Source organism: Mauremys mutica, unplaced genomic scaffold (assembly GCF_020497125.1).
Source record: "Mauremys mutica isolate MM-2020 ecotype Southern unplaced genomic scaffold, ASM2049712v1 000330F_np12_obj, whole genome shotgun sequence".
In the NCBI taxonomy this organism is placed as follows: domain Eukaryota; kingdom Metazoa; phylum Chordata; order Testudines; family Geoemydidae; genus Mauremys; species Mauremys mutica.
Genome location: NW_025422919.1, coordinates 221 through 526,657, shown reverse-complemented (window position 1 = coordinate 526,657; position 526,437 = coordinate 221). Strand labels below are relative to the sequence as shown.

Here is a 526,437-nt window from a genome sequence, read left to right as displayed (position 1 = left end):
CACTGGCTCCCGTCTCCCCCAGGTGGCTGGTGGTGAAGGATTCCTTCCTGCTGTACCTCAAGCCGGAGTCGGGGGTCGTCTCCTTTGTGCTGCTCTTCGACCCGGGATTCAGCGTCACGGTGGGGAAGAAATCCACCGACAGCAAGTACGGGGTCCGCATCGAGAACAGCGCCAGGTCCGGACGCCGGGGTCCCACGCCGCCAAGAGGGGTGACAGTGGGGGGCTGGGAGCCAGGACTCCTGGGTTCTCTCTCCGGCTCTGGGACGGGAAGGGGGGCTGGTGGTTAGAGCAGGGGGGCTGGGAGCCAGGACTCCTGGGTTCTCTCCCTGGCTCTGGGACGGGACGGGGGGCTGGTGGTTAGAGCAGGGGGGCTGGGAGCCAGGACTCCTGGGTTCTCTCCCTGGCTCTGGGAGGGGAGTGGGGGCTGGTGGGTCAGACCAGCGGGGGCTGGGAGCCAGGACTCCTGGGTTCTCTCCCCAGCTCTGGGAGGGGAAGGGGGGCTGATGGTTAGAGCAGTGGGGGCTGGGAGCCAGGACTCCTGGGTTCTCTCCCGGCTGTGGGAGGGCAGGGGGGGCCGGGAGCCAGGACTCCTGGGTTCTCTCCCGGCTGTGGGAGGGCAGTGGGGGCCGGGAGCCAGGACTCCTGGGTTCTCTCCCGGCTGTGGGAGGGCAGTGGGGGCCGGGAGCCAGGACTCCTGGGTTCTCTCCCCGGCTCTGGGAGGGGAGTGGGGGCTGGTGGTTAGAGCAGGGGGGCTGGGAGCCAGGACTCCTGGGTTCTCTCCCCGGCTGTGGGAGGGCAGGGGGGGCCGGGAGCCAGGACTCCTGGGTTCTCTCCCGGCTCTGGGAGGGCAGTGGGGGCCGGGAGCCAGGACTCCTGGGTTCTCTCCCGGCTGTGGGAGGGCAGGGGGGGCTGGTTGGTGATTTCCCCCCCCCCCGGCAGGTCGCTGATTCTGAAGTGCAGCAGCTACCGGCAGGCGCGCTGGTGGGGGCAGGAGATCGTGGACCTGGCCGCGGAGCAGGGGACGGGTTTCCTGCAGCTGCATCGGCACCAGGCCTTCGCGCCCGTCCGCGAGGGCAGCCCCGCCCGCTGGTGAGGGGGGGCCGGGACCCTGCGTGGAGGGGGTGGGGGGAGTGAGATGGGGCAGGTCCCGGTGCCGGGGAATCGGGGGGAGTGGGGGGCGGATGGGGGGGTCACCAGCCCCCCGAGGTTCCAGTCTCTCTCCCCCGCTCCCCGTGGCAGGTTCGTGAACGGCGCCGGGTACTTTGCGGCTGTGGCCGACGCTCTGATGCAAGCGAAGGAAGAAATTTATATCACTGACTGGTGGTGAGCGCCCCCCTGCTGCCCCCCAGGTCTCTGGCCTGCCCCCCTGCTGCCCCCCTGGGCCCTGGCCTGCCCCCCTGCTGCCCCCCTGGGCCCTGGCCTGCCCCCCCTGCTGCCCCCCAGAGGCCTGGCCTGCCCCCCTGCTGCCCCCCGGGCCCTGCCCTGCCCCCCTGCTGCCCCCCAGGGCCCTGCCCTGCCCCCCTGCTGCCCCCCAGAGGCCTGGCCTGCCCCCCTGCTGCCCCCCCGGGCCCTGCCCGGCCCCCCTGCTGCCCCCCCGGGCCCGGGCCTGCCCCCCTGCTGCCCCCCGGGCCCTGGCCTGTCCCCCTGCTGCCCCCCAGGGGCCTGGCCTGCCCCCCTGCTGCCCCCCAGGGCCCTCACACGCACCCTCCCCCCCCAGGTCCTGACTCGGCACTGTTCACCCTCCCCACTCTGCAGCCCTGCCCCCCAAGCACCTTTCCTGCCAGCCCCCCAACCTGGGCCCTGCCTCCCGCTCTGGGGCCCGGCCCCACACCCCTCCCGGGAGTGCGCTGGGCCCCACCGATCCTGGACGCCGCAGCCCCACGGCTTGGGGGTCGCGCCGGGCAGGGTCCAGCCCCCCGCGCTGAGCCGGGCGGGGGGCAGAACCCGCCCCGATCCAGGCCCCTCTGTGCCCGCAGGCTGAGCCCCGAGCTGCACCTGAAGCGCCCGGCGCAGACGGACGACTGGCGCCTGGACATCCTGCTGAAGCACAAGGCGGTGAGTGCCCCGGGGCGCGGGAGTCCCCGCGGCCCCCCCAGCCCCCCTAACGCCCTGCCTGCCCCCCCAGGAGGAGGGCGTGCGGGTCTGCGTGCTGCTCTTCAAGGAGGTGGAGCTGGCCCTGGGCATCAACAGCGGCTACAGCAAGCGGGCGCTCATGCTGCTGCACCCCAACATCAAGGTAGGGGACCCAGGCGTCCGGGACGCAGAACAGGGGGGGCCTGGAGATGGGACCCAGGTGTCCGGGACAGCAGTGCAGGGAGGGGAGACGGACCCCGGCGAAGGGGCTCTGAGCCGTCTCGCCCCCCGGCCCAGGTGATGCGCCACCCCGACCACGTCTCCTCCGTCGTGTTCCTGTGGGCTCACCACGAGAAGCTGGTGGTGGTGGACCAGAGCGTGGCCTTTCTCGGGGGGCTGGACCTGGCCTACGGGCGCTGGGACGACCACCGCTACCGGCTCACCGACCTGCCCCCCCGCACCAAGGTGAGAGCCCCCTCCTGCCCTGGGGAGCCGCCTGCCCCCCCCCCGTCTCCCCGGGCAGTGACCCCACTCCCCACGCTGGGCGCTGTCTCCCTCAGAGCGGGGCCCTCCTTGGGGACGAGCCGCCCGGCGACCTGGCTGCCAACCAGCAACTCTGGCTGGGCAAAGACTACAGCAACCTCATCACCAAGGACTGGGTGCAGCTCGACCGGCCCTTCGAAGGTGACTGGGGAATGGGGGGGGGGTGTTCCTCCGGCGTTAGGCCAGGGTGGGGGGCTGGGCTGGGCAGTGTGCGTGGCAACCAGTGCGTGCCGGGGGCTGACTACGGACTACACCCCTTTAACTCTGCCCCTGGGCGTGTGTATGAGAGCGTTACATCCCCTTAACTGTGCCCCTGAGAGCGTTACACCCCCTTAACGGTGCCCATGAGAGCGTTACATCCCCTTAACTGTGCCCGTTAGAGCATTACATCCCCTTCACTGTGCCCCTGAGAGCGTTACAACTCCTTAACGGTGCCCATGAGAGCATTACACCCCCTTAACAGTGCCCATGAGAACATTACATCCCCTTAACTGTGCCCCTGAGAGCGTTACAACTCCTTAACAGTGCCCCTGAGAGCATTACACTCCCTTAACGGTGCCCCTGAGAGCGTTACACCCCCTTAACGGTGCCCATGAACGCATTACACCTCCTTAACTGTGCCCCTGAGAGCATTACACCCCCTTAACAGTGCCTGTTAGAGTATTACATCCCCTTAACGGTGCCCCTGAGAGCATTTCACCTCCTTAACAGTGCCCCTGAGAGCATTACACCTCCTTAACGGTGCCCCTGAGAGCGTTACACCTCCTTAACGGTGCCTGTTAGAGCGTTACACCCCCTTAACTGTGCCCCTGAGAGCGTTACACCTCCGTAACTGTGCCACTGAGAGCGTTACACCTCCTTAACGGTGCCTGTTAGAGCGTTACATCCCCTTAACGGTACCCCTGAGAGCGTTACACCCCCTTAACTATGCCCCTGAGAGCATTACACACCCTTAACAATACCCGTGAGAGCGTTACACCTCCTTAACTGTGCCCCTGAGAGTGTTACACCTCCTTAACGGTGCCCATTAGAGCGTTACATCCCCTTAACGGTACCTGTGAAAGTGTTACATCTCCTTAACTGTGCCCTTCCATGGCAGAGCTCAAGTGGACCTCCCCTTAGCAACACAGCACCCTCTTCCCCCAGTGGGTGGGGGTCCGACCCCCGACTCCGGCCCAGAGGGATTGTTCCGGGGGGCGTTGGACACGGGTTCCAGCCCCTGCCCGGCTGCTGACCGGCTCCCCCCGGGGGTCAGATTTCATCGACAGGACGCGGATGCCCCGGATGCCCTGGCGGGACGTGGGGGTGGCCGTGCACGGCAGAGCTGCCCGCGACGTCGCCCGGCACTTCATCCAGCGCTGGAATTTCACCAAGGTCCGGGGCCGCCATGGGGCCGGACGTGGGGGGTCCCAGCGGGGCGGGACTGTGTCCCGGGGGGGGGGGTGGTACCTGCGGTCGGTCCCACCTCCCGTCCCGTTGCAGACGGTGAAGAACAAGTACCGAGGCCCGGAGTACCCCTGCCTGCTCCCCAAGTCGCTCGGCGCCGCCCACCGCCTGCCCGGCACCCTCGCCGGCGCCCAGCTCGCCGACGTGCAGGTCAGCGGGTGCCCGGGGGGCAGGTCACCCGATGGGCCCAGGGAAGGGAATCACCCGATGGGCCCAGGGAATCTGGGTTGGGCAGGGAGTCACCCTATAGGTCCAGGGAATGGGGGTTGGGCGGGGAGTCACCCTATAGGTCCAGGGAATGGGGGTTGAGCGGGGAGTCACCCTATGGGCCCAGGGAATGGGGGGGTCACCCTATGGGCCCAGGGAATGGGGGTTGGGCGGGGAGTCACCCTATGGGCATTACATCCCCTTAACTGTGCCCCTGAGAGCGTTACACCCCCTTAACTATGCTCCTGAGAGCGTTACACACCCTTAACGATACCCAGGAGAGCGTTACACCTCCTTGACAGTAACGCTAGCCCAGGGCATTAGGGATCTCGGGAGGGGGGGCATGCAGTTGTGGGGTCCCCCCTCAGCCTGCCCCCCGTCGCCCCCCAGGTGCTGCGCTCGGTGGATCGCTGGTCGGCCGGGACCCACGAGTGCTCCATCTACAACGCCTACCTGAGCGTGATCGAGAGCAGCCGGCACTACATCTACATCGAGGTGGGGCCGGGCCGGGCCGGGGGGGCGGGCTGGGGCTGGGGGGGTCGCTCTGCCTGGCTCTCACCCCCCATCTCCCCCCAGAACCAGTTCTTCATCAGCTGCGCGGACGGGCGGGCCGTGCTCAACACGGTGGGGGACGCCATCGTCGACCGCATCCTGCGCGCCCACAGGTCACCCCGGTGCCGGGGGGGGCGGCAGCGTCTGTCACACGCTGGGGGGGGGATCCTGGTGTCTGTCACGCCCTGGGGGGGATCCCGGTGTCTGTCACGCCCTGGGGGGGGATCCTGGTGTCTGTCACGCCCTGGGGGGGGGATCCCAGTGTCTGTCACGCCCTGGGGGGGGGATCCCGGTGTCTGTCACGCCCTGGGGGGGGGATCCCGGCGTCTGTCACACCCCGGGGGGGGCAGGGTCCATTGTGGTGGGCTGCGAGGGGGGGCAGATCGGCACCGGGATGGGGGGGACCCCAGGACTGGCCCTGGGGAGGGGGACGCGGCTCATGTTGCGCGGGGGGGGGGGGCAGGACTAACTCTGGGACCCCAGCCCCCACGGGGGAGGGGCTGTCCCTGCGGGTGTGGGGGGGGGTTAACGTCTCCCTGTCCCCCCCCCCAGAGACAAGACGCGGTTCCGGGTCTTTGTGCTGCTGCCCCTGCTGCCCGGCTTTGAGGGGGACATCGCCGAGGGGGGGGGGAACTCCATCCAGGCCATCCTGCACTTCACCTACCGGTGAGGGGGGGGCAGAACTAGGGTCATGGGGGAGGGGGCCCAGGACAGGGCCGAGGGACCCCACTCATTGGCTGCCTCCTTCCTTCTCCCCCAGGACGCTCTGCCGGGGCGACTCCTCCATCCTGTGCCGCCTGAAAGCCGCCAGTGAGTGTCGGGGGGGGGCACAGGGGGGATCCGCTCTGACCCCCCACTGCCCTCCCAGCGCCGGGGAGAGAACCCAGGAGTCCTGGCTCCCAGCCCCCCTGCTCTGACCCCCCAGCCCCCACTCCCCTCCCAGAGTCGGGGAGAACCCAGGCGTCCTGGCTCCCAGCCCCCCTGCTCTGACCCCCCAGCCCCCACTCCCCTCCCAGAGCCGGGGAGAGAACCCAGGAGTCCTGGCTCCCAGCCTCCCTCCCCTCCCCGAGCCAGGGAGAGAACCCAGGCGTCCTGGCTCCCAGCCCCCCTCCCCTCCCCGAGCCGGGGAGAGAACCCCGGAGTGAGGGCTCTGTCGGAGGTCAGTATCCTGGCCAGGGAAGGACCCCAGCCCCCCATGAGCTCACGACCCCCAGCCTGGCACCCTGGGGGGCTGAGTAACCCCCGTTCTCCCCCCCCCCGGCAGTCGGGGACGAGTGGAAGAACTACATCTCCATCTGCGGGCTGCGCACCCACGGGGAGCTGGGCGGCTCCCTGCTCACCGAGCTGGTCTACATCCACAGCAAGCTGCTGATCGCCGACGACCGCCGGGTGCTCATCGGTGAGTGAGAGCCGGCGCGAACCCAGGAGTCCGGGCCCCCCCACCTCCCTCCGCCACTCACCCACCAAAGGCCACTCGCCTGCCGGAGCCGGGGAGAGAACCCAGGAGTCCTGGCTCCCAGCCCCCCCTGCTCTGACCCACCAGCCCCCACTCCCTCCCACAGCCGGGGAGAGAACCCAGGAGTCCGGGCCCCCCACCTCCCTCCGCCGCTAACCCACCAAAGGCCACTCGCCTGCCAGAGCCAGCGCGAACCCAGGAGTCCTGGCTCCCAGCCCCCCCTGCTCTGACCCACCAGCCCCCACTCCCCTCCCACAGCCAGGGAGAGAACCCAGGAGTCCTGGCTCCCAGCTGGGTCAAGATTGAGGGGCACTGGCAGGGCTGGGGGGAGCCCAGGGTTGGGAGGGGCTGCGGGTCGGGAGTGGGGGGCACCGGCAGAGCTGGGGGGCTGCGGGTCGGGAGTGGGGGGCACCGGCAGAGCTCTGGCCCGTCCCGTGCCCCCCCAGGCTCTGCCAACATCAACGACCGCAGCCTGCTGGGCCGGCGGGACAGCGAGCTGGCCGTGCTGGTGGAGGACACGGAGCTGGTCCCGGCGGTCATGGACGGGCAGCCGTACCAGGCGGGGAAATTCGCACTCAGCCTGCGCCTCGACTGCTTCAGGTGGGCACGCGCCCCCCTCCCCCCCCTGTGCGTGCCCCTCGCCCTGCCGACTCGGGGTGCAATCCCCCCCCCGGCTCTGTGCGTGCCCCTCGCCCTGCCGACTCGGGGTGCAATCCCACACCCCCCCCGGCTCTGTGCGTGCCCCTCGCCCTGCCGACTCGGGGTGCAATCCCCCCCCCCGGCTCTGTGCGTGCCCCTCGCCCTGCCGACTCGGGGTGCAATCCCCCCCCCGGCTCTGTGCGTGCCCCTCGCCCTGCCGACTCGGGGTGCAATTCCCCCCCGGCTCTGTGCGTGCCCCTCGCCCTGCCGACTCGGGGTGCAATCCCCCCCCGGCTCTGTGCGTGCCCCTCGCCCTGCCGACTCGGGGTGCAATCCCCCCCCCGGCTCTGTGCGTGCCCCTCGCCCTGCCGACTCGGGGTGCAATCCCCCCCCCGGCTCTGTGCGTGCCCCTCGCCCTGCCGACTCGGGGTGCAATCCCCCCCCCGGCTCTGTGCGTGCCCCTCGCCCTGCCGACTCGGGGTGCAATTCCCCCCCGGCTCTGTGCGTGCCCCTCGCCCTGCCGACTCGGGGTGCAATCCCCCCCCCGGCTCTGTGCGTGCCCCTCGCCCTGCCGACTCGGGGTGCAATCCCCCCCCGGCTCTGTGCGTGCCCCTCGCCCTGCCGACTCGGGGTGCAATCCCCCCCCCGGCTCTGTGCGTGCCCCTCGCCCTGCCGACTCGGGGTGCAATCCCCCCCCCGGCTCTGTGCGTGCCCCTCGCCCTGCCGACTCGGGGTGCAATCCCCCCCCCCGGCTCTGTGCGTGCCCCTCGCCCTGCCGACTCGGGGTGCAATCCCCCCCCCGACTCTGTGCGTGCCCCTCGCCCTGCCGACTCGGGGTGCAATCCCCCCCCGGCTCTGTGCGTGCCCCTCGCCCTGCCGACTCGGGGTGCAATCCCCCCCCCGGCTCTGTGCGTGCCCCTCGCCCTGCCGACTCGGGGTGCAATCCCCCCCCCGGCTCTGTGCGTGCCCCTCGCCCTGCCGACTCGGGGTGCAATCCCCCCCCCCGGCTCTGTGCGTGCCCCTCGCCCTGCCGACTCGGGGTGCCATCCCACGCCCCCCCCGGCTGGGCCGGTACCTGGGCACCGGCTCCTCATCCCAGCGCTGGGCCCTTCTCCGCAGGTCGCTTCTGGGGGGGTCGGGCACCTCCAGCCTCGACGTCCAGGATCCCGTCAGCGACGACTTCTTCCACGGGGTCTGGAAAGCCACCGCCCTGGCCAACGCCAACATCTACGATCAGGTGTGTGGGGAGCCCAGGGGGCAGGGCTGGGCTGGCAGGGGCTGGGGGTCGGGAGCGAGGGGCACTGGCAGGGCTGGGGGGGGCAGGGGCTGCGGGTCGGGAGTGAGGGGCACCGGCAGGCCTGGGGGGGGGCAGGGGCTGCGGGTCGGGAGTGAGGGGCACCGGTAGGGCTGGGGGGGGCAGGGGCTGCGGGTCGGGAGTGAGGGGCACCGGCAGGGCTGGGGGGGGGCAGGGGCTGCGGGTCGGGAGTGAGGGGCACCGGCAGAGCTGGGGGGGCAGGGGCTGCGAGTCGGGAGTGAGGGGCACCGGTAGGGCTGTGGGGGGCAGGGGCTGCGGGTCGGGAGTGAGGGGCACCGGCAGGGCTGGGGGGGGCAGGGGCTGCGGGTCGGGAGTGAGGGGCACGGCAGAGCTGGGGGGGGGGCTGGGGCTGCGGGTCGGGAGTGAGGGGCACCGGCAGAGCTGGCGGGGGGGCAGGGGCTGCGGGTCGGGAGTGAGGGGCACCGGCAGGGCTGGGGGGGTGCAGGGCCTGTGGGTCAGGAGTGAGGGGCACCGGCAGAGCTGGGGGGGGCAGGGGCTGCGGGTCGGGAGTGAGGGGCACCGGCAGAGCTGGGGGGGGCAGGGGCTGCGGGTCGGGAGTGAGGGGCACCGGCAGAGCTGGGGGGGGCAGGGCCTGCGGGTCGGGAGTGAGGGGCACGGCAGAGCTGGGGGGGCAGGGGCTGCGGGTCGGGAGTGAGGGGCACCGCAGAGCTGCGGGGGCAGGGCCGGCGGGTCGGGAGTGTGGGGCACCGGCAGAGCTGCGGGGGGCAGGGGCTGCGGGTCGGGAGTGAGGGGCACCGGCAGAGCTGGGGGGGGCAGGGGCTGCGGGTCGGGAGTGAGGGGCACCGGCAGAGCTGGGGGGGGGCAGGGGCTGCGGGTCGGGAGTGAGGGGCACCGGCAGAGCTGGGGGGGGGCAGGGGCTGCGGGTCGGGAGTGAGGGGCCCCGGTAGGGCTGTGGGGGGCAGGGGCTGCGGGTCGGGAGGGAGGGGCACCCCAGAGCGGGGGGGGAGGCAGGGGCTGCGGGTCGGGACGGAGGGGCACCGGCAGAGCTGGCAGGGCTGCGGGTCGGGAGTGAGGGGCACCGGCAGAGCTGGGGGGGGGCCGGGGCTGCGGGTCGGGAGTGAGGGGCCACGGGAGGGAAGTGGGGGGCCGCGGGTGCGGGTCGGGAGGGGGGGGCACCGGCAGAGCTGGGGGGGCCAGGGGCTGCGGGTCGGGAGTGAGGGGCACCGGCAGAGCTCGGGGGGGGGCAGGGGCTGCGGGTCGGGAGTGAGGGGCACCGGCAGAGCTCGGGGGGGGGCAGGGGCTGCGGGTCGGGAGTGAGGGGCACCGGCAGAGCTGGGGGGGGCAGGGGCTGCGGGTTGGGAGTGAGGGGCACCGGCAGAGCTGGCAGGGCTGCGGGTTGGGAGTGAGGGGCACTGGCAGAGCTGGGGGGGCAGGGGCTGCGGGTCGGGAGCGAGGGGCACCGTGGGCGTGGATTGCAGCCCCGCCCGGCTCTGACCCCCGCCTCCCGCCCGCCCCCCAGGTGTTCCGCTGCCTCCCCAGCAACGCGGTGCGGTCGCTCCGGGCCCTGCGCGGCTACGCCGGGGTGCAGAACCTGGCCGGCGTCAGCCCGGACCTGGCCCGCCAACACCTGGCCCAGGTGCGGGGCCACCTGGTGCAGTTCCCCCTGCAGTTCCTGGCCGAGGAGTCCCTGCTGCCCCCGCTCAACAGCAAGGAGGGCATGATCCCCGTGGAGGTGTGGACCTAGACGCCCGGGGGGCTGGGCCCTCTCCCTGCCCGGGGCACCCCCCGGCGGCGACCAGAGACCCCCTGCAGCCGGCGAGGGGGGCTGGGACCAATTCTCTGCCCAGGGCGTGCCCGCTCCATCGCCCCCCTGCCTGGGGCACCCCCCGGCGGCGACCAGAGACCCCCTCCGGCCGGCGAGGGGGGCTGGGACCAATTCTCTGCCCAGGGCGTGCCCGCTCCATCGCCCCCCTGCCTGGGGCACCCCCCCGGCGGCGACCAGAGACCCCCTCCGGCCGGCGAGGGGGGCTGGGACCAATTCTCTGCCCAGGGCGTGCCCGCTCCATCGCCCCCCTGCTCTGGGCACCCCCCGGCGGCGACCAGAGACCCCCTGCGGCCGGCGAGGGGGGCTGGGACCAGTTCTCTGCCCGCCCGGGGTACTGCTGAACCCCTTTACCCCGCACCCTGCCCCCCGACCCCGAGGGCTCACCCCTGGCGGACGGCCCCGCGCCTCCCCCGTCGCTACGTTCCAGAGGCCGACTTCCCACGGGGGGGGGGGTGTCGCACCCCCTCCCTGCTGCTACTAACCGCTGAGAGTCACCCCAGTCCCGCCCACGGGGCACCCCCCGGCCGGCGGGAGCCCTCGGGCCCCAGAGCCACACCACACTACCGCTGCCCGGGCTCCTCCCGCTACCCGCCGGGAGGCCGGAGGTGGGCACGGGAGGGACGCGCACCCGCCCCGGGATCTACCCCGCCGGCAGCAGGGTGGCCCCCAGGGCGGGCGAGGGGGGGTCCCTGGGGGGGTCGCTGCCTGGCATCACCATCCCCCTGTCCCGGGACCAGCTCCGCAGCCGGCTCCTAACCTGTTACATAAACGCGCTGAAACCGCGGCCCGGCTCTGTGGTTGTTCCGCGCCGGGAAGGGGCGCCGGGCTCCCGGGGGCCGGCCCCTGCGGGTGCCAGGTGGGCGCTGGCCTGGCGGAGGCAGGGAGAGGCCAGTGGGAGGCGCACGGGGACTGGCTACATCGGGGAAGTCTGGCACCACTGTCCCGTGCCCGCGGGAGGGGGATGTGCAGCGAGGGGGGGGGGTCGGGGTGTGTGTGTGTGTGTGTGTGTGTGTGTGTGTGTGTACACTATGGGGTGGGTGTGTGCACCCCTAGGGTGTGTACACCCTCTGTGGGAGTGTATCTACACATCCTTGTGGGTGTATGTACACTCCGGCTGGGTGGGTACGCTCCCTAGGGTGTGCGTGTGTGTGTGTGTGTGTGTGCACACTCGGGGGGGGGGGTGCGCGCGCACATTCTTGTGTGCTTACATCCCTGTTGGGGGTGTGGGAGGGTGTGTCTGTGTACACAGCCTAGGGGATGTGTGTGTATGTAGGGGGGTGTACACACTGTGTATGGGGGGGTGTATAGGGTGTGGGGGGGGGTGTGGGGGTGTACACACTGTGGGTGTGTAGGTGTGCGTGTATGCATTGTGGGGGGGATAGGTGTGTGTACACTGTGTGTGCGCGCGCACACTAGGCTGTCGGGGGGGGTTTATAAGTATAGGTGTGTGTACACAGTGTGTGTGTGGGGGGGGGGTGTATACACACCCTAGGGGGCTCCCCTTTCCGAGTGCCCCCCCACTGGCGGATTTCGCCCTGGGGGAGAGGAAAAGGCTCCGTCCCAGGCAGCCGCCCCCCAACCCCCCGTTTTGCGAGCTCCATCCTAGCCCCAGAGGAGGAGAACGTGGCCAGGGGCCCCCTGGCGCCGGGCAGGACCCTGCCGGCGACTGGCCTCGGCCTGGCGCGGAGCTGGGGGCCGGCCCGGGAACAGAGAACGGGGGCGACGGCCGGGAGACAGAGAGAGAAGGGGGCAGTAGCAGGGGGCTGCATAGGGGGCGCGCGCCCCCCACAGTCAGCGCGTGGCACCGGGGGCTACAGAGATGCCACCTGCCCAGAGCAGCCCCACGCTGCAGCCCTGGCTGCTGGGTGATCCTGCACAATGGGGCAGGGAAGTGGGGCTCCGCAGGGGGCACTCACCCCCCTCCGGGGGGCAGCTGCGAAGGGGAGCCAGGCCAGTGCCAGGCCAGTGCCAGGCCGGTGCCAGGCTGCTGCGTCCTGCTCCACGCTGGGCTCCGCGTTGGCGCCACGACGTCTCCTGCGGGGCTTGAACATGATGTTGGATGCGAATTAGCTGACAAAAAATATGGGAGACCCCCCCCGCCGCGCCCCCGGCATTGCGTGGCCCCCTGCCCAACCCCCACGCCGACCCCAACGCCCAGCCTAGCTAAACTGAGCCAGAGGGGCCAGGCCCCTGCCCCGCTCCCCGCCCCCCCGAGCCAGCCAGTCCTGCCCCGGGGCCGGGGGGGAGCCGGCGCCCCCCAGAGGGGACAGGCCCCTGCCCCATTCCCCGCCCCCCTGAGCCGGCCAGTCCCCGCCCTGGGGCCGGGGGGGAGCCGGCGCCCCCCAGAGGGGACAGGCCCCTGCCCCATTCCCCGCCCCCCCGAGCCAGCCAGTCCCCACCCTGGGGCCGGGTGGGAGCCGGCGCCCCCCAGAGGGGACAGGCCCCTGCCCCATTCCCTGCCCCCCCTGAGCCAGCCAGTCCCTGCCCTGGGGCCGGGGGGGAGCCGGCGCCCCCCAGAGGGGACAGGCCCCTGCCCCATTCCCGCCCCCCCGCGCCAGCCAGTCCCCGCCCTGGGGCCGGGGGGGGGTCGGCGCCCCCCAGAGGGGACAGGCCCCCGCCCCATTCCCCGCCCCCCTGAGCCAGCCAGTCCCCGCCCTGGGGCCGGGTGGGAGCCGGCGCCCCCCAGAGGGGACAGGCCCCTGCCCCATTCCCTGCCCCCCCTGAGCCAGCCAGTCCCTGCCCTGGGGCCGGGGGGGAGCCGGCGCCCCCCAGAGGGGACAGGCCCCGGCCCCATTCCCCGCCCCCCCGAGCCAGCCAGTCCCCGCCCTGGGGCCGGGTGGGAGTCGGCGCCCCCCAGAGGGGACAGGCCCCTGCCCCATTCCCCGCCCCCCTGAGCCAGCCAGTCCCTGCCCTGGGGCCGGGGGGGGTCGGCGCCCCCCAGAGGGGACAGGCCCCTGCCCCATTCCCCGCCCCCCCGAGCCAGCCAGTCCCCGCCCTGGGGCCGGGGGGGAGCCGGCGCCCCCCAGAGGGGACAGGCCCCTGCCCCATTCCCCGCCCCCCCGAGCCAGCCAGTCCCGGCCCTGGGGCCGGGGGGGAGCCGGCGCCCCCCAGAGGGGACAGGCCCCTGCCCCATTCCCTGCCCCCCCTGAGCCAGCCAGTCCCCGCCCTGGGGCCGGGGGGAGCCAGCGCCCCCTAGAGGGGACAGGCCCCTGCCCCATTCCCCGCCCCCCCGAGGCAGCCAGTCCCGGCCCTGGGGCCGGGGGGGAGCCAGCGCCCCCCAGAGGGGACAGGCCCCTGCCCCATTCCCTGCCCCCCCTGAGCCAGCCAGTCCCCGCCCTGGGGCCGGGGGGGAGCCGGCGCCCCCCAGAGGGGACAGGCCCCTGGCTCATTCCCCGCCCCCCTGAGCCAGCCAGTCCCCGCCCTGGGGCCGGGGGGGAGCCGGCGCCCCCCAGAGGGGACAGGCCCCTGCCCCATTCCCCGCCCCCCTGAGCCAGCCAGTCCCCGCCCTGGGGCCGGGGGGGGGTCGGCGCCCCCCAGAGGGGACCGGCCCCTGCCCCATTCCCCGCCCCCCTGAGCCAGCCAGTCCCTGCCCTGGGGCCGGGGGGGAGCCGGCGCCCCCCAGAGGGGACCGGCCCCTGCCCCGCTCCCCCCACACTCCCCCCCCCGTGAAGTCCTCACCCTAATGGGGAGACGCCCCCTTTCTGCCATCCAGCCCCCCCCTCAACAGGCCCCGCCCCTTCAGACCACCCCTCCCCCACCAGGGTCAAGCTCCGCCCCCTCCCCCACAGATACAGGTTTCAGCCCCTCCCTGCTCTGAACATAGGCCCCGCCCCCTCAGGAACAGGCCCCGCCCACAGAGCCCTCCCCTCCCAATCAGCTCCTCCCCCTCAGACCGCCCCTCCCCCTCAGAAACAGGCCCCTCCCCGCTCTGGACCGAGGCCCCGCCCCCCAGCAGGCGAAAAAGGCGGGAACACCCGCCTCGCGCCCTGTTCGCCCTCACAGCCCCGCCCCGCACGTGCTCCACCTCCCCCCCGTCCCTGTCTCCCACCCGGCGCATGCGTAAAATGAGCCGCGGCCCATCGCGGCCGGCGCCTCTCTCGCGCATGCGCGGGCCTTCCTCTTCCCCAGACGCACCCGCGGGCCTCGCCTTCCTCGACTGGCGCTTACGCGCACGCGCCTTGCGCCGCTTTCCCCTCGCGCCCCCCTCCCCCCGGCCCTCTGTCCACGCATGCGCACGCCGCGGTAGCGGTGGCGCTCCGCCTCATTGTCCGTCCCCGCGCATGCGCCGACCCGTGACCCTCCGGCCTCCTTCGCCCACCCAGACGGCGCCTGCGCGGTCCGCCACCGTCTTCCGCCTCACGTGCCGCCCGGCCCCGGCGGGGCGCAGGCGCGGCGCGCGCCCAACCGCCCACCGTCCCGCGCCTGCGCAGTGCGGCTCGGCGTCCGGGGGCTGCTGCTGCCGCCGCCGCTGTCAGTCGGTCGGTGCCGCGGATCCCGGCGCCGGGTCCATGGGGCCGCAGTGAGGAGCCGCCCCCGCCCCCGCCCCCGGCCCGGACATGGCCGACCCGGCCCCCGCCCGCAGCCTGGATGACATCGACCTCTCCGCCCTCAGGGTAAGGGGGGGGGGGGCAAAGGTCACGGCCGCCGCCTTGGCAACGGGGGTCAAAGGTCAAGCGGGGCAGGGCGGCGGGGGTCAACGGTCAGGCGGGCGGGCGCGACGTGTGGGGGGAGGGGCCTATTGGGGGGCGCGAGGGGGGAGGGGCCCCCCGGGCCTGGGGCAAGGGGGGGAACTGCCCCTGTTCTGGGCGGTATTGTGGGGGAGGGGCTTGGGCCGGGCTAAATGACCCCCCCCCCATATCGCTCTGCTGGGGGGTGGGACTCGGGGGGATCCCCCCCCCATCTCTCTGCTGGGGGGTGGGACTCGGGGGGATCCTCCCCCCCATATCGCTCTGCTGGGGGGTGGGACTCGGGGGGATCCCTCCCCCCCCATATCGCTCTGCTGGGGGGTGGGACTCGGGGGGATCCTCCCCCCCATATCGCTCTGCTGGGGGGTGGGACTCGGGGGGATCCCTCCCCCCCCATATCTCTCTGCTGGGGGGTGGGACTCGGGGGGATCCCCCCATATCTCTCTGCTGGGGGGTGGGACTCGGGGGGATCCCCCCATATCGCTCTGCTGGGGGGTGGGACTCGGGGGGATCCCTCCCCCCCATCGCTCTGCTGGGGGGTGGGACTCGGGGGAACCTCCCCCCCCATATCGGTCTGCTGGGGGGTGGGACTCGGGGGGATCCCTCCCCCCCCCATCGCTCTGCTGGGGGGTGGGACTCGGGGGATCCCTCCCCCCCCATCGCTCTGCTGGGGGGTGGGACTCGGGGGATCCCTCCCCCCCCATATCGCTCTGCTGGGGGGTGGGACTCGGGGGATCCCTCCCCCCCATATCGCTCTGCTGGGGGGTGGGACTCGGGGGATCCCTCCCCCCCATATCGCTCTGCTGGGGGGTGGGACTCGGGGGGATCCCTCCCCCCCCATATCGCTCTGCTGGGGGGTGGGACTCGGGGGATCCCCCCCATATCTCTCTGCTGGGGGGTGGGACTCGGGGGATCCCTCCCCCCCATCGCTCTGCTGGGGGGTGGGACTCGGGGTATCCCTCCCCCCCATCGCTCTGCTGGGGGGTGGGACTCGGGGGATCCTCCCCCCCCCATATCTCTCTGCTGGGGGGTGGGACTCGGGGGATCCCCCCACCCCGGAGGAGCTGTTGGGGGAGGGGGAGGACCCAGGCACTCCCCGTGGTTAAATGGGGGCGAGGGGTGGGGGCCGCTCCCAGGATAAACCCTGAGTCACCCACACCCCCCCGTGGCTGCTGCAGGAGCCCAATTCCCTTCCCGTAATGTCTGGGTCGTCCCCCTTCTCTGGTCCTGCTGCTTCCCTCCGCCCACTGGGCTCAGCCCCTCGTCCACACCTGTCCGCCGCCCTGTATCCTCCCCCCCTCCACTCGCTGCAGTGACCCTCCCTCCCCGTTCGCCACCCCCCCTGCTCCCGTCGTCATTGCATTTCCCCTGACTCACTGTGTCCCCCCAGTGTCGCTGCAGTGACTCTGCCTCCCCGATCCCCCGCCCAGCGTGGCTGCGGTGACCCCGATTCCCTGGTCCCCCCCGCCCAGCGTGGCTGCGGTGACCCCGATTCCCTGGTCCCCCCCGCCCAGCGTGGCTGCGGTGACCCCGATTCCCTGGTCCCCCCCGCCCAGCGTGGCTGCGGTGACCCCGACTCCTTGTTCTCCCCCTTTGCTCTCCTCCCCGCTGGCGGCCCCCCATCTCTGCAATGATCTCACTCGCTCTTCCCCACGCATGCTGCTGCGCTACCCTGTTCTCTCCTCCCCCGTCTCTCCCGTTTCACCGCTCCAGCGCTCGGTGCCCAGCCGCTGCATTAGGAACCGGTGCAGGGAGCAGAGTGGGGAGCTGGTTGCTGCAGTGCTTCACAGCAGAGCGCGCCCGGTGGCGCTTGGGCATGCATCATGGGGTCACTGTCCTGGCCCGCGTTAACCTGCTAGACCCCAAATCCAATTTTCAAATGTTTAATAACCGGCTCCGTCTTGGCGTCTTAACCTCTGCAGTGCCGGGCTGGTGGTAAACCGCCCTCAACCAACCCCCCACGCTGCCAGCGCCCGCGTGGGGGAACAGTGACTCCGTTAGCGCCAACGAGGAGGCGTTCTTTAGGCCATCGCCACAAAGCCTTGGCAGTGCACAGCGGCGGCTCTGCTTGGGATTGAGGCGAGCTGGTGAATAGTGATTAGCCCGTCGTGCCAGGGGTTTCATGCAGTGGTGCAGAGCAGAGCTGCGGCAGCGGAGCATTCCTTCCCTCGACCTTGCTAACACCTCTTAGGGAAGGGGGTTACATACGGCGACGGGAGAACCGGGGGCGCTGCACTACAGAGATGCCACCTGCCCAGAGCAGCCTCACGCCCCCGCCCTGGCGGGGTAGGTCGTGTAGCCCTGAGCTCGATATAGTTATACCAGCGTGATCACCTATAATAACGACGGCTAAGGCTTTTCATCCGTCGATCATTACCCCCGTTTTACAGATGGGGAAACCGAGGCAGAGAGTGGGTATGCGGCTTATCAAAGGTCACCTAACAGATCAGTGTCAGAGCTGGGAATTGACGGTCTCCCAGTGCTCTATCCAAGGCAACGCTGCTTTTCTACCAGTATAATTCGATCTGGTGCCTGTATAAAATCAGTGGCAGGCCCGAAGTCCCTGGGAAAGCCTTTTCTTTTCTTTTTTTGTACAGGAATCATAGTTTATAATTGCGTTTAATATGCACAAACCCGAGATGTCTGCTGCAGGTTGGCCTGCGCTGTGAATTCTCGCCTCCATCAGCAGAACAGCTCCGGGAGCCAAGCTCCGGAGTGCTGTGGAATGTGATTACATCTCTTTTCAAACCACCCTCTATCTCCCAGACAAACGAGGCAGGTTTCGTAACACTGGCTCTGGGCAGATGTCATTACTGGTGGGTGGGTGGAAGTTGTTCCCAGCTTGCTTCAGTCTCTCTGTCCTTCCCAAAGGATCCCCAACGCCTCCCTGCGTTATTTATTCAGATGGTTGTAGTCATGGACTCCACTGATCACACTGTGTCTCCGTGGGGAGAAAATACCTGGTACCGAGGCGCTCTTTAATCTATCCGGAAGGCAGTGGCTGGCAGGCAAAGCTAGACACGTTCACGCTAGAAATAAGGCCCAGGTTTTGTACAATGTGGGTGACTAACCATTGGCCCAAACTGCCTACGGCAGGGGTAGATTCTGCATCTCTTGATGGCTGCGTGCCTTTCTGGATGGGCTGTGTTACAAGCGTGGCTTGTGCCATCCAGGAGTCAGACTAGCGAGCTGATGGTTCCTCCCGGCCTGTGACGGGTGCTAGGTGCTGCACAAGCAGCGAACAAAAAGACACGCCGTGCTCCAAACAGCCTTCGAGCGAGGCGACGTGGAATGAAAATGGAAGTCAGGGCATTGAAAACTGGCCAAAGGAAATACACTGTGGACTGCATTTTAAAAGCATGCGGAGTTCAGTGCCACAAGAGGCCAAGAGTTTAGTGGGATTTAAACAAATGACCCGACGTTTTTCAGAAGGATTAGACAGAAAAGCAAGAGTTAGACTCTCGTTCTTCAGGGCCCAAGCACGACTCATCCTCTGTGTAGCAGGCAGGTTATCCCATGGCTGCAGGGATTCTTGTAACAGCTGTTGGAGACGAGGCTCTGGCTGAGCGGACCCTGGTTCTGGCGATGCTTATGCGGAGCCAGCAGGGTGGAATGCAACAATTGCAGTGTTTTAGGGCAGGAAGTGACGAATTTCTTATCTGATTGGAAGTGCAGGGGCTGGGCATGGTGCGTTTCTGGAGCAAAGCCCTGGTATGCCTCAGCCTTTGCTAAATGGCAGCCGAAGCACAGGATCTGCTCGTCCCATCTGCTTTGCCCAGATTCATAGAGGAAAACCAGAAGAGCCTGTTAGATAATCTAGTACGTTACAGGCACAGGGATTTCACCCAGATCCCCCTGTATTGGGCTAAAGCGTCTTCCAGAGAGGTGGGAAGGTGGCAAAGTAGGAAAATCCACCCCTGCCCTGGGGGCCTTGTTTCAGTGGTTAATCACTCCCGCTGTGGGAAGCGCATGCCTTATTTCCAATGGGAATTTGCATGGCTTTCGCCTCCAGCTGTTTACTCCCCATGTAGGTACTTACTGACCGGGATTAGTGTCTTTGGTAAGCTGACTACTTCCAGCTGCTTTGGGAGCTGTGGTTGCCAGTTCGGGAATCCTCCTCGGAGCTCTTCTCCGAACCCTGGCCCGTGTGTCGCGTGCGGATGCGAGCACTGGACGGTGTCACTGCCACGCGCTGGGAGCGCGTGGCTGACGGCTCAGGGTTTCCCAAAAGGCCACGTTCACGCCCTGCCAGCGGGGACGGAGTCTTCATTTCGCTCCTTGGGTTCTGCCTTACTGGTCTGAGCAGTGACTGGGGGGAGGGACAGCTCCGTGGTTTGCGCGTTGGCCTGCTAAACCCAGGGTTGGGAGTTCAGCCCTTGAGGGGGCTGCTTAGAGATCTGAGGCAACAATCAGTGCTTGGTCCTGCTCGTGAAGGCAGGGGGCTGGACTCAATGACCCTTTGCAGCTTTGGATTGGAGGGGTGGGTGTGGGGGGGTGTGCGGGGGGGGGGGAACACGGACTGATACCCATGACCCAGTCCCAGCTGGGAGCCGTCTGGCTGCCCCAACTGGAATGACTGCCCCAGCCGCACCAGGAAGTCTTCCCACGGGTGTGTTCGGAGCCGGAGTGCAGACATGGGGCTGGGCCTTCTCTGAGTGGGCCCAGAGCGGGGGGAGGGACAGCTCCGGGGCTTGGGCATTGGCCTGCTAAACCCAGGGTTGGGAGTTCAATCCTTGAGGGGGCCAGTTAGGGATCTGGGGCAAAAATCTGTCCGGGGGTTGGTCCTGCTTTGAGCAGGGGGTTGGACTAGACACCTCCTGAGGTCCCTTCCACCCCTGATCATCATCATCATCATCATCAGATTTCTGTGATTCATGGAGGGACCGTCTAGTCTGGCCTCCTGTACAGCGCAGGCCCCGTGTGAACGGAGCAGATCTCTTAGGAAAACTTCCCCCCCCCCTCCGCCCATGCGCCGACGGCCAGAAGCTGGCGCTGGCTGGGTCGCTCAGCAATGCCTTCGTCTCGCGTTGGGGCGGGTTAGACCGTGCGCTGCTAGGCTGCCGAGCCCGCTGGTCAACCTTTGTGCTCCACGTAGACTGCGACCAAGCCACCCCGTCGCCCCTTTGAGCGAGCGCCTGCCGTCTCCCGTAAGGCAGGCTTTCCCGTCCGCCGGGGGGAAACTGAGGCCTGGAGAGATGCGGTGACTTGCCCACCCGTAACACTTGTGTTGTCTGCTTCGCTTGTGAGCTCCTGGAGACGGGCTGTCTCTCTTTGCGGGCCCGTCCGGAGCCTGGCACGAGGGGCTTTGGTAGGCCAGTCTCGCTCGGAAAGAACGGCCTCTGCGCGGTGGCCAGGACAGCGGGCAGGTGGCTTGAAGACTGGCCCCCGCCCCCGGAGGGGAGCGGCGGCCGAGCGTGCCGCGAAGCCGAGGCCCCGTGCCGCTCCGCCTGCGGCTGCTCGCGGCTCCAGGCCGGGCGCCTGCGGGGTTCGGCCCGCAGCCGGTTGCTAGGTAGGACTTGTTGACTGCAGCGGGTGGCTTTGAATCGGAGGCTCTTGTCTTGTGCGTTCGACACCTTCGCGTTCTTGTTGCCTCTGTCCTTGAACTGGCGTCACGTGGCTCCCGCCCGCGGCTGCTAGGAAGGAGGAGAGGGCGCTAGTAAGGGCTTTTAATGTCTGATGCTGCAGCTGTTCCTGACGAGCGCCCCAGAAAACACGCCCGGCCCCCCTGCTGCTCCAAGGGCTCAGCGCTGCCAAAAATCCACTTCAGCAACAGCTTGTGTGTTCTCCTTGTCCTGGCCGAGACTGGGGGGCCCTGGCTGCCCGCCGCCTCCCCCCTGCATGACCGAGACTGGGGGGCCCTGGCTGCCCGCTGCCTCCCCCCTCCACGACCGAGACTGGGGGGCCCTGGCTGCCTGCCGCCTCCCCCCTCCACGACCGAGACTGGGGGGCCCTGGCTGCCCGCCGCCTCCCCCCTCCACGACCGAGACTGGGGGGCCCTGGCTGCCCGCCGCCTCCCCCCTGCATGACCGAGACTGGGGGGCCCTGGCTGCCCGCTGCCTCCCCCCTCCACGACCGAGACTGGGGGGGCCCTGGCTGCCCGCCGCCTCCCCCCTGAATGACCGAGACTGGGGGGCCCTGGCTGCCCGCCGCCTCCCCCCTGAATGACCGAGACTGGGGGGCCCTGGCTGCCCGCCGCCTCCCCCCTGCATGACCGAGACTGGGGGGCCCTGGCTGCCCGCCGCCTCCCCCCTCCACGACCGACACTGGGGGGGCCCTGGCTGCCCGCCGCCTCCCCCCTCCACGACCGAGACTGGGGGGGCCCTGGCTGCCCGCCGCCTCCCCCCTGCATGACTGAGACTGGGGGGCCCTGGCTGCCCGCTGCCTCCCCCCTCCACGACCGAGACTGGGGGGCCCTGGCTGCCCGCCGCCTCCCCCCTGCATGACCGAGACTGGGGGGCCCTGGCTGCCCGCCGCCTCCCCCCTGAATGACCGAGACTGGGGGGCCCTGGCTGCCCGCTGCCTCCCCCCTCCACGACCGAGACTGGGGGGCCCTGGCTGCCCGCTGCCTCCCCCCTCCACGACCGAGACTGGGGGGCCCTGGCTGCCCGCTGCCTCCCCCCTGCATGACTGAGACTGGGGGGCCCTGGCTGCCTGCTGCCTCCCCCCTCCACGACCGAGACTGGGGGGCCCTGGCTGCCCGCTGCCTCCCCCCTGAATGACCGAGACTGGGGGGGCCCTGGCTGCCTGCTGCCTCCCCCCTCCACGACCGAGACTGGGGGGCCCTGGCTGCCTGCTGCCTCCCCCCTCCACGACCGAGACTGGGGGGCCCTGGCTGCCCGCTGCCTCCCCCCTGCATGACCGAGACTGGGGGGCCCTGGCTGCCCGCCGCCTCCCCTTCCACGACTGAGACTGGGGGGGCCCTGGCTGCCCGCCGCCTCCCCCCTCCACGATCGAGACTGGGGGGCCCTGGCTGCCCGCCGCCTCCCCCTCCACGACCGAGACTGGGGGGGCCCTGGCTGCCCGCCGCCTCCCCCTCCACGACCGAGACTGGGGGGGCCCTGGCTGCCCGCCGCCTCCCCCCTCCACGACCGAGACTGGGGGGGCCCTGGCTGCCCGCCGCCTCCCCCCTCCACGACCGAGACTGGGGGGGCCCTGGCTGCCCGCCGCTTCCCCACTCCACGACCGAGACTGCGGGGGGCCCTGGCTGCCCGCCGCCTCCCCCCTCCACGACCGAGACTGCGGGGGGCCCTGGCTGCCCGCCGCCTCCCCCCGCCACGCCCGCGGCTGCGGGGGGCCCTGGCTGCCCGCCGCCTCCCCCCTCCACGACCGAGACTGCGGGGGGCCCTGGCTGCCCGCCGCCTCCCCCCTCCACGACCGAGACTGCGGGGGGCCCTGGCTGCCCGCCGCCTCCCCCCTCCACGACCGAGACTGCGGGGGGCCCTGGCTGCCCGCCGCCTCCCCCCTCCACGACCGAGACTGCGGGGGGCCCTGGCTGCCCGCCGCCTCCCCCCTCCACGACCGAGACTGCGGGGGGCCCTGGCTGCCCGCCGCCTCCCCCCTCCACGACCGAGACTGCGGGGGGCCCTGGCTGCCCGCCGCCTCCCCCCTCCACGACCGAGACTGCGGGGGGCCCTGGCTGCCCGCCGCCTCCCCCCTCCACGACCGAGACTGCGGGGGGCCCTGGCTGCCCGCCGCCTCCCCCCTCCACGACCGAGACTGCGGGGGGCCCTGGCTGCCCGCCGCCTCCCCCCTCCACGACCGAGACTGCGGGGGGCCCTGGCTGCCCGCCGCCTCCCCCCTCCACGACCGAGACTGCGGGGGGCCCTGGCTGCCCGCCGCCTCCCCCCTCCACGACCGAGACTGCGGGGGGCCCTGGCTGCCCGCCGCCTCCCCCCTCCACGACCGAGACTGCGGGGGGCCCTGGCTGCCCGCCGCCTCCCCCCTCCACGACCGAGACTGGGGGGGCCCTGGCTGCCCGCCGCCTCCCCCCTCCACGACCGAGACTGCGGGGGGCCCTGGCTGCCCGCCGCCTCCCCCCTCCACGACCGAGACTGGGGGGCCCTGGCTGCCCGCCGCCTCCCCCCTCCACGACCGAGACTGCGGGGGGCCCTGGCTGCCCGCCGCCTCCCCCCTCCACGACCGAGACTGCGGGGGGCCCTGGCTGCCCGCTGCCTCCCCCCTCCACGACCGAGACTGGGGGGGGCCCTGGCTGTGCGGAGCACTACCCGGAGGCCCCCACCTCCCCCGACCGAGATGAGGGGACGCTGCCCGGCACCTCCCCCCTCCACGACTGAGATTGGGGGGGCCCTGGCTGTACACGCCTGGCACAGTGGGGTCCTGGCTTCTGATGGGGCGCCTGGGGACTGCCGTAATACCCCTAACGTACAGCGCCTGGCACAGTGGGGTCCTGGCTTCTGATGGGGTGCCTGGGGACTGCCGTAATACCTCTAATGTACAGCGCCTTGCACAGTGGGGTCCTGGGTTCTGATGGGGTGCCTGGGGACTGCCGTAATACCTCTAATGTACAGCGCCTGGCACAGTGGGGTCCTGGGTTCTGATGGGGTGCCTGGGGACTGCCGTAATACCCCTAATGTACAGCGCCTGGCACAGTGGGGTCCTGGCTTCTGATGGGGTGCCTGGGGACTGCCGTAATACCTCTAATGTACAGCGCCTTGCACAGTGGGGTCCTGGGTTCTGATGGGGTGCCTGGGGACTGCCGTAATACCCCTAATGTACAGCGCCTGGCACAGTGGGGTCCTGGCTTCTGATGGGGTGCCTGGGGACTGCCGTAATACCTCTAATGTACAGCGCCTTGCACAGTGGGGTGCTGGGCCCTGATGGGGTGCCTGGGGACTGCCGTAATACCTCTAACGTACAGCGCCTTGCACAGTGGGGTGCTGGGCCCTGATGGGGTGCCTGGGGACTGCCATAATACCCCTAATGTACAGCGCCTGGCACAGTGGGGTCCTGGCTTCTGATGGGGTGCCTGGGGACTGCCGTAATACCTCTAATGTACAGCGCCTTGCACAGTGGGGTGCTGGGCCCTGATGGGGTGCCTGGGGACTGCCGTAATACCTCTAACGTACAGCGCCTTGCACAGTGGGGTGCTGGGCCCTGATGGGGTGCCTGGGGACTGCCATAATACCCCTAATGTACAGCGCCTGGCACAGTGGGGTCCTGGCTTCTGATGGGGTGCCTGGGGACTGCCGTAATACCTCTAATGTACAGCGCCTTGCACAGTGGGGTGCTGGGCCCTGATGGGGTGCCTGGGGACTGCCGTAATACCTCTAACGTACAGCGCCTTGCACAGTGGGGTGCTGGGCCCTGATGGGGTGCCTGGGGACTGCCATAATACCCCTAATGTACAGCGCCTGGCACAGTGGGGTGCTGTGGTAGGAGCATGTTGGGGGTTGGCAGAGGGGCTACAAGGGGGGACCCAGGGTTGCGGGGTGGGGGCGCGTCGGGCTCGGCAGTGGGGACCCAGGCTTGCGGGGCGGGGGCGCGTCGGGGTTGGCAGCGGGGACCCAGGGTTGCGGGGCGGGGGCGCGTCGGGGTTTGGCGGAGAGGCCACAGGGGGACCCAGGGTTGCGGGGCGGGGGTGCGTTGGGGTTGGCAGGGGGGACCCAGGGTTGCGGGGCGGGGGTGGGGGCGCGTGTGGGTTGGGCGGAGAGGCCGCAGGGGGGACCCAGGCTTGCGGGGCGGGGGCGCCTCGGGCTCGGCAGGGGGGACCCAGGCTTGCGGGGCGGGGGTGGGGGCGCGTCGGGGTTTGGCGGAGAGGCCGCAGGGGGGACCCAGGCTTGCGGGGCGGGGGTGCGTCAGGCTCGGCAGGGGGGACCCAGGCTTGCGGGGCGGGGGCGCGTCGGGGTTTGGCGGAGAGGCCGCAGGGGGGACCCAGGCTTGCGGGGCGGGGGCGCGCCGGGCTCGGCAGGGGGGCCGCAGAGGGTATGGCGAGTTCCAGCCGGCCGCCCTGCCTCTCTGGCGCGAACGGGGTGCGGTGCTTCTCGGCTCTCTGCCTGGGCGGGGCATGTCCCAACCCGCCCCGAGTCAGCGGCTGAGCAAACGTCTCCCTTTTCGGAGCTGCCCAGCGCTGGGTTCGGCGCGTGGGCCCAGGGGCACGTGCCGCAGCGTGTCGTGCCGTGGGGGGTGCCCCCCGGATCCCGGGCTGTGAAAGGCTCCGTGCAGAACGGTGGCTGCTGCGCTGAGCTGGGGCCCTGGACAGGGGAGGGCCCCAGCTGGTGGCCCCCACGGCGCCAGGCACCACACAGCCAGAGTACAGCAGTGCCCGCCCTGGAGCCCCATTGTACAGCCAGGGGAACTGAGGCCCGGAGACGCAGGGACTCCCCCGGGGTTCTCCCTAGATTCAGGCCAGCAGGGCCCGGTGTGATCACAGGCCGGAGGGCTGCCCCCCGATCGCGCAGGCAGTCTGGAGCAGAGCTGGTGTCCGGGATGGATTTCAGGCCGGTTTCGGGGGGCCCAGCCCTCCCTCTGTGGTGTGGGGTCTGACGGAGCCCGTCTTCCGGCACAACCCTTCATGTCCCTTCCCCCCCCCGCCACCTGCTGCGAAATGGGCAGCGGAGCTGTGATTCGGTGCCAGCTCTCTGCCCGCTCTGCAGTGGCTGTGGTACAGAGCAGCGCCGGGGGGCTGGCTGAACAGAGGAACGGCCCTATGGGTCAGAGCAAGGGTCCATCCAGCCCAGGGTCCTGTCTGCCGACGGCAGCCAGTGCCAGGCGCCCCCGAGGGAATGAACAGAGCAGGGAATCCCTGAGTGACCCAGCCCCTGTCGCCCATTGCCAGGTGCTGGCAAACAGAGGCCAGGGACGCCAGCCTGGCTAACAGCCAGCGACTTCTTCTCTAGTTCTTCTTTGACGCTGGAAACCTTAGTCATCAATCTGGAGCTCAGCAAAAAGCCGGATCGGGGCCTTTCCGACGCCCTGCTGTCTCGGAGGGTGGGGGAGTCCGGGCCCGGCACCCCCTCCCCCCCCCGCGCCATTCCCCGGGACTCTCAGCCAGCCGGTAACACAGAAGGTTTATTAGCCGACAGGAACCCGGTCCCAAGCGGGGCTTGTCGGTACAACCAGGCCCCCTCAGCCGGGTCCCTCTGGGGCCGCGTGGCGGGTGACGCGAGAGCCCCAGATCTGCCACCGAGTGCCCTTGGGCGAGTCCCTTCACCGCCGCGTGCCTCAGTTTCCCCCATCTGTCCAGTGAGGACAGTGCTCCCCGGCGTGAAGCGCTGTGAGAGCTGTGGCTGGAAAGCGCGCGGTAGCGTCAGTCTTTGGGCGGGGGGGGGGGATCACTCGAGGGCAGCGGGGAATCGTTTGGCCTGTTAACCTTGGCTCAGAGGACCAAAGGCCGCTGGATATTCCCCCTGTGCGTGATCCCGGGTTGAGAATAGTTGCTGGAGGAGGCTGGATTCGTGGTCAAGGCTGGGACTCGGGGCGCCTGGCTCCGGATTGGGTCAGGCCCCTGGACTGGAACATCGTTAAGGCTGGAAAACAGGGGTTTGAATATTTTGGTTGGAAAGCTGCATCCGGGGTGTGTTGAAGTTCCGGTTTGGGGCGCTCAGCTCAGGCCCTGCACAAACGGGGGGTGCGACCCGCCGCACCTGGAGGCAGCGTCCGCCCAGCACGACACGGCTCCAGGAACTTGTGGGGCGCATGAAAAGTTACTCGGGGACATTTTGGCCCTCGATTTTCATACGGCCTTAAAGATCATTGTGGGGAGGGGCTGTTTGTACAGGGCCTGGCATGGGGGGGACCCCGACCTCGGTCTGGGCGGCTCCAGCACCGCAGGGCGCCCTGATCGCGGTGCTGTGCTGCAGCTTCGGATCTAGGCTGGGACCTCCAGGGTGCTACCGTGATAGATAACTCCCAGACCTCTGGAAAGAACCCAGGAGTCCTGGCTCCCAGCCCCGCTCCAATCCACCAGCCCCCAGTCCCCTCCCAGAGCCGGGGAGAGAACCCAGGAGTCCTAGCTCCCAGCCCCGCTCCAATCCACCAGTCCCCTCCCAGAGCCGGGGAGAGAACCCAGGAGTCCTGGCTCCCAGCCCCGCTCCAATCCACCAGCCCCCTCCCAGAGCCGGGGAGAGAACCCAGGAGTCCTGGCTCCCAGCCCCGCTCCAATCCACCAGCCCCCAGTCCCCTCCCAGAGCCGGGGAGAGAACTCAGGAGTCCTAGCTCCCAGCCCCGCTCCAATCCACCAGTCCCCTCCCAGAGCCGGGGAGAGAACCCAGGAGTCCTGGCTCCCAGCCCCCCTGCTCTGACCCACCAGCCCCCACTCCTCTCCCAGAGCCGGGGAGAGAACCCAAGAGTCCTGGCTCCCAGCCCCCCTGCTCTAACCACCAGTCCCCTCCCAGAGCCGGGGAGAGAACCCAGGAGTCCTGGCTCCCAGCCCCCCCTGCTCCAATCCACCAGCCCCCACTCCCCTCCCAGAGCTGGGGCAAGAACCCAGGAGTCCTGGGCTCCCAGCCCCCACACCCCACTCCCCTCCCAGAGCCGGGAAGAGAACCCAGGAGTCCTGGCTCCCAGCCCCCCTGCTCTGACCCACCAGCCCCCATTCCCCTCCCAGAATCGGGGAGAGGACCCAGGAGTCCTGGCTCCCAGCTCCCCTGCTCTAACCCACCAGCCCCCACTCCCCTCCCAGAGCTGGGGAGAGAACCCAGGAGTCCTGGCTCCCAGCCCCCCCTGCTCCAACCCACCAGCCCCCACTCCCCTCCCAGAGCTGGGGCGAGAACCCAGGAGTCCTGGCTCCCAGCCCCCCCTGCTCCAACACACCAGCCCCCACTCCCCTCCCAGAGCCGGGGAGAGAACCCAGGAGTCCTGGCTCCCAGCCCCCCGAGCGGCCCCTTCCTCGAATCCTAGGCTCCGGCTGCCGTCTGACTGCCGTGGTGCCAGCTGGCAGGGGGTAGGGCTGCCTGGCTCTGTCTGAACCTGCCTGCGCCGCAGACTAGGGCCAGGCCTGAGCCGACGGGAGGTGCGCTGTCTGGGGAGAACGCCGGGGGGCAGGGAAGGGGTTGTGGTGGTCCAGGACGGGCCGTTCCCCGGGGTCTCTGCCCTGCATGGTGCCAGCAGCCTGTGGAGCCGGGGCTGGGTGATGGCTCGGCGAAGGGAGACGCCTGGGTCCCCCTAACAGGCCAGCCAGGGCTTGCTGCGTCCCTGCAGTAGGGCTGTGGGGGGCTGCATTCCCCCCGCCGCCCCCTTGGTTGTGTTCACTCTCCCACCCCCGGGGGGCCCCGCTAGCTGGAGAAATGGCTGCTGGCCGCCGACTACCACTCCGGTGGCGATGAGTTCCGCAGGCTAATTCGGGGGCTCGCGGGGCCCAGTGGATGGGGCACTCGCTTAGGAGGTGCCAGAGCCAAGCTCAATTTCCTGCTCTGCCACAGACTTCCTGGGCGACCCTGGGCCAGTCGCTCAGCTGCGCCGTGCCACAGTTTCCCCATGTGTACCGGGGGGCTCCCTGCCATGTACACTGAAGAGTGGGTTAGAGCAGGGGGGGATGGGAGCCAGGACTCCTGGGTTCTCTCCCCGGCTCTGGGAGGGGAGTGAGGGCTGGTGGTTAGAGCAGGGGGGGCTGGGAGCCAGGACTCCTGGGTTCTCTCCCCGGCTCTGGGAGGGGAGTGGGGGCTGGTGGGTTAGAGCAGCGGGGCTGGGAGCCAGGACTCCTGGGTTCTCTCCCCGCCTCTGGGAGGGGAGTGAGGGCTGGTGGTTAGAGCAGGGGGGGCTGGGAGCCAGGACTCCTGGGTTCTCTCCCCAGCTCTGGGAGGGCAGTGGGGGCTGGTGGGTTAGAGCAGGGGGGCTGGGAGCCAGGACTCCTGGGTTCTCTCCCCAGCTCTGGGAGGGGAGTGGGGGCTGGTGGGTCAGAGCAGGGGGGCTGGGAGCCAGGACTCCTGGGTTCTCTCCCCAGCTCTGGGAGGGGAGTGGGTTGTGGGGGTGGGGGGCCGTGCACTTGGATCCCTTCCCTTGCCCGCTCTCCTCTGTACTGAGAGAGGAACGCGGGCGGGGCGGGACACGGGCAGGGCTCCGCTCGGAGTACAAAGTCCTGTTGACTCTGGAGGTGTGACCTGGGCTGCCCTGCCAGGAGGAGCGGGGCGGGGCGGGGAGGCGGCTTTTGCTGGGCCCGAGATCCCCCAGCTCCAATCCCCTTCTCCAAGATAAACGCCGGTTCCTCGGCTTCCCCGCGCCGCCTCCCCCCCGCCGCCCGGCTCGGCCCCGCGCCGCCTCCCACGCTCGGCCCCTTGCCCTGGAAACGCTGCGCGCGGGCTCCCTGTCTGCCAACGCTGCTGCTTCTCCAGGAGGCCGCTGAGCGGAGCCCAGCCGGCGTCAGAGCCGCAGCCTCAGGCCGGGGTCCCTGCGGCGCCCAGCATGAAATGGGGGCCCGTTGGGCCGGGCACCGGACACGTTCCTGCCTCAGATGTAGGGACCCTGCTGTGCCGGGTGCAGCACAGCCCCCCTGGCCCATATCGGGGCTCCAGGCCCCCGGGCGCGGCGCAGACGGGCCGCGTGGCCGTCCCTGTCCCGAGGTCTCCCAGCCTGGCGGCCTACCCGCTAGGCCGTGCTGTCTGCACACCTCAGCCCGCCAGGACCCTCGGGATTTTCCAGGTGCCGGGCAGAGGCTCCCCCCAGTCCCCCTGGCGCCTGGGTGCCTTCCCCACAGGGTAACCTGGGTCGCTTGGCTCCGCTGGGGCTGGCCTACGCTGAGCAGCCAGCAGGGACCCTGGCGTCCGGGCCGGAGAGGGGAACACAACGCCCTGTTCGCTGGCCTCTGTCCCGGGCCCCTTGTGACTGATCCCGGCCTGGCTTCTCTGCTCGGCCCTTTGGCTGTGGCTACACTTGCACTTCAAAGCGCCAGCGCTGGGAGAGAGCTCCCCCGGCGCTGGCCGTACTCCACCTCCCTGTGGGGAATAACGGACAGCGCGGCTCCCAGCGCTGGGGCTCTGACCACACTCCCGCTTTGCAGCGCTGCAAATTTGCAAGTGTAGCCAAGGCCAGATTTGTGTGCCAGGGCTCGGGCTCAGCTGCTCAGAGAGCTCTGTTGTGCTCCGGGGGGGCGTTGTTTGGGTGGCGTAAGGGCCAGGAGGGAGCGACAGTGAATGCCAGGTCCTGAGAGCGCTGCGCCATCTCCAACTGACTGAGCCGTTCCGGGGCAGGGCGGGGCTGGGAGCCAGGACTCCTGGGTTCTCGGCCCAGCGCTGGGAGGGGAGCGGGGGCTGGGGGGTCAGAGCAGGGGGAGCTGGGAGCCAGGACTCCTGGGTTCTCTCCCCGGCTCTGGGAGGGGAGTGAGGGCTGGTGGGTTAGAGCAGGGGGGCTGGGAGCCAGGACTCCTGGGTTCTCTCCCCGGCTCTGGGAGGGGAGTGGGGGCTGGGGGGTCAGAGCAGGGGGGGCTGGGAGCCAGGACTCCTGGGTTCTCTCCCCGGCTCTGGGAGGGGAGTGGGGGCTGGTGGGTCAGAGCAGGGGGGCTGGGAGCCAGGACTCCGGGGTTCTCTCCCAGCTCTGGGAGGGGAGTGGGGGCTGGTGGGTTAGAGCAGGGGGAGTGGGAGCCAGGACACCTGGGTTCTCTCCCCGGCTCTGGGAGGGCAGTGGGGGCTGGTGGGTTAGAGCAGGGGGGCTGGGAGCCAGGACTCCGGGGTTCTCTCCCCAGCTCTGGGAGGGGAGTGGGGGCTGGTGGGTTAGAGCAGGGGGCGTGGGAGCCAGGACTCTTGGGTTCTCTCCCCGGCTCTGGGAGGGCAGTGGGGGCTGGTGGGTTAGAGCAGGGGGGCTGGGAGCCAGGACTCCGGGGTTCTCTCCCCAGCTCTGGGAGGGGAGTGGGGGCTGGTGGGTCAGAGCAGGGGGGCTGGGAGCCAGGACTCCTGGGTTCTCTCCCCGGCCCTGGGAGGGGAGTGGGGGCTGGTGGATCAGAGCAGTGAAAGGTCCCATTGTGCCAGGCACTGCACAGACCCCTAGGCTGAGATTGGGGGCGGAGGGGGGGCACTGCGGTGCTAAGTGCAGCGAGGACCCCTCCAGCGTGCAGGGGGCTGCATGGACACACCCAGGGGTTCACGGAGCCGACAGCCAGGATGCCCCGTGCTGATCGGCTCCCCTGACCTGCGGGCGACACCCGCGAATTCCCCTGGGGATCCTCACACCGTCCCAGCCCCCGAGGGGGGGGTTGGCCTGGCGCCCCACCCAGAGTGAACAGCCGCGCGCTCAGGGACGCTCCTGCAATGTGACATTGTGAGGTCTGCTCCCTGCCCTGCTGAATATGTGAAACCTTCAGCCGCCTTCCTGTGCCCTTGTGAGAAATTAGTTTAATGAGAATCTTGAGTAAATCAATTAAGAGGAGGAAAGCGCGTCGCACAGCAGGAGCCCTGCCTTCTCCGAGTCGTTCCTTGTACCCGGCGGCGGTTCCTCCGCCGAGACGCCCATCGAATGTATGGGGCCGCTAGAGCGTCTGGGGAGCCCAGAACAGAGGGTCTCCCCCCTGTGCTTAGCCCCCTCGGTAAAGCACCTGCCAGGCTGGGGAGACATGGCGCCACCGCTGCCCTGGGGAGGAGGGGCTCATGGCTCGTCTCCCCGTCTGTGAAAAAGGGGGGCCTGGTTTTCCCCCCTGCCAGATCAAAGAGCCCGTCAGCCCCTGGGGGTTTCTCCCCGTGGAGGGGCTGAGCTGCGATGCTGCCGACAAGCCACCACGTGAGCTTTTGGTTAAAGGACTCGAGCTGTTTCGGCTTCATTCTCGCCGCACGGCAGCTTCTCCGGCCCTGCACCACGGCCGTGGCGCCTCTCTGACCCCCCCACCCCCCCTCTGTAAAATTCCCGCCCCCGAGCTGGGGTGATCTTTGCGGGCTGGCTTGCGTTAACTTGACCGATAGCGTCTGGGCGTCACGTCGGTTGCTCGGTGCCGGGGCCAGAGGGGCCCGCGGGAGCCCCGCAGCCGGAGGGCCGTGGGGAAGGACCGGCCGGCTCGTATGGCCTCGCTCTCCGGCTGTGGCGCGGCCCCAAAGTGCTTCTGGGAGCCGATAACCCCGGCAGTGCCCGTGGAAGGGCTCGGGGCACAGGGCGCGTTCTCCGACCAGCCTCCCGAGCTGCGACCGCAGAGCGGCGTGGAGGTGAAACCCTCCTCCCCCACAGTCTAAGAGGAGAGCCCGCGTGCCCGGCCCTGGGGAGGCCGGGCGGGGGGCTAACCGTGGGCGGGGTCGGAGGCAGTGTGGCAAAGGAGCATGTGAGGAGGCGACTGCGGGGGAAGGCACCATGGGGCTCACAACGGAGCCAGTGGGCGATGGAGGCCGGAGGCTCTGCTCGGAGCTGGGGGGCGGCAGCGTCAGAGAGGATCGGGTGGGTGGGGGTGGGCGCCAGAGGGCCTGGAGCCAGAACCTGAAGGGTTGGTGTTTGAGCCAGTGAAGAACAAGGGGGAAAACCTTGGTCTGGGGGGGTCTGTGCAGCACCCGGAACAATGGAGGGCCCAGATCTCGGCCTGGGGGGGGTCTGTGTGGCACCCGCTGTGACGGGGACCCCGATCTGAGTCAGGGAGGGAGGGTTCAGTGCACCATCAGGCACTATGGGGGCCCTGCTCTCTGCCCGGAGGGGTCTGCGCGGCGCCGGACGCTGCGGGGGCCCTGATCTCGGTCTTGGAGGGGTCTCCGCCAGGGAGGGGTCTGCGGGGGCCCTGATCTCCGTCCAGGAGGGGTTTTCCCGGCGCTAGCGTGACAGGGTCACCCATCTTGGTCTGGGCTCTGTAGATCCTGCCTTGCTACGGGTTACAGCCACGTGGGAGGAGGGCAGAGGGGGGTGGGGCGTCAGGTCCCCCTGCTCAGCGCTGTTAACCTGGCTGCCCAGGAGCTGCTGCCCAGGCAAGGCTGTACGGATGCGGCTGCCTCTGGTCTGGAGCTCGTCCCTCCCCCTCCAATATAGGTTAGCACTTGGCACGTGCTGGGCGCCCAGGGGGCCACGTTGCATCAGGCCCCGGCCATGGTATTAATAGCTCTGCGGTGTGATACGCTGCAGAGCCCCTGCCCAGCACCACGTGGGATTGGAGGGTGGGCTGGTGTGTGGCGGGGGGTCTCCGGGGCAGGCCGGCGGGGGGAGGGGCAGGACGTGGCAGGCTGGCACAGGGAGGGTCTGTTTGTGGCATGGTCCCCCCTGACATTGAGTCTCTGTCCCCCCAGGACCCTGCCGGCATATTCGAACTGGTGGAGGTGGTCGGGAACGGGACGTATGGACAGGTCTACAAGGTGAGTTTGCGGCCGGCCCACGCCATTCATCTGCCCCTTCCCCGGGCACCAGCCAGAGCCACCCAACGGCAGGGGCAGTCCTCTGCGGCACGGCCAGCGCACCGTGACCCTGAGCATCCGGCGACAGGAGCCCTGCCCTGCCCTGCCACTCACCCGCTAGGGGACGGTCCCGCGTTCCCAGGCTGGGGGGAGTTTGAACGCGGTGCCCCCTTGGAGATGGAGAGGTCTCGGGCGTGTGATCGTTCATTGCCATGACAAACGCCCCTCTGGCTGCTGGGGAAGGTGGGCAGGGAGGGGAGAGCTGCCTTGGTGGGTGCTGCACAGCCGAGGTCGGGGCCCTCTGAAGCCTTACGCCTCCCCCACAACTGAGGCTGGGGGCTGCACCGGGTTCTTTTCACCACGAGCAGAGCCGGGGTTTCCATAGCTGAAGGATGGGAATTCTGCACAGACACACACAGCGGGGCAGTAAATCCCCCGAGGGGAGAGTCCTGAGCCCCCAGCCCAATCCCAGCACATGTTGTCTAGAACTCCAGGGCGTCCCATGTGCTCACCGTGTGCTCCTGTGGTGAGAAGGGCGCTGAGCTGGAGGGGGGTATTGCCTCAGAGCCCTGTCATTGTGCTAGGCGGGGTGTGTTATTTATTACGTGTATTACGGTAGTGTCAGGGGACCCCAGCTGTGGCCAGGGCCCCGTGGCGCTGGGCGCTGCACATTACTAGGTGTATTACGGTAGTGTCAGGGTACCCCAGCCGTGGCCAGGCCCTGTGGCACTGGGTGCTGTACGTTATTAGGTGTATTACGGTAGTGTTGGCGTAGCCATGGCCAGGGCCCTGTGGCGCTGGGTGCTGTATGTTATTAGGTGTATTACGGTAGTGTTGACGTAGCCGTGGCCAGGGCCCCATGGCGCTGGGTGCTGTACGTTATTAGGTGTATTACGGTAGTGTTGACGTAGCCGTGGCCAGGGCCCCATGGCGCTGGGTGCTGTACATTATTCGGTGTATTACGGTAGTGTTGACGTAGCCGTGGCCAGGGCCCTGTGGCGCTAGGTGCTGTACGTTATTAGGTGTATTACGGTAGTGTCAGTGTACCCCAGCCGTGGCCAGGGCCCCATGGCGCTGGGTGCTGTACGTTATTAGGTGTATTACGGTAGTGTCGGCATAGCCGTGGCCAGGGCCCCGTGGCGCTAGGTGCTGTACATTATTAGGTGTATTACGGTAGTGTGGACGTAGCTGTGGCCAGGGCCCCGTGGCGCTAGGTGCTGTACATTACTAGGTGTATTACGGTAGTGTCAGTGTACCCCAGCTGTGGCCAGGGCCCTGTGGCGCTGGGCGCTGCACGTTATTAGGTGTATTACGGTAGTGTCAGCATAGCCGTGGCCAGGGCCCCGTGGCACTGGGTGCTGTACGTTATTAGGTGTATTACGGTAGTGTCAGTGGGCCCCAGCCATGCCCAGGGCCCCGTCACAAACCCAGATGGGGAAACTGAGTCACGGCGCAACTAAATGACTCCCCCAGGGTCACACGGGAAGTCTGGCCGAGCAGGGACTCAAATCCAGTCTCCCCAGTTTGTCATCCCGCAATTGGGAAATGCTGCCCCGGTGCCTTGTGGGAGTTGTAGTTTGGGTGCCCCATGCCGGTAGTCTCTATGGTTGGACTACATCTCCCGTGAGGCCGAGCGATGGCTCGGCCAAAGAGCGCCCCCGGTGCATCCTGGGAGATGTAGTCCAGGCTGAGAGCCAGGCCCATGGAGCTGAACAAGGGGCGTGTGCTGCATCTGAACGATGCCTCCCCAAATGGAAATTTCCAACGGTTTCACCACAATTGTGAGACTTAGCGTGGGGGGAGGCACCCCCGTTTTCCGACAGTCTCTGCCACGGGGCCTGGTACGAGGGAGACCGAGAGCAGCCTTGCCAACTCCCTTAAAGCCCCAGCTGCTGGAGTCATGGTATTGCTGGGGAACCCTGCCTCCTTCTTCCTTGCAATGGAATATTGAACGAGGAGATATATATACCTCCTGAACATGAAAAGGTGGGAGTAGCTCCCAGCCCCCCTGCTGTAACCCCCTGCCTCCACTCCCCTCCCAGCGCCGGGGAGAGAACCCAGGAGTCCTGGCTCCCAGCACCCCCTGCTCTAATCACCAGCCCCCACTCCCCTCCCAGTGCCGAGGAGAGAACCCAGGAGTCCGGGCTCCCAGCCCCCCCTGCTCTAACCCACCAGCCCCCACTCCCCTCCCAGTGCTGGGGAGAGAACCCAGGAGTCCTGGCTCCCAGCCCCCCCTGCTCTAACCACCAGCCCCCACTCTCCTCCCAGAGCCGGGGAGAGAACCCAGGAGTCCTGGCTCCCAGCCCCCCTGCTCTAACCACCAGCCCCCACTCCCCTCCCAGCGCCGGGGAGAGAACCCAGGAGTCCTGGCTCCCCGCCTCCCCCCGCTCCGATCACTAGTCCTCACTGCCGTTCAGTGCAGTTTGTGGTGAGAAGGGTGCTGAGGCGTTACACCGCTGCCCTTCCCCCAAGAGGAGCCGGCCGGGCTAATTGCAGGCTGCTGAGGTGAACCCCTGGGAAATCTCTCCAGCGTTGTAGGTCAGTTCCCATCCGCGCTGGTTCCCGGCAGAGGGGTCCTGCTGGCAAGATGCGCTTCTGCCGTCGCTGCGGTTCCGGGTACAGGCCTGAAAGCGCCTCTGCCCTCCTTTCCTCGCGGCACCGCAGCCTCTCCGCACCCTCCAGCCGGCGCCCAGGCCTCTGCTTCCAACCTGCTGACCTGCCCGGCGTGCGGTGTCTCTCCGATCCCCAGATCCTCTAGTCCGACCCCTGCGGGACACGGGCGGAGGGTTTCACGCCGCTCCCCCCGTGCTGAGCCGGTCCCTCGGGCCGGGCTGGGTCGGGTCGCGTCTGGGCTGGCCGGCATGAGACGGGCACGGCAACTAGCCGTGCTTGGGGGCCAGGGCACGAATTGAACCCAGCGTGTTGAGTGTGAGGTGTGGGTGTGCCCACGTGTCGCGGACTCACCGATCGGGCCCCGTGCGGTCCGTGGGGGGACCCCCCTTCAGTGCGACAGCTCCCAGTCCAGCAGCCGCCTCCTCCCCCCACCAGCTCCTCCCCGTCCCAGGGAAAGGGGTCGCTGGGGCCCTCTCCCGTCCGCCCTTTGTCCTCCCACTGGCCAGACCCGGCTGAGGGCCAAGCTGCGGTGGGCCTCTTAGTCTCCAGGTCACCAGTTGTCGGGGTTCCCCATCTCCAGGCAGGCCGTTGTCACACCCCGTTAGACACGCAGCACTCAGGGAAACCGAGGCAGGCACACGCTCTTCATGTGAAACGCTACCAAAATCCCCACTTCGTCACAATAGGATTTTGCCACCTGGTTAAAAAAAAAAACCCCAAACCACCCCCACTTTTCTCCTAGTCTCTCCAGCCCGGCTCTGCCCCAAAATCTCCCACGAGGGCCGATTCCTTCTCCGCTTCGGCAGGCTGGTAGAGCCGCGGGGCGGCCCCCTACCCGCACCGTCAGCGGCAGGCCCAGCGTCCTCCCCTGCCCAGGCTGTATGAGCGGGGGGGGTTAATTTCTCACCGTTCCCACTCCCCGGGGGAGAAGCTCCGCTTTTCATGCACACACGAGCCGCCCGTTCGGAGCCCCCAGAGCGCGGGAGGGAACGCGAAAGCGGCAGAACTGGTTTGGGGCTTTTGCAGAGGGATTTTGAAGCGACTCGCCCGGCTCGTGATAATGGGGCTTGGCACCTCGGGGGGGCCGCACGGGAACAACGTGTGTTCAGAACCCGGCAGTCGGGGCCTGAAACGCTGAGAGACTGATGGGGAGAAAGGGCCTTTGGGGAGGTTTGGGGGCAGCGCGTGGACTCCCCAGCCGAGATCAGGGGCCCCTGTTGTGCCAGGCGCTGTTGGATGTGGGGTGGAAATGGCTTTCCTTCCTGCTCTGCTTTGTGTCGGTGCGCGCTGCGTTCCCATGGAAACCCCGGCTCTGCTCCTGGTGAAGAGAACCCGGTGCAGGGACCCCGGCACTGCGCGGCCAGCTCCCGGGGCAGCCGAGCACGGGCCGGGAAGAGCCGGCACCCACCGGAGCCTGCCATTGACGGGCACTGAGTCAGACGCAGGGGGCTCGGCTGGCCTGGGTCCCGGCGCCCGGGCCCCACTGATCCAGCAGTGACACAGGGGAAGGGGAGACGCGCGCCCTGAGCCAGCTCGAGGGGCTCCCCGTGGGCCAGGCAGGGAGGGGCCAGCGGATCTCGAGCCCGTGACGCAGCGCAAGGAGCGACGGGGGCCGGGCTGGTTGCCGCGGGGCAGACCAGAGGCTAGGGGGATGGGTGCGCGCCGAGCCCAGGCACTTGTGCTGCAGCAAAGCTGCTCCAGGCCGGGCCGCGGGATTCCTGCGTGTGGGGCGGGGCCCCCCAGGATGGCAGATGCCCGTCCAGCCCCGGCCTTGCGCCGCGAGTGCCCCTGTTCCCCTGCCCCTGCTCGGGCTGGTGCGGGGGCAGCTCCCCGGAGACAGGAGAAGGAAGATTCCCCCCCCCCCCCGGCGGCAGCGGCAAGCGGCTCCTGTGGGGGCCGGGGGCCGCCTCCCACGCCCCCCCCCCCGTCAATCCCCAGCCCAGAGGAGCAGGAGGCGGTTGCTAGGCGACGGCCGCCCACGCCCCCGGCACATGGCACCATGCGGGCACATGGCAGAGGGCTGGGGGGGGCCCGCGTGGGCCAGAGCCGCGGCTCTGCAGCGCAGGGGTCAAGGGGAGCCCCCCAGGGGGTCTCCAGCCCCTCAGGCCTGCTCTGCTTTATCCCCCTCGCCCCCGGGGGGTCCGAGAGCCCCCAGCCTGCCCTGCAGCCGGCCTGGGGCTGGAGCCCGGCTCCTCCTTCCTCCGGGATTCATCCTGCGGGAGATCAGCGCTAGCATCCGGCCGGCCTGGCTCCCAGCCCCCACTGCCCTCCCACAGCTGGGGAGAGAACCCAGGAGTCCGGGCTCCCAGCCCCCCCTGCTCTGACCCACCAGCCCTCACTCCCCTCCCGGAACCTTCACTCCCCTCCCGGAGCCGGGGAGAGAACCCAGGAGTCCGGGGTCCCAGCCCCCCCTGCTCTGACCCACCAGCCCCCACTGCCCTCCCGGAGCCGGGGAGAGAACCCAGGAGTCCTGGCTCCCAGCCCCCCCTGCTCTGACCCACCAGCCCCCACTGCCCTCCCGGAGCCGGGGAGAGAACCCAGGAGTCCGGGCTCCCAGCCCCCCTGCTCTAACCACCAGCCCCCACTCCCCTCCCAGAGCCGGGGAGAGAACCCAGGAGTCCGGGGTCCCAGCCCCCCCTGCTCTGACCCACCAGCCCCCACTGCCCTCCCGGAGCCGGGGAGAGAACCCAGGAGTCCTGGCTCCCAGCTCTAACCACCCAGAGCCGGGGAGAGAAGCCGGGAGGGGAGTGGGGGCTGGTGAGTAGAACGGGGGGCTGGCAGACCTGGGGTCTATCTCTGGTGCTGGCGCCCCTCGTTCCCTTCCCTCTGGGGAGTGGGGCCGGGCGGCTCTGCTGGACCGTGACTGAGGGCCTGGCGCCCCCTGCTGACTGTACAGCACCGTGCGTGGAGCCCAGCACAACGGGGCCGATCTCAGCTGGGGGGGGGCGAGCGGCGCCCTGCAGGACGGGGGCCCGGTCTCAGCTGGGGGGGGCGGGCGGCCTGGGCGGCGCCCGGCAGGACGGGGGCCCGGTCTCAGCTGGGGGGCGGGCGGGCGGGGCCCTGATCTCAGCCGGGGGGCGGGCGGGCGGCCTGGGCGGTGCCCGGCAGGACGGGGCCCCGGTCTCAGCTGGGGGCTTGTTAATCACACACGTCCCCCAGCCCCATGGTGTGCAGGGGGGGGGGATTTCCCCGCTCCCGAGGGTCAGCTCTGCCCCAGAGCCTGGCGCTGTCCATTGCCGCGGAGATCCAGTGGCGGCCAGTCCCGCCGGCCAGGCCCCCAGAGCTGTGCCCGCGGAGCCCCCCCTGCACCCCGCGCTCACGGGCTGACCCCCCCCCCGCCTTTGCCTCCCCAGGGCCGCCATGTCAAGACAGGGCAGCTGGCAGCCATCAAAGTCATGGACGTCACCGAGGTGAGGAGGGTCGGGGTGGGGGCGCCCCAACGTCAGCCCCTGGGACCTCGCCTGGCTGGCAGGGCAGCGGCTGCCCGGGGGGTGCCCTGCCTCCCCGCCCCCAGCCCCACTGGCTCTGCTGCCAGGCCAGCCGGGAGGGGCGTTGCTGGGGTGGCTGGATTCAGCTGCACGGCCCAGTGGGTCCCCAGCCGGGGACAGTCCTGGGCCCAGAGGGCATCTGCCCCCTGCTGCCACGGGCAGGCCAGGCTCTGCTGGGTCGAACCGTCTCCTCCTCTCCAGCGACCCCCCACACTCCTCTGCCCCCGGGGGGGTAATCCCACCTCCTCGCCATCCCCCGAACAGCCTGGCACCCCCCTCTGCCCCCGGGGGCGCTAATCCGGCCTCCTCGCCATCCCCCGGACAGCCTGGCACCGCCCTCTGCCCCCGGAGGGGGTAATCCCAGCTCCTCGCCATCCCCCCAGCGGCCTGGCACCCCCCTCTGCCCCCGGGGGTGCTAATACCGCCTCCTCGCCATCCCCCAAACAGCCTGGCATCCCCCCTCTGCCCCCGGGGGTGCTAATCCCGCCTCCTCGCCATCCCCCGAACAGCCTGGCATCCCCCCTCTGCCCCCGGGGGTGCTAATCCCGCCTCCTCGCCATCCCCCAGCAGCCTGGCACCCCCCTCTGCCCCCGGGGGTGCTAATCCCACCTCCTCGCCATCCCCCAAACAGCCTGGCATCCCCCCTCTGCCCCCGGGGGTGCTAATCCCGCCTCCTCGCCATCCCCCGAACAGCTTGGCACCCCCCTCTGCCCCCAGGGGCGCTAATCCCGCCTCCTCGCCATCCCCCAAACAGCCTGGCACCCCCCTCTGCCCCCGGGGGCGCTAATCCCGCCTCCTCGCCATCCCCCCAGCGGCCTGGCACCCCCCCTCTGCCCCCGGGGGCGCTAATCCTGCCTCCTCGCCATCCCCCCAGCGGCCTGGCATCCCCCCTCTGCCCCCGGGGGTGCTAATCCCGCCTCCTCGCCATCCCCCGAACAGCTTGGCACCCCCGTCGGCCCCCTGGGGCGCTAATCCCGCCTCCTCGCCATCCCCCAGCAGCCTGGCACCCTCCTCTGCCCCCGGGGGTGCTAATCCCGCCTCCTCGCCATCCCCCCAGCGGCCTGGCACCCCCCTTCTGCCCCCGGGGGGGTAATCCCAGCTCCTCGCCATCGCCCTGGCATCCCCCTTCTGCCCCCGGGGGCGCTAATCCCGCCTCCTCGCCAACCCCCCAGCAGCCTGGCATCCCCCTCTGCCCCCGGGGGGGGTAATCCTGCCTCCTCGCCATCCCCCCAGCGGCCTGGCACCCCCCCTCTGCCCCCGGGGGCGCTAATCCCGCCTCCTCGCCATCCCCCGAACAGCCTGGCATCCCCCCTCTGCCCCCGGGGGCGCTAATCCCAGCTCCTCGCCATCCCCCCAGCGGCCTGGCACCCCCCCTCTGCCCCCGGGGGCGCTAATCCCGCCTCCTCGCCATCCCCCTAACAGCCTGGCACCCCCCTCTGCCCCCGGGGGCGCTAATCCGGCCTCCTCGCCATCCCCCCAGCGGCCTGGCACCCCCCTCTGCCCCCGGGGGCGCTAATCCCAGCTCCTCGCCATCCCCCCAGCGGCCTGGCACCCCCTTCTGCCCCCGGGGGGGGTAATCCCGCCTCCTCGCCATCCCCCCAGCGGCCTGGCACCCCCCTCCGCCCCCGGGGGCGCTAATCCGGCCTCCTCGCCATCCCCCCAGCGGCCTGGCACCCCCCTTCTGCCCCCGGGGGGGGTAATCCCAGCTCCTCGCCATCCCCCGAACAGCCTGGCACCCCCCCTCTGCCCCCGGGGGCGCTAATCCCGCCTCCTCGCCATCCCCCCAGCGGCGTGGCATCCCCCTCTGCCCCCGGGGGCGCTAATCCTGCCTCCTCGCCATCCCCCCAGCGGCCTGGCATCCCCCCTCTGCCCCCGGGGGCGCTAATCCTGCCTCCTCGCCATCCCCCGGACAGCCTGGCATCCCCCCTCTGCACCTGGGCACACCGCTCCCGAGCTGGGCTAGCAAGGGCTGCGGGTCGGGAGTGAGGGCACCCCAGAGCTGGGGGTGGGGGATCCCAGTGTGGGGGGCTCCCCGTAACCCGGGTCCGTCCCGCCCCACCAGGACGAGGAGGAGGAAATCAAGCAGGAGATCAACATGCTGAAGAAATACTCCCACCACCGCAACATCGCCACCTACTACGGCGCCTTCATCAAGAAGAGCCCGCCCGGGAACGACGACCAGCTGTGGGTGCGTGGGGCGGGCGGGGCGAGGGGCGGGGCGGGCAGCCCCCCGGCTCGCCTGGCTGCTGCTGGCGCCCGGGCTCAGAGCAGGGGCTGCCCTCTCCCAGACAAGCTCTGTGGCTCCGTGCAGCGCCTGGCGCGGCGCGGCCCCGAGCTCGGGCGCTGTCTGTGCCGCGCTGGGCTCCTGTGGCCACCTCTCCCCTCCCCGCGCCGTGGGGCCGCCCCGCGGGGCTCAGCAGCAGGAGGGGGCCAGGCCGGTAACTCTGTGCTCCCCCCAGCTGGTGATGGAGTTCTGCGGGGCCGGCTCCGTCACGGACCTGGTGAAGAACACGAAGGGCAACGCGCTGAAGGAGGACTGCATCGCCTACGTCTGCCGGGAGATCCTGCGGGTACGCGGGCCTGCCTCTGCGCCCCACCGCCGGGGGGCGGGGCCAGGACTCCTGGGTTCTCGGCTGGGGGGTTACGGCAGGGGGGCCGGGGGCCAGGACTCCTGGGTCCTCGGCTGGGGACTGGGGGGTTACGGCAGGGAGGCCGGGGCCAGGACTCCTGGGTTCTCGGCTGGGGGGTTACGGCAGGGGGGCGGGGGGCCAGGACTCCTGGGTTCTCGGCTGGGGGCTGGGGGGTTAGAGCAGGGGGAGCTGGGAGCCAGGACTCCTGGGTTCTCTCCCCGGCTCTGGGAGGGGAGTGGGGGCTGGTGCGTTAGAGCAGGGGGGCTGGGAGCCAGGACTCCTGGGTTCTCTCCCCGGCTCTGGGAGGGGAGTGGGGGCTGGTGGGTTAGAGCAGGGGGGCTGGGAGCCAGGACTCCTGGGTTCTCTCCCCGGCTCTGGGAGGGGAATGGGGGCTGGTGAGTTAGAGCAGGGGGGCTGGGAGCCAGGACTCCTGGGTTCTCGGCTGGGGGGTTACAGCAGGGAGGCCGGGGGCCAGGACTCCTGGGTTCTCGGCTGGGGGGTTACGGCAGGGGGGCCGGGGGCCAGGACTCCTGGGTTCTCAGCTGGGGGCTGGGGGGTTAGAGCAGGGGGGGCTGGGAGCCAGGACTCCTGGGTTCTCTCCCCGGCTCTGGGAGGGGAGTGGGGGCTGGTGGGTTAGAGCGGGGGGGCTGGGAGCCAGGACTCCTGGGTTCTCTCCCCGGCTCTGGGAGGGGAGTGGGGGCTGGTGGGTCAGAGCAGGGGGGGCTGGGAGCCAGGACTCCTGGGTTCTCTCCCCGGCTCTGGGAGGGGAGTGGGGGCTGGTGGGTCAGAGCAGGGGGGGCTGGGAGCCAGGACTCCTGGGTTCTCTCCCCGGCTCTGGGAGGTGAGTGGGGTCTGGTGGGTCAGAACAGGGGGTGGCTGGGAGCCAGGACTCCTGGGTTCCTGTGACAGGGTCCCAGCCGGCCTTTCCCTGCCCCCTAGGGCCTGGCTCACCTGCACGCCCACAAGGTGATCCACCGGGACATCAAGGGACAGAACGTGCTGCTGACGGAGAACGCCGAGGTGAAGCTGGGTAAGTGGGGGCAGCGCCCAGACGCCCCCTTCCTGCTGAAGGGGCACTCGCCCCGGACTCCTGGGTTCCATCCCTGGCCCTGCCGCTCACTCCTATCTCCAGCGGCCCATATAAGCATGAGTCCTGATTCGAATCCCCTGAGGCCCAGCAACATCCTGTGGCAGGGAGTTCCACCAGCCACCCCTGGAAGAGATTATCTCCTGGCCTGGTTTATAAGGGGCCACTTCTCCCTGCCTGAGTGTGCAGAGAGCCTGAGCCCGGCGCCCCGAGGGGGGGGATGGGACTGGCGCCGGGCGCTGCCTGAGTGTGCAGAGAGCCTGAGCCCGGCGCCCCGAGGGGGGGGGGATGGGACTGGCGCCGGGCGCTGTCTGAGTGTGCAGAGAGCCTGAGCCCGGCGCCCCAAGGGGGGGATGGGACTGGCCCAGGGGAGCTGCCTGAGTCTGCAGAGAGCCTGAGCCCGGTGCCCCGGGGGGGGCGGGGGATGGGACTGGCGCAGGGGAGCTGCCTGAGTCTGCAGAGAGCCTGAGCCCGGCGCCCCGAGGGGGGGGATGGGACTGGCGCAGGGGAGCTGCCTGAGTCTGCAGAGAGCCTGAGCCCGGTGCCCCGAGGGGGGGGGGGATGGGACTGGCACAGGGGAGCTGCCTGAGTGTGCAGAGAGCCTGAGCCCGGCGCTCCAAGGGGGGGATGGGACTGGCACAGGGGCGCCCCGAGGGGGGGGGATGGGACTGGCGCCGGGCGCTGTCTGAGTCTGCAGAGAGCCTGAGCCCGGCGCTCCGAGGGGGGGATGGGACTGGCACAGGGGAGCTGCCTGAGTCTGCAGAGAGCCTGAGCCCAGCGCCCCGAGGGGGGGGATGGGACTGGCGCAGGGGAGCTGCCTGAGTGTGCAGAGAGCCTGAGCCCGGCGCCCCGAGGGGGGGGATGGGACTGGCGCAGGGGAGCTGCCTGAGTGTGCAGAGAGCCTGAGCCCGGCGCCCCGAGGGGGGGGATGGGACTGGCGCAGGGGGGAGCTGCCTGAGTCTGCAGAGAGCCTGAGCCCGGTGCCCCGAGGGGGGGGGGATGGGACGGGCACAGCGCCGCTGCCTGAGTGTGCAGAGAGCCTGAGCCCGGCGCACACAGGGGGGGATGGGACTGGCACAGGGGCGCCCCGAGGGGGGGGGATGGGACTGGTGCCGGGCGCTGCCTGAGTCTGCAGAGAGCCTGAGCCCGGCGCTCCAAGGGGGGGATGGGACTGGCACAGGGGGCGCCCTGAGGGGGGGGGATGGGACAGGCACAGGGGGCGCCCCGAGGGGGGGATGGGACTGGCATAGGGGCGCTCCGAGGGGGGGATGGGGCTGGCACAGGGGCGCTCTGAGGGGCGGGGGGATGGGACTGGCGCCGGGCGCTGCCTGAGTCTGCAGAGAGCCTGAGCCCGGCGCTCCAAGCGGGGGATGAGACTGGCACAGGGGCGCTCTGAGGGGCGGGGGGATGGGACTGGCATAGGGGCGCTCTGAGGGGCGGGGGGATGGGACTGGCGCCGGGCGCTGCCTGAGTCTGCAGAGAGCCTGCGCCCTGAGGGGGGAGCGTCTGGCTGGGGAAGGAAGGGTGGCCAGGCCACTGCCTCTCGGCGGGGGGCGGGGGGGCTCCGCGTGCTGACGGCTGCGTCTCCTCCCTCCCCAGTGGATTTCGGGGTGAGCGCCCAGCTGGACCGGACGGTGGGGCGCAGGAACACCTTCATCGGCACCCCCTACTGGATGGCCCCCGAGGTGATCGCCTGTGACGAGAACCCCGACGCCACCTATGACTACAGGGTAGGGCAGGCCCCATGGATGGGGGGGATCCCTGCCCCACGGGGAGGAGGGGCAGCCTGGCCTTGGGATCCCGGACACCTGGGCCCAGCCGCTCCAGGGTGCCCTGCCTGGCTTCGGGGAGATCCAGCCCCATTCGGGTCAGCGCCGCCCCGCCCCCCACTGATCCTGCCCTGCTCCCCACGGAGACGGGGCTGTGGAGGGACAGATCTCGGCCCTGGGGCGCGCCTGTCCTCTCGCCGGGCCTGGGGGGCCTCCGCTGGCTGGGCCGGGGATTCCCCCTGACCCCCGGGAGATCAGAGCCAGGGGGTGACCCCCGGGACCTACTGAATCCTTGTAGCGCCAGCGAGTCCTGTCACCCGTCCCTACGCCCTGCCCTTCGCCAGGGCGTGCAGGGGGCACAGCGTAGGGGAGGGTCCCACGGGACCCCCGACAACCCCCCTGTCCTCCCCCCACTCTGATCCCCCTGGGATCCCCCCATCCCCCCCCTCTGGGATCCCCCCATCCCCCCCCTGTCCTCCCCCCACTCTGATCCCCCTGGGATCCCCCCATCCCCCCAGTGTCCTCCCCCCACTCTGATCCCCCTGGGATCCCCCCATCCCCCCAGTGTCCTCCCCCCACTCTGATCCCCCTGGGATCCCCCCATCCCCCCCCTCTGGGATCCCCCCATCCCCCCAGTGTCCTCCCCCCACTCTGATCCCCCTGGGATCCCCCCATCCCCCCCCTCTGGGATCCCCCCATCCCCCCAGTGTCCTCCCCCCACTCTGATCCCCCTAGGATCCCCCCATCCCCCCCCCCGGGATCTCCCCATCCACCCAGTGTCCTCCCCCCACTCTGATCCCCCTGGTCCCCACATCTGAACCCCTCTGTGACCCCCCCATCCCCCCAGTGTCCTCCCCCCACTCTGATCCCCCTGGTCCCCACATCTGAACCCCTCTGCGACCCCCCCATCCCCCCAGTGTCCTCCCCCCACTCTGATCCCCCAGGTCCCCACCTCTGAACCCCTCTGGGACCCCCCCCTCCCCCCAGTGTCCTCCCCCATCTCTGATCCCCCTGGGATCCCCCCATCCCCCCCCCCGGGATCCCCCCAGTGTCCTCCCCCCACTCTGATCCCCCGGTTTCTCCCCCAGTTCCGACCCCCTCTGGATTCTTCGTATCCCAGTCGTCCCAACCCCCTCCCACCCCCACCCCCACCCACACCCACACACACCCTTTGATCACCTGGGTTACTCACACCCAGTCTCTCCCAACCCAATCTCCCTAGACTCCCCCCACCCTGGTCCCCACAGACACACGCCGATGCCCCTGGGTACCCCCGACTCTGGCCTCTGGCTCCCCCATAACCCCGTCCCCCCCTGCGGGCAAAGGTGCTGGCCATCCCCTCCCCAGCCGCAGCTCGGAGCCATGGGGGTGCAGGGAGATCCCCACTCCCAACCCGTCCCCCCTTTCTCTCTGCAGAGCGACATCTGGTCCCTGGGCATCACTGCTATCGAGATGGCCGAGGGGGCACCACGTAAGTGCCAGGCTCTGCTACGCCCGCATCAGCCACGGACCCCCCGCTTGGGGGGCTTGAAACCTGGGGGGAGTGGGGGAGCCGCTAGCTCTCCTGGGTTCTCTCCCCGGCTCTGGGAGGGGAGGGGGGGCTGGTGGTTACAGCAGGGGGGGCTGGGAGCCAGGACTCCTGGGTTCTCTCCCCGGCTCTGGGAGGGGAGTGGGGGCTGGTGGGTTAGAGCAGGGGGGCTGGGAGCCAGGACTCCTGGGTTCTCTCCCTGGCTCTGGGAGGGGAGTGGGGGCTGGTGGGTTAGAGCAGGGGGGCAGGGAGCCAGGACTCCTGGGTTCTCTCCCTGGCTCTGGGAGGGGAGTGGGGGCTGGTGGGTCAGAGCAGGGGGGGCTGGGAGCCAGGACTCCTGGGTTCTCTCCCCGGCTCTGGGAGGGGAGTGGGGGCTGGTGGGTCAGAGCAGGGGGGCTGTCAGCCAGGACTCCTGGGTTCTCTCCCCGGCTCTGGGAGGGGAGTGGGGGCTGGTGGGTTACAGCAGGGGGGCTGGGAGCCAGGACTCCTGGGTTCTCTCCCCGGCTCTGGGAGGGGAGTGGGGGCTGGGAGCCAGGACTCCTGGGTCGATCCGCACTAGGGCTGGGGGGTATAAGGATCTGCGTGGGGCCGTGGCCGTTGTGGGCATGGGGCAGGACACGCTGAGGGGACCCTGGGGCTGGTGGGGGGGTGCAGCCCCCGTGTGACCGTGTCTCTCTCCCCAGCTCTGTGCGACATGCACCCGATGCGAGCGCTGTTCCTCATCCCCCGCAACCCACCGCCCAAGCTCAAGTCCAAGAAATGGTACGTGCCGCAGCAAGCCCAGCGCCTCGTCCTGCCACCCGCACCGCCTAGCCAGAGCCTGGCGGGGGCCGCTGGGCCCGGCTCCCCCCCCCCCCATCCCGGGGTCGCTGGGCCCGGCTCCCCCCCCCCCAGCCCGGGGTCGCTGGGCCCGGCTCCTCAGGGGGTGTAGCCAGGACCTGGCTCCGACTGTGGCTGCGGACGAGCATCGCGGACCCCCCCTGGCCCCAGCCGCCGAGCGTGGTGCTCACCCCGTGTCCACCCCCTTCCCCCAGGTCCAAGAAATTCATCGACTTCATAGACACCTGCCTGATCAAAGCCTACATGAGCCGCCCGCCCACGGAGCAGCTGCTGAAATACCCCTTCATCCGCGACCAGCCCACGGAGCGCCAGGTCCGCATCCAGCTCAAGGACCACATCGACCGCTCCCGCAAGAAGAGAGGAGAGAAGGGTGAGTGGGGCGGGGCGGGGCCGGTCCCCTCTGGGGGGCGCCGACTCCCCCCCCCCCCGGCCCCAGGGCAGGGACTGGCTGGCTCCGGGGGGCGGGAATGGGGCAGGGGCCTGTCCCCTCTGGGGGGCGCCGGCTCCCCCCCGGCCCCAGGGAGGGACTGGCTGGCTCAGGGGGGCGGGGAATGGGGCAGGGGCCTGTCCCCTCTGGGGGGCGCCGGCTCCCCCCCGGCCCCAGGGCAGGGACTGGCTGGCTCAGGGGGGCGGGGAATGGGGCAGGTGCCTGGCCCCTCTGGGGGGCGCCGACTCCCCCCCGGCCCCAGTGCGGGGACTGGCTGGCTCAGGGGGGCGGGAATGGGGCAGGGGCCTGTCCCCTCTGGGGGGCGCCGGCTCCCCCCCGGCCCCAGGGCGGGGACTGGCTGGCTCAGGGGGGTGGGGAATGGGGCAGGGGCCTGTCCCCTCTGGGGGGCACTGACTCCCCCCCGGCCCCAGGGCGGGGACTGGCTGGCTCAGGGGGGCGGGGAATGGGGCAGGGGCCTGTCCCCTCTGGGGGGCGCCGGCTCCCCCCCGGCCCCAGGGCGGGGACTGGCTGGCTCAGGGGGGCGGGGAATGGGGCAGGGGCCTGTCCCCTCTGGGGGGCGCCGACTCCCACCCGGCCCCAGGGCGGGGACTGGCTGGCTCAGGGGGGCGGGGAATGGGGCAGGGGCCTGTCCCCTGTGGGGGGCACCGGCTCCCCCCCGGCCCCAGGGCGGGGACTGGCTGGCTCAGGGGGGCGGGGAATGGGGCGGGGCCTGGCCTGGCCGGCTCGGCTGGCGGGGGGGAGTGGGGCGGAGCCTGGCCGGCTCAGGGGGCGGGCAGTGGGGCGGGGCCTGGCCGGCTCGGCGGGGGGGGAGTGGGGTGCCAGCCCCCCCGGCCCGTCGCCGTGTAACGGGGTCTCCCGCCCCCCAGACGAGACGGAGTACGAGTACAGCGGCAGTGAGGAGGAGGACGACAGCCACGGGGAGGAAGGGGAGCCCAGGTACGGGACGGGGCTGCATTTGTGGGGGCGGGGCTGTGAGTGGGGCTGTGTTGGGGGCGGGGCCTTTGCGGGGCGGGGCTGCATTGGCGGGGGCGGGGCCTGTGCTGGGGCGGGGCCTGGGGGCGGGGCTGCATTTGTGGGGGCGGGGCTGTGGGTGGGGCTGTGTTGGGGGCGTGGCCTTTGTGGGGGCGGGGCTGTGGGCGGGGCTGCGTTGGTGGGGGCGGGACTGAGGGGCTGTGGGCGGGGCTGCGTTGGTGGGGCTGTGTGCTGGGGCGGGGCTGTGGGCGGGGCTGCGCTGGAGGGGTGGGGCCGAGGGGCTGTGGGCGGGGCTGCGTTGGTGGGGCTGTGTGCTGGGGCGGGGCTCTGGGCGGGGCTGCGCTGGAGGGGTGGGGCCGAGGGGCTGTGGGCGGGGCTGTGTTGGTGGGGGCGGGGCCTGCGCTGGGGCGGGGCCGAGGGGCTGTGGGCGGGGCTGTGTTGGTGGGGGCGGGGCCGAGGGGCTGTGGGCGGGGCTGCATTGGCGGGGGCGGGGCCGAGGGGCTGTGGGCGGGGCTGCGTTGGCGGGGGCGGGGCCGAGGGGCTGGGGGCGGGGCGGCGTTGGCGGGCGCGGGGCCGAGGGGCTGTGTGCTGGGGCGGGGCTGTGGGCGGGGCTGCGTTGGAGGGGTGGGGCCGAGGGGCTGTGGGCAGGGCTGTGTTGGCGGGGGCGGGGCCGAGGGGCTGTGGGCGCGGCTGTGTTGGCGGGGGCGGGGCCGAGGGGCTGTGTGCTGGGGCGGGGCTGTGGGCGGGGCTGCGTTGGAGGGGGGGGGCCGAGGTGCTGTGGGCAGGGCTGCGTTGGTGGGGCCGTGTGCTGGGGCGGGGCCGAGGGGCTGTGGGCGGGGCTGTGGGGGCGGGGCCGAGGGGCTGTGGGCGGGGCTGCGTTGGCGGGGGCGGGGCCGAGGGGCTGGGGGCGGGGCTGCGTTGGCGGGGGCGGGGCCGAGGGGCTGTGGGCAGGGCAGTGTAGGCGGGGGCGGGGCCGAGGGGCTGTGGGCGGGGCTGTGTTGGCGGGGGCGGGGCCGAGGGGCTGTGTGCTGGGGCGGGGCTCTGGGCGGGGCTGCGTTGGAGGGGTGGGGCCGAGGGGCTGTGGGCAGGGCTGCGTTGGTGGGGCCGTGTGCTGGGGCGGGGCCGAGGGGCTGTGGGCGGGGCCGAGGGGCTGTGGGCGGGGCTGCGTTGGCGGGGGCGGGGCCGAGGGGCTGGGGGCGGGGCTGCGTTGGCGGGGGCGGGGCCATGCCGTGACACCCCCCCGCCCCCCAGCTCCATCATGAACGTGCCGGGCGAGTCGACGCTGCGGCGCGAGTTCCTGCGCCTGCAGCAGGAGAACAAGAGCCACTCGGAGGCGGCGCTGAAGCACCAGCAGCAGCTGGCGGCCCAGCACCGCGACTCCGAGGCCCACATCAAACAGCTGCTGCACGAGCGCCAGCGCCGCATCGAGGAGCAGAAGGAGGAGCGCCGGCGCGTGGAGGAGGTGAGCCGCCCGGACGCCTGGGTCCCCCCTCCCGCATCCAGCCTCGCCCCGAAACCGGAGGGGAGGGGCTCCAGTCCGAGCGAGGGAGCTGGGAGCCAGGACTCCTGGGTTCTCCCCGGCTCTGGGAAGGGAGTGGGGGCTGCTGGGTCAGAGCAGGGAGGGCTGGAGCCAGGACTCCTGGGTTCTCTCCCCAGCTCTGGGAGGGGAGTGGGGGCTGGTGGTTAGAGCAGGGGGGCTGGGAGCCAGGACTCCTGGGTTCTCTCCCCAGCTCTGGGAGGGGAGTGGGGGCTGGTGGTTAGAGCAGGGGGGCTGGGAGCCAGGACTCCTGGGTTCTCTCCCCGGCTCTGGGAGGGGAGTGGGGGCTGGTGGTTAGAGCAGGGGGGCTGGGAGCCAGGACTCCTGGGTTCTCTCCCCGGCACTGGGAGGGGAGTGGGGGCTGGTGGGTCAGAGCAGGGGGGCTGGGAGCCAGGACTCCTGGGTTCTCCCCCTGGCTCTGGGACAGGAGTGGGGGCTGGTGGGTGAGAGCAGGGGGGGCCGGGAGCCAGGACTCCTGGGTTCTCTTCCCGGCTCCGGGAGGGGAGTGGGGGCTGGTGGGTTAGAGCAGGGGGGGCTGGGAGCCAGGACTCCTGGGTTCTCTCCCCGGCTCTGGGAGGGGAGTGGGGGCTGGTGGGTTAGAGCAGGGGGGGCTGGGAGCCAGGACTCCTGGGTTCTCTCCCCGGCTCCGGGAGGGGAGTGGGGCTGGGGGGTAGAGCAGGGGGGCTGGAGCCAGGACTCCTGGGTTCTCTCCCCGGCTCTGGGAGGGGAGTGGGGCTGGGGGGTAGAGCAGGGGGGCTGGAGCCAGGCCCCCCGCCCAGGGCCGGTTCCACCCGCCCCGCTGGCTCCCTCCCCCCACAGCAGCAGCGGCGGGAGCGGGAGCAGCGGAAGCTGCAGGAGAAGGAGCAGCGGCGGCTGGAGGACATGCAGGTGCTGCGGCGGGAGGAGGAGCGGAGGCAGGCTGAGCGCGAGCAGGTACCGGCCTTGCTCAGCCCCGGCTCCCCCCATGGGGCTTGGGGGGCGGGGCCAGGGGGCTGCGCCCCTGGGGACTCCCTGCCGCTGCCGCTGCGTCCTGGGGAGCCCGTCGCCCCGGGGACTCGGCTGCCTGGCACCCACCTTCCCCCTCGTCCCAGCCAGCTCGTGGGGGCGCCTAGCAGTGCACTGAGGCTCAGGAGGGGAGCGGGGGCTAGTGGTTACAGTGGGGGGGCTGGGAGCCCGGACGCCTGGGTTCTCTCCCCGGCTCTGGGAGGGGAGTGGGCTGGGAGCCAGGACTCCTGGGTTCTAGAGTGGGGTTTAGTGGTTAGAGCAGGGGGGGCTGGGAGCCAGGACTCCTGGGTTCTCTCCCCAGCTCTGGGAGGGGAGTGGGGTCTAGCGGTTAGAGCAGGGGGTTGGGAGCCAGGACGCCTGGGTTCTCTCCCCAGCTCTGGGAGGGGAGTGGGGTCTAGCGGTTAGAGCAGGGGGTTGGCAGCCAGGACTCCTGGGTTCTCTTCTATTCCTACTTCTGCTCTTGTGAACTTGGAGCCTCTCTCCTCCCCCCCACCCCCCCCCGGGGTCAGCACCCCGGGCCGCTCGGGCCACGGGTTGAGATCTCCCCCGGCTGGCGGGGCTCCCTCCCCCTCCCCCTCCCCCTCCTGCTCTGGTCTCCGGGGCCCCGGGCCCCTGCTCTGTGACTGTCTCTCTGTCTGTCTGTCCGTCCCTCTCCAGGAGTATATCAGGCACAAGTTAGAGGAGGAGCAGAGGCAGCTAGAAATCCTCCAGCAGCAGCTACTGCAGGAACAGGCCCTGCTACTGGTAACCGGGCCCCGGCCCCGGCCCCGGCCCCGGCCCCTGGCCCTGCTTGGGGTGGGGCATTCCCGGTGGAGCAGCCTTGGGGCCGCTCCGCGCTGCGCTCAGCCATGGAGGATACCCACAATGCAGTGCGCCGCCAAGGCCGGGCCAGGCCACGGGGGGGTGGGGGTTGGCCAGGCTCCGAGGGTGGGGCTCTGGGGGGGGCAGGGTCCACCCCCTACCGCCTGTGCCACCGGGGGGGCAGAGTACCCCCTCAGCCCATAGCTGCCCCATCCGGTGGGGGTGGGGAGAGCTGCTGGGGGCCCCCCCAGGGAGGGCAGGGTCTGAGATTCACCCCTCCTAGCCCTGCCTCCTCCCAGGGGCTATCTCCAGGGTGTGCGTGTGTCAGGACGCCTGGGTTCCCCCTCTGTGCGTTTGGGTGTGTCAGGACGCCTGGGTTCCCCCTGCGTGTGAGCCCGTGTGTCAGGACGCCTGGGTTCCCCCTGCGTGTGAGCCCGTGTGTCAGGACGCCCGGGTTCCTCCTGCGGGCGTCTGGGCGTGGCAGGACACCCGGGTTCCCCTTGCGTGTGAGCATGTGTGTCAGGATGCCTGGGTTTCCCCTGCGTGTGAGCACGTGTGTCAGGACGCCTGGGTTCCCCTTGCATGTGAGCATGTGTGTCAGGATGCCCGAGTTCCCCCTGCGGGCATCTGGGCGTGTCAGGACGCCCGGGTTCCCCTGCGGGCGTCTGGGCGTGTCAGGATGCCCGGGTTCCCCTGCGGGCGTCTGGGCGTGGCAGGACGCCCGGGTTCCCCCTGCGGGCGTCTGGGCGTGGCAGGACGCCCGGGTTCCCCTGCGGGCGTCTGGGCGTGGCAGGACGCCCGGGTTCCCCTGCGGGCGTCTGGGCGTGGCAGGACGCCCGGGTTCCCCCTGTGTGTGTCTGGGCGTGGCAGGACGCCCGGGTTCCCCTGCGGGCGTCTGGGCGTGGCAGGACGCCCGGGTTCCCCTGCGGGCGTCTGGGCGTGGCAGGACGCCCGGGTTCCCCTGCGGGCGTCTGGGCGTGGCAGGACGCCGGGTTCCCCTGCGGGCGTCTGGGCGTGGCAGGACGCCGGGTTCCCCTGCGGGCGTCTGGGCGTGGCAGGATGCCCGGGTTCCCCTGCGTGTGAGCCCGTGTGTCAGGACGCCTGGGTTCCCCCTGCGTGTGAGCCCGTGTGTCAGGACGCCTGGGTTCCCCCTGCGTGTGAGCCCGTGTGTCAGGACGCCCGGGTTCCTCCTGCGGGCGTCTGGGCGTGGCAGGACACCCGGGTTCCCCCTGCGTGTGAGCACATGTGTCAGGACGCCCGGGTTCCCCTGTGGGCGTCTGGGCGTGGCAGGACGCCCGGGTTCCCCCTGCGGGCGTCTGGGCGTGGCAGGACGCCCGGGTTCCTCTGCGGGCGTCTGGGCGTGGCAGGACGCCCGGGTTCCCCTGCGGGCGTCTGGGCGTGGCAGGACGCCCGGGTTCCCCTGCGGGCGTCTGGGCGTGGCAGGACGCCCGGGTTCCCCTGCGGGCGTCTGGGCGTGGCAGGACGCCCGGGTTCCCCCTGCGGGCGTCTGGGCGTGGCAGGACGCCGGGGTCCCATGCCCAGCCCCCGGGAGCCCCCTGACCCTGCGCCCCCCCAGGAGTACAAGCGGAAGCAGCTGGAGGAGCAGCGGCAGTCGGAGCGGCTCCAGCGCCAGCTGCAGCAGGAACACGCCTACCTGAAGTCCCTGCAGCAGCAGCAGCAGCTCCAGAAGCAGCAGCAGGGGGCGCCGGCGAGCGAGAAGAAGCCGCTCTACCACTACAACCGGAGCGGCGCCCACGCCGCCGACAAGCCCGCCTGGGCCCGGGAGGTGCGAGGGGCGGGCACGGGGGGCAGGCGTGGGGCACGGGCAAACCAGACCCGCCAGCCAGAGAGGAGTTGGGTCTCACCCCCCCGGCAACCACCCGTCACCCCAGCGAGTCCCTCAGACACCCCACTGTCCCAGAAGCAGGAGTGACGACAGGACGGGGGAGTCCAGGACTCCTGGGTTCTCCCCGGCTCTGGGAGGGGAGTGGGGGCTGGGGGGTCAGAGCAGGGTGGGCTGGGAGCCAGGACTCCTGGGTTCTCCCCGGCTCTGGGAGGGGAGTGGGGGCTGGTGGGTTAGAGCAGGGGGGCTGGGAGCCAGGACTCCTGGGTTCTCCCCGGCTCTGGGAGGGGAGTGGGGGCTGGTGGGTTAGAGCAGGGGGGCCGGGAGCCAGGACTCCTGGGTTCTCTCCCCGGCTCTGGGAGGGGAGTGGGGGCTGGTGGGTCAGAGCAGGGTGGGCTGGGAGCCAGGACTCCTGGGTTCTCTCCCCGGCTCTGGGAGGGGAGTGGGGGCTGGTGGGTCAGAGCAGGGGGGCTGGGAGCCAGGACTCCTGGGTTCTCTCCCCGGCTCTGGGAGGGGAGTGGGGGCTGGTGGGTCAGAGCAGGGGGGGCTGGGAGCCAGGACTCCTGGGTTCTCCCCGGCTCTGGGAGGGGAGTGGGGGTTGGGGGGTCAGAGCAGGGGGGCTGGGAGCCAGGACTCCTGGGTTCTCCCCCCGGCTCTGGGAGGGGAGTGGGGGCTGGTGGGTTAGAGCAGGGGGGCCGGGAGCCAGGACTCCTGGGTTCTCTCCCCGGCTCTGGGAGGGGAGTGGGGGCTGGTGGGTCAGAGCAGGGTGGGCTGGGAGCCAGGACTCCTGGGTTCTCACCCCCGCTCTGGGAGGGGGGTGGGGGCTGGTGGGTCAGAGCAGGGGGGCTGGGAGCCAGGACTCCTGGGTTCTCTCCCCGGCTCTGGGAGGGGAGTGGGGGCTGGTGGGTCAGAGCAGGGGGGGCTGGGAGCCAGGACTCCTGGGTTCTCCCCGGCTCTGGGAGGGGAGTGGGGGTTGGTGGGTCAGAGCAGGGGGGGCTGGGAGCCAGGACTCCTGGGTTCTCCCCGGCTCTGGGAGGGGAGTGGGGGTTGGGGGGTCAGAGCAGGGGGGCTGGGAGCCAGGACTCCTGGGTTCTCCCCCCGGCTCTGGGAGGGGAGTGGGGGCTGGTGGGTTAGAGCAGGGGGGCTGGGAGCCAGGACTCCTGGGTTCTCTTCCCGGCTCTGGGAGGGGAGTGGGGGCTGGTGGGTCAGAGCAGGGGGGGATGGGAGCCAGGACTGCTGGGTTCTCCCCGGCTCTGGGAGGGGAGTGGGGGCTGGGGGGTCAGAGCAGGGGGGCTGGGAGCCAGGACTCCTGGGTTCTCTCCCCGGCTCTGGGAGGGGAGTGGGGGCTGGTGGTTAGAGCAGGGGGGGCTGGGAGCCAGGACTCCTGGGTTCTCTCCCCGGCTCTGGGAGGGGAGTGGGGGCTGGTGGTTAGAGCAGGGGGGGCTGGGAGCCAGGACTCCTGGGTTCTCTCCCCGGCTCTGGGAGGGGAGTGGGGGCTGGTGGGTCAGAGCAGGGGGGTCTGGGGGCCAGGACTCCTGGGTTCCCTGCCATGCGCTCTGCTCCCTGCAGGTGGAGGAGCGGACGCGGCTGAACAAGCAGAACTCGCCGGCGGCGCAGACCAAGCTGGGCGGCACCGCGTCCGAGCCGGCCCTGCAGACGCGCTCGGAGTCCGTGGCCCTGGGCTCCGGCCCCGCGGCCCAGAGCCCCCCCATGCAGCGCCCCGTCGAGCCGCAGGAGGGGCAGCACAAGGTGTGTGTGGGGGGGGCCCCGGGCGGGTCCCTAGGGGAGGCGGGGGGGAGCCCCGGCGGGGGCTGACGGCTCCCCTCCCCTCCCCGCAGAGCCACCTGGCGCACCGCGTGCCGCTGAAGCCCTACGCCGCGCCGGTGCCGCGCTCCCAGTCCCTGCAGGACCAGCCCACCAAGAACGTGGCGGCCTTCCCGGTGCAGGACCCGGCGCCCCCCCGCGCCCCCATGATCCGCCAGAACTCGGACCCCACCTCGGAGACGCCCGGCCCGCCCGCCCGGCCCGGCCCCGCCGACCCGCGGGGGCCCTGGGGCCGCGCCGAGCTGGAGGCCCCGCCCAAGGTAACGGTTCCCCTCGGCGCCCGGGGCGGGACGGGGGGGGGTTCCTGGGCCGACGGCCCCTCACCGCTCTGCTCCCCCCCCACCGCCAGGTGCCCCAGCGAACGTCGTCCATCGCCACCACGCTCAACGCCAGCGGGGCCGGGGGCGGCGCCCGGCAGGGCCACGCCGTCAGAGCCAGGTAAGGCCCCGGGCCCCCCCCCGGCACCCTGCCCCCCCGGGCCCGCGCCCCCCCCCAGTCACCCTGCCCCCCCGGGCCCGCGCCCCCCCCCCGTCCCCCTGCCCCCCCGGGCCCGCGCCCCCCCGGCACCCTGCCCCCCCCCGGGCCCGCGCCCCCCCCCAGTCACCCTGCCCCCCCGGGCCCACGCCCCCCCCCCCAGTCACCCTGCCCCCCCCGGGCCCGGCGCCCCCGTCACCCATACTCCTTGGGCCCCCGGCCGGGCACCCCGTCACCCTGCCCCATCAGGACTCCAGCCCTCTTAATCCCTTGGAGCCCATGTCCAGCACACTCAGGTCCTGGGGTCCCCCCAGTACCCCACCGTCCCTCTCTTCCCTCAGGCGTCGGACAGACTCTAGTGCCCAGGACACCTGGGTTCTGTTCCCAACTCTGCCAGTGACCTTCTGGTCACCTTCAGCAGCTCACGCTGCTGCGCTCTGCCTCAGTTTCCCCTCCCATCTCTTGTCAGTTCACTCCAGAGCTGTGGGGGGCAGGGACTTCCGGCCCCACCTCGCCTCCGCCACCCAGGGCTGGTCCCACTTCAGCTGGTCCCGCTAGCTGGAGCCAAGATGCGCCCACCTCTGGGGCGGGGCGGCCGGTGACCCAGGGACCCCTCGCCCGGCGCTGAGATGCGCCCACCTCTGGGGCGGGGCGGCCGGTGACCCAGGGACCCCTCGCCCGGCACTGAGATGCGCCCACCTCTGGGGCGGGGCGGCCGGTTACCCGGGGACCCCTCGCCCGGCGCTCAGATGCAGCCACCTCTGGGGCGGGGCGGCCGGTTACCCGGGGACCCCTCGCCCGGCGCTGAGATGCGCCCACCTCTGGGGCGGGGCGGCCGGTTACCCGGGGACCCCTCGCCCGGCGCTGAGATGCGCCCACCTCTGGGGCGGGGCGGCCGGTTACCCGGGGACCCCTCGCCCGGCGCTGAGATGCGGCCACCTCTGGGGCGGGGCGGCCGGTTACCCGGGGACCCCTCGCCCGGCGCTGAGATGCAGCCACCTCTGGGGCGGGGCGGCCGGTTACCCGGGGACCCCTCGCCCGGCGCTGAGATGCAGCCACCTCTGGGGCGGGGCGGCCGGTTACCCGGGGACTCCTCGCCCGGCGCTGAGATGCAGCCACCTCTGGGGCGGGGCGGCCGGTTACCCGGGGACTCCTCGCCCGGCGCGTAGATGCAGCCACCTCTGGGGCGGGGCGGCCGGTTACCCGGGGACCCCTCGCCCGGCGCTGAGATGCGCCCACCTCTGGGGCGGGGCGGCCGGTGACCCAGGGATCCCCTGCCTCCGGCTGCCCTCCAGACCCCAATGACCCTCCTCTCCGCTCCACAGACCCCGTAGCAAGTCGGCCTGGCACATCCACATGCACAGCCGGCCGCAGCGGGTGCTGCCCGCGGGCCCCCCTCCCCAGCCGCCCAGGCGGGGGCAGCGCCGGGCCCCGGCCCCCATGCCGAGCACCAGTAGGTAATGGAGCGTGGCCGGCGGTGGTGGCTCTGCTTGGGACGAGGTGCTGCACTGGTGACGGGCCGGGACTCGGGGGCCGGGGTGGGGGGGTGTGGGCACCGCCTGACGCGCTCTGCTCTGCTCTGCTTTCCCATCATGCCGTGCAGCAACCCGGACCTGCGGCGCAGCGACCCCGGCTGGGAGCGAGCCGACAGCCTGCTGCAGGCGGGCAGCGCCAACCTGCCCCAAGCCGGCTCCCTGGAGCGCAACCGCATAGGGGGTAGGGACCGGCCTGGGGGCTGGCGCAGAACCGGGCAGAAGAGGGGGCACCGGGGGCACTGGGGCAGGGCTTTGGGGGCACCGGGGGGTGTGGGGCAGGACACAGGGGGCAGCTGGGGTGTGGGGCAGGGCCTGGGCGAACTTGGGGAGGGCACAGGGGGCACCGGGGGTGTGGGGCAGGGCACGGAGGTCACTGGGAACTGGGGCAGGGCTTTGGGGGCACCGGGGGTGTGGGGCGGGGCACGGGGGTCACTGGGGGCTCCCTGAAACAGACCCAGATAGGGGGAGGGGTCTATTCCCGAAATGCCAAGGGCCCCCCCTGCGATCCCAGCCCCACAGAGCCCCCCACCCCCCGGCACTGACCCGCTCTCCCACCCCCCAGCCGCGTCCAAGAGGGAGAGCTCCCCCATCCTGGCCCCGGTCAGCAAGCCCAAGGCGGAGGATCACCGCTCGCGCCCCGGCCGGCCCGCGGTGAGTGTCCAGGCGTGGGGGGGCGGGCATGGGGCGCCCCGTGGGAGCGTGCTCGGGTGGGGGGGCTGGCCTGGGGGGGCCGGGGCCTTGGCGTTGGGGGGGCCAGGCCATCGGGGAGGAGGCTTTCAGCCCTGTGCCCTGGGGACAGAACCCAGGAGTCCGGGCCCCTGGCTGCGGGTGGGGCGTCCGGGGGGCGCTGGCAGGGCGCGGGGGGGGGTCTCGCTGGCACCGCGTTAACGTCTGCGCCCTTCTTCCCTCTGCTCCCCGCGCGCCACCAGAGCTATAAACGCGCCATCGGCGAGGTTAGTGCCCGTGTGTCTGTGCCAGCGCCCGGCCCGGCCTGTCTGCTCCGTGCTTCCCGGCAGAGAACCCAGGAGTCCGGGCTCCCCGCCCCCCCCAACCCCCACTCCCCTCCCACAGCCGGGGAGAGAACCCAGGAGTCCTGGCTCCCAGCCCCCCGCAACCCCCACTCCCCTCCCACAGCCGGGGAGAGAACCCAGGAGTCCGGGCTCCCCGCCCCCCCCCCCCCAACCCCCACTCCCCTCCCACAGCCGGGGAGAGAACCCAGGAGTCCTGGCTCCCAGCCCCCCTGCTCTAACCCACCAACCCCCACTCCCCTCCCAGAGCCGGGGAGAGAACCCAGGAGTCCTGGCTCTCCGACCCACCAACCCCCACTCCCCTCCCAGAGCCAGGGAGAGAACCCAGGAGTCCTGGCTCCCAGCCCCCCCTGCTCAAACCCACCAGCCCCCACTCCCCTCCCAGAGCCGGGGGGAGAACCCAGGAGTCCTGGCTCCCAGCCCCCCCTGCTCTAACCACCAGCCCCCACTCCCCTCCCAGAGCCAGGGAGAGAACCCAGGAGTCCTGGCTCCCAGCCCCCCCTGCTCTAACCCACCAGCCCCCACTCCCCTCCCAGAGCCGGGGAGAGAACCCAGGAGTCCTGGCTCCCGGTCCCCCTGCTCTGACCCACCAGCCCCCACTCCCCTCCCAGAGCCGGCGGGAGAACCCAGGAGTCCTGGCTCCCAGCCCCCCCTGCTCTGACCCACCAGCCCCCACTGCCCTCCCAGCGCCGGGGAGAGAACCCAGGAGTCCTGGCTCCCAGCCCCCCCTGCTCTGACCCACCAGCCCCCACTGCCCTCCCAGCGCCGGGGAGAGAACCCAGGAGTCCTGGCTCCCAGCCCCCCCTGCTCTGACCCACCAGCCCCCTCTGCCCCCCCAGCGCCGGGGAGAGAACCCAGGAGTCCTGGCTCCCAGCCCCCCCTGCTCTGACCCACCAGCCCCCACTGCCCTCCCAGCGCCGGGGAGAGAACCCAGGAGTCCTGGCTCCCAGCCCCCCCTGCTCTAACCCACCAGCCCCCACTCCCCTCCCAGAGCCGGGGAGAGAACCCAGGCGTCCGGGCTCCCAGCCCCCCCGCTCTGACCTGGGCTTTGGGGGGCCGGGCCCTGCTGGCTGCTTGTGTGTGTTGTGGCTGTTGGCCGGGCGCGGGGGACGTGGCACTAACCCCCCCTGGCCCCCCAGAACTTTGTGCTGCTGAAGGAGCGGCCTGAGGAGCCCCCCAAGCCCCCCAAGAAGGCCATGGACTATTCCTCCTCCAGCGAGGAGCCGGACAGCAGCGAGGAGGAGGACGACGAGGCCGAGGGGGAGCCGCAGGACGGGGCGGGGGAGCCCGCCGGGGCCAGGTAGGGTGTGGGGGGGCGGGGGGCTCTGGGGCAGGTGGGGGGCCGGGGCCAGGTAGGGCAGGGCAGGTGGAGGCGGGGGGCTCTGGGGCAGGTGGGGGGCCGGGGCCAGGTAGGGCGGGGGCAGGGGGCTCTGGGGCAGGTGGGGGGCCGGGGCCAGGTAGGGCGGGGCAGGTGGGGGCGGGGGGCTCAGGGGCAGGTGGGGGCGGGGGCTCGACTGACCCGCGCCCCTCGCCCCCCAGGCCGAGCGGGGACGGCGACACAGACAGTGTCAGCACCATGGTGGTGCACGAGGTGGAGGAGCCGTCGGGAAGCGGGTCGGAGAGCGGCTCCTACGGCGGGGACGGCACCATGCTGGTGCAGCGGGTGAGCGCGGGGGGGGCTGTGCCCGCAGGGGGCGGGGGGCACCGCGCTGGTGCAGCGGGTGAGCACTGGGAAGCGGGGGGGGCTGTGCCCGGAGGGCGCAGACTCGGGGAGGGGGTGCTGTGCCCTGGGGCGTGGCACGGGAGCGCCGTGCCCTGTGCTGGGGGGCAGGATGGGGGCGCCGGGGGCGGGTTTGGCCCTAGGGGGCGTGCTGGGCGCCACGCCCCCCACTGACCCCCCCCCTCGCCCCCCTCAGACCCCCGAGGAGGAGCGCAGCCGGCTCCACGCCGACAGCAACGGCTACACCAACCTGCCGGATGTGGTGCAGCCCAGCCACTCGCCCACCGAGCCCAAGGGCCAGGGCTCCCCCGGCAAGGACAGCGCCGGCGACGTGAGCCCCCGGGGCCCCCAACCAGCCTGGGGGGGGAGGGGGAGGGGGAGGGGATATGGGGGGCTGGCAGGGCAGAGGGGAGGGGAGGGGGAGGGGATATGGGGGGCTGGCGGGGCAGAGGGGTAGTGGAGGGGGAGGGGATATGGGGGCTGGCGGGGGAGGGGGAGGGGATATGGGGGGCTGGCGGGGCAGAGGAGTAGTGGAGGGGGAGGGGATATGGGGGGCTGGCAGGGCAGAGGGGGAGTGGATATGGGGGGCTGGTGGGGCAGAGGCGGGGGGCAGAGGGGCCGTTTCTCACCCCGTCCTTCTTGCCCCCCCAGTACCAGTCGCGGGGGCTGGTCAAGGCCCCTGGCAAAAGCTCCTTCACCATGTTTGTGGACCTGGGCATCTACCAGACCACGGGCAGCGGGGACACCGTCCCCATCACCGGTGAGCGGGGCGCCGGGCTGGGGGGCGCCGGGCTGGGGGGGGGTGCTGGGCAGCGGGGACACCGTCCCCATCACCGGTGAGCGGCGCCTGGGGGGACACCGTCCCCATCACCGGTGAGCGGGGCGCCGGGCTGGGGGGGGCGCTGGGCAGCGGGGACACCGTCCCCATCACCGGTGAGCGGGGCGCCGGGCTGGGGGGGCGCTGGGCAGCGGGGACACCGTCCCCATCACCGGTGAGCGGGGCGCCGGCCTGGGGGGGCGCAGGGCTGGGGGGGCGCCGGGCGGGCGCTGGGCTGCTGGGAGAGGGGCTCGGCGGGGGGCTCCAGGTGAGGGGGGCAGGGCCCGGCCGCTGACCCCCATCTCCCCCCAGCGCTGGTGGGGGCCGACCCCAGGCAGCTGGAGCAGCTGCAGCTGGAGGTGCGCAAGGGCTCGGTGGTGAACGTGAACCCCACAAACACGCGGCCCCACAGCGACACCCCCGAGATCCGCAAGTACAAGAAGCGTTTCAACTCGGAGATCCTGTGCGCCGCCCTGTGGGGTGAGCGGGGGGGGGTCCAGGCTGGATGGGGGCCGGTGGGGAGGAGGGGGGTCGCCGTGGGGCCCGGCGGGGGGCAGGCAGGGAGGAGGGGGGTCACCGTGGGGCCCAGCAGGGGGCAGGCGGGGAGGAGAGGGGTCACCGTGGGGCCCAGCAGGGGGCAGGCGGGGAGGAGAGGGGTCACCGTGGGGCCCGGCGGAGCAGGGGGCAGGCAGGGAGGAGAGGGGTCACCGTGGGGCCCAGCAGGGGGCAGGCGGGGAGGAGGGGGGGTCGCCGTGGGGCCCGGCGGAGAGGAGGGGGAGGTCCCAGGTGGGGAGGAGAGGGGTCACCGTGGGGCCCGGCGGGGAGGAGGCGGCGGTGGTCCCAGGCGGGGCACCGTGGGGCGGGCAGGGGGGCGCCGGGTCTCACGCTGCCCCCCGCCCTAGGGGTGAACCTGCTGGTGGGGACGGAGAACGGGCTGATGCTGCTGGATCGCAGCGGGCAGGGCCGGGTCTACGGGCTCATCAGCCGCCGCCGCTTCCAGCAGATGGACGTGCTGGAGGGGCTCAACCTGCTCACCACCATCTCGGGTAAGCGCCCCACGGCCGCCCCACGGCCTGCCCCACGGCCCCTCTGACCCCACGGGGCTCAACCTGCTCACCACCATCTCGGGTAAGCGCCCCACGGCTGCCCCACGGCCTGCCCCACGGCCGCCCCACGGGGCTCAGCCTGCTCCCCACCATCTCGGGTAAGCGCCCCACGGCCGCCCCACGGCCCCTCTGACCCCACGGGGCTCAACCTGCTCACCACCATCTCGGGTAAGCGCCCCACGGCTGCCCCACGGCCGCCCCACGGGGCTCAGCCTGCTCACCACCATCTCGGGTAAGCGCCCCACGGCCTGCCCCACGGCCACCCCACGGGGCTCAGATTGCTCACCACCATCTCGGGTAAGCGCCCCACGGCCGCCCCACGGCCCCTCTGACCCCACAGGGCTCAGCCTGCTCCCCACCATCTCGGGTAAGCGCCCCACGGCCGCCCCACGGCCTCTCTGACCCCACGGGGCTCAGCCTGCTCACCACCATCTCGGGTAAGCGCCCCACGGCCGCCCCACGGTCCCTCTGACCCCACGGGGCTCAGCCTGCTCAGCACCATCTCGGGTGAGGGCCCCACGGCCTGCCCCACGGCCCCTCTGACCCCACGGGGCTCAGCCTGCTCCCCACCATCTCGGGTAAGCGCCCCACGGCCTGCCCCACGGCCCCTCTGACCCCACGGGGCTCAGCCTGCTCCCCACCATCTCGGGTGAGGGCCCCCCAGCACCCCGCGGCCAGCTCTGCCTTGGGCCCCCCGGCCGTGGGGCGCCGCCGCTCACCCCCGTCTCGCCCAGGGAAGAGGAACAAGCTGCGGGTCTATTACCTGTCCTGGCTGCGCAACAAGATCCTGCACAACGACCCCGAGGTGGAGAAGAAGCAGGGCTGGACCACCGTGGGCGACATGGAGGGCTGCGTGCACTACCGCGTGGGTGAGGGACCGCCCCCTGGCCTGGCCACGCCCCCTCCGGCCTGGCCACGCCCACTACCGCGTGGGTGAGGGACCGCCCCCCGGGCTGGCCACGCCCCCTCTGGCCTGGCCACGCCCACTACCGCGTGGGTGAGGGACAGCCCCCTGGCCTGGCCACGCCCCCTCCGGCCTGGCCACGCCCACTACCGTGTGGGTGAGGGACTGGCCTGGCCACGCCCCCTCCAGCCTGGCCACGCCCACTACCGCATGGGCGAGGGACCGCCCCCGGCCTGGCCACGCCCCCTCTGACCTGGCCACTCCCACTACCGTGTGGGTGATGGACCGCCCCCGGCCTGGCCACGCCCCCTCCGGCCTGGCCACGCCCCCTCCGGCCTGGCCACGCCCACTACCGCGTGGGTGAGGGACCGCCCCCCGGCCTGGCCACGTCTCCTCTGGCCTGGCCATGCCCACTACCGCGTGGGTGAGGGACCACCCCCTGGCCTGGCCACGCCCCCTCCGGCCTGGCCACGCCCACTACCGCGTGGGTGAGGGACCGCCCCCTGGCCTGGCCACGTCTCCTCTGGCCTGGCCATGCCCACTACCGCGTGGGTGAGGGACCGCCCCCTGGCCTGGCCACGCCCCCTCCGGCCTGGCCACGCCCACTACCGCGTGGGTGAGGGACCGCCCCCTGGCCTGGCCACGCCCCCTCCGGCCTGGCCACGCCCACTACCGCGTGGGTGAGGGACAGCCCCCTGGCCTGGCCACGCCCCCTCCGGCCTGGCCACGCCCACTACCGCGTGGGTGAGGGACTGCCCCCTGGCCTGGCCACGCCCCCTCCGGCCTGGCCACGCCCACTACCGCGTGGGTGAGGGACCGGCCTGGCCACGCCCCCTCTGGCCTGGCCACGCCCACTACCGTGTGGGTGAGGGACCGGCCTGGCCACGCCCACTACCGCGTGGGTGATGGACCGGCCTGGCCACGCCCCCTCCAGCCTGGTCACTTCCACTACCGCGTGGGTGAGGGACCGCCCCGGACCTGGCCACGCCCCCTCCAGCCTGGCCACGCCCACTACCACGTGGGCGAGGGACCGCCCCCGGCCTGGCCACGCCCACTACCGTGTGGGTGAGGGACCGCCCCCTGGCCGGGCCACGCCCCCTCTGACCTGGCCACGCCCCTCCCAGACCCTGGCCACGCCCACTACCGCGTGGGTGAGGGAGCACCCTCTGGCCCGGCCACTCCCCCTCTGGCCCGGCCGCTCCCCCTCTGGCCCCACGGCCCAGCCACGCCCTTCTGCCCCCCCGGCCACTCCCACTACCGCGTGGGTGAGGGACCGCCCCCGGCCTGGCCACGCCCCCTCCGGCCTGGCCACTCCCACTACCGCATGGGTGAGGGACCGCCCCCTGGCCTGGCCACGCCCCCTCCGGCCTGGCCACTCCCAGCCCCCCGGCCACTCCCAGCCCCGCGTGGGTAAGAATCGCAGACTTTAAGGTCAGACGGGACCGTTCCGATCGTCCGGCCTGACCTGCTGCCCAGCGCAGCCCCCTGCCCCGTGTCTCCAGCCGGTGAGCCGGGCCCCACGCTGCGCGGGAAGGCGAAACCCCCCAGGGCCTCTGCCCCTCTGCCCTGGAGGGAACTTCCTTCCCGACCCCAAATCTGGGGATCAGCTGAGCCCTGAGCATGTGGGCAGGACCCACCAGCCGGCACCCAGGAGAGGATCCTCTGCAGTAACTCGGAGCCCGGCCCGGCTGACGTCCCACCGCCGGCCAGGGGCGTATTCACCGCTAGTAGCCGAAGGCCGGTTTATTGCCAAAACCAGGCTGGCCCATCGCACCAGAAACCCCTCGCGCTCAGTCTCCAGGCCGGATGGGCCTTTTGCCGTCACCGACTCACAGGCCGGGCCCACGCGTGGCCCCGTGCGGTCCGGGGGGGGGGTGCCCCGTTCAGGGCGACAGCCCCTCTCGGGGGGCCAGTCTCTGCCGGGGTCAGGCCCCTCCACCTCCCGGTGCCGCACCTCTGAGCCTCAGCACGTCTGGCTCTGCCGTGGGCCCCCCAGGGAGTCCCCTCGCCCTGGGCCCCCCGGGCCCCCACCCCCCTGTTCTCTAGCCCGGAGATTAACACAGGAGGGTTTATCGAGCGTTGACCCCAGCACAGGAAACTCTCCGGGGCTCAGGCCTGGCCTCCCTCAGCCCAGCACATCCCAGTCCCCCTGCAGCCAGGGGGGGCTCTGCCTGCTCCCCCTCTCCAGCCCCGAGCCCCCTGCTCCCAGCTGGGCCTGCGATACCCCCGGCCCCAGGCCCCCTCTGCCCATTGGCTTCTCTCCGGTCCCTCTGGGTGTTAGCAATACCGCCCGGCTTCTGTCCCGCTTTCTGTGCCGAGGCCAGTAATACAGAGATGGGTCCCCAGACCCCTCCCCACGGCACAGCCACCCCCCCCCCCGTACCCCAGTGTGCAGCCACCCCCCACCCGCCCCGGTGGCACCGCCCGGGTGAGAGATCACCTCACCCAGCTCCGCTGGTCTCTGCATCCCAGCCCCGCTCCCCCCACTGGCCCCACATCTCCGCTCCCTGCGCCCCACGGCTGGGCAGTGACCGGGCCCCGTATCTCCCGGCAGTGAAGTACGAGCGCATCAAGTTCCTGGTGATCGCCCTGAAGAACTCGGTCGAGGTCTACGCCTGGGCCCCCAAACCCTACCACAAGTTCATGGCCTTCAAGGTACCTGTGGGGGCTGGGGGCCCGGACGCCTGGGTTCTCTCCCCGGCTCTGGGAGGGGAGTGGGGGCCGGTGGGTTAGAGCAGGGGGTGTGGGGAGCCAGGACTCCTGGGTTCTCTCCCCGGCTCTGGGAGGGGAGTGGGGGCTGGTGGGTCAGAGCAGGGGGGCTGGGAGCCAGGACTCCTGGGTTCTCTCCCCGGCTCTGGGAGGGGAGTGGGGGCTGGTGGGTCAGAGCAGGGGGGGCTGGGGGCCCGGACGCCTGGGTTCTCTCCCCGGCTCTGGGAGGGGAGTGGGGGCTGGTGGGTCAGAGCAGGGGGGGCTGGGAGCCAGGACTCCTGGGTTCTCTCCCCGGCTCTGGGAGGGGAGTGGGGGCTGGTGGGTCAGAGCAGGGGTGCTGGGAGCCAGGACTCCTGGGTTCTCTCCCCGGCTCTGGGAGGGGAGTGGGGGCTGGTGGGTCAGAGCAGGGGGGCTGGGAGCCAGGACTCCTGGGTTCTCTCCCCAGTTCTGGGAGGGGAGTGTGGTGCAGTGGTTAGAGTGGGGGAGGTGGGGAGGGCTGTTGTGGGGTGCAGTGGTTAGAGCATGGGGGCAGGGAGAGCTGATTTGGGGTTCAGAGGTTAGAGCGGGGGGCAGGGAGGGCCGTGGGGTTCAGTGATTAGAGCGGGGGGCAGGGTGCAGTAGCTAGGGCGGGGGGTTGGCTGACAGGTTTCAGGGGACCCCGAGCACTGACCCCCCCCCTCCCCCCGTTTCAGTCCTTCGCAGACCTGCCGCACCGGCCGCTACTGGTGGAGCTGACAGTGGAGGAGGGTCAGAGGTTAAAGGTCATTTACGGGTCGTGCGCCGGGTTCCACGCCATTGACGTGGACTCGGGAAACAACTATGACATCTACATCCCCGTGCACGTGAGTGGGCGGAGCGCTGGGGGGCGGGGCCACATGGCGCTCCTGGGGGCGGGGCCACATGGCACCCCTGGGGGCGGAGTCACAGAGCCCCTGGGGGTGGGGTACGGGGGGCGGGGCCACACAGCACTCCTGGGGGCGGAGTCACCCGGAGCCCCTGGGGGACATGGCGCTGGGGGGCGGAGTCACCCGGAACCCCTGGGGGCGGAGTCACACGGTGCCCCTGGGGGCGGGGCGCTGGGGGGCAGAGTCACACGGTGCCCCTGGGGGTGGGGCGCCGGGGGGCGGAGTCACACGGAGGAGCTGGGGGTCACAGGGCCATGGGGCAGGCGGGCGGGGTGACCTTTGCCCTCTGCCGGCAGATCCAGACGCAGGTCACGCCCCACGCCATCATCTTCCTGCCCCACACGGAGGGGATGGAGATGCTGCTCTGCTACGAGGACGAGGGCGTCTACGTCAACACCTACGGGCGCATCATCAAGGACGTGGTGCTGCAGTGGGGGGAGATGCCCACCTCCGTGGGTGAGCCCGGACGCCTGGGTCCTCCCCGGCGCGGGGGGGGGGGGGCTTGGAGCCTGGACGCCTGGGTTCTCTCCCCGGCTCTGGGAGGGGAGTGGGGGCTGGTGGGTCAGAGCAGGGGGGGGTGGGAGCCAGGACTCCTGGGTTCTCTCCCCGGTTCTGGGAGGGGAGTGGGGGCTGGTGGGTCAGAGCAGGGGAGGGTGAGAGCCAGGACTCCTGGGTTCTGCCCCCGGCTCTGGGAGGGGAGTGGGGGCTGGTGGGTTGGAGCAGGGGGGCCGGGAGCCAGGACTCCTGGGTTCTCTCCCCGGCTCTGGGAGGGGAGTGGGGGCTGGTGGGTTAGAGCAGGGGGGGCTGGGAGCCAGGACTCCTGGGTCCGTTGAGGAAATGTCTCCCACCCCTGACTCTCTTTCCCCCCCCCCCCCCCAGCATACATCTGCTCCAACCAGATCATGGGCTGGGGCGAGAAGGCCATCGAGATCCGCTCCGTGGAGACGGGGCACCTGGACGGGGTTTTCATGCACAAGCGGGCCCAGCGCCTCAAGTTCCTGTGTGAGCGCAACGACAAGGTGGGCACTAGGGGGCGCCGGGCTGCGGGGGGGGGGGCTCCCCATAGCTAGTTCTGGCCCCGCCCCAGAGGTGGCTGCGTCTCAGCGCCGGGCGAGGGGTCCCTGGGTAACCGGCCGCCCCGCCCCAGAGGTGGGCGCATCTCAGCGCCGGGCGAGGGGTCCCTGGGTAACCGGCCGCCCCGCCCCAGAGGTGGCTGCGTCTCAGCGCCGGGCGAGGGGTCCCTGGGTAACCGGCCGCCCCGCCCCAGAGGTGGCTGCGTCTCAGCGCCGGGCGAGGGGTCCCCGGGTAACCGGCCGCCCCACCCCAGAGGTGGGCGCATCTCAGCGCCGGGCGAGGGGTCCCTGGGTAACCGGCCGCCCCGCCCCAGAGGTGGCTGCGTCTCAGCGCCGGGCGAGGGGTCCCCGGGTAACCGGCCGCCCCGCCCCAGAGGTGGGCGCATCTCAGCGCCGGGCGAGGGGTCCCTGGGTAACCGGCCGCCCCGCCCCAGAGGTGGGCGCATCTCAGCGCCGGGCGAGGGGTCCCTGGGTAACCGGCCGCCCCGCCCCAGAGGTGGCTGCATCTCAGCGCCGGGCCAGGGGTCCCTGGTAACCGGCCGCCCCGCCCCAGAGGTGGCTGCGACTCAGCGCCGGGCCAGGGGTCCCCGTGTAACCGGCCGCCCCACCCCAGAGCTGGCTGCATCTCGGCGCCGGGCGAGGGGTCCCTGGTAACCGGCCGCCCCGCCCCAGAGGTGGGCGCATCTCAGCGCCGGGCGAGGGGTCCCCCCCCCCAGAGGTGGGCGCATCTCAGCGCCGGGCGAGGGGTCCCCCCCCCCAGAGGGGGGCACGTCTCAGCGCCGGGCGAGGGGTCCCCCCCCCCAGAGGGGGGCGCGTCTCAGCGCCGGGCGAGGGGTCCCCCCCCCCAGAGGTGGGCGCATCTCAGCGCCGGGCGAGGGGTCCCCCCCCCCAGAGGTGGGCGCACCTCAGCGCCGGGCGAGGGGTCCCCCCCCCCAGAGGTGGGCGCTTGCCAGACTTACTCCTGCGCTTCCCCCCCCCCCCGCCAGGTTTTCTTCGCCTCCGTCCGCTCGGGGGGCAGCAGCCAGGTTTACTTCATGACACTCAACAGAAACTGTATCATGAACTGGTAAGGCCCCGCCCCCAGCGCTGGCCCCGCCCCTGGAGGGAAGGGGCGTGGCCGCCTCCGACACTGGATCCCTACGCCAGAGACTCCGCCCCCACAGCCAGCGAGGATCAGGACCGACCAATCAGCAGAACCGATGCCTTGATCCCCTTCCCCCTCACCCGTGTCTGATGCTGCTTGGGGGGGGCCTCTCCATGGTGACAGTGTCCCTCCCCCTTTGACTGACTGACAGACTGACTGACTGACAGACTGCCCCCCGCTTCGCTCGCCCCTCCCCTGACTCCATGGGGACCTGCTCTGTTCATAGCCTGACCCAAATCTCAGCGCCGGGCCAGGGGTCCCCGGGTAACCGGCCGCCCCGCCCCAGAGGTGGGCGCATCTCAGCGCCGGGCGAGGGGTCTCTGGGTAACCGGCCGCCCTGCCCCAGAGGTTGCTGCATCTCAGCGCCGGGCGAGGGGTCCCTGGGTAACCGGCCGCCCAGCCCCAGAGGTGGCTGCATCTCAGCGCCGGGCGAGGGGTCCCTGGGTAACCGGCCGCCCCGCCCCAGAGGTTGCTGCATCTCGGCGCCGGGCGAGGGGTCCCCGGGTAACCGGCCGCCCCGCCCCAGAGGTGGCTGCATCTCAGCGCCGGGCGAGGGGTCCCCGGGTAACCGGCCGCCCCGCCCCAGAGGTGGCTGCATCTCCGCGCCGGGCGAGGGGTCCCTGGGTAACCGGCCGCCCCACCCCAGAGGTGGGCGCATCTCAGCGCCAGGCGAGGGGTCCCAGGCATGTGTGGGGTGACAGGCCAACTCCCCTGTGAAACACAAGGAGGGAGGTGGCCGGAGGCCTAGGCTGGGGCAACCAGTTGTTGCTGTGGGTCGCTGCACCGGCCACGGCCCCTGTGGAGGGGACTCGGAACAGCAGGGGGGCGCAGACCCATTGCTTTGTGCCAATTTCGCTTTGCTTAAGGGTGGAGGCGTGGGGCGGGGCTGGGGCCTTTTCACCCCCCCGGGTGGGGAACTCCCAGAGCAGCCCCCCAACTGCCTCGTGCGCCCCCAGAACTCCTCCCCTGGGCCGGGCCGATGGGGCGACTCGCCCCGGGCGTCTGGGGAGGGCGAATGTACAGGGGGACACGGGGGGGCCTGGTCCCTCCGGGCTCTGTGTATATTTTGCTTTAATTATTTTTATTTTGTAACAATGATTCATTGACAAAGCACTTTAAAGCCCCGACTGCGTCTTATGGGGGGCCGGGAGCGCCCCCCAGGGCAGATTTGGGGTTATTCTCGAACTGACCCAGGAGAGTTGGTCCCGGGGCGGGGACTGGCTGGCTCGGGGGGGCGGGGAATGGGGCAGGGACTGGCTGGCTCGGGGGGGCGGGGAATGGGGCAGGGACTGGCTGGCTCGGGGGGGCGGGGAATGGGGCAGGGGCCTGTCCCCTCTGGGGGGCGCCAGCTCCCCCCCGGCCCCATGGGAGCCCGGCTGCAGCCTGCAGCTGAGGGATGCTGCCTGGGCCCCCCGAGAGCCATATGGAGTGGGGGGGGGGTTATGGAGTTCATGGGACCCCCCCCCAGTATTCAGTTTCCTCTGTACGTTGCTTGCATCTATCAAACACCCCCCGCGCCGTGGCCTTGAAATTTCATCTGTTAATAAAAAACCAAATTCTGACTTTCCCCGCGTGGTGCGGCCTCCTTTACCCCTCTGGGGGCGGCCAGGGGGCAGCCGGGGGTTGGCACCGAACGGCAGGAAGCCGGTGTCCCCGGGGCGGAGCCGGTTCATCTTGGGCAGCTGGCGTGGCACGGGCCGGGGGGAGACGGCCAGGGAGTGGGGTCCACACTATCCCAGCAGGTGTTGCAACTACGTCAGGACCCCGAGTGAACCGCATTCCCCCAGTAACCTCCAGATCAGTCACCCGGGGAGAGTTTCGGCAGAACGGTGCCGGCGATCAGTGGGGGTTGTTTCAGAAAATCCCCCAGGAAAGAGGTTAAGAAGCCAGCCTGGCATTCAGGGGAGGTGAAAGCAGCGTTGAATGTACGACCACCGGAAGCAGGGGGGAGTCGTGAGGAGTGTAAACCAGAGCTGTAGGGCAGTGATGAGGAAAGCTAAAGGCCGGAGGGAGACCTGGGCAGCCGGCGGAGATAGGAAAGCGCATTGTCATTGTATCGGGGACAAACCGAAGTCTGACCCGGGGTTAACGCACATTTCGAGGGAGCGTTCGAGGTGAAGTGGCCTGTTAACACTCACTTGTTGGCGATGGCCGGGGGGGTATTCAGCACCCTGGGGGCGGTACCCCAGGCGGGCGTGGGACCCCTGGATCTGGAAATGAAAGGGGGGGTTTGTGCCCCGGGTTCCGGCAGGGGCTGGCACCGCTTGGCGGTGGTGGGTGCTGGTCTGTGGGGCGCTGTTGCCCGATGGTGAGTCTGGAGAGGTTCCGGGGCGGGGGTTAAAGGCCAGAAAAGGGGGGCCGGGGAAGGTTTTTTTCCGGGACGTGGTCCCCATCGAGTCTGGGTTCTAACGGTTTAACAACACGGTGACCCTAAGAACATCCCGGTGCCCCCCAGCCCCCACGACCACTTCACTCGAAACGTGTGTGCAGCTGTGGGGCTGAGTTCCCGCCCCGGCCTGCAGAAAGGCCCGGGGTGGGGGGGTGAAAGCTCGGCCCGATAACCCGCAGTCCCTCCCCCGAGAGTTGTGGGGGAGCCGGCTGAGCCTTTCGGGTGCGTTTTCAGCCGCTCCTGGAGCCCCGGCGCCGGGAAGAAACCCCCCGTGGTGCCGATGTTTAAAAAGGGCCCACGGGCCGACCCGGGTATTTCCAGCCTGACGGGGAGGGCGGGCGAGAGAAGGGTGGTGTCGCTAACGCACATCGGCGTGGGACTGCGGCAGCCAAGCTGATCTCGGGGGGCCGGGCCAGACCGGGACTCCCAGGAGGCCTCGGATTGAACCACGCGGCCGACAGACGAGTCCCGCGGCCCGTGTTAAACGAACTCACCGTCAGGGCGCGAGCGTACCGGCAAACGCAGCATCGTCAGCGAGCGCCGGGCTCTCCGCTGGTGTCCCGCAGGGCTCGGCTCGGGGAACTGCTGCTTACCAGCTGCACCGATGATCGGGGGGGGGGGGGGAGACACCATAAAATCACCCCGGTAAAGTCTGCGGGTGACCCAACAATTGGGGGAGTGGGGACGAGGGACGAGGCCGGGGCCCCGGTTCAGAGCGATGTGGATCACAACCCAACGCCGTGGTTGGAACGCGGCGAAATGTCACCGTACACGAGGAACAAAGCGCGTCAGCCGTGCGCGGGCCGGGGGGGTCTCCCCTGGGTTCTGTCCCCGGCGCTGGGAGGGGAGTGGGGGCTGGTGGGTTAGAGCAGGGGGGGCTGGGAGCCAGGACTCCTGGGTTCTCTCCCCGGCTCTGGGAGGGCAGTGGGGGCTGGTGGGTCAGAGCAGAGGGGGCTGGGAGCCAGGACTCCTGGGTTCTCCCCCTGGCTCTGGGAGGGGAGAGGGGGCTGGTGGGTTAGAGCAGGGGGGCTGGGAGCCAGGACTCCTGGGTTCTCTCCCTGGCTCTGGGAGGGCAGTGGGGGCTGGGAGCCAGCACTCCTGGGTTCTCTCCCTGGCTCTGGGAGGGGAGTGGGGGCTGGTGGGTCAGAGCAGGGGGGGCTGGGAGCCAGGACTCCTGGGTTCTCTCCCCGGCTCTGGGAGGGGAGTGGGGGCTGGTGGGTAGAGCAGGGGGGCTGGGAGCCAGGACTCCTGGGTTCTCTCCCCGGCTCTGGGAGGGGAGTGGGGGCTGGTGGGTCAGAGCAGGGGGGCTGGGAGCCAGGATTCCTGGGTTCTCCCCCCAGCTCTGGGAGGGGAGTGGGGGCTGGTGGGTCAGAGCAGGGGGGCTGGGAGCCAGGACTCCTGGGTTCTCTCCCTGGCTCTGGGAGGGGAGTGGGGGCTGGTGGGTCAGAGCAGGGGGGCTGGGAGCCAGGACTCCTGGGTTCTCCCCCCGGCTCTGGGAGGGGAGTGGGGGCTGGTGGGTCAGAGCAGGGGGGCTGGGAGCCAGGACTCCTGGGTTCTCCCCCCGGCTCTGGGAGGGCAGTGGGGGCTGGTGGGTTAGAGCAGGAGGGGCTGGGAGCCAGGACTCCTGGGTTCTCCCCCCGGCTCTGGGAGGGCAGTGGGGGCTGGTGGGACAGTCTCTCTAACAGTCTCTGGCCTGTCAGGCCCTGGGATGGGGGGGAACAGGTGCAGCGAGGGGGGGGGAGTGAAAGTGACTCGATGCCGGTGGATTGGGCGGGGGGGGGAGATCCAGTGTCCATCCCACTCCGGAAGCCGGAATCAACCTCAAAATAACTCGCCCCGATTTAATCAGCGGCGGCCGGGAGGGGGATTCGGCCGTGATGCAGGGACTGGGGTTGCTGCTCCTTGCCCTGCTCTGCGGGGGGGTCAGTGGTAAGTTGGGGGACGGAAACCTGAGCCCTCTGGGGGCCCTGACGTGTGGGGCTGCTGGTGCCAGGCCCTGGTTCCCCTGCCGGGGGGGAGCAGAGGTGTTTTGGGGTGTCCGAGCCAGTGGGGTGGGGAGCCGGGGATGGGGGGATAATCAGGAGGGGTTGAACCAGGAGTGGGGCAGGGTGGGGGGCACAAAGGTGGTGGGGGGCAGTGCCCCACACAGCCAGGCCTGACCCCTGCCTGCCCCACAAGGGGCCCCGGGCGGGAACGAGGAGCTGCGGCTGTACGAGAAACTCTTCGCCAACTACGACAAGAACACGCGGCCGGCGAGACGCCCCGACGACACGGTGCCGGTGCAGATCATGCTCACACTGACCAACCTCATCTCCCTGGTGAGACGCCCCCCGTGCCCGCCCCGGCTGCTCCCACGCAGCTGCCCCTGGCCCAGCCCTGCCGGTGCCCCCAAATAATGCCCCAGCACCCCCTGCTCCCGGCGCCCCCGCTCCCACCCGGCAGCCCCCAAAACCACGCTGACGGCCTCCATCCCGTTGCAGAATGAAAAGGAGGAGACTCTCACCACCAATGTCTGGTTAAAGATCGTGAGTAGAAAATCCCCCCCCCCCCTCCCCAGCTTCCGGCGAACGACCTTGTCCTGCAATCCTCTGCCCCCCCAGCCCTGCCTGTGCCCCCCACTCCCGACCCACAGCCCCTGCCCCCCCCAGCTCTGCCAGTGCCCCTCACTCCCGCCCCGCAGCCCCTGCCCCCCCAGCCCTGGGCTCCTCACACACAGCTCTCTGGCGGGGGGCGCGGGGGGGGGCCCCCAGCCTCACCCCGTCTCTCTGCCCCCCAGGAATGGGTGGACTATCGGCTGAATTATAGCAACAGTGAGTTCGAAGGGATCCGCTCCCTGCGGGTCCCCTCCGACATGGTCTGGCTGCCGGACATCGTCCTGGAGAACAAGTGAGACCCGGGCGGGGGGGGGGCTGGCCGACGCCCCGAGGCGTGTGGGGAGCCGCGTGAGTCAGGGTCTCAGGGACCCTGGGAGATTCAGGGGGGGGGGTTTCAGGCTGGCAGGATTTTGACGGGTCCTGGTGGTTGCAGATCTTGGGGGGCCGTGGGGCAGGTCTGGGGTGCTGTGTGTTGGCCCCGCAGGGTGGGTTTGGGGTGCAGACCTACGTCTAGCCCTGCTTGCTGATGGGTCGGTGGTCTCGGCGTGGGGAAAATGTTTCTGTTTCTTTTACGAAGTTCGGCGGATAAGTTTCCCCCCCCCCCCCCGCCCCGGTTATAAAACACCGATTTCTCTGCCTGGCCGGAGCCCTTCAGCTAAAGCCCCCAGGGCACAGCTGCTGTTTTCCTGCTGCTCTCGAAGCCGGACGACGTGGGGGGCTCGTTCGGGTCTGGCTTCGAGAGCCCTCCAAGCTGGAGAGGGGCCGGGGGCCGGCCCCTGGCTCTCCACAGCTCTGGCCTGGCGCTACCGGCAGCTTGGCCCCTGATCGCTTGTGCCGGCTGCCGCGGCTTTCGTTCGACGCTCTCGCTGCGATTCCCAAACGAGTTGAGGCGAGGCCACTTTCTGGGCGCGGAGAGGTCGGCCTCCGTCCTTTGCAGCGTCGGGTGACGTCCTGCTGCTTTCAGGTGACCCCGCGGCCGGCGCTGGTGCCGGGGTTTGCCGGTCTTTCGGTCGCAGCTTGTCGACTATCTCAGACAGCCGCGTCCTCGGCTCCGTGGCTTTCCGTCCGCTCCCTTTCTCACGGCTACCAGCGTGATTCCCACGGCCACGCCGAAAGCCGAGCAGAACCGTCTCTGCCAATGGCTCACGCGCTGTGGACGTGTTCCCGTCTCTCTTTGCGGCTGCGTTGTGCGAGATGCCTCCGACGTGGCTGTCCCGTGGCTGAGGACTGAAGCAACGCAGACGTCTTCGGCCCCACTTCCCTGCATCCGCCCCCGGGGAATTCATCCCATCTCACTGAATCAACTGGGCCCTGCAGCAGATTGCTTCATCGCACACCACACCGGCCCTGTCTTGGCCTAGAGCGGGGGTGTAACTCAGAAAACAGGCCCGCAGCAAGCGGAAACTCAGCCAAATTAACAAGGACGATTGTTTAAATGTAGGGACAACATTCGAAAGGCCAGGGCACAAAAGGAGACTCGACTAGCTAGGGAGACGAAGGGTAACAAGAACGCATTTTACAACTACATTACAAGCGAGAGGACTTCCTGCCCTTGGGACGGGAGAATCCCAGGCACTGACACTGGCCGGGGACCGAGTGGCCAAGCAGCCGTTCTGCAGAAAAGGACCTGGGGGTTACGGTGGCCGAGAAGCTGGATAGGAGTCAGCAGTGGCCCTTGTTGCCAAGGAGGCTAACGGCATTGTGGGCTGTATAAGTAGGGGCATTGCCGGCAGATCGAGGGATGTGATCGTTCCCCTCCGTTCGGCACTGGTGAGGCCTCATCTGGAGACTGGGTCCAGTTTTGGGCCCCACACTACAAGAAGGATGTGGATAAATTGGAGAGAGTCCAGCGGAGGGCAACAAAAATGCTGAGGGGGCTGGAGCACATGACTGATGAGGAGAGGCTGAGGGAACTGGGATTGTTTAGTCTGCAGAAGAGAAGAATGAGGGGGGATTTGATAGCTGCTTTCAACTACCTGAAGGGGGGATCCAGAGAGGATGGAGCTCGGCTGGTCTCGGTGGTGGCAGGTGACAGAACAAGGAGTAATGGTCTCAAGTTGCAGTGGGGCAGGTCTAGGGTGGATATTAGGAAACACTATTTCCCTAGGCGGGGGGTGAAGCACTGGGATGGGTTCCCTAGGGAGGGGGTGGGATCTCCACCCTTAGAGGTGTTTCAGGCCCGGCCTGACACAGCCCTGGCTGGGAGGGTTTAGTTGGGTTTGGTCCTGCTTGGAGCAGGGGGTTGGACTGGATCCCTCCTGAGGTCCCTTCCAGCCCTGATCTTCTCTGGGTCTATGAAGACCAAGGACAGGGTAGGCCGCTGGGTACTCGCTGAGGAGGGAAAGACGATAGAAAAACCGCAGCAGTGGCCGACGTGTTAAATGGCCTTTTTTGTTCCGGTTTTCAGCAAACAGCTAGCGGGTGACCGGCGACTAACACAGTGAGTGTAAAGGGGGTAGGGTCTGAGGCTCAGCTACGGCCAGAACAAGTTACAAGTCACTTAGACAAGCCAGATGTCTCCAAGGTGGCAGGGGCAGACCAAACCCCTCCTGGAAATGGGCTGCCGCGCTTTGGGCACACGGCTGCTTGGAAACCCGTTCCCAGAGAGTTGTTATCGGCGGTTCACAGCCCAGCGGGAAGACATAACGAGCCGGGTCCCCCGGGAATGTGTCCTGGGACCGGTTCTGTTCAATATCCTTCCGAAATGATTTTGGTTCAGTTCGTTAGGAAAAGGTGGTGAAAAGCTGGAACAAATGACCCGGGGCGGGGGTCATGACGTCTCCATCGTTGGAGCTGTTTAAGACCAGGTTGCACCAACACCAGTCGCGGACGGTCTAGAAGACAATATTGTGTCCTGCCTGTGCGTATGGGGCCGGACGAGGTGGATTTAGGGGCGTTCTGCCAATTTGGGTTCAAGTCACACTACGCCTCTGAGTCCCGGCCCTTTTTGCGGTTCGGTTATTTCGGCAGAGGTACGGCTGGTGGTCCCCTTCCCTGGCGTTCCCGCCCGTTTCTGGTCTGTCCCTGCTTCAGTGGTTCAGCCTCAGGCCGGGCGGGTCACGTATCCCAGTCCGCCCCTTTCAGGGGATCCCAGAAGCCCCCAAAAGTCAGGGTCTCCCCCAGCTGGATTCTCCCCTGAGATGAAGCCTCCTGCTCCTTCACGCTCAGAGGCTTCAGGCCGCAGGGCGGGTTGCGGGGGGGGGGGGGATGTGTCGATCTTTTGGGGTGCACGGGCTTTGGCGTGTCAATACACGAGGCTGTCTCGTGGGCACCAGGGGATGCTGGTGGTTTTGTGTTTGGGGCACAGGGATGTTGTTTTCCAGGCTGCATGGGGAGGGTCTGGGCTGCAGGGATTTTGGGGGTCCCCCCTTTGCTGACACTCCCTTTCGCTTCCCCCAAACCAGCATCGACGGGCAGTTTGAGATCGCCTACTACGCGAACGTGCTGGTGTACCCCGGGGGGGCCATGTACTGGCTACCCCCCGCCATCTACCGCAGCACCTGTGCCATTGAGGTCACCTACTTCCCCTTCGACTGGCAGAACTGCTCCCTCGTCTTCCAGTGAGTGAGATGCGCCCACCTCTGGGGCGGGGCGGCCGGTTACCCGGGGACCCCTCGCCCGGCGCTGAGATGCGCCCACCTCTGGGGCGGGGCGGCCGGTTACCCAGGGACCCCTCGCCCGGCGCTGAGATGCGCCCACCTCTGGGGCGGGGCGGCCGGTTACCCGGGGACCCCTGGCCCGGCGCTGAGACGCGGCCACCTCTGGGGCGGGGCGGCCGGTTACCCAGGGACCCCTCGCCCGGCGCTGAGATGCGCCCACCTCTGGGGCGGGGCGGCCGGTTACCCAGGGACCCCTCGCCCGGCGCTGAGATGCGCCCACCTCTGGGGCGGGGCGGCCGGTTACCCGGGGACCCCTCGCCCGGCGCTGAGACGCGCCCACCTCTGGGGCGGGGCGGCCGGTTTCCCGGGGACCCCTGGCCCGGCGCTGAGACGCGCCCACCTCTGGGGCGGGGCGGCCGGTTACCCGGGGACCCCTCACCCGGTGCCAGAGCTGACGCTAAGGAGAGGGTGCCCCCTGCTGACTCTCCGCCCCCTGCCCCCAGGTCCCAGACGTACAGCGCTAACGAGGTGGAACTGCAGCTCTCAATCAATGAGGAGACGGCCCGCCCCTTCGACGAGATCGATATAGACCCCGCTGCCTTCACAGGTATGGGGGGGCCTTGGGACAGAGGGTGGCTGCCAGCCCCCCACCCCCAAACAGACCCCCCAGGGGGCAGGGGGTGCCTGCCACAGCCCCCTAGCAGGTCCACTCCAGGGGGTAGGTGGGTCTCCCCCAAGGGGTGGGTGGTGTCTGCCGGGGGTGCCCCCCTGAACCCGCCGCCTCCCGCGCCTGTCGCCCCGCAGAGAACGGGGAGTGGGCGATCCGGCACCGGCCGGCCTGGAAGGTGCTGCACCCGGAGCTGGGCCGGGAGGCGCTGGGCTTCCAGGAGATCCGCTTCTCGCTCATCATCCAGCGCAAGCCCCTCTTCTACGTCATCAACATCATCGTGCCCTGCGTGCTCATCTCCTCCCTCGTGGTGCTGGTCTACTTCCTGCCCGCCCAAGGTGAGCCCGCCGGCCACGGGGACGCCCTGCTGGCCACGGGAAACCCCGCCCGGCCAGCCACAGGGACGGCCAGCCTGGCCACGGGGACGACCTGCCGGCCACAGGGACACCCAGCCTAGCCACGGGACGCCCTACCGGCCACGGGAAACCCCGCCCAGCCACGGGACGCCTCGCCCAGCTCCGGGAAACCCTGCCCAGCCACGGGGACGCCCTGCCAGCCACGGGAAGGCCCGCCCAGCCACAGGGCAAGGAGAGATGCTCCCTACCACACCCACGCGGGGCACACGTTTGCGAGCACTAGGAGCAAACGGTAGGGGCATGAACCCCACTCTCTCCTGACCGTCCCTCTCTGGGGGGCCCCAGGGCAGAAAGCCCCAGGCCCTGGGCTGGAGGGGGCATAGCAGGATGTCGGAGGACAGCCAACCGGTCTCATGTCACCCCTGTTCTCTGCCCCTGGCAGCTGGCGGCCAGAAATGCACCCTCTCCATCTCGGTGCTGCTGGCTCAGACCGTCTTCCTCTTCCTCATCGCCCAAAAAATCCCAGAGACCTCGCTCAGCGTCCCCATCATCGGCAAGTGAGTGACACCCCCATCCCGCTTCCCTGGGGACCAGGACTCCTGGGTTCTCTCCCCGGCTCTGGGAGGGGAGCGGGGGCTGGTGGGTTAGAGCAGGGGGGGCTGGGAGCCAGGACTCCTGGGTTCTCCCCCCGGCTCTGGGAGGGGAGTGGGGGCTGGTGCGTTAGAGCAGGGGGGGCTGGGAGCCAGGACTCCTGGGTTCTCTCCCCGGCTCTGGGAGGGGAGTGGGGGCTGGTGGGTTAGAGCAGGGGGGCTGGGAGCCAGGACTCCTGGGTTCTCCCCCCGGCTCTGGGAGGGGAGTGGGGGCTGGGAGCCTGGACTCCTGGGTTCTCTCCCCGGCAGGTACCTGATGTTCGTCATGGGGGTGGCGACGCTGATCGTGATGAACTGTGTCATCGTGCTGAATGTTTCCCTGCGAACGCCGAACACCCACTGCATGTCTGAGCAACTCAAGCACGTGAGCGTCGGGGGCAGAGCACAGTGGGGAGATGAGGGGGAGCAGGGCGGGGGGGAAGTGCCAGGGGGCTGGGGGTGGAGGGAGTGCTCGGGAGGGGGCGGGGAATGTGGGGTGAGGGGCACCAGCCTTGGAGAGGAATTGGAGAACCGAGAACCAACCAAAGGGGGAATAGGGGGCGCAATCCTGGCTGGGCCGGGGAAGAGGCCAAAGGCTTGACCCTTAGCTCTGAGCTGGAAATAGGAGACAGACTTGTTGAAAATCTCTGGGTAAGAATGAAGGGGGTAAAACCCAAGGGAGAGGTCATGGCAGGGGTCTGCTCCAGACCACCTGACCAGGACGAAGAGGCGGCCGAGGTTGGGTTTTTTTAAACTAATAAAATCATCCACAGCACAGGACCTGGTGGTGACGGGGGACTTCCAGCTCCCCAGACGTCGCTTGGGAAAACAACACAGGAGAAGGCAGACGTTAGCCAACTCAGGGAGTTGGTAGGTCGGATCCCATGGGAAGCAAGTCTAGGGGAGGAAACAGCTGAAGACAGTTGGCAGTTTTTCAAAGAGACGTTATTAAGGGCACAGGAGGAAACTATCCCACCGCATAGGAAAGTCAGAAAGTCTGGCAAGAGACCACCCTGGCTTAACCAGGAGATCGTCAATGATCTAGAACCCAAAAAAGAGAGTCCTGCAAAAAGTGAAACCTCGGTCAAATGACAAAGGATGGATATAAACAAATAACACAAGTGTGTAGGGACAAAATTAGAAAGGCCGCGGCACACGAGACCAAACTCACTAGGGACATACAAGGAAACAAGAAAACATTCTACAACTACGTTGGAAGCAGGAGGGAGACCGAGGACCGGGTAGGCCCGTTACTCAACGAGGGGAGGAAGGAAACTTTATCTCTGCATCCGTCCTGAAGTGACATGTACCCAGTCAATATGGGGATAATTGAAATCCCCCACTTCTTAATTATTATTGAGTCTTTTATTTTAATAGCATCTCTAAACTCCCTGAGTATTTCACTATCACCATCCCGGTCAGGTGGTCGGTAATATATCCCTGCCGCTATAGTCTTCTTCTTAGAGGATGGAATCGCTATCCATATTTTATGGTACAGCTTGATTCATTTATGATTTTTACCTCATTTGGTTCTACGCTTTCTTTCACATATAATGCCACTCCCCCACCAGCACCCGGTCTGTCCTTCTGATATGTTTTGTACCCTGGGATTACTGTGTCCCATTGATTAGCCTCATTCCACCGAGTTTCTGTGATGCCTCTTATATCAATATCCTCCTTTAACACGAGGTGCTCTAGTTCACTTCTAGCACTGGTAGATCAGCTCTTTAAAAACGTGTCTCCTTTTAGCTGTCTGCCATTACACGACGTAATAAATAATGGTCGCCATGGATTTGTCAAGAACAAATTGTGTCGAACCAACGCGATCACTTCCTGTGACAGGGTAACGAGCCTTGTTTTTGTCACGTCTGGTTGGTTGGTTGAGGGACCATGTGCTCTGGCTGGCAGTTGGAGGCAGGTGTGAAAGCTTGAAGCCTCTGGTAATTGGCCGAGTCTTAATTGGTGGGCGGGGCAGTCACTCAGGCCGGGGCTTTATCCTGCCGCGCCCAAGCGACCAGGGCTTGCTAACAGGGGAGTTTCGCAAGGGAGTTTAGAAGGGGGCGGGAGGCCCTCGCCGGCCCCAACCCCCTCCCTGTAGTCCCCCAACAACCTCTAAACCAAAGCACACTGCAAAACCCCTGTCTGTAACCCGCCCATCCTGTAACGAGGAGGCAATGCAGGCAGCAGCCCAGCAGCAGAGTGGGGGCTCTCCAGTGTATTGCACTGAGTGCTGCCTGTACAGTTACCCACCCTGCGGGTGGGTGGCGTGTGTGTGTGACGAAGTGGGACTGGTCTTACTGGGGTCTGTGGGAATGCTGGGTGCAGTGCTCAAGTATCTAGCAAAGCAAAAGGCCAGTGCACCCGAATGCCTGACACTCTGTCTCCTGGCAACTGATGGCCTGGGCCCCTCCCCTGCAAAGGTGCAACTGAAGGTGTTGGAGACAAAGGGGTCATAGAATCATAGACTCTCAGGAGGGATCTAGTCCAACCCCCTCCTCCGAGCAGGACCAAACTCAACTCAATCATCCCAGCCAGGGCTGTGTCAAGCCTGACCTTAAAAACCTCTAAGGAAGGAGATTCCACCACCTCCCTAGGTAACCCATCCCAGTGCTTCACCACCGTCCTAGGGAAATAGTGTTTCCTAATATCCAACCTAGACCTTCCCCACTGCAACTTGAGACCATTGCTCCTTGTTCTGTCATCTGCCACCACCAAGACCAGCCAAGCTCCATCCTCTTTGGATCCCCCCTTCAGGTAGTTGAAAGCAGCTATCAAATCCCCCCTCACTCTTCTCTTCTGCAGGCTAAACAATCCCAGTTCCCTCAGCCTCTCCTCGTAAGTCATGTGCTCCAGCCCCCTCAGCATTTTTGTTGCCCTCCGCTGGACTCTCTCCAATTTATCCACGTCCTCCTTGTAGTGGGGGGCCCAAAACTGGACCCAGTCTCCAGATGAGGCCTCACCAGTGCTGAGTAGAGGGGAATGATCACGTCCCTCGATCTGCTGGAAATGCCCCTACTTATACAGCCCAAAATGCCATTAGCCTTCTTGGCAACAAGGGCACACTGTTGACTCATATTCAGCTTTTCATCCACTGTAGCCCCTAGGTCCTTTTCTGCAGAACGGCTGCCCGGCCATTCGGTCCCTAGTCTGTAGCAGTGCCTGGGATTCTCCCGTCCTAAGTGCAGGACTCTGCACTTGTCCTTGTTGAACCTCATCAGGTTTCCTTTGGCCCAATCCTCTAATTTGTCTAGGTCCCTCTGTATCCTATCCCTACCCTCCAGCGTATCAACCACTCCTCCCAGTTTAGTGTCATCTGCAAACTTGCTAAGGGTGCAGTCCACGCCATCCTCCAGATCGTTAATAAAGATATTGAACAAAACCGGTCCCAGCACCGACCCTTGGGGCACTCCACTTGGTACCGGCTGCCAACTAGACATGGAACCATTGATCACTAGCCGTTGAGCCCGACGATCTAGCCAGTTTTCTATCCACCTTACCGTCCATTCATCCAGCCCAGACTTCTTTAACTTGCTGGCAAGAATACTGTGGGAGACTGTATCAAAAGCTTTGCTTAAGTCCAGAAATCGCACATCCACTGCTTTCCCCTCATCCACAGAGCCGGTTATCTCCTCATAGAAGGCAATTAGGTTAGTCAGGCATGACTTGCCCTTGGTGAATCCATGCTGACTGTTCCTGATCACTTTCCTCTCCTCTAAGTGCTTCAGAATTGATTCCTTGAGGACCTGCTCCATGATTTTTCCAGGGACTGAGGTGAGACTGACTGGCCTGTAGTTCCCTGGATCTTCCTTCTTCCCTTTTTTAAAGATGGGCACTACATTAGCTTTTTTCCAGTCGTCCGGGACCTCCCCCGATCGCCATGATTTTTCAAAGATAATGGCCAATGGCTCTGCAATCTCATCGGCCAACTCCTTTAGCACCCTCGGATGCAACGCATCCGGCCCCATGGACTTGTGCTCGTCCAGCTTTCCTATATAGCCCCGAACTACTTCTTTCCCCACAGAGAGCTGGTCAGGTGACCTCCTGGCCCGGGAAAGGGGCTGAGCAGAGAGGAGGGGCTGGAGGGGGTTGGGCAGACTGGAGTTGGCTGGGGATAGAGGGGAAGCAGGGAGAGAGGGCTCTGATCCCCCAAGGGGGCTGTGGGGCCCCAAGATGGACCTAACAAGGGGGGATCTGGTTATCTGTGCCTGCAAGACCTGTCCTGGACTGTGTTCCTGTCGTCTAAATAAACCTTCTGCTTTACTGGCTGGCTGAGAGTCCTGGTGAATCGCAGGGAGCCGGGGGTGCAGGGCCTGACTCCCCCACACTCCGTGACAGTGTGCAGTTGGTGCAAGGAGCTCCTGGCCCTCAGAGACCATGTACGGGCTTTGGAGGCCAGGGTGGCGGAACTGGAGGAGCTGAGAGAGGCAGAGAGGTACGCTGATGAGGCTTTCCGGGACACTGTAGAGGTGTCCCACCTCCGGTCAGACAGCCCCTGCGCTGTTGAGGAGGAAGAAAGGCCCAGGGAAGCAGAGCAGTCAATGGGAGCAGAGGGAAACCTTCCCGTAGTTGGGACCCTCCTTCCAGATGGTGCTGGGGTTGCCTCTCGCACTGAGGTTGCCTCTCCGGGGGAGGGAACTCCAGTTGCTAGGAAAAGGCAGGTGTTAGTAATGGGAGATTCGATCATTAGAAACGTAGATAGCTGGGTCTGTGATGACCGGGAGAACCGTATGGTGACTTGCCTGCCTGGTGCGAAGGTTGTGGATCTCTCGAGGCATCTAGACAGACTTATGTGTAGTGCTGGGGAGGAGCCGGTGGTCGTGGTACATGTAGGTACCAATGACATAGGGAAGGGTAGGAGAGATGTCCTGGAAGCCAAATTTAGGCTGCTAGGGAAGAGACTGAAATCCAGGACCTCGATGGTGGCATTCTCAGAAATGCTCCCAGTTCCACGCGCAGGGCCGGATAGGCAGGCAGAGCTTCAGAGTCTCAACGCGTGGCTGAGACAATGGTGTAGAGAGGAGGGGTTCACGTTCATTAGGAACTGGGGAAACTTCTGGGATGGGAGGAGCCTATACAGGAGAGATGGGCTCCACCTAAACCAAAGTGGAACCAGACTGCTGGCACTTAACATTAAAAAGGTTGTAGAGCAGTTTTTAAAACTAGGAGATGGGGGAAAGCCGACCGCTGCAGAGGAGCGTGTGGATCGGACACGGACTTTTCTTAGGGGAGAGTCTGATGATAGAGAATCTCCAGGTTATAGTCAGGAGCAGAGGATGGAAGAGGATAATGCAAGGGCCGGATCAGATGATAAACAGTCACATAAAAAAGAATCTGGCACATCAGAAAAAGGCAGGCTAATAAACAGGGACAAGTTTTTAAAGTGCTTGTACACAAATGCCAGAAGTCTAAATAATAAGATGGGTGAACTAGAGTGCCTTGTGATAAAGGAGGATATAGATATAATAGGCATCACAGAAACCTGGTGGACTGAGAGCAATCAATGGGACACAATCATTCCGGGGTACAAAATATATCGGAAGGACAGAACAGGCCGTGCGGGGGGGAGGAGTGGCACTATATGTGAAAGAAAGTGTAGATTCAAATGAAGTAAAAATCTTAAGCGAATCCACATGTTCCATAGAGTCTCTATGGATAGAAATTTCATGCTCTAGTAGAAATATAACATTAGGGATCTATTATCGACCACCTGACCAGGACAGTAACAGTGATGATGAAATGCTAAGGGAAATTAGAGAGGCTATCAAAATTAAGAACCCAATAATAGTGGGGGATTTCAATTATCCCCATATTGACTGGGAACATTTCACTTCAGGACGAAATGCAGAGATAAAATTTCTCGATACTTTAAATGACTGCTTCATGGAGCAGCTGGTACGGGAACCCACAAGGGGAGAGGCGACTCTAGATTTAATCTTGAGTGGAGCGCAGGAGCTGGTCCAAGAGGTAACTATAGCAGGACCGCTGGGAAATAGTGACCATAATACAATAGCATTCAACATCCCTGTGGTGGGAAGAACACCTCAACTGCCCAACACTGGGGCATTTAATTTCAAAAGGGGGAACTAAACAAAAATGAGGGGGTTAGTTAGATAAAAGTTAAAAGGTACAGTGACTAAAGTGAAATCCCTGCAAGTTGCGTGGGCCCTTTTTAAAGACACCATAATAGAGGCCCAACTTCAATGTATACCCCAAATTAAGAAAAACAGTAAAAGAACTAAAAAAGAGCCACCGTGGCTTAACAACCATGTAAAAGAAGCAGTGAGAGATAAAAAGACTTCCTTTAAAAAGTGGAAGTCAAATCCTAGTGAGGCAAATAGAAAGGAGCACAAACACTGCCAACTTAAGTGCAAGAGTGTAATAAGAAAAGCCAAAGAGGAGTTTGAAGAACGGCTAGCCAAAAACTCCAAAGGTAATAACAAAATGTTTTTTTAAGTACATCAGAAGCAGGAAGCCTGCTAAACAACCAGTGGGGCCCCTTGACGATCGAAATACAAAAGGAGCGCTTAAAGATGATAAAGTCATTGCGGAGAAACTAAATGGATTCTTTGCTTCGGTCTTCACGGCTGAGGATGTTAGGGAGATTCCCAAACCTGAGCTGGCTTTTGTAGGTGACAAATCTGAGGAACTGTCACAGATTGAAGTGTCACTAGAGGAGGTTTTGGAATTAATTGATAAACTCAACATTAACAAGTCACCGGGACCAGATGGCATTCACCCAAGAGTTCTGAAAGAACTCAAATGTGAAGTTGCGGAACTATTAACTAAGGTTTGTAACCTGTCCTTTAAATCGGCTTCGGTACCCGATGACTGGAAGTTAGCTAATGTAACGCCAATATTTAAAAAGGGCTCTAGGGGTGATCCCGGCAATTACAGACCGGTAAGTCTAACGTCGGTACCGGGCAGATTAGTTGAAACAATAGTTAAGAATAAAATTGTCAGACACATAGAAAAACAAACTGTTGAGCATAGTCAACATGGTTTCTGTAAAGGGAAATCGTGTCCTACCAACCTATTAGAGTTCTTTGAAGGGGTCAACAAACATGTGGACAAGGGGGATCCGGTGGACATAGTGTACTTAGATTTCCAGAAAGCCTTTGACAAGGTCCCTCACCAAAGGCTCTTACGTAAATTAAGCTGTCATGGGATAAAAGGGAAGGTCCTTTCATGGATTGAGTACTGGTTAAAGGACAGGGAACAAAGGATAGGAATTAATGGTAAATTCTCAGAATGGAGAGGGGTAACTAGTGGTGTTCCCCAAGGGTCAGTCCTAGGACCAATCCTATTCAATTTATTCATAAATGATCTGGAGAAAGGGGTAAACAGTGAGGTGGCAAAGTTTGCAGATGATACTAAACTGCTCAAGATAGTTAAGACCAAAGCAGATTGTGAAGAACTTCAAAAAGATCTCACAAAACTAAGTGATTGGGCAACAAAATGGCAAATGAAATTTAATGTGGATAAATGTAAAGTAATGCACATTGGAAAAAATAACCCCAACTATACCTACAACATGATGGGGGCTAATTTAGCTACAACGAGTCAGGAAAAAGATCTTGGAGTTATCGTGGATAGTTCTCTGAAGATGCCCACGCAGTGTGCAGAGGCGGTCAAAAAAGCAAACAGGATGTTAGGAATCATTAAAAAGGGGATAGAGAATAAGACTGAGAATATATTATTGCCCTTATATAAATCCATGGTACGCCCACATCTCGAATACTGTGTACAGATGTGGTCTCCTCATCTCAAAAAAGATATTCTAGCACTAGAAAAGGTTCAGAAAAGGGCAACTAAAATGATTAGGGGTTTGGAGAGGGTCCCATACGAGGAAAGATTAAAGAGGCTAGGACTCTTCAGCTTGGAAAAGAGAAGACTAAGGGGGGACATGATAGAGGTATATAAAATCATGAGTGATGTGGAGAAAGTGGATAAGGAAAAGTTATTTACTTATTCCCATAATACAAAAACTAGGGGTCACCAAATGAAATTAATAGGCAGCAGGTTTAAAACAAATAAAAGGAAGTTCTTCTTCACGCAGCGCACAGTCAACCTGTGGAACTCCTTACCTGAGGAGGTTGTGAAGGCTAGGACTATAACAATGTTTAAAAGGGGGACTGGATAAATTCATGGTGGCTAAGTCCATAAATGGCTATTAGCCAGGATGGGTAAGAATGGTGTCCCTAGCCTCTGTTCGTCAGAGGATGGAGCTGGATGGCAGGAGAGAGATCACTTGATCGTTGCCTGTTCGGTTCACTCCCTCTGGGGCACCTGGCATTGGCCGCTGTCGATAGACAGATACTGGGCTAGATGGACCTTTGGTCTGACCCGGTACGGCCGTTCTTATGTTGTGGCTAGGGGGGAAAGGGTTAGACGTGGTAAATCTTGACTTTAGTAAAGCTTTTGATACTGTCTCACGTGACCTTCTCATAAACCAACTAGGGAAATGCAACCTAGATGGAGCTACTAGAAGGTGGGTGCAAAACTGGTTGGAAAACTGTTCCCAGAGCGTCGTTATCAGCGGTTCACGTTCATGCTGGAAGGACATCACGAGTGGGGTCCCGCAGGGATCGGTTCTGTTCAATATCTTCACCAATGATTTCGATAATGGCACAGAGAGGACACTGATAAAGTTTGTGGATGATACCAAGCTGGGAGGGGTTGCAAGTGCTTTGGAGGATAGGATTAAAATTCAAAATGATCTGGACAAACTGGAGAAATGGTCTGAAGTAAATAGGATGAAATTCAATGAGGACAAACGCAAAGTTCTCCATTTAGGAAGGAACAATCAGTTGGGAAATGGCTGCCTAGGAAGGAGCAATGCAGGAATGGATCTGGGGGTCAGAGTGGACCACAAGCTAAATATGAGTCAACAGTGTAACGCTGTTGCAAAAAAAGCCAACATCCTTCTGGGCTGTATGAGCAGGCGTGTTGCGAGCAAGACACGAGGAGCCATTCTCCTGCTCTGCTCCGTGCTGATTCGGCCTCAGCTGGAGTCTTGTGTCCAGATCTGGGGGCCACAGTGCAGGAAAGATGTGGACAAACTGGAGAGAGTTCAGAGAAAAGCAACAAAAATGATGAAGCAGCAAAGAATCCTGTGGCACCTTATAGACTAACAGACGTTTTGCAGCATGAGCTTTCGTGGGTGAATACCCACTTCTTCAGATGCAAGAATGAGGAAAGCTCTAGAAACCACGAGCTGTGAGGGAGGATTGAAACACTTGGGTTGGTTTAGTCTGGAGAAGAGAAGACTGAGAGGGGACGTGACAACAGTTTTCAAGCACGTAAAAGATTGTTAACAAGGAGGAGGGAGAAAAATTATTGTTCTTAACCGCTGAGGACAGGATAAGCAGCAATGGGCTAAATTGCAGCAGGGGCGGTTTAGGTCGGACATCAGGAAACACTTCCTGGCTGTCGGGGTGGTGAAGCACTGGCATAAATTGCCCAGGGAATCTCCATCGTTGGGGATGTTTAAGAGCAGGCTGGACACACACCTGTCAGGGATGGTCTAGGTGATACTTAGTCCTGCCTCAGTGCAGGGGACGGGGCTGGAGACCTCGCGAGGTCCCTTCCAGTCCTGTGGCCTCTCCCCGGCAGGTGTTCCTAGAGGTGCTGCCGCGGTACCTGGGCTCGGCCCTGGAGCCCACGGGGGAGCCCTGGGCCGCGCCCCCCGCCCGGCGGCGCAGCTCCTTCGCCCTCATGCTGAAAGCCGAGGAGTACATCCTCAAGAAGCCGCGCAGCGAGATCCTCTTTGAGCGGCAGGGGGAGCGGCACGGGCTCAGCAGGACCCCCGCCTGTGGTGAGAGACGCCCCCCGGCATGCTGGCTACCCACACCCCACCGCCAGCCCAGGGGAAGGGGGTGGCAGGCCTGGAGCCAGGACTCCTGGGGCCCTGACTTTGCCCCGCCCCCTCTCTCTGCAGACGGGGTGGACGTGGGCGTCACCAGCACCTTGTACAAGAACCTGGCCAGCGCGGCCCCCGAGATCCGGGCGTGCGTGGAGGCCTGCAACTTCATCACCGAGACCACGAGACAGCAGAATGCCAGCAACGCAGTGAGCCCCACGCCGGCCGGCCCCAGCACCCGGGGGGCGGGCTGGGCCTGGCGCCCCCTACAGGGGAAAATCCCTGGGTCCTAGCACCTATTGACTCTTAATCTATTCCACCTAACCCCGCTCCCCTCCCAGTGCCGGCGAGAGAACCCAGGAGTCCGGGCTCCCAGCCCCCCTGCTCCAACCCACCAGCCCCCACTCCCCTCCCAGTGCCGGCGAGAGAACCCAGGAGTCCGGGCTCCCAGCCCCCCTGCTCCAACCCACCAGCCCCCACTCCCCTCCCAGTGCCGGCGAGAGAACCCAGGAGTCCTGGCTCCCAGCCCCCGTGCTGTAACCCACCAGCCCCCACTCCCCTCCCAGAGCTGGGGAGAGAACCCAGGAGTCCTGACTCCCAGCCCCCCTGCTCCAACCCACCAGCCCCCACTCCCCTCCCAGAGCTGGGGAGAGAACCCAGCAGTCCTGGCTCCCAGGCCCTGCCTCTCCTCCCCCCACGGCTCTGACCCCCTCCCCTCCAAGCGCAGGGGACCCAGGCGTCCTGACACCCCTCTCTCTGCCGCGCAGGACATGGAGAACTGGGTGCTGATCGGGAAGGTGATTGACAAGCTCTGCTTCTGCGCTGCCATCCTGCTCTTCACCATCGGCACCCTCGCCATTTTCCTCATGGGGCATTTCAACCAGGTGCCCGACGACCCCTTCCCCCTGTAGCCGGGACCCCGCCCGCCCCCGCAGGGGCCGTCCCCCCGGCTGACAGGGTATCGACACACGACGAGGTAGCCATGCGGGCGAGGGTGATGTCTGGATGGGAGCCCCCCGCCCCGCAGCACAGCACAGCAGCTCCTAGCGCTGCACCGGGGCCAGCCCTGACCCCCCAATCTAGGAGCCTTGGCCCAGGGCCAGACGTACCCTGGGGGAGTCACTCAACTTTTGTCCACAGTCCCCTGTCCCAAGCAGCTGCAGGCACCGCTACAGCGCTGGGCTCAGAAATGCTGCTGGTACTGGGGAGGGACGCCCCGCCCCAGACACAGATGCATCTTGGCACCGGGCGAGGGATCCCTGTATGAACAGCCGCCTCACCCAAGACACAGCTCAGCACCAGAGACCTGTATAAACAGCCATCCCCCACCCCAGACACAGACGCATCTCAGCACCAGAGACCTGTATAAACAGCCGCTCCCTGCCCCAGACACAGACGCATCTCAGCACCAGAGACCTGTATAAACAGCAGTCCCCCACCCCAGACACAGACGCAGCTCAGTACCAGATAAACAGCCGCCCCCCACCCCAGACACAGACGCATCTCAGCACCAGAGACCTGTATAAACAGCCGTCCCCCGCCCCAGACACAGATGCATCTCAGCACCAGAGACCTGTATGAACAGCCGCTCCCTGCCCCAGACACAGACGCATCTCAGCACCAGAGACCTGTATAAACAGCCGTCTCCCGCCCCAGACACAGACGCATCTCAGCACCAGAGACCTGTATAAACAGCCATCCCCCACCCCAGACACAGACGCATCTCAGCACCAGAGACCTGTATAAACAGCCGTCCCCCACCCCACACACAGACGCATCTCAGTACCAGATAAACAGCCGCCCCCCACCCCAGACACAGACGCATCTCAGCACCAGAGACTTGTATAAACAGCCGCTCCCTGCCCCAGACACAGACGCATCTCAGCACCAGAGACCTGTATAAACAGCCACCCCCCACACCAGACACAGACGCATCTCAGCACCAGAGACCTGTATAAACAGCCGCCCCCTGCCCCAGATGCATCTCAGCACCAGAGACCTGTTATAAACAGCCGTCCCCCACCCCAGACACAGACGCATCTCAGCACCAGATAAACAGCCGTCCCCCACCCCAGACACAGATGCATCTCAGCACCAGAGACCTGTATAAACAGCCGCGCCCTGCCCCAGACAGACACATCTCAGCACCAGAGACCTGTATAAACAGCCGCCCCCCACCCCAGACACAGACGCATCTCAGCACCAGATAAACAGCCGCACCCCACCCCAGACACAGACGCATCTCAGCACCAGAGACTTGTATAAACAGCCGCGCCCTGCCCCAGACACAGACGCATCTCAGCACCAGAGACTTGTATAAACAGCCGTCCCCCACCCCAGACACAGACGCATCTCAGCACCAGATAAACAGCCGCACCCCACCCCAGACACAGACGCATCTCAGCACCAGAGACCTGTATAAACAGCCGCCCCCGCCCCAGACACAGACGTATCTCAGCACCAGAGACCTGTATAAACAGCCGCCCCCCGCCCCAGACACAGACGCATCTCAGCACCAGATAAACAGCCGTCCCCCACCCCAGAGACAGATGCATCTCGGCACCACGTGAGGGATTCTTCTATGACCAGCCCCCCACATCCCACCCCAGAGGCAGCTGCATCTCAGCCCCGTGCCTCTCCCCCCCAGACCAGTGAGGAGATTCTGGGGACATACAGCTCTTTGGCAGTAGCTCTAGTCAAAGCCTGGGGGGGTCTGGACCTTGTCACAGCACCTGCGGGGCGAGTGTAGACGGGCCCTGTGGCTTCGGCACCTCCAGAGCAGGGCGCCCCACACCTACTCCCAGCCTTGCACCCTGTGATCACACGCCAGCTCGAAGTCGGCTGCTCCGGGCCGGGGGCTGACACTGCCTGCCACCTAGGGTCACCCGCAGGCTCCGGCTTGGTGCCAACCACCTGGTGTCTGTCCCCACCGCCGCCTCCCGGAGCTGATCCCGTCCCACAATGCCCGGCTCCACGCCCTGCCCGGCAGCTTCTTCCTATCACCAAGAGCCGCTTCAGCGGGCGGAGGTAAACACAGAGCGGGCTGAGATCGCTCGGTCCTGGGAAGACCGGGCAGCACTTTCACTTCCCTTTTGGCCACGCCAGCAAATAAAGTCCCGCTTTTCACCCAGGAGGCCTGCGTTTCTGATTGCTAGGCGGGGCAGGGATTGCTGGCCGATGGAGCCGGGAGCTGCGTCTCTCTCCAAACGCTCTGGGGCGGGGTGGCCGGGTCCGGAAAAGGCCTGGCTGAAACCAACCCGGAGGCGAGACCCGAACCATTGACACCCAACGAGAAGCAATTCCGCCATCAGGCGGACGACGTGAGCTCAGCCTCTGGAGAGGGACGGGCCTCACCTGGGCCGGGGCGAGAGAACCAAGACGGCGTGGCCAAGACGCACCGTGTCCGAACCCGCGCTGACGTCCGGCCTCGGCTCGGCTCTGCGAGGGCGGCCGGGCGTCGCGGCGGACGCCGGCTGGGCGCCTGGGTCCCTGCAGAGCGGACACGGCTCTCGCAGGGCAGAGCTCGCCAGGTGGAGCAGGCTGGCGCCATCGTGGGACCGCTCGGGGGTCTGACGCACGGAAGGGGTTCCTGGGAGGGTCTGTTTAAAAGCTGGGGTGTAACTCGGGTGCTGCTGCCGAGCGTTACCCAGGTGTCTTTCCTCCCCGCCCCCCCCTGCCGGAACCCCAAAGCAGACGTGCCCGTAGGACCATGATCTGTTTACTGAGTTCAAAGCAAAGAGAAGGGGGAGAGATGCACAGACCTACAACTCGCACGCGGGTCGGCCATTGCTACCCGAGGGCTTGCGTTGGCAGGTACCGGCCCAGTCTTGGGACCCCCCCCCAAGAAATAATCCAGAGACGTCTGGAGCACCCCACCCCAGTCCAGACAAGCTGTGCCAGCCTCCCCGCCGCTCCTTTCACGTGATTCGGGGAACAGGGACGAAGGGTGACGTGACTGACACCAAACACACGGGAAGGGGAGGGGCTCCAGCCGGATCCTTGCTTCCGAGCCCGGGGAGAGCCGGGGCCGGTTCCCCAGCGGCAGGCCCGGCGGAGGTGCTGCGGCCTGGGGAGGGGGCGCCCAGCCAGGCCAGGGCCTCCTCCTAGGCACTGAGGAAGAACTTCTTGTAGAATGTGTTCATCTGCTCGAGGAAGATGAAGGTCAGGACGGTGTGGGGGCCCAGGCGGGCGTAGTAGGGGGTGAAGCCCTTCCAGAGGCTGAAGAACCCCTCGTAGCGGATGACTTTCAGCAGCACATCCTGGAATTCAGAAAGCAGAGGTGAGTACGGGGCGGCCGGCGCTGCGGGGCCGCCACGCCCGACGCCCCGCGCTGGCCCCGGCCGGCGAACGCCCCTGCGCTGGCTACTCGCTCGGGCAGGCGGGGGGGTGCTGGGTTCTGTCACTGCCTGTGTAGCCTCCAGAAAGCCACTCCTCAATCTCGCTCTCTGCCTCAGTTTCCTTCGCTGTACAAACATGCCTCAGCTCCCGGAGCCGGGGCTGAGCCTCCTTTAATGAATATCGGCGGAGCACCGTCAGTCCAGCCCCATCTCTGATAGGCCACTGCCCCCCAGTGGCCAGATGCATTCAGGCCGGGGGGCAGAGACTCCCGTCCCCATCTCGCACAGCGCAGCCTGCGTAGATTGCAGGAGGCCACCACGCTGACCGTGACCATCGAAGGTCTTCGCTGGACTGCCAGCCTGCGTCCCCTCGGCTTTCCCTAGACACGGGCATGGGGAGAAGTGTTTTCTCCCCTGCCCCAGCGCCACCCGTTCACACCCTGGGTGGTGCCGGGCGAGTGGCTCCGAGTTCAAAGCCTGATCACAACGTTCCTCCACGCCCCGGAGGCCTGTTCGCGACGCGACGCGACGGGGGGGGGCTCCCTGCCCAGCGGGAGACTCGGCAGCAGTGAGGATTCCTGAACTGACCAGCACAGAGCGGGCGTTCTCGGAGGGAAATAACCTGCCTGTCGAGGTCACTTTCCTAGCCGCGCCGTAGGGGCTCAGAGCCCCCCGTATGTGGGCTGAGGCGGTGCCCCACACAGGGCACCCTAGGACTCCACGGGCCCACTCTCACCACCGAACATTTACCCCTGAATTTCTCCAGCTTCCAGCCCTCGGGCCGGGTTAGACCTTCCTAAAGATCTGTTCCCCACGTCGGTACTTCCGGACCGGGATCAGTCACCCCTTCGCCGCCTCTTCCCTGAGCTCCTGGCGTCTCTCACTTCTCCTGGCTCTTCTCTGCCCCCTCTCCGGTTGAGTCACCCCCCGGCTGGCACTGTGGGCCCCGGCAGGGCCTGATCTGGCAGTGAAATCGCCTCTCCGCCCCTACACGAGAGTCCCGCTTACGCAGCCCGGGATGGCATTCGCCCTGTTGGTCACAGCGTCGCCCCGGGAGCTCACGGACAGCCGATCATCCACCCCGCCCCCCAACTGGCAGCTCCCGTCCATTTCCCCACGGCCGGGAGGGAAGCACAGCCGCGCTGTCAATAGAAACCTGCCCCATGGCGCGGCGGCGCGAACCCGCCCTCTGGACACAGGGGGCAGGAACCCAACACCCCCCGTGCGAGCAAGGGCACAAGACGGCGGATCCCAGCGCGCCCCCCCGTCTCCAGCTGTCGCTTACCAGCCCGTTCTTGTACTCCGGCTTCCCGTCGATCATCCGCATGTTCTGAATCCTGCGTGCCAGGAGGAGAGGGGGGAGGAAGCTTTAGCCAGCAGCAGGCGTGTATTTAAAGCCACTTATTTAGACATCGAGATCAGTTTCCACGTAGCTAGGGGGTCAAGGGTGGATCGGGGACACAGGGAAGCCTGCAGCCCAGACCAGCTTTGCCCTGGGATCCTTGCAAGCCAAGTCTTTACGAGACCGGCCCCCCGAACAGGTGCGCTCTGGGTAATGCTCCCTGCCTCTGGGGGGGTGGGGAAGGGTTCAAATCCCGTGGCCTGTTCGCTGCTGACACGGGGTGATTCCCTCCCGTGGCGATGGGCAGAACTCAGCAGCTCAGCTCACAAAATACCCACGAGGCAGGAATGACGGAGCAGGGTGGATTCCACCAGCCCCACACCCTCCGCTCCCTATTCCTGACCCATCTCCGTGCCCCCCGCAACCCTCCTGGCCTCTGCCGAGGGCACACCCAGCGCTCCTGCCACTCGCCTGGTCTTGGCGATATCCACCGGCATGGAAGCAGCGGTGGTCACCAGCCCGCTGATCATACTGGCACAGAAATGGCAGAAGATGTTGTCTCGGAAGTAACCTGCAGAGGAGAGAGAGGGAGGGTTTTACAGCCCCCCGAAGGTCAGAGCTTAGCCAATCAAGCACCCATGTCACTGAGGGTCAGAGCAGGGGGGCTGGGAGCCAGGACTCCTGGGTTCTCCGTCCGGCCCTGGGAGGGGAGCGGGGGCTGGTGGTTAGAGCAGGGGGGCTGGGAGCCAGGACTCCTGGGTTCTCTCCCCGGCTCCGGGAGGGGAGTGGGGGCTGGTGGGTTAGAGCAGGAGGGGCTGGGAGCCAGGACTCCTGGGTTCTCTCCCCGGCTCCAGGAGGGGAGTGGGGGCTGGTGGGTTAGAGCAGGAGGGGCTGGGAGCCAGGACTCCTGGGTTCTCTCCCCGGCTCTTCCACTGAGATAGTGGGAAGCCACGCCGCCCCGCCCCGCCCCCTCTCTGTGGTTCTGTCCAACGTGAGTAACACTTCACTACCTCCTGGGGGGCAGTCAGGACTGCCTAGCACGGGAGCTGCCCCAATCCTAACCCTGGCATGTTGGTCGGCCCGAGTCACTGGAACCCGGCTGGAGCGCGGTGCTCTCCCTCAGCCCTGCATTCTACGTCAGACACAGCGGGACCGGGACTTACCGGAGCCCAGCAAGAACTGCTTGGACTGCGAGTAGGAGGCTAACTGGGCAGCGTTCACGACCACCGCTCTGGCCATGGTGGGGACACAGCCCTGTGAGGCAGAGAGAGGAGAGGCAGTTAACGGGGGTGGGATGGGAACACCATGCAGACCCGAGGATGGAGAATCTAAGCGCATGCCTTGCCTGAGAAGCAGAGGCCTGCCACAGACTAACACCCCGTCGGCCCCCTGAACGTGTTTGCCCATAGGCTGTGTGGCATTACGCCCCACAGTAATGATAGGATTATGGCATAACTACGATGTATTTTGTGCAAGAGACGCCCTGTAAGATGTCGTTGAAACGGTTCTGATTCACTGAATACGATTATCCTATTTGCAATGCATGTATCATTTGGGTATCTGAAGTGAAGAATGTTGTTAATGCATCTATTACAAATGTGTTTGCACCTGGGGAACGCCCACTTGAGAGAATGCAGTCAGGTGCGATGGCTGGCTGGGAACAAGGCAACGGACCATTAGGGACAAGAAAAGGGCTTAGAAGATGCTAATCTCCCCCTGGGGAGGCTCAGGACTCCATCTTGGAACGCCAGTATTTTTCCACTGCGGGGCGTGGGAACCAAGCTTGAAAACAAAGGGGCTCCCGCCGTAAGCACAAGCTATTTAAGGCAGGGGAGTGGCATCATCCTGGTTCCTCTTCACTGACTCCCCATCCAAAGGAGACGCTTGGAAACACCTGAGAACCAAGGACTGGACTGGGGAGAAGGGATGGTCCCAGGCGAGAGGGATTTCTAGCCTGTGAAAGTAGTTCCTGGAGTTTTCAGCTGCAAGCAAGTGCATCTTGCCTTCAAGAATCTCTGCAATCTGCCTAAAACTGCGTTTGCTAGACACACCCGATTTCTTTAGCGTGTTAAGTTTAGATTGTTTTCATTTATTTACTAGGTAATCTTAACTTAAAGAAATCGGGTACGTTATTTACCTAGTAAATAAATGAAAACAAATAACATACCCCATTTCTTTAAGTTTAGATTGTTTTCGTTTATTTACTAGGTAATCTGCTGTGATCTGTTTGCTGTCCCTTATAATCACTTAAACTCCATCCTCTGTAGTTAATAAACTTATTTTTGTTTGGTCTAAAAGCAGCGTGTGGAGGTCACACCAGGAGGGAAGAAGCTGGGTATGTTCCCCCGCCCAGGGAGGGGGGGAGGGGGCGAATTCCAGGAGCTGACGCCGTGCAGTTCCCTGTGCAGCACAAGCCGCTATCATTTCAGTATCTGGGCAGCCCCTTAGCTGAAGCCTTCCCGGCGCAGAGCGGATCTCAGCGGCTGCGGCTGCTTTTGCAGCTGGGTGAAAGTGTGAGAGCAGGCGCACGTCTGCAGCTTGTCACAGCATTACAGGGTGAGTGGGAGCCCAGGCTGGTGGGTCAGGCGGGCTCAGTGGTACCCCAGGGGGGGGGAACCCGTCACAGGCTGATCCCACAAACCCGGCCGCCCCCCACCTCCCAAACAAATTCTCCTGGGTGCATGTGCCGCCGGGCCTAGCCTCTAGCGAGCGCCGTACCCGCCAGAGTGTCAGCACGCCCTCTTCGCGGGTTATCCTCAGCAGCGCGTTGAAGACGTTGGTGTAGCCTCTCCTCTGGTCGGGGGGCAGCCTGGGAACAGAGGAGGGGAGCGAGGGGGCAGTTCAGAGGCACAGACCCCCTCGGAGCATGGCCTAGTGGGTTGCAGCAGCAGCCTGGGGGCCCCAGGTTTCTCATGGGGACTAGCGGCACGGCCGCCAGGCGAGGACACAGCGGCATGACCGCATCACACGCAGTTCAACCCCGCTCACCTGCCGTCCGCCGTCATCCTGATGAGCGCCACCTCGGCCGGCGTGCCCACAAAGGCCCCGGTGGCCCCCGCCGTCATGCCGATCCCCGCCTTCATGAAGAAGTTGGGCGGCGTGCCGTCCGCCTTGGTGAGCTTCTCAAAGAGGATGGTGTAGATGCCCAGCCGGGTGGTGGTGTAGGTGGCCTGTCTCAGAAGCCCTGCCGACAGCCTGGCAAAGGGGGGAGGGTTATGGGCCTGCGTGGCTGCTGGACGCCTGGGTCCTCGGCCCGGGTCCAGCTCTGCAGCAACCGTGAGAATTCGGTGCGTTTGCTCACAGGGCCCGAGGCCGGACACTCCCGCGACACAGGACACAGGTCTCCTGGCTGCCCGCCAGCACCACGCGTGCCCCTGCCCTCACGAGCACCCGGCTTTACCCCAGGGGAGCAGAACTGACAGACGTTAACACTGTACCCGCGCCAGGCTCAACCCATTTCTCACAGGGCCAGCCAGCGCCCGCCGCGGGCAACGATCCTGGTCACTGGTACAATGTGTACCCATGTCCCATTCCCAGCCCCCCCCCCACAAAGCAGCCTGTCCCCTGCCTTGGGGACGGATCAGAGCTGGCAGCCCCCGGTGGGCAAAGGCCCCGTGTTCCCACCACGATGGGGCCGGATCTGAGCCAGCGCCCCCTACAGAGGAGAGGCCCTGCCTCCCATTCCCCACCTCCCTGAGCCAGCCAACCTCCCACCCTGGCGCTGATCCCCCCACTAAAGGGGGAATGGCCCCATGTCCCGTTCCTCACCCCCCCGTGTCAGAACAAAAGAGGCCTCGCCAAGGCGCCCCCCAATCACCCGCCCCCTCATACCCGGTGTAGATGCCGCGGACGCCTTCCTTCCTGAGGATGCTCCTGACGGCGTGAAAGCTGGTTTTGTACTCTTTGGTCTTGGCGCCTTCCCCGCTCAGCTGCATGCGGTTCTTCACCAGGTCTAGGGGCTGCACGAAGACGGTCGCCCCCATGCTGCGGAGCCACAGAGAGTATTTCACCAAGGACGAAACGGAGGAGACCGGCCTACCCGGCGCCGTTCCCGAGGCGCTGAAGTGATCATCTGTGTTGGGATCACGGCTCTGGACCCCACTGAAGAGCTGACAGCCGAAGCTTTGGGGTGATATTCTCCTCCATTGCTCACAGGGGACCCGACAGCCAGCCCGCTCCTCTAGCTGTACCCACTACAAACACCGGGCGGTTTATCCGTAAGTGGGACTAGCCAGCTGGCCAGGAAGCGACTGCCACAGCTGGCCGGCCGGCCCCAGCCTTCAAAGCATCAGGGCCAAAAGTCAGACAACTCTGGGACACGCACTCCGCTTCGGACTCTGACCCACGCGGAAGAGGGGGAGGAGACGGTGCTCGTGTATCGACGCCACAACCCCCGATTTCGAGAGGAGATTTAGGAAGCCGGCCCAGCGGTTACGAAGATCAGTGGAAACACTCGTCTCGCTTGCTCTGGACAAGCCAGAGGTGGCACCGATTTACCGGGCCCCTCGGACGCGCGGGTTAGAAAACTCTCACCACGGAGGATGAAAGACTTTAGCCTGTTCTCTGATTCCCCTGGGCCCTGTATCCTCCTGCAGCCAGCCAGTCCCCCCGGAAGCTGCTCCCTCGGGGTGCAAGGGTCCCAGGGGGCCAGATGCTAGGAGGACATTTGCAAGGCACATGCTGATGAGGATTAAGAGTGAGAGAAACAGCAGCTCTTGTGGGGGGGGGGGGACCTTGTCCCTCTCAAACCCCCTACTCAGGCGAAATCCCTGCCCCTCCTGCCCAAGGAAACCCTCAGGCTGCAACAAGTGGATTAACATTTTTGGCCACGCAAAGAGGCAACACCAGGCTTTGCTACACACGTAATCCCCACACTGCGCCAGCGTGCCAAGTCCTGGGCACAGAACCGAGGGGTCCTGGCTCCCGGCCCCCCCTGCTCTGACCCACCAGCCCCCACCCCCTCCCAGAGCCGGGGAGAGAACCCAGGAGTCCTGGCTCCCAGCCCCCCCTGCTCTGACCCACCAGCCCCCACTCCCCTCCCAGAGCCAGGGAGAGAACCCAGGAGTCCTGGCTCCCAGCCCCCCCTGCTCTAACCCACCAGCCCCCACTCCCCTCCCAGAGCCGGGGAGAGAACCCAGGAGTCCTGGCTCCCAGCCCCCCCTGCTCTAACCACCAGCCCCCACTCCCCTCCCAGAGCCGGGGAGAGAACCCAGGAGTCCGGGCTCCCGGCCCCCCCTGCTCTGACCCACCAGCCCCCACTCCCCTCCCAGAGCCGGGGAGAGAACCCAGGAGTCCTGGCTCCCAGCCCCCCCTGCTCTGATCCACCAGCCCCCACTCCCTTCCCAGAGCTGGGGAGAGAACCCAGGAGTCCTGGCTCCCAGCCCCCCTGCTCTAAGCCATCAGCCCCCACTCCCCTCCCAGAGCCAGGGAGAGAACCCAGGAGTCCTGGCTCCCAGCCCCCCTGCTCTAACCCACCAGCCCCCACTCCCCTCCCAGAGCCGGGGAGAGAACCCAGGAGTCCTGGCTCCCAGCCCCCCTGCTCTGACCCAGCAGCCCCCACTCCCTTCCCAGAGCCGGGGAGAACCCAGGAGTCCTGGCTCCCAGCCCCACCCTGCTCTAACCCACCAGCCCCCACTCCCCTCCCAGAGCCGGGGAGAGAACCCAGGAGTCCTGGCTCCCAGCCCCCCCTGCTCTAACCACCAGCCCCCACTGCCCTCCCAGAGCCGGGGAGAGAACCCAGGAGTCCTGGCTCCCAGCCCCTCCTGCTCTAACCCACCAGCCCCCACTCCCCTCCCAGCGCCGGGGAGAGAACCCAGGAGTCCTGGCTCCCAGCCCCCCCTGCTCTAACCCACCAGCCCCCACTCCCCTCCCAGAGCCGGGGAGAGAACCCAGGAGTCCTGGCTCCCAGCCCCCCCTGCTCTAACCACCAGCCCCCACTGCCCTCCCAGAGCCGGGGAGAGAACCCAGGAGTCCTGGCTCCCAGCCCCTCCTGCTCTAACCCACCAGCCCCCACTCCCCTCCCAGAGCCGGGGAGAGAACCCAGGAGTCCTGGCTCCCAGCCCCCCCTGCTCTAACCACCAGCCTCCACTCCCCTCCCAGAGCCGGGGAGAGAACCCAGGAGTCCTGCTCCCAGCCCCCGCTCTACCCACCAGCCCCCACTCCCCTCCCAGAGCCGGGGAGAGAACCCAGGAGTCCTGGCTCCCAGCCCCCCCTGCTCTGACCCACCAGCCCCCACTCCCCTCCCAGAGCCGGGGAGAGAACCCAGGAGTCCCGGCTCCCAGCCCCCCCTGCTCCAACCACCAGCCCCCACTCCCCTCCCAGAGCCGGGGAGAGAACCCAGGAGTCCTGCTCCCAGCCCCCGCTCTACCCACCAGCCCCCACTCCCCTCCCAGAGCCGGGGAGAGAACCCAGGAGTCCTGGCTCCCAGCCCCCCTGCTCTAACCCACCAGCCCCCACTCCCCTCCCAGAGCCAGGGAGAGAACCCAGGAGTCCTGGCTCCCAGCCCCTCCTGCTCTAACCCACCAGCCCCCACTCCCCTCCCAGCGCCGGGGAGAGAACCCAGGAGTCCTGGCTCCCAGCCCCCCCTGCTCTGACCCACCAGCCCCCTCTCCCCTCCCAGAGCCGGGGAGAGAACCCAGGAGTCCTGGCTCCCAGCCCCCCTGCTCTAACCCACCAGCCCCCACTCCCCTCCCAGAGCCAGGGAGAGAACCCAGGAGTCCTGGCTCCCAGCCCCTCCTGCTCTAACCCACCAGCCCCCACTCCCCTCCCAGAGCCGGGGAGAGAACCCAGGAGTCCTGGCTCCCAGCCCCCCCTGCTCTAACCCACCAGCCCCCACTCCCCTCCCAGAGCCGGGGAGAGAACCCAGGAGTCCTGGCTCCCAGCCCCCCTGCTCTAACCCACCAGCCCCCACTCCCCTCCCAGCGCCGGGGAGAGAACCCAGGAGTCCTGGCTCCCAGCCCCCCCTGCTCTGACCCACCAGCCCCCACTCCCCTCCCAGAGCCAGGGAGAGAACCCAGGAGTCCTGGCTCCCAGCCCCCCTGCTCTAACCCACCAGCCCCCACTCCCCTCCCAGCGCCGGGGAGAGAACCCAGGAGTCCTGGCTCCCAGCCCCCCCTGCTCTGACCCACCAGCCCCCACTCCCCTCCCAGAGCCGGGCAGAGAACCCAGGAGTCCAGTCAGTGGGTCAGGGGACATGCGGGGGAAGGGTCACGCTGGGGGGTGGGGAAGGGGTCAGAGGGGGGAGGGGCGCTGAGGGGGGCGGGGGAGGGGTCAGTGGGGGGTCACGCTGGGGGGTGGGGGAGGGGCACTGAGGGGGTGGGGAGGGGTCAGTGGGTCAGGGGTCGCGCTAGGGAGTGGGTGGGGGAGGGGCGCTGAGGGGGTGGGGGAGGGGTCAGTGGGGGTCACGCTGGGGGTGGGGGTGGGGCGCTGAGGGGGGAGGGGTCAGGGGTCACTGGGGGTGGGGGAGGGGCGCTGAGGGGGGGGGGGGGGGGTCAGAGGGGGGACGCTGAGGGGGGCGGGGGAGGGGTCAGTGGGGGGTCACGCTGGGGGTGGGGGAGGGGCGCTGAGGGGGTGGGAGAGGGGTCAGTGGGGGTCACGCTGGGGGTGGGGGAGGGGCGCTGAGGGGGGCGGGGTCAGGGGTCACGGGGGGGGGAGGGGGGAGGGGCGAGGGGCGCGCGCGCGCTCACCCGGCCAGGCCCCCGAACAGGAACTTCACGGCCTTGGGGGAGGTTTTGGGCCGCTCGGGCCCCGCCGCCGCCATCGCCGGGTCCGGCCGGGCCGGGACCAAGGTGACTCCGGCGCCGGGTCTGGAGCGAGCGAGCCCGGCTGCGCGCGCAGCCACCAGCGCTCCCGGGGGGGGGAAGATGCGCGCGCAGCCACCAGCGCTCCGGCGGGGGGGGGGAGATGCGCGCGCAGCCAGACCCTCCCCTCCGCCCTGAGGGGTCTGCGCGCGTGGCGGCGGGGCAGCCGCTTTTGGCGGGAACGGCCGTTGCCGTTGGGGGCGCGCGGGGCTCCTGAGGAGGGGGAGGGGCCAGCAGTAAATACTACGCGTGACGGGGAGGGGGGGGGGAGGATAAATAACTCCACCCCCCAGAACTAATACTGGGCGGGGGGGGGTCCTTGCAGGGACACCTGCGCAGAACACCCCGGGGCAGTACTCCCCCCGCCCCCTCCCACAAACAATACTCGAGTATTGATACTCGGCCCCCTACCAGTGATACGGGGGGGGATACTCCACCCAGGGGCAATACTCGGGTGTGAGGGTACATACTAAGACTCACATACCCACCCCCCCAATAATACTCGGGTAACAACATCCTCGTGACAGGCTCAGCTCGGTGGCCTCTAGAAATAATGTGCTGGACCCAAAAGTACTCCCCCCCCCCCGGTAATACTCGGGGATCAATACTAGACACCCCATGTGCCTTACAAATAATACCCCAGGAGGTAAATACTCAGTGGACAGTACCACCCATAAATAATACTCTAGGATCACTCTTCAGCACCGTGTCCTCTACAAATACCCAGGGAGGGAATAAATACTCCATACGCGCCCCAGAAATAATACTCCGGAAACACTCTTCAACCACTAACGTCTCTTGAGAAATAACACTCAGAGGTCAAGGTCAATCTTAAAATGGCCAATGCCGGAGTACCAGGAGATTAATACTCAATAACCAATGCTGCCCCCTCAGACCTAATGGGAGATTAATATTCAACCGCCACCATCGCCCTCCTCAAAAATAATACTTGGAGGTTGAGCCTCAATCATTGTTGATTACTACTCAACCAATACCACCTCTGCAGACTCGGCATTAACAATCAACTGCCAACATTGCTTCCTTCGGAAATAATACTTGGGGGAGTTGATCTTCAACTGTCAATGCCCCCCTCAGCAATAATACTCGGTGTGACGTACTACGTATAATTTTATGAAAATATGCTAATGAGTGTGAATATAATGTAACTGGAATATGCTTCATGCAAAAGTCTCATTACAAAGCTTGTAATCTACTGAGGGTGGTCATCCTATTTGTATAAATGTATAATTCTTGGCCCACACTTTACATAATTACAATAGGACCTCAGAGCTAGATTTCATATTTCTAGTTTCAGATGCAAGAATGATACACTTGTACAAATAGCATGACCACACTCAGCAGATTACAAGCTCCGTACTGATACCTTACAAGAGACCTTTTGCATGAAGCATATTCCAGTTACATTATATTCACACTCTAGCATATTTTCATAAAATCATATGGAGTGCAACGTCACACTCGGGATTAACCCGCAACAGCTAATGGTGCTCCTTATGAAACAGTACTTGGCAATCAATGCTCAAACACCAGAAATAATACTCAAGGAATTAATACTCCTAATGCCTCGACATCCCTGATTTAACCACTAGACCCCCCAACCCCAAGCTGGGGAGAGAACCCAGGAGTCCTGGCTCCCAGCCCCCCTGCTTTAACCCCACAGACCCCACTCCCCTCCCAGGGACAGGGAGAGAACCCAGGAGTCCTGTGTATGTAGCATGGAGGTGAGGCAATATCGACCAGTTCTGTGCTACCATTTTTCCACTCTCCGACAGTATTTGCACAGACCAGGAATTCCCCTATCCTTGCCAAGAGACTACAGCTCGACGTAGGCCCCTTCTCGATGCGACACGTGGACATAATCCTAGGATTCACTTCCGAGCCCTCCAGTTACCAGCCGGTGAGCCACGCACGCAATCCGTCGTGCCAAACGCCTGCGTGCGAATGACACGCCAAGGATAAACCGCTACGGCTCCGATCTGGCTTACCCCTGGCACCTCGATCTGCTCCCTGCAGGGCCGGGCTGGATCGGACGGGTGCTTCAGAGAGGGCTGCCAGTTTGGCACCCCGGTAGCTACCGCTCACTCCCAACGAGCTTCCAGCTTCTACCTACGAGGGTACGGGGTGCCCCATGCAGGGACATCAGTGTTTCCATACCAGCTTCAAAACAGCGACTCAGCATGGTTACCGCACCCCCTGGCTTGACGTGGTTCCCATTGCATACAGGCTTTCCAGCGCGGTTCAATGGGTCTCAGCACCCCCACTGTACAAACTGTTCCAGCCCCCCCGTTACCAGCTTCCTGCGTCCCCCCAGCAGCTGCTTCCCTGCCGTCGCTCAAGGCTCTGGCCCGCTACCCTGCCGGAGAGCAATTAGAAACAGCAGCTGGAGCAACTCCCCTCAGTGTTTTGGGGCTGACCACCGCGAAATAAGAAAAAGAAAATGGGGAGGGGGGGGACGCTGAGCTGCACCCCCTCTGCTCTGCCCGGTATAGGCTCAAAGCAAACTCTGGAAATTATTCCCATGCCAGCAAGCCCGTCAGGATCCTGCGGTGCTTTGTACCACCCCTCGCCCCCAGGCATCGTACCGCTTCCTCCGCCTCCGTGGGGCGGAGCGGCTCGCTGCGGGGAGACTGGGGCGGAGTCAGAATAGGGGATCCCCAGCTCCGGGTACCTGCCAAGGAGACACCCCCTCCCCCCCACCAGCAAAGCTTCCAGGGAGAAGATGCAGGGCCTTGCGCTCCTGAATTGCCCAGCGCTTCCAGGAGTACGTCTACACGGAGCCCAGAGCCGTGGGGCCCATGCCGGAGCGTCCACACTGTCCTGTCAACCTGGCTGTACAACGGCGGGAGCCGGGTCGCACGGCTGGGCTAACACGGCCAGACTTCTGACCGGGGGCCGTGGCTTGAGCTGTGTCCACACTGCGAAATGTGGCTTTGCAGCGGAGACAGGACAGCCTCCCCGAGGGAGGGAAAGTGCTCTCCTGTTCCTAGCTGGGGCGCGAACTGCTGGAAGGGCGTCGCTCACTAGATGGCAGCACGGCCCGTGCAAATAAAAAAGGCCCAACTGTCTAGGAAGAAGACACCCACTAACCCTCTGCTAGGACTCCTGGGAGGGGCGCCAGCACCCGTGGGTGGCAGGCTTGGCAAAGCGGGTTTTGCACCTCGGGCCGAACCGCGCTGCATGCTGCTACAAGCTCCCGGAGTCCCATGCCTTCTGTTTGGTTTCGCACCAACTTCTGTCCTTCTTTCCATGAGCTGGTTGGAAGGGGAGACGAGACTGGGCTGGGGGGTAACATGCCCTCTGCAGAGCCCCCCACCCTGCAGAGGGGTGCCCCCTAGAAATGTGAGACCTTGGGGGTGACAGCACCCCTGACTGAATCACCAATTCCATCTCCCAACAGCACCCTGGGGTTATTTGCTTAGAGCGACCCAACCCTCTTTTGACTAATCACGTCATCTTATTGACTAGGTGGTTTATTGTAGCGCTCGGGAACCCCCGTCACGGGCCAGCACCCCGCAGCACTAGGTGCTGTACAAATACACCCTGTCTGAAAGAGCTCCCAACCTACATCTCAGACAAGAGACGGCTTCAGACAGGCAGGGGAAACAATGAGACAATACCAGACGGGAAGTGATCTCAGCGCACCAGCAGCCCCACGGCGCTCGAGTTTTTCGCAGGCGTCCGTGGCCTCTATATTTGCCATGACCCGCCCAATGAGCTCGCCATGTTTCTCTAGGCGGCCCTGCTCGGGCAGACTGGGTTTAAAACAAACGACCACGCAGCAGCCCAGAAATCCCGGCAGGCATTCGCGCGGCCGGTACCCAGCGCATCGGGAGATCGGCAGGGGTTGGAGGAGGCAGCAGGCCGGGGCTGAGCTCCTGAGACCGGAGGAGGCCGGGTCGGGAACGACAGGTGTCAGCGGGGTCCATGCCCAGCAACTCCGACCACGACACACACGCACCAGAAAAATACACCAAACGGAAAACGTGCCGCCGTTGTGCCAGCCACAGCACGGAGCCCCCATCCGAGATTGGGGTGCCAGGCCCTGCACCCAGAACTGAGCTCGGGGGTGCCCCACTGTGCTGGGTGTTGCCCGGACCCCTGGGACCAGGCCCAGGAGCATCTCAGCCACAGAGGGATGCAGCCTCGCCCGGCCCAGGGCTGGGGGGGGGAAACTGAGGCACTGGGGGGGACATAGCAAGTTAGTTTACACAGCTCAAGATGGAACCCAGGAGTCCTGGCTCCCAGCCCCCCTGGTCTGACCCACCAGCCCCCACTCCCCTCCCAGAGCTGGGGAGAGAACCCAGGAGTCCTGGCTCCAGCCCCCACTGCTCTGACCCACCAGCCCCCACCCCCCCCAGAGCCGGGGAGAGAACCCAGGAGTCCTGGCTCCCAGCGCCCCCTGCTCTAACCCACCAGCCCACACACCCCCCCCAGAGCCGGGAGAGAACCCAGGAGTCCTGGCTCCCAGCCCCCCTGCTCTAACCACCAGCCCCCACTCCCCTCCCAGAGCCGGGGAGAGAACCCAGGAGTCCTAGCTCCCAGCCCCCCCTGCTCTAACCCACCAGCCCCCACTCCCCTCCCAGAGCCGGGGAGAGAACCCAGGAGTCCGGGCTCCCAGCCCCCCTGCTCTGACCCACCAGCCCCCACTCGCCTCCCAGAGCCGGGGAGAGAACCCAGGAGTCCGGGCTCCCAGCCCCCCCTGCTCTAACCCACCAGCCCCCACTCCCCTCCCAGAGCCAGGGAGAGAACCCAGGAGTCCTGGCTCCCAGCCCCCCTGCTCTGACCCACCAGCCCCCACTCGCCTCCCAGAGCCGGGGAGAGAACCCAGGAGTCCTGGCTCCCAGCCCCCCTGCTCTGACCCACCAGCCCCCACTCTCCTCCCAGAGCCGGGGAGAGAACCCAGGAGTCCTGGCTCCCAGCCCCCCTGCTCTGACCCACCAGCCCCCACTCCCTTCCCAGAGCCGGGGAGAGAACCCAGGCGTCCGGGTTCCGGGGGGTGGGGGTGGGGAGGAAGTGTTGCTCCTCCTCCTCTCGCGAGAGCTTGTAGCTCCCATGTTCCCGGGAGGAGGTTTGTAAACAGGAGGAGCCAGAGGGGAGACCCCCCCCCACCTTCCTGCAGCGCGAGGGGGACCCCGCTCCCGAGCCAGCCCCGACCAGGGGAGCAGCCCCCGCCGGCCAGAGCAGGTCAGCGGGGGGGTCCCCACTTGTACACCGGCTAGAGAAGGGGGGGCTGGGAGGGGGTGCAGCTGGGGGGGCTGCTGGGGGAGGCTGGGAGGGGAGGGGGTGTGGCTGGGGAGGGGGGTACTGGAGGGGAGGGGGTGCAGGTGGGGGGGGCGAGAGGGGAGGGGGTGCAGCTGGGGGGGCTGCTGGGAGGGGGCCGAGAGGGGAGGGGGTGCAGCTGGGGGGGCTGCTGGGGGAGGCTGGGAGGGGAGGGGGTGCGGCTGGGGCAAGGGGCTGAGAGAAGGGATCCCCCCATTTGGGGAGAGGGTTCTGTAGGGAATGGGGGCTCAGACAGAGGGGACCATACCCAGCCCAGCCAGGACAGGGGGGTAATGCCAGGCGTGCGTCTCAGCGCCGGGCGAGGGGTCCCTGGTAACCGGCCGCCCAACCCCAGAGGTGGCTGCATCTCAGCGCCGGGCGAGGGGTCCCTGGTAACCGGCCGCCCCGCCCCAGAGGTGGGCGCATCTCAGCGCCGGGCGAGGGGTCCCCGGGTAACCGGCCGCCCCGCCCCAGAGGTGGCTGCGTCTCAGCGCCGGGCGAGGGGTCCCTGGGTAACCGGCCGCCCCGCCCCAGAGGTGGGCGCATCTCAGCGCCGGGCGAGGGATCCCTGGGTAACCGGCCGCCCCGCCCCAGAGGTGGCTGCGTCTCAGCGCCGGGCGAGGGGTCCCTGGTAACCGGCCGCCCCGCCCCAGAGGTGGCTGCATCTCAGCGCCGGGCGAGGGGTCCCCGGGTAACCGGCCGCCCCGCCCCAGAGGTGGGCGCATCTCAGCGCCGGGTGAGGGGTCCCCGGGTAACCGGCCGCCCCGCCCCAGAGGTGGCTGCATCTCAGCGCCGGGCGAGGGGTCCCTGGGTCACCGGCCGCCCTGCCCCAGAGGTGGCTGCATCTCAGCGCCGGGCGAGGGGTCCCTGGGTAACCGGCCGCCCCGCCCCAGAGGTGGCTGCATCTCAGCGCCGGGCGAGGGGTCCCTGGGTAACCGGCCGCCCCGCCCCAGAGGTGGCTGCATCTCAGCACCGGGCGAGGGGTCCCCGGGTAACCGGCCGCCCTGCCCCAGAGGTGGCTGCATCTCAGCGCCGGGCGAGGGGTCCCTGGTAACCGGCCGCCCCGCCCCAGAGGTGGGCGCATCTCAGCGCCGGGCGAGGGGTCCCTGGGTAACCGGCCGCCCCGCCCCAGAGGTGGCTGCATCTCAGCGCCGGGCGAGGGGTCCCTGGGTAACCGGCCGCCCCGCCCCAGAGGTGGGCGCATCTCAGCGCCGGGCGAGGGGTCCCCGTGTAACCGGCCGCCCCGCCCCAGAGGTGGCTGCATCTCAGCGCCGGGCGAGGGATCCCTGGGTAACCGTCCGCCCCGCCCCAGAGGTGGCTGCATCTCAGCGCCGGGCGAGGGGTCCCCGGGTAACCGGCCGCCCCGCCCCAGAGGTGGCTGCATCTCAGCGCCGGGCGAGGGGTCCCTGGGTAACCGGCCGCCCCGCCCCAGAGGTGGCTGCATCTCAGCGCCGGGCGAGGGGTCCCTGGGTAACCGGCCGTCCCGCCCCAGAGGTGGGCGCATCTCAGCGCCGGGCGAGGGGTCCCTGGGTCACCGGCCGCCCCGCCCCAGAGGTGCCGCATCTCAGCGCCGGGTTGGTGAGGCAGTGGCGCTCCCGAGTGCCGTGAACACGTCCCCTCTCTCCCCCTAACGTGAGCAGTGCTGAGACAGCAGCCCAAGGAGCTCCCCCCCGCACACAGCTCCCCTCACACCCCTGCCCTAGCGTAGGGAGAAGGGGGCTCACTTTGTGTGACCCCTTCAGCCCTCGGGCCGGCAGCGTGGGCTAGCGGGCACGGCTTGGCCCCCACCTCCGTGCCTCAGTTTCCCCTCCCCACCCGCAGTCCGTCTCGCTGAGTTAGCCCGGGGGCTTTCAGAGCGGGGACAGCCCCATGTGTCTGCTGTGCCCGGCCCCATGGGGGACCCCGATCTTAGACCGGGACCTGCCCACTTCCCAGCCAGCCTGGTGCCAGCTCTTCGCTCCCGCCCCGGGGCACGGGGACCTCCTGGCAGCCAGGCCTGAGCCAAGCACCTCCCGGCCTGGGCCAGGAAACCACGAGCGTCGGCCTGGGGTCCACGCCGGGCCCTGCGCTGACCCCACGGCCCGGGCCAGATCGGGGCCCCCGCGCTGGGCCAGCTCATCAAGAGGGAGCTGGGAGCCGGGACTCCTGGGTTCTCTCCCCGGCTCTGGGAGGGGAGTGGAGGCTGGTGGGTCAGAGCAGGGGGCGCTGGGAGCCGGGACTCCTGGGTTCTCTCCCCAGCTCTGGGAGGGGAGTGGGGGCTGGTGGTTAGAGCAGGGCGGGGCTGGGAGCCAGGACTCCTGGGTTCTCTCCCCGGCTCTGGGAGGGGAGTGGGGGCTGGTGGTTAGAGCAGTGGGGGCTGGGAGCCAGGACTCCTGGGTTCTCTCCCCGGCTCTGGGAGGGGAGTGGGGGCTGGTGGGTGAGAGCACGGGGGGGCTGGGAGCCAGGACTCCTGGGTTCTCTCCCCAGCTCTGGGAGGGGAGTGGGTCTGGTGGTTAGAGCAGGGGGGCTGGGAGCCAGGACTCCTGGGTTCTGTCCCAGAAAGGAGTGGGATCTAGTGGGTTAGAGGAGGAACAACGGCCCATGGACCCCAGCTGGGATCCGGCCCCGTTGACCCCACAGAGCGACGGCCAATGGACCCCAGCTGGGATCCGGCCCCCTTCACCCCACAGAGCGACGGCCAATGGACCCCAGCTGGGATCCGGCCCCGTTGACCCCACAGAGCGACGGCCCACGGACCCCAGCCGGGATCCGGCCCCATTCACCCCACAGAGTGGCGGCCCATGGACCCCAGCCAGGATCTGGGCCCCCCCTTACCTCGGTGCTGTTGTCAGGGGTTCACCGCCGGTGCCCGTCTCACGTCCGCCTGCCGCAGCGCGGCCTCGTGGGCGGTCAATGGGCCCTTTGTCCCGGCTGTGAGCCCCGGGGCCGTCTCTCCGTGGGATCAGGCTGCTCGGCCGCCCTGCGGGGGGCAGCTCCGGGACTCCGACGGGGCCGGGCTGGGGGCCAGCCAGCCAGCCCCTCTGGCGCTTTGGAGGGACAGGGTCTGCACCCAGCTCTGGCACTGCCTGTGCCTCGGTTTCCCCTCCCGCCCCGGGCTGTGGAAGTTCTTCGGGGGGGTGCACGCTGGGCTCACACGCTGGGCTCCCCCCTCTCCCCCTTCCAGGGCTCCGCTGGCCGCCAGGATGCGGCCCGAGCGCGCCTTCCCCAGCCCCGTCGCCGCCCTCCTGCTCCGGGCCTGCCTGCTGCTCCCCCCGGCGGACGCCTACATCCACGCGGTGAGTGGCCCTAAGGGGGGCGATTGTGGGGGCAGGGACCCAGGGAGCGGTCAGATGGCGGGGGGGGGGACCGGTGCCTCCCTCAGGCCAGCCTGAGCCTTCTCCCCCCAACCCCGCAGGTGACGGATCACAACTCCAGCATGGACTTCTCGGACCTGCCGGCCCGCTTCGGGGCCGTGCTGCCCCGGGAGGGGCTCGTGGTGCGTAGCTGGCGCTCGGGCGGGCTGGGGCGTTAGAGCAGGGGGGCTCCAGGACGCCTGGGTTCTCTCCCTGGCTCTGGGAGGGGAGTGGGGGCTGGGGGGTTAGAGCAGGGGGGGTGGGGAGCCAGGACTCCTGGGTTCTCTCCCTGGGCGCTGGGAGGGGAGTGGGGGCTGGTGGGTTAGAGCAGGGGGTGTGGGGAGCCAGGACTCCTGGGTTCTCCCCCGGTGCTGGGAGGGGAGTGGGGGCTGGTGGGTTAGAGCAGGGGGGCAGGGAGCCAGGACTCCTGGGTTCTCCCCCCGGCTCTGGGAGGGGAGTGGGGGCTGGTGGGTTGGAGCAAGGGGGGGCAGGGAGCCAGGACTCCTGGGTTCTCTCCCGGCTGCAGGCCTGTGGGGTATTGACTCTGGTGTCCTGCTTTGCTCCAGGGCTACCTGGTGGAGGCCAAGCCGAGCAACGCCTGTCAGCCCATCGAGGGCCCCCCGGACTCCAGCAACGTCACCCGGTTCATCGCCCTCATCCGCAGATACGAATGCAACTTCGACATCAAGGTGGGGGGGGGCCTCGGGGGCAGGGATGGGGGGGCAGAGCAGGGGGGGCTGGGAGCCAGGACTCCTGGGTTCTCTGCCCGGCACTGGGAGGAGAATGGGGGCTGGTGGGTTAGAGCAGGGGGGGCCGGGAGCCAGGACTCCTGGGTTCTCTTCCCGGCGCTGGGAGGGGAGTGGGGGCTGGTGGGTTAGAGCAGGGGGGCTGGGAGCCCGGACTCCTGGGTTCTCTCCCCAGCTCTGGGAGGGGAGTGAGGGCTGGTGGGTTAGAGCAGGGGGCTGGGAGCCAGGACTCCTGGGTTCTCTCCCCGGCTCTGGGAGGGGAGTGGGGGCTGGTGGGTTAGAGCAGGGGGGCTGGAAGCCAGGACTCCTGGGTTCTCTCCCCAGCTCTGGGAGGGGAGTGGGGGCTAGTGGTTAGAGCAGGGGAGGCCGGGAGCCAGGACTCCTGGGTTCTCTCCCCGGCGCTGGGAGGGGAGTGGGGGCTGGTGGCTTAGAGCAGGGGGGGGCTGGGAGCCAGGACTCCTGGGTTTTCTGCCCGGCACTGGGAGGAGAGTGGGGGCTGGTGGGTTAGAGCAGGGGGGCTGGGAGCCAGGACTCCTGGGTTCTCTCCCCAGCTCTGGGAGGGGAGTGGGGGCTAGTGGTTAGAGCAGGGGGGGCCGGGAGCCAGGACTCCTGGGTTCTCTCTCTGGCCCCGACCCGTCCCCCTCCCTCGCTGTAGGTGTGGCACGCGCAGCAGGCCGGGTTCGACGCCGCCATCGTCCATAACACGGGCTCGGACAAACTGCTCAACATGGACTGGAACGATGGTGAGTGGGGGAGGGGAGGGGAGGGGCTTTCCCTAGGCTCCGCCCCCGAGTTCTGCCATGGGTCGGGGTTACTCTGGGGCTCCCGCCCCCCCCTTTGCAGGCTGGATTGTGGCAGCTCCTCGCAGCAATGGGGCAGGAGTGAGACCCCCCCCCTTCCACTCCCAATTGTCTCCCCCCACTGCCAGGATCCCTCCAGTCTGCCTCCCCCCCCCAGCCTGTGCTCCCCACGCCGCCCGCCTCCCCCAGGGAGAGGCTTGGGCTGGGCTGACCCCACTGTCCGAAGGGCAAATGTCCCCGGGTGTGGGGCGGGCTGAGCCCCTCTGCCGTCTCTCTGCCCCACAGAGAGGATCCGGGAGCAGATCGCCATCCCGTCGGTCTTCGTGGGGGAGACGGCCTCCGACTACCTGCGCTCCCTCTTCAGCTATGAGAAGGGGTAGGCACCTGCCCTCCAGCGGGGGGCGCTGCGCGGGCCGGCCCCCCTGCAGGGAAACGCCTTAAGCCATGGGGCCCCCCATCTTCCTCCCGTCCCCCTGCATCCCCCAAGCCCAAAGGAACCAGCGGGGGCCAGGCGCCCCCTCTCGGGGCACATTTGGTGTGTCGCCCACCTGCCTTGCTCTCCCTGGGGGCTCCGTCTCTAGGGAAGGGACTGGGGGCTGGGGGGTTAGAGCAGGGGGGCTGGGAGCCAGGACTCCTGGGTTCTCCCCGGCTCTGGGAGGGGAGTGGGGGCTGGGGGGTTAGAGCAGGGGGGCTGGGAGCCAGGACTCCTGGGTTCTCCCCGGCTCTGGGAGGGGAGCGGGGGCTGGGGGGTTAGAGCAGGGGGGCTGGGAGCCAGGACTCCTGGGTTCTCTCCCCGGCTCTGGGAGGGGAGTGGGGGCTGGGGGTTAGAGCAGGGGGGGCTGGGAGCCAGGACTCCTGGGTTCTCCCCGGCTCTGGGAGGGGAGCGGGGGCTGGGGGGTTAGAGCAGGGGGGCTGGGAGCCAGGACTCCTGGGTTCTCTCCCCGGCTCTGGGAGGGGAGCGGGGGCTGGTGGGTTAGAGCAGCGGGGCTGGGATCCAGGACGCCTGGGTTCTGCTCTGGAGGTGCAGTGGGGGCTAGCGGCCAGCGTCTCCGCCCTGACTGACCCCACTGTCTCCGGTCCCCCAGCGCCCACATTATCCTGATCCCCGAGTACATCTTCCCGCTGGGGTATTACCTCATCCCCTTCACCGGCGTGGTCGGCATCATCATCGCCGTGATGTGCACCATCCTGGTGAGTGACGCCCCATCGCACTGGGCGGCGCACGGGCTGGCAGCCAGGACTCCTGGGTTCTCTCCTCGGCTCTGGGAGGGGAGTGGGGGCTGGGGGGTTAGAGCAGGGGGGGCTGGGAGCCAGGACTCCTGGGTTCTCTTCCTGGCTCTGGGAGGGGAGTGGGGGCGGGTGGGTCAGAGCAGCGGGGCTGGGAGCCAGGACTCCTGGGTTCTCTCCCCAGCTCTGGGAGGGCAGTGGGGGATGGTGGGTTGGAGCAGGGGGGCTGGGAAGTCTTGGCGCCCCCCTGAAAGCCCCCCCCCCGGTCTGTGCTGGCAGATCGTTCGCTGTGTGCAGCACCGGAAGAGGCTGCGGCGTAACCGGCTCTCCAAGGAGCAGCTGAAGAAAATCCCTGTGCACAAGTACAAGAAAGGTAACTGGCCACCAGGGGGCGCTGCCACCGGGCACCGCCCCCAGGCTGCTGCCCCTCTGGGCGTCAGGGCTCCCCCAATGCCCCGGGGTGGCGCTAGGGGGCACTCTCCCCGCCGGGCGGGGCCCCCTGCACCCCAACGTGATACTGGTCCTGCAGGTGCAGCGTGGGGGGGGGCCTCAGGGGAGCAGGGGGGCACCTCCCACCCCAGGACGGCCTCTGGGGTGTCAGGGTGGGGCCCTTCCCAGCATGCAGTTGGCATGATGGGGGCAGAGCACTGCATGCTGGGAGGCCCCCCATCCAGCCCACCCATCCAGCCTGCAGTGCAGCCTGTCGCCAGCAGGGGGCCCCCCTGCCCCACATCTGTCCCGCCGCAGCCCCCTTTGGATCGGGGTGGGGGGGGCAGCTCCCATCCCCCCACACCGCGGGCGGGGGGCAGATCAAAGGAACAATCCCTGCAGCTGGGAGGCAGCCGGGAGGGATCTCAGGTGCCCCCTTGGGGGTGCAGGGGAGGGGAAGGGGGGGCTGTGGGGGGCCTGGCAGCTTCCCAGGCGCCTCCACCTGCCCCGAGTCGCCAAACCCCAAGCGGAGGTGTCAGGCCGGGGAGCGAACGGCTGTGCCGGAGGGGGTGAGACCGGCTCTGAGCGCTGCCCCCCCCACCCGCCTCGGCTCCCAGCCCCCTTTCCACTCATCCACTGCCTGTTTTGGGGGGCCCCCGAGTCACCCCCTTTCCCCTCTGTCAGAACCGGGCTGGCTGCTTGCATGCTCGCCGCAGGCTAACACGGTGGGAGCCAGGACTCCTGGGTTCTCTCCCTGGCTCTGGGAGGGGAGTGGGGGCTGGTGGGTCAGAGCAGGGGTGCTGGGAGCCAGGACTCCTGGGTTCTCTCCCCAGCTCTGGGAGGGGAGTGGGGGCTGGGGGGTTAGAGCAGGGGGGGCTGGGAGCCAGGACTCCTGGGTTCTCTCCCCGGCTCTGGGAGGGGAGTGGGGGCTGGTGGTTAGAGCAGGGGGGCTGGGAGCCAGGACTCCTGGGTTCTCTCCCCGGCTCTGGGAGGGGAGTGGGGGCTGGTGGGTCAGAGCAGGGGGGCTGGGAGCCAGGACTCCTGGGTTCTCTCCCCAGCTCTGGGAGAGGAGTGGGGGCTGGTGGTTAGAGCAGGGGTGCTGGGAGCCAGGACTCCTGGGTTCTCTTCCCGGCTCTGGGAGAGGAGTGGGGGCTGGTGGGTCAGAGCAGGGGTGCTGGGAGCCAGGACTCCTGGGTTCTCTTCCCGGCTCTGGGAGGGGAGTGGGGGCTGGTGGGTTAGATCAGGGGGTGCTGGGAGCCAGGACTCCTGGGTTCTCTCCCCGGCTCTGGGAGGGGAGTGGGGGCTGGGGGGTTAGATCAGGGGGGGCTGGGAGCCAGGACGCCTGGGTTCTCTCCCCGGCTCCGGGAGGGAAGTGGGGGCTGGGGGGTTAGACCAGGGGGGGGCTGGGAGCCAGGACGCCTGGGTTCTCTCCCCCGCGGCAGCAGCCGGTTCAGACCTGTCCGAGGGCTGGGGGCGGGGGGGCGGCTGTGCTAACCGCAGTGATCCGAGGAGTTGTCACCTCACGGCTGTGAAATGTTTCGACAGGAGCCCCAGGCCGGCAGCCGGGGGGTGACTGACCGGCCTGCCGGGGGGGAGGCAGGGGGGGGCACTCTGGGGTCAGCCGGCCCTGCCAGCCTCCAGTCCCCTGTGCTGAGACGCCCACCCCCTCCCCGGACTGTGGGAGCCCCCACTCCCCCATGGACCTGCCCGAGCTCCCCACGCAGTCTCTGGGGGCCCCCCGGATCCAGCTGCTGTGGGGCCCTGTGGTGGGGGGAACGGGGCGGGGGGCTTCCCTGGCTCGTGCTTGTGGCTCTGGCTTCCTGCCACCCCTTGCCCAGCCCCGGGGGGGGGTCGCTCGTGCAGGGAACGGGGCGGGGGGGGGCAGGGAGAGACAAGGCTGCTGGAGCAGTGCATGCTGGGAGCTGGGCCACGGCGCCCCACACTTCCACCCCCTCCCTGACCCCTTCCCAGCAGCGTGCAGCTGCCCAGCCCCCTCCAGGCTCAGTGTGGGGGCTGGTGGGTCAGAGCAGGGGGGGCTGGCAGCCAGGACTCCTGGGTTCTCTCCCCGGCTCTGGGAGGGGAGTGGGGGCTGGTGGGTCAGAGCAGGGGGGCTGGGAGCCAGGACTCCTGGGTTCTCTCCCCGGCTCTGGGAGGGGAGTGGGGGCTGGCGGGTCAGAGCAGGGGGGCTGGGAGCCAGGACTCCTGGGTTCTCTCCCCGGCTCTGGGAGGGGAGTGGGGGCTGGTGGGTCGGAGCAGGGGGGCTGGGAGCCAGGACTCCTGGGTTCTCTCCCCGGCTCTGGGAGGGGAGTGGGGGCTGGTGGGTCGGAGCAGGGGGGCTGGGAGCCAGGACTCCTGGGGTGTATTTCTGCCATTTGAAGGGGGAAGGGATACAAAAAATACCACCGGCCTCTCAGTCTGCCCCCCCTCTAACCACTAGCCCCCACTCCCCTCCCAGAGTTGGGCAGAGAACCCAGGAGTCCTGGCTCCCAGGTTCTAGCCCTCGGTCTCCCCCTCCCCCTCGAGCTGCCAGTAGAACCCAGGCGTCCGGCTCCCAGGGAGCTCTTGCAGCCGTTTCCCCGCCTGGCGGGTGCTGAGCGGGCGCTCTCGGGTTGAGTAAACGCCTGGGGAGGAAGCGGCAGGGGAGCGCTCGCATTTACCTTATAAGGGCTTGAGCCGGAGCGGCTGGGTTCTCTCCGCAGCCCCCTCTGACCGCTTCCCCTCCCGGGCCGGCGCTGGGGGGGGAGCCGGAGCTTCCTGTTTTCGTCGCTGAGACGCTCGAGCCCTGGAGCTGAGCAGGCAGGAGCTGACCCGGGCCACGGGTCCCAGCCCTGGCCCTGTGTCCTCAAACGCAGCCACCTCTGGGGCGGGGCGGCCGGTTACCCAGGGACACCTCGCCCGGCGCTGAGATGCGCCCACCTCTGGGGCGGGGCGGCCGGTGACCCAGGGACCCCTCGCCCGGCGCTGAGATGCGCCCACCTCTGGGGCGGGGTGGCCGGTGACCCAGGGACCCCTCACCCGGCACTGAGATGCGCCCAACTCTGGGGCGGGACGCCCAGTTACCCAGGGACCCCTCGGCCGGCGCTGAGATGCAGCCACCTCTGGGGCGGGGCGGCCGGTTACCCGGGGACCCCTCGCCCGGCGCTGAGATGCGCCCACCTCTGGGGCGGGGTGGCCGGTGACCCAGGGACCCCTCGCCCGGCGCTGAGATGCGCCCACCTCTGGGGCGGGGCGGCCGGTTACCCAGGGACCCCTCGCCCGGCGCTGAGATGCGCCCACCTCTGGGGCGGGGCGGCCGGTGACCCAGGGACCCCTCGCCCGGCACTGAGATGCGCCCAACTCTGGGGCGGGGCGGCCGGTTACCCAGGGACCCCTCGCCCAGCGCTGAGATGCAGCCACCTCTGGGGCGGGGCGGCCGGTGACCCAGGGACCCCTCGCCCGGCGCTGAGATGCAGCCACCTCTGGGGCGGGGCGGCCGGTGACCCGGGGACCCCTCGCCCGGCGCTGAGATGCGCCCACCTCTGGGGCGGGGCGGCCGGTTACCCAGGGACCCCTCGCCCGGCGCTGAGATGCACCCACCTCTGGGGCGGGGCGGCCGGTTACCCAGGGACCCCTCGCCCGGCGCTGAGATGCAGCCACCTCTGGGGTGGGGCGGCCGGTTACCCAGGGACCCCTCGCCCGGCGCTGAGATGCGCCCACCTCTGGGGCGGGGCGGCCGGTTACCCAGGGACCCCTCGCCCGGCGCTGAGATGCACCCACCTCTGGGGCGGGGCGGCCGGTTACCCAGGGACCCCTCGCCCGGCGCTGAGATCCGCCCACCTCTGGGGTGTGGCGGCCGGTTACCCAGGGACCCCTCGCCCGGCGCTGAGATGCAGCCACCTCTGGGGCGGGGCGGCCGGTTACCCAGGGACCCCTCGCCCGGCGCTGAGATGCAGCCACCTCTGGGGCGGGGCGGCCGGTTACCCAGGGACCCCTCGCCCGGCGCTGAGATCCGCCCACCTCTGGGGCGGGGCGGCCGGTTACCCAGGGACCCCTCGCCCGGCGCTGAGATCCGCCCACCTCTGGGGTGGGGCGGCCGGTTACCCAGGGACCCCTCGCCCGGCGCTGAGAAGCAGCCACCTCTGGGGTGTGGCGGCCGGTTACCCAGGGACCCCTCGCCCGGCGCTGAGATGCAGCCACCTCTGGGGCGGGGCGGCCGGTTACCCAGGGACCCCTTGCCCGGCGCTGAGATGCAGCCACCTCTGGGGCGGGGCGGCCGGTTACCCAGGGACCCCTCGCCCGGGGCTGAGATGCAGCCACCTCTGGGGCGGGGCGGCCGGTTACCCAGGGACCCCTCGCCCGGGGCTGAGATGCAGCCACCTCTGGGGCGGGGCGGCCGGTTACCCGGGGACCCCTCGCCCGGCGCTGAGATGCGCCCAGCTCTGGGGTGGGGATGTGGCTGGAAAGGAGAATTTTGGCCTAAGACACCTTCCTGTGAACACATGACCCTAGGGAGACGTTGTCCCGTGCATATCATTGTTCCTATGTACACAGCTAGGCATGGCCCCAGGACTCCTGGGTTCTCTCCCTGGCTCTGGGAGGGGAGTGGGGGCTGGTGGGTCAGAGCAGGGGGGGCTGGGAGCCAGGACTCCTGGGTTCTCTCCCTGGCTCTGGGAGGGGAGTGGGGGCTGCTGATTAGAGCAGGGGGGGCTGGGAGCCAGGACTCCTGGGTTCTCTCTCTGGCTCTGGGAGGGGAGTGGGGGCTGGTGGGTCAGAGCAGGGAGGGGGCTGGGATTTTATCCTCTCACTGTATGAGCTTGCCCTGGTCCCACCCCTTCTGTGTGCCTCAGTTTCCCCCATATGTCAGGGCTAATGCCCCCTTTCCATCTCTCTGCCAGGGGATGAGTATGATGTCTGCGCCATCTGTCTGGATGAGTACGAGGAGGGCGACCGGCTGCGGATCCTGCCCTGTGCCCACGGTGAGGACTCCTGGGTTCTCTCCCCGGCTCTGGGAGGGGAGTGGGGGCTGGTGGTTAGAGCTCGGGGGGCTGGGAGCCAGGACTCCTGGGTTCTCTCCTCAGCTCTGGGAGGGGAGTGGAGGCTAGTGGTTAGCGCTCGGGGGGCTGGGAGCCAGGACTCCTGGGTTCTCTCCCTGGCTCTGGGAGGGGAGTGGAGGCTGGTGGGTTAGAGCAGGGGGGGCTGGGAGCCAGGACTCCTGGGTTCTCTCCCCGGCTCTGGGAGGGGAGTGGAGGCTGGTGGGTTAGAGCAGGGGGGGCTGGGAGCCAGGACTCCTGGGTTCTCTCCCCGGCTCTGGGAGGGGAGTGGAGGCTGGTGGGTTAGAGCAGGGGGGGCTGGGAGCCAGGACTCCTGGGTTCTCTCCCCGGCTCTGGGAGGGGAGTGGAGGCTGGTGGGTTAGAGCAGGGCGGGCTGGGAGCCAGGACTCCTGGGTTCTCTCCCCGGCTTTGGGAGGGGAGTGGAGGCTGGTGGTTAGAGCAGGGGGGGCTGGGAGCCAGGACTCCTGGGTTCTCTCCCCGGCTCTGGGAGGGGAGTGGAGGCTGGTGATTAGAGCGGGGGGGCTGGGAGGCAGGACTGCTGGGTTCTCTCTCTGGCTCTGGGAGGGGAGTGGAGGCTGGTGGGTCAGAGCAGGGGGGGCTGGGAGCCAGGACTGCTGGAGGGGAGTGGGTTCTGGTGGTTGTGGGGGGCCGGGAGCCGCCCGGATGCCTGGGTTCCGCTCCGAGTGGCGGGGTGTAACTGCTGTCCCGCTCCCCCAGCCTATCACTGCCGGTGCGTGGACCCCTGGCTGACGCGCACCAAGAAGACCTGCCCCGTGTGTAAGCAGCGGGTGCTGCGGACGGCCGAGGACTCGGACTCGGAGGGCGAGGGGCACCCGCCGGGCGAGGAGGAGGAGGAGGAGCAGAGGCACTCGGAGCGAACCCCACTGCTTGGCCCCTCCTCCGCCGCCGGCACCCCCTCCTTCGGCAGCATGGCCGAGGCGCGGGGCCCCCCCTCCGGCGAGGAAGGCTCCGAGGAGGAGCGACCCCCTGAGGGCCAGGGGGGCAGCATCCTTGTCTGACCCCCGGGTGAGGCGGCTGGTTGGACTCCCCGGGGGCCTCTACCCCCCCGAGCTTTCTTGGTATTTTAAACTGTGCACAAAACAGGGCCCCCCCGGCGGGGATCTGGGCTTGGCCCCTCTTCCTGGGGTGTGGGGTGACCCCCCAGCTCCCCTGCAAGCCCTGCCCCGGGGCAGTGATTATGTGCCAAGTCTCCAGGGCTGTGGGACTCGGGGTGTCAGGGCCTGGGGGGGCTTTTGCACAGCGCAGGGTGGGAGGGGCATGGTGGGGGGAGACAGATTTTCTGCCCAGTCCCAGAGGGGAGTGGGGGCTGGTGGGTTAGAGCAGGCGGGGCTGGGAGCCAGGACTCCTGGGTTCTCTCCCCGGCTCTGGGAGGGGAGTGGGGGCTGGTGGGTTAGAGCAGGAAGGGCTGGGAGCCAGGACTCCTGGGTTCTCTCCCCGGCTCTGGGAGGGGAGTGGGGGCTGGTGGGTTAGAGCAGGAAGGGCTGGGACCCAGGACTCCTGGGTTCTCAGCAGGGCTGGGGGAGACTGAAGCAAACCCTGCCCCCTCACCCCATTTCATGGCCCCCTAGCAGGACTTGGGGGCAGGCCCACGCTGCCCCCCGGCACCCGAGTGCCCCTCCCCTGTGCCAGGGTAGTGACATTAAGGGCTCTTCATTGCATGTTCACCTGAACCCCCCCAGCCGGCTCCTGGGCCGGTGCTGTCACGGCCCCGGGGGGGGTCCCCCAGCCCCTCTGGCTCAGCTGAGCCACGCCATGAAGTCGGGGGCCCAGTGCTCTCTGGGCTTGGCCAGAGAAATGGGGCTGACTTGCCCGCTTGTCGCCCCGGCTAGAAGCCTGTGGCTGCGACCTGGGAGCAGCGGCTACCTGCTGCCTGCCCGTGGCTCCCACCTCTGGGGGGGTTCACCCCTCACCCCATAGGGTATTGACTCAGCCTGAGTCCCGTGTCTGTCCTGCTGAAGGCCGGGTGGGCCCAAAGCCAGACCCCTCCTTGCCCCCAGTGGCTCCCACCCGGTTCGGAGGCTAGCGGGGGGCAGGGGCCCCACTCCTGCAGGGGCCCCCCCCGTACCCCCCTTTAACCTGAGAGCCGGTCCAACTGGTTCTCCTCCGCCCTGGTGGCCAGCCCGACCCCGGCTCCTGCTTTGGAGTTACAGGCGTAGCTTAAAAACCTAGGGGTGCAGCATGGTCCCCCCCTTTGCTGTACAGCCTCCTGGACCAAAATAGGGGGTGCCACTGCCCACCTTGTGTCTGTGCTTTCAGCCCCCCCCGGGGGGCCCACTAACGCCTTGTCTGTCCCTGCCCCAGTCACACTACGACCCATAACCCCTGGGGTGGGGTGGGGTCCTGGAGCTCATTCCTAGGCTGCTTTTTTTTTAACCGATGGTGGGGTGGGGCTGCGGGGGGAGCTGTGGGTCGCCCAGGGGTCCGCAGCCCCCAGGGGAGGCCTGGCGGGTCAGGGCAGAGCTTTGAATAAAAGAGACTTGCCCTGAATGGACCGGTGCCTCTTTGGGGGGGCGTGCGCTGGGCAGGGGGCCGGGACATGGTGGGGTGTGCGCTGTACGTAACCCCTGTTCCCCCAGACTTGGGGGGCACCGGGTGGGACGAGGGCAGGTGGCAGCGGGCGCAGGGCTGGTGCTGGGGGGGCCGTGGTTTTTCTTCCCGGGAAGATCTGGAGTGGCTCAGCTGCCCCCCATGCCAGGCACAGCAGAGACCCCCTCCCAGCCCACATCTGCTGCTTTGCAGCTCACCCCCTGCCTCAAGTACAGCTGGGAGGGGGAAACCGGCCCCCCAGGCCTTCCCCTCAGGGATCAGGAATAGAACCCAGGTGTCCTGACCCCCCCCAGCCCAGCACCCGACCCCAAGGCCTGCCTGCCCTAGAGATCCCCTCCATCTCCCTGCAGGGATGGATGGGCAGGAAGCCAGTCCTGGGTACCCCATTGCACTGGGGCCAGGGCTCAGACCCCCCCCCAAAACCCAGACAGGAGCACAGGTGGGAGCCCCCCCACCCCAAGGCAGGATCCCTGGGGCCAGAGCTCGGGCAGGTCCCTGGCCAGCTGTTCACGCCCCTCCCTGCACCATGACTCAGGCACTGCTGTGTACTAAGGGTGTGCGACTGTGTGCGTCTCTCCAGCCAGCCAGGAGTGTGTGTGCCCTGGGGGGGGGGGGGTGTCTCCCAGGCTGCACCCTCCCCCCTGCCCCCAGCTGAGCTCTGACTAGGCAACCCTTCCCCAGCAGGGGAGAGAACCCAGGAGTCCTGGCTCCCCCCATCCCCGCTCTAACCCACCAGCCCCCACTCCCCTCCCAGAGCCAGGGAGAGAACCCAGGAGTCCTGGCTCCCAGCCCCACTGCTCTAACCCACCAGCCCCCACTCCCCTCCCAGAGCCAGGGAGAGAACCCAGGAGTCCTGAGCACTCCCGGAGTGGACACTAGACACAGATGCGCCTTGAGAATTATTCAAATTTCCTTTTTATTTCTTTCGTTCCAATATAGTTTTTTTCCCCCCTTACCCTCCTCCCCCCCCCCCAAAAAAAAAACCTACAACTTTTTTTTTCTTTTTTAAAACCAGAAAAAAATTTGGCAGCAACGAAGAGGATTTTTGTGATAGAAAAAGTGGCGGAGAGACGGGGCGGGCCGGAGTCGCGATCCGAAAGCGAGGAATGGGGGGGCTGCTCCAGGCCCCAGGGCGGGGTGCGCCCCGGCGGTGGGGGGGGGGGGCGGGTGGTCCCAGGCAGCGTGGGCATCAGTAGTACCGCAGCGGAGGGCCGGGCCGGCGTCAATACTGCGAACGTCGCAAGTGACTGGCCATCTCGAAGCATTTCTTGTTCACGCAGCCCCCGTGAATGCCCTCTTTGCCCATGACCAGCACTATCGCTGCAGGGGGGAGAGAGAGAGAAAAGAGGGGTGAGGGGCCCCCCAGGCTACCCGCTGCCCCCTCCCCACCACACGCCGGGGATGGAGGAAGACACTGGTCTCATGGCAGAGGCCGGATGGGCCCCTGGGATCTGATCCAGTCAGGTAACCCCTACCCCAGCATCTACAGGGAACCCAGGAGTCCTGGCCCCCAGCATGGCCTGCTCTAACCCCCCAGCCCCCACTCCCCTCCCAGAGCTGGGGAGAGAACCCAGGAGTCCTGGCTCCCGGCCCCCCCTGCTCTGACCCACCAGCCCCCACTCCCCTCCCAGAGCTGGGGAGAGAACCCAGGAGTCCTGGCTCCCAGCCCCCCCTGCTCTGACCCACCAGCCCCCACTCCCCTCCCAGAGCCGGGGAGAGAACCCAGGAGTCCTGCTGTCACCCCCCACCCCCGCAGCTGTTCATGAAGCCAGGCCAGTTATCCAGGGATCCGGGGCCAGCTGCTGTGGGCCCCGCCGCAGGGAAAGGGGTCAGGCCTCCAGCTGTGCAGGCAGCAGCTGCTGGGAGGGAACGCAGCCCTGCTGGCTTTGGGGTGGGGGGGGGGAAGCGAGGGCCAGACAGTCCTGGCTCCCAGCCCCGCTGCTCTGACCCACCAGCCCCCACTCCCCTCCCAGAGCCAGGGAGAGAACCCAGGAGTCCTGGCTCCCAGCCCCCCTGCTCTAACCCACCAGCCCCCACTCCCCTCCCAGAGCCGGGGAGAGAACCCAGGAGTCCTGGCTCCCAGCCCCCCTGCTCTAACCCACCAGCCCCCACTCCCCTCCCAGAGCTGGGGGAGAACCCAGGAGTCCTGGCTCCCAGCCCCCCCTGCTCTAACCCACCAGCCCCCACTCCCCTCCCCAGAGCCGGGGGAGAACCCAGGAGTCCTGGCTCCCATTCCCAGCACCCCCCGCCGGGGGCAGGGCGAGGACCCAGGCGTCCGGCACTCACTCTTGTTGGTCATGCAGGCTGTAATGTTGAAGGTGGGGGCCCCGCCCGTGCTCTTGGTGCGCAAGTCCATGGTGTTCTCCCCGTCCACGTGCAGGCTGTCCCGGATCACCGAGCACTTCTGGCCCCCCAGCGTCACCCCGTTGACGAACAGGCCGCTACGGTCCTTGGACATCAGCACGTTCACCTCCGCCGGCTGGGGGGGGGGGAGGGAAGAGGTCAGGGGTCACGCTGGACAGGCTAGGGGAGCCCTACCCCCCACAAACCCCATGCCTCTTCTGGCACCAGGGAGAGAACCCAGGAGTCCGGGCTCCCAGCCCCCCTGCTCTAACCCACCAGCCCCCACTCCCCTCCCAGAGCCAGGGAGAGAACCCAGGAGTCCTGGCTCCCAGCCCTCCTGCTCTAACCCACCAGCCCCCACTCCCCTCCCAGAGCCGGGGAGAGAACCCAGGAGTCCGGGCTCCCAGCCCCCCCTGCTCTGACCCACCAGCCCCTACTCGCCTCCCAGCACCTGCTTCCCCTGGGGTGGGGGTGGGGGCAGCAGCTGGGCCCAGAACAGCTGTCTGCCCTAACAAGCCCCCCCCCATATCTATTCTCCACCAGAAAACACCTGCCCCCCCCCCAGTTCCTCATCTGGGCACAATCCACCCATGCCGAGGGGGGTGGGGTGGGGGACTGGCCCCCCTGGGGCAGAGTCTGGATCCACACTCGTCATGAAGGGGCAGCAGAACCAGAGGCACTTTGTGGGGGGAGAACTGGCTCCCCAATTTCACCCTTTCCCTCTAGGGGACAGATGGGCTGAGCCGTGTTCACCCCCCCCCAAACTTCCCCTTCTTGAGAGCTTCCTGACTCAGCAGCCCCCCCACCAAGATCCTTATTTTCAGGGGCTGGGCCAGACCAGGCCCTTCCGCATTCTCGATCATCGGCCTCCCAGCCCCGCCCCCCCCGCCGCACCGAGCTCCCCCCACTGGTCTGCCCCCTCCCCCCTCAGTTTCCATAGGAAACGGACACCCCCGTAATCGGGGGGGGGGGGGCTTGAGGTTTGAAACCCCTTCCTCCCCCAACCTCTGTCCCTAAGCCCAGGGGATAGAGAGAGAGGCCTGGCTCCCAGCCCCCACTCCCCTCCCAGAGCCGGGGAGAGAACCCAGGAGTCCTGGCTCCCAGCCCCCCCCTGCTCTAACCCACCAGCCCCCACTCTCCTCCCAGTGCCGGGGACAGAACCCAGGAGTCCTGGCTCCCAGCCCCCCCTGCTCTAACCACCAGCCCCCACTCCCCTCCCAGAGCTGGGGAGAGAACCCAGGAGTCCTGGCTCCCAGCCCCCCTGCTCTAACCCCCCAGCCCCCACTCTCCTCCCAGTGCCGGGGACAGAACCCAGGAGTCCTGGCTCTCAGCCCCCCCTGCTCTAACCCACCAGCCCCCACTCTCCTCCCAGAGCCGGGGAGAGAACCCAGGAGTCCTGGCTCCCAGCCCCCCCTGCTCTAACCCACCAGCCCCCACTCCCCTCCCAGAGCTGGGGAGAGAACCCAGGAGTCCTGGCTCCCAGCCCCCCCCCCCCGCTCTAACCACCAGCCCCCACTCCCCTCCCAGAGCCAGGGAGAGAACCCAGGAGTCCGGGAGGAGACAGGATATGGGGGGGAGGGGTTCCCCATGGATGTTACGGGCTTTGGCAAACCCCAGCCCTACTTGTAACAGCCCCTGCCCGGATACAACCCGGCACCGCGCCCCACGGCACCTGGGCCCGGCCCTGTGCCAGAATCCGCCCGGACGAGCCCCTCCCTCCCCTACCAGTACAAAGTTCTGCAGACACTACAGAAAAGAGGGGGTGCAGAGGGGTCCCAGTACAGGAGCAGCAGGTCCCCGGCCCACCCTGGGGGGGGGGCGCAGAGACTGGGGTCCTGGGGAGGGAACGGAGAAAGGGGGAAGCGTCCGTCCCCCCCATATTCTCCAACCCGGTGCTTTTCGCCACCCCAACAAAATCAGGGGGCAGCCTCACACCCCGAATCAGTTGCACAATTGCAGGAAGCGGGAGGGGGACGGGTTTGTACCAGCTCTGTGCTGACCCATCATCATGTCACTTGGGGGGGGACGGGACCCCCCAGGACCGGAGCCACTCAAGGGACCCGAATATCACATGCACCACCAGGACGCGGAGATCCGGGCTCCATCCCCTTTCTGGCCAGGAGACGGGGACCCAGATGCTCTCCCAGGCGGGAGGCCCCAAATTCTGGGTGGGTTTAGACAGGAGACCAGCCCCCACCACCGAACAAGGCCGGTTTGAAGAGGGGAAACATTTTTGGACTCCCAACAAAACACACACAAAAAAGTTTCTGCCAAGAGTGGGAAAGTCGGGCCCGAAACCGACTTCGGCTTTTAAACAGAACTGGGCGAGCCAGAGATTCAGACCAGCCCCCCAGGCAAGAGAGGGGCGAAACTCAAGAATGATTGTTGCAAAGCTATGGGGGGGGGGGGGAGATTTGGGAGCTTAGGAGGGAGACAGCTCGAGGCCGCAGAGGCAGAGACGTGGCAGCAAAAGGCTCGATTAAACACAGACAGGCGGCTTCCCGCCCCCACCCATTTTATTAACCGAGGGGGGGTGAGAAGGCGGCTTGGCTTTCGGGAAGTTTGCAAAAGTTTCGCTCACTGGGTTTGGGTTGTTTTGTTTTTTTTTGCACACACAGCAAATGCTGAATTTGCCTCCTGAGTCCCAGAGCTCAGACTGGCAGCCCCCCCAATCCTGGGTTTTCAGAAGGGGGGGGTCTCTATTGGGAGGGAGGCCACACCAAGTTGGCCATTTTAAACTCTGTTTCAGGGATGGAGAGGCCAGCTGCAGCCATCTCTGGGGTGGGGCCACTCCCCTCACAGGGATCCCCGGCCCTGGCATGCAGCCGCCTCTGGGGGGGGTACACGTGGCCCTGCTGACCCCAGGCCCTGGCATGCAGCCGCCTCTGGGGGTACACGCGGCCCTGCTGACCCCAGGCCCTGGCACTGAGATGCAGCCGCCTCTGGGGGTACACGCGGCCCTGCTGACCCCAGGCCCTGGCCCCGAGATGCAGCCGCCTCTGGGCTACAGCGGCAGGCACCGAACCGCGGCGCAGAACCAGGGAATCCAATTCGTCCCCACAGCGCAGTAAAAAAAAAAATTAAGCTCCAAACTTTCACGCCCCACTGTGGAGTCCCCCCCTCGGCCAGGACAGGAAACCAGCCCTGGGCCTTGGGGGGGGGGGGGGGAGAGGAGATATTAAAAGGCCTCAAAGATCCAGGAATTTGGACCCTGGATCCAGTTTGCTTTGCAGAACCAAGGGCAGATTTAGGCCGCATTCCGCCCACCAGACCTCCTCTCCCTCCCCCTTGGCCTTGAGTCATTTCCTGCTGGTAGCCGCCTGGGCCTTTCAGGGTGGGGCCGGGCCAGAAGGTGCCAGCTGGGGCCGACCCACAGCCGCCCAGGGTGTGTGGGGAGCAGGGAGCCGTCCCCTGCCATCCCCAGGGAGCAGGGGGGGGAACCCCCGTTTGGAGGGCAGCAGGGCAGGGGGGGCGGGAGGAGGTCACACCCCCCCCCCCACACACACAGTCTGATGCTTTGCAAGAGGAAGTGGCTTTTTTTTTTGGTGTGCAAGCAGAGATCCCAGCAGGGGTGTTGGGGGAGGGGGCTGGCGGGGGGGGGGGGGCGGGCGAGAGAGCAGGAAGTAGTCGCCTGGGGCTGGGTTCTTCCCCCCCCCCCTCCACTTTGCAAACTTTTTTGTGGCTTCCAGGACAGAGTATCAGAAAGTCTCCCCCACCCCCTCCATGTGCTCCCATCACATGCCCCCCCTCCCGCCCAGTTCCTCTTCTTCGCCATGGCCGATCTAACCCCCCCCTTTGCCCCAAGCACCCCATTTCTGCCTCCCACGTGCTCCCCTTTACGCTCAGACACCCCCTAGGCCTCCCCGGGTGCGGCACCCCATAAGGGCCTCTGTTCCCCCCCAGATCCCCTTCTCGCCAATACACCCCATAATCCCCCTCCGATGCACCCCCAGGGGTCCCTCCCTTTCTGAAAGGAGCCCCCCCCAGGACGTCCCCTGCCTTTCTGCAATGCACCAGCCCCCCATCCCAGCCCCTCATTTTTCAATGCACCCTCCCCCCCCTCTTTTGCAGTACAGCCAACCATGCACCCCCCACCCCTTTTTTTTTGGTTGCAAGAACCCCACCCCCTCCTATACACTCTTCAACCCCCCCCTCCATGCAGGCCCTCCTCTTTGGAATGCAGCCCCCCCCTCCATGACCCTTCCCGCCCTTCCAATCCAGTCCCCCCCCCTCGTATGGCACTTCCGGCCGCCCTCTCTTCCAATGCAGTCCCCGCCATGGCACTTCCGGCCCCCCTCTCCTCCAATCCGGCCCCCTTCTTTGGAATCCAGCCCCCCCCCCCCTCCCCGCACTCTCCCCCTCGTCTTTTGCAATGCAACCCCCCCCCCGTCCTTTTGCAATGCACCCTCCTTTGGCAAGGCACCCCTCCCCCTCTTTGCAAGGCAATGCACACACACACGCCGCCCCTCACCGTGATGCTGGCCAGGATCTTGCCCGGGGTGGCGGCCCAGACGGACGGGGCGTCCTTGTAGCCCACGATGGCCGCGTCCTGGCAGGTGCCGTCCGCCATGAGGTTGTCGATGTAGGAGTTCCAGCCGCTCATGGCTGCTGCTGCGGCGGCGGCGGCTGCTGGTGCTGGGGAGGAGCCGGGGCGGCCGGTGCAGACACAGGGCGCGCGCGCGAGGCTGAAGAATCCCCCGGGAAAAAAAAAAAAAAAAAAGGGCGCGAGACGCCGGACGCGACCGAATCAACCTCGCCCTGGAAGGTGGAGGCCGGCGCGCGAGCGCGGGGAGGGGAGGCGGGCGGCGCGTGCAGCAGGGCGCGCGCGGGCGGGGCGGGGAGGAGGGAGGCTCGCGCCGCCGCTGCTGCTGCTGCTGCTGCAACCACGCGTGAGTGGGGGGGAGGCGGGCGGCCGGCGAGCAGCAGCAGCGAGACCTCGCGGGGTGCAAAATCCGAGACGCGTGGGGGGCCCCCCGGGCCGGGCGCGCGGCTTTTACATGGGGACCGCAGCCCCCAAACCCCGCCTGCTCCGCGGGGCGGGGCCACGCGCGCCCCGGGATCCATCCGCGCGGCCCCCCCCGCCCCCGCCCCCGCCCCCAGCCGGGACTCTTTCGCCTCCTTCCGTGCACCCCGCGCTGCAGTGCGCCCCCACCCAGAGGTCCCCTTTGCACAGTGCAACCCCCCTTCCTCCATGCACCCCCCAGAGGTTCCCTTTCCACAGTGCACCCCCCCTTCCCCGTGCACCCCCCCGAGGTCCCCTTTGCACACTGCACCCCCCTTCCCTCCATGCACCCCCCAGAGGTCCCCTTTTCACACTCCAGCCCCCTTCCTCCATGTGCCCCCCCCAGAGGTCCCCCTTTCACACTGCACCCCCCTTCCCCCCCTGCACCCCCCCAGAGGTCCCCTTTAACACTGCACCCCCCTTCCCCCCATGCACCCCCCAGAGGTCCCCCTTTGCACACTGCACCCCCCTTCCCCCCATCCACCCCCCCCGAGGTCCCCTTTCCACACTGCACCCCCCTTCCCCCCATGCACCCCCCAGAGGTCCCCTTTAACACTGCACCCCCCTTCCCCCCATGCACCCCCCCAGAGGTCCCCTTTGCACACTGCACCCCCCTTCCTCCATGCACCCCCCCAGAGGTCCCCTTTCCACAGTGCAACCCCCTTCCCCCCATGCACCCCCCCAGAGGTCCCCTTTCCACAGTGCAACCCCCCCTTCCTCCTTGTGCCCCCCAGAGGTCCCCTTTTCACATGGGAACCCCCCTCCCCCATGCACCCCCCCCGAGGTCCCCTTTTCACACTGCAACCCCCCTTCCCCCCATGCACCCCCCCAGAGGTCCCCTTTCCACACTGCAACCCCCCTTCCTCCATGCGCCCCCCCCCGAGGTCCCCTTTTCACACTGCACCCCCCTTTCCCCCATGCACCCCCCCAGGAGCCTGCACTTTTGAATGCACCCCCCATACACTGCCCCAGTGGTTCCTTTTTCACCCTGCACCGAGGCACCCCGCTATCCCCCATGCACCCCTTAATGGGTCCCCCCTTTAAAGCATCCCCCTTTCCCTCATATACCCCCACCCAGTGGGTCTCTTTGTAATTCACCCCCATTCCCCCTCATGCCTCCCTTAGGGGGGGTCCCCTTTTCACCCTGCCCCTTTCCCCCTCTTGCAGCCCCTCTTTGCACCCCCTTTCCCCCCATGCACCCCCAAGGGGGTCCCCCCTCTTTCACGAACCCCCTGTTCCCCTCATACCCCGCCAGGGGTCCCCTTTTCACCCTGGACCTTTCCCCCCTCGTGTGCACCCCCTTTATTCTCATGCACCCACTACGGGTTCCCGTTCAACACTGTGGCCCCTCCCTTTCCTCCTGTGCCCCCCAAGAGCCCCTCCCCTCCTACCCCCCCACCCCACAGCAGTCGGGGTGCTCCCCTCAGCGCATGTGGGTCTGATCCCCTCCCCGAGGCATGCAGGGAAACCTGCCTGTGTCCCCCTCCCACATGCACACATCCTGCATGTCCACACACGTGTGCACAACAACACGCACAAGCTGCGTGCCCACAGCCCGAGGAGCCCTGCCAGAGCTCCCGTGTTCGGGCGCACAGACAGAGCAAAGCCACGCATGGACACGTGTGAACACACACACGCCATTACACGGAGTCTCCCCCTCCCCTCCCCCCCACACGCGTGGACAAAGCACACGGGCCTACGCGGCCGCATGCAAACACCCGGCGTGTGCCGTACCCAGGAGCCATCCGTGCCAAAACAGACATGCATGTCAGCACGTGTTGAATACATGCATGTAGACATACATGTGAACCCCCCACAGCTGACATGCTAACATGTGTGACTCCGCCCCCTCCCCCCCATGTCCAATCACACACATACAAGGCCACACAGCACCCAAAATAGGCAGGGACCGCCCCCCCCGCCCAGAGAGGCGGGCTCCCATTGGCCCGTCCCCGCGCCTGCGTCAGAGGGCGGGCGGGACTATTTGGCGGAAGGATACAGGCTGCAAAAGTTTTCGTTCCTTCTTCTCCGGCCCAACTTTTTCCTGGGGGGAGGGGCATAGAGTCTCACTTCCTGTCGGGGGGGGAGGGGTCGGCCCAGTCAGGGCGCAGAGGGCCCCTTGCAATAGGGTCAGGGCCCTATGTGACCCCAAAACCCCACAGCCCCGTGCTGGCCCCCTCCACCCCGGCCCAGCACTGCTGGGATGCGCCCAGCTCTGGGGCGGGGCGGCCAGTGACCCAGGGACCCCTCGCCCGGTGCTGAGATGCAGCCACCTCTGGGGCGGGGCGGCCGGTTACCCAGGGACCCCTCGCCCAGCGCTGAGATGCGCCCACCTCTGGGGCGGGGCGGCCGGTAACCCAGGGACCCCTCGCCCGGCGCTGAGATGCGCCCACCTCTGGGGCGGGGCGGCCGGTTACCCAGGGACCCCTCGCCCGGCGCTGAGATGCGCCCACCTCTGGGGCGGGGCGGCCGGTGACCCAGGGACCCCTCGCCCGGCGCTGAGATGCGCCCACCTCTGGGGCGGGGCGGCCGGTTACCCGGGGACCCCTCGCCCGGCGCTGAGATGCGCCCAGCTCTGGGGCGGGGCGGCCGGTTACCCGGGGACCCCTCGCCCGGCGCTGAGATGCAGCCACCTCTGGGGCAGGGCGGCCGGTTACCCAGGGACCCCTCGCCCGGCGCTGAGATGCGCCCAGCTCTGGGGCAGGGCGGCCGGTTACCCGGAGACCCCTCGCCCGGCGCTGAGATGCAGCCACCTCTGGGGCGGGGCGGCCGGTTACCCGGAGACCCCTCGCCCGGCGCTGAGATGCGCCCACCTCTGGGGCGGGGCGGCCGGTGACAGGGACGCTGGGCCCATGCTCTCTCAGCCAGGGAAATCCAGGCTCAGTATCCCCTGAGCTCCTTATCTTATCAGTGGGCCAATTAGATTAGTCACTCTGAGCCCTGCCTGATTAGCTTCCAGATAAGCATTTTATGCCTCCAGCCCAGCCCTTTCTGCAGGGGGTGGTGGGGCAGGTCTCTGTGCCTGGACCAGCCATTTCACTGGGGATCTGCCTCAGGGCCCCTTCCTGGGGGGCAGTAAATCCAGCCCCAGAGATCTGTGGATTCCTTGAGACCTGATAGGAAAGAAAGAGCCCTGGGGGCCATCTGGGGGCTGGGTGGTTAGAGCAGGGGGGCTGGGAGCCAGGACTCCTGGGTTCTCCCCCCGGCTCTGGGAGGGGAGTGGGGGCTGGTGGGTTAGAGCAGGGGGGGCTGGGAGCCAGGACTCCTGGGTTCTCTCCCCGGCTCTGGGAGGGGAGTGGGGGCTGGTGGGGAAGGGGTGGGTGTCCCTGATGCCTGGAGCATGTGATTGGGGGGGGTGGCCTTGATCCCTCCTTCCCCCACCCCCGCCCACCTCTGCCTCCTGCCGGTGACGGGGCCCCCCCAGGATTTCGGGGTGTCATGAGGAATGGGGCGGGGGCCCACAGGTGGCGTCGAGGGCCCCGCAGGGCGGGCGCGGCCCCAGCAGGAGAACCAGGCCTGAGTCACGCCCGGCGCTGACGGGTCCCTGACTCGCTGGGCTGGCAGGGAATGGGGCAGGGGCCTGTCCCCGCTGGGGGGCGCCGGGAGCAGGGGAGCCTCTCGGGGAGCGGCCCAGGGATTCGGGCCCCGGAGCCGGCTGGGCGGGGAGAGGCCCCGCAGCCCCACGGCAGAAGTGACCTTAGTAAACCACTTCCCCCCTCCGCAGCTCAGCCTGAGCAGCTCTGGGAGGGGAGAGCAGGGGGGGGCTGGGAGCCCGGACTCCTGGGTTCTCTCCCCGGCTCTGGGAGGGCAGTGGGGGCTGGTGGGTTAGAGCGGGGGAGGGGGCTGGGAGCCAGGACTCCTGGGTTCTCTCCCCGGCTCTGGGAGCAGGTAATTCTCCCCTTTGGAGTTTTCCCAGGACTCTCGGCTTCACTTCCTGATTGGTGTCACCGGGTCCTGTGAATTTGCAGGGACGCAGGGTTCATTTGAAAGCAGCCGCCTCTGTCCCTTCCGCACCCCCAGCAAAGCCCGGGGGGGCCAGCACTGACTGCTAGGGAACGCTCCCCCCCCCCCGGGCCCTTATTCCTGCCAACTCCCATCCAGACCCGGAGTCACGCCCGCCCCGTCCACACCCCAGAGCCGGTTGGCAGCCCGGCCTGGTGCAATTGTGCCCCGGTGCGTGGGGCGGGGCCCGTCGCTGTGGGAGCCAGCGGGGGCCCCGCCCGGCCGTCAGGGGCTCAGGACGCCCCCCGTCCGGGCTACGGGCATTGCAGGGGGCAGGGGCATTCCCGCCGCCTGAGTCACCTGCAGAAAACAGACGGGCCGGAGCCGGCCAGTCCCCGCCCTGGGGCTGGTGGGGGAGCCGGCGCCCCCCAGAGGGGACAGGCCCCTGCCCCATTCCCCGCCCCCCTGAGCCAGCCAGTCCCCGCCCTGGGGCCGGGGGGGAGCCGGCGCCCCCCAGAGGGGACAGGCCCCTGCCCCAGCATTAAGGAATGAGTCTTGACCAGATATAATGCTAAAAAGAACTGGGTAGATTTCCAGACATGGCCACTAGGTAGCGCCCCTGCTCCTGAAAGGCGTGTGGTGGGAGAGAACCCAGGAGTCCTGGCTCCCGCCCCCGCTCCAACCCACCAGCCCCCACTCCCCTCCCAGAGCCGGGGAGAGAACCCAGGAGTCCTGGCTCCCAGCCCCCCTGGTCTGACCCACCAGCCCCCACTCCCCTCCCAGAGCCGGGGAGAGAACTCAGGAGTCCTGGCTCCCAGCCTCCCCTGCTCTAACCCACCAGCCCCCACTCCCCTCCCAGAACTGGGGAGAGAACCCAGGAGTCCTGGCTCCCAGCCCCCCTGCTCTAACCCACCAGCCCCTGCTCCCCTTCCAGCACCGGGGAGAGAACCCAGGAGTCCTGGCTCACAGCCCCCCCTGCTCCAACCCACCCGCCCCCACTCCCCTCCCAGAGCCGGGGAGAGAACTCAGGAGTCTGGGCCCCCAGCCCCCCCTGCTCCAACCCACCAGCCCCCACTCCCCTCCCAGCGCCGGGGAGAGAACCCAGGAGTCCTGGCTCCCAGCCCCCCCTGCTCCAACCCACCCGCCCCCACTCCCCTCCCAGAGCCGGGGAGAGAACTCAGGAGTCTGGGCCCCCAGCCCCCCCTGCTCCAACCCACCAGCCCCCACTCCCCTCCCAGAGCCAGGGGGGAGAACCCAGGAGTCCTGGCTCCCAGCCCACCCTGCTCCAACCCACCAGCCCCCACTCCCCTCCCAGAGCCGGGGAGAGAACCCAGGAGTCCTGGCTCCCAGCCCCACCCCCGCTCCAACCCACCAGCCCCCACTCCCCTCCCAGAGCCGGGGAGAGAACCCAGGAGTCCTGGCTACCAGCCCCACCCCCGCTCCAACCCACCAGCCCCCACTCCCCTCCCAGTGCCGGGGAGAGAACCCAGGAGTCCTGGCTCCCAGCCCCCCTGCTCTAACCCACCAGCCCCCACTCCCCTCCCAGAGCCGGGGAGAGAACCCAGGAGTCCTGGCTCCCAGCCCTCTCTGCTCTGACCCACCAGCCCCCACTCCCCTCCCAGAGCCGGGGAGAGAACCCAGGCGTCCGGGCCCCCAGCCCCCCTGCTCTGACGACCAGACAGGGCAGCGTGATGCATTCAGGGGTCAGGGTCTCAGTGGGGCTGGTGCGGATGGATGGAGACCCCCGTCCCCTGCAGTGTCCTCCCAGACCCCTGCATCCCAGCAGCCCCGGGACGGGCCCCCCCCCCACGCGCTATGTGAGGCGAGCGTCTCGGGTTGCCGTGTCCTTTCCCCGCTGCTTGGAATGGGCGGCCTGGATCTCTGACCTTTAGCGCACTCGCCGTGGGGCTAAATATAGGGCTAGAGAGACAGTCCAAAGGGCCCGGCTGTCTGGAGAGGTGGGGTGGGGGTGGGGATCCCCTGCCCCCCATAGGAGGGAGCAACGGGGAAAGACCAGCCCCTGGGAGGGCTGCCTGGGTCATGTAAGGCCCCTGCCCCATTTCCCGCCCCCCTGAGCCAGCCAGTCCCCGCCCTGGGGCCGGGGGGGAGCCGGCGCCCCCCAGAGGGGACAGGCTCCTGCCCCATTCCCCGCCCCCCTGAGCCACCCAGTCCCTGCCCTGGAGCCAGGGGGGAGCCGGCGCCCCCCAGAGGGGACAGGCCCCTGCCCCATTCCCTGCCCCCCTGAGCCAGCCAGTCCCTGCCCCGGGGCCGGGGGGGAGCCGGCGCCCCCCAGAGGGGACAGGCCCCTGCCCCATTCCCCGCCCCCCTGAGCCAGCCAGTCCCCGCCCTGGGGCCAGGGGGAGCCGGCGCCCCCCAGAGGGGACAGGCCCCTGCCCCATTCCCGCCCCCCTGAGCCAGCCAGTCCCCGCCCTGGGGCCGGGTGGGAGCCGGCGCCCCCCGGAGGGGACAGGCCCCTGCCCCATTCCCCGCCCCCCTGAGCCAGCCAGTCCCTGCCCTGGGGCCGGGTGGGAGCCGGCGCCCCCCAGAGGGGACAGGCCCCTGCCCCATTCCCCGCCCCCCTGAGCCAGCCAGTCCCCGCCCTGGGGCCAGGGGGAGCCGGCGCCCCCCAGAGGGGACAGGCCCCTGCCCCATTCCCGCCCCCCTGAGCCAGCCAGTCCCTGCCCTGGGGCCGGGGGGGAGCCGGCGCCCCCCAGAGGGGACAGGCCCCTGCCCCATTCCCCACCCCCCTGAGCCAGCCAGTCCCTGCCCTGGGGCCGGGTGGGAGCCAGCGCCCCCCAGAGGGGACAGGCCCCTGCCCCATTCCCCACCCCCCTGAGCCAGCCAGTCCCTGCCCTGGGGCCGGGGGGGGGGTCGGCTCCCCCCAGAGGGGACAGGCCCCTGCCCCATTCCCTGCCCCCCTGAGCCAGCCAGTCCCCGCCCTGGGGCCAGGGGGAGCCGGCGCCCCCCAGAGGGGACAGGCCCCTGCCCCATTCCCGCCCCCCTGAGCCGGCCAGTCCCCACCCTGGGGCCGGGGGGGAGCCGGCGCCCCCCAGAGGGGACAGGCCCCTGCCCCATTCCCGCCCCCCTGAGCCGGCCAGTCCCTGCCCTGGGGCCGGGGGGGAGCCGTGGGGCTGTGGGGTTCTGGGAGCTGCCCCAGTGGCCCCCGAGCGGTGTGTGGGGCAGAGACGTGGGGCCTTGTCCAGCCCGGGGAAGGGGCTGTGCACAGGATGAGGGTCAAATCTCACCTGCTTCCTTGTCTGCACCAGGCCCCTGCCCCTCCCAGCCGACCCCCAGAATCTCGTCCTGGTCAGATGGGTACAGGGCGACCCCCGTCCCTCCCCACCACAGTGCCCCTCAGGTGAACGTCCCTGAGGCACCCATGGCTAATAACCTGCCAGACAAGGGGGGGGCCCCCGAATGCCCCAGTGCCTGATTCTCTCCCTGGCTCTGGGAGGGGATGGGGGGCTGGTGGTTAGAGCAGGGGGGGCTGGGAGCCAGGACTCCTGGGTTCTCTCCCCGGCTCTGGGAGGGGAGCGGGGGCTGGTGGGTCAGAGCAGGGGGGGGCTGGGAGCCAGGACTCCGGGGTTCTCTCCCCGGCTCTGGGAGGGGAGTGGGGGCTGGTGGGTTAGAGCAGGGGGGGAGCCCGGACTCCTGGGTTCTCTCCCCGGCTCTGGGAGGGGAGTGGGGGCTGGTGGGTCAGAGCAGGGTGGGCTGGGAGCCAGGACTCCTGGGTTCTCTCCCCAGCACTGGGAGGGGAGGGGAGGGGGGGCTGGTGGTTAGAGCAGGGGGGGCTGGGAGCCAGGACTCCTGGGTTCTCTGCCCGGCTCTGGGAGGGGAGTGGGGGCTGGTGGTTAGAGCAGGGGGAGCAGCGAGCCAGGACTCCTGGGTTCTCTTCCCCGGCTCTGGGAGGGGAATGGGGGCTGGTGGGTCAGAGCAGGGGGAGCTGGGAGCCAGGACTCCTGGGTTCTCTCCCTGGCCCTGGGGGGCGGGGTGTGCTGTGCGTGAGGGACGCTGGGATCGTTCAAGCGGCTGCATATTTGTGCGGGTGCCAACGGCCCGTCTGGGGGTTGGCCCGTCCCCACACAGGCAGGACACTTACAGACAGTCCCTAACTGGGCCCGGGTGGGCGGAGGATGCCGGGGACCTCGGGTATAAAAGGGAGGGGGCAGCTACCGCCCGGGCACTGTCAGCTGCCCACCCCCCCTGACAGCCACCGACCGGAGACGAGACCCAACCAAGTGAGGGCCAGGGCCAGGGTCCTCCCCTCTGGTCTATTCCCCTTTGGAGGCGCAGGAGTGAGGGGCACCAGCAGGGCTGGGGGGGGCAGGGCTGGGCTAGCAGGGGCTGCGGGTCGGGAGTGAGGGGCACCGGCAGAGGTCGGGGGCCAGGGCTGGGCTGGTAGGGGCTGCGGGTCGGGAGTGAGGGGCACCAGCAGGGCTTGGGGGGGCAGTGCTGGGCTAGCAGGGGCTGCAGGTCGGGAGTGAGGGGCACCGGCAGGGCTGGGCTGGTAGGGGCTGCGGGTCGAGAGTGAGGGGCACCGGCAGGGCTGGGGGTCGGGGAGGCCAGGGCCTGTCCCTGTCTGGGCCCCACTCGCAGGTCAGGGGGTGACCTCTTTCTCCACTGGCCGGGCCTCCGAGTGTGCGTGAGTCTATTTTTAACCCTGGCAGCTGCCCAGGGTGTGTGTGGAGGTGTGAATGTTAAAGGGGTCGGACATGCTCTGGATTGGAGAGAGGGTCTCGGGTGGGTGGGGCTGGGAGCCAGGACTCCTGGGTTCTCACCCCGGCTCTGGGAGGGGAGTGGGGGCTGGTGGGTCAGAGCAGGGGGGGCTGGGAGCCAGGACGCCTGGGTTCTCTCCCCGGCTCTGGGAGGGGAGTGGGGGATGTGTAGGGGGAGGACAAGCCTTGGGCATGTGCTGTTCCGAGCCCCCTCTTTTTTCCTCCCACCAGCCATGTCCATCCAGAAGATCTACGCCCGCGAGATCCTGGACTCCCGTGGGAACCCCACGGTCGAGGTGGATCTGCACACGGCTAAGGGTGCGTGGGGGGGGGGAGAACTGGGGTGTGGCGTTGGGGGGTTCCCATGGGGACAGGGTGGGGGATCCCAAGGCAGGATGGGAGGGGGGCTGGTGGGGGTCAGGCTCTCCCGGCCGTGGGGGGAACCCACAGGAGTTACTCCCCCTGCTTCTCCCCCCCCACAGGTCGTTTCCGGGCCGCCGTCCCCAGTGGTGCCTCCACCGGTATCTACGAGGCGCTGGAGCTGCGGGACGGGGACAAGTCCCGATACCTGGGCAAAGGTGAGGGGCCGTCGGGGGAGGGGGCTGACGGTAACCGGGGGGTGGGATCGTTTATCCCTCCCTCCCCACAGACCTCCCCTTCCGCCCTCCATCCACAGCCAGGCCTGGGCTCCTCCAAGGTGCTGCCGCTTGTTGGACGGACGCCCGGAGGTGATACAAACCTTGACCCCGTGTTGGGGCGGGGCCGGGGGGGCGTTTCCAGTCATCCCAGCAGGAGTTGTGGACACTAGCCCCTGGGAGAGGCCCATAGACTCAGGGGGGTGTTATTGACTTGTTCTTACGGGTGGCCAAGAGGGTCATTGCCTGGTTGGTTGGTAGGGTTGGCTGGATGGCCGGGAGGTTAATTGGCAGGTTGTTGGTAGGGTTGGCTGGTTGGCCGGGAGGTTAATTGGCAGGTTGTTGGTAGGGTTAGCCAGGAGGCTAATTGGCAGGTTGGTTGGTAGGATTGGCTGGTTGGCAGGGAGGTTAATTGGCAGGTTGTTGGTAGGGTTGGCTGGTTGGCCAGGAGGCTAATTGGCAGGTTGGTTGGTAGGATTGGCTGGTTGGCAGGGAGGTTAATTGGCGGGTTGGTTGGTAGGGTTGGCTGGTTGGCCGGGAGGTGAATTGGCAGGTTGTTGGTAGGGTTGGCTGGTTGGCCGGGAGGTGAATTGGCAGGTTGTTGGTAGGGTTGGCTGGTTGGCCGGGAGGTTAATTGGCAGGTTGTTGGTAGGGTTGGCTGGTTGGCAGGGAGGTGAATTGGCAGGTTGTTGGTAGGGTTGGCTGGTCGGCCGGGAGGTGAATTGGCAGGTTGTTGGTAGGGTTGGCTGGTTGGCTGGGAGGTTAATTGGCAGGTTGTTGGTAGGGTTGGCAGGTTGGCCGGGAGGTTAATTGGCAGGTTGGTTGGTAGGGTTGGCTGGTTGGCCGGGAGGTGAATTGGCAGGTTGTTGGTAGGGTTGGCTGGTTGGCTAGGAGGTGAATTGGCAGGTTGTTGGTAGGGTTGGCCAGGAGGTTAATTGGCAGGTTGGTTGGTAGGGTTGGCCAGGAGGTTAATTGGCAGGTTGTTGGTAGGGTTGGGTGGTTGGCCGGGAGGTGAATTGGCGGGTTGGTTGGTAGGGTTGGCTGGTTGGCCGGGAGGCTAATTGGCAGGTTGTTAGTAGGGTTGGCTGGTCGGCTGGGAGGTGAATTGGCAGGTTGTTGGTAGGGTTGGCTGGTTGGCCGGGAGGTTAATTGGCACGTTGTTGTTAGGGTTGGCTGGTTGACCGGGAGGTGAATTGGCAGGTTGATGGTAGGGTTGGCTGGTTGGCCGGGAGGTTAATTGGCAGGTTGTTGGTAGGGTTGGCTGGTTGGCCGGGAGGTGAATTGGCTGGTTGTTGGTAGGGTTGGCTGGTTGGCCGGGAGGTGAATTGGCTGGTTGTTGGTAGGGTTGGCTGGTTGGCCGGGAGGTGAATTGGCTGGTTGTTGGTAGGGTTGGCTGGTTGGCCGGGAGGTGAATTGGCTGGTTGTTGGTAGGGTTGGCTGGTTGGCCGGGAGGTGAATTGGCTGGTTGTTGGTAGGGTTGGCTGGTTGGCCGGGAGGTGAATTGGCTGGTTGTTAGTAGGGTTGGCTGGTTGGCCGGGAGGTTAATTGCCTGGTTGTTGGTAGGGTTGGCTGGTCGGCTGAGAGGTTGATTGGCTGGTTGACTGGTTCATTGGTGGGTTGGCTGGTTGGCCGGGAGGCTAATTGGCAGGTTGTTAGTAGGGTTGGCTGGTCGGCTGGGAGGTGAATTGGCTGGTTGTTGGTAGGGTTCGCTGGTTGGCCGGGAGGTGAACTGGCTGGTTGTTAGTAGGGTTGGCTGGTGGGCCGGGAGGTGAACTGGCTGGTTGTTGGTAGGGTTGGCTGGTCGGCCGGGAGGTGAATTGGCTGGTTGTTGGTAGGGTTGGCTGGTCGGCCGGGAGGTGAATTGGCTGGTTGTTGGTAGGGTTGCCTGGTTGGCCGGGAGCTGAATTGGCAGGTTGATGGTAGGGTTGGCTGGTTGGTTAATTGGCTGGTTGTTGGTAGGGTTGGCTGGTTGGCCGGGAGGTGAATTGGCAGGTTGTTGGTAGGGTTGGCTGGTTGGCCGGGAGGTGAATTGGCTGGTTGTTGGTAGGGTTGGCTGGTCGGCCGGGAGGTGAATTGGCAGGTTGGTTGGTAGGGTTGGCTGGTCGGCCGGGAGGTGAATTGGCAGGTTGTTGGTAGGGTTGGCTGGTCGGCCGGGAGGTGAATTGGCAGGTTGTTGGTAGGGTTGGCTGGTTGGCCGGGAGGTGAATTGGCAGGTTGTTGGTAGGGTTGGCTGGTCGGCCGGGAGGTGAATTGGCTGGTTGTTGGTAGGGTTGGCTGGTCGGCCGGGAGGTGAATTGGCAGGTTGTTGGTAGGGTTGGCTGGTCGGCCGGGAGGTGAATTGGCAGGTTGTTGGTAGGGTTGGCTGGTCGGCCGGGAGGTGAATTGGCAGGTTGTTGGTAGGGTTGGCTGGTTGGCCGGGAGGTGAATTGGCAGGTTGTTGGTAGGGTTGGCTGGTCGGCCGGGAGGTGAATTGGCAGGTTGGTTGGTAGGGTTGGCTGGTTGGCCGGGAGGTGAATTGGCAGGTTGTTGGTAGGGTTGGCTGGTTGGCAGGGAGGTGAATTGGCTGGTTGTTGGTAGGGTTGGCTGGTCGGCCGGGAGGTGAATTGGCAGGTTGTTGGTAGAGTTGGCTGGTCGGCCGGGAGGTTAATTGGCAGGTTGTTGGTAGGGTTGGCTGGTTGGGGGAGGTGAATTGGCTGGTTGTTGGTAGGGTTGGCTGGTCGGCCGGGAGGTGAATTGGCTGGTTGTTGGTAGGGTTGGCTGGTCGGCCGAGAGGTGAATTGGCAGGTTGTTGGTAGGGTTGGCTGGTCGGCCGAGAGGTTAATTGGCAGGTTGTTGGTAGGGTTGGCAGGTTGGCCGGGAGGTGAATTGGCAGGTTGTTGGTAGGGTTGGCTGGTTGGCCGGGAGGTGAATTGGCAGGTTGTTAGTAGGGTTGGCTGGTCGGCCAGGAGGTTAATTGGCAGGTTGTTGGTAGGGTTGGCTGGTTGGCCGGGAGGTGAATTGGCAGGTTGTTGGTAGGGTTGGCTGGTGGGCTGGGAGGTGAATTGGCTGGTTGTTGGTAGGGTTGGCTGGTCGGCCGGGAGGTGAATTGGCTGGTTGTTGGTAGGGTTGGCTGGTCGGCCGGGAGGTTAATTGGCAGGTTGTTGGTAGGGTTGGCTGGTCGGCCGGGAGGTGAATTGGCAGGTTGTTGGTAGGGTTGGCTGGTTGGCAGGGAGGTGAATTGGCTGGTTGTTGGTAGGGTTGGCTGGTCGGCCGGGAGGTGAATTGGCAGGTTGTTGGTAGGGTTGGCTGGTTGGCAGGGAGGTGAATTGGCAGGTTGTTGGTAGGGTTGGCTGGTTGGCAGGGAGGTGAATTGGCTGGTTGTTGGTAGGGTTGGCTGGTTGGCCGGGAGGTGAATTGGCTGGTTGTTGGTAGGGTTGGCTGGTTGGCTGGGAGATGAATTGGCAGGTTGTTGGTAGGGTTGGCTGGTTGGCCGGGAGGTGAATTGGCTGGTTGTTGGTAGGGTTGGCTGGTCGGCCGGGAGGTTGATTGGTTGGCTGGTTGGTAGCCTCGACTGAGAGCTTCATTGGCTGGTTGGCTGGGAGGTCACTGGTTGGTTGGGTTGACCGGTTCATTCATTGGTTGACTGATTTAATGGATTTGTTGGCTCATTGGCTGGTTAAAAGTGCTGGCTGGTGCAGTCTTGGGTGGTTTGTTAGTTCGTTAGAATATAGTTAGTTAATTTAAATAAAGCTCCTGATCTCAAACGAAGTCCCAGGACATCCCATGGAAACCTGGGCTTGCCCAAATGGCAATGGCCCGGGCGGCCAGCTCGGACGGGTGGGGGCCAGTAGAGACCAGCTGGGTCCCACATCTCTGTCCTCCTCCCGCCAGGGGTGCTGAAGGCCGTTGAGCACATCAACAAAATCATTGCGCCGGCCCTGCTGGAGAAGGTAACGACCCCCCGCTCGTGCCTGTAGGGGGTGCTCCTGTGTCGGGGGTCTGGGCAGGACGTGGGCATGGAGGGGTACCTGGCTATGGGGGGGGACGCCCAGAGGGCATGGGGGTACCTAGGGAGGGCGTCTCTGGGTACTGGAGGGGGGCCCAGGAGTGGGGTTAGCGGGCGGAGGGAGCTAGATATGGGGCAGGGGGTCCCTGGGTGGAATAGGCTGGCTGTGTATAGGACGGTGTCTGGGGGGCTGCAGTGTGAGGTGTCCTAGATGGAGGGTGGGGATGTGGGGGGCGGCTACCCAAGGTGCCTGTGTGACCCCCGTCTCCCCACTGTCCCCCCCCCCGCCCCACAGAAACTCAGTGTTGTGGAGCAGGAGAAAATCGACAAACTCATGATCGATCTGGACGGGACAGAGAACAAATGTGAGTGAGAGGCATCGCCACCGACCCTGTGCCAGCCCCCAATCCCCCCTCCGGCCCCTTCCCCAAACCGCTGATCCCCCCCCCGTTACCTGACTGCAGGGTGTGTGGGGGGGGAGCTAATCCCGTCCGTCTCCACCCACAGCCAAGTTTGGGGCCAACGCCATCCTGGGGGTGTCTCTGGCGGTGTGCAAGGCCGGGGCCGCGGAAAAGGGGGTGCCCCTGTACCGCCACATCGCCGACCTGGCTGGCAACGCAGAGCTCATCCTGCCCGTTCCGGTGAGAGCCCCCCGGACGCCAGGGTTCCTCGGGGAGGGGAGTGGGGGCTGGTGGGTCAGAGCGGGGGGGCTGGGAGCCAGGACTCCTGGGTTCTCTCCCCGGCTCTGGGAGGGGAGTGGGGGCTGGTGGGTCAGAGCGCGGGGGCTGGGAGCCAGGACTCCTGGGTTCTCTCCCCGGCTCTGGGACGGGAGTGGGGGCTGGTGGGTTAGAGCAGGGGGGGCTGGGAGCCAGGACTCCTGGGTTCTCTCCCCGGCTCTGGGAGGGGAGTGGGGGCTGGTGGTTAGAGCAGTGGGGGCTGGGAGCCAGGACTCCTGGGTTCTCTCCCAGGCTCTGGGAGGGGAGTGGGGGCTGGTGGGTCAGAGCGCGGGGGCTGGGAGCCAGGACTCCTGGGTTCTCTCCCCGGCTCTGGGAGGGGAGTGGGGGCTGGTGGGTTGGAGCAGGCGGGGCTGGGAGCCAGGACTCCTGGGTTCTCTCCCCGGCTCTGGGAGGGGAGTGGGGGCTGCTGGGTTAGAGCAGGGGGCGCTGGGAGCCAGGACTCCTGGGTTCTCTCCCCGGCTCTGGGAGGGGAGTGGGGGCTGCTGGGTTAGAGCAGGGGGCGCTGGGAGCCAGGACTCCTGGGTTCTCTCCCCGGCTCTGGGACGGGAGTGGGGACTGGTGGGTTGGAGCAGGGGGGGCTGGGAGCCAGGACTCCTGGGTTCTCTCCCCGGCTCTGGGAGGGGAGTGGGGGCTGGTGGTTAGAGCAGGGGCGCTGGGAGCCAGGACTCCTGGGTTCTCTCCCCGGCTCTGGGAGGGGAGTGGGGCTGGGGGCTTAGAGCATGAGGGGCTGGGGACCAGGACGCCTGGGTTCTATGCTGACCCCCTTCCCCCCCCACCCCGGGCAGGCGTTCAACGTGATCAACGGGGGCTCGCACGCGGGGAACAAGCTGGCCATGCAGGAGTTCATGATCCTGCCGGTGGGGGCGGCCACTTTCAAGGAGGCCATGCGCATCGGGGCCGAGGTCTACCACAACCTGAAGGGCGTCATCAAGGCCAAGTACGGCAAGGACGCCACCAACGTGGGGGACGAGGGCGGCTTCGCCCCCAACATCCTGGAGAACAACGAAGGTACCGGACGCCTGGGTTCCCGCCCCGGCTCTGGGAGGGGAGTGGGGGCTGGTGGGTCAGAGCAGGGTGGGCTGGGAGCCCGGACTCCTGGGTTCTCCCCCTGGCTGCGGATTGACAGGAAGAGGACAGCAGCTGCTTACAGGGCTGCGGTTGGGTTTCAAGACTCTCTCAGGCTGGGTTTTAGCCTCAGCCCCCGATTCCCTCGTCAAATGTCGCAGCCATAATTAGTGCAGCTGCTGGTAACCGGAGCCGCAGGGAGCCCAGTGAACGTTGCTGGGCCAGGAAAGGTCACGGCCTGCTGGGGTCTCCTGCGCTCACAGGGACCCCTCACCCGGCGCTGAGCTGCAGCCACCTCTGGGGCGGGGCGGCCGGTTACCCAGGGACCCCTCGCCCGGCGCTGAGATGCGCCCACCTCTGGGGCGGGGCGGCCGGTTACCCGGGGACCCCTCGCCCGGCACTGAGATGCGCCCACCTCTGGGGCGGGGCGGCCGGTTACCCAGGGACCCCTCGCCCGGCGCTGAGATGCGCCCACCTCTGGGGCGGGGCGGCCGGTTACCCAGGGACTCCTCGCCCGGTGCTGAGATGCAGCCACCTCTGGGGCGGGGCGGCCGGTGACCCAGGGACCCCTCGCCCGGCGCTGAGATGCGCCCACCTCTGGGGCCGGGGCGTCCGGTTACCCAGGGACCTCTCGCCCGGGGCTGAGATGCGCCCAGCTCTGGGGTGGGGCGGCCGGTTACCCAGGGACCCCTCGCCCGGTGCTGAGATGCGCCCACCTCTGGGGTGGGGCGGCCGGTTACCCAGGGACCCCTCACCCGGCGCCGAGATGCGCCCAGCTCTGGGGCAGGGCACCGCACCTGTGTCTAGGGCTGAGCCGCGGCGTGTTCTCCTCCTGCCCAGCGCTGGAGCTGCTGAAGTCGGCCATCGAGAAGGCCGGGTACCCCGACAAGGTGGTGATCGGGATGGACGTCGCCGCCTCCGAGTTCTTCCGCAGCGGGAAATACGACCTGGACTTCAAATCCCCCGACGACCCCGGGCGCCACATCAGCGGGGAGAAGCTGGGCGAGCTGTACCAGAGCTTCATCAAGAACTACCCCGGTGAGCGGCCTGGCCCGGCTCCCCCCGGCCCCGGGGCGGGGAGTGGGGCCGGGGGGCTGGGTCTGACCCCGTCTCTGCCCCCCAGTGGTGTCCATCGAGGACCCCTTCGACCAGGACGACTGGGAGACCTGGCGGAAGTTCCTGACCCAGGTGCCCATCCAGATCGTGGGGGACGACCTGACGGTGACGAACCCCAAGCGCATCCAGAAGGCCGTGGAGCTGAAAGCCTGCAACTGCCTCCTGCTCAAAGTCAACCAGATCGGCTCCGTCACCGAGTCCATCCAGGCGTGAGCCCCCGCCGCCCCGTCCAGCTCAAACCGGGCCCGGGGAGCCAGGACGCCTGGGTTCTCTCCCAGCGCTGGGAGGGGAGTGGGGGCTGGTGGGTTAGAGCAGGGGGTCCGGGAACCAGGACTCCTGGGTTCTCTCCCCGGCTCTGGGAGGGGAGTGGGGGCTGGTGGGTTAGAGCAAGGGGGGGGGCTGGGAGCCAGGACTTCTGGGTTCTCTCCCCGGCTCTGGGAGGGGAGTGGGGGCTGGTGGGTTAGAGCAGGGGGTCCGGGAACCAGGACTCCTGGGTTCTCTCCCCGGCTCTGGGAGGGGAGTGGGGGCTGGTGGGTTAGAGCAAGGGGGGGGGCTGGGAGCCAGGACTTCTGGGTTCTCTCCCCGGCTCTGGGAGGGGAGTGGGGGCTGGTGGGTTAGAGCAGGGGGTCCGGGACCCAGGACTCCTGGGTTCTCTCCCCGGCTCTGGGAGGGGAGTAGGGACTGGTGGGTTAGAGCAGGGGGGCTGGGAGTCAGGACTCCTGGGTTCTCTCCCCAGCTCTGGGAGGGGAGTGGGGGCTGGTGGGTTAGAGCAGGGGGGCTGGGAGCCAGGACTCCTGGGTTCTCTCCCCAGCTCTGGGAGGGGAGTGGGGCCTGGTGGGTCAGAGCAGGGGGGGCTGGGAGCCAGGACTCCTGGGTTCTCTCCCCAGCTCTGGGAGGGGAGTGGGGCCTGGTGGTTAGAGCAGGGGGGGGCTGGGAGCCCGGACTCCTGGGTTCTCTCCCCAGCTCTGGGAGGGGAGTGGGGGCTGGTGGGTTAGAGCGGGGAGGAGGCTGGGAGCCAGGACTCCTGGGTTCTCTCCCCGGCTCTGGGAGGGGAGTGGGGGCTGGTGGGTTAGAGCAGGGGGGCTGGGAGCCAGGACTCCTGGGTTCTCTCCCCAGCTCTGGGAGGGGAGTGGGGCCTGGTGGGTCAGAGCAGGGGGGGCTGGGAGCCAGGACTCCTGGGTTCTCTCCCCAGCTCTGGGAGGGGAGTGGGGCCTGGTGGTTAGAGCAGGGGGGGGCTGGGAGCCCGGACTCCTGGGTTCTCTCCCCAGCTCTGGGAGGGGAGTGGGGGCTGGTGGGTTAGAGCGGGGAGGAGGCTGGGAGCCAGGACTCCTGGGTTCTCTCCCCGGCTCTGGGAGGGGAGTGGGGGCTGGTGGGTTAGAGCAGGGGGGCTGGGAGCCAGGACTCCTGGGTTCTCTCCCCAGGTCTGGGAGGGGAGTGGGGCCTGGTGGGTCAGAGCAGCGGGGGCTGGGAGCCAGGACTCCTGGGTTCTCTCCCCAGCTCTGGGAGGGGAGTGGGGCCTGGTGGTTAGAGCAGGGGGGGCTGGGAGCCCGGACTCCTGGGTTCTCTCCCCAGCTCTGGGAGGGGAGTGGGGGCTGGTGGGTTAGAGCAGGGGGGGACTAGGAGCCAGGACGCCTGGGTTCTCTCTCTGCGAGGTAGCACATGTCAGGAGGGTTGCAGTGTGGGGGGAGCGGGTTAGGTTTGGATAACACCCCCCCGCACAGCTGCACTGACGGACCCCCCGCCCCGGTTCCCTTCCAGGTGCAAGCTGGCGCAGAGCAATGGCTGGGGGGTGATGGTGAGTCACCGCTCCGGGGAGACCGAGGACACCTTCATCGCCGACCTGGTGGTGGGGCTCTGCACAGGGCAGGTGAGCAGCGGGGGGGCTGCACCCCCTTTTCCCCGCACCCCCCACGGCCCCTAACCCCGGCTCTGCCTCTCCCCACAGATCAAGACCGGGGCCCCCTGCCGATCCGAGCGCCTGGCTAAATACAATCAGCTGATGAGGTAACGAGGCAGGGCCTGGCCCCTCTGGGGGGCGCCGGCTCCCACCCAGCCCCAGGGCGGGGACTGGCTGGCTCAGGGGGGCGGGGAATGGGGCAGGGGCCTGGCCCCTCTGGGGGGCGCCGGCTCCCACCCAGCCCCAGGGCAGGGACTGGCTGGCTCAGGGGGGCAGGGAATGGGGCAGGGGCCTGTCCCCTCTAGGGGGCGCCGGCTCCCCCCGGCCCCAGGGCAGGGACTGGCTGGCTCAGGGGGCCGGGGAACGGGGCAGGGGCCTGTCCCCTCTGGGGGGCGCCGGCTCCCCCCCGGCCCCAGGGCGGGGACTGGCTGGCTCGGGGGGGTGGGGAATGGGGCAGGGGCCTGTCCCCTCTGGGGGGCACCGACCCCCCCCGGCCCCAGGGCAGGGACTGGCTGGCTCAGGGGGGTGGGGAATGGGGCAGGGGCCTGTCCCCTCTGGGGGGCGCCGACTCCCACCCGGCCCCAGGGCGGGGACTGGCTGGCTCGGGGGGGCGGGGAATGGGGCAGGGGCCTGTCCCCTCCGGGGGGCGCCGGCTCCCCCCTGGCCCCAGGGCGGGGACTGGCTGGCTCAGGGGGGCGGGGAATGGGGCAGGGGCCTGTCCCCTCTGGGGGGCACCGGCTCCCCCCCGGCCCCAGGGCAGGGACTGGCTGGCTCAGGGGGGCAGGGAATGGGGCAGGGGCCTGTCCCCTCTGGGGGGCGCCGGCTCCCCCCCGGCCCCAGGGCGGGGACTGGCTGGCTCAGGGGGGCGGGGAATGGGGCAGGGGCCTGTCCCCTCTGGGGGGCGCCGACTCCCCCCCGGCCCCAGGGCGGGGACTGGCTGGCTCAGGGGGGGCGGGGAATGGGGCAGGGGCCCATCTCCCCCCCCAGCTCACCCCCCCGTCTCCCCCCAGGATCGAGGAGGCCCTGGGCGACAAAGCTCACTTCGCCGGGCGCAAGTTCAGGAACCCCCTGGCCAAGTGAGCCCCACGGCTGCCCCCCCCCCCCCCAGCGTCGGCACGGCCCTGCCCCATGGCCGGGGGCGGCACCGGAGGGACGGGGCGGGGCCTGGACCCTCAGCACCGGGGCTCCCCCCAGGACAGCGCGATGCGACCAGCGAGTGCCAGCGGCGACACTGGGTCCAGCCCCATCTTCCCACGGCGGCTGGGGGGCGAAGCTCTGAATAAAGGCACCTGGACACGCAGCGACTGGGTGTGGTTCTTTCCCTGGGGCCCGGACGCCTGGGTTCAATTGAACTCGGGGGGGGGGGGTTAGAGCAGCGGGGGCTGGGAGCCAGGACTCCTGGGTTCTCTCCCCGGCTCTGGGAGGGGAGTGGGGGCTGGGGGGTTAGAGCAGGGGGGGCTGGGAGCCAGGACTCCTGGGTTCTCTCCCCGGCTCTGGGAGGGGAGTGGGGGCTGGGGGGTTAGAGCAGGGGGGGCTGGGAGCCAGGACTCCTGGGTTCTCTCCCCCGCTCTGGGAGGGGGACGCAAGGAGGGAGGGACAGAGGAGTTCTGCCCCCACAAGGGAGCAGTGGATGCCGTGGGGCGAGCAGGGGGTGGCTCTAGCAGCGGCCGTTCCTGTCCCAACAGCTCCCGCCGGGACCCCTGGCAGCCTGGCCCCAGCTGTCCCCAGCGCTGTGGGCGGGAGGGGGAAATCGCCAGTAGGTGCGGTACGGGGCACCTGACACACAGCTGCGCCCAGCCCCGGTCAGACCGAGAGTCGCTCCAAAACCCCAGCCAGGCAGGAGGAGCCGCGTGGATCGTGATTAAACAGAGACGGGTTTATTGGGGGCGATACAGCGGCTCCTACGGCCCCCCCTCCTTACCACCCACTGGCGGGGGGGTCACATACCCCACAACACGTGGCTGGGAGGGGGAAGGGGAGGATGGGCAGGGATCTGGCCTCCCCCCCACCGCAGCTCTGGGGATTGATTCTATTTACACTTAAATAACGAGCAAATCCCCCCCCCCACCCCCAATTAGCTGAGGGGCTCCCAGCAAGGAGAACAGGTTAAAATCCCCCCCACCCCCACAGGCAGGGATTCCCCCCCGCAGAGATCCTCCCCCCAACCCCAGAGATACCTGGGTGCCTTCCCATCCCCCCCCCCCGGATTCCCAATGCTGCCCCCCCACAGGTTATGGGGCCCCCGTCACCCTCCTTATGGCGGGAGCTAGGACCTTTCCCCATAAGGGGGGGTCTAATGTCCCCAAGGATGGAGGAGGGAGGTGAAATGCGGGGTGAACCCCCCCCAGGGGGGACCCCCCCAATCTGACAAGTGCCCTCTGGTGGCAGGAGTGGGATGCTGCAGCCTGTACGGCGGCCCCAGGCGCCCTCAGGTGGGGGAAGGCGACACTGCACCCAGATCTCTATTCCCCCCCTCCCACCCCAAAAATAGACTCCCCCCCCCCGCGCCCACGCTGGGGGCTCCCCTCCCCCCGCTCACACTCACCCCCCTCCCCGAGCTGGAGAGAAAAAACAATTCCAAACAAAATCACTTAAAATACGCCCCCGCCCCCAATTGAAAACCTAAAATCACTCCTAGGCTACCGGGTAAATAGTGGGGGCGGGGGGTTACCTGGGTACATGGGGGGCAGGGCAGCCCCCTCCCCCGCCAGTCGGGACGCCCCAAGCAAGGTTCACACACAGCAGCAGGTCTGGGGTCAGTCCCTGAGATCTGCTCCCTGCCCCCCCACTCTGGGCAGGACGCCCCCCCCCCAGCACTAGGAGGTCCCGGCCCCGCCCGGCCCCTCGTCTTCGCTCTGCCGCAGCCGCTTCTTCGCCCGGATCTCGTTCATGGCCTCCTCGATGGAGCGCGTGTCCCGCTTGTTCGCCACGGGAACTGGACAGGAGAGCGGGGGGTGAACCCAGGAGTCCGGGCTCCCAGCCCCCCCTGCTGTCACCCACCAGCCTCCACTCCCCTCCCAGAGCTGGGGAGAACCCAGGAGTCCTGGCTCCCAGCCCCCCCTGCTCTGACCCACCAGCCCCCACTCCCCTCCCAGAGCCGGGGAGAACCCAGGAGTCCTGGCTCCCACCCCCCCTTCTCTGACCCACCAGCCCCCACTCCCCTCCCAGAGCCGGGGAGAACCCAGGAGTCCTGGCTCCCAGTCCCCCTGCTCTAACCCACCAGCCCCCTCTCCCCTCCCAGAGCCAGGGAGAGAACCCAGGAGTCCTGGCTCCCAGCCCCCCTGCGCTAACCCACCAGCCCCCACTCAGCCAGGGAGAGAACCCAGGCGTCCGGGCTTCCTGCCCCCCTGCTCTGACCCCACCAGCCCCCACTCCCCTCCCAGAGCCGGGGAGAGAACCCAGGAGTCCTGGCTCCCAGCCCCCCTGCTCTAACCCACCAGCCCCCACTCAGCCAGGGAGAGAACCCAGGAGTCCTGGCTCCCAGCCCCCCCTGCTCTGATCGCCAGACCCCACTCCCCTCCCAGCGCCAGACAGAGAACCCAGGAGTCCTGGCTCCCAGCCCCCCTGCTCCGACCCCCCAGCCCCCGCTCCCCCCCCAGCGCCGGGCAGAGAACCCAGGCGTCCGGGCCGGCGCTCACCGCAGCCGTACGCCTTGTTGGCCTGCATGGTGTGGGCGGCGTCCTTGGCGGCCTCCTTGCCGATGAGGTGACTGTATTTGTCCTTGTAGTCGGTGTTGGGGTTCACCACGGCCGGGCCCCTCAGCGCCTCCTGCTCCGCCTCCCTCTGAGCCAGCTCCTGGGGGGGGACTGGGGGCGTGAGGGGGGGGGACACACAAGGGGACATGCCCCAGCCCCGCCCACCCATGCTGGTAGGCCCCACCCACCCACATAAGGACACGCCCCCCTACAGAGAGGAGATGACACCTTGGCCCCACCCACCCAGATAAAGACACGCCCCCGCAGAGAGTAAGTGACACCCTGGCCACGCCCACCCAGAGAAAGACACGCCCTCTATGGCGTGGGCGGTGACACCTCAGCCCCGCCCACTGACACAGGGAGGCTCCGCCCACCCAGAGAAAGACACGCCCCCGCAGAGATGGCGGTGACCCCTCGGCCCCGCCCATGGGGAAGACCCCCCCTCCCCACAGCCCTGCCCACCCAAAAGGCAGATGGGGGGAAAGATGCCCCAGCCCCCCCCAAATCCCTCCCAGCACAGCCTGGGGGGGCCCCCCACACACACCTTGAGGCGGCGTTTCTCCTCGGCCCGCTGTGGGTCCCATTCCTCCCCACAGCGATAGGCCTCCAGCTCCTCGTCCGACGGGGCGAACTCCTGGGGGGCGGGGGGCAGAGCGTGAGCCACCCCATGGCCCCGAGGGCTTCCCGCACGCTGCCCCCACCTGAGCCCCAGCCCCACAGCGCGAGGGAGCCAGGACGCCTGGGTTCTCTCCCCGGCTCTGGGAGGGGAGTGGGGGCTGGTGGGTTACAGCAGGGGGCTGGGAGCCAGGACGCCTGGGTTCTCTCCCCAGCTCTGGGAGGGGAGTGGGGGCTGGTGGGTCAGAGCAGGGGGGCTGGGAGCCAGGACTCCTGGGTTCTCTCCCTGGCTCTGGGAGGGGAGTGGGGGCTGGTGGGTCAGAGCAGGGGAGGCTGGAAGCCAGGACTCCTGGGTTCTCTCCCTGGCTCTGGGAGGGGAGTGGGGGCTGGTGGGTCAGAGCAGGGGGGGCTGGGAGCCAGGACTCCTGGGTTCTCTCCCCGGTTCTGGGAGGGGAGTGGGGGCTGGGGATGGGGGGGGAGTGTCGCTCACCTTCTTAAAGATCATGACATAACGACTCTCCTCATCGTCACCGAAGGAGAAGGACGTCAGGCCGGCCACTTCCACCACGTCGTGCCTGGGGCGCGAGCGAGGGGAGAACTCGATTTACTGACACACGGAGCAAACGTTCCAGGGGCTGGACCCAAAGACCCCTCGCCTGGCGCTGAGATGCAGCCACCTCTGGGGCGGGGCGGCCGGTTACCCAGGGACCCCTCGCCCGGCGCTGAGATGCGCCCACCTCTGGGGCGGGGCGGCCGGTTACCCAGGGACCCCTCGCCCGGCGCTGAGATGCAGCCACCTCTGGGGCAGTGCGGCCGGTTACCCGGGGACCCCTCGCCCGGCGCTGAGATGCAGCCACCTCTGGGGCAGAGCGGCCGGTTACTCGGGGACCCCTCGCCCGGCGCTGAGATGCGCCCACCTCTGGGGCGGGGCGGCCGGTTACCCAGGGACCCCTCTCCCAGCAGTGAGATGCAGCCACCTCTGGGGCGGGGCGGCCGGTTACCCAGGGACCCCTCTCCCAGCAGTGAGATGCCCCCCACCCCACACGTGGCGGCACCTCCCCCTCCGCCCGGGAGCCTCACAGGATGCTGCGTTCTAGCTTGTTCATGGGCTGGAATTTCTTTTTGGTCTGTGCGCTGTCTTGGATGAAATCAGACACGTCCTTCTCCATCTGCAAAGGGAGACGGAAGGGAAAGCTCAGGGGGGGTTAATGGGGCAGGGGCCTGTCCCCTCTGGGGGGCGCCGGCTCCCCCCCGGCCCCAGGGCAGGGACTGGCTGGCTCAGGGGGGCGGGGAATGGGGCAGGGGCCTGTCGCCTCAGGGGGGCGCCGGCTCCCCCCCGGCCCCAGGGCGGGGACTGGCTGGCTCAGGGGGGCGGGGAATGGGGCAGGGGCCTGTCGCCTCTGGGGGGCGCCGGCTCCCCCCCGGCCCCAGGGCGGGGACTGGCTGGCTCAGGGGGGCGGGGAACGGGGCAGGGGCCTGTCCCCTCCGGGGGGCGCCGGCTCCCCCCCGGCCCCACGGCGGGGACTGGCTGGCTCAGGGGGGCGGGGAATGGGGCAGGGGCCTGTCCCCTCTAGGGGGCGCCGGCTCCCCCCCAGCCCCAGGGCGGGGACTGGCTGGCTCAGGGGGGCGGGGAACGGGGCAGGGGCCTGTCCCCTCTGGGGGGCGCCGGCTCCCACCCGGCCCCAGGGCAGGGACTGGCTGGCTCAGGGGGGCGGGGAACGGGGCAGGGGCCTGTCCCCTCTGGGGGGCGCCGGCTCCCCCCCGGCCCCAGGGCAGGGACTGGCTGGCTCAGGGGGGCGGGGAACGGGGCAGGGGCCTGTCCCCTCTGGGGGGCGCCGGCTCCCACCCGGCCCCATGGCTGCCTCGGTGGGTCACTCACCCTCTTTCTGAACTCCACCTTCTGCCGCTTCTCCTGCTCCTGCAGCTTCTTCAGCCGGGCGGCTTGTTCTGCCAGGGCGAGAGAATCAGCAGCTCAGGGTCTGGGGGGCAGAGCGGGGAGAGGGTGGGAGCCCGGACTCCTGGGTTCTAGAGTGCCCTTCCCCCATCTCCCTGTGTGTTGATAGCCCAGTCCCTCCCCCAGCCCCGTGTCTATTTATAGCCCGGTCCCTATAACACCCCTCCCCCGAGGTCAGGGCCATATGGATACGGGGGTGGGGGTGATGTCAGGGCCACGGTGAGCTGGGCAGGGGATGGGTGGGCGGGTGGTGGGTACCGGGGAGGGGGGGGGGCTACAGGGCGGGGCTCTGAGATGGGGCCTTGGGGCGGTTCTCTGTCCAGGGGGCGGGGCCATGAGGTGTGGGGCGGGGTTTAGCATGGGGGTGGGGCTACAGAGCAGTACAGAGCAGGTTCTGTTCCCGGTGGGCGGGGCCACGAGGCGCTGGGCGGGGCTTAGCATGGGGGCGGGGCTACAGGGCAGGTTCTGTCCAGGGGGCAGGGCCACGAGGCGCTGGGCGGGGCTACAGGGCAGGTTCTGCTGGTACAGGGCAGGTTCTGTCCAGGGGGCGGGGCCATGAGGCGCTGGGCGGGGCTACAGGGCAGGTTCTGTCCAGGGGGCGGGGCCATGAGGCGCGGGGCGGGGCTTAGCATGGGTGGGCGGGGCCAGGGGCGCTGGGCGGGGCTTGGGGCGGAACCGTGTCCCAGGGCGAGGTTCTGACCCGGTGGGCGGGGCCATGAGGTGCGGGGCGGGACTTAGCATGGGGGCTGTGTCCCGGGGCGAGGTTCTGTCCCGGTGGGCGGGGCCATGAGGCGCTGGGCGGGGCTACAGGGCAGGTTCTGTCCCGGTGGGCGGGGCCACGAGGCGCTGGGCGGGGCTTAGCATGGGGGCTGTGTCCCGGGGCGAGGTTCTGTCCCGGTGGGCGGGGCCATGAGGCGCTGGGCGGGGCTACAGGGCAGGTTCTGTCCCGGTGGGCGGGGCCACGAGGCGCTGGGCGGGGCTTTGTATGGGGGCGGGGCTACAGGGCAGGTTCTGTCCAGGGGGCGGGGCCATGAGGCGCTGGGCGGGGCTACAGGGCAGGTTCTGTCCAGGGGGCGGGGCCATGAGGCGCGGGGCGGGGCTTAGCATGGGTGGGCGGGGCCAGGGGCGCTGGGCGGGGCTTGGGGCGGGGCTGTGTCCCGGGGCGAGGTTCTGACCCGGTGGGCGGGGCCAGGGGCTGTGACGCGGTGGGCGGGGCGCTCCTCGCCCCCCCGCTCCTCGCCCCCCGCCCCCGCGGCCCCTGACCTCGCGCGCGGCGCCGCGTCTCCTGGTCGCCCAGCCCGGGCGGCCGCTCCATGGCGCTGAGGATGGAGCCCAGCAAGTCCAGCTCCGCCATGGCGCCGCGCCCCGCCCCTTCCGTCGCGTCACCGCCTGCGTCACCGCCTGAAAGGGGCGGGGCGGGGCTCTGTCGGCGGGCAGGAAACCGGCCCCTCTTAAAGGGGAGGTCCTGAAAGGGGCGCGTCGGAGGGGAATTAATACCCGGCCGCCTTAAAAGGGGAAGGAGGGAAGCCCCCGCCCCCCCCCCCCTCGCGGCGGGGCCGTCATGACAGCGGAGCCTTAAAGGGGAGGCGCGTCGGCGGACAAATAATAATCATCTTAAAGGGGCGGTTCAGGCCCCTCCTCCCCCACCCCCTGAAAGGGGCGGGGCGGGGCTCACCCACAGCACACGGGAGAGGGGGGGGGGGTGTTAGAGGGTGGAAAGATGCAGCCCCTCCCCCCCCCTCCCGGACTCCTGGGTCCCCAGGTGGAAGACCCCCCCCCTCCCCCATCAGTTCCCGGGGGGGGGGGGATGACACACACACGCCCCCCCCCCGCCCCGCGGCGCTGAGTCCATCCAGTGGCGGGCAGTTCCGCAGGCCCCGGCGCCGGGGCGGGGGTCCCATTTCCTCCCATGGGGGGGGACCCAACCCCCCCCAATTCCGGGCAGAGCTCCCCCCCCCCAGAGCCGACCCCCCCCCCCTGCCCCAGGCATCACACTCACTGCGCTTTGCGTTTCGTTTCGTTTTCCTTTTTAATGTAAATTTGTACAAACCAACCCATGCAAAAACGGTAGAAACGTGGGGGAGGGACATTTCGGGGAGAGTGCGGTGGGGGGGGGCAGGGCGAACACCACGGGCAGGGGGGGGTTGTTTTAATGTTTACCAGCATGCAGCTCTCCCCCCCCACCCACCCCCCCACCCACGCTGCGGGGAGCCCCAAGCGGCGTTAAGATTGGTTTTTAAATATATTCTTCAGTATAATTTTTTTATTTTCTGTAGGGTTTTCTTTTCCTCCCCCCCCCCCAATATATTACAACTATGTACACGAGGTGTGTGTGTGTGTGTGTGATGGGCAGGCGGGGGGGGGGGACACACACAGGCTTTATACAGCAAGCGGGGGGCTCGCCCCCAACTCCCCCCAGCAGCAGATCTGTAAATATATACACAGCTGCCTCGGCGAGGGAGAGAGACCAGCTGGAGGGGCTGCTGAGGGCAGGTATAGGGAGCTGGGGGGGGCATCAGGAGGGCTGGGCTCAGGGTTCCTTTAAGAAGAGGCCCGGAAGGGATGTGGGGAGCAGAGACCCAGAGGCTGGGCACTGCAATGCCCCATGGGAGGTGTAGTTCTCAGACCCACCCCTGGCCCCCAGCTGAGGGGGTTGTGGGGCGGGGGGGAAGACCCTGCAGCTGGGGACAAAGGCAGGCCAAGCACAAGGGGCTGAAATGCAAACAGGGCCCTTTAAGTACTGAGGGGGGTGGGTATGAGCCAGCAAGAGAACCCAGGAGTCCTGGCTCCCAGCCCCCCTGCTCTAACGCACCAGCCCCCACTCCCCTCCCAGAGCCGAGGAGAGAACCCAGGAGTCCTGGCTCCCAGCCCACCCTGCTCTGACCACCAGACCCCACTCCCCTCCCAGAGCCGGGGAGAGCACCCAGGAGTCCTGGCTCCCAGCCCCCCTTCTCTAACCACCAGCCCCCACTCCCCTCCCAGAGCCGGGGAGAGAACCCAGAAGTCCTGGCTCCCAGCCCCCCCTGCTCTGACCCACCAGCCCCCACTCCCCTCCCAGAGCCGGGGAGAGAACCCAGGAGTCCTGGCTCCCGGCCCCCCCTGCTCTGACCCACCAGCCCCCACTCCCCTCCCAGAGCCGGGGAGAGAACCCAGGAGTCCTGGCTCCCCACCTGGGCAGGGGTAACTTGGCACAAAGATCCAGTGAAAGGAAGGGGGCAGGGGAGGGCTACGGGGGTACCACAGCTGGTACCTCAGTTCTGAAGAGACCCCCCCCACCCGGCATGGCTGCACCATCCCCTTCAAGCCAACTCAGGGGAGCCCCCTTGGTGTGTGTGTGGCCCCCATCCGCTCCCCTCCAGCCGCTCACTATTGCACAATCGTTAAGACGGGGGGGGGCCCGGACACCCCCCCAGAGGAGGCCACGCTCCGTCGCCACCGGGGGTTAAGACTCCGTCGTCACAGTTTCAGAAGGGGAGCGAAGGTGGGGGCGGCCGGCCCCGGATGCCTGGGTTCCCGGCGTGGCTGCCCCGGGCTTTGGCGGGCCGCGGAAAGGGAGTGGGGGGCGCAGCGGGGGGCGGGGCAGAGGGGCACAGCGCTAAGTGGCCAGACCTCGCTTCTGTAAACTTTCCACCTCTTTGCTCTGCTTTAGTTCCTTCATCCTGTGGGGGGCACAGAAAAATTTTCGGTAAGGTGGGGGGGGTTCCCGATGACCCCCCCCAACACGTCAATCCCACCCCATGGGGTGTCCCCCCCACCCCGATTCCAGCCCTGGGAGCACAGACGCCTGTGCACCCTCCTACCTTTCATCCCACCGCACCCACCAGCCCCTACAATGAGCCAGATTCCCACACCCAGCTCCTTCTGCCCCACCCCTCTGCAGGGGGCACCCCCACCCCTGTCCTCGGCCACCCCCTCGGCCGCCGTACCTGTGCCGGCAGCGACGCAGGAACCGCATGATCTTACGGGCGGCCTGGTCCTGCTTCTTCGTGAGGAAAGTGCCCCTGGGGAGAGAGACGAGAAGAAACGAAGGTGGAGCGGGGCAGATGATCATAGAGACACCCCTCGCTGACGCGGCCACCTCTGGGGCAGGGCGGCTGGTTACCCAGGGACCCCTCGCCCGGCGCTGAGATGCAGCCACCTCTGGGGCGGGGCGGCCGGTTACCAGGGACCCCTCGCCCGGCGCTGAGATGTGCCCACCTCTGGGCCTGGGCGGCCGGTGACCCAGGGACCCCTCGCCCGGCGCTGAGATGCAGCCACCTCTGGGGCGGGGCGGCCGGTGACCCAGGGACCCCTCGCCCGGCGCTGAGATGCAGCCACCTCTGGGGCGGGGCGGCCGGTGACCCAGGGACCCCTCGCCCGGCGCTGAGATGCAGCCACCTCTGGGGCGGGGCGGCCGGTTACCCAGGGACCCCTCGCCCGGCGCTGAGATGCAGCCACCTCTGGGGCGGGGCGGCCAGTTACCCAGAGACCCCTCGCCCGGCACTGAGATGCGCCCACCTCTGGGGCGGGGCGGCCGGTTACCAGGGACCCCTCGCCCGGTGCTGAGATGCAGCCACCTCTGGGGCGGGGCGGCCAGTTACCCAGAGACCCCTCGCCCGGCGCTGAGATGCAGCCACCTCTGGGGCAGGGCGGCCGGTTACCCAGGGACCCCTCGCCCGGCGCTGAGATGCAGCCACCTCTGGGGCGGGGCGGCCAGTTACCCAGAGACCCCTCGCCCGGCGCTGAGATGCAGCCACCTCTGGGGCGGGGCAGCCGGTGACCCAGGGACCCCTCGCCCAGCGCTGAGATGCGGCCACCTCTGGGGTAAGGCAGCCCCAGCCAATGCCACCCAGATATATGGGATCTTTACATAGCCAAAGAGGTGACAGGAGCCAGTGGGGATGGGGGAGCAGCCCCCCGTGCTCTAACCCACCAGCCTCACTCCCCTCCCAGAGCTGGGGAGAGAACCCAGGAGTCCTGGCTCCCAGCCCCCTGCTCTAAGCCACCAGCCCCCACTCCCCTCCCAGAGCCGGGGAGAGAACCCAGGAGTCCTGGCTCCCAGCTCCCCCTGCTCTAACCCACCAGCCCCACCCCCTTCCTAGAGCCGGGGAGAGAACCCAGGAGTCCGGGCCCCTACTTCATCTTCTGCTGCATGGCGGCGGAGGCCCGGTGCCCCTGTTTCAGCTTCTCGTACTCCTTGTAGCTGCGGTAGTACTGCTGGATCAGCACCGCCGCCCGGCGGCTCTGCTGGAACTTCTTCTGCTCGTAGTAGCTGCGAAACTTGCTCTGGATCAGAATGGCCGCCTGCGTCATCTTCTTATACAGGGCGTACTGCGGGGGAGCAGCGGGGTCAGCGGGGGAACCCAGCGCCGGGGAGAGAACCCAGGAGTCCTGGCTCCCAGCCCCCCCGGCTCTAACCCACCAGCCCCCACCCCCGTCCCAAAGCCGGGGAGAGAACCCAGGCGTCCTGGCTCCCAGCCTCCCCTGGTCTAAGCCACCAGCCCCCACTCCCCTTCCAGAGCCAGGGAGAGAACCCAGGAGTCCTGGCTCCCGGCCGCCCCTGCTCCTCTGTAGCCTATAAGATTAACCTGCTTGCATATCTATATTTGGTTTATTGTAATAGGTTTATAGATTTATATTAACGTCAGTTCAGGTGTAATTCAAGGCCACATGCTGCACGTTAAGCTAAGGCAAAGTTCGCATCTGTGTCCGGCCCCTTTCACCTCGACAGCCAGACCCTGGGAGAACGGCACAGGGGGGTTGCACGTCTGTACCCTCAGACTGAACAGGAAAGAACCGGGAGCCCCAAAATAGCATATATGTGTGTGTATGATCGAACAGTCATTAACACGTCGGTACACGTCATCGACACGTGCCAACACGCCAGCCTGGGGAGTAAAGGGACCCTGACATTGCTGTGGGTGACGCGGTGCCCTGATCTTTTGAGCTTCGTTGTGGGGATTCGGGCTTGATTTTACGCTGAGGCGAGTTATGGAAACTCGACGTTAGCGTCGCCGGCTCTAAGCTCCAGCTTCTCCGGAGCGCGGCGCCTCTCGCTCAAGGATTGCGGAAGCTGAGGGGCCAGAGGCTGGGCCTGTCTCTCCCCGCACCGGGTTATCGAGGAAGGGGGAGTGTCTGTGAACCAAAGCTTTGGGGCCTGAAATACCATCGTCCCCCATGTACCTCTCGACTAGCAGGAAAACAGCTGTAACTTAGGAACTGGGATTATTCTCCCATTTCGTCGCTGCTTTGTTTTATCTTAAGAAAAAGTCTCTAAGGCCACCTCTGTCCCAGTGGGGGCTTCCTGTCACCCCCCGCAGGGTGCTTTGTAAATTCGGTGGAGCCTGATTCAGGACAAGAACCTTATTGTCTTCTAATCACACGGATTGGCGAGCCAAAAATCCACAGTGTCCAAATTATTATTATTAACCTTATAAATCAGGCAACACCTCCCAGAGCTGGGGAAAGAACCCAGGAGTCCTGGCTCCCACCCCCCCCGCTCTAACCCACCAGCCCCCACTCCCCTCCCAGAGCCGGGGAGAGAACCCAGGAGTCCTGGCTCCCAGCCCCCCCTGCTCTAACCCACCAGCCCCAGCTCCCCCTCCCAGAGCTGGGGAAAGAACCCAGGAGTCCTGGCTCCCACCCCCCCCTGCTCTAACCCACCAGCCCCCACTCCCCTCCCAGAGCCATGGAGAGAACCCAGGAGTCCTGGCTCCCAGTCCCCCCTGCTCTGACCCACCAGCCCCCACTCCCCTCCCAGAGCCAGGGAGAGAACCCAGGAGTCCTGGCTCCCAGCCCCCCCTGCTCTGACCCACCAGCCCCCACTCCCCTCCCAGAGCCAGGGAGAGAACCCAGGAGTCCGGGCTCCCAGCCCCCCCTGCTCTGACCCACCAGCCCCCATTCCCCTCCCAGAGCCGGGGAGAGAACTAGCAGCTCACACCCCTCCCTGCAATCAGAGTCCGCCCATCCCCACCCCAGTCCCCTATTCCCCACGGGGTCACCCAAGGGGCCCCCCCCACACTTGTTACCTTCAGGGCGATCCACGTGAGCTTGCGAGACAGAGAGAGAAGAGGCGGGTTAGTGGGGCGGGGGGGCTCCCGGGCCGAGGCCCGATGGATGCGGCTCACACGGGCGCCAGGCTACAGCCCTGCTTGGGGGGGCGACGTGGCCGGCTGGCCTGTCGCTCCCAGGGCAGCCCCCCACCTCGGGGCCCCCATCCGGGCCTTACCTGCTTATACTTGCGGTAACATCGCTGGATCACAGCCGCCGCCGTCTCCTGCTGCTCCTTCAGCCGGCGGCCCTGGGGGGAGAGGGGAGTGAGGGGGGGGGGCCGAGACGGGGCTGGGGGCCAGGTTCCCGGCACCCAGGGATGGCGGGATGTGGGGGAGGGCTATCCTGTTGCTGGGCCCGGTGATAAGGGTGGGTGATGCCTGTTGCCATGGGGAATTCCCCACTGCCAGGGGACTGTACATGGAGATGCCTGTTGCCATGGGGACTTCCCAGTTGCCAGGGGACCCGTACATGGAGATGCCTGTTGCCATGGGGACTTCCCCGTTGCCAGGGGACTGTACATGGAGATGCCTGTTGCCATGGGGACTTCCCCGTTGCCAGGGGACCCGTACATGGAGATGCCTGTTGCCATGGGGACTTCCCCGTTGCCAGGGGACCCGTACATGGAGATGCCTGTAGCCATGGGGACTTCCCAGTTGCCAGGGGACCCGTACATGGAGATGCCTGTTGCCATGGGGACTTCCCCGTTGCCAGGGGACTGTACATGGAGATGCCTGTTGCCATGGGGACTTCCCCGTTGCCAGGGGACTGTACATGGAGATGCCTGTTGCCATGGGGACATCCCAGTTGCCAGGGGACCCGTACATGGAGATGCCTGTTGCCATGGGGACTTCCCCGTTGCCAGGGGACCCGTACATGGAGATGCCTGTTGCCATGGGGACTTCCCCGTTGCCAGGGGACTGTACATAGAGATGCCTGTTGCCATGGGGACTTCCCAGTTGCCAGGGGACCATACATGGAGATTGGCTGTTGCCATGGGGATCCCTGTTGCCGAGGAAGTGAGCAGCAGCCAGAGAAAGGTGCAGGATTCCCATAGGTAGAGGATGATGGAGGGAGGGGGCGGACGACCGTCGCCGGGGGGGGGGGGGACCGGGGGGCGGACGCCCGTCGCCGGGGTGGGGAGGCCCGGGGGGCAGACGCCCGTCGCCGGGGTGGGGAGGCCCGGGGGGCAGACGCCCGTCGCCGGGGTGGGGAGGCCCGGGGGGCAGACGCCCGTCGCCGGGGTGGGGAGGCCCGGGGGGCAGACGCCCGTCGCCGGGGGGGAACCCGGGGGTACCTTGTACTTGCGGAAGGCCGTCTGGATGACGCGGGCGGCCTCGTAGAGCTCCCGCTGCTCATGGTCCGACAGCGTCAGCAGCGCGAACTCGCTCTCCATCTTCCCGTTGGCCGAGGCGTTGAGGAACTCGGCCCAGCTGGCGGCGGTGGGGGGCGGGGGCAGCCGGTCGAAGGGCAGCTCCCCCAGCGGGGCCTGCAGGGCGCTGAGACACACCCGGGACGAGGACACGGGCCTGGGGGGCACAGGGGGCAGGGGCCATGAGAGAGACCCCAGCCACCCCGGCACCCCCAGAGGGGACAGGCCCCTGCCCCATTCCCCGCCCCCCGGAGCCAGCCAGTCCCCGCCCTGGGGCCGGGGGGGAGCCGGCGCCCCCCAGAGGGGACAGGCCCCTGCCCCATTCCCCGCCCCCCTGAGCCAGCCAGTCCCTGCCCTGGGGCCGGGTGGGAGCCGGCGCCCCCCAGAGGGGACAGGCCCCTGCCCCATTCTCCGCCCCCCTGAGCCAGCCAGTCCCTGCCCTGGGGCCGGGTGGGAGCCGGCGCCCCCCAGAGGGGACAGGCCCCTGCCCCATTCCCCGCCCCCCTGAGCCAGCCAGTCCCCGCCCTGGGGCCGGGGGGGAGCCGGCGCCCCCCAGAGGGGACATGCCCCTGCCCCATTCCCCGCCCCCCTGAGCCAGCCAGTCCCCGCCCTGGGGCCGGGGGGGAGCCAGCGCCCCCCAGAGGGGACAGGCCCCTGCCCCATTCCTCGCCCCCCGAGCCAGCCAGGCCGGTACCTGTGCTGGGAGACGCTGGGCAGCTGGTCCACGTTCTCCAGGTAACTGGCCAGCCAGGACATGGTCTCGCTCAGCCCCATGTTCCCGCTTCGCTCCCGCAGCGGCACCTCGGCCGCGGAGCTGAAACCCTCCTGCTTGATGTGCTCGGGCGTCGCTTCGATGATCTGCTTCGCCAGCGTGATCATGTCCACCTGTGGGGGGGGAGCCAGGACTCCTGGGTTCTCTGCCCAGCTCTGAGAGGGGAGTGGGGGCTGGTGGTTAGAACTCGGGGGGCTGGGAGCCAGGACTCCTGGGTTCTCTCCCTGGCTCTGGGAGGGGAGTGGGCGCTGGTGGTTAGAGCAGGGGGGCTGGGAGCCAGGACTCCTGGGTTCTCTCCCTGCTAGTGACTTGAGGCCAGTCAATTTTCTTTACCACAGGGAGGAGGGTGCCCCCCCATCACAGCCCATCCCCCCCCCCCCCCCCAGTACCTGGAGCACGTCGGTGGCCGGCAGGTAGCCCTCGTTCTCCGCGTTCTCCCCGTACGCCAGCAGCTCCCGCCCGGGGGCCCCCTGGTAGTCCATGAAGAAGCGGGGGGAGCAGCGCGGGCTGGGGGGGTCCCGCAGGTACCAGCCCTCGGGGGGCGGGCCGAAGTCCATGGCGGCCTCGGGCTCGGGGCTGCCGGCAGGCGAGTCGCGCAGGGCCGAGGCGCTGGAGTAGGCCGAGGTGACGGAGCCGGAGCCGTCCGAGAGCTCCGAGGGCGAGGAGACGCTGCTCACCGTGCTGAGCCCTGGGGCGAGGGGGGTGTCAGCGAGCGGAGGGGGGGGGAACCGGCCCCCCCCAACACCCCCCCCCGTCCCGGCCCCCCACGCCCTGGGGGACGGCGCGGTACCTGTGTCGGGGCTGGCGGAGAGCGGGGAGGGGATGCGCGGCCCCTCGGCCGGGCGGGGCGGCCCCCAGCCCTTGTCCGGGCTCGGCTCCTGGCGCTGCAGCTCCTCCAGGCGGGCGGCGAGGGCCACGTGGCCACGGGCGCAGGCCACGGCCAGGGGCAGCCGGCCCAGCGAGTCCGGGATGGAGAGGGCCCGGCCGTCCCAGCGGTACAGCAGCAGGGCCGCCTCCAGGTGGCCCAGGGCGCAGGCCCACATCTGGGGGGGGGGGAAGAGAGCAGAGCGCTAGGGGGCGCTGTGGGGCAGGGAGCGGGGCGGGGGCAGCAGGGGGCACTGTGGGGCAGGGCAGAGGGTGCTGTGGGGCAGGGAGCGGGGCGGGGGCTCAGCAGGGGGCGCTCTCCCCTGGCAGGCAGGGCTGGCCCCAGGGCGGCGCTAGGGGGCGCTGTGGGGCAGGGAGCGGGGCGGGGGCAGCAGGGGGCACTGTGGGGCAGGGCAGAGGGTGCTGTGGGGCAGGGAGCGGAGCGGCGAGCTCAGCAGGGGGCGCTCTCCCCTGGCAGGCAGGGCTGGCCCCAGGGCGGCGCTAGGGGGCGCTGTGGGGCAGGGAGCGGGGCACGGGGCTCGGCAGGGGGCGCTCTCCCCTGCCAGGCAGGGCTGGCCCCAGGGTGGGGCTAGGGGACGCTGTGGGGCAGGAAGCGGGGCAGGGGGCTCAGCAGGGGGCGCTCTCCCCTGGGAGGCAGGGCTGGCCCCAGGGCGGCGCTAGGGGGCGCTGTGGGGCAGGGTGTAGGGCAGGGGGCTCAGCAGCGGGCGCTCTCCCCTGGCAGGCAGGGCTGGCCCCAGGGCAGCGCTAGGGGGCGCTGTGGGGCAGGGGGATCAGCAGGGTCACCCACCCATCCCTCCCCTTGGGGCCTGTCCCCCAAAATCCTCCCAGCTTGGGGCCCCCCTCACCAAGGGGGTGCAGGAAAAGTGGTCGACGTTCAGGGGATCCACTTCCTGCTCCAGATCGAGGCTCTCGGCACTGAGGTTCCTGCAGAAAAATCCCAAGCGTTAGGGGGGGGAGAACGGATCGCCCCCCCCCGCCCGGGCCCCCGTCAGCCTGGGGAACTCACCGCCACTTGATGAGCGTCTCGATGAGCCGGGCATAGCCCTGGGCGGCTGCCAGGTGCAGCAGGGTCATGCCCCGGAAGCTGATGTCATGGACCAGGGTGTCGGAGTGGAGCCAGGAGGAGCGAGACATCATCTTCTCGCACAGCGCCACGATCCGCTCCTCGAAGGAGTCCGCGGCGGCCTGCGGGGAGAGCCAGGGACTCTGCAACCGGCCGCCCTGCCCCAGAGGTGGGCGCATCTCAGCGCCGGGCGAGGGGTCCCCGGGTCACCGGCCGCCCCGCCCCAGAGGTGGGCGCATCTCAGCGCCGGGCCAGGGGTCCCTGGGTAACCGGCCGCCCCGCCCCAGAGCTGGGCGCATCCCAGCGCCGGGCGAGGGATCTCTATGGCCATCTGTCCCACCCCCCGCCCCCCGGCTCGATTTTCCCCTCGCGCAGGCTGGAAAGAATGCCTGGCCTGTCCTGGCCCGGCGGGCTGGAAAATGCCTCTGTAATCCCCCCGCCTCGCCCCGCAGCGAGCCCAGCCCCGCGACACCCGAGCCGCCGCCACCCGGCTAAAATTAACCCCCCTCGGGACGGGGCCCCCGAAATAGCAACACAGATAAGGGCTTAAGGGGAGAGTGACGTCAGGCTGGGCAGAGCGGGGGTGGGGGGAGGGCTGATGAGAGATAGTGGAGGCCGAGCACAACCCAGGGGGTGCAGGGGAACCTGGCTCCCAGCCCCCCCTGCTCTGACCCACCAGCCCCCCCTCCCCTCCCAGAGCCGGGGAGAGAACCCAGGAGTCCTGGCTCCCAGCCCCCCTGCTCTGACCCACCAGCCCCCACTCCCCTCCCAGAGCCAGGGAGAGAACCCAGGAGTCCTGGCTCCCAGCCCCCCCTGCTCTGACCCACCAGCCCCCACTCACCTCCCAGAGCCAGGGAGAGAACCCAGGAGTCCTGGCTCCCAGCCCCCCCTGCTCTGACCCACCAGCCCCCACTCCCCTCCCAGAGCCAGGGAGAGAACCCAGGAGTCCTGGCTCCCAGCCCCCCCTGCTCTGACCCAGCAGCCCCCACTCCCCTCCCAGAGCCAGGGAGAGAACCCAGGAGTCCTGGCTCCCAGCCCCCCCTGCTCTGACCCAGCAGCCCCCACTCCCCTCCCAGAGCCGGGGAGAGAAACCAGGAGTCCTGGCTCCCAGCCCCCCCTGCTCTAACCCACCAGCTCCCACTCCCCTCCCAGAGGGGGAGAGAGAACCCAGGAGTCCTGGCTCCCAGCCCCCCTGCTCTGACCCACCAGCCCCCACTCCCCTCCCAGAGCCAGGGAGAGAACCCAGGAGTCCTGGCTCCCAGCCCCCCCCGCTCTGACCCACCCGCCCCCCCCCCCTCCCAGAGCCAGGGAGAGAACCCAGGAGTCCTGGCTCCCAGCCCCCCTGCTCTGACCCACCAGCCCCCACTCCCCTCCCAGAGCCGGGAGAGAACCCAGGAGTCCTGGCTCCCAGCCCCCCTGCTCTGACCCACCAGCCCCCACTCCCCTCCCAGAGCCGGGAGAGAACCCAGGAGTCCGGGCTCCCAGCCCCCACCTGCTCTGACCCACCAGCCCCCACTCCCCTCCCAGAGCCGGGGAGAGAACCCAGGAGTCCTGGCTCCCAGCCCCCCCTGCTCTGACCCACCAGCCCCCACTCCCCTCCCAGAGCCGGGGAGAGCACCCAGGAGTCCTGGCTCCCAGCCCCCCCTGCTCTACCCACCAGCCCCCACTCCCCTCCCAGAGCCAGGGAGAGAACCCAGGAGTCCTGGCTCCCAGCCCACCCTGCTCTGACCCACCAGCCCCCACTCCCCTCCCAGAGCCGGGGAGAGAACCCAGGAGTCCTGGCTCCCAGCCCCCCCTGCTCCAACCCCCCAGCCCCCACTCCCCTCCCAGAGCCGGGGAGGAACCCAGGAGTCCTGGCTCCCAGCCCCCCCTGCTCTGACCCACCAGCCCCCACTCCCCTCCCAGAGCCGGGGAGGAACCCAGGAGTCCTGGCTCCCAGCCCCCCCTGCTCTGACCCACCAGCCCCCACTCCCCTCCCAGCGCCGGGGAGGAACCCAGGAGTCCGGGCTCCCAGCCCCTGACACTCCCGGGGGTTTTGCACAGTAACTGACCCGAGCTATTCAAACCCCAGCCTCCCCCAGGGCACCTGAGAATAAGGAATCTGCACCAGTCCTCCTGAGAGACCCTACAATAACAAACAAATCAAAATACCTCCCAGGAGACCCTACCATAAGAACCCAGCCCCAGCGACTCCCTCCCGGGAGAATCCGGGCCCCGGGGGTCTCACCTGTGTGTGGGGGGTCTCCCCCGCGGCCCCCCGCTGCTGCTGGGAGGACGCCGTCATCTCTGCCATTCGCTTCTCCATCTGCTCCAGGCGCTCCAGGATCGACATCCTGAACTGGTTATCTGGGGGTAGGGGGGCGTGCGTGAGACACGACACCCGCTCCCCGTGCCGGAGCCGGGACCCAGGAGTCCTGGCTCCCGGCCCCCCCGCTCTAACCCACCAGCCCCCCCTGCCCTCCCAGAGCCGGGGAGAGAACCCAGGAGTCCTGGCTCCCGGCCCCCCCGCTCTAACCCACCAGCCCCCACTGCCCTCCCAGAGCCGGGGAGAGAACCCAGGAGTCCTGGCTCCCAGCCCCCCCTGTTCTAACCCACCAGCCCCCCCTCCCCTCCCAGAGCCGGGGAGAGAACCCAGGAGTCCTGGCTCCCAGCCCCCCTGCTCTGACCTCCCAGCACCCACTCCCCTCCCAGAGCCGGGGAGAGAACCCAGGAGTCCTGGCTCCCAGCCCCCCTGCTCTGACCTCCCAGCACCCACTCCCCACCCAGAGCCGGGGAGAGAACCCAGGAGTCCTGGCTCCGAGCACCCCTGCTCTGACCTCCCAGCCCCCAGTCCCCTCCCAGAGCCGGGGAGAGAACCCAGGAGTCCTGGCTCCCGGCCCCCCCTGCTCTGACCCACCAGCCCCCACTCCCCTCCCAGAGCCGGGGAGAGAACCCAGGAGTCCTGGCTCCCAGCCCCCCTGCTCTGACCTCCCAGCCCCCAGTCCCCTCCCAGAGCCGGGGAGAGAACCCAGGAGTCCTGGCTCCCGGCCCCCCCTGCTCTGACCCACCAGCCCCCACTCCCCTCCCAGAGCCGGGGAGAGAACCCAGGAGTCCTGGCTCCCAGCCCCCCCCCCCGCTGTGACCCACCAGCCCCCACTCCCCTCCCAGCACGGGGAGAACCCAGGTGTCCGGGCGGGCGGCTGAGCGGAGAGACCCTGCTGTGCCTCGGGATTAGCCTGGTTAATTTCCGGGGCCAGCGGGAGGGGACGGGACGGGGCAGCTAATCAGCCTAGCGGGTGGATTAGCCTGTCAGCACCCGCCCCCCCCCCGACCCCCCAGCCCTGCGCTGCGACCCACCCCCAGGGCGGGAAGGGCAGAGCCAAGCCCCCCCCCCCAGCTGGGAGTGGAGTGGGGGGGGGCTCTGCTGGGGGGGGCATTCCCGGCATGCGGCTCTGTCCTCAGGCACCTCCATCCAGCCTGCCCCCGCTCCCCATGGGCCCCCTTCCAGCGCCCCACCGCACCCATATCCTCCCCCGCTGCACCCCACAATCCAGCCCCACCCCATCCCCCGCTGCACCCCACAATCCAGCCCCATCCCCCCCGTGAATCCCACAATCCAGCTCCATTTCCCGCTGCACCCCACAATCCAGCCCCACCCCATCCCCCACTGCCCCCCACAATCCACCCCACTGCACCCCACAATCCAGCCCATCCCCCCAATGCACCCCACAATCCAGCCCCATTCCCCGGTGCACCCCACAATCCAGCCCCATCCCCCCCGTGAATCCCACAATCCAGCTCCATTTCCCGCTGCACCCCACACTCCAGCCCCTCCCCATCCCCCACTGCACCCCACAATCCAGCCCCATCCCCCCCGTGAATCCCACAATCCAGCTCCATTTCCCGCTGCACCCCACAATCCAGCCCCACCCCATCCCCCACTGCACCCCACAATCCACCCCACTGCACCCCACAATCCAGCCCATCCCCCCAATGCACCCCACAATCCAGCCCCATTCCCCGGTGCACCCCACAATCCATCCCCATCCCTCCCCCTGGTGCACCCCACAATCCAGCTCCATCCCCCGCTGCACCCCACAATCCAGCCCCATCCCATCCCCCACTGCACCCCACAATCCAGCCCCATCCCCCCCGTGAATCCCACAATCCAGCTCCATTTCCCGCTGCACCCCACAATCCAGCCCCACCCCATCCCCCACTGCCCCCCACAATCCAGCCCCATCCCCCCACTGCCCCCCACAATCGAGCCCCCCGCTACCCCCCACAATCCAGCCCCATCCCTCCCCCCACTGCACCCCACAATCCAGCCCCATCCCCCCACTGCACCCCACACTCCAGCCCCATCCCCCCACTGCCCCCCACAATCGAGCCCCCCGCTACCCCCCACAATCCAGCCCCACCCCATCCCCCACTGCCCCCGACAATCCAGCCCCATCCCTCCCCCCACTGCCCCCCACAATCGAGCCCCCCGCTACCCCCCACAATCCAGCCCTACCCCATCCCCCACTGCACCCCACAATCCAGCCCCACCCCATTCCCCACTGCCTCCCACAATCCAGCCCCATACTCCCCTTCCCAGCCCACCCTGGTACTCCGCAGACCCCCCCCCCCCGCAGTCGGGGCACTGGGGTTCGCTGGTGCCCTGTGCCCCACGGACCCCCTGCCCCCCAGCCCCGGTACCTTCCTTCTCCATAGCTCTGGGCAGAGGGGCCGGGAGTCTCCCTGCGAGAAGCCAGGAGTCTCCTGGCGGGGGGGCTCCCACACCCGCCCACGTGCGTGTGGGGGCGGGGCCAAGTGAGGAGCGGGGTGGAATTACCAGCCAGGACTCCTGGGTCCCCACGGCTCGGGAAAGAACCACCTGCTCCCCCAAAACTTCCCCGAGAGGCAGAGACATCTCGGGGGGGGGGGAGGGGGATTCCCCCCCCCAAGCCCCGGGTGTCTGCCCGTCTCCCGCCTGCAGCCCGGCCAGCAGTGCTCTGTCCCCCCCCCCCGCCGCCCCGCTCTCAATGGGACCAAAATATCTACGGGGAGGGGGGGCCGTCCCCCCCACCAGCAACCCTCCCCGAGCTCACCAGGCCGGCTGTTAACCCTGTCCCTGCCCTGCCCAGAGGTGGGCGCATCTCAGCGCCGGGTCCCCGGGTAACCGGCCGCCCCGCCCCAGAGGTGGCTGCATCTCAGCGCCGGGCGAGGGGTCCCCGGGTAACCGGCCGCCCCGCCCCAGAGGTGGCTGCATCTCAGCGCCGGGCGAGGGGTCCCTGGGTAACCGGCCGCCCCGCCCCAGAGGTGGGCGCATCTCAGCGCCGGGCGAGGGGTCCCCGGGTCACCGGCCGCCCCGCCCCAGAGGTGGCTGCATCTCAGCGCCGGGCGAGGGGTCCCCGGGTAACCGGCCACCCCGCCCCAGAGGTGGCTGCATCTCAGCGCCGGGCGAGGGGTCCCTGGGTAACCGGCCGCCCCGCCCCAGAGGTGGGCGCATCTCAGCGCCGGGCGAGGGGTCCCTGGGTCACCGGCCGCCCCGCCCCAGAGGTGGCTGCATCTCAGCGCCGGGCGAGGGGTCCCTGGGTAACCAGCTGCCCCGCCCCAGAGGTGGGCGCATCTCAGCGCCGGGCGAGGGGTCCCCGGGTAACCGGCCGCCCCGCCCCAGAGGTGGCTGCATCTCAGCGCCGGGCGAGGGGTCCCCGGGTAACCGGCCGCCCCGCCCCAGAGGTGGCTGCATCTCAGCGCCGGGCGAGGGGTCCCTGGGTAACCGGCCGCCCCGCCCCAGAGGTGGGCGCATCCCAGTGCCGGGAAGGGATCTCCCCCCCTTTTGGAGGTGGGGCAGGGAATTCTGTCTGGGCCTGTTACATCCGACCCAGCTGCTCTATACACACATTCCCGGGGTATCATGTCTGTGACCTGCTCCCTTCCCACCCCCCCACCCCCTCCCAAAAGACCCCCCACCCCACCCTCCCCCACCGCATACACCAGCTGGCTGAGATCAGCTACGCAGGGCAGCAGTGCTGCCACCTGCTGGCCCTACCTGGATGAGCTCTTGCCTTCTGGCTGGCACTGGGGGGGGACCCCATGATTCTCTGCTCACCTCCTGCCCTGACCCACCAGCCCCCACCCCCCTCCCAGAGCCGGGGAGAGAACCCAGGAGTCCTGGCTCCCAGCACCCCCTGCTCTGACCCACCAGCCCCCACTCCCCTCCCAGAGCCGGGGAGAGAACCCAGGAGTCCTGGCTCCCAGCCCCCCTGCTCTAACCCACCAGCCCCCACTCCCCTCCCAGAGCCGGGGAGAGAACCCAGGAGTCCTGGCTCCCGGCCCCCCTGCTCTAACCCACCAGCCCCCACTCCCCTCCCAGAGCCGGGGAGAGAACCCAGGAGTCCTGGCTCCCAGCCCTGCCCCCTCCCTCCAACTCTCTGGAAACTGGGTGGGGGGGAGGCAGCTTTGTGGCCATGTGCGATGAATTTCGGGGTGTCCCACAGAGGCTGCGGCCCTGGGCCCCAAGGCCCCACCCCACAATCTCTCCTGCCCCCCCTGACTCCTCCCCCCACCCCCTGAAAACCATCCACCCTGGCTCCCAGCCCCACGGTCTGCCCCTCCCCCCGCCCGGCGCCCCACTCACCGTCCAGGGAGAGCCAGTCCAGCTGGGGGCTGGGCAGCCCCAGGAACCCGCGGCCCCGGTACTCGAACAGCACCGAGGTGGAGACGAGCCGGGCGTCCCGGGCCACCTGCAGGGCCACCAGCCCGGCCTCGTGGGCTACGGGAGGGAGGGGGCAGTGAGAGGGGGCAGCACGAGCCCCACCCCCCACAGCCAGTCCCTGCCCTGGGGCCGGGGGGGAGCCGGCGCCCCCCGGAGGGGACAGGCCCCTGCCCCATTCCCCGCCCCCCTGAGCCAGCCAGTCCCCGCCCTGGGGCCGGGTGGGAGCCGGCGCCCCCCAGAGGGGACAGGCCCCTGCCCCATTCCCCACCCCCTGAGCCGGCCAGTCCCCGCCCTGGGGCCGGGGGGGAGCCGGCACCCCCCAGAGGGGACAGGCCCCTGCCCCGCTCCCCGCCCCCCTGAGCCAGCCAGTCCCTGCCCTGGGGCCGGGTGGGAGCCGGCCCCCCCCAGAGGGGACAGGCCCCTGCCCCATTCCCCGCCCCCCTGAGCCAGCCAGTCCCCGCCCTGGGGCCGGGGGGGAGCCGGCGCCCCCCAGAGGGGACAGGCCCCTGCCCCATTCCCCGCCCCCCTGAGCCAGCCAGTCCCCGCCCTGGGGCCGGGGGGGAGCCGGCGCCCCCCAGAGGGGACAGGCCCCTGCCCCATTCCCCGCCCCCCTGAGCCAGCCAGTCCCCGCCCTGGGGCCGGGTGGGAGCTGGCGCCCCCCAGAGGGGCCAGGCCCCCGCCCCCCGCCCCGTACCGGGGCAGTAGCAGCGCAGGACCCCCGACTGGATCAGCGCGGCCGGCACGGGCAGCCGGTCGAAGAGGCAGGTGTAGGAATCCGTCTCCTCCGTCCACGGCCCCGTGATCAGCACCTTGACGCCGCCCTGCGGGGAAGCGAGGGGTTAATGGGGGGGGGGCGGAGGGAGGGGCAGGGGGCCCCCCTGATCCCAGCCCCCCCCCCCCCCCGCAAACGCCCTGCTCACCTCGGGGTAGGACCAGTCCGGCGAGAAGTCGGTGATGGTGACCAGCGGCTCCGGCGCCGCCAAGCCCTCCGGGGGGGCGGCCTCGCCGGGGGCGTCGGGCAGGGCCGGGCGCGGGGGGCTGCTCCCCTCCCCGGCCCCGGCCCCCTCCGTCATGAGCTCGGAGATGAGGCAGTCCAGGGAGAGGCCGAAGGGCAGCTCCGGCCCCACTCCCGCCCCCGTGGGGATGATGGAGTAGAGCTCGTCCGGCAGGTGCTCCCCGGCTCCGCCGCCCGGCCGGGGCCCCCCCGTCTCCATGGGCGTCTCCCCGGCGGGGGCCCGGCCGCCCCCCCGCCCCGGCGCCCCCGCGTCGTCCTGGATGAAGAAGCGGTTGCCGGGGGGGGCCGGCTCCGGGGCCCGGCGGCCGTAGGTCTGGCCCCGGGCGGGGCTGTTGAGGAAGCAGTCGGGGTCGAAGGCGCCGGAGCCGGCCTCCATGCCGGTCTCCATGCCGGTCTCCAGGGTCTGCGACAGGAGCAGCCCGGGGCCCGGCAGCAGGGCCAGGCCCGGCGGGTTGCCCGCCACCAGGTGCTGGCTGGGCGTGAGGGCCAGCGGCTTCTCCGGGCCGGCCACCACCAGGACGGCGCTGCCGGGCAGCCCCGGGGCGGGCGAGGGCCGGGGGGCGTCCGGGGAGGGGGGCTCGGCGGGCGCCGGGGGCTGCTTCCGGTCGGGTTTAGCCGGCGCCGGCTCCGGCTTGGGCTCGGCCAGGCGGGGCGGGTCGGGGAGGGCAGGGGAGGGCCGGGCCTCCACCTTCGGGGAGATGATGCGGTGCTTGGTGCTGCTGCACCGGTGCGGGACGTGCCCCGGGCTGCCTGCGGGGGCGAGACACGCGCACGTGAGGGGGGGACCGCGGGGTGAGAGGGGAGGGGGGGTGCTGAGATGCAGCCACCTCTGGGGCGAGGCAGCGAGATGGTGGGGCTAGGGGGACAGACGGACAGAGGCTGTGGGTCCCCAGCACCTGCCCCGCCCCCGGACGCCAGCCACTGCTCCCCCCCACACACACACTGATGGGGCGCCAGGGGCGCTGCCCCAGATGGGGAAGGGGAGGGCGGCTCTGGGCACATGGGGGGCAGAGCAGGGGGGGCTGGGAGCCAGGACTCCTGGGTTCTCTCCCCGGCTCTGGGAGGGGAGTGGGGGCTGGTGGGTCAGAGCAGGGGGGGCTGGGAGCCAGGACTCCTGGGTTCTCTCCCCGGCTCTGGGAGGGGAGTGGGGGCTGGTGGGTCAGAGCAGGGGGGGCTGGGAGCCAGGACTCCTGGGTTCTCTCCCCGGCTCTGGGAAGGGAGTGGGGGCTGGTGGGTCAGAGCAGGGGGGGCTGGGAGCCAGGACTCCTGGGTTCTCTCCCTGGCTCTGGGAGGGGAGTGGGGGCTGGTGGGTCAGAGCAGGGGGGCTGGGAGCCAGGACTCCTGGGTTCTCTCCCCGGCTCTGGGAGGGGAGTGGGGGCTGGTGGGTCAGAGCAGGGGGGTCAGGGAGCCTGGACTCCTGGGTTCTCTCGGGGGGTGGGGGGCACTGACCCAGGCTGGTGCTGCAGAGGCAGGCGTGGGTGCGGGGCGGGGGCTTGGCCTGGTGGCTCTCCAGGATCTGCTGCACCAGCTGCTCGATGGAGAACTCCGTGGTCCCGTTCCCGTTGCTGCAGGTCCACTTTATCCCGTGAACTGGGGGGGGCACAGAGAGACTTGGGGGGGGGGAGCGACCCAGCTGGGCCCCCCACCCACTCACCTGGGGCTGCCCCGCTGTCACGGACGCCCAGATCGCACCCACAGTGGTCCCCATGCGGGCCGTGGGGGGTGCCCGTCAGTGCGACAACCCTTCACCCGCCCCCTCCCTGCCCCACAGCCCCCCCCCGGGGCCCTCCTCCCACCACCACGCCCCCCCCCGGCGCCCCCTCCTTACACATGGGTTTGAGCTGCGTCACCAGCTCCTCCTTCGACCACTTCAGCCACTCCTTGCGGTCGCTGTTGATGGAGCAGAGGATGGGCCCGCAGAGCTTCGCGCAGTCCTCCAGCGCCGGCACGTTCAGGTAGTGCACCAGCACGATGTCGGGGTTCTGCGGGGGCGGGGGCGTCAGGATGCCGGGGTTCCCGCCCTCGGGGGGGGGGGGGGCTGGGAGCCAGGACGCCGGGGTTCTCTCCCCGGCGCTGGGAGGGGAGGGGGGGCTGGTGGGTTAGAGCAGGGGGCTGGGAGCCAGGACTCCTGGGTTCTCTCCCCGGCTCTGGGAGGGGAGTGGGGGCTGGTGGGTTAGAGCAGGGGGGGCTGGGAGCCAGGACTCCTGGGTTCTCTCCCCGGCTCTGGGAGGGGAGTGGGGGCTGGTGGTTAGAGCAGGGGGCTGGGAGCCAGGACTCCTGGGTTCTCTCCCTGGCTCTGGGAGGGGAGTGGGGGCTGGTGGGTTGGAGCAGGGGGCTGGGAGCCAGGATTCCTGGGTTCTCTCCCCGGCGCTGGGAGGGGAGGGGAGGGGGGGCTGGTGGGTTAGAGCAGGGGGCTGGGAGCCAGGACTCCTGGGTTCTCTCCTGGCTCTGGGAGGGGAGTGGGGGCTGGTGAGTTAGAGCAGGGGGCTGGGAGCCAGGACTCCTGGGTTCTCTCCCCGGCGCTGGGAGGGGAGGGGGGGCTGGTGGGTTAGAGCAGGGGGGGGCTGGGAGCCAGGACTCCTGGGTTCTCTCCCTGGCTCTGAGAGGGGAGTGGGGTCTCGTGGGTTAGAGCAGGGGGGCTGGGAGCCAGGACTCCTGGGTTCTCTCCCCGGCTCTGGGAGGGGAGTGGGGGCTGGTGGGTTAGAGCAGGGGGGGCCGGGAGCCAGGACTCCTGGGTTCTCTCCCCGGCACTGGGAGGGCAGTGGGGGCTGGTGGGTACGAGCAGGGGGGGCCGGGAGCCAGGACTCCTGGGTTCTCTCCCCGGCTCTGGGAGGGGAGTGGGGGCTGGTGGGTCAGAGCAGGGGCGGCTGGGAGCCAGGACTCCTGGGTTCTCTCCCCAGCTCTGGGAGGGGAGTGGGGGCTGGTGGGTCAGAGCAGGGTGGCTGGGAGCCAGGACTCCTGGGTTCTCTCCCCGGCTCTGGGAGGGGAATGGGGGCTGGTGGGTCAGAGCAGGGGGGCCGGGAGCCAGGACTCCTGGGTTCTCTCCCCGGCGCTGGGAGGGGAGTGGGGCTGGTGGGTGAGAGCAGGGGGGCCGGGAGCCAGGACTCCTGGGTTCTCTCCCCGGCGCTGGGAGGGGAGTGGGGCTGGTGGGTCAGAGCGGGGGGCCGGGACCGTGCGAGACCCACAGGGTCTCTGTTCAGAGCCCTCGCAGGTTGGTTTTAGGTGCTTTACCTTGACCCGGCCCCCCCAAACCGCCCCCCCCCGGTACCTGCAGCAGCCAGTAGCAGCGGCGGTGGAATGTGGGGACGATGGACGAGTGGACGTAGCAGCCGTAGAGACACTGCGGGGAGACGGGGGTGCTCAGCGCTGGGGGGCGGGGGAGAGCTGGGCCCCCCCCCCAAACGTGCAGTGGGTCCTGCTCACACCGGTGCCCCATTGCCCCGCTCCCGGGGGGCAGCCAGCCCCCCACCGCCTGCCCCCCTCAGCTCTAGGGGCACCGCCCCCCAGCCTGCCCCACAGTCCCCCTGACCCGGTCCGGACCCCGCCCCCTGCAGCTGTGACCCAGCCCCGGCTCCTCTCCCCCACTTCCTGCCCCCACGCCCCGCCCCCAGGCACTACCCCACCACCACTCAGGCCCCGCCCCCTGCCTCCAGGCCCCGCCCCACTACCAACCAGGCCCTGCCCCATGCCCCGCCCCACCACTCATGCCCCGCCCCCTGCCTCCAGGCCCCGCCCCACCACCACTCAGGCCCCGCCACCTGCCCCAGGCCCCGCCCCCAGGCACTACCCCACCACCACTCAGGCCCCGCCCCCTGCCTCCAGGCCCCGCCCCACTACCAACCAGGCCATGCCCCAGGCCCCGCCCCACCACTCATGCCCCGCCCCCTGCCTCCAGGCCCCGCCCCACCACCAACCAGGCCCCACCCCACCACCTCCCAGGCCCCGGCCCCCGCTCCCAGGCCCCGCCCCCCGCTCCCAGGCCCCGCCCCCCGCCTACCTCCATCCCTTGCACCTTCAGCTTCATGTGGTCCTCGCGCGTGGTCTTCCCGTCCTTGCGCTTCTTCCAGCAGTAGCCGTCCTTGCGGTACTTCACCTTCTTCCGGTTGTACAGGATGATGGAGCCGTTCTGGGGGCTGGCACCGGGCGGGGGGGGGGGTGTCAGGTGGGGAGCCACAGAGCCCCTCCCGCCCCCCCAGATCTCCCCCCCCTTCCCTCCGCCCCCCGCTCCTCCCAGCCCCCCGTCCCGCCGGCCGCTCACCGGGTCTTGGGGGCGCAGGACAGCCACTCCTCGTGCCGCTCGAAGGTGATGAGATAGGAGGCGATTTCCTGCAACACGCCAGCACCCGCGGGTCAGCACGGGCCACAGGCAGCCCCCCCCTTCCTGTGCCCCCCACCCCAGCCCATGGGGCGGAGACAGGGCCCTGCCCCATTCCCCGCCCCCCGGAGCCAGCCAGTCCCCCCTCTGGGGCCGGGTGGGAGCCGGCGCCCCCCAGAGGGGACAGCCCCTGCCCCATTCCCCACCCCCCTGAGCCAGCCAGTCCCCGCCCTGGGGCCGGGTGGGAGCCAGTGCCCCCCAGAGGGGACAGGCCCCTGCCCCGTTCCCCACCCCCCTGAGCCAGCCAGTCCCCGCCCTGGGGCCGGGTGGGAGCCGGTGCCCCCCGGAGGGGACAGGCCCCTGCCCCATTCCCCGCCCCCCTGAGCCAGCCAGTACCCGCCCTGGGGCCGGGGGGGAGCCGGCGCCCCCCAGAGGGGACAGGCCCCTGCCCCACTCCCCACCTCGTTGGTGTTCCAGCGCAGCCGCTCCTTGGGCAGCGCAGGGCATTTGGGCAGACACTCCACCAGCTTCTTGGGCAGGAAAAGCTTCAGGTGGTGGCTCTTCTCTGCGGACAGGGAGAGAGCGACAATCAGGTATCGGAGACGGTCCTGGGGGGTCAGAGCAGGGGGGGCTGGGAGCCCGGACGCCTGGGTTCTCTCCCCGGCGCTGGGAGGGGAGTGGGGGCTGGTGGGTCAGAGCAGGGGGGGCTGGGAGCCAGGACTCCTGGGTTCTCTCCCCGGCGCTGGGAGGGGAGTGGGGGCTGGTGGGTCAGAGCAGGGGGGCTGGGAGCCAGGACTCCTGGGTCCTCTCCCCGGCTCTGGGAGGGGAGTGGGGGCTGGGGGGTTAGAGCAGGGGGCTGGGAGCCAGGACTCCTGGGTTCTCTCCCCAGCTCCGGGAGGGGAGTGGGGCCTGGTGGTTAGAGCAGGGGGGGCTGGGAGCCAGGACTCCTGGGTTCTCTCCCCGGCGCTGGGAGGGGAGTGTGGGCTGGTGGGTCGGAGCAGGGGGGCTGGGAGCCAGGACTCCTGGGTTCTCTCCCCGGCTCTGGGAGGGGAGTGGGGGCTGGTGGGTTAGAGCAGGGGGCGCTGGGAGCCAGGACTCCTGGGTTCTCCCCCCGGCTCTGGGAGGGGAGTGGGGGCTGGTGGTTAGAGCAGTGGGGGCTGGGAGCCAGGACTCCTGGGTTCTCTCCCCGGCTCTGGGAGGGGAGTGGGGGCTGGTGGGTCGGAGCAGGGGGGGGCTGGGAGCCAGGACTCCTGGGTTCTCTCCCCGGCTCTGGGAGGGGAGTGGGGGCTGGTGGGTCGGAGCAGGGGGGGGCTGGGAGCCAGGACTCCTGGGTTCTCTCCCTGGCTCTGGGAGGGGAGTGGGGGCTGGTGGGTTGGAGCAGGAGGGCTGGGAGCCAGGACTCCTGGGTTCTCTCCGCGGCTCCAGGAGGAGGGGTCGGGGGGGGGACTCACCGGAGAGCTCTGTGGTTTCCTTGTTATTCATGGTCGGGGCCTGGCGCTGGCTGACTAGAGCTCCGGGCCTGGGGGGCTCATCTCACGGCGCGCAGGGGAACGGCTCAGACCTGGCAACGGCAGAGCAGCAGGACTCAGATTCACCCGCCGCCAGGGCACAACCCGTCCCGGCCCCCCCACCCCCCAGCCCAGACCGCGGGGCCCATCCAGCCGGGCCTCCCCACATCCCCTGCGAGCCGTCACCTCCGTCCGCCCGCCACACGACGGCACCTCTGCTCGCTGCTCCAGCTACCGCCACATGGAATGCGGCCACCTCTGGGGCGGGGCTGCCGTTAACCAGGGACCCCTCGCCCGGCGCTGGGCTCTGGGAGGGGAGTGGGGGGGGCTGGGAGCCAGGACTCCTGGGTTCTCTCCCCGGCTCTGGGAGGGGAGTGGGGGCTGATGGGTAGAGCGGGGGGGGGGCTGAGACCCAGGACTCCTGGGTTCTCTACCCAGCTCTGGGAGGGGAGTGGGGGCTGATGGGTAGAGCGGGGGGGGCTGAGAGCCAGGACTCCTGGGTTCTCTACCCAGCTCTGGGAGGGGAGTGGGGGCTGGTGGGTTAGAGCAGGGGGGGCTGAGAGCCCTGTGCTTTGAGATCCTAGGAGGAGGGAGGTTTCTAGTGGCTCCGAGCCGTTGCCCTTTTAACGAGCCGCCAGCCGCAGGGTTCAATGCGGCCCCACCCCGGCCCAAGTGCAAGGAGATTTCTGCCCCCCCCCCCCCCCCGCCCCGGGAGCCGAGCCAAGGGGAAGTGACTCGGGCTGGGTCACCAAGGAGCCCTGGGAACCCCGGGGAAGCCACTCGACAACAGGCCGGGAAGAGGAAAGCCCCTCCCGGCGCCGGGGAGAGAACCCAGGAGTCCTGGCTCCCAGCCCCCCTGCTCTAACCACCAGCCCCCACTCCCCTCCCGGCGCCGGGGAGAGAACCCAGGAGTCCTGGCTCCCAGCCCCCCTGCTCTAACCACCAGCCCCCACTCCCCTCCCGGCGCCGGGGAGAGAACCCAGGAGTCCTGGCTCCCAGCCCCCCCTGCTCTGACCCACCAGCCCCCACTCCCCTCCCAGAGCCAGGGAGAGAACCCAGGAGTCCTGGCTCCCAGCCCCCCTGCTCTAACCACCAGCCCCCACTCCCCTCCCGGCGCCGGGGAGAGAACCCAGGAGTCCTGGCTCCCAGCCCCCCCTGCTCTAACCACCAGCCCCCACTCCCCTCCCAGAGCCGGGGAGAGAACCCAGGAGTCCTGGCTCCCAGCGCCCCCTGCTCTAACCCCCCAGCCCCCACTCCCCTCCCAGAGCCGGGGGCAGAACCCAGGAGTCCTGGCTCCCAGCCTGCCCTGCTCTAACCCCCCAGCCCCCACTCCCCTCCCAGAGCCGGGGAGAGAACCCAGGAGTCCTGGCTCCCAGCCCCCCCTGCTCTAAGCCACCAGCCCCCACTCCCCTCCCAGAGCCGGGGAGAGAACCCAGGAGTCCTGGCTCCCAGCCCCCCCTGCTCTAACCCCCCAGCCCCCACTCCCCTCCCAGAGCCGGGGGCAGAACCCAGGAGTCCTGGCTCCCAGCCCCCCGAGCTCTAACCCACCAGCCCCCACTCCCCTCCCAGAGCCCGGGAGAGAACCCAGGAGTCCTGGCACCCAGTCCCCCCTGCTCTAACCCACCAGCCCCCACTCCCCTCCCAGAGCCGGGGAGAGAACCCAGGAGTCCTGGCTCCCAGCCCCCCCTGCTCTGACCACCAGCCCCCACTCCCCTCCCAGAGCCGGGGAGAGAACCCAGGAGTCCTGGCTCCCAGCCCCCCCTGCTCTAACCCACCAGCCCCCACTCCCCTCCCAGAGCCGGGGAGAGAACCCAGGAGTCCTGGCTCCCAGCCCCCCCTGCTGTAACCCACCAGCCCCCGCTCCCCTCCCAGAGCTGGGGAGAGAACCCAGGAGTCCTGGCTCCCAGCGCCCCCTGGTCTGACCCACCAGCCCCCACTCCCCTCTTAAAGCTCCGGCAGGGCGAGGGGTCTCTGGGGGGGTCAGGGGGGCTCTGGCAGGGCCGCATCCCCTGGCGTTTCCACCACACGCTGCCCGATTTCGGCTGGGGGGATCCGTGCCCAACACACGGCTCCAGTGCCCCCCACCTCCAGCCCCACAGACCCCCCCCGACCTCCATCTCCCCCCTTGCACCCCCTGCCCCCGTCACCAACAGCTGCAGACCCCCAGCGTCCACCTGCCCCCCACCCCTCCCGTGCACCCCCAACCCAGCACCCACGCCCTGCCCCCCACATCTCCAGTGTCCCCCACCGTGCACCTGCCAACACCCCCCCAGCATCCAACTGCCCCCCAAATCCCCATCAGCCCCTCCCTGCCTCACAGACCCCACCCCCCCATCCTCTCCCTGCCCCCCATCAACCCCTCTGTGCCCCAGACACTGCCACACCCCCAGCATCCACCTGCCCCCCCAGCCTCCTGCTGCCTGACAGACCCCCCCATGTACCTGCCGCCCACACCCCTACCAGCCCCTCCCTGCCCCACAGAACCCCGCCACAGCATCCACCCGCCCCTCCTACACCCCTACCAGCCCCTCCCTGCCCCACAGAACCCACCTGCTCCCCCCCACAGCCCCAGCAGCCCCTCTCTGCCTCACCGACCCCCCCACAAACCCCCAATGCACCTGCCCCACAGAACCCCCTACACAACCAGCAGCCACCTGCCGCCCCATCAGCCTGTCCCTGCCCCAGAGACCCCTCACAGCCTCCAAAGCACGTGTCCCCCCACCCCCATCAGCCCCTCCCTGCTCCACAGACCCCCTCACAGCATGCACCAGCCCCCGCACCCTGTCCCTGCCCCCCAGCAGGCACCAGCCCCCCCGCGCTCTGCCTCTGCCCACACCCCCACATGCACTAGCCCCCCCGCACCCTGCCCCACATCCCCGCACGCACCAGCCCCCCCACACCCTGCCCCTGCCCCACACCCCCGCATGCACCAGCCCCCCCGCACCCTGCCCCACACCCCCGCATGCACCAGCCCCCCCACACCCTGCCCCACACCCCCGCATGCACCAGCCCCCCCCGCTCCCTGCCCCACACCCCCGCATACACCAGCCCCCCCGCACCCTGCCCCACACCCCCGCATACACCAGCCCCCCCGCACCCTGCCCCACATCCCCACATGCACCAGCCCCCCCGCACCCTGCCCCACACCCCCGCATGCACCAGCCCCCCCGCACCCTGCCCCTGCCCCACATCCCCGCATGCACCAGCGCCCCCGCACCCTGCCCCACACCCCCGCATGCACCAGCCCCCCCGCACCCTGCCCCACACCCCCGCATGCACCAGCCCCCCCGCACCCTGCCCCTGCCCCACATCCCCGCATGCACCAGCCCCCCCCGCACCCTGCCCCACACCCCCGCATGCACCAGCCCCCCCGCACCCTGCCCCTACCCCACACCCCCGCATGCACCAGCCCTCCCCGCACCCTGCCCCACACCCCCGCATGCACCAGCCCCCCCCGCACCCTGCCCCTGCCCCACATCCCCGCATGCACCAGCCCCCCCCCGCACCCTGCCCCACACTCCCAGCAGGCACCAGCCCCCTCCGCACCCAGCCCCACACCCCCGCCTGCATCAGCCCCCCACACCCTGCCCCTGCCCCACACCCCCGCATGCACCAGCCCCCCCCCGCACCCTGCCCCTGCCCCACACCCCCGCATGCCCCAGCCCCCCCGCACCCTGCCCCACACCCCCGCATGCACCCGCCCCCCCGCACCCTGCCCCTGCCCCACACCCCCTCATGCACCCCCCCCCCCCGCACCCTGCCCCACCCCCCCGCATACACCAGCCCCCCCGCACCCTGCCCCTGCCCCACATCCCCGCATGCACCAGCCCCCCCGCACCCTGCCCCACACCCCCGCATGCACCAGCTCCCCCGCGCGCGGGGATCGGGCTCCGCGCTGGGGCCCCCCGGGCCGGTACCTGCCGGGACTCCGCCGCCTCCGCCCGCGCCGCCGGCCGCCATCGCCCCGCGCAGCCCCAGGCCCGGCCCCGCCGCCCGCTGCGTGTGAGCGCAGCGCGCACGGGGGGCGGGGCGCCGTGCGCCGGGGGGCGGGGCCGAGCCGCGGGGCGGGCGCTATAGCGCCGTATGGACCGCGGGGCGGGGGCGGGGGTCTCTGTGGGGCCCGGCCATGGGGACAGCGGCGCGTGGTTCTCTATGGGGCCCGGCCGTATGGACCACGGAGCATGGTTCTCTATAGGGCCCGGCCGTATGGACCTTGTTCTCTATGGGGTCCGGCCGTATGGACCACAGAGCATGGTTCTCTATAGGGCCCGGCCGTATGGACCTTGTTCTCTATGGGGCCCGGCCCTATGGACCACGGAGCATGGTTCTCTATAGGGCCCGGCCGTATGGACCTTGTTCTCTATAGGGCCCGGCCGTATGGACCTTGTTCTCTATGGGGCCCGGCCCTATGGACCCCGGAGCATGGTTCTCTATAGGGCCCGGCCGTATGGACCTTGTTCTCTATAGGGCCCGGCCGTATGGACCACGGAGCATGGTTCTCTATAGGGCCCGGCCGTATGGACCTTGTTCTCTATAGGGCCCGGCCGTATGGACCTTGTTCTCTATAGGCCCCGGCCGTATGGACCACGGAGCATGGTTCTCTATAGGGCCCGGCCGTATGGACCTTGTTCTCTATAGGGCCCGGCCGTATGGACCACAGAGCATGGTTCTCTATAGGGCCCGGCCATATGGACCTTGTTCTCTATAGGGCCCGGCCGTATGGACCTTGTTCTCTATAGGGCCCGGCCGTACGGACCGCGGCACGTGGGTCGCGGTGGGACCCAGCCGTACGGACCGCGGCGTATGGGTCTCGGTGGGGAATTTTCCCCTCTCCGCAGGGATCGAGCAGGAAGGCTGAGTCGGATGAGGGAAGCGGCACTTTTACCAGCCATGCTCCGCGCCTGGTTCCGATCCCCTCGTGCGTTTCCTTGGGGTGTTCGGTGTGGTGCGTTTTTCGACAAGCCCCAAAGGCTGGTGGTGCCCGGAGGAAACCACTGCCACCCTGGAGTAACTGGCATCCCTTTGTGCCCCCTACCATGCGTTGGCAGCTTCCGCCATGAATCTGACCCCGCAGGAAAGGGAATCTGGGCCCGACTGACCCCCCGCCGCGCCGCGGGAGAAAAAGAAATTCCCACCCAAGAAACTCGCGTTCCTGGCTCCTCCGGGCCGCGAGCCCTGTGCAGCAGCTCAGCAGCATTTCACAGCCTCACCAAGGCCCGGCTGAATTTTTGTTTGCCTGCCTGGCTTGGTGGGTGCTGCCCAGAGCCCCGACTGAGATCGGGGAACCCCCTTGTGCCGGGCACGGCCCAGCCCCATAGCCAGGAACAGACCCTGCCGGGGAGAGCGGGATGTGGAGCAGCGAGGTGGGGGAGAACCCGAGGATCCTCGTTTTACGGCAGGGTTTACCGCGTTTTCAAACCCACGCAAGTGATTTAGGAGAACGAGTCCTCCCAGAAGGTCAATGAGGCCCAGGATGGGCCGTTCTCGCCACACCCTGCCGCCTGCAAACCAAAGCGGCCCCCCCGTTCAAATCCCCCACCCTCGCGGCCGGCTCCCGGCACTCTCGGCAGAGGCGGATCTAGGGTGACCAGACGGCAAATGTGAAAAATTGGGACAGGTGGTGGCGGGGTAATAGGAGCCTATATAAGAAAAAGCCCCAAATAGCGGGACTGTCCCTATAAAATCAGGACATCTGGTCACCCCAGGCGGCTCTTCCAGGCGAACATTGCGCTGGAGCCAGAGTTCGAACGAGAGGATGCGGATCTGAGTTACCCCAGGTATCTCCACCGCTCGTAAATTTAATCCGAACCCTCCTTTGATGCTGGGATCACTTTCTTCAGCCCCCGCGGAGCAGCTCGGGAGACAGCGAGGCCTCGCGAACGGGAAATCTCAGGGCCACGATCGTTTGCAGCCCCGAGGAGAAACCCGGCCCTGCTCTTTCGCACTCGGGCCTTCGCTGGTGCATGGCCGGGCCGGGTTCTGAAAGGGTCACTCGCCCGCCGCACCACGTCCACCTTCACATCAGCGGTGGAGCGCGGGCCCCTCCACGAAGGAGAAACTCAGACCCTGAACAAGCAAAAAGCAAGAGCGGGGAGAAAGGCAGCATGGCCCAGTGGGTAGCGACACTGGCTTGGTAGCCAGGCTGCCGGGTTTCTGCCACTGAACCGCTGCGTGACCTGGAACAAGTCCCTTCCTCTCTATTTCCCTGCTCACCTTTTGTCGGGGCCTGTGCCGACGAGCTCCCCCCTCTCCCGCTCTGTGTCTCCGCAGCACCCGGCACAACGGGGCCCCCCGAGAGGTGCTACCATGGCAGAAATTTGGCTCTGTCCTATTTCAGCTTCTTTCCACAACGCTCTTTTGAGGGGGAAAAAATGTAAACACGGCCAAGTGTTTCCACTTCGTTTAATAGCGCGGATTATAAAGAAGCTGCACTTCCCACAACGAAGGCAGGAGAGGACAACCCCTGTCGGAAGAACCTTTCGAGACAAGCTGAGCTAAGCCGGAGGCATCGAAAAGCAGCAACGTCGAGACCAGAATTCTAGCACGGATTTCGCGTAGGGTCACTCGACCGCGAGATAAACGAAGGATTTATCCAGTAAACCTTTAGGGTCACGTCTCCTATAGTTTGAACAACGGATCTCTCTTGTTAACTTCAAAAAATACACACTAAATGCTGTGGAACGGTAAAAACATGAATCATTTGGGCCTGGATTCAGCTAGGTATTTCCACTCAGGGCTGGACATCGAATTAAGCGTGGGCTTATGTTCGTTACTGGCCTCCGATATTACTGCACATGAGCTCATGACACAGGACCAGACCACAAACCCCTCACACCAAACAGCTGGTACATCCAGAGAGACTAGTCGCAGCCGGCTAGGATGTGACGCCTTCAGAAGCCCAACGCTGACCGTTTTTGCCGTGACAACAGACGGTCTGAACATTGCCGAGAGCCTGGGCTTTTTCTCCTGCGGCGCTGGAAGAGTCGGGTGCCAATACTGGCTGAACCTCACCCCGCCACCGTCCTTGCACAAAGCGGGGGTACATTCCCGGGAAAGAATATAGCTTGTTTCCGTAACAAAACCCTCAAAGAGATGGTATCATTCAAAGTTTGCCGTGGGGTTTTTCTGAATTAGCGAAACGAAAAGCCAGCCACCGGGACTGTCAGTCGGGTAAGAACCCTGATTGTTCTGGCGGGGAAATTAACCGGGAACGACTGAATTTCACCCTCGCTGTTTCCAGTCACATCGGCCTTCCGAAATGAGCCAGGAGGGGGGTGTGGGTTTTCCAAAGAGCGCCGGAGGATCAGGCGTTTGGTTCCCATGGGCTCAAGGTGTTTCCTCAAGGCTGATTTATAATTCATTACCCCGAAACTAGGGACAGGGGGAACTGGCCGGAGGTCCAGATTCGCACCCCGCTCTCCCTGACACGATGGTTTGGGGAAAGCCAGCGGGATCGCCTCTCCCCTCGGTGCCCCGCTCCGCACTTACCTCACCTGGACGGCTCTTGGTGGGGAGAAGAGAAGCGTCGCCGAGCGTCCCGGGACCGTGCCACCCATGGCTTTTGCCTTTCCCCGCTGTCTCCCACGACACCAGAGGGTAGGCTCCCACTGGCCAACGCAGCCTTCCACCCGGGGCCGCGAGACGGAGCCAAACTTCAGCCCAGGTGCTGGAGGCTTATCTGAGTATTTCGGGTGGGGACGGCGGCCGGGGGACACGGCTTCGAGACCGTTTCATCGCGCGCCAGGGTGGCTCATCCTTCCCAGGCGCGGAAGGCAGCAGATTTGCTTCGGCACCGTTGCCTGGGTGGCTTCGCTCTCGAAGCCTTTGCTAACTAAAACCCCCCCTCCGATAGGTAGGTGCGGGGGAATACAGGCAGCCCCCTCTTCTTTTCTGCTCGCGCTGAATCACTATGGAAACAATCCTGCCGGCGTCTTTCTGGCTACGGAGCCGGGTCCCGAAAGCCCACAGAGAGCATCAGGACGGAAGCGGTTGCTTTCCTTGCCCAAAAAACAAAAACCCCAACCAAAAACCAAGGCACGAAACAGTCAATAACCAGGAACCAAGCAGGCGCTCGGAGGGGCGTGGGGGGGGGGGTCGCTTTCCCGTCGCCGGATATCAGGAGAGGGGAGTGAATCCAGTTTCAATATAAGGCCTGCTGCAAGCGTGCGTGGGTGATAGCCCCCCCACGCTGAGCACTTCACGATCACTCTTCGGGCTGGTACCGAAAGCCCCAGAAGGCTTCCTGAGGCAGGCACCTGCCCGGCGGCTGGGGTCGGTCTGCCGTGGCCACCAGGGAGGAGCCCCCCCGGCGTCCCTCGGGGATCCCTGGCTGCTCTCCCGGGCTGCAGCTCCGCTGAGGGCCAAGGAACGAAAAGAGAAAGGGTTACCAGCGTAATACTTCCCAGCCCAGCCGGCCTACGCCCGAGTCCGGTACCTTATCCTCGGAGGGTAAACGGATAATCCAGCCCTCTCCCCGCCCGCCCCCATGCCGAGGCAGTAAGAAGGCCGCCCTCCCACTAACTTCTGCACAAGGACCCGATTTCCAGAGAATATTTGCTCGTTCTAGGAGTGAAGGTGCTAACGGTGGCTTTCATCGGCCAACCACTGCCTGGGATGTGAAAGCCCAGCTGGGTTTGTTCTGCCTCCGACATCATCAGGGGGCAGATTTGCCAAGTGGGACCGAGCGGCCCATTCTGTCGGTGACGTCCGAGGCAGAAAGGGATGCGGCTTGCTCTTTTCGAGCTGCGCTGGCCTGTGGTTCTAAGGGGTGTGAAGGCTTGAGAGGGGGTGAAGTCATCCACAGAGGCGAGAGAGGGCTATATTTACAAAACTACTTGGAAAGCTCGCGAGAGGAATACAAAGGGGCATGATTACACCTGGTTGATTCAAAAAAAAACATTTTTTTGGGGGTGGAAAATGCCAATTAATTGAAATTGAAACTTTTTGCTAGGAAAGTTTCAACAAATTTTCCTGTTTTGGAAAAAAAAATTTGGGGGAGAAAAAAGCTTTGAAATCGTGGAAACCTGCTGTTTTGACATTTTAAAAAGGAAGGTTTGAAGTGACTTTTTATTTTGAAATTGACGTTAATTTGTCATTGCAAAAAAAAAAAGTTAAAATCAAAATGAAAAATTGCAGAACGACGGAAAGGACAGATTTCGATTGAACCGATCCAAGCTGATTTTTTTTCCCCCCCGGCTGTTCCGTTCGCAAACATTTTGACTTTTTGTCGTGATTTGGGACAGGGAAAATTGACAAAACCTCAAAGATTCTCACAGGACGGGAAAACCATTTCCCACCCTGCACTCGAGGTAATAAAGTTATACAGAATGATGAACGGGAAATAGGGTTGAACCCTTCCGTTCATTTATCCATAACACAAGAACAAGGGGTCTATTCAATTCAACTGGAAGGCCGCAAATTAAAAACCGATCGGAGGAAAAACTTCTCCACACAAGGCACAATTAGCCTGTGTAACTCACTGCCACAATAGCTCATTGAGGACAAGGGCTTATGGTTGTGTGCAAGATACGGAGGTCATTGTTCTGGTTTATTCGGCACCGGCGAGGCCTCGGGTGGAATACCGAGTCCGGTTTGGAGCGTGACACTTTAAGAAAAACGTGGAGAAATTGGAGAGACCCCCAGCCACAAAACATGAGAAAAGCTTTAGAAAACCTGATCTATGAGGAACAGTTCAAAGACCGGGGCTCCTTTAGGCTGAGAGTGGGGACCAGATAATCTTCAAATATGTTATAAAGAGGGATAGTGATCAATTGTTCTCCATGTCCACGGAGAACAGGACAAGGAGGACGTGGCTTCGTTTTCAGCAAAGGAGATTTAGGTTAGATATTCGGGAGAACTGTCTGACTCTGAGGATCGTTAAGCCCAGGAACGAGTTCCCTAGGGCGGCTGTGGATTACCCGTCCCTGGAGGTTATTAAGAACAGGTTAGACAACCTGCAAAATGGTCCAGGATTGCTTCTTGCCTCAGCTGACGGCTTTCCAGCCCAACATTTCTATGATTAGCAGGATTCGGGTGGGTAACGAGAACATCCAGGGTGAGACTCATCAGGATTTCCAGCTAAGCAAGAGGTTTGGAAGGGATATGACTCCTCCGGCTCTAAGGCACGAGTCGATCCCCAAGTAATAGGTTAGGAATATGGTTCCCGTGGGGTTTCTTGCTCCACCATTGGGAACAGGATACAGGACTGGCTGGAGCATGAATTTCCCCATGTTCTGAGCAGGACAACACTTTTGAATGCCACTGTTTTCCATCTGAACAAAAACCGAACCGTGCACCTCACACAGTGAACAGGAGAGATTTAGGGGGAAAAAAACCCCAATCTCATTCATTCACCCATCTTTGTGACCCACACACCCCACTCACCTGCCCGCTGCCGCTGCAGCTAACAAAGGAGTCCTCTTCCCAGAGCCAGGAAGGTCTTGGCTTGGTCAAACGGCTCAGCAGGTCTCTTCCGCTTTGCAATTCTTCGGCTAGAGAGACAGCGGCGCCTTCGAGCCCTTCAGAGCTGGCTGGGGATCCGTATCCACCCCATTTCAGCCTCTTCAGCCTGCACACAGCACAGTGTTTGCAAACACATGACTATGCCCCAGAGGCCAGAACTGAGATTGGGGGCCCTGTGACCATTGTATAACCCAGGCCAGAGACCTGCCCCGAAATATTCCCGAGAGCAGAACTTTTAGGAAAACATCCAATCTCGGTTTAAAAATTGACAGCGATGCAGAATCTGCCATGACCCTGGGTCAGCGGTTCCGACAGATAGTTACACCCCCTGTTAAAAGCGTACGCCTTATATCCAGTCTGAATGTGTCTAGCTTCCGCTGCCAGCCATGGGACCGCGTTCGACCTTTCCCTGCCGGATTGAAGAGCTCGTTATTCAATACTGGTTCCCCCCTTGTAGGGACTGATAGACTGCAATCAAGTCACCCGAAACTTTAATTACTCAGGTTAGAAGTTGGCCCGGACAAGAAGATTAACACCTGACTTCAAAACACAGGGATTATTTCATTCTTACAAACGTCCGGGGAGACAATTCCCCGCAGCGGAGCACCCCCTAGCACCACACGGGGGGATCATAGTCAGCCCTGCCTGGCAGGGGAGGGTGCACCCTGCTGAACCCCCCGCCCCGCTCCCTGCAGCACAGCAGCATATTGCAGCGAGCTCACCAACATAACCTCCTGACGCGTTATAAATTGGGTGGCCACCCCTCCAGGATCGGCCTAGGGTCTCCAGGAATTAAACACGAACCTTGAATTCAAGGTGATGTCATGTGATGAAATCTCCAACCAAAACTGGCAACCCGAATGATACGGGAAAACCGACGCCCCGACCCCGCCAAACGCCCAACCTGGCCAAAGCTGCTTAGCTTGCCAGATTTAAAACCCACGGCGATCGAGAGTTAATCAAGTCAATTTAATTATAACAATCAACTGATTAAATGACAGCCTCGAACTCAACAGCAACAAACGCAGCTTGCCAACGGCACGAAGGAGGGTTTGGGATTTCCGACAGAAAGAGACGCAGGCCTCCAAATCTTTTCTGCCCCATCACTTCAGTGGTTCTGGTCACCCTAGCTCCATAGACTATACACTGAAATGTACGTCTGATTTTGTAAGCACGTCGCTTTGAAGTGAGGTGTAACTTGGGGGTACGCAAGACAAATCGGGGTACAGTAATCTGGGAAGACGGACACCCACTTAGTCAGGGGGTTGCATTGGTTTAACGTAGAGTGGGAGACGCCAGGAGCTCAACCGATTCACTTTAAGAAAGGGAAGGTACTCGACCGCAGTCTGTCCCGGGGAACAGAAACTCAGCGCTGCAAAGTGAAGGTAGACACATCCAGACAAGGCCTGCGAGTTTTATCGCTTTACTCGGCCCTCCGCCTTAATGCCATGAGCGTGTCGCTGCATTGACCGACGCTGTGCCGTGCAGAAACAGAGAAACGACCCAAATCCCACTCATTCCCCTCCCACAGACACCCGCCCGCCCGCCCGCCCGATAAATTCAGCTCCATACTGATCAATGCTGCTTTGCCTTTTCTTCAGGTCCTCCAGGTGGTAACAGACCGACATCACGCTGCCGTTCGCCGGTCTCCTTCGTTTCAGCCGGCCGCTTCTCCTCCGACACAGCTCCCGAGGAGAGGGGAGAGCCTGCGGGATGGCCAGCGCGGGCCAGGAGCCTGCGTCTGTCTGGGCATCGGGCCTGCGGACGGCAGAGCTGGACCTCTACGAGGTAAAGAGAACGTACGAATTGCCAGACCGGATCAGACCCCAGGATCCTCTTTTCAGAGGAAGGTACAAGAACCCCTCTTTGCCCCTACAGTAGGTCTCATGCCGATCTCTAACAGAGATTGCTGCCTCCTCTGCCGCGGTAACGTCCAGTGGCGGGGTGTTCCACAGGCTAGCAAGGTATTGTCTGGAAAAGGATTGCTTTTGAACCATTTTGAATCCGCAGGGAGGGTGTCCCCTAGGCTCTGTGGGACTGTTCTTAATGTTTCCTCTGAATACTGTGTGGGCGCCTCAGTTTCCCCTACGCAGTTCTTAAGTCTCCAGTGTGCATAAATGGCCGACACTCTGTGTCCTGGCAACTAATGGCTGGCCGAGAGTCACGGTAAATCGCAGGAAGTGGGAGTGTCACGGAGTGTGGGGGAGTCCGGCCCTGCACCCCTCTTCCTGGGACTCACAGTGACTCTCAGCCGGCCAGTAAAACAGAAGGTTTATTGGACAACAGGAACGCAGGCTACAGCCGAGCTTGTGGGCACAGCCAGGACCCCTCGATCAAGTCCTTCTGGGGGTTCAGGGAGCTCAGACCCCAGCTTGGGGTTCCCTGCGCTGCACCCCCCAGCCCAAACTGAAACCGTCCTCCCCTTGTTCAGTCTCCCTAGGCAGAAGGTGTCATTTCTCCAAACCCCCCTCCTGGCTCAGGTTATTTCTCATTCCCAATGTAACCCCCCTGCAACATTCCCAGGTCAAATCCGCCCATCACAGGGGGGTGCAGGGCCCTGACTCCCCCCCACGCCATGACGCTCTGTTTGCCAGAAGCTGGGAATGGGCGACAGGGGCTGGGTCACTTGATTCCCTGTTCTGTTCCTTCCCTCTGGGGCAGCTGGCAATGGACACGGGGCGAGATGGGCCTTTGCTCTGACCCATAGGGACGTTCTTATTTCTTCCTTCCTATTGTGAACAGTGCCAATCTTTTCAGTCTCTCTCCGTAGGCGAGTTTGGCCAGGCCTTAACCAATAGCATGCCTGGAGCCGGGCAGGAAACGGTTTTCTCGTCTTGTGAGACTTTTTGAGATTTATCCCCCCAAAATGTTCCCATTCCGCATCAGGATAAAATCGAGACTTTTTGAAATGTTTCCCAAAAAAAGGAAAGAGAGAGAGAGACCGAGACCCTGGTCTGAGTCAACCCCTGCCATTGGCTCATCCAGGAATCACCCAGAAACCGAAGCTATTAATAAACAATTTAAGTTGTCGGAGGGCCCAGATGCCAGGCAGGCGGGAATCCCTGCCCCAAGCTAAAAGACATCACAGGTGGATGAGACGAAAAAGCAGGTCGTGGTGGGAGGCAGCGTAACACAAATAATACAGCACGTGCATTTTTTTAGCCGATCGGGAGCAGCGTTTTCAGGCCGCGGTTGTTCTCTTATGGAAGAGGTGAGTTTTGAGGAGGGACTTTTATGGGCATGGTGGCACATGGAGGATCTGCCTGCCAGGGTAGTCAACCAGTGCTCCATGAACGAGACTGGCCGGGTTCCCTGAAGCGCTGTAAGGTCTGGTCTACACTGCAGGCCTACATTGGTATCACTCTGTCGCTCAGGGGTATCCACACCAGAGCCAAAACCAGAGAGAGACAAAGCAGGCTGCTCCCTAAGTCAGAGCCACAGCTCACTCCACCTCGGCAGGATGACTACTCAGGACACAGATCGCATGCTGCCCTACAGAGGCCCCTGGCCTGCAAGCAGGACCAGGCAACCCCTCAGGTGTCCGTTTTTACAGTTTTCAATCCACCACCGTGACCTGAAATCATCCTGCCCCAGCTGAGATCAGCAGACGTGCGCTCAGCTGGCTACCAAACCATAAGACAGGACTGCTGCTGGCCAAGCGTTTCCTGGTGCGGGGCCACTGCTGGGGCCCCGAAATGGTACCCGAATGTAGGTATACAGGAATATACCCCATCCTTGCCCCCTCCTAATAAGCATGCCGGATGCAAATCGGCTCTTACCACCATCCTCCATCTCACCCCTAATGAGCTAAAAGTCAACTCCCCAAAGCCAAGAGCTTTCCTAATTAACAGCCGGCAGTGCTAAGCAGGAAACAATAACAACGCTTGGAGATGCAGTCAGTGTCCTACAAAGATAATTAATCAACGGAGCAGGGGAGAAACACGGCTGACATTTTTAATGGTTTTTTTTTTTAAAGGGAGATTTCCTTGTACACCTCCTCGCCGCTTTGCAGGTGGGTGGGAGATTTAACCAGCATCCGAAAGGTCTCAAGGGCTCGTAATCATCCAGATTGTTTTGGGGCTTGAAATCCCCTGGCCCGTAGGTCAGACTAGTTCATCTATCGATCCCTTCTGGCCACCTGCGGTTTCCCAGCTCAGCCCTCGCCCTGGGTTCTGTCACTTCCCTGCTTTGTGCCGGTGACCCCCCCAACCTCTTTTGTCCGTCTTCTCTGTTATGGAGGCACCACGTCGCTACAGTTAAGGTGAGTTTTGCACTTCGAGCTGGGATCTGACCGTTTTTATTACGTCTGCAACAAGCAGCTATGCCCTGCCTAAAATTCCAGCCCTTATTCTTCGAGGGAAGTGGTTGACGATTTTCAGGCAAGTCTGTTAATTAGTTTAGGAGTTAACAATTAATTAAAACAATGTCCTTTCAGCAAGGTAAGCAGCTTGTCTCAGACTCCCTTCCGTGTGTCCCTAATGATCTCGCGGGGCACGGGCAGAGTTACGGCCTCGCTCAGGGAAACCGCCGTTGTGCGTTCACGCCGTCAGCTGCCAGCGCGATGCCGTGTTCACACTCGTGGCTCTTAATCGTGTTCGCAGTGGTGCACCCACAGCGCATCTCTTCCTCTTCTGCCGCTAAGAGTTGTGGGAAGGCGGAGGGGGGTCGCGGGGCATCCTGGGTCCTGTCCCAGTGCCCCGTGATGCATCGCTTCGCATCCCAGCAATCCCTGTGCTTCCGTCTGCATTTGGCGCCATCTTTCAACCGTCTGTGAACTGCGCGCGCTGCCTCTTTGCGCTGCAGGAATGGATCGCGCCCTGCTAACCAATATGCGGCTCGCTCTGACCAACGCATCACGAGTGGCAGTGGAACGCCGTTTTTGGGATCGGTCGCTAACCAGTTCGGAGAGGGAAAGTCGACCGTTGGAGTCGTGTTGACGGACGCGTGCAGGGCCATTAATCGCATCACAAATGGGTTTCCCTCGCTGCGGAGGGGCGATAGATGGGAGGCGTGTTCCAGTTCTGGCACCAGACCACCTCGCCACCGAGTACATTCATCGCAAGGGGGATTTCTCAATGGTTCTCCAGGCGCTTGTGGATCACCGTGGGCGTTTCACAGACTTGTTAACGCAGGCTGGTCTGGAAAGGTGCACGACGCACGTATCTTTCAGAACACCGGCCTGTTTGGAAGAGGCAAGCAGGGACTTTCTTCCCAGACCAGAAGATCACCGTAGGGGAAATTGAAATGCCCATTGTGATCCTGTATGCTTGGGAGTGCAGTGCTTGTAATGCTGGGAGGTGACTGTGACCGGTGCAGACGATGCACTATGGAGGTTTAAGAAAATTACCTGTTGCTTTGCAGGGCTCTGTTTGCTTTCAGTTAATGGAATAAAGATGCTTTCAAACCAACACAATGATTTAATTAAAAAACAACAACCAGAGGAGAGAGACAAACCGACTGGAGCCAGGAGGTTGATAAGCGTGTGCTGGCGGTGGCTGGGGGGCGCATGGGAAAGAGTTTTGCGACAGCGGCTGCAGGGGAGGGCGGGCGCAGGGCTGCTCGGTTTGCAGTGCTAGTAGCGCGTGGAGCGTGCCCGCTTGGCACTCCGTAACGTTTAAGATCCGCTCCGTGGCTTCGTTCTGGCGCGCCGCGTTCTCCTTTCGGTCCCTCTTCTCGCTGTCCCGCCCCTCCTTCGATTCCTGTTTCTCGGCGGCGGAGCGCACGATAACCTCACGCAGAAAGTCCTCCTTCGTTCGCCATGGCCGCTTGCTAATTCTGCGCAGCCGTTCAGCCGGCGATAACCCAGAGGGAGGCTGGGCTCCCAAGGTCAGGTCTGCGAAGACAAAAGGCAACATTTTACAGGAGCGGTGTTGTTTGCAACGCAGAGACCACCGATTTAAAACACAGCCACTGGTCACACACCTGTCACTAACTGGCTGACCCCAGGGGCAGGGGAAATCAGTGTTTCAGCACCGTACTGGATACTGGACACATGGCTCTAGCGGAGAACCAGCACTGTGTGTGTGTGTGTGTGGGGGGGCGATACTCATTCCTGTCCCCGCATTTTCCACAGGCTGTGTTCATTATGGCAGATCTCTCGCTGCTGAGGGTGAGCAGGGACCCAAGAGAGGGGTCTTCTCCAAGTCTCCGCCGCTCAGTCTAGGCATAGGGTGGTACACGCATCACACAGACACAAGCCTGCTTTCTGCAACCCTCCTGCCCCCAGCAACGCGCTTCAGCGATTCCCCAAAATGAAAGCCACTTACCAGGGGCCTCCTCTCCTGTTTGCGCTTCGCCAAGCTCCGACAGCTGTGACTGGCTAGGCGCCGCCGGGGTGGAGACGAGGTCCTGGCTGCCTGCATCTCTGACCTCCCACTCATCCTCTGCCTCTGGGTCCCCCTCCGTATCCTCGTCCAAGATTTCCTCCTCCTGGCTCGGTCCGCTCTCGACTGGCCACCGAAGTCTCCGCAGTGGCCTTCGCAGTGGAGGTGGGGTCGCCGCCGAGTAGCGCGTCCAGCTCTTTGTAGAACCGGCAGCTGGTGGGCACAGCACCGGAGCGGCGGTTGGCCTCCCGCGCCTTGTGGTCGGCGTTCCGCGGCGCCTTCACTTTGACCCTGCACTGCTGTGTGTCCCGGTCATGGCCCCGTTCTGTCATCCACCGTGAAATCTGCCCGGGGTTGTTATCATTCCTACGGCGGGAGCGCAGCTGGGACCGGACGGCCTCCTCTCCCCCAAATGCCGATGAGGTCCGGCAGCTCGGCATTGCTCCAGGCGTGGTCACCTGGAAAGATGCGCCGAGACCACTGCCCGCGTCACCGAGCAAGCAGAAACGTGCCGGTGTGGACAAGGCCTTAGCAACAGAATAACACCGACTCTTCCCATGTCGTTAAACCGGGTGGAAATCATATGCACAGGCTACCTCTGAAGACACTGTTGAAGGATTATCAGTCACTTCGACTGTCATTTAGACGGTAAACTTTTTGAGGCCGGGTGTTTGCATACTGCCCAACACAATGGGACCGGGATCTCACAATGGGGGAACCCCATCTCAGTTGAGGGGTCCATAGGTGGTACAGTCCTACCAATAAAAAATGATCTTCTGGGCTGGAGCATACACACACGCACCCCCAAAAACTCCAGCAAACTCTTTCCAATTGCACCTTTTCGGCCAATCCTTCCTGCCCCGCTCCGCCGCCCACAAAGCCAGAGATCCCAAAAGCCGTCGCTTACGGTGCCTGGCATCGCCAAGCGAACGTTCTTCAGAAGGAACGGGGCGAGGGGGGGGAATCTTTGCCCACCCAAATGATGGAAAGCGATTCCCATATGTATAACTTCACATCGTTAATCGCGGGGGCACAGCGTGCGCGAACGCGGTTACCGCACCGACTGATGAGTGGGACTGTGGGGGAGATGGACGTCTTTTCTGGGGGTGGCTGGAGAGAGAAAGCGGCAAAGAGTGGAGAAGAATCGGGGGGCTGAGTGAAGGTCCGTTGCGCAGATCAGCGTTAGCTTCTGCATCCTGACAGCTACGCAGGTACGTTAGGTATTATTTTTAATGGTGCCTGCCGGAAATAGATTTTATGCAAGCTCAGGGAGCAGCAGGAGGCCAGTAATCGGCATGCAAGGTAACATGAGTAATATTTTTAAAGAGAAGGGAGTCTGGGGGCTGGGCTGGGTGAGGCCATAAAAATTTTGAGCAGCGAATATTTCATCGTCCTGGTAGCAAGAACCAGGAAGGGGTAAAAACATTTGTATCATTTGATGCCTGCAGTGCGGGTTCTCCCACAACGCTTTGAGGAAATGAGCCAGCTTCTGAGCTCAGTTCCATGGGGGTAAATCCGGAGTGACTCCACTGAGGTTGCTCTGGATTGACACCCGTGTAAACGCCATTAGAAGCTGGCCCAGGTCGGATCTCAGCTGGGGTCTGTGTGGCACGACAGGGCCGTCATTTCAATTGTAGCCTCAAGGCGTTGCCGCGATGCAAATAATCATAAACCGAAGCAGGTGTGTGAGGAGCGCTCGTTAGGTAAGTAATCCGTGACGGCACTCGAAAGCGGCCTTGGAGCCGGGAGCAAATTAGCTTTGCAAAAAGCTTTACCAATCAGGATAAATTCTATTTGCATGTCCCTGTTTTTACACGGCATGTTAGTTCCACCGGCGTTGAGCGAATCATTAAAACACCCTCGTGCCTATGTGACAACGTACCAGCAGGGGTGAGGCTTCCCTGTATTCTTCCATCCAGGGCGGGCTGAAAGAGAAAGAAATTGTCATTTCAGCTGCGCATTAGCTGTTCCTTCACGGTTCCTAGAAGATGTTCGTTCGCAACTTGGAGAGAAAACAGATGCATTAGCCGCCGCCGCCACCCGATGGAAAACATAACCGGAGGGTTTGGATAAAAACAGCCACTCAGATCTTGGCAGACGCTTTTCCAACACCCACTGCGGTGAATTCCATCGTCCGTGTAACTCAGGGGTGTCCAAACGTCGCAAAACCAACAACACACCGCCCGGTGCTTCATTTGCATGGAATTTGCATAACTTCTAGGCCATTATGCTAATGACACCCAACCTGGGAACAACCGGGAGCAGCATGAATATACATGGCTTATAGGGAACAAGGGATGGAGCGACGGGAAGCTGGCTGGAGCAGAGACGGTCTTTTTGTTCTGTGGTCGTGCAGCGCCCTGCACACCTGTCCGCGGCTAAGGCTCACAGGCGCTCCCGCAACACACCTAATAAACAACACATTTTCCTGTGTGGCATTGTTTCTAATACAACGACAACGAAGTGCCCCAGCCGAAGTCAGGGCCCCACTGGGCTGGGTGCTGTACATAGACGTAGCCAGAGGCAGTCCCTGCCCTTGAAAGATTACAGGCTCTCTGGGCAACAGAGAAGGGTTGGGAGGGGAAACTGAGGCACGGTGAGGAGCAGTGGCAGAGCTGGGGCAGAACCCAGGCCGGGCTGATGGGAGTGGGGAAAGGGGGGACAACTACAATGGGGCACCCAGCTCAGGGGACCCCCCCCCTCCCAAAATCATCTTAATATCTGTGCAAACAAAGTGAAATGGGACGGGGGCCTCAAATTTCTCTCTGCAGGCCTGAGCATCAGCACAGTCTCTCCTAACCACGGTCTCCATTCCCCGGGGGTGGAGATGGTGCTTATCCAACGAGCAAGGCTAATTAGCCCCCGAAGGTTTAAATTGGAGAGAGCTGCTGCGTCGTTTCAAACCCCCCCAGCAGGGAAGCTATTGTTAGAATCCGCCCCGGCGCTGCTGCATCATAGCGAGGTGCGGGCACGAAAGGGGTTATGTAACGGGGTCGGAGCCGCTCGGAGTGGAGCTCTCCCCAGGATATAATCAGGAAAACGCTGGCTGAGGCGTGGGAAGCGCCTCGTTCCCTACCTTGGCCGCTGGCTAAGCCCGCTCCAGAATCCATCCGCGTTGTCAGACGGGCCTCGCTGACGGGTGGGGAGCTCCGTGGCGTCGGCGTTGGGTTCATCTCGGCTGACCACCTTGGACTGCCTAGAAGCCAGCCAGCCAGCAGGCGTGTCAAACAGAGCCGTGGCTCTCCAGCCATTTATCGCCGGATATGCGGCCTGTGGTTGAGAACCCCACCTAGCCCCCGCCCCAGAAGCCCCTAGGCTCACTTGAGAACCGGCGAAATAGCTGCCGACGGGGGACGAGGAAAGGAGAAACTCTCAATATATTTAAAGAAATCCCAAATAACTCTTTCCCGGCGTGACTCAGCGAGATCCAGCCATCAATCCCCATACACCTCTGCCGTGCCACCCCCATGTGTATTCCTATCCACCCCATGGGAACCCCTCTGATTAGCCTCCTCCATACGCGTCCGCTCCTACCTATCCGCCCGCCTGCGGAGATGAGGCAGGCGGACGGACGGATAACGCACACGCTGAAGGGCCTTGGGGAGCTGGGACCCGGCGTTTCCAGCACTCGAGAGTCAGGATTATTTCCAGCCCTAAGGCACGGAGAGGGGAGGTGCATGGCAGCTTGCTTTGCTTCCAGCTCTCTCGCTAATGCAACAGGCGTCTCTTCCCCTTCTGCGCGGTGAGAAAATTAACCTCATGCTGTTTCCTCCCTCCTGTTTCCTCCACCCGTGCCAGGCTAGGCCCAACCGCGGTTACACACAGAAGACTCTTAAAAAGGCGACAGTCGGGACCCTGACATCGGTCTGCCTTTGCCAACAGCCAAACACGGCATTGTCGCCGAGGGGAAATAATTAAGCGGAGAATAATGATGGTGATTAACGACCCAGGTTTCTTTCCCGCCCCAGCGGCAATGCTGACGCGCACATCCCTAATTAACACAACTGGAAAGGAGGTGGCACAGAGTAACACACCAGCGGTATCAAGTCCATGTCTGACAATTCGGAGGCAAGCTCGGTGCCTCAGTTTCCCTGGGGGGGTGGAAATACCTCCCTCAGAGTGCAATGGTGAGGAGTAATTGGGCTCATGCTTGTACAGTGCTTTGAGATTCTTAACGGCTGCTGAACTTGTCCAGGCGAAGTTGCAACCTCTTTAATCGAGCGGACAAAGGCACCCCGAGAAGCAACGGCTAGGGGCCGTTTCTCGTCCACACTAGGAAAGGTTTGCCCGTGTAGCTACACTGGCAAACGCGCTTAGGGTACGGGCGCCTTAGGCTGGCAAAAACCTTCCCCTGTGCTGTGACAGCAAAAGTTTTCTAGAGTGGACCTGGCCTGGGAGTTAAATTCAGACCAATTAAAATTAGGAACAAGGCAGAAATGTGATTAACCACCGGAGAAAACTCCCCGGGGCAGGGGGTGGATTCTCTGTCTCTTGAGCCGCTTTCGTGACGGGGCTCAGTCCAGAGGGAACTGGGTTGAATTCCGGCCTTTGAATCTATGACCCGTCTGCTGCTGCATAAAAGCAAACACGCAGGTTATTAAGCCAGGCAGAGGAAGACATTTTAAAAGCCGACCTGTAGCTAAACAGCGGTGCAATATCACCCACCCACCCCAAGTACAAAGGTACGGCAGTGGCGTGAAGCCAGGAAGATAACGATACTTGGAAAACGTGCCTTTGTCGTGCTATGTCTTTGCTTCCGGTAGGGGAGTATTATTTCGGGGATCATTACGTTTAATAATGTTAAATCAACGAAAGAAAGAGAGCTTTTACACGGTGGCGATGGCGAACCCTGGCTCACGTTGCCTGGTCACTCGTTGTTTTTGAATGCGAGTTACGCAGGTGGCTCGCACTAGTCTGTGAGCTGACTAATTAAGTCCATGCCCTTTGCACGAGCGTCTCCTAGCACGGCTTACACACGCGAGTGTTCTTCCACTGCTGGAGGGGGATGGGGACGACGGGCCCGCTTGCTGGAGGATGAGGAACGGAGCTGGAGAAAGAGGGCCAGGTTTCAGGAGGGGACCCATTTGGGGGTGACCCCCAGGGTTCAGCAAGACAAGCTGGGTCTAAGCGCCTAACATGCAAATGCTGGAGCCTCGTTTAAAAGTGGCGGCTCAGAACTTTATACTGGAATTGGAAAAGGTTCAGAAAAGGGCAACCAAAATGATGAGGGGTCTGGACCGGCTTCCGTATGAGGAGAGATTAATCAGACTGGGACTGTTCGGCTTGGAACCGAGACGACTAAAGGAGGGGTATAAAATCATGACTGATGTGGAGAAAGCAAATAAGGACGTGTTATTTACTCCTTGTAACACAAGAACTAGGGGTCACCCAATGAAATGAACAGGCAGCAAGTTTAAAACAAACAAAGGGAAGTATTTCTGCACCCAACGCACAGTCACCCTGTGGAACTCCTCGCCGCAGGATGTTGTGAAAGCCAAGACTATAACAGGGTTCAAAAAAGAACTAGACCAGCAAAAACCAGGTGCTTAGTAAAGTTGTGTATCTAGCCAAAAAACTCAATGAATCTACACTGGAAGCTACAAGGCGGTCTTTTTAAAAGTGCTTGGATGCACGTACCCAAAGTGTTAATGACATTCAGGAGTCAGGCCTAAAAAATAATTATATTGGCTTAAAAATCATGAGATTTTAAAAGTCTGTTAATAAGCATTAGGACTTATCTGATATCTGGTTTTTGGGTTTTTTTGACCCTTTCGCTCTCACATTTTTCAGCTGTTTTCTGCAACCATTAGGACCAGAAATTGAGCTCCCTTAAAAATTGTAAAAAATGAAAGCTGAGCTTTGTATGTTATAACATGACTCCAGGAACTGGGGCTTTAAGAGGAATATCAACTATTGTGAGACTCGTGCTGACATCCTGGGAACTGATGCTGCTGAAAGGGGGGGTGGATTTCTTAGCACTGACTTCTCTGTATTTCAATCCGCTGTACAGTAAAAAACAAAAACGTCTCTGCCACCTGGTGGAAATATTTCCCAGTGACAATTAGAACAACTTTTTTTTTTAAAAATACTTCCTCTTCAGCCGCCCAGATGCTAGACAGACACATATTTGTCTAGATAGACAGAGCTGCAGGACACAGCGAGAAAGAGAGCGGAGTGTCTAGAGACCGACAGGCAGATCCATCTATCCTCCCATCCCCAGACACCCCATCTATCTATCTATCTATCCCCACCCACCCCCTCTATCTATCTATCTATCCCCACCCACCCCCTCTATCTATCTATCTATCTATCTATCTATCCCATGACTTTGAGAGCAAACACCCCAACCCCCCTTGAAAAGCCAGGTTCCCCCATTTAAAAGGACTGTGATACAAACGACGCCCTCTGAATTTAACCTGTTTTGTGGCAATTTGTTAACGTACGTAGCAAATGGGACGAGGGGCGTGCAGGTCTCCTCCTCCATGCCTGGCCGCTGCTGCGATGGTCCCCAGGGTTTTCCTTGATCTCCCCAGTTGTGTGCGCCCCCCCTGCTACCGTGCTGGGGGGGTCCCCTTAATCCTGCAGGGTGCAAACCAATAACACAGGGTCACATGTAACTCAGGGCCGGCCATGCTCCCTGGCACCACCCTGCCATGCCCCCGTAATGACCCTTCCCTTGTGGGTATCAGAGCCGTGTGTACGGGCACCCCGATGATCCACCCGTCCATGGTCCTGCCCGTCATACACCCCTGACATAACACCCGCCGACCAGCCTGTGCCACCCCATAGACCGTCCCCGGCTCCTCTCCCCACACAGGGGCCCGGAGAAGAGGGATCCGGTGCACCCAGCTCCTTTTATGTCTCTTCCTCCACGGTACCCTCACCCCCTTGATACCCCTTCCGTGGTAACCCCTCGCCCCATCGATACCCCTTCTGTGGTACCCCTCGCCCCATCGATACCCCCTCCATGGTAACCCCTCACCCCATCAATACCCCCTACACAGTAACCCCTCACCCCATCAATACCCCTTCCGTGGTAACCCCTCACCCCATCAATCCCCTTCTGTGGTAACCCCTAGCCCCATCAATACCCCCTCCATGGTAACCCCTCGCCCCATCAATACCCCTTCCGTGGTAATCCCCCACCCCATTAATACCCCTTCTGCGGTACCCTCGCCCCATCAATACCCCCTACATAGTAACCCCTCGCCCCATCAATACCCCTTCTGTGGTAACCCCTCGCCCCATCAATACCCCCTCCACGGTACCCTCGCCCCATCAATACCCCTTCTGTGGTAACCCCTCACCCCATTAATACCCCCTCCACGGTACCCTCGCCCCATCAATACCCCCTAGATAGTAACCCCTCGCCCCATCAATACCCCTTCTGTGGTAACTCCTCACCCCATTAATACCCCCTCCACGGTAACCCCTCGCCCCATCAATACCCCCTCCACGGTACCCTCGCCCCATCAATACCCCCTACATAGTAACCCCTTGCCCCATCAATACCCCTTCTGTGGTAACTCCTCACCCCATTAATACCCCCTCCACGGTAACCCCTCGCCCCATCAATACCCCCTCCACGGTACCCCTCGCCCCATTAATACCCCCTCCACGGTACCCTCGCCCCATCAATACCCCCTCCATGGTAACCCCTCGCCCCATCAATACCCCCTCCACAGTACCCCTCGCCCCATTAATACCCCCTACATAGTAACCCCTTGCCCCATCAATACCCCTTCTGTGGTAACTCCTCACCCCATTAATACCCCCTCCCCGGTAACCCCTCGCCCCATCAATACCCCCTCCACGGTACCCCTCGCCCCATTAATACCCCCTCCACGGTACCCTCGCCCCATAAATACCCCCTCCTCGGTAACCCCTCGCCCCATCAATACCCCCTCCTCAGTACCCCTCGCCCCAATAATACCCCCTCCACGGTACCCCTCGCCCCATCAATACCCCCTCCATGGTAACCCCTCGCCCCATCAATACCCCCTACATAGTAACCCCTTGCCCCATCAATACCCCTTCTGTGGTAACTCCTCACCCCATTAATACCCCCTCCACGGTAACCCCTCGCCCCATCAATACCCCCTCCACGGTACCCTCGCCCCATCAATACCCCCTACATAGTAACCCCTCGCCCCATCAATACCCCCTCCATGGTAACCCCTCGCCCTATCAATACCCCTTCTGCGGTACCCTCGCCCCATCAATACCCCTTCTGTGGTAACCCCTCACCCCATTAATACTCCCTCCATGGTACCCTCGCCCAATCAATACCCCCTCCACGGTACCCTCGCCCCATTTATATGTCTTCTCTGGTACCCCTCGCCCCATCAATACCCCCTCCATGGTACCCCTCACCCCCTTGACACCCCCTACATAGTAACCCCTTGCCCCATCAATACCCCCTCCATGGTACCCTCGCCCCATCGATACCCCCTTCATGGTCTCCCCCAGATGATCCCCTCTGCGTGACACCTTGGGGCACCGGTGGGGGGGGTCAGTCCTGTGGGTCCCCCCCCATATTGGGGGACCTGGCGTGTGGAGCAGAAGGGGGGTGGACGGGATGGCTCTGGGATGTTACGGGGGGGGGACACGGCCCCCTTCCCCCACCCCATGGGGACAGGGCATGGGGGGGGTCACTGCCCCCTTTCCCCCACCCCCTCGCACGGCCATGGGGGGGGTCGCGGCCCCCTTTCCCCCACCCCCTCGCACGGCCATGGGGACAGGGCACGGGGGGGGGGACGCTCGCACGAGGGCGGCTTCCCCTCACCTCAGGCAGCGCGAGCCTGAGGGCTGGGAAAAGGCGGGAAAAACCGTTGGGGGACTGAAAAAAGGCGGGAAAAACCGTTGGGGGACTGAAAAAAGGCGGGAAAAGCCATGGGGGGGCTGGAAAATGGCGGGAAAAGCCATGGGGGGGCTGGAAAATGGCGGGCGGCTGCTCCTTCAAGCCCGGCGGCTCAATCCCCCACACTGTGGGGCGCTCGGACGGGACCAGGGCATGGGGGGGGGCGTAGAAACCCCTCGGCTCCTGGCTCCGGCGCCCGCCGTGATCCCCCTCTACCGGCGCCAGCCCGGACCCTGGCCACACGTCACCCCCCTAAGGACACCCGGGGGACGGGCTCAGATCCGGCCCGCCCGCCCGCCCGCCGCGGTGCCCAGACGTCTGCCCCTCGGCGGGAGCGGTGGTGCCCCCGGGGGGGGGGGCTGCTGGGTGCCCGCCCGTGCCCGGCTCGCACGTGGAAACCGTGCAAAAGGGGCCGGCGTGTCCGCTCACGGACGCCGGCGTCAGTCGGGAGGAGGCTGAAGCCAACGGGTTTCCGCTTGTGAAAGGGGGGGGGCACTGCAGGACGGAGTCGTCTGTTCCCTTTCCCCCCAAAAAACCCCATCGGTGGCTTTTCTGCCATTTGCTCCGGGCCCACGCGAGGCCGGGACGTGGGCGGTTCGGGGCCCGGGTGTTACCGCTGGGCTCGGCCCAGGCCAGTCGCAAGGCGGGGACGAAATCGGCCAGGAAGAAGAGTTGGGGTCGGAGGGGTCCGGCCGCGGTTGGAGAGGGAAGACAGGGAGTAGCTACCGGGCGGGAGACAGGACGCAAGCGAGTTAATCGGGAACGGGGCCGTGGGCGGATGCGTCCAGCCCACTCGTGTAAAGACCCAGAGAGGGTGAACCCAGGAGTCCTGACTCCAACCACTAGATCCCACTCCCTTCCTGGAGCTGGGCAGAGAACCCAGGAGTCCTAGCTCCCAGCCCCCCCTGCTCTAACCACCAGCCCCCACTCCCCTCCCAGAGCCGGGGAGAGGACCCAGGAGTCCTGGCTCCCAGCCCCCCCTGCTCTGACCACCAGCCCCCACTCCCCTCCCAGAGCCAGGGAGAGAACCCAGGAGTCCTGGCTCCCAGCCCCCCCTGCTCTAACCACCAGCCCCCACTCCCCTCCCAGAGCCAGGCAGAGAACCCAGGAGTCCTGGCTCCCAGCCCCCCCTGCTCTAACCACCAGCCCCCACTCCCCTCCCAGAGCTGGAGAGAGAACCCAGGAGTCCTGGCTCCCAGCCCCCCCTGCTCTAACCACCAGCCCCCACTCCCCTCCCAGAGCTGGAGAGAGAACCCAGGAGTCCTGAGTCTCACACCTTGCTTGCAAGTATCCTGTTCAAAACGTGATCCGGCCACAGCCACTAACCTCTGGTTATAACTCGCAGGCCGAAGGTACCATTGACTTTTTAGGAAGGAGAGGCCTGCGGCTCAGGCGATCCCGGCTCGATTTCCATCTCCGCCACCGAGTCCCCGTCCAACCTTGGTCGAGTCACTTAATCCCCCCCCCAGCCTCAGTTCCACTCTCCGTAAAAACGACGCGCTTACGAAATCAGACACGGAAGTACAGACGCGTCCCAGCCAGGCTGAGACTGAATGGTTGCTGATGTCCTCCTTTGGGCTGCATGAGATTGCCGTTTGGACTGACGTCGCTAGCGCTTTTTATGTCGCCTGGTATGCAGGCAAGTATCTAGAGGAGTTGATGAACCCCCTGGAGGACCTCTGCGTACCCCCGGGGTACCTCAAATATGGACCGACCCCACGTTTTACTGGGACAGCTGTCTCGGTTAGGGGGGTGATTTTAGACCCGGTAATATAAACTCTTCCCTCAACAGAAAAATTGGTAACGGTGAGGCTGGTTGCAGGCCGAGACCCCAACTCATCCCGCTGACCGGCCCTACTCTGTTTGCTTGTCTCGTTTCTTACACAGATTGGCAGCTTTGGGGGGCCAGCCGCGCCATCCCGGGAACCCAGCCGGTAGGGCACGCAGGCCACGCCAATAACCAACGTGACCAGAGACAACTTTGTGAGTGCAGAGACTAGGAATAAGCCAACGCGTTAATCCCGTCCCCTGCCGGTAGGTTTCAGAGGGCTATGTTCTGCCACGTACATTGGCCAGTCTCTCCGTACAAGAATAAACGGACACAAATCGGACGTCAGCATTCAAAAACCGGTGGGGGAAACACTTCAACCTCCCTGGCCACTCGATTACAGACCTAAAAGTCGCAATATTACAACAACAAAAAAACCTTCCACAAGAGACTCCCACGAGAGAGTGCTGAACGGGAATTAATTTGCAAAATGGACACCATTAAATTAGGCTTGAACACAGACTGGGAGTGGATGGGTCATTACACAAAGGAAAAACTATTTCCCCGTGTTTATTCTCCCCCACCACACACACACACTGTTCCTCACAACTTCTTGTCAACTGCTGCAAATGGTCCAGTTTGATTATCACCTACAAAAAGATTTTTCCTCTCTCCTGCTGGCAATAGCTCACCGTAACTGATCACTCTCGTTAGAGTCTGGCTGGTAACACCCATTGTTTCATGTTCCCTGTGTGTGTACACACACACACACACTACATATATATATACACACACATTATACATATCTTCCTACTGTATTTTCCACTCCATGCATCAGATGAAGTGGGCTGTAGCCCACGAAAGCTTATGCTCAAAAAAATGTGTTAGTCTCTAAGGTGCCACACGGACTCCTGTTCCTTCCAGTAGGGTGACCAGACAGCAAGTGTAAAAAAATCGGGTCGGGGGGAATAGGTGCCTATATCAGAAAAAGCCCCCCAAAATCAGGACGTCTGGTCACCCTCCCTTCTCGCCACCTGCAGTCAAGCAAACCTAGGCCCTGTTTTCCCCAGCGGGCGTGCGGTGCACTAGGAAGACGCCAGAGGGCGGCCTGCCTCGCACACGCCTTACCTAGTGCAAGCCCGTGACCGTCCTTCCCTGAGCTCCCTTGTGTTTTTCCACGCCAGGAACATTTTCGGCCGGCCCCGAGCGGCTGCCGGTGTCCAGGACGAAAGGGGAACCAGCAACGTGGGAAGATCAAACCTTTTTCTCTGTCCCCCGTATATATCTATATTTTAATCTTAGATCACTGGTAAAGGCCTCCCCCCGCAACCCAGCTAGCTCCTTGGGGGAGGTGCCCCCATGCTTAATACTGGGGCAGATCCCCTCTCCTTTCCGTTGCCAGGAATGGGGCAGCTCCCCCCCCTGCTTTCAAAGCAACCGGTTCAGGCTCTCGGCTGACTCAGGCAGTCGGGGTCGGTTTCCCGCCTTGTCCGAGCCAGGGAGTCGGGCGCTCTGCGGCCACGGCTGTGTGTGTCGCGCTCAGTGGGGGGGGTTCCACTCTCCCCCCCATGGGGCAGAACTGGGGCGACCCCGGGGGGGGGAAGTACCCCCTGGCTGGCGTGTCACGCGTGACGGTTTGCTGGTCACTTTGAACTGGAAATGGGATGGATGGGGAAGGGAACAGCAGGCTCCCCTCCCCCCCCGTGCATTGCCCAGCGGGGCACCCTGCCCCACAACCTATGGCTGAGCAGCCCCACAGCTCTCCCCAGGGGTCCGTCCCCCCCGGCTCTCCCTCTCCATCGCTCTGCAATTGCTCTGCAGGGATTTCTCCCCAGGCACTGCTCAGCAAGGGGCCCTCCCCCCCCAGCCCCCAGGCACTGCAAAAAAACCCAGACTCCCCTCCCAGTACTGCAAAGCCTCACAGGCTCCCCCTCCCAGGCACTGCAAAGCCCCCCAGGTTCTGCCCCCCCCCGAATTGCAAAGCCCCCCCAGGTTCAGCCCCCCCTGGTATTGCAAAGCCCCCCCAGCCTCCTGATATTGCAAAGCCCCCCTGGTCCTGCCCCCCCCCGCTATTGCAAAACCCCCCAGGTTCTGCCCCCCCCCGCTATTGCAAACCCCCCAGGTTCTGCCCCCCCCCGAATTGCAAAGCCCCCCCAGGTTCAGCCCCCCCTGGTATTGCAAAGCCCCCCCCGCCTCCTGATATGGAAAAGCCCCCCAGGTTCTGCCCCCCCCCCGCTATTGCAAAACCCCCCAGGTTCTGCCCCCCCCCGCTATTGCAAATCCCCCAGGTTCTGCCCCCCCCGCTATTGCAAACCCCCCCTGGTTCTGCCCCCCCCGTCTTGCAAAACCCCCCCGGTTCTGCCCCCCCCCGCTATTGCAAACCCCCCCGGTTCTGCCCCCCCCCGCTATTGCAAACCCCCCCAGGTTCTGCCCGCCCCGTATTGCAAACCCCCCCAGGTTCTGCCCCCCCCCGCTATTGCAAACCCCCCCGGTTCTGCCCCCCCCGTTTTGCAAACCCCCCCAGGTTCTGCCCCCCCCCCCCGCCGCTATTGCAAACCCCCCTGGTTCTGCCCCCCCCGTATTGCAAACCCCCCCAGGTTCTGCCCCCCCCCACGCTATTACAAAACCCCCCAGGTTCTGCTATTGCAAACCCCCCCCCCAGGCTCCCGCCCAGGCCTTACACCCCGAGACCCTGTCCCACGGGATCTCCCCCCCGCCTTGCCCCTTTAAGGCCCCTCCCCAGCTCCCAGGGAGGGGCCAGGCGCCTTTCCCGTCTCGCGACATTCCCGCCCCCCCCCGCTTCCCTTTGCAGCCCAGCCCGGCGGGCGCTGCCGGCCGCTGCTGCTTCTCCCCCTATTCCCCACCCCCGGTGCAAATCTGGGGGAGCCCCTCCCCTTCCTATCTTTGCAAACCCCCCCCCGGGATTGCACGGGGCCCGGCCAGGATGCAACAGCCCTAGAAGCAACCCCCCAAAAAACAGGGGGGGGTGTCAGGTTTGCAACTCCATTTCCTGCCCCCCCCCTCCACACCCCAATCTCAGCCAGGCCCTAGGGATGGTGCGGAGGGGCCGCTGGAAGCACAGGTCAGTGGTTGGGGGAGGGGCAGTGCAAAGAGGGGGATCCCCCCCTTTTGCTGGGTAATGCACGGGGGGAGCGGGGACCCCCCCTTGCTGAGCAATGCATGGGATGGGATGGGATGGGGTGGGGGGGAGGAGACCCCTTGCTGTGCAATGTGTGAGGGGGAGGGGGCCCCTTTGTTTAGCAATGCATGGGATGGGGGGGTAATACAGAGCGGGGAGGGGACCCCCCCTTGCTGAGCAATGCATGGGATGGGATGGGGGGGGAGACCCCTTGCTGTGCAATGCGTGAGGGGGAGGGGGCCCCTTTGTTTAGCAATGCAGAGGAGGGAGGGGACCCCCCCCCTTGCTGAGCAATGCATGGGATGGAGGAGTAATGCAGAGGCGGGAGGGGACCCCCCCTTGCTGAGCAATGTATGGGCTGGGGGGGTAATGCAGAGGAGGGAGGCAGAGGAGAGAGGGGACCCCCCCCTTGCTGAGCAATGCATAGGCTGGGGGGGTAATGCAGAGGCGGGAGGGGACCCCTCTTGCTGAGCAATGCATAGGCTGGGGGGGTAATGCAGAGGCGGGAGGGGACCCCCCCTTGCTGAGCAGTGCATGGGCTGGGGGGGTAATGCAGAGGCGGGAGGGGACCCCCCCTTGCTGAGCAGTGCATGGGCTGGGGGGGTAACGCAGAGGGGGGAGGGGACCCCCCTTGCTGAGCAATGTAGGGGCTGGGGGGGTAATGCAGAGGAGGGAGGGGACCCCCCCTTGCTGAGCAATGCATGGGCTGGGGGGGTAATGCAGAGGCGGGAGGGGACCCCCCTTGCTGAGCAATGCATGGGCTGGGGGGGTAACGCAGAGGGGGGAGGGGACCCCCCTTGCTGAGCAATGCATGGGCTGGGGGGGTAATGCAGAGGAGAGAGGGGACCCCCCTTGCTGAGCAATGCATGGGCTGGGGGGGTAACGTAGAGGGGGGAGGGGACCCCCCCTTGCTGAGCAATGCATGGGCTGGGGGGGGGTAACGCAGAGGGGGGAGGGGACCCCCCTTGCTGAGCAATACTTTGTGGGGATCGGGGTGCCCTGTTCGGGGCGTCTGGGGAAGGCAGGCACGGGACAGGGGTCGGGGAGGTATTTGGGGGGGGACGGACTGGGAGGTATTTGATTGCGGCCTGCCAGGAAGCTGTGCCTTGGAAAGGCGGAGGGGAGACAGTTGGGCTGGATCATGGGTTGTTCGCGTGCTGCTCGGGACTAGGGTGGCCAGACAGCAAGTGTGAAAAATCGGGACCGGGGGTGGGAGGTACCAGGAGCGTAGATAAGGAAAAAACCCCCAAAATTGGGACGTCTGGTCGCCCTACATCGGGAGCGAGAAGGGGAGCCGGTTGGGAGCAGGCAGGGGTGGGAGAAAGAGTCCCCGTCCCCCCCCTCCGGATCGGCGAGGGGCGGGTGGACGCTGGGCTGGGCACGGGGCGTAGATCCGGGAAGGCGCCGGGTGACAAAGGCGCCTCTCCTGTGAGTGTCGAGCCCTCCCGGATTCTGGGCACCCCGTGGGCGCTTTTCGGGGCGGGGTGTCGCCCCTGGTGGATTTGCGGAGAGGAGGGTTTGGGGAACACACCGTTGTGTGGGTCACGGATTATTTTTAGACGTGTGAAGTGAGGTGGTTGGGTTTTTTTTTTTTTTATTTCTCGCTTTGCCGTCAGTTTCACAAAGACGGAAATGTGTCATCTAAAGACACTGCCCCGGTGGCTTGCGCTTACATGGCGGGAGGGAATCTTCAGAGTCCACGCGACTCTCTGATGGTACAGAGCAGCCGTTGTCAACCTTTTTCTTCCCATTTGCGCCCCCCCCCGGTGAAATTTCAAACGGAGGCGCATCTTTCGCGTCGTCTGTGCGCCCCCATGCGTCCACCGACCCCACGTGTGCAGTAAGTAGAACATCTCCAAACAGAAGCTGGTCGAATTCAGGTTAGAAACGGGGGCACGTACTTTTTTTAATAGGGAGGGTAATTAACCAGTGGATTCTCCGTTGCTTGGAGTCAAAAGACAGGGGCTGTCCCGTTCTACCAAAAAAAATCTGCTTTCGCTCAAGCAGAAACGGCTGGGATGATGCAGGAAGGACCAATAGCCCCTTCTGGCCTTAAAACTCGGTGAAACTTGGCGCCGGCCGCTAGTTAAATAATGGTAGCGGCTTACGAATTCTCAGCAGCTTAACTTTACAAAAGCGATTTAGCAATTTAAAAAGAAACAGAGTTATTGGTTTTGGGGTTGTTGTTTTTTTTGAGCGTCTGAGGGACCTGATTTTTTCAGAAAATACTTTGCGCCCGGCCTCTGCATATTGGATGGCTTGGAAAGTGTCTCCGAAAACGGGTGCGGCGATTTCCTTACCTTAGGCAAGTATGCCAAGAGCAGCAGGCTGGGTTAACGTCCCCAGCCTTCGACTGCAAACGCACGCAGCCGTGGTCCCGTTCAGACCATGCCTCCCCCTTCTTCCAGACACCGATCTCTTATACGCATACCCGGCGTTTGGCGTGTGGGGAGGGGATGGGTGTCCGAAACGCGCACTCGCTGGAAGCAAGCTTTTGGCCTTCGCTGGACTCTGACAGTTGGGGGACGCTGTTTTTAGTGCGGGGGCGAGGCCTGCTAGTTCCGCCCATTTTACAGATGCAGACACCGAGGCTTGTAGAGGCGGCGTCACTCAGGGAAATCCGTGGCAGCCAGGAGTTTAAGCATTGACTTTTAACCCTAGAAATGGAGCCTCGTGTCTTGCGCATTGTGCCCACTAGTTCAGAGGCGAGAGGAGGAGGAAAAAATGCATTACTGAATCGCTTTCTGTCTAGGAATTCTCCCTTTCCAGTTTCTCAGCAAGCTTTCCGGGGTGGGCCTTGGCCTTTTTCGAGCCGCCCTTAGAGATGCGATATTCTGTCCCTCCCTTCCCAACCAGACCTTTGCTTACAAGCACCCGCTCTCCGGTTCGATGCTTGGTGAGTTAATGTCACTTTGAAACCGGCTCTTTCTGTTTCTCTTTTCAGCGTGGTGGCGTGTTGACTTTGATTTGTGGCTTTAAGCCAGAGGGGGGTTATTTGCCCTGCCTCTCCTTTTCGCCAGGCATTCTTGTCTGGCTTACTCTGAGCATGTCTGAGCCTCCTCTCGGGACTGGTTCTGAGGCTGGAACAGCTGTTTAAATAACTCCTGCTTTGGCAGAAAACTTCGGGATGGGACGAGCCGTCGTGGTCGTTTTGAAGAAGATTTCCGATTTGCCGTGGGAAGCCTGGTGACCCCCAAAGGTGTGACAGGGCCACCTTCCTTTCCAGCGTGTCGGTATTTGATCAAAGCAGATTCGTACAGAACGTGCTTTAGGATGCAACTTCTTGATTGCTTTACGTTTATGTCACAAATCTGTAACGACGTACAGCGCGGAAAGGTCTCAGCCACACACCTGTGGTCGTGCCTATCAGTCCGGCCTCGCTACCCTGGCACAAAACCTATGTGCTGACCAGGCCTTACCAGAGAAAGGAAGGCTCGTTACCACCGAGCTACATACAGGGAAACCGAGGCACCACTGCGATGCCCTGATTTGCCCCGGGTCAGATCGGGAGTCTGGGGGCGGGCGGAGCTGGGAATTCGAACCCAGATCTCGTGAAGCCTACGACGACCGTTTGCCGTTACGAGCCCGGCTGGACGCTCGCTCGCTGTGGCAGCGATTGGCTGCTGGTTCGCGGGAGCAGGGTTCAGCCTTTCGGTGGAAAGCAGCCGGCCCGAGGGATTTGTTTAGGAGTAAGAGAAGAACTGATCAGACGTAAACAGGGATTGGGTTTTGCAGAAGTCAGAGGCAGCAGCCGGCTTTCTCCGCTGAACTTTGCACAAGTGAAATCCTAGCTTGTGACTCCCCCCGAGAAGGGAAAGGACTAATTTGTCTTTTTTTGTTCTGGCTGCCTTTCAAAATGTGGGGGTGCCCCCCACCCCCTGCACACGCCCGCCCTGTGTACCAACCCTAAACTCCCCCTGGGGAGCGCAGCCGTCTGATCAGCTGTTGTCTTCCTTGCCTGGCGAGACGGGGCGTTTCATAACGGTTATCGGCCCGTCTGCTTTCGGTGGCGTGGAGTCTGCTCCGTGCCGGCACCTGCACCTCTCTGCTTGGAGTCTGCAAAACTTTGATTCCCCTGCTTTGCTAGGAAAGCCGGTGGGTTGTTCCCCTCCTCCAGATATCTGCAAGACAGCTAGGGGGTTCGTTTTCCGAGGGCCCCTTTCTGCTGAGCCTGTCCGCCCTTTACAATTAACAGCGTTCGCGTTGTAATTAAGCGTCGGCGTTGTCCTGGAGGCTCTTGTCTCGGCCCGTCGGGCTGCGGAGCGAGGACGAAAGGCAGGAGGAGATCCCAAACCGTCCTAAACCTCGGCTGGGTGGCGGTCCCGCTATGCGCTCGATGCTCGTCCCCCCCGCTGGAATAAAAGTTGCTTTAAGCCGTGCCGTTACAGTGAGACGCTAGACGTGCCCACGGTCCGTGTTCTGAATCTCGGTCCGTGTCTCTAGCGTGTTCCCGTAGCCCCAGGCACGGACCCGCATCCCACGTCGTACAGACGCAGCATCAAAAGACAGGCCCTGGACCAAGGAGCTTCCAGCCGAAGGGGCGTCTGAGAAAGCAGCGGGGCAGCGTGATGGGCCAGGGTGTCCGCACGCACGAGCCCGTTTCTTGTTGGCGTCTGGAGGAGGCAGATTTGCGGATACGTTGGGGTCTCGGCGTTGCTCCCCAGAAGCAGAGGCCTGGAAGGGCTCTCGAGAGGTCAGCTAGACCCGTCCCCTGCACTCAGGACTAGGGGGGGATTTATCCTTGCAGGATAACCGAGGTGCTTTTTGGTGTGTCTGCTTTCTCCGAGAAGGCGGCTGCTTCTAACCCAGACGGGCTTACGTGATGGCAGGGGTTCCTGTTGGAAAGCATCTGCCTCTTTGGTTTGAAGATTGGCACCTACTTTCTGGATGGGATTTAGAGGGGCACTATTTTGTGACTTTTGGGGGCGGGGGGAGGTGTGTGATTTCTCCGCCATCCTTTGTAGCAGCAGTTGCGAAACATGGCGTGTAATTGGCGTAAGACGCAGACGGGCCGGGAGCGAAGCTGAACCAGCAAATGTTTGAAACGCATGCGGAGATGGGCGAGGGGTGGGAATCTGCTCCCGTGCGCAGTGAGCTGAAAAGCTCTGCCCGGGTAGACGCGGAGTCTCGAAGACTTTTTAAAGCAGAGTCCCAGCAGAATTCAGCCTTTTGTGTTTCTTCTACGAGAGGGGAGAGCTGGGCCACTTTTCCGCTGATTTCAGGTGTCGCAAGCGAGAGATTTTTAAGGCCGGAAGGGACCGTTGTGATTGTCAAAAGGTGAGATTTTTCAAAAGTGCCCGAGTCCCCTTTGAAAATGGGACTTAAGTTTTCCAAAGTAAGTTTAGGGGAAAATTTTCACAAGACCCCAGTTCTGACCTCTCGTAGACCGTGGGCAAGGGAATTTCACCTAAGGATTCCTGCCTCGAGCCCGTAACGTCCGGGCGAGCTACAGGGGGGCGTTTTAGAAAGACGTCGAGTCTTTCCTGGAAAGACCCTGTAAGCGTATTCGTGCTGGAGAATCTTCCCCATCCCTTGGGTAATTTGGCGGCACGTCATCGATTTGTGCCTCGGTTTCCCTCCCCCCCCCACCAGCTAGCCCATCCTTCCTTTCTCCAGCCAGTCTGTTTAAAACGGCCTGCTCTACAGGGCAGGGAGCGTCCGAGAGAGAGTATGCGAGCGCGTGTTCGGATACGTACAGCTCCCGGCGCAACGCGGCCCCAGACTCCGTTAGGGACCCAGTGGTGGGCCCGACAAACTTGTCTGTTTTCGTTCCGCTCCCTGCTGCTGCCGGGGCCTCGGCCCTGTGCTCTCGGCCGCCCAGAGGAAACCAACTCCCCTGTTTTCAGCCGGGGAAGTCAGCCTGCGGGGAAGCCGGCTTTTCCTGCGGGGCCACGCCTGGTTTCGGGCTTGTCTCATCCCGGCGTCCACGCAAGGGAAAACCCACCGTGCTCCAGGCTTTTTCGTGTGCCTTGTGAGGCTGGAAAGGGAGATCTGGCTGCAGTGAGGGGCTGTCTAGATTCGTAGGGTTTTTTTCCTAAGGCCAGAAACAGTCATTGTAACCATCTGCCCCGATCCTCCTCCTGGGTGTTCCCGACAGTCACTTTATGATGCAACTGTTTGCTCTGGGAAGAAAGGACTTTGCTCTGCCTACCTGCTTGCTGGGCAGTGAACCCACAATCCCCGGCCTGTTCCCGGCAGGCGACAGTAAAAGCGATGCCCTCTGGCAGATTACAGCCCCCCCCCCACCCAAAACATTTTCGGGGGACCTTAAACCAAAAAATGTTTGTTTGTGTCCCCTACAGAGTAGGCCCGGCCCGTGCTTTTCACGTGGGAGTCTGTTTATCGCAGGGCTGTCTGCCTCCACCCGTTTTCAGCGCCTTGTAAATCGGCCAGCGGTGTCCTATAGTGGATGTCTGGGATTCTTGAGATTTTTTTTTTTTTAAGGCTGGAAGGGACCATGTAATCCGACCTCCTGTAAAATATCGGCACGTAAGAGCGTCAGACCATGGCCTGTCCTGCCCGGGACCCTGTGTCCGACAGTGGCCCGTACCAGCGCCGCGGGAAAGTGCCTGATTCCATCTCGTCCTCCACTCCTGGCTTCTGGGGGGCAGAGGTCTTGGGGTGCCCTGAGCAGGGGGTTACCTCTCCGACCAGTTTGGCTACCTGTCCTTCGTGAGCATATCTAGTTCCCTTTCGAACCCGCTTGGCCGTCACAGCATCCCCTGGCGAGGAGTTCCACAGGTTACTGGTGTGTTGTGTGACCAAGCACTTGTGCTAAACCTGCCGCCTGTGAATTCCACCCGGTGACCTTGTGTCGCGTGAAAGCACAAAATCGCATTTCTCGCTTCGCTTTTTCCACAGCCTTTTTATGAGTTTATAAGGCCTCTCTCGCGTCGTCCCCCCCTTAACGGGGGCTGTTCAGCTTGGTAAGGAGACCATCTTTGTAGTCTCTCCTTGTACGGAAGCCACCTGACTCCCCGGGGAGATCTTGGGGGGGGGGATGGGGGGGACCCTTCTTTTTGTGTGTCTCCGTTGTTAAAACTGACCACTTTAATCCAACCCTTTGTTTCCTATCTTGCAACCAGTTAGTGATCCGTGAGATGTGTCTACATTGGACAAAAAAAAAACCCCAAGCCCACGATAGTGAATCTCAGACCTCAGGTTAGCCGATGGAAGACTTAAAAAAACGATGTATTTCAAGTTGTTAATAACACGGGCGGGAAATGTTTTTATTTTTTATAATTCCCATGGATAATATCCATGTTTATCGTTAAGCATTTTTTCCCCCCAGTTTTTATCCATTTAAAATTTGACAGGTGTGAAAGAACGATGGGGTTTTAAAGCCTTTTTGACTGTCTGTATTGATTTTTAAAAGTGCGCAGTCATGGGACATGACGGGAGCGGTCAGACAACTGTCAGTGACAGTAGACACTGATATTCAGAAAGTTACGGCTTTATAACCATTAGAACACAAACTGTCAATGGCACGTGGCAAACATCCTTACATCAAATGGGAAGCAGCCTTTCTTATGAGTCTGCCTAGCTGGAAATGTCAGTTCCGATGGAGGGGGAATATTTTTTTTCCCCTTTGGTTTTCCGTGACGACCGTGAAAGTGACGTTTACCGACCAAACTGTGATTCGTCCAAACCCAAGTGTCACCTTTTACACCAATCTAACAGCTTCCGCGCCGGGCTTATCTGATATAACGACTGGTCCGAAAGCCACACCCCGAACAGGGGATAGTTATACTGGAACAGATCCACTGTGGAGACCGAGCCGTGGTTGGAAAAATTGCAGTTTGCACATGCTCCGGAGAGGCGGCTCAGCGCTCAGCAGCTAAATTCTAGGCGAGGGCGTGTGACTTGAAAAACAAGGGGGCGCTGACGTTTAGGACACGCCCGTTGCTGGGCTTAAAAATTGTGCTAACGCGGCGCGTTGTCGAGCCATTAAAAAGGCCGGGGATGATTTGCTGGTTTCTGGGAGCTTTGATTGCTTCATGGAGCTTGGTTGGAAGTGGATGGGGAAGGTCAGAGATGAAAGACCTTCACGGGGGGTTGTGGGTAACTTGTGCATTGCCGCAATTTGCGTGAAAGCGATCGGAAGACGGCGCTAAATCTGTATTTAGCTGCGCGAGCCACGTGAGGCCGCCGGCGGTGTGTTTTCTCTCTTCTCCCCCCCCCCCCTCCCCCCCGTGCTTCGCCCGGAACAGCTGAAAACTTATTTTTAGTTCTGCCTGGACGTCCTTGTTCATCTGACGCTTTTCTCTTCCCTTCTCGGGGCCGCCGAAAAGCCCTTGGAGTCCCCTTCAGCCGGGCAAGGCAGATTTGTGTGAAATCCCTGATTCCTCAGCTCGCCCGGTGCTGCCTTCGCTGGGTGGTGGGGCCGGTGTTCTTAACTTGACGTGCGCGAAAATCCCAGGAGAGGCCAAGGCAGCGTGTGGTTTTCACGCTCCGATTTTACTCCGTTAGCTACCACCAGTTAAGAATGCACCTTCCTCCCCCCCCCCCCACACACACCCCCTCTGCTGAAGACACGCCCTAAAGGAGACATGGTCAAGGTAAGACGGACCCCCCCGATATTGGGCCTGTCCCTATGAAATCGGGACATCGGGCCTCGGTGGAATCTCAATTCCGAATGAGTTCGGCGTTTCTCTAGTTTGCTACTGTCGGTGCGAGGGCTGCAGCTGGATCCGTTTCAGGCTGTCGATTTTTAACACGGGGGGGCGGGAAATTGACCACGGAAACACCCAGGAACAAGGTGGGTTCCTCGTTCCATCCAGCTAGCTCAGCCATCAGATATGGGCTGCAGGCCGGGGGCCGTTCTCTGGCCCGTGGTCTGTGGCAGTGGGACTGGCTGAGCGTGCTGGGCTCCCTGTCACTCTAGGAATCTGCTACTCCCGTTTGATTGCAAGCTGGCCGGGGCAGGGCCGCTCTCTGTGGTCTGTGTACAGCTCCTAGCACCGTGGGGCTCTCGCAGGACGGATGAGGGACGCTGAGGCGCGGAGAGGAAGGGAATTGTGCCGCTCAGTCCGGAACTGAATCCGGATCTCTCGAGTCCCCGCCTGGCTCCTCGGCGCCCCGTGACCTGCCTTGTTCTCCGTTCCCGCCGGGGCAGTGCATCGGCCGGGTTCGGGCAGCCCAGCCGGGGCGGAGCGGAGACTCTCTCTGCCAGGCGCTTGGGTGTCTGGGAGGGGAAGGCTGCACGCCCCGCCCCGCCGGCAGCGAGGTGACTCACGGCCTTTGTCCGCTCGGCACGCCCGGCCGCTGCTTGCCTCTCGGCTCGCCCCAGAGGCCGTACCAGCTGGCTTCCTGCCCCGGGCCTGCGGCCGACGCCGCCGTCTCGCCGGTGGGAGCGTCTTCTCTGACACTGGGCTCCTGCTTGACATCTTTGGGTACTTAACAACTGGCTCTTCAAGCTAACAGAGACGGGCAGGACCCGATCTCGAGGTCCCTTCCAGCGCGAAATTTCTGTGCTTGTGCCGAGACCGCTGAGCTTTCCGGGAGGCAGCCCAGTGGAGGAGCGTTTGGAAGGGGGATCACACGGGTGGCTCCATGCCCGTGCACGGGGCACGTGGGAGGCGGTAGGGAGACGAGGGGGTACCCCGCGTTGACGTACGGTTGTCACTTGCGCTGGGTGCCGGAGCGAGGACCCTCCAAGGATTTATCATCCCGCCCCTCCAGTTTACAGGTGGGGAAACTGAGGCAGAGGAGCGCGAGCGTTGAAGACGAAGAGAGGAAAATCTGCAGCCGTTCTATAAATCGGTGGTGAGGACTCCAGTCTCCAAAAGGCCGGGGGCAGCCGTAGTTTGCTTGCTCCAGTAAAGGGGCATCGTCTCTAAGGTGGTGATCGGGGCAGAGACGGTAGAGCTGCTGTTTCCCCTGCCTAGCACAAGAAGAAGCGAGTCCCCCCCCCCCGGCCAGCGCTTGGGGGAGTAAAGACGTCCTGATGCGAGAGCTGTTTGGCAGAAAAATCGGTCGCAGAAACGGCTGAATCGGGTTTGGCTGAAATTTCCCGGCAGAATGCAGCCTCAAGCGGACTCCTGGCGCCTGGGGAGCCGTCCGCGAAGACGACGATCGCTTTTGCCAAACGTTAATCGACTGAAAACAGGCTCTTATCCTGGGAAGGGTTGAGTAACCTTAGTAACGCGCCGGGCCACCAGCTCTGCGTATATCACTCTTCTTTGCTGCCCATCTGTGAAAGAGTAGGAAGCACAGACTGTCTGTGCGGGGGAGGGGAGAGCCAGAGGTTTAGGTGAAGATGCAGGAATTCAACTGTGAGCTGAGCTTGGCCTGGGGGAGGGGAGATGACACCTCTGGCCAGGGGAGACAAAGGAAAGGAGCTGAGGAAAGAGGAGGGGCCGGAGGGAATGGGCAGACGAGTGCTGGCTGGAGAACAGAGGGGAGGCAGGGAGACCGAGCTCTGATCCCCAAGGGGGGGCTGTGGGGCCCCCCAAGATGGACCTATCCGGGGGATCCGGTTATCTGTACCTGCAAGACCTGTGTTGGACTGTGTTCCTGTCGTCTAAATAAACCTTCTGCTTTACTGGCTGGCTGAGAGTCCTGATGAATCTGCAGGGAGTCCGGGGGTGCAGGACCTGACTCCCCCACACTCCGTGACAACTGGTGGCAGCGGTGGGATCGGCGGCACCCGTGGACGGCGCTTCCTGCAGTAAGTGACTGGGGAGCAGTAAAACGAAGGGGCGATTCACCCCTGGGAGAGTGTGGCCAGAGAGCAGGACTTTGCAGTAACAGGGTCCCCCGGGGGATCACAGCGAGCGATCCCAGGGGCGGAGGAGTCTGCAGCTCGACCCTGGCAGAGGGGTGGTGACCTCAAGGACGGGCACACTAGGGGTCCCCCTGGAACCCGTGGGGAGCGGCGAACACCCCGGCCTGCGAGCGGCCAGCAGGAAGATGTATTCCCAGCAGCGCAAGTGGGAGCTGGTGGAGCTGTGCAAGCAGAGGGGGCTGCGCCATGGGAAGCTCACCAAGGCCCAGCTGATTGCCCGGCTGGAGGAGAGAGATCGAGTCAATGAACCGGTCCCTGTCTCTGAGGGAAGCAGCCCGGCAGATGCAGCGCAGGCACCAGTGTCTGTCCCCACTGGGAGTGGTCAGCCGGCCGCTGAGGGCTCCCCGAGACCCCCCACCCCTAGGCGTAGGGGGAGGGGGAGCCCAGCGACTACCGAGGGCTCGGTGGCCAGCAGGGGATCGTCCCGGCGGAGCTCCCTGTCCCTGGAGCGGATGCGGATGGAACATGACAGGGAGCTGAGACGGGAAGAGCTCGAGTTAAGGAGGCAAGAACTGAAGGAGCGGGAGAACCAGCGTAAACACGAGGAGAACCAGCGCCAGCAGGAGCTGGAAGAGAAGGAGAAGCAGCGTGAACATGAGCTGGCCATGGCCCAGCTGAAAAGCAGGGAGGCCCCGGCTGCGGTGAGTGAGGGGGGGCCCAAGCCTACAAAGAGCTTCGGTAAGAGCTTCCTGGCCCCGCGTAAGGAGGGGGAGGACATAGACACCTTCCTGACGGCCTTTGAGAACGCCTGCGAGCTGCACCAGGTGGACCCTGCAGACAGGATCCGGTGCCTCACCCCCTTACTGGACTCCACCGCCGTGGAGGTGTACAGCCGAATGAGAGGGGAGGAGGCGCGGGACTACAACCTGTTCAAAGAGGCCCTGCTCCGCGAGTTTGGGCTGACCCCGGAGATGTACCGGAAGAGGTTCCGGAGTCAACGTAAGACCCGGGAGGTCACATACCTGCAACTGGTCAACCGGGCGCAGGGGTACGCCCGCAAGTGGACGGCTGGGGCCCAAACCAGAGAGGACCTGCTTGACCTAGTCGTACTGGAGCACCTGTATGCGCAGTGCCCGTCTGACCTGAAGCAGTGGCTGATGGACCAGAAGCCGGAGAACCCGCAGCACGCAGGCCGGCTGGCCGACCAATACATGGACAGTCGGGCAGGAGATGTCAGGGAGGCGTCTCGAAGGAGCAGGTCTGCCTCAACGCAGAGAGAGAGTCACCATGGGACCTCCCAGAAGGAGCCGAGGGAGGGCCCCCACCAAAGGGAAGCATCTGGCGTCAGGTCCAGCCGTCCCACTCGAGGGGACCCACGAGACATGGGCTGCTATCAATGTGGCCAACCGGGCCACGTACGGGGCCAGTGCCCCAAGCTCCGGGACAAACTGAGCAGACCAACCCCACACCGGGTCAACTTGGTAGAGACCCAGCCGGATGAGGGGCAGCGTTCGCACGAAAGGGGGGTGGGCCGCGTACCCCCTGCGAAGGAGGGAGGGGGGCCCCGGGTGGACCCCTCCGAGGGGCTGGATGCTCCCAGCCCTGAGTTTGGGGTTTACAGGGTGGGCACGGGACTACCCCTCCGGAGCGAGTGCCTTGTTCCCCTGGAGGTAGACGGGAAGGAGGTCACTGGGTACTGGGATACGGGCGCAGAGGTGACGCTGGCCCGGCCGCAGGTGGTGGGCCCAGATCGGATGGTGCCCAACACCTACCTGAACCTGAGGGGTGTGATCGGGACCCCATTCAAGGTGCCTGTAGCGAGGGTGCACCTAAAGTGGGGGGACAAGGAGGGCCTCAAGGACGTGGGGGTGCACCCACATTTGCCCACGGAGGTGCTAATGGGGGGGGACCTCGAGGACTGGCCAAGTAACACCCAGGGTACCCTGTCCGTGAACCGTAGTCAGGGTCGACGCAGGGCTCTGCACCCTGACCCCGGGGAAAGTACTTTGGCCGAGACACCGGACCCTGACCCGGTAGGGAGGGAACGCCCAGGGACGGGGCTCAGAGAGGCTGTGGCCCCAGACCCAGCCGGTGAGAGAGAGCAGATCCCCGCCCCTGCCCCAGCGGCTGAGTACCAGGCCGCGGTGCGGGAAGACCCCTCCTTGCGGAGGATAAGGGACCTGGCCAACCTCGGGGGGGGACAGACCATGGGACGAGGTGGCCGGAAAAGGTTCCTGTGGGAGAAGGGGCTCCTGTACCGAGAATGGGCTCCCCCAGGGAAGATGGAGTCAGGAGGGATCAGGAGGCAGCTGGTGGCACCCCAGGAGTATCGCCGCCAGCTGCTGTGCCAGGCCCATGACATGTCCCCCTCAGGGCACCAGGGAGCCTGGCGTACCCAGCAGAGGCTGCTGCAGAACTATTACTGGCCTGGGGTCTTTGCCCATGTCCGGCAGCACTGCCGCTCCTGTGACGTCTGCCAGAGGGGGAGGAAGGCCCGGGACAGGGGGGAGATGGCTGTAAGGCCCGGGCCCCACCCCGAGGAGCCTGTCCGGAGGGGGGCCAGGGTCAGGAGGGGGGCTCTGAACCGAGAGAGCCTGAATCACAGCCCCCCAGACTGGAACGTGGGGGGAAGGCCCCAGCACCGTGTGCACCCCAGGGGTACTGGGGTGGGGAGAGGGCGCGGGCGGCATAAGGTTGTAGGTGGGTCTGAACTTCCCCGGGTCACTGGCTGGAGTGACCCCGCTCAGTTCAGTCTCGGAGGGGGGAGAGGTGTGAAAGAGTAGGAAGCACAGACTGTCTGTGCGGGGGAGGGGAGAGCCAGAGGTTTAGGTGAAGATGCAGGAATTCAACTGTGAGCTGAGCTTGGCCTGGGGGAGGGGAGATGACACCTCTGGCCAGGGGAGACAAAGGAAAGGAGCTGAGGAAAGAGGAGGGGCCGGAGGGAATGGGCAGACGAGTGCTGGCTGGAGAACAGAGGGGAGGCAGGGAGACCGAGCTCTGATCCCCAAGGGGGGGCTGTGGGGCCCCCCAAGATGGACCTATCCGGGGGATCCGGTTATCTGTACCTGCAAGACCTGTGTTGGACTGTGTTCCTGTCGTCTAAATAAACCTTCTGCTTTACTGGCTGGCTGAGAGTCCTGATGAATCTGCAGGGAGTCCGGGGGTGCAGGACCTGACTCCCCCACACTCCGTGACACCATCCCTTCGGCGTCTGGGCTCGTGATTTAGCGTCTGTAGCGTCCCACAAGGTGCTTTTTGACCGTCCCTACGCGGGGCAGATGATGACCGAGCGAGAGGCCGGCGGATTAGCGTGAGATAAGTTCAATTCATTTAAATCCTGATTTAAATCACTAGTCAGGAAGACGCGATTTAATCACGGATTGCGACATAGAAGTGCCTCCTGGTTGGTTGGTATCCCCTTTAATACGTATTCTTCCCAACTCCCAGATAGAGGTAGGTTTCGTTTTTAGAAGTTGCCCGCTCTACGTGATTTATTTTGAAAACGTCTCGGCTGAGTTTTACGGCTATAGTAGAAAACGAAGGATGGGTTGCTCGTTTCATTTACCCAAGGTAATTGAAGCCGATATTTATGAAGTCATTGGGAGGTGAACTTTCTCCGATTTCAATAGGTTAATGATTAATATTTGGAGGGTTTTCTGGCCAAGTTGTAATAGGAGGAGACCATCACCAGACAGACATTTCAATTGTTTTATTTAACTAAAACAACAACGTTTAACATTCTGGATGTTTTTGTCTTCAACAGCAAACAGATAATATTGTAACAAAAAAGCACACGCCCCTCGCTTCTCACATTTATCTGCAGATGACTTCTCCTTGTCCAGATCTATTCCACCCCCAACAATCTTCTATTCGTCGAACTTTTTGAAACTTTGCACTTTTAGAGAGAGGGATTGACTCTGTGTACACACATTTGCACAGGGACAATAGGGTTGAGGTCTTTGTTATTTCTCACCTCTATAGACTATTTATTTAAAAACATTTTTGCTGTTCACAAGCATGTTTGCTCTGGAGACACAAATCCACAGTTTTGCAGTTCTCCAGCTATCTTCAGATGGGGTTTTTTCCCTCAAAAAGCATTTTATCAAAAAAATTCAGTTTTTAAATAATAAAAAAAAAATCCAAGGAGAATCGTGACGCCCGCGGGGCTTCTGGGAGTCGCGGAGATCCATCTAGGCAGCACCCCGGGTCCATCCATCCAGCCTCCCGTCTGTAATACCCAATGCTTCAGCGAGTAAAGTGTAAGGACCCCATGGTAACCGTGCCCCGTATGCCCCATAGGTCTCGTCCTAATCTCGAACGCTTAGGGAACGGCTGCCTCCGCATTAACTGTCACAACTCGGGCGATTACAGATAAACCTCCGATCCTCTGGTTCTGGCTACGTTCTCTGCCTCGGTGGTATCCTGAGGCAGTGAGTCCCACAGGTTAACAGTGTGTTGTCGGGGGGGGGAGGAGCATTTGTTTTGCTCGCAGTCCTGAAGTTGTTACCTTTCCAATTGGGGTGGATGGCCCCTTGCCTCTTGTGTTAAGAGACGGGGAGAACCCGTCTGCCTTTTCCATCCCAGTCGGTATTTTATAACCTGTTATCCTGTTTCCTCTAAGGTGCGTGACCCCAATCTCTCCTCACAGAGTTTGTCCCGGGCCCCTAATGGTTCTCTGAACCCTCGTTAATTCTGTGGGGAGCCCCAGGGAGGGGCAGGATCCACGGAGGCGAAAGGTTTAAGGATGGAGTTTGCGAAGGGGACAGTACGATAGGTGGCCTGCGACTCTTCTGTCGGTGTGGGGACTCTGTCGCCGTGTTGAAAAACGATGTTTGTGTTCCACGCCGACGGGGCTGATTTCCCGCCCGCGCTGCGCATCGCACGGGGCAGTGACCCATTGCTTCGCCTCACACAAACGTTGGTGAAACGCCTTGTGCGTCACCACCTGGGGAACTTGAAGGAAGGTGGGTGGAATTGGTGGCAGGGGTGGGATTAGGAGCCAGGATGTTTCCAGTCCCCGAGTGACGGCAAGACACGCACCTGCCTTTTCCTCTCGTAGCTTCGCTTGGGGTAGGCTGTAGGATTTCTGTAAGGGAACCCGCTCGGCCCTGAGGTCCTTCACAGACCAGGGGGTCATCAAAGTGATTTACCGGACTTGCTACAGCGCCCCCTGCTGACACGCTGGCCACCTTCCGCCTTTGGGGGTGATCATGGTAACCTCAGGAGTCTTAAAAGCTGGGACGGGGCTGGTGGGTTAGAGCAGGGGGGACTGGGAGCCAGGACTCCTGGGTTCTCTCCCCGGCTCTGGGAGGGGAGTGGGGGCTGGTGGGTTAGAGCAGGGGGGGCTGGGAGCCAGGACTCCTGGGTTCTCTCCCCGGCTCTGGGAGGGGAGTGGGGGCTGGTGGGTTAGAGCAGGGGAGGCTGGGGGCCAGGACTCCTGGGTCCTCTCCCCAGTTCTGGGAGGGGGAGTGGGGGCTGGGGGGTTAGAGCAGGGGGGCTGGGAGCCAGGACTCCTGGGTTCTCTCCCCGGCTCTGGGAGGGGAGTGGGGGCTGGTGGGTAAAGCAGGGGGTCCTGCATGAGCTTAGGGCCTGGTTCGAACTCTCTACAAACAAGCCCTGCCCAGCTCCCTGCTGGGATCCGGCTCCCCGCCCCCGATGAGAATCCCTCTGGCACTGTTATCGGCGGGCCTCAAAGCGCCGTGGGGTACAGGTGGGGAAACCGAGGCCCGGGGGCGGGGCAGGTCGCTCGTGCGAGGTCGCCAAGCGCACCGGCTCGCCCCAGGGCGCCCTCCCAGCCCCGGTGTGGGGAGAGCCGACGGCCTCGTGGCTTTGCCGGTCGCCGCTTGGCGGCGGGGGCCGCGGGGTGCATTTGCTTGGCGGCGCCGTGGTAACGGTTTGCGTGTGTCTCCCTCTCTCTCTCTCGCAGGACGGCCCCGTGATCTCCGGCGGCGAGCGCTGAGCGTCGGGGGAGAGCCGCCATGGCCGGCGCCTCCGTCAAAGTAGCCGTAAGAGTTCGGCCTTTCAGCTCCCGGGAGATCAGCCGGGACGCGAAATGCGTCATCCAGATGCAAGGGAAAACCACGTGTAAGTACCCTTGGGAGGGTGGGGCGGACTCGCCGGGATCGGGCCGCAGGCCGGGCAGGGCTGGCCCTTCGGGCACGTCGCCGGATTCCACGCTTGGCAGGGCTTGGCTTAAATAGGGGCTCCCTGCCTCAGTTTCCCCATACAGCACTGCCGCAGCTTGGTGCTTGGGGATCGTTTTCCTGGGCTGCCGAGGTCAGGAAGGGAGATTCTCTCTCCACCCCGATCGCCCAGACGTCCCTGGGCTTTCTCCTTCCTCTGAAGTAGCGGGACTGGGCCAGTGATTTGGGGTGCCGGGCGGGGGGGTCTGGCTCCCATGCTCCGGGTCTAACCGATCGCTGTCTAACTTGTCCCCAGCTCAGATTGGTAGGGACCTGGGGACGGTTTTTCCCCGCCCTCCCCCCGCGGGTATCTGTGTTCTGCTTCTCTCTTCCCGGGAACGCGGACCTGCCCCGAATTCCCTGGAAGGGACCCGGCACCGCCCTGGCCCTGGTGTCGCAAGCTGCCGTCTCTCCGGTTATACCAGCCCTGGCTCCCACTACTCCGTTCCTGAGCCGGCGGCACGACGCGCCCCCGCCAGCTCCGGGGGGGTGTTAGAGCAGCCCCGGGGCTGCTCCCACCTGCCCGGGGAAGCCGGGAATGAAAACCCAGAGTGCAGTGGGGCTCCGGATCCCCGCCCCTTGCCGGGCAGGATAGGATTAATCTTGGGGTGGCTGGGATCATGGGGTAACCCTGGGGCGGGGGGGAGGAGCTTGCTGCTGAGTCACTTCCATCTCTTGGCCTGTACGCTGGTAGGAGAGAGCGAAACCGGCAGCGCCACCCCCAAGGAACATAAATCCGCCACAAGGTGGCGCTGCTGCGTAGTCTGATAAATTCCCCGTGTGCGAGCAAGTGTGGAGCGCTTGGAGACATGCTGGGGGTGGGGGGTGGTTTTTTTGCGGGGGCGGGTGGGTGTTGCAGTGTAAGACTCCGTTCTTGAGCCGCGGGATCGGCAAGCCTGCCCACCCCGAGCTCCCCCGAATTAAGTCCCGGGCGAATTAGAGTTGCGGTCTTGTCTGAGGGTCCTGCCGGAAGGAAGTGGCATCTCCCAACCCCAAATAATTCCCAGTCCTTAAAAAGGCGAAATGGAAAACCAACGGGGTCGGGGTACCAAGTACAGCAGGTCTCCGCCCTCGGGGTGCGGTCGGGTCACACCGAGGGACCCCACTGGGGAGGGAGTGCCCACCCCCCCGGGTGAGGTTCTCTGGCCCGGGCCGTACAGGAGGTCAGACTGCGCTGGTTCCTTCTGGCCTCGGACGCTCTCACTTCTCCCCGTGCTACGTCGGGGAGGGAAACTGAGGCCCGGAGGTGCAGGGTCTGTGGCAGAGCGAAAGGTTTAAGGGTGAGGTCCGGAAAGGCCCCTCTGGTCAGGCCGGCTGCCGAATCCAGGCCAGAGAGTCCCCTGGCCCTAAAAAATAATCAATGGGGGGGATTTTTTTTTTTTTAAATTTCCCGTTAGCTCCTGAGCCTGTAGGAGGTTGACACTTACGAGCTTTGCTCTGCCTCCGTGAGAACTAGAGACTCGCGATCCCTTTGCTAAAAGGGAAGCAGAGACCGCCCTGTAATTCCCATGACTCCGGCAGCTGGGGCTTGACCAATCCCCCAGGGCAAGGGTGGGAATGAAGGGAGCTGGTAACAGGGAAGGTGGAAGGGGGTGAAGAAGGGAGCGTGTTTTCTCCCGGGCTGACTGTGGAGCGCAGGGGGTGTCCGCTCGGAGCGGGCGGTGGGGTGTCTGTGTGTCAGAGACCCCTACAGGCCATGCTGGCTTGGAGACATGCAGGACTCCTGGCTCCCAGACCCCCCTGCTCTAACCCAGCAGCCCCCACTCCCCTCCCAGAGCCGGGGAGAGAACCCAGGAGTCCTGGCTCCCAGCCCCCCCTGCTCTAACCCACCAGCCCCCACTCCCCTCCCTTGCAGCAATGGGCTCAGGCTCTCTGCAAACTCAGGCAGGCATCGGGTCCCATTTTGGCGCTTTTCCTCCCAACCAGGAGGGCTTAGAAACCCTTCATTGAAAAAGACAAGCCCCCCCCCCCCCCCGGGTGTGGCGGGACTCCAGGAGCTGGAGCCTTGTCGCACCGAGGCCGGGGGAGCAACCTCGGAGCTCCCTTCCCCGGGCTGGCATCCGGCAGGACCAGCTGCAATGGGACCGCGTGCCGGCTAAATATAGCCGGAACGTCCCCCTCTTGTTATGGTCCCGGGAGCTGCCAAGCCGTCACTCAGCCGGCCCGGGAGCTGGGAGGCCTTTTAAAGGCAGCCCTGTGCTGGCAAGAGCCGGCCCCACGTCAGAGCCGGGGCCCGGCCGGCTTAAAAGGGGGATGCCAGGGTCTGCGCCCGGCTCCCCGTTGGCTGCTCAGCCTCTCCCTGGGTTTGGCCTAGAGCTCGCTGCCCTGCCAGGGAGAGAACCCAGGAGTCCTGGCTCCCAGCCCCCCTGCTCTAACCCACCAGCCCCCACTCCCCTCCCAGAGCCGGGGAGAGAAACCAGGAGTCCTGGCTCCCAGCCCCCCCTGCTCTAACCCACCAGCCCCCACTCCCCTCCCAGAGCCGGGGAGAGAACCCAGGAGTCCTGGCTCCCAGCCCCCCCTGCACTAACCCACCAGCCCCCACTGCCCTCCCAGAGCCGGGGAGAGAACCCAGGAGTCCTGGCTCCCAGCCCCCCCTGCTCTGACCCACCAGCCCCCACTCCCTTCCCAGCGCCGGGGAGAGAACCCAGGAGTCCTGGCTCCCAGCCCCCCTGCTCTAACCCACCAGCCCCCACTCCCCTCCCAGAGCCAGGGAGAGAACCCAGGAGTCCTGGCTCCCAGCCCCCCTGCTCTAACCCACCAGCCCCCACTCCCCTCCCAGCGCCGGGGAGAGAACCCAGGAGTCCTGGCTCCCAGCCCCCCTGCTCTAACCCACCAGCCCCCACTCCCCTCCCAGCGCCGGGGAGAGAACCCAGGAGTCCTGGCTCCCAGTGCCACCAGTCTCTCCCAGTTCTCCAACTGGGAATGTTTGTTTACACTCTCATCTCTTCGGCGCAGGGGCTGCGTCTCGCCCCGACTCTGCGACGCGCCTGGCGCCAGGCGGGTTCCTGATCTCGGGGGGTGGGGGGGCAGGGCCCTGGGGGGCGCTGGCCGGACGTGGGCCCCCGACCCGCTCGCTCACCCCGTGCTCTGTGTCCCCACAGGTATCGCCAATCCCAAGCTGACAAAAGATGCTCCCAAAAACTTCACCTTCGATTATTCCTACTGGTCCCACACCTCGGTGAGTGCGCTGGGAGCCCGGACGCCTGGGTTCTCTCCCCGGCTCTGGGAGGGGAGTGGGGGCGGGTGGGTCAGAGCAGGGGGGGCTGGGAGCCAGGACTCCTGGGTTCTCCCCCCGGCTCTGGGAGGGGAGTGGGGGCGGGTGGGTTAGAGCGGCGGGGGCTGGGAGCCAGGACTCCTGGGTTCTCTCCCCGGCTCTGGGAGGGGAGTGGGGGCTGGTGGGTCAGAGCAGGGGGGGCTGGGAGCCAGGACTCCTGGGTTCTCTCCCTGGCTCTGGGAGGGGAGTGGGGGCTGGTGGGTTAGAGCAGGAGGGCTGGGAGCCAGGACTCCTGGGTTCTCCCCCCGGCTCTGGGAGGGGAGTGGGGGCTGGTGGGTTAGAGCAGGAGGGCTGGGAGCCAGGACTCCTGGGTTCTCCCCCCGGCTCTGGGAGGGGAGTGGGGGCTGGTGGTTAGAGCAGGGGCGGGCTGGGAGCCCGGACTCCTGGGTTCTCTCCCTGGCTCTGGGAGGGGAGCGGGGGCTGGTGGGTTAGAGCAGGGGGGGCTGGGAGCCAGGACTCCTGGGTTCTCCCCCCAGCTCTGGGAGGGGAGTGGGGGCTGGTGGTCAGAGCAGGGGGGGCCGGGAGCCAGGACTCCTGGGTTCTCTCCCCGGCAGAGCTGGGCATTGGGGGGCCCCCGTGACCGTGTCTCCCCCCCCCCCAGGAGGAGGACCCCGCCTTCGCCTCCCAGCGGCAGGTGTACAAGGACATCGGGGAGGAGATGCTGCTTCACGCCTTCGAGGGCTACAACGTCTGTATCTTCGCCTACGGCCAGACCGGGGCCGGCAAGTCCTACACCATGATGGGCCGGCAGGAGCCGGGGCAGCAGGGGATCATCCCCCAGGTGGGCGCCGGGGGGGACGGGCTGGGGGGGGGCTCGGGAGGGGGTTGGGGGGGGCACCCTGCCCATGTTTCCATCCTGGTGTCCTTGCGTCTCGCTCCAGCTCTGTGAGGATTTGTTCGCCCGGGTCGCCGAGAGCCGCTCCCCCGACCTGTCCTACTCCGTGGAGGTGAGTCGCCTGCCCCGGGCCCCGCGGCGCGCCCCCGAATCGGACCCCCGGCCCCTCCCTGCCCCCCAACCTTCCTGGTGTGACCCTGACCCCCCCAGGGCTCCCCCCCCGGTGCGCCCCCAAATCGGACCCCCGGCCCCTCCCTGCCCCCCAACCTTCCCGGTGTGACCCTGATCACCCCCGGGCCCCCCGGCGTGCCCCCAAATCGGACCACCCCTCAGCCGGCTCTGCCCTCATGCCCCCCGCCCCCGCCCCAGGTAAGCTACATGGAGATCTACTGCGAGCGGGTGCGGGACCTGCTGAACCCCAAGAACCGGGGGCACCTGCGCGTGCGGGAGCACCCCATCATGGGCCCCTACGTGGAGGACCTGTCCAAGCTGGCCGTCACCTCCTTCGCCGACATCGCCGACCTCATGGACTGCGGGAACAAGGCCAGGTGAGACCCCGGCGGCGGGGAACCCAGGCGTCCTGGCTCGGGAGCGGGGGCTGGGGGGTCAGAGCAGGGGGGGCTGGGGGCCAGGACGCCTGGGTTCTCTCCCCGGCTCTGGGAGGGGAGGGGGGGCTGGGAGCCAGGACTCCTGGGTTCTCACCCCCCCCGTCTCTCGCCTCGCCCAGGACCGTGGCCGCCACCAACATGAACGAAACCAGCAGCCGCTCGCACGCCGTGTTCACCATCGTTTTCACGCAGAGGAGACACGACGAGCTGACCGACCTCGACACCGAGAAGGTAACGGGGGGGGGGGGGGTCGGTCTCCCACAGCCTGGCTGGGAGTGGATGGGACCAGGCGTGAAGCGACTTTCCTGGCTCTCAGCGAGGGCAGGCCGGGGCGGGGGACGGGGAGGGGTGTACGAAGCCCCCCCCCTCCTGACCCCCCTCATCTCCCTCTCCCCCCACCAGGTCAGCAAAATCAGCCTGGTGGATCTGGCCGGCAGCGAGCGAGCCGAGTCGTCCGGCGCCAAGGGCATGAGGTTAAAGGTGAGGGGGGGACCCCCAGATCCGTGACACCCGCCCAGAAGCTGCTGCCCCTTGGGGGGCAGGGGGCAGGCTTGGGGGGGGGCAGGAACAGAGCGTCGGCCGTGGGACTCCAGCATCGGGGCTGGCTTAACCCGCGACCCCCGTCAGTTCAACAGGATCTGGGGAGCTCAGAGCCCACCCTACACAATTGGGGGCGGGGGGGTCTCCTGACCGCGGCCCCATGGGCACGACTGGAGCGGGCGTCTCGGGGCGGCTGGAGCCCTGCGGTGGGGGGCTGGGGGTCTCTATAACCCCCCCCAACGCGCTCTCTGCTCCGCAGGAAGGTGCGAACATCAACAAATCCCTCACCACGCTGGGGAAGGTGATCTCCGCCCTGGCCGAGATGGTGAGTGCCGGGGGGGGCGGGGGGTTCCCCCCCCCTGCTCCCCCCTCGATTGACTTCGGGGTCCCTGGGGGTCAAGCTGGCAGCGGGGAGGGGACCCCGGGGGCCCAGTCTTGGGGGTCTCGGTCCCCCGCACAGACCCCCCACCCAGCCAAGCTGCCGGGGTCCCCCCGTCCGGTCTCGCCTCCCAGCCAGCTGTTGCACCGAGGGGAAACTGAGGCAGGGACCCCCGTGTTCTCACCCCCCCCCCCCTTGTTCCCTCATCAGCAAAACAACAAGAAGAAGAAATCGGATTTCATCCCTTACCGCGACTCGGTGCTCACCTGGCTGCTGAAGGAGAACCTGGGTAAGCCGCCCCCCCGTCCCCGACCCCTCGGCAGCGGGGGGGTGCGCTGTGGGGGGAGGGGGCCGCAGGCAGCGGGGGGGGGACAGGACAATCCTGGTCGGAGGGGGGTGGATACGGGGTGTGGCTGCCGAAGGGGATGGGGGGAGAAGGAGGGTGTCCCTTGGGGAGGGGGGGGTGAGATCATTGAGGGGGGAGCTGGCTAATTAACCTCCCCACTGCCCCCCCCCCCAGGCGGTAACTCCCGCACGGCCATGATCGCCGCCCTCAGCCCGGCCGACGTCTGCTACGAGGAGACGCTCAGCACGCTCCGGTGAGCGCCGGGGGGGCGGGGCTGGGGGGCTGGGCGGGGGGCGGGGGCAGGGCTGCTCCCCGGTCCGGGGCACTGACGGCCCCCCCCCCCCCCCCCCGCAGCTACGCGGACCGGACCAAGCAGATCCGGTGCAACGCGGTGATCAACGAGGACCCGAACGCGCGGCTCATCCGGGAGCTGAAGGAGGAGGTGGCCCGGCTGAGGGAGCTGCTCTTCGCCCAGGGCCTCTCCGACGCCCCCCTCCTCGGCGGTGAGCGGCCCCCCCGCCCCCGCACGCACGGGGGGCAGAGTTAAGGGGATTGGGTGGGAGGGGACGTACGCTCAACGCTGGTGCCTCGAATGGGGGGAGGGACTGGGTGGGGTTTTTAAAGGGGGCCAGGCCAAGGCCGTGGGTTACATGGGGGATTCCCGGGGGCTGTAGGGGGAGTGGACATGGGGGCGGGGGGGAGATGTGGACGTGCCCAGCCCCCCCCCAACCCCAGCGCTCTGTTCCAGGCTTGAAGGGGGAGGCGCCTGATAGCTGCTCCCCGCGGCCCTTCGACCCCGCGGCCGAGCCCCGGTCCCCCGGCCCCCTCAACGGGGGGTCCGAGCCCTTCCCCACCCTGGAGGAGCAGGTCATCTGCACGGAGGAGGCAATGGAGAGGCTGCAGGTAGGGGACGTAACTGGCCCCCCAACTTCCCCCGCCAGCCCCCCCAGATCCCCCACCCTGGCCACAGGGGGACAGCCCCCCCCTGCTCTAACCCACCAGCCCCCACTCCCCTCCCAGAGCTGGGGAGAGAACCCAGGAGTCCTGGCTCCCAGCCCCCCCCTGCTCTAACCCACCAGCCCCCACTCCCCTCCCAGAGCGGGGGAGAGAACCCAGGAGTCCTGGCTCCCAGCCCCCCAACTTCCCCCACCAGCCCCCACTCCCCTCCCCGAGCTGGGGAGAGAACCCAGGAGTCCTGGCTCCCAGCCCCCCCTGCTCCGACCCACCAGCCCCCACTCCCCTCCCAGAGCCGGGGAGAGAACCCAGGAGTCCTGGCTCCCAGCCCCCCCCGCTCCCACCCACCAGCCCCCACTCCCCTCCCAGAGCTGGGGAGAGAACCCAGGAGTCCTGGCTCCCAGCCCCCCCCGCTCTAACCACCAGCCCCCACTCCCTCCCAGAGCCGGGGAGAGAACCCAGGAGTCCTGGCTCCCAGCCCCCCCCTGCTCTAACCCACCAGCCCCCACTCCCTCCCAGAGCCGGGGAGAGAACCCAGGAGTCCTGGCTCCCAGCCCCCCTGCTCTAACCCACCAGCCCCCACTCCCCTCCCAGCGCCAGGGGGAGAACCCAGGAGTCCTGGCTCCCAGACACCCCCCCCGTCACCCCGACGTCTCAGGCAGTCTCCCCACGAGCACCCCAGTCTCGTGCTCTGGGCCGGATGTGGAGGGATCTGGCTCATCGGGGTGGGGAGAGACGGGGCCCCGTGTGCTGGGGGAGACCTGAGCCCACCTCCCCTTCGGCCTGCGCAGGAGACGGAGAAAATCATCGCGGAGCTGAACGAGACGTGGGAGGAGAAGCTGCGGAAAACCGAGGCTCTTCGGATGGAGAGGTGGGTGCTGGGACCGGGCCCACCCAGAGGAGGGCGCATCTCAGCGCCGGGCGAGGGGTCCCTGGGTAACCGGCCGCCCCGCCCCAGAGGTGGCTGCATCTCAGCGCCGGGCGAGGGGTCCCCGGGTAACTGGCCGCCCCGCCCCAGAGGTGGCTGCATCTCAGTGCCGGGCGAGGGGTCCCCGGGTAACTGGCCGCCCCGCCCCAGAGGTGGCTGCATCTCAGCGCCGGGCGAGGGGTCTCCGGGTAACCGGCCGCCCCGCCCCAGAGGTGGCTGCATCTCAGCGCCGGGCGAGGGGTCCCTGGGTAACCGGCCGCCCCGCCCCAGAGGTGGCTGCATCTCAGCGCCGGGCGAGGGGTCCCCGGGTAACCGGCCGCCCCGCCCCAGAGGTGGGCGCGTCTCAGCGCCGGGCGAGGGGTCCCTGGGTAACTGGCCGCCCCGCCCCGCCCCAGAGGTGGCCGCATCTCAGCGCCGGGCGAGGGGTCCCTGGTAACCGGCCTCCCCGCCCCAGAGGTGGCTGCATCTCAGCCCCGGGCGAGGGATCCCCGGGTCCCCGGCCGCCCCGCCCCAGAGGTGGGCGCATCTCAGCCCCGGGCGAGGGGTCCCTGGGTAACCGGCCGCCCCGCCCCAGAGGTGGCTGCATCTCAGCGCCGGGCGAGGGGTCCCCGGGTAACCGGCCGCCCCGCCCCAGAGGTGGCTGCATCTCAGCGCCGGGCGAGGGGTCCCCGGGTAACCGGCCTCCCTGCCCCAGAGGTGGCTGCGTCTCAGCGCCGGGCGAGGGGTCCCCGGGTAACCGGCCGCCCCGCCCCAGAGGTGGCCGCATCTCAGCGCCGGGCGAGGGGTCCCCGGGTCACCGGCCGCCCCGCCCCAGAGGTGGCTGCGTCTCTGTTCGCCCTTGGCGGGGTCGGGGCGGTGACGTGCGTCTCTCGCCGCAGGGAGGCGCTCCTGGCCGAGATGGGCGTGGCCGTGCGGGAAGACGGTGGCACGGTGGGGGTCTTCTCCCCGAAAAAGGCAAGTGGGCCAGGACGGGGGGGCTCCTTAGCCAGCGACGGGGCCACCCCCACGGGCCGGCGGCGTCCGTCCCACCCTGCACAGAGCCCTGCAGGGATCGGGGTCACTGCCGGGCCGGGCACCCCACAGAACCACACGCTCCCCACTCTGCCCCCTGTAATCACCCCCCCCATCTCTGCACCCAACACCCGTCAGTCCCAGAATCCCCCGGGGCGGGGCCCTTCTCCGTGGGGGGGCCGGGCCCCCCCAAGCCCCGCCCCCCGCTGACCGGCTCCCCCTCTGCAGACCCCGCACCTGGTGAACCTGAACGAGGACCCGCTCATGTCGGAGTGTCTGCTCTACCACATCAAGGACGGCCTGACCAGGTGCGGGGCGGGCCGGGGGGCTGGGGGGGGGGGCAGGATTTTGGGGGGGGTCCTGCCCGGCCCCCCTCTCACCCCCGTCTCCCCGCAGGGTGGGCCAGGTGGACGTCGACATCAAGCTGACGGGACAGTTCATCAGAGAGCAGCACTGCGTGTTCCAGAGCCGCACCGGCCCCGCCGGGGAAGGTAGGGGGCCGGGAATGGGGGGCTGTCCCCCCCCCCCCGAGTCCCAAACCAGCCTCAGGCCCCTCCAGGCTTCGTCTCTCTCTCCCGGGCAAACCGGCCCCCCGGGTCTCTGAGCCCCATTAGCCGTCACACCTGCCCTGCACCGATCCCGAGACGTGGGGGAAACTGAGGCACGGGCCCAGGCTTGTGACAAAACCATTCGGAACGTTCCCGCTTCGGCACAATCCCGGGTCCTCTGGGGCCGGACGCTCCCGGGCCTGGGCTCCCCCTTCCCCGGCCCCACAAGTGGGAGAGGGGGGGCCCTGTGGGGTGGGGGGGGGAGTCTCCGGCGGGCCCAGGGACCGGGGGCAGCGCTGACCTTAATGCTTCTTTTCCCCCCTCTCTTGTGCTGGCGGGAGGCGGCCGAGACGCTGAGCCACCCAGGTACGGATCGCTGGTGCCCCCCGCCCCCCCTCGCCGGTGTCCGTGGGTCGTCCCCCCACCCTCCCAGCAGCCAGCCCCACGGCACGGGGCAATCCTGGGCCGAGTCTCTGCCCCCAGACGGCGGCTCTCTATCCGTCCCACCCCCGGCACTCGCCTCCGATCCACCCCCCTCCGTGTGACTGGGACCCCCTGCCCCCTCCCCCCACACCCCCCCCACGGGCACGACTCACGGGGGCTCCGCTCTCCCCACAGCCATCGTCACGCTGGAGCCGTGCGAGGGGGCTGAGACCTACGTCAACGGCAAGCAGGTGACGGAGCCGCTGGTCCTGAGGTCAGGTAGGGGCAGCTCCTCGGACGCCTGGGTTCTCTCCCCGGCTCTGGGAGGGGGGTGGGGGCTGGTGGGTTAGAGCGGGGGGGCTGGGAGGCAGGACTCCTGGGTTCTCTCCCCGGCGCTGGGAGGGGAGTGGAGGCTGGTGGGTTAGAGCAGCGGGGGCTGGGAGCCAGGACTCCTGGGTTCTCTCCCTGGCTCTGGGAGGGCAGTGGGGGCTGGTGGGTTAGAGCAGGGAGGGGCTGGGAGCCAGGACTCCTGGGTTCTCTCCCTGGCTCTGGGAGGGGAGTGGGGGCTGGTGGGTTAGAGCAGGGGGTGGCTGGGAGCCAGGACTCCTGGGTTCTCTGCCCGGCGCTGGGAGGGGAGTGGGGGCTGGAGGAGGCCCCAGGACTCCTGGGTCCTATCCCTGCGTCTGCCCCTCCCGCTCAGGTAACCGCATCGTGATGGGGAAGAACCACGTTTTCCGCTTCAACCACCCGGAGCAGACGCGGCTGGAGCGGGAGCGCAGCGCCCCCGCCGAGCCCCCGCCCGAGCCCGTCGACTGGAACTTCGCCCAGCGGGAGCTGCTGGAGGAGCAGGGCATCGACATCAAGCTGGAGATGGAGAAGAGGTGGGGGCCCGACACCCCCCCCCCCGGCTCCCAGAGCGCAGGGCGGGAACGCTGGAGATACCCCGGGGGATTCTGGGAGTGGAGCATCCCCCTGCCCCGGGGGATTCTGGGAGTGGAGCATCCCCCTGCCCCGGGGGATTCTGGGCTAGGAGGGGTTCTGGGGTGGGGGGCTTGTCCCCAGGTGGGGGTCGAGGGGGCTCCCCCAGGCTCACGGCGGCTCCCGCCCCGCAGGCTCCAGGACCTGGAGAACCAGTACCGGCGGGAGAAGGAGGAGGCCGATCTGCTCCTGGAGCAGCAGAGGCTGGTAAGGGGGTGTGCGCGGGGGCGGGGGGCGGGGGTTGGGCTGGTCAGGCTGGGGGAGGGGGGGGGGGTTCTCACTGCCCCCCTCCCAGGACGTGGGCACAGACACGCACGTGTGGGCCGGTCGGGGGCGTGAGACTAGAACACGGCGTGCGGGGCTGGGATCGGGGTGCCGGCCGGTGGTGCTAATCCCGTCCCCCGCCCCCGTCCTCCCCAGACTCGGACAAGGGCTCGTGCGAGGTGTGTGTGTGTGTGTGTGTGTGTGGCTGAGGGCTGCAGGGCCAGGAGGGAATGGATGGGGGTGCTGGATGGATGGGCTGATCCTGCCTCCCCCCCGCACCCCCCGGCAGTATGCGGACTCGGAGAAGTGCTCGTGCGAGGGGCACTGGTGCGAGGCTGGGAGGGTGGTGCGAGGCTGGGAGGGCCGGCGCTGTCCCCGGGTCTCTCCCCCCAGCAGTACGTGGACTCGGACAGCGGGGACGACTCGGACAAGCGCTCGTGCGAGGGGCACTGGTGCGAGGAGGGGCTGGGAGGGTGGTGCGAGGCCGGGAGGGCAGGACTGACCCCGGGTCTTTCCCCCGGCAGTACGCGGACTCGGACAGCGGGGACGACTCGGACAAGCGCTCGTGCGAGGGGCACTGGTGCGAGGAGGGGCTGGGAGGGTGGTGCGAGGCTGGGAGGGCCGGCGCTGACCCCGCGTCTCTCCCCCCGGCAGTACGCGGACTCGGACAGCGGGGACGACTCGGACAAGCGCTCGTGCGAGGAGGGGCTGGGAGGGTGGTGCGAGGCCGGGAGGGCGGCACTGACCCCGGGTCTCTCCCCCGGCAGTACGCGGACTCGGACAGCGGGGACGACTCGGACAAGCGCTCGTGCGAGGGGCACTGGTGTGAGGAGGGGCCGGGGAGGGTGGTGCGAGGGTGGTGCGAGGCTGGGAGGGCCGGCACTGACCCCGCGTCTCTCCCCCCGGCAGTACGTGGACTCGGAAAGCGGGGACGACTCGGACAAGCGCTCGTGCGAGGGGCACTGGTGTGAGGAGGGGCCGGGGAGGGTGGTGCGAGGCCGGGAGGGCCGGCGCTGACCCTGCGTCTCTCCCCCGGCAGTAGGCGGACTCGGACAGCGGGGACGACTCGGACAAGCGCTCGTGCGAGGGGCACTGGTGCGAGGAGGGGCTGGGAGGGTGGTGCGAGGCCGGGAGGGCGGCACTGACCCCGGGTCTCTCCCCCGGCAGTACGCGGACTCGGACAGCGGGGACGACTCGGACAAGCGCTCGTGCGAGGGGCACTGGTGCGAGGAGGGGCCGGGGAGGGTGGTGCGAGGCCGGGAGGGCCGGCGCTGACCCCGCGTCTCTCCCCCCGGCAGTACGCGGACTCGGACAGCGGGGACGACTCGGACAAGCGCTCGTGCGAGGGGCACTGGTGCGAGGAGGGGCCGGGGAGGGTGGTGCGAGGCCGGGAGGGCCGGCGCTGACCCCGCGTCTCTCCCCCCGGCAGTAGGCGGACTCGGACAGCGGGGACGACTCGGACAAGCGCTCGTGCGAGGGGCACTGGTGCGAGGAGGGGCTGGGAGGGTGGTGCGAGGCCGGGAGGGCCGGCGCTGACCCCGGGTCTCTCCCCCGGCAGTACGCGGACTCGGACAGCGGGGACGACTCGGACAAGCGCTCGTGCGAGGGGCACTGGTGCGAGGAGGGGCCGGGGAGGGTGGTGCGAGGCCGGGAGGGCGGCACTGACCCCGGGTCTCTCCCCCGGCAGTACGCGGACTCGGACAGCGGGGACGACTCGGACAAGCGCTCGTGCGAGGGGCACTGGTGCGAGGAGGGGCCGGGGAGGGTGGTGCGAGGCCGGGAGGGCGGCACTGACCCCGGGTCTCTCCCCCCGGCAGTACGCCGACTCGGACAGCGGGGACGACTCGGACAAGCGCTCGTGCGAGGGGCACTGGTGCGAGGAGGGGCCGGGGAGGGTGGTGCGAGGGTGGTGCGAGGCTGGGAGGGCCGGCACTGACCCCGCGTCTCTCCCCCCGGCAGTACGTGGACTCGGAAAGCGGGGACGACTCGGACAAGCGCTCGTGCGAGGGGCACTGGTGTGAGGAGGGGCCGGGGAGGGTGGTGCGAGGCCGGGAGGGCCGGCACTGACCCCGCGTCTCTCCCCCGGCAGTAGGCGGACTCGGACAGCGGGGACGACTCGGACAAGTGCTCGTGCGAGGGGCACTGGTGCGAGGAGGGGCTGGGAGGGTGGTGCGAGGCTGGGAGGGCCGGCGCTGACCCCGGGTCTCTCCCCCGGCAGTACGCGGACTCGGACAGCGGGGACGACTCGGACAAGCGCTCGTGCGAGGGGCACTGGTGCGAGGAGGGGCTGGGAGGGTGGTGCGAGGCCGGGAGGGCGGCACTGACCCCGGGTCTCTCCCCCGGCAGTACGCGGACTCGGACAGCGGGGACGACTCGGACAAGCGCTCGTGCGAGGAGAGCTGGCGGCTGATCTCCTCGCTGCGGGAGAAGCTGCCGGCCACCACGGTGCAGGGCATCGTGAAGCGCTGCGGCCTGCCGAGCAGCGGCAAGCGGCGGGAGCCCCTCCGGGTCTACCAGATCCCGCAGCGCCGGCGCCTGGCCAAGGACCCGCGCTGGGTCACGCTGGCCGACCTGAAGATGCAGGCGGTGAAGGAGATCTGCTACGAGGTGGCGCTCAACGACTTCCGGCACGCGCGGCAGGAGATCGAGGCCATGAGCATCGTCAAGATGAAGGAGCTGTGCCGGCTCTACGCCAAGCGCGACCCCCACGAGAAGGAGAGCTGGCGGGCCGTGGCCCGGGACGTCTGGGACACCGTGGGGGTGGGCGAGGAGCGGGGCGACGGGGAGCCGGGGGGCCCCCACCCGGCCGTGGACGACCTGCGGGCCCACATCGACAAGCTGACCGACATCCTGCAGGAGGTCAAGATCCAGAACAACATGAAGGACGAGGAGATCCGGGCCCTGCGCCACCGCATGGTCAAGATGGAGCGAGTCATCCCCATCTCCCAGGTGAGCGGAGAACCCAGGCGTCCGGGCTCCCAGCCCCCCCTGCTCTGACCCCCACTCCCCTCCCAGAGCGGGGGAGAGAACCCAGGCGTCCGGGCTCCCAGCCCCCCTGCTCTTACCCACCAGCCCCCACTCCCCTCCCAGAGCTGGGGAGAGAACCCAGGCGTCCGGGCTCCCAGCCCCCCTGCTCTGACCCCCAGTCCCCTCCCAGAGCCGGGAGAGAACCCAGGCGTCCGGGCTCCCAGCCCCCCCTGCTCTGACCCCCAGTCCCCTCCCAGAGCTGGGGAGAGAATCCAGGCGTCCGGGCTCCCAGCCCCCCTGCTCTGACCCCCAGTCCCCTCCCAGAGCCGGGAGAGAACCCAGGCGTCCGGGCTCCCAGCCCCCCCTGCTCTAACCACCAGCCCCCACTCCCCTCCCAGAGCCAGGGAGAGAACCCAGGAGTCCTGGCTTCCAGCGCCCCCCGCTCTAACCCACCAGCCCCCACTCCCCTCCCAGAGCTGGGGAGAGAACCCAGGAGTCCGGGCTCCCAAACCCACCCCACCCCCGCTCCGGAGGTGGAACCCAGGCGTCCTGCCCCCTAACGCCTGCCCCGTGTGCCGGCAGGAGGACGGGGCGGCCGAGGAGCCGGCGTACGACTGGAGCTCCCCGCTGTTGGAGGCGGGGTCCCGGGAGGAGCCGGAGCCGGAGCCGGCGCCGGAGCGGAGCCACGAGCGCGTGTGCCGGCTGATGGAGCAGGACCCGGCCTTCCGGCGCGGCCGCCTGCGCTGGCTGAAGCAGGAGCAGGCCCGGCTCCAGAGCCTCCAGCAGCAGCAGCTCGGCAAGTGCTTCCGCCGCCAGCCCCACGCCCCCGGCAAGTTCGTGCCCCCCCAGGACTGCAAGCTGCGTTTCCCTTTTAAGAGCAGCCCCCACCACCGCTACTCCTGGGGCCCCACCTCGGCCTTCCTGGTGGCCGGGGGCGAGGAGCCGCGGCCGGAGGGCGACGGGCCGGGACAGGAGCCGGCCCCGGGGTCGCCCCGGCCCCGGCGGCCCCACCCCCCCGGCGGCCCCCAGCACAAACACTGCAGCCGCCCCGCGGCCCGGGCCCCCCACCGGCGCAACTCCCTGGACGGGGGGGGCCGCGCCAAGCCCTCCCGCCCGGGCGCGCCGGAGCACCACCCCGCCCGCAAGCACAACTATTACCCGCAGCAGCACCAGCCGTACCCGCCGCACCGCCCCCAGCCGGCCCCCCGCCCGCCCTACGCCGCCCCGCCCCGCATGCGCCGCCAGCACTCCGCCCCCGAGCTGCAGGAGCCGGGCACCCCGGTGTAGCCACCGCCGCCCAGCCGGAGCGGGGGACAGGGAGGCGAGCCCCAGAGGAGCGTGGGAAAGCCGGGGGGCGAGGGCCGTGCGGCGGAGGGTCTTGGGGCATGCGGGCGAGCCCCCTTGGATCATGGGGAAAAATCGGGGCATGGAGGATCATGGGAAATTGGGGCGAGCTACGTTGGATCATGGGAAAAGTGCAGAGTGGAGGATCATGGGAAATTGGGGCAAGCCCCCCCGAGGATCGTGGGAAAACCAGGGCAGGAGGGCGACTGGAGCTGCAGAGGGTCTTGGGGCATGCGGGCGAGCCCCGTTGGATCATGGGAAAAATCAGGGCGTGGAGGATCATGGGAAATTGGAACAAGCCACGTTGGATCATGGGAAATTGGCGTGAGCTGCAAAGGACGGTGGGGAAACCGGAGGGAGGGGGCGACTGTGGCGCTGCAGAGGATCATGGGAAAGTGGGGTGAGCTGCAACGGACTATGGGAAAACCGGAGGGAGGGGGCGACTGTGGAGCTGCAGAGGCTCATGGGAAATTGGCGTGAGCTGCAAAGGACGGTGGGGAAACCGGAGGGAGGGGGCGACTGTGGAGCTGCAGAGGCTCATGGGAAAGGGGGGTGAGCCATGGGGGCTGCTGGGACACTTGCAGAGTGGAGGATCATGGGAAATCAGGGTGAACCGCAGAGGCTCATGGGGGGAAATGGGGCTGTCGCGACCTGTGGAGGTGGGAGACAGGGCGGCGCTGCAGAGCATGATGGGAAACGAAGGCCGGGGCCGAGTCGCAGAGGATTGTGGGAAATCAGACCGGGGCAGCTCCCGTGCGGGGGGTGGGCAGGAAACTCCCCCGGGGGGGGGGCAGCCGACTGGGCCCCAAGCTCCCCGAATGCGGGGCCTGTGCCCCCCAGGGGGCTGGGAGCCCCCCGCCCCCACAGGCTCCCACCCTGGGGGGCTCCCCCACAGACAATCAGGTTCATTGCAACGCCCCCCCCCCTGTTCCCGCTCACGCCAAAGGGCCCCTACCCCGTAGAGCTGCTACTGGAGGGGGCTGTGGGATGTGGGGCTGTGGGGGGAGCCAGGACTCCTGGGTTCTCTCCCTGGCTGCCATCGGTAAGGGGGGGCGGGGGGGGGCTGTGCCTTGATGTGACTCTGGAGAGACGGTTCCTGGCCTGAAACCTGTGGGCGTCTTGTCCTGAGCCCACAACGGGGGGGGGGCTTCACAGCTGCCCCCCCAGCTCTGAGACACCCCCCCTCCGCGTGGGGCCCGGGCAGAGATGGACAAGCCCTGCCCCCCCCACCGGGGGCATGAAGCCTGAACCCTGAGATGTTCCCCGCCTCTGCCTTCGACCCCCCCCCGTGGGGTGCCCCCCTCATTTCAGCCTCCCCTGCCCCCCCCCCGACACGGTGTGGCCTGTGTGTGTGTGTGGTGTGTCTGTGCGCGCTGCCCCCCCCGGCCGTTCTCTGGGGTGGGGAGGGGGCAGGCCCAGGAATTATATTGTTCCCCCCCCCCCGTATTAAACATATAAACTGCCTCCGTGTGTCTCAAACCCGTGTCCTTGGGGGGGGGGCACCGGCAGGGCTGGGGGGGCTGCGGGTCGGGAGTGAGGGGCACCGGCTGAGCTGGGGGGGGCAGGGCTGGGCCAGCAGGGGCTGTGGGTCAGCAGTGGGGCACCGGCAGAGCTGGGCTAGTGGGGGCGAGGGGTTCTGCCCCCTCTCCTGCCTCAGTTTCCCTGCCTCTGTCCTCACTCCCCCCCCCCCCCCCGCTGGGCAGAGCTCCCCCCGCAGGCTGCCCGGGGTCACAGCTCTGCCGGGAAAGCCCTTCGCCGCGGCGGGTTGTGTTCCGGCCGCGCTGGCCATGGGGCCGGGGGGCGATGGGGGGCAGGGAAGGGGGTGTCGGCTCCCGGTGACTCAGCCCCGCTGCCTGGGGAACTCTCTGCCACAGGAATCCTGGCACCGGGCCCGGCCGGAAGCTGCGGCCAGCTCTGGGGTGCGGCGTGGCGCCTATTTATACAAGTACCCGGGCAGAGCCCCCCACCCCCTGCAGCACAGGACCCCTCGGCCGCCCCCTCTCCTCCGCCACTCCCCATGGGGCCGTGACCCCCTAGTGCTGCATGCGGGGGGGTCAGAGCCGGGACCTCAGCCCCCCCCCAGCTAACACCCTCTGTGTCATAGCCCCCTGCCCCCCATGTCACACCCCCTTCCCCCTTCCTGCCCCCCAGCCCATTACCCCCCCCAGCTGCGTAGCACAAGGCCGTGGCCGAGCGTTAGGGTCCTGGGGTCCCTGCAGCTGGAGGAGGGGGGACGGGGGACCCCAAACTACCACTTGGGGGGGGGCCTTCCCCCAATCCGGGGGAGATTTCCCCAGCTCCAGCTTCCCCTGCACCCTCCAGGGCCTCCCAATAGACCCCCCAGGTACCTCCCTCCCAGCTCCCCCCCCCGGACACTCCCCACCCCCCAGGTACCCCCCTCCCAGCTCCCCCCACCGGACACTCCTCCCCCCCAGGTACCCCCCTCCCAGCTCCCCCCCCGGACACTCCTCCCCCCCCCCAAGGTACCCCCCTCCCAGTCCCCCCCCCGGACACTCCTCCCCCCCAGGTACCCCCCTCCCAGCTCCCCCCCCGGACACTCCTCCCCCCCAGGTACCCCCCTCCCAGCTCCCCCCCCGGACACTCCTCCCCCCCCCAAGGTACCCCCCTCCCAGTCCCCCCCCCGGACACTCCCCACCCCCCAGCTACCCCCCTCCCAGCTCCCCCCCCGACACTCCCCACCCCCCAGGTACCCCCTCCCAGCTCCCCCCCGGACCCTCCCCTCCCAGCTCCCCCCCCCCCGGACACTCCCCACCCCCCAGGTACCCCCCGCCCAGCTCCCCCCCCGGACACTCCCCACCCCCCAGGTACCCCCCTCCCAGCTCCCCCCCCCGGACACTCCCCACCCCCAGGTACCCCCCTCCCAGCTCCCCCCCGACACTCCCCCCCAGGTACCCCCCGGACACTCTTCCCCCCCCAGGTACCCCCCTCCCAGCTCCCGCCCCGGACACTCCCCACCCCCCAGGGACCCCCCGCCCAGCTCACGCCCCGGACACTCACCTCCCAGCTCCCCTCCCGGACACTCCTCCCCCCCCCCAGGTACCCCCCTCCCAGCTCCCCCCCCAGGCACCCCCCCCTCACAGCTCCCCCCAGCCAGCCCCGCCCTATGGCTAAACCCGCCCCCAGGGAATCCCCCAGCCAGCCCCTCCCCCCACAGACCCCCCCCACCCCTTCCCCAGCCAGCCCCGCCCCCAGGGAATCCCCAGCCAGCCCCTCCCCCCACACGCCCCTCCCCCGGGGAACCCGCCCCCCGCCCCTCCCCCCGGCTCCTTCCCATTAAGGCAGCGCCGAGCCCGACCCGCCGCTTCCCGGCCCGTCCGCGCAGGGACCAGAACCGGCCCCGGCCCCAGCCCCAGCATGAGTCCGGCCCGGAGCCCGCTGCTGCCGCTGCTGCTGCTATGGGGCTGCGCCATGGGGCAGAGCGACCCGCCCCCCGCCCCCGCCTCTAACGCCACGAGGTACCGCAGCCCCCCAGCCCTGCCCCCGACTCCCCCCTGCCCCCCGATCCCTGCCCCATAACGCCCCCCTGCCCCCCGATCCCTGCCCCATAACGCCCCCCTGCCCCCCGATCCCTGCCCCATAACGCCCCCGACCCACGAGTCCCCCTGCCCCCAGCTCCCCATGACTCTCCCGTGCCCCCAATCCCTGCCCCATAACTCCCATCTGCCCCACGACTCCCCCCTGCCCCCCCATCCCTGCCCCATAACTCCCATCTGCCCCCAATCCCTGCCCCATAACTCCCATCTGCCCCCCGATTCCTGCCCCATAACGCCGCCGACCCACGAGTCCCCCTGCCCCCATCTGCCCCACGACTCCCCCGTGCCCCGATCCCTGCCCCATAACTCCCATCTGCCCCACGACTCCCCCCTGCCCCGATCCCTGCCCCATAACGCCCCCCTGCCCCCCGATCCCTGCCCCATAACGCCCCCTGACCCACGACTCCCCCATTCCCCCAATCCTTGCCCCATAACTCCCATCTGCCCCCCGACTCCCCCCTTCCCCCATCCCTGCCCCATAACGCCACCCTGCCCCGCAACTCCCCCTGACCCGCAACTCCCCCCTGCCCCCGATCCCTGCCCCACGACTCCCCCTGACCCCAAAGAAGCAGGGTCCTGTGGTGGGAACTGACCTACTACAGACACTGGGCTGGCAGGGGCTGCAGGTCGGGAGTGAGGGGCACCGGCCGAGCAGGGGGCTGCAGGTCGGGAGTGAGGGGCACTGGCAGATCCGGGGGCTGTGGGTCGGGAGTGAGGGGCACCGGCCGAGCAGGGGGCTGCGGGTCGGGAGTGAGGGGCACTGGCAGATCCGGGGGCTGTGGGTCGGGAGTGAGGGGCACCAGCGTGGCTGGGGGGGCTGCGAGTTGGGAGCGAGGGGCACCGGCAGGGCCGGGGGGCTGTGGGTCGGGAGTGAGGGGCACCGGCAGGGCCGGGGGGGCCGGGACAGGCCAGGCTCCAGCACATCTGGAAGGATTTAGCGACTGGAGCTGAAGCTGCCAGATGCCGGGGATGAGCCAAGATCTCTGGATTCTCTGAATTCTCTTGTGGGGGCGATAGGGGGGGGGCCGGCTGGGACCCCAGGGACAGATGTGGGGAGGTGAAAACCGGATTTTTATGGTCACCAAACCGTGGGGTCAGAGGCCGGACAGAACCGGGGTCAGAGGCCGGACAGAGCCGGCTCCTTCGGCCTGGGCGGGACCCGACACCCTGATATTTGGGGCTGTCTCTTATACACACCCACCTCCCCCCCCCCGGAAAACGAGTGTGCCAGGTTTTTCACACTCGCCTCCCCCTCTACGTCCCCATGCACCACGTGCGTCCCCAGGGTCACCCGCGTGGGCGAGGCTGGGGACGCGGGCCAGGGCGTGTGTCGGGGGGCAGGCCGGGGGTGCTAGTCCCGGCCGGGGGCTGTCACAGGCCACGGGGTGGGGGTGGGGGGACACGGACCAGGCGTGTCTGTCTCAGCCCCCGCGGGGACCGGGGGGCCGCTCACTTCATTGGAGGCCTCACGAGGCAGGACGGGCTCCGCACCCCGCCCGCGGCCTGGCCGCTCTCCCAGCCCCCGGCGCCCGGGCCAGGACAAACAGATGCTGGGGCCTGGATGCTGACATCAGCTGGCTCCTCTGCTCACCGCAGCGGGGACCAGGGCCAGAGGGGAGCCCAGGCTGGGCCAGCAGGGGCTGCGGGGCGGGAGTGAGGGGCACCGGCAGAGCTGGGGGGGGGCAGGGGCTGCGGGTCGGGAGTGAGGGGCACCGGCAGAGCTGGGGGGGGGCAGGGGCTGCGGGTCGGGAGTGAGGGGCCCCGGCAGGGCTGGGGGGGGGCAGGGGCTGCGGGACGGGAGTGAGGGGCACCGGCAGGGCTGGGGGGGGAAGGGGATGCGGGACTGGAGTGAGGGGCACCGGCAGAGCTGGGGGGGGGGCAGGGGCTGCGGGTCGGGAGTGAGGGGCACCGGCAGGGCTGGGGGGGGCAGGGGCTGCGGGTCGGGAGTGAGGGGCACCGGCAGGGCTGGGGGGGGCAGGGGCTGCGGGTCGGGAGTGAGGGGCACCGGCAGGGCTGGGTGGGGCAGGGGCTGCGGGTCGGGAGTGAGGGGCACCGGCAGAGCTCGGGGGGCTGGCAGGGGCTGCGGGTCGGGAGTGAGGGGCACCGGCAGAGCTCGGGGGGCTGGCAGGGGCTGCGGGTCGGGAGTGAGGGGCACCGGCAGGGCTGGGGGGGGCAGGGGCTGCGGGTCGGGAGTGTGGGGCACCGGCAGGGCTGGGGGGGGCAGGGGCTGCGGGTCGGGAGTGAGGGGCACCGGCAGGGCCGGGCTGGCAGGGGCTGCGGGGCGGGAGTGAGGGGCACCGGCAGGGCTGGGGGGGGGCAGGGGCTGCGGGTCGGGAGTGAGGGGCCCCGGCAGGGCTGAGGGGGGCTGGCAGGGGCTGCGGGTCGGGAGTGAGGGGCACCGGCAGGGCTGGGGGGGGCAGGGGCTGCGGGTCGGGAGTGAGGGGCACCGGCAGAGCTCGGGGGGCTGGCAGGGGCTGCGGGTCGGGAGTGAGGGGCACCGGCAGGGCTCGGGGGGCTGGCAGGGGCACCGGGTCACGAACGGGGGGCGCCGAGTGACAGTGACTCTGGGGGTCCCTTCCAGGCCCGTGTTCCTGTGCGGCGGGGAACACGTGGGCGACTCGGGGTACATCGCCAGCGAGGGGTTCCCCAACCACTACCCGCCCAGCAAGACCTGCACCTGGACCATCACGGTACGGAGGGGAGGGGAGGGCGATGGGGGGGGAATCGGGGTGCAGAGGAGGGGGAGGTGGGGGGTCTGCCCCCAGCCCCCCAGCCGACCCGCTGTCTCCGTGCCCAGGTGCCCGAGGGCCAGGTGGTGATTCTCTCCTTCCGCGTCTTCGACCTGGAGCCGGACCCCGGCTGCCGCTACGACTCGCTGGAGGTTTTCAACGGGCACTCGGCCACCGGCCAGCGGCTGGGCCGCTTCTGCGGCACCTTCCGGCCCGGGGCCCTGCTCTCCACCGGCAACCGCATGATGCTGCGCATGGTGACGGACGAGGGCACCGGGGGCCGCGGCTTCCTGGTCTGGTTCAGCGCCGGCCTGCCCCACGTCAACGGTGAGAGACCCCCGGGGCCCCCCCTCCCCCCAGCTGAGGGCTCCCGCATGCTCCCCCCCGGGGGGCTGGCTGCAGGGGGACCCCCCCAATGGGTGCAGGGACGCTTGATCTCCTAGGGGTGCTGGGAGCGCGTCACCCACAATGCACCTGCACTGATGCCAAGGGCAGAGAGGATGCTGGGAGCGTATTACCCACAATGCACCTGCACTGATGCCAAGGGCAGAGAGGATGCTGGGAGCGTGTTACCCACAATGCACCTGCACTGATGCCAAGGGCAGAGAGGATGCTGGGAGCGTGTTACCCACAATGCACCTGCACTGATGCCAAGGGCAGACAGGATGCTGGGAGCACGTTACCCACAATGCACCTGCACTGATGCCAGGAGCAGAGAGGATGCTGGGAGCGCGTTACCCACAGTGCACCTGCACTGATGCCAGGAGCAGAGAGGATGCTAGGTAATCATTACCCACAATGCCCTGCACTGATGCCAAGGGCAGAGAGGATGCTGGGAGCACGTTACCCACAATGCACCTGCACTGATGCCAGGAGCAGAGAGGATGCTAGGTAATCATTACCCACAATGCCCTGCACTGATGCCAAGGGCAGAGAGGATGCTGGGTAACCATTACCCACAATCCCCTGCACTGACGCCAGGAGCACATTACTCACAATGCCCTGCACTGACGCCAGGGGCAGAGAGGATGCTGGGTAATCATTACCCACAATGCCCTGCACTGATGCCAGGAGCAGAGAGGATGCTAGGTAATCATTACCCACAATGCCCTGCACTGATGCCAAGGGCAGAGAGGATGCTGGGTAACCGTTACCCACAATGCCCTGCACTGACGCCAGGAGGTAATAAAGGTAATAACTGGAGATAGACCAATCTCCTAGAGCTGGAAGGGACCTCGAAAGGTCATCGAGTCCAGCCCCCTGCCTTCACTAGCAGGACCCATTTTTGCCCCAGATCCCTAAGTGGCCTCCTCAAGGATTGAACTCACAACCCTGGGTTTAGCAGGCCACTGCTCAAACCACTGAGCTATCCCTCCCCCACAGCAGCAGAGGATGCTGGGTCATTGTTACCCACAATGCCTTGCACTAATGCCAGGAGCAGAGAGGATGCTGGGTCATCATTACCCACAATGCCCTGCACTGACACCAGGAGCAGAGAGGATGCTTGGTAATTGTTACCCACAATCCCCTGAACTGACACCAGGGCAGAGAGGATGCTGGGTAATCGTTACCCACAATCCCCTGCACTGACGCCAAGGGCAGAGAGGATGCTGGGTAATCGTTACCCACAATCCCCTGCACTGACGCCAAGGGCAGAGAGGATACTGGGTCATTGTTACCCACAATCCCCTGAACTGACACCAGGGCAGAGAGGATGCTGGGTAATCGTTACCCACAATGCCCTGCACTGACACCAGGGCAGAGAGGATGCTGGGTAATCGTTACCCACAATGCCCTGCACTGACACCGGGAGCAGAGAGGATGCTTGGTAATTGTTACCCACAATGCCCCTGCACTGACGCCAGGGGCAGAGAGGATGCTGGGTAATTGTTACCCACAATGCCTTGCACTAAAGCCAGGAGCAGAGAGGATGCTGGGTCATCATTACCCACAATCCCCTGAACTGACACCAGGGCAGAGAGGATGCTGGGTAATCGTTACCCACAATGCCCCTGCACTGATACCAGGGCAGAGAGGATGCTGGGTAATCGTTACCCACAATCCCCTGAACTGATACCAGGGCAGAGAGGATGCTGGGTAATTCTTACCCACAATGCCCCTGCTGGGTCATTGTTACCCGCGCCGGCTCCTCTCCGGCCGTCGTGACCCCCCCGTGCCTGTGCCCCGTGCCTCCGGCTTGCATGGCCCCCCGCCCCCGCCTGCCCCCCAGCGGCTCCCCCCACCCATCCCAACCTGCGGGACTTTTGCAGGCCGGCCGCGCGGAAGGCAGAAGTGGGGAGCTAACCATATAGACTCCCGGTTGGCTTGGGAGCCCTGGCACTATTGGGACGGTGAGTATCCGGCCGCCTGCCCTCTCCCCCCGCCGGCAATGGCCCCCCCCCCGCAGGGCTGGGGGGGCTGGGGCGGGGCGCAGAGACCGGCCCCCCCAGCCCTGGGGGAAAGCCGCGGCCCGTCCCGCCCGGGCTCTGGCCCCCGGGGGGCGCCATTGTGGTCGGATCGCGGCCTGGGGCAAAGGGGCTGGAGGTGCCGAGAGGATGCTGGGAAATCGTTACCCACAATCCCCTGCACTGACGCCAGGAGCAGAGAGGATGCTGGGAGCGCGTTACCCACAATGCCCTGCACTGACGCCAGGGGCAGAGAGGATGCTGGGAGCGCGTTACCCACAATGCCCTGCACTGACGCCAGGGGCAGAGAGGATGCTGGGAGCGCGTTACCCACAATGCCCTGCACTGACACCAGGAGCAGAAAGGATGCTGGGAGCGCGTTACCCACAATGCCCTGCACTGACGCCAGGGGCAGAGAGGATGCTGGGAGCGCGTTACCCACAATGCCCTGCACTGACGCCAGGGGCAGAGAGGATGCTGGGAGCGCATTACCCACAATGCCCTGCACTGACACCAGGAGCAGAGGATGCTGGGAGCGCGTTACCCACAATGCCGTGCACTGACGCCGGGGCAGAGAGGATGCTGGGAGCGCGTTACCCACAATGCCCTGCACTGACACCAGGAGCAGAGAGGATGCTGGGAGCGCGTTACCCACAATGCCCTGCACTGACGCCAGGGGCAGAGAGGATGCTGGGAGCGCGTTACCCACAATGCCGTGCACTGACACCAGGAGCAGAAAGGATGCTGGGAGCGCGTTACCCACAATGCCCTGCACTGACACCAGGAGCAGAGAGGATGCTGGGAGCGCGTTACCCACAATGCCCTGCACTGACGCCAGGGGCAGGGAGGATGCTGGGAGCGCGTTACCCACAATGCCCTGCACTGACACCAGGAGCAGAGGATGCTGGGAAATCATTACCCACAATGCCCTGCACTGACGCCAGGGGCAGAGAGGATGCTGGGAGCACGTTACCCACAATGCCCTGCACTGACGCCAGGGGCAGAGGATGCTGGGAAATCATTACCCACAATGCCGTGCACTGACGCCGGGGCAGAGAGGATGCTGGGAGCGCGTTACCCACAATGCACCTGCACCGATGGGGGTGTGACGATGGGGGGAGTTCCCCCCCCATCCTGTGCACCCCCAAACCAGCCGCCTTCTCCCCCCCAGCCTGGGATCTGACCCCCGCATCGCCGTCCCATTGCTGTGTCCGGTGGGGGCCGACGGGGGGGGGGCTTGGCTGCTGGACAGGGCGAGACCCTCCCACCCCCCTGCTTGTGCCCCGCCTGTCTCTCCCCCCCCGCCCCCGCTCCCTCCATGGCCTGTAATTACCAACCGCGGAAACCGTGGAAATTGCAGGTTTGCACAAGTCCGTCTCTCCCCTCCCCCCCTCCCGGCGCCACTGCCCTTCCCCCCCCCAGGGCCAATGCCCCCGAAAGCCGTGCGCTGAGCAAACACGGGCCCAGGCAGGGTGACGCCAGCTGTGTCGGGGCCTGTGGGACGTCGCCTGCCTGCCCCCCGCGCCGCCCCAGAGCGGGCCGCACCGACAAGGGGCTTGGAGCATGTGCGGGGGCACGGCCAGGAGGGTCAGCGTGGCAGCAGTGTGGGGATTTGCACACAGGCAGGTGGCCGTTTGGTTGCCCCAAAGTGGGTGGGTGGTTTGCACGCTCACATGGGGGTTGCACATGGGCCGGCAGTTTGCACGTTCACCGGTGCAGGTTTCCACTTGTGCGTGTGAGATGTTTGTGCACCCTTGCACGCGCAGGCCGAGGTGGATGCGCTGCCAGGTGGACGGCGGTCCGGCTGCACGCGCTGCTCGGGGTTTGCACGTTCGCACGGTGACCTGTGCCCCGTAGCGCAGGCAGGGAGGAGTTTGCACTATTGCGTGTGCGGGCAGGAGTTGCACACGTACGCAGCGAGGGTTGCACAAGCAGGCGGCACGTTTCCTCACATGCATGGTGGGATTTGCACAGACCTCCCCTTGGGCACCGTGGGTGTGCACAGCATTCCATGTGCACCACGAACTGGCACACTCACATGCTCTTGCACACTAAACTCTTCCCTGCTTGCACAGTGTGCTGTGTCTTTGCACACTCAGGTCCCTGTGCGGACACTCACATGTATCTTGCACATCTCTCATGCACACTCGCTCACACTCCTTTGCAAACTGCTTTGTGCACACTCACCTATATCCGTGCACATCAGATCATACAGCCTTCACGTGCGTGCACACCTATTTTTGCACACTTACATGCACATTTCCCCATGCACACCCATATATCCGTGCACAGCCCATGCACAGGCTCATTCCTTTGCATGCTTCCTTGTACGGCACACCTGCATTCTCCCAAGCGCACATGTGTTTGCACAATGCCAGTGCACCCCTATAGCCTTGCACAAGCACTGAGCACACTTGCTCTCGCACACTTGCTGTGCACACTCGCCTCTCTCTTCGCACTCTCCCATGTGCTCCGTTCTGTGCCGGCGCGCTCCCCATTACCCCAGGGGGTGGCCACCGCGGGGGGAGGCTCAATGGGCCTCCCCCCAAGCTCTGGGTCTCCCCCTCGCTGACCCCCCACCCCCGCTTGTCTTGCAGAGCATCAGTTCTGTGGGGGGAAGCTGGAGAAGGCCCAGGGAAGCCTCAAGACCCCGAACTGGCCTGAGAGCAACTACCCGGCCGGGATCAGCTGTTCCTGGCACATCATCGCGCCCGTGGGCCAGGTACGATGGGGGGGCGGGGGTCACTGTGGTGGGCGGGGCTGAGGCTCCAGGGGGCGGGGCTGACTCTATGCCCCGCCTCCCCAGGTGGTGGAACTGACCTTCGGGAAGTTTGACGTGGAGGACGACACCTACTGTCGCTACGACTACGTGGCCGTTTTCAACGGGGGGGCCACCGACGACTCCCGGCGCGTCGGCAAGTTCTGCGGCGACCGCGCCCCCGGGTGAGCCCCCGCCCCTCCCCCCGCCTCCCTGCCCCTCCCCCGGCCGCCTGTGCCCCATTCCCCGCCCCCCTGAGCCGGCCAGTCCCCGCCCTGGGGCCGGGGGGGGAGCCGGCGCCCCCCAGAGGGGACAGGCCCCTGCCCCATTCCCCGCCCCCCCGAGCCAGCCAGTCCCCGCCCTGGGGCCGGGGGGGAGCCGGCGCCCCCTAGAGGGGACAGACCCCTGCCCCATTCCCCGCCCCCCTGAGCCAGCCAGTCCCCGCCCTGGGGCCGGGGGGGAGCCGGCGCCCCCCAGAGGGGACACGCCCCTGCCCCATTCCCCGCCCCCCCGAGCCAGCCAGTCCCCGCCCTGGGGCCGGGGGGGAGCCGGCGCCCCCTAGAGGGGACAGGCCCCCGCCCCATTCCCCGCCCCCCTGAGCCAGCCAGTCCCCGCCCTGGGGCCGGGGGGGAGCCGGCGCCCCCTAGAGGGGACAGGCCCCTGCCCCATTCCCCGCCCCCCTGAGCCAGCCAGTCCCCGCCCTGGGGCCGGGGGGGGGGGCGGCGCCCGGTGCAGGGGGGGTTTTCTCACCCGTCTCCCCCGCAGCCCCATCTACTCAGAGGGGAACGAGCTCCTGGTTCAGTTCGTCTCGGATCTCAGCGTCACGGCCGACGGCTTCGCCGCCTCCTACGCCGTCAAGAGCCCCTCGGAGGCGACCGACAAGGCCACGAAACCCGCCCCCGGGATCTTCCCCGGCTCCAAACCGGGCCAGGCCGGCGCCAAGCCCGCCGGGAAACCGAAACCGGCGCCCGAGCCCAAACCCACCGCCCGGGCCCCGCCCGAGGCCGAGCCACCCAGTGCCCAGACGCCGGGTAAGATGAGCCCCTGCGAACGCAGCCAGGCACAGCTCTGCCGGTGCCCCTCACTCCCGACCCGCAGCCCCTGCCAGCCCAGCCCTGCCCCCCAGCTCTGCCGGTGCCCCTCACTCCCGACCCGCAGCCCCTGCCCCCCAGCCCTGCCGGTGCCCCTCACTCCCGACCCGCAGCCCCTGCCCCCCCAGCTCTGCCGGTGCCCCTCACTCCCGACCCGCAGCCCCTGCCAACCCAGCCCTGCCCCCCAGCTCTGCCGGTGCCCCTCACTCCCGACCCGCAGCCCCCCCAGCCCTGCCGGTGCCCCTCACTCCCGACCCGCAGCCCCTGCTAGCCCAGGCCTGGGGTCCTTGGGCTCTGTGATTTGCGGGAGGGGGTATGTGGGTCGGGGGGAAGCTGCCCCCCCAGGCTGAGCACTAAACCCCTCTTCTCCCCACAGCCACGGTTCAGTGCCCCCAGAAATGCCGCCGGTCAGGAAGTCTCCAGAGCCACTTCTGTGCCAACGACTTTGGTAAGGGACCCAAGAGTCCGGGGAGGGGGCGGGGGGGGGTCTTCCCTGGCTCTGGGTCAAGTGCCCCGAAGGACTCACCCCCCCCCCGTGCCCTGTCTCACAGTTATCACCGGCACCGTGAAAACCGCCGTGCGAGGGGCCGGCGACCGGGTCACAGCTACCATCTCGCTCCTCAACACCTACAAGGCCGGAGCCCTCAGCCTGCCCCAGGCCGAGAAAGGGGCCACCCTGCGCCTGGAGGTGCCCTGCCGCCAGTGCCCCGCCCTCAAGAAAGGTGAGTGAGCTGCGGGCGCGGGGCCACGGGGAGCCCTGCCCCAGAGGTGGGCGCATCTCAGCGCCGGGCGAGGGGTCCCTGGGTAACCGGCCGCCCCGCCCCAGAGGTGGCTGCATCTCAGCGCCGGGCGAGGGGTCCCCGGGTAACCGGCCGCCCCACCCCAGAGGTGGGCTGCATCTCAGCGCCGGGCGAGGGGTCCCCGGGTAACCGGCCGCCCCGCCCCAGAGGTGGCTGCATCTCAGCGCTGGGCGAGGGGTCCCTGGGTCACCGGCCGCCCCGCCCCAGAGGTGGGCGCATCTCAGCGCCGGCGAGGGGTCCCTGGGTAACCGGCCGCCCCGCCCCAGAGGTGGCCGCATCCCAGCGCCGGGCGAGGGGTCCCCGGGTAACCGGCCGCCCCGCCCCAGAGGTGGGCGCATCTCAGCGCCGGGCGAGGGGTCCCCGGGTAACCGGCCGCCCTGCCCCAGAGGTGGGCGCATCTCAGCGCCGGGCGAGGGGTCCCTGGGTAACCGGCCGCCCCGCCCCAGAGGTGGCTGCATCTCAGCGCCAGGCGAGGGGTCCCTGGGTAACCGGCCGCCCTGCCCCAGAGGTGGCTGCATCTCAGCGCCAGGTGAGGGGTCCCTGGGTAACCGGCCGCCCCGCCCCAGAGGTGGCTGCATCTCAGTGCCGGGAGAGGGGTCCCTGGGTCACCGGCCGCCCCGCCCCAGAGGTGGCTGCATCTAACACCTCTCGTGATTGTCTCTGTGTCTCCCCCACCCCCTCAGGTTCCAGCTACATCTTCATGGGCCGGGTGGACGCCGAGGGGGTCGGCGAATTGTCCCCCGAGAACTTCGTGGTCCCGTATCGGCAGCAGCAGCACCAGATCCTCACCACACTCAGCAAGCGGCCGTGCGGGGCGGCCCCGAAGAAGAAGAACGCGTGAGCCACGGAGTGTGTGCGGGGGGGGTGTCTGTCCTGCAGGGGACGCGCCCCCCCCACCTGGCCTGGCCCCCCCCGAAGCCGGCTCCATGTATCCAATAAAGGAGCAAAGCGGCCGTTCCGCCTGCGGTGTGGTATTGGGAGCAACACCCACCTGCCCTGGAGTCCCGCCCCTTCCTTTGCACGGCAGAATCCCCGTGCGAATTGCACAACTGCAGGCAACTATGGAGCAGCTCCCATTGGCCAGGGCAGAGATCCGGGCCTGGCACTGCCCCCCCCGCCCAACCCACCAGCCCCCACTCCCCTCCCAGAGCCGGGGAGAGAACCCAGGAGTCCTGGCTCCCAGCCCCCCCTGCTCTAACCACCAGCCCCCACTCCCCTCCCAGAGCCAGGGAGAGAACCCAGGCGTCCGGGCTCCCAGCCCCCCCTGCTCTAACCACCAGCCCCCACTCCCTTCCCAGAGCCAGGGAGAGAACCCAGGAGTCCTGGCTCCCAGCCCCCCCCCTGCTCTACCCACCAGCCTCCACTCCCCTCCCAGAGCCGGGGAGAGAACCCAGGAGTCCGGGCTCCCAGCCCCCCTGCTCTAACCCACCAGCCCCCACTCCCCTGCCAGAGCCGGGGGGAGAACCCAGGAGTCCGGGCTCCCAGCCCACCCTGCTCTGACCCACCAGCCCCCACTCCCTTCCCAGAGCCAGGGAGAGAACCCAGGAGTCCGGGCTCCCAGCCCCCCCTGCTCTAACACACCAGCCCCCACTCCCCTCCCAGAGCCGGGGAGAGAACCCAGGAGTCCGGGCTCCCAGCCCCTCTGCTCTAACCCACCAGCCCCCACTCCCCTGCCAGAGCCCGGGAGAGAACCCAGGAGTCCGGGCCCCCAGGGTTTGGGTTGGGGGTGCACTGGTTCCATGCGCCCCCTGGTGGCTGTCCCCGGGTCTGGCCCGGACTCCACTCCTGGGACTCCAGCCCCGTCTTCCGCCGGCTGGGTGGGCCCGGGCCCCCCTGTCCCACGCCCGCCTCGGGGGGGCCCCGCCGTGGCCAAGATCCAGCTTCACCGTCTGGGGCCAGAGCCACCAGCGCTTCCCCCCTCTGCACCTTCATGAGCCTCCCGGAGGAGCTGGGCATGGCCGGGGGGGGCAGCTGGGGGGGGCGTCCCCCCGCCCCCACTTTCCTCTCCGCTCTCGGGGTGATGCCGGCCCTGCTAGGCTGGTTCCGGGCCTGGTCCGGGCGGCAGAGGTACCAGGCCGGCCGGACCGTGGGTCTTCCCCGGAGGGGACCCCGGGGGTCCTGCCCCCCCCCAAGACCACCCCGCCGGCTTCTCCTCTGGCGCTTTATTGCTTCCCAATTGTAGCGCCTGCGTCTGTCAATCGTGGTCCATGATCGGGGGGACGCGGGGGGGGGGGGGATGCGGGGGAGCCGCTAGCTGCAGGCGGGGGGGGTGCGGGGCCGGGCCGAGCGCCGGATCAGCTCCAGCGCCTGCCACAGAAAGTCCTTCTGGCAGGGGGGCAGGGCCAGGGCCCCCACGGCCTCCCTCACCTTGGCCAGCCGGCCGGCCAGCGTGGGGCAGCCCTGCAGCTGGCTGAGGTACTGCTCGCAGGCCTGGGCCCCCGGGCTCTCCGGCCGGGGGGGCGCCCGGCTGGGGGGCAGCTCGCGGTAGGCCGGCCCCCCCTCGATGTCATGGCTGGACAGCAGGTAGAGGCACTCGCGGGTGGAGCAGAGGCTGCTGGCGCAGAGCGGGACCTGCCGGGGAGCGGGAGAGAAGGGGGGAATGCGGCTGGCTCTGGGGCGGGGCGGCCGGTGACACGGGGACCCCTCGCCCGGCGCTGAGACGCGCCCACCTCTGGGGCGGGGCGGCCGGTGACACGGGGACCCCTCGCCCGGCGCTGAGATGCAGCCACCTCTGGGGCGGGGTGGCCGGTGACACGGGGACCCCTCTCCCGGCGCTGAGATGCAGCCACCTCTGGGGCGGGGCGGCCGGTTACCCAGGGACCCCTCGCCCGGCGCTGAGATGTAGCCACCTCTGGGGCGGGGCGGCTGGTTACACGGGGACCCCTCGCCCGGCGCTGAGATGCAGCCACCTCTGGGGCGGGGCGGCCGGTTACACGGGGACCCCTCGCCCGGCGCTGAGATGCAGCCACCTCTGGGGCGGGGCGGCCGGTTACCAGGGACCCCTCGCCCGGCGCTGAGATGCAGCCACCTCTGGGGCGGGGCGGCCGGTTACCAGGGACCCCTCGCCCGGCGCTGAGATGCAGCCACCTCTGGGGTGGGGATGTGGCCAGGCTCTGGGATGTGGCTGACTCTGGGGCGGGGCGGCTGTTGGGGCCGGGCTCTGGGATGCAGCTGACTCTGGGGCGGGGCGGCTGTTGGGGCCGGGCTCTGGGATGCAGCTGACTCTGGGGCGGGGCGGCTGTTGGGGCCGGGCTCTGGGATGCGGCTGGCTCTGAGGCGGGGCGGCTGTTGGGGCCGGGCTCTGGGATGCGGCTGGCTCTGGGGCCGGGCTCTGGGATGCGGCTGGCTCTGGGGCGGGGCGGCTGTCGGTGCCAGGCTCTGGGATGCGGCTGGCTCTGGGGCGGGGCGGCTGTCGGTGCCAGGCTCTGGGATGCGGCTGGCTCTGGGGCGGGGCGGCTGTCGGGGCCGGGCTCTGGGATGCGGCTGGCTCTGGGGCGGGGCGGCTGTCGGGGCCGGGCTCTGGGATGCGGCTGGCTCTGGGGCGGGGCGGCTGTCGGGGCCCGGTCTCTGGGGTGCGGCTGGCTCTGGGGCGGGGCGGCTGTCGGGGCCGGGCTCTGGGATGCGGCTGGCTCTGGGGCGGGGCGGCTGTCGGGGCCGGGCTCTGGGATGCGGCTGGCTCTGGGGCGGGGCGGCTGTTGGGGCCGGGCTCTGGGATGCGGCTGGCTCTGGGGCCGGGCTCTGGGATGCGGCTGGCTCTGGGGCGGGGCGGCTGTCGGTGCCAGGCTCTGGGATGCGGCTGGCTCTGGGGCGTGGCGGCTGTCGGTGCCAGGCTCTGGGATGCGGCTGGCTCTGGGGCGGGGCGGCTGTCGGGGCCGGGCTCTGGGATGCGGCTGGCTCTGGGGCGGGGCGGCTGTCGGGGCCGGGCTCTGGGATGTGGCTGGCTCTGGGGCGGGGCGGCTGTCGGGGCCCGGTCTCTGGGATGCGGCTGGCTCTGGGGCGGGGCGGCTGTCGGTGCCAGGCTCTGGGATGCGGCTGGCTGGGGCGGGGCGGCTGTCGGGGCCGGGCTCTGGGATGCGGCTGGCTCTGGGGCGGGGCGGCTGTTGGGGCCGGGCTCTGGGATGCGGCTGGCTCTGGAGCGGGGCGGCTGTCGGGGCCGGGCTCTGGGATGCGGCTGGCTCTGGGGCGGGGCGGCCGTTGGTGCCGGGCTCTGGGATGTGGCTGGCTCTGGGGCGGGGCGGCTGTTGGGGCCGGGCTCTGGGATGCGGCTGGCTCTGGGGCGGGGAGCAAGTTTGTGCCTGGCTCTGGGATGCGGCTGGCTCTGGGGCGGGGCGGCTGTCGGGGCCGGGCTCTGGGATGCGGCTGGCTCTGGGGCGGGGCGGCTGTCGGGGCCGGGCTCTGGGATGCGGCTGGCTCTGGGGCGGGGCGGCTGTCGGGGCCGGGCTCTGGGATGCGGCTGGCTCTGGGGCGGGGCGGCTGTCGGGGCCGGGCTCTGGGATGCGGCTGGCTCTGGGGCGGGGCGGCTGTTGGGGCCGGGCTCTGGGATGCGGCTGGCTCTGGGGCCGGGCTCTGGGATGCGGCTGGCTCTGGGGCGGGGCGGCTGTCGGTGCCAGGCTCTGGGATGCGGCTGGCTCTGGGGCGGGGCGGCTGTCGGTGCCAGGCTCTGGGATGCGGCTGGCTCTGGGGCGGGGCGGCTGTCGGGGCCGGGCTCTGGGATGCGGCTGGCTCTGGGGCGGGGCGGCTGTCGGGGCCGGGCTCTGGGATGCGGCTGGCTCTGGGGCGGGGCGGCTGTCGGGGCCCGGTCTCTGGGGTGCGGCTGGCTCTGGGGCGGGGCGGCTGTCGGGGCCGGGCTCTGGGATGCGGCTGGCTCTGGGGCGGGGCGGCTGTCGGGGCCGGGCTCTGGGGTGCGGCTGGCTCTGGGGCGGGGCGGCTGTCGGGCCCGGGCTCTGGGGTGCGGCTGGCTCTGGGGCGGGGCGGCTGTCGGGCCCGGGCTCTGGGGTGCGGCTGGCTCTGGGGCGGGGCGACTGTCGGGGCCGGGCTCTGGGATGCGGCTGGCTCTGGGGCGGGGCGGCTGTCGGGGCCGGGCTCTGGGATGCGGCTGGCTCTGGGGCGGGGCGGCTGTCGGGGCCGGGCTCTGGGATGCGGCTGGCTCTGGGGCGGGGCGGCGGTCGGGGCCGGGCTCTGGGATGCGGCTGGCTCTGGGGCGGGGCGGCTGTCGGGGCCGGGCTCTGGGATGCGGCTGGCTCTGGTGCGGGGCGGCTGTTGGGGCCGGGCTCTGGGGTGCGGCTGGCTCTGGGGCGGGGCGGCTGTCGGGGCCGGGCTCTGGGGTGCGGCTGGCTCTGGGGCGGGGCGGCTGTCGGGGCCGGTCTCTGGGGTGCGGCTGGCTCTGGGGCGTGGCGGCTGTCGGTGCCGGGCTCTGGGGTGCGGCTGGCTCTGGGGCGGGGCGGCTGTCGGGGCCGGGCTCTGGGATGCGGCTGGGTAGGGTGGGGGGCGGCTGTCGGGGCCGGGCTCTGGGATGCGGCTGGCTCTGGGGCGGGGCGGCTGTTGGGGCCGGGCTCTGGGGTGCGGCTGGCTCTGGGGCGGGGCGGCTGTCGGGGCCGGGCTCTGGGATGCGGCTGGCTCTGGGGCGGGGCGGCTGTCGGGGCCGGGCTCTGGGATGCGGCTGGCTCTGGGGCGGGGCGGCTGTCGGGGCCGGGCTCTGGGATGCGGCTGGCTCTGGGGCGGGGCGGCTGTTGGTGCCGGGCTCTGGGATGCGGCTGGCTCTGGGGCGGGGCGGCTGTTGGTGCCGGGCTCTGGGGTGCGGCTGGCTCTGGGGGGGGGCGACTCTCACCTTGACCTGCAGCTTGACGAAGGTGGCGCTGCCCTTGGGCCAGCCGGGCAGGCGGCCCCCGGCCCCGCAGCCGCAGCCCAGCACGGCCTGGCCCAGCTCCCGGCTCCGCAGCAGGGCCAGCGAGTGGTTCAGGCCGCACCAGACGTCCAGGGGGCATTTGAGGCCGTGAACCTGCCGGGCAGGACGCCACGTCATGGGGGGGCCCGAGATGGGGTTTGGGGGTGTCTGGGGAATGGGGGGCTGCCTGGAGCCCCTAGATGTGGGGAGGGGGCTGGGCTGGGCTGGGGGGGTTCTGGAGGCACTATGGGGACTGGGGGGGCTCCAGGGATGGACAGAGGGGCTATGGGGGGGCCGGAGGGGGGCAGGATGGGAGGCCCAGAGGGGGGCTCCAGGGGGGCTCCAGGGGGGGGTCTCACCAGGGCGGGCTCCCCGCGGTCGATCCGGTCCCCGGTGCCCAGCTGCCCGTAGCGGGTGCAGGATGGGGGGGCCGGAGGGGGGCAGGATGGGAGGCCCAGAGGGGGGCTCCAGGGGGGCTCCAGGGGGGGGTCTCACCAGGGCGGGCTCCCCGCGGTCGATCCGGTCCCCGGTGCCCAGCTGCCCGTAGCGGGTGCAGGATGGGGGGGTTGGATGGGGGGCCGGGGGGCTGGATGGGGGGCCCGGAGGGGGGGCTCCAGGGGGGGGTCTCACCAGGGCGGGCTCCCCGCGGTCGATCCGGTCCCCGGTGCCCAGCTGCCCGTAGCGGTTGCTCCCCTGCATGAAGAGCCGCCCGAACTCGTCCAGCAGCCCCAGGTGGTTGTAGCCGAGGGCGCAGGACAGGACCTGGGGGGCGGGGCGGGGTCAGGGGGCGCCCGGGGCAAGGGTCACCCCCCCCAAAACAGAGCTCCCCGGACCCATCCCCCACCCCTGGGCTCTTCCCCGCAGAACTACCCCCTCACCCCAAAACCAGGGCCCCGGGCCCCCGATCCCCCCAACCCCGCCCGAGCTCCCCCCGGGCCCCCCGATCCCCCCAGCCCCACCCGAGCTCCCCCCGGGCCCCCCCGATCCCCCCAGCGCCCCCCAGCCCCCCCGAGCTCCCCCCGGGCCCCCCGATCCCCCCAGCCCCTCCCGAGTTCCCCCTGGGACCCCCGATCCCCCCAACCCCGCCCGAGTTCCCCCTGGGACCCCCGATCCCCCCAGCCCCACCCGAGCTCCCCCCGGGCCCCCCCGATCCCCCCAGCGCCCCCCAGCCCCCCCGAGCTCCCCCTGGGATCCCCGATCCCCCCAACCCCTCCCGAGTTCCCCCTGGGACCCCCGTGCCTCCCCGGCCCCCCAGCCCCGCCCGCGCGCCCCCCGTTCCCCCCAGCGCCCCCCAGCCCCACCCGAGCTCCCCCCGGGACCCCCCGATCCTCCCAGCGCCCCCCAGTCCCCCCCGAGCTCCCCCCGGGCCCCCCGATCCCCCCAACGCCCCCCAGTCCCCCCCGAGCTCCCCCCGGGCCCCCCGATCCCCCCAAGGCCCCCCAGCCCCGCCCGAGCTCCCCCCCGAGCTCCCCCCGGGACCCCCCGATCCTCCCAGCACCCCCCAGTCCCCCCCGAGCTCCCCCCGGGCCCCCCGATCCCCCCAATGCCCCCCAGTCCCCCCCGAGCTCCCCCCGGGCCCCCCGATCCCCCCAATGCCCCCCAGTCCCGCCCGAGCTCCCCCCGGGCCCCCCCCGGCCCCCCGGCTGACCTTGGCGGGCAGGGGCAGGGCCAGCGGCATCTGCAGATCCAGGGGGTCGAAGGCCTGCAGGGTCCCGAACAGGTCGCGATAGACGCCGGGCGCGTGGACCTCGAAATACAGGGCCCCCTTGTCTGGGGGGGGGGGCACAGCGGGGGGGGGGTCAGATCAAAGCGGGGGGGGCTGCGGGTCGGGCTGGGGGGTGCAGCGTGCGTGGGGGGGGCTGCTGGTCTGGATGAGGGGCATTTGGGGGGCTGCGGGATCGGGGAGGTGCCGCGTGGGGGGCTGTGGGTCGGAATGAGGGGCACTCAGGGGGCTGCGGGTTGGGGGTCCCATTGCCTGGGGAGCTGCGGGGCGGGATATTGGCAGTCGGGGGGCTGTGGGTTGGGGGTCACACTGCATGGGGGGCTGCGGGGCTGGAGGAGGGTACGCGGGGGGCTGTGGGTTGGGGGTCCCATTGCATGGGGGGCTGGGGGGCTGGAGGAGGGGGGCTGGGGGGCCGGGGGGCCCGTACCGGTGAGGAAGGGGCGCTGCTCTGGTTGGAGGCCATGGCGCGCACGGCCAGGTGGGGCTGGGGGGCGGGAGGAGGGGTACGGGGGGGGCGCCCCACGGGGGGCCGGGGGGCCGTACCGGTGAGGAAGGCGGCGCTGCTCTGGTTGGAGGCCATGGCGCGCACGGCCAGGTGGGGCAGGGGGGCGGGAGGAGGGGTACGTGGGGGGCGCCCCACGGGGGGCCGTACCGGTGAGGAAGGCGGCGCTGCTCTGGTTGGAGGCCATGGCGCGCACGGCCAGGTGGGGCTGGGGGGCGGGAGGAGGGGTACGGGGGGGGCGCCCCACGGGGGGCCGGGGGGCCGTACCGGTGAGGAAGGCGGCGCTGCTCTGGTTGGAGGCCATGGCGCGCACGGCCAGGTGGGGCTGGGGGGCGGGAGGAGGGGTACGTGGGGGGCGCCCCACGGGGGGCTGGGGGGCCCGTACCAGTGAGGAAGGCGGTGCTGCTCTGGTTGGAGGCCATGGCGCGCACGGCCAGGTGGGGCTGGGGGGCGGGAGGAGGGGTACGGGGGGGGCTGGGGGGTACGCGGGGGGCGCCCCACGGGGGGCTGGGGGGCCGGGGGGCCCGTACCGGTGAGGAAGGCGGCGCTGCTCTGGTTGGAGGCCATGGCGCGCACGGCCAGGTGGGGCTGGGGGGCGGGAGGAGGGGTACGCGGGGGGCGCCCCACGGGGGGCCGGGGGGCCGTACCGGTGAGGAAGGCGGCGCTGCTCTGGTTGGAGGCCATGGCGCGCACGGCCAGGTGGGGCAGGCACCGGGACACCTTGCGCAGGGCGAGCTGCACCGTGTAGGAGCGCGGCTGGTCCAGCTGCGTCTCGTTCACCAGCAGGCTGTAAATCTTCCCTTCCTCTGCCGGGAGACGGGGGTCAGGGGGGGGCGCCGGGGGGGGGGATCGGGGACACCGCCCGGCCCCGCAGCTGCCCCGTCTCCTGCCCCCTGGGCTATGGGGCGCCCCCTTGTGACGGATCCCCACCACCGCGGTATTGCTGCGGCACGCGGGGAAACTGAGGCACGCCCAGTATTAGCCTAGGACAGTAAGAACCACAGACCCACGGGAATAACCCCCCCCGCCGCCCGCTCCGTCTCCTGCCCCCCCTCCCCAGCCCTTGGCTATGGGGCGCCCCCCGGGCACCTGTCAGCAGCAGCAGCGCCCGCTCCGTCTCCTGCCCCACCAGCACCAGCTGCCGGAAGCGCATGGCGGCGTGGAACGTCATCTTGAAGACCCGCTGCCCGCTGGACTGGAGATAGACCTCCACGCAGTCGCACGCCCGCCCGGCGCCCGCCACCGGCTCCCGCGCCGCCAGCACGTACACGTACTTCCGGTACCCGGCGTCGCTGCGGGGGTCCGTGGTGAACTGCGGGGAGGGGGCAGAGGGGCGGTGCCGCTGTGGGCGCAGGACTGGCTGGCTGCGGGGGCGGGGAATGGGGTGGGGGAACCATCCCACCGCTGCCACCAGCGGCGGGCGCGCGGGGCGGGCGCTCACGTCCTTGGCGTTGCGGCACAGCACCACGCAGCGGCAGGCCCGTTTCCACTGCAGGTGGCCGGGGGCCGAGGCGACCAGGGCGTTGCGGAGGAGGAAGAGGGTCCCGCCGTGGTCCAGCACGAAGACGTGCTCCTTGGTGGGCAGGAACTTCCGGTAGCCGTGGGACAGCAGCGGCGCCACCGACTTGCTCAGGTAGCGCCGGCGGCCCCCGAAGGTCTGGAAGTACAGGCCCTTGGTGTCTGGGGGGGGGGAAATCAGGGGTGGGGTCAGCGGGGGGGACACTGCGTAAGTCCCGCCCTGCCCTCGTGTGAAGCAGCACCCCTCCCTCGTGTGAGCCCTGCCCTCCCTCGGGCGAGCCCTGAACTGCCCTCGTGCAAAGCAGCACCCTCCCCCGTGCGAGTCCCAGCCTCCCTTATGAGATTCGCCCCTTCCTCGTGCGAGTCCCCTCCCTTGTGCGAGCCCTGCCCCTTGCAAGCCCTGCCCTGCCCTCGTGTGAAGCAGCAACCCTCCCTCGTGCGAGCCCTGCCCTCCCTCGTGCGAGCCCTGCACGGCCCTCGTGCAAAGCACCACCCTCCCTCGTGCGAGTCCCAGCCTCCCTTATGAGATTCGCCCCTTCCTCGTGCGAGTCCCCTCCCTTGTGCGAGCCCTGCCCCTTGCAAGCCCTGCCCTGCCCTCGTGTGAAGCAGCACCCCTCCCTCGTGCGAGCCCTGCCCTCCCTCGTGCGAGCCCTGCACGGCCCTCGTGCAAAGCAGCACCCTCCCTCGTGCGAGTCCCAGCCTCCCTTATGAGATTCGCCCCTTCCTCGTGAGAGTCCCCTCCCTTGTGCGAGCCCTGCCCCTTGCAAGCCCTGCCCTCGTGCAAAGCAGCACCCTCCCTCGTGCGAGTCCCAGCCTCATGAGATTCGCCCCTTCCTCGTGCGAGTCCCCTCCCTTGTGCAAGCCCTCCCCTTTGCAAGCCCTGCCCTGCCCTCGTGCAAAGCAGCACCCTCCCTCGTGTGAGTCCCAGCCTCCCTTACGAGATTCGCCCTTCCTTGTGCAAGCCCTGCCCTCCCTTGTGAATCACCCCTCCCTTGTGCAAGCTCCATCCTCCCTCTTGACAGCCCTCACCGTGTGAAACCCACCCCCTCCCTCGTGCAAAGCAGCACCCTCCCTCGTGCAAGCCCTGCCTTCCCTTGTGAGAGTCTTGCCCCGTCCTGGGGTGAGACCCGCCCCTCCCTTGTGCGAGCCCGGCCTCTCCTTTGTGTGAGCCCCATCCTCCCTCGTGCGAGCCCTACCCTGCCCCGTGTGAGCCCTGCCTCTCACTAGTGTGAAGCAGCACCCTCCCTCGCGTGAGCCCTACCGCTCCCCTCCCTTCCTCGTGCGAGCCCCGCCCCTCCCTCATGCGAGCCCCGCCCCGCCCCGCGGCGGCCGGTACTGACAGTTGAGGATGGCGGCTCTCTTCCAGGGGTGGGCGCCGGCCGTGCCCTCCTGGCGGAGCCGCGGGCAGAGCCGGCGGCAGACCCGGCGCCAGACGCCCTCGGTGTCGCACGCCTGGCGCAGGGAGCGGCACGTCTGGCCCAGGGCCACCACGTCCCGCACCGGCAGGAAGGAGACGATGTGATCCAGCTGCGGGGTGAGAGGAGGGGGCAGGACACCCAGAGTGACGCCCGGCGTAGGGCCCTCTGGGCTATACGGACCCAGCCCCTGCCCGGGTATAGGGCCCTCTGGGCTATACGGACCCAGCCCCCCCCCCGGGTATAGGGCCCTCTGGGCTATACGGACCCAGCCCCCCCCCGGCTAGGGGGCCCTCTGGGCTATATGGACCCAGCCCCCCCCCCACCCGCGGGCATAGGGCCCTCTGGGCTATACGGACCCAGCCCCCCCCGGCTATGGGGCCCTCTGGGCTATACGGACCCAGCCCCCCCCCCACCCGCGGGCATAGGGCCCTCTGGGCTATACGGACCCAGCCCCCCCCACCCGTGGGCATAGGGCCCTCTGGGCTATACGGACCCAGCCCCCCCCCCGGGTATTGGGCCCTCTGGGCTATATGGACCCAGCCCCCCCCCGGCATAGGGCCCTCTGGGCTATACGGACCCAGCCCCCCCCCGGCTATGGGGCCCTCTGGGCTATACGGACCCAGCCCCCCCCCACCCGTGGGCATAGGGCCCTCTGGGCTATACGGACCCAGCCCCCCCTCCGGGTATAGGGCCCTCTGGGCTATACGGACCCAGCCCCCCCGGGTATAGGGCCCTCTGGGCTATACGGACCCAGCCCTCCCCCACCCGCGGGTATAGGGCCCTCTGGGCTATACGGACCCAGCCCCCCCTCCGGGTATAGGGCCCTCTGGGCTATACGGACCCAGCCCCTCCCCCGGGTTATAGGGCCCTCTGGGCTATAGGGACACCCCCCCGGGTATAGGGCCCTCTGGGCTATACGGACCCAGCCCCCCAGGTATAGGGCCCGCTGGGCTATACGGCCCGCCAGCCCGCCCTGTGTGCTGACTCACCAGTTCTGGGGGGAGGCGCAGGATGGGGGCTGAGCCCCCTAGGTCCGTCCTGTCCTCAGTGCCCACCAGCCCCTGGCTGCAGCGCGGGCGCTTGGCCTGTGGGGGGCAGGGCAGGGAGGGGGTGGGGCTGAGTCGGGGATGGGTCCTGTGCCCCCCACCCCAAGGTGCTGAGCATCCCTCCCATGGCCACCTGCCAGCCCCATACGCCTCCAGCCAGCGGCCCCACTGCACCCTCTGTGCCCCCCGCCTCCCCACAGCATCCCTCTGCCCCACGGCGCCCCCTGCTGAGCCCCCCGCCCCACGGCGCCCCCCCGGCTCACCCCCACGGCTTCGTCGCCCCCGGAGAGCCGGGAGCCGCGCTGGAGCCGCCGGCGTCTCTGCCGCCTCGCGGTGCATCGGTCGCCCATCCCTGCCCGCGTCCCCGGCACCCGGCTCCGGCCACTGGGCAGACGCTGCAGCGACCCACAGCGCTGCCCCCTGCGTGGCCAGGGCTGCCCCTGCCCGGCCCGCCCGGCTCCCCGGGACATGGCTCTGTGAGCTGGCGCCCGCCCCACGGCTTCACAGAGCCCGGCGCCGGGGTGACGGGCTCTGACCTCACGGCCGGGCACTGTGACCTCGGGCCGGGGCCTGCTGCCTGGGCACTGCCCCACTGCGACCTCGGGCCGGGCCCTGCTGCCTGGGCACTGCCCCACAGCGCCCCACTGCGACCTCGGGCCGGGCCCTGCTGCCTGGGCACTGCCCCACAGCGCCCCACTGCGACCTCGGGCCGGGCCCTGCTGCCTGGGCACTGCCCCACAGCGCCCCACTGCGACCTCGGGCCGGGCCCTGCTCCCCGGGCGCTGCCCCACGGCGCCCCACTGCGACCTCGGGCCGGGCCCTGCTCCCCGGGCGCTGCCCCACAGCGCCCCACTGCGACCTCGGGCCGGGCCCTGCTCCCCGGGCACTGCCCCACAGCGCCCCACTGAGACCTCGGGCCGGGCCCTGCTCCCCGGGCACTGCCCCACAGCGCCCCACTGCGACCTCGGGCCGGGCCCTGCTGCCTGGGTGTTACCCCACAGCGCCCCACTGCGACCTCGGGCCGGGCCCTGCTCCCCGGGCGCTGCCCCACAGCGCCCCACTGCGACCTCGGGCCGGGCCCTGCTCCCCGGGCACTGCCCCACAGCGCCCCACTGCGAGCTCGGGCCGGGCCCTGCTCCCCGGGCGCTGCCCCACAGCGCCCCACTGCGACCTCGGGCCGGGCCCTGCTCCCCGGGCACTGCCCCACAGCGCCCCACTGCGACCTCAGGCCGGGCCTTGCTCCCCGGGCGCTGCCCCACAGCGCCCCACTGCGGCCTCGGGCCCAGCTCTGCTCCCCGGGCACTGCCCCACAGCGCCCCACTGAGACCTCGGGCCAGGCCCTGCTCCCCGGGCGCTGCCCCACAGCGCCCCACTGCGACCTCGGGCCGGGCCCTGCTCCCCGGGCACTGCCCCACAGCGCCCCACTGCGACCTCGGGCCGGGCCCTGCTCCCCGGGCGCTGCCCCACAGCGCCCCACTGCGACCTCGGGCCGGGCCCTGCTCCCCGGGCGCTGCCCCACAGCGCCCCACTGCGACCTCGGGCCGGGCCCTGCTCCCCGGGCGCTGCCCCACAGCGCCCCACTGCGACCTCGGGCCGGGCCCTGCTGCCTGGGCACTGCCCCACAGCGCCCCACTGCGACCTCAGGCCGGGCCCTGCTCCCCGGGCGCTGCCCCACGGCGCCCCACTGCGACCTCGGGCCGGGGCCTGCTGCCTGGGCACTGCCCCACAGCGCCCCACTGCGACCTCAGGCCGGGCCTTGCTCCCCGGGCGCTGCCCCACAGCGCCCCACTGCGACCTCGGGCCGGGGCCTGCTGCCTGGGCACTGCCCCACAGCGCCCCACTGCGACCTCGGGCCGGGCCCTGCTGCCTGGGCACTGCCCCACAGCGCCCCACTGCGGCCTCGGGCCGGGCCCTGCTGCCTGGGCGCTGCCCCACAGCGCCCCACTGCGAGCTCGGGCCGGGCCCTGCTGCCTGGGCACTGCCCCACAGCGCCCCACTGCGAGCTCGGGCCGGGCCCTGCTGCCTGGGCACTGCCCCACAGCGCCCCACTGCGACCTCGGGCCGGGCCCTGCTGCCTGGGCACTGCCCCACAGCGCCCCACTGCGACCTCGGGCCGGCCCCTGCTGCCTGGGCACTGCCCCACAGCGCCCCACTGCGACCTCGGGCCGGGCCCTGCTGCCTGGGCGCTGCCCCACAGCGCCCCACTGCGACCTCGGGCCGGGCCCTGCTGCCTGGGCACTGCCCCACAGCGCCCCACTGCGACCTCGGGCCGGGCCCTGCTCCCCGGGCGCTGCCCCACAGCGCCCCACTGCGACCTCGTGCCGGGCCCTGACTGGTGGGGGGAAGAGCCCCCTGCTGCACTCCACCCTGCTGCCCACAGCTCAGCGCCCCCTAGTGCCGCCCTGGGGGTCCTCTCTGGGTCAGCCTGGGGCTTGACGTGGGATTTGGAATGATTCCCCCCGGTGCGTCGCACGAGAGGGGAAGGATTCCCCTCCTCCCGGTGCGTCGCACGAGAGGGGAATGATTCCCCCGGTGCCTTGCACAAGAGGGGAAGGATTCCCCTCCTCCCAGTGCCTCGCACGAGAGGGGAACGCTTCCCCCGGTGCCTCGCACAAGAGGGGAAGGATTCCCCTCCCCCGGTGCGTCGCCCGAGAGGGTAACACTTCCCCTCCCCTGGTGCCTTGCATGGGAGGGGAACAATTCCCCCCGGGTGCCTTGCACAAGAGGGGAACGATTCCCCTCCTCCTGGTGCCTCGCACGAGAGGGGAACGATTCCCCTGGTGCCTCGCACGAGAGGGGAACGATTCCCCTGGTGCCTCGCACAAGAGGGGAACGATTCCCCTCCCCCTGGTGCCTCGCACGAGAGGGGGATGGGCCTGAGATAGTCATGGTCTCTTAATACTAGGTCCCGCCCTTTTTTCACATCACCGTCTCTTGCTATTGGCTAGTTGGGCTGTCAGTCTCTTCTCACAGCCCGCCTACCCGGTGTGATTCTTTCTCAGATTGGCTAAGTGGTCTGTCTCTCGCTACGCGTAACTCCCGCCTCCCCTGAGATGATTCGCGCTCTGACTGGCCAGATGGGCTGTCACTCTCGTTTAACGTTCCTAACCCCCCCTCCCGGAGGGAGTCTCCCTCTGACTGGCCAGTCAAGTCGTCACTCATAACGTGTCCGGCATTCCGCTGCGTGTGATTGGCTGAGCCGGTGAAACAGCTCCGCCCCCCCGTACCAGGCAGTTCACGCATTCAACTGTTGCCGCCTTGTGACGCAGGTGCCTGCGGAGCCGTGTTCTGATAGGCAGATATGCTGTCAATCGTACAAAAACCCCGTATCTCCTAGTGTGACTGGCTGAATCTGGTGAAGCGTTCCCCACATCTTCTGAGCTAATAGTTTGGAGCGATCTCGCCTTGTGATTGGTCAATACTAGAACTCAAGCCCCGCCTGTGGGGTATGATTGACTGCGGCGGACAGGCTAGCCCCGCCTTCTACACTGCCATTGGCTGGGACGAGGCAAGTGGACGTGTTCTTTCCCCGACTTGATTGGCTAACCTCTTGATACGGCCCGCCTCCTGCTAGTTGGTTGGCTGTATTGCCCTAGATGGCCCGCCCCTATATGCTAAGGCGCTGTGATTGGGTGAGGCCGATTCAGAGGCCACGCCCTCTCCGAGCGGATTGGCTGCCGTGTAGCATGAGGCCCCTCCCTCCGAAAGCCTGATTGGCCGAGAGGAGAGGCCCGCGAGGCGCCAGTGGCTGGCAACCCGCGAGCCCCGCCCCTGCCCGTTGATTGGCCCCAAAAGCTCTCCCGGCCCCGCCCCCTTGGCTGGGGCAGGCTCCCCCTCGCGGCCTCAGCCGGTCAGTCTGGCAGCGGCGGCCGCGGCAAGCGGAGCCCCGGGGTCCCGGGATGGCGGCGGGCGAGGCGGAGCCGGAGCTGCCCCTGCCCCCGCCCCCCTCGCCCGGCGGGCCCGCCACCGAGCGCGCCCTGGAGGAGGCGGCGGCCTCGGGCAGCCTGAGCCTGGCGGGGCGGCGGCTGCGGCTCTTCCCGGGCGGCGCGGCGCGGCGCTGGGACCTGAGCGACACCACCCAGGCCGGTGAGACCTCGCGCCGGGCCCCGCCCCCCTCAACGGCACCCCTCGCGCCGGGCCCCGCCCCTAACAGAACCCCTCGCGCCGGGCCCCGCCCCCCTCAACTGAACCCCTCGCGCCGGCCCCGCCCCCTTCAACGGACCCTCTCGCGCCGGCCCCGCCCCCCCAACGGACCCTCTCGCGCCGAGCCCCGCCCCTCCTTCCTTTGCCTGGTCCCCCTCCCCCCGCATAGCCCCCTGTTCTCTGTGGAGCCTCGACAGGCCCCGCCCCCATCTCGACAGGCCCCGCCCCCATCTCGACAGGCCCCGCCCCCTTTTACCGCCATCATCCTGTTGCCCTGCCAGGCCACGCCCCCTATGCCTGGGGTGAGCCCCCGGGTCTCTGCCCCCAGCCGCTCCTGGGCCCCACACCCGCTGCCCCGGCCGGATCCCGCCCCCCGGGCCCTGTGCCCAGGGGATTTAGCCACGCTCAGCCCCCTCGGGCGCTCGCCCGGCCGGATCCCGCCCCCCGGGCCCTGTGCCCAGGGGATTTAGCCACGCTCAGCCCCCTCGGGCCCTCACCCGGCCGGATCCCGCCCCCCGGGCCCTGTGCCCAGGGGATTTAGCCACGCTCAGCCCCCTCGGGCCCTCGCCCGGCCGGATCCCGCCCCCGGCCCTGTGCCCAGGGGATTTAGCCACGCTCAGCCCCCTCAGCCGCCCGCCCGGCCGGATCCCGCCCCCCCGGCCCTGTGCCCAGGGGATTTAGCCACGCTCAGCCCCCGCGGGCCCTCGCCCGGCCGGATCCCGCCCCCCCGGGCCCTGTGCCCAGGGGATTTAGCCACGCTCAGCCCCCTCGGGCCCTCGCCCGGCCGGATCCCGCCCCCCGGGCCCTGTGCCCAGGGGATTTAGCCACGCTCAGCCCCCTCGGGCCCTCGCCCGGCCGGATCCCGCCCCCCGGGCCCTGTGCCCAGGGGGTTTAGCCACGCTCAGCCCCCTCGGGCCCTCGCCCGGCCGGATCCCGCCCCCCGGGCCCTGTGCCCAGGGGATTTAGCCACGCTCAGCCCCCTCGGGCCCTCGCCCGGCCGGATCCCGCCCCCCGGGCCCTGTGCCCAGGGGATTTAGCCACGCTCAGCCCCCTCGGGCCCTCGCCCGGCCGGATCCCGCCCCCGGCCCTGTGCCCAGGGGATTTAGCCACGCTCAGCCCCCTCGGTCCCTCGCCCGGCCGGATCCCGCCCCCGGCCCTGTGCCCAGGGGATTTAGCCACGCTCAGCCCCCTCGGGCGCTCGCCCGCCCGGATCCCGCCCCCCGGGCCCTGTGCCCAGGGGATTTAGCCACGCTCAGCCCCCTCGGGCCCTCGCCCGGCCGGATCCCGCCCCCCAGGCCCTGTGCCCAGGGGATTTAGCCACGCTCAGCCCCCTCGGGCGCTCGCCCGCCCGGATCCCGCCCCCTGGGCCCTGTGCCCAGGGGATTTAGCCACGCTCAGCCCCCTCGGGCCCTCGCCCGGCCGGATCCCGCCCCCCGGCCCCTGTGCCCAGGGGGTTTAGCCACGCTCAGCCCCCTCGGGCCCTCGCCCGGCCGGATCCCGGGCCCTGTGCCCAGGGGGTTTAGCCACGCTCAGCCCCCTCGGGCCCTCGCCCGGCCGGATCCCGGGCCCTGTGCCCAGGGGGTTTAGCCACGCTCAGCCCCCTCGGGCCCTCGCCCGGCCGGATCCCGCCCCCGGCCCTGTGCCCAGGGGATTTAGCCACGCTCAGCCCCCTCGGGCCCTCGCCCGGCCGGATCCCGCCCCCCGGGCCCTGTTCCCAGGGGATTTAGCCACGCTCAGCCCCCTCGGGCCCTCGCCCGGCCGGATCCCGCCCCCCGGGCCCTGTGCCCAGGGGGTTTAGCCACGCTCAGCCCCCTCGGGCCCTTGCCCGGCCGGATCCCGCCCCCGGCCCTGTGCCCAGGGGATTTAGCCACGCTCAGCCCCCTCGGGCCCTCGCCCGGCCGGATCCCGCCCCCCGGGCCCTGTGCCCAGGGGATTTAGCCACGCTCAGCCCCCTCGGGCCCTCGCCCGGCCGGATCCCGGGCCCTGTGCCCAGGGGGTTTAGCCACGCTCAGCCCCCTCGGGCCCTCGCCCGGCCGGATCCCGCCCCCCGGGCCCTGTGCCCAGGGGATTTAGCCACACTCAGCCCCCTCGGGCCCTCACCCGGCCGGATCCTGCCCCCCGGGCCCTGTGCCCAGGGGCTTTAGCCACGTTCAGCCCCCTCAGCCGCCCGCCCGGCCGGATCCTGCCCCCCGGGCCCTGTGCCCAGGGGCTTTAGCCACGCTCAGCCCCCTCGGGCGCCCGCCCGGCCGGATCCCGCCCCCCGGGCCCTGTGCCCAGGGGCTTTAGCCACGCTCATCCCCCTCGGGCGCCTGCCCGGATTCCGCCCCCCGAGCCCTGTGCCCAGGGGCTTTAGCCACGCTCATCCCCCTCGGTCGCCTGCCTGGATTCCGCCCCCCGAGCCCTGTGCCCAGGGGGTTTAGCCACGCTCAGCCCTCTCGGGCTCTCGCCCGGGCTTTGTGTCCCTGTTGGGCCTGGCGACCGCGGCTTCCCTGCGGGGTCCAGAGCTGCCAAGACAATGACGGTCTGATGGGCCGCGGGGGGGGAGGGGGCAGACACACGGCCCTTTGTGCCGCAGTGAATCGCGCCGTCCCCAGTGCCGTTCCGCGGGGAGCGTCCGGGGGTGCCAGTCACAGGCCTGGCGTCACTTTCCCAGCAGGTGCCTGGCGTCCTTTGTCCCGGGCGCCGTCCCTTCGTCCTGGCGGGGCCCCGACTTGGCTTGGCGAGAGCCGGGTCCGCACCTGGCTACACGAGCGTCTCTCCTGCAGACAGAGAACGCTGCAAACGCCGCGGCGCCGAGTCACCGGCAGGTGAAACCGGTGACTCTGTGGCTCCTTTCTGGGTATTACGGGCACCCTGAGATCGGGGCCCTATCCTGCAAATAGGAGGCAGCCTGCTGACAAGGCAAAGGGATTTTACAGATGGGGAAACTGAGGCAGGGCTGACCTCACTTTCCCACGGTCATGCAGGAACTGACCTCCCAGGCCAGCCCCTGGCTCCCCAGGCTGCCCGTTTCCTTCCTGGGGGTGTTCGCCTGCATGGCTTCAGGTGACCTGGGTTTGAGATGGGTCGGATTTGGCCTGGGGGCCTTGTCAGGGCCCCAGATCTCGCAGCCCCCCGGGGACGTGCCCTCCTCGTTGTTTACGAGCCTCGTGCCGGGCCGCTTCCTGTACAGCTGCTCTGCACGAATCTCGCTCCGGTGGGGCTGACTTGCCAAGGGCTGTGCAGCTGCCGAGCCCTGATCCCCGGGGCTGGGGCCTGAGCAGGGGGGGGACCCTGGGGGGGTGGCAGGAGCACCCAGGCCCGCAGAGGACCCACGTTCTGGGGAGCTCTGGGGGTGAGTGGCAAGGCCGGGTCCCGGGCACTTCCTCCTTCAGTCACAGTCATCAGATTTCCAGCCCATTCTCTACAAGTAACATGTCCCTTGATGTAATATTGGCCTGCTTCAGCGGAGGGGGGGCCAGGACGCCTGGGTTCTCTCCCCGGCTCTGGGAGGGGAGTGGGGGCTGGTGGTTAGAGCAGGGGGGGCTGGGAGCCAGGACTCCCGGGTTCTCTCCCCGGCGCTGGGAGGGGAGTGGGGGCTGGTGGGTTACAGCAGGGGGGGCTGGGAGCCAGGACTCCCGGGTTCTCTCCCAGGCTCTGGGAGGGGAGTGGGGGCTGGTGGGTTACAGCAGGGGGGGCTGGGAGCCAGGACTCCTGGGTTCTCTCCCCGGCTCTGGGAGGGGAGTGGGGGCTGGTGAGTTAGAGCAGGGGGGGCTGGGAGCCAGGACTCCTGGGTTCTCTCCCCGGCTCTGGGAGGGCAGTGGGGGCTGGTGCTTAGAGCCGGGGGCTGGGAGCCAGGACTCCTGGGTTCTCTCCCCAGCTCTGGGAGGGCAGAGGAGGCTGGTGGGTTAGAGCAGGGGGGGCTGGGAGCCAGGACTCCTGGGTTCTCTCCCCGGCTCTGGGAGGGGAGTGGGGGCTGGTGGTTAGAGCAGGGGGGCTGGGAGCCAGGACTCCTGGGTTCTCTCCCTGGCTCTGGGAGGGGCGTGGGGGCTGGTGGGTTAGAGCAGGGGGGGCTGGGAGCCAGGACTCCTGGGTTCTCTCCCCGGCTCTGGGAGGGGAGTGGGGGCTGGTGGTTAGAGCAGGGGGGCTGGGAGCCAGGACTCCTGGGTTCTCTCCCCGGCTCTGGGAGGGGAGTGGGGGCTGGTGGGTTGGAGCAGGGGGGGCTGGGAGCCAGGACTCCTGGGTTCTCTCCCTGGCTCTGGGAGGGGAGTGGGGGCTGGTGGGTTGGAGCAGGGGGGGCTGGGAGCCAGGACTCCTGGGTTCTCTCCCCGGCTCTGGGAGGGGAGTGGGGGCTGGTGGGTAGAGCGGGGGCTGGGAGCAGGACTCCTGGGTTCTCTCCCCGGCTCTGGGAGGGCAGTGGGGGCTGGTGGGTCAGAGCAGGGGGGCTGGGAGCCAGGACTCCTGGGTTCTCTCCCCGGCTCTGGGAGGGCAGAGGAGGCTGGTGGGTAGAGCGGGGGCTGGGAGCAGGACTCCTGGGTTCCATTCCCAGCTGTGCAGTTGATGTGGTGGGTGATCTCAGGGCAGGCACTTCCGCTGGCGGTGCCGCGCTCTCTGTCAAGCAGAGAAGTTGCTCTTCCCTTTTCCGAAGAGCTTTGCGGTGGGCAGATGACGACATGTGTCAACACTGCGTGGGGGGGGGCGGGGGGGGTTCTCTCTGTCCCGGTCGTTGGGTGCCCCCAGCAGCGCCCTGCCGGTTGGCCCCCGTCCCTCCCCGCAGGCGCCTTCCTGATCCTCGCGGGGGCTCCTGCTCCTTTCTGACGGCAAACGCAGTATTTGGACTTGGGGGAACGCCATGGCAGCCCCCCAGCGTGGGCTGGCCACAAAGACACCCTTGGAACGGGAGCCCTGAGAGAACTGGGCTCCTTTAGCCTATCGGCTCCGGTGGAGCCTTGCTCGGGACGCAGGCTCGTACAGCGCCACTCGCACGGAGCCCGGCTAGCACTGCCGTGTTGTTCCTCCCGTGGCTCTGCCTCTCCCCGGGCCCGAGGCTGCTGCCGCCGCCGAGCTCTCTGTGCCGCCAATCCCCCAGCTGTCGTGGGCTGGAGGGCAAGGCCGGGGATTTCTCATCCCAAGCCCTTAACGAGCTGCCCCGGCCGCGCCGAGAGAAGCCCCGGCGGGCGGCTGGGGAACCAGGCCGGGGTAGGAGCCGAAGGCGCCCTGGGTTCTGCTACTCGCAGGCTGCGTTTCAAGGTTTCTTTTCTCTGCTCGCTGAGGGCTGTTTTCATTCCTGGTTTTCGACTCCCCCGAGCCGTTCCCAAGCCTGGAGCGGGCGAGCTCAGCCCGGCTTGGCTCGGGGTGTGTCCGCGCTGCAGGTGCCAGGGTGCCGGAGGCCGTGGGAGGAGCGCCGGCGGGTCGCCGTGCCTCTGGCGGGGGAAACGGGCAGGCCCTGAAAGGAGAGGCCAGGCCCTGGTGAGCTTTCTCTGACATCCACGTGATAGCGACGTAACCCAGGCCCTCCCGTGGTAATTGCTTCCTTCCGAGCTCGGACGAACAGCCCCGGTCAGCCCGCTCCCCGTGGGGGGCGGTGACACCGGCCCCGCTTTGCGAGCAGCAGGGGGGTCTCTGCGGTCACGACCGGGGTGGAGCAGGTGGCGAGAGGAGTGTTATTTCCCCCCTCACGCAGCGCACAGACGGGGGTCGCCCCCCGAAGGAGGAGGCAGCAGGCTCCACGCCGATAGGAGGATGCAGCGCGTAGTAACCTGCGGAACTCCTTGCCGGAGGATGTTGCGAAGGCCAAAAGCGTAAGCGGGCGCAGAAGAGAACAGTTCTCGGGCCTGCTGCCTCGACGCGGCACGGCTGCCCTGCCTGCACCGGGAGGCCAAGCTGGCCGAAGTCGCAGCTGGCTCTGGTGTGGCAGGAGTGGGCGCCGGGGTGCTGGGGGGGGCTTCTGTCAGTGGGGTGGGGGCCACGCAGCATCCCTAGCTGTCACCCTCGTCGGTTTCACGGCTCCGCTGCCGTGAAATGGACGCGAAAGGCTGGTCGGCTCCCTGCTGTGGACCCCAGACAGCTCGGGCTCTCGCCCTGGCTCTCAGCCCCCCACGCTGCCCCTCTTCCGTCAGTGCCTGGTGAGGAGCGCCCCACTGCCAGAAGGAGGGCAGCCTGACCCGAACAGCCCCTGTAAGCCGAGCCTGCCCCTAGACTCGGGAAGGGGCACCGCCCCACGGTTACCAGCGGCTGACTTCTGTCCGCCATCTCCTGCCGCGCACGGGCCGCCGCTGACATGCAGCCACCTCTGGGGTGAGGCGCTTTCAGACCCGCTCCGCGGGGAAACCCGTGGGTCCAGCTTGGCCAAGTGACCGCAGATCCGGCCGGGTGTCGGGGCTGTCGCGGAGGCCGCTAACCCCTGCGGTAACGGGTGGGGGGGGGTCGCCCGCCCTCCCGTCTCGCCCTCATCCTGCAGTTAGCTCGGCTGCAGCGCCGAGGCACCAGGACTGTGTCTGCCTGAGCTACGTCTCCCCCCCCCCCCCCCCGACGCTCTAATCTATCGGGAGGGCCTATGCTCCCCATTGCACAGGTGGGGAAACTGAGGCACAGGAAAGCAGCCTGCCTCGCCCAAGGTCACCAGGGAGTCTGCTGGAGCAAGGGGATTCCTACATCTGTGGCTCAGGCGAACGCCCTCCAGCTAAGCCCTCACTTAGCGACTCACGTGACGTCCCTGAGGCTACGACGTTCTCCCTGTCGCCCCCTTGCTCTCCCCCAGATCGCAGGGGGATCCCCTGTAGGGCCTGGCCAGCTCCCAGGCGGGCGTGTTGCCAGCTGGAAAGCTGCCAGCCCCTGCCCTCGGCTGCGTTTCGGGGGCCTCAGCCCCGGCCGCGACCCAGCCCCCCTCCACCGCTCAGCAGCGTGTGAGTCAATGGTCTGCTGACTCCGGCTTTTCCTTCAGCTGAGCTGTGAGCAAACCCGGCTGGAGGTCACGTGGCCGGAGCGCTGGGATCTCCCCCTCCCGGGCTCCAGCCTGCTCCAGCCTCTGTCTGGCCACGGGGCTGGCCCCTGTTCCTGTCGGTGCCAAGAGCCCCACCTCCCCAGCCAGGTCTGCAGATGGGGGAAACTGAGTCACGGGTTTTCTGCGTGGCCTGGGGCAAGGCACTTTGTCTGTACTTGTGTGGCGGGGGCGCCCGGCGCTAGGGGCTGGGCGTTATTTATTAGGTGTATTACGGTAGCATCCAGGAGTCCCGCTCTGCTCTGGCGCTAGGCCCTGCACAAACTCCAAACGCAGAGCCCGGCCGTCCTCGATCTCCCGTCTTCGAGTGCCTGAAGCGCAAGGGTAGCCGTGCTCCCGGCGCCGCTACCGGTGTGTGTCTCCGAACCCCGCCATACCCCTGCCGCCGGAGGGCAGCTGCGGGACGTATTGCAATGGCCGGGAACGTACCGGCGGCCGCTCCATGGTTCTTTCTGGCCAGAACCCGGTTTTCATTGGTATCGGTCAACGGCGATTTCCCCGGACGCACCCGCACGGCCGGAAATATATTCCAGCCTCAACTGAAATTTACAGGGTTACAAATTTACAAAGGAAGAAAACGGCGACTTGAGCACTTCCTGGTGGAAATCCAGGGCTCTGGACTTCGGCAGTTTGGCTTAGCCAGGGAAGAGCAGACGGGGGTCCGGGACCTGGATCTCAGGCTCTCTGCTTTGCGGGTTTTGACCCGAGACTTTGGCGTCGATGCTTTAGGACGTTGTGGCTTTGTGACTCTCGGCGGCCGCGTCGGTCAGCGATTGTCGAACTAACCCGATGGGATTGTGTGCAGCTGTTTGCGTTCGAAAATCAATGGCCGGGAAGGGGGCGGGACACGCCAGCCAGTGCCCGGCCTGCGGATCGCATGCTCAGCTGGAGGAGGCACGGCGAGAGGGGTGATCGGCCAGTCCTGCCGGTTCCCCCCGGAGCGGGTCTGGCTTTAGCGCCGGCCGCTGGGCCCTTCCCTGCTTACCGCCGGAATCGAGCCCCCGTACCGCCCCCTGCTGGAACGTGCGCCCCGGCGGCTTCGCTCGGAGGTGGAAGCCGTCCGCAGCGCGCGCTGTCCTCGGTCCGGCCGGGTGATGCAACCTCGTGTTTATCTCGGGGCCTTCGGGTGGTGCCGCAGCAGGAACCCGAGCGGGGCCGGGTTTGTTCCTTATAAATACGTCAAGGGGACGACCCCCGAGAGGGCCGGGCCCCAGGATGGGCCAGGGCTCGCTGGAGTGGAGGACAAGGGGTCTGTCCAGCCCAGCCCCCCAGCAGGACGCGTTGAGGCGAAGAACCGAACTGGTTCGCCGCCGGGGCAGGATTCGCCGCTTTCAAACCCCAGCGCGGACGCAGGCCAGGGGGCTGAGCTGAGGGGCACCAGGATAAGCGTCCCCACCGGGTAAATCCGGCGCTGTGGGCCAGCCCTGACTCTGATGGGTGGCCTTGGAGGTCCCTGCCAGGCCTACATTTCTGGGGGGCATTGAGGGGCTCTGGGCTCCCCGCCCCGTGTGCCGCCTGGGTTTGGCTCCGTCCCCCCGGCGCGCGAAGGAGGAAGCGGGCGCTGCCAAGGAGGCGCCGGAGCCCGCACTGCGAGCGCTGCCGGCTCGAAAGCCACATCCTGCCGGCTGCTCAGAAACGAGAATTGCCACAGCTGCCTCCGTGCGCGGCCTGGCCACGCCCTGCCAGGCCTGCTCTCGGTCGCCCGGGCCGGGTGACGGGAGCTGCGGACGATGACCGGCCACCCCGGGTCCTACCAAAACCTTCCCCCCTTTTCGGGGCTCTCTGGCCCGTCTCCGGTTCGGCCCTCGTCCTCGGGGCAGGCGGAGGAGTGACCAGCTCTTCGGAGCCGCCTGCGGGCACCGAGGCAGCCCCGGGAATGAAAGAATTTGCAATGGTGCCCGGACGGTCTTCTCCGAAATCCCGGCGTTCCTGCCACCTGCAGCCAATCCTCGGTGCCGAATTCCCGGCGTTTAGCCCAGCTGCCGCGACCTCCTGGTTTACCCAGGCTGGAAAATTCTCCCCCATTTCCCCCGTCCTGAGCCCCAGAACCTGTTCTGGCCAAAATCACCTCCCAGGAGAGCGTCTGTTCTTGGCTATGGCCCTCGGGAGATGGAGAACCCGGATCCCCAAGGGTGCCGAGATCGTCCTCCCGAGCCTGTGGAGCGAATCCCTGCTCTCCGGGGTCCTCGGCCAGCGCCCTCGCCACGTTTCCCGAGGACCCGGCACCGTCCTGGAGACGCGCTGGCATCGCCGCCGGCCCTTCCCTGAGCTCCGACGTGCCCCGGGGCGTTGGCCGCGGCTGTCCCAGCCTCGGCCGCGGTGAGGGGGATGGAGAATGAGCTTGTGGGAGGAATCGGACCCTGCCTCCTGGGGGGAGAGGTGCGTAGAGAGGGGAAACTGAGGCACGGAGGTGTAGGGACTTGCTCGGCACATGGAATATAACCCAGAGCTGTGACCGAGCCGGGCCCTTGACTCGGGAGGGCGGCTCCCTCCCCCCGCGCGGAGACAGCTCTGCCTGGCTCGCGTACAGCGGGTTGAAACCTTGCCAGGGCCTGGCTTGTAGCAGGAAATGAGCCTGGGATCGTCCCCCGGGTCTGCCCCTCGCCTCGGCGCCGGCCCCCGGCGCAGCTCAGCACCTCGGGGCGCGTCACTCGGGCTCCGGCCCCGCTCGGGCCGCGTGCTGCTGGCTTCTGTGCCGCCGCCCGGCCGCAGATCCCCCCTGGGGCAGGCGGCAGCCTCGCTTGCGTCTGAGGAGGGGAAACCGAGGCACGGGGGTCACTGCTTGAGCCCGCAGTAGAATTAGAGGCCCCCCCGCTCTAACCACTCTGTCATGCTGCCTTCCCCCGTTCTCGGGCCGGTCTGTGGGCAAAGCCGGCGGCTCTTCCGGGAGCCAATCTGCGGCTCTCCGCCAGGGCTATTTTGAGGTGGGTCAGTAGGGCGGGGTGGGGGGCGCAGGGGAGGTGTCACTTTGAACACAGGACACCCCCCTCTGCCCCCCCGGCTCAGCTGTTCGCCCGGCCAGTCTGGCCTGGAACCAGCCACTTTAACTGTTTGTTCTCCCCTTGCGTGGGGCTCCGGCGGACGGGGGGGGCCCTCTGAGTGGGGAACCCCCCCAGACTCCCACCCCGGGCCCCTGCCTTCCCCCCCGCCCCGGCCTGGGTGCTGTGCCCATTGACTGACAGCCGTATGCCTCCGGCACCCACCCCCCCGAGCCAGCCAGTCCCTGCCCTGGGGCCGGGGGGAGCCGGCGCCCCCCAGAGGGGACAGGCCCCTGCCCCATTAACCCCCCCTGAGCCAGCCAGTCCCTGCCCTGGGGCCGGGGGGGAGCCGGCGCCCCCCAGAGGGGACAGGCCCCTGCCCCATTAACCCCCCCTGAGCCAACCAGTCCCTGCCCTGGGGCCGGGGGGGAGCCAGTGCCCCCCAGAGGGGACAGGCCCCTGCCCCATTCCCCGCCCCCCTGAGCCAGCCAGTCCCCGCCCTGGGGCCGGGTGGGGGCCGGCGCCCCCCAGAGGGGACAGGCCCCTGCCCCATTCCCTGCCCCCCCGAGCCAGCCAGTCCCTGCCCTGGGGCCGGGGGGGAGCCGGCGCCCCCCAGAGGGGACAGGACCCTGCCCCATTCCCCGCCCCCCTGAGCTGGCCAGTCCCTGCCCTGGGGCCGGGTGGGGGCCGGCGCCCCCCAGAGGGGACAGGCCCCTGCCCCCCCAAGCCAGCTGGCTGGCGGCTCTCAGCTCTCCCTTGGCACTTGCTGTGACCCTCCCCCCGGGGGGCTATTTCTGGCCCAGCAGAATGTCCCACCTGCGGCTCCCCCCAGGGGAATGTGGGGGGAGCTGCCCCCGTCAGCCGAGAAGGGAACATCTGCTTCGCGTTTTCAGCCGGAGGCTGACGTTTGAGCCGGTCCGGCCCCGCTGCGGCCCTTTGCTTTCGCCTCGCGCCGGGTGGCTCCCGTCGCACAACATCTGTCCGGCCGGCGGCAGCAGCCCGGGCCGCGTTTCGCCGGTACAGAGTCCCACCCCCCCTGCCCCGGGAAACCCAGAACCCCCCCCACTCCGTTCCAGGCTCGCCGGTGGCGGGCTCCTCTCTGAGTTCACCCAGTCACTTCCTCCGCCGCTGGCCGCCTGGCAAACGTGCCGGCCACGAGCTGGGATTGCGCCGTTCCATCCCCAGCTGTGCAGGAGCAGGCCTGGGAGACCCTCCCCCGAAGGGAGCCGCGGGTGCTGGGGGGCGTCTGACGAAATCCCCCCACGCCTGCCACTCCCACTCGCTCTGTGCCCCAGAAGCCGGGTCTCTCTGCGCGCCTGCGACTCCTCCTCCAGCCTGTCTCCATCACCTGCTGGCAAACGGACCGGAACCGCCCCGGTAGCCGTCGGCTCGGCAGCATTCAGCTTCCACGAGCGATACCAGGGTTCATTTTGCAGCATCCCCCCCCACCCCCCAATATCGTATCGACTTTTAAGTTTCCAGAGTTGCGGGACATTGCGAGGGGTCTCGGGTCAGATCCGACTGAGTTCACTGCCGTAGACGCCGATTCCAGAAGCTAAAACGTGAGCCGTCGGCACCGCCCGGCAAAACGGACGCAGGCGCTAGCCAACCTTCCAGCCGCGTGCGGCTCGGATCTTCAGCCGCGGCGGTGAAATCGGGGTTTGCCGGGAAAAACCGAGCCCGTCCGAGCGTGTTAGCCGTTCCGGAAGAGCTCCCCATCTGGACGCCAGTTCTGGAGCTAGGCGCCCGGGGAGGCTGCCGATCTGGGAGCTGTTCTGGGGCGAGGTCCCAGGGTCGCTCGGGGGGGGTCGGTTTCCTCGGCCAAGGCTTTAGATCTGCCGAGGAGGTTCGAGTGCAGGCCGCCTCCGCGTCCTGCCTCGCACGGGAGCGGCAGCTGCGGCCCGGGGGCAGGCTGTGGAAACACGCCGGCAGAGTGCTGCCGCGCCGGGCTCGCCGGAACCGGCGCTCCCTAAGGAAAAGGGGAGCCGGTCGCGCTCTCAGCCCCTGGTCTCTGGGTCCCCTTGCCTCGCCCTCCCGGGCACGGGGGCCTGCCCCCCTTCGGGGCGTGTGGCCCTTGGGGCGCCGTTCCCTGGTCCTTGTTCAAAGCCGCGCTCTCCAAAGGGCTCCGAGCCCGGATCTCAGCCGGGGCAGGGCCTGTCCCTCGCCGTGGGTCTGGGCAGCGCCCGAGCCCTGATCTCAGCTGGGGCAGGGCCTGTCCCTCGCCGTGGGTCTGGGCAGCGCCCGAGCCCTGATCTCAGCTGGGGCAGGGCCTGTCCCTCGCCGTGGGTCTGGGCACGACGGGGCCTGATCTCAGCTGGGGCAGGGCCTGTCCCTCGCCGTGGGTCTGGGCAGCGCCCAAGCCCTGATCTCAGCCGGGGCAGGGCCTGTCCCTCGCCGTGGGTCTGGGCACGACGGGGCCTGATCTCAGCTGGGGCAGGGCCTGTCCCTCGCCGTGGGTCTGGGCAGCGCCCGAGCCCTGATCTCAGCTGGGGCAGGGCCTGTCCCTCGCCGTGGGTCTGGGCAGCGCCCGAGCCCTGACCTCAGCTGGGGCAGGGCCTGTCCCTCGCCGTGGGTCTGGGCACGACGGGGCCCTGATCTCAGCTGGGGCAGGGCCTGTCCCTCGCCGTGGGTCTGGGCAGCGCCCGAGCCCTGATCTCAGCTGGGGCAGGGCCTGTCCCTCGCCGTGGGTCTGGGCATGACGGGGCCTGATCTCAGCTGGGGCAGGGCCTGTCCCTCGCCGCGGGTCTGGGCACGACGGGGCCTGATCTCAGCTGGGGCAGGGCCTGTCCCTCGCCGTGGGTCTGGGCAGCGCCCGAGCCCTGATCTCAGCTGGGGCAGGGCCTGTCCCTCGCCGTGGGTCTGGGCAGCGCCCAAGCCCTGATCTCAGCCGGGGCAGGGCCTGTCCCTCGCCGTGGGTCTGGGCACGACGGGGCCTGATCTCAGCTGGGGCAGGGCCTGTCCCTCGCCGTGGGTCTGGGCAGCGCCCGAGCCCTGATCTCAGCTGGGGCAGGGCCTGTCCCTCGCCGTGGGTCTGGGCAGCGCCCGAGCCCTGACCTCAGCTGGGGCAGGGCCTGTCCCTCGCCGTGGGTCTGGGCACGACGGGGCCCTGATCTCAGCTGGGGCAGGGCCTGTCCCTCGCCGTGGGTCTGGGCAGCGCCCGAGCCCTGACCTCAGCTGGGGCAGGGCCTGTCCCTCGCCGTGGGTCTGGGCACGACGGGGCCCTGATCTCAGCTGGGGCAGGGCCTGTCCCTCGCCGTGGGTCTGGGCAGCGCCCGAGCCCTGATCTCAGCTGGGGCAGGGCCTGTCCCTCGCCGTGGGTCTGGGCATGACGGGGCCTGATCTCAGCTGGGGCAGGGCCTGTCCCTCGCCGCGGGTCTGGGCACGACGGGGCCTGATCTCAGCTGGGGCAGGGTCTGTCCCTCGCCGCGGGTCTGGGCAGCGCCCAAGCCCTGATCTCAGCTGGGGCAGGGCCTGTCCCTCGCCGTGGGTCTGGGCACGACGGGGCCTGATCTCAGCTGGGGCAGGGCCTGTCCCTCGCCGTGGGTCTGGGCAGTGCCCGAGCCCTGATCTCAGCTGGGGCAGGGCCTGTCCCTCGCCGTGGGTCTGGGCAGCGCCCGAGCCCTGATCTCAGCTGGGGCAGGGCCTGTCCCTCGCCGTGGGTCTGGGCAGCGCCCAAGCCCTGATCTCAGCCGGGGCAGGGCCTGTCCCTCGCCGTGGGTCTGGGCACGACGGGGCCTGATCTCAGCTGGGGCAGGGCCTGTCCCTCGCCGTGGGTCTGGGCAGCGCCCGAGCCCTGACCTCAGCTGGGGCAGGGCCTGTCCCTCGCCGTGGGTCTGGGCACGACGGGGCCCTGATCTCAGCTGGGGCAGGGCCTGTCCCTCGCCGTGGGTCTGGGCAGCGCCCGAGCCCTGATCTCAGCTGGGGCAGGGCCTGTCCCTCGCCGTGGGTCTGGGCATGACGGGGCCTGATCTCAGCTGGGGCAGGGCCTGTCCCTCGCCGCGGGTCTGGGCACAACGGGGCCCTGATCTCAGCTGGGGCAGGGCCTGTCCCTCGCCGCGGGTCTGGGCACAATGGGGCCTGATCTCAGCTGGGGCAGGGCCTGTCCCTCGCCGTGGGTCTGGGCAGCGCCCGAGCCCTGATCTCAGCTGGGGCAGGGCCTGTCCCTCGCCGTGGGTCTGGGCACGACGGGGCCTGATCTCAGCTGGGGCAGGGCCTGTCCCTCGCCGTGGGTCTGGGCACGACGGGCCCTGATCTCAGCTGGGGCAGGGTCTGTCCCTCGCCGTGGGTCTGGGCACGACGGGCCCTGATCTCAGCTGGGGCAGGGTCTGTCCCTCGCCGCGGGTCTGGGCACAACGGGGCCCTGATCTCAGCTGGGGCAGGGCCTGTCCCTCGCCGTGGGTCTGGGCACGACGGGGCCTGATCTCAGCTGGGGCAGGGCCTGTCCCTCGCCGTGGGTCTGGGCACGACGGGGCCTGATCTCAGCTGGGGCAGGGCCTGTCCCTCGCCGTGGGTCTGGGCACGACGGGGCCCTGATCTCAGCTGGGGCAGGGCCTGTCCCTCGCCGTGGGTCTGGGCACAACGGGGCCCTGATCTCAGCTGGGGCAGGGTCTGTCCCTCGCCGCGGGTCTGGGCACGATGGGGCCTGATCTCAGCTGGGGCAGGGTCTGTCCCTCGCCGTGGGTCTGGGCACGACGGGGCCTGATCTCAGCCGGGGCAGGGCCTGTCCCTCGCCGTGGGTCTGGGCAGCGCCCGAGCCCTGATCTCAGCTGGGGCAGGGTCTGTCCCTCGCCGTGGGTCTGGGCAGCGCCCGAGCCCTGATCTCAGCCGGGGCAGGGCCTGTCCCTCGCCGTGGGTCTGGGCACGACGGGGCCCTGATCTCAGCCGGGGCAGGGCCTGTCCCTCGCCGTGGGTCTGGGCTCGCCCGCCCAGTGCCAAGCTCGATACCCGCGCGGCAGCCTGCCCGGGCCCCTCTGGGTCGCGCCGTCGCCAAACCCCAGGGAAACGGCTCCTGAGTCAGCCCTTCCCTCGGTGCTGAGCGCTGGGCTGGCCTCCCGCCAGCCGCTGGCAGCCCCGGCCCCTTGGCAACGGGCCGTGGCTCCGTTCCGGGCCCAGCGAGCCACGGGGCCTCGGCTGCTCGTCCCCCTCCGTCCTGGGGTTGGGGCAGAGCCCAGGAGCCCTGCTGGGCTCAGGACCCTGTTGTGCCAGGCACTGTACGGACCCCCTGACTGAGATTGGGGGGCCCCTCGTTGTGCCGGGTGCTGCGCAGACCCCCCTGACGGAGATCGGGGCCCCCCATGGAGCCAGGCACTGCACAGACCCCCCTGACGGAGATCAGGGCCCCCCATGGGGCCAGGCACTGCACAGACCCCCCCTGACGGAGATCGGGGCCCCCCATGGAGCCAGGCACTGCACAGACCCCCCTGACGGAGATCGGGGCCCCCCATGGGGCCAGGCACTGCACAGACCCCCCTGACGGAGATCGGGGCCCCCCATGGAGCCAGGCACTGCACAGACCCCCCTGACGGAGATCGGGGCCCCCCATGGGGCCAGGCACTGCACAGACCCCCCTGACGGAGATCGGGGCCCCCCATGGGGCCAGGCACTGCACAGACCCCCCTGACGGAGATCGGGGCCCCCCATGGGGCCAGGCACTGCACAGACCCCCCTGACGGAGATCGGGGCCCCCCATGGGGCCAGGCACTGCACAGACCCCCCTGACGGAGATCGGGGCCCCCCATGGGGCCAGGCACTGCACAGACCCCCCTGACGGAGATCGGGGCCCCCCATGGGGCCAGGTACTCTATGGGACTCCTGGGTTCGTTCCCGGCTGGGCCGTGGGCTCTCTGCTCCCGGGAGCCAGGACTCCTGGGTTCGTCACCAATCTCTCCCCTTCGTCGCTTCGCTTCGGAAGGGCCTGGGGCTGAGTTCTCTGCGCGAGGGGGAGTTAACCGCGCCCCTGCTCTTGGGCTGGGAGGCGAAATCTCGGTGGGACGCGCGTCGAGCAAACACGATTCCAGCTGCAGGGTCCAGCTGGCTCCAGGGCCCCCACCCAATTCCTCCGCGCTCGCGGCCACGCCTGGCGTTTTCCTCCCAGCACCCCTGGGGCCGGGCCGGGCCGGGATCCGGCCACAGGAATTACCCGGCGCATGTCTCCCCGCCTCCCTTCTGCAGGTGGCTTCTCTGGGAGGGCAGGGGGGTCCGGTGGTTAGAGCAGGGGGTGGCCACCGTGCCTCAGTTTCCCCTCGAGTGAGCTCAGGGCCCCCCCGGGCGAGTTGCCTGTCGCAGGACACCCGGGGGCCCCGGAGTTGGGTGCCGGCGGTGGGGGGTGTCTCACAGCCTCCCCTCTCTCCCCACGCCCAGATCTCTCCCGGAACCGCTTTGCCGAAGTGCCCGAGGACGCCTGCCACCTGGTCTCCCTGGAGGGGCTGAGTTTGTACCACAACTGCCTGCGGAGCATCCCGCCGGCCATCGCCAACCTGCAGTCGCTCACCTACCTGAACCTCAGGTAACGGCCGGGCCGGGCCGGGGGGGGGATCCAGCCTGACTCGCTCCGGCCGCGGTTCTAACGGCTCCTTCTCCCCCCGCAGCCGGAACCAGCTCACCTCCCTCCCGCCCTGCCTGTGCCGCCTGCCCCTCAAGGTCCTCGTCGCCAGCAACAACAAGCTGGGCTCGCTGCCCGACGAGACGGGCGCCCTGCGCGCCCTGCGCCAGCTGGTGAGTGGGGCCGGGAAACCGAGACGCCACCGGATCCCTCCCCCAGGGCGGGGCCAGGGGGCGCTGGGGGGCAGGGAGCGGGGCGGGGCGCTCTCCCCTGGCAGGTGGGGCTGGCCGCAGGGCGGCGCTAGGGGGCGCTGTGGGGCAGGGAGCGGGGTGGGGCGCTCTCCCCCGGCAGGCGGGGCTGGCCCCAGGGCGGTGCTAGGGGGCGCTGTGGGGCAGGGAGCGGGGTGGGGCGCTCTCCCCTGGCAGGCGGGGCTGGCCGCAGGGGGGCGCTGTGGGGCAGGGAGCAGGGGGCTCAGCAGGGGGCGCTCTCCCCCGGCAGGTGGGGCTGGCCCCAGGGCGGCACTAGGGGGTGCTGTGGGGCAGGGAGCGGGGTAGGGGGCTCAGCGGGGGGCGCTCTCCCCCAGCAGGCAGGGCTGGCCCCAGGGCGGCACTAGGGGGCGCTGTGGAGCAGGGAGCGGGGCGGGGGGCTCTCCCCCGGTAGGCAGGGCTAGCCCCAGGGCGGGGCCAGGGGGCGCTGTGGGGCAGGGAGCGGGGCGGGGCGCTCTCCCCCGGTAGGCAGGGCTAGCCCCAGGGCGGGGCCAGGGGGCGCTGTGGGGCAGGGAGCGGGGCGGGGCGCTCTCCCCCGGTAGGCAGGGCTGGCCCCAGGGCGGCACTAGGGGTCACTGTGGGGCAAGGAGTGTGGGGGGGGGGCTCGGCAGGGGGCGCTCTCCCCCGGCAGGCGGGGCCGGCCCCAGGGCGGGGTCAGGGGGCGCTGTGGGGCAGGGAGCGGGGGAGCACTAGGGGGCGCTGTGGGGCAGGGAGCGGGGGGCACTAGGGGGCGCTGTGGGGCAGGAAGCGGGGAGCACTAGGGGGCGCTGTGGGGCAGGGAGCGGGGGGCACTAGAGGGCGCTGTGGGGCAGGGAGCGGGGGAGCACTAGGGGGCAGGGAGCGGGGGAGCACTAGGGGGCGCTGTGGAGCAGGGAGCGGGGGAGCACTAGGGGGCGCTGTGGGGCAGGGAGCGGGGGGCACTAGGGGGCGCTGTGGGGCAGGAAGCGGGGGGCACTAGGGGGGCTGACTGCGAGATACGAATCCCCCCCACCCCACCCCACCCCACCAGGCCCTGCTAAACCTCCCCCCCCTCCCCCTCCCCCTCCCCCCAGGACGTGAGCTGCAATGAGCTCCAGGCTCTGCCCCCCAGCATGGGCCGGCTGGAGGCCCTGCGAGACCTGAACGTGCGGAGGAACCAGCTAACCGCCCTGCCCGAAGGTCAGTGCCCCGCACCGTCTCTTTAAACCCCGGAGCAGGACCCCTTCCAGCCAATCGAGCGCGGGGTGGGAACGGAAGCCACCAATCCCGCGAGCCCAGGGAGCTGGTACTTAAAGGGCCGGAGCGCAAATACCTTTTGGGCCCTTTCTCCTTCTTCGAGCGCCCTGGGAGCTGGGGCCGCGTCTTGATTGTAGCCCCACATCCCCTCATGCTCGCTGCAGCCCCGATGCCCCAGTGCCGGGGGTGCCAGGCGGGGCCGGGACTCCCCCCAGATCCTCCCCCCCTTCCGGCCACGGGGCAGCTGGGGCCCCTGCCGCGCTCACCGGGCCCCTCTGCCGCTCCAGAGCTGTCGGAGCTGCCCCTCGTCCGCCTGGATTTCTCCTGCAACCGGGTCGCCCGCATCCCCGTCTGCTACCGGCACCTCCGGCACCTGCAGACCATCCTGCTGGACAATAACCCCCTGCAGTCGCCGCCCGCGCAGGTGAGCCGGGGCGGGGCCCGGGGAAGGAGGGCTGGGGGGCGGTAAAACCAGACCCAATGGGCGGTGCGGTGCCGGAGTCAGAGCCGACAGGTCCTTCCGGCCGGTGACTCCCCCCCGCCTCAGCCCAGCCCTAACGAGCCTCCCCCACCCCCGGGTCTCGCCCCAGATCTGCCTGAAAGGCAAAATCCACATCTTCAAATACCTCAACCTGGAAGCCTGCAGCAAAACGGGGCCTGACCTGGCCGACTTCGCCCGGCCCAGCCGGCCCACCGGCTTCGGCACCTGGTAAGGGAGCTTCACCGGGGCGGGGGGGCCTGGAATCGCCCCGGCTTGGCCGGCCCCCGCGTGGCAGCCCAGTGCTGCTGGGCGTTCTGGATCCTGTTCCCACCGCTTGCCCTCCAGCAGATAGAAACCCACGGGCTCTCCCACCCCTGGGAGCCAGGACTCCTGGGTCCTCTCTGGCTCTGGGAGGGGGTGGGGGCTGGTGGTTAAAGCATGGGGGGCTGGGAGCCAGGACTCCTGGGTTCTCTCCCCGGCTCTGGGAGGGGGTGGGGGCTGGTGGTTAAAGCATGGGGGGCTGGGAGCCAGGACTCCTGGGTTCTCTCCGGCTCTGGGAAGGGGGTGGGGGCTGGTGGGTTAGAACAAGGGGGGTGGGAGCCAGGACTCCTGGGTTCTCTCCCCGGCTCTGGGAGGGGAGTGGGAGCTGGTGGGTTAGAGCAGGGGGGCTGGGAGCCAGGACTCCTGGGTTCTCTCCCTGGCTCTGGGAGGGGAGTGGGGGCTGGGAGCCAAGACTCCTGGGTTCTCTCCCCGGCTCTGGGAGGGGAGTGGGGGCTGGTGGGTTAGAGCAGGGGGGGCTGGGAGCCAGGACTCCTGGGTTCTCTCCCCGGCTCTGGGAGGGGAGTGGGGGCTGGTGGGCTGGAGCAGGGGAGGCTGGGAGCCAGGACTCCTGGGTTCTCTCCCTGGCTCTGGGAGGGGAGTGGGGGCTGGTGGGTAGAGCCGGGGGGCTGGGAGCCAGGACTCCTGGGTTCTCTCCCGGCTCTGGGAGGGGAGTGGGGGCTGGTGGGTAGAGCAGGGGGGGCTGGGAGCCAGGACGCCTGGGTTCTCTCCCCGGCTCTGGGAGGGGAGTGGGGGCTGGTGGGTAGAGCAGGGGGGCTGGGAGCCAGGACTCCTGGGTTCTCTCCCCGGCTCTGGGAAGGGGGTGGGGGCTGGTGGGTTAGAACAAGGGGGGTGGGAGCCAGGACTCCTGGGTTCTCTCCCTGGCTCTGGGAGGGGAGTGGGGGCTGGTGGTTAGAGCAGGGGGGCTGGGAGCCAGGACTCCTGGGTTCTCTCCCCGGCTCTGGGAGGGGAGTGGGGGCTGGTGGGTCAGAGCAGGGGGGCTGGGAGCCAGGACTCCTGGGTTCTCTCCCCGGCTCTGGGAGGGGAGTGGGGGCTGCTGGGTCAGAGCAGGGGGGGCTGGGAGCCAGGACTCCTGGGTTCTCTCCCCGGCTCTGGGAGGGGAGTGGGGGCTGCTGGGTCAGAGCAGGGGGGGCTGGGAGCCAGGACTCCTGGGTCTGTCCCCGGCTCTGGGAGGGGAGTGGGGGCTGGTGGGCTGGAGCAGGGGAGGCTGGGAGCCAGGACTCCTGGGTTCTATTTCTGGATCGGCCCCTTTCTCGACCGCTTGGGGAGGAAGTGCCAAGTTCCATCTCTGTACTGGGCGGGTCCCAGGCTCTGTGCTGCATTGTGAAGCACCTGCTCCGGCACCTTTCACCAGAGGATCTCCAAGCACCTCTCCCTGCCCCCTCACCCACCTCTCTCTGCCCCTCAGCCTCTCCGACGAGTTCTACCCCGGCCGGCAGTACGGTGGCCTGGACTCGGGCTTCAACAGCGTCGACAGCGGCAGCAAGCGGTGGTCTGGGAACGAGGTACGGACCGCGCGGCCCGGTGCCATCCGCAGCACGCAGGGCAGCGGCGGCCCCCCCCCTTCCTAGCCCCGGGCGATGGGCAGTGGGTCAGGGGTCTGCGTTCCAAGGCGATGCCAGCGCTGCGTGGGAGGCGGCGGACTGCGAAGAGGGGCTGGATGGCAGACGGGAGACTGGGGGTGCTGGCTTGGGGGTCACAGCTTGTAACGTGCTGCTCCGGGTCAGTTTCACCTGTGTCGGTCAGTTTCACGTACCGGCGTCGGCCCCTTTCACCGGCGCCGGGCGCGGATCGGTCAGTTGTGCGGGTCGGTCAGTTTCATGTACCGGCGTCGCTCCCTTTCACCGGCGCCGGGCGCGGATCGGTCAGTTGTGCGGGTTAGTCCCTTTCACTCACGCCGGGCGCGGATCGGTCAGTTGTGCGGGTCGGTCCATTTCACGTACCGGCGTCGGTCCCTTTCACTCACGCCGGGCGTGGATCCGTCAGTTGTGCGGGTCGGTCAGTTTCACGTACCGGCGTCTGTCCCTTTCACTCACGCCGGGCGCGGATCCGTCAGTTGTGCGGGTCGGTCCATTTCACGTACCGGCGTCGGTCCCTTTCACTCACGCCGGGCGTGGATCCGTCAGTTGTGCGGGTCGGTCCGTTTCACGTACCGGCGTCGGTCCCTTTCACTCACGCCGGGCGTGGATCCGTCAGTTGTGCGTGTCGGTCAGTTTCACGTACCGGCGTCTGTCCCTTTCACTCACGCCGGGCGCGGATCCGTCAGTTGTGCGGGTCGGTCAGTTTCATGTACCGGCGTCGGTCCCTTTCACTCGCGCCGGGCGCGGATCGGTCAGTTGTGCGGGTCGGTCCGTTTCACGTACCGGCGTCTGTCCCTTTCACTCACACCGGGCGTGGATCCGTCAGTTGTGCGGGTCGGTCCGTTTCACGTACCGGCGTCTGTCCCTTTCACTCACACCGGGCGTGGATCCGTCAGTTGTGCGTGTCGGTCCGTTTCACGTACCGGCGTCTGTCCCTTTCACTCACACCGGGCGGGGATCCGTCAGTTGTGCGTGTCGGTCCGTTTCACGTACCGGCGTCGGTCCCTTTCACTCACGCCGGGCGTGGATCCGTCAGTTGTGCGTGTCGGTCCGTTTCACGTACCGGCGTCTGTCCCTTTCACTCACACCGGGCGCGGATCCGTCAGTTGTGCGGGTCGGTCCGTTTCACGTACCGGCGTCTGTCCCTTTCACTCACACCGGGCGCGGATCCGTCAGTTGTGCGGGTCGGTCAGTTTCACGTACCGGCGTCTGTCCCTTTCACTCACACCGGGCGCGGATCCGTCAGTTGTGCGGGTCGGTCCGTTTCACGTACCGGCGTCTGTCCCTTTCACTCACGCCGGGCGCGGATCCGTCAGTTGTGCGTGTCGGTCCGTTTCACGTACCGGCGTCGGTCCCTTTCACTCACGCCGGGCGTGGATCCGTCAGTTGTGCGTGTCGGTCCGTTTCACGTACCGGCGTCTGTCCCTTTCACTCACGCCGGGCGTGGATCCGTCAGTTGTGCGTGTCGGTCCGTTTCACGTACCGGCGTCTGTCCCTTTCACTCACACCGGGCGTGGATCCGTCAGTTGTGCGGGTCGGTCCGTTTCACGTACCGGCGTCTGTCCCTTTCACTCACGCCGGGCGCGGATCCGTCAGTTGTGCGGGTCGGTCAGTTTCACGTACCGGCGTCTGTCCCTTTCACTCACACCGGGCGCGGATCCGTCAGTTGTGCGGGTCGGTCCGTTTCACGTACCGGCGTCTGTCCCTTTCACTCACACCGGGCGTGGATCCGTCAGTTGTGCGTGTCGGTCCGTTTCACGTACCGGCGTCTGTCCCTTTCACTCACACCGGGCGTGGATCCGTCAGTTGTGCGGGTCGGTCCGTTTCACGTACCGGCGTCTGTCCCTTTCACTCACACCGGGCGGGGATCCGTCAGTTGTGCGGGTCGGTCAGTTTCACGTACCGGCGTCTGTCCCTTTCACTCACACCGGGCGGGGATCCGTCAGTTGTGCGGGTCGGTCCGTTTCACGTACCGGCGTCTGTCCCTTTCACTCACACCGGGCGCGGATCCGTCAGTTGTGCGGGTCGGTCCGTTTCACGTACCGGCGTCTGTCCCTTTCACTCACACCGGGCGGGGATCCGTCAGTTGTGCGTGTCGGTCCGTTTCACGTACCGGCGTGGGTCCCTTTCACCAGCGCTGGGCAGTCCCGGCGTCCGACCCCCTCTGCTCTCTCAGTCCACAGACGAGTTCTCCGACCTGTCGTTCCGCATCGCGGAGCTGGTGCGTGATCCCCGCCAGCTGAAGGAGAAGCGGGACCGGGCAGGTGAGCGGGGTCTGGTCCCTCCAGGTGGGGTTCCCTCGCCCCCGCTCCCGGGGTCCCAGTTACCCGCGGGGAGGTGCCTGCCGCGGCCAAAGGGAAATCAGCTGCTGGCCTCTCCTGCCAGTGACAGGTCTGCCGCCCCAGCAGACCCACGCGTGCCCGCCAGGCAGCCCCCACCCCGTGTGCCCACCTTCCCGGGGCTTCGCTGGCCGCGGAGCGGCGCCGCTGACGCTTTCCTCCCCGCAGCCAATGGCGAGCTGGAGCAGATCGACTTCATCGACACCAGCGTGGAGGAGGAGGAGGCGGCAAAGCCGGAGAGCAGCTCGCAGGCCCTGGCCCCGGCGGAGGTGAGGGGGCGCTGGGAAGACTACAACTCCCAGGATGCAGTGCTGCACGCTGGGCCTGTTGGCTGTCCTCTCTTCCAGCAGGGGTGCTGCCCCCTAGGGGGCGGGGGGAGGTACCGCACTGGACCCAAAATGGGGTCATGGCCCCGCCCCCAGACCCAAGAGAATTTAGGGGTTCTGGAAAATATTGGAACACTGAACTCTCTGGCTCGGGTGCCGCTGCCACACTGCCTAGTGGGAGTTGTGGTTCGCTCGCTGCACGCCTCCCATTCTCCCCTATGCGCCGGGCTCCCTAGTCGGACTGCGTTTCCCATGGTGCACCATGGTCTGGCCTCAGGATGAGGGAAGCAGTTGCATCATGGGAGTTGTAGTTGAGAACCCACAAGCCTCCATTCCCTCTGTGGACTGGGCTCCCTAGTTGGACTCATCTCCCATGGTGCACCCTGGTCTGGCCTCAGAGTGAGGCCCTTGCATCCTGGGACTCCCTGGCCATGGTGCATCCTGGGAGATGTAGTTTTGAGGGATAGTTCCGGCTCAGGCCCACTGCGCCTGCCAGCTGGGGGCACAGCTGTGGGGCAGGGGCGTGCCAGCGGGCCCAGGGCCCTGCCCAAGTGGGGAGGGGCTGCCTCAGCCTTCAAGTGGGACCGTGCCAGGCTGCCCATGGTGTGAGGGCGCTGGGCTTGCACGGCTGCCACCACCCAACAGCAAAGGAATCTGGGCATTGGGCCTGGGGGGGTTAGAGCAGGGGGGGCTGGGAGCCAGGACTCCTGGGTTCTCTCCATGGCTCTGGGAGGGGAGGGGGGGGCTCGGAGCCAGAACTCCTGGGTTCCTTCCCTAATCCTGTCCCTCTTGCCTTCTGTCCCCAGGAGAAGCGGAAAGCAGAGAGGAGCCTTCCCCAGAGAGCCGATGTCGGGGAGAAGGTGCCGAACAGCAGGTGAGCAGCAGCTGGTTAGGGCCTGGTCTGTGACAGGAGAGGGGTCCCTGGGTAACCGGCCGCCCCACCCCAGAGGTGGCTGCATCTCCGCGCCGGGCGAGGGGTCCCTGGTAACCGGCCGCCCCGCCCCAGAGGTGGCTGCATCTCAGCGCCAGGCGAGGGGTCCCTGGGTAACCGGCCGCCCCGCCCCAGAGGTGGCTGCATCTCCGCGCCGGGCGAGGGGTCCCTGGTAACCGGCCGCCCCGCCCCAGAGGTGGCTGCATCTCAGCGCCGGGCGAGGGGTCCCTGGGTAACCGGCCGCCCCGCCCCAGAGGTGGGCGCATCTCAGCGCCGGGCGAGGGGTCCCTGGTAACCGGCCGTCCCGCCCCAGAGATGGCTGTGTTGGGTGAGGAGTCTTAGCTGTCATTCAGCTGTAGTAGGTTGTTATCCTCTCATCAGACCGCCCCCGCCCCCCCCTACACACACTAAGCTGCGCAGGGCTGGCCTGGGTTCTCCTGCCCCCCACCAATGCCCCCAATCCCTCCCGCCAGGCCCAGCCCTCCCCAGGAGGAGCCCCCCAGCGAGGAGCGGAGGCGCCCCGAGACGCTGCAGATCTGGCAGGAGAGGGAGCGGCAGCAGCAGGCGTTGCGGAGCCAGGCGCTGGAGAAGCGGGACAGGTACGTGGAGGGGGGGTGGGCCCCCCGCCGGGGCCGGGTGGGGGCGTCTCGGCCTCCGCCCCCCCTGACCCTCTCTGCGTCTCTTACAGCCTGCTGAGGATGGGGGCCAGAGGCACCTTTGGCAGCGCCCAGGGCCCGGCGGCCAGCAAGTGAGACCCCCCCCCTTGAGAAATCCCTCCCCCCAAGGAGAGATCCCTCCCCCCTGCCGCCCCCTGGGCCGGGCTCGGGCCCAGAGGCAACTTGAAGCCCCGTGGAGCTGGTGGGATTCCCCCCCCTCCTCCCCCCATAAGCTAGAGCAGCCTTGGGGCTGCTCTAACTCTGTCACCCTCTGGAGGGGAGGGTGGCTGAGCCGTTCCCCCTTGTCCCCCCCCCACGGCCAGGCTCGGGGGCCCTATCCCAGCGCGGGGGGCACGTCACGCCCCGGAGCAGCCCCCTCACCTGGCTCTGTCTCCCCCCAGTGGCCCGTCGGAGAGCAGCAGCCTGCCCCACAGGAAGCAGAGGCCCCAGGTGAGAGGGGAGGGACTGGGGTCGGAAGGGGTTTGGGGGTGGGGGGAATGGCGCCCCATGGGACTCAGCCTGACTCCCCCCACACACACACACGTCTGTTTCAGGTCACGGAGCAGCCGCCCGGCGTCCCCAGCCCGGCGTCCTCTGGGCAGACGCCCCGGCAGCAGGGTGAGTGCGGGAAGGGGGGGGGCAGGAGAGGGGTAACGCTCGGAGGGCCACAGGGGGGGCGCGGCAGGAGACATATGGCCAGGGAGTGTCTGCAGGGAGGGGAGTGGGGGCTGGTGGTTAGAGCAGGGGGGGCTGGGAGCCAGGACTCCTGGGTTCTCTCCCTGTCTCTGGGAGGGCAGTGGGGGCTGGTGGGTCCGAGCAGGGGGGCTGGGAGCCAGGACTCCTGGGTTCTCTCCCCGACTCTGGGAGGGGAGTGGGGGCTGGTGGGTCCGAGCAGGGGGGCTGGGAGCAAGGACTCCTGGGTTCTCTCCCCGGCTCTGGGAGGGGAGGGTGGGCTCGAGGGTCCGAGCAGGGGGGCTGGGAGCCAGGACTCCTGGGTTCTCTCCCCGGCTCTGGGAGGGGAGTGAGGGCTGGTGGGTAAGAGCAGGGGGGCTGGGGGCTAGGACTCCTGGGTTCTCTCCCCGGCTCTGGGAGGGGAGTGGGAGCTGGGGGGGTTAGAGCAGGGGGGGCTGGGAGCCAGGACTCCTGGGTTCTCTCCCTGTCTCTGGGAGGTCAGTGGGGGCTGGTGGTTAGAGCAGGGGGGCTGGGGGCCAGGACTCCTGGGTTCTCTCCCCGGCTCTGGGAGGGCAGTGGGGGCTAATGGGTCAGAGCAGGGGGGCTGGGAGCCAGGACTCCTGGGTTCTCTCCCGGCTCTGGGAGGGGAGTGGGGGCTGGTGGGTCAGAGCAGGGGGGCTGGGAGCCAGGACTCCTGAGTTCTCTCCCGGCTCTGGCGTGGGTGTCCCCCTGGGGTAGGTGATCCTGGCCGAAGGTCCCAGCAGTGCCGTTGGGGGGTGCTGTGGGGTGGGATCTCACCTCCCCTCTCCCCCTGCCCCCCAGAGTCCCTCCCCCCGCAGGTCTCCAGCCCCCCGGCCCGGGAGCCCGGCTCGGCCCAGAAGCCCAGCAGCTTCCTGTTCCGCTCCTCGTCGCGGACGGCCATCAGGCCCGGCTCCGGTAGGTGGCGCCCCGCGGCTCTGCCCCCCCTGCTGGCGGGCCGGGGTATTGCCGTGGTCCCCGGCGGCCCGGCAGGTCCGGGGTTCGAATCCTGCCCGCGGCCTGCAGACCTGCCCGGGGCTGCGCGCTCCCCGCCGGCCGTGCGTCTCCGTCCCCCTGAGCCCTGCCGTCCTCTCCGCAGCCTGCGCCCCCCACGACCCCACGGCGGACCCCCAGCACCCCCTGCGGCTACGGGGCAGCTCACACGACCTGGACGAGAAGGAGTTAACAGCCCAGCTCCGCAAGGTACGGCCGCGCCCCCTGGTCCCTGGGGACCCCCCTGAGGCCCCCACCTCCCCCCCACCTCCAGGCTTCCTCTCTCTGCCCGGCAAACCGGTCACCGGGCTGCATTCCTAGCCCCTCTGGCCGGCTCCTCACCGGGGGCGGGCCCCCGCCATGGGGTGCTGGCTACAGCCCGTGGGCCGGTCTCTGTGCCCCGTTAGCCCGTCGCCGTCACACCTGCCTCCAGGGGTCACTGCACCAACCCCGCCCCCTAGATACAGGAGGGACACGTGGGGAAACTGAGGCACGCACACAGTGTTCGGACAAAACATTCCGAACGTTCCCGCATCGGCACATCTCCCGCCCCCCCGCCCCTGAAAGCTCGGCTGAGATCCCGCACCGGGGACTGCCAGGCTGCCAGCCAGGACACCTGGGTTCTCTCCCTGGCTCTGGGAGGGGAGTGGGGACTGGTGGGTCAGAGCAGTGGGGGCTGGGAGCCCGGACTCCTGGGTTCTCTCCCCGGCTCTGGGAGGGGAGTGGGGGCTGGTGGGTCACAGCACGGGGGGCTGGGAGCCCGGACTCCTGGGTTCTCCCCGGCTCTGCCCCTGCTTCCCTGGGGGGGATAATTTGAGCTTCCCCGACACCTGTGTGTAAGTTCCCTGCAGTGCGTGGGGGGGGGGGGTGTCCGTGGCCCCCGCCCACCTGCCCGTCTCCCCCCCCCCCCGCAGGCCATCGAGTCGCGGCTCAGCGTGTCGCTGGCGGAGGACCTGGGCGATGCCCTGGCCAACGGGGCTGTGCTGTGCCAGCTGGTCAACCACCTGCGCCCGCGCGCCGTGCCCTTCATCCACGTCCCGTCTCCCGCCGTGGTGAGTGGGGAACCCGCCCCGGACGCCTGGGTTCTCCCCGGCGCTGGGGGGGCAGTGGGGGCTGGTGGGTAGAGCAGGGGGGCTGGGAGCCAGGACTCCTGGGTTCTCTCCCCAGCTCTGGGAGGGGAGTGGGGGCTGGTGGGTAGAGCAGGGGGGCTGGGAGCCAGGACTCCTGGGTTCTCTCCCCGGCTCTGGGAGGGGAGTGGGGGCTGGGGGATTAGAGCAGGGGGGCTGGGAGCCAGGACTCCTGGGTTCTCTCCCCGGCTCTGGGAGGGGAGTGGGGGCTGGTGGGTTAGAGCAGGGGGGGCTGGGAGCCCGGACTCCTGGGTTCTCTCCCCGGCTCTGGGAGGGGAGTGGGGGCTGGCGGGTCAGAGCAGGGGGCTGGGAGCCAGGACTCCTGGGTTCTCTCCCAGGCTCTGGGAGGGGAGTGGGGGCTGGTGGGTTAGAGCAGGGGGGGCTGGGAGCCAGGACTCCTGGGTTCTCTCCCCGGCTCTGGGAGGGGAGTGGGGGCTGGTGGGTCAGAGCAGGGGGGGCTGGGAGCCAGGACGCCTGGGTTCTCTCCCCGGCTCTGGGAGGGGAGTGGGGGCTGGTGGGTAGAGCAGGGGGGGCTGGGAGCCAGGACTCCTGGGTTCTCTCCGGCTCTCGGTCTGTCTCCAGAACTGAGGCCTGGACTGCGTCCTCTTGAAACGAAACCTGAGCGTCCGCATGACGGGACAGCGGCGTGGGCTTCCTTGCCCCCCCCAGCTCTGGCTCCCCCTTGGCCCCCCGCGCCCCCCCAGCCCTCTCACCCCTCTCTGCCCTCCCCACAGCCAAAGCTGAACAAGGTCAAATGTCGGAAAAACGTGGAGAGCTTCCTGGAGGCCTGTCGCCGCATGGGGGTCCCAGAGGTAACGCGGGGGCTGGGGGGGTCTCTGATTTCCGTGCTGTGCAGCTGGGAGCAGAGAGTCACCTCTACATGGCGCCCCCATGGGGCTGCACTTGTGCAAGGCCCCGCCCCTTGTGCCATCGCACTACCTTGTGCAAAGCCCCGCCTCTCTCTCGGTCCCAGCCTGCCATGCAAGTGCACTGTGCTCATGTGCAAAGCCACGCCCCGCTTGTGCGAAGCCACGCCCCTCTCATCCGAGCCACGCCCCAGGTACGGCTAGGGGTACGGACCCCCAGCTGACAGGCCCCTCGCCCCAGGAGCTGCAGTGCTCTTCTCCCAGCATGCCTTGGGGTCACCCCCCAGAATCCCCTGCTGCGCCCACCCCCGTGGGCCAGCGCTGACGGCTCCTGTCCCCCCTTTGAACGGCAGCAGCGGGGGGCTGAGACCCTGCACGGCCCCCCCCCTCCCACCGCTGAGTGTGAGGCCTGTCGTACAGCACCCAGCACCGACCCCGGGGAGAGAACCCAGGAGTCCTGGCTCCCAGCCCCCCCGCTCTGACCCACCAGCCCCCACTGCCCTCCCAGAGCCAGGGAGAGAACCCAGGAGTCCTGGCTCCCAGCCCCCCCGCTCTGACCCACCAGCCCCCTCCCAGAGCCGGGGAGAGAACCCAGGAGTCCTGGCTCCCAGCCCCCCTGCTCTGACCCACCAGCCCCCACTCCCCTCCCAGAGCCGGGGAGAGAACCCAGGAGTCCTGGCTCCCAGCCCCCCCCCGCCCTGACCCACCAGCCCCCACGCCCCTCCCAGAGCCGGGGAGAGAACCCAGGAGTCCTGGCTCCCGGCCCCCCTGCTCTGACCCACCAGCCCCCACTCCCCTCCCAGAGCCGGGGAGAGAACCCAGGAGTCCTGGCTCCCGGCCCCCCCCGCCCTGACCCACCAGCCCCCACTCCCCTCCCAGAGCCGGGGAGAGAACCCAGGAGTCCTGGCTCCCGGCCCCCCCTGCTCTGACCTACCAGCCCCCACTCCCCTCCCAGGGCCGGGGAGAGAACCCAGGCGTCCTGGCTCCCGGCCTCCCCCACCCTGACCCAGCAGGCCCCCACTCCCCTCCCAGAGCCAGGGAGAGAACCCAGGAGTCCTGGCTCCCGGCCCCCCCCTCCCCTCCCGGTCTGGCTCCGGCAGGGTCCCCTGGGTGCTGGCAGATGCAGGGTTGGGGGCCCAGCCGGTCTCTCGCCCCCCAGCAGCTCCCTTAACCTCTCTCCTGTCTTTGTCTCCCCCGCCGGGCCCAGGTCGCCCTCTGCTCCGCCTCCGACGTGCTCCAGGGGGACGCCGGGCGGCTCCGGGGCACCCTGCGGGCGCTGCTGCACCCCGGAGCCGCGGAGAGCCCCGCCGCTGCCCACGCCGCGCCCGCCCTGCCCGGGCCCCTCGCCGGCTTCGCCCTCTTCTATGTCTCCGTGATGTCGCTGCTTTTCCTGGCCTACTGCAAGCTGTGGGGCTTCTGAGGAGCCGCGGGGGGGCAGCCCTGCCTAGTGCCTTAGCGCGACCCACGGCGGGGTGTGGGGCTGGGTCAGGCCTCTCCCTCTGGGGGTTCTCCGGATCCCCGCTGCCGGCCCCCGCCCGCCTTCAAAGCCGCCTCCTCCTACGGAGACCTGCCGTGGGTCCCGGAGCCCCCGTGTGGGTCCCGCTCGGGGCGCGAGCCGGCCCCCCTTCCCCAGTGCCTCCCTGCGGCCAGCTCGCTTCGGTTGCCTTAACGCGGTTAAATTATACGGCTCTGGATTGGATATATATATATTGGGAGGCCGAGCCCGGCCGCCGGGCCCGGCGTGTACAAACGTGTAAATAGCGTGTGGGCCTTTGCCCCGGGGGTGGGCTCGGGCGGGTCCTTCTCTCTTGGCGATTTCCCTGTTGTACGTGTGCCCCTCTCCCCCCCGGCCGCTTTCGGTGTGTCCCGGCCGCCGCCTGTGTGTCCTGCCCCCCGCGCTGCGGCGTGGGCGGAGAAATGCAGCGCTCCAACCCAGCGTGTGGCTTGTGTCTTGGTTTGCGTTGGCTTGTCTGTGCTTTGGGGTGGCCCCGGTGGGAACGGGGTGGGGGGCCGGCCTCGCACAGGACGCGCTGGGCCGGCGCGGTGCAAGGGGCCCATCTGGCCCGGCCTCCCGGCTGCTCTCACACCTCCCGCCGGCGCCCCCCGGTGGCGCAGGTCCCGGCAGCCGCCTCCCCGCCCCCGCTAACGTCTCCTCTCTCCTCCCAGGAAGCCCTGTGCCAGCCCCAGCACATCCTGGACGAGGAGAGCCTGGCGCCGCTGGCCCGGACCGTCCAGGCCCTGCTGACCGGGGCCCAGCCCCCGAAGAAGCCGCCGCCCCCCGAGGGCACCGCCAGCAAGATCTGAGGGGCAGGGCCCTGGCGCTAATGGCACGGGCGAGGGGCTGGACAATGCTGAGCGTTCCCCCGCGTGGGGCACGGGGGGGCACGGCTCATCCCCCAAACCGAACGGACGGTGCAGCGAGGGGCCCTGCCCCCCACCCCCGAGCGAGAGCTGGGCGCCCGTTGGTGGCAGCGGTGGGATCCTCAGCCCAAGCCCAGCTCCTGCTGCTCAACGCCCCCGTCCCCTCCAGCGGCTGTGGCCTGGGGCGGCCTGGTAGCCACGCGAGCCCCCTTGGGCTAGGCTGGGGGGCGGGGAGGTTGGGAGCAGGGATTGAAGGGGGGGGGTTGATTTTATTTCCCTGCAGGGAGGAAATCGGGGCCCGGCCCCAGCTGCTCCCCCCTCTGGCAGTGACGGGCTCAGGGGCGCCGGCCCTGGGGTGTCGTGGGGCACGGGGGCTCAGGGAGCCCCCCCATTTCCTTAGTGCCCCCTCCCCCACGTTTCCCGGGCCGGGGGGGCAGCTTGCCCTGAGCAGGCTGGGGCTGTGCCCCCCACGCTGCCCCCATGGCGCCAGCAGCCCCTGCCCCCCACCCCCGTGGGGCCTGGGCTGTTGTGCCCTCTAGTGGAATAAAGAGGAACATGCACCACCTCCCTTGGCCTCCAGGCTGGTCTCTGCCACCCCCCCGCCTGGAAGCCAGGGGCTGGGCCTGCCTCAGTTTCCCCAACCACCCCCACCCAGCCGGGGCTCTGTGCCCCCTCTCCCTGCCCGGGGGTACAGGGCAGTGCTGCCGCGCCCGGCCCCGGCTCCCCCCCCCCCCCGGGCCTGGCCCCTTCCTAATCCAACCCGGGCCGGGTCCCAACAGGGGCGGGGGAGGGGCGCAGCTTGGGGGGGGGGGCCCTTAGCACCCCAAAGGGTTAGAGCAGGGGGGGCTGGGAGCCAGGACTCCTGGGTTCTCTCCCCGGCTCTGGGAGGGGAGAGGGGGCTGGTGGGTTGGAGCAGCGGGGGCTGGGAGCCAGGACTCCTGGGTTCTCTCCCTGGCTCCCAGGGCTCTTGTGCCCTCTAGTGGCCAAAGGGCGTAAATCTCTCCCCTCCCTGTGGGTCCGGGCTCCCCTCTCCTGCTGTCACCAGCCCCGGCCGGCACTTAGGGGCCCGAGTCCGAGTCTGCCCCCGCCAGGACTGTCCCCTACAAATCTGCAGCCTCAGTTTCCCCTGCATGACCTCAGCCCTTTACAACTGGAGGGTCTCCCAGCCTGCCCCCCCCTTCCACCCTCTCTGCCCCAGGGCCTCCCCTTCAACACCCCCCCAGCCCAGGGGCTCTCTGCCCCCCCGTCCCTTCCCAGCCCCCCCCCCCCACTGAGGCCAGGGGGTCACCGGGGAGCGACTCCCCCGCGCGCCCAGCGGGTAGCAGTAGTTGGGCCATTACCCCGCAGCTGCTGGTGCGGGGACGGGCTGGGCTGGCGGGGGGGGGGGGGCTGCTGGGAGTTAGAGACGCCCCCCCCAGCCCCCGGGGGGGGGTAACGGAGACCCACAAACAACACAGGGGCCCTGGGCCTGGTTTGCTTCCAACTGTTTATTTGAACATCACAAAAGAGCAGCAACTAGAAACGAGGCCCAAGAGCTACGGGGGGGGGGGGGTTGGGGCAGTTCAGACCCCCCCCATACACACACAGCCCCCCCCCCGGCAGGCACAGGAGACGGGGGGGGGTCTGCAACGTGCACTTGGGGTTGGGGGCTGGCGCACAGATGGGGGGGAGGTGCCTAATTCTGTAGCCCCCCCCCCACCTCACACCGGCCCCGCTGGCTCGGCAAGCGGGTTTGCAAGCGGCCAGACCCCCCGACCGGCCCCTTGCTGGAGCGAACAAACGCTCGGGAACCGGCGGCACCAACCGCGAGTCGTGCACGAGGCCTGGGCCGGCCCCGCCAACCCCCGCCGGGGCCTTTTAACGCACACGCCCAGCGGCGGGAGCCGGGGCCTTCGGCCAGCAAACGGCTGTGCCGGCGCGCTCGGCCTGGAGACCTCCGAGCTCGTTAATCGGGGAGGTTTGCGTTCGGCACAATCTCGCTTCCCCCGTCTGAGCTACGTGGCTCGCGCGCGGGAAAACCCCCCAAACGAAGCCGTTCCAGATACCGGGATCGGCCACAAATTTCAAATCGACCCCCCTCGGCACGGATGCACCGGAGGACAATTCGGGTTTGTCGCTGCCGCCGTTGAGGAAATTTTCCTGTGCAGCTGAAGCCCGAAGCCCTGACTGCAAAACCGAAGCAGCCGCCGCATTGCGAAACAGCGGCAACGGTCTTTGCCGTTTTATTCCAAAACCAAAAAACCAACAACCCCGACCTCGGTTTGCCAAATTGGCACCCGCTTCCCGCCGTGTTTCTAAATCCCCTCGATTCTCTTTGCACACAGCCCAAGCAGATAAATCAGGCCCTGCGCTGCCTCTTAATTGGAGAAAGGTTTCTGGGTCGAAGACGGCGGCGCCAGGACGTAAATCACGGCGAGGAGGGGCAAGGAAGGGAGCTTCCCGACAGCTGCGAATCATTTTGCAAATCTCCAGCCACAGCAACCAGGGGGTCGGCTCCCCAGCGCCCCGGGTGCAGCCCGGTCCAGCTTGGCAGGCGGCCGGTGTCGCGTTTAAACGAGCCGGGTGCTCGCCCTTGAGGGCAGAGGGGAGCCCAGCAAATTAACTCCCACTTTTCCCAGAAAGCCCGTTGGACACAAAGGCTTTATTATAACCACAACCCCCCCCCCCCCCAATTTCTGCAGCTCCAATCTTGCAAACGAGGGACCCGCAAAACTCGAGCTCCCGATTCTGCAGCCAAGCGAACGCCCGGCTCGGCCCCGCCACGGGGAGACCTTCCCGGCGAGCTCGGCTGGCAAACGCCGGGAGGATTTAAGGCCGCAGCGCCGGAGCTATAAATTACCTGGTTTCAAATGAAACATTTTAAAGCTAGTGCAAAAAAACCCCAGAAACCCAACCAGGTGCAATTCAGAAGCACAGAGCGAACCCCCAATTTTCGCGAAAGGCGTCGAACCCAAGACCGGCGTGGGGGGGGGCGGCGAGAGCCCCCCCACAACGCCCCCAGCTGCAGGGTGCACTTTGGATATGCGAGAGGACAAAATATTCCCCCCAAGGCTGGAGCGGGGGGAACAAAACACAGTGCGCAGATGGGGGGCAGCCTTTGGGGCGTACCCCAAAAACACAGGTGGGGGGGCATGAAGGCACCAGAGGGTTGATGGGGTCAAAGGGGTGACCCCAACACAGAGGGGGGTGAACCCTGCAAATAAGGAATCAGCCCCCCTGAAAAGTCTCCATCCCAAGGGGTGGGAAGCTGGGGAGATGCCCCCCCCAAAAGAGGAGTAAAGAATTGGCTTCGGTGCAGCGGGATCCCCCAAAACGGGGTGACCCTGAAACCTCAAGCCCATGGTCAGGTTCTGCAGTGTCCCCCCAGCAGATCCAAAGGACACCCAGAGCGCAAGGCACCAGCCCCCCCAAAATGTGAGTCTATCTTTGGCTTGTTCTCCACACACACACCCCCGAGAGCCGCACCCCAAAAACAAAGGCACTTAAAGGGGTTCACGGTCCATCGGGAGGAAACCGAGGCGCGTCGGCTGTGGAGGTATCAGGCAGCAGGCGTCTCGATGCGACCAGCTCTGGGGTGGAGCGTTGGTCCTGAGCCAGGGGAGCCCCGCAGTCACCAGGCCGCATGGACAGCAAAGGGGTCAGCACTCTGAAAGGGAGAGTCGAGAAAGGAGCAATCCTGTATTAATGCGCCTAGTTGCAGCCACTTCTGGGGCGGGGCGGCCGGTGACCCAGGGACCCCTCACCCGGCGCTGAGACGCAGCCACCTCTGGGGCGGGGCGGCCGGTTACCCAGGGACCCCTCGCCCGGCGCTGAGATGCGCCCACCTCTGGGGCGGGGCGGCCGGTTACCCAGGGACCCCTCGCCCAGCGCTGAGATGCAGCCACCTCTGGGGCGGGGCGGCCAGTTACCCGGGGACCCCTCGCCCGGCGCTGAGATGCGCCCACCTCTGGGGCGGGGCGGCCGGTTACCCAGGGACCCCTCGCCCGGCGCTGAGATGCAGCCACCTCTGGGGCGGGGCGGCCCGTTACCCGGGGACCCCTCGCCTGGCGCTGAGATGCGACCACCTCTGGGGCGGGGCGGCCGGTTACCCAGGGACCCCTCGCCCGGCGCCGAGATGCGGCCACCTCTGGGGCGGGGCGGCCGGTTACCCGGGGACCCCTCATGGCGCTGAGATGCGACCACCTCTGGGGCGGGGCGGCCGGTTACCCAGGGACCCCTTGCCAGACAGGAAGAAAGGAACAAAACTGCTGGAAAAGAAAAGGGGGAAAATAACCCTCCCCAGCCAGTTTCTCTCCATTTTCTCTCCTCCGTTCAGAGCGAAGGAATCGGGCCCAGAACCGGCCGCCTGCTTCTCTGCTGCCATAAAATTAAGAGACAACATTGGACCGGGGGGTGGGGGAGGAGAGTTTCGAGGGAATCCCACAGAGAAATAGCGGTTTCTAAGGGGGAACAGCTCCACGTCCGGTAAGCAGAGTCCGTTTCCAGTGCGAAGCCCCGACAGTGGCGTGAGCACGTGTCAAATTACTCAGGGACCGATTCACAGGCCCACCGGCGAGGGGCAGCGACACGCCCACCCCACCCCCAAAGAGACGGTTTCTAAGGGGTGACCCGGACAAAACGAGGCGGTTTCTAGCCCGGCTATTGCCCAGGCAACGCAGCCTCCCCCCCCCAGTGGCGGTCCCTGGCTTGTGCAACTTCTCTCATTTCATCCCACTCTCCTGGGCGTGCAAATTCCGGCTCGAAGGCCCCGGGGCCTGGATCCCACATTGCCTTGCACTGGGCATGGGAATTAGTGCCCTGACGTGCGACTCCTGCTATGGGGCCAGTGCAGATCCTGCTGGTCGTGCAGCTCTTTGCAGGTGCCCTTGTGTTTAGCTGAAACCTTGGCCTCAGTTTAGTGGGGCTGGACTCAGAGGCTGAGCTAAACTGACCCGTGTGGGTCCCCGTGCGCTGGGGCTGGGAATTTCTGGCACGCGCACGTGGCTGCATTTATCTCAGCGTGCGGCTGGTGCTACGGCCTTGGTGTGATGGCGACATTAGGCTCAGATGAGTCGTGAAAATAGTGTCCTGGTCGCTCTGTGCTGGTCGTGTGGCTCTTGCCCTTTCGTGGGCTGGGTTGGTGCAGCCCTGTTGGTCCCAGGAAATTGGAGCCACAAGGAAGCTCGTGTCTCTCTCACCAACTGAAGCTGGTCCAATAAAATAATTACCCCCCCCCCCCCGCCCCAGCTTTCCAGGCCTGGGTTTTCACGATGACGCGGGACGTGCTCCGACTGGTCCTGACTTCTCTGTATCAGCCCCTCTAGCTTGCACCCTGCCCCCTCCGCCCGATTGTCTCTCTCATGCAGGGGGCCTGTGCCCCCCACCCCTGCTTCCAGCCCCCTCAGGAGAGAGGAGAGGGGCCGTCCCACCGGGCGCGTGCTTTGCCGTGTTAGAGCGGGTCGCGTTATAGCGAGAGAGTTTTTAAGGGGGGGAGAACTGCAGCGGTTTCTAAAGGGCACCCCCGGCCAATGTAAAACCGGTTTCTAATAGGGGGACCCCCCCCCAGCTGTCTCTACAGGGGAGAAACCCTTCGCCAAAGCAAGAAAAGGCGGTTTCTAAAGGGGACCGTCCCCTCCCAGGCTGGGAGGTTCTGCCTTCGCCGACGGCACAGAAACGGCCGAGTTCCCCCTGGAAGATGGGGCTGAAAACCCAGCCCCAAAGACGGGCCTTATTGGTAAAGCAACGAGGCAGCTTAAAGCCACGGGGCCGTCGACCCCCCCCCCCCAAACCTGTGTCCCCCCCGTGACCCCCAGATCCGCCACGTACCTGGCCCGTCCCTTCCGCCCCGGCGGCCCTGCAGCTCCTGGGAGCGGTGGAAGTCGATGCTGGCGTAGGCCTGGGGGCTGGGGCCGCCGGCCGCCCGGGGCCGCCCGTCCGGGCCGCCGGCTCCCCGGGCCAGGTCCAGGGCGACGTAGTTGAGTCCCGGCTCCGCCCTCGCCGGCTGGCCCGGGCGGGGCCGGTATTGGATGCTGACGTACTCCCCCGGGCTCGGCGGCACCGGCTCCTCCAGGCTCTCGCTGCTGGTGGAGGAGGAGCAGGAGGAGAGGCGCCCGGGCACGGCCAGCCGGGCCCCGTGCTTGTAGGAGCGCGGCAGGGAGCGGAAGGGGCAGGGGGCCGCGCCGGGCGGGGGGCTGCGGCGCGGGGGGGCGCTGCCGGCCGAGCGCCACAGCGGGGACATGTTCACGTACTCGGGCGCCCAGCTCCCGCTGGGGGACATCAGCATGTAGCCGGCGGCTTCGCCCCGGGGCGGGGAGCCGCCGCCGCCGCCGGGGCTCATGGGCACGTAATCCGGCTGCCCCACGCCCGCCCCCGGCAGCATGGCCATGTAGCCGGCTTCCGGGCACCACCCCGGCTTCCTCCGCCCGGCCCAGGGGGGCAGCGACGGCCGCCCCTCCGGGGAGCCCGCCGGCTCCGGGCTGCCCGCCGGGCGCCCCTCCCCGGGGCTGGAGGAGCCGCCCTCGTCCGACAACGCCAGGGCGTAGTCCCCGTCGGGCCGGCGGCGCCCGGAGCTCGGCGGCTGGGCGGGGGGCAGGCGCCGGGCCGGCACCGAGAGGGGGGAGGAGGCCTGGCCGCGGCCTCGCCCCCGGCACTCCTCGCTCAGCCGCTTCATGGCCTCCAGGAAGGTCTCGTGCATGTGCTGGGCCACCACCAGGTCCTCCACCTGCATCCACAGCTCGCCGGGGCCCGTGGCGGCCGAGCGCCCCACCTCCAGGAAGAAGTAGTTCTCCGAGTGGCCGCAGCGCCGGACGCTCAGCAGCTGCAGCACCAGGCAGGGGGCCGGGGCGCGGAGCTGCACCAGCTCCACCGTGCTCTCCGCCAGGCACAGCCGGTGCACGCCCACCAGGCTCCGGGTCTGCCCCAGCCCCTTGGGGCGCAGGCTGACCTGCCAGACCTCCCGGAAGGGCACCGCCGCCCCGCTCCCCGGCGGCGACAGGCCTGCGGGAAGGGGAGGAGAGGGTTAAACCAGGAGGGGGCAGAGATGGCGCTTGGCAGGAGGCTGGTTACCCGGGGACCCCTCGCCCGGCACTGAGATGCAGCCACCTCTGGGGCGGGGCGGCCGGGGACCCAGGGACCCCTCGCCCGGCGCTGAGATGCGGCCACCTCTGGGGCGGGGCGGCCGGTTACCCAGGGACCCCTCGCCCGGCGCTGAGATGCGGCCACCTCTGGGGCGGGGCGGCCGGTTACCCAGGGACCCCTGGCCCGGCGCTGAGATGCGCCCACCTCTGGGGCGGGGCGGCCGGTTACCCAGGGACCCCTCGCCCGGCGCTGAGATGCGCCCACCTCTGGGGCGGGGCGGCCGGTTACCCGGGGACCCCTCGCCCGGCGCCGAGATGCAGCCACCTCTGGGGCGGGGCGGCCGGTTACCCAGGGACCCCTCGCCCGGTGCCGAGATGCGCCCACCTCTGGGGCCCGGCGTTGAGCTGTGGCAGCGCCTGGATACGGGCACAGGGCAGGTGACTGGGAAGTGTGGGGGGGGTGACAGGGAACAGGTGGGAGAACAGGACCAAGGAATAAACAGACCCAAAGGTCCCAGTGCCGTGGCAACCACCCACGTCACCCTGGCGACTGATTGTTTCCATGGGGACCTGGGGGGGGACGGGGGACAGTCATGGTGGGAAATGGCCAGGGGGTGGAGAGAGGTAATTTTGATAGCTGGAAACAGGATTGAATATTTAATATAGTTAATATTTCCTGGAATATTCCCCTGCTGGGCCCAGGGAGAGAACCCAGGAGTCCTGGCTTCCAGCCCCCCCTGCTCTAACCACCAGCCCCCACTCCCGTCCCACAGCTCTGGGAGGGCAGTGGGGGCTGGTGGTTAGAGAAGGGGGGGGGCTGGGAGCCAGGACTCCTGGGTTCTCTCCCCAGCTCTGGGAGGGGAGTGGGGACTGGTGGGTCAGAGCAGGGGGGGCTGGGAGCCAGGACTCCTGGGTTCTCTCCCCGGCTCTGGGAGGAGAGTGGGGGCTGGTGGGTTACTGCAGGGGGGGCTGGGAGCCAGGACTCCTTGGTTCTTTCCCCGGCTCTGGGAGGGGAGTGGGGGCTGGTGGCTCAGAGCAGGGGGGGCTGGGAGCCAGGACTCCTGGGTTCTCTCCCCGGCTCTGGGAGGGGAGTGGGGGCTGGTGGCTCAGAGCAGGGGGGGCTGGGAGCCAGGACTCCTGGGTTCTCTCCCCGGCTCTGGGAGGGGAGTGGGGGCTGGTGGGCTAGGGCAGGGGGCGGCTGGGAGCCAGGACTCCTGGGTTCTTTCCTGGCTCTGGGAGGGGAGTGGGGGCTGGTGGGCTAGGGCAGGGGGGGGCTGGGAGCCAGGACTCCTGGGTTCTCTCCCCGGCTCCAGGGGTGGGGTGGGCTCTAGGGTCTATTTCCCAAATCTCGTATGGGCAAAGTCCAGGCGCGGAAGAGGCAGGATGGAGGCGGCTAAACGCCCTGACCCAGTTCCAGGCGCCAGCCAAGGAGTTGGGCCAATCCGTCCCCGTTCGTCCCAGGGCCCAGCCTGGCCCAGCGCCCGGCCACCCACCCGGGGCAGCCGGCAAACTTTGCCCTGGAACAGCCAGTGCCATACGCAATAGAGACCGACACTTGTACAGGGGCCTGGCCCGGACGCCTGGGTCCTCTCCCTGGCTCTGGGGGGGGAGCGGGGGCTGGTGGGTCAGAGCAGGGGAGGCTGGGAGCCAGGACTCCTGGGTTCTCTCCCCGGCTCTGGGAGGGGAGTGGGGGGCTGGGAGCCAGGACTCCTGGGTTCTCTCCCCGGCTCTGGGAGGGGAGTGGGGGCTGGTGGTTAGAGGAGGGGGGCTAGGAGCCAGGACTCCTGGGTTCTCTCCCCGGCTGTGGGCTGGCCCCCTTGTATTTTTCAGTCACTCCCCCCGTACCGCTGCCCCCTCGCCTGCTCTCACCCGTGGCGCGTAGCTCCATCATGGCGCCGTACCAGGCCTCCTGCTGCTCCGCGCTCTCGGCCGCCAGCGCGAAGGTGCCGTCCCGGCCGTACAGCACGATGAGGTGCCGGTGCCGGGCGTCCGCCCGCTTGTTGATGTTCAGGGCGCTGGCCAGGGGGACGCTGCGTTTGGGGCGGGCGCCGCCGGCCCCGAATTTCTTCTCGCTCTCGTAATACTCCAGGCGGGCAGGTCCCCGCTCGCTGGGCGCCCGCAGCACGAAAAACCGGCGCCGCTGCGACTTCTGCTTGCGCAGGTGCCCGCACAGACGGACGTCAGCCATGGGCGGGTGGCCCTCGGCGGCCGTCTCCTCCATGGCGCGCCAACTCAGGGGAAGGGCAGAGTTAAGGCCGCCCTGTTTGCAACGCCAACCCGGCCCGCCCGCTTCGGGAGGCCGAGCTTCGGGGGTGCCCAGGGTTTCACACCCCCTCTGCGCCCGGATCGTCCCCTTCCCCGGAGTTCATTCCTCTCCTGGCTTTTAAGGGCGCCTCCCCCAAGTTTTTGCAGCAGCGCTAGGACGCCCTCCGGGGGGGCAGAGGTTTAGTGCATTCGCCCCCCCCCCCCAGATTGGGGCTGCAGAAGGCGCAGTTGCAAACCCGCCGCTGGTTTCTCTCCCGTCCCGCACGTGTGCAAAGTCCCTGCCGAGCAGCCTGCACCCGCTTCTCCACGATTTCACGGCCGGTCCGTGTGCGGCCACGTCGGAGTCAAGGGGCGATTTTGCACAAGCCTCGGCCGTGTGCAACTGGAGTCTCTTTGCAATCTCGCACGGCTGCAAAAAAGCAGCCTCCCACCCGGCTTCGCAGCGGTGCAGCCGCGTACCTTGGTCGGCCCTCGCTGGCCGTTGTTTGCACTAGGACACAAATTTCTTCTTTTGCAATCGGCTCCGGGTTTGAGTTTAATAGAAGTCACATGGAGAGAAGCGAAATAAATCAGCCGAGTTGTTGGGTTTTTTCCATGCGGTTTTGCTGGCGCAAAGCTGGAAGCCAGCGCGGAGAGAGGCGGGGAGCGGGAAAACACACAGGACTTGGGAACGAAGGAGAAAGGAGCAACGTCGCTTGTTTTGCAGCCGGGCGATCGCGCCGCTCTCGGGCCGGTGGCGCCCGCGAAAAGACTTTGGAGCGGCGCCTCGCCCCGAAAAGGCCCGGGCCCTCCCGGTGGCCAAAGGCCGCACACGGCGCCGGCGCCGCTCGGAAGACTTTGCTCCCGTGTCCGGCCGGGTGTCTCGCTGTCCACGCGATGGAGGAACGGAAACACGCGCGCGAGGGGCTGTCTCGTCACGAGGCCGCGGTCCCGCGTGGGCCGGAACCGCCCGGCCAAAAACAGGCCCCCCAAAGCCCCCCACCACAGCTACTTTGCAGGGAGGCTGCTGGCCCCTGGGCCAGATCTTGATGCCGCAAGGAGCGGGGGGGGCACATGTTAAGGGGGGGGTCTTGGAGGACTTGCAGAAAAGTCACAGGAGGGGGAGGGGGAATCTCCACGCACGTGGATTTTCCCCCTGTGCCAAAGCAGCTGGAGCAGGCACAAAACTCTGCGCAATTACCTCGCAGGTCACCGAGATTTAGGGGGTGGGGGGCTGGGGTTCAACCCCCCCCCTCGCCGAGGTGCAAGAGGCAGGAGCTTTGCGAAAAGCCCGGCGAGGCCGCGCTGCCCCGGGCGCTGGATATTGCGGAGCGGGCAAAGGCGCCCCGGGCTCCGGGGTTCTTCTCCTCCGAGCCAGCCCGGCCCCCGGCGCTGCGGCTCCAGCGCCAGCTCCAGGTCCTGGGCAAACACCCGCTGCCATGAGGCTGCTGCTGGAGCTGATTGATGGCTCTGCAGGCGCGGGAGGGGGGGTGGGGGGGGATTTAAAGGGCCAGCAAAAGAGGGGGGAGCAGGCTGCCCATCCCCCCTCCCCCAACCCCTTGGGTCCTACGTCTCCTTCAGGGAGGGGGTCACCGGCCGCCCCGCCCCAGAGGTGGCCGCATCTCAGCGCCGGGCGAGGGGTCCCTGGGTCACCGGCCGCCCCGCCCCAGAGGTGGCTGCATCTCAGCGCCGGGCGAGGGGTCCCCGGGTAACCGGCCGCCCCGCCCCAGAGGTGGGCGCATCTCAGCACCGGGCGAGGGGTCCCTGGGTAACCGGCCGCCCTGCCCCAGAGGTGGCTGCATCTCAGCGCCGGGCGAGGGGTCCCTGGGTAACCGGCCGCCCCGCCCCAGAGCTGGGCACATCTCAGCGCCGGGCGAGGGGTCCCTGGGTAACCGGCCGCCCCGCCCCAGAGGTGGCTGCGTCTCAGCGCCGGGCGAGGGGTCCCTGGGTAACCGGCCGCCCCGCCCCAGAGGTGGCTGCATCTCAGCGCCGGGCGAGGGGTCCCCGGGTAACCGGGCCCCCCGCCCCAGAGGTGGCCGCATCTCAGCGCCGGGCGAGGGGTCCCCGGGTAACCGGCCGCCCCGCCCCAGAGGTGGCCGCGTCTCAGCGCCGGGCGAGGGGTCCCCGGGTAACCGGCCCCCCCGCCCCAGAGGTGGCTGCGTCTCAGCGCCGGGCGAGGGGTCCCTGGGTAACCGGCCGCCCCGCCCCAGAGGTGGGCGCGTCTCAGCGCCGGGCGAGGGGTCCCTGGGTAACCGGCCGCCCCGCCCCAGAGGTGGCCGCATCTCAGTGCCGGGCGAGGGGTCCCCGTGTAACCAGCCCCCCCCACCCCAGAGGTGGCTGCATCTCAGCGCCGGGCGAGGGGTCCCCGTGTTACCGGCCGCCCCGCCCCAGAGGTGGCTGCATCCCAGCGCCAGGAGGAGGATCCCCCCTCCCCTTCCTGGGACCCAGCCATGCGGTTCTGGTGTCTGGCGCCTGGGCCAATGGGGAGGTAGCGTTGGGCTTTGAGGGCGGAATGGAGCCATCCCTCATCCAATCAGCTGAGGCCCTGGGGCTCCCTCCCCCCTTTAACCCCTTGCTCCCTGCTCCCTGCCCTCCCTCACCACCCCCTCCGCAACCGCCGCCCAGGGGCTGCTGGGGCCAGGGGGGGGGGTCTCCCCACACCTGCTGCAGGGCCCTCTATTGGGGGCCACTGACGGGCTGAGCTCTGCTAGTGGGGTGGGAGTGTGTGAACCTCTAGAGAGTGGCCGAGTCTTTCGTGGTGTTTATGGGGTGCTGGGGGGGGTCACAGTGTGCGTGGGGGGGGCTGACTGAGCCGCCATGAGTACACGAGAGAGAGATAAACCCAGCCCCTCACCCAGCCCCCCTGCCGGTGCCCCTCACTCCCGACCCGCAGCCCCCGTTAGCCCAGCCCTGCCGGTGCCCCTCACTCCCGACCCGCAGCCCCTGTTAGCCCAGCCCTGCCCCCCCCCCGCAGCCCCTCACTCCCATCCCCAGTCAGGGACAGGCCTTGTGTTTCTTCAGGCCCCCTGCCTGGTGCGGGGGGGCGGGGAGCGGGGGGCGGGGTGTATCTATTGCACCAGTTTCCCCAGGCACCTTATCTCAGCTCTGCAGAGTCTAACAGTCCTTGGGGTCATGGTGCAATTTAAGTCTGGGCCTGAGGGTCAGAGCTGGTGACCTGTGTCCGGCCACGCTGGCAAGCCAGACTCCCAGGGGCTGCGGGTCGGGAGTGAGGGGCACCGGCAGGGCTGGGCCGGCAGGGGCTGCGGGTCGGGAGTGAGGGGCACCGGCAGGGCTGGGGGGGGGGCAGGGGAGGCGGGTCGGGAGTGCGGGGCACCGGCAGGGCTGGGGGGGGGGCAGGGGCTGCGGGTCGGGAGTGAGGGGCACCGGCAGGGCTGGGCCGGCGGGGGCTGCGGGTCGGGAGTGAGGGGCACCGGCAGGGCTGGGCCGGCAGGGGCTGCGGGTCGGGAGTGAGGGGCACCGGCAGGGCTGGGGGGGGGGCAGGGGCTGCGGGTCGGGAGTGAGGGGCACCGGCAGGGCTGGGCCGGCGGGGGCTGCGGGTCGGGAGTGAGGGGCACCGGCACGTGCTTTAGGGTTCCAGCCTCCCTCCTCCCCCATGACCTCCACAGCTGTTTACGGCTGGTTCAAGGACTTGGTGGCCGATGGCTATCGGGGCAGCTCACGAGACCCAGCCGGGCTCAGCCCATCCCATCTGGGCTGCGTTATTTACTATAAACAATTCCCCGTCGCCCCCTCCCAGCTCCCGCTGCACGGAGCCCTGCCGGTGCCCCTCACTCCCGACCCGCAGCCCCTGCCCCCCGCAGCCCTGCCGGTGCCCCTCACTCCCGACCCGCAGCCCCCCAGCCCTGCCGGTGCCCCTCACTCCCGACCCGCAGCCCCTGCCAGCCCAGCCCTGCCCCCCCCAGCCCTGCCAGTGCCCCTCACTCCCGACCCGCAGCCCCCCAGCCCTGCCGGTGCCCCTCACTCCCGACCCGCAGCCCCCCAGCTCTGCCGGTGCCCCTCACTCCCGACCCGCAGCCTCTGCCAGCCCAGCCCTGCCGGTGCCCCTCACTCCCGACCCGCAGCCCCTAGTCCCGCCTGGCCCTGCCGGTGCCCCTCACTCCCGACCCGCAGCCCCTGCCAGCCCAGCCCTGCCCCCCCCAGCCCTGCCGGTGCCCCTCACTCCCGACCCGCAGCCCCCCAGCCCTGCCGGTGCCCCTCACTCCCGACCCGCAGCCCCCCAGCTCTGCCGGTGCCCCTCACTCCCGACCCGCAGCCTCTGCCAGCCCAGCCCTGCCGGTGCCCCTCACTCCCGACCCGCAGCCCCTAGTCCCGCCTGGCCCTGCCGGTGCCCCTCACTCCCGACCCGCAGCCCCTGCCCCCCCCGCCCTGCCGGTGCCCCTCACTCCCGACCCGCAGCCCCTGCCCCCCCAGCCCTGCCGGTGCCCCTCACTCCCGACCCGCAGCCCCTGCCAGCCCGGCCCTGCCGGTGCCCCTCACTCCCAACCCGCAGCCCCTGCCCCCCCAGCCCTGCCGGTGCCCCTCACTCCCAACCCGCAGCCCCTGCCCCCCCAGCCCTGCCGGTGCCCCTCCCGCCCGACCCGCAGCCCCTGCCCCCCCAGCCCTGCCGGTGCCCCTCACTCCCGACCCGCAGCCCCTGCCAGCCCAGCTCTGCCGGTGCCCCTCACTCCCGACCCGCAGCCCCTGCCCCCCCAGCCCTGCCGGTGCCCCTGACTCCCGACCCGCAGCCCCTGCCCCCCCCAGCCCTGCCGGTGCCCCTCACTCCCGACCCGCAGCCCCTGCCCCCCCCAGCCCTGCCGGTGCCCCTCACTCCCGACCCGCAGCCCCTGCCAGCCCAGCCCCTAGTCCCGCCCGGCCCCGGCTCTGGCTCTCCGGGTTCATGGCAGGTCTTGACGCCGGTTTCCCAGAACGAGGTTTATTCTTAGCTCCCAGCGAGATAAACAATTCGGGGCGACCTGCTCCTGGAGCCGCCCCCTCCCCCTCCCACAATCCTCTCCCCCCCCCCCCGGGACATCAGCAGTGACCTCACAAGAGCTCTGCCCTGGCACCGCTGCCCCCACCCCCGGTGAGCCGCTCTCTGTCCCCCCAGCACTGCCCCCGATGCTACTTTCCTGCTCCCCCCAGCCCCAGGGACCCCCCCTTCCAGCCTCCGGCCTGGCAGCCCCCCCGAGGGCATGTCTGCGGCCAGGCCGCCCCTCGCCACCCTCCTCCTGGTGGCCCTGAATGTGGGTCTCTACCTGCACCCCCTGGGGTCCCCCGAAAACACCTGCCTCAGCGTGCAGGGGGTCTGGGCGCTCGGCCAGTGGCAGCGCCTCCTGCTGGCCCCCTTCCACCACCTGGGCTGGGGGCACCTGGGGCTGAACATGGGGGCGCTGCTGTGGCTGGGGGCAGGGCTGGAGGGGAGGGTGGGCAGCGCCCGGGCGGGCTGGATCCTGGGGGGCATGACACTGCTGGGGGGGCTGGTCCATCTAGGGCTGAACGCGGGGCTGGCGGCCGTCCTGTGCGACCCCCGGCGCCGGGAACACTGCGCCGTGGGCTTCTCAGGTAGGGAGCCTGGGCCCTGCTGGGATGGGACCCAGGAGTCCTGACCCCCACCCCCCCCTGCTCTAACCCACTAGCCCCCACTGCCCTCCCAGCGCTGGGGAGAGAACCCAGGAGTCCTGGCTCCCAGCCCCCCCTGCTCTAACCCACTAGCCCCCACTGCCCTCCCAGCGCCGGGGAGAGAACCCAGGAGTCCTGGCTCCCAGCCCCCCCTGCTCTAACCCACCAGCACCCACTCCCCTCCCAGCGCCGGGGAGAGAACCCAGGAGTCCTGGCTCCCAGCCCCCCCCTGCTCTAACCCACCAGCCCCCACTCCCCTCCCAGAGCCGGGGAGAGAACCCAGGAGTCCTGGCTCCCAGCCCCCCTGCTCTGACCCATCAGCCCCCACTTCCCTCCCAGAGCTGGGGAGAGAACCCAGGAGTCCTGCCTCCCAGCCCCCCTGCTCTAACCCACCAGCCCCCACTCCCCTCCCAGAGCCGGGGAGAGAACCCAGGAGTCCCGGCTCCCAGCCCCCCCTGCTCTAACCCACCAGCCCCCACTCACCTCCCAGACCCGGGGAGAGAACCCAGGAGTCCTGGCTCCCAGCCCCCCCTGCTCTGACCCACCAGCCCCCACTCCCCTCCCAGAGCCGGGGGGAGGACCCAGGCGTCCTGCTTTACCTGTCCGATCCGCCCCCCCCCCTTTTGCAGGGGTCATCTTCTCTCTGGAAGCCATGGAGGGTCTCCTAGCGCCCGTCACCATAGTAACCCTGGGCAGCGTCACCATAACGACCAAATGGCTCTGCCTGGCTGAGTGCTGCACCGTGACCCTCCTGTACCCCAGGTGGGCGCTAGGGGGCGCCACGGGGCAAAGGGCGGGATGGGGGGGGGCTCAGCCCGGGGCTGGGTGGGGGAGGGGCAGAGGGCACTGTGGGGCAGGTGGGCTGCAGGGCAGGGGGTGGGGGAGGCGGTGCAGGGGGGCAGGAGTCGGGGCAGGGGGCCGGCTGGAGAATAGGGGGCGATGTAGGAGGCCAGGCAGGGGGGGCGGGGCCAGGGTGGCTATGGGGCAGAGAGAGGGGCAGGGGGCTCCGTGGGGCAGATGACTCTGTGGGACAAGGCAGGGGGGCTGTGGGGCAGGAGGCAGGTTGAGGGTAGGGGTAGGAGGGCAGGCAGAGGGTGCTGTGGGGCAGGGAGAGGGGCAGAGGGTGCTGTGGGGCAGGGGGCGGGGCCAGGGGGCTCCGTGGGGCAGGGGGCACAGTGGGGCAGGGGGCTCCGTGGGGCAGGGGGCACAGTGGGGCAGGAGTCACAGTGGGGCAGGGGGCACAGGGGGGCAGGGGTCACAGTGGGGCAGGGGGCTCCATGGGGCAGGGGGCACAGGGGGGCAGGGGGGCTGTGGGGCAGGGGGCACAGTGGGGCAGGGGGCTCCGTGGGGCAGGGGTCACAGTGGGGCAAGGCAGGGGTCACAGTGGGGCAGGGGGCACAGCGCTGCCCCACTCTAACCCCCATCTCTCCTCCGCAGCAGCTCCTTGACGGGCCATCTGTCTGGAATGCTGGTGGGCGTGGCTCTCGCGGCCACGCCCCTCGGCTTGGCCACGCCCCTCTCCACCTGCTTATGATGGGACCACAGCTCTGATGGCAGAACCGTCCCCACTCCCCCCCCCCCCGCCAGGGGGCGCCCTGCATCCAAACCCAACGTGAGTGACAGCACCTCTGGGAGTGGGGGGCTGGGAGCCCGGACTCCTGGGTTCTCTCCCCGGCTCTGGGAGGCGAGTGGGGGCTGGTGGGTTGGAGCAGGAGGGCTGGGAGCCAGGACTCCTGGGTTCTCTCCCTGGCTCTGGGAGGGGAGTGGGGGCTGGGGGGACAGAGGAGGGGGGGGCTGGGAGCCCGGACTCCTGGGTTCTCTCCCTGGCTCTGGGAGAGGAGTGGGGGCTGGTGGGTTAGAGCAGGGGGGGTGGGGAGCCAGGACTCCTGGGTTCTCTCCCCGGCTCTGGGAGGGGAGTGGGGGCTGGTGGTTAGAGCAGGGTGGGCTGGGAGCCAGGACTCCTGGGTTCTCTCCCTGGCTCTGGTAGCGGAGTGGGGGCTGGTGGTTAGAGCAGGGGGGGGCTGGGAGCCAGGACTCCTGGGTTCTCTCCCTGGCTCTGGGAGGGGAGTGGGGGCTGGTGGGTCAGAGCAGGGGGGGCTGGGAGCCAGGACTCCTGGGTTCTCTCCCTGGCTCTGGGAGGGGAGGGGTGTGTGCATCTGTGACACTGGGTGGCCCACCCGGCCCCTTGGCCAGCCTGGGGGGCCTGGTGCAGCAGAGGCTGGAGGGGAGCAGCTGCCCCCCCAAATCTAACAGCCCGTGTCTCTGTGCCCGCAGGCCCAGCCCGGAGCCGTCGGAGCCGCCAGCCCCACTGCCCCCCGGCACCAGTTTGGCTCCAGGCCAGTTTTGTCAGCTGGCTCTGGTGCTGTTTGTAGGTAAACACGCCTGGCCCGCGTCTCAGAGCCCCTCTGTTTCCACTGCACACAGCGGGCGGCTGCCCCACGCCCCGGCCCGCCCCAGGGCGGGGACTGGCTGGCTCAGGGGGGGCAGGGAATGGGGCAGGGGCTGGCACCCGAGTGATCCCACACGGGTGGGAGAAGGCCGGGCAGAGCAAACATCCCGTGACCCGGGGGCACAGTGTGGCACGCCCTGGTGCTGCCCACAGGCAGGGCAGCAAAGCCCCGTGTGGCCACACGCGTCGGCGCCGTGCAACCAACTGCCAAGCGCGTGAGCGGTTGTTGGTGCCAGGCCCAGGGGCGGGCGCGGGGACCCGCTGGCGTCAGCTGGATAAGGCCAGAGCGCCTGAGGTCAGGGTGCAAAGTGTGCCCGTTGGCTGGGGGGCCTGGCCGAGCACCAGAGAAAGTTCACGTGGGCGTGCGGGAGAGCAAGTGTGTGTGAGTGCACTAGTGTGCGAGAGATGACGGGCATACGGGGGGAGACGTGCGAGGCATTGCACATGCGGGCGAGAGCATTTGTGGACGTTGAGCCGTGCAAGGGGAGAGAGCAGCAGCCAGGATCACCAGGGAACGTGCGAGAGACGTGCAGTGTCAGCAGGCAGGGCTGGTGCGGAAGCACGAGATTGCAGCAGCGCTCGTGTAGGATCACAAGCGTGATCAAGACACACCCAGTGTCACAGCTGCACCCCCACAGGCTCACAAGCGCCTGTGAAATGCAAGCTGCCTGCGCACAACCGACCCAAAACACACGCCGGGGTAGGAGTGGGGCAGATGCTAAGCACATGCCCACCCTGCCATGAGGCCAGGACATGCACGTGCACACTCCCACATGCACAGGATCGCACGTGCTTGTGAGCGCGTCAGTGCTCACACTTGGGGGGCCAACAGCGCACGAGCACATTAGCAGGCAAGCTCATTGCGGGCCACACAAGCACAGGCATGTATGAGGTCACAAGCGCACTGCATGCACAATCATAGGCAGCTGCACAGGGTCAGAAGGGCTTGCACGGGGTCCCAAGCACGCTGCACGCACCATCACAAGCGCACGTGCTGGATCACAAACACACTGCATGCACAATCACAAGTGCACACCCCAGATTACAAGTGCCCTGCATGCACAAATCACAAGTGCACCATCACAAGTGCCCTGCATGTAAAATCACAAGTGCCCATGCCGGATCCCAAGCGCACGATCACCAGTGCACCCACAGGCAAACATCACAAGCGCACGCACAGGTTCACAAGTGATTTTGCAAACGGGTACACAAGTGCACGATCACACGCACACTGCATGCAAAATCACAAGCACATGCACAGGGTCACAAGCCTGCTGCATGCACAAATCACAAGTGCACATGCCGGATCACAAGCACCCGATCACCAGTGCAACCACGTGCAAAATCAAGTGCATGCACAGGATCACAAGTGTACCCGCTGGCAAAATCACAAGGTCTCAAACGGGGCCCAGCGCATTAGTGGGCCCCCCTCAGGTGACAGGAGCCACTGGATTGGGAGTCCCACCCAGAGTGCCTGGGCAGGGGCCACAGGCGGGCCAGCGGGGGGCTCGGGTCCCCCCCCACACACAGGACGGCAGCCGCAAAGGTCCAATATAGATTTTATAGAGCGATCTCGAGAGAACCATTTCCAGCGCCAAAAACGTCTCTATATATTAAAAAGATCATTCACTTCTCTCTCAGAAAAATACTGCCAGCGCGGCCCCTTGTTCCGGGGGGCGGGATGGGGACGAAGCGTGGGCCCCCCCCAACACCAGGAGGGGGGTGTGAAGCTGAGCGAGGGGATATTTGTCCGAAGCGGCCGTGGGGTGTGTGTGATCTCCCACGGGGGGGGCGCCCCAGGGGAGGAGCTGGCTGGTTAAATGGGGGCGTTGGGATGGGCAAGATGTTGGCAGCAGCGGTTGGGGGCGTCCTGGGGCTGGAGGGGCTGGAAAAGGATCCGGAGGGGAGAGGAAACTGACAAAGAAATTAGCAAATGGTGGGGCAGAAGGGAGCCAGGACTCCTGGGTTCTCTCCCTGGCTCTGGGAGAGCAGTGGGGGCTGGGGGGTTAGAGCAGGGGGGGCTGGGAGCCAGGACTCCTGGGTTCTCTCCCTGGCTCTGGGAGGGCAGTGGGGGCTGGTGGGTCAGAGCAGGGGGGGCTGGGAGCCAGGACTCCTGGGTTCTCTCCCTGGCTCTGGGAGAGCAGTGGGGGCTGGGGGGTTAGAGCAGGGGGGGCTGGGAGCCAGGACTCCTGGGTTCTCTCCCCGGCTCTGGGAGAACAGTGGGGGCTGGGGGGTTAGAGCAGGGGGGGCTGGGAGCCAGGACTCCTGGGTTCTCTCCCCGGCTCTGGGAGGGAAGCGGGGGCTGGTGGGTTACAGCAGGGGGGCTGGGAGCCAGGACTCCTGGGTTCCACCCCACGAAGAGGGGCCGGGGCTGCACGGTCAGTGGGTCTGGGTGGGGAGTATCTCACTTGGGCAGAGCCTAGACTGCGGTGGGGTCAGAGCGACTCAGAGGGGGACAGCTCAGCCCCCCAGAAAAGGCAGAGTGCCGGGTGGAGCCCAGCCCCCCAGGGTGGAGCCCCCCAGAGATTCCAGCCCCTCAGGGATCTCAGCCCCCCCATGGTGGAGCCCCCCAGAGATTCCAGCCCCTCAGGGATCTCAGCCCCCCCATGGTGGAGCCCCCCAGAGATTCCAGCCCCTCAGGGATCCCAGCCCCCCCATGGTGGAGCCCCCCAGAGATTCCAGCCCCCCCATGGTGGAGCCCCCCAGAGATTCCAGCCCCTCAGGGATCGCAGCCCCCGCATGGCGGAGCCGCCCAGAGATTCCAGCCCCTCAGGGATCTCAGCCCCCCCATGGTGGAGCCCCCCAGAGATTCCAGCCCCTCAAGGATCCCAGCCCCCGCATGGCGGAGCCCCCCAGAGATTCCAGCCCCTCAGGGATCCCAGCCCCCCAGGGCAGAGCCCACACTCATCCCAGCTTGGGAGAAGCAGAGAGGGCTCCCTTTCCCAGCATGCCCTGCTGAAAAATCCCCACCGAGACTACAAGTCCCAGAATGCCTCGGTGCTGGGCCCAGAACCTCTCTTCAAGGGCCAGCTCTCCTCCGGGCCGGTTCCCTTAGAAGCCATCGCAGTAGTTAAAGCACTTGGTCCAGCCCATCCCCACGGCGTCGGGGCTGCGCAGCCGGAAGCCGGTGCGGGGGGAGGGTGGCTGCAGCGGCCTGCCCCCTGCTGGATGGGATGGGCACTTCCTGCCCGGAGCAGCCGTCCGGGCACCTCGCTATAAGAAGGGGTTGGTGGCTGGATGCTTGATGACGAAGGGCGGGGAGGGAGCTGCCGTCTGGGGGGACAAAGGGGGGTTAGGGAGACGGGGCACAGGCGGCAGCAGACAGACGGACGGCTGTAACTGCTCACACAGTCAGACACCAACGCCTGTCGGATCCCCGACTCGTACCCCATAACCCAGCCCAGACCCCAGGTCCAAGGCTGCTTGTCAGCCGGGCTCCACGGAGAGGGAGCGGGGCACCGCCCATGGGTGAGGGGAGCCGACGCAGGGGCCGGGGGATGCACAAACCAGCAAGGAGGGCGCCCCATTGTGCGGATGATGGGACAGATCTGATCTGCGCGATTGGGTGAGTCAGCGGAGCGGCTCTGCCCTAGGGAAACAATGCTGGGACCTGGCGCTCCAGCTTCGCTGTGGGGCTGCTGAAGCCAGAACCCCCTGGAAAGCAGGGGAAGATGCCAAACCCCGGCAGGGCCCCACTGCAACCCGACCGGCTAGGAATGGGATGGTCCTCACCATGAAGGGATTGGTGGAGATCCCGACCGGCGGCCCCACTTGCGCTGCAGCAAACCCATCAAAACTGAAACCTGCAGGGGAGAGATGAGCTGGCAGAGAACCCAGGAGTCCGGGCTCCCCCCCGCCCCCGCTCTAACCCACCAGCCCCCACTCTCCTTCCAGAGCCGGGGAGAGAACCCAGGAGTCCTGGCTCCCAGCCCCCCCTGCTCTGACCCACCAGCCCCCACTCCCCTCCCAGAGCCGGGGAGAGAACCCAGGAGTCCTGGCTCCCAGCCTCCCCACTGCTCTAACCCACCAGCCCCCACTCCCCTCCCAGAGCCGGGGAGAGAACCCAGGAGTCCTGGCTCCCAGCCTCCCCTGCTCTAACCAGTACCCACCCCTCCCAGAGCCGGGGAGAGAACCCAGGAGTCCTGGCTCCCAGCCCCCCCCACCCCCCATTCTAACCCACCAGCCCCCACTCCCCTTCCAGAGCCGGGGAGAGAACCCAGGAGTCCTGGCTCCCAGCCCCCCCCCCATTCTAACCCACCAGCCCCCACTCTCCTCCCAGAGCCGGGGAGAGAACCCAGGAGTCCTGGCTCCCAGCCCCCCCGCTCTGACCCACCAGCCCCCCCTCCCCTCCCAGCGCCGGGGACGGGACCCAGGCGTCCGGCGGGGGCTCACCTGGCGCGGTGCCGTTGGGCTGGAAGGGGTTGGTGCTGGGCCGGGCGGGCGGGGCGGCGGGCGGGGCGAAGGGGTTGGCGTAGGCTGGAAGAGAGGGCGGCACGGGAGAGGTGGCTCATTGCTACTGGCTGCCGACGGGCGTTAGCGCGCCCCCCCGGGCCAAAGCAAAAGCCACCTACCCCCGTAGGCGGGCGCGGGGCCGGGCGGGGGCAGGGCTGCCGGCTGGCTCATGCTCCCGAAGAGGCTGCGGAGGAGAGAGAGGGTGTTAGCCAAACCCACCGGGGTGGGGGGGAGCGCTGAGACACCCCCCCTCCTTCCCCCACCCAGAGCGGGTCACCCACAATGCACCTGGGTTTCCCCACGGTCCTGAGCCTGCAGGCCAGGGGCCAGAGTCTCCTAGGGTCCCCCCGCCCAGGGGCCACCGGGGCGGGGTCCGGAGAAGGGGTTAATACCTGCTGGGTGCTCCGCCCACGTCCGGGATCCCGCTGCCAGGGTGGCTGGAGGGGGAGGCGCCAAAGCCGCTCACCTGGGCACCCCCTGCTGGCACAGAAGGGAACAGCACGGTCACCCCCGCCAAGGCGCACGCCCTCCCTCCGGGGATCGGGGCAGTGGGTGCAGCCTGCAGGTGCTAGGTCGCCCCGGCCGCACTGCACCCCTCACCCGGGAGAGGCCAGGGAGCAGCGCCAGCCCCCCGTGCCCATGCCAGGCACCGCTGCACTCCTCAGGGGAACGTTATTTTTATATTAACTCCCAACTAAACTCAAATTGATTTTCCCCGTCCTGAGCCTGCAGCCAACTTCACATGCTGGGGAGAGATCCCAGGAGTCCTGGCTCCCAGCCCCCCCTGCTCTAACCACCAGCCTCCACTCCCCTCCCAGAGCTGAGAAGAGAACCCAGGAGTCCTGACCCCTAAGTCCCGTATCCCAAGGGAGAAGCAAACCACGATCATTATCTCACCAAAGCTGTAACCTCCTGGGACTGTCCGACTGGCTGGGAACAGGAAGCAGAGAGCAAAGGGTTAAAGCAAGAGAGATCCCAGGGGAGGCCCCCCCCAGCAGAGCTAGGGGGACCCCAGAAATACCCAGCCAAAGAGGGGGAGCAGGGGACGATCCCCACATGGGACAACCATTCACCTGCACATTCCCAGCTGAGATAGACTAATGGCTGGCCCATCATCATGAGCTGGGGAGAGAACCCAGGAGTCCTGGCTCCCAGCCCCCCTGCTCTACCCACCAGCCCCCACTCCCCTCCCAGAGCCGGGGAGAGAACCCAGGAGTCCTGGCCGCACCCCTGCTCTACCCACTACACTGCGTTTCGCCTCTCTCTGACGCAGCGTTTACGCCACGGAAGGCCCGGGCAGCGGGAGGGGCAGGGGGAGCGTTACCTGCGGCTGTCGGCTGGGTGTGGAATGGCACCGATGCCCCCCCGAAGGCCGACGCTACCGGGCTGCACCCAAAGGCATCAAAATTGGCAAAGGCAGCGTGGGCTGGGGCCTGGCCTGGGAAAGACACAGGAGGTCAGCCAGCTCCCAGCCTGCACTACCCAGTATCACCACATGGGGGTGTGTGTCTCTCTACCTCAGTGCTCTATGGTCAGCCAGCTCCCAGCCTGCACTACCCAGTATCACCACATGGGGGGGTGTCTCTCTAGCTCAGTGCTCTATGGTCAGCCAGCTCCCAGCCTGCACTACCCAGTATCACCACATGGGGGCCTCACTAGCTCAGAGCTCTATGGTCAGCCAGCTCCCAGCCTGCACTACCCAGTATCACCACATGGGGGCCTCACTAGCTCAGAGCTCTATGGTCAGCCAGCTCCCAGCCTGCACTACTCAGTATCACCACATGGGGGCCTCACTAGCTCAGAGCTCTATGGTCAGCCAGCTCCCAGCCTGCTCTACCCAGCATCACCACATGGGGGCCTCACTAGCTCAGAGCTCTATGGTCAGCCAGCTCCCAGCCTGCTCTACCCAGCATCACCACATGGGGGCCTCACTAGCTCAGAGCTCTATGGTCAGCCAGCTCCCAGCCTGCACTACCCAGTATCACCACATGGGGGCCTCACTAGCTCAGAGCTCTATGGTCAGCCAGCTCCCAGCCTGCTCTACCCAGCATCACCACATGGGGGCCTCACTAGCTCAGAGCTCTATGGTCAGCCAGCTCCCAGCCTGCTCTACCCAGCATCACCACATGGGGGCCTCACTAGCTCAGAGCTCTATGGTCAGCCAGCTCCCAGCCTGCACTACCCAGTATCACCACACGGGGGCCTCACTAGCTCAGAGCTCTATGGTCAGCCAGCTCCCAGCCTGCACTACCCAGTATCACCACACGGGGGCCTCACTAGCTCAGAGCTCTATGGTCAGCCAGCTCCCAGCCTGCACTACTCAGTATCACCACATGGGGGCCTCTGGGGGCCTCACTAGCTCAGAGCTCTATGGTCAGCCAGCTCCCAGCCTGTACTACCCAGTATCACCACATGGGGGTGTGTGTCTCTCTAGCTCAGAGCTCTATGGTCAGCCAGCTCCCAGCCTGTACTACCCAGTATCAGCACATGGGGGGGGGTGTCTCTCTAGCTCAAAGCTCTATGGTCAGCCAGCTCCCAGCCTGCACTACCCAGCATCACCACATGGGGGCCTCACTAGCTCAGAGCTCTATGGTTAGCCAGCTCCCAGCCTGCTCTACCCAGCATCACCACGTGGGGGGGTCTCTCTAGCTCAGTGCTCTATGGTGCCTCCCAGCTTGCACTGCCCAGTATCACCACACGGGGGCACCGCTCTAGCGGCTCTCATTAGCGCTGTATGGCTGGGCCTGTGGCTCCCCTGCCCCCCATACTTACCCGGGAAGGCAGGGAACATGGCGAAGGCGGGGGCCGGCTGGGGGGCGGCGAAAGGGTCCCCGCCGATATCCGCCAGGAGGTCCGTGCTGGCTTTCTTGGCCGGCTGGGGGGTGCGCTGGTGTGGCAGGCGGGGCTGGCCCGAGGTCTGAGAGACACAACTGGTAACAGGCCTGGGGCGCGGCGTCCTGGCTCCAGCCCCGCCAGCTCTAACCACCAGACCCCCCTTCCCTCCCAGAGCCAGGGAGAGAACCCAGGAGTCCTGGCTCCCAGCCCCCCCTGCTCCGACCCACCAGCCCCCACTCCCCTCCCAGAGCCGGGGAGAGAACAGAGGAGTCCTGGCTCCCAGCCCCCCCCTGCTCTAACCCACCAGCCCCCACTCCCCTCCCAGAGCCGGGGGGAGAACCCAGGAGTCCTGGCTCCCAGCCCCCCCTGCTCCGACCCACCAGCCCCCACTCCCCTCCCACAGACAGGGAGAGAACCCAGGGGTCCTGGCTCCCAGGCCCCCCTGCTCCGACCCACCAGCCCCCACTCCCCACCCACAGACAGGGAGAGAACCCAGGTGTCCTGGCTCCCAGCCCCCCCTGCTCCGACCCACCAGCCCCCACTCCCCTCCCACAGACAGGGAGAGAACCCAGGAGTCCTGGCTCCCAGCCGCCCCTGCTCTAACCCACCAGCCCCCACTCTCCTCCCAGAGCCGGGGAGAGAACCCAGGAGTCCTGGCTCCCAGCCCCCCTGCTCTAACCCACCAGCCCCCACTCCCCTCCTACAGCCGGGGAGAGAACCCAGGAGTCCTGGCTCCCAGCCCTAACCACTAGACCCCACCCCCCTCCCAGAGTGGGGGAGAGAACCCAGGAGTCCTGGCTTACCCGGCTGGATCCGGCAGCTGTGAGGAGTGCTCCCGAGTCCCCTAGAAGGGTCTGCTGGGGCTTCACCTCTGGGGTGGAGCTCTGGCTGGCCAGGGAAGCAGCGCCCTTGGCTTGATCCGGCGAGACGTACCTGCAGGGAGAGCCAGAAAGACACATTGCCAGCACCAGCCACAGGGACACCCGCAACCACGGTCAGAGAACCTTGGGGGCCTACGAAAATAGGATGGCAGCAGGATTTGAGCAGCCAGGACGCCCGGGTTCTCTCCCCGGCTCTGGGAGGGGAGTGGAGGCTGGTGGGTTAGAGCTGGGGGGGCTGGGAGCCAGGACTCCTGGGTTCTCTCCCCGGCTCCGCGGTACATCAAGAACGCCAAGGAGCAGGAACTGTGTCCCTCCATTGCACCCACGGGAGGGGCTGAAGGGGTGTGCGGCCAAGTTTGCGGGAAACCAGGGACAGCCCCCTCCTCTCCCGACCCCACTCGTCCGCCGCTCCGCTCTTACCATCGCTTCTTCTCGTATTTCTCCTGCAAGAACTCCTTCACTTTCTGTGGGTCCCTGGAGTCCGGGAGCAGCGACGTGCGGGGATCGAAGGAGCCCAGCCAAACCTTCCGGCAGGCCTAGGGCCAGCAAGACTTTGTTAGACAAAGGAGGCTGGGAGCCCGGACGCCCGGGTTCTCTCCCTGGCTCTGAGAGGGGAGTGGGGTCTCGTGGGTTAGAGCAGGGGGGCTGGGAGCCAGGACTCCTGGGTTCTCTCCTCGGCTCTGGGACGGGAGTGGGGGCTGGTGGGTTAGAGCAGGGGGGCTGGGAGCCCGGACGCCCGGGTTCTCTCCCTGGCTCTGAGAGGGGAGTGGGGGCTGGTGTGTCAGAGCAGGGGGGCTGGGAGCCCGGACGCCCGGGTTCTCTCCCTGGCTCTGAGAGGGGAGTGGGGTCTCGTGGGTTAGAGCAGGGGGGGCTGGGAGCCAGGACTCCTGGGTTCTCTCCCCGGCTCTGGGAGGGGAGTGGGGGCGGGTGGGTTAGAGCAGGGGGGCTGGGAGCCAGGACTCCTGGGTTCTATGTGCAGTGGGCTCTCAGCTCGGCACTGGTGTAACACAGGAAATCAAGGCCCGTCCCTGGCCTCTCACCTCGTTGCCGCGGGCCTGCAGGAACAGCACCTCGGGCTCGGTGAAGGTGGTCATGGAAATGGATTTGACGCGGTGCGGGGGGTTCAGGCCCCGGCTGCAACAGAGACAAGGATTACGGCTCTGCCTCTCCGGCCGGCCCGAGGAGCCCGCCGGGCTCTGGGACTGGGAGGAGCTGGCCGGAGCCCCCCTCCCTGAGAACCCAGGCGTCCTGGTTTCCAGGCCACGCACTGAAGGAGAATGAGGCCGAGGCCTGGGAAGGCCCAAGGTGCCCCGTGGCCCGGTCCTGCCCCCCTCGGCAATGGACTGCGTTATGGGACATTCGGCAGGGGAGCTGCAGGCTGCGGCGCTGCCCCTGGGGGAGCCGGGGGGGGGGGGCTGTGTGAGCCCCCCCCCCGGGGAAGGCAGGAGGATCCCCCCTAGGAGCAGGAAACGGGGCTACAGGAGCCCCCCTCCCCCCCGTGTGAGGTGGGGCAGGAAGGGTGGGATCAGATGGGGGCTGAGGTGAGGGTGGGTCCCAGAAGCCCCGCCCATTTATTGGCCCCGCCCCCCACACTAAGCCCCGCCCCCACTCCCAGCGCCGCCCGAGCACACGAAGCCCCGCCCCCTGCGCGTAGCCCCGCCCCCGAGCAGCCCATGCGCGCGTAGCCCCGCCCCCACTCCCAGCGCCCCCGAGCAGCCCGCGCGCGCGAAGCCCCGCCCCCTGCGCGTAGCCCCAGCGCCCCCGAGCAGCCCGCGCGCGCGCCCGAAGCCCCGCCCCCTGCGCGTAGCCCCGCCCCCACTCCCAGCGCCCCCGAGCAGCCCGTTCCCACGAAGCCCCGCCCCCTGCGCGTAGCCCCGCCCCCACTCAGAGCGCCCCCGAGCAGCCCGCGCGCTCGCGAAGCCCCTCCCCCTGCGCGTAGCCCCGCCCCCACTCCCAGCGCCCCGAGCAGCCCGCGCGCGCGCGAAGCCCCGCCCCCTGCGCGTAGCCCCGCCCCCACTCCCAGCGCCCCCGATCAGCCCGCGCGCGCGCGAAGCCCCGCCCCCTGCGCGTAGCCCCGCCCCCACTCCCAGCGCTCCCGAGCAGCCGGCGCGCGAAGCCCCGCCCCCTGCGCGTAGCCCCGCCCCCACCCCCCGCGCCCCCGTGCCCCCCGCGCGCGCGCGCGAAGCCCCGCCCCCTGCCCGTAGCTCCGCCCCCACTCACAGCGCCCCGAGCAGCCCGCGCGCGCGCGAAGCCCCGCCCCCTGCGCGTAGCCCCGCCCCCACTCACAGCGCCCCCGAGCAGCCCGTGCACACGAAGCTGCCCAGCGTGATGTCCACGTAGGTGACGCCGCGCTGGCCGCACTCGAAGCAGAGGCGGTTGCCGGGCCCGGAGCCCACCAGGTCCCTGACGCGGCGGGACCAGACCTCGGACTCCGCGTCCCGCGGGGCGCCGGGCTTCCTGCCCCCGGACCCGGCCGCCATCAGCCCCCCGCCTGCTGTCAGCGGGGCCGCGCCGCCCGAGCGCACTGCGCAGGCGCCAGCTCCCCCCACCGCGCTTCCGCGCGTGCGCAACCGTCCCACCCCGTTTCCGTTAGTCGCCAGTGCGCCTGCGTCCCGAACCCGCCCTCACTGGTTCGCCACAGCGCGTCTGCTTCCGCCCCCGTTCGACTGCGCGTGCGTTTGACGGGTGGGGCGGCACGTGCTGCCAGCTTGCTGTTCTATGGCGCCTGCGCCACGTCCAGCGCGCTCCTCTGCTGCGCATGCCCCAGAGGAGGGCTGCCCGTTCCCTCGCTTTTTTTTTTTACAGCGCATGCGCCAATTTCTCCTGAGGCGCGAAGCAGCCCTCACCCCCCCGCCCAGCGGCGAGGCGCGCGGCCCCAACGGCGTGGGCGGGGCCTCACCAACCGCTCGCGCGACCGTTCCAACCGCCGTTCCCGCCAAAACAGCCCCCCGACACCCAGGGGGCCCCCCAGCCCTGCCCCCAGAGACCCAGGGGCCCCCCACCCAGGCCCTCCCAGAGACCCCCCCACTGGGGCCCCCAGCCCCTACTCCCTAGAGATCCAGAGCCCCCCCCATTGGGACCTGGGGCCCCTACCCCCCAGAGACCCCCACCAGGGCCCCCAGCCCTGCCCCCTAGAGATCCAGGCCCCCCCCATTGGGACCTGGGGCCCCTACCCCCCAGAGACCCAGGGACCCTCCACCAGGGCCCCCAGTCCTGCCCCCCCAGAGACCCAGGGGCCCCCCACGGGGCCCTCCCAGAGACCCCCCCCCACTGGGGCCCCCAGCCCCTACTCCCTAGAGATTCTGCCCCCCCCCCATTGGGACCTGGGGCCCCTACCCCCCAGAGACCCAGGGACCCCCACCAGCAGGGCCCCCAGTCCTGCCCCCCAGAGACCCAGGGGCCCCCCACTGGGCCCCCAGCCCCTACCCCCTAGAGATCCAGAGCCCCCCCACCAAGGCCCCCCCAGCCCTTCCTCCCAAGACCCAGGGACCCTTAGCCCCTCCCCCTAGAGACCCAGGGGCCCCCAGCCCCTCCCCCCATTAGAGACCCAACAGCTCCCAGCCCTGCCCCGCAGAGCCACCCCATTGGGGCATGCAACCCCTCCCCCCTAGAGATCCAGAGCCCCCCCACCAGGGCCCCCCAATGGTGTCCCCAGCCCCTCTGACCCAGAGACCCAGGGTCCCCCCACTCAGGCCCCAGTCTCCCCCCACAGAGACCCAGGGACCCCCAGCCCCTCTTCCCCAGAGACCCAGGGTCCCCCCACTCAGGCCCCAGTCTCCCCCCCCAGAGACCCAGGGGCCCCCAGCCCCTCCCCCCATTAGAGACCCAACAGCTCCCAGCCCTGCCCCGCAGAGCCACCCCATTGGGGCATGCAACCCCTCCCCCCTAGAGATCCAGGGCCCCCCACCAGGGCCCCCCAATGGTGTCCCCAGCCCCTCTGACCCAGAGACCCAGGGTCCCCCCACTCAGGCCCCAGTCTCCCCCCACAGAGACCCAGGGACCCCCAGCCCCTCTTCCCCAGAGACCCAGGGTCCCCCCACTCAGGCCCCAGTCTCCCCCCCCAGAGACCCAGGGGCCCCCAGCCCCTCCCCCCATTAGAGACCCAACAGCTCCCAGCCCTGCCCCGCAGAGCCACCCCATTGGGGCATGCAACCCCTCCCCCCTAGAGATCCAGGGCCCCCCACCAGGGCCCCCCAATGGTGTCCCCAGCCCCTCTGACCCAGAGACCCAGGGTCCCCCCACTCAGGCCCCAGTCTCCCCCCCCCCCAGAGACCCAGGGACCCCCAGCCCCTCTTCCCCAGAGACCCAGGGTCCCCCCACTCAGGCCCCAGCCTCCCCCCCAGGGACCCCCAGTCCCTCCTCCCCAGGGATCCAGGGTCCCCCCACCGGGGCCCCAGCCTCCCCCCCCCAGAGAGCCAGGCCCGGTGCCGGACACATTTGCAACAGTGCTGGGAAGAAAGCCAGGCAGGATTCATCCCCTGGCTGGGTCCCCCGTCGCGCTCGGAGCGGTATGGAGACGTAAGTTGTCTGGAGCGATGCTCCGTGCACTAATTTCACACCTGGAGCTCCTGGATCCTTCTTCGCTTTCTGCCCCCAATCAACCGCTGTGTAGGGTTGTAGGTTTATAACGCACAGCCAGACATCTGCCTCTTCCCCCAGAGGTGGCTGCATGTCAGCACTGTCCATCTATAAACAGCTGTTTTACCTCACCCCAGAGGCCACTGCACCTCAGTGCTAGGCAATGGATCCCTGTATAAACCGCCTCCCCACCCCAGAGACGGTTGCATCTCAGCATGAACGAAGGGATCTCCATATAACCATATAACCCGTTGCCCTGCCCCAGAGGCGGGTACATCTCAGTGCTAGGTGAAGTATCCCTGTATAACCAGCCACCCCCTATCCAGTTGTTGCTGCATCTCAGCACTGGGCAAGGGGTCCTTATTTATAAAGCGTCTCTGGGTTTGTTTTTCAATCCCAACCTGCTTTAGAAGTGTAAGAGATTAGTTGGGAAAACCACAATCACCCCTGCAGTTTCCTTCGGAGGCAGAAAGACACCAAGGCGGACTGAACGCTTCACACATTTGTGCCGTTAGATCTCGCAGCCCCCAATTTGCAAGGGGGTGGAGTAGGCGTGGTGGAAACACGCGAACCCTGCTAATGAGCCTGTTTGAAGGGGATTCTTGCAAAAAGTGTGCCCGCCCCTTGTTTCACTCGCTTGCTGTCATCTGGGCTCCAGGCTCATCTGGGATATTGCGTCCTGCTCTGGGCAAAAGCAGTGGACACTTCTGGAGTCCAGAGAAGAACAACAACAACAAAAAGCAATTATTAAGTAATGCTCCCATTTATAGCCTTGGGCCCAGTGTGCAGATTAGCCTTACGCGAGTACCTCAGTTCCCAGAGCAGTGGAAGGATCAAGCCTATGATCGGTGTCAGCCAAAGGGGGTGTGTGTGGGGAAACTGAGGTGGGCCTGAGCCAGCCACTGTGGGTCCTCAGATGCACTGTCCTCCCCCATTTACATGTGTATCTGTCTCCCCACCCCCACGCGTCTGATTGAAATTCACCGCGAAGCTGCCGCGAGGAAGGAGCTAGTCCGCCTCTCTCCAGCCAAGTGTTCTTGTGAAAATGAGGCGTTCCGGGGAGCGAGGGAAGGTGTGTGACTGAAACACGCTGGGCTGGTGGCGTGTTGGAGGGGACGTCCCCGTGAAAGCGTGACTTCCCCCCAAACGGCACTCGTGTCATAGCACGAGGGCTGCCCTGGGCTCCGCTCCCGTGCACGCCTGCAGCCCTCCCTCATGTGCGGCAGTGCTGGTAACGTTACCCAGCTGCTTGGGCCGAGGTGAACTGTCCTGCCATAACTGTGGTAACAAGAGCCACACACAGCGATTGCGCTGTTAAAAGCGCACCGTCTTCTGCAGGGAAGACCGAGCCTATATAACTGGACAGCCCCAACGTTCCCCAGAACTGGAGAGATGGATACTAGAATACTGCATCTGGTTCTGGTGGCCCTGTTTTAAACAGGATGTTAAAAACTCAAGAGTGCGGGGTAGACACGAGCCACCAAAAAGTGATTCGTGATCAGGAGGAAATGCCTTCGACCCAAGGGGCTCGATCTGTTTAGCTTATCAAAAAGAAGAATGAGAAGTCACTGTGGTGTCTAGAAACTACACGTAATGTACATTGGCCAGAGCGGACAGTCCCTATGTAAAAGAATAAATGGACACAAATCAGCCATCAGGAACGGTAACGTACAAAAGCCAGTAGGTGAACACTTCAGCCTCCCTGGACATTCGATTACAGATTTAAAAGTAACTAGTCTTGAACAACAAAACTTCAGAAACAGCAGAACGAAAATTCATTTGCAAATTTAACACCATTAATTTGGGCTTGAACAGGGACTGGGAGTGGCTGGCTCATTACAAAAGCAGCTTTGCCCCTCCTAAAATGGACACCTCCGCATCTGTCATTGGAAGTGGACCACCTCCACCCTGATCGAATTGGCCCTGTGGACACTGGTTCCCTGCTTGTGAGGTAACTCCCTTCTCTTCACGTGTCATTATATAAGGCTGCAGCTGTAACTTTCACTCCATGCATCTGAAGAAGTGGGGTTTTTACCCACGAAAGCTTATGGCCAAATAAATCTTAAGGTGCCACCGGATTCCTTGTTGTTTTTGTGGATTCAGACTAACAGGGCTACCCACTGATACTTGTGGTGTCTCAGTATCTTCATGGGGAGAAAATACCAGGTGCTAACGAGCCGTTCAGTCTAGTGGAGAAGGACAGAACAAGACCCAGTGGCTGGGAGTTAAAGCCAGACGTGTTCCAGCGAGAGACAAGGCACCAGTTTTTAACCATTGGACCAACCCCCCCCAGGGGGGCAGCGGGCTTCCCATCCAGACTGGAGCTTTTCTAGAGTGACTGAGCTGAATCCAGGGTTAAGTGGGCGAAGTTCTCAGACAGTCTAGGCCAGGGAACTGCTCGGACTGAATCCCCCGGTTGAGCGAGAGCAGAGCTTTGGAACGAACCTCCCGTCTGGATTTTAAAATCGCCAGTGACGGGAAAACATTACAAAACCTAAACTTGATTTCCCCAATACTAATTTCTCCCTGCGGTTACTCACACCTTCTTGTCAACTGTCTGTAGTGGGCCACTTTCTTACCACTTCAGAAGTTATTTCTCCTCCCTTGGTATCCTGCTGTTCATTGATTTATCTCATTAGACTGACCTCACACTTGGGAAAGCAGCCCCCATCCTTTCATGTATTTATACCTGCTCCTGTATCTTTTACTTCATGCATCTGATGAAGCCCACGAAAGCTTATGCCCAAATAAATGTGTTAGTCTCTAAGGTGCCACAAGGACGCCTCGTGTTTTTTTGCTGATACAGACTAACACGGCGACCACTGAAACCGGGAAACCCTCCGCAGCCCCTGGGAAGTTGTTCCCGTGGGTCGTTCCTCGCCCTGTTCAAAACGTGCGCCTCTTTTCCGGTCTGAATTTGGTCCGCTTGGTGCCCTCAGAAAGACACTGGGTCCCGAAACGAGCGCGGTTGTGTTTCCAGTGGATTTGCCGGTGGGGAGGGAAGGAAGTGCCGAGGGCTGAGGTATGCAAACGCTTGCCCTCAACCTGCCGGCCCTTTGCCAGAGCGCAGCACAAGCCAGGCTGCCGCTGTGGGCCTTCTTTTCTCTCCCCCGCTTCCAGCGCTGATTATCCAGCCCTCCGTTCAGCAGGGATCTGGCTGGGGGCATATAGGGTGACCAGATGTCCCGATTTTATAGGGACAGTCCCGATTTTTGGGGCTTTTTCTTATATAGGCTCCTATTACCCCCCGCAACCCCATCCCGATTTTTCACACTTGCTGTCTGGTCACCCTAGGGACATGCCTTGTGCTGAGTAGGCACATATGGAAATGAGCGGGTTATTAGGGAGGGGTGTTTGTTTAGGGTCCTGGGTGAAACGGGGGCAAAGCATTGCCTGGCTGGGTTGCTAAACGCCTTCAGATCCTACCCTGGGAGTCTAGTCAGGTTCCAGCTCCAGACTGGAGCCTGCAGCGCCCGCTTTACCCCAGCACGTGGGATTGGGCTCAAGACTGGATGATCTCATGGGCCCGGCCGGCTCTAGGAATCCCTGGAGCTGTCGGGGGCTTGGCTTGGCGTGTGCTGGGGCCCGGTACTCACCCAGTCAGCACAGGTCCGGGAGTGGGAGACTCAGCCCTGCAGCTCCGTCCCAGGGGCTAGGATTGCTCTCCGCCGGGGAAAGGTGCGCGCGCACACACACGCGTGCACTCCCACGGGGTCTAGCAGGAGTCTACCTCTCCCTGGCTTCCAGGTGCCAGCAGGGAAACCCTGTCAATAGGAGGGTGACCAGATGTCCCGTTTTGAAAGGGACAGTCCCATTTTTGGGGACTTTTTCTTATATGGGTGCCTATTACCCCCCCACCCCGACCTGTTTTTTCACAGTTGCTATCTGGTAACTCTAGTCAACAGGAGCCGACGACAAAGTGAGTCAGTGCTGTGCCAAGCAGCCTGGCCGGAGCTCCAAGGGGCAGGGTCCTCCCCCCCCCCCCCGTGCTCCTCCTCCTTAACGCCCTGTTTGAACCCACAACAGCTCCTTAATCAGTGTGGAAGCTCTAGAACCCAGTAACTCTGGTTGGGTTGGATCAGAGAAAGCCCCGACATTCAGCATCTCTCCCAGGAGATTGTGTAAGCCTTTCGAATACGTTGGTTCCTCTAACTTGCCTGCTTGGATCAGCGCTGAGCTAGCTAATGGTGCTAGCCCAATCTGTCGGTTTCAGCGCGAGGGTCCCGTCGAAACCAGGGCCGGCGCCAGGGGTTTTGCCGCCCCAAGCAGCCAAAAAAACCCAACAACAACCCGCGATCGCGATCTGCGGCAATTCAGCGGGAGGTCCTTCGCTCCGAGCGGGAGTGAGGGACCCTCCGCCGAATTGCCGCCGAATACCTGAAAGTGCCGCCCCGGTCCGGAGTTGCCGCCCCAAGCACCTGCTGGATAAGCTGGTGCCTGGAGCCGGCCCTGGTCAAAGGACCATTGTTAGACTTCAGAGTCAACGGGCCATTGAGACGGCTGGGGTCTCTCTGGGCCGGTAGGAGGAGAAAGATGCTTTAAGACACATACACGCCACGTCTCATGGTCTCCTGTGGGACCCAGAGGATTTCTGCCCACCTTGCAGAGTGCGTCCTTCACACTGGGGCAGCTCCCTCCTCTCGTACAGATGGGCTCAGGCTCTCTGGACATTCAGGCAGCATCACTTAGTCAGTGGGTCAGCCCCACACGTGGTTGGCTGAAGCAAGAGCTAGCAACTTCTTTCTTTAACTGGAAGCCCAGATCCCCGCTGGGCTCAGGACTGGCCCTGGCCCAGCCCATCAGCCTCCCTGCCTTGAATGAAAGAAACGCCAGTCCCCGGACAGAGAGGCTCATTTGCAGCTGCACAGAATCACTTTACAAAAGAAATCCCCCTTCCCCCAGAAATAGAGAATCCTAAATACAGAGGCAATTCGACACTCGGGATCTTGGGTTTTTTGGCAACACCTTTGTGTGTTTGTTTTTGCAGTGACCCTACTTTAAATCCATTGTCATCGTCCTTTGTTCTACAGCCCCGGGAGCTCCCTCAGCAGAGCCCACGCCCCGGCACGGTGGCAAAGCGCCTGGCTGGAAAGAAGGGTAATCCGAGGAACAATCCTTCACTTGTCTCTGCATCCCAGAGCACCGGAGCGACACACGTCCGGCCTCGCCATTGCTGCGGCGCGGCGAGAGGGGAAACCGAGGCACCAAGAGGTGACGCGACCTGCTGGGGGTTGCACAGTGAAGCAGGGGGAGAGCTGGGATAGAACCAAGGAGTCCTGAGTCCCCGTCTCCATTGCTGTAAGCACCAGACCATACTCCTCCCCCGCAACCCCAGAGCTGGGGACAAAACCCAGGAATCCCAACTCCGAGCAACCCCCCCCGATCTAACCACTAGTTATCACTTCCCTCCCAGAGCTAGGGATAGAACCCAGGAGTCCAGAGTATGAACCCCCCACCCCCCTGCTCCAGAAATGCAGAAAGAAACTAAGAAGCCGCCTCTCCACAAAGCTGCCAAAATAACCTCCAACTCGAGCTAGTGTGACAATGTGCGTTGGCTTTGTTTGTGTAGCTGCCTGCATGTGGCGAGATAAGGAATCCCTCCATCTTAATGTAGGATGTAACACTTGTGTGTGGGGCGGGGGATTATGGTACCGTGAATCCTCGCCTTGTCCTTTGGGATAGGAATGGAGTGAGGGCAGGCTAGGGTGACCGGATGTCCCAAGTTTATAGGGACAGTCCCCAATGAGGCACCCGCGGGAAGCAGAATTTTCATTCTGTGGGAAATTTGGTCATTTTGAAATCGCTTTTCCTTCCAGCTCAGAATGAAAACCAAAGACTTTCTAACTTCCCCAGTAAGTGAAGCTTGGGGAAATCATGTCATTATGCTAAATGTTTGTTTCAATTTTGACTTTTGATTTTTTTCACATTACAATTTACGCCACAGAAGAATAAAACATCTCTATAATTACAATGTAGATCATCGAAGATGAAAACATTTTATTTCAACCTGACTGTGTCAGAGTTAGATCATTTATAAGATAATTATGATGTTGGTATTTATGATAAACACTGGACCCTCGCTAGAACGCATGTCTATATAGCGCAAATTCGCATGTAATGTGGTCGTGGCCACGGATCCCAAATGTAATTACTTTAATTGCAGTTCATTTTAACGCAGTCCCTGCGTTAACGCGGTAGCATGCATGGATCCCAAATCCCGCATTCTAGCCAGGGTCCCGTGTATTTTTGATCAGTCTAAAATTGAAAAAAGCCAGAATGTATCATAAATAATAGTATTTTAGAACTGAAATTGATAGTTCAATCCAAAATTGAAAAAAGTCAGATTGAAACCATGTTTGTTTAAGATTCGCTCATAAATTGTATGTAGGCTTAGGAGAATTCCATTTGTTAATAATTTTGACAGATAATATCTGTTTATTTTTAGGCTTTTTTATATATTATTGGTTTAAATATTCACAACTGCACAAAATTATGGATTTTTTTTTTCAATTTTGAGTGCTCTAAGTCAGTGAAAATATACCAAGTAAATACCCTTCAACTGGAATAAGTTCTCAAGTCGCATTTTTCTCACTTTGTCTAGCTGTAAATGTTGACTATCATTGATGGAAATATTTTTTCCTTGGTTTGTTTGTGGCCGGTGAAATCCATGTTGACCAACATTTACCAATAAATATTGAATCCTTATTTATAATACCTATTATAATCTAAAGTAAAAAAAAACATTTTGTTTGAAGTTTGGCCTTTTTGATTAAATATTATATCATAAATAGCGTTTTATATATATATAATTAAACTCTATGTGAGCTAAAAATTTGATTGAAACAAGTTTCTGATGATCAGATTGTTACATGTAAACACAAAAAGTCAAAATTGAAACAGTGTTCTTAGTTTAGCTGAAGAATTTTTAAAAAATGTGAGATTATATTATTCTTTATACTATATAATCATCATATTGGTCTGGTTACTAATATCATCTACCTTTTAAAAAATCTGTCTAGCTAAAGTAGAAACATTGATTTTGAGTTTATTTTGACAGATGATGATCATGTATAATCTAAGATAATAAAACAATTGGACGTGAAAACGCCAAAGGCTGCGCTGAAAAGAAATGTCGCCCAACCAGACGCCTGCTTGTGGGAAGTTGCCATTTGCACCAACCAGCATTTTTGGATGGAAAAACCAGCCCCTCGGGCAACCGCTGCGCAGGTCGGCCGGGAAGGGCGTGGAGCCGGGGCTGCAGATTCTCTCCGAAGCAGAGCCCCAGGGATCGATTTTTTTGGTGCCTACCTGCTATGCTAGGAAACAAGGTGAGTGCTCTGGTGTGTGGAGAGGGGGCTGTTTGTGCGTTTCATGGGTGGTAGCAGCTCACACTCCAATCCCAAGGCTCCGCCCCAGGCCCGGCTGCCTGCTAGCACACGTTCTGCGTTCGGAGCCGCCCGTGTGATCAGAACACCGCCTCCTCGTGAAAACGCGGCCGGAGTGCGAAGCGCCTCGTGGGCTGGGAGGATCAGTGGAGCCAGCCTCCACGTCCTGCTGTCCCGTGTGTGTCAAAGCGCAGCCGCGTGCGCCTGTCGGATACCAGGGCTAGCAAAGAGCGCTGCCCCGTGTGCCGAACGGGCAGAGAGCGGGGGATCGGCCATGCGGGCCTTGCAGCCAGAGCGGCATGGCTGAGGCCTGTCCGGGGGAAGCACAGGCACAGAGCGGTGAAAGTGGCTTGCCTGAGGTCACACACTGCGCCAGGGAGAAAGCTGGGCATAGAACCCAGGAGTCCTGGCTCCCAGCCCCCTGCTCTAACCCACCAGCCCCCACTCCCCTCCCAGAGCCGGGGAGGGAACCCAGGAGTCCTGGCTCCCAGCCCCCTGCTCTAACCCACCAGCCCCCTCTCCCCTCCCCTCTCCTCCCAGAGCCAGGGAGAGAACCCAGGAGTCCTGGTTCCCAGCCTCCTCTGCTGTAACCACTACCCAGCCGTCCACTACAGAGCAGTGAATCCAGCTGCATTTAAAATAACCCTCTGCTTTCCATCTTCTCCTTTGAACCCACGTCCGGAAGAGGGGACCAACCCCGTTCTAAACCGGGCAACCCCGAATTAAAACCGGAACCTCCCCCCCAGGGCGAATCCTTTGCCTTTGAAATCGATCGGGGCAGAAAGGAAGCAGTCGGGCCGGAACGGGAACCCTGCTTTATGCTTTATTTCTCTATATAAATTACCCCCCCCCCGAGCCCCGCCCCAGCATAAATATTTTGCAAAGCAGTTTCATCATGTCATTACACTTGAGACAGCCTCCCATCCCCCGGCGAGTGAATTCAATATGTCAAGGGGGCGGGAGAACCCAGGCGTCCTGGTGGCTGGGGTCCGGAGAGCGCGCCAGCGTCCCAAGTCGGTCCAGCCGTCTGTCTAAAAACGCTAACGGGACTTGGCGGCTGAGGAGGACTGTACCCACTGTGGGGCCAGAGGGGAGGTGCTGGGGAGTCTGGGGGGCAGCCGGGGGGATCAGTTTTGTTCTGTAACCCCCCCCCCGGAGAGCATTGTCGGCAAGGCAGCGGTGTGGGTGCGCCTGGCACCGGGAACACCTGGTTGTGACCCTCACCCCAGATCCGGTCCAGGGGCAGCGGAAAGGGGGCGCTGGTCCGTCCCCTCTGGGTGTCCTCCGATCCAGGCCTCGCTCGCAGTCCAGCATCCCCGGCCCGGCCAACCGGCTCCTTCCAGCCGGGGGCGCCGCGGGATGGCCCCCGCCAGGAGAGCAGAGGGGTCGACGGCCAGCAATTCACCCCCTCCGCCCCTCCCCGGCCGCGGGGGGCTGCTGTCCCCGGGCGGCCCCAGGCAGCGCGGTGGGGCGGCGGCCGTGCCCCCGGCATCATATGGCCGTGTCCCACAGCACCGTGTGCTGGCGCCGGCAGGGCGGCGTGCCCGCCTTGCGGCTGTCCGTGGTGCGGCGCCAGCTGGGGAGGATCGGCATGCTCTCCTGCTTGCAGAGGCTGCGCTCGGGCCGCTGCCGGGCTTTGATCTCCTTGCAGACGCAGCGCTTGCGTTCGATCACCTCCAGCAGCTTCCCGTCCCGCTCCTGGGCGCCCGGCGCCACCCCGCCCTGCCCGCCGGAGGGGAGAGTGAGACGGGCCGCAGAGCGCGCCCCCGGGGACCCTCGCGGCTCCCCCGGGACCCACAGCCCCTGCTCTCCTAGCCCGGAGATCCCTGACCCCCGTACCTAACCCACAGCCCCTGCTCTCCTAGCCCGGGGATCCTCGCGGCTCCCCCGGGACCCACAGCCCCTGCTAGCCCAGCCCGGGGCTCCCTGACCCCCATACCTAACCCACAGCCCCAACGAGCCTAACCCCGGGTTCCTCCAGCTCTGCCAGTGCCCCTCACTCCTGACCCGCAGCCCCTGCCAGCCCAGCCCTGCCCCCCAGCTCTGCCGGTGCCCCTCACTCCCGACCCGCAGCCCCTGCCAGCCCAGCCCTGCCGGTGCCCCTCACTCCCGACCCGCAGCCCCTGCCAGCCCAGCCCTGCCCCCCAGCTCTGCCGGTGCCCCTCACTCCCGACCCGCAGCCCCTGCCAGCCCAGCCCTGCTCCCCCAGCCCTGCCGGTGCCCCTCACTCCCGACCCGCAGCCCCTGCCGGCCCAGGCCTGGCCTCCTTCCCCCAGCCTGGCTCCCTGGGGGCTGCACAGCTTACCAGGCTGGCTGCGTCTTTGGGGTGGCTGCATGGCCTCTGCGTGTGAATCACGGTGTGTCGCACCCCGGAGGTGGAAGCCGACCGGCCCAGGCGGTAACCCCCGGTGAGGTCTGGAGAGTGGGAAGCCAGGCGTGAGATGGGTCACCCCACAACCTGGCGCCCCCTGCCCTGCCCCCCATGGCAGAGTACCCCCCACTGATCCCCTCTGATCAGCTCTGAGCCAGGGGCGAGTACCGGCTCCCGCTCCCGTCCCTGCGGAGCTCACCTCCCCCAATCCCTGCCAAATCCCCCGCCCCGGGGCAGCCCCCCATCCCGCTTCCCCCACAGGGGCCGGGGGTACCTCCGTTGCGGTGGCAGGCAGGGAAGGTCTGGCATGGCACAGGCAGCCCCGTTCGGCAGCCCGGCATCTTGGCCACCATTCCCTCGGGGCCCGGGGCCCGGACAGGGATCCCCGACAGCGCAGGCCCCGCCAGGGCTTTCTCCTCCCTCTCCGGCTTCAGCTGCGCCTCACCGCTGCTGTTCCAGACCCGGGCGCCCTCGGCGGGCTCTGCCGGGGCAAAGGACAGGGTCAGAGGGGAACGTGTTCGAATCCTCCATCCCCTGAGCCAGCCAGTCCCGGCCCTGGGGCCGGGGGGGAGCCGGCGCCCCCTAGAGGGGACAGGCCCCTGCCCCATTCCCCGCCCCCCTGAGCCAGCCAGTCCCCGCCCTGGGGCCGGGGGGGAGCCGGCGCCTCCTAGAGGGGACAGGCCCCTGCCCCATTCCCCGCCCCCCTGAGCCAGCCAGTCCCCGCCCTGGGGCCGGGGGGGAGCCGGCGCCTCCTAGAGGGGACAGGCCCCTGCCCCATTCCCCGCCCCCCTGAGCCGGCCAGTCCCCGCCCTGGGGCCGGGGGGGAGCCGGCACCTCCTAGAGGGGACAGGCCCCTGCCCCATTCCCCGCCCCCCTGAGCCGGCCAGTCCCGGCCCTGGGGCCGGGGGGGAGCCGGCGCCCCCTAGAGGGGACAGGCCCCTGCCCCATTCCCCGCCCCCCTGAGCCAGCCAGTCCCTGCCCTGCGGCCGGGGGGGAGCCGGCGCCCCCCAGAGGGGACAGGCCCCTGCCCCATTCCCCGCCCCCCCTGAGCCAGCCAGTCCCCGCCCTGGGGCCGGGGGGGAGCCGGCGCCCCCTAGAGGGGACAGGCCCCTGCCCCATTCCCCGCCCCCCTGAGCCAGCCAGTCCCCGCCCTGGGGCCGGGGGGGAGCCGGCGCCCCCCAGAGGGGTCAGGCCCCTGCCCCATTCCCCGCCCCCCTGAGCCAGCCAGTCCCTGCCCTGGGGCCGGGGGGGAGCCGGCGCCCCCTAGAGGGGACAGGCCCCTGCCCCATTCCCCGCCCCCCTGAGCCAGCCAGTCCCCGCCCTGGGGCCGGGGGGGAGCCGGCGCCCCCCAGAGGGGTCAGGCCCCTGCCCCATTCCCCGCCCCCCTGAGCCAGCCAGTCCCCCCAGAGGGGACAGGCCCCTGCCCCATTCCCCGCCCCCCTGAGCCAGCCAGTTCCTGCCCTGGGGCCGGGGGGGAGCCGGCGCCCCCCGGAGGGGACAGGCCCCTGACCCATTCCCCACCCCCCTGAGCCAGCCAGTCCCTGCCCTGGGGCCGGGTGGGAGCCGGCGCCCCCCAGAGGGGACAGACCCCTGCCCCATTCCCCGCCCCCCTGAGCCAGCCAGTCCCTGCCCTGCGGCCGGGGGGGAGCCGGCGCCCCCCAGAGGGGACAGGCCCCTGCCCCATTCCCCACCCCCCTGAGCCAGCCAGTCCCTGCCCTGGGGCCGGGGGGGAGCCGGCGCCCCCCGGAGGGGACAGGCCCCTGCCCCATTCCCAATACTCACTCTCCGGCTCCTTGCCTTTCCGGTTGGCGTAGAGACCCTTCCGCTGCAGCGCCCACCCCACGCCCAGCGTCTCCTCGTCGGCGCCAGCCACCACGTGGGAGCAGGCGATGCTGGCGAAGGCCCCGCGGTCCTGCAGCTGGAACTTCACCACGGGCGGCGCCGCCGCGGCCTTGGCCCCGGCCCCCTTGACGCTCTCGTAGGCCGGCGGGCGCTTCATCCCCCCGCAGGGGGCCGGGTAAGTCCACAGCATGCCCAGGGGCGGCGCGGGGCGCGGGGCCGGCTTGCCCACGGGCACGGTGGCTGGCCGGGCACACAGCATGCCGTGGAGCACCGAGATCTCCTTCTCCGTCTTCTGCTCGGCCGGCAGCCCCGAGTGGGTGGTGACTTTGACGGCCGAGTACACCATGGTGTAGGCCACCGCCGGCTTGTCCTTGGCCGGCTGCGGCACGGGCAGCAGGGAGGGCAGCGGCTTGGCCGGGGGGCAGATCATGCTGTGGGAACTGGGCAGCTCCTTCTCCGCCTTCTGCTGGCCGGCCGGCTGCGGGGGCAGCGGGGTGGAGTGGCTGCGGGCGCGGCCGGAGGGCGCCAGGGCTGGGTGCCCCGGCGCATGGGGCGCGGGCGGCGCCTCCTTGGCGTGGCAGGGCACGGGGAGCTTGGAGGCTTCCTGGGCGCCCGCCTTGTGCCCTTTGTGCGCTGGGCCCTGGGGCAAGGCCAGCAGGGGCGGGCGGTGCTGCAGGAGGTTGGGAAAGGGCGGGGGGATGTCGCAGGGGGAGGCCTTGCCCTGGCGCGGGCGGGGGGAGGCGGGCACGCCGTTGGCCTCCTCGGGCAGCGGGTACTTCATCTCCTCGTAGATCGCCTCGCTCTCGTCGGAGTCCTCCTCCCCCGCCGGGGGCGGCGGCGGGGGGCCCCCGGCGCCCCGGAAAACGTCCCCCACCATCTCGATGTAGACGGGCTCCTCGTCCTCGGGGTCCGAGCCCTTGGTGTGACCGTGGGAGAAGGCCCGGCCGAACCGCGGCGGCGCCCCCCCGCCCGTGGGGGTCGCCAGGGGGCGGCTGGAGTAGGTCTCGTCGAAGGAGACCGACAGCTGGGTGTTGGGGCTCCGCTTAGGCTTCTGGGGGGGCACCTTGCGCCCCGGCTCCCGGCTCTCGGAGCATGACTTCTGGGGGCCTGCGAGAGGGAGGAAGTAGCGCTCAGATGCGCCCACCTCTGGGGCGGGGCGGCTGGTTACCCAGAGACCCCTCGCCCGGCGCTCAGATGCGCCCACCTCTGGGGCGGGGCGGCCGGTTACCCGGGGACCCCTCGCCCGGCGCTGAGATGCAGCCACCTCTGGGGCGGGGCGGCCGGTTACCCGGGGACCCCTCGCCCGGCGCTGAGATGCGCCCACCTCTGGGGCGGGGCGGCCGGTGACCCAGAGACCCCTCGCCCGGCGCTGAGATGCGCCCACCTCTGGGGCGGGGCGGCCGGTTACCCGGGGACCCCTCACCTGGCGCTGAGATGCAGCCACCTCTGGGGTGGGGCGGCCAGTTACCCAGGGACCCCTCGCCCGGCGCTGAGATGCAGCTACCTCTGGGGCGGGGCGGCTGGTTACCCAGGGACCCCTGGCCCGGTGCTGAGATGCGCCCACCTCTGGGGCGAGGCAGCCGGTTACCCAGAGACCCCTCGCCCGGTGCTGAGATGCAGCCACTTCTGGGGCGGGGCGGGGCAGCTGGTTACCCAGAGACGCCCCTTGCCCGGTGCTGAGATGCGCCCAGCTCTGGGGTGAGGCACAGCGGCTCCCCTGTTTAGGACTGGAAGGGGACGCCGGGTTTGAGCGAGGCGGCGGGGCGGGAGGGGGTTGAAGGAAGCTGGCCAATCGCTGGAGCTGAGGTTCGGCCCGGACACCAGGGCATTGGGGCCGGCTCTGCCTGGCAGGGGAGGGCGCCCCCTACTGAGCCCCTCGTCCCGCTCCCTGCAGCACAGCGCCCCCTAATGGCACACAGGAGAATGCCACCTCCCGCCCCCCCAGCTGCACCAGTCCAAAGGCCTCACCGGTTTTCCTGCTGCCGGCCGGCTCTGCCGCCCGCCCCTCGCCTGCCATGCTGAGCTTGGTGCTGGGGTGGCGCTTGGGCTTGGCCGGGGGCTTCCTGGCGCCGGCGGCCCCCTCGCCGTTCTCCACGCTGCCCACCGAGTGGCAGGAGAGGGAGCGGGGCGCCATGCCGCTGGCGCAGGGGTGGGGCGCGTGCTCCTGCCAGGCCGGCATGGTCATGAAGCCCATCCGGAAGTGGCGGCGGAAGGAGGCCACGTCCCGGATCTTCCCCGCTCCCGGGTCCTTGGCGGAGCTGTGGGGGGACAAAGAGCAGGAGGTGAGGGGGTGCAGGACGCCTGGGTTCTCGCCGGGGCGGCTAGGAGTCGCAGCCAGGCGGGTGCCGCGTATACCAGTAGTTGCAACAGTGTGGTACGGCCGGGCGGTAAACCGCGATTGCAGCTATGGGTGTCTGTGCAGAGGCGGATGACAGGTTTGGGGGGCCCCTCCTCACCCCTTCCACCGGCCCCCCCCCAGCGCTCCTGCCGGGGAAATGGGGTCGGGGCGCAGGGGTTTGCCCTGCGGGCGGGGCTGGGGCACGGGGGCTTGTCCGCGAGGGACCCCCAGGCATGGGCCCCGTGGCGAATCCACCCGTCTCTGTGGACTCTGGGGCTGCACCTCGCACCCGCGCTGTGTTCTTGGGCAACTCCCAGCATGCACTGCAGCCGTCCGGCGCTGTTGCAATGGCTGTTCTGCCCTGTATCCGAAAGGCCTCGCTGCTGCGGCTGAATCTGGGCCACGTTACCGCAGGACGTTAAGCCGCTGCGGGCCGTGCTCTGCCACGCACCGAAACCTGATTGTGACAGCGAGCGGTCTCCATGCGACCCCCAGCGCCTCGGGCGAGGGGTCCCTGGGTAACCGGCCGCCCTGCCCCAGAGGTGGGCGCATCTCAGCGCCGGGCGAGGGGTCCCTGGGTAACCGGCCGCCCCGCCCCAGAGGTGGCTGCATCTCAGCGCCGGGCGAGGGGTTCCCGTGTAACCGGCCGCCCCGCCCCAGAGCTGGGCGCATCTCAGCGCCAGGCGAGGGGTCCCTGGGTAACCGGCCGCCCTGCCCCAGAGGTGGCTGCATCTCAGCGCCAGGCGAGGGGTCCCTGGGTAACCAGCCGCCCCGCCCCAGAGGTGGCTGCATCTCAGCGCCGGGCGAGGGGTCCCTGGGTAACCGGCCGCCCGGCTCCAGAGGTGGCTGCATCTCAGCGCCGGGCGAGGGGTCCCTGGGTAACCGGCTGCCCCGCCCCAGAGGTGGCTGCATCTCAGCGCCGGGCGAGGGGTCCCTGGGTCACCGGCCGCCCCGCCCCAGAGGTGGCTGCATCTCAGCGCCGGGCGAGGGGTCACCGGGTAACCGGTCGCCCCGCCCCAGAGCTGGGCGCATCTCAGCGCCGGGCGAGGGGTCCCCGGGTAACCGGTCGCCCCGCCCCAGAGCTGGGCGCATCTCAGCGCCGGGCGAGGGGTCCCCGGGTAATCGGCCGCCCCGCCCCAGAGGTGGGCGCATCTCAGCGCCGGGCGAGGGGTCCCTGGGTAACCAGCCCCCAGTCCCCTCCCAGAGCCAGGGAGAGAACCCAGGAGTCCTGGCTCCCAGCCCCCCCCTGCTCTAACCACCAGCCCCCACTCCCCTCCCAGAGCCAGGGAGAGAACCCAGGAGTCCTGGCTCCCAGCCCCCCCTGCTCTGACCTCCCAGCCCCCACTCCCCTCGGCCTGAGAACCCAGGAGTCCTGAGCCCCGCGTACCCCTTTTTGGGCTCCTCGTCCTTGTGCTGCCGGCCCTCCAGCTTGCTCTTGCGGTAGAGCAGGTTCATGTCGCGGCGCAGCGGCTGGCGGGTCTGGCTCAGCGCCCCGTAGGCCCGGCTGCCCCGCTCCTCGATGAACTGCAGGAAGGCCGAGATCAGGGCCTCCTGGGGGCTAGTGGTCATCTTCCCGCGGCCCAGGGCCGGGGGGCACGGGGGAGCCCGCCAGGGGCGCTGCTGGGGGGCAGAGACAGCGTTAGAGGGGCAGGAAAGGGGATAGGGGCCCTTTCCCCACTGGGAGGTAGTGGGGGCGGGGGGGAGCCAGGATGCCTGGGTTCTCTCCCCACCCAGACACAGAAAAGCCAGACCCACCCCTCTGATCCCCGTGGACTCCTGGGGTCTATCCCCCCCTAAACCCGCAGGCCAGACCCCCCCCGGACTCCTGGGTTCTACCCCCCCTAAACCCGCAGGCCAGACCCCCCCCCCGGACTCCTGGGTTCTACCCCCCCTACAGCCGCAGGCCAGAACCCCCAGGACTCCTGGGTTCTACCCCCCCTAAACCCGCAGGCCAGACCCCGCCCCCGGACTCCTGGGGTCTATCCCCCCCTAAACCCGCAGGCCAGACGCACCCCCGGACTCCTGGGTTCTACCCCCCCTAAACCCGCAGGCCAGAACCCCCCCCGGACTCCTGGGTTCTATCTCCCCCCTACACCCGCAGGCCAGAACCCCCAGGACTCCTGGGTTCTACCCCCCCTAAATCTGCAGGCCAGACCCCCCCCGGACTCCTGGGTTCTACCCCCCCTAAACCTGCAGGCCAGACCCCGCCCCCGGACTCCTGGGTTCTACCCCCCCTAAATCTGCAGGCCAGACCCCCCCCGGACTCCTGGGTTCTACCCCCTCTAAACCTGCAGGCCAGAACCCCCCCCGGACTCCTGGGTTCTATCCCCCCCTACACCCGCAGGCCAGAACCCCCAGGACTCCTGGGTTCTACCCCCCCTAAACCTGCAGGCCAGACCCCGCCCCCGGACTCCTGGGTTCTACCCCCCCTAAACCCGCAGGCCAGACCCCGCCCCCGGACTCCTGGGTTCTACCCCCCCTAAACCCGCAGGCCAGAACACCCCCCCGGACTCCTGGGTTCTATCCCCCCCTAAACCCGCAGGCCAGAACCCCAGGACTACTGGGTTCTACCCCCCCTAAACCGCAGGCCAGACCCCCCCCGGACTCCTGGGTTATACCCCCCTAAACCCGCAGGCCAGAACACCCCCCCGGACTCCTGGGTTCTATCCCCCCCTAAACCCGCAGGCCAGAACCCCCAGGACTCCTGGGTTCTACCCCCCCTAAACCCGCAGGCCAGACCCCCCCCCGGACTCCTGGGTTCTACCCCCCCTAAACCTGCAGGCCAGAACGCCCCCCCGGACTCCTGGGTTCTATCCCCCCCTAAACCCACAGGCCAGAACCCCCCGGACTCCTGGGTTCTATCCCCCCCTAAACCCGCAGGCCAGACCCCCCCCCTGGACTCCTGGGTTCTCCACCCCCTAAACCCGCATGTCAGATCCCCCCCCCGGACTCCTGGGTTCTATCTCCCCCCTACACCCGCAGGCCAGACCCCCCCCCGGACTCCTGGGTTCTATCCCCCCCTAAACCCGCAGGCCAGACCCCCCCCCGGACTCCTGGGTTCTACCCCCCTAAACCCGCAGGCCAGACCCCCCCCTGGACTCCTGGGTTCTACCCCCCCTAAACCCGCAGGCCAGAACCCCCCCCCAGACTCCTGGGTTCTACCCCCCCTAAACCTGCAGGCCAGACGCCGCCCCCGGACTCCTGGGTTCTACCCCCCCTAAACCCGCAGGCCAGAACCCCCCCCCGGACTCCTGGGTTCTATCCCCCCCTAAACCCGCAGGCCAGAACCCCCAGGACTACTGGGTTCTACCCCCCCTAAACCCGCAGGCCAGACCCCCCCCGGACTCCTGGGTTCTATCTCCCCCCTAAACCCGCAGGCCAGACCCCCCCCCGGACTCCTGGGTTCTACCCCCCCTACACCCGCAGGTCAGAACCCCCCCCCGGACTCCTGGGTTCTATCCCCCCTAAACCCGCAGGCCAGACCCCCCCCGGACTCCTGGGTTCTACCCCCCCTAAAACCTGCAGGCCAGAACGCCCCCCGGAGTCCTGGGTTCTATCCCCCCCTACACCCGCAGGCCAGAACCCCCCGGACTCCTGGGTTCTATCCCCCCCTAAACCCGCAGGCCAGACCCCCCCCCTGGACTCCTGGGTTCTACCCCCCCTACACCCGCAGGCCAGAACCCCCCCCCCGGACTCCTGGGTTCTATCCCCCGCTAAACCCGCAGGCCAGACCCCGCCCCCGGACTCCTGGGTTCTATCCCCCCCTAAACCCGCAGGCCAGACCCCCCCCCGGACTCCTGGGTTCTATCCCCCCCTAAACCCGCAGGCCAGACCCCCCCCGGACTCCTGGGTTCTATCCCCCTAAACCCGCAGGCCAGAACCCCCCCGCAGACTCGTGGGTTCTACCCCCCCTAAACCCGCAGGCCAGACCCCCCCCGGACTCCTGGGTTCTATCTCCCCCCTACACCCGCAGGCCTGACCCCCCATCTGAAGGTCGGGACTGCTGAGGCCCCTTGGCAGGTGGGGTGGATTTGGGGTGCTGTGGGGGGGTTGGGGGGGTTGGCAGAACATGACAGGGAGGGGAGGGGGAGACCCACAGTTGCCCCCCATGGCACCTGGGGTGGGCGTGGCTCCGGCCCGGCCCGGGGGCAAGTTATCCGGGGGGGCAGGAGTGGGGGGCGGGGGGCATGTCCCCCGGCGCTGCTCCGGGCTGAGCTCAGGGGGGTCTCCGGTCCATGCTCGGCGCCGGGCGCCGCCCCGGCAAATCCAGGGGTCCTCTATGGGCCTGGCGGAGAGACGGGGGGTCACAGGGGCCTGGGGGCCCAGCCCCTGCCCCACAGCCCCCCCATCGCCCCGTGTCCCTCAGCATCTGCCCCACAGCCCCCCCATCACCCCGTGTCCCTCAGCACCTGCCCCACAGCCCCCCCATCACCCCATGTCCCTCAGCACCTGCCCCACAGCCCCCCCATCACCCCGTGTCCCTCAGCACCTGCCCCACAGCCCCCCCATCACCCCGTGTCCCTCAGTGACCCCCGGCTCCTGCCCCACAGCCCCCCCATCACCCCTGTCCCTCAGTGACCCCCAGCCCCTGCCCCACAGCCCCCCATTACCCCTGTCCCTCAGTGACCCCCTGCCCCACAGCCCCCCCATCACCCCTGTCCCTCAGTGACCCCCAGCCCCTGCCCCACAGCCCCCCCATCACCCCTGTCCCTCAGTGACCCCCAGCCCCTGCCCCACAGCCCCCCCATCACCCCGTGTCCCTCAGTGACCCCCAGCCCCTGCCCCACAGCCCCCCCATCACCCCGTGTCCCCCAGCCCCTGCCCCACAGCCCCCCATCACCCCGTGTCCCTCAGCACCTGCCCCACAGCCCCCCATCACCCCCTGTCCCTCAGTGACCCCCAGCTCCTGCCCCACAGCCCCCCATCACCCCGTGTCCCTCAGTGACCCCCAGCCCCTGCCCCACCGCCCCCCAGTACCCCTGTCCCTCAGTGAGCCCCTGCCCCACAGCCCCCCCATCGCCCCTGTCCCTCAGTGACCCCCAGCCCCTGCCCCACAGCCCCCCCATCCCCCCTGTCCCTCAGTGACCCCCAGTCCCTGCCCCACAGCCCCCCCATCACCCCTGTCCCTCAGTGACCCCCCCGTGCCCTATCACCTGCCCCACAGCCCCCCCATCACCCCTGTCCCTCAGTGACCTCCAGCCCCTGCCCCACAGCCCCCCCATCACCCCGTGTCCCTCAGTGACCCCCCCCCCTGCCCCACAGCCCCCCATCACCCCCTGTCCCTCAGTGACCCCCAGCCCCTGCCAAACAGCCCCCCATCACCCCTGTCCCTCAGTGACCCCCAGCCCCTGCCCCACCGCCCCCCATCACCCCGTGTCCCTCAGTGACCCCCAGCCCCTGCCCCACAGCCCCCCCATCACCCCAGTCCCTCAGTGACCCCCAGCCCCTGCCCCACAGCCCCCCCATCACCCCGTGACCCCCAGTGCCCCCGCCCCTGCCCCACAGCCCCCCAATCACCCCGTGTCCCTCAGTGACCCCCAGTGCCCCCGCCCCTGCCCCACAGCCCCCCCTCACCCCGTGTCGCTCAGCACCTGCCCCACAGCCCCCCCATCACCCCGTGTCCCTCAGTGACCCCCAGCCCCTGCCCCACAGCCCCCCCATCATCTCTGTCCCTCAGCACCTGCCCCACAGCCCCCCCATCACCCCGTGTCCCTCAGTGACCCCCGGTGCCCCCGCCCCACAGCCCCCCAATCACCCCGTGTCCCTCAGTGACCCACAGCCCCTGCCCCACAGCCCCCCCATCACCCCGTGTCCCTCAGCTGACCCACAGCCCCCCCCATCACCTCATGTCCCTCAGTGACCTCCGGTGCCCCCGCCCCTGCCCCACAGCCCCCCCATCACCCCGTGTCCCTCAGTGACCCCCAGCCCCTGCCCCACAGCCCCCCCATCACCCCGTGTCCCTCAGCACCTGCCCCACAGCCCCCCCATCACCCCGTGTCCCTCAGTGACCCCCGGTGCCCCCGCCCCTGCCCCACAGCCCCCCAATCACCCCGTGTCCCTCAGTGACCCCCAGCCCCTGCCCCACAGCCCCCCCATCACCCCGTGTCCCTCAGCACCTGCCCCACAGCCCCCCAATCACCCGGTGTCCCTCAGTGACCCCCCCAGCCCCTGCCCCCCAGCCCCCCCATCACCCCTGTCCCTCAGTGACCCCCAGCCCCTGCCCCACAGCCCCCCCATCACCCCGTGTCCCTCAGTGACCCCCAGCCCCTGCCCCACAGCCCCCCCATCACCCCTGTCCCTCAGTGACCCCCAACTCCTGCCCCACAGCCCCCCAATCACCCCGTGTCCCTCAGTGACCCCCAGCACCTGCCCCACAGCCCCCCCATCACCCCTGTCCCTCAGTGTCCCACAGCCCCTGCCCCACAGCCCCCCCATCACCCCTGTCCCTCAGTGACCCCCAGTCCCTGCCTCACAGCCCCCCCATCACCCCTGTCCCTCAGTGACCCCCAGCCCCTGCCTCACAGCCCCCCCAATCACCCCTGTCCCTCAGTTACCCCCATCACCTGCCCCACAGCCCCCCCATCACCCCTGTCCCTCAGTGACCCCCAGCCCCTGCCCCACAGCCCCCCCATCACCCCTGTCCCTCAGTGACCCCCAGTCCCTGCCCCACAGCCCCCCCAATCACCCCTGTCCCTCAGTGACCCCCAGCCCCTGCCCCACAGCCCCCCCATCACCTCGTGTCCCTCAGTGACCCCCGGTGCCCCATCACCTGCCCCACAGCCCCCCCATCACCCCTGTCCCTCAGTGACCCCCAGTGCCCCAGCACCTGCCCCCCAGCCCAGCCCTCCCAACCCCCCACATCCATTCATCCCTCCCTTCCCAACCCCCCACATCCACCACCCCACCCCTCCCAGGCCGCATCCATCCCAAACATCCCCCTCCCCTCTGAACCCCTCCCCACATCCCTCCATCCCTCCTCTCCCAGCCCTCCACATCCAGCCCCGCAGCCCAGCCCTCCCAACCCCCCACATCCACCCATCCCTCCCCTCCCTCCACATCCAGCCCCCCAGCCCAGCCCTCCCAACCCCCCACATCCATCCATCCCTCCCCTCCAACCCCCCACATCCCAACCCCCCACATCCATCCATCCCTCCCCTCCAACCCCCCACATCCCAACCCCCCACATCCACCCATCCCTCCCCTCCCTCCACATCCAGCCCCCCAGCCCAGCCCTCCCAACCCCCCACATCCACCCATCCCTCCCCTCCAACCCCCCACATCCCAACCCCCCACATCCACCCATCCCTCCCCTCCCTCCACATCCAGCCCCCCAGCCCAGCCCTCCCAACCCCCCACATCCACCCATCCCTCCCCTCCCTCCACATCCAGCCCCCCAGCCCAGCCCTCCAACCCCCCACATCCACCCCTCCCTCCCCTCCCTCCACATCCAGCCCCACAGCCCAGCCCTCCCAACCCCCAACATCCACCCTTCCCTCCCCTCCCTCCACATCCAGCCCCCCAGCCCAGCCCTCCCAACCCCCCACATCCACCCATCCCTCCCCTCCCTCCACATCCAGCCCCCCAGCCCAGCCCTCCCAACCCCCCACATCCACCCTTCCCTCCCCTCCCTCCACATCCAGCCCCCCAGCCCAGCCCTCCCAACCCCCCACATCCTCCCTTCCCTCCCCTCCCTCCACCTGCAGCCCCCCAGCCCAGCCCTCCCAACCCCCAACATCCACCCTTCCCTCCCCTCCCTCCACATCCAGCCCCCCAGCCCAGCCTCCCAACCCCCCACATCCATCCATCCCACCACTCCCTCCACATCCAACCCCCCAGCCCAGCCCTCCCAACCCCAACATCCACCCTTCCCTCCCCTCCCTCCATAACCTGGCCCAAAGCCCAGCCCTCCCAACCCCCCACATCCACCCATCCCTCCCCTCCCTCCACAACCAGCCCCCAGCCCAGCCCTCCCAACCCCCAACATCCACCCTTCCCTCCCCTCCCTCCACATCCACCCATCCCAGCCCTCCCAACCCCCCACATCCACCCATCCCTCCCCTCCCTCCACATCCATCCCCCCAGCCCAGCCCTCCCAACCCCCACATCCACCCTTCCCTTCCCTCCCAACCCCCCACCTCCCAACCCCTCACATCCACCCATCCCTCCCCTCCCTCCACATCCAGCCCCCCAGCCCAGCCCTCCCAACCCCCCACATCCACCCATCCCTCCCCTCCCTCCACATCCAGCCCCCCAGCCCAGCCCTCCCAACCCCCCACATCCACCCATCCCTCCCCTCCCTCCACATCCAGCCCCGCAGCCCAGCCCTCCCAACCCCCAACATCCACCCTTCCCTTCCCTCCCAACCCCCCACATCCCACCCCCCCACATCCACCCACCCCTCCCCTCCCTCCACATCCAGCCCCCCAGCCCAGCCCTCCCAACCTCCCACATCCACCCTTCCCTCCCCTCCCTCCACATCCAGCCCCCCAGCCCAGCCCTCCCAACCCCCCACATCCACCCATCCCTCCCCTCCCTCCACATCGCACCCCCCAGCCCAGCCCTCCCAACCCCCAACATCCACCCTTCCCTCCCCTCCCAACCCCCCACATCCACCCTCCCCTCCCAGCCCCCAACATCCACCCTCCCCTCCCAGCCCCCCACATCCATCCATCCATCCCCTCCCAGCCCCCAACATCCACCCTCCCCTCCCAGCCCCCTACATCCCAACCCCCCACATCCACCCTTCCCTTCCCTCCCTCCACATCCAGCCCCCCAGCCCAGCCCTCCCAACCCCCCACATCCACCCATCCCTTCCCTCCCTCCACATCCAGCCCCCCAGCCCAGCCCTCCCAACCCCCCACATCCACCCATCCCTCCCCTGCCTCCACATCCACCCTCCCCTCCCAGCCCCCAACATCCACCCATCCCTCCCTTCCAAACCCCCACATCCCAATCCCCCACATCCATCCTCCCCTCCCAGCCCCCCACATGCACCCTCCCCTCCCAGCCCCCCACATCCCAACCTCCCACATCCATCCCTCCCCTCCCAGCCCCCACATCCATCCAGCCCCCACATCCAGCCCCCCGACCCCCCTTCCCATCGCTCCCTCCTCACCCCCGCCGCAGGTCCCCCCGGCCCCGCCCGCCCCCCGGTACCTGCCCGGCCCGGCTCCCCCGGCTCCGCTCGCCCCATCCCGCTGCCGCTGACGCAGCGTCCAAGACACGCGGCGCCTCCCCCCGAGCCGAGCCGAGCCGAGCAGCCGGGGATGGAGAAACGGGGGGGGGGAGACAGCGGCGCCCCTCACCCCTCACATACAGACCCCCCGCCGGCCCCCCTCACCCCCGACCTGCAGCCCCCCCCGACCTGCCGGCGCCCCTCACCCCCGCCCTGCAGCCCCCCCGCCCTGCCGGTGCCCCTCACCCCCGCCCTGCAGCCCCCCCGCCCTGCCGGTGCCCCTCACCCCCGCCCTGCAGCCCCCCCCGCCCTGCCGGTGCCCCTCACCCCCCTCCTGCCGGTGCCCCTCACCCCCGACCTGCAGCCCCCCCCGCCCTGCCGGTGCCCCTCCCCCCCGCCCTGCAGCCCCCCCCGCCCTGCCGGTGCCCCTCACCCCCGACCTGCAGCCCCCCCGCCCTGCCGGTGCCCCTCACCCCCGACCTGCAGCCCCCCCCGCCCTGCCGGTGCCCCTCACCCCCGCCCTGCAGCCCCCCCGCCCTGCCGGTGCCCCTCACCCCCGCCCTGCAGCCCCCCCCGCCCTGCCGGTGCCCCTCACCCCCGACCTGCAATCCCCCCCCGCCCTGCCGGTGCCCCTCACCCCCCTCCTGCCGGTGCCCCTCACCCCCGACCTGCAGCCCCCCCCGCGCTGCCGGTGCCCCTCACCCCCCTCCTGCCGGTGCCCCTCACCCCCACAGTGAAGCCCCCCCGCCCTGCCGGTGCCCCTCACCCCCCTCCTGCCGGTGCCCCTCACCCCCACAGTGCAGCCCCCCCGCCCTGCCGGTGCCCCTCACCCCCGACCTGCAGCCCCCCCTGACCTGCCGGTGCCCCTCCCCCCCGCCCTGCAGCCCCCCCTGCCCTGCCGGTGCCCCTCACCCCCGCCCTGCAGCCCCCCCGCCCCGCCGGCGCCCCGCACCCCCGCCCGGCAGCCCCCCCGCCCTGCCGGTGCCCCTCACCCCCCTCCTGCCGGTGCCCCTCCCCCCGACCGTGCAGCCCCCCCGCCCTGCCGGTGCCCCTCACCCCCGACCTGCAGCCCCCCCGTCCTGCAGGCCCCCCCCGTCCTGCCGGTGCCCCTCACTCCCGATCTGCAGCCCCCCCGTCCTGCCGGTGCCCCTCACCCCCCGATCTGCAGCCCCCCCCGACCCGCAGCCCACCCCCGCATCCTACCGGTGCCCCTCACTCCCGACCTGCAGCCACCCCCCCGCCCTGCCGGTGCCCCTCACTCCCGACCCGCAGGCCCTGCTAGCTGAGCCCTGGGCTTCTCCCCAGCTCTGCTGGTGCCCCTCAATCTTCCCCCCACCATGGGCTGTTGGCTGAACTGTATTCGACCCCCGCCCAGAGATCTCCTGAGCCTGTAAAGTGCCTGGGGGTGGCGGGGGGGGGGATCATGTGTCCTTAGTGCCTGGAACATGGAAAGTGCATTTCCCGACCCATGGACTGAGCAGGGCTGGAGCCAGCAGCTGAGGCTGCTGTCAGAGCTCATACATCACCCAGCACCAGGCGCAGATGCGGCCACTTCTGGGGCGGGGCGGCCGGTTACCCAGGGACCCCTCGCCCGGCGCTGAGATGCGGCCACCTCTGGAGCGGGGCGGCCGGTTACCCAGGGGCCCCTCGCCCGGCGCTGAGATGCGGCCACCTCTGGAGCGGGGCGGCCGGTGACCCAGGGACCCCTCGCCCGGCGCCGAGATGCGCCCACCTCTGGGGCGGGGCGGCCGGTTACCCAGGGACCCCTCGCCCGGGGCTGAGATGCGGCCACCTCTGGGGCGGGGGGGCTTGTTATATAGCTCAATGCCTGAGCAGCCCATGCCAATCTCCCTCCCCATCCCCAGATACCCATTACCTCTGCTGGGGCCTGGGCTGCCTTGAGTGTCAGCCATGGGGCCGCCCAGCTTATATCCCCGGGAGGGAATTTCTGAAGAGTGGGGAGTGAGCTCCTCCCTTCTCGGGGCTGGCGACCAGAGGCATGGTGGGGAGGTGCCTCCGGTCTGTGCCCCCCCATTGGAGTGCAGGATGGGCCCCTCCGGTCTGTGCCCCCCCCATTGGAGTGCAGGATGGACCCCTCCGGTCTGCGCCCCCCCCCATTGGAGTGCAGGATGGACCCCTCCGGTCTGTGCCCCCCCATGGAGTGCAGGATGGGCCCCTCCGGTCTGTGCCCCCCCATTGGAGTGCAGGATGGACCCCTCCGGTCTGTGCCCCCCCATTGGAGTGCAGGATGGACCCCTCCGGTCTGTGCCCCCCCCCGGGAGTGCAGGATGGACCCCTCCGGTCTGTGCCCCCCCCCTGGAGTGCAGGATGGGCCCCTCCGGTCTGTGCCCCCCCCCACTCGAATGCAGGATGGACCCCTCCGGTCTGTGCCCCCCCCCATTGGAGTGCAGGATGGGCCCCTCCGGTCTGTGCCCCCCCATTGGAGTGCAGGATGGGCCCCTCCGGTCTGTGCCCCCCCCATGGAGTGCAGGATCGGCCCCTCCGGTCTGTGCCCCCCCCATTGGAGTGCAGGATGGACCCCTCCGGTCTGTGCCCCCCCATTGGAGTGCAGGATGGACCCCTCCGGTCTGTGCCCCCCCCATTGGAGTGCAGGATGGACCCCTCCGGTCTGTGCCCCCCCATTGGAGTGCAGGATGGGCCCCTCCGGTCTGTGCCCCCCCATTGGAGTGCAGGATGGACCCCTCCGGTCTGTGCCCCCCCATTGGAGTGCAGGATGGGCCCCTCCGGTCTGTGCCCCCCCCATTGGAGTGCAGGAGGGCCCCTCCGGTCTGTGCCCCCCCCATTGGAGTGCAGGATGGGCCCCTCCGGTCTGTGCCCCCCCAATAGAGTGCAGGATGGGCCCCTCCGGTCTGTGCCCCCCCCATTGGAGTGCAGGATGGGCCCCTCCGGTCTGTGCCCCCCCATGGGGTTAACGGGGTGGGGGGGAGGGGGTAACGGGGTATGGACGGGGAGCTGCAGAGGGGAAGGGGTTAACAGGGCGGGGGAGGGGGTAACGGGGTATGGACGGGGGAGCTGCGGAGGGGAAGGGGTTAACGGGGCTGGGCGGGGGGAGGGGGTAACGGGGTATGGACGGGGGAGCTGCGGAGGGGAAGGGGTTAATGGGGAGCTACGGAGGGGAAGGGGTTAACGGGGGGGAGGGGGTAACGGGGTATGGACGGGGGAGCTGCGGAGGGGAAGGGGTTAATGGGGAGCTACGGAGGGGAAGGGGTTAACGGGGGGGAGCGGGTAACGGGGTATGGACGGGGGAGCTGCGGAGGGGAAGGGGTTAATGGGGAGCTGCGGAGGGGAAGGGGTTAACAGGGCGGGGGAGGGGGTAACGGGGTATGGACGGGGAGCTGCGGAGGGGAAGGGGTTAACGGGGCGGGGCGGCGGGGAAGGGGTTAACGGGGCGGCGGGGGAGGGGGTAACGGGGTATGGACGGGGAGCTGCGGCGGGGAAGGGGTTAACGGGGCGGGGCAGCGGGGAAGGGGTTAACGGGGAGCTGCGGAGGGGAAGGGGTTAACGGGGCAGGGCGGAGGGGAAGGGGTTAAGGGGGAGCTGAGGAGGGGAAGGGGTTAACGGGGCGTGGCGGCGGGGAAGGGGTTAACGGGGCGGGGCGGCGGGGAAGGGGTTAACGGGGCGGCGGGGGAGGGGGTAACGGGGTATGGACGGGGAGCTGCGGAGGGGAAGGGGTTAACGGGGCGGGGCGGAGGGGAAGGGGTTAAGGGGGAGCTGCGGAGGTTAAGGGGTTAACGGGGCGTGGCGGCGGGGAAGGGGTTAACGGGGCGGGGCGGCGGGGACGGGGTTAACGGGGCGGCGGGGGAGGGGGTAACGGGGTATGGACGGGGCGGGGCGGCGGGGAAGGGGTTAACGGGGCGGGGCGGCGGGGACGGGGTTAACGGGGCGGCGGGGGAGGGGGTAACGGGGTATGGACGGGGAGCTGTGGCGGGGAAGGGGTTAACGGGGCGGGGCGGCGGGGAAGGGGTTAACGGGGCGGGGTGTAGCGAGCATTCGGGCCGGCGAGGGGGCGGAGCTGTCCCTTGGCTGCGAGGGGGCGTGGCGGCGGTGGGGGCGGGGTTTGACGGGAGCTGTCAGCTGGCCGGGAGGGGAGGGGAGGGGGCGGGGCTTGGGGACCTGTCAGCTGGTCGGGGCGGGGGTTGGACTTCCTGGAGCGGGGACTTGTCAACAGGCGGCGGGTCTTGCCCGAGTCGGGGCGGGTGGTGGGCTGGGGGGCGGCCCCAGGGCAGAGAGGAGAGAACCCGGCCCCCCCCAGACGTGCCCCCCTTTCCCCCGGATCCTGCCCCCTGGGACACCCCGCACGCTGCCCCCAACTTCAGGGAACTTTCCAGCCCTGCCCCGCCCCCTCCTTGCGGTGGGGGGCTGGGGTGCCTGGAGCTGCCCAATACTGCCCTGTGACCTTTGACCTGCCCCGTGACCTTTGATCTGCAGGTGAGCTACAATCAGGGGGGCACCGTAGCCCCCCATTTGCCGTGCCGCCTGCGGGGATGTCGCCGCCCCCGGCTCTGTGTCTGGCCGGAGACCCTGGCACGGGCCCGGCACAGCCTCGGCCCCGGTGAGCCGGCGCGGGGACCATGAGCGGCGCCCGGAAGAAAAGCAGCTTCCAGATCACCAGCATCACCAGTGAGTTTGAGCCGCCGGTGGCGCCGCCCGCCGTGGAGCCGCCGGAGGACACGGCCGCGCCGCGCAACGGGCCGCCCGGCGCCGCCTCCCGCTTCCGCCTGGTGAAGCTGGACCAGGGCCCGGGCGAGCCCTTCAAACGGGGCCGCTGGACCTGCCTGGAGTTCTACGACCATGACCCCGAGCACCAGGCCGTGGGGCGGCTCCTGGGTGCCCCCCGGCACCCACAGTCCCTCGACTCCCGCCTGGAGCTGGCTGGGCTGCTGCCCAAGCCCCACGGCTACTCCAGCCTTCCGCCGCCGCGCGGGCACGGCCACTCCCAGGGCACGGCCCATCCCAGCGAGCATCTGCCCCACTCGCTGGGGGGCGAGGAGAGGACAGCCGGGGGCAGAGCTCACAGCCATGGGGCCGCTGCGGAGCCGAGCCTGGGGGTCGAAGAGCTGCTGCTGCCCCACAGCCTCGCCCAGCGCATCCGGAGGGAGGTGGAGGAGAGGCACAAGGTAAGGGAGCCCGGACAACTGGGTTCCTTCGGGGACGGGGTTGGGGGTGACCACAGGGGGGATGGTGTGTGGCTGGGGAGGGAGGGGGTGACTGTGGTGGGGCAGCCCCTTGGGTGCCATCTCACCCCCTTTCCAAAGACCTGCTCGGGGTAGCGTTGGCCTGCGGAACTCCCTGCCACTGGACGCCGGCAGGGCTGAGGTTTATTGGGGGTGGGGGGGTGAGGACCACCCTCTCCTGTGCTATAATGTGGTGAGGTGCATTGTGGGAATTTCTGAGCCCTGACCCGCCCCCCCAGCTGCTAACTCTCCCCCTCCGTGTCCCCATCTCACCCCATAGCCAGCCAGTGCCACACCCCAGAGGGGACAGGCCCCATCTCTAACTCTGACTCTCCTCCCCAGGTGCCACCCCGAGGCTCCCGCCCCTCATCCCCGGCCCCCCCATTCTTCCGGGAAGGGAGCCCCGTCCGGAGGGGGTCAGACCCCTTTGGAAGCCACCTCAGCCTGGCCCGCTCCATGTTCGCTATGGGGGGCCACCAGGACAGCGACGATGAAAGGTGAGGCGGGACTTCCTGTCCGCTGCGCCTGGTGGAGGGCGGGACTTCCTGGTTTGCCGAGGAGTGGGTTTTGGGGTGGGGGGAAGGAGCTGCAGTGCTGAGGCCGGCAGGGGGCAGGCCGGGGGGCGGACGTGCTCAGTGGAAGAGGAAGGAAGCTGGGGGGGGAAGTTGCACTTGAAGGGCTGGCAGCGGATGTGACTCAGTAGTGCCTCACGGATCCGGGGTGGGGGGAATCGGGGAGGGATCCCGGGAGCAGGGGAGGGGGGTGCAAGGTGGGGGGCAGGGAAGCAAATTGGGGAGACCCTACAACAACAAACCTCTGCACGGGTTACGCCTTCCTTTTGGTAGACCCTACAATAACGAGCGAGTGCTCTCAAAGCCCCCCAACACTACCAAGGCGGCCTGTACAGTCCTGCTGCTGAGAGACCCTACAATAACAAACTGCCCACAGTGCTCCCAGCATAGCCCACGAGTGAGGGGCACACGCAGGGCTGGGGGGGGGGACTGGGCTGCGGGTCGGGAGTGAGGGGCACCGGCAGGGCCGGGCTGGCAGGGGCTGCGGGTCGGGAGTGAGGGGCACCGGCAGGGCTGGGGGGGGCTATGTCACCACTCGCCACTAGGTGGCAACAGATCCTTAAACTAGCTAGCTGGTGGGGATTAAAAGGGGGGGGGCGAGCAGGACTCCTGGGTTCTGCCCCCGGCTCTGGAGGGGAGTGGGGGCTGGTGGGTTAGAGCAGGGGAGGCTGGGAGCCAGGACACCTGGGTTCTCTCCCTGGCTCTGGGAGGGGAGTGGGGGCTGGTGGGTCAGAGCAGGGGGGGCTGGGAGCCCGGACGCCTGGGTTCTCTCCCCGGCTCTGGGAGGGGAGTGGGGGCTGGTGGGTCAGAGCAGGGTGGGCTGGGAGCCAGGGCTCCTGGGTTCTCTCTCCGGCTCTGGGAGGGGAGTGGGGGCTGGTGGGTCAGAGCAGGGGGGGGCTGGGAGCCAGGACTCCTGGGTTCTCTCTCCGGCTCTGGGAGGGGAGTGGGGGCTGGTGGGTCAGAGCAGGGTGGGCTGGGAGCCAGGGCTCCTGGGTTCTCTCTCCGGCTCTGAGAGGGGAGTGGGGGCTGGTGGGTCAGAGCAGGGGGGGGCTGGGAGCCAGGACTCCTGGGTTCTCTCCCTGGCTCTGGGAGGGGAGTGGGGGCTGGTGGGTCAGAGCAGGGGGGGCTGGGAGCCAGGACTCCTGGGTTCTCTCCCCGGCTCTGGGAGGGGAGTGGGGGCTGGTGGGTAGAGCTGGGCATGGTGCCATGCGCCCCATGTGGGCAGTCCCCCCACCTCCGGGGAAGGGGGGCGCTGGGGGGGCGGTGCCTGGCCAATGGGAGTGAATGACCGGGGGCTGGGCAGCGCTGGCTGGCAGAGCAGCTGGGTGGTGGTGCCACAGCAGAGCCGGGCACCGCGGCGTCTGCCTCCCTTGCAAGCCGGGGTCCCTTCGCCCCCACCCCAGGGGCTCTGCCCCCCGGCCGGGATCCCGGGGGCTCTGGAGGGTCCCATGGCGCTGGAGCTGCCGGGCATCTCGGTCAAGTCCCGGGTGAGCTCCTTCGAGGCGCAGCGGGAGCCCCGCGGCTGCGGGTGCTGCACCCTCCCGGACACCGGGGACCCCGCCCGCTCCCGGCGCCGGGGCTGTGCCTCCCCGGCCCCCTCCCGGGGCACGTCCCCTGCCCGGGCCAAGCCGGGGGCCCCGGGGCCCCAGAGCCGGGGGCAGCCGGGCGGCGGGCGCCGAGACATTGACAAAAGCCTGCTCTCCCTGCTGCTCATCTTCCACAGGTACCGGGGGCAGGAGGGGAGGGCTCGGGGGTGGGTGAGTGCGGGGCCGGGCTGTGTTTGGGGGGCTCAGTACGACTCTGGTGCGAGCTTTAGGGGCGCAGGGTCGGGGCGCCCCAGCCCAGGTGTTGGGGTGACTTTGGGGTCCTTTAGGGCAGATTTTGGGGAGCTCTGGGGGGCAGAGGCACCATTGGAGGCAAAAAGCCCAATTTGGGGAGCTCGTTCCCTGTCGTGTAAAGTGCCGGGATGTCACGGCCAGGCCGGGGGCTGCGAGTCGGGAGTGAGGGGCGCCGGCCGGGCCGGGGGCTGCAGGTCGGGAGTGAGGGGCGCCGGCCAGGCCGGGGGCTGCAGGTCGGGAGTGAGGGGCGCCGGCCGGGCCGGGGGCTGCGGGTCGGGAGTGAGGGGCGCCGGCCGGGCCGGGGCTGCGGGTCGGGAGTGAGGGGCGCCGGCCGGGCCGGGGCTGCGGGTCGGGAGTGAGGGGCACCGGCCGGGCCGGGGGCTGCGGGTCGGGAGTGAGGGGCACCGGCCGGGCCGGGGGCTGCGGGTCGGGAGTGAGGGGCACCGGCCGGGCCGGGGGCTGCGGGTCGGGAGTGAGGGGCACCGGCCGGGCCGGGGGCTGCGGGTCGGGAGTGAGGGGCACCGGCCGGGCCGGGGGCTGCGGGTCGGGAGTGAGGGGCACCAGGCCTTATAGTTCTGTCTCTCAGTCCCCGTCTCTCTGCCCCCCAGCGGCTCAGGCAGCAGCATGATCGCCATCGACAACAAGATCGAACAGGCCATGGTGAGTGATGGGGGCTGGGGGGCAGGACTCCTGGGTTCTCTCCCCGGCTCTGGGAGGGGAGTGGGGGCTGGTGGTTAGAGCAGGGGGGCTGGGAGCCAGGACTCCTGGGTTCTCTCCCCGACTCTGGGAGGGGAGTGGGGGCTGGTGGGTCAGAGCAGGGGGGCTGGGAGCCTGGACGCCTGGGTTCTTCCCAGCTGTGGGAGGGGAGTGGGGGCTGGGGGTCAGAGCAGGGGGGCTGGGAGCCCGGACGCCTGGGTTCTCCCCGGCTCTGGGAGGGGGGTGACTCCAGGCGCTGACCCCCGTCCCTGCCCCCCAGGACCTGGTGAAGAGCCACCTGATGTTGGCGGTGCGGGAGGAGGTGGAGGTGCTGCGGGAGCAGATCAAGGAGCTGGCCGAGCGCAACGCGGCCCTGGAGTGGGAGAACGGGCTCCTGCGCTCCCTGGCCAGCCCCGAGCAGCTGGCCCAGCTCCGCCGCCCCACGGCCTGACCCCCACCGGGGCACCGCACGCTACGATCCCGCACATGTGAAGGGAGCTGCAGGGGCCTGGCTACTAACACAGCACGTGCCTTGGGGGACGGGATGGAGCCAGGACTCCTGGGTTCTCTCCCCGGCTCCAGCAGAGCAGGGGGGGCTGGGAGCCAGGACTCCTGGGTTCTCTCCCCAGCTCTGGGAGGGGAGTGGGGGCTGGTGGATCAGAGCAGGGGGGGCTGGGAGCCAGGACTCCTGGGTTCTCTCCCCGGCTCTGGGAGGGGAGTGGGGGCTGGTGGGTGAGAGCAGGGGGGGCTGGGAGCCAGGACTCCTGGGTTCTCTCCCCAGCTCCGGCAGAGCAGGGGGGCTGGGAGCCAGGACTCCTAGGTTCTCTCCCCAGTTCCGGGAGGGCAGTGGGGGCTGGGGGGTCAGAGCAGGGGGGCTGTGGGCACCAGGACTCCTGGCTCTGGGTGGGGGCTTTAATTCCGCAGGGGTGGGAGTGGCTCTGCCCAAAGCAGAGGGACTGGAGTGGCCAGGGCAGGGGCGGCCCCCCAGGACTAGCTGGGGGGGCTGTTGGCCACGTGGGCGAAGGGGCCTGGGCCGGGGGGGGGCGGAGAGCCTCCGGGGTGCGGGGGGGGACGGGACAGTGGTGGCAATAGTAATAATTTGTAATAAAGAAACTTTTCTAGTATTTCAGGTTATTAAAATAGCAGCAGCAGCGGAGCCTGCGTCTGTGTGTGGGCGCTGGGGGGCGCCGCGCTGGGGAGCCGGGGGCGCCGGGCGGGGGCCTAGCAGGGGGCTCTGGTGCCATCTGACCTTCCCGCCCTGATCCCTTTGGCTGGGGAAAGGCCCCGGCGCAGCCCGCAGGGCACAAGGCCCCGAAATCCCAGCCCGGGGCCCCATCCTGCCTGCTGCGCCCCGACCACGTCAGCTGGACAGAGGGAGAATCCAGCAGAGCCCCCGGTTCACGGCTCCACTCCACTTCCTGTCCTAAACTGCTGTGCAGGTAACCGGCCGCCCCGCCCCAGAGGTGGCTGCATCTTGGCGCCGGGCGAGGGGTCCCCGGGTAACCGGCCGCCCCGCCCCAGAGGTGGCTGCATCTCAGCACCGGGCGAGGGGTCCTTGGGTAACCGGCCGCCCCGCCCCAGAGGTGGCTGCATCTCAGCGCCGGGCGAGGGGTCCCCGGGTAACCGGCCGCCCCGCCCCAGAGGTGGGCGCATCTCAGTGCCGGGCGAGGGGTCCCTGGGTAACCGGCCGCCCCGCCCCAGAGGTGGCTGCATCTTGGCGCCGGGCGAGGGGTCCCCGGGTAACCGGCCGCCCCGCCCCAGAGGTGGCTGCATCTTGGCGCCGGGCGAGGGGTCCCCGGGTAACCGGCCGCCCCGCCCCAGAGGTGGCTGCATCTCAGCGCCGGGCGAGGGGTCCCTGGGTAACCGGCCGCCCCGCCCCAGAGGTGGCTGCATCTCAGCGCCGGGCGAGGGGTCCCCGGGTAACCGCCCGCCCCCCCCCAGAGGTGGCTGCATCTCAGCGCCGGGCGAGGGGTCCCTGGGTAACCGGCCGCCCCGCCCCAGAGGTGGCCGCGTCCCAGCGCCGGGCGAGGGGTCCCCGGGTAACCGGCCGCCCCGCCCCAGAGGTGGCCGCATCTCAGCGCCGGGCGAGGGGTCCCTGGGTAACCGGCCGCCCCGCCCCAGAGGTGGCTGCATCTCAGCGCCGGGCGAGGGGTCCCCGGGTCACCGGCTGCGGCAGGACACTTGGTGTTGCCGTTTGAAGCCAGGGAACAAAGACGTTTGTTCTATTCCCGCCCCCCCCCCCCCCCGGACACCCTGTTCCAGCCCGGGCAGGACAATGGGGACTGAGCAGCAGCTGCCCGGGGTGGGGGAGGCAGCGGATAAAGAGCGGCTTGTTCGTGGGGCTGGGGACCGGCCAGGGTGTCAGCTGGGCGCCCGCCGGGGGGGGCAGGGGCTGGACCCCCCCGTCATTAAGCATCTTTGGGGCAGCAGGTAGCGGGGGGTGGAGGCGGCTCAGGCCTCCAGCCCCCCTCCCCTCCCAGCGCCGGCTCTGCCGGTGCCCCTCACTCCCGACTCGCAGCCCCCTTGGATCGCCGGGTTCCTGCCCCGCCTCACAATGGGGCCGGAGAGCCTAGAACCCCGGGCTGCCATGTGGGTGCAGGGGGTGCTGGTGGTCCTGCTCTCGGGGCTGTCGGCGCCGGGCCGGGCCCAGCCCCCGCGCTGCCGGGTGGGGGAGCGGCTGCCGGTGCCCGGCCCGGGGGGGGCGCCGGCCCCGCCGCCCCAGAGCCGTTGTCCCTGCGTCCCGCTGCGCTGGGTGCGTCTGGCCGCGGCCGGGGCCGGCCTGGCTCTGGGCCTGCTCTGGATCCGGTGCCGGAGGGTGAGTCCCTGCCCCCCCCGGGGTCCGTCCCAGAATGCCCTGGGGCGCCAGCCCGGCCTCACCCCGTCTCTCTCTCTCCGCCCAGGCCCCCGTCCCGGCCGTCGCCCCCCAGGAGCCGGGGCCCCCCGAGGCCGCCCTGCTGCGCGACGTGGCCATCCTCCTCCGCTTCATCCGCGCCCAGCTGCGGCAGCTCGCCGGGACGGGGCGGGGAGACGCCCCCCGGGGGCCCCCCTGCCCCCCGGGGGCCCCCCTGCCCCAGCCCGCCTGCTAGCGGAGCAGCCTCCTGGCCTGGAGATCGGCCTCAGCCCGGGGCGTCGGCGGGGGGATTCAGGGGGTTCCCCCCCCCGTGCTACGGCACGGCTCTGTCCGGCCCCATGGGCGCGGGAATAAACACAGCTGGGAACCTCTGCAGGGGGCGTCACTCGCCTTGGTGTGGGGGGGGCTCCCCGGCCCCCCGGCAACCCAGCCCTCCCGATTGCCCTCCCCCAGCCGGCCCCCCAGCGCTCCCCTCCCCGGCCCCCCAGCTCCCCTGCAACCCAGCCATCCTGATTGCCCTCCCCTAGCCGGCCCCCCAGTGCTCCCCTCCCCAGCCCCCCTGCAACCCAGCCCTCCCGATTACCCTCCCCCAGCGCTCCCCAGCTCCCATGCAACCCAGCCCTCCCGATTTCCCTCACCCCGCCAGCCCCCCAGCGCTCCCCTCCCTGGACCCCCAGCAACCCAGCCCTCCCGATTTCCCTCACCCCGCCAGCCCCCCAGCACTCCCCTCCCTGGACCCCCAGCAACCCAGCCCTCCCGATTTCCCTCCCCTAGCCAGCCCCCCAGTGCTCCCCTCTGCAGCCCCCCAGCCTCCCAGCCATCCCGATTACCCTCCCCCAGCGCTCCCCAGCTCCCGTGCAACCCAGCCCTCCCGATTTCCCTCACCCCGCCAGCCCCCCAGCGCTCCCCTCCCCAGACCCCCAGCAACCCAGCCCTCCCGATTCCCCTCCCCTAGCCAGCCCCCCAGTGCTCCCCTCTGCAGCCTCCCAGCCCCCCAGCGCTCCCCTCCCCGGCCCCCCAGCTCCCCTGCAACCCAGCCATCCTGATTGCCCTCCCCTAGCCGGCCCCCCAGTGCTCCCCTCAGCAGCCCCCCAGCAACCCAGCCATCCCGATTACCCTCCCCCAGCGCTCCCCAGCTCCCATGCAACCCAGCCCTCCCGATTTCCCTCAGCCCCCCAGCACTCCCCTCCCTGGACCCCCAGCAACCCAGCCCTCCCGCGTGCCCTCCCCTAGCCAGCCCCCCAGTGCTCCCCTCTGCAGCCTCCCAGCCATCCCGATTACCCTCCCCCAGCGCTCCCCAGCTCCTGTGCAACCCAGCCCTCCCGATTTCCCTCCCCCCGCCAGCCCCCCAGCACTCCCCTCCCCGGACCCCCAGCTACCCAGCCCTCCCGATTTCCCTCACCCCGCCAGCCCCCCAGCGCTCCTCTCCCAGGCCCTCCAGCTCCCCTGCAACCCAGCCCTCCCGAGTCCCCCCCCCAACCAGCCCCCCAGCACTCCCCTGCCACCCAGCGTCCCCCCCAGATGACCAACTTCCCTGGCCCAGGTCAGAGGTCACAGGTCAGGATGCAGAGAGGGTATGCCAGAGAGGTCAGAGGTTATGGGATTTCTGAGGAAAGGGGGGAAGGAGGGAACTACATCTCCCACAATGCCCTGTGGGGAGGGGTGCGGGAACTACATCTCCCACAATGCCCCATGGGGAGGGGCGAGGGAACTACATCTCCCACAATGCCTTGGGGGAGGTAACTACATCTCCCATAATGCCTCACTGGGAGGGGACCAGGGAACTATATCTCTCACATATCAGAGGGGAGCCGTGTTAGTCTGGATCTGTAAAAGCAGCAAAGAGTCCTGGGGCACCTTATAGACTAACAGACGTATTGGAGCAGGAAGCTTTCGTGGGTGAATACCCACTTCATCGGATGCACAATCTCTCATAATACCCCATGGGGAGGGAGAGGCAAGAACTACATTTCCCACAATGCTGTGCAGGGAGGGGCGAGGGAACTACATCTCCCACAATTCCGTGGGGAGGGTGAGCTGGGAGCCAGGACTCCTGGGTTCTCCCCCCGGCTCTGGGAGGGGAGTGGGGGCTGGTGGGTAGAGCAGGGGGGCTGGGCGCCAGGACTCCTGGGTTCTCTCCCCAGCTTGGGGAGGGGAGTGGGGGCTGGTGGGTCAGAACAGGGCGGGAGGCTGGGAGCCAGGACTCCTGGGTTCTCTCCCTGGCTGAGGGAGGGGACGGGAGGCCAGGACTCCTGAGTTCTCTCCCTGGCTCTGGGAGGGGAGTGGGGGCTGGTGGTTAGAGCAGGGGGGCTGGGAGCCAGGACTCCTGGGTTCTCTCCCCGGCTCTGGGAGGGGAGTGGGGACTGGTGGGTCAGAGCAGGGAGGCTGGGAGCCAGGACTCCTGGGTTCTCTCCCCGGCTCTGGGAGGGGAGTGGGGGGCTGGTGGGTTAGAGCAGGGGGGCTGGGAGCCAGGACTCCTGGGTTCTCTCCCCAGCTCTCGGAGGGGAGTGGGGGGCTGGTGGGTCAGAGCGCGGGGGCTGGGAGCCAGGACTCCTGGGTTCTCTCCCCGGCTCTGGGAGGGGAGGAGGGGGGGGGGGCTGGTGGGTCAGAGCAGGGGTGGTGGGAGCCAGGACGCCTGGGTTCTCTCCCCGGCTCTGGGAGGGGAGCGGGGGCTGGGAGCCAGGACTCCTGGGTTCTCTCCCTGGCTCTGGGAGGGGAGTGGGGGGGGCTGGTGGGTTGGAGCAGGGGCTGGTTTCTGCCCCGCCCCCGGGGGGGGAGGTTGGGTCCCAGGGGGCGGGGCCGGGGCTCGAGCGCACCAGCCCGATAGGGCCAATTCACAAAGGCCGCCAAGCTGAGGCGAGAACGAGGCTGCGGCTGCAGGTGGACACGCCCCTCCCCCACGCCATGGGCGCCGCCATCTTGTTCTCCGAAGGAGGCCGGTGGCCGCCGCCATCTTGGAGCGAGAACGAGGCCGGCCGGAGGGAGTTGGGGCCAAGCCGGAGTCCCGCCCCCCACCCCGGGCGGCTGCCGTAACCGTCGAGCGGCCGCGCGCGGGAGCCGTTGCCGGGCCGGGCCAGGCTGGCGCCCCCCGGCGATGACGCGGCCCCCGCGGCCGGGCCCCCCCCCGCCCCGCTCCGGCCCGGGGCCCCGCCCCCCCGTGCGCTGCCCGCCCTGGACCTGTCGCTCAGCCCCGCGCGCGCCGGGGGCGGGATCCTGCGGCGGCGGCGGCGCGCGGCGGGGGGGCGCGAGGGGAGCCGCCAGGTGCGGGGCTGCGCGCGGGGGCTCGCGGGGGGGGGGCTCTGTGCCCCGGGGGCTCATGGGAGCGGGGGGGCTGCGCGCGGGGGCTCATGGGAATGGAGGGGCGGGGGGGGCTCTGTGCCCCGGGGGCTCATGGGAATGGAGGGGGGGGGCTCTGTGCCCCGGGGGCTCATGGGAATGGAGGGGGGGGGGTCTGTGCCACGGGGGCACTGGGGAATCGGGGGGGGGGGGCTCTGTGCCCCGGGGGCTCATGGGAATGGAGGGGCGGGGGGGGGCTCTGTGCCCCGGGGGCTCAAGGGAATGGAGGGGGGGGCTCTGTGCCCCGGGGGCTCATGGGAATGGAGGGGGGGGCGCTGTGCCCCGGGGGCACATGGGAATGGAGGGGCGGGGGGGGCTATTTGCCCCGGGGGCTCATGGGAATGGAGGGGGGGGGGCTCTGTGCCCCGGGGGCTCATGGGAATGGAGGGGCGGGGGGGGGCGCTGGGCCCCGGGGGCTCATGGGAATGGAGGGGGGGGGCTCTGTGCCCCGGGGGCTCATGGGAATCGGGGGGGGGGGGCTCTGTGCCCCGGGGGCTCATGGGAATGGAGGGGCGGGGGGGGGCTCTGTGCCCCGGGGGCTCATGGGAATGGAGGGGGGGGGGGCTCTGTGCCCCGGGGGCTCATGGGAATGGAGGGGCGGGGGGGGGCGCTGTGCCCCGGGGGCTCATGGGAATGGAGGGGCGGGGGGGGGCGCTGTGCCCCGGGGGCACAGGGGGAGCGAGGGGCGGGGGGGGGCTCACTGCCCCGGGGGCTCATGGGAATGGAGGGGCGGGGGGGGGCTCTTTGCCCCGGGGGCTCATGGGAATGGAGGCGGGGGGGGGCTCTGTGCCCCGGGGGCACATGGGAATGGAGGGGGGGGGGCTCTGTGCCCCGGGGGCTCATGGGAATGGAGGGGTGGGGGGGGGCGCTGTGCCCCGGGGGCTCATGGGAACGGAGGGGCGGGGGGGGCTCTGTGCCCCGGGGGCTCATGGGAACGGAGGGGCGGGGGGGGCTCTGTGCCCCGGGGGCTCATGGGAACGGAGGGGCGGGGGGGGGCGCTGTGCCCCGGGGGCTCATGGGAATGGAGGGGGGGGGCTCTGTGCCCCGGGGGCTCATGGGAATGGAGGGGGGGGGCTCTGTGCCCCGGGGGCTCATGGGAATCGGGGGGGGGGGGGCTCTGTGCCCCGGGGGCTCATGGGAATGGAGGGGCGGGGGGGGGGCTCTGTGCCCCGGGGGCTCATGGGAATGGAGGGGGGGGCTCTGTGCCCCGGGGGCTCATGGGAATGGAGGGGGGGGCGCTGTGCCCCGGGGGCTCATGGGAATGGAGGGGCGGGGGGGGCTATTTGCCCCGGGGGCTCATGGGAATGGAGGGGGGGGGGCTCTGTGCCCCGGGGGCTCATGGGAATGGAGGGGGGGGGGGCGCTGTGCCCCGGGGGCTCATGGGAATGGAGGGGGGGGGCGCTGTGCCCCGGGGGCTCATGGGAATGGAGGGGTGGGGGGGGCTCTGTGCCCCGGGGGCTCATGGGAATGGAGGGGCGGGGGGGGGCGCTGTGCCCCGGGGGCTCATGGGAATGGAGGGGCGGGGGGGGGCGCTGTGCCCCGGGGGCTCATGGGAATGGAGGGGCGGGGGGGCTCTGTGCCCCGGGGGCTCATGGGAATGGAGGGGCGGGGGGGGGCTCTGTGCCCCGGGGCTCATGGGAATGGAGGGGGGGGCTCTGTGCCCCGGGGGCTCATGGGAATGGAGGGGGGGGGCTCTGTGCCCCAGGGGCTCATGGGAATGGAGGGGTGGGGGGGGCGCTGTGCCCCGGGGGCTCATGGGAATGGAGGGGGGGGGCTCTGTGCCCCGGGGGCTCATGGGAACGGAGGGGCGGGGGGGGCGCTGTGCCCCGGGGGTCTCATGGGAACGGAGGGGGGGGGGGGCTCTGTGCCCCGGGGGCTCATGGGAACGGAGGGGTGGGGGGGGGCTCTGTGCCCCGGGGGATCATGGGAACGGAGGGGCGGGGGGGGGGCGCTGTGCCCCGGGGGCTCATGGGAACGGAGGGGCGGGGGGGGGGGGGCGCTGTGCCCCGGGGGATCATGGGAACGGAGGGGCGGGGGGGGGCTCTGTGCCCCGGGGGCTCATGGGAATGGAGGGGCGGGGGGGGGGCTCTGTGCCCCGGGGGCTCATGGGAATGGATGGGCGGGGGGGGGGCTCTGTGCCCCGGGGGCTCATGGGAGCGGGGGGGCTGCGCGCGGGGGCTCATGGGAGCGGGGGGGGCTCTGTGCCCCGGGGGCTCATGGGAATGGAGGGGTGGGGGGGGCTCTGTGCCCCGGGGGCTCATGGGAATGGCGGGGCGGGGGGGGCTCTGTGCCCCGGGGGCTCATGGGAATGGAGGGGTGGGGGTGGGGCGCTGTGCCCCGGGGGCTCATGGGAATGGAGGGGCGGGGGGGGCTCTGTGCCCCGGGGGCTCATGGGAATGGAGTGGCGGGGGGGGCTCTGTGCCCCGGGGGCTCATGGGAATGGAGGGGGGGGCTCTGTGCCCCGGGGGCTCATGGGAATGGCGGGGCGGGGGGGGCTCTGTGCCCCGGGGGCTCATGGGAATGGAGGGGTGGGGGTGGGGCGCTGTGCCCCGGGGGCTCATGGGAATGGAGGGGCGGGGGGGGCTCTGTGCCCCGGGGGCTCATGGGAATGGAGGGGGGGGCTCTGTGCCCCGGGGGCTCATGGGAATGGAGGGGCGGGGGGGGGCTCTGTGCCCCAGGGGCTGATGGGGGAGGGGGGGGTCTGTGCCCCAGGGGATTCTGGGATAGCACCGCCCCCCCAGGCTAACCCCTGCTCTCCCCCAGGTCCGTTTCCTGCTGGGCTCTGCCCCGGACGACGCGCCCCCCAGCCCGGAGCCCCCGGCCCCCCGCCCCGCCCCTGGCCCCGGCCTGGCGGAGGCGACGACGGGGCTCGGGGGGGCTGCGGGGGACCTGGCCGCCCCCGAGCTGCACACCAGCCTGGCCCTGGGCGAGGAGGTTCGGGCGGCCGCCCACCAGGGCTTCGACGCCCACCGGGCCGCCCAGGAGCTGCTGGGCACGTCCTTCCTCGCCCGCTGCAGCGTGGAGGCCAAGGCGGCCGCAGGTGAGAGGTGGGGCGACCCCCAGCCCTGCCCCCCACGCCCGCCGGTGCCCCTCGCTCCCAGCCTCTCTCTGCTCGTCCAGGTATGAACATCCCGCGGGAGCAGCAGCTGTACCAGGGGCTCGTGAGCCTGCAGGTGCCTGCAGAGGAGGTGCTGAGCTGCGCCCTGCAGGAGAAACTGTCACTTGTCCGATCGCAGCCTGAACCCCACAGGGTGAGTAACTCAGTGGGGCCTGTCCCCTCTGGGGGGCGCCGGCTCCCCCCCGGCCCCAGGGCGGGGACTGGCTGGCTCAGGGGGGCGGGAATGGGGCAGGGGCCTGGCCCCTCTGGGGGGCGCCGGCTCCCCCCCGGCCCCAGGGCGGGGACTGGCTGGCTCAGGGGGCGGGGAATGGGGCAGGGGCCTGTCCCCTCTGGGGGGCGCCGGCTCCCCCCCGGTCCCAGGGCAGGGACTGGCTGGCTCAGGGGGCGGGGAATGGGGCAGGGGCCTGTCCCCTCTGGGGGGCGCCGGCTCCCACCCGGCCCCAGGGCGGGGACTGGCTGGCTCAGGGGGGCGGGGACTGGGGCAGGGGCCTGTCCCCTCTGGGGGGCGCCGGCTCCCACCCGGCCCTAGGGTGGGGACTGGCTGGCTCAGGGGGGTTAATGGGGCAGGAGCCTGGCCCCTCTGGGGGGTGCCGGCTCCCCCCCGGCCCCAGGGCGGGGACTGGCTGGCTCAGGGGGGTTAATGGGGCAGGGGCCTGGCCCCTCTGGGGGGCGCCGTCTCCCACCCGGCCCCAGGGCAGGGACTGGCTGGCTCCGGGGGGCGGGGAATGGGGCAGGGGCCTGTCCCCTCTGGGGGGCACCGGCTCCCACCCGGCCCCAGGGCAGGGACTGGCTGGCTCAGGGGGGTGGGGAATGGGGCAGGGGCCTGTCCCCTCTGGGGGGCGCCGGCTCCCCCACCAGCCCCAGGGCGGGGACTGGCTGGCTCAGGGGGGCGGGGAATGGGGCAGGGGCCTGTCCCCTGTGGGGGGCGCCGGCTCCCACCCGGCCCCAGGGCGGGGACTGGCAGGTGGGGGGCTCGGGGCAGCTCTCGTTCTCACCAGTGGGGGGTCTCCCCCCTTCCCAGGAGCCCGCCCCCGAAGGCCCGGACCTGCTGATGTTCTACGAGCCCCGGGAGCTGTTCGCGGAGACCCCGTACTTGGGCGTGGAGGGGCTGCCCCCCCTGCGGCTCCAGCCCCACGTCCGACCCCCGGCCTCCACCTTCCTCATGTTCCGCAAGCTCCAGCAGTGGGAGGCCTAGCGGGGCTGGGACGCGGCGGCTGCCCCCCAAAGAGACTGGTTCCGTGGGGGGGGGGGTCTCGCCCCCCCCCCCCATCTTACCCCTGTGGTTCTCACCCTTTGTACCTGCCCCACAATAAACCCCCCTCTGGACTCGGCTCTGGTGCCTGAAGATTGGGGGGTCCCCCCCCACGTGCTCGGTGGCCCCCTGCCACTGATGGGGTGAGGGATTGTTTCCCAGCATCCCATAATTCCTGGGCTCTCTGGAGCAGGCAGCAGGCCCTGCACGTGGGGTTGGTGCTGGGAAAAGCGCCTACATGTCCCAGCCGCCCTTGCGCGGCCGGACTCCATTTCCCATGAGTCCTGGCGGCGGCGGCCAGGCCCCTTTTCCCGTCGTGCCCCGCGGGCAGGGATGGCGGGCGCGAGCGGCCCGCGGCTCTCGGCGGCGGAATTCGAACGGGCGAAGCTGAGTTACCTGGAAACCATCACCCAGGTAACGGGCCGGACCATGGGGCTTGGCGCGGGGGGGGGGGCGGAGCGGGAAGCTCCCCGGGGCCTGGCTCCGGTTCTCATCCCGCCCGATCCCCCCAGGAGCTGCAGGAGGCGGCCGGGCTGATGGGGCAGCTGGACCGGAACCTGAGCGCCTGGGCGCGGCGGGCGGGGCAGCCCGAGGCGCTCGCCCAGGTAACACCCCCCCCTCCGCCTCAATGGTCTGTCCCCCCGCCCCAGTCCTAATGGTCTCGCCCGTGTCCGCCCCCCCCAGTGCTAATGGTCTGTCCCACTTGCCGCTCTCCCCCCATTCCCATGGTCTGCTCCTGTCGTCCCCCGCCGCAAGGGGGGGTCCCGCGTACCGCTCGCCCCCCCCATCCTAATGGTCTGGCCCAAGTCCCCACAACTGTTTTCAGCCCAGTGACACCCCCCCCACCCCAATGGTCTGGCCCACCTGCTCCCCCCCCCCCCGTTCTCAGACCACTTCCCCTGCCCAGTTTGGTCCTAATGGTCTGACCTGCGTGTTCTCTCCCCCCCCCCCCGTTCTAATGGTCTGGCCTATGCCCCCCCCCCACCATGGTCTAGTCCACTTCCCCCCAATCTGGGCCATGTGCCCCCCCCCTCAGCCTGCTCTTCTCTCCCCCCCCAGGTGTGGCACCGATTCCAGGCCCAGCTGGCTGCCGCGTGCGCAGCCCCGGGGCCCCCCCCGGCAGCCCCTGCTCAGCCCTGACCCGCCGCTGGAAGGAGACCGGAGGCGCCCCCCCCCCCCAGCAATAAACGCTGCCTGGCCTGGCCCCCCCCCCCCCAAGGCGCCAGGCGGGGCAATAATCCGTAGCTTTTATTTATATATAATAGAATCAACATCTGTAAAGATAAAACTCCACGTCACACGCGGGGGGTGCGCCCCCCCCCCAGCTCCAGGGGGGAACCAGCCCAGGGATCCCACCGGCCCCACTGTGGCCTCCCCCTGGCAAGCAGGGCAGCGCTGCCCCCCCCCCCTTTTACAGCAGAGGGGAAACCGAGGCAGCTGCCGTCCTGGTTGGTCTCCCCCCTCTAACCATAGATGCAAAGGGCCCCTCCCTGCTGCAGAGAGATGAGCTGTTTGGGAGGGGGGGGGAGGGGGGCGGGAGCTCGTACAGCTGCCCCCTCCCCCCCCAAGTCAGCTGTACGAGCTCCAACTGGAGCCGGGGGGGGGGGGGGGGGGGGGGCTGAGTATGCAGCACAGGGCCCCCGCTGGTCTCCTCCAGGCTGCAGCACCAAGCAGTGTCCAGCAGGGGGCAGCCCCTCTCACGCGGCGGATTCGGTGAGCGCAAAGCCCGCGGGCCAGGCCGGGCCGTCTGCCCGCCGGCGCCTGAGGCGCCGCGCCACGTCCGGCGGCTGCCACCCGCGGGGCCCGGCGCCCAGTCCGACAGGCTCAGCCCAGCTGTCCTCCAATGCAACGAAAAAAAACCAGGGGGGGGCCTCTGGCCCCGAGCGTCGGCCGCTTCTCCCTCAGTGGGCGGCGGGGTGGCCTTTGTGGAGGAGATAAATGGGGCGCTGGAAGCCTGCAGGGGGGCACAGGGGCAGCTGGTTAGTACAGGCGCCCCCCCTAATCAGCTAGACTCGTTACGTTGCCATGGAGCTGCTGATTGGGACTGTGAGCAACCCCTCCGCCCCCAGAGGAATCGGTCTGCATCCCCACTATGACGCCCGCTCGTTACTGGAGGCTCGTTAGATTGGTCCGTGGCAGCGACATCAGAAGCTGGCACACAGAGGTTTAGGGACCCCCGCCGCATGGGGCTGCATCCCTGACTGTCCTGGCTAATAGCCACCCCCGTCCGCCGTCAACTCAGCGAATTCTTTTTTGACCCACGTTCTACTTTTGGCCTTTGCAACATCCCCTAGCAAGGAGTTCCCCAGGTTTGATAAATATCTAACGTCCTTGTAATGATACAAACAGACAAGGTGCTCTATGGTTATTAGGCTTGACGAATTAGATTGGTCAGCAAATGTCTTTCACCATCTCCACAAACCAACCAAACACTATTTCCACGGCTCACCGACGTTTACGGCTGAGCAAAGGAAGGAAAATCCTGCCGGAGAGCGCAGTGGGCGTAAACAAAAAAATAAATCCGGTGACTTTGCAATTAGCCTCACTGCAGTAGCCAATGCATGCGAAACGCAGACCGGATTTAAGGATGCTGACGTGGTATATTTTGACACAGGGCGTTGACCAGTTGTGTTTCAACTGTTTATAAATCTTTAACTTTTGGAATCAACATCTATGGTCATTAAATCCTTCTCCTAAAATTGCCCGCGACCGCGACCGCGTAAAAAGAGATGAAAACCGAAAAGAAACCTCACTATCGCCTGAGATCATCAATATTAAACGTTCCTTCTTGTATGGGCAAAACTAAAACCACTGCCACACATTCAGTAGTTTAGTTTTGATAACACAAAACACGCAATGTTTCTCCAAGTCTTTTGGAATTTTCTCCTTTAGAGATTTGACTTTTTGGCCCCAATTTTGGACAAAACCAAATTTTGTGGAGTTTCCCCATCGGTCAGAAATTCTGTCTCCCACTCAGTTCTCCTGCTGGCAGTCATCCGCCATCGGCTTGTCCGGCCTGGCGAGGCCGGCCCGGCCAATGGCCCTGCCGCCGCCACCCAGGCCGGCCCGGCCAATGGCCCTGCCGCCGCCACCCAGGCCGGCCCAGCCGATGGCAGATGAGTTATCCGCCCAGGCCGGCCCGGCCGATGGCAGATGAGTTATCCGCCCAGGCCGGCCCGGCCGATGGCAGATGAGTTATCCGCCCAGGCCGGCCCGGCCGATGGCAGATGAGTTATCCGCCCAGGCCGGCCCAGCCGATGGCAGATGAGTTATCCGCCCAGGCCGGCCCGGCCGATGGCAGATGAGTTATCCGCCCAAGCCGGCCCGGCCGATGGCAGATGAGTTATCCGCCCAGGCCGGCCAGCCGATGGCAGATGAGTTATCCGCCCAGGCCGGCCAGCCGATGGCAGATGAGTTATCCGCCCAGGCCGGCCAGCCGATGGCAGATGAGTTATCCGCCCAGGCCGGCCAGCCGATGGCAGATGAGTTATCCGCCCAGGATGGCCGGGCCGCTGGCCCCGCCACGCACGCCGGTCCCCCCACTTCTCACCTCTGGAGCTGTTGTAGGGCCTGGCCACCAGCTCGCAGCTGGAGAAGCCCACCTCCGGGGAGGTCAGGTAGGAGGGGAACTGCTCCGGTTTCAGCTGGATGCGGTAGTAGTTTCTGTAGATGGTTTCCTGGAGAGGGGAGACAGGCGTCAGGCAGAGAGGCAGCTGCAATCCCAGCTCCCGCCACCAGGGGCTCCCGCCCCGCCCCGCCCCCCCGGCGCTCACCGTCAGGTTCTTGCGCTTGCCGTAGGAGGACCAGGGCTGGGGCTCCAGCAGCAGGAGGCCGCCGGGCCGCAGGTGGCGGAAGATGCGCTTGAAGAGCCGCTTCAGCCCGTCGTCCCCCCAGTTGAGGTGCACCCACTTGGTGAGGCTGAGGCACAGCACCACGTCGTACTCGGCGCCCTGCGTCTCCAGCAGCTCGTCCCGCTCCAGCACGTAGTTCCCCTGCGGGCACGGGACAGTGACGGGTGGGCGGGCGGGGCCGGGGAGCCAGCCGGCCCCAGCACGTGCTGGAGAATCCGGGCTCCCAGCCCCCCCTGCTCTGACCCAGCAGCCCCCACTCGCCTCCCAGAGCCGGGGAGAGAACCCAGGAGTCCTGGCTCCCAGCCCCCCCTGCTCTAACCACCAGCTCCCGCTCCCCTCCCAGAGCCGGGGAGAGAACCCAGGAGTCCTGGCTCCCAGCCCCCCCTGCTCTAACCCACCAGCCCCCGCTCCCCTCCCAGAGCCGGGGAGAGAACCCAGGAGTCCTGGCTCCCAGCCCCCCCTGCTCTAACCCACCAGCCCCCGCTCCCCTCCCAGAGCTGGGGAGAGAACCCAGGAGTCCTGGCTCCCAGCCCCCCCTGCTCTGACCCACCAGCCCCCACTCCCCTCCCAGAGCCGGGGAGAGAACCCAGGAGTCCTGGCTCCCAGCCCCCCCTGCTCTGACCCAGCAGCCCCCACTCCCCTGACAGAGCCGGGGCGAGAACCCAGGAGGATCAGGGCCCTCTGCAGCCTCCCAGACCCCTCCTGCCACTGCTCCAGTGCCCACACCGCTCAGCGATCCGGAATTCCCCCAACACCACACAGCCCCCAGAGCTCAATGGGCCCCCCCTGTCCCCATAAAAGTCAAGATCAGGACCACCCACCCCCCATCATGCCCAACTCAGACACACCCTCCCCCCAAAACCGTCCGATCCAAAGAATGGGAGGGGAAACTGAGGCAGGGAGAGACACTTTGCTCACACAGCAGGGTCAGAGTCCAGGAAGGAACCCAGGCGTCCGAGTCCCAAACCCCAGCCTACTGGCCAGAATCTCCACCCTTAGAGGTTTTTCAGGCCCGGCTTGACACAGCCCTGGCTGGGATGATTGATTTGGGGTTGGTCCTGCTTTGAGCAGGGGGGTGGACTAGATCCCTCCTGAGGTCCCGGGACACTTTCAGCCTAGATGGAGGTGACGGATCTATCGCTTGTTCACGACTGGGCCCCGGGCACAGCCTGGCCCCCAAAGTTAGCCCCCCCCCCGCCCCTCCCGGTTCACGCTTCCTAGCGAAACCCCCCGGTTTTCACAGAGGCTGCTGCTTATTGCAGCCGTTCAGCCCTGCGCGGGTCAGACGCCCTTTCCCGCAGGTTTCTTTTCAAAAATGTCACATTTGAGCAACGAATATGTTTAAAATCCAACTTTCCTGGCTCCCGCCACCAGGCGCCTCCCGCCAGGTTATCTGCCCATGGGCGTGTAAATATTTACCAGCCTCCATGCTGGGGGCGTCTACACGAATTCCCCCCCCGGAATTCAGTCTGTGACCCATTTCTCCCTCCAGACACTTCGCTGCATTAGCCAACGATCTCCTGGGTGACCCCAGTCACTTCCCCACCGTGCCTCAGTGTCACCTCCCGTCCTGGGGGGCTTTAGATTGGAGGCTGGCACAAAAGGGGTCGGGCTCTGGGTGAGGGAGGGAGATCCGGGGGGTCCCCGATCACAGTCAGGGATTGGGGTGGGGTCTGGGAGGCCCTGATCTCAGTCGGGGGGTTCCACACATCGACCCCCTAAAGATTTCTATCCCTTACACCTCCAGCTGCTATGAGAGTCAGAACTGCACGAAGCCGCAGCACAGAAATTCACCCACCCGCAAGCTCCCTGCCTGAGCCTCAGGTGCTGCAAGGGGTCAGGCATCTTTACCGCAAGCCTTCTGGGTGGGGGGACCCTCGTGGTCCCAGCCTGCCCTGCTGGCCGCACGGCCTGCTGGGACTCGTAGTCCCACGCCAGGCCTGGGTCGGGAGGGATGCCCAGCTCTGGCTGATTTGCGAGCGACAGGCCGATAGACCTGAGGCTCAGGGGGAGTGAGGGTTTCTGCTCGCTTTCCCGCCAGGCACCAAGCCCGCCAACAGGGCCAGGAAGAGAACCCAAGAGTCCTGAGCCCCCTCCCTCCAGCTGCTGGCCAATGCGCCTGCCTTCCGAGGAAACGCCCTCAGATACACCAAGCGTCCCTCAGCCCCCAGTGCCGGCTGGAGGTGGCGCCTGGCAGAGCTGCTGGGTGTATTTACACCCCTGCTTTGGGATTTCCTAGGCAGCTCTGCCGGGGACGGGGCGGGCTCGCCGTGTGACAGGCCCTAGAGTGTGGGTGAGACTGGCACTGACAGGGACGGGACCATCTGCCAGCCGTGCCTGCGTATAGATTATGAGAACCTGCCTCCCCCAAGCCCGGCCTGAGCTTTTCTAGTCCGCCGCAGGCTAGATCTCGGCGATCGCAGCTCTGCGGCTGTTACGCGGCCCGGGACGCACTGCCCTGCATGCCGGCCGCTGGATTTCTCCAGCCAAGGATCCTGGCCCTGCCGACAGAATCCGTTTCCGCCCCCGATGCGTCTAGTTCGCCGCCCATTCGGCGGCGGATCTCAAAGCACACAGGCGGAGGCTTGGAAAGGATCGTTAGGGGAATTCCAGTCCTCAGGTGCTTCAATGAGCCTCACGCAAGGTTCGGCAGTGGAGAAACTGAGGCACGGGGTCAGGGGGAGAGCAGAGACTAGGGACCTGATAGAAGCCAGAAAGGCAACCCCTGGAAACTGACCGGTTCGGCCACATGCCTCGCCCTCGTCTAAAACTAATCATGAGGCAGCCTTCCTGTTCCAACCCCAACGTGGGGCCGCGCTGCTCCTGGCATAGGCCACCATCCTTAACCGCCTCGTGGACTTCGATTGCCGAACCTCACGGGGACGAGGACAGAGGTGAAAACTGAAGCTCGGGGTGAACAGCCTTCTGACACCCAACCCAGCTACCCTCCCGGCCAGATCTCCGGAGGGGACGGGGCTAAGATAAGGCCATGTCTGTGGGCATCTCTCCTCAGCCTTTCGGAGCCGGCCAGCCCGGCGGTTAACCCACCGGCTGCGGGCACAGGGCAGCACTTCCCTGATTAATGGATCTGCCGCCCCCATCCCCCAACCAGCCCCGGTCAAGAGCTGGGTTCACACATGACTGCGGGGTTCGTCAGCTGAGCTCGAGGGCACATGCCTCCCGGAGCTAAACGGGTGCCAGCCCATTCCAGGTAAACTGAGGCAGGGGTGACCCCCCCACCACACACAGTTCTGTGCTCTCCTGCTGCCGGTGGGGAATTCCAACTGAGGGGACAGACGGAAAACCCGGCTGCCCCTCGCCCAAGGGGCTCTGCTGAAACAGGCCTGAGCTATTTAACGGGTCTCTTCGGCTTGTCAGTTGCACTGGTCTCGAGCGCAGGGGAAGCCTGGGCCCCCCAGTAAGTCGTCACCCCCCGCCCCCCGAATCAGACCCTGTTAGCAGCCTGAGAAGCTATTCCACCCACCCCCTCACCCGAACACGGCCCCCCAGGCAAGGCCTGCGTGATCCTACCAGCCCGTCCCACCTAAGCCCCTGGCCGGCCTAGGAGAGGAGGTATTTACCGCCCTTGGATGGGATGGGTGGGGCTCCTCCTACCAAACTCCAGCCCCTCCCCCCCAGATTTTAGGGGGCGTGTCTCGGGCCACCAGGCTGTTGTGTGACCTCCCCCTGAGCGCAGCTGGGTGGGGGGCTGCTCCCCACACCAGCGGCACCCCCAAAAGGTGGGGCCCTTCCCCCCCACACGTCCTAAGCCTCTTACCCGGACAAAGATCACGTTGTCGGGGAAGTCGGCGGCCCCAGCCCCATCCTGGGGCACCCGGGGGGCAGCGATGGGCCCCCTGCTGGCCGCCAGCGAGGCAGGGAAGCCGCCCCTCCGCCTCTTGGGGCCGGCTCCCGCCTCGGCGGCGTCCTGCCGCTGCCGGATCTCCTCGGACAGGTAGTGGCGGATGTTCTGGCGTGCCGAGTGGATCAGGCCCCCGTCGATGTCCAGCCCCACCACCCGGGCGGGTTTCCACTTCTTGGCCACGCTCAGGGTGAGGTGCCCCACGTTGCAGCCCAGGTCCAGCACCTCTTTGCCCTGGAACCACTCGGGCTTCATGACCCGCAGCCGGGCGTCCTCGCAGTTGGGGTTCCGGTAGCCGTAGTATTTGCAGTAGTTGCCGTACTGGAACTTCCGCTGTTGCCGCCGCCGCTTGGCCGCGGGCGCCTGTTGGTGCCGCCCGGCCAATTTGCCCTTTTCCGGGCTGCCCTTGCCCGGCTGGCCCCCGCCTTTGCCCCCGCCCGGGGTGGGGGGAGGCGGCGGCAGCTTGGGCCCGCCGGCCGCCTCCGATTTGCTGCTAGTCCGGCGCCGTTTGCGGTGGTGGTGGTGGTGGTGGCGGCCGCCGGCGGCGCAAGAGGGGGTGACGCAGCCCGCCCCCTCGGCGGCCAGGGGCAGCAGCGGGGAGACCACCTCGTCCCGGCAGTTGATGGCCGTGTTGAGTTCGTAGGGCTGCGGGGCGGGGCAGGCGGCGTCGCAGGCCTTGCAGGCGGCCGGCTTGCAGTCCCCGGCCCCGCCGCCCCCGCCGCCCCGCTGCTGCCCGCCCCGGTGGCGGTGGCGCTTGCGGCCCGCCTTGAAGGGCGAGGCCAGCACCAGGGCCGCCGCGTCGCCGTCCTGGGCGTTGAGGCTGAGCGGGTCGGTGATGTCCTTGGGGATGAGGATCTCCACCGGGTCGCGGCCCCGGGCCGGCAGCGGCGACGACTTGGGGGTCTCGGCGTTGAGGGCCTGGTTCACCTCCTCGTCCAGGAGGCTGTTGAGGTTGAGGGGGTCGAAGATGTTGCCGCCCAGCAGGAACTCGGAGGGCAGCACCGGGTCGCACTCGGAGTTGACCCGGCGCCGGCGCTTGGCGGCCGGGTGCCGGGCGCCCACGTTGCAGCTGTTGCGCCGCTTGGAGCCGCCGGCCGGCCGCGGGGGCTGGAAGCCGTTGCGAGGCCGCGGCAGCAGCAGCAGCTCGCCCACGCCGCCGCCGTCGTCCTCCTCCTGGGGCGGGCCGCCCCCGCCCCGGCGCTGCCCCAGCGGGGCGGCCCCCTCGTGCAGCTGCACGAGGGGGCCGCCGCCTCCTCCCCCGCGCGGCGCCCCGCCCCCTTCCCGGCGCTGATTGGCCGGGGCGGCCTCCTCGTGCAGCTCCGCCGAGGCGGCCTCCTGGTGCAGCTGCACCAGGGGGCCGCCCCCTCCCCCCGCCGCGGGCGGGGGCCTGAGGGGCGGCGGCGGGGCCGGGACCAGGAACGTCTCCTTCTCCGCCGCCATCTCGATCATCTCCTGCATGGGGGCGGGCGGCCGCCTACCCCCCCCACACACACACCGCCCGCGGCCGCTAACTCGCTCAACCGCCGCACCCGCCCCTCACGGGCTCCTCCTGCGCATGCGCGTCGCGCCGGCGGCGCAGCCGCCGTCGCCTTCCTCCGCGGCCTTCGCCCCTCCGGGGCCCCCAACGCGCATGCGCTCCGCCCACGCCTCTGGGTGGCGCATGCGCGGCCCGGCTGCCCGCGCGAGGCCCAAGAGGAGACAGCCGCGGCTCGCGTCTCCCAGCTCAGACGCGATGGCAAGGCGGCCCCCCAGCCCGCGGTAGATATACTCGGTGGGCGGGCACGCCGGGAGCCACGCCCCCTCCCGCGGCCGCGAGCCAATCAGGGCGCCGTGTTGTGCCTTCCCACGTGGAATGGCGGCCAATCCGCTCGACGGACGCCCCCTTCGCTAACGTTGCCCCTGCGCGTTACAAGCTCCGCCCCCGGCTCCCTTCCTCCCGCCCCGCCGCCGCGGCCGGAGCCAATCAGGGAGAACAACGAAGGCTACGTGAGCCAATCGGAGCGCTCGACTCTCATCCGGCCTAGCTCCCATGGGCCGTGCGGTGGGGTCCTCCGAGCTCGGGGCTGTCCTCACAAAGTGCCTGTTGGGGGATTTCCCCCCCCACACCCTATTAAACCGTGTCCAGCCGGGCTTCGGGGGCAGAAACCGGGTTAAAAAACCGGCGTCTCATGGGTGGCGTGTGGAAACGGGTTTAAAACCCGAGGCCGGTTCAGGCACTGACGTGGACACCTCCCCGTCCAGCTCAGTCCGCCGCCTGGAGAGGGGGAGGGGCGGTGGCTCTGGGTCCATCCCGCCCGGCGCGAGGGGGGGGGAACCCCACGCCGCCCCCCGCGTGGACGGTGAATTCAGAGCCCGCTCGTTGTTTTTCACCTCAAATACCAAGCCCCCGCCCAGAGGCAGTGGACAACGGTCACGTGCGCGGGAGGCGCGCAAGGCATGCTGGGAGTTGTAGTTTTCCCCCCCTCCGCCGTGGCGGACTCTGCGCCTGCGCAAACGAATTTCCCCGCCAGGTTGTAAATATATGCTCCTCCCTCCCCTTTGTAGGGGTGGGAAAGAGGAGGTGGGGGCACCAGCTGGCCTCCCCCAGGAGTGGACAGGAGGGTAGATCCCTACCCCCCCAACCTTTCACCCCGATTAGAAAACGGTGACCTCTGACCCCTGAAAAGGTGGGGGGGTCAACTGCCCTGCCTTTGCCGAGTGAACTACGACCTCTGACCCCTGCCCCTTCACCCCAGGGAGGTCACCTGGGTTTTCACGCACGAGTGAAGGCGCCTGACCTCTGACCCTGCTCACCCGCCGGCCTCTGACCTCTGACCTTTGCAATTTCCCCGACAGCCGCCTCTCCCCATTCATGACCTTCCACCTCCGGCCCAGGGCGGGACGGGGGATTCCTGACCCGTTCGACCTCTCACCTCTGACCCCAGGAGCGGTTCCGCTACCTCTCGCACCCTAGTGAAGCGGGGCCGGCTGGAAGATGAACACATTATTGGAGGCACCTGGCCACTCGCACATCACAGTCCCGCTGGCCCCAGCTGGCGTGACCCTGCTCCCGCTCGCATGACCTCAGACGCATGTTGCATGGAAGATCATGCCACTTGGGGCAGGACCTCTTAAAAACGGGCACCCCCTCCATCCAATATCAGAGAAAAACAGATATGGTTTTGTCTTAATACTGGATAGAGAACAAACCCTAGAAAAGCTGCACTGTCCAGCTTAATACCGGACAAGGGGTCTGTCTGCTTACACCTGCCTGCTCTGAGACTAACCGGTCCCAGGATGCACATAGTGTCCCAAAGGTTTTACAGTCTAAAAAGGTAAGACAGGCAAGGGGTGAGAGGGAAAACAGGGCGAGCAGAGAGAGGTGGAACGAAGTGACTTGCCTTAGGTTATATACAAATCTGTATCTCTCTAAGTAATACAATGCTAAGGGCATGGGTCAGGCTGAACATGTGCTTTGCAATTCCTTGATGTAACTGTTGTGTGTATCACATTGAATTAATCAGTAGCTCTGCACATTAGAGTTTTGTGTATTAAATATCACATTTAACATCATCTATAAAACTGATGTAAGATCAAGCTGCGTTACAAAGGGTTTTATGGGCCAGAGATCAGAGGCTATATGTACACCATGGCTGAATCAGGGTCTGTAGACCATAAAGCATGTGTAGGGGGGTCGGTCACCCCGCTCCTGAGATAAGAGGAGTGAGAACAGCTGAGGGAAGCTGGCAGAGTAGCTGACCACAGGTGTGGCCAGCTCAATCAGCTGGCCCTGATAAGAGGGCTGTGAGGGAGGAGCTGGGTCAGAGTCTCACTCCAGCTTTGAGGTGGGAAGGACCTAGTTGCCTGGGAGTACAGGGTACTGGAGACAGGGCAGGAGGAGCTGGGGAGCTCTGCTATCTCCCCAGGCTGAGGCCTTGTTTTTAGGCCTAAGGAGGTACTGGGGCTGCAGAGGTGTAGCCTGGAGATAGGCAGCGGCAGCTGGTCCAACCCTCTTGCCAGTGATAAGTGGCTATTACAGACTGCAGTCTGCCCCAGTGAGTGGGGGCTAGATGATGACTGGCAGTCCCCACTGAGGCAAGGGGGGAATGGAGGGTGGGGGGTTCCCCTGGGAGGGAAGACCCAGAGTGTGGGGGTACTGCTGTGGGCAGCACCCCAAGGTAAGGGGCACCAAGGTCTGGGAAAGACACAGGGGCCTGAGGCAGGAGAGACCAGCCAGCCAGCAGGAGGTGCTCTGAGTGCTGGAATCGAGCTAATTCCTGGATGACCAGCAGGAGGCGCCACGACGGTGAGTCAGCCGTCTGCTACAGCACACCATGGCTGAATCGGGGTTTGTGCGCTCAACGTTCCATAAAGCGTAATGTAATGACAGGCTTATTTGGTTTTTAAAACCAAACATGTATTATTAGGATCAAGTACATTATTTCAGGGTAGGGATGGTTAAATTGCCCCCATACTATACTGCTCAGAGCATATATGACCCCTCAAACATTCATATACACAGGTCTATGATGTACAAATCCATTGGGTCTAACATATGTGGGGAGGGGTGTCCCTTTTTCAGGCCCATAAGGTCCAGGGACCCATCTAGATCCATGGGGGTGCATAATATAAATGATAAATGTGTATGCATGCCCATGAAGTCCATACGATAGATGGTTGATCCATATGCAGGCCTGCAGGTTCCATATCTCAATCCACATAGGGCCATGAAGGGTCCATATACAGGCCTGACCCGTACAGAGATCCACACACACAAACCCATAACATAAAGCTATTTAAAACCCATAATCTATTGGCCTACTCCATATACTGAGCCATAGGGTCCAGGGTCAGTCCATATACAGACCCATAGGGATATGTATATGTGTGTGTATGTAATATAATCCTCCATGAAGTCCATACTCTATAGCTCCAGTCCATATACAGATCCATAGGGTTATATATAACAAATAATAATATAGCCCCCCTATAGGGTCCATGAGCTAAGGTCAGTGCATAGTGAAACCACGTGGTCAGCATGGCTACTTCGTTCCCCTTGAGGCAATGCGCATGCGCAACCCCAGACCCCCCCCCGCCTTTGCCAAGACGAGCACGCGCAATGAGTTCGACCGACGCGCGCGTCGTTTCCCCCCGCCCCCTTCTGATGGCCGCGCATGCGCACGGAGCCGGCCTCCAGCAAGCTTCGTCGCCGCGGAGACCCAGCGGCGGCCGGGCGGAGAGGTTGCGCGTGCGCACTGGAGTCTCCCTCACTCCGAGGGGCTGTTAGGCGCGCGTGAGGCTCGAGGGCGCTTTGAGGAGGTGCGCGCGCGGTGGCGGGGGGAGGGAGCGCGCGCGCGGGGGGCGCAGAAGGAAAAAAGGCGCCAAAGCTGGCCCCACCTGTTGAGGCTAATAGAGAGACCCTAGCTTGGGCCAAACACGCCCTATTTCGGTACCCATTGCCTCCCCACACCCGGTTTACCTCATGAAAAGGCTCAGTTGCCCCTCCCCTTGCATGGCCTGCCTTCCTGCGTCAATATGGTGCCAGGGACCTACGCCAACGTGGTGTCGCCAGAGGGCCAATAAACCAAGAGAACTGTGTCTGTGTTACCTCACGAAAAGCGGGCCCGGTCGCCCCTGGCTTGGCAATACCTCTCGTGTCAATATGGCACCAGGGACCCACGCCAACATGGCGTTGCGGGATGGCCAGTTAACCAAGAGAACCATGGCTGTTTTACCTCACGAAAAGTTGGCCTGGTCGCCCCCAGCTTGGCGATGCCTCCTGTGTCAATATTGCGCCCCTGCACACAAAACGGGCCAATGTAATCTCACCGGAAGGCCAAAAAAAACTTTATAAAAGGGGGCCCCTGCTTGGTGTTGCTTCCTGCACTAATATGGTGCCCGGATGCTCCTGTGCTAAAAAGTGCCAACATGTAGACATTGGAGGGCCAAAAACCTAAATGCCCATGTCTATTTTACCTCACAAAAGGTGTTGATATAGGGCCTGGTCGCCTCCCTTGCCTGTTGTATCAATATGGCACCCAGCCCCCACACCAAAACCACACCAATATCATGTCACCCACTGAAGGGACCAAACCCCCAAATGACCACCTCTCTTCTCTCATGAAAGGTGTCGCCGCGGGGCCATGGCATTGCCTCTTGCGTCAGTATGATGCCCTGTGGTCTCTACCATGGCTGCACCAAAAATGGGCCTATTTGCCTCCCCCATCCTGGCCAGAAAAGCGCCAAGATGGTAATGCCGATGGGGCAAAAAGGCTAAAAAATCACATCTATTTTACCTCATAAAAGGTGCCAATGTGGACTTTGTCTGCCCATGGTTGCCCAAAATACTCAAAACTCCCTAGTCGTTGTCTCATGGGAGATGTGCGCTTAGGAGGAGAGAAAATGATGCTAGATAGATAGATAGATATGGCACCCCTATTCTTATTAGGGTGTTCAGTGGAAATGGAGTTGAACATGGGCATGGTTTTCACCCTGTTTTGCACAACACAACAGCCACGGGGATGCCCTGTTGATCCCACCTTTCCGCACATCCGGGCCCAATTCTGCTTTCGCTCACACTGGTGTACATCTGGAGTCGCTCCACTAGAATCAACCGAGGTATACTGGTGTAAAGCAGAGGCCCAGTGTGAGGGGAGAATTGGGCCTAGCAGGCCGTATTAACGCCCATCTCAAACTGAGGATCTGGCCCACAGGGTTTGGCAAATATTCCATAAGAGGCATGTAAACATTTCATCCTCACGACATTCCTGTGTGCTAGAGATTGTTAAACATTTAGCTCGCTCGCTATCAATCAGGGCAAACTTTGCGCCAATGTCAGTAGCTCATGCCTCCCCACCCAAGTATATAAACATGTCTTTAATTCCCATTAACTTCACTGGGGTTTAAGCACATCTTAAGTGTTTTGCTGAATTAGGGCCTTAGATTATGAGCACTTTGGAAAAGACGCCATCTTTTTGTTACGTGTGTACAGCTAACACAATGAAAAGAACGCACAGTAATGTACTCCCGTGTAAATCCAAAGTAATTCCAGTAAGATGACTACACCTCTTTCTGTTTACACTGACATAAGTGTAATAACAGTAGCAATAAATACATTTGTAGGGCAGCGGTGGACTTTGGATTCTAGCAACCAAAGATGCTCTTGAGCCTGCTTCTCACGTATACAAAGTTTCTAGAGTTATAAAGAGACCTTATAGTAGCCCTGAGATTCAGGCCCATTGGCTTTAATTAACATATGATCATTAATTCACTTGGCCACTTTGTGCCACCAGCAAACTGGGAAACAGTTACGTGATGGGAAAGAAAAGAAGGCATTTCTCACACACAACCTGCTTCAATTTAGAAATCAATTCAGTTAATAGATTCACAGATATCACAAGCAATAGAGGAGGTAGTTAAATGGGTGTATGCTTGTCTGGATGCAACCTAAATCTATATGGCCCTTTTAAATCAATTTAAGATTCTGCACTCAAGGGACGGACAAACAGGTGTAACTTTTAGGTGTCCACAAGATCAGAGCTTCAGCGTCAAGTGGTGGGGGTGCTGCATTGTGTTTCTTTCTTGCTTTAATTTTAGCACTTGGGAAGACGATGAAGAAAACGTTTGCCCCTCCGCTGGCAAAACCCCATGTCCTTTCTTTGAGGGAAGGCCCTGAGCATCATGGGAAGAAGGAGGGTGCGAGGGCAAAAGAGGCCATTACCCACCCGCTGAGCCAAGGGACGAGCTACTCGTCCGAAACAAAACTGAAAGAGGGCCATCCAGACACCGATGTGAAGCGGTGGAAGAAATCTAGGGTAGCAAAGGAAGAGGATACGGGCCACGTGAAAGGTCCAGCAACACCCCGAGATGTAGAAAAGAGACCCAAAAGGAACTTAACCAAAGCATCAGCTAAGGTGATTTAACGTCAGAATCTCATAACATGAATAAAAATTTCCTTTCATTAGTTCCTATATAGTTGCATCTCTAAAAACTGGCATATAAAATCTCCCTACACACTCTGTGTGCTAAGCATTAGCTGGATATGCTTAGCTATTTAAAAAGATTATTTGCAATATATTTGAATCCCATCCTATCAACAAACCATTGCCCCTTGAGCCCAAGCACTAGCCTGTATTTGGGGCTTCCTGGGGTTGTTTGCATTAGGATGAGGAAATCAATGCTATGAGACGGGGATGTTTGTTTTGTAATCTGCTGTTACCCCTTTTTGACCCGAGTGGTTAGCCAATTTTCAGTATCTATTGGTTTGCTTCCATTAGGAGGAGCAAGTGATGATGGAGGTGGTTTTGTTTTGTTTTTATGATGCAATCCTGTTTATTTACAAAGAACGTACAAAGTCCTGTATCCACCTGTTTTCTCACAGTTTCAAGCCTCTTTTCAACCAGCACTCTGCCCCAAAAGCTCCCTCTCCCTCGGCTTTTTCCCGGAGTTGTGCTTCTGGTGCTTTTTCTGCTCTCTCCTTGCCTTCACTCGCAGTTCTCTGGTGTTCTCTCTCACACACACAGCTCCCCCCTGCTTAATTAATTAAGGTGGGCTGTTAGCAGCAGGAGAAAAAAAACTTTTTGTAGTGATAATCAGGATGGCCCATTTCCAACAGTTGACAAGAAGGTGTGAGTAACAGTAGGGGGAAAAATTAGCATGGGGAAATAATTTTTACTTTGTGTAATGACCCTTCCACTCCCAGTCTTTATTTAAGTCTAATTTAATGGTGTCCAGTTTGCAAATTAATTCCAATTTTACAGTTTCTCGTTGGAGTCTGTTTTTTGAAGTTTTTTTTGTTGGAGAATTGTGACTTTTAGGTCTGTAATTGAGCGACCAGGGAGGCTGAAGTATTCTCCAACTTGTTTTTGAATGTTATAATTCATTTTGACAACCGTAACATGCTGAGCGTTTTACATCTGTGCGGGTACCTAGTCTCACAGTCGGGGTCCACCCTCAGACAAACAACCTACCTGACAAGGGATGCTCTGAGGATTGAAGCATGCAAAGTGCTTCCGGTAGGAAAAGTGCTAAGTCGTTGCGTTAAATGTTAATAATGTTATTTCCCAGGATTTGGAGTGTCTCTCTGACAGCGCCGTTAATAATAACGTCCCGGCTTGAGCCTGAAAGTAAATATTAGCAAAGGATGGTGTTATGTAGCCCTAAAAGCAATCTCAAAAGCCCCCACCTCATGGAAACTTCTCAGAGGGCGGGGGAGTCCAGGGGCTTAATCCCGAACAGAAGCCCCGTGTAGCGGCTCTGAATTCGCTAAATTAAAAGAACCCTTATTGGAGCTCTGTTAGAGTTAAGTCCAGCTGTTACGGGTGATGCCATTTGCCACTCACTCTGCCCTGCCTGTGCCTCTGTTTCTAGGAGATGTGTCACCTCACTGACTTGCAGTTTGAGGAAATTGTCCAGCGTGTGCTGCAGAAGTCCTTGCAAGAGTGCATGGGTAAGTCTTCAGGGCCCCTTGAGCAACTTCAGCTCATCACGGGAAACCTCAAATGAGAACAGCTAAATTGGTACCCTGTGAAGTATTTATTTGGCTGAGCCAGACATTTTGTAGATATGAATTGTTTCCTGTCCCTTTTAACGGGCTAAAATATGTCCTCAACGTGCCTGAAAGCTAGAATTTTAGCTTCTTCAGCGGTTTAAAAACATCGTGAGTTCTGATCGTGAGCTGGAATAAATTGACATCACTTCTTTGACGGCGCTAGGCTTATTTCTACCAGCTGAGGGTCTGGCCTGGGGCCCAGTTAAGACAATCTTGTTCCCTTGGCATGTCAAAACAAAGGCCACCGTGCCCGAATCACCATGCCATGGCTTTTGTCTTGGGCTCTCCACGTGCTGGGGGCATCTCGGCCTGCCAAAGCACATAAAGTTTCACGCAAATTAAGTGGACCCTCCCCTCATTTTATGTTGACTCTGAGAAATCATTTCCGTCAGAAACAAGGCATCATGAAATTGAGGTTATAGAAAGTGAATTGTCCCCATCCCACAGCATGTTAAGTTTCCTGCTTAAATATTTTGTGGGTGTGTTTTCGATTTTTAGGTCCACCTTGTGCCTCTGGAGGTATAAAGAAGTAAACACCCCGGTATTGCAGGCTGACTTTGAGTGACGCCAGTCCTGATCTGTGCTAGCAAACATCGCTGGTTATCACCAGTGCATAACTTTCCTAGTTTAGACTTGGCCCGACTTTCTGCAGGAGAATCACTTGGTAGGAATTCACAGCTTGTGTTAGGCGCAAGATCAGACTGGATCATCATCATGCTCCCTTCTGGCCTTAAAGCAAATCAATCCTCTTAAAGACTCAAGCGCGTGCTTAACCTGGGGCCTGTGAAACCTTAACGGCTGCGTGGCCTAGTGCATAGAGCACCGTCCCAGGACGAGGAGACGTGGCCTGCTTGGGTGACGGTGGGCAAATCGCTTCCCTGCGCTGTGCCTCAGTTTCACCACCTGTAAAGTGGGAAGAATGATACTGACCTCCTTTGTAAAGCACTTTGAGCTCTCTTCTGATGAGTGCTAGATATTATTGATTTGTATTATTATTTAACGGGGCGCCGCAGTGAGTCACTTTGCAGGGTTGCAGCCTGTCTAGCTGAAATGACGGCGTGCAGAAAATCTCTCGGCCCCCGGAAATCCATTTCCCTCCGTAGCCCAGTCATTACCTGGATCGACATCCAACCTTTAAATGTGTGACGCCTCAGGAGATGATAACCGTCTAGGCACACTTTGAAATGATAAAATGTGTGAGCGCTAATCTCAATTTGCAGAAGAGTCCAAGAGGCCATTTCGCCAGGCAGAAGCTACCGAGGCGGCAGAACCACAAGGTTTAAAGAAGTGAGTGTATATCAGTCCCTGGGCAATCAATCCCCATTATCCCGCAGTATATTGGAGTATGCCTTGCGTTAAGATTGTAGGGCCAGTTACCCTCAGAAATACGTCCTTCAGCCAAAGGGCGAGTTCCCCGCCTTGCGTAAACCGGTGTAACTCCATTGAATCAGATCGCCACCATCGGGGGATCAGGCCCAGCATAAAGCCTATCTACGAGGTGTGTGAACCAAGGTTACACAATATGCTCTTCTCCTCCTTCTAGCTAGTTGTTTCCAAATAGCGCTAGCTGGGCAAACACAGGGGAGGCATCCCTTATCTGTAGCCATGGAAACAGAGGGAAAAGAACCCATGAGGAAGAGTGACAGAGTCAGGCCGGTGTGAACAGTCAGGGGAACAGGGAAGAGAAGGCCAGGGAGGGAGGGAACGACAGGGGGGCCTGTTACCTAAAAGAGAGTCTGGAAAAACCAGAGCAGCCGGGAACTTTAACAACTGAGGTTAAAGTGGAAGGAATCCAGAAGCGGACAGTGGACTTTCTGTCCTGAGGCAGTTCTCTTCTGTTCTGTCCATGGTCTTATCCCACCTTCATATAAAGATAAGGAAAACGGCTCTGCTTTGTGAAGCGTGGCGAGATCTACTGACTGCATAAGAGCTAGGTGTTGTTATATTAGTAAGTGACTAACGCTGGTCTCGAGTGCTGTGTTCATCCTCTCGCCAGAGGCAGAATCCCATGTGTGCTGGAAGGTCTTGTTTTGGTAGGGTGGTGCAATACCTCCACCCGCTGCTCTGTGTTTCTTTCCAAGAAGGGAGGGAGGGCGGAGCAGTGCTCCTGGGGTTGGGACGGTCCTGACTTCCTGTGGCTGGCTCTGAGAAGAGCGGTCGCCCACAGTTCCCGTCCCGCATATCCTGGGCCCAGGCTGTGAAGCAGAAAAGGGCCGCGCCCTCGAACTGGACTCAGTCAGCTCGTAAAATCCTGATATTTCGACACTCACGTTCCTCCCGAATTGGGGGAAAGTGTCAACATTTTGAGCCGGTGTTCTGCAAAATTGTGATTCAGATCCACGTAGAAGCGGGGATGTGAAATGGAGACATGTTGGGTTGACGCCAGCTGCCACAGGGTTTCCAGGGAGTTGTACACACTTTTGGGGGCAGGGGCTGTCTCTCTCACGGTTTGTACACTCTGTGCCTGGCACGCGGGTGGCCTGCGGGTGCTGCCACCTTAGACGTAATCGATAGTAATAATCCATATTTCCATTCGTTCTCGTGAATCAGAGCAGCGGTGGGGCTGGGAGGCACGAATCCTGGGTTCTAGTGCCCAGCTGTTTAGGGAAAGCAGGGGGGAGTTGGGATCAGGATCCCTGGGTCTTATTCAGAGTTCTGGTAGGGTAGTTGGCGCTGGAGGAAATGGGAGTAGGACTCCTGGGTCCCATCCCTGGCTGTGGGAGAGGAGTGGGGTTAGAGCAGTGGGAGGGGGACGGTTTAGCAGTGAGAACAGAGAACTGGATGTCAGATTTCCCAGATTCCCTTCCTGGTTTTGCCTCTTTCTTCCCTTCTCTGTGACTGTGTTTCAAATAAAATGTCCTCGATGCGCCTTCAGTTAAAATGGCCCGAGTGTCTTGCGATCGCCAGAGGAACCCAAATGTGTCTCGCTGCCATTCGCGCGGAGCATGAGGCTGCTACCATTCCCATGCCTTGCGTATAAATAAGCCAGCCTCCTCATGTTTGTTTAGCTTATCGACTGGGACCTTTTGCCTTTTTTAACTTCGTTTGTTGCAGGGGAAGCGGGAAGGGGAATGCACCTGCTTTTGAAGCGTAAGATACGCTCTGGCCTCTAGGTGGTGCATGTTCTCTGTAAAAATATTATCCATCCAAAAGGAACTGCTTGAGAAAAAAACGAAAAGCAGGATATCCAGAGGGGTGCAGAGACCCGATTCCCCCTCCCACCCCCTGGGCAAAACGGATGTGAAATGAGAACTGTTGTCTTTCCACATCTTTTTTGCACCATGTAACTGACTAATATGATCTATCTATAGCTCCATTCCCGCTCATTGGTGTAGGCAGGTGTACTGTCATATTTAAGATACTCAGGTTCATCTCCTGTTAACAGAGAGTCGAGGGGTCGTCTTTTTGTTGTGTGTTTGTGCAGCCCCAGCAGGCAATCCAAACGATAAATAACAATCATGAATTGATCCTCGCCAACGTTTCTTTTAGGGAGACTTTCGAAACCTCCCGACCTGCAGGGAATTTGGTCCCGCACAGCGATGAGCCGAAAGGAACAGTCTCTGCCGTGGACCTAAAAGATCCTCTGCCCAAAGCAAAGAAACGCAATAAACTTTCTTTAAACAAGATGAGAAAGGAAACGCGTAAGTCTTTTGTGTGTGCAAAGACCGATCGGGCCAATGGTCGGGGCCTTGCCGGGTGAGGGTGAGAAACTGACGAGCCGAGTCAGGTGTTTCTTTGGTGCAATCCTGCTTATTTACCAAGATTGTCCGCAAAGTCTTGTTTCCTTGAACACAGTAGACACACACAACAGCAGGCAGTTTCCTTAAGCCAGGGCTGAAGTAGGGTTTTAGCCCTCTGCACTGGAGTGCGTTTGCCTGGATGGAAGCAGAGATGTGGAGGAGTTTAAGTATGAGAGACGTGTGCTCCAGTACTTGTCACCCAAGAGCAGGCCTGTGACCTGCCATGTGGGAAGACTTCTGCCTTAGCTGTTCGAGCCCAGTCGGGATGCAGAGGGAAGAAAGTAGCTGCTGGAAGGTGACGCTCCCCCTGTGCCCCCTGCTGGGATCAGTGACTGAAACTGGAGCCCCCATCAAGACAAAGAATAACTCCTCCGCCTGCTGTGTCACAACAGTCTCTGCCCCCACCCGCCCCTGTCTGTGTTTTTAAGTCCTGTGTTTTCTCTTTGTCGCTCGCTCACAGATGAGGGCCCGCACGCAAACAAAGAAAGACGTAAGCGTCAGCGGAAAGGAGAGCCGAAGAAAATAGTTCAAGGCTACACCCTGATCGCTGACCAAGAGGAAACGGAGGAAGGAGGAGAAAGCACTTTCAGTGAGCTCAGGCCTGTGTTTCTGAAAGTTTAACGCGGGGAGAGGAGGGCCCGAGAGGGAAACCTGGGTGTAAATTGAAGAAACCTGGCGACTTCCAGCACTTAATTTGGTACTGGCCCCACACCTTCCAAAACCACGGGGAGGCCTTGTCTACACTCAAGAAAATTAATCTGGATTAATTAAAGGTGTGAATTTAAACCGGATGATGCAAGAATGTTCCCGTTCAGCATAAAAATGGCCTTCGTCGTTTAATAATCCCAAGTTTAGAAATCAGTAGCTCTCAAAGCACATCGCACTCTTTGATGTGTTTCTCCTCACAGCAGCTCTGTGGGGTAGGTTATCCCCATGGTACAGGTGGGAAACTGAGGCACGGAGGGGAAGCTTGTGGCACTGCAGGAAACTGACAGGTTTCCTAGGTTCCAAGGCCAGGAAGGACCTCTGTGATCATGTAGTCTGCCACACAGGGGCTTAGTCCAGGCTAGCTCATCCGAGATAGTTCTATCAAATTAGGGATGCCCGTAAATCACCCTGTGTAGTGATGGTGAGATTAACTACATTGCGGCCGGGTCCTTATCTTTGACGTCCGATTTCGCAGCCTCCAGTTTGTGCAGGGCGCTAGTAGTGGGCCTGCAGCTGCTGTGTGTTTGTGTTGCTGTGCTGTAGATCAGTGCGTGGCGTGGGTCCAGTGTTCTTATCCCAGCTGTGAGAAATGGCGGCGTCTTAGCAGCGATACAGATCCCTCTGTTCTTCCCGAAGACTGGACGTGCAGCCAAAACACAGGTAAACTGGAGAGCGGCCTCTAGGTCACCAGCTCAAATCTAGCCCAAGCCGCTAGTGATTATTTGATTGGTTGTCAGGGGGAACCAGTTTGTTAGCTTCAGTCTAAATTCTAAAGCACAAGTGTCCTTGTCACAAAAATCCTCCACAGTAGGGCCTAGAAAGCAGCTTTTCCAGGCCATTCTCCCGTTTAGTCACACAAACAAGGGCTGTTTAGGGCTGGATTTTCCACAAAAGCTCTCCTTCCCGCTGGCCTGAGAGCTTTGGAACCCCTTTGGAAATAGGTTTCACTCTCTTTTGAAAACCCAGGCCTGGTTGCAAGAGCTGAGAAGTCTTGAAATTTGTCCTGGTTGGTGCTGAGGCTTTAGATCCAACCTGATTGCAATTCTGAGGCAAAAATCACCTTTCCGTTGCTCCTGCTCCGACTGGCCAGGAGGATTTCTCCTCTCAGTGTCCTGGCATTCAGAATTAGCAAATCCTTCATTGGCTTCAGTGCAGCCAGCAATGCCGACTTACACTAGCTGAAGATAAACAGATACATAGACTTTTTAGGGGCCATTCTGAGCACAGAGTCTGACTTCACCAGGGATTCCTGCATAACTTCTGTTTGAGCTATCGCAGGTCTTTGAGAAAGACAGCCAGTCTTCATTTAAGGCCTCCGAATGCTGGAAAATCCACCTGTCCGCTAGATTAAAAAAGCTGTCTCGTATTAGAAACCTTTTCCCCATGCAGGTGCTTACAGACTCTGATGAAGTCACGTCTTAACCTGCTCCTTCAACTAAACAGATTGAGTTTCTTTAGTCTCTCATTGCGAGGCAGATTTCATTTCGGCAAGGTTGAACGCTTCGTTCCGGCGTTACCAGTTTGACTTTTGTATTATGTTATATTACATTATCTTAGATTAGATGAATCGAAACAAAACGATACGGTAAGGTTGAAATGAAATCTTTCATTTCACGAAAAATTCTGAGATTTCTACTTCGCGCCCCCAACGCGAGATTAAACAAAATGTCACAATTCTCAGAATTTGCCCGGGGGAGGCTATTTCCCGCTCAGCTGTGACGGTTGACGCGGTTTGTTTGTTGCAGACCCGCAGTACAAAAGCTGCGATGTACCCGAGGAGACGTGGTCGGGATCTGAAAACGAGGTCGTCTATGCTACCTACGTGCCTGGGTCGATCATATGGGCCAAACAGTTTGGCTATCCATGGTAGGTGTCACCGCCGTGTGCCTCAGTTTCTCCTCCCAGCCTTTGTCTAGTTAGACAGTCAGCTCTTGGGTTAGTGACTGCCCGGCACAATGGGATCCCTGATCTCAGTTTAAAAGAACACGGTGGCACCATTGGAGATTGGGCGCTGCACCAACAGGTAGTGAGAGACAGTCCCTGCCTCAGCAAGCTCACAGGCTCAATAAATAAGACAAGCACAGGGTTATTTTTCTGAACGGGGAAGAGCTGAGGCCTAGAGACATTGGGGCTCTTACTCGGCTGTTTCCCCTATCCCGGCTCCCGTCCGCACACACAGTGGTGCTTTTGAATCTGGCCTGGCTGTGTGCTCAGAAGGACAGACGGGTTCGCGTTCGCCCACAATTCGCTGGGGACGAATCGTGGAGCGGCTCAGCTTACTGGCGTGTTAAGGCCCGTGAGATGCGCCCCCGAAGTCCTGGCGACACACAGGGCATCTCAGCACCGGTGAGAACTCAGCACCTCGGATACGGCTCTGCAGGGTGGCTGCTCATTCAGGCTAACTCTGCCGTGAAGACAGACCCCGGATGGCTCCCACCCAGAGTCTGAGGCAGAGCTGTGAATCAACGGGTGAGTCCCACGGCAGTACCTTTCCAAATCCCTCCCACCCACGGCCTCTGGTGTTACATAGGGAACTACTGGTGCCGCTGGCCTCTGCGTCAGACATAAAACCAAAGATCACATCTACACTTCACAAGTAAAATTCCCGCTGCTTGTTCCGTTCTGCTTCCCCAAATTCGCCCTTTCAATGTCAATGGGATATGAAAATCTTTCTTCATCTCCCACCCCAAAGTGCTAAGCCGTGTTGCTGTGCACCATTTATCTGCTGCTGTGCACCACCTCAGAGGTGGCTGCATCTCAGCACTTGGTGAGGGATACCACCATCCTGCCCAGAGGCAGTTGCATCTCAGGACTGGATGAGGGTTCCCTGTATCGCCGTTCTGACCGAGAGGCGGCTGCATCTCAGCGCCAGGCGAGGGATCCCTGTGTAAACAGCTGCCCCACCCCAGAGGTGGCTGCATCTCGGTGAAGGATCCCTGTATAAACAGCTGCCTCATTCCACCCCAGAGGTGGCTGCATCTCAACAGTGGGGGAAGTGATACCCGTGTAATATGTGTATATCAGTGTTTCAGATGTCCTGTGAACTTCACAGGTGAAAGAGACTAGAAATGCCAGCAGATATCAGTTGTGTGGCAGCACGGTGTGCTCACCTCCCCTTTTGGGACGGGCTCATTAGCCCACGCCCGCTTGGGGAGCCAGAGGCTGGGAATACAAGCTGCAGTGCAGAAGGCCTGGCCCGCCTCCCACATGATCTTGTTTTATTCCACGCCGATGGGATCCAAGAGATGCCAGCGAAAAACTCTCCAGTGGAGACTGGCTTGCTGGGGTCTTCACAACAGCTGACTGCTGGAATCCCTCGCTGCGCTGTCCAAGTGTCCCCTGGCGTTTCTGGGCACTCTGCAGCCGCAGCTGCCGTCTTCAGCTGAAAAACACAGACAGAGGCCTTGTCCCCTGACGGGAAGCTGGCAAATCTCAGTCGCTCAGCATAGGCTCCCCGAGGCGCTTTGCCCCCGCAGGGAGATGCATGCAGGGAGACCCATGCACGGGCCGGCGTTCGCCTGAAATTTAAGGGCACTGTGCTTAAGACAATCGATTCTTACACAAGCTAGACGGGGAACAGCTCCCAGTTCCTCTCCCGTTGCTGTTAGCGGGAGTTTTGCCAGGCCTGTGAATTTAAAGATTTTATGATGGCAGACAGCTATTAAAACCTCAGGACCTCAGCAACAAGAAGGCTGAGGCTATACTTACATTTTTCCAGCACAGGGATGTCGAATAGGGGTGTGATTTATTTATTTTTTTTAGCCGACCGAGCTATGCCTGGGGAGGGCCTGGGCTGTACTGAAAAGTTACATCAGCACGTCAGTCGGGGCAGTTGTGCCGCTGTAGCGTGTGAAGTGTAGACATGCCAATAGCTAACTTCGTTTGGGGAGGTGATGTTCCGACAGCAACAGAAATCCCCCCTTTGTCAGCAGGGGCGGCTCTGAGTATTTTGCTGCCCCAAGCACGGCAGTCAGGTGGCTTTCGGCGGCGTGCCTGCGGGAGGTCCGCTGGTAACGCGGATTCGGCAGCGTGCCTGCGGGAGCTCTGCCAGTCCCGTGCCTTTGGCCAGGGCCACCCAGATGGGGGGGGCAAGTGGGGCAATTTTCCCCAGGCCCCGCAGGGGCCCCCAGGAGAGTTTTTTGGGGCCCCTGGAGCAGGGTCCTTCACTTGCTCTGGGGGGCCCGGAAAACTCTCGCGGGGCCCGGGCCCCCGGAGCTTCTTCTGCTCCGGGTCTTCGGCAGCAATTTGGCGGCAGGGGGGTCCTTCCGCTCCGGGACCCACCGCCGAAGTGCCCCGAAGACCTGTGGCGGGGGGTCCTTCCGCCCCAGGACCCGCCGCCGCAGACTTCAGGCCCCCTGAATCCTCTGGGCGGCCCTGCCTTTGGCGTACCCGCTGCCGAATTGCCACCAAAGCTGCGGGACCGACAGACCTCCCGCAGGCATGCAGCCGAAGGCAGCCTGACTGCCGTCCTCACAGCCACCGGCAGGCCACCTCCCGTGTCTTGCCACCTCAGGCACACGCTCGCTGCGCTGGTGCCTGGAGCCGCCCCTGTTTGTCAGGATCGGCTCCGTCCGCCTCCAGGCTTCTGTCAGGATAGTTTCTGTAATGCAGACCTATCCAAAGCCTTCATGTAACATAATTCTACTGGGATAACCATGCCTGTACCAGGACAGGGGAACCAACATAAGCTTTATTGGCGTAAGTGCTTTTGCTGTGATAAAACTGCGTTCACGGTAGAGGGTTTGCCAGCACAGCTATACTGGGATAGCTAAACCCGCCAACGAGGCCTTTTGAAACAGAACGACATCCCAGAAATGTGCATTGTCCACTCAGAGATTCATAGGTTCAGAGGCAAGAAGAAACCGTTGTGATCAACTGGTCTGGCCTGCTGTATTACACCGGCCATGGGACTTCCCCCGAAATAATTCAGAGATTTAGGGCTTGTCTTCACTACCGCCACTACCAAGAGGTGGAAGATACGTCAGCGGGAGACACTGCTTTAAGTCGATGTAACTTACATCATTCGGAGGGGGGGGGGATATGTGTGGTTTTTTCGCACCCCTGAGCGATGTAAGTTGCATCAACTTTAGCGGTAGTGTAGACAAGCCCGGAAGGAGCTCAGTCTGTCCGGATGTTTTTCTGGAAGATATACTTTACCGACACAACTTGCTGGGCTACCTCCGAGGTCGTTGTGTCAACAGATCACCACAAATGGGTTATCCACTGCACTATTCCACTTCTAGAAAACAGTATCGACATTTCGGGGGCCAGCTGGCTTATCGGGCGTGGACTACAGTCGAAAACGCAGCCGCTGGGCTGCGTGTATCTATCTCGTTCCCTTCCTCACATTTTATTCCGTTGCATCCTGCTCTTCTAAGGATCTTTGATTTCAGGGATGGACGGAGCAGGTTGACTGGACAGTGCTCTAAACGTTGGTACCACGTAAAGCAACTCCCACCTTTTTATGTGTTAACTTCTCGGAGGAAATCAGAAAATTAATGGCCCAACCCGAACTGCTGTTTCCCTTTTCTTGTGCACGCAGGTGGCCTGCCATGGTGGAGTGTGACCCTGACATCGGGGAGTATTTCCTCTTTTCATCCCGGCTGGATTCTCTTCCTGTAAGCGGTATTGTATTTTACACCAGACGGTCACACACTTTGTGAACTCATTACACCCACCAGAGGGGGCCGTTCCTCCCACAAGCCCCCTGTGTGCCACCCTCCCATCCCCTTCTGTGTTGGGGACTCCCTACACCTCCCCATCCCCATGCCAGGAGCTGGGTGTGCCCCCCATTCTCCTTACCCCTGTCCCCACCTCCCCTCCCAATGGCAGGGCTCTGTGTGTACGGAGTCACCGGGCGATGCTCTGGAACTACCTCATGTGAAGCCAGGCAGGACTCTGGGGGAGCCTCCTCTCTCGGCGCAGACTGTCTCCAGGGCAAGAAGCTTACGCAGCTTCGGCCTTCCTGGGTCTGATCTCGGAGCATTCAGCTTCCCCCAGCAAGTCCGCCCAGGCGGGGTTCTGGGGAACCCAGAGGGTCCTGCTCCCCAACTCCACAGTCAGACGTGACTCTCAGCCAGCCAGTAAAACAGAAGGTTTATTAGACGACAGGAACACAGAGTTTGTAGGTACAGAAAACAGGACCCCTCGGTCAGGTCTGTCTTGGGGCCAGGGAGGCCAGAGCCCCGTCTGGCCCCCCTCCATTTCCCCAGCCAGCTCCAAACCGAAACTCTCCAGCCCCTCCTCTGGCCTTTGTCTCTGTCCTGGGCCAGGAGGCCTCCTGATCTCTTTGTTCTCCAACCCCTTCAGCTGGCACCTTTGCAGTGGAGGGTCCCAGGCCATCAGTTGCCAGGAGACAGGGTCGGGCATTCTCTGTGGATTTAGCAGGGACACCTCACCCCACCGTGTCTGTCTCTAGGAATTAATGTAACAATCTGACCCAAAGTTAATTCAGTCCTGTCCATTTCTCTTTTCAGTCCAAGTACCATGTGACGTTTTTCGGCCAATCTGTCAGCCGCGCCTGGATCTCTGCGACCATGCTGAGGAACTTCCATGAGTTTTCCACAGAGAGCCTGGGTTTGGTAAATAGTGGGTTCCCCCAAGGATCTGCACTGGGACCGGTGCTGTTCAACACATTTGTAAATTATCTGGAAAAAGGGGGGTGAACAGTGAGGTGGCAAAATTTGCAGATGATGCAAAATTACTGAAAATAGTTAAGTCCAAAGCAGACTGCGAAGAGTTACAAAGGGATCTCATTAAACTATGGCAGACAAAATTCAGTGTTGATAAGTACAAATTAATGCACATTGGAAAAAATAATCCCAACTACATGTACCAAAACGATGGGGCGTAAATCAGTTTGTTCACACTCAAGAAAGGGATCTGGTAGTCATCGTGGATAGTTCTCTGAAAACATCTGCTCGATGGGCAGCAGCAGTCGAAAAAGCGAACAATGTTAGGAACCATTAGGAAAGGGAGAGATAACAAGACAGAAGATTTTGTAATGAATCCATGGTACACCCATATCTTGAATACTGCGTGCAGATCTGGTCACCCCAGCTCAAAAAAGATATCTTAGAATTGGAAAAGAGGCAGAGAAGGGCAACAGAAGTGATTAGGGGTATGGAACAGCTTCTGAATGAGGAGAGATTAAAAACCCTGGGACTCTATCACATCTATTCTTGGTCGTCTCTTTTCTAGAGGTCTATAAAACCATGAATGGTGTGGAGAAAATGAATAGGGAAGTGTTATTTTCCCCTTTGCATAACACAAGAACTAGAAGTGACCCAATGAAATTAATAGGTAGCAGGTTTAAAGCAACCAAAGGGAAGTATTTCTTCACACAATACACAGACAACCTGTGGAACTCCTTGCCAGGGGATGTTGTGAAGGCCAAAAGTATAACTGGCTTCCAAAAAGCAACAGATAAGTCCCTGGAGGATAGATCCATCAATGGCTATTAGCGAAGATGGTCAGGGCCACAACCCCATGCTCTGGGCGTCTGTAAACCTCCTCCAGAAGCTGGGGCTGGATGACAGGGGGTGGATCACTTGAAATTCCAGTCCCGTATCCAAGGTTCTCACCACACCACAGCAATGTTTTAAGGTGATGCCAGGTCCAGGAGGCAGTCGATTATGGAACTGGTGTATCCAAATGGATTAACGGATCGTCTGACCAGATCCTTCAGTTTAGACCACGCTTGGTCTCTCAACACAAACATTCTGGCCTGAGTGTTTCACGTAGGAGGTTTTCTGTCCGTGGACCTATTTGCAACCTGACAGAACAGGTGATGGTCCCTGTGATGGTTCTAGGCTACCCAGGACTGGGAGTCACTGTTTCCCCGCCCGCCCCAGCTCCAGCAAGAGGGAAACTGGGTGTCCTTTCCCTGACACATCCGGTCTGTTAGCTGCCCAGCAGTCTCCTCTTCCTTTTCCTTTGCCTTGCAGGTTAACAACAGGTGCACTCCCGTCCCCATGCCCTTCAGAGCATTCCCCTGTAGCGTCCAGCCCTCATACTCCCCAAAACACCAGCTTGTTTGATTCAACTCAGGCTGGCCTTGTAAAATACCGCAGCACGGAGATATATTTATAGTGAAACCAGTTGTAAGTGTATTAACAAAGATCAAGATTTAAGAGATAGCGAGCGAGGCTAATGGAAACAGAAGGGTTACATCTAAAATAAAACTGTAACATGGTTCTTGAGACGAAACAGGCTAAATCAGTTTATCTTACCCAAATATCCTTTGCAGCATTGCAACCAAGCCTGGCCAAGATCCCATTTTCATGAATGTAATCACACTGCCTGATCACATCCTAGGTGTAGGATAAAGTGGTGTCTCCCTTGGCTTCTCCTTATATTCTCCAAAGTGCGTTGTTAGTACCTCAGAGTCGGGATGATCTCGAGTGTGCTGCCTACCGGCCGCGTTCACATGCCCCTGCTGACTTCATGTGTAAATGGCTCCTCATCATGTTAACTTATAATGCTTATTTTACGTGGGGATTGACAGAGACAGGTAGAATAAACATCCTTTGTCTGGAGAAACCTGCCTTAACACGGACTTTGGGAACTCATTTTTCGCATACATAACTCCTTACATAATATTTGTATGTGCATTTCACAATGATGCAAATGACCCTGCCTTTCATTTAAGACCTTGCATGACCTTGGCTTGCCTTTAAGACCTTACATAATATTCTTTGGTGGCTCAGAATGTACAGGCTAGCATCAGGATATTCTTGTCACCTCCTTGCCAGTTAGCATCGTCCCCATTCCTGCTCCAGAATATCTCACAGCCCTGGATCGATACTGGACACTTTCCTATTTCCGTGGGACAAGGACCGCCTGTATTTTTTCTCACCAGTGCTCCTGATGGTCATTATCAAACTCAAGCAAGAGCACAGCCGAATAATCCGTATAGCTCCTGCTTGGTGGAGACAGACGTGCTGTTCAGACCTCCGCAATCTGTCCTTACTGTCACCAGCGGCCAAAGACCTCCTGACGCAGAACCGTGGATGAGTGTTGCACCCAAAACTTCAGCTGTTGCACCTCACAGCATGGTTCATCAGTGGTTGTGTGTAGGGGAAACCCATTTCTCAACAGCCAGAACAATCCTCTTAACAGTAGGAAACCTTCCACAGGAACTACTTACAAAGTGTTTCTCCATTTGGATGGCTCTCCATCATGTGTCTCCAACTCAGGCTAACGTTCACACAACCCTGGACCATCTTTTGCAAATTAAGTAGTCAGGTTTAACACTCAACTCTGTTAACGTGTGTCTGGTGACCATTTTGGCTTTTCATCCTCAAATAGATGCCAAGGCTGTTTTTTCCTCACCTGATCGCAATCAGATCCTTGAAAGGTCTCGATAGATTATTCCCGGTGGTCAGAGAACCAACACCATCTTGGAACTTGACTTTGATCTTGTCTGCTCTTACGGACCCTCCTACGCACCATGCTCTTTTCTGCACCTATCAGCAATGGTCACATTTTTAGTGGCCAATAGACTAGATGTGTTGGTCACGGATCCACCGTACACAGTTTTCTACAAGGACAAAGTCCAGCTTAGGCTGCACCCCAAATTCCTCTCCAAGGTGGCCTCTGACTTGCACATGAGCCAGTCTGTCCACCTTCCAAGTCTTTCCAAAGCCGCATACCACCAGGGATAAGAGAAGACCCTCTCAGACTCAGTGTTTCTCGCACGTTGGCTTTCTACCTGGACAGGACAAAGCCTTCCTGGCATCTTCCCATCTCTTCGTGTCACACGTGGAACGCATGAGGCACGTCGTCTGATAACTCGGGGATTCTCCATGTGGATCCCCAGCTGCATCACCGTGGGAGTAACGCCTCCTGATAGACTCACGGCGCCCTCCGACAGAGCAACCTCAGCCTCGGCAGCCTTTCTGGCACACCTCTCAATTGCGGACGTTTGTCAATCCACACTCTCACCAGACATCACTCGCTGTCGGCCGCGTCGAGGCAAATGTGGACAAGGCAGTCCTGCTGTCCCTCTTCCGAGGAGACTCCAAGTCCCTCCTCCTGGCGTATCCGATCAGAGACTCAAAGAAATAAAAACAGCTACCTCCTACCTTCTGATGACCGTCGGTTCTTTGGGCTGGGTTGCACACGTCCATTGCATGACTCACCTTCCTTAGCCAATGCGTCGGCATCTGCTACTGAGTTTTGGTGTGAAGGAACTGGAGGAGGGATGGGGCGTCTCTGCGGTTTATACCCCCACTCACGGCTTAAGTAGTTGGCATTGGCCGGGGATGCCCCTACCGGCACCGCTGGGGAAAACTCTGCGGCACTGATGCACGAGGCGCACGCCCACCCGCAGCCATGGAGGTCGCGTCAGGAACAGGGAGACTCTATTCTGCCCCTTTTCCCCCCCTCCATTTTTTACGGCTTTGGTCTATTTTTTCAGTCCTTTTAAAAACCAGCTGGCGCTTAGCCGTTTAGGAAATGTGCTTCCTCTTGATTTCTAGATAAGGCAAGGGTGTCAGTTTGCGGTCCTGTGATTCATCGTGCCCATGGCCTTTGGGTCAGCAGGACTTGCTGGTGCTCTGGCTTCAATTTCTTTCTTTGTCTAGATGGTACCTCTTTGGCGTAGGGGCTGTTTCTCGCTCTCTGAGCCGTGCCCAGCACACTGGGGCCTCAATCCCTGAGTGGGCCTTCTGGGTGCTAAGTTAATGCAGCGAAAGGGTCCCACACGTCGTGGCCCGGATCCCTCTGTTCCCCCTCAGGGGTTCTCTGTCTGCCACCCTGCCGTCTCTCTCTGTTTCAGGGGCTTTCGGCCTCATACCAGGGGAATCTGTGTGCCCTTCATTCCTCTTCCCCCCTCACCTAGTGTCCCCCGATTTCCCCACACGGGGGACAGACCAGGACCCCATTGTGCTAGTCAGCTGAACAAACAGCTGGTGCTGTTCCTCTCCCCGGGGTGAATTTTTCCCCTGGCAAGGAGCTGGTGGTATCAGAAAGATTTACGCCCTGCCCCTTCACAGAGGAGTGGGCTGTGTCTTTCTTATTGTCACTGGCCCTGGTGGGGGAGTGACGGAGAGAAAGTTTTGACACATTTTAGGCGCCACAGGAAGACCCAACTGTCTCTCGCTCTTTCAGAAGACGCTCAGGAGCAGAGATTACCGCCAGAAACTGGACGCTGCTGTGAGGATGGCGAAGGAAGCCGAGCGGATCAGCATTCAGGTATGAACGCCGCCGGGCTGCTGAGGTCAGACCAGTCAGCATCCACCCAGCATCTTTGCGGGTTTCCCTGTGGGCCCCCGCGGGTGTTGGGGTGGGGGTAACGCTTGCTTGCTCTTTGGATCTGGGATCAGATAGGCTTCATCTTCACGGTGTGGTTAACTCGTATTAGGTCGATCGATTGCTCCTGTTAACTTAGGGTGACAGAGGAGCGGAAGAAAATATCGGGACACATAGGGGGGAGAAGGGGGCAGAGCGAAAAAAAAACCACCGGAGTGCTGCCGGCAGAGCAAAGAAAAAAATAAAAATAAAAAAGCAGAGTGCTGCAAAATATCGGGACAAATTGCGTCGGGATGCGGGACAAACGCCTCAATATTGGGACAGTCCTGATTTTATCGGGACGTCTGGTCACCCTATGTTAACTCGACCCCATCCACACACATCACTCGTCTTCTGTGATGCTAGTAACCTGAGCTTGCTGGGATACAGGCGAAAGCCTGAGTGAGGGGGAGCTTGGAATAAGGACGCCTGGGTTCTCTCCCTGGCTCTGGGAGGGGAGTGGGGGCTGGTGGTTAGAGCAGGGGGGGCTGGGAGCCAGGACTCCTGGGTTCTCTCCCCGGCTCTGGGACGGGAGTGGGGGCTGGTGGGTTAGAGCAGGGGGGGCTGGGAGCCAGGACTCCTGGGTTCTCCTTCCCTGTTACTCCTCCTTGGGCAAGCATCTGATGATTTCATTTCCCTCGGAGGGGTATGGTGAAGGTTAATCATACAACGGTTGTACGATGCTTTGAGATGAGGAGGCGTGGGCTTGTCTACACAAGGAATTATTCCTGAGTCACTGAGCCTGATGAGCTCCCTGTGTAGATGCTTTTGGTTCTGGAAGAAGAGGGCCTTGTTCAGAATGTGGTAGTGGTTCTTTATGGCTATGGGGCCGTTTCCCGGGCCCTTGTCCACACAGCGTCCTCTAAACACCTAGACGCCTTCTCGGAGCAGTGGGTCTTGTCCGGAGTGCTCTGCCTGCAGTCCCTCATGTTGAGCCTACGACCTTTTTTCTCCATTTGTGCATTTGAAGTTACGTCCTTTGTTAAATCCTGGTTGTTTGGCCCCTCAAGGGGGCAGTCACTCAGTGGACTCCAGCCATGGCTCCCAGGATTTCAGCAGAGGTTTCTTTTTTCTTCCCCTCCCTCAGGAGAGAGTGACGAGATTTGGGTTCATCAGTCGATCCGGTGAGGGAGGATTGCTAGAAGCTCACGAGGACTTGGAAGGTATCCCCCTCGCTCTCCCCCAAGTCACATTGCAAATTGTTGAAGACTTTCACCCAGGTCCCGCTATGCTGACCCCACTAACTTGTGCAGGACTAAAGGATCTTCCAGTCTGGATCGGAAGAGACGAAGCGGTGGGGAATCCACTGCTGCCCTGGGAAGTTAATCACCCACACGGGGAAAAAAAATCGGTGCCTTGTTTGTGATTTGAACGTGTCTGTCTTTAGCTTCCAGTCTGGGCCGGGTTTATAAAAGGGACCGTCCCGGGAGGTGGGCTGGGGGCCGCTGGCTCAGGGAATGGTCCCGAGGATGCTGGGAGATGTACATTGCCATTCTCTCTCTCAAAAAAAAAAAAAAAAAGACAGAAGAATCTGATTACGGGGGAAGCGTTTGATTCGTAGTTTTAGGGACAGATCACTAATCGTTGGTCATTGGAGACTCCACAGTCCTTTCCCTGAGTCCTGGCTATATTCCATGCTGAGAAAAGACATTCGGCCCCTTTAAAAATTCCCTTCCGTAGGTTATGTGAGTCAAGCTATTGGCTTCATTGACACTGCTCAGGAGTAAATCAATCAGGGTTTGGATGTCCTATGATGTCCATCACTGTGATATCTGAATGTGAGTAAAACTAGGGTGTTTTTAGCTCCTGCCTCCCAGAATAAGATACTTGAATGTGAAGAAAAAAAATGTGTTGAAAGTGCACAAATCTAAGAAGCATTTAAAAAGAAAGTCTCCGTAGCTTTTAATTACATTTTTGCCTGTTAACAACCCTGTCGGTTTTAAAAGTGGTTTCCAGTTTAACAATCTCCTACACTGTGTATCTGCAACGTTTCAGTCAGTTGGGACAACACATCCAGCCTGAATAGTTCCAGGTTTATCTCTAGCCAGCTTCACTTTCTCCTTCCCATGCACAAGTGTCAGAAAGTGTTTTGGATTTTACGCTGCAAGGGATTGCTTTACATTAAAAAAAATAATTTTAAAAGTAATTGAATTTGATTTATTTTAAACCTTTCTAATAGTTGGCTCTGTAAAACTTTTTTTCTTAAACACAAAGCTTAATGGCAGAAGCCTGTAGTTGTGGCTAAATGGCAGGAAGTAAGAGCTGAGGTCTCCCAGCTCTGCCACTGAATTGCTGGGTGACCTTGGGCAAGTCACTTAACCTCTGTGCCATGTTTTCTCCGTCTGTACAATGGAGTGTTCTGGGCTTAATTCATGAATATTTTAAAGCATGTATTCCTTGTGTGAGGATCCTGCAGCCGCCTTCTCCTCCTCCTGAGGTGCAGCTCAGAGTGAACCTGCACAGAGAGTGCTCTGCCAGTTTTGTTTCTGTAGAAGAGGAAACAGGTTTTTAGTGTTTCAGAACTGATCGAGGAAGCTCAATTTCCTGTTTCTGTGAATTTCTCTGCAACCTGTGCCCCCTTACAGGGCTGGGGCCTGGAAGCCTTAGGGGACAGAAAAAAGGGTTCTCTGCTGAAGCTACAGGATGAAGATTAATGGCACAATGTGTATGTGGAAACATTGTCAGTGAGGTTAGTTTGAAGGGGGAAAAACATCAGACCAGTTCAGTAATTTCCCTTTCACATGTATCTGTGCACAGAACATGAGTTACTTGTCAAATGTGCCACTTGGTGGTTCATATCTGCTGTGAACTTGCTATTGAGTTCCCTAGCAAAGCACTTGGATGGACTTCACTATGCTGGTCCATGATGTAATGTTGGCCATGTTTCTCATTGGGGTTTGAATACTCAAGCAAACAACTGCTGCAGGAATAGAGCTGGTCGGGAAGAGAGTGCCTTTGCACGAGACTGAAAAAGGATCAATGAATCCAGTAAAACCTTCAATATAATAACTTGATCTAGTTGATATTATGAAGTTGTCGTCATGAAATTTCCTAATCATAGGAAACCTCTTTCTATGCGTATCCATCCTGATGGACAGGAGCTACAGCAGGTACTCACTAGGCTGAGGACAATGGGAAACGTACTTATGCTAAGTAGGGAAGCAGTTTGGCCAAGTTGATGTTAAGGAGAATGGGGGTTAGGAGTGGAAAGTTCCTGAAGGTTGACAGAGAACAAAAGGGTCTAAAAGAAATCACTCGGGGAAGACCCACAGGACAGTTGGGGCAGAGGAAGGCAGCGCCGCTGGCCTGCCGGCCCGCCGCCAGCCCACCGCTGGCCTACAAAGAAGTATCTGACAGATGTTCAAGGAGCAGATTTATACCACACAGATTTATACACGCGGAGAATTGATGCATTCTGACTTGCATGTTTAGGGTTTTATTTGAAAGTCGTAAAATGTCAACATTGAAGACAGTTTCGCATTGTATTATTTTGCAAATGTCAGCTGCATACATGCTGCATTTATCTGTGCATTTGATCATCACCAGCATGAATACACAGTTAAGGAATTGAAAACAATCACCCCACTAGATATGAAATTGTTCTTTTGTGAAAGGAGTTATGCTGAAGGGTTGCCATGTTGTCAGAAGGTCAGACGAATATAGGGCAAGAAGAGCTTGTCTTTTACCCAAAAAGGTCCCCAAGGTGGGAAAGCCCCTCAAGGGAAATTAGGATTAAGAGGGTTTACTTGATGGCCCTTACTGGTTATCTAGCACAGTTTTGGTCTAACATGGAGCTGAAGCTGCCCATAAAAGGAAAAGTACAGGCAAGCTTGACACAGACCAAAGGAGAGGATAAGAAAGAGAAATGATGTGGGAAATATGCCATGAATTTTGTTGTGGTGCCATGTAGACGGGTCGGACTCACCCCTGCGGCGCCTCCTGCTGGTGACTCTGGGAATTAGCTCTATTCCAGCGCTGGAGCGCCCTCTGCAGGCCGGTGATCCACCTGTCCTCAGGCCCCCCGTGTCCCTCCCTGGACCCGGTGCCCTTTTACATGGGGTGCTGCCCCTGGCAGTAACCCCTTTCTCACTGGGTTCCCCCCCCCCGGGGAACCCCCACTTTCTGTCTCCACCTTGCCTCAGTATCAGGCTACTGCCAGTCATTGTCTAGCCCCACGCTCTGGGGCAGGCTGCAGTATCAGCCTACTCATCACAGGCAAGGAGGGTCTGGACCTGCTGCCTTGGCCTACCCCTGGGCTGCCCCCTGCAACCCCCAGTACCTGTTGGCCCAATGCTAGGCCGCAGCCTGGGGCTTTCCAGGCTGGAGCTCCCCAGCCTTTCCCCAGCCCTGCTTCACTCAGGTATCCAGTCTCTAGCTCCCCGCAGCCAGGCCCTTCTCTCTCTGAAGGCAGAGAGAGAGTGGCTGAGCTTCTGGCTTCCCTGGCCTTTCATAGGGGCCAGCTGTGGCTCAGTTTGGGGCGTGGCCTCACCTGCAGCCACTTCCCCAATCAGCCCAGCCTTGAGAGCAGCTGCTGTCAAGCCCTGCCAGGCTGCTTTCAAACCCCTCAGGGCAGGAGCAGAGGTTCACCCTGCTACATGCCATAATTGTTAGATGAACAGTAGGAGTAGGGGAAATAGAGAAGATAATTATTTAGACCTCGTTGGAAGATCTGTTATTTTCTAAAAGGTGTTTATGGACTGGACAGCCCAGCAGTTTTTGACATTTTATAAAGCCTCTAGCTTTGTGAAACAGTTTTCATGATGGTGGCAGGACAATAAACATAACAGTGTCTAGTAGAATGGAGAAAACATCCTCCCCAAAACAAACAAAAAATGGGTGCCTTGAATAAATACACAGGGAAGAAAAAAGACACTAAAAATTATGAAAAGAAACCACCACAGAAAAATATGTATCTCGCTTTCTGTGTTTTTTTGACAGGTGGGATATGAATTTGCTCCACATTTAAGAATAGAAAACAGATCCAAAAATCAGTAGGTGTGCTTCTTCCAGGTCCAGTTGTTAGGTAGCCAAAATCTCATGAGCGAGTCTAAAAATGGGATTTTTTTTAATGATCAGAGTCGCCGCCGGCACTGGAGTTCCTGGCTTTCTTGGTTTCCTATAGATGCCAACAGACTTGGCAACAGCCTGTTTGCATGATCTACATCTGCTTTTTCTATCCTACGCTTTGCCCAGGTTAATCATTACTGAGGGGGAGTTTACATAAAGCCCCTGAAGATAGTATGTAAAAGTGAAGCGTTAAAATGGCCTGCTTGAAGAGAGGTTACATCAAATTGCTTCCCCGCAGCCTCAACTCACTCGCTCTGCCGCCGGCGCAAAGCTCTGGGCATCTGGGCTGCGAGCTTCTGGGGCAGCGCAGCTGCAGAGCCCGGCCTGACCCAGTCTCTGTGCTGCGTGGTGGTGGCGGCGGCAGCGGTGGCAGCATGGCCCCGTTCCAGCTGGGTGGCGTGGCTGCAGTGCCACCAGCCACCGTTCCAGCCGCTGGTTCTTTCCCACCTTTCTCTGCTAGATTAAAGAGCCTTTTGCTACCCCGTCTTTTCTCCCTGCATCGCGATCAAGTCACCTCTCCATCTTCTTTTCAGAAGCTAAACGGAGCGCGCGTCTTGACGTCTCTCACTCGCCGGCATTTTTTTCAGCCCTCCGATCCTTTCGGTAGCTCTTCTCTGCTCCCTCGCCAGTTTTTGAACATCCTTCTAATGATGAGCTTGTCTGACCTCCTGTGTGACACAGGCCGCAGAACCTCAAGGCCTCCTTTGTTTGTTTATTTAGACGGTAAACTGTTTCAGGCAGGGACCGTCGGTGCTATTGTAAAGCAGCTCGTTTAAAAATAATGGTAATTCCGGTCATTGGTGTCTGTCTAGCAGTGGGTCAGGATTGCATTCAGCACTCCCGTCTCAGCGGGGCTAAGGAGGCAGATTTAATGGCTAGAGTCCCCGCTAAGTCTTGTGTGGTGTCCTGTAGCATGATTTTCACTCAGAGGAAACATTAGCAGCCTCAGTTTTAAAGGAGGTCTGATTACAGGATTGTGGTGGTCCCATCTGGCCGTAGAATTTATGAATCACTCCTATTTTTCAATGGGGAAACCAAGGCACAGAGAGATTTATGTGATTTGCCTAAGGTTCCACACAAAGTTTGTGGCATGGCAAGGAACTGCATGAGGGCGAGATTGGTAGCAGGAGCTACCCGTGCGGCCCTGTGGCCAAAAGTAGCAGCAGGCTGGTTCCCTCTGTATTAAATTGCCTGGGCCGAGGGGCAATTGTCTCCCCCCCCAACCCCAGCTTGCTGCCGCCAGTGGTGCTCCCTTTTGGAATAATGATACATCTGCTAGGATTTGACGCTAGCACCAGGAACACTGGTTCAAATCCACAGTAAGTTTGTCGTAAGGTGTTAAAACATGTGCTCTGGAGAGTGAGTCCTTGTTCTTGTCTTCTAGAGCTATTCAACGTGGCCCGTGAGCCCAGGGAGGAGAAGCAGCCCTGCGATGGAAATAAGAATATGGTACGTCAAACCGGAGATGGGAAAAGATGGTTTAAAAGAAGGGGGTTTGTTCTCTTGTTTCCATTGATTCCGTCTCTCCCCCCGCCCACCCTAACAAAAATGCCATATAGTAAATGCATCACCAATGCTTTGAGCTACAACCGTGCCCACAAAGATTATTGGACTGTTAGCCCCTAGGGGATGCTCAGTTTGTTTAGTTTATCCAAGCGAATAAGAGAAGATCTCACACACCAAAGCAGGAGGAGTTCCAAGGGCTGGCTGCTGCAGCGTCTTTAAATTGAGGAGCTTCAAAAAAGACTGGATTTCTTCCTAAAAGATTCTGGGATTTGTGAAACCCAGGTTCGGTTCACTCGCTCTGTGACTTTGCATAAGTCACTTAGATCCTTGTCTACACGAACAATGAGTTTGCAGCTATTCATAGACTGGGATCATATCATCTCAGATGAGCTAGATAGACCACAAATTGATCATAGATTATCATGCCAGAAGGGACCATTATGCTCATCTAGTCTGACCCCCGGCATAACAGAGGCCATGGGACTGAATCCTCATCGCTCTTTTCTGAACCTATTTCCAATTGGTCAACACCCGCTTAAAGTATGGGCATCGGAGCTGGACCCAGCATGACAGTATAATATATATTCTCTTTCATGTCTGACTAACCAATACTTGGGTTCCAGGTTGCGACTTCAGATTTCAAGGAGAAAACCTTTCTGAAAGGTTAGTGATACAACCCAGCTACTCCTGCAGTGGCTTTCAACGCCAAGCAAGGTAAAGTAACAAATTAAGAAAGGTTGGGGTGTGATACTTAAACTAGAATTGCTCACTCTCCTACAATCCTGGCTTTCATGGAGGAATTGGGAAGTTGACTTTCAGTTGCCTTAAACTCATGTATTCTTGTCCAAATCAGCCAGGATGAAATCCATATCCGCTTCGCAGCAGGCTCTCTACAAACACAGAACAAAAAGACGGTCCCTGCCCCAAAGGGATTACAGTCTTGTTTGTCTAAGACAAGAGATAGAGCCAGACAGAAGGGTGAATACAAGCAGACAGTGGGTTAGCATGGCCGGCAGATGTCTTAGCATACAGTAAAAGAGAGTTTTGAGGCGGAATCTGTAGGTGGATAAATCTGGTTGCATCCGACTGGAAATGGAGTGCTTTAGTCTCAGTTCAATTCCCTCCCATCACGGTTGGCACCAGCTGGCCTCCTGGCTAGCAACTTCAGCCCTGAGGCCAAGGATTGAACGGACCCAGAGATCAGAATCCCCTCCCAGTCACCGCTGGGAGCAATGTAAACACATTGGAGTAGGAGTGCAAATCAGAAAAGCTGGGAGTGGACAACAGGGGATGGATCACTCGATGATCGTTCTGTTCATTCCCTTTGACGCGCCTGGCATTGGCCATGGTCGGAAGACAGGATACTGGGCTAGATGGACCATTGGTCTGACCGAGTCCGGCCGCTCTCATGTAGTAATGGAGCCTTTAATGGATGTATGTTCGCATTCTGTCCCCATGCTGTAGGGATCTTGTGGGAAAAGTGTGGAGAATCCTGATCTATGAGGCTACGTTGATTCATCCCTTGATTTCCCAGTGGGAGAGGAGGGGAGGGTTTGTGGGTCTCTGGTATGATTCATTCTGCCTTTTCCCTGTTGGATTCTGAGGATTGCGTTTGGTCTCTCTTCTTTGCAGGCCTTAAGAAGAAGTTCACCATTCCGGGAAGCAACAGCTCAGGATCCAGCCAGCCCAAACCGCCAGCAAGAGGCAACAGAGTTAACCTGACACCGTCCCGTTGCGACGGCTTGAAGCCGGAGCTGGTGAAGACGTTGCAGGTGAAAGACAATACCACCAGGAGCCACTCAAGGTCAAGTAGCAGTGATGAGATCTTTGAGGAATTCCAGGAAGTGGGGGAGCTGGAGAAGGCCAAGGAAGCACGTGGGAGCCAGGAAGCGGAGAAAAACGAATCGTCGGAAGAGTGTTCCCTGGTCTTGTTTGAAGAGTAGCCATTGAAATAAAAAACCTGCCATGGGGCACCCAGAGATCAGAATCCCCTGATTCTGGGGGCACCCAGAGCTACCTTCCTGAAGGTAGTGGGGATTAGAGAAAAATTAGAAAGTGCTCCAGAAAAGTGGCCGGTAGGAAAGTCAATCTAGTTTAAACTTGGTTTATGTTTGATGAAGATCTGAGACCGTTGGGACAGCAAACGTGGATTTTAACATCCAGCTCTCCCCCTTCTCAAATATTCATCTGTAAAGATAGGGGGGGAAAATCCACAATAAGTGACTTGACCTGTTTTCTTAAAACTTAGGGTGCTGGATCTTGTTTTATTCTGCCAACCTCATGTAGTGCGTCGTTTCCTTAGGTTCCATTGGCAAGGAGTGATTTTTAAAAAACAAACAAAAACAAAAACAGTGTTTGATCACTCAAGGAATTGGTTGATGGGGGTTGGTTGACGGGGTCAGATCCTCAGTTGGCGTACAGCATCGTCAGTGGAATTACATCAGCTACCGATAGACCCCTGTGTCTAAATTGTTGCCTTTATTTGTAAAAGTGGTACATTAAGGCTGAGATTTCCAGAGTCGCCTGATGAATATGGATGGTAAAATCGATAGGAACTGGGTCTCCAGATCTGAAAGCATTTGGTATCATCAGAGTCCTTGATCCAGATTCCCATGTTCCTGTTCTATAATCTGTTATGTTCTAACTCCAGTGAAACCTGGACTTCCTAGTTGCTACTGTTGTGTTTAACTAGTTACTGGATTTGTGGTTTTATGTTTATCTGTTACAAACTTGTAAAAAAGACTGGCTTGTATTCATCCACTAGAGTGAAATTTGCCCTGTAGAGAGAACCAGCCCTCTGAAGTCGCAAGTGGACGTAAATAGACCTTCTCCACAGAGATAAATTTCACGCAGAGAGTGTAGCCCGGGTTAAGGGTTGAATGAAGGTGGCAGAACTAGGACTTAAGGAGTTTATGGCTGTGACCACCATCAGGTTAAACCCTCATTCACAAGTAACGGTTTGCATGTTAATAAAAGCCTGCAGTCAGGCTAGATAAGCGAAAGTGTGATAAAAATCCATTTCTTGGTTCATTACGGTGTTTTTAATGTTGCGTCACAACGTTGGCTTTCCACACCCACCCACACCGATCAGGGTAGCTTGACTTCGACATGACGGGATCCTCTGCAGATATTTGAAAGGCGCAAGGGGAGTTGCAGAATGTCGGGAATCTAGAATCCTTCCCAGGATGTAGGTGCTCTCCCGTGGATGGGTCAGGGCGACCAAGTGCCGAAACGGCCGGGGGTTGCTTGTTCCGGTACTTTTCTGTAGGAGTTGGTGGGGAATTGTTCCCATTTTCCGTCACTGTTCTCTCTCCTTTGCATCCTTTCTTTCCCCCGTCCCTCTTTTCTCTGCTTCTCTCCTTCCCCCGCGCGCTCTCTTCTGCTCTTCCCTCTGCATTTTCCCCCCCACACGATGCGCTGCCCGGGCAGGTGATCGCCGACGCCATCCGCAGACGGAGCCGCAGCCTGCACCTGGCACCCGCGCAGCTCCAGCGCTGCCTGCAGGGGGCCTGGGAGGCAGGACTCCTGGGTTCTCTCCCTGGCTCTGGGAGGGGAGTGGGGGCTGGTGGGTTAGAGCAGGGGGCGCTGGGAGCCAGGACTCCTGGGTTCTCTCCCCGGCTCTGGGAGGGGAGTAGGGGCTGGTGGGTTAGAGCAGGGGGGGCTGGGAGCCAGGACTCCTGGGTTCTCTCCCCGGCGCTGGGAGGGGAGTGGGGGCTGGTGGGTTAGAGCAGGGGGGGCCGGGAGCCAGGACTCCTGGGTCCCCTGGCATGATGGCGCCTTCTCTCCCCTTCCCCAGATCTCCGTCCGGACGGGGATTTACCACGGCGGGGAGCCCCTCTGCGACAACGTCAACACCCAGCGTGTTCCCTGCTCCAACCCCAGGTAGCGAGCGGGACGGGGGCTCAGCAGGGGCGCTGCGGGGCCGCCGGGACCGGGGTCGGGGACTCCCCCCCCCCAGCCGCCGCCGGCGACCCCAACCTGTGTCCCTCGCCCCCAGGTGGAACGAATGGCTCTGCTACGACATCCACCTCGCGGACCTGCCCCGCGCCGCCCGCCTCCGCCTCGCCGTCTGCTCCGTCAAGGGGGCCAAAGAGGTGGGGGGATTGGCCGGCTCAGGGGGGCGGGGAATGGGGGGCAGGCTGGCTGTGCCCCCCCGAGCAGGAGCAGTGCCCCCTGGCGTGGGGGAACCTCCATCTCTGTGATTACAAAGATACCTTGGTGGCTGGGAAGATGGCGCTTAACCTGCGGCCGGTGCCCCACGGCCTGGAGGACTCACTGAACCCTATTGGAGTGGGGGGCTCGAACCCCAACAGGGTGAGTGTTTTCCTGGCCCCCCCCCAGCCCGGCCGGTGCCCCTCACTCCCGACCCGCAGCCCCTGCCAGCCCGGCCCTGGGTCCCCTCTCTGTCCCGTCCCGTACCCCAGTGGGGTCTCTGGCTATTAACCCCTCCTCGCCTGTCGGCAGCCATCAGCCCCTCTCGTGGCGGTACGTGCTATTGCAGCCGACTTCTCTCCGCCCGCCTGGAGGCGGCGGCTGGCTGTTATGGTAGGGCCTACTCAAAACACACCAGGCTAAAACGGTCAACCTAAGCGCTTAAAAACATGGGCTGTGAAACCGTGAACTAGCCTCAGTGGTGCAGTCTCCTGGATGTATTTACAGTAGGGCCTACGTAAATACACAGGGCCGGCATGATCTGGCTTTTAACACAGGGCCTACGTAAATGCACAGGGCCGGCATGTTTTGGCTATTAAGGTAGGGCCTACGTAAATACACAGGGCCAGCATGATCTGGCTATTAAGGTAGGGCCTATGTAAATACACAGGACTGGCATGTTTTGGATATTAAGGTAGGGCCTATGTAAATACACAGGGATGGCATGTTTTTGGCTATTAAGATAGGGCCTATGTAAATACACAGGGCTGGCATAATCTGCCCAGTAGGGCAGGGCCCTAGGATAACCACCAGACCACATCCTAGGGAGATAAAGCTATGTAATAAGTGCTACAATAATAGATCCATATGGCCCTCTTGCCTGTTATTGTAGGGCCTACATAAATTGGAAGGCTCTGAGCACATTGTTTTTGGGGTGCTTTGCTGGGGGCTAGGAGTCCCCTCTGGATGGGGTTGGGGGTGCTTAAGGTTCTGACCCCTTTTCACCCTCCACCAACCCCCCCCCCACCGCCAGGAGACCCCCTGACCCCGCGCCGCGCCCCGGCAGGTGCCAGGAGATGTGCTACGCGGGCTACTGGCCACCCGGCACCGCGCCACCCTGCTGCTCAGCCTGTCCTCGCTGCTGCGGAGCGCGGGGCTGCCGGAGCGGCAGCCCTTCGGCCAGGCCGCCTACGGGCGCAAGGCGCCGGCGCTCGCCGAGGCCGAGCCGGAGGCGCTCGAGTCCTTCAGCCAGCGGATGAACGAGGCGCCCCACGGCGGCTGGAGCACCAAGAGGGACTGGATCTTCCACACCCTCCGGCACATGCCCCTCGGCGAGGCCGGGCACGACCGAGGGGCCCTGCCCGCCCGCCCCGGAGGGGGATGGACCGTGGGGCGGGGGCTCTCCCCCTTGGGGGGAGCCCTCCCAGGAGCACAGGCCCCGCCCTCCTGGCTCGGGCGCTGATGCTCCTCCCCCTGGGGAAAGGGTCCTCTAAGCCCCGCCCCCTTGGGAAGGACCCCCCCCATAGCCCCTCCCCTCCTGGGGCAGGGTGGGTGTAGGATTCAGGCCTGCTCTGGGCAGAGGGCGTGGCCAAGCACTTAAGCCCCTCCCCCTTGGGCGGGGCCTGAGGGGAGCCGGGCCTCGTGCCCCGCCCCTTCTGGGGGTACGTCCAGGTGAGGACGGGGGCGGGGCCCTTCCAGCTCCACCCTTTTCATAGGAGGAAGTGGGGGTGTGAATCCATTATGCCCCGCCCCTTGGGGGGCGGGCAGAAGCCAGACAGCCTTAAGCCCCTCCCCCTGTGGGCGGGGACTGCACGTAGGCTCCTCCTCAGGGACCCCCGCCCAGAGATACCTGCTGTTCGCAGGGGGGGGGGGGTGTCCTGCTGCTTTTGACCTGTGACCCCTTGGGAATTGGTCAGGGGCAGTAAAGGGGGTTTAGCCCCTGGTTTTGAGGGGGGAACAGCTCGTCGTCCCCCCCCCGAAATCTTCCAATGCACCTGAGCCCCCAGCCCCCCACCGTGATCCTTGAATCGTGGCCCCTCCCCCAGTCTGCCAGGGCAGGGCGGGGGGGGGCAGATACTTGAAATTATTTTGCCTGGAGAATTTTATGTTGTTGGTGCAAAAATACAATTTTGAAAGAAGCCCGAAGTGGCCTCGAACTGCAGTGGGGGTGGAGGGGGGGGCTAAAAGGGAGGGGGGGTCAACATGGGGGGGGGTGGCGGCCCAGTGAGTTCTGCCCCCTTCCCCGCCCCCCCATACCTGGGCGTTGGGGGGGGTTTCAGGGGCTGGGGGCCCCCGGAAATAGACACAGGCAGCTGCAGCATCCATTTTTATTGAGCTTTCAGGCTCGGGGGGGGGGGGGGGGGCCCTGCCCAGCTGGCCCGAGGGGACCCCCCCCCCATTAGGGCAGGAGGAAATAAGGCACAGAGATAGGCTGGGTAGAGGAGGAACCCAGGAGTCCTGGCTCCCAGCCCCACCTGCTCTAACCCACCAGCCCCCACTCCCCTCCCAGAGCTGGGGAGAGAACCCAGGAGTCCTGGCTCCCAGCCCACCCTGCTCTAACCCACCAGCCCCCACTCCCCTCCCAGAGCCGGGGAGAGAACCCAGGAGTCCTGGCTCCCAGCCCCCCCCCGCTCTAACCCCCCCCCCCTCCCCTCCCAGAGCCGGGGAGAGAACCCAGGAGTCCTGGCTCCCAGCCCCCCCCCGCTCTAACCCACCCCCCCCACTCCCCTCCCAGAGCCGGGGAGAGAACCCAGGAGTCCTGGCTCCCAGCCCCCCCCGCTCTAACCCACCCCCCCCACTCCCCTCCCAGAGCCGGGGAGAGAACCCAGGAGTCCTGGCTCCCAGCGCCCCCTGCTCTAACCCACCAGCCCCCACTGCCCTCCCAGAGCCGGGGAGAGAACCCAGGAGTCCTGGTGCCCGAGGTTGCAGCTGGTGATGGATTTTTTGGGGGGTGCCGGGGGCGGGACTGTGTTGGGGAGCCGGCCTGTGATTGGTTCCCGGGGATGCTGCATGTCCATTGGTCACAGGAGGGTATAGAAGCTGGTGCTTCCGACAAAGGGTTAAATCTATCGCCTAGCAATAAACGAAACCATTTATAGTGGGCGCTGCCACTGATAAATTAACGGGGGGGGGGCAAGCGGGGCTGGGAGGGCAGGGAAACGGGTGCCCCTTGGGTGCAGATCTGGGGGCGTAGGAGAAATACAGGGTCCCTCGGGGGGGGCGGAGATTTGGGGGGAGGGCTGCACGGGGGGGAGATTTGGGGGTTCGGTGGGGTGAGGCCGCGCAGGGAGGCGGCTCGGCTGGGAGGCTGGACAGGGTGAATGGGGGGGATCGGAGCGGGCGGGACCCGGCGGGGGGCAGGGAAGCCATCGGGGGCACCCGGGGGGGGGAACGGGGGGGGCTCAGAAGTTGATGTCGATGTCCCAGACCTCCCCGCTGAGGGCGTTGGCCGCCCCCTGCAGGGTCCACGTGGCCAGGGCCAGCTGGCGCCGGAACCGCCCCTCGTCGAAGCGCCCGGGCGCCTCCCGCAGCAGGCGCAGGTGCTGCAGCAGCGCCCGCAGCGTGTGGGGGCCCCGGCCGAGCAGGACGTGCCGGAAGGGGGTCTCCGGGGCCGCCGCGTAGGGGGACAGGAAGTAGAACTCCACCTGCGGGGGGGAAGAAAGGGGGGTGCTTAGCGGAGTCCGTCCCCCACACATGCAGCAGGGGACGCAGGCTCCAGGCAACAGGCAGGCATGCGGCGACGCGGCTCCGGCCCGATGCATACGGCGACGCGGCCCTAGCCCGATGCATGCGCTGACGCGGCCCCGGCCCGATGCATGCGGCGACACGGCTCCGGCCCGATGCATGCGCCGACGCGGCCCCGGCCCGATGCATGCGCCGACGCGGCCCCGGCCCGATGCATGCGGCGACGCGGCCCCGGCCCGAGGCATGCGGCGACGCGGCTCCGGCCCGATGCATTCGGCGACGCGGCCCCCGCCCGATGCATGCGGCGACGCGGCCCCGGGCCGATGCATGCGGCGACGCGGCCCCGGGCCGATGCATGCGGCGACGCGGGGCCCGGGCCGATGCATGCGGCGACGCGGGGCCCGGGCCGATGCATGCGCCGCCGCATCCCTGGGCCGATGCATGCACCCACCTGGACCGATGCATGCGCCGATGCATGCGACGGTGAATTGCATGTGTCTGCACAGCTGGAAAGGCGCATGCTCCTGGTTCCCAGCAGGCAGCGGGGCTGGGGCGCCGCGTGCAGCAGGGGTGGGGAGCTGTGGGACGATGCAGACCCCCCCCACACCCCGAGGCTCACCCTCATGATGCGGACGTTGTGCATGCGGTTGAGCCGTTCGTTCGTCTCCTCCGAGCTGTAGATGTCCTGGCGCAGCTTCTCGGCCGCCCGCATGTAGTCGCCCCGGGCCGAGTACATCCACTGCAGGGTCAGGCCGCGGCTCTGTGTGCGGGGGGGGGATGGGAATGAATGGGGGGGGCACAACCCAGCCCCCATCCCTCCGTGGGGCCTTCCAACCCCCCCAACTTCCACGCTTCTGGATATGTTCCCCCACTCCCCTCCCAGAGCCGGGGAGAGAACCCAGGAGTCCTGGCTCCCAGCCCCCCCTGCTCCAACCCCCCAGCCCCCACTCCCTTCCCAGAGCCGGGGAGAGAACCCAGGAGTCCTGGCTCCCAGCCCCCCCTGCTCTAACCCACCAGCCCCCACTGCCCTCCCAGAGCTGGGGAGAGAACCCAGGAGTCCTGGCTCCCAGCCCCCCCTGCTCTAACCCACCAGTCCCCACTCCCCTCCCAGAGCCAGGGAGAGAACCCAGGAGTCCTGGCTCCCAGCCCCCCTGCTCTAACCCACCAGCCCCCACTGCCCTCCCAGAGCCGGGGAGAACCCAGGAGTCCTGGCTCCCAGCCCCCCCTGCTCTGACCCACCAGCCCCCACTCCCCTCCCAGAGCTGGGGAGAGAACCCAGGAGTCCTGGCTCCCAGCCCCCCCTGCTCTGACCCACCAGCCCCCACTCCCCTCCCAGAGCCGGGGAGAACCCAGGAGTCCTGGCTCCCAGCCCCCCCTGCTCTGACCCACCAGCCCCCACTCCCCTCCCAGAGCCAGGCCGATCGGTGGAGCCCCAGATGCCCCTGGGGGTGGCTGTGGGGCTGGATCCCCCCCAGCCCCCTACCTTGAGCTCGCTGCTGTAGGGGTTCAACTCCGCGATCCGCTGCAGCAGGACGTCCCCGTAGGCGCCGAAGTCCAGCGGCACCAGGTGGTCGTGGCTCAGGCGAATCAGCATCTGCCCCACGACCTCGGCCACCGACTTGGCCACGGCCGGCAGCCGCCCGAAGAGCATCCCGTTCAGGTTCTCGTAGGTGTCGTCCTGGGTGTGCAGGAACGGGTAGGGGCGGGCGTCCTGCGGGGACGGGAAAACCAGGGAGTGAGGGGCACCGTCAGAGCTGGGGGGGGGGGGGCAGGGGCTGCGGGTCGGGAGTGAGGGGCGCTGACCCCGCTGGGGGGCACCCTGCCAGGGTCTCTCACCTCGACGAAGGAGAACTCCACGGCCGGGACCCCCGCGAAGGCGGTGAAGAGGTAGGCGCTGCTGTCCGTGGAGAGGGGCCGGATCCTGGGGGCGGCAGGAGGCAGGATCAGACTCAGGGAGAAGGGGGGTGCTGAGGTTGGGGGTTCCCCCAGTGTCCCACCCAGGGCTGCTCCCCAAAAACCTTCCCCGGGGGGCTCTGAGATCAGGGACTCCCGGCCCCAAACAGCTCAGGATTTCGGGGGGCGGCAGCAGGATTTGGGGCTGGCAGGAGATTTGTATGGGGCTGGCTCGGGGGGGGGGGGGATCAGAGTGGGTCAGGGTTGGTGTGGGGGGGATTAGGGGTCAGCAGGGGCGAGGTAGCCCTGGCCAGATTAGGGGGTCAGAGGTTAAGGGTCAGCGGTGGTTCGGGTCGAGGGGAAAAGCAGGAGGGTCAGAGGTTAAGGGTCACGCTTGGCGAGGGCTACGCCGAGATGGGGGGGGTGGCGTGGGGCAGAAGCAGCCAGGGCGGCCGGGGAAACCCGCTCATGAGGACGAGGCTTGTTAGGGGCCAGCCGGGCGGCAGCCCAGCTCCAAGGAGCGGCTCCCGGGGAGCAGCGTGGGGCAGGCCCAGGCGGGGTGACCGGAGGGCCTGATATTCGGGGCTTTGGCTTCCACCCCCAGGGGGCGCCCGGAGCCCGGCTGAGCCAATCCCCGGAGCGACCGGCCGGGGGGAGCCCCGCGCCGTGACGGGGGGGGGGGCGGCAGCGGCCCGTGGGCGGGGTCAGTGTGAAAAGGGGGCGGGACCAGAGTCAAAGGTGAGGGGTCAGCAAAGGTAGAGAGTATTTAAGGTCAGAGGTGAAGGGTCACCACTGGGGAGGGACAGCACTGAAGGGCAGAGGTCAAAGGTGATGGGTCAGAGGTGAAGGGTCACCATCGCGTAGGCTCAGCACTGAAAGAGCAGAGGTCAAAGGTGAAGGGTCGGAGGTGAATGGCCACCACTGGGTAGGCTCAGCACTGAAAGGGCAGGGGTCAAAGGTGATGGGTCAGAGGTGAAGGGTTGCCATTGGGTAGGCTCAGCACTGAAAGGTCAGGGGTCAAAGGTGATGGGTCAGAGGTGAAGGGCCACCACTGGGTAGGCTCAGCACTGAAAGGGCAGGGGTCAAAAGTGATGGGTCAGAGGTGAAGGGTCACCACTGGGTAGGCTCAGCACTGAAAGGTCAGGGGTCAAAGGTGAAGGGTCGCTGTTGCCCCGCAGGTCGCGCCCCACTTACACCTCGCTGGCCCAGCGCCGATCCGGGAACGTCACCTGCTCGTAGAGGGTCTGGCCACTGCGGTTCGGGCTGTCGACCTGCCGGGGGGGGGGGGGAGGAGTCACAGGTGACCTTTGAACTCTAACTCCCGACCTTCCACCCTCAGAGGGGCCAATATGGCTTGATGACCTTTGACCCCTGCTCTACCCACCAGCCCCCACTCCCCTCCCAGAGCCGGGGAGAGAACCCAGGAGTCCTGGCTCCCAGCCCCCCCTGCTCTGACCCGCCAGCCCCCACTCCCCTCCCAGAGCCGGGGAGAGAACCCAGGAGTCCTGGCTCCCAGCCCCCCCTGCTCTAACCCGCCAGCCCCCACTCCCCTCCCAGAGCCGGGGAGAGAACCCAGGAGTCCGGGGCTGCCCCTCACCTGTTTGAGGACACTCTCGATGAGGCTGGTCAGCAAGGGGCTGGTCTTGGCGTAGAATTTGTCATCTCCTGAGGTTCAGCGGGGGTGGGGGGAGAGAAACCCGTCAGGGTGGGGGGGATCCAGTGGTGGAACCTCGATTCCCACCCCCACTTGTGGGGGGGGGGGCTGACATGCCCCTCCCCCATCCCCTGGGGGCTAAGCCATAAGCTTCGAGTCACCCCCTCCCACGGACCTTGATAGAGTTAGGTTTATAATTGAGAGAGGGAAACTGAGGCAGACGGTGTCTCCTCTAACCCACCAGTCCTGGCTCCCAGCCCCCCCTGCTCTGACCCACCAGCCCCCACTCCCCTCCCAGAGCCGGGGAGAGAACCCAGGAGTCCTGGCTCCCAGCCCCCCCTGCTCTGACCCACCAGCCCCCACTCCCCTCCCAGAGCCGGGGAGAGAACCCAGGAGTCCTGGCTCCCAGTCACGTACCTAGAACAGCGTTGTCCAGACTGATGTAGGCCACAGCTTTGAGGTGCAGCATGGTGAGATACCCCTGGTCAGGACGGGAGGTTTGGGGGGAGGGGAGTAAGTTGTGGGGGGGTCCAAAGTAAGCAGCCCCCCCATCTCATCAATGATGGTAGCTGCTATTCCCTCATCTTACCACCAGGGGGAGCCCAGAGCCCCCTGACGGCCAGAGAGAGAACCCAGGAGTCCTGGCTCCCAGCCCCCCTGCTCTAACCCACCAGCCCCCACTCCCCTCCCAGAGCCGGGGAGAGAACCCAGGAGTCCTGGCTCCCAGCCCCCACCGCTCTAACCCACCAGCCCCCACTCACCTCCCGGAGCCGGGGAGAGAACCCAGGAGTCCTGGCTCCCAGCCCCCTCCTCTAACCCACCAGCCCCCACTCCCCTCCCAGAGCCAGGGAGAGAACCCAGGAGTCCTGGCTCCCAGCACCCCCTGCTCTGATCCACCAGCCCCCACTCCCCTCCCAGAGCCGGGGAGAGAACCCAGGAGTCCTGGCTCCCCACACCCCCTGCTCTAACCCACCAGCCCCCACTCCCCTCCCAGAGCCGGGGAGAGAACCCAGGAGTCCTGGCTCCCAGAACCCCCTGCTCTAACCCACCAGCCCCCACTCCCCTCCCAGAGCCGGGGAGAGAACCCAGGAGTCCTGGCTCCCAGCCCCCCTGCTCTAACCCACCAGCCCCCACTCCCCTCCCAGAGCCGGGGAGAGAACCCAGGAGTCCTGGCTCCCAGCCCCCACCGCTCTAACCCACCAGCCCCCACTCCCCTCCCAAAGCCGGGGAGAGAACCCAGGAGTCCTGGCTCCCAGGCCCCCCCGCTCTAACCCACCAGCCTCCACTCCCCTCCCAGAGCCGGGAGAGAACCCAGGAGTCCTGGCTCCCAGAACCCCCTGCTCTGACCCACTGGCCCCCACTCCCCTCCCGGAGCCGGGGAGAGAACCCAGGAGTTCTGGCTCCCAAGCCCCCCCTGCTCTGACCCACTGGCCCCCACTCCCCTCCCGGAGCCGGGGAGAGAACCCAGGAGTCCTGGCTCCCAGCCCCCCCTTCTCCACCCCCCAGCCCCCACTGCCCTCCTGGAGCTGTTGGCTGCAGGAGGGGATGGGACTGGTGGGCCCCTGTAGGTAGAACCCCCCCGCCCCCAGCCCTGCAGCGGGGACCCAGGCGTCCGGGTCACCTCTAGCCATTCGGTGGAGCCGACCCGTCCGAAGTCTTCTGCGTCCCAGCTAGCGAAGAGCAGGGTGCGGCGGAGCTGGAAGCCTGGGAAGAGAAATGGACTGACGTGGGGGGACATGTGCCCCCCCCGGTCCCGAGAACCCAGGAGTCCTGAGCTCCCTGGGGAACTTTAATCTCACCCCTTTAAGGCGGCCATCTTTTTCGACAGGCTGATGAATATTCCCCTCTCTGCTCTTGGCGGTAGCGAGGTCCCCACCCGATGGCCACTGGGGGTATGACAGGGGAGGGGTCTTCCAGTGAGGGGGCAGCCCCGCCCCACCTGGTGCCAGCCCCGCCCCCTGTGCCAGCCCCGCCCCCTTCATCTAGCCCCGCCTCCTGCCCCACCTGGTGCCAGCCCCGCCCCCTGCCCCACCTGGTGCCAGCCCCGCCTCCTGCCCCACCTGGTGCCGGCCCTGCCCCCTTACCGTTGCGCACCATGGCGGAGAAGGTCCGGGCTAACTCGAGCAGCACGGCTGTGCCCACGCCCGAGCCGGCGGCCCCCGGGCCCAGAGCGTCCCGCTGAGCCCCGATGATCACGTAGTGATCTGTGGGGGGGGGGGGAGGGCAGGAGCCAAGGTTAGGGGAAAGGAGACCCCCCCCTCGACAGCCACAGCCCCCCATCCCACAGGCCTCCCCCCCCCCCCAGTCCTCACACTGCTCCCCCAGGCCCAGCCCCCCACCTCTCTGTGGCCCCCCCATTCCCAGGCGCCCACCCCACTACAACCCACACACCCAACCCCCCAGCCCCGCCCCCTTCCTGTCCCCCCCCCATCAATTCTCCCCCCTCCCCGCTCTCCACCCCACCCCACAGAGACCCCACCCCGTCCCGTCCCCTCCCCCGGCCTCACCGGGTTCAAATCGCCCCTCGATGCAGCCGAAGACGTTACTGATCATGGTCGGAGTCTTGACGTTGTTCACCTGGAGGTGCACCCGGATGCCTGGGTCCCCGGGCCCAAGGCGATACGGGACGTCGGCCAGGCGGCCCTTCCAGTCCCGTGGGGCGGCCAGCCCTGTCAGCTTACTGGGGTGGGGGAGAGGGGGTCAGACCCTCGCAGGGCCGGGGAGAGAACCCAGGAGTCCTGGCTCCCAGCCCCCCCTGCTCTAACCACCAGCCCCCGCTCCCCTCCCAGAGCCAGGGAGAGAACCCAGGAGTCCTGGCTCCCAGCTCCCCCTGCTCTGACCCACCAGCCCCCACCCAGAGCCGGGGGGAGAACCCAGGAGTCCTGGCTCCCAGCTCCCCCTGCTCTGACCCACCAGCCCCCACCCAGAGCCGGTGAGAGAACCCAGGAGTCCTGGCTCCCTCACTTACCTGAGGAGGCGGGCGGCCGTGCTGGCGCTGATGGGGTGGGCGGGGATGTGGGGCAGCCCTGAGGACTGGATTGGGGGGAACTGGGTGTGGTTGAAGGAGGGGAAGCCGGGGGTGTAGGGGTCTCCGGTCCCCATGTGAACCTAGGGGGGGCAGAGACAGCAGGTGAGGGACGGAGGCCGGGCCAGCCCCACCTGCTCCCTGCCCCACTGAGCTTGACTCCTTTGCTTGCAGGTTGTGGAGAGAGACAGGGAAGAAGCCCCCCCAGGAACCGACACCGCCCCCGCCGCAGCGCGCAACCGGCTCCAGGTACGTCCGGAGATCTATCAGCTAGCCAGTTTTGAAGGTCTTTCGTTTGGTTGAAGCCCGGGTTAATGTTCGAGCTCGCCGGGGCGGGACCGATTTGGACGCGGGCGGGAGTCCGATGCCCGTTAACGGTGGCCCGGTCGTCTCATTAGAGAGAGAGCTCGTTAGTATGAAGGGATCCCTTTGGCGCAAACGCCGGGACGGGCGTGAACTACGTGAAACACCCCTTCAATTCATTATTAATCAGGGCCTGAATCAGTCGCTCCGTTAGCTTAACGGGGATCGATGTCCCAGGGCAAATACCCCCCATCCCCTCACCCACCACGTCCCATGCAGACCCCCCCTCGCTCTCTCCCCCGCGCCGGCACTCACGTGTCCATAAACCGCCCGGTTCTGGGACAGGCCGGCTTTCCGCGGATCCTGGGGGATGTCCCAGGGGTCAGGGTAGATCAGCACCCCCCGGGCCTGGGCAGCGTCTGCGTTCGCCACCTGGAGGAAAGGAGAGAACCCAGGAGTCCTGGCTCCCAGTGCCCCATGCTCTGACCCACCAGCCCCCACTCCCCTCCCAGAGCCGGGGAGAGAACCCAGGAGTCCTGGCTCCCAGCCCCCCTGCTCTGACCCACCAGACCCCACTCCCCTCCCAGAGCCGGGGAGAGAACCCAGGCGTCCGGGCTCACCTTCTCCGCATAGCTGATCTCTCCCACCCTGACGATGACGAGGTGGCCCTGGGGGTTCACTCCCTGCTGTCCCAGGACGTCAAAATCCTCCTGGCGCCCGTAGTTGGCATAGACCAGCCCGCCCTGGGGAGACAGATGGGGGGGAGCGTGGGTGGGGGTGGACACCCCCCCAAAACCAGCACCCCCAGGCTCAGGAAGAGGGCTGGGGACTGGGGATAGGGGCAGGATGGGAGCAGCAGGGTGGAGGCGTTACCGTGGCGTTGCTGGGGGGCGTTACTGTGGCTTTGCCAGGGGCGCTGTAGGGGCAGGACCTGGGGAGGAGGGGCGTTGCCGGGGGGCGTTGCCATGGTGTTGCCAGGCGTGCTGTAGGGGCAGGACCCGGGGGAGGCGGGGCGTTGCCAGGGGGCGTTACCGTGGCATTGCCGGGCGTGCTGTAGGGGCAGGACCCGGGGGAGGCGGGGCGTTGCCGGGGGGCGTTACTGTGGCGTTGCCGGGGGCGCTGTAGGGGCAGGACCCAGGGGAGGAGGGGTGTTGCCGGGGGTGTTACCGTGGCATTGCCGGGGGGCGTTACCGTGGCATTGCCGGGAGCGCTGTAGGGGCAGGACCCGGGGGAGGAGGGGCGTTGCCGGGGGGCGTTACCATGGTGTTGCCGGGGGCGCTGTAGGGGCAGGACCCGGGGGAGGAGGGGTGTTGCTGGGGGGCGTTACCGTGGCTTTGCCGGGGGCGCTGTAGGGGCAGGACCTGGGGGAGGCGGGGCGTTGCCGGGGGGCGTTACCGTGGCGTTTCCGGGGGCGCTGTAGGGGCAGGACCCGGGGGAGGCGGGCCGTTGCCGGGGAGCGTTACCATGGTGTTGCCGGGGGCGCTGTAGGGGCAGGACCCGGGGGAGGAGGGGTGTTGCCGGGGGCGTTACCGTGGCGTTGCCGGGGGCGCTGTCGGGGCAGGCCCCGGGGGAGGAGGGGCGTTGCTGGGGGGCGTTACTGTGGCGTTGCCGGGGGCACTGTAGGGGCAGGACCCAGGGGAGGACGGGTGTTGCCGGGGGTGTTACCGTGGCATTGCCGGGGGGCGTTACCGTGGCGTTGCCGGGGGCGCTGTAGGGGCAGGACCCGGGGGAGGCGGGGCGTTGCCGGGGGGCGTTGCCATGGTGTTGCCGGGCGTGCTGTAGGGGCAGGACCCGGGGAGGCGGCGGGGCGTTGCCGGGGGGCGTTACCATGGTGTTGCCGGGGGCGCTGTAGGGGCAGGTCCCGGGGGAGGAGGGGTGTTGCCGGGGGGCGTTACTGTGGCTTTGCTGGGGGCGCTGTAGGGGCAGGACCCGGGGGAGGCGGGGCGTTGCCGGGGGGCGTTACCGTGGCGTTGCCGGGGGCGCTGTAGGAGCAGGACCCGGGGGAGGCGGGGCGTTGCCAGGGGGGCGTTACCATGGTGTTGCTGGGGGCGCTGTAGGGGCAGGACCCGGGGGAGGAGGGGTGTTGCCAGGGGCGTTACCGTGGCGTTGCCGGGGCGCTGTAGGGGCAGGACCCGGGGGAGGAGGGGCGTTGCCGGGGGCGTTACCGTGGCGTTGTCGGGGGCGCTGTAGGGGCAGGACCCGGGGGAGGAGGGGTGTTGCCGGGGGCGTTACCGTGGCGTTGCCGGGGGCGCTGTAGGGACAGTACATCTCGGGGTCCTCCAGGGGCAGTTTCTCCAGGACCCCCCCTTGCGGGTCCAGCTGATGCAAGAAGTTGGGGTTCATCCTGGGGGCGAGGGGGGGGGCGTCAGGGCCCAGCCAGCCCGGCCCCCCCGTTTGCCCCCGGGCACCTCCTCCCCCCTCCCCCATGGGTCCCCCCCACGCCCCCCCCGGTCAGACCTGTCCGGACGCTGCAGCCCCACGTAGTGGGTGTCGGTCCAGGCCCGCTCCAGCCCGTAGGACGTGAGACTCTCCAGCACCCGGTGGGTCAGGGCGTCCATGCGGGGCGAGCCGGGGCGGTGGGGGCCCTCGCTCACCCACCTGGGCGGGGGGGGGACGACAGAAGAGGGGAGGGGTCAGGCGGCAGCTGGGGGCGTATGACCCCCCCTGAACCTCCACCCCTCCAGCCACGCTGGGCAAATTGGGGAGGGGGGTCCCCGGTGTTTTTGAGGGGGGGGTTCCGAGGAGAGATGGCAGATGGGGGGCAGAGGGGGATTCGGGGTGTCTGTGGGGGGCTCAGAGAAGGGGGGACCCTGTGCTGGGTGGGGGTGAGGGGTGACTCTGGGGAATCTGTGGGGCAGGCTTCTCGGTGGAGCACGGGGGGATCCCTGTGGGAGGATCTGTGGGGCCATGGAGAGGGGGTTCTTTGGGGGGCAGGAGGATCTGAGGGCTCTCTGGGGGGCTGGGGGTCCCTGTGGGAGGATCTGTGGCTGCAGGGGGTCCCAGTGGGGAGGGGGCTCTCGGGGGGCCAGGGGCTCTCTGGGGGTCTCTGGGGGACTGGGGCTCCTGTGGGGTTGGGGGGCTCTCTGGGGGGCTCTCAGGGGGGCTCTGGGGGGCCAGGGGGCTCTCAGGGGGCATGGACTCTCTGGGGGGGTCTTGGGGGGATGGGGGACTCTCCGTGGGCTCTCAGGGGGACTCTGGGGGTCTCTGTGGAGGGCTCGGGGGGCTGGAGGCTCTCATGGGGACCGGGAATTTCAGGGGGGTTCTGGGAGGCTCGCGGGGGCTCTCTGGGGGAGAGGCTTTCTGGGGGACTCTCGGGGGGGGGCTCTCAGGGGCCCAGGGCTTTCAGGGGGGCTCTGTGGGTGGGTGGGGGGCTCTCTGGGGGGGTCAGAGGGGCTCTGGGGGTCAGGGGGCTCTCGGGGGGTCTCTTGGGGGACCAGGGGGTTTCAAGGGGGCTCTGGGAGACTCGGGGAGGCTCTATGGGGGGAGGGGCTCTCTGGGGGACTCTCTTGGGGGACCAGGGGGTTTCAAGGGGACTCTGGGTGCCAGGGGACTCTCTGGGGGGCTCAGGGGTGTCAGGGGGGCTCTGGGGTGCCAGGAGGCTCTCTGGGGGGCTCAGGGGTGTCAGGGGGGCTCTGGGGTGCCAGGAGGCTCTCTGGGGGCTCAGGGGTTTCAGGGGGGGGCTCTGGGGTGCCAGGGGGCTCTCTGGGGGGCTCAGGGGTTTCAGGGGAGCTCTGGGAGGCTCGGGGGGGCTCTATGGGGGGAGAGACTCTCTGGGGGACGCTCGGGGGGGTGGGGGGCTCTCAGGGGCCCAGGGGTTTCAGGGGGTCTCTGGGGAGGCTCTGTGGGTGGGGGGGGCTCTCTGGGGGGCCCAGGGGTTTCAGGGGGGCTCTGTAGGTGGGGGGGCTCTCTGGGGGACTTGGTGGTGTCAGGGTGGCTCTGGGGGTCAGGGGGCTCTCAGGGGCTCTCAGGGGGGCTCTTGGGGGACCAGGAGGTTTCAGGGGGGCTCTGGGCGACTCAGGGGGGCTCTATGGGGGGAGGGGCTCTCAGGGGGCCACGGGTTTCAGGGGGGGCTCTGGGAGGGTCAGGAGGGCTCTCTGGGGGGAGGGGCTCTCAGGGGGGCCAGGGGTTTCAGGGGGGCTCTGGGGAGGCTCTGTGGGTGGGGGGGGCTCTGGGGGGCTTGGGGGTTTCAGGGGGGCTCTCGGGGGGGCTCACCGGACGGTGCTCTCGATGCTCTCCTCCCGCAGGTATTTCTGGAACATTTCCTTCAGGTCGGCCCAGTAGAGGGGGGCCCCCGGCCCCGGCGACTCCTCGGCCGCCCCCTCGTCGCTCACCACGGCCAGCAGGTCGCCCCGCAGCCCCGCGCACGACGGGCAGCTGCCGCGCAGAGCCACGTAGCCCAGCAGGAACGCTGCCCGGGGAGACGGGGCGTGGGCACGGGGGGCACGGGGGGCACGGGGGGCGGGGCTCTCAGGCCGGGGGGCAGGGCCGGGAGCCCAGGGGGCGGGGTTTTCAGTCCACAGGGCGGAGCTCTGAGCCAGGGGCGGGGCTATCTGTCCAGGGGGCGGAGCTCTGGGTCGGAGGGTGGGTCGGTCCGGCCAGGGGGTGGAGCTCTTGGGCCAGGGGGAGGGGCTGTCAGGCGGGGGCGGGCCTGTCGGTCAGGGGGCGGAGCTCTCAGGCCAGGGGGCGGGGCCCTCTGTCAGGGGGTGGAGCTCTGGTCAGAGGGTGGGTCTGTCGGGCCAGGGGCGGAGCTATCTGTCCAGGGGGCGGAGCTATCAGGCCAGGGGCGGAGCTCTTGGGCCAGGGGCGGGGCTATCTGTCCAGGGGGCGGAGCTCTGGGTCGGAGGGTGGGTTGGTCGGGCCAGGGGGAGGGCCTGTCAGGCGGGGGCAGAGCTCTCAGCCCAGGGGGTGGGGCCCTCAGTCAGAGGGTGGAGCTCTGGTCAGAGGGTGGGTCTGTCGGGCCAGGGGGCGGAGCTCTTGGGCCAGGGGGCGGGGCTATCTGTCCAGGGGGCGGGGCTTACCCACGGTGAAGATGAGCAGGGCGCTGAGCACCACGTAGGTCAGGGCTTTGGTCCGGCCCCGCGGGCCGGGGGCCACCAGGGCGGCCATGTCCCCGGCCAGCGTCTGCTCCTCCCGCTCGGCCACCTTCAGCTCCAGGCCCCCGGCCCCCTCCCCGCCCGGCCCCTCCACGTTCCGGTAGATGGTGTAGGAGCGTCGGCCGGGCCGCTCGCCGCCCTGCGGGGGAGACGGGGGTCACGGCGGGCGGGGCTGCGGGTCGGGAGTGAGGGGCACCCACAGAGCTGGGGGGCCCAGGGCTGGGCTGGCAGGGGCTGCGGGTCGGGAGTGAGGGGCCCCGGCAGGGCTGGGGGGGCTGCGGGTCGGGAGTGAGGGGCACCCACAGAGCTAGGGGGCAGGGCTGGGCTGGCAGGGGCTGTGGGTCGGGAGTGGGGGGCGCTGGGGAGCGTGGATGTTGGGGTCTCTTCCAGCCCCCTGGGGAGGATTCGAACCCGGCCCTACCGCACGCCGGAGCAGGGATCTCAGCGTCTCCATCGCAGCCTCCTCGTGTCCTGCGGAGAGAGACGGGCCCCGGGGGCCGGTTACGGAGGAGCCAGGAGGGTTCCCCTTTATCTGCCCCCCAAACCAGAAGAGCAGGGGCTGCGGGTCAGGAGTGAGGGGCACCGGCAGGGCTGGGCTAACGGGGGCTGCGGGTCGGGAGTGAGGGGCACCGGCAGGGCTGGGGGGGCAGGGGCTGCGGGTCGGGAGTGAGGGGCACTGGCAGAGCTGGGGGGGGGCAGGGCTGGGCTGGCAGGGGCTGCGGGTCGAGAGTGAGGGGCACTGGCAGAGCTGGGGGGCAGGGCTGGGCCGGCAGGGGCTGCGGGTCGGGAGTGAGGGGCCCCGGCAGGGCTGGGGGGCAGGGCTGGGCTGGCAGGGGCTGCCGGGCCGGAGGGACGGGCACCGGCAGAGCTGGGCTGGCAGGGGCTGCGGGTCGGGAGTGAGGGGCACCGGCAGGGCTGGGGGGGGGCAGGGGCTGCGGGTCGGGAGTGAGGGGCACCGGCAGAGCTGGGGGGGGCAGGGGCTGCGGGTCGGGAGTGAGGGGCACCGGCAGAGCTGGGCTGGCAGGGGCTGCGGGTCGGGAGTGAGGGGCACCGGCAGAGCTGGGGGGGCAGGGGCTGCGGGTTGGGAGTGAGGGGCACCGGCAGAGCTGGGGGGGGGCAGGGGCTGCGGGTCGGGAGTGAGGGGCACCGGCAGGGCTGGGCTGGCAGGGGCTGCGGGTCGGGAGTGAGGGGCACCGGCAGGGCTGGGCTGGCAGGGGCTGCGGGTCGGGAGTGAGGGGCACCGGCAGAGCTGGGGGGGCAGGGGCTGCGGGTTGGGAGTGAGGGGCACCGGCAGGGCTGGGGGGGGCAGGGGCTGCGGGTCGGGGGTGAGGGGCGCCGGCGGGGCTCGGGGGCCGGGCTGGCCGGGGCTGCGGGTCGGGAGTGAGGGGCACCGGCAGGGCTGGGGGGGCAGGGGCTGCGGGTCGGGAGTGAGGGGCACCGGCAGGGCTGGGGGGGGCAGGGGCTGCGGGTCGGGAGTGAGGGGCACCGGCAGGGCTCGGGGGCAGGGCTGGCAGGGGCTGCGGGTCGGGAGTGAGGGGCACCGGCAGGGCTGGGGGGGCAGGGGGGCGGTTACCAAGTCTCTGTCCCGGCGGCCCGGGTGCAAAGGCTGCCGGGGCCGTATTGATTTGCCTGCCTGGCGCCGGGCTGCCGGGGGCACTGTGGGGCAGGGTGGGGGCCGGCCCCACGGCCAGGGGTCAGAGCCCCTCCCCCGCCCCGGGCGAGCTGGTGGAGGAGCTGAGATATGGGGGGAGGGGGCAGAAAGGGGCTGGAGGGGGCTTGGGGGCGATTCGGGGGGGGGAGGGGAAGCCAGGCCAGGAGGTCCCAGGCCCCGGCTGCCGGCTGGGGGGGGGCGGAGGGAGCCTGGCTGGGGTGATAAGGGCGGGGGTGGGGCTGGGACCTGATAGCACGTCCCCCAGAGTCACGTACACACCGGCTCCCCCCTGCCCCCCCCAGCCCCGCCGGGGCCCCTCACTCCCGACCCGCAGCCCCTGCCAGCCCAGCCCTGCCGGGGCCCCTCACTCCCGACCCGCAGCCCCGGCCCCCCCAGCCCTGCCGGGGCCCCTCACTCCCGACCCGCAGCCCCTGCCAGCCCAGCCCTGCCGGTGCCCCTCACTCCCGACCCGCAGCCCCTGCCAGCCCAGCCCTGCCGGTGCCCCTCACTCCCGACCCACAGCCCCGGCCCCCCCCAGCCCTGCCGGTGCCCCTCACTCCCGACCCGCAGCCCCTGCCCCCCCAGCCCTGCCGGGGCCCCTCACTCCCGACCCGCAGCCCCTCCCCCTCCCAGCCCTGCCGGTGCCCCTCACTCCCGACCCGCAGCCCCTGCCCCCCCACAGCTCTGCCGGTGCCCCTCACTCCCGACCCGCAGCCCCTGCCAGCCCAGCCCTGCGTGTGCCCCTCACTCCCGACCCGCAGCCCCTGCCAGCCCAGCCCTGCCGGTGCCCCTCACTCCCGACCCGCAGCCCCTGCCACCCCAGCCCTGCCGGTGCCCCTCACTCCCGACCCGCAGCCCCCTACTCGCCCCGCCCTGCCCCCCCAGCCCTGCCGGTGCCCCTCACTCCCGACCCGCAGCCCCTGCCCCCCCAGCCCTGCCGGTGCCCCTCACTCCCGACCCGCAGCCCCTGCCCCCCCAGCTCTGCCGGTGCCCCTCACTCCCAACCCGCAGCCCCTGCCCCCCCCCAGCCCTGCCGGTGCCCCTCACTCCCGACCCGCAGCCCCTGCCAGCCCAGCCCTGGGCTCCCCCAGCTCTGCCGGTGCCCCTCACTCCCGACCCGCAGCCCCTGCCCCCCCCCAGCCCCGCCGGGGCCCCTCACTCCCGACCCGCAGCCCCTGCTCCCCCCAGCCCCGCCGGGGCCCCTCACTCCCGACCCACACCCCCTGCCACCCCCCCAGCTCTGCCGGGGCCCCTCACTCCCGACCCACAGGCCCTGCCCCCCCCCAGCCCCGCCGGGGCCCCTCACTCCCGACCCGCAGCCCCTGCCCCCCCCAGCCCCACCGGGGCCCCTCACTCCCGACCCACAGCCCCTGCCACCCCCCCAGCTCTGCCGGGGCCCCTCACTCCCGACCCACAGCCCCTGCCCCCCCAGCCCTGCCGGGGCCCCTCACTCCCGACCCGCAGCCCCCCCAGCTCTGCTGGTGTCCCCCATTCCCGACCCACAGGCTGTCTCCCCCGGGCTGGGCTAGGACCCGTGGCTGTGGGGGTTTATGGGGTTCTCACAGACCCCCCCCTCCCCCTCCCCCTAGGGACACTCACAGAGTCGGCGCCTGGTGCTGGGAGCTGTTTGTGTCTGATACAAACCCGGGCTCCCACCCACCCGCCGGTGACACCCAGGCCTCCTCCCCCGCCGGGACCTACGTCCAGCCCCCCCCCGCCCCCCCGCCTGGGCCCGGCCAGGGTGGCGCCAGGGGGCCCTGTGTTGCCGGGAATGGGGCGGGGGTCTCCCCTCGCAGCCCCAACGCTCACCGGGCCTAGGGGTGCTGGGACTGGCCGGCTTGGGGGGGCGGGGAATGGGGCAGGGGCCTGTCCCCTCTGGGGGGCGCCGGCTCCCCCCCGGCCCCAGGGCGGGGACTTGCTGGCTCAGGGGGGCGGGAATGGGGCAGGGGCCTGTCCCCTCTGGGGGGCGCCGGCTCCCCCCCGGCCCCAGGGCGGGGACTTGCTGGCTCAGGGGGGCGGGGAATGGGGCAGGGGCCTGTCCCCTCTAGGAGGCGCCGGCTCCCACCCGGCCCCAGGGCTGGGACTGGCCGGCTTGGGGGGGCGGGGAATGGGGCAGGGGCCTGTCCCCTCTGGGGGGCGCCGGCTCCCCCCCGGCCCCAGGGCGGGGACTGGCTGGCTCAGGGGGGGTACTTTTGGGGCTCTGTGCTGTGGAATTAGGAGCAGGATGAAGGAAGTTTCCGGCTGTCGCTCTCTATATTCCTGTCCATGGCCTGTAGGGGGCATCAGAGCACGGAATAAAATTGCCGCGTAATCCACATGCTAATCGCAAGGCTGAGATGCAGCCACCTCTGGGGCGGGGCGGCCGGTTACCCAGGGACCCCTCGCCCGGCGCTGAGATGCGCCCACCTCTGGGGCAGGGCGGCCGGTTACCCAGGGACCCCTCGCCCGGCGCTGAGATGCGCCCACCTCTGGGGCAGGGCAGCCGGTTACCCAGGGACCCCTCGCCCGGCGCTGAGATGCGCCCACCTCTGGGGCAGGGCGGCCGGTTACCCAGGGACCCCTCGCCCGGCGCTGAGATGCGCCCACCTCTGGGGCAGGGCAGCCGGTTACCCAGGGACCCCTCGCCCAGCGCTGAGATGCGCCCACCTCTGGGGCGGGGCGGCCGGTGACCCAGGGACCCCTCGCCCGGCGCTGAGATGCGGCCACCTCTGGGGCGGGGCGGCCGGTTACCCAGGGACCCCTCGCCCGGCGCTGAGATGCGCCCACCTCTGGGGCGGGGCGGCCGGTTACCCAGGGACCCCTCGCCCGGCGCTGAGATGCGCCCACCTCTGGGGCGGGGCGGCCGGTTACCCAGGGACCCCTCGCCCGGTGCTGAGATGCGGCCACCTCTGGGGCGGGGCGGCCGGTTACCCAGGGACCCCTCGCCCGGTGCTGAGATGCGGCCACCTCTGGGGCGGGGCGGCCGGTTACCCAGGGACCCCTCGCCCAGCGCTGAGATGCGCCCACCTCTGGGGCGGGGCGGCCGGTTACCCAGGGACCCCTCGCCCGGCGCTGAGATGCAGCCACCTCTGGGGCGGGGCGGCCGGTGACCCAGGGACCCCTCGCCCGGCGCTGAGATGCAGCCACCTCTGGGGTGCCTGTGTGGGGGGGGGGCATTTTTTATTAACATCCCCCCAGGACTCGTACTTTGCCCTCGCCGAAAGTCACTGCTCATGCAGGGGGCTCAGGCAGGGAGGGGTTAAGGGGGCGGAGCCTGTGACAAGGGAGAGGGTTTCCTGGCAGACCCTGCCCCCCCCCCACCTCCGCCCCCCAGGTGCCACCAAGTCTGGGGTCTTATCAGGGCTCTGCCTTGTGAAAAACAAACAGGGCCTGGATCCAGGTCTGATGCCCCCGTGGGGCACTAGGGGGCGCTGTGGGGCAGGGAGCCTGGCAGGGGGCTCAGCAGGGGGCGCTGTGGGGCAGGGAGCAGGGCGGGGGCAGCAGGGGGCGCTCTCCCCTGGCAGGGGGCTGGCCCCATGGGGCGCTAGGGGGCGCTGTGGGGCCGGGAGCGGGGCGGGGGCTCAGCAGGGGGCGCTGTGGGGCAGGGAGCGGGGCAGGGGCTCAGCAGGGGGCGCTGTAGGGCAGGGAGCGGGGCGGGGGCTCAGCAGGGGGCACTGTGGGGCAGGGAGCGGGGCAGGGGCTCAGCAGGGGGCGCTGTGGGGCAGGGAGCGGGGCAGGGGCTCAGCAGGGGGCGCTGTGGGGCAGGGAGTGGGGCGGGGGCTCAGCAGGGGGCGCTGTGGGGCAGGGAGCAGGACGGGGGCTCAGCTGGGGGCGCTCTCCCCTGGCAGGCGGGGCTGGCCCCATGGGGCGCTAGGGGGCGCTGTGGGGCAGGGAGCGGGGCGGGGGCTCAGCAGGGGGCGCTGTGGGGCAGGGAGCGGGGCAGGGGCTCAGCTGGGGGCGCTGTGGGGAAGGGAGTCGGGCGGGGACTCAGCAGGAGGCGCTCTCCCCTGCCAGGCAGGGCTGGCCCCATGGGGCGCTAGGGGGCGCTGTAGGGCAGGGAGCGGGGCGGGGGCTCAGCAGGGGGCGCTGTGGGGCAGGGAGTGGGGCGGGGGCTCAGCAGGGGGCGCTGTGGGGCAGGGAGCAGGACGGGGGCTCAGCTGGGGGCGCTCTCCCCTGGCAGGCGGGGCTGGCCCCATGGGGCGCTAGGGGGCGCTGTGGGGCAGGGAGCGGGGCGGGGGCTCAGCAGGGGGCGCTGTGGGGCAGGGAGCAGGGCAGGGGCTCAGCAGGGGGCGCTGTGGGGCAGGGAGCGGGGCGGGGGCTCAGCAGGGGGCGCTGTGGGGCAGGGAGCGGGGCAGGGGCTCAGCAGGGGGCGCGCTCCCCTGGCAGGCGGGGCTGGCCCCATGGGGCGCTAGGGGGCGCTGTGGGGCAGGGAGCGGGGCAGGGGGCTCAGCAGGGGGCGCTGTGGGGCAGGGAGCGGGGCAGGGGCTCAGCAGGGGGCGCTGTGGGGCAGGGAGTGGGGCAGGGGCTCAGCAGGGGGCGCTCTCCCCTGGCAGGTGGGGCTGGCCCCATGGGGCGCTAGGGGGCACTGTGGGGCAGGGAGCGGGGCGGGGGTCTGAGTTTCGGAGACAGCCCCAGTTTTCATTCGTTGCCCCGCATTACCCCTCCCTTGCCTAGGGATGGGGGGAGGGGAGGGCCGCCCCCCACGAGGTCCTCCCCCCCCATAACACTTTCCATAGAGGGGGGCTGCTCCTGTCGGATTTCCCTCCCCCGCTTGCGAATGTCCAGGGTCCCCTGCGTCCTTCATGGTCCCGGGTCTAGGCAGTTTCTAGCCCCCCCAATCCTACCCCTGCCCCCAAGTTCTCAGCTTTGATCTTATGTGTAAGTGTGTGTGGGGGGAACTGAAACTGAAACCGTCCTGTGCCAAATACAGCCCCCCCCCCGCTCTAACCCACCAGCCCCCACTCCCCTCCCAGAGCCAGGGAGAGAACCCAGGAGTCCTGGCTCCCGGCCCCCCTGCTCCGACCCACCAGCCCCCACTCCCCTCCCAGAGCCAGGGAGAGAACCCAGGAGTCCTGGCTCCCAGCCCCCACCCCGCTCTAACCCACCAGCCCCCACTCCCCTCCCAGAGCCAGGGAGAGAACCCAGGAGTCCTGGCTCCCGGCCCCTCTGCTCTAACCACCAGCCCCCACTGCCCTCCCAGAGCTGGGGAGAGAACCCAGGAGTCCTGGCTCCCAGCCCCCCCTGCTCTAACCACCAGCCCCCACTCCCCTCCCAGAGCCGGAGAGAGAACCCAGGAGTCCGGGCTCCCAGCCCCCCTGCCATAACCCACCAGCCCCCACTCCCCTCCCAGAGCCAGGGAGAGAACCCAGGAGTCCTGGCTCCCAGCCCCCCCTGCTCTGACCCACCAGCCCCCACTCCGCTCTCAGAGCTGGGGAGAGAACCCAGGAGTCCGGGCTCTGAGGCAGTCCCCACCCTGGGGCCGGGTGGGAGCTGGCGCCCCCTAGAGGGGACAGGCCCCTGCCCCATCCTCTCCCTACCTTAGCAGAGACGAGAGAGACACAAAATCGTTTCCATCTTAACTTAATATCAAATATAAACTCTGTGGCCTGGGCCCCCGGCGCATCGGCCGCATCCGAGTCTCTGGCCGTGTCGCCCTTTCAGACAGTGCAGCGGAGATTTGTGTCCAGGGGGATCGTCAGCCGTCAGCGAGCCAGCAGTGCCCGCCTTCGCCAGCGGCGCCGGGGTGCGCCCACCTCTGGGGCAGGGCGGCCGGTGACCCAGGGACCCCTCGCCCGGCGCTGAGATGCGCCCACCTCTGGGGCGGGGCGGCCAGTTACCCGGGGACCCCTCGCCCGGCGCTGAGATGCGGCCACCTCTGGGGCGGGGCGGCCGGTTACCCAGGGACCCCTCGCCCGGTGCTGAGATGCAGCCACCTCTGGGGCGGGGCGGCCGGTGACCCAGGGACCCCTCGCCCGGCGCCGAGATGCAGCCACCTCTGGGGCGGGGCGGCCGGTTACCCAGGGACCCCTCACCCGGCGCTGAGATGCGCCCACCTCTGGGGCAGGGCGGCCGGTGACCCAGGGACCCCTCGGCCGGCGCTGAGATGCAGCCACCTCTGGGGCGGGGCGTCCGGTTACCCAGGGACCCCTCGCCCGGCGCTGAGATGCAGCCACCTCTGGGGCGGGGCGGCCGGTGACCCAGGGACCCCTCGCCCGGCGCTGAGATGCAGCCACCTCTGGGGCGGGGCGGCGGGTTACCCAGGGACCCCTCCCCTGCCTACCCCACCCGCGGATGCTAATCTTCAGAGACTGACAGCTGTCAGTTCGACTGATCTAGCTTCCCGCTGGTTATCGGGGGGTCCGGTCGGTGCGTTGAGCCGTGACGGGGGTGATGGACAGCTGTCAATCATGGGGCGACAGCGAGGTCTGTGCCAGGCTCGGGGCCGGGTGACAGGCGTCAATCCGCTGGATCTCGCTCCACTTCCGGGAGGGCTCGTCTGTCTCCCTGCAGTCTGGGTTGATTGACAGCTGTCAATCTTTCATCAGCTGCCCTGTAGCAATGTTCTCCTCCTCCACCACTTTATTCATGCGGAATTCCAAAAGCCAAACGCGGGATGATTGGCAGCTGTCAATCATCTTTGTATTTCTCCCGTGACGTGCTGGCAGCAGTCTAGGCAGTGTGGCTGGGGGTGATTGACAGCTGCCAGTCACCCATCAATGTTTAACACACACCCCCGCCAAGAGGAGCCGGGTTTCTTCCATGACTCCGGGATGGTTGACAGCTGTCAATCACCAAGCGAGGTTTTCCCAAGGCTCCATGTCTGCTGTCCGGTGGGTGGATGATTGGCGGCTGTCAATCATCTGCCACCAGGAAGGTTCCAAGGGGGGAGGGGGCGGAGTGCTGTGGCGGTCGGGGCTGGGTGGGAGCCCCTCACCTGGTGTCGGGCCTGCAGGCGTCCGTCAGGAACAGCTTCACCCGCCCCCGCAGGAAGTTGGAGTGGACGCTGAGGAGTTTGGCCAGTGTCTGGATGCTGAGGGTGGGGGGCGGGGCGGGGGGCAGGGCCGGCTCCACCTGGGGGAGACGGGGGGCTGTGGTTAGAGGGGGGCACTTGTACGGGGCACCTTTACCCTTCTGTCCCCCCACCCCCCCGCACTGCTCCGTCCTGCTCCACAAATTCGTCTGTCCGTCCATGCACCCATCCGTGCGTCCCTCCATCCGTCCATCCATCCATCCATCCTCCTACCCACTCTCCATCCATCTGTCCATCCATCCACCCATCCGTGCGTCCCTCCATCCGTCCATCAATCCTCCTACCCACTCTCCATCCATCCGTCCATCAATCCTCCTACCCACTCTCCATCCATCCGTCCATCCATCCACCCATCCGTGCGTCCCTCCATCCGTCCATCCATCCATCCATCCTCCTACCCACTCTCCATCCATCCGTCCATCCATCCACCCATCCGTGCGTCCCTCCATCCGTCCATCCATCCATCCATCCTCCTACCCACTCTCCATCCATCCGTCCATCCATCCATCCACCCATCCGTGTGTCCCTCCATCTGTCCATCCATCCACCCATCCGTGCGTCCCTCCTTCCGTCCATCCATCCATCCCTCCTCCTACCCACTCTCCATCCATCCGTCCATCCATCCACCCATCCGTGCGTCCCTCCATCCGTCCATCCATCCATCCATCCTCCTACCCACTCTCCATCCATCCGTCCATCCATCCACCCATCCGTGCGTCCCTCCATCCGTCCATCCATCCTCCTACCCACTCTCCATCCATCCATCCATCCTCCTACCCACTCATCCATCCATCCGTCCATCCATCCTCCTACCCACTCTCCATCCATCCGTCCATCCATCCACCCATCCGTGCGTCCCTCCATCCGTCCATCCATCCTCCTACCCACTCTCCATCCATCCATCCATCCTCCTACCCACTCATCCATCCATCCGTCCATCCATCCTCCTACCCACTCTCCATCCATCCATCCATCCATCCTCCTACCCACTCATCCATCCATCCATCTGTCCATCCATCCACCCATCCATGCGTCCCTCCATTTGTCCATCCATCCATCCATCCTCCTACCCACTCATCCATCCATCCTCCTACCAACTCATCCATCCACCCATCCATCCATCCTCCTACCCACTCATCCATCCATCCATCCACCCATCCATGCGTCCCTCCATCTGTCCATCCATCCATCCTCCTACCCACTCATCCTTCCATCCATCCATCCTCCTACCCACTCATCCATCCTCCTACCCACTCATCCATCCATCCATCCATCACACCCCACACATCCGTCCATGCATCCATCCATCCCCATACACAGCTATCCATCCATCCATCCATCCATCCACCCATCCTGCCCCACACATCCGTCTGCCTCTCCGTCCATCTGTCTGTCCCACCCCACAAATCCATCCATCGATCTGTCCATCCGTCCATCTCTCCACCCCCCACAGCATCCGTCCACCATTCTGTCCTCCCAGCCCCGTTCCCGCCCGGCGCCCCTCACCTGGGCGTCGTGGCTGCGCAGGATCTGGGTGATGCTGCGCAGGTTGCTGTACGTGCGCCCGAGCTGCTGGTTCAGGGAGGGGTCGGGGACCAGGGTCCGGGCCCGGAGCACCGCGGCCGAGAGCAGGGCCTGCCCCCCCCACACCTCCGCCGCCTGCGTCTGCCTCTGGGGAGGGAGGGCAGGGTCAGATCCCCAGGCTCCTCCAGCCGCCCCCAGGTCAGACCCCCTGTTCCCCCCAGGTCAGACCCCCGGCCCCTCCAGCCTCCCCCCACCCCAGATCAGAGCCCCGGCCCTGTTCAGACTCACATCCATTTTCTTCCACTCGTTAAAATTAACCTTCGTGTCGGGCACCGTGAGAACTTCTGATAAGTTGCAAGAATTTGTACAACCTTCCTGTAAAGAGACCAAATCGCCTGACACCACGGAGCTGGTTACCCAGGGACCCCTCGGCCGGCGCTGGGATGTGCCCACCTCTGGGGCGGGGCGGCCGGTGACCCAGGGACCCCTCGCCCGGCGCTGAGATGCGCCCACCTCTGGGGCGGGGCGGCCGGTTACCCAGGGACCCCTCGCCCGGTGCTGGGATGCGCCCACCTCTGGGGCGGGGCGGCCGGTTACCCAGGGACCCCTCACCCGGCGCTGAGATGCGCCCACCTCTGGGGCGGGGCGGCCGGTTACCCAGGGACCCCTCGCCCGGCGCTGAGATGCGCCCACCTCTGGGGCGGGGCGGCCGGTGACCCAGGGACCCCTCGCCCGGCGCTGAGATGCGCCCACCTCTGGGGCGGGGCGGCCGGTGACCCAGGGACCCCTCGCCCGGCGCTGAGATGCGCCCACCTCTGGGGCGGGGCGGCTGGTTACCAGGGACCCCTCGCCCAGCGCTGAGATGCAGCCACCTCCGGGGTGGGGTAGCCAGTGACCCAGGGACCCCTCGCCCAGCGCTTGGGGCTGACGCGGTTGGGGACGTACCACGGCGTTCTCAGTGTCTCTGGCCTCCTTGATGAATTTCTCCATGACTCGGGTGTCGCAGATGGGGTGCAGCGGGGAGGGGCGAGTTAGTGCAGCGAGTCCCAGCAGTAACAACAGCAAAGCACAGAGCCCTGGGGGGGGAGAGTGTTGTGAGCCACGGGGACCCCTCCAGCCATCTCCTCCATCCCTCCACACTCCCTCCCTCCATCCCTCCATCCATCCATCCCCCACCCTCTGTCCATCCTTCCCTGCGTCCATCCATTCATGCACCCCCACCCACTACCATCCATCCATCTGTCCGTCCGCCCCCCCACCCCCCTGTCTATGAGCTCCGCTCCCTCCCAGCCGTTCTGTCTCCTCCCACCCTTCCCGGTAACTCCGTCCGGGACTCGCCCCGTCCGTCTGACTCGCCGTCAGCCGCCCGCGAATTCTACCACCTCGCCACGGGCTGGAGGCTTTGCTCATGGGGGACGACACTCCAGCGCCCCCCGTTCCCAGCTCCTGCCCCTGTGACGCAGGGAGGGGACCTGCAATCGGGCCCCAGCGAACCGCCGGCTCGGAAATTCCCGAGGCGCCGATCGGTGGTGCTACCGCGCCCGGGGACGAACCGCGCCCGGGAAACGAACGCGAGTTGAAAATTCTCCACGACTACGAAACGTCCCCGGAGCCGAGCTCCTTTCACTCTGGGCCTGTCTCCTTGTCTTGCAAGGCCGGCACTTACTGTCTCTTCCCAAGAGCAGGTGTCATGTGTCTCCGGACACGTTCTCGGTCGCCTGCACCGTGCGCTTTCTGCTCCCTGATTCTCCCCACGAGCGGTGGGGAGGGCTTTTTGAGGATGTTTGTGGTGCAGGAGCCGGTCTTTTCCGGCGGGGTTCTGAGCATCGGCGGCGCTCGGCAGTAGGATAGACTTGGACAAGACGTCCTTCGTGCTTGATTCAAGCTCAGATGGACCTCGAAACGGGTCTCCGGCGGGTTGGTGAGGTTTCTCCTGTCGGCTCCAGTGACAAAACCTTTAACGTCCCTCTTTGCCGACAAAACCGACCTCCCCCAGGACTGGTTCCTCACTCTGCTTCCTGGACCCTCCGTCTCTTCATGGCGCGCGTGGGAGGCTTGTCTCTGGTCGTCCCCGTGCGTCCCGTCCCTTGGTTTTTCCGTCGACGTCTTCCCCCGTTCTCCCAACGCGAGGGCGGAGATCTAACCCGCGTCCTGCCGCTTCCTCTGGGTGCTTGGGTTTGGCTCTCAAAGACAAGACGAATATTAGCCGGAGCTGAAGCCGGGGGCGTCGGGGGAAGCCGGTAATAGTTGACGGGAGCAACGGAGCATCTGCGGGACACGGCGTCACCGGGTAGCGAAATTTATGGGTCCAGGCTTCCAGAATCAGGATCAGCTTCCTTGACCACGGTCAAGCTGCCTCCTCTGCCTTCAGTGGTGTATTTTGCCATCCCGAGTGTCCGCCTCCGCGGGAGGAGGATGTTTCACTCTGATTTGGACGCCGGCTAATTTGGCAGCAGAGTCAGGGGTGGCGGTGAGGGTGGCCGGTTCGACCGTCCCCGGCGTTGCTCGGTCCGGGTGAGCGGCCGGTTGGGGAAGGAGCATCGGCTCTGACGTCCTGTATCACGCAGGTCTCCATGCAGAGGCAATGCGCGGGTGGGGGGCTCCCCCCCCCCAATTTCTGCCAGGGTTTGCCATCGCTTCCTTCCCGTCCTACCCTGGTGCCGGAGAGTCGAGCCCCAAACCCATCTCCTGCCCCAGCTGCGTCTCCTCTAGACGTCACACGGCCGCTTCTTCCAACCTCCCCTCATCGGTCGCACCGCGGAGCCGGGCGCTCCCCGTCTTTGGGCACCGGCCGCAGGAAGATGCCGGTTTCAGCCGAGCGCCGGCCGGAGGGATACGGCCCCGGCGTGTCCCGTAGATCAAAGGAGGCGCTCGGCTCCGGCCCTCGTCGGGGAGCTCCCGGGGAGACCCCTGCCCCGGTCGCTCATCTTCAGCCCAAATCGCCTCCTGTTTGGTGGGGTTTTGTAAAGCTCTCCGGGGCGGGCGGGGCAGATCTCTTCAGAGCCCCACGTCTTCCCGCAACGGCCCCTCCGGCGGCGCCCGCCGAGCTCCTCCGGTTTCCCCAGCCGGCGCTGCCAGAAAGGGTCGGGGTGACGTCCGGAGACGCGTCTGAAATGCTCCTGCGACGGCCGCTTTTCAGAGAGCTTCTGCTCGTCAGGCGGCGTCAGCCATCGGGCCCCCCGGTTCTGCGGCTGGACCCCCCCAGGCGGCTACCCGGAGTCGGGCCCTGGCTGTGGGTCAGGGGCGCGGACCCCGGACGTTCTCCTATCGCGCTCCACGGTCCGCGTGACCCCCCACTTCTTTCCATGCATCCGTCTCCATCCACACCCCTCCAACCCTGCCCCACAGCCCCCCCCGCCCCCTAAACCCCCAGTCCATTGCATCGCACAGATCTACACATGGGGGTATGTAGGGTGAATCAGGACTCCTGGGTTCTTTCCCCAGCTCTGGGAAGGGAAGTAGGGGCTGGTGGGTTGGGGGGGGGGCTGGGAGCCAGGACTCCTGGGTTCTTTCCCCGGTTCTGGGAGAGGAGTGGGGGTTGGTGGTTAGAGCAGGGGGGCTGGGAGCCAGGACTCCTGGGTTCTCTCCCCGGCTCTGGGAGGGGAGTGGGGGCTGGTGGGTCAGAGCACGGGGGCTGGGAGCCAGGACTCCTGGGTTCTCCCCCTGGCTCTGGGAGGGGAGTGGGGGCTGGTGGGTCAGAGCACGGGGGCTGGGAGCCAGGACGCCTGGGTTCTCTCCCCGGCTCTGGATCCCAGTCCCCGACCCCACACACGTTAGTCTTTGCAGCCCGGAGCCTGCTCCACAGTGAGGTGGGCCGGAGGGGAATGGGGCAGGGGGCCGGTCCCGTCTAGGGGGCACCACCCCCTATCCAGCCTCAGAACGGGGGTCCCAGCTGGCTCAGGGAGCTGGGGCCTTTCTCCATTTTCCCATTTTTTTGGGGGGGGTGCATCTTTAGTGACCCTCCAGTGACTGAGACCCCCCCCGTCTCCCTCGCTGTGGGACAGGACCCAGGCGTCCGGGTCAGGGTTACTCACCAGATCTCCCCATATCCAGTCTGCATCGCCTCCCGGCCTAGTGGGGGCCCCAGGCTCCCATCCCGACGCGCAATCGGCGAGGCCGCGGGGGTCCCGGCTACTCCGGCGGGGGCATCGCCTGCGCGGCTGCGGCCCCCGGCCCCCGGCTGGCTCCCGGCTGCTCTGTGACTCCGCAGGGCAGGCGGTGAAGCTGGGGAGTTAATGTTTCATCCGAACTCCGCGTCCCGAGGTCGCGGGAGCCTGGCCGGCTGCAGGAATGTGCCGGGGGGCCGCGGCCGGAGCCGGGCGCTTTAGAGACGGGGCTCGGCGGGGGGGGGCGGGGGGCAGGAAGCCGGGGGGTTTCCTCAGGCCCCCGCCGGAGGCAGCGTCTTCGAGGAAAGGGCCATGCGGGCGGCCGCACGTCGGCTCCTGGCCCGGCGCCACGAGGCAGCGACAGGTTACGGCCCGAGGTCGCCTGGCGCACGGAGGGGGGGGGGCGGCGCGGGGCAGCCAGAGGCCTGACCCATCGCCCGCCCCTGGGCTTGGAGTGACAGCTGTCAGTCCCCCCCCCCGCCCCGGGTGTCAGGAGCTAGGGTGTGGTTTGTGAGAGTGGGGGAGAACCCAGGAGTCCTGGCTCCCAGCCCGCCCCCTGCTCTAACCACCAGCCCCCACTCCCCTCCCAGAGCCGGGGAGAGAACCCAGGAGTCCTGGCTCCCAGCCCCCGCTGCTCTAACCCACCAGCCCCCACTCCACTCCCAGAGCCGGGGAGAGAACCCAGGAGACCTGGCTCCCAGCCCTCCCCTGCTCTAACCCACCAGCCCGCACTCCCCACCCAGAGCCAGGGAGAGAACCCAGGAGTCCTGGCTCCCAGCCCCCCTGCTCTAACCCACCAGCCCCCACTCCCCTCCCAGAGCCGGGGAGAGAACCCAGGAGTCCTGGCTCCCAGCCCTCCTGCTCTAACCCACCAGCCCCCACTCCCCTCCCAGAGCCGGGGAGAGAACCCAGGAGTCCTGGCACCCAGCCCCCCCTGCTCTAACCCACCAGGCCCCACTGCCCTCCCAGAGCCGGGGAGAGAACCCAGGAGTCCTGGCTCCCAGCCCCCCTGCTCTAACCCACCAGCCCCCACTCCCCTCCCAAAGCCAGGGAGAGAACCCAGGAGTCCTGGCTCCCAGCCCTCCTGCTCTAACCCACCAGCCCCCACTCCCCTCCCAGAGCTGGGGAGAGAACCCAGGAGTCCTGGCTCCCAGCCCCGCTTCTCTAACCACCAGCCCCCACTCCCTGCCCAGGGGGCTGGGAGCCCGGACTCCTGGGTTCTCTCCCTGGCTCTGGGAGGGGAGTGGGGGCTGGTGGAGTAGAGCAGGGGGGGGCTGGGAGCCAGGACTCCTGGGTTCTCTCCCTGGCTCTGGGAGGGGAGTGGGGGCTGGTGGGTTGGAGCAGGGGGGGCTGGGAGCCCAGACTCCTGGGTTCTCTCCCCGGCCGGGGTGGGGGCAGGGGGGGGCTCAGTGCCATGCAGGGTGTGGCAGGGCCGAGCTCGGCACACGCCCAGCGGGCTCCCTGCCATCTCCCCTGACGTGGGCACTTTGTTCCCAGCTCTTGGGCCCTGTGAAAACACGACCCCGACGGGCTGCCGAGAAGCCTCTGGAACAAACACCTGTCTGGCTCCTGAGCACTTCCGCCCGGGCCGGGCTGGGGGGCTGCGGGTCGGGAGTGAGGGGCACCGGCAGGGCTGGGGGGGCAGGGGCTGCGGATCGGGAGTGAGGGGCACCGGCAGGGCCGGGCTGGCAGGGGCTGCAGGTCGGGAGTGAGGGGCACCGGCAGGGTGGGGAATGGAATATCTATCTTAAAATCATCGGACTCCTGGGTTCTCACCCCGGCTCTGGGAGGGGAGTGGGGGCTGGTGGTTAGAGCAGGGGGGGCTGGGAGCCAGGACTCCTGGGTTCTCTCCCCGGCTCTGGGAGGGGAGTGGGGGCTGGTGGTTAGAGCAGGGGGGCTGGGAGCCAGGACTCCTGGGTTCTCTCCCCGGCTCTGGGAGGGGAGTGGGGGCTGGTGGTTAGAGCAGGGGGTGCTGGGAGCCAGGACTCCTGGGTTCTCTGCCTGGCTCTGGGAGGGGAGTTGGGGCTGGCAGGTCAGAGCAGGGGGGCTGGGAGCCAGGACTCCTGGGTTCTCTTCCTGGCTCTGAGAGGGGAGTGGGGGCTGGTGGTTAGAGAAGGGGGGGGGCTGGGAGCCAGGACTCCTGGGTTCCCTCTCAGGCCCTGGTTCAGATGACCTGGACGGCTACACGTACGCCGGGGCTGGGGGTCCCCGCAGGGCCGATGTGCGTCCGTCCCCGCCCTGGGGAGCGTCTCCGACCCGGGGTTCGGGCTGCGGAGGCGTCGGGCTGCCTGGAGAAGCCACAGGGAACAAGCGCTTCATTTTCCATCATCCCCAGGCGGGAGGAAGCCGCTAACAATGGGGACCTGATTGTCTGCGAGACTCTGACGCTGTCCAGCGGCTCCAGGCGTCTGTCACACCGGCCGGGCGCGTGAGCCCTCGCCCGGCGCTGAGACGCGGCCACCTCTGGGGCGGGGCGGCCGGTTACCCAGGGACCCCTGGCCCGGCGCTGAGATGCAGCCACCTCTGGGGCGGGGCGGCCGGTGACCCAGGGACCCCTCGCCCGGCGCTGAGACGCGGCCACCTCTGGGGCGGGGCGGCCGGTTACCCAGGGACCCCTGGCCCGGCGCTGAGATGCAGCCACCTCTGGGGCGGGGCGGCCGGTTACCCAGGGACCCCTCGCACGGCGCTGAGATGCAGCCACCTCTGGGGCGGGGCGGCCGGTTACCCAGGGACCCCTCGCCCGGCGCTGAGATGCAGCCACCTCTGGGGCGGGGCGGCCGGTGACCCAGGGACCCCTCGCCTGGCGCTGAGACGCGCCCACCTCTGGGGCGGGGCGGCCGGTTACCCAGGGACCCCTCGCCCGGCGCTGAGATGCGCCCACCTGTGGGGCGGGGCGGCTGGTTACCCACGAACCCCTCGCCCGGCACTGAGATGCAGCCACCTCTGGGGCGGGGCGGCCGGTTACCCAGGGACCCCTCGCCCGGCGCTGAGATGCGCCCAGCTCTGGGGCGGAGGGTGGTGGGCACAGAGCATAACAGCTTAGGACAGGATGGGACATTCAAGCCGGGATATTTCAAGAGGTGGAATAGAACCGATCAGGTCGGAACGGCTCAGATGGGGAGAGCGACCCCTAGAAACCCCCCCATCCACCTCCCTACAGCCCCACGTGGGGCTTGCACTGAGCGTTTGGGGAGGCAGGGACCCACCACCGCAGCTTGGATGGTGTAGTACCCCCGGACACTGCTCCCCGAGCCGGGAGAGAACCCAGGAGTCCTGGCTCCCAGCCCCCCTGCTCTAACCACCAGCCCCCACTCCCCTCCCAGAGCTGGGGAGAGAACCCAGGCATCCTGGCTCCCAGCCCCCCCTGCTCCAACCCACCAGCCCCCAGTCCCCTCCCAGAGCCAGGGAGAGAACCCAGGAGTCCTGGCTGCCAGCCCCCCTGCTCTGACCCACCAGCCCCCACTCCCCTCTCAGCGCCGGGGAGAGAACCCAGGCGTCCTGGCTGGGCTGAGCTCCCCGCAGCAGGTCTCGTGGGTGGGGCAGGGGCCGCGGCCGGGGGAGGCAGTGGCAGGACCCCCCCGCGGCTGCCGGCCGCTGGCCCGCGCTGGGCCTGGGCCAAGGATAACAGTGGGGGATACGTGCCGGGCTGCAGGGACCGAGGCCGCGGGGGCTGCCAGGTCCATCGACCCCGGAGCCTTCGGCAAACAGAGCCGGGCCCCGGCGCCAGAGCCGGTCACTCATCAACCGGGGGGCAGCGGGGCAAAGGGCAGCGGGGGCGAGAGCCGGCCCTGCCTGCCCCCCCCCCCCCCGGGGCTCCCGATCCCGGCTCTGCCAGGGCCTCCCTCCGGCCTGCGCCAGGTGTGACTGACACGCGCAGCCAGCGCCCGGGGAGCGGGAGCCAGGACGCCTGGGTTCTCTCCCCGGCTCTGGGAGGGGAGTGGGGGCTGGTGGGTTAGAGCAGCGGGGGCTGGGAGCCAGGACTCCTGGGTTCTCTCCCCGGCTCTGGGAGGGGAGTGGGGGCCGGTGGGTCAGAGCAGGGGGGGGCTGGGAGCCAGGACTCCTGGGTTCTCTCCCCGGCTCTGGGAGGGGAGTGGGGGCTGGTGGGTTAGAGCGGGTGGGGCTGGGAGCCAGGACTCCTGGGTTCTCTCCTGGCTCTGGGAGGGCAGTGGGGGCTGGTGGGTCAGAGCAGGGGGGCTGGGAGGCAGGACTCCTGGGTTCTCTCCCCGGCTCTGGGAGGGGAGTGGGGGCTGGTGGGTCAGAGCAGGGGGGCTGGGAGCCAGGACTCCTGGGTTCTCTCCCCGGCTCTGGGAGGGGAGTGGGGGCTGGTGGGTCAGAGCGGGGGGTGCTGGGAGCCTGGGTTCTAGGCTCAGATCTGTCACTGTATCTGGATTGTTACTCTGGGAATTTCTAGCTCATTACCCCAGTCTTGGGGGTTTATGCAGGGACCCCTCGCCCGCTGCTGAGATGGGCCCACCTCTGGGGCGGGGCGGCTGGTTATAGTGAACTGCTCTCAGGACACCCCGGGGGGTGCGTTTAGCAGCTGGTTTCACATGGTTAGGAAGGGCCCAGCCTGGCCCCCCAGGAATTCCTAGAGGGGACTGTCACGGAGTGTGGGGGAGTCCGGCCCTGCACCCCTCTCTCTGGGCTCACAGTGACTCTCAGCCAGCGAGTAAAACAGAAGGTTTATTGAACAACAGGAACACAGGATACAGCCCAGCTTGGGTTCAGAGCCAGGACCCCTCAATCTGGCCTTTCTGGGGGGTTCAGGGTGCTTGGATCCCAGCTTAGGATCCCCTGAAACCCACCACCCAGCTCCCAAAACCAAAAACTGATTCCACTTCCCCCCTCCCTTTGTCTAGCTACAGCCAGAGGTGAGACCTCCCCTCCCCCAGGCCAGGCTCATGTTACAGCTGCAGACCTGTCTCTGCCTACCAAGCACACAGACAGTCCCTGCTCTCACCTACCAGCCACACAGACAGTCCCTATTCCATCACAGGGACAAACCCCTGCCCCATTCCCCACCCCCCGGAGCCAGCCAGTCCCTGCCCTGGGGCCGGGGGGGAGCCGGCGCCCCCCAGAGGGGACAGGCCCCTGCCCCATTCCCCGCCCCCCTGAGCCAGCCAGTCCCTGCCCTGGGGCCGGGGGGGAGCCGGCGCCCCCCAGAGGGGACAGGCCCCTGCCCCATTCCCCGCCCCCCTGAGCCAGCCAGTCCCCGCCCTGGGGCCGGGGGGGAGCCGGTGCCCCCCAGAGGGGACAGGCCCCTGCCCCATTCCCCAGCCAGCGCCCCCCAAGTGATGTCACACGGGGCCCCATGGGGAAGTCCAGTGCTGACCGAACCACTGGTTGCTTTTATTGTTCAATCCAACAGGTGCAGGCCATGAGCCAGGTCCTGGCAGGAGGGGGGGGAGGCCTTTCCCCAGCCCCCCCATCACCCCAAAATCAGAATCCCACCCCCCCCAGCTGCCTCCCATCAGGCTCCGGCGTCCAGTCTTGGTTGGGTGGGGGCAGGAGAGGAGCGGATGGGTGGGGGGTGGTCCAGAAAGGGGTAAAGGTCAAATGTCCCCCCCACATAAACACAGCCAGACAGGTGTGCTTGGGGGCGGCTCTGTGCCAGTGGAGGGGATCTGGGGGTCGGCTCCGGGGGCATCTCCGTGCCAGGGCTCTGTCCCGGGGGGCTGGAGCAGGGGTGTCCAGGAGCCGGCTCCAGGCCCGGGGTCAAGCTCTGGGGACTGGCTCCGTGCCGGGGGGTTCACGCTCCAGGGACCGGCTCCGTGCTGGGGCACATGTTTCCGGGAGCAGGCTCCGTGCTGGGGGTCGAGCTCCAGAGCCAGGCTCTGGGAACTGGCTCTGTGCCAGGACAGGGGTTTCCGGGGCCAGACTCTTTGCCAGGGGGCTGGGCTCCGGGGACCGGCTTCATGCCCAGGGGGTTCAAGCTCCAGGGACCAGCTCCGTGCTGGAGCACATGTTTCCGGGAGCAGGCTCCGTGCTGGGGGTCGAGCTCCAGAGCCAGGCTCCGGGGACTCCCTCTGTGCCGGGACAGGGGGTTCCGGGGCCAGGCTCCGTGCCGGGGGGCCAGGCTCCGGGGACTCTCTCCGTGCCGGGACAGGGGGTTCCGGCGCCAGGCTCCGTGCCGGGACAGGGGGTTCCGGCGCCAGGCTCCGTGCCGGGGGCCAGGCTCCGGGGACTCTCTCCGTGCTGGAGCAGGGGTGTACGGGGCCAGGCTCCGTGCCGGGGGGCCAGGCTCCGTGCCAGGGGGCCAGGCTCCGGGGACTCTCTCCGTGCCGGGACAGGGGTGTCCGGGGCCAGGCTCCGTGCCGGGGGGCCAAGCTCCGGGGACTCTCTCCGTGCTGGAGCAGGGGTGTCCGGGGCCAGGCTCCGTGCCGGGGGCCAAGCTCCGGGGACTCTCTCCGTGCCGGGACAGGGGGCTCCGTGCCCCGGCTCCGTGCCGGGGGGCCCCTCGCTCAGGGCGGGGGCGCGGCCCGGCACACCCGGATGTGGATGGCGGAGTTGTTGCGGGCGCGGGCCAGGGGCGGGCGCCCGTCCTCGTCGCCCTGGGGCTCCAGCCCGTCGGCCAGCGGCACGGTGGAGGTGTTGGCGGCCAGGCGCAGGGCGCCGGCGCCGCCCGCCTGGAGCTGCAGGGCGATGTTGATGGCCCGGTTGATGGCCAGGCCCAGCCCGTGGATGCAGATCTCGGCGCAGCCGCCCCCGGGGCCGAGCAGCTTCTGGCACCGGCTCAGCTGGGCCTTGAAATCCGTCTGCATGTTGACGTAGACGTCGCCCGGGCGCCGGGGCAGGCGGGGGGGCAGGCGGCGCCGCAGGGCCAGCTCCGCCGCGGGGGGGGCCGGCGCCCCCCGGGCTCAGGGGGGGGGGGAGGAGAGAGGGGGGAGTCCTGGGCCGCCGGCCCCCCACGTTCCCCCGAATCCAGCCTCCTGGGCGCCGGAGCCGCCCCCCCTCTCAGCAACCCCCACCTCTGCCCTGCTCCAGACGTCCGCGGCCTCCCCCTCCGGATCCCCCCCAGAACATCCCCAGCCCACCAGCCCCCCCAAATCCCCCTCCAGCGCCCCCTCCTCCAGCCCCCCCTGAACATCCCCAGCCCACCAGCCCCCCCTCCAGCCCCCAGATCACCAGCCCCCCCCAAATCCCCCTCCTCCAGCCCCCCCAGAACATCCCCAGCCCCCCTGGACATCCCCAGCCCACCAGCCCCCCCTCCAGCCCCCAGATCACCAGCCCCCCCCAAATCCCCCTCCTCCAGCCCCCCCAGAACATCCCCAGCCCCCCTGGACTTCCCCAGCCCACCAGCCCCCCCCAAATCCCCCTCCAGCGCCCCGTCCTCCAGCCCCCCCAGAACATCCCCAGCCCACCAGCCCCCCCCTCCCGAACCCCCCGCCAGCCCCCAACTTCCCTCCGCGGGCCAATCACCCCCCGGCCCCGCGCTCACCTCCCCGTGTCCGCAGCGCAGGCCGAGCCGCCGCCGCTTCCGCTTCCGCCCCCGCCCCCACGCCCGCCCGGAGCGCGCACAGAACGTTCATACAACCCCGCCGGGAGCGCGCGTGGAACGTTCATACAACCCCGCCCGGAGCGCGCGTGGAACGTTCATACAACCCCGCCGGGAGCGCGCACAGAACGTTCATACAACCCCGCCCGGAGCGCGCACGGAACGTTCATACAACCCCGCCCGGAGCGCGCGTGGCTGGGTGATGGGGAGGGAGCCCCACGGGAGGGTTAGGCACGAGGGGGGGCCCCGGGGGGAGCTAAGGGGAGAGATGGGGCCCTGGGGGGTTACAGGAGAACGGGCGGTTGGGGGGGAGAAGCCTGGGGAAATGGGGGGGCTACCGGGAGGGGGAGCCCCAGGGGTTCGGGGCCCAGCAGGTTGAGGGGAGATGGGCCGCTGGGGGGCTGGGGGAGGGGGAAATGGGGCGTGGGGGAGGCGGGGGAAAGGTCAGTGAGGGAGCGAAGCCCCCGCCCCACGGGTCCCGCCCTGGACTGTTCCAGCCCCCAGCCCCAGGCAGAGTCTGTCCCCCCCCCCCGCCCAATTCCAGGGCTGAGGAGGGGCCTTGACATTCCTTCCATCCTATAAAGGGGGGGGGGGGGGGAACGACACTTTCCAGTTTCCAACGGCCCCCCCCCCCACCTCCCCTGAGGACAAAGCCACCTGGAAGTTTCATGCCCAGTTTATTTTTCCACCTGTTGAGGAGGCCTTTGCTGCCGGGAGTCAAAGGTCGCCTTGGACTCAGCCCAGCCCTTCGCCTCCCCCCCCCCCCCGTTAATCCATAACCCAGAGCCCGGGGGGAGAACCCAGGAGTCCTGGCTCCCAGCCCCCCCTGCTCTGACTCACCAGCCCCACTCCCCTCCCAGAGCCGGGGAGAGAACCCAGGAGTCCTGGCTCCCGGCCCCCCCTGCTCTGACCCACCAGCCCCCACTCCCCTCCCAGAGCCGGGGAGAGAACCCAGGAGTCCTGGCTCCCAGCCCCCCCTGCTCTGACCCACCAGCCCCCACTCCCCTCCCAGAGCCGGGGAGAGAACCCAGGAGTCCTGGCTCCCAGCCCCCCCTGCTCTAACCCACCAGCCCCCACTCCCCTCCCAGAGCCAGGGAGAGAACCCAGGAGTCCTGGCTCCCAGCCCCCTCTGGTATCTGTTGCCCCGGGGAGAGGTGTCTCCCACAGGCTCCAGACAGCTGGGGGCCCTTCCCCTGGGTTTGTGGTCACAACAGCAGGGTGGGACTGGGGAGGGGGACGCCCTGAAGCTTTGCAAAGCCCAGGCACCAGCCCCTAACTCGGAGCAGAGCCGGCCGGTGCCCGGCCCTGGGGCCAGAGCGGAGCCGCTGGCCTTGGCAGAGAATCTGCCTCTGTCTGTCCGTCTGTCCCCCAGGCCAACAGACCTTGGTCCAGGAAAAGATCTTACCTCACCCTGGGACCCTCATGGCTCCAGGGACACTGCACGTCCCTAGACACGGGGTGTCTGCCACCCATCGCCGCCCCCACCCCGGGATCTGTCTGTCCCCGTCCACCCCTTCTGTCTATCTGTCCCCATGCACCCCCTCTATCTATCCATCCCCACCCACCCCCAGCCCTGCCTCTCTCTCTCCCCCTGCACCCCCCCTCTCTCTACCTGTCTCTCCCCACACCCACCCTCTAATCTCCCCACACTCTCTCTTTCTGCCGGCCCCTGCCCCCACCTGTCTTCGCCCGGCCCAGACCGGTGTCCCTGGCTCCAGGCAGCTGGTTCCGCTCCCCCCAGGGTGGGGCAGGGCTGATGGGGCTATAAACCCCGGGGAGAGGGGGTGGGGGCAGCCAGTGGAGCCAGGCAGGGCCATGGGGCTGTGCAGCTCAAGGAAGGGGGAGCCCAAGAAGGGGGCTGGGGGTCCGGGGTCCCAGGGGCAGCACCTGGACAGTGAGCTGCTCGGGGAGACCTACCAGAAGCTGTTCGGCAGGGACCAGCGGCCGAGGGGGCGCAAGGCTGTGCAAAGAGTGATACAGGCGCTGAAACGTAAGGGGGCTGCGGGTCGGGAGTGAGGGGCACACGCAGGGCTGGGGGGGCAGGGGCTGCGGGTCGGGAGTGAGGGGCACACACAGGGCTGGGCTGGCAGGGGCTGCGGGTTGGGAGTGAGGGGCACCGGCAGAGCTGGTAGAGGCTGCGGGTCGGGAGTGAGGGGCACCGGCAGAGCTGGGCTAGCAGGGGCTGCGGGTCGGGAGTGAGGGGCACACACAGGGCTGGGCGGGCAGGGGCTGCGGGTTGGGAGTGAGGGGCACCGGCAGAGCTGGCAGGGGCTGCGGGTCGGGAGTGAGGGGCACCGGCAGAGCTGGGCTAGCAGGGGCTGCGGGTCGGGAGTGAGGGGCACCGGCAGAGCTGGGCTAGCGGGGGCTGCGGGTCGGGAGTGCGGGGCACCGGCAGAGCTGGCAGGGGCTGTGGGTCGGGAGTGAGGGGCACCGGCAGGGCTGGGCTGGCAGGGGCTGCGGGTTGGGAGTGAGGGGCACCGGCAGGGCTGGGCCGGCTGGGGCTGCGGGTCGGGAGTGAGGGGCACCGGCAGGGCTGGGCTGGCACGGGCTGTGGGTCGGGAGTGAGGGGCACCGGCAGGGCTGGGGGGGGCAGGGGCTGCGGGTCGGGAGTGAGGGGCACCGGCAGGGCTGGGCTGGCAGGGGCTGCGGGTCGGGAGTGAGGGGCACCGGCAGGGCTGGGCTGGCAGGGGCTGCGGGTCGGGAGTGAGGGGCACCGGCAGGGCTGGGCTGGCAGGGGCTGCGGGTCGGGAGTGAGGGGCACCGGCAGGGCTGGGCTGGCAGGGGCTGCGGGTCGGGAGTGAGGGGCACCGGCAGGGCTGGGCTGGCAGGGGCTGCGGGTCGGGAGTGAGGGGCACCGGCAGAGCTGGGGGGGCAGGGGCTGCGGGTCGGGAGTGAGGGGCACCGGCAGGGCTGGGCTGGCAGGGGCTGCGGGTCGGGAGTGAGGGGCACCGGCAGAGCTGGGGGGGCAGGGGCTGCGGGTCGGGAGTGAGGGGCACCGGCAGGGCTGGGCTGGCAGGGGCTGCGGGTCGGGAGTGAGGGGCACCGGCAGGGCTGGGGCCGGGAGGGAATCACATTGTTACAGTCTGTGTTTGGGGTATAAACAGGGCTGCGTGTTCAGGGACAGGCTCACACAGACGCCCGCCGGGCCTGGGATTCAGGCTGAGGCCGGTCGGGGTTTGGGTTCCCTTCACACCCGCCCCCCCTGGGTCCTCTTATCACAAACACAGATCGGCCCCGGGGTCAAGGGCAGCAGCTGCCTCAAGGATTTTCCGCACCTGGACATGGGGGTGGGGGGGTGGGAACAGGGACAGGGAGGGGATCCTGCAGCAAGTGGGCTGCGGGTCGGGAGTGAGGGGCACCGGCGGGGGTGGGGGGGCTGCAGGTCAGGAGTGAGGGGCACCGGCGGGGGGGGGGGGCGGGAGGGCAGGGCTGGGCTGGCAGGGGCTGCGAGTCAGGAGTGAGGGGCACCGGCGGGGGGGCAGGAGGGCAGGGCTGGGCTAGCAGGGGCTGCGGGTCGGGAGTGAGGGGCACCGGCGAAGCTCGGGGGGGCTGCCGGTCGGGAGTGAGGGGCACCGGCAGAGCTGGGGGGGCTGCGGGTCGGGAGTGAGGGGCACCGGCAGAGCTGGGGGGGGGCAGGGCTGGGCTGGCAGGGGCTGCAGGTCGGGAGTGAGGGGCACCAGCAGAGCTGGGGGGGCTGCAGGTCAGGAGTGAGGGGCACCGGCGGAGCTCGGGGGGGCTGCGGGTCGGGAGTGAGGGGCACCGGCAGAGCTGGGGGGGGGGCAGGGCTGGGCTGGCAGGGGCTGCAGGTCGGGAGTGAGGGGCACCAGCAGAGCTGGGGGGGCTGCAGGTCAGGAGTGAGGGGCACCGGCAGAGCTGGGGGGCTGCGGGTCGGGAGTGAGGGGCACCGGCGGAGCTCAGGGGCTGCGGGTCGGGAGTGAGGGGCACCGGCAGAGCTGGGGGGCTGCGGGTCGGGAGTGAGGGGCACCGGCGGAGCTCTGGGGCTGCGGGTCGGGAGTGAGGGGCACCGGCAGAGCTCGGGGGCTGCGGGTCGGGAGTGAGGGGCACCGGCGGAGCTCGGGGGGGCTGCAGGTCGGGAGTGAGGGGCACCAGCAGAGCTGGGGGGGCTGCAGGTCAGGAGTGAGGGGCAGCGGCGGAGCTCGGGGGGGGTCAGCAGGTCGGGAGTGAGGGGCACAGGCAGAACGGGGGGGGCTGCGGGTAGGGAGTGAGGGGCACCCGCAGAGCTGGGGGGGAGCAGGGCTGGGCTGGCAGGGGCTGCAGCTCGGGTGTGAGGGGACCCAGCAGAGCTGGGGGGGCTGCAGGTCAGGAGTGAGGGGCACCGGCGGAGCTCGGGGGGGCTGCGGGTCGGGAGTGAGGGGCACCGGCGAAGCTCGGGGGGGCTGCAGGTCGGGAGTGAGGGGCACCAGCAGAGCTGGGGGGGCTGCAGGTCAGGAGTGAGGGGCACCGGCGGAGCTCGGGGGGGGCTGCGGGTCGGGAGTGAGGGGCACCGGCAGAGCTCGGGGGGGGCTGCGGGTCGGGAGTGAGGGGCACCGGCGGAGCTCGGGGGGGCTGCGGGTCGGGATTGAGGGGCACCCTCCGTCCGTCTCTCTTGCAGCGCTGGGTCTGTCCGTCCGCTCCCAGATCCTGAAGCTGGGCGAGGACTGGATCTTCCTTTTCCTCCTGGGCATCTCCATGGCGACCATCAGCTTCGGCCTCGACGTCGTCATCTCCAAGTTCCAGCGAGGTGCCCCCCACCCCCGATCCCCAGCCCCCCCCCGGGGTCCCAGAGCCGTGGGAGTCGCTGGCAGGATTGGGGGGCCCCTCTGAGACGCTGAACCCCCCCCGTTTGACCCTCCCCAGTCGCCCCCCCGCCCCAGATCCCCAGTCCTCCATAGAGCCCCCCATGCGGAGCCCGTCCCGGGGGGGCGCAGGGGGCGGGATCCCGGCCCTGACCCCCCCCTCTCGCCCCCCAGCCAACCTGTGGGTCTACGACGCCCTGGAGGGCTACCGGGCCCTGCAGTATTTCTCCTGGGTCCTCTACCACGCGGGGCTCATGATGGTCTCCGCCGGAGTCGCCAAATACATCTCGCCGCAGGCAGCAGGTCGGCCCCGGCCCCCCTACCCCGCCCCAGCCCCGGGATCCCGGGGGAGGGGGCTTTGGGGGGCTGCGATCGGGGGGTCCCTGATCCCTGGGGCTGAGGGGGGGGTGTGTGAACGCCGGGTCCCCCATCCCTGGGGCCGTGGGGGGTGTGAACGCCGGGTCCCCGATCCCCAGGGCCGTGGAGGGCTGGGAACACGGGGTCCCCGATCCCCAGGGCCGTGGGGGGCTGGGAACACGGGGTCCCCGATCCCCAGGGCCATCGGGGGCTGGGAACATGGGGTCCCTGATCCTGGGGCCGTGGGGGGGTGTGAACGTGGGGTCCCCAATCCCTGGGCCATGGGGGGCTGGGAACGTGGGGTCCCTGGGACCGTGTGTTGGGGGGTGAACACGGGGTCCCCGATCCCCGGGCCATGGGGGGCTCTGACACGTCCCCCCCCAGGCTCCGGGATCCCCGAGCTGAAGGTGACGCTCCGGGGGGTCGTGCTGAGCGAATTCTTCACCCTGCGAACCGGCCTGGCCAAGCTGGTCGGGGTGATCTGCACCCTGGGGGCCGGCAGCACCATCTTCCTGGGCAAAGTGGTGAGTGGGGGGGGGGGGGCCCGGGGGGGCAGGGGCTGGAGGAGTTTGGGGGGCTGGGGTCTCTGGGGGTGGGGGCTTTAGGGGTCGGGGATCTGGGTGTGTTGGGGGGATCGGGGGGCTGGGGACGGGGGGGATCTGGGAGGTGGGGGCTGGGTGTGTTGGGGGGATCGGGGTGAGTTGGGGGAACGGGGGGATGGGGACGGTGGCGATATGGGAGGTGGTGGCTGGGGGTGTTGGGGGGCTGGGTGTGTTGGGGGGATCGGGGGGGCTGGGGACGGGGGGATCTGGGAGGTGGGGGCTGGGTGTGTTGGGGGGATCGGGGGGATCTGGGAGGTGGGGGCTGGGTGTGTTGGGGGGATCGGGGGGATCTGGGTGTGTTGGGGGGATCGGGGGGCTGGGGACGGGGGGATCGGGGAGGTGGGGGCTGGGTGTGTTGGGGGGATCGGGGAGCTGGGGACCGGGGGGATCGGGGGGGCCGCGGTGACCCCGTCTCTCTCCCCAGGGCCCCTTCGTTCACATGGCCACGATCCTGGCCACCCAGCTGGGCCGCGTGATGGTTCGAGTCGCCGGGACCAAGGAGGTGAGTCCGGGGGTATCCCCGCCTCCCCCTTCCCCCTTCCCCCACCCCTCCCCCGGCCTCTCCCCGGCCCCCAAACTGCCCCAACCCCCCCACCTCTCACCCCCCGTCTCTGCCCCCCAGAACTCGGCCCGCAAGTACGAGATGTTGGTGGCCGGGGCAGCCGTGGGGGTGGCCTGCTGCTTCGTGGCCCCCGTGGGGGGTGAGTGACCCCAAAGCGCTCGCGGGGCTGGGGGGAGGGGCAGAGAAGGGGGGGTGGGAGGGAGACAGGTCGGGGGGGCACTGGGGGGGAAAGGGGGTTGGGGGGGCTGGTTCCCAGCTGACCCCCCAGTGCCCCCCACGCCGCCCGGGCTGCCGTTCTCCCCGGAGATGACTGGGAGGAGACGGGGATTGGGGGGGCCCGGGGGCAGGTCTAGGGGTGCAGGGGGACCTGGGGGCAGGTCTGGGGGTGCAGGGGGGACCCAGGGGCACGTGGCGCAGTCTGGGGGTGCAGGGGGACCCAGGCGCAGGTCTGGGGGTGCAGGGGGACCCAGGGGCAGGTCTGGGGGTGCAGGGGGACCCGGGGGCAGGACGGGGGGTGCAGGGGGCGCCCCGGGGCATGGGGGCAGGTCTGGGGGTGCAGGGGGGACCCAGGGGCAGGTCTGGGGGTGCAGGGTGACCCGGGGGCAGGTCTGGGGGTGCAGGGGGACCCGGGGGTAGGTCTGGGGGTGCAGGGGGACCTGGGGGCACGTGGCGCAGTCTGGGGGTGCAGGGGGACCAGGGGCAGGTCTGGGGGTGCAGGGGGACCCGGGGGCAGGTCTGGGGGTGCAGGGGGGACTCAGGGGCATGGGGGCAGGTCTGGGGGTGCAGGGGGGACCCAGGCACAGTCTGGGGGTGCAGGGGGACCCGGGGACCCGGGGACAGGTCTGGGGGTGCAGGGGGACCGGGGGCAGGTCTGGGGGTGCAGGGGGCGACCCGGGGGCATGGGGCCATGTCTGGGGGTGCAGGGGGACCTGGGGGCAGGTCTGGGGGTGCAGGGGGGACCCAGGGGCATGGGGGCAGGTCTGGGGGTGCAGGGGGACCCGGGGGCAGGTCTTGGGGTGCAGGGGGACCTGGGGGCTCGTGGCGCAGTCTGGGGGTGCAGGGGGCGACCCGGGGGCAGGTCTGGGGGTGCAGGGGCACCTGGGGGCACGTGGCACAGTAGGGGGGTGCAGGTCGACCGGGGGCAGGTCTGGGGGTGCCGGGGGACCCGGGGGCAGGTGGGGGGGTGCAGGGGGGACCCAGGGGCATGGGGGCAGGTCTGGGGGTGCAGGGAGACCCGGGGGCAGGTCTGGGGGTGCAGGGGGGACCCAGGCACAGTCTGGGGGTGCAGTGGGGACCCAGGCACAGTCTGGGGGTGCAGGGGGTGACCTGGGGGCATGGGGGTAGGTCTAGGAGTGCAGGGGGACCGGGGGCAGGTCTGGGGGTGCACGGGGGACCGGGCGCAGTCTGGGGGTGCAGGGGGACCCGGGGCCACGTGTGGGGGAGAAGGGGGACCGGGGGCAGGTCTGGGGGTGCAGGGGGGACCCGGGCGCAGTCTGGGGGTGCAGGGGGACCCGGGGGCAGGTCTGGGGGTGCAGGGGGGACCCGGGCGCAGTCTGGGGGTGCAGGGGGGACCCGGGGGCAGGTCTGGGGGTGCAGGGGGGAACCAGGGGCATGGGGGCAGGTCTGGGGGTGCACGGGGAACCCGGGGGCAGGTCTGGGGGTGCAGGGGGACCCGGGCACAGTCTGGGGGTGCAGGGGGACCCGGGGACCCAGGCACAGGCTGGGGGTGCAGGGGGCGACCCGGGGGCATGGGGGCAGGTCTGGGGGTGCAGGGGGACCCGGGGGCAGGTCTGGGGGTGCAGGGGGACCTGGGGGCACGTGGCGCAGTCTGGGGGTGCAGGGGGACCCGGGCACAGTCTGGGGGTGCAGGGGACCCAGGGACAGGTCTGGGGGTGCAGGGGGACCCAGGGGCAGGTCTGGGGGTGCAGGGGGACCCGGGGGCATGGGGAGGTCAGCGGGGAGCACGTGGGGGGCTCAGGAGAGGGGGGCCGGGGGGGCCCAAGCTGGACGCTCGGGGAGGGCTGTGGGCAGGGGCCAGGGGGGGGCCCGGTTCCCGGCTGACCCCCCCCGCCCCCCAGGGGTGCTGTTCTCCGTGGAGGCGACCGGGACCCACTTCGCGCTGCGGGATTATTGGCGCGGCTTCTTCTCGGCCACCTGCGCCGCCCTCACCTTCCGCCTGCTGCCGCTGCTGCACGGGGAGAGCGGTACGGGGGGCCGGGGGGCGGGGGGGGGAGCTGGGGGCAGAGGGTTTTGGGGGGCTGGGGAAATGGGGGAGGGGGAGAGTGGGGTCAGAGGGTTGGGGGGGCCGGGGAAATAGGGGGGGGAGCTGGGGGCAGAGGGTTTTGGGGGGCTGGGGAAATGGGGGAGGGGGAGAGTGGGGTCAGAGGGTTGGGGGGGCTGGGGAAATGGGGGAGGGGGAGAGCTGGGGTCAGAGGGTTATGGGGGGCTGGGGACATGGGGGAGGGGGGAGCTGGGGTGAGAGGGTTTGGGGGGCTGGGGACATGGGGGAGATCTGGGTGGAGAGGGTGGGGGTAGAGATATGGGGTGCAGGGGAGGGGGCAGTGGGGGAGCTCTGGGGCTGGGGGGGGGCTGGGGGGACGGGGGCAGGGGGCCCGGATCCCAGGGCTCTGGGGGCTGAGGGCCGGGCAGGAAGACGGGGGGGGGGCCCGGCCCCCCAGACTAACCGCCCCCCCGGTGCCCCCCCAGAGACGGTGGCCGTTCTCTTCAGCACCAGCTGGCGCGTCGAGTTCCCCTTCGACCTGCCCGAGCTGCTCTCGTTCGCCCTGCTGGGGTGAGTGGGGGGACCCCGAGATCCCCCGCCCGCTGGCTCCGCCCCCGCCTGGCCAGGCTCCGCCCCCTGGCCGCTGGCTCCGCCCCTGCCCGGCCAGGCTCCGCCCCAGCCCAGGGAGCAGGGATAGGCGGGGGGGGGGGGGGGCTGGGAGCCAGGACTCCTGGGTTCTCTCCCCGGCTCTGGGAGGGGAGTGGGGGCTGGTGGGTTAGAGCAGGGGGGGCTGGGAGCCAGGACTCCTGGGTTCTCCCCCGGCTCTGGGAGGGGAGCGGGGGCTGGTGGGTCAGAGATGGGGGGCTGGGAGCCAGGACTCCTGGGTTCTCTCCCCGGCTCTGGGAGGGGAGTGGGGGCCGTTGGGGTAGAGCAGGGGGGCTGGGAGCCAGGACTCCTGGGTTCTCTCCCGGCTCTGGGAGGGGAGCGGGGGCTGGTGGGTCAGAGATGGGGGGCTGGGAGCCAGGACTCCTGGGTTCTCTCCCTGGCTCTGGGAGGGGAGTGGGGGCTGGTGGGTCAGAGCAGGGGGGGCTGGGAGCCAGGACTCCTGGGTTCTCTCCCGGCTCTGGGAGGGAGTGGGGGCTGGTGGTTAGAGCAGGGGGGCTGGGAGCCAGGACTCCTGGGTTCTCTCCCGGCTCTGGGAGGGGAGTGGGGGCTGGTGGGTTAGAGCAGGGGGGGCTGGGAGCCAGGACTCCTGGGTTCTCTCCCGGCTCTGGGAGGGGTGTGTGCTGGGTGGGGGCGGGGCCCGGACGCCTGGGTTCGCGCTGCCCTGTCCCCGCAGGGCGCTGTGTGGGGCTCTCTGCTGCGTCTACCTCTTCTGCCACCGCAACCTCCTGCTGCTGCTGCAGAACCGGCCCCTGCCCCGGCGCCTGCTGGGCAGCAAGTGAGTGACCCCCCGGCCCCCCAAACCCTGCCCCGGCTCCTGCCCCCCGGCCCCCCAAACCCTGCCCCAGCTCCTGCCCCCCGGCCCCCCAAACCCTGCCCCAGCTCCTGCCCCCCGGCCCCCCAAACCCTGCCCCGGCTCCTGCCCCCCGGCCCCCCAAACCCTGCCCCAGCTCCTGCCCCCCGGCCCCCCAACCCCGGCCCCCGCTGCTGGCCCCGGGGGCCCCCCAAACCCTGCCCCAGCTCCTGCCCCCGGGGCCCCCCAAACCTTGCCCCGGCTCCTGCCCCCGGGGCCCCCCAAACCCTCCCCCGGCTCCTGCCCCCCGGGGGTCCCCCAAACCCTGCCCCCCGGGCCCCTCCCCGGAGCCCTCCGCTGGGGGGCCCAGAGCCGGCAGCCCGGCCTCACCCCTCAGGGACCCCCCCAGATCCCCGCCCCCCATGTACCAGCCTCCTGAATCCCAGAGCTCCCCTCTGCCCCCCCCGGCTCCCTAATCGGCCCTTACGGACCCCCACCCCCGGCTCCCTCTGGCTGAGCCCCCAGCCCCCCCTCCCTCCCCCTTCACCCCCCCTTCAGTGACCATCTCCCCCGTTTTCTCCCCCCCCCCCGGCAGCAAAATCCTCCACGCGGGGCTGGTCTCCCTGGTGCTGGCGAGCGTCACCTTCCCCCACGGGCTGGGGCAGTTCCTGGGGGCGCGGGTGAGTACCCCCTCCCCTCCCCCGGCCCCCCCTGCCCTGCCCCCCCGGCCGGGACCCCCCCCCACTCCCCCGTCTCACCCCCCCGCTGTCTCCCCCCCCCCCAGCTGACCATGAAGGAGCTGCTGGAGACTTTCTTCAACAACTGCACCTGGGGGCGGGCGGAGCTGGGGGGGCTGAACGCCTCCCGCCAGCCCCCCCACCCCTCCTACGGCGACCCCTGGCTCCAGTGGACCCACCCCCGGCTCTCCTCCCTCGAGATGCTCAGCGTCTTCCTGCTCGCCAAGGTGGGGGGCCCGGGGGGCGGGGGGAGGGCCCGGGGGGGGGCAGCTGTCGGGAGGGGCGAGGGGGGGCCGGAGAGGGGGGGGTTGTTTCATTCGCTCGTCCCTCCTCCCCAGTTCTTCATGCTGCTCCTCGCCACCACCATGGTCGTCCCCGCCGGCTACTTCCTGCCCGTCTTCGTCTACGGTGAGAACCCAGGCGTCCTGGCTGCCAGCCCCCCCTGCTCCGACCCACCAGCCCCCACTGCCCTCCCAGAGCCGGGGAGAGAACCCAGGAGTCCTGGCTCCCAGCCCCACCTGCTCTAACCCACCAGCCCCCGCTCCCCTCCCAGAGCCGGGGAGAGAACCCAGGAGTTCTGGCTCCCAGCCCCCCCTGCTCTAACCACCAGCCCCCACTCCCCTCCCAGAGCCGGGGAGAGAACCCAGGAGTCCTGGCTCCCAGCCCCCCTGCTCTAACCACCAGCCCCCACTCCCCTCCCTCAGCCAGGGAGAGAACCCAGGAGTCCTGGCTCCCAGCCCCCACTGCTCTAACCCACCAGCCCCCACTCCCCTCCCTCAGCCAGGGAGAGAACCCAGGAGTCCTGGCTCCTAGCCCCCCTGCTCTTACCCACCAGCCCCCACTGCCCTCCCAGAGCCAGGGAGAGAACCCAGGAGTCCTGGCTCCCAGCCCCCACTCCCCTCCCTCAGCCAGGGAGAGAACCCAGGCGTCCGGGCTCCCAGCCCCCTGCTCTAACCCACCAGCCCGCACTCCCCTCCCTCAGCCAGGGAGAGAACCCAGGAGTCCCGGCTCCCAGCCCCCCTGTTCTAACCCACCAGCCCCCACGCCTCTCCCAGAGCCGGGGAGAGAACCCAGGAGTCCTGGCTCCCAGCCCCCCCTGCTCTAACCACCAGGCCCCGCTCTCTGCCCACAGGCGCGGGGCTCGGCCGGCTCTATGGCGAGATCATGGCCAAGGTTTTCCCCGAGGGGATCGTCTCCGACGGGCTCCGCATTGCCATCGGCCCCGCGGCCTACGCCCTGGCCGGTACGAGCCGCTGCGGGGGGGCCCGGGGGGGGCTCGGCGGGGGGGTGACGTACCGGGCCTGGGGGCGCTCGGCTCCCCACGGTTTCCCGGAGGGACCCCGACTGGGCAGGATTATCCCACCGCTGCCACCAGTTGTCACGGAGTCCCCGGGCGACGCTCTGGAACTGCTCCCTACGAAGCCAGTCAGGACTGGGGGTGCTCGGGGGGGTGGGGGGCTCAGGGGGGGGCTCGGGGGGGCAGGGGAGCTCGGGGCTCACCCCCTCCCCTCCCTGCCCCCCAGGCGCGGCGGCCTACTCGGGCGCGGTGACCCACACGCTCTCCACGGCGCTGCTGGTGTTCGAGCTGACGGGGCAGATGTCCCACGTGCTGCCCGTGCTCATCGCGGTGCTGGTGGCCAACGGGCTCAGCCAGCGGCTCCAGGCCTCCTTCTTTGACGGCATCATCATCGCCAAGCAGCTGCCCTACCTGCCCAAGCTGGGCGTGGGGCAGAGCGGGTGCGCCCGGACGCCGGGGTCCCGCCGGGCCGGGGTGGGAGCCAGGACGCCTGGGTTCTCTCCCCGGCTCTGGGAGGGGAGTGGGGGCTGGGGGGTTGGAGCAGGGGGGGCTGGGAGCCAGGACTCCTGGGTTCTCTCCCCGGCGCTGGGAGGGGAGTGGGGGCTGGGGGGTTGGAGCAGGGGGGGCTGGGAGCCAGGACTCCTGGGTTCTCTCCCCGGCTCTGGGAGGGGAGTGGGGGCTGGTGGGTTGGAGCAGGGGGGGCTTGGAGCCAGGACTCCTGGGTTCTCTCCCCGGCTCTGGGAGGGGAGTGGGGGCTGGTGGCTCAGAGCAGGGGGGGCTGGGGGCCAGGACTCCTGGGTTCTCTCCCTGGCTCTGGGACGGGAGTGGGGGCTGGTGGCTCAGAGCAGGGGGGGCTGGGAGCCAGGACTCCTGGGTTCTCTCCCCGGCTCTGGGAGGGGAGTGGGGGCTGGTGGGTTAGAGCAGGGGGGGCTGGGAGCCAGGACTCCTGGGTTCTCTCCCCGGCTCTGGGAGGGGAGTGGGGGCTGGGGGGTCAGAGCAGGCGGGGCTGGGAGCCAGGACTCCTGGGTTCTCTCCCCGGCTCTGGGAGGGGAGTGGGGGCTGGTGGGTTAGAGCAGGGGGGGCTGGGAGCCAGGACTCCTGGGTTCTCTCCCCGGCTCTGGGAGGGCAGTGGGGGCTGGTGGGTTAGAGCAGGGGGGCTGGGAGCCAGGACTCCTGGGTTCTCCCCCCAGCTCTGGGAGGGCAGTGGGGGCTGGTGGGTCAGAGCAGGGGGGCTGGGAGCCAGGACTCCTGGGTTCTCTCTCCGGCTCTGGGAGGGGAGTGGGGGCTGGTGGGTAAGAGCAGGGGGGGCTGGGAGCCAGGACTCCTGGGTTCTCTCCCCGGATCAGGGAGGGGAGTGGGGGCTGGTGGTTAGAGCAGGGGGGGGCTGGGAGCCAGGACTCCTGGGTTCTCTCCCTGGCTCTGGGAGGGGAGTGGGGGCTGGTGGGTAGAGCGGGGGGGGCCGGGAGCCCGGACGCCTGGGTTCTCTCCCCGGCTCTGGGAGGGGAGTGGGGGCTGGTGGGTTAGAGCAGGGGGGGCCGGGAGCCAGGACTCCTGGGTTCTCTCCCTGGCTTTAACCCTCCCCCCCTCCCCCCCGTCTCACCCCAGGGCCCACGACATCTACGCGGAGGATTTCATGGTCACAGACCTCAAATACCTGCCCCGGGGCTGCAGGTTCAAGGACGTGCGGGGTCTGCTGAAGGCCTCCAGCCTCAAACAGTTCCCCCTGGTGGACTCCCAAGGTCAGTGTGACCCCCCCTGAGCCCCCCCCCCCCCGAGCCAGCCAGTCCCCGCCCTGGGGCCGGAGGGGAGCCGGCGCCCCCCAGAGGGGACAGGCCCCTGCCCCATTAACCCCCCCCCGTCTTGTTTGCAGAGTCCAGGATCTTGCTGGGCTCCATCCGGAGGAAGCATCTCGCCAAGCTGCTGTCGGAGCAACTGAGCACGGAAAAGCGATTCCAGTATCTGCTCCGTCAGTCCGAGGCGAACAGCCCCACAGAGCCCGTGAGTCTCCTCTGCCGCCCGCCCCAGAGGTGGCTGCATCTCCGCGCCGGGCGAGGGGTCCCCGGGTCACCGGCCGCCCCGCCCCAGAGGTGGCCGCATCTCAGCGCCGGGCGAGGGGTCCCCGGGTAACCGGCCGCCCCGCCCCAGAGGTGGCCGCATCTCAGCGCCGGGCAAGGGGTCCCCGGGTAACCGGCCGCCCCGCCCCAGAGGTGGCTGCATCTCAGCGCCGGGCGAGGGGTCCCCGGGTAACCGGCCGCCCCGCCCCAGAGGTGGCTGCATCTCAGCGCCGGGTGAGGGGTCCCTGGGTAACCGGCCGCCCCGCCCCAGAGGTGGCCGCGTCTCAGCGCCGGGCGAGGGGTCCCCGGGTAACCAGCCGCCCCGCCCCAGAGGTGGCTGCGTCTCGGCGCCGGGCGAGGGGTCCCCGGGTAACTGGCCGCCCCGCCCCGGAGGTGGGCGCGTCTCAGCGCCGGGCGAGGGGTCCCTGGGTAACCAGCCGCCCCGCCCCAGAGGTGGGCGCATCTCAGCGCCGGGCGAGGGGTCCCTGGGTAACCGGCCGCCCCGCCCCAGAGGTGGGCACATCTCAGCGCCGGGCGAGGGGTCCCCGGGTAACCGGCCGCCCCGCCCCAGAGGTGGGCGCATCTCAGCGCCGGGCGAGGGGTCCCTGGGTAACCGGCCACCCCGCCCCAGAGGGGGCTGCATCTCGGCGCCGGGCGAGGGGCCGGGGGTTGACTCGGTGACTGTTTCCCTTGCAGCTGCTGGGTGCAGATGGCGCTTCGGGGACCCCAGAGGAGAAGCCAGGTGAGCAGGACGGAGGCGTTACGGGGCGGGGGACACATGGAGTCGGGGGGGGGGGACGGTCTGGGACGGCAGGGGAGAGTCAGAGGCTGTGGGGGGCGGGTGCGATCTGACCTGCCCCCACCCCGTGTGTCTCTCTCTTTCCCAGGAGCACCGAAGGTTTCTGCTGAGCCGGGCGACAGGGAGACATCGGAGGAGGAGGTGCCGGGGTGGAGGGGGGAGGGCTGGGGAAAGGGGGGCAGGGAGGGGGGCCCCTGTTTGGGAGGATGGGGGGCTGGAGGGGAGCAGGGGGACCCATTGGTGGGTGCCTGTGGCTGGGAGTGGGGGTCAGGGAAGGGGAGGCCCGTGAATTGTGGCGGGGGGCGGCTGGGGGACCCCCCCAATGGTGATGCTGCGGGAGCTGATCTGTCCCCCCCCCCCAGGAGCGAGGCACCCAGCTGTCTGTCAAGATGAAGGACGTGCGTCACTTGGTATGTCGGGGGCAGGGCCGCGTGCCCGTGGGGACCCCCCTGGTACCCGGGTGGGGGGGCCATGACCCCCCCCAGTCCTCCCCCAGTCTGCAGGGCGTTTGAAGGGGCCGGGGGGGTGTCTCCAAGCTCCCCCATATGGGGGGCGGTGACCCCAGACTATCAAGGGTCAGACTTGGGGGTCGCCCAGGCTATTGGGGTTCAGACTGGGAGGCAGCTTCCCATTCCATATACTTGTTGGGGTGTTCCCAGGGTGCTTTGCGCCGGCTGCTGGGCGGGGGCTGGCGCTGAGGGTTCTGGGAGGGGGCCAGAGCAGGGCGGATATTTCCCAGGGTGCTTTGCGCCGGCTGCTTGGCAGGGGCTGGCGCCGAGGATTCTGGGAGGGGGCCAGGGCAGGGCGGATATTTCCCAGGATGCTTTGCGCCGGCTGCTGGGCGGGGGCCGGCGCCGAGGATTCTGGGAGGGGGCCAGGGCAGGACGGATATTTCCCAGGGTGCTTTGCGCCGGCTGCTTGGCGGGGGCCGGCGCCGAGGATTCTGGGAGGGGGCCAGGGCAGGGCGGATATTTCCCAGGGTGCTTTGCGCCGGCTGCTGGGCGGGGGCCGGCGCCGAGGATTCTGGGAGGGGGCCAGGGCAGGGCGGATATTTCCCAGGATGCTTTGCGCCGGCTGCTGGGCGGGGGCCGGCGCCGAGGATTCTGGGAGGGGGCCAGGGCAGGGCGGATATTTCCCAGGATGCTTTGCGCCGGCTGCTGGGCGGGGGCCGGCGCCAAGGATTCTGGGAGGGGGCCAGAGCAGGGCGGATATTTCCCAGGATGCTTTGCGCCGGCTGCTTGGCGGAAGCTGGCGCCGAGGATTCTGGGAGGGGGCCAGGGCAGGGCGGATATTTCCCAGGGTGCTTTGCGCCGGCTGCTGGGCGGGGGCTGGCGCCGAGGGTTCTGGGAGGACCCCAGCCGGGTGGATCTTTCCCAGGATGCTTTGTTCCGGCTGCAGGTGGAGGACTGGGAGTGCCAGCAGCTGCAGGAGCCGGTCCGGCTGGAGGAGCTGCCCATCGACCCGGCCCCCTACCGCCTGCTGGAGAAGGAGACCCTGTACCAGGTGGGTGCCGCCGGCTGTCCCCTCCGCTCTGCCTTCCCAGCATGCTTTGCCTGCCGTCGGCGGGTGCAAAGGATGCTGGGAGGCGGCTGCAGGGGAGTCTTTTCCCAGAATGCTTTGCAGCCACCACACGGCCGGAGGTGCGCAAGGGATTCTGGGATTCGGGAATCTGCAGCCCGAACCCGCCTGGACCTGAGTCTGGGTGCCACCTCTGGCCTGGCTGGGTGGGCTTGAGCAGACCTCTGATTGGCATGAATTTGCATATGCAAATAGGGCCACTGTTGGTATCGGTAGCACACTCGGGGCAGAGCAATTAGGTAAAATGATGTCTGCAAATCTGCCAGCAGCTCATTTGCATTCACTTGGGGGGTAATTCCTTATACGTGTTGATAGAGATTTGCATATGTAATTAAGGTGGGAGGGGATTTGGATAAATTTGCATGGGCAATTAGAGTGAGAGGCGTTGGCACATCAATTTGCATGTGCAATTAGGGGCAGAGGGGCTGGTAGGGTAATTTGCATATAGAATTAGCATGGGAGGAGTTGCAGATGAATTTGAATATGCAATTAGCCCGGCCTGCTCATTTGCATCCCGGATTTGCACACATTTGCATATGCAATGTAGGAACAAGACCTTTGCGTCTCAATTAGCGGCTGCCATGGGATGGGGCTCATTTGCATATCATTATGCCCACGTCCTGCCCCCCCCAGTCCAGCTAATGCCCCCCCCACACACTCCTGGGTGCCCCCCATGGCCATGTCCCGACCCCTGAGCCCCAACCCGGATTCTGACCCACTCCCCCCCCCAATATCCGCCCCCCTTGGTTTGATGTCTGCCCCCCCTTTCTCTGCCCCCCCTCCCCCCCGCAGTGCTACGACCTTTTCAACTTGCTGGGCCTGCGGACCGCCTATGTCACCAACGTGGGCCGGCTGGTCGGGGTGGTGAGCCTCCGAGAGGTAGGGGGGGGCGTGGGATGGGGCAGGGAGCTCGTGGGGTCATGCCGGGGATCGGGGGGGGGGCTGTCAGGGAAGACTTGGGGGTCACAGGGACATCAGAGGGGGCGTGTGGGGAGATCCTGGGGGATCCGGGGTCAGGGAGGATGTAGGGGTCAGAGGGGGAGCTTTGGGGTTCGGGGAAGTTGAGGAAGGAGGCGGGGGTCAGCAGGTGGGGGGTCGCGGATCAAATGGGGGGGGGCTCAGAGATTTGGGGGCAGGGGTGTCCCTGATGTGCTGTCTCTGCCCCTCCCCAGCTCAAAGCCGCAGTGGAGGGGTCGGTCAAGGGCACCTTCCCCAGGTGCCGGGAACGCGACGGGGACCCCGACCCCAACGGAGCCTCGGCCTAGCGGGGATCGGAGCATCCGACCTCCCCCCAAAACCCGGATCGTGGGGGGAGGGCAGGGGAAAGAGAGCCCCCCACAGCGCCCCGCCCCCATCTTTTCTCTGTCGCCCCCCACGTCCCAGCTCCAATACCCCCCCAGTGACCCCTAAATTATTAACCCCCTGTTTTCTGGAGCTGCCCCCACTGAACCCCCCCCCCAATCACCCAGTAAAAAACGGGTTACATATTGTGCCTGTGTTTTATTTTCTAGGGGGCTGGTGGGTTGGAGCAGGGGGGGCCGGGAGCCAGGACTCCTGGGTTCTCTCCCCGGCTCTGGGAGGGGAGTGGGGGCTGGTGGTTAGAGCAGGGGGGGCCGGGAGCCAGGACTCCTGGGTTCTCTCCCCGGCTCTGGGAGGGGAGTGGGGGCTGGTGGGTTGGAGCAGGAGGGCTGGGAGCGAGGACTCCTGGGTTCTCTCCCCGGCTCTGGGAAGGGAGTGGGGGCTGGTGGTTAGAGCAGGGAGGGGTTGGGGGCCAGGACTCCTGGGTTCTCTCCCCGGCTCTGGGAGGGGAGTCGGGGCTGGTGGCTTAGACCAGGGGGGGCTGGGAGCCAGGACTCCTGGGTTCTCTCCCCGGCTCTGGGAGGGGAGTGGGGGCTGGTGGGTTGGAGCAGGAGGGCTGGGAGCCAGGACTCCTGGGTTCTCTCCCTGGCTCTGCGAGGGGAGTGGGGGCTGGTGCGGGGAGAGGTGAATGTGGAGCTGTGATGTCATGAGCCCGCAGGCGAGGCCGCAGCATCACGGTGAAGCACGTGGTCATCACGGTGCCCGGATGTACGATGATGACATCATAACCCGACAGAGTGACATCGTAGCTTCAGGCTGTGACATCCTTGTGTGACATGCCAAGTCACTAGTGCACCATGGGAAGTCACGTTGTTCCCCGATGACATCATAGGGCACACAGTGATGCCGTGGGCTGAGGCCATGACCTCACAGCATAACGCGGTGACATCACAGCAGATTGATGTCCTGCTGGGGGCTGTCCTTGGTCAGAAGGGTGCAATGACGTTGCTGCTGCATGTGGTGACATCATGGCAGAAGATGTAAGGGTGTGTTGTCACCAAGGAGCCTAACGTGGTCATGGTGACACCATGGCCTCACACTGCGCCATAATGTCATGATGATGGCATCATGGGGGGCAGTGGGGGCCGCGTGGGGCTACCGGGGCCGGAGGACCAGCTCAGTGCCCTGACGTTATGACATCACAGGGCCGTACGGCGACATCTGCCGGTGCAGTGGCCTTGCAGTGTGACAGAATGGCAGCACCGGGCACAGTGACATCACAGGGCCAGGTAGTGACATCACAGGGCCGGGGGGTGACACAAGAGTGAGGCACAGTGACATCATAGGGCAGGTGGTGACATCACAGGCCCAGGTGCTGACATCACAGGGGCAGGCGGTGACATCACAGGCCCAGGGCTGACATCACAGGGGCAGGCGGTGACATTATCTGTCCCTGGGGTCACGACGGCAGCACCAGGCGAGGCGGTGACGTCACCAGGCTGGGGGCGGGAGGCGGGAATCACCATTTTGTGGGGGCGGGGGGGGGGAGGGACGTCACGTGACCCGAGCCCCGCAGTGAGGCGGCGGCGCGGGGGGCCTCTCGCGCGAGGGCCGTTCCCCGTCACGTGGGCCTGGCGGCGCGGGGCGGGGCCGCCTCACGCGGAGGGGGCGCACGCGCGCGACCGGCGGCGGTTGGTGCGTGTGTCTGTGAGGGCGGCCCCGCCCCCCCTGTTCCCGCAGCCTCGCTTTGGAGACGCGCCCGCGCGCGCGCGTGCGTCGCGCGCGCCGGGCGGCGGTTGCTCCCCCGTCACGTGACCCCCTCCCCCTCCCTCCGCGGTCCCCGGGCTCCCCCGTCACGTGACGCGGCGCAGCGCCGCCATCTTGGTACAAACACAAACAAGCGGCGAGAGGAGGCGGCGGCGGCGGCGGAAGCGGCGAGAGACCCCGGAGCCCCCCCCCGCGGCCAGGGCCCCCCCCGGCCCCGCCCCCCGCCAGGCCCCGCCCCCCCCGAGCCGGGCGCCGCGGTGAGACCCGGGGGCCCCCCCCCCCCGCGCGCCGGGCCCCTCCCCCGCGCCGGGCCCCCCCCGCGCCCCTCCCCCACCCCCGCCGGCCGGGCCTGCCGCCCCGTTACCATGGAGACCCCGCCGCCCCTCCCCCCTCCCTGCCCCGCGCCGGTTGGGGGAGGGGGGAGCCCGCCCCCCCATCGCCCCCCCCCGGGGGGGTCCCCAGCTTCTCTCCCCTCCCCCCGGGTGTGGGGGGGGGCTCTGCTGCCCGTGTGACCCCCCCACAGGGGGGGGGCTCTGTGGGGGGGGGTCGCCTGGGGCAGGATATCGGGGTCTGCGTCGGGGGGGGGCAATTCCCCCCCCATCCCCTCACTGAACCCTCCCTGCCCCCCCCCCGACCCTGCGGGTGTGGGGGGAGCCGCTGGGGAGCAGGGTGTGAATCCTGGGCTGGGGGGGGCTGTTTGGGCACCTGCAGCTCCCCCCCCCCGGGGAAATGCCCCGTGGAAGTGGGGGTGTGTGGGGTGGGGGTGGGGGTTGGGAACCCCCTTTTCTGCACCCCCTGGCGAAGCTGCGGAGACCCCCCCCTTCCCCGCCCCCCTGTCAATGTGCCTTGGTCCCCTGGATACCCCCCCCCCCGCTTGGCTTTGTGGGACCTCTCTGGTTACCCCACTTGCCCCAGAACTGGGGGTGCACGTTGGGCGTTGCGGGCGCCTCTGAAGCCCCCTTATTTCTTGCTGTCCAGGCCCCCGTCCCAGGCTGCGTCGGGGGCTTTCTCTGGCTACCCCCTGGGGGGGGACGGGACGGGACACCTCGGGGGGGGGGTGTATGTGTGTGTGTGTGGGGGGGCGATGTGTAGGGCGCGTGCGGGTTGGGTTGTCTTGAGCTCTTTCCCTGTCTTGTGCAGCTGGTGGCCTCGATCCGTAGTGTCTCCTGGATGAATTTCCAGCCCCCCCCCCCGATAATTGCGTGGGGGGGGGGGCATTGAAAAAATGGCGGCGCGAATGGAGTTGAAATAACCCAAGCATCAGACACCAGGCCCCCCCCAACCCGTTGTGCCGGGTGCCGCACAGACACCCCCCTGCCCGATTGAGATCGGGGGGGGGGTATCCCCGTTGTGCCGGGTGCCGCACAGACACCCCCCAGCCCGATTGAGATCGGGGGGGGGGTATCCCCGTTGTGCTGGGCGCTGCACAGACACCCCCCTGCCCGATTGAGATCGGTGGGGGGGTATCCCCGTTGTGCCGGGTGCCGCACAGACACCCCCCTGCTCGATTGAGATCGGTGGGGGGGTATCCCCGTTGTGCCGGGTGCCGCACAGACACCCCCCAGCCCGATTGAGATCGGGGGGGGGGTATCCCCGTTGTGCTGGGCGCTGCACAGACACCCCCCTGCCCGATTGAGATCAGGGGGGGGTAACCCCGTTGTGCCGGGTGCCGCACAGACACCCCCCTGCTCGATTGAGATCGGGGGGGGGAGTATCCCCGTTGTGCCGGGTGCCGCACAGACACCCCCCAGCCCGATTGAGATCGGGGGGGGTATCCCCGTTGTGCCGGGTGCCGCACAGACACCCCCCAGCCCGATTGAGATCGGGGGGGGTATCCCCGTTGTGCCGGGTGCCGCACAGACACCCCCCACTGGTGTGGGTGCTGCGGGAGTGAATGGAAGATGGCAGAGAAGCGTCCAGCTGTCGGTGCAGACAGCGTCAGGTCGGCGGTGGTTCGTTGCGGGGAAACTCACGTTGGAAATAAGGTGTGAATTTTTGACAGGGCGGGTAGTGAACCGTTGGGACAGCGGACCCAGGATCAGGGTGGATTTCCCCCATCAGGGAAGGGCGGTTTTCCTAAAAGCCCTGCTGTGGGGCTGCCGGCTGGGGCAGTTCTCTGGCCTGCGTGTGCAGGGACCCTCCTGCCCTTGCCATCCGACTACGCCCACTGCTCCGACGTGTGGGGCGGCCCGCGGACTAAGTAACCGTCTGGACACACGCAGGGTTGCAAGAGAGCTAGTTGCAGGCGTGAAAATACGGGTGGCACAAGCCTTCGCCCCCCACGACCGAGATCGAGGGCTGCCCGTTGTGTCAGATGCTGCGTGAGCGCTGTTCCCTGCCCCATAGAGCTTGGCCTAAGTGTGTGTGTGTGTGGGGGGAGAAACTGAGGCACGGTGATGGGAAAGCGATCACACAGTTGATGGTGGCAGCGGAGCTGGGGAGGGAACCCAGGCGTCCTGACTTCCTCGGTGCCGGGCCCTGTACGAACCTGTGCCAGAAGTGTCCTGAGGCAGATGAAGTCCTGGCCGGTGTGAGGTCTCGTGCTCACGCCGCCTCTGCTTTGCTGCCGTAGCGTCTGTCTGTCTCCTAGTAACGCATGGTCAAAGGGGGGGGGGGGTGTAACCACCTGACCCCATTGGGTCTAAGGGAGTCTCTGCCGTCTGCTAGGTCTGTTCCCTCTCTGTACAACCGGGGGAATCCAGACGTGGCCCCCAGGAGTCTGCACCAGTGGCACTCGGTCTCCGGGCGCCGCGTTTCACTGTCGTCATCTCGCTGCCCTCAGAGAGGCCGGAAGTGCAATTTTTAAATCCGATTTGGGGCTGGGTTCGGGGTTATCCAAGAGCCGGTTAAGAGGTGCCTTGATCCCGGGCTCTAACGTGGGGAGAGATCTCGCCGAGGGGACAGAGTCAGACTCAGAACAAGTTGTGGGTTTGTCCTGAAGTGGGAAATTTAACCCACTGGAGCAACAGACACAATGTCCCACCTCCTGGAGTTTGAATCAGGATCAGGGGGGTGTCTTTTTAAAAGAGACGCTCAGCGTCTCCATCGGAAATTGTGGGTTTGGGGCAGGATTCCTGGGGCAGATGTTCTCCGTGCTGTGCGGCCGGTCGGATGACCCCTCCCGGCTTTAAGGTGCCTGAAAGTTCATGCTCTGTGGAGTTGGCGCGAGCCGCGTCTGTTATAACTGCGTCCGTGCGTTAGCTCGGGTGGTGGAAATGTACGCGGGATGGTGGGGGTGAAAAGGGTGGGGTCTCTGAGTTAAAGATGTCAAGTAACGTACCCACCGGAGTGGGTGGGTGAGATTCTGTGGCCTGCCTTGTGCAGGAGGTCAGACTAGATGATCGTAATGGTCCCTTACAGTCTATGAGTTCACGGAGGTGTACATTTGAATAGGTCATCGTAACTAGTCTTTATTCAGAGGGTCCCGCTCTTGGCCCTGGGTACTCTGCGCATGGTGCTGCACAAACACCGAGTAGTAGATGGTTCTTCTTTGAGACCAGGCAGATGTAGGAAGAGTCAACAAAGTGATGGCTGAAAATGTCCCGGTAGTGCCACGGTGAGGTGGGTTTAGTTGGCGGGGGAGGGAGCTGGATGGGGCAGGTGTGGGGGGATAAAGTGAAGGCTGTGTTTGGAGCACAGATGTGGATATGATGGAGGTCTGTATATGCATGACCGGTGTGGAGAAAGTAAATAAAGACGTGTTATTTACTCCTCAGAACACAAGAACTAGGGGTCACCCAATGAAATGAACAGGCGGCAGGTTTCAAACAAACCAAAGCAGTATTTCTTCACGCAACGACCAGTCAACCTGGGGAACTCCTCGCCAGAGGACGTTGCGAAGACCCAGATTATAACAGGGTTCGAAGAAGAACCAGAGAAGTTCACGGAGGACGGGTCCATCAATGGCTATTAGGCTGGACAGGGAGGGTGTCCCTAGCCTCTGTTTGGCAGAAGCTGGGAATGGGCGACAGGGGATGGATCACTTGATGATTCCCTGCTCTGTTCACTCCCTCTGGGGCACCTGGCACTGGATCCTGGCTAGACGGACCTTTGGTCTGACCCAGTCTGGCCGTTCTTATGTGCGCTTGTGTGAACTGAGTATTTGAATTGGGCCAGGGTTGCTGTTCAGGCTGTTTATTTTTTTTTTAAACGTGCCAGGAGGGTCGTGCACTACTGTGAATAAGCTTGGAGGGTTAGATTTCTATGCTAAATATCCGTAATTGTCGCTTTCACGGGACACACGCAACCCACGGAAAAACTATTCCCGTGGATAGCTGCCATTTCCAGCCAGGCAAAGTAGGGATAACGCTGCTTGAGAACTTTATCCTTAAATCAAACGAAGACGTTCTCAAGCGGCATTTTGCTTACTTCGCCCATGAACTTCAAATTATTCGTGGAAATATTTTTCCCCCCCGCGGGTCGAGTGGCTCCTGTGAAATTGACATCGATTTTGACGCGTGACGTTGACGATGTGTTTGAACGCTTCTAAAGCTTTCCAGGTTTTGAATCTCCCTCTGCAGTGATTAAATGACGACTGACTGGCCCCTCTGAATTTCCTGCCAGTACAAACATTTACATCAGTTAAAACCACTGCCTTTTGTGCAGCCGTGCACATTGAAATTGAGAATCAAAATAATGCTTAAAAAATAAAGCATCCATCAAAATTATTTAAAAAAATCCAAGCCTGTTTACTAACTGTCGGGCATATTTGAATGTGTATCTGCTTTCCCGGAACCTATTCACATCTGTGATCTTCATCTGTACCGTTTGGTGTTTGTATAGGCTGAGCAGAATTCAGTTTTTACTTTATTTTATCATGTTGATGGATAATATTGATTTTTATATTAGGGCATTTTAAAATATATATTTTTTTAAATTCACAGTTGAGGGGAAAGTATTAAATTGTTATTTAATGACAGTAGATGTTGAGATTCAAAAAGTTAAAGCTTTCTAACCGTTAGAACACGTTGGCGACGTCCCGTGTCAAAACAGACAAACTCTAAGAAGTTTTCAACTAGCGTTTTTCTTCCATTGTCAGTCTGTATGTTTCTGTCATCAGTGGAAATATTTTTTTTTCTCGGGGCTGGGTTCGGGGTTATCCAAGAGCCGGTTAAGAGGTGCCTTGATCCATGGCTCTAATGTGGGGAGAGATCTCTCCGAGGGGACAGATTCAGACTCAGAACAAGTTGGGGGTTTGTCCCCGGGTGGGAAATTGAACCCACTGGAGCAACTGACCCAACGACCCACCTCCTGGAGTCTGAATCGGGATCGGGAGGTGTCTTTTTAAAAGCTACGCTCAGCGTCTCAAGTGGAAATGGTGGGTTTGGGGCAGGATTCCTGGGGCGAACGTTCTCTGCTCCGTGCGTCTGGTGAAATGGATGGTTAGCAACGTTTACTGATACAAATCCCAGCCTGCGTCCATAGAACAAGGAGTCGGGGTTTTTATTTATGGTCTAGTGAATAGATTTGGACTTTAACTTCACAGAGCTGCCGTTAGCTTAGAGGTTAGGCGGCCTTTAGATCTTGCTAGAATTGGGATCGCTACCTGGGTTGTATTGCTACTTGGATGTTTTTACCAGAGATCTGCTCAGGCAGAAATTAACTCTCCGGGCAGCGTCACCCGGGAGGTAAGACTAAATCAGTAATACTCCGGCTGAGGCTCGGGAGCTGCAAGTGGCTTTTTAACGCGTCTCCGCTTTGTAGCATGTGATGTAATTATTATCCAGTCAGGCAGGAGGCTTTTTTGCTACGTTGTTGACCAATGGTCGTTGATAAAATAATAATACTCGGTCAGCTGTTTTGCTGTGAGAATATATAAAAACGATTTCCCCGTCATACTGTTTAAATATGAATCTATATTCACTATAGTAAATGAAATATGAATCTATATTCACTATAGTAAATGAAATGATCTATTCGTACCGCTGTGGCTCATTTGGGTAATGATGATCGCTCATTTGACTCCTGAATCCCCGAGGGCAGGAGAACATGAGGATTACGGACGCCTTCGGGGAACGGAGGTTGTTCGTAACTCTCTGACCAAAATGTTCCGGTCGTCCTTAAAACTTTCCAACGGACCGTTGCCTTCCTGCAGCTTTGAAACTTTACTGGGCGGAAGAAAAGTGCTGCTTTTAACCATCTTAATTTAAATGAAACGAGCGCAGAAACAATTTCCTACATCTGGGATGCTTTAGTTGGGGATTAGTCCTGCTTTGAGCAGGGGGTTGGACTAGATACCTCCTGAGGTCCCTTCCAACCCTGATCTTCTATGATTTGTCAAATCTGTTCCAGAGGAGGTGTGTCCTTGACTGGTCAGTTCGTAACTCTGGGGTTCGTAACGCCGGGTTTCTCCTGTATCTCTGGACTAGATGATTCCAACGACCTGGGGTGGGGGGAATCCTTCAGTACTTGGAGCAGAGAAGCACAACAAAAACGATCAAAGATCTAGAAAACATGAGGGATGGAGAAGGTTGAAAAAATTGGGTTGGTTTAGTCTGGAGAAGAGAAGACTGAGAAGTGACATGAGCACCATTTTCCGGTGGTTACAAGGAGGAGGGAGAAACACTGTTGTTCTTAATCTCTGAGGACAGGACAAGAAGCAACGGGCCTAAACTGCAGCAAGGGCGGTTTAGGTTGGACATCAGGAAAAACGTCCTAACTGTCAGGATAGTTAAGCACTGGAATCAATTTGTTACGGAGGTGGTGGAATCTCCATCGTTGGGGATGTTTAAGAGCAGGTTTGACAAACACCTGTCAGGGATGGTCTAGATAATACCCAGTCCTGCCTTGAGTGCAGGGGACAGGACTAGAGACCTCTCGAGGTCCCTTCCAGCCCTACGAGTCTGTGATCTTTGAAACCAAAACGTGGGTTTCTTTCAAAACCCTCTCTAATTGAGCGCAAAGTCCTGGCTTTGGGGCTGCCTGAAATTCTCTGGTTTGGGGGCGTTCGTCGATTGAGGTAATGGCTTGGATTGGACTATCTCCTATCGGAGCCACTCCGGACCGGGAAGGAAACCGGAGCGTCTGAGCTCCAGCCGAGCCTTGGGGTAGATGGTTGAGCAAAATCGGTTAACCCCCCTTGTGGGAAACCACTTAAAATGGGATTAAGGGTGTCTGAGGCGATGGTGTTTAGTGTCAAATTCGTAACGCCGCTCGAGTGCCCGGGCGTGTTCCCCGAAGGGGACCGAGCGGCCAGACGTGGCGCGACGGCTGCCTGGCGGTGTCCTTTCTCGGGTTTTGCCGTGAGCGTAGTGATTCTGTCCGGCTTCACTCATGTAGTTGTTACTGGGGCGTGCGAGGCGCTGGAGGAGGTACACCCCGGATTGCGAGCTGCGTGGCTAGGACCCGTGTGTGGTGGGGAGTATGTTATTTATGGCCCGGACCCACGGCGAGGGACAGGCCCTGCCCCAGGTCGAAGGAGGCAAAGGCAGGATTCTTATCTGTGTTCTGCTCTGGCGGGTCTGCGCGGTGCTGGAATAATGCAGATCCCCTGCTCTGGGCTGGGGTGGGGCCCCTCGCCGAAGTATCACATACGCCTGGCTGTGTTCCCCCCCCCCCCCGGCTGGTAAATCGCCCCCCCAGGCCCGCGGTTGGGAGGGCGCCCTGGTTCGAAATGATGCGGCAGTTTCCTGTCAGGTTCTCGCTCCGGGGGCTTTGCCTCCGAAAGGCCTTGGCCTAAGGAGTAGGAAACTGATGATGTTTGTGAGTTGTGGAGTGAAGTGTAGTGGTTAGAACGGGGGGGGGGAGCCAGGACTCCTGGGTTCTCTCCCCGGCTCTGGGAGGGGAGTGGGGGCTGGTGGTTAGAGCGGGGGGGGCTGGGAGCCAGGACTCCTGGGTTCTCTCCCCGGCTCTGGGAGGGGAGTGGGGGCTGGTGGTTAGAGCGGGGGGGGGGCGGGAGCCCGGACTCCTGGGTTCTCTCCCCGGCTCTGGGAGGAGAGTGAAGGCTGGTGGGTCAGAGCAGGGGGGGCTGGGAGCCAGGACTCCTGGGTTCTCCCCAGCGCTGGGAGGCGAGTGGGGGCTGGTGGGTTAGAGCAGGGGGGGCTGGGAGCCAGGACTCCTGGGTTCTCTCCCCGGCTCTGGGAGGGGAGTGGGGGCTGGTGGGTTAGAGCAGTGGGGGCTGGTAGCCAGGACTCCTGGGTTCTCTCCCCGGCTCTGGGGGGCGAGTGGGGGCTGGTGGGTTAGAACAGGGGGGGCTGGGAGCCAGGACTCCTGGGTTCTCTCCCCGGATCTGGGAGGGGAGTGGGGGCTGGTGGGTTAGAGCAGGGGGGGCTGGTAGCCAGGACTCCTGGGTTCTCCCCCCGGCTCTGGGACGGGAGTGGGGGCTGGTGGGTCAGAGCAGGGGGGGCTGGTAGCCAGGACTCCTGGGTTCTCTCCCCGGCTCTGGGAGGGTCTAAGCGGCCCACGGTTTGGCATTTGTCCGTTAGCTCTCGGCGGCGGCCCTGCCCGACGATTGGCTGCTTTGCCCTTTGTGGTTTCTGACAGTCTTGACATGGGTGTTATGCAACCTTCCCTCCCCCCTCTTCCCCCCACCCCCCGTCCCCCGGGCTGGAGTGACTGGGCTGCAGCCCTTCCGGCCCAGGGGGAGGCTTCAGGGGGCCATTCTGGTCCCAAAGAGCCTGTGGAACCCCCTGCCACATGCTGATGCCGGTGCTGAGAGTCAGGAGTCCTGGCTTCTAGTCCCAGCTCTGGTGTGGGGTCTGGTGGGTTACAGTGGGGATGGGGGGTTGGGGAGGGTCAGGACTCCTGGGTTCTCTCTCCAGCCATTGGTGATGATGGGGAAAGTCCCTTTGCCTTACTTCCTGCATAAAGCACAGCGCCATGGAAGCTCTATGTTCCTGTGCCCTCCGGTGGTTGTGATGGGAATTGCTCCCCTGTGTGTCCTATACCCTATACTGCTGACTGGAGAATCGCCTCCATCCCACGTGCTGGGGGCCACGCTCTGCAGGGTACAGGGGTCTGAAGCCAGTTCTCCCCCCGCCCCCCCCCCCCCAATCTGTCACCGTGTGGACTAATGCTCCCCCTCTCTTTCCCCAGCAGCTCTTCCCAATGTGAATCCGGCTTCCGACTCTGTCGTGGGGGGAGAAAGGCCCAGCAGCCGCATCAGCACCCGTGCTCCGCTAGCGACCCGGACAGGCGGGCGCCCGCAGATCCTTCCCCCACCCTCGGAAATCCCCCAGCCCCCAGCGCACTCGGACCCACAAGCCGCTGCCATCTGGGTGAGAAACGCTTGGGGTGTGGGGGGAGAGTACACACTGATGGCTGCGGAGAGAACCCAGGAGTCCTGGCTCCCAGCCCCCCACTCCCGTCCCAGAGCCGGGGAGAGAACCCAGGCATCCGGGCTCGCAGCGTGCCCCCCCCTCTCCCAATCGCCTAGACTGTGCAGCTGGTTCCTGGGGGAGGCATATGGAGGATTTGGGGGGTAACCTTGGGCTAGAATTATTTATCCCTTAGGTAATGATAGATGTGTGAAATGGGCTGGTGTTTAGTGGGGCCCATGGGGGTGGCCGTCAGTCCCCCCACGACCTTTTCCCCTCGAGCGGGGGCACCCCCCTTCTGAGCCCCCACCCACAGCTGATCTGCACTGGGAAGGCCCGGGGAGGGGGAGACAGTGGGGGTGGGGGGGATAGTCCTTTATCCTAACCCTGCGCCCCTCGGGTTCTGTCTCCTGGCTGCAGGTTCGGCGCCGTGGGCCGAGCCTCCCACGGTGAGGGGCGTGGGGCTGTAGCCAGCAGGTAAGGAAGGGGTGTGGGGGGGCTGTGAGAGGTCGGAGCGAGGGGGGCAGGGAGCCCAGAGCGACAGAATGGGGGCGCCCCACCTTTCATTGCCCGGTTTCCTTCCTCGCCGTCCAGGTCGTAGGACAACAGACGCTAAACCCAACGCACACGCAGAGGGCGATGGCCGCCGAGACGCTCAATTTTGGACCGGAATGGTGAGCGCGGGGAGCTGGGGGGCGGGGCCCAAAGAATGGGGAACCCCGGGGGTGGGGGGATCCCCGGAGAGATCCACAAACACCGGTTGGCCCTTAACTTCGGGGCAAAGAAGGTGATAATGCAGCTATTGACTCCTCTCCCCAAACGGGGAGAGAACCCAGGAGTCCTGGCTCCCAGCCCCCCCTGCTCTAACCCACCAGCCCCCACTTCCCTCCCAGAGCCGGGGAGAGAACCCAGGAGTCCTGGCTCCCGGCCCCCCTGCTCTAACCCACCAGCCCCCACTCCCCTCCCAGAGCCGGGGAGAGAACCCAGGAGTCCTGGCTCCCAGCCCCCCCTGCTCTACCCACCAGCCCCCCCTCCCCTCCCAGAGCCGGGGAGAGAACCCAGGAGTCCTGGCTCCCAGCCCCCCTGCTCTAACTCATTCTAACTTAATCCTGAAGCCCCCCTTGAAGGCTCCTAGCTGGCCAGACGCTCTCGCAGCCTCACTCTGCGTATGTGGCCGGGTGTTCGCGGAGCCTGGCCCCGTCGCTGACTCTCCGTCTGTCCCCCCCCCAGGCTCCGCGCGCTGTCCAGTGGGGGGAGCGTGGCCTCCCCCCCGCCCTCTCCTGCCATGCCAAAGTACAAGCTCGCGGACTATCGCTACGGCAGAGAAGAGATGCTAGCACTTTATATCAAAGAGAACAAGGTGCGTGTGTGTCCATGCCCCGGGGGCGGAGTCAGAGTGCCCAGCGGGGTGCTCCAGAGTGTTGCTCCTGAGGGCATCCTGTGCCCAAAAAATTAAAAATCCAGGGGGGGGTTGAGAGGGTTCTGTGTGGGGCAGTCTGGGTGCGGGTGGCCCAGCGGGGGATCTGGCTGCACGGGGGCTTGTTGGGGGTTCTGGGTGCAGTGGTAATGGGGCTCTGCAGAGGGGTTCAGGTGGAGGTGGTTGGGGCTGTGTGTGTGTATGGGGGTCTGGGTGTGGGGAGCTTAGTGCGGGGTCCAGGTGCAGAGGGAGTGGGGCTCATCGGGGGAGGTTCTGAGTGCAGGGGGGTGGTGAGGCTCGCCGAGAGGGTCTGGGTGCCCGGGGGTTGGGCGGATGGGGGAGTAGCTCCCTGCACAGGGATCCCGGCAGTTGAGGAGCGACGGGTGCAGGAAGTGGAGGGTGGGGAGTTTGCAGAGCTTCCTGCAGCCGGGGGCGAAATCTGGGGTGGGTCTGACCCGGCCCCGGATGCCGTGCAGGGAAAGAGGAAGTCGGGACTAGCGGCTGAGCTGGCAGAGGGTAGGAGCCACCAGCCGGGTCCCCAGTCCCGCCCCCTGCCCCACAGTGATTTACCTCCCTGCCGCCTGCCCATACTGCGCCCGGGGTCACATGACCACTCTTGTGGCTTCCCTTTGCTTCCCCGTCAAAGTCATTTTTCTGCGGGGAATCAAAGAAATCTGCGGGGGACGTAAATTCTGTGCATGCGCAGGGCTCGTGGAGTGTCAGGTGACCGGGGGGCGGGGTTATGGCTGCCCAATGGGGTGCCCCAGAATAGACCAGGGCCCATGGGATGTCAGGTGACCGGGGGGCGGGGTTATGGCTGCCCAATGGGGTGGCCTGGATTGTGTTGGGATGAGGGCTGTTGGGGTCTGAGTTCAGATCACCCACGGGGGGGGAGGGGAGGAGCCGCTGGTGTGACCCCCTGGGGTCCCCTTTCATGGTTCGCAGGGGTGTGTGTCTTGGGGGGCAGGGGGGGTGACCCTGCCGTGGGGGGGAGGGCAGGGGAAGTTCATTCCCAGCCGCACCCCCCAGCTGCTCTGTCTGCCCCGCCCAGGTCCCGGAGGAGCTCCAGGATAAGGAATTCGCTGCCATTCTCCAGGAAGAGCCGCTGCAGCCGCTGGCCCTGGTCCCGCTAACGGAGGAGGAGCAGGTAGTGGGGCAGGGGGGGCACCTTGGGGACCCCCACTGCTTGTGCCAGGGGCTGCACAGACCCACCCCCCCAACAGAGATCGGGGGTGTGCGCAAGGACAAAGCACCCCCTTACGGCTGAGATCCCCAGGGGCAGCCCTGGGGATGGGGCATGGGGTCTTTTCCCTTTGGGGGGGCCAGCCCAGATCCGGCCCCAGGGCGGGGAGTGGGGCACGGGGCTCCCACCCGGCCCCAGGGCGGGGACTGGCGGATCGGGGCAGGGGCCTGTCCCCTCTGGGGGTACCAGCCCCAATGTGGGGCAGGATCTAGCGATGTCTGTGTGCTAACCCCGCCCCCCGGCTCTGTTCCAGAGGAATTTCTCCATGTCTGTGAACAGCGTGGCGGTGCTGAGGCTGATGGGAAAAGGAGGCGGAGCTGCTCCCGCTGGAGTCTCCCGTGGGAGGGGCAGTACCCGGAGCCGAGGTATCTAGGGGGAGATTTGGGGGTCCGGGGCACCAGGATGTGGGGGATGGGGATGCGGGGGTCCGATAAGGTGGGGGCCATGCCTCGGGGGGTGAATGGGGACCGGTGGGAGAGGGGCACAGGTGGGTGAATGGGGAGGGGCCGTTCCTGGCTTCCCCCCCCCCCGGCAGGCGGGGTCCTGGGAGGGGGGCGGGGCAGCCCCCCGTTTTCAGGCTGGGGTCTCAGCGCTCATTTCCCCAGGCCGGGGCCGAGGCGAGAGCGGGTTTTACCAAAGAAGTCCGGAGGAGCCGGAGGGGGCGTTCGGGCGCGGGGCCCGGGAGATCCACCGCAGCCAGAGCTGGGACGACAGGTGAGCGGGCCCCTGGACTGGGGGGGCCCCTGGACTGGGGGGGGCCCTGGACTGGGGGGCCAGGCTCTGACCTCTCCCCTCTCTCTCCGGCAGGGGCGAGCGGCGGTTCGAGAAGCCGACCCGGCGGGATGGAAGTAGGTGGTTCCTGGGTCCTGTGGGGAGACATGGGGGGGGGGCTGTAACTGGGGGACCCTAGGACCGGAGGGGGGGGTCCCCACAGTCATGCCCAAGAATTGGGGGCGCCCCTCTACTGGGAACACCAACGCCTTGAGGAAGCGGGGGCTCTGCCCCCCACACCCGGGAGCTGCCCTTCCTCCAGGTGCTCCGCTGGGGGAGCAGCCGACCCCCTGCTGGGGGAATGGGGGGGACACGTGACCCGGCCCCCCACTGATGGCCTCTCCCCCGCAGCCCGGGCTCCCTTTGAGGAAGGGGCCCCGCCCCCCCGCAAGGAGTACGCCCGCTCGGACAGCAACAACTGGCGCACGCTGCGGGAGGAGCAGGAGGAGGAGGAGGAGGGGGGCGGGGGCGCTGGCCCCACCCCCGCCGGGGCGGCCGCGGGGGGCAGCTGGCGGCTCAGTGGAGCCCGGCGCGAGAGCGAGCGCTGGCGGTCGGCCAGCCCAGGTGAGGCCCCCCACGGGTGCTGGTGGTGGTGGGCTCTGGGGGTTGTGGGCGGGGCCTGTGGGGGACCCTCCCCATGATGAGGTGGTAGGTGGGGCCATAGGAGAGGCTGGGGGTGGGGCCTGTGGGGGGACCCTCCCCATGGTGGGGTGGTAGGCGGGGCCATAGGAGAGGCTGGGGGTGGGTCCTGTCAGGGGACCCTCCCCATGGTGGGGTGGTAGGCGGGGCCATAGGACAGGCTGGGGGTGGGGCCTGTGGGGGACCCTCCCCATGGTGGGGTGGTAGGCGGGGCCATAGGAGGGCAGGCTGGGGGAGGGGCCTGTGGGGGACCCTCCCCATGGTGGGGTGGTAGGCGGGGCCATAGGAGGGCAGGCTGGGGGCGGGGCCTGTGGGGGACCCTCCCCATGGTGGGGTGGTAGGCGGGCCCATAGGAGGGCAGGCTGGGGGCGGGGCCTGTGGGGGACCCTCCCCGTGGTGGGGGGGTAGGAGGGGCCATAGGAGGGCAGGCTGGGGGCGGGGCCATAGGACAGGCTGGGGGCGGGGCCTGTGGGGGACCCTCCCCATGGTGGGGTGGTAGGCGGGGCCATAGGACAGGCTGGGGGCGGGGCCTGTCAGGGGACCCTCCCCATGGTGGGGTGGTAGGCGGGGCCATAGGAGGGCAGGCTGGGGGCGGGGCCTGTGGGGGACCCTCCCCATGGTGGGGTGGTAGGCGGGGCCATAGGAGGGCAGGCTGGGGGCGGGGCCTGTCAGGGGACCCTCCCCATGGTGGGGTGGTAGGCGGGGCCATAGGAGGGCAGGCTGGGGGCGGGGCCTGTGGGGGGACCCTCCCCATGGTGGGGTGGTAGGCGGGGCCATAGGAGGGCAGGCTGGGGGCAGGGCATGGGCAGGTCCCATCCCCGTTCTGAGTTGGTGGGCGGGGCCGGGAGCCCAGGTCCCCGCAGTGGTGGGGCAGCAGTGGGGCGCCCCCCGCTCAGCGTGAACCCCCCCCCCCCAGATGGCGCGCCCCGCTCGGCTGGCTGGCGGGAGCACCCCGACGGCCGGCGCCGCAAGTTCGACTTTGACTTCCGGGAGCGGGAGGAGGAGCGGGGCGGGCGGCGGCACCGGGGCAGCGACAGCTTCGAGGACGACAAGGACGGGCTGCCCGAGTGGTGCATGGACGACGAGGACGAGGAGATGGGCACCTTCGACTCCTCCGGCGCCTTCATGCCCCTCAAGGTACCCGCTCCCCGGGCGGGGAGAGAACCCAGGAGTCCTGGCCCCCACCCTCCTCCCCGGGCGGGGAGAGAACCCAGGAGTCCTGGCCCCCACCCTCCTCCCCGGGCGGGGAGAGAACCCAGGAGTCCTGGCTCCCACCCTCCTCCCCGGGCGGGGAGAGAACCCAGGAGTCCGGGCTCCCAGCCCCCACCCTCCTCCCCGGGCGGGGAGAGAACCCAGGTGTCCTGGCTCCCAACCCCCCTGCTCTAACCCACCAGCCTCCACTCCCCTCCTAGAGCTGGGGAGAGAACCCAGGAGTCCTGGCTGCCACCCTCCTCCCCGGGCGGGGAGAGAACCCAGGAGTCCTGGCTCCCAACCCCCCTGCTCTAACCCACCAGCCCCCACTCCCCTCCCAGAGCCGGGGGGAGAACCCAGGAGTCCTGGCTCCCGGCCCCCCTGCTCTAACCCACCAGCCCCCCCTCCCCTCCCAGCGCCGGGAGAGAACCCAGGAGTCCTGGCTCCCAGTCCTGTCCCCCGGGGTAGTTCCTGCTGTCGGCTGGGCCGGGGAGTGGGCAGAATGGTGGTCGGATTCACGTGATCCGGGGTGGGATGCTTCCCCCCACCCCTCCATGTACTTGGGGGTCCTGGCTTGACCTCTGACCCCCAAGCCCCTCCTCCTCTCTGACAGAAGAGCCCCAAGGAGCCAATCCCGGAGGAGCAGGTGTTCGACTTCCATCCGTTGCAGGAAGATGACGAGAGGTCGGAAGGGAAGGACGACCCCGAGCCCGGCTCGAAGGAGCCCCCCGAGAAAGGTCAGGCGGGCGGGGGGCTCGGGGGGACCCCACTGCACCTGGGTGGGGGGCGGGCGGGGGGATCGGGGCAGCCCCCCGGGTGGTAACCCGTTCTCTCTCCCTCCCCAGAGGCCTGGAAGGATCCCTCGATGGCCCCGGAGGAGAAGCGATGTTCCCCGCCCGGCGCCCCCTGGCTGTCGGGCCCCCCTTTTGCTGCTACTGTTGCCACTGCCACTAGTGAATGTGAGAGCGCCCCGCTGGGGGGCTCGGACCCCGCCGCACCCCTCGGCCCCTGCGACAAGGAGCCGAAGCCTGCTGCGGAAGGTACCAAGCGGGCGGGGGGACGGGCCTAGTAGACTTGGTACGTTCCTGCCCCTGCGGGGGGTGGGCTGGTGGTGGTCTCCCCCATCCCAGGATGCATTGCTCCCTTCAGCGCCAAAGGAGCCAGGATGTTATCACACCTAGTGTCTTCGTTGCCCGGTTTGGAAGTCAGCAGAGAGCCTAGCAGAAAAGATCCCTGCACCACTCAATGGGACGTTCACTCTGAAACCTACTGATGGGCCAGGCCCCTCCTACTGACCTCAACGGAAACCATCCACCTACCTTCACCCCCTCCCCCCCGCAGTGCTTCTGTAGAGCTGAGCGCTGCCTGAGTCTGCTGAGAGCCTGAAACAGTCACTTCCTGTGCGCCCTAAGGAAGGGTGTTCACTCTGAAACCTACTAACGTCTGTCCGACCACCTGTATCTGCGGAGAGCCTGAAAGGACAGCTCCCACACCTGTCAGGAGGCTACCAAGGCGGGGGTGGTATTATGGGGGGGGGGCAGGGATCTGAGCCCCGGGGGGGTGGGGGAAGAGTTAATGAATTAATGTAGTGACTCCCTCCCTCCCTCCTTCCCCAGGGGACCCAGGCGTCCTGAGCCTCCCGTCTCAGCTCAGCACGGGCGCGGTCTCCACCCTCTCCTCCCCTTCCTCCACCACCAATGCTGCTACTGAGTTCTCCATCGGGGACGCCGAGGACGACGACGGGATGAAACATCTTCAGCAAGTGAGGGGGGGAGCCCGGACGCCTGGGTTCTCTCCCTGGCTCTGGGAGGGGAGTGGGGGCTGGTGGGTGGGAGCAGGGGGGGCTGGGAGCCCGGACGCCTGGGTTCTCTCCCCGGCTCTGGGAGGGGAGTGGGGGCTGGTGGGTCGGAGCAGGGGGGCTGGGAGCCAGGACTCCTGGGTTCTCCGCCCCCACTCCTGGCCTGTGCTCAGGGTGGGAGCAGCACAGATTTGGGGGGCCGTGGCCCCGGTCTCACCCCGGTTGCCCCCCCAGGAAGCAGAGAAGATGGTGGCCTCGCTCCAGGAGAGCTCCATGGACGAGGAGCGCTTCACCCAGGCCATCCGGGAGCCGCGGAACACGGCCGCCGCCCTGCCCCTCTCCCACGAGGCCGCCATGAAGTGGTTCTACAAGGACCCCCAGGGGGAGATCCAAGGTGGGGGGCCGGCGGGGGGTGGGGGGGGTCACGGCAGGGAGTCCTTGGGCCTCTGGGGTTCCTGTCCCCGGAGCTGGAAGATCCCCCTCCCCCCCTTCTCGATTCCGTGGGGCAGCTCGACCCCTGATTCCTGGGCCTGGTACTTCCTGTCTGCCCCCACCCCCACTCGCAGTGCTTCTCCTAACCAGCCCCGCCCACCCCAGAGCTGGGCGCGTCCCAGCGCCGGGCGAGGGGTCCCTGGGTCACCGGCCGCCCCGCCCCAGAGCTGGGCGCATCTCAGCGCCGGGCGAGGGGTCCCTGGGTCCCCGGCCGCCCCGCCCCAGAGGTGGCTGCATCTCAGCGCCGGGCGAGGGGTCCCTGGGTCACCGGCCGCTCCGCCCCAGAGGTGGGCGCATCTCAGCGCTGGGCGAGGGGTCCCTGGGTCACCGGCCGCCCCGCCCCAGAGGTGGCTGCATCTCAGCGCCGGGCGAGGGGTCCCTGGGTAACCGGCCGCCCCGCCCCAGAGGTGGCTGCATCTCAGCGCCGGGCGAGGGGTCCCTGGGTCACCGGCCGCTCCGCCCCAGAGGTGGGCGCATCTCAGCGCCGGGCGAGGGGTCCCTGGGTCACCGGCCGCTCCGCCCCAGAGGTGGGCGCATCTCAGCGCCGGGCGAGGGGTCCCTGGGTAACCGGCCGCCCCGCCCCAGAGGTGGCTGCATCTCAGCGCCGGGCGAGGGGTCCCTGGGTCACCGGCCGCCCCGCCCCAGAGGTGGGCGCATCTCAGCGCCGGGCGAGGGGTCCCTGGGTCACCGGCCGCCCCGCCCCAGAGGTGGCTGCATCTCAGCGCCGGGCGAGGGGTCCCTGGGTAACCGGCCGCCTCGCCCCAGAGGTGGCTGCATCTCAGCGCCGGGCGAGGGGTCCCTGGGTCACCGGCCGCCCCGCCCCAGAGGTGGGTGCATCTCAGCGCCGGGCGAGGGGTCCCTGTGTCACCGGCCGCCCCGCCCCAGAGGTGGGCGCATCTCAGTGCCGGGCGAGGGGTCCCTGGGTAACCGGCCGCCCCGCCCCAGAGGTGGCCGCGTCTCAGCGCCGGGCGAGGGGTCCCCGTGTCCCCGTCGCCCCGCCCCAGAGGCGGCCGCGTCCCGGCGCCGGGCGAGGGGTCCCCGTGTCCCCGTCGCCGCGCCCCAGAGGCGGCCGTGTCCCGGCGCCGGGTCCCCGCGTGACCCCCTGTGTGTCTGTGGCCGCCCCGCAGGGCCCTTCACCACGCAGGAGATGGCGGAGTGGTTCCAGGCCGGCTATTTCACCATGTCGCTGCTGGTGAAGCGCGGCTGCGACGAGGGCTTCCAGCCGCTGGGCGAGGTGATCAAGATGTGGGGGCGAGTGCCTTTCGCGCCGGGCCCGTCGCCGCCCCCGCTGCTGGTGAGCCGCGCCCCCCGCCGGGGGGACCCCCGAGATCCTGCCCGGCCCAGCCCCGGGGGGGACCCGAACCCCGTCCTCCAAGGCCGGGCAGATGGGGAGCGAACCCCAACCCCGGCCTGCTTCCTGCCCGGCCCCGCCCGCGGCCCAGGATCCCTTTGGGGGCGCCCCACGGAGGTGGCAGCGGGAGGTCCCGGAGTCACAGCCCCCCCGCGCCCCCAGTGTCTGGCATCGGCCCCCTCCCCGTGGGGAGCCCCACAGCCTGTCTGTGCCGTTGTCCCCCAGGGGAACCTGGACCAGGAGCGGCTGAAGAAGCAGCAGGAGCTGGCGGCCGCCGCCCTCTACCAGCAGCTGCAGCATCAGCAGTTCCTGCAGCTCATCAACCGGTACCTGCCTGACAGGTACGGTCTGAGCGCCGTGGGGGGGCAGGCGTGGGGCGCGGGGCTGATCCCTGTCACTTCCCCCCCTCGGGCCGGGCGTGGGGCGCGGGTCTGATCCCTGTCGCTTCCCCCCCTCGGGCCGGGCGTGGGGCTGATCCCTGTCGCTTCCCCCCCTCGGGCCGGGCGCGGGGCTGATCCCTGTCGCTTCCCCCCCTCGGGCCGGGCGTGGGGCGCGGGTCTGATCCCTGTCGCTTCCCCCCCTCGGGCCGGGCGCGGGGCCGACCCCCGTCGCTTCCCCCCCTCGGGCCGGGCGTGGGGCGCGGGGCCGACCCCCGTCGCTTCCCCCCCTCAGGCCGGGCGTGGGGCTGATCCCTGTCGCTTCCCCCTCTTGGGCCGGGCGTGGGGCGCGGGGCCGACCCCTGTCGCTTCCCCCCCCTCGGGCCGGGCGTGGGGCGCGGGTCTGGGGTTGGGGGCATGGGGCAGGCATTGGGGCTTCCTAGGGTGGGCACAGAGGCTCTCTGGGGTGGGGGTATGGGCCCTGGGGGGCCATGGGGCACGGGTCTGGCATGGGGGCGGGGGGCACCGGAGGTCCCGGGGGCGGGCACGGGGGCTGTGGGGCGGGCCGGGCGGGGGGCACCGGGGGCTGTGGGGCGGGCCGGGCGGGGGGCCGCGGGGCAGGCCGGGCGGGGGGCACCGGCCCCGCAGCGACTCCCCGGCTCTCCCCAGGCCGCAGTTCGCCCAGTGCGCGCTCCAGCAGAAGCTGGCGGCCGGAGACCTGACCCAGCAGCAGCTCACGGCTTTCCTGCAGCAGCTGCAGGCTCTGAAACCCAGGTGAGGCCCCCCGCGCCCGGCCAGCCCCCCGGCTCCCCTCCCGGGCCGGCCCCCCAGCTCCTCACACTCTGATTCGTTCCACTCTCCCGCTGCCATCTGGGGTGGAGCAGGGAACGTGCACACGGTCTGACTGGTCAGGACTCCTGGGTTCTCTCCCCGGTGCTGGGAGGGGAGTGGGGGCTGGTGGGTTGGAGCAGGGGGGGCTGGGAGCCAGGACTCCTGGGTTCTCCCCCTGGCGCTGGGAGGGGAGTGGGGGCTCGTGGGTCAGAGCAGGGGGGCTGGGAGCCAGGACTCCTGGGTTCTCTCCCCGGCTCCGGTAGCTGCCTTACCCCCGCAGGACTGCCCCTGGGGGTGGCTGAGGCTCTCTCCCCCTGGGGGCGCTGTGGGGGGCGAGCGGGGCGCTGAGTGGGGCACCCCCTTGCCTTGCAGAGCCGGGGAGCAGAACCTGATCCCGGCGATGAACCGCTCCATGTCCGTGCCAGACACAGGGTCCCTGTGGGACGCGCATACCTCAGCCTCACAGCCTGCAGGTAAGGGGGGGTGGCGTGGCGCCGGGGGGGTGGCAGCGTGGGGAGGGGGTGGCGTGGGGCAGGGGGGGGCGGCGCGGCACTGGGGGGGCGCCGTGCTGGGCCTGACGCCCCGGTCTCTCCCGCAGGCGGTGAGGCCAGTCTATGGGATTTACCAATTAATTCTTCAACTCAGGGTCCAATCTTAGAACAATTGCAACTGCAACAGAAAGTAAGTGTCGGAGCCCGGATGCCTGGGTTCTCTCCTTGGCTCTGGGAGGGGAGTGGGGGCTGGTGCTTAGAGCAGGGGGGGCCGGGAGCCAGGACTCCTGGGTTCTCTCCCCGGCTCTGGGAGGGGAGTGGGGGCTGGTGGTTAGAGCAGGGGAGGCCGGGAGCCAGGACTCCTGGGTTCTCTCCCTGGCTCTGGGATGGGAGTGGGGGCTGGTGGGTCAGAGAAGGGGGGGCTGGGAGCCAGGACTCCTGGGTTCTCTCCCCGGCTCTGGGAGGGGAGTGGGGGCTGGTGGGTTAGAGCAGGGGGGGCTGGGAGCCAGGACTCCTGGGTTCTCCGCCCGGCTCTGGGAGGGGAGCGGGGGCCTGGCCGCCGTTCGGCAGGGGGGTACGTGAGATCTCGGCGCTGCCCGAGTCCCCGGCAGCCGGGTGGGTGGCGGGGGGGACACACTCTCTCTCTGCCAGCCGGGACCCCCCCACACCCGCCCTGCCCCCCCCCCCCCCCGGTGCCGCAGCTCCAGGAGCGCCGCGACGCGGAACTCAGGGCGAAGCGGGAGGAGGAGGAACGCAAGCGGCGCGAGGAGAAGCGGCGCCAGGAGGAGCAGAAGCGGCGCGAGGAGGAGGAGCTGTATCGGCGCAAACAGGTCAGCCCCCCCCCGGCCCCCACGGACCCCTGGCCTGCCCTGGGTTCCCTCCCTGGCTCGGAGAGGGGCGGGGGGGACTGGGAGCCAGGACTCCTGGGTTCTTTCTCCTTCACTGCGCCTTTGGGCCTCAGTTTACCCCTGTGTTTTAGGGGCCCTGATCTGCTCCCCAGAGGGGTTGTGGGGCTCCCATGGAAGGTGGAGACCCTGGGGGTCGGAGGGGGGCCCCCAGCGCCCACAGATCCCCACTTGCTCCTCCTGGGGGCAGCCGCGGGCTGGGAACGGGTGAGGTCCCCGGGCCGGGTGGGGGCTGGGCCGGCCGTGCCCCCCCCCCGGTAACCCCCCTGCCCCCCCCCCCCCCGCAGTGCCGGCAGCAGGAGCTGGTGCTGAAGCTGCTGCAGCAGAGCCAGGCGCAGAGCGCGGCGCCCTGGGGGGGGCTGGGCAAGCCGCCCGGGGGCATGAAGGCCCTGCTGGAGCTGCAGGAGAGCGAGCGGCAGCTGCAGAAGCAGCAGCGGGCGCAGCAGAGAGCGGTGAGTGGCCCCGCCCCCAGGCATCCCCTGGCCCCGCCCCCAGCCTGGCTCCGCCCCCATGGTATCCCCAGGCCTCACCCCCATAGTCTGCTGTGGCCCCACCCCCATGATTTCCCTTAGCCCCGCCCCTGTCCAGGCCCCACCCCCATGATCTCTTCCGCTGGTCCCACCCCCAACCTTCACCCCTCCCTATAGTCTGCCCTGGCCCTGCCCACAAGCAGGCCGGTCCCCTGCTCTGCCCTCCCCCCCCACCCCATCATCTAGGGAGGTCCCCTCTCCAGTCTCAGTGCCCGCCCCACGGAGGAGTAGTGTCCCTGAACCATTTGCTGGGTCACCGGCCGCCCCGCCCCAGAGGTGGCTGCGTCTCAGCGCCGGGCGAGGGGTCCCCGGGTAACTGGCCGCCCCGCCCCAGAGGTGGCTGCATCTCAGTGCCGGGCGAGGGGTCCCCGGGTAACCGGCTGCCCCGCCCCAGAGGTGGCTGCGTCCCAGCGCCGAGCGAGGGGTCCCTGGGTAACCGGCCGCCCCGCCCCAGAGGTGGCTGCATCTCAGCGCCGGGCGAGGGGTCCCTGGGTAACCGGCCGCCCCGCCCCAGAGGTGGCCGCATCTCAGCGCCGGGCGAGGGGTCCCTGGGTCCCCGGCCGCCCCGCCCCAGAGGTGGGCGCATCTCAGCGCCGGGCGAGGGGTCCCTGGGTCACCGGCCGCCCCGCCCCAGAGGTGGCTGCATCTCAGCGCCGGGCGAGGGGTCCCTGGGTCACCGGCCGCCCCGCCCCAGAGGTGGGCGCGTCTCACCCCCGGTGGTGCTGACCTGGCATCCCCTTCCCAGCACGGGGGGCTCGGCATGAGCAGCCCCTCACAGTGGGGCACCGACTCCAGCCCGCTGTGGAGCCATGAGAAGAGCAGCCTGTGGGACGAGAGCGTCAAGAACATGAGGAGCGTGGGGCTGAAGAGCAGCCGCAGCAGCCCCTCCCTCGGGTGAGCCTGCGGGTCGGGAGTGAGGGGCACCGGCAGGGCTGGGGGGGCAGGGGCTGCGGGTCGGGAGTGAGGGGCACCGGCAGGGCTGGGCCAGCAGGGGCTGCGGGTCGGGAGTGAGGGGCACCGGCAGAGCTGGGGGGCAGGGCTGGGCCGGCAGGGGCTGCGGGTCGGGAGTGAGGGGCACCGGCAGGGCCAGGCTGGCAGGGGCTGCGGGTCGGGAGTGAGGGGCACCGGCAGGGCCGGGCTGGCAGGGGCTGCGGGTCGGGAGTGAGGGGCACCGGGCTGGCAGGGGCTGCGGGTCGGGAGTGAGGGGCGCCGGGCTGGCAGGGGCTGCGGGTCGGGAGTGAGGGGCACCGGCAGGGCCGGGCTGGCAGGGGCTGCGGGTCGGGAGTGAGGGGCACCGGCAGGGCCGGGCTGGCAGGGGCTGCGGGTCGGGAGTGAGGGGCACCAGCAGGGCCGGGCTGGCAGGGGCTGTGGGTCGGCAGCGAGGGGCACTGGCAGGGGCTGTGGGTCGGCAGTGAGGGGCGCCGGGCTGGCAGGGGCTGTGGGTCGGCAGTGAGGGGCGCCGGGCTGGCAGGGGCTGTGGGGCGGCGGTGAGGGGCGCCGGGCTGGCAGGGGCTGTGGGGCGGCCGTGAGGGCTGGCGGCTCTCTCTGACTCTCTGCCCCCCGGCACAGGGACAGCTACGGGGGGCCGGGCCGGCAGAGCCGGAAGAAGACGGACGAGGAGGAGAAGCTGCTGAAGCTGCTGCAGGGGATCCACAAGCCCCAGGACGGCTTCACCCAGTGGTGCGAGCAGATGCTGCACGTCCTGAACAGCTCCAGCAACCTCGACGGTACTCGTGCGCCCGGACGCCTGGCTCCCCTGCGCCCCAGGGGGGAGGCGTGGGGGGCTGGAGCCCCAGGGCTCCTGGGGTCGGTCCCCAGCTCTCGTTTCCTCAGTTTCCCCCACCTCGTGCCTCGGTTTCCGCAGCTCTCGGGCCTTGTTCTTGGGTGGGTGGGTGGGTGCTTGGGGGGGGGGGGAGGCCGGGGGGCGAAGGGGGCTGCCCCTCCTTGACCCCCCACCCCCTCCGCCCGCAGTCCCCACAGTGGTGGCGTTCCTGAAGGACATGGAGTCCCCGTACGACGTTCACGACTTCATCCGCTCCTACCTGGGCGACACGGTGGAAGCCAAAGAATTTGCCAAGCAGTTCCTGGAGCGGCGCGCCAAGCAGAAAGCCAGCCAGCAGCGCCAGCAGCAGCAGGTAGGGGGCGCCCTCCCCCGGCCGCCGGGGGGGCGGGGCTTGCTGAGGGGCGGGGCTCCACGCTAATCCCTCCCCCCCCTTCCCACCAGGAAGCCTCCTGGCTCAGCTCCGGCAACCTGCCCTCCCCGTTCCCGGCCAACCACAGCACCAAACAGCCGCCCTTCGACGGCAGCCAGCCGGTGAAGATCAAGAGGAGACCGGTCCTGCTGCACGCTGACCCCAGCATCCTGGGTAGGGGGGGGGCCGGACGCCTGGGTCCTCTCCCCGGCGCCGGGAGGGGAGTGGGGCCTGGTGGTTGAGAGCAGGGGGGGCTGGGAGCCAGGACTCCTGGGTTCTGTCCCCAGCGCCGGAAGGGGTGTTGGGGCTGGTGGGATAGATCTGGGGAGCCCGGACTCCTGGGTTCTCTCCCCGGCTCTGGGAGGGGAGTGGGGGCTGGTGGTTAGAGCAGGGGGGCTGGGAGCCAGGACTCCTGGGTTCTCTCCCCGGGTCTGGGAGGGGAGTGAGGGCTGGTGGTTAGAGCAGGGGGGCTGGGAGCCAGGACTCCTGGGTTCTCTCCCTGGCTCTGGGAGGGGAGTGGTGGCTGGGGGGTCAGATCATAGGAGTCCTGGCTCCCAGCGCCCCGGGTTCTCTCCCTGGCTCTGGGAGGGGAGTGAGGGCTGGTGGTTAGAGCAGGAGGGCTGGGAGCCAGGACTGCTGGGTTCTCTCCCCGGCTCTGGGAGGGGAGTGGGGGCTGGGGGGTCAGATCATGGGGCGCTGGGAGCCCGGACTCCTGGGTTCTCTCCCTGGCTCTGGGAGGGGAATGGGGGTGGTGGGTTAGAGCAGGTGGGGCTGGGAGCCCGGACTCCTGGGTTCTCTCCCTGGGTCTGGGAGGAGGGGGGGCTGGTGGGTTACAGCGGGGCGGGGGGGTGCGGAGCCGATTAACCCTTCGTGCCCCGCTCTGCCCCCAGGCTATTCGCTGCACGGCCCGGCAGGCGAGGTGGAAAGCATTGAAGACTACTGACGTCTCGTAGCAATAGGAACTCTGCTGCCTTCTTAACCGATTCAGTCTTACCTGAATGTGCACTGCGAAAGGACGAGGCGGCCGTGGTGGGCCCTCCCCTGTCCTCCGCCCCCCCCCCCCGGCGAGCGGGGGGCACCGGGGCTGGCGGGGAGGGGCAGGGTGGCACGTGCGCTCGGATCGGGGCGCCGGCGACCCGCCTTCGGAAGAGGAGTATGTGTGAGCACTTCTTTCTCCAACACACGAAGCACCTTAAAATGCAACCCGCTGATGCACTTTATCGAGACTTTTTACAAAGAGCTGATTAAAAAAAAAAAAGGAAAAAAAAAATTTTTTTTGGTGATTCTGGAGGAAATTTTTATAAAGAAACTTTAAAAAAACAAAAAAAAAATCGCTCTAGGAAACACTGTTATTTTCACACGGGGACGAGGAGAGACGTGAAAATTCGCAAAGGGGAAAAGAGAAGATTTCATAAAAAAAAAAAACAAAAAAACACACAAAAATAGCAAAACTTGAAGAAATGCACTTATCGCCCGGCCCGCTTTCCGCGAGCCGGCCCGGCTCCGTGTCGCGCGGCGGAGCCGGCTGTAAATAGCGCTGGATACAGAGCTCCGCACGGGAGACTTGCTCTCGCCAAGAGGCCATCTTTGTTTTTCTCTTTTTTGGAAGAGAGACGTTGCGTGTTTGGGTTTTTTTGTTGTTGTTGTTGTTTTTTGAAAGTTGCACAACTATGAAACAGCCGACTTCCCCTTCCCTGGGGGTGCCTGGCTGCAGCGGAGCTGGCTCGGGAGGAGTAACGCTAACCGCGGCGGCTGACTGCGGTCGCCGGAGCCAGGTGCTCTTCCCGCCGGCTCCCGCGAGCTCCGGCTCCTCACCTGGCTCAGGGAGAGCTTCTAAGCTGCAGCGCTCTCCTGGCTTCCTGCCAGTTCCTGTCCCCCGGCCGAGCTCCCCCGTCACCGGCCGCTCGGACGTCTCGGAGCTCCCCTGTTACAGTCCGATCAGACGTCTCGGAGCTCCCCCGTCACCGGCTGCTCGGACGTCTCGGAGCTCCCCTGTTACAGTCCGATCAGACGTCTCGGAGCTCCCCCGTCACCGGCCGCTCAGACGTCTCGGAGCTCCCCTGTTACAGTCCGATCAGACGTCTCGGAGCTCCCCCGTCACCGGCCGCTCAGACGTCTCGGAGCTCCCCCGTCACCGGCCGCTCGGACGTCTCGGAGCTCCCCCGTCACCGGCCGCTCGGACGTCTCGGAGCTCCCCTGTTACAGTCCGATCAGACGTCTCGGAGCTCCCCCGTCACCGGCTGCTCGGACGTCTCGGAGCTCCCCTGTTACAGTCCGATCAGACGTCTCGGAGCTCCCCCGTCACCGGCCGCTCAGACGTCTCGGAGCTCCCCTGTTACAGTCCGATCAGACGTCTCGGAGCTCCCCCGTCACCGGCCGCTCAGACGTCTCGGAGCTCCCCCGTCACCGGCCGCTCGGACGTCTCGGAGCTCCCCCGTCACCGGCTGCTCGGACGTCTCGGAGCTCCCCCGTCACCGGCCGCTCGGACGTCTCGGAGCTCCCCTGTTACAGTCTGATCAGATGTCTCGGCTGGCTTCCTGCAAGCTTCCAGGCCCTGCAAACTCCCTGCAACAAGCTCCGCCTCCCCGGCTGGATTTCTTCTACAAGCTCCGCCTCCCCGGCTGGATTTTTCCCCACAAGCTCCGCCTCCCCGGCTGGATTTTTCCCCACAAGCTCCGCCTCCCCGGCTGGATTTCTTCTACAAGCTCCGCCTCCCCGGCTGGATTTTTCCCCACAAGCTCCGCCTCCCCGGCTGGATTTCTTCTACAAGCTCCGCCTCCCCGGCTGGATTTTTCCCCACAAGCTTCGCCTCCCCGGCTGGATTTTTCCCCACAAGCTCCACCTCCCCGGCTGGATTTTTCCCCACAAGCTCCGCCTCCCCGGCTGGATTTTTCCCCACAAGCTCCGCCTCCCCGGCTGGATTTTTCCCCACAAGCTCCGCCCCGTGAAGCCAGCCTCCTGTGAATTACCAGCCTGCTCTCCACCCAGCCGTGCTGCTGCCCAGCGGATAGGAAGACGATTTCTTCTGCACGTGGTGTTTTTTTTTGGGGGGGGGGGGGAGGTGAGAGGCCCTTTTTTATTTTAAGCTCTGGGCACCTCGTTCATTTTGCCTTTCCCCCGCCCTGTTAGCCGTGCGCCCCCAGCCCAATGGCCCTTGTGGGGGGCGGTTGGGTTTTTTTGTTTTTTTGTTTTGGACGGAGAAGCATTTTTGTGTGCGCGGCGGGTGGGGGGGCTCGCCCCCGCCCCCATTTCTGAATGTATCTTTGGACAAGAATTGGAAAGACGAAATCCGCCAGCCCCTCCTGGCACGGGCTGCGGCGTGGCCCCGAGCCAGTAAAGCTCCAGTCACGCTCGCTCGCTCTCGAGATCTCTCTCTATTTTTTAAAACCCGAGAAGCCGTTGAATTTCCTGTGACCGATCCCCACCCGCAGAGGGGAGCGACTTCGCTCTCACATGCAGCTGTACAGATTTCGGAGGGGAGGGAGACGTCGTTCGTTTGTTCGTTTTCGTTTTTTTTTTAATTTGGGCTTGACTATTTTTTTTGGTTTTGTTTTAATTGCGCGTATGGATCTGTTGTTTCTTTGTTTACAGACCGTCTCTGGGGCGTTTGTGTCTCACGGGACGGTAGCCACTACACAGGGTACCTTTCCGAGTCGAAATCTTCCCGAGGAGGAGACGTTTTTATTTCATTCCCCTCCCCTTGGAAATCAGCGTGCGGGAGGGGAGAGAGTTCCCCCGGCCTTCGCGCGAGACGACACGAAGCTTTTTCCCCGGTTGTGGCAAGCCAGGAACCGCGTGGAAGGCGTCACGCCGAACGGCCGGATCACGGTTTCTTGCGTGTGTTCTTCCTCCCCCGCCCCCCGGATTGTTGTATTTTTATTTTGTTTCCGAACCAGTGCAGCTTTGGGGGTTAACCCCCCCCAACCCGTTGGGTTTCCGTTTGTTTTTTTTTAAACGTTTGTGGTTTATGAATTTTTCAATCGACCAAATGGCAAAGACACTTGTGTTTTTTTCCTTTTTTAAGATGTATGTCGAAGATTGGGGTTGTTTTTTTGGGGTCAGGGACCTCTTTTGTTTTGGTAGGCCCTACAACAAATACTGTGAGGTTCCATGGTTACTGTGTTAGTGGCCTTGGCCCCGTCAATGGATCAAAGGACACAGGATTTGGATGTGACCTGATCTGGTTTCTCACCCTCCTCCCCCATCAGTCAGTATTGGCCTGTAGCGGCCTCGGCACGGTCCGCGTGCAATAGGCCGCCGAAGGATTTACCCCCCGCCCCTGTTTGCTGTGTGTCAGAAACCCCGCGGTGCCGGTGGGGGCGAGCGAGGGGCCAGCGAGGTTCCCGGGGGAACCAATGAGCTGACGGCTTCCCGGCTCCGGCTGGGATCCCTCCCCCCCCCTTTGGGACTCTCGGTGCAGCGGGGGACAATCCGGCGCCCCGGGATCTCCAGCAGCCGGCTCGCCCCAATCCCGGGCCACCCCACGGACCCGGCTCAGGTAGGCAGCGACCAGGAGCCACCGTTGGTGTTGGAATTTGCCACAAGAATGTATTCAGTGATTCGGCGCTCTCGGACCGTTCCAGCTAAGGGCTGTCTCCCCGGTTCGCTCCCCCCACCGCCCCCGGCCTGCTAGCGACCGGGGGCTGCAGCGGGCCGGGCCGAACCAAAGTCTCCTCTGGCCCACGGTGGAGACCAGCCCCCGGAAGGACGTTCGTTATCCACCGCGGAGGGGGGGCGCGTTTCCTGCAGCATTTGCCTTATCTTCGTATTGGTTGTTCTCCCCCTGCACCCCGCCGAAGAAAAGGGAACCCGACCCCGCGGCCGGGGCAGTATTAGCCCGGGGGCCAGTTGGCCGCCGGGCCGGACGTGGGGTTTCTATCTAGCAATAACGAACTGGACTCGAGCGCTTGCCACGGGCCGTGCCAAGGCGCGTCCCACGCCGGCCTCGGGCGCGTGGTCGGGCCGGGGGGAGGAACCGCCCCCCCCCCGCCCCGGTTCATTGTGTGTCGCTCGCGCCCGCGTGGAATTAAAGTTTGTAGATATTTCCTGCCCCCGCCCCTGCGAGAGCCGGTGTCTTTGTCCTGCCGCTTCCACCGGTACGGGGCGGGGTGTTTCACCCCCCACAAAAAGGCATGGGGGGGGGAGCCTTTGCCCAGTGGGTGGAGGGAGGGGGACCCGGCACCCTGCAGCGTGGGGCTGCCTGGCCTCCCCCCAGTGGGCAGGAGGTCCCCACGCCCCAAAGCAGGAAAGGGCAGGGGGGCTGCCTCAGTTTCCCCAGTTGCTAAAGGCAACTGCCTCCTTTGCTAGGTATTAGGAGGCGGCTGGGGGGGGGAGGGGCGTTGGCCAGCCCCTGAGCAGAGGGCTGAGTCCCAGGACTCCTGGGTTCTTAACTTCCCCCCCCCCCCCAACCGTCAGTGACAAACTGGGCACAGATTTCCCGTGGGTGCAGGCAGGGGGAGCGCAGTGTAACCCCCCCCCCCCGGCATCAAGGATGTGGGGGCACAAAGCAGCCATCCCCCCCCCCCCCCGATCCCTGAATGCGCTTTTGCAGCAGGGGAGCGGCCGGATTGAACCGGGGTGTCGGGGGAGGTAACGTCAGGACTCCTGGGTTCTTCCCCCAGGGACAAGAGGTGGGGCTGTGGGGGGGGAGGGGTTGCCCTCCCCACATCAATCCGGATGCTGCTGGATCTCTGCTGTGTGGGGTGGGGGGCTGCCCTCGTCCCCCCCCCCCCCAGTGGGGACACCCCCACTCCGGTAGAGGCTCCTCGGCTCAACCCCTGAGGGCAGAGGCCCGTTACTGCAGCCAACCAGACACCTGGCAACCCCACCCCATAGTATAATCATCGCCGGGGGGGGGGGGGGGCAGGAGCGCAGGGGGCTCCCTTTAAACAGTTACAAGGAGGGAGGGGTGTTGAGTTACATCCCCCACCCCTTGCAGGGAGGGGGCCCCTTCCCCAGCACTATGGGGTGGGGCCACCTCGTGACTAGGGGCCTTTAACCCCACAGTTCTCCCCCGAAGGCAGGGAGAGAACCCAGGAGTCCTGACTCCCAGCCCCCACCCCCTACCCTGGGAGAGAACCCAGGAGTCCTGACTCCCAGACGGACCCCCCCCTCCTCTGACCCACCAGCCCCTCACTCCCCTCCCAGAGCTGGGGAGAGAACCCAGGAGTCCTGGCTCCCAGCCCCCCCTGCTCTAACCCACCAGCCCCCACTCCCCTCCCAGAGCTGGGGAGAGAACCCAGGAGTCCTGGCTCCCAGCCCCCGCTGCTCTAACCCACCAGCCCCCACTCCCCTCCCAGAGCGGGGGACAGAACCCAGGAGTCCTGGCTCCCAGCCCCCCCCCCCCGCCCCCCCCAGTAACAACATGGAGGCAGATTGTTGGTTTTGGTCATTTATAGTTTGATGTGGTGCTGGGAGCCGGTTACAAACCCCCCCGCAAACAACCCCCCCCCCCCCCCCGTGAGCAGGACGACCCCCAGCAGGGGGGGGGGCAGGGAGGGAGAGAGCAGGCCAGGAGCCCCCCACCCATGTCTGGCTTTGCCTCAGAGTCGGGGGCCCATCTCCCCCCCAGCTAACCTGATCTCCCCCTGGCCCCACGCAGCTGGGGGGGGGCACCCCCCCCGGAGGAGGAGCCACTCCTCCCCCCTTCCTGGGAGGAGGGAGTTTGGGGGGCAGACAGGACCCTACCCCAGCTGTCAATCACCTCATGCCCCACCCCAGGTCAAAGGTCACTGCTGGACACAGGCCCCGCCCCCTCAGCAGGCGATTTTTCCTTCTTTTGAATCAGGAGAAGAAAAAAAAAATTGGCAGAAATCAAAGGGGGAGGGGCTGAGAGGGGAGGTAAAGCCACACCCCCTCCCTGCTGTGGGTGGGGCCAGCGGCAGCCACGCCCCCAGGGTGTGGGGCAGCAGGGGGCTAGTTCCAGATTTTCAGGAAGCTGTCCCAGGAGCCGGTGGCCACGGCCATCCCGTCGTCCGTCACCCCCAGGCAGCTCACGCGGTTGTCATGGCCGGCCAGGACCCCTGCGGGAGGAGACGGGGTGAGGCCAGGCCGGGAGAACCCAGGCGTCCTGGTTCCCAGCCCCACCCCCTGCTGCTCTAACCCACCAGCCCCCACTCCCCTCCCGGAGCCGGGGAGAGAACCCAGGAGTCCTGGCTCCCAGCCCCCCCTGCTCTGACCCACCAGACCGTGCTCTCCTCCCAGAGCCGGGGAGAGAACCCAGGAGTCCTGGCTCCCAGCCCCCGCTCCCCTCCCAGAGCCGGGGAGAGAACCCAGGAGTCCTAGCTCCCAGCCCCCAATCCCCCCCGGAGCCGGGGAGAGAACCCAGGAGTCCTGGCTCCCAGCCCCCGCTCCCCTTCCAGAGCCGGGGAGAGAACCCAGGCGTCCTGGCTCCCAGCCCCCGCTCCCCTTCCAGAGCTGGGGAGAGAACCCAGGCATCCTGGTTCCCAGCCCCCGCTCCCCTCCCAGAGCCCGAGAGAGAACCCAGGAGTCCTGGCTTCCAGCCCCCTGCTCTAACCCACCAGCCCCCGCTCCCCTCCCAGAGCCGGGGAGAGAACCCAGGAGTCCTGGCTCCCAGCCCCCCCTGCTCTAACCCACCAGCCCCCAATCCCCCCTGGAGCCGGGGAGAGAACCCAGGAGTCCTGGCTCCCAGCCCCCCTGCTCTACCCACCAGACCGCGCTCTCCTCCCAGAGCCAGGGAGAGAACCCAGGAGTCCTGGCTCCCAGCCCCCCCTGCTCTGACCCTGCAGCCGGGGGGAGAACCCAGGCGTCCGGGCTGACCTGCGCGGTCGCCCTTCATGGCGTCCCAGATGTTGCAGTTGAAGTCGTCGTAGCCGGCCAGCAGGAGGCGCCCGCTCTTGGAGAACGCCACCGAGGTGATGCCGCAGATGATGTTGTCGTGCGAGTACATCATGAGCTCCTGGTCGGCGCGCAGGTCGAAGAGCCGGCAGGTGGCGTCGTCCGAGCCCGTGGTGAAGGCGTTGCCGTTGGGGAAGAACTGCGCAGGGAGGGGGGCATCAGGGAACCCAGGCGTCCGGGCTCCCGACCCCTCCTCCCAGAGCCAGGGAGAGAACCCAGGAGTCCTGGCCCCCAGTCCTGCCCCTGAGATTGGTGGGATTTCTAAGTCGTGGGTCAGTTTTTCGGATGCTGGGGGGGGGGGGGTCTGTGCCCCATGGGGGGCGCTGAGGGGCCGTTAAACTCGGGGCATATGGGGAGGTTGGGGGGCAGGGGTCACTCACACGCACTTATTCCCAGGGAAGGTCAAGGGGATATTGGGGGCTCTGGGGGGCGTTGATGTCCGACTCGTGCCCGGTGAACGTCTGCGTGGGGGTGAGGGGGATCGGGGGCCCGGGGGGGGATCGGGGGCCCCACGGCGGTTTCGGGGGGACCCCGCGACACTCACACACACGGCGTTGATGTCCGACTCGTGCCCGGTGAACGTCTGCGTGGGGGTGAGGGGGATCGGGGGCCCTGGGGGGGATCGGGGGCCCCGTGGCGGTTTCAGGGGTCCCCGTGGCGGTTTCGGGGGGACCCCGCGACACTCACACACACGGTGTTGATGTCCGACTCGTGCCCGGTGAACGTCTGCGTGGGGGTGAGGGGGATCGGGGGCCCTGGGGGGGATCGGGGTCCCCGTGGCGGTTTCGGGGGGACCCCGCGACACTCACACACACGGTGTTGATGTCCGACTCGTGCCCGGTGAACGTCTGCGTGGGGGTGAGGGGGATCGGGGGCCCTGGGGGGGATCGGGGGCCGCACGGCGGTTTCGGGGGTCCCCGTGGCGGTTTCGGGGGGACCCCGCGACACTCACACACACGGCGTTGATGTCCGACTCGTGCCCGGTGAACGTCTGCGTGGGGGTGAGGGGGATCGGGGGCCCTGGGGGGGATCGGGGTCCCCGTGGCAGTTTCGGGGGGACCCCGCGACACTCACACACACGGTGTTGATGTCCGACTCGTGCCCGGTGAACGTCTGCGTGGGGGTGAGGGGGATCGGGGGCCCTGGGGGGGATCGGGGTCCCCGTGGCGGTTTCGGGGGGACCCCGCGACACTCACACACACGGCGTTGATGTCCGACTCGTGCCCGGTGAACGTCTGCGTGGGGGTGAGGGGGATCGGGGGCCCTGGGGGGGATCGGGGGCCCCGTGGCGGTTTCGGGGGTCCCCGTGGCGGTTTCGGGGGGACCCCGCGACACTCACACACACGGCGTTGATGTCCGACTCGTGCCCGGTGAACGTCTGCGTGGGGGTGAGGGGGATCGGGGGCCCTGGGGGGGATCGGGGGCCCCACGGCGGTTTCGGGGGTCCCCGTGGCGGTTTCGGGGGGACCCCGCGACACTCACACACACGGCGTTGATGTCCGACTCGTGCCCGGTGAACGTCTGCCGGCACATACTGTCCCGCACGTCCCACAGCTTGATGGAGGCGTCGCAGGCGCCGGACACGAAGCTCCGGGCGTCGGGGGCCAGCGAGAGGCTCATCACGTCCCCGCTGTGGCCCCCGAACGTCGTCGTCTGCTGCCCCGTCTCGATGTCCCACAGCGCACTGGGGGGGGGGGGGGGGGGGCTGGGCCCCTGCTGGCTCCGCCCCCACCCCGGCCCACCAACCCCAGCCCTGCCAGCTGGCTCCGCCCCCACCCCTGCCCACCAACCCCAGCCCTGCCAGCTGGCTCCGCCCCAGCCCTGCCCACCAACCCCACCCCTGCCAGCTGGCTCCGCCCCAGCCCTGCCCACCAACCCCACCCCTGGCCTGCTGGCTCCGCCCCCACCCCTGCCCACCAACCCCACCCCTGCCAGCTGGCTCCGCCCCCACCCCTGCCCACCAACCCCAGCCCTGCCAGCTGGCTCCGCCCCCACTGTACCCACCAACCCCAGCCCTGCCAGCTGGCTCCGCCCCAGCCCTGCCCACCAACCCCACCCCTGCCAGCTGGCTCCGCCCCCACCCTGCCCTCCTACGCCACCCCTGGCCTGCTGGCTCTGCCCCCACCCCTGCCCACCAACCCCACCCCTGCCAGCTGGCTCCGCCCCCACCCTACCCACCAACCCCACCCCTGCCAGCTGGCTCCGCCCCCACCCTGCCCACCAACCCCACCCCTGGCCTGCTGGCTCCGCCCCCACCCTACCCACCAACCCCACCCCTGCCAGCTGGCTCCGCCCCCACCCTACCCACCAACCCCACCCCTGGCCTGCTGGCTCCGCCCCCACCCTACCCACCAACCCCACCCCTGGCCTGCGGGCTCCGCCCCTGGCCCCGCACACCAACCCCAGCCCCCGGGTGTGGCTCGCACCCTGCGCGCCATCCCCACCCCTGTGTGCTGGGTCGGGCCCTGGCCCCGCCCACCAACCCCACCCCCGCCCGCCAACCCCACCCTCCAGCCCCAGCCCCGCTGGCCCCCGTGTGGTTCTGGGGAGCAGATCCCGGGACGCCCGGAGCGCGGGGGGGGGGGGGAACTCACCAGGTGGTGTCCCCGGAGCTGGTGACGATCTGATTGTCGTCCAGGAAGCGGCAGCAGGAGAGGTAACCTTGGGGGGGGGGGGGGACGGCAAGATGCTGATTAGCTGGGAAGGGGCCGGGGAGAGAACCCAGGGGTCCGGGCTCCCCCCAGCCCCCCCGGCCCCTCCCCAGCGCTCACCCGTGTGGCCCGGCAGCTCCCGGCTCACGCGGACGTTCCCCTCCCGGGTCTTCAGGCTGTAGATGGAGCAGACGTTGTCCAGGCCCCCGCAGGCCACGTAGTTCCCCGACGGGGCGTAGGCGCAGGTCATGACCCAGGAGGAGCGCAGGGGGATGGCGTGGACCTGGGGGGAGGGAAAGGGGGGTCCGTCTGCCCCGGCCTCCGGCCTCCCCCCGGGCCCGTCTGCCCCGGCCTCCCCCCGGGCCCGTCTGCCCCAGTATCCGGCCTCCCCCCGGGCCCGTCTGCCCCGGTATCCGGCCTCCTGCCTCCCCCCGGGCCCATCTGCCCCGGTATCCGGCCTCCTGCCTCCCCCCGGGCCCGTCTGCCCCGGTATCCGGCCTTCTGCCTCCCCCCCGGGCCCATCTGCCCCGGTATCCGGCCTCCGCCCGGGCCCGTCTGCCCCGGTATCCGGCCTCCGCCCGGGCCCGTCTGCCCCGGTATCCGGCCTCCCCCGGGGCCCATCTGCCCCGGTATCCGGCCTCCCCTCGGGCCCATCTACCCCGGTATCCAGCCTCCCGCCTCCCTCCCAAAGGCCCATCAGCCCCGGTATACAGCCTCCCGCCTCCCTCCCCGGGCCCATCTGCCCCGGTCTCCGGCCTCCCTCCCCGGGCCCATCTGCCCCGGTCTCCGGCCTCCCTCCCCGGGCCCATCTGCCCCGGTCTCCGGCCTCCCTCCCCGGGCCCATCTGCCCCGGTATCCGGCCTCCCGCCTCCCTCCCCGGGCCCATCTGCCCCGGTATCCGGCCTCCCGCCTCCCTCCCCGGGCCCATCGGCCCCGGTATCCGGCCTCCCGCCTCCCTCCCCGGGCCCATCGGCCCCGGTATCCGGCCTCCCGCCTCGACCCCGGGCCCATCGGCCCCGGTATCCGGCCTCCCGCCTGGCCCATCGGCCCCGGTATCCGGCCTCCCGCCTGGCCCATCGGCCCCGGTATCCGGCCTCCCGCCTCCCCCCGGGCCCATCAGCCCCGGTATCCAGCCTCCTGCCTCCCCCCGGGGCCTATCGGCCCCAGTATCCAGCCTGCCGCCTCCCCCCGGGCCCATCTGCCCCGGTATCCAGCCTCCCGCCTCGACCCCGGGCCCATCGGCCCCGATATCCGGCCTCCCGCCTCGACCCCGGGCCCATCGGCCCCGGTATCCGGCCTCCCGCCTCGACCCCGGGCCCATCGGCCCCGGTATCCGGCCTCCCGCCTCGACCCCGGGCCCATCGGCCCCGGTATCCAGCCTGCCGCCTCCCCCCGGGCCCATCGGCCCCGGTATCCAGCCTGCCGCCTCCGCCCGGGCCCATCAGCCCCAGTATCCAGCCTCCCGCCTCCCTCCCCAGGCCCATCTGCCCCGGTATCCAGCCTCCCGCCTCCGTCCGCAGGCCCATCTGCCCAGCAGTGCCCCGGCTCCGGTGGAGGACGGCCGGGCTGATTGGGGGAAGCAGCCACGCCCCAGTCCGGCCACGCCCGGCCCTGCTCTAAGGCCCAGGGAGGAGCTGGGGCAGACTGGCTCCAGCCCTGGGCGCGGGAAGGGCCGGGCTGCCGGGGAGCTCGGGGTCCAGGAGCTCTGGCCCGGAGAGTCCCCAGGCCGAGGCCGCGGCACCGGGTGCGACCCCCTTGCCGATGAGGAGTGGCCACCACAGGCTGCGTCTGCCCCAGTGAGTGGGGGCTGGATGATGACTGGCAGTCCCCACTGGGGCAAGGGGGGATGGAGGGTGGGGGGTTCCCCTGGAGGGGAGACCCAGAGTGTGGGGGTATGGCCGGGGGCAGCACCCCAAGGTAAAGGGGCACCAGGGTCTGGGAGGGGCACCGGGGCCTGAGGCAGGAGAGACACCAGCCAGCCGGAGGCGCCGGGCCGGTGAGTAAACGATTAGCGCCCCCCCCCCTGGGACGCCATCTCTCCCGCTATCCCCCCCCTGCCCCGTATCCCGCCTGCCGCCCTCACCTTATTCGTGGTGTAACTGTCCCAGATGATGAGTTTCCCGTCCTGCGAGGCGCTGACCAGCAGCCTGGGGGGAGAGAGCCCCTGTGAGCGCAGCTGGGTCCAGGGGGGCTGTGCTGTGGAGGGGGGCTCAGCAGGGGGCGCTCTCCCCCGGGGAGGTGGGCGCATCTCGGCGCCGGGCGAGGGGTCCCTGGGTAACCGGGTGCCCCGCCCCAGAGGTGGCCGCGTCTCAGCGCCGGGCGAGGGGTCCCTGGGTAACCGGCCGCCCCGCCCCAGAGGTGGGCGCATCTCGGCGCCGGGCGAGGGGTCCCCGTGTAACCGGCCGCCCCGCCCCAGAGGTGGCTGCATCTCAGCGCCGGGCGAGGGGGCCCTGGGTAACCGGCCGCCCCGCCCCAGAGGTGGGCGCGTCTCAGCCCCGGGCGAGGGGTCCCTGGGTAACCGGGTGCCCCGCCCCAGAGGTGGCCGCGTCTCAGCGCCGGGCGAGGGGTCCCTGGGTAACCGGCCGCCCCGCCCCAGAGGTGGGCGGATCTCAGCGCCGGGCGAGGGGTCCCCGGGTAACCGGCCGCCCCGCCCCAGAGGTGGCTGCATCTCAGCGCCGGGCGAGGGGTCCCTGGGTCACCGGCCGCCCCGCCCCAGAGGTGGGCGCGTCTCAGCCCCGGGCGAGGGGTCCCTGGGTAACCGGCCGCCCCGCCCCAGAGGTGGCTGCATCTCAGCGCCGGGCGAGGGGTCCCCGTGTAACCGGCCGCCCCGCCCCAGAGGTGGGCGCATCTCAGCACCGGGCGAGGGGTCCCTGGGTAACCGGCCGCCCCGCCCCAGAGGTGGGCGCATCTCAGCGCCGGGCGAGGGGTCCCCGTGTAACCGGCCGCCCCGCCCCAGAGGTGGGCGCATCTCAGCACCGGGCGAGGGGTCCCCGTGTAACCGGCCGCCCTGCCCCAGAGGTGGGCGCGTCTCAGCGCCGGGCGAGGGGTCCCCGTGTAACCGGCCGCCCCGCCCCAGAGGTGGGCGCGTCTCAGCGCCGGGCGAGCTCTCACCTGGAGTCGGTGCCCCAGTGCATGGCGTAGATTTTGGCCAGGTGGCCTCGCAGGGTGCGTCGCGTCCGCATCTGGATGCGCCCCACGGGGTCCATCCCGGCGGTGATCTGGGGGGGCAGAGCGGAGAGGGGTCAGGCGGGGAGGGGAGGGGAGGGACCCAGCGAGGGGGGTGGGGCGGGGCCCAGCGTCGCTCACCTGGCTCAGGGTGGAGTCGCCGCATGATTTCCGCGCGTCCTGGGGGGGAGACGGGGTGAAAATCTGAACAGTCAAACCGCCCCCCCCCCCCGAGAACCCAGGAGTCCTGGCTCCCAGCCCCCCCCCGCTCTGACCCACCGGCCCCCACTCCCCTCCCAGAGCCGGAGAGAGAACCCAGGAGTCCTGGCTTCCCGTGCAGGGGCGGGGGACTCGGACGCCTGGGTCCCCCGGGGGGGGAAGGGGAAGGGCCCCGGACGCCTGGGTCCTCCGGGCGGGGGAAGGGGAAGGGCCCCGGACGCCTGGGTCCTCCGGGGGGGGGAAGGGGAAGGGCCCCGGACGCCTGGGTTCCCCGCGAGGGGGGCGGCACTCGGACGCCTGGGTTCCCGGAGGGGGAGGCAGGGGGAGGGGCTGCCCGGACGCCTGGGACCCCCGGGGGGGGAGAGGGGCTGCCCGGACGCCTGGGTCCCCCGCAGGGGGGGAAGGGGAAGGGCCCCAGACGCCTGGGTCCCCCGCGGGGGGGCGGCACTCGGACGCCTGGGTCCCCCGCGGGGGGGGCAGGGGCGCTCGGACGCCTGGGTTCCCCGCGGGGGGGCAGGGGCGCTCGGACGCCTGGGTTCCCCGCGGGGGGGGCGGGGGCACTCGGACGCCTGGGTTCCCCGCGGGGGGGGGGGCACTCGGACCCCGGGGTTCCCCGCGGGGGGGGGGGGCACTCGGACGCCTGGGTCCCCCGGGGGGGGGAGGGGCGCTCGGACGCCTGGGTCCCCCGCGGGGGGGGCAGGGGCGCTCGGACGCCTGGGTTCCCCGCGGGGGGGGCAGGGGCGCTCGGACGCCTGGGTCCCCCGGGGGGGGAGGGGCGCTCGGACGCCTGGGTCCCCCGCGGGGGGGGCAGGGGCGCTCGGACGCCTGGGTCCCCCGCGGGGGGGGGGGCAGGGGCGCTCGGACGCCTGGGTTCCCCGCGGGGGGGGGGGGGCTCACCCGGATCTGGGCGCGCAGCTGCTCCGCCTCCTGCCGCAGCTGCTCCAGTTCGCTCATGGCCGCGCCGGGACCTGCGGGGGGGGGAGGGGGGAGGGGTCAGCACGAGCCGGGACCCAGGAGTCCGGGCCCCTCCCCCTCCCCCGCGCGCGCCCCTCCCCCCCGGTACCTGGCGCAGCCTCGTTGCGGGGCCGGGGGACTCGTTTCCGGGCCGCTCCCCGCGGCGGAAGGATCCGGCCTGGGCCGGTTGCGCGCGGCCGGGACTCAGCGGCGGAGGGATCCGCCCCCCCCCCCCTCGGCCCGTTCGCCGCCTGCCCGCCCCGGTGATGCGGCTGCCGCCGACCGCGCCCCAGAGCTCGGGAGAGACCAAGTGCGCGGGGGGAGGGGGGGGCGCTAGGGCGATACCATCTGGCCCGGGCGATACCAAGTCACTGCCTCGCGGGCCGACCCAGACCTGCGGCCCAGCGTTCCGACGGGAGATACCAACTCACTGCCGGGGGGGGGGGGGGCAGGGTGACACCGTCTACCATGGAGGGAGGAGCTTGCCATGGGAGATACCAATAGGGATGGGGGGGGGGAGAGCTTGTGGTGGGAGATACCAACTCACTTCCTGGGAAGGGGGGGGAGACCATTTACCGTGGGAGGGGTGTGCCTAGGAATGGGAGAAACCAACTCAGTTACGGGGGGGGTGCAGGGGGATACCTGGCAGATAGGGCCGTGTGGGCGGGGACGAGGGATGGGCGATACCAACTTCCTTTCTGGGGGGGGGGCAGGGCAGGATTATCTCACCCACGGGTGGGGACTGTGGCATGGCGAGGTCTCTTTTCCTGGGGGGGGAAGGGAGAGACCATCTCGCAGACGTGCGGGGGGGGGGAAGTAGACATGGGAGATACCAATTCACTTCCGGGGGTGGGCAGGTTGAGACCAATGCCAAAAGGCGGAGGGGTAGGGATGGGAAATACCAACCCTGACGCATACTAACGTGGGTTGTACCAATTACGAAGGGGGAGAGCATGGGCTCCGACTAAACCAGCCAAACCGGCAGGGGGAGGTGGGCTGTACCAAGTCGCTGAAATGTGCCCATCCCAGGCACACAGTGGGGCCCCCCCACTCCCCTCCCAGAGCCGGGGAGAGAACCCAGGAGTCCGGGCTCCCAGAACCCCCTGCTCTAACCCACCAGCCCCCACTCCCCTCCCAGAGCTGGGGAGAGAACCCAGGAGTCCGGGCTCCCAGCCCCCCCTGCTCTGACCCACCAGCCCCCACTCCCCTCCCAGAGCCGGGGAGAGAACCCAGGAGTCCTGGCTCCCCCCTGCTCTAACCCACCAGCCCCCACTCCCCTCCCAGAGCCGGGGAGAGAACCCAGGAGTCCGGGCTCCCAGAACCCCCCTGCTCTAACCCACCAGCCCCCACTCCCCTCCCAGAGCCGGGGAGAGAACCCAGGAGTCCGGGCTCCCAGCCCCTCCTGCTCTAACCCACCAGCCCCCACTCCCCTCCCAGAGCCGAGGAGAGAACCCAGGAGTCCTGGCTCCCAGAGCCCGCATGCTCTAACCCACCAGCCCCCACTCCCCTCCCAGAGCCGGGGAGAGAACCCAGGAGTCCGGGCTCCCAGCACCCCCTGCTCTGACCCACCAGCCCCCACTCCCCTCCCAGAGCCGGGGAGAGAACCCAGGAGTCCGGGCTCCCAGCCCCCAGCTGCTCTAACCCACCAGCCCCCACTCCCCTCCCAGAGCCAGGGAGAGAACCCAGGAGTCCTGGCTCCCAGCCCCTCCCCCACTCCACCCACCCGCCCCTACCAGAACATGCATCTCACATCTAACTCCCCAGCAAGAGAAGGGGAGGGTTACCTGGTGCAGTTCCCCCCCCACTGGGGGTCCTTGCGGGGGGGTCACAGCAGCTCCTGCTGGCCAGGGGAGAAGCCCCCCCCCGGGGTTAATCCCCAGGCGGTGGCAGGGTGGGGGGTGGGCGGACGGAGCCGGAGCAGCCGCTGTGTTCCTGCGCGGTGGCAGCAGCCAATGGCGGTGGGTGGGTGGGGGAGGGAATGGGGGGGACCCCTCCCCTGCCCATCCATCATCAGCTTCTGCTGCTACCAAGTGGGGGGGGGGGATGTCCCTGGTCAATTTCCCGCACATACACCCCACCCCTCACAGGGGCTGACACTGACAGTGCAACCCACAGGGACAGATCCAGGGAGAACCCAGGAGTCCTGGCTCCCAGCCCCCCCTGCTCTCACCCACCAGCCCCCACTCCCCTCCTAGAGCCGGGGAGAGAACCCAGGAGTCCTGGCTCCCAGCCCGCCTTGCTCCGACCCACCAGCCCCCACTCCCCTCCCAGAGCCAGGGATGGAACCCAGGAGTCCTGGCTCCTGCTGTTAAATTCCTGCACACCCCAGCTTGGTATCTGCCCCCAGTCTAGGGGGATTTCCGATTTTTCTGGTTTGAAATAATCTGGGGCGTGGAAGTGGGGGGTGGGACTGAACAGGGAGACCGGTATGAAGGGGGGAGTGTAAGGGGCTCGGGGGGGGAAGGGATGGGCGGATAGAGGGGGTGCGGGGAGGGGTGTTCAGATATTATTTTGAGTGGTAACAGTTAATGAATAGATGGTGGGGTCTGGAGGTCAGAGCAGGGGGGGGCTGGGAGCCAGGACTCCTGGGTTCTCTCCCTGGCTCTGGGAGGGGAGTGGGGGCTGGTGGGTTAGAGCGGTGGGGGCTGGGAGCCAGGACTCCTGGGTTCTCTCCCCGGCTCGGGGAGTGGAGTGGGGGGTGGTGGGTTGGTGGGGGGGCGGCTGGGAGCCAGGACTCCTGGGTTCTCTCCCTGGCTCTGGGAGGGGAGTGGGGGCTGGTGGGTTAGAGCAGGGGGGGCTGGGAGCCAGGACTCCTGGGTTCTCTCCTCGGCTCTGGGAGGGGAGTGGGGGCTGTTGGGTTAGAGCAGGGGGGGTTGGGAGCCAGGACTCCTGGGTTCTCCCCCCAGCTCTGAGAGGGGAGTGGGGGCTGGTGGGTTAAGCAGGGGGGCTGGGAGCCAGGACTCCTGGGTTCTCCCCCCGGCTCTGGGAGGGGAGTGGGGGCTGGTGGGTTGGAGCAGGGGGGGCTGGGAGCCAGGACTCCTGGGTTCTCCCCCCGGCTGTTGGAGGGGAGTGGGGGCTGGTGGGTTAGAGCAGGGGGTGCTGGGAGCCAGGACTCCTGGGTTCTCCCCCCGGCTGTTGGAGGGGAGTGGGGGCTGGTGGGTTGGAGCAGGGGAGGCTGGGAGCCAGGACTCCTGGGTTCTCCCCCCGGCTCTGGGAGGGGAGGGGTGAACCCATGGGTAGGGGGCGATCGTTGCCGGAGAACCGACCCCCCGCCCTACCAAAATCCATCCCCCGACACTAACCCCCCCACCCGCCCCGTCCTTCCCTGCCCCTTTAAGGAAGCCCCAAATTGTCACTTATTGTCTGGGCGATTGACCAATCAGGGACTGCCTGGGGAGGGGGGGCAGCTCCTCATTGGCTGGGATGAAAGCTCCCGCCCCGTCCCGCTCTCTCCAGATCCCCCCCCCCCATCCACGGTCGCTGTCCAGCCGCCTGGGTGCTGAACCGCCCCTCCCCCACCCCCAGCCGCCCCGACACTGGGACCCTCCCCCCGCAGCAGCCGCTGGGGCAGGGGGCGCAGCGGAGCCAGGATGAGCGGGGGGGTCTATGGAGGAGGTAAGGGGCCCCCTTTAACGTCCCCCCCCCCTTTACGTCCAGGCCGGGATCACAGCGGCGGCGCGCAGCCCCCAGGGGCCAGCAAGGGGGCGCCCTGCCCTGGTTCTCGGAGCGGGAACCCAGGCGTCCGGGCCGGTTCCCCGCCCCCCACCCCCTGGGCTTGTCTGCTTGAGCTGGGATTCTCTTTCCAGCCGCCCCGCCCCAGAGGTGGCTGCGTCTCAGCGCCGGGCGAGGGGTCCCTGGGTCACCGGCTGCCCCGCCCCAGAGGTGGCTGCATCTCAGCGCCGGGCGAGGGCTCCCTGGGTCACCGGCCGCCCCGCCCCAGAGGTGGCCGCATCTCCGCGCCGGGCGAGGGGTCCCTGGGTCACCGGCCGCCCCGCCCCAGAGGTGGCTGCATCTCAGCGCCGGGCGAGGGGTCCCCGGGTAACCGGCCGCCCTGCCCCAGAGGTGGCTGCATCTCAGCGCCGGGCGAGGGGTCCCCGGGTAACCGGCCGCCCCGCCCCAGAGGTGGCTGCATCTCAGCGCCGGGCGAGGGGTCTCTGGGTAACCGGCCGCCCCGCCCCAGAGGTGGCTGCATCTCAGCGCCGGGCGAGGGGTCCCCGGGTAACCAGCCGCCCCGCCCCAGAGGTGGCTGCATCTCAGCGCCGGGCGAGGGGTCCCCGGGTAACCGGCCGCCCCGCCCCAGAGGTGGCCGCATCTCAGCCCTTGGCGAGGGGTCCCCGGGTAACCGGCCGCCCCGCCCCAGAGGTGGCTGCATCTCAGCGCCGGGCGAGGGGTCCCTGGGTAACCGGCCGCCCCGCCTCAGAGGTGGCTGCATCAGTGGTGGGTGCTGAGTGTTTCTCTCTCTCTGTCCCAGATGAGGTGGGGGCGCTCGTCTTTGACATCGGCTCGTTCTCAGTCCGAGCTGGCTACGCCGGAGAAGACTGCCCCAAGGTACGTCCTCAGCCTCCCCATTGGTGTCCCTGGAAACACGCCCCCCCCAACCTGCCCTGGGTCCGGGGGGAGCCGGTGCCCCCAGAGGGGACAGGCCCCTGCCCCATTCCCCGCCCCCCTGAGCCAGCCAGTCCCCGCCCTGGGGCCGGGGGGGAGCCGGCGCCCCCCAGAGGGGACAGGCCCCTGTCCCATTCCCCCCCCCCCTGAGCCAGCCAGTCCCTGCCCTGGGGCCGGGTGAGGGCTGACACCCCCCGAGGGGCCAGGCCCGTGGCTGACCCTGCCCCCCCCGCAGGCGGATTTCCCCACCACCGTGGGGCTGCTGGCCCCCGAGGAGGCGGCGCTGGAGCTGGACGGGGACAAGGAGAAGAAGCCGGGGAAGGTTTATTACATCGACACCAACTCGCTGCACGTCCCGCGGGAGAACACGGACGTCCTGTCGCCCCTCAAGAACGGCATGAGTGAGGGGCTGCCCCCGGGGCTCAGCCACGGGCCCCCTGCCACGGGCCCCCCTGCCACGGCCCTCGCTACCCCCCTGCCACGGGCCCCCTGCCACGGGCCCCTCTGCCACGGCCCTCGCTACCCCCCTGCCACGGGCCCCCTGCCACGGGCCCCCCTGCCACGGCCCTCGCTACCCCCCTGCCACGGCCCCCCTGCCACGGGCTCCCCTGCCACGGCCCTCGCTACCCCCCTGCCACAGGCCCCCCCTGCCACGGGCTCCCCTGCCACGGGCCCTCGCTACCCCCCTGCCACGGCCCCCCTGCCACGGCCCCCTCTGCCACGGGCCCCCCCACCACGGGTCTTCCTGCCACGGGACCCCGTAACCCCCCTTGCCATGGGACTCCCTGTCATGGGCCCCCACTACGCCCCTGCCACGCCCCCCCATCACAGGCCCCCCGTTATGCCCCTGCCACAGCTCCCCGCTTCCTCCCCCGCCTCACCCCACCCTGACCCCCCCGCCACACCCCTCCACGGCTTTTATACCCCCTGCCACGGCCCCCCTGCCACGGCTCCCCCTGCCACGGGCCCTCGCTACCCCCTGCCACGGCCCCCCTGCCACAGCCCCCTCTGCCACGGCCCCCTCTGCCACGGGCCCCCCCGCCACGGGTCTTCCTGCCACGGGACCCCGTAAGCCCCCTTGCCATGGGACTCCCTGTCATGGGCCCCCACTACGCCCCTGCCACGGCCCCCCCATCACAGGCCCCCCGTTATGCCCCTGCCACAGCTCCCCGCTTCCTCCCCCGCCTCACCCCACCCTGACCCCCCCGCCACACCCCTCCACGGCTTTTATACCCCCTGCCATGGGCACCCGCCAGTGGCACCCCACGGGGTGCAGGGGGGCTGCAGGGAAGCGGATTGGTGCCACCTTAACTGACCCCCCCCGTATCTCTCCCTCCCCCCGTGTCGTTCCCTCCCCCCCCCAACGCCGCTGTCCCCCCAGTCGAGGACTGGGACTGTTTCCAGGCCATCCTGGACCACACCTACGGGAAACACGTCAAGTCGGAGCCCGGCCTGCACCCCGTGCTCATGTCCGAGGCGCCGGTATGTCCCCGCCCCCCGAGCGCCCCGACATCACCCAATCCACCCCCTGCGCCCTGACATCACGTCACACCCTGGACCCCAACATTACCCCTGATCTACCACTGCACCCCAACATCACCGCGATCCACCCCTGAACCCCAACATCACGTCACCCCTCCGCTGTCAAATCACCATGATCCACCCCCTGCACCCAGACATCACCCCTGATTCACCCCCGTGCCCCCCGACATCACGTCACCCCCCTGCTGTCAAATCACTGCGATCCACCCCCTGCACCCCAACATCACCCCTGATACACCCCCGTGCCCCCTGACATCACGTCACCCCCCTGTGCTGTCAAATCACTGCGATCCACCCCCTGCACCCCATCACCCCTGATCCACCCCTGCACCCCGACATCACGTCACACCCTGCACCCCATCACACCTGATCTACCACTGCACCCCAACATTACCCCTGATCCACCCCCTGAACCCCAACATCACATCACCCCCTCGCTGTAAAATCACCCCTGATCCACCCCCAGCACAGTCACCCCCCTGTGCTGTCACATCCCCCTGATCCGCCCCCTGCGCCCCTGACATCACGTCACCCCCCTGCACCCTGACGTCACCCCCAATCCACCCCTGCACCCCGACATCACATCACCCCCTGCGCCATCACATCCCCCGATCCACCCCCTGTGCCCCTGACATCATGTCACCCCCCTGCACCCTGACATCACCCCCAATCCACCCCTGCACCCCGACATCACGTCACCCCCTGCGCCGTCACATCCCCCGATCCACCCCCTGTGCCCCTGACATCACGTCACCCCCCTGCACCCCGACATCACCCCCAATCCACCCCTGCACCCCGACATCACCCCCAATCCACCCCTGCACCCCGACATCACATCACCCCCTGCACCATCACATCCCCCGATCCGCCCCCTGTGCCCCTGACATCACGTCACCCCCCTGCACCCCGACATCACCCCCAATCCACCCCTGCACCCCGACTTCACATCACCCCCTGCGCCATCACATCCCCCGATCCACCCCCTGTGCCCCTGACATCACATCACCCCCCTGCACCCCGACATCACCCCCGATCCACCCCTGCACCCCGACATCACCCCCCAACCCCCCCTGCACCCCGACATCTCGTCACCCCCTGCGCCATCACATCCCCTGATCCACCCCCTGTGCCCCTGACATCACGTCACCCCCTGCACCCCGACATCACCCCCAATCCCCCCGTGCACCCCGACATCACGTCACCCCCCTGCACCCCGACATCACCCCCAATCCACCCCTGCACCCCGACATCACGTCACCCCCCTGCACCCCGACATCACCCCCAATTCACCCCCTGTGCCCCTGACATCACGTCACCCCCTGCACCCCGACATCACCCCGATCCACCCCTGCACCCTGACATCACGTCACCCCCCTGAACCCCGACATCACCCCCAATCCACCCCTGCACCCCGACATCACGTCACCCCCTGCGCCGTCACATCCCCCGATCCACCCCCTGTGCCCCTGACATCACATCACCCCCCCATGCTGACAAATCACCCTAATCCACCCCCTGCACCCTGACATCACCTGATCCACCTCCTGCACCCCATCACGTCCCACCCTGCACCCCAACAGACCTCTAATCCACCCCTTGCACCCCGACATCACCCCCAATCCACCCCTGCACCCCGACATCATGTCACCCCCTGCGCCATCACATCCCCCGATCCACCCCCTGTGCCCCTGACATCACATCACCCCCCTGCACCCCGACATCACCCCCAATCCACCCCTGCACCCCGACATCACATCACCCCCTGCACCCCAACATCACGTCACCCCCTGCGCCGTCACATCCCCCGATCCACCCCCTGTGCCCCTGACATCACGTCACCCCCCTGCACCCCGACATCACCCCCAATCCACCCCTGCACCCTGACATCACATCACCCCCATGCACCCCGACATCACCCCCAATCCCCCCGTGCACCCCGACATCACATCACCCCCTGCGCCATCACATCCCCCGATCCACCCCCTGTGCCCCTGACATCACATCACCCCCCTGCACCCTGACATCACCCCCAATCCCCCCCTGCACCCCGACATCACATCACCCCCTGCGCCATCACATCCCCCGATCCACCCCCTGTGCCCCTGACATCACATCACCCCCCTGCACCCTGACATCACCCCCAATCCCCCCGTGCACCCCGACATCACATCACCCCCTGCGCCTTCTCCTCCCACGTTCCTCCACCTGTGTGACTGTCTTCAATTCTTCCCCATGCACGCTGACATCACCCCCAATCCCCCCGTGCACCCCGACATCACATCACCCCCTGCGCCTTCACATCCCCCGATCCACCCCCTGTGCCCCTGACATCTAGTCACCCCCTGCACCCCGACATCACCCCAATCCACCCCTGCACCCCGACATCACCCCCAATCCCCCCGGGCACCCCGACATCACATCACCCCCTGCGCCCCGACATCACGTCACCCCCCTGCGCCGTCACATCCCCCGATCCACCCTCTCCTAATCCAGCCCCCGCACTCCCCAGCATCACGTCCCCCCCTGCCCCCCGATACCCCGGCCTGGCCCCCCAGCGCCCCACCGCCGCTCTCTCCCCGCAGTGGAACACCCGGGCCAAGCGGGAGAAGCTGACCGAGCTGATGTTCGAGCATTACGCCATCCCGGCCTTCTTCCTCTGCAAGACCGCCGTGCTCACCGCGTATCCGGGGGGCGAGCCGGGGGGCTGGCGGCGGGAGCCGGGGGGCTGCAGGACTGGAGAGGACGTGGGGGGGCTGGAAGAGGGATCTGGGGGGCTGGAGGTGGGACGGCGGGCAAGGTGGGGGGCTGGAGAGGACGTGGGGGGCTGCAATGCGGGGAGCCGGGCAGGGACTGGGGGGCTATAGGGGAGATCTGGGGGGCTGGGAGGAGAAGGGGGGACCCTGGCACGGGGTCTGGCCGCGGGCACCGCGGGCGCAGCGGGGGGCACACGTAGGGCGCAGAGAGCTGGGCCGAGAGCGGCTACGAGGCGGGCGCCCGTCCAGTGGCAGGGAGTTCCACCGACCCCAGGGACCGGCTTGCCCCCTTGACCCCCCTACGCCCCCCAGCTTTGCCAACGGCCGCAGCACGGGGCTGGTGCTCGACAGTGGGGCCACCCACACCACGGCCATCCCCGTGCACGACGGCTACATCCTGCAGCAAGGTGGGCACCGCCCGGACGCCTGGGTCCTTCCCCGGCGCTGGGAGGGGAGTGGGGGCTGGGGGGTTAGAGCAGGGGGGCTGGGAGCCAGGACTCCTGGGTTCTCTCCCCAGCTCTGGGAAGGGAGTGGGGGCTGGTGGTTAGAGCAGGGGGGCTGGGAGCCAGGACTCCTGGGTTCTCTCCCCGGCTCTGGGAGGGGAGTGGGGGCTGGTGGGTCAGAGCAGGGGGGGCTAGGAGCCAGGACTCCTGGGTTCTCTCCCCGGCTCTGGGAGGGGAGTGGGAGCTGGTGGGTTAGAGCAGGGGGGCTGGGAGCCAGGACTCCTGGGTTCTCTCCCCGGCTCTGGGAGGGGAGTGGGCCGCGGGGGGGCTGGGAGCCCGGACTCCTGGGTTCATGCCCCGCTCTGGGGGGATTCCAGGCATCGTGAAGTCGCCGCTGGCCGGGGATTTCATCTCCATGCAGTGCCGGGAGCTGTTCCAGGAGATGAACATCGAGATCGTGCCCCCCTACATGATCGCTGCCAAGGTGCGGTGGGGCGGGGGTCTCTCACGGGGGGGGGGCAGCCGGGCTGGGGGGAAAACAGGAATCCGGGGGTTGATGGGGGAGGGACTGGGGGAGGTGGGGGGTACGGGAGGGGACTGGTTCACGGCTCCCCCCTGCCTCATCTTTCTGCCCCCCCCCCCGCAGGACCCCGTGCGTGAGGGGGCCCCCCCCAACTGGAAGAAGAAGGAGAAGCTGCCCCAGGTCTCCAAATCCTGGCACAACTACACCTGCAATGTGAGCTGGGGGGGGGCCGGACTCCTGGGTTCTCTCCCCAGCTCTGGGAGGGGAGTGGGGGCTGATGGGTCAGAGCAGGGGGGCTGGGAGCCAGGACTCCTGGGTTCTCTCCCCGGCTCCGGGAGGGGAGTGGGGGCTGGTGGGTTAGAGCAGGGGAGGGGGAGCCAGGACTCCTGGGTTCTCTCCCCCAATGAGTGACCCACCTGTATCCTCCCACTCCCCCAGGAGGTGATCCAGGATTTCCAGGCCTCGGTGCTCCAGGTCTCCGACTCGCCGTATGACGAGCAGTGAGTGCTGGGTGTGGGGGCAGCCCCTGGCACTGTGGTGGGAGGAGGGCGGGGGCTGGGCTCTCAGCTTGGGGGGGGTCTGTCAGGGTGGGGCCGTAGGGGGAAGCACTGGGGTCACTACCCCCTCTCTGCCCCCCCTCCCCCGCAGGGTGGCTGCCCAGATGCCCACCGTGCACTACGAGATGCCCAACGGCTACAACACGGACTATGGGGCCGAGCGGCTGCGAATCCCCGAGGGGCTGTTCGACCCCTCCAACGTCAAGGTGAGTCCCCCCCGTCCCGGAGCCAGGAGAGAACCCAGGAGTCCTGGCTCCCAGCTCCCCCTGCTCTAACCCACCAGCCCCCAATCCCCTCCCAGAGCCGGGGAGAGAACCCAGGAGTCCTGGCTCCCAGCCCCCCCTGCTCTAACCACCAGCCCCCACTCCCCTCCCAGAGCCAGGGAGAGAACCCAGGCGTCCTGGCTCCCAGCCCCCCCTGCTCTAACCCTCCAGCTCCCACTCCCCTCCCAGAGCCGGGGAGAGAACCCAGGAGTCCTGGCTCCCAGCCCCCCCTGCTCTAACCACCAGCCCCCACTCCTCTCCCAGAGCTGGGGAGAGAACCCAGGAGTTCTGGCTCCCAGCCCCCGCCCCCCGCTCTAACCCACCAGCCCCCCATTCCCAGAACACCTGCCTTTTTCAAATCCCTCCCTGCCTCAGTTTCCCCAGGGGGGTACCTTGTCCAGGGTGGGGCTGGGAGTTGGGGGGAGATGCTGGTGGGATATTGAGGAAGGCGGAGTCCAGAGGGAGGGCAGAAGGGGCCCCCCCGTTAACGCCCCCCCCCGCATTGTCTCCCCTACTCCAGGGTCTTTCTGGGAACACCATGCTGGGCGTCGGCCACGTGGTGACCACCAGCATCGGCATGTGTGATATCGACATCAGGCCGGTGCGTCCCCCCCCGTCGCTCCCCCCTGCCCTGTGGGGTGTGGGGCTGGGCCCCCCAGGCCCTGGGAGACCCCCCGCAACTGGAGTCGCGTGGCTGGGCCCGTGGGGGAGACGCCGGGGGGGAGATGGGCCCGTGGGGGAGGCGCCGGGGGGGAGATGGGCCCGTGGGGGAGGCGCCGGGGGGAGATGGGCCCGTGGGGGAGGCGCCGGGGGGAGATGGGCCCGTGGGGGAGACGCCGGGGGGAGATGGGCCCGTGGGGGAGACGCCGGGGGGAGATGGGCCCGTGGGGGAGGCGCCGGGGGGGAGATGGGCCCGTGGGGGAGGCGCCGGGGGGAGAAGGGCCCGTGGGGGAGGCGCCGGGGGGAGATGGGCCCGTGGGGGAGGCGCCGGGGGGGAGATGGGCCCTGGGGGGAGACGCCGGGGGGGAGATGGGCCCGTGGGGGAGGCGCCGGGGGGGAGATGGCCCCGTGGGGGAGGCGCCGGGGGGGATGGGCCCGTGGGGGTGACGCCGGGGGGGAGATGGGCCCGTGGGGGAGACGCCGGGGGGAGATGGGCCCGTGGGGGAGGAGCCGGGGGGAGATGGGCCCGTGGGGGAGACGCCGGGGGGGAGATGGGCCCGTGGGGGAGACGCCGGGGGGAGATGGGCCCGTGGGGGAGGCGCCGGGGGGGGGAAGGGCCCGGGGGGTTGACGCCGGGGGGAGATGGGCCCGTGGGGGTGACGCCGGGGGGAGATGGGCCCGTGGGGGAGGCGCCGGGGGGAGATGGGCCCGTGGGGGAGACGCCGGGGGGGAGATGGGCCCGTGGGGGAGGCGCCGGGGGGGAGACGGGCCCGTGGGGGAGACGCCGGGGGGGGGGAGATGGGCCCGTGGGGGAGGCGCCGGGGGGAGATGGGCCCGTGGGGGAGACGCCGGGGGGAGATGGGCCCGTCGGGGAGACGCCGGGGGGGAGATGGGCCCGTGGGGGAGACGCCGGGGGGGAGATGGGCCCGAGGGGGAGACGCCGGGGGGAGATGGGCCCGTGGGGGAGGCGCCGGGGGGGAGATGGGCCCGTGGGGGAGACGCCGGGGGGGGGAAGGGCCCGGGGGGGAGGCGCCGGGGGGAGATGGGCCCGTCGGGGAGACGCCGGGGGGAGATGGGCCCGTGGGGGAGACGCCGGGGGGGAGAGGGGCCCGGGGGGGAGGCGCCGGGGGGAGAGGGGCCCGTGGGGGCGGCGCCGGGGGGGAGAGGGGCCCGTGGGGGAGACGCCGGGGGGGAGATGGGCCCGTGGGGAGGCGCCGGGGGGGAGAGGGGCCCGTGGGGGAGGCGCCGGGGGGGAGATGGGCCCGTGGGGGCGGCGCCGGGGGGAGACGGGCGCGTGGGGGGGACGCCGCGGGGGAGAGGGGCCCGTGGGGGAGGCGCCGGGGGGGAGACGGGCCCGTGGGGGAGGCGCCGGGGGGGAGATGGGCCCGTGGGGGAGACGCCGGTGGGGGAGAGGGGCCCGTGGGGGAGGCGCCGGGGGGAGATGGGCCCGTGGGGGAGACGCCGGGGGGGAGATGGGCCCGTGGGGGTGACGCCGGGGGGAGATGGGCCCGTGGGGGAGGCGCCGGGGGGGAGATGGGCCCGTGCGGGCGGCGCCGGGGGGAGGGGGGCCCGGGGGGGAGACGCCCGGGGGGAGATGGGCCCCGGGGGGAGGCGCCCGCGGGAGATGGGCCCGTGGGGGAGACGCCGGGGGGAGATGGGCCCGTGGGGGAGACGCCGGGGGGAGATGGGCCCGTGGGGGAGACGCCGGGGGGGAGATGGGCCCGTGGGGGAGACGCCGGGGGGAGATGGGCCCGTGGGGGAGACGCCGGGGGGAGAGGGGCCCGTGGGGGAGACGCCGGGGGGAGAGGGGCCCGTGGGGGAGGCGCCGGGGGGGAGATGGGCCCGGGGGGGAGGCGCCGGGGGGGAGACGGGCCCGTGGGGGAGGCGCCGGGGGGAGATGGGCCCGTGGGGGTGACGCCGGGGGGAGATGGGCCCGTGGGGGTGACGCAGGGGGGGAGAGGGGCCCGTGGGGGTGACGCCGGGGAGATGGGCCCGTGGGGGTGACGCCGGGGGGAGATGGGCCCGTGGGGGTGACGCCGGGGGGGAGATGGGCCCGTGGGGGAGGCTCAGGCGGGAGATGAGCCGGTGGGGGAGGCGCCGGGGGGGAGATGGGCCGGTGGGGGAGGCGCCGGGGGAGATGGGCCCGTGGGGGAGGCCCCGGGGGGGAGAGGGGCCCGTGGGGGTGACGCCGGGGGGCGATGGGCCCGTGGGGGTGACGCCGGGGGGCGTTGGGCCCGTGGGGGTGACGCCGGGGGGGAGAGGGGCCCGTGGGGGTGACGCCGGGGGGAGAAGGGCACGTGGGGGAGGCGCCGGGGGGGAGATGGGCCCGTGGGGGAGGCGCCGGGGGGAGATGGGCCCGTGGGGGAGGCGCCGGGGGGAGATGGGCCCGGGGGGGGGACGCCGGGGGGTGAGGGGCCCGTGGGGGAGGCGCCGGGGGGAGATGGGCCCGTGGGGGAGGCGCCGGGGGAGACGGGCTCGTGGGGGTGACGCCGGGGGGAGATGGGCCCGTGGGGGAGGCGCCGGGGGGAGACGGGCCCGTGGGGGAGGCGCCGGGGGGGAGATGGGCCCGTGGGGGAGACGCCGGTGGGGTGAGGGGCCCGTGGGGGAGACGCCGGGGGGAGATGGGCCCGTGGGGGAGACGCCGGGGGGGAGATGGGCCCGTGGGGGTGACGCCGGGGGGGCGGGGCCCGGGGGGGAGACGCCGGGGGGGAGATGGGCCCGGGGGGGAGACGCCGGGGGAGATGGACCCGTGGGGGAGGCGCCGGGGGGAGATGGGCCCGTGGGGGAGACGCCGGGGGGAGATGGGCCCGTGGGGGAGACGCCGGGGGGAGAGGGGCCCGTGGGGGAGA

General features: G+C 67.0%; 32 protein-coding genes and 1 long non-coding RNA gene across 82 annotated transcripts in view; 18 read left to right on the top strand and 15 right to left on the bottom strand.

Annotated features, from left to right (window-relative positions):
- The window catches only part of LOC123357170, a 12,086-nt gene extending 3,957 nt beyond the window's left edge, over positions 1-8,129 (bottom strand). Inside the window, exons 1-2 of the long non-coding RNA XR_006575511.1 lie at positions 7,992-8,129; positions 1-258 (exon numbers count right to left, since the gene is read on the bottom strand). The exon at positions 1-258 is cut by the window's left edge and continues 164 nt beyond it. This is a non-coding gene — a long non-coding RNA (uncharacterized LOC123357170). The remainder of the gene's footprint in view (positions 259-7,991) is intronic.
- Positions 1-10,801, top strand: part of PLD2 (phospholipase D2) — a 17,508-nt gene extending 6,707 nt beyond the window's left edge. For 3 of the 4 annotated variants that reach the window (XM_045000520.1, XM_045000521.1, XM_045000522.1), the window contains exons 9-25: positions 23-175; positions 940-1,089; positions 1,240-1,323; positions 1,977-2,055; positions 2,126-2,236; positions 2,371-2,538; positions 2,634-2,757; positions 3,872-3,990; positions 4,099-4,212; positions 4,660-4,764; positions 4,846-4,934; positions 5,374-5,487; positions 5,582-5,631; positions 6,086-6,220; positions 6,724-6,877; positions 8,036-8,153; positions 9,712-10,801. In XM_045000520.1, the coding sequence (XP_044856455.1) occupies positions 23-175; positions 940-1,089; positions 1,240-1,323; positions 1,977-2,055; positions 2,126-2,236; positions 2,371-2,538; positions 2,634-2,757; positions 3,872-3,990; positions 4,099-4,212; positions 4,660-4,764; positions 4,846-4,934; positions 5,374-5,487; positions 5,582-5,631; positions 6,086-6,220; positions 6,724-6,877; positions 8,036-8,153; positions 9,712-9,936 (2,092 nt within the window). In that variant the 3' untranslated portion in view covers positions 9,937-10,801. The remainder of the gene's footprint in view (positions 1-22; positions 176-939; positions 1,090-1,239; positions 1,324-1,976; positions 2,056-2,125; positions 2,237-2,370; positions 2,539-2,633; positions 2,758-3,871; positions 3,991-4,098; positions 4,213-4,659; positions 4,765-4,845; positions 4,935-5,373; positions 5,488-5,581; positions 5,632-6,085; positions 6,221-6,723; positions 6,878-8,035; positions 8,154-9,711) is intronic. The other variant, XR_006575510.1, reaches the window with a different exon arrangement.
- Positions 10,802-14,472: 3,671 nt separating this feature from the next.
- MINK1 (misshapen like kinase 1) lies at positions 14,473-69,093 on the top strand. 16 transcript variants are annotated; one of them, XM_045000505.1, is made up of 35 exons: positions 14,473-14,630; positions 32,837-32,902; positions 38,908-38,964; positions 41,105-41,230; positions 41,502-41,612; positions 42,612-42,702; positions 44,359-44,489; positions 45,945-45,999; positions 46,740-46,818; positions 47,091-47,266; positions 48,211-48,280; positions 49,568-49,778; positions 50,676-50,786; positions 51,516-51,602; positions 53,236-53,445; positions 55,072-55,251; positions 55,341-55,586; positions 55,676-55,764; positions 57,126-57,257; positions 57,404-57,516; positions 57,898-57,986; positions 58,265-58,288; positions 59,503-59,663; positions 59,903-60,026; positions 60,280-60,414; positions 60,735-60,814; positions 60,891-60,919; positions 61,213-61,380; positions 61,803-61,946; positions 62,741-62,875; positions 65,465-65,565; positions 66,312-66,461; positions 66,821-66,980; positions 67,404-67,543; positions 68,584-69,087. In XM_045000505.1, the coding sequence occupies exons 1-35, from the start codon at positions 14,574-14,576 to the stop codon at positions 68,665-68,667; spliced, it is 4,122 nt and encodes a 1,373-aa protein (XP_044856440.1). In that variant the 5' UTR covers positions 14,473-14,573; the 3' UTR covers positions 68,668-69,087. The 16 variants fall into 16 exon arrangements, with proteins under 16 accessions (XP_044856440.1, XP_044856438.1, XP_044856445.1 ...); XM_045000503.1 differs by having other exon boundaries at positions 14,474-14,630; positions 50,673-50,786; XM_045000510.1 differs by lacking the exon at positions 50,676-50,786 and having other exon boundaries at positions 14,474-14,630.
- A 3,902-nt stretch (positions 69,094-72,995) lies between these two features.
- CHRNE (cholinergic receptor nicotinic epsilon subunit) lies at positions 72,996-90,371 on the top strand. The gene is made up of 12 exons (XM_045000452.1): positions 72,996-73,059; positions 73,309-73,448; positions 73,611-73,655; positions 73,907-74,016; positions 77,129-77,284; positions 77,827-77,930; positions 78,128-78,328; positions 78,789-78,903; positions 79,246-79,360; positions 88,588-88,789; positions 88,913-89,043; positions 89,602-90,371. The coding sequence occupies exons 1-12, from the start codon at positions 73,008-73,010 to the stop codon at positions 89,743-89,745; spliced, it is 1,515 nt and encodes a 504-aa protein (XP_044856387.1). The 5' UTR covers positions 72,996-73,007; the 3' UTR covers positions 89,746-90,371.
- Positions 90,372-92,536: 2,165 nt separating this feature from the next.
- SLC25A11 (solute carrier family 25 member 11) lies at positions 92,537-102,352 on the bottom strand. The gene is made up of 8 exons (XM_045000532.1): positions 102,199-102,352; positions 98,345-98,497; positions 97,502-97,708; positions 97,232-97,322; positions 95,677-95,767; positions 94,985-95,084; positions 94,457-94,508; positions 92,537-93,093 (listed from the first exon to the last, which is right to left on the bottom strand). Exons 1-8 carry the CDS (start codon positions 102,270-102,272, stop codon positions 92,938-92,940), a joined length of 924 nt encoding a protein of 307 aa, XP_044856467.1. The 5' UTR covers positions 102,273-102,352; the 3' UTR covers positions 92,537-92,937.
- A 1,184-nt stretch (positions 102,353-103,536) lies between these two features.
- On the top strand, positions 103,537-120,440 carry RNF167 (ring finger protein 167). 2 transcript variants are annotated; one of them, XM_045000541.1, is made up of 10 exons: positions 103,537-104,230; positions 110,756-110,867; positions 110,987-111,067; positions 111,491-111,613; positions 112,326-112,413; positions 112,756-112,846; positions 113,556-113,661; positions 113,977-114,070; positions 119,001-119,081; positions 119,874-120,440. In XM_045000541.1, the coding sequence occupies exons 2-10, from the start codon at positions 110,775-110,777 to the stop codon at positions 120,173-120,175; spliced, it is 1,059 nt and encodes a 352-aa protein (XP_044856476.1). In that variant the 5' UTR covers positions 103,537-104,230; positions 110,756-110,774; the 3' UTR covers positions 120,176-120,440. The 2 variants fall into 2 exon arrangements, with proteins under 2 accessions (XP_044856476.1, XP_044856475.1); XM_045000540.1 differs by lacking the exon at positions 103,537-104,230 and adding an exon at positions 107,377-107,517.
- A 2,435-nt stretch (positions 120,441-122,875) lies between these two features.
- PFN1 (profilin 1) lies at positions 122,876-129,038 on the bottom strand. The gene is made up of 3 exons (XM_045000442.1): positions 128,539-129,038; positions 124,011-124,203; positions 122,876-123,044 (listed from the first exon to the last, which is right to left on the bottom strand). The coding sequence occupies exons 1-3, from the start codon at positions 128,668-128,670 to the stop codon at positions 122,947-122,949; spliced, it is 423 nt and encodes a 140-aa protein (XP_044856377.1). The 5' UTR covers positions 128,671-129,038; the 3' UTR covers positions 122,876-122,946.
- An 8,024-nt stretch (positions 129,039-137,062) lies between these two features.
- Positions 137,063-148,461, top strand: ENO3 (enolase 3). Its single transcript, XM_045000542.1, has 12 exons — positions 137,063-137,249; positions 137,958-138,044; positions 138,209-138,304; positions 142,232-142,290; positions 142,642-142,711; positions 142,854-142,987; positions 143,869-144,091; positions 144,989-145,186; positions 145,272-145,473; positions 147,023-147,131; positions 147,210-147,268; positions 148,172-148,461. Exons 2-12 carry the CDS (start codon positions 137,960-137,962, stop codon positions 148,239-148,241), a joined length of 1,305 nt encoding a protein of 434 aa, XP_044856477.1. The 5' UTR covers positions 137,063-137,249; positions 137,958-137,959; the 3' UTR covers positions 148,242-148,461.
- Positions 148,462-149,690: 1,229 nt separating this feature from the next.
- On the bottom strand, positions 149,691-154,838 carry SPAG7 (sperm associated antigen 7). The gene is made up of 7 exons (XM_045000485.1): positions 154,689-154,838; positions 153,351-153,418; positions 152,552-152,640; positions 151,962-152,046; positions 151,401-151,490; positions 150,800-150,956; positions 149,691-150,096 (listed from the first exon to the last, which is right to left on the bottom strand). The coding sequence occupies exons 1-7, from the start codon at positions 154,777-154,779 to the stop codon at positions 149,978-149,980; spliced, it is 699 nt and encodes a 232-aa protein (XP_044856420.1). The 5' UTR covers positions 154,780-154,838; the 3' UTR covers positions 149,691-149,977.
- Positions 154,839-156,493: 1,655 nt separating this feature from the next.
- On the bottom strand, positions 156,494-182,045 carry CAMTA2 (calmodulin binding transcription activator 2). 2 transcript variants are annotated; one of them, XM_045000461.1, is made up of 23 exons: positions 181,984-182,045; positions 178,010-178,119; positions 177,020-177,123; positions 176,502-176,569; positions 176,241-176,376; positions 175,512-175,583; positions 174,072-174,225; positions 173,693-173,833; positions 172,149-172,993; positions 171,923-172,049; positions 171,151-171,285; positions 166,774-166,892; positions 164,490-164,668; positions 164,329-164,407; positions 163,389-163,641; positions 162,988-163,286; positions 162,521-162,711; positions 161,752-161,983; positions 160,633-160,704; positions 160,433-160,453; positions 158,542-158,735; positions 157,352-157,426; positions 156,494-157,084 (listed from the first exon to the last, which is right to left on the bottom strand). In XM_045000461.1, exons 2-23 carry the CDS (start codon positions 178,038-178,040, stop codon positions 157,021-157,023), a joined length of 3,591 nt encoding a protein of 1,196 aa, XP_044856396.1. In that variant the 5' UTR covers positions 178,041-178,119; positions 181,984-182,045; the 3' UTR covers positions 156,494-157,020. The 2 variants fall into 2 exon arrangements, with proteins under 2 accessions (XP_044856396.1, XP_044856397.1); XM_045000462.1 differs by lacking the exon at positions 160,433-160,453.
- Positions 182,046-184,290: 2,245 nt separating this feature from the next.
- Positions 184,291-207,165, bottom strand: INCA1 (inhibitor of CDK, cyclin A1 interacting protein 1). Of its 5 annotated transcripts, none has more exons than XM_045000466.1 (7): positions 206,607-207,165; positions 201,294-201,429; positions 197,927-198,046; positions 196,733-196,775; positions 190,100-190,308; positions 188,450-188,633; positions 184,291-186,419 (listed from the first exon to the last, which is right to left on the bottom strand). In XM_045000466.1, exons 2-7 carry the CDS (start codon positions 201,332-201,334, stop codon positions 186,270-186,272), a joined length of 747 nt encoding a protein of 248 aa, XP_044856401.1. In that variant the 5' UTR covers positions 201,335-201,429; positions 206,607-207,165; the 3' UTR covers positions 184,291-186,269. The 5 variants fall into 5 exon arrangements, with proteins under 5 accessions (XP_044856401.1, XP_044856399.1, XP_044856400.1 ...); XM_045000464.1 differs by lacking the exon at positions 206,607-207,165 and adding an exon at positions 205,037-206,221; XM_045000465.1 differs by lacking the exon at positions 206,607-207,165 and adding an exon at positions 204,437-204,538.
- Positions 207,166-208,334: 1,169 nt separating this feature from the next.
- Positions 208,335-241,770, top strand: KIF1C (kinesin family member 1C). Of its 2 annotated transcripts, XM_045000478.1 has the most exons (23): positions 208,335-208,560; positions 215,062-215,358; positions 225,270-225,427; positions 228,627-228,703; positions 229,401-229,580; positions 229,681-229,746; positions 230,004-230,182; positions 230,362-230,473; positions 230,645-230,722; positions 231,042-231,107; positions 231,372-231,450; positions 231,682-231,760; positions 231,862-232,010; positions 232,256-232,410; positions 233,253-233,332; positions 234,268-234,343; positions 234,629-234,708; positions 234,797-234,891; positions 235,567-235,650; positions 236,072-236,252; positions 236,484-236,556; positions 238,960-239,562; positions 240,163-241,770. In XM_045000478.1, the coding sequence occupies exons 3-23, from the start codon at positions 225,322-225,324 to the stop codon at positions 240,865-240,867; spliced, it is 3,303 nt and encodes a 1,100-aa protein (XP_044856413.1). In that variant the 5' UTR covers positions 208,335-208,560; positions 215,062-215,358; positions 225,270-225,321; the 3' UTR covers positions 240,868-241,770. The 2 variants fall into 2 exon arrangements, with proteins under 2 accessions (XP_044856413.1, XP_044856412.1); XM_045000477.1 differs by lacking the exon at positions 215,062-215,358.
- Positions 241,771-244,247: 2,477 nt separating this feature from the next.
- On the top strand, positions 244,248-255,220 carry PCOLCE (procollagen C-endopeptidase enhancer). Of its 2 annotated transcripts, XM_045000439.1 has the most exons (10): positions 244,248-244,400; positions 247,060-247,168; positions 247,276-247,534; positions 249,478-249,558; positions 252,210-252,334; positions 252,419-252,555; positions 253,136-253,401; positions 253,838-253,909; positions 254,013-254,183; positions 254,945-255,220. In XM_045000439.1, the coding sequence occupies exons 1-10, from the start codon at positions 244,300-244,302 to the stop codon at positions 255,100-255,102; spliced, it is 1,479 nt and encodes a 492-aa protein (XP_044856374.1). In that variant the 5' UTR covers positions 244,248-244,299; the 3' UTR covers positions 255,103-255,220. The 2 variants fall into 2 exon arrangements, with proteins under 2 accessions (XP_044856374.1, XP_044856375.1); XM_045000440.1 differs by lacking the exon at positions 249,478-249,558 and having other exon boundaries at positions 244,249-244,400.
- A 722-nt stretch (positions 255,221-255,942) lies between these two features.
- FBXO24 (F-box protein 24) lies at positions 255,943-266,856 on the bottom strand. The gene is made up of 10 exons (XM_045000500.1): positions 266,616-266,856; positions 266,296-266,391; positions 265,229-265,415; positions 263,812-264,050; positions 263,460-263,682; positions 263,018-263,176; positions 261,794-261,915; positions 260,776-260,907; positions 260,089-260,259; positions 255,943-256,832 (listed from the first exon to the last, which is right to left on the bottom strand). Exons 1-10 carry the CDS (start codon positions 266,820-266,822, stop codon positions 256,512-256,514), a joined length of 1,857 nt encoding a protein of 618 aa, XP_044856435.1. The 5' UTR covers positions 266,823-266,856; the 3' UTR covers positions 255,943-256,511.
- Positions 266,857-270,179: 3,323 nt separating this feature from the next.
- LRCH4 (leucine rich repeats and calponin homology domain containing 4) lies at positions 270,180-301,256 on the top strand. Of its 4 annotated transcripts, none has more exons than XM_045000492.1 (19): positions 270,181-270,438; positions 286,813-286,957; positions 287,040-287,166; positions 288,312-288,417; positions 288,762-288,898; positions 289,065-289,183; positions 290,703-290,799; positions 293,051-293,138; positions 293,382-293,482; positions 294,346-294,413; positions 294,944-295,069; positions 295,159-295,218; positions 295,528-295,576; positions 295,681-295,744; positions 296,621-296,734; positions 296,916-297,019; positions 297,724-297,861; positions 298,671-298,748; positions 300,969-301,256. In XM_045000492.1, exons 1-19 carry the CDS (start codon positions 270,252-270,254, stop codon positions 301,104-301,106), a joined length of 2,046 nt encoding a protein of 681 aa, XP_044856427.1. In that variant the 5' UTR covers positions 270,181-270,251; the 3' UTR covers positions 301,107-301,256. The 4 variants fall into 4 exon arrangements, with proteins under 4 accessions (XP_044856425.1, XP_044856427.1, XP_044856426.1 ...); XM_045000491.1 differs by lacking the exon at positions 300,969-301,256 and adding an exon at positions 300,010-300,367; XM_045000490.1 differs by lacking the exon at positions 300,969-301,256 and having other exon boundaries at positions 270,180-270,438; positions 298,671-299,169.
- Positions 301,257-302,752: 1,496 nt separating this feature from the next.
- On the bottom strand, positions 302,753-311,846 carry LOC123357157 (insulin receptor substrate 1-like). The gene is made up of 3 exons (XM_045000487.1): positions 310,088-311,846; positions 306,969-308,138; positions 302,753-304,809 (listed from the first exon to the last, which is right to left on the bottom strand). Exons 1-3 carry the CDS (start codon positions 310,437-310,439, stop codon positions 304,802-304,804), a joined length of 1,530 nt encoding a protein of 509 aa, XP_044856422.1. The 5' UTR covers positions 310,440-311,846; the 3' UTR covers positions 302,753-304,801.
- A 3,740-nt stretch (positions 311,847-315,586) lies between these two features.
- Positions 315,587-320,055, top strand: LOC123357158 (rhomboid-related protein 4-like). 2 transcript variants are annotated; one of them, XM_045000489.1, is made up of 4 exons: positions 315,587-316,024; positions 316,711-316,843; positions 317,522-317,693; positions 318,356-320,055. In XM_045000489.1, exons 1-3 carry the CDS (start codon positions 315,655-315,657, stop codon positions 317,613-317,615), a joined length of 597 nt encoding a protein of 198 aa, XP_044856424.1. In that variant the 5' UTR covers positions 315,587-315,654; the 3' UTR covers positions 317,616-317,693; positions 318,356-320,055. The 2 variants fall into 2 exon arrangements, with proteins under 2 accessions (XP_044856424.1, XP_044856423.1); XM_045000488.1 differs by having other exon boundaries at positions 317,519-317,693.
- Positions 320,056-321,594: 1,539 nt separating this feature from the next.
- AGFG2 (ArfGAP with FG repeats 2) lies at positions 321,595-329,275 on the bottom strand. Of its 2 annotated transcripts, none has more exons than XM_045000543.1 (12): positions 328,985-329,275; positions 327,739-327,832; positions 327,119-327,234; positions 326,621-326,750; positions 325,755-325,899; positions 324,307-324,420; positions 323,880-323,912; positions 323,375-323,462; positions 323,102-323,166; positions 322,923-323,006; positions 322,263-322,333; positions 321,595-321,803 (listed from the first exon to the last, which is right to left on the bottom strand). In XM_045000543.1, exons 1-12 carry the CDS (start codon positions 329,176-329,178, stop codon positions 321,744-321,746), a joined length of 1,194 nt encoding a protein of 397 aa, XP_044856478.1. In that variant the 5' UTR covers positions 329,179-329,275; the 3' UTR covers positions 321,595-321,743. The 2 variants fall into 2 exon arrangements, with proteins under 2 accessions (XP_044856478.1, XP_044856479.1); XM_045000544.1 differs by having other exon boundaries at positions 323,375-323,459; positions 328,985-329,272.
- Positions 329,276-331,062: 1,787 nt separating this feature from the next.
- Positions 331,063-363,345, top strand: TSC22D4 (TSC22 domain family member 4). Of its 3 annotated transcripts, XM_045000495.1 has the most exons (8): positions 331,063-331,216; positions 336,307-336,574; positions 338,334-338,604; positions 342,847-343,049; positions 358,837-359,525; positions 359,925-360,079; positions 362,601-362,652; positions 362,969-363,345. In XM_045000495.1, exons 5-8 carry the CDS (start codon positions 358,980-358,982, stop codon positions 363,137-363,139), a joined length of 924 nt encoding a protein of 307 aa, XP_044856430.1. In that variant the 5' UTR covers positions 331,063-331,216; positions 336,307-336,574; positions 338,334-338,604; positions 342,847-343,049; positions 358,837-358,979; the 3' UTR covers positions 363,140-363,345. The 3 variants fall into 3 exon arrangements, with proteins under 3 accessions (XP_044856430.1, XP_044856432.1, XP_044856431.1); XM_045000497.1 differs by lacking the exons at positions 331,063-331,216; positions 336,307-336,574 and adding an exon at positions 337,098-337,128; XM_045000496.1 differs by lacking the exons at positions 331,063-331,216; positions 336,307-336,574; positions 338,334-338,604; positions 342,847-343,049 and having other exon boundaries at positions 358,539-359,525.
- NYAP1 (neuronal tyrosine phosphorylated phosphoinositide-3-kinase adaptor 1) lies at positions 339,562-346,826 on the bottom strand. The gene is made up of 6 exons (XM_045000494.1): positions 346,600-346,826; positions 344,843-345,132; positions 342,815-343,981; positions 341,307-341,513; positions 340,967-341,076; positions 339,562-340,383 (listed from the first exon to the last, which is right to left on the bottom strand). Exons 1-6 carry the CDS (start codon positions 346,779-346,781, stop codon positions 340,153-340,155), a joined length of 2,187 nt encoding a protein of 728 aa, XP_044856429.1. The 5' UTR covers positions 346,782-346,826; the 3' UTR covers positions 339,562-340,152.
- A 1,924-nt stretch (positions 363,346-365,269) lies between the features above and the next one.
- Positions 365,270-365,910, top strand: LOC123357163 (synaptopodin 2-like protein). The gene is made up of 2 exons (XM_045000498.1): positions 365,270-365,503; positions 365,589-365,910. Exons 1-2 carry the CDS (start codon positions 365,276-365,278, stop codon positions 365,772-365,774), a joined length of 414 nt encoding a protein of 137 aa, XP_044856433.1. The 5' UTR covers positions 365,270-365,275; the 3' UTR covers positions 365,775-365,910.
- Positions 365,911-368,443: 2,533 nt separating this feature from the next.
- PPP1R35 (protein phosphatase 1 regulatory subunit 35) lies at positions 368,444-373,345 on the top strand. Its single transcript, XM_045000447.1, has 5 exons — positions 368,444-368,523; positions 368,581-368,800; positions 371,639-371,915; positions 371,996-372,126; positions 373,015-373,345. Exons 1-5 carry the CDS (start codon positions 368,444-368,446, stop codon positions 373,186-373,188), a joined length of 882 nt encoding a protein of 293 aa, XP_044856382.1. The 3' UTR covers positions 373,189-373,345.
- A 1,133-nt stretch (positions 373,346-374,478) lies between these two features.
- MEPCE (methylphosphate capping enzyme) lies at positions 374,479-382,416 on the bottom strand. Its single transcript, XM_045000476.1, has 4 exons — positions 380,875-382,416; positions 377,019-377,237; positions 376,796-376,922; positions 374,479-375,199 (listed from the first exon to the last, which is right to left on the bottom strand). The coding sequence occupies exons 1-4, from the start codon at positions 382,414-382,416 to the stop codon at positions 375,147-375,149; spliced, it is 1,941 nt and encodes a 646-aa protein (XP_044856411.1). The 3' UTR covers positions 374,479-375,146.
- Positions 382,417-384,181: 1,765 nt separating this feature from the next.
- ZCWPW1 (zinc finger CW-type and PWWP domain containing 1) lies at positions 384,182-415,837 on the top strand. Of its 6 annotated transcripts, none has more exons than XM_045000524.1 (15): positions 384,189-384,272; positions 388,534-388,850; positions 390,307-390,385; positions 391,708-391,774; positions 393,977-394,128; positions 394,688-394,816; positions 395,479-395,595; positions 396,681-396,801; positions 400,478-400,553; positions 401,412-401,516; positions 406,048-406,131; positions 407,315-407,390; positions 412,679-412,743; positions 413,424-413,463; positions 414,433-415,831. In XM_045000524.1, exons 2-15 carry the CDS (start codon positions 388,548-388,550, stop codon positions 414,741-414,743), a joined length of 1,725 nt encoding a protein of 574 aa, XP_044856459.1. In that variant the 5' UTR covers positions 384,189-384,272; positions 388,534-388,547; the 3' UTR covers positions 414,744-415,831. The 6 variants fall into 6 exon arrangements, with proteins under 6 accessions (XP_044856462.1, XP_044856459.1, XP_044856463.1 ...); XM_045000526.1 differs by lacking the exon at positions 384,189-384,272 and adding an exon at positions 386,118-386,256 and having other exon boundaries at positions 414,433-415,830; XM_045000525.1 differs by lacking the exon at positions 384,189-384,272 and adding an exon at positions 386,275-386,386 and having other exon boundaries at positions 414,433-415,830.
- Positions 415,838-416,590: 753 nt separating this feature from the next.
- Positions 416,591-418,414, top strand: LOC123357136 (phosphatidylinositol 4,5-bisphosphate 3-kinase catalytic subunit alpha isoform-like). The gene is made up of 3 exons (XM_045000446.1): positions 416,591-416,682; positions 416,798-417,114; positions 418,019-418,414. The coding sequence occupies exons 2-3, from the start codon at positions 417,031-417,033 to the stop codon at positions 418,412-418,414; spliced, it is 480 nt and encodes a 159-aa protein (XP_044856381.1). The 5' UTR covers positions 416,591-416,682; positions 416,798-417,030.
- A 1,485-nt stretch (positions 418,415-419,899) lies between these two features.
- On the bottom strand, positions 419,900-435,910 carry TFR2 (transferrin receptor 2). Its single transcript, XM_045000458.1, has 19 exons — positions 435,855-435,910; positions 433,026-433,075; positions 432,530-432,743; positions 431,724-431,919; positions 429,969-430,109; positions 429,744-429,855; positions 428,132-428,254; positions 427,827-427,943; positions 427,152-427,291; positions 426,691-426,863; positions 426,268-426,387; positions 425,805-425,887; positions 424,601-424,664; positions 424,127-424,194; positions 423,724-423,800; positions 422,473-422,557; positions 422,120-422,347; positions 421,256-421,396; positions 419,900-420,596 (listed from the first exon to the last, which is right to left on the bottom strand). The coding sequence occupies exons 2-19, from the start codon at positions 433,056-433,058 to the stop codon at positions 420,354-420,356; spliced, it is 2,358 nt and encodes a 785-aa protein (XP_044856393.1). The 5' UTR covers positions 433,059-433,075; positions 435,855-435,910; the 3' UTR covers positions 419,900-420,353.
- Positions 427,301-472,284, top strand: LOC123357142 (chloride channel protein ClC-Kb-like). 5 transcript variants are annotated; one of them, XM_045000455.1, is made up of 22 exons: positions 427,301-427,457; positions 459,002-459,130; positions 459,360-459,488; positions 459,927-460,066; positions 460,569-460,646; positions 460,767-460,845; positions 462,785-462,910; positions 463,413-463,497; positions 464,267-464,368; positions 464,979-465,063; positions 465,168-465,347; positions 465,459-465,528; positions 466,253-466,363; positions 466,644-466,857; positions 468,023-468,156; positions 468,288-468,415; positions 469,168-469,213; positions 469,359-469,411; positions 469,633-469,680; positions 470,669-470,773; positions 471,641-471,727; positions 472,021-472,284. In XM_045000455.1, exons 2-22 carry the CDS (start codon positions 459,079-459,081, stop codon positions 472,111-472,113), a joined length of 2,145 nt encoding a protein of 714 aa, XP_044856390.1. In that variant the 5' UTR covers positions 427,301-427,457; positions 459,002-459,078; the 3' UTR covers positions 472,114-472,284. The 5 variants fall into 5 exon arrangements, with proteins under 5 accessions (XP_044856390.1, XP_044856388.1, XP_044856389.1 ...); XM_045000453.1 differs by lacking the exon at positions 427,301-427,457 and adding an exon at positions 455,444-456,379; XM_045000454.1 differs by lacking the exons at positions 427,301-427,457; positions 462,785-462,910 and adding an exon at positions 455,444-456,379.
- Positions 440,404-447,105, bottom strand: EPO (erythropoietin). 2 transcript variants are annotated; one of them, XM_045000459.1, is made up of 5 exons: positions 446,823-447,105; positions 443,734-443,864; positions 443,077-443,163; positions 442,771-442,935; positions 440,404-441,305 (listed from the first exon to the last, which is right to left on the bottom strand). In XM_045000459.1, the coding sequence occupies exons 1-5, from the start codon at positions 446,833-446,835 to the stop codon at positions 441,165-441,167; spliced, it is 537 nt and encodes a 178-aa protein (XP_044856394.1). In that variant the 5' UTR covers positions 446,836-447,105; the 3' UTR covers positions 440,404-441,164. The 2 variants fall into 2 exon arrangements, with proteins under 2 accessions (XP_044856394.1, XP_044856395.1); XM_045000460.1 differs by lacking the exon at positions 446,823-447,105 and adding an exon at positions 444,455-446,073.
- On the bottom strand, positions 453,352-454,423 carry POP7 (POP7 homolog, ribonuclease P/MRP subunit). The gene is made up of 2 exons (XM_045000445.1): positions 454,333-454,423; positions 453,352-453,750 (listed from the first exon to the last, which is right to left on the bottom strand). Exons 1-2 carry the CDS (start codon positions 454,421-454,423, stop codon positions 453,356-453,358), a joined length of 486 nt encoding a protein of 161 aa, XP_044856380.1. The 3' UTR covers positions 453,352-453,355.
- A 1,840-nt stretch (positions 472,285-474,124) lies between the features above and the next one.
- On the top strand, positions 474,125-502,445 carry GIGYF1 (GRB10 interacting GYF protein 1). 3 transcript variants are annotated; one of them, XM_045000470.1, is made up of 27 exons: positions 474,125-474,171; positions 482,951-483,129; positions 483,589-483,645; positions 483,763-483,842; positions 484,399-484,528; positions 485,637-485,732; positions 486,082-486,193; positions 486,434-486,542; positions 486,636-486,676; positions 486,951-487,163; positions 488,155-488,375; positions 489,046-489,166; positions 489,275-489,469; positions 490,046-490,191; positions 490,462-490,621; positions 491,847-492,013; positions 492,296-492,411; positions 493,117-493,221; positions 493,651-493,751; positions 493,877-493,959; positions 494,471-494,599; positions 494,962-495,126; positions 495,950-496,098; positions 496,774-496,931; positions 497,176-497,339; positions 497,429-497,570; positions 498,287-502,445. In XM_045000470.1, exons 4-27 carry the CDS (start codon positions 483,808-483,810, stop codon positions 498,337-498,339), a joined length of 3,111 nt encoding a protein of 1,036 aa, XP_044856405.1. In that variant the 5' UTR covers positions 474,125-474,171; positions 482,951-483,129; positions 483,589-483,645; positions 483,763-483,807; the 3' UTR covers positions 498,340-502,445. The 3 variants fall into 3 exon arrangements, with proteins under 3 accessions (XP_044856405.1, XP_044856403.1, XP_044856404.1); XM_045000468.1 differs by having other exon boundaries at positions 489,043-489,166; XM_045000469.1 differs by having other exon boundaries at positions 474,142-474,171; positions 482,948-483,129; positions 489,043-489,166.
- LOC123357149 (proline-rich protein 36-like) lies at positions 499,067-502,445 on the top strand. 5 transcript variants are annotated; one of them, XM_045000475.1, is made up of 4 exons: positions 499,067-499,278; positions 499,517-499,966; positions 499,999-500,171; positions 500,238-502,445. In XM_045000475.1, exons 1-4 carry the CDS (start codon positions 499,067-499,069, stop codon positions 500,342-500,344), a joined length of 942 nt encoding a protein of 313 aa, XP_044856410.1. In that variant the 3' UTR covers positions 500,345-502,445. The 5 variants fall into 5 exon arrangements, with proteins under 5 accessions (XP_044856410.1, XP_044856409.1, XP_044856407.1 ...); XM_045000474.1 differs by having other exon boundaries at positions 500,032-502,445; XM_045000472.1 differs by having other exon boundaries at positions 499,999-502,445.
- A 1,730-nt stretch (positions 502,446-504,175) lies between these two features.
- On the bottom strand, positions 504,176-512,526 carry GNB2 (G protein subunit beta 2). The gene is made up of 10 exons (XM_045000530.1): positions 512,352-512,526; positions 512,186-512,256; positions 511,211-511,249; positions 511,016-511,122; positions 509,988-510,051; positions 508,025-508,187; positions 507,848-507,914; positions 506,736-506,937; positions 505,176-505,392; positions 504,176-504,418 (listed from the first exon to the last, which is right to left on the bottom strand). The coding sequence occupies exons 2-10, from the start codon at positions 512,240-512,242 to the stop codon at positions 504,312-504,314; spliced, it is 1,023 nt and encodes a 340-aa protein (XP_044856465.1). The 5' UTR covers positions 512,243-512,256; positions 512,352-512,526; the 3' UTR covers positions 504,176-504,311.
- A 3,105-nt stretch (positions 512,527-515,631) lies between these two features.
- Positions 515,632-523,566, top strand: ACTL6B (actin like 6B; the record flags this gene model as incomplete). The annotated part of the gene is made up of 11 exons (XM_045000479.1): positions 515,632-515,857; positions 516,714-516,790; positions 517,083-517,248; positions 518,229-518,329; positions 520,972-521,069; positions 521,455-521,549; positions 521,963-522,069; positions 522,232-522,321; positions 522,547-522,608; positions 522,757-522,871; positions 523,449-523,566. Coding segments are annotated over exons 1-11 (1,054 nt in total), but the record flags the coding sequence as incomplete, so codon positions are not given.
- Between the last annotated feature and the right edge of the window lie 2,871 nt (positions 523,567-526,437).

Coding starts and splice junctions, on each gene's coding strand:
- POP7 (XM_045000445.1), bottom strand. CDS start 454,423: ATGAACGTTCTGTGCGCGCTCCGGGCGGGCGTGGGGGCGGGGGCGGAA. Junction 453,751..454,332: donor TGCGCTGCGGACACGGGGAG/GTGAGCGCGGGG, acceptor CCCCCCCCTGAG/CCCGGGGGGCGCCGGCCCCC.
- EPO (XM_045000459.1), bottom strand. Junction 443,164..443,733: donor GAGACACTGAGAACGCCGTG/GTACGTCCCCAA, acceptor GTCTCTTTACAG/GAAGGTTGTACAAATTCTTG. Junction 442,936..443,076: donor ACGAGTGGAAGAAAATGGAT/GTGAGTCTGAAC, acceptor CTCCCTCCCCAG/AGGCAGACGCAGGCGGCGGA.
- LOC123357163 (XM_045000498.1), top strand. CDS start 365,276: ATGTGGGTGCAGGGGGTGCTGGTGGTCCTGCTCTCGGGGCTGTCGGCG. Junction 365,504..365,588: donor TCTGGATCCGGTGCCGGAGG/GTGAGTCCCTGC, acceptor CTCTCCGCCCAG/GCCCCCGTCCCGGCCGTCGC.
- SPAG7 (XM_045000485.1), bottom strand. CDS start 154,779: ATGGCGGAGCTGGACTTGCTGGGCTCCATCCTCAGCGCCATGGAGCGG. Junction 152,641..153,350: donor AGGTGGAGTTCAGAAAGAGG/GTGAGTGACCCA, acceptor CTCCCTTTGCAG/ATGGAGAAGGACGTGTCTGA. Junction 150,097..150,799: donor CAACAAGGCGTACGGCTGCG/GTGAGCGCCGGC, acceptor TCTCCTGTCCAG/TTCCCGTGGCGAACAAGCGG.
- LOC123357136 (XM_045000446.1), top strand. CDS start 417,031: ATGGCGCTTAACCTGCGGCCGGTGCCCCACGGCCTGGAGGACTCACTG. Junction 417,115..418,018: donor GGGGCTCGAACCCCAACAGG/GTGAGTGTTTTC, acceptor GCGCCCCGGCAG/GTGCCAGGAGATGTGCTACG.
- NYAP1 (XM_045000494.1), bottom strand. CDS start 346,781: ATGACCACTAGCCCCCAGGAGGCCCTGATCTCGGCCTTCCTGCAGTTC. Junction 345,133..346,599: donor GACGAGGAGCCCAAAAAGGG/GTACGCGGGGCT, acceptor GTCCCCCCACAG/CTCCGCCAAGGACCCGGGAG. Junction 343,982..344,842: donor GGCCGGCAGCAGGAAAACCG/GTGAGGCCTTTG, acceptor TCCCTCTCGCAG/GCCCCCAGAAGTCATGCTCC.
- LOC123357149 (XM_045000471.1), top strand. CDS start 499,067: ATGAAACAGCCGACTTCCCCTTCCCTGGGGGTGCCTGGCTGCAGCGGA. Junction 499,279..499,516: donor CCAGTTCCTGTCCCCCGGCC/GAGCTCCCCCGT, acceptor TCAGACGTCTCG/GAGCTCCCCCGTCACCGGCC.
- MINK1 (XM_045000503.1), top strand. CDS start 14,574: ATGGCCGACCCGGCCCCCGCCCGCAGCCTGGATGACATCGACCTCTCC. Junction 32,903..38,907: donor CGTATGGACAGGTCTACAAG/GTGAGTTTGCGG, acceptor TTGCCTCCCCAG/GGCCGCCATGTCAAGACAGG. Junction 46,819..47,090: donor AAGCTCAAGTCCAAGAAATG/GTACGTGCCGCA, acceptor CCCTTCCCCCAG/GTCCAAGAAATTCATCGACT.
- MEPCE (XM_045000476.1), bottom strand. CDS start 382,416: ATGCAGGAGATGATCGAGATGGCGGCGGAGAAGGAGACGTTCCTGGTC. Junction 376,923..377,018: donor GCAAGCGCAAGAACCTGACG/GTGAGCGCCGGG, acceptor TCCCCTCTCCAG/GAAACCATCTACAGAAACTA. Junction 375,200..376,795: donor GCCCTACAACAGCTCCAGAG/GTGAGAAGTGGG, acceptor GCCCCCCTGCAG/GCTTCCAGCGCCCCATTTAT.
- CAMTA2 (XM_045000461.1), bottom strand. CDS start 178,040: ATGAATAACAAGGAAACCACAGAGCTCTCCG. Junction 176,570..177,019: donor TGCGCTGGAACACCAACGAG/GTGGGGAGTGGG, acceptor GGCGTGTTGCAG/GAAATCGCCTCCTATCTCAT. Junction 162,712..162,987: donor CGGCCACCGACGTGCTCCAG/GTACTGGGGGGG, acceptor CCCCCCCCACAG/GTGGACATGATCACGCTGGC.
- AGFG2 (XM_045000543.1), bottom strand. CDS start 329,178: ATGGCGGCCGGGTCCGGGGGCAGGAAGCCCGGCGCCCCGCGGGACGCG. Junction 325,900..326,620: donor CAGCTGCCGGATCCAGCCGG/GTAAGCCAGGAC, acceptor TGTGTCTCTCAG/ACCTCGGGCCAGCCCCGCCT. Junction 323,913..324,306: donor CACCCAGCCGACAGCCGCAG/GTAACGCTCCCC, acceptor TCCTGTTCCCAG/CCAGTCGGACAGTCCCAGGA.
- ZCWPW1 (XM_045000524.1), top strand. CDS start 388,548: ATGAAGAAAACGTTTGCCCCTCCGCTGGCAAAACCCCATGTCCTTTCT. Junction 391,775..393,976: donor GAACCACAAGGTTTAAAGAA/GTGAGTGTATAT, acceptor CGTTTCTTTTAG/GGAGACTTTCGAAACCTCCC. Junction 401,517..406,047: donor CCACAGAGAGCCTGGGTTTG/GTAAATAGTGGG, acceptor TCGCTCTTTCAG/AAGACGCTCAGGAGCAGAGA.
- GIGYF1 (XM_045000468.1), top strand. CDS start 483,808: ATGGCCGCCGAGACGCTCAATTTTGGACCGGAATG. Junction 488,376..489,042: donor GCGCCTTCATGCCCCTCAAG/GTACCCGCTCCC, acceptor CCTCTCTGACAG/AAGAGCCCCAAGGAGCCAAT. Junction 496,099..496,773: donor CGCAGCAGCCCCTCCCTCGG/GTGAGCCTGCGG, acceptor CCCCCGGCACAG/GGACAGCTACGGGGGGCCGG.
- LRCH4 (XM_045000490.1), top strand. CDS start 270,252: ATGGCGGCGGGCGAGGCGGAGCCGGAGCTGCCCCTGCCCCCGCCCCCC. Junction 290,800..293,050: donor AGCGGTGGTCTGGGAACGAG/GTACGGACCGCG, acceptor CTGCTCTCTCAG/TCCACAGACGAGTTCTCCGA. Junction 293,483..294,345: donor AGGCCCTGGCCCCGGCGGAG/GTGAGGGGGCGC, acceptor TTCTGTCCCCAG/GAGAAGCGGAAAGCAGAGAG.
- INCA1 (XM_045000466.1), bottom strand. CDS start 201,334: ATGGAGGAGGAGACCTGCACGCCCCTCGTCCCATTTGCTAC. Junction 196,776..197,926: donor GGGCTTAGCCAGCGGCCAAG/GTAGGGAACGAG, acceptor TTTCTCTTTCAG/CCCGCCCTGGATGGAAGAAT. Junction 186,420..188,449: donor GCTGCAGCGGCAGCGGGCAG/GTGAGTGGGGTG, acceptor CTTGGCCCTCAG/CGGAGCTGCAGCCCGGGAGA.
- KIF1C (XM_045000477.1), top strand. CDS start 225,322: ATGGCCGGCGCCTCCGTCAAAGTAGCCGTAAGAGTTCGGCCTTTCAGC. Junction 229,581..229,680: donor AGCAGGGGATCATCCCCCAG/GTGGGCGCCGGG, acceptor GTCTCGCTCCAG/CTCTGTGAGGATTTGTTCGC. Junction 231,108..231,371: donor TCTCCGCCCTGGCCGAGATG/GTGAGTGCCGGG, acceptor TTCCCTCATCAG/CAAAACAACAAGAAGAAGAA.
- FBXO24 (XM_045000500.1), bottom strand. CDS start 266,822: ATGTCCCGGGGAGCCGGGCGGGCCGGGCAGGGGCAGCCCTGGCCACGC. Junction 263,683..263,811: donor TGTGCCGCAACGCCAAGGAC/GTGAGCGCCCGC, acceptor CCCTCCCCGCAG/TTCACCACGGACCCCCGCAG. Junction 263,177..263,459: donor GGCGCTGCTGCTGCTGACAG/GTGCCCGGGGGG, acceptor GTCTCCCGGCAG/AGGAAGGGAAGATTTACAGC.
- RNF167 (XM_045000541.1), top strand. CDS start 110,775: ATGCGGCCCGAGCGCGCCTTCCCCAGCCCCGTCGCCGCCCTCCTGCTC. Junction 112,847..113,555: donor CTCTTCAGCTATGAGAAGGG/GTAGGCACCTGC, acceptor CCGGTCCCCCAG/CGCCCACATTATCCTGATCC. Junction 114,071..119,000: donor TGTGCACAAGTACAAGAAAG/GTAACTGGCCAC, acceptor TCTCTCTGCCAG/GGGATGAGTATGATGTCTGC.
- PPP1R35 (XM_045000447.1), top strand. CDS start 368,444: ATGGGCGCCGCCATCTTGTTCTCCGAAGGAGGCCGGTGGCCGCCGCCA. Junction 368,801..371,638: donor GGCGCGAGGGGAGCCGCCAG/GTGCGGGGCTGC, acceptor GCTCTCCCCCAG/GTCCGTTTCCTGCTGGGCTC. Junction 371,916..371,995: donor GGAGGCCAAGGCGGCCGCAG/GTGAGAGGTGGG, acceptor CTGCTCGTCCAG/GTATGAACATCCCGCGGGAG.
- PCOLCE (XM_045000439.1), top strand. CDS start 244,300: ATGAGTCCGGCCCGGAGCCCGCTGCTGCCGCTGCTGCTGCTATGGGGC. Junction 252,335..252,418: donor TCATCGCGCCCGTGGGCCAG/GTACGATGGGGG, acceptor CCGCCTCCCCAG/GTGGTGGAACTGACCTTCGG. Junction 253,402..253,837: donor ACCCAGTGCCCAGACGCCGG/GTAAGATGAGCC, acceptor TTCTCCCCACAG/CCACGGTTCAGTGCCCCCAG.
- LOC123357158 (XM_045000488.1), top strand. CDS start 315,655: ATGTCTGCGGCCAGGCCGCCCCTCGCCACCCTCCTCCTGGTGGCCCTG. Junction 316,025..316,710: donor CTGCGCCGTGGGCTTCTCAG/GTAGGGAGCCTG, acceptor CCCCTTTTGCAG/GGGTCATCTTCTCTCTGGAA. Junction 316,844..317,518: donor GTGACCCTCCTGTACCCCAG/GTGGGCGCTAGG, acceptor TCTCCTCCGCAG/CAGCTCCTTGACGGGCCATC.
- PFN1 (XM_045000442.1), bottom strand. CDS start 128,670: ATGAGCGGCTGGAACTCCTACATCGACAACCTCATGGCGGACGGCACC. Junction 124,204..128,538: donor AGATCCTGGCCAGCATCACG/GTGAGGGGCGGC, acceptor CCCCCCCCCCAG/CCGGCGGAGGTGAACGTGCT. Junction 123,045..124,010: donor AGCCTGCATGACCAACAAGA/GTGAGTGCCGGA, acceptor TCCCCCCTGCAG/CGATAGTGCTGGTCATGGGC.
- TFR2 (XM_045000458.1), bottom strand. CDS start 433,058: ATGGAGACGCTGAGATCCCTGCTCCGGCGTGCG. Junction 431,920..432,529: donor CCTGCTCATCTTCACCGTGG/GTAAGCCCCGCC, acceptor CTCCCCGGGCAG/CGTTCCTGCTGGGCTACGTG. Junction 425,888..426,267: donor CTCCGCCATGGTGCGCAACG/GTAAGGGGGCAG, acceptor TTCTCTTCCCAG/GCTTCCAGCTCCGCCGCACC.
- LOC123357142 (XM_045000453.1), top strand. CDS start 455,812: ATGGCTCCAGGGACACTGCACGTCCCTAGACACGGGGTGTCTGCCACC. Junction 466,364..466,643: donor CGCGGCCTACGCCCTGGCCG/GTACGAGCCGCT, acceptor CCTGCCCCCCAG/GCGCGGCGGCCTACTCGGGC. Junction 468,157..468,287: donor CCCCCTGGTGGACTCCCAAG/GTCAGTGTGACC, acceptor TCTTGTTTGCAG/AGTCCAGGATCTTGCTGGGC.
- GNB2 (XM_045000530.1), bottom strand. CDS start 512,242: ATGAGCGAACTGGAGCAGCTGCGGCAGGAGGCGGAGCAGCTGCGCGCC. Junction 510,052..511,015: donor CACTGGGGCACCGACTCCAG/GTGAGAGCTCGC, acceptor CTCTCCCCCCAG/GCTGCTGGTCAGCGCCTCGC. Junction 507,915..508,024: donor GGAGCTGCCGGGCCACACGG/GTGAGCGCTGGG, acceptor CCCCCCCCCAAG/GTTACCTCTCCTGCTGCCGC.
- TSC22D4 (XM_045000495.1), top strand. CDS start 358,980: ATGAGCGGCGCCCGGAAGAAAAGCAGCTTCCAGATCACCAGCATCACC. Junction 360,080..362,600: donor CAGGACAGCGACGATGAAAG/GTGAGGCGGGAC, acceptor TCTGCCCCCCAG/CGGCTCAGGCAGCAGCATGA. Junction 362,653..362,968: donor ACAAGATCGAACAGGCCATG/GTGAGTGATGGG, acceptor CCTGCCCCCCAG/GACCTGGTGAAGAGCCACCT.
- CHRNE (XM_045000452.1), top strand. CDS start 73,008: ATGCAGGGACTGGGGTTGCTGCTCCTTGCCCTGCTCTGCGGGGGGGTC. Junction 73,449..73,610: donor TGACCAACCTCATCTCCCTG/GTGAGACGCCCC, acceptor ATCCCGTTGCAG/AATGAAAAGGAGGAGACTCT. Junction 73,656..73,906: donor CCAATGTCTGGTTAAAGATC/GTGAGTAGAAAA, acceptor TCTGCCCCCCAG/GAATGGGTGGACTATCGGCT.
- LOC123357157 (XM_045000487.1), bottom strand. CDS start 310,439: ATGGAGGAGACGGCCGCCGAGGGCCACCCGCCCATGGCTGACGTCCGT. Junction 308,139..310,087: donor GATGGAGCTACGCGCCACGG/GTGAGAGCAGGC, acceptor CCCTTCCCGCAG/GCCTGTCGCCGCCGGGGAGC.
- ENO3 (XM_045000542.1), top strand. CDS start 137,960: ATGTCCATCCAGAAGATCTACGCCCGCGAGATCCTGGACTCCCGTGGG. Junction 138,045..138,208: donor GGATCTGCACACGGCTAAGG/GTGCGTGGGGGG, acceptor CCCCCCCCACAG/GTCGTTTCCGGGCCGCCGTC. Junction 142,988..143,868: donor AGCTCATCCTGCCCGTTCCG/GTGAGAGCCCCC, acceptor CACCCCGGGCAG/GCGTTCAACGTGATCAACGG.
- SLC25A11 (XM_045000532.1), bottom strand. CDS start 102,272: ATGGCGGCGGCGGGGCCCGAGCGGCCCAAAACCTCCCCCAAGGCCGTG. Junction 94,509..94,984: donor GTGGATATCGCCAAGACCAG/GCGAGTGGCAGG, acceptor CCTGGCACGCAG/GATTCAGAACATGCGGATGA. Junction 93,094..94,456: donor CGGAGTACAAGAACGGGCTG/GTAAGCGACAGC, acceptor TCTGAATTCCAG/GATGTGCTGCTGAAAGTCAT.